The sequence below is a fragment of the Schistocerca americana genome, chromosome 4 (assembly GCF_021461395.2).
Source record: "Schistocerca americana isolate TAMUIC-IGC-003095 chromosome 4, iqSchAmer2.1, whole genome shotgun sequence".
NCBI classification, from domain to species: domain Eukaryota; kingdom Metazoa; phylum Arthropoda; class Insecta; order Orthoptera; family Acrididae; genus Schistocerca; species Schistocerca americana.
Window position 1 is genome coordinate 95,877,063 of NC_060122.1, and position 576,716 is coordinate 96,453,778.

The following is a 576,716-nucleotide window of genomic DNA, read 5'->3' on the forward strand; positions in this document are numbered from 1 at the left end:
CCATTTGCTCCTCCTCTGACTCAAGGGTGTGGATGGAACGGGGCTGTGGTCAGATTGAGGACCATTATCGGAACCTAGGGTGTGTGGAATGCCCTATATTGTGAAAATTTTCACTATGGTTTACATTGTGAATGCTGCAGAAGTAATCAATGTTTTGTGATATAGAGGAGTTTGCAGAGTGTGTCTACCACTATGAGTCACATTGCTCCCTGAAATGGCCCCTCCAAACTGATATGCAGTGTCAAGGGTCCTTAGGTTTCAGATAGGGAGAAAAACTTGATTGACTCTAGGCACACCTAATACATTTGGATGACATGCTAAGGGTAGTATTATGCCAGACCAGTAAATATATTTCCATGACAATGCTTTCATCCATGATATCTCCCAGTGTGAGATATGGAACAGCTGAGCAGTGCTCGGGCAGAGTGAGGATGGAATTAACCTTGACACTCTTGGTCCTCCATGGTGTACAGGAGGACAGTATCTATGGCATTGAGACAATGATGCAGGAAAAAAAATTCTGTAAGTTGGATTTGTTTCTTTGCTGAGGTTTTCTGGCCACCCATGCTGTGTTGACGACAATACCCCATGCTGGGCCAGGTTTTGCCCCTGAAACTATTGCCACCTCACAAGCATTGATTGGGAACTCATCAAGGGTTTGGTGTAAGTGGTCACCTATTGTAGAATACATGGTTTTGTGCCTGTCAGACTCACCTGTGGGGCCACAGGTCAGATAAACCACCATGTCTAATATGGTTAATCAAGGTACAATGAATTTTCAGATACTTCATTAATTATGTGAACGCTGTTGACACTGATCAGATACCATGAAATTCACACCTTTCCAGCAGAGACAATTTAGTGGTTACACAAATTAGGTTGCCTGAGTAATGAATTTGCAACAACAATTGACCGTACCTAGGAACAAATGTAATCCTTTTAGTTTTCTAGATGTAAGAAGTTTGTTTATGGCATCCATGTGCTTGCTGTGAGCTTAAGTACATTCTTACTGAGGATATGACAAAATATTTTATTCTCAATTAAAGAGACAAAATGCTTTATTCTCAATTAAAGAAGTTGCATTTGTCAAGGTAGCATCACAAACAATGTTCTTGAAGTCATGTGAACAAAACTTGCAGCTTGGCTAAGTGTTGCTGACATGCTGGATTGGAAACTACAGTATCTTCAACGTAATTTCCACAGTTTGGGAAAGCCTTTATTAGCTGCTCAAGACAACACTGAAAAATTCCTGGGGAGTTTGCTACCCTGAACAACAATCGGTTGTACCTGCATGGCATGTTAAAATAAGAATGTTTGAGATGTTTCATCCAATGAGACATGTAGATAGAAGTTCAATCTTTGAAAAGTACTGCCCCCCCCCCCCCCCCCAGCTAATTTGGCCAGTAATGCTTTGGGGGTGGAATCAAATGTAACTCAATAATTGATGCATGTTAATCGTGTGGCTCAAATTGTTGCAAGTGCGAATGGATCCATTTGCTTTTTCTTTTTCTTTTTATTTATGCTCTCAGAGTGGCCCATTGGCCACCTGATACTGGTCCTATTATTTCAAAACTACCTCATTTTTATCCTTTGGGTACAACATGGCAATCCCAGGAGCTGTCATAACAATAGAATACATTGACATACTGTGTAAACATCTGTTTCCACTTCACTTGCCAGGAAAAGACACTAGGAAAGTAATGTCTTGTTGTCTTATCAATTATATTACAGTATCTTTCATCCTTATTTAAATAAAACATTTATTCAGCAGAACTGAGTAGTAAGAACATATTGTGTAAACCAGACAACTTCTTCTCCTTGCTAACGCCATTTTAAGGATATCAGAATTCTTATACATACTTCCCAGTACATTTACACTGTAATGATACATACAGCTAATAGTAAAATAAACTTTCAGATGAATTCTGGTTTACAAAATGACAATATACGTAATAAACGTAAATAATTTTGTACAGTCTTTGCCTCCTTTTCTAGGCCTCCAAGTAGGATTTTGTGTTCTAATATAAAGTTCTTCAATGAGGTGTCATGAGACAAGAATTTGAGAATCCCATCCAATTCAAAAGAAAATTGTAGCCACATCTGATCATCTATAGATTCAAGGACTGAAGTTTTCTGTTAGTTGCATCATAAGTAGCAATACGCACAAATTCAGTCACTTTGCCCTAGTCACAGAGTTCATCCCATTCAACCCTAATATTAATTGGAAATATCACTTTACCATTAAATCCAAACCCACAACCCAAAGAATTGTGATCAAACACTGTCTACAACACTTCCAGTCCAAACGTCAAAATGTTTCTGCTGCTCATCCCCAAAACCGTCCTCTTGAAGCATTCCAAGAATACCTCATTTCCAACATCATCTCCCAATCTTTCATGAAAAATATCACTGAACCTAAACCTTACTCAAGCTGAACCCAGGCTACCATCATTCTACCCATAGGGAGAGGCTCCACTGTTGTGCTACTCGACCATAAGGACTATGTGGCAGAAGAACTTCATAAGCTCTTGACACCTTGACATGTACAACTATTTCCAGTGACCCCATTTTTACTTCCAAACTAAGTTGCAAAAATTCCTTATGCCTGTCACAAAGACTCTTAAATGTTTCCACAGAAGTCCTAATCTGTCCTGACCAAAACATTCCCACCACTTCCCAAAACACACCCCATTTTAACAGAACCAACGAAGGGACCATGATCAGTTTTGTGATAATGCTGTAGATTGTGAGCTTCAAAAAAATTCTATGAGCAAGGCTGTTCTTCTCAACTTTTTCTGTCTGTCACTGGAATGATCCAAGAATGACCTCTGAGCCCAGATGGCAGGCATAGTTTGGACCAGTGTGCACCAAATCTGCTGTTGATTGCACTCTGTTTCCTCAATGGCTGATGGAACAAGCCATTCTAAATGTTAAATAAGGTCTTCAGGCATATACACTGCTAACTGATTTGTTTCTTCAAAAATAATATAGCTTTTAGATCGCCCCAAACTGATGCAATGTCAAGCACATATTATTGCATTTAGAGGTAATACACTTAAAAAAATTTTAGTCAAACTGTGTACATAATAACAAAGCAATTTAAAAACATGAAAGGTGTCTAAACATAACACAAGGATTGACCAGATGAAGGCTCATAATTAAATGGAAGGCACAGAAAAAAAACATGCAAGGCAATTTCATTAAAATGTGAGATCACTCAAATTGCACAGAAGCCAACTTGCAGCACTAAGGAATTATAGTATGAACATAAGGAATAAAACAGAAATACCAAAGCTGGTGAAATGCCAAGTTTCAGTTAACTGAATGTTGACTGCCTCACCTAAACACTGGCAAACAGTAAAAGTAATTTTATTTCAGCTACTAGGACATTCAAAACCCAGTCAACATAGATTGCTTCCACTTATTGGTGATGGTTCAAAATTTACAGTGAACTACTTGACTCCTGGACAATAGCCTTTCATGAGCTTACCCAGTCTAGCAACACCAGATTAACTGTGGTTGAATGGCTGACCAACAAAACCCTCAAAACAGCAGTAATTACTGCCCAGACAACAGTGACCAGTACAAAAACAGATAAAAATACCATTAACCCCAGGCTTAAAATATAAACTATTGAAGTCTATAGAATTAAGACAGCAATTCTGGGGAAAAACATATATCCAGTTAGCACACATAAGTCTTATTAGCTCAACTCAGCAGAAAGTAGTACCATCAGGATAACAAAACTGCAATATTATTTTTTGCTTTAGCAACTAATTCACTCGATATTGAAGGTAAATCAACTATTACTCCATGATGGCAACTACAAATGTCTGATATGCCAAACATTAAAAATCAGCCTTGTTAACCACCTTCAACAACACAGGGAGTATAAAGTTCACAAATTGCTCATCACGCAATCTTTTCTCAGCAACAAACAGTCCACATTTGTTACAGTAGTTGACCAATATTCATAAGTCCAGGCTGCCTTCCTTTCTGGGAGACAATTCCATACAACCAATGCCACTTGAAAATTAACATCAATCTAGCTCCATGTCTACCACACAGCCTCACAGACAAAAACAATCACCAGCCAAGTCGATTCCCAGTGTTGTTATCAACCAATTGTCCATTGTTAGTTCAGTCTGGAACTTCCTTCTTCTCGTCAGCAGAGCCACTTAAATCACCTTCCCTGGCCATACCCTCTCTCAGCCAGCCAAGAGAGTCATAGTATTCTCTGAGAAAGATAGGCGAGCATAATAACTAGTAATACACAAACTTACAAGGATCACACACTGAGTACGCAACGTGATCCTTCCCATCCCTTGCTCCCATTTGCTATAGGTTACCATTGTTCACCATACATTCGAACTGCAGTTGATTAATAGACCTCTACCCTTTTTGTGTCTGCCTCTCAATGATATGAGGCACAAGTTTCCCAGCAGGTAAACTGCATGTCAGTAGCTCACTTTCAGTGTCATTTGAAGATGGCATCTCATTGATTATTGGCATTGGTGTAATACCTTGAGTTCTCCCTGGTCACTGTCTCCCCTGTGCAGGGCCACTAGACCTACCACTGATAGGTTGTCCACAGTCAAGTGGACAGTTGGTGATAGATCCTGCACTTCCTGTAGGGTGGTAGTCCTATCAACATACCCATTTGCAGCAGCTTCCACTCATGACAGCAGTCAGGGTGATTTCCAACTCTCTTCCCTCCTCTCCTTAAGGTCACTAATAGACTCACATAATAAACTTAAAAATAGCGACAATTTATGATAAATATAAACAATATATATTCCTGTTAAAACAGAGAATTAACCGTGACATGGTACAATAGTTATAATGTATGCTACAGCATCTGTAACTGCATACTCATAAATAAATAAGATAACAACATTTAAGGTGTAGATAAACTTGTACGTTATGAGATGGGAGAAAATATTAGCTCTGCACTATTTTAACTTTGCATCAGGGATTTAGGAATGTGTACTCTTGTTGATATTTATGTGTATAACATGCAAATTTAATGGAATTTGTTGATGAAACTGTAAATATTTCTATTGCATTTGAACAAATGTTTTCAGGTGGGCTGAGGAAAATTTTCCACATTTCTGTGCTGCTATAGCTGAAATGACTAAATCAATCATCAGGCTGTGCTTGAAAGGAATAATCATCATTGCAGATTATGCCATACCTTGGTACAAAAATATACACTTTTATGGACTGGAATCAGGAGCTTTTGTTGACTGGGTATGCTATCTTTTAGAAAGATTAATTTAACTACTAGTTCATAGACACAAGATGTAACCCCACCCCATTCCCCCTCCACCTGTCTGCCTGTTACACGACCATGGCTTCCTCCTTGGATTTTGTTTTGTTCTTCTGTTCACTTACACAATAATTCTTATAGTTTACAGCATGGAGAAAAATCTTCAGAGGCACAGAATGAGTTACTGAACAGCTTAGGGGAGTCCATCAACCTTGATAGACTGCCAAGGCATGTTACATTGACTGATAATTAGCAATTATGATCATGTTTGCAAGTTAGTTATACATATGTAGAATTCTTTAGTTCGAAATGTGAAAGGAGAACCTTTATGGCTATGCAGATTACGACAAAAAAGTAGCTCTTTAAAAACTGCATAAATATTCCTGCTATTACCATGAACTGTTTTAGCTTCCTCATGCTGTATTTGATGTAGTGAAATTACAGTGCTCTGCAAAACTTAAGAGCAAGAGAGATAAAGTAACACAACACATTAACTATTTGGTGGAAATGAATGAAACTGTGGGAGCATGTTTTAAGAGGTCTCTAAGTCAAGCACAGAAAGTTGGATGTCACATGGTGTGAGGTCAATGTGACTGCAGCTGACATTACAACATGAGGCAGTTGAGGGAACAGAAAAAAACAGTGTGTGTCAATTAGTGAGCAGTTATGGTGTTCCTCATTAAAACATGGCCCAGAGGCACCATATGAATGACTTCACATTGGGAAGAATAATTGGGAAACTGGAAACAGGACAGAATGTGATGAATGTTGCCCAGGAATTTGGTATTGCTCACAGCATTGTTTCAAGTGCATGGGGAGCTTCCTGTCCAAAGAAGAGGAGATTGTTGAACATTGTCACCTACAGCAGTAGATGGCTCCTATATTGTGCAGCAGGCAAGAAGTTACCCACATCAAACAGTTAGTGCACTCCAATAACATTTAATGGGACTGCATGGGGATTATCTTTTTGCCTGACTGCAAATCGGCAGCACCATTTGTGACGGTGGCAATAGCATTAGGGTGGGGTCACATGCTTTTCTCGGATGGAAGCAGATTCAGTCTGAGTAGTGATTCTGGATGCACCCTCATATGGTGACAGGGTGAACCTATTAATAACCATTTATTACCTTTTGGACTGTTCACAGGACCACCATAAATCATGATGACTTCAGCGTAATTATTTTCCTTGAGTGAAAGTGTCATTTCTGTTTGTTTTATTACATATTTCTTTCAGTTACCTTCTGTACTGCATTGTAGTAGTTCTTTCTATGTATTACTCAAACTTCATTGGGCTATGCTACTTGACTGTGACGCATCATGTGAAAGTTAGTTTCGTCATAAATTTTGCACATCACTGTAGTAAGAATGCTCAGATTGTATTTTGATCTGCTGTTGCTTACAATTCTGTACCTTGTAGATATATATGTTACTTGTATACTACAAACATGGAGACAGATTGTCTCTTTTCTCACAGTACTAACATGGGTATGCAGTCAAAAACTTCAAATCATTTATAGCAGTGTAATGGATTTGGTAAGAATCAAATAGAACTAAAATAAAATTGACTAATTTTTACCAGATCAAGTCGCATCTTAGGTAATAAAGATCAGGAGGCAAATTTTCTGCAGTATGGCATGAGCCAAGTGAAACAACTGTGGGGAATGTAATCTGTTCTCTGTATAAACAATAAACAATCATTATATGACTTAATGCTATTAGCATAAAAACGTAACCTGGTAAATTAGTAGGAAAGATGTTACTCTGGGGAAAGTTGTTGCCCTCTCTTTTATATGAATTTGTAATGGTCTACGGGTTTTCATGTAGCTGTACAGTACACAATACGTGTTCGCCATCCGACCTGTCTTGGAATGCTGACAATTTGCTTGGTCAGTAGACGTGCGTCCGGCCGCAGTGTGCCACAGGAGAGTAAGCCACTGGCTGCCGTCTGCAGCACGCCGTATAACTAGCGTGGCCTCAGTCGCGAATATGTCTCCTTTCTTAGCTCACCATGGAGCCTTTCGATACAACTGTAATTTGCTGGTGTTAGGATTATGATACACCTGAGCTACCCTTTATACTTAAATTGAATAATAGTAGATTAATCTTAAATGCCACACATTGTGATTTATCATGTGAACTATTTGATATGCCTGGTGTTTATTTATTTATTTCATGTTCCGTAGATCCAGTTAGTGAGTCAATCACAAGGATATGGAATGTGTCAAATTGTACAGGTTTTAATTTAATTTAACCTTACAATAAATACAAAGGCAATTCAATACCAAATTGTACATAGTTTAAGTAAGACATACTATAAATACAGTAATAGATACAATGTCAGCTAGATAACATAACAACATTTAACCATTTAACAGAAAAAGGAGTTTCAAATAAAGGTTAAAGATAAGAGCACAAAGTTAAATCAGGTATTAGGCCTACAGGAGCCAATTTGTTGTTAGAAAAAGTGTGCTAATGCTCAAATGCACAATAAAATCAATTGAACTACTTCTAGACACAATAAGTTTATTCATGGTACACATTTTCTTTCAGATATTCATCCACAGTATAAAAAGATTTCTCTGTCAGGTAATCTTTGAGAACTTGTTTAAATTTTGGCAGTTCTGTATGAACACATTTGATATGTAGTGGTAGAGCATTGAAGAGCTTAATGCTGGAGTAGTAAACTCCTTTTTGTACCAGTGTCAGACATTTCATTTCGAAATGTAGACTGTTTTTGTTTCTGGTGTTATAGCCATGGAATTTACTATTGTCTTGGTAGATAGAATAATTTTTGCACACGAAGGTCAGCAAGGAAAAAATATACTGTGAGGCAGTTGTTAAGATACCTATCTTCCGAAACAAGTGCCTGCAAGAGTATCTTTGATGGACCCCACACATTATTCTGATTGTTTTTTTTTTGGATGGTGAAAACTTTTTTTGCAAGTGGTTGGTTCCCCCAGAATATGATAGCATATGACATCAATGAGTGGAAGTACCCAAAGTAGGCAACCTTAATGGTGTCAACTTCAGCCACTGAAGAAATTACCCGTAATGCAAATGTTGCCAAGCTAAGTTTTTTACATAGATGAAGAATGTGAACTGACCAATTACATTTGCTGTCTATGTAAGTACCCAGGAATTTTGTATCTTCAGCTTTCTGTATTGGTTGATCTGTACATTTTATGTTAATTTCATCAAGATTACTTTGTGATGTGTGGAACCTCATATAATGAGTTTTATCTGCATTGAGTGAGAGACCATTTGAGGAGAGCCAATTTAAGATGTCATCAAAAACAGTATTTGTAGTTTGTTCAAGATTGTGATCTATCAAATCGTCAATTAGAATTGTGGTATCATCGACAAACAGGGTAAATTTGCTGTTTGTCTCAGAACAAAGAGGAAGATCATTAACAAAGATGAGGAAAAGCAGTGGGCCCAAAATGGAGCCTTGAGGCATACCACACGTTATCGTGCCTCATTCAGACAAGGCAGGTTCTCTAGAAGAGCCATTTAGCATAACAGTCTGCTTCCGATCCTGTAGATATGATTGTAGCCACAAGCCAACAGTACCACCTAATCCATAGTATTCTGCCTTTTTCAAAAGAATTTGGTGGTTTACACAGTCAAAGGCTTTCATAAGATCACAAAAAATACCCACTGGAGACATTTTTTTATTAATGGCTTCCAAAACTTGGTTGCTGAAAGAGAATACTGCATGTTCAGTACAAAGACCAGCACGAAAACCAAACAGATTTTTGCTTAAGATACTGTAGAAGTTGACATGGTCTACAATCCTCCTGTGCATGAGTTTTTCAAGAATTTTCGAGAAGGTAGTTAATAGGGATCTTGGGCGATAATCCCGCATCCGGCCATCCTGATTTAGGTTTTCCGTGATTTCCCTAAATTGTTCCAGGCAAATGCCGGGATGGTTCCTTTCAAAGGGCACGGCCGACTTCCTTCCCCGTCCTTCCCTAATCCGATGAGACTGATGACCTTGCTGTGTGGTCTCCTTCCCCAAAACAACCAACCAACCAATTGGGCGATAGTTTGTAACAATGCTTTTATCACCTTTTTTAAAGAGAGGAATCACTACAGCCAATTTTAGTCTGTCAGGGACAATCCCTTCTTGTAGGGATGTATTGTATATGTTGCATAAGATGGGACTAACAAATTTATAACAGTGTTTCAGTATTTTACTAGAAATATTGTCCACACCAGCAGAATTTTTATTTTTTAAATATCTAATTACTCTTATGACTTCGCTTACAGTAACTGGAGGTAAAGATAACTGTGGGATTCTGTTGCTAATAGCTTTCTGTTGGAGGGACAATGATTCTTCCATAGAACCATTACAGCCTGTCTTCTCTGCTGCTCTCAAAAAGTGGTTATTAAATATTTCTGCAACCAACTCAGGTTTCTTTATGATACTGTCCCCTGTTTTAATCTCTACCTGAGACATGTTCCCTGTTATCCTGCCAGTTTCCCTCTTTATTACATTCCATATAGTTTTAATTTTATTTTCTGAGCTTTCAATTTCTGATTTTATGCACATACTTTTAGGTTTATTTATAACCTTTTTGAGAATGCTACAGTAAAGTTTGTAGTGTTGTCATTTCTTTGGATCATTACAAGTCCTGAGAGAACTGTATAACATCCTCTTTGTTCTACAAGATGTTATTATCCCTGTAGTGATCCAAGACTTCTTGGAATTGCCTATATGACTATTTCTAACTACTTTTTTGGGAAATATGGACTCAAATACAGACAAGAATTCATTTAAAAATGAATTGTACTTTTTGTTTACATCTGTTTCCCTATAAACTGGGCTCCAATCTACCTCTTTTAGGCTGTCATTGAATTTTTTAAGGCCCTGTTCATTTATTATCGTAAAAGATTTCCAAGAATGCTCGGAACTGTTGCACACACTGATGTAATTGAGCCTAAGCAATTGACCACCATGATCAGAAAGACAAAGGATTGGATGTACAGTGATCTCATTGCATTTAGACTTATCTATAAATATATTATCTATCAGACTTTTACTGTTAACAGTAACCCTAGTTGGGAAATCTACTATTGCCATCAGATTATAAGACTCCATTGAATGTACTAAATCAGCTTTACTATTGCTCTCATTTAGGAAATCAACATTAAAGTCACCAGTCATTATCAAGTTCTTGGACTTTGAGTACAGTATGGATAATAAAGAATCTAAGTGCTTAAAAAATACATTCAAATTCCCTGAGGGAGATCTATACAGTGCTAACACTACAGCTGTGAAGTCATTTACAGTAATCTCAACACCACATACTTCAATTTGTTGCTCTATACAATGGCTCTTTAAATCTAATGCATTGTAAGATATGTTGTTCTTTACATAAATTACCACTCCACCTTTTTCCATGATGGTTCTAGAGAAATGCGCTGCCTGACAGTAACCACTTAGCTGTAGCCTTTCAATATCTCTCACATGATGTTCACTAAAACATAATACATCAGTATCTTTTATTCCTTGTGGTTCCTCTAACAGAACAGTAATGTCATTTACTTTATTACCAAGTCCTCCCACATTTTGGTGAAAAATCGTCATTTCTTTGGAATTAGAGACAGATGTAAACTTTTGCCTAAAAAAATATGTCTTTTGTCAAGAACATGTCATGTATGAAATTGTCATCCTGAAAGCTCACTTCTCTGTACCAAATGTTACTGTGTCTGGAAATGAAATACATATTGCAATGCCTTTTGATGCCACGAATGGCAAAATAAATTCATAACGCCCAGGTTGTCATTTTGAGCCACCTATGGTTGCTCTTTTTCTCTGGGGAAAGTGATGTAATGGTCTACAGGTTTGCACATAGCCGTACAGTACATAACACGTGCCCACCAGCCAACCTATCTTGGAATGCTGACAATTTGCTTGGTCAGTAGACGTGCATCCAGCCGCAGTGCACCACAGGAGAGTAAGCCAATGGCCGCCATCTGCAGCATGCCGTGTAACTAGTGCAACCCCAGGCTTTCTTAGCTCACCATGGAGTCTTTCGATACAACTGTAATTAGCCCATGTTAGGATGTCAGACACAGTGATGATTGGTGCACATAGTATTCATGTTTTATAATCAGTCTTTTGTTAATAAACTGTTTAAACTTACTTCTCGGTGTTCACGTATTCTGTACCTCAGGGACCCATTGCTTACGAATCCTGACAAATATTTCATGTAATTATCATCTGGGGGTAACAACACAAACAACCTCCTTATAAATTTATGGCAAACTCATAACTTAATCTTGCTTGAACACATTGATATTCTTCAAAGCAAATAGTTACCGCCATCTGTAACAACAGAAGCCTCTTTGCAATACACTACTATTTGTAGTGTAGTCTTACAGAGAACACTGCTACTTGGCATGTAGCTAACATGAGTTAATCGTTAAACCTAATTAATCAGATAGTTTATAGAAGTGACCAATGAGAAGTTTTTTTTTAATTTTATGTTAAATTGGGACGGATTTTCAATTTCTTGCTTTGTGTTAGATGGGAGGTTTAATACCTTTACCCTGAAAGTGCATAACTCCCCTCTGAACACTAGACAAGGAGACAAAGTCTAAATGAAAGTTATTTTTGTGTCTGTTGCTGTGAAAATCACAGTTCAGATGAATCTAGTTTTTATTATCAGTGTAATGTGCTAGTTCACCAGCCATAGTGATAGTGATGGGCAACTGAAGATCAGGATTTAGGAAGAGCAGGCATTGTCTGCAGGGGGAGTGACTGTTAAAACTAAGTTCTTGAAAACAGCCACAAGTCACACTTTGTATTTTAATTTACTGGTTTTGCTCCTCAGATGAATGAGAGCATCATCAGAATATACAGTTGAAAGTTGGTTGACAGCATTAGAGATTGTGTTGAAAGTTGGCTGACAGCCCTAAAGATTAAACTGGCTGTACTATTGTAGTTAAACTTACACTTAAAGTACAGTACTAAATGATGACATTGACAGTAAATGATGGTGACATGACAATGACATCATTTTGTACTTAAAATGTGAGTTTAAGTACAATAGTACAGTCAGTTTAATCTTTAGATCCATCAGCCAACTCTCAGTGCACTCTCTAATGCTGTCAACCAACTTTCAATTGTATATTTTGGTAATGTTCTTGTTCATTTGAAGAGCAAAACAGGTAAATAAAAAGTACAAAGTGTGACTTGTGGCTATTTTCAAGAACTTGGAGGTAAGGATGGTGACAAACCACCACTCTAAGCTATGGGTGGGGGATGGTGTTGTGTGTGGAGCCTTCAGATTCCCGGTAGGCTGTTAGTATGTGTGACATCACTCCAGTCACCACCCTCAGGGCTTTGGCAGTGCACACCCACTGAGATAAGTGCTGATGTAGCTCAAGGGCTGCAGGCGGGGGATGACAAGGGGAGCAGTAGCAGTGGCGTCAGCACCAATGACACTACGAGGCTGCTGATCCCACAGAGCCAGCGCATTGTGTCACCCACACTGCACACCAGCTGATATCAGCCACAGGAGTAGGCAGCCATAGTGAAGATGATCATGATGCAGACTATGTGGGGAATGAGTAGCCCTTATGGTGAAATCTGCCCATGAAAACAGTGCAGGCAGCAAGTAGTAGTCAACAAGCAGCTGCATGCCCCAGTCACATACGAGAGGCCACCAAGTATCCCTCCGACTGCAGAGTACCAAGTCCCTTACATTGTATAGTGCATGAACACAGCACTGTGGCTAGCAGTGTTCAAGTCATGGAAGAAGAGTTGCTGCCGCATGGAACTTGTAAATCTGTAGGTGCAAAGACTACAGACTTCATAGGTCCCTCCTCATAGCTGGAGGCTGGTGGACTGAGATCCCTCTAGCTGAAAATGAGGAGTGTTTATATGGGCCTGGCCAATGCTTGTTTTGCAATAGCACTGGTTTCTTTCTCTCAAGACATAATAGAGCCTTGGCCTGAGCTTGAGGTAATCAGGCTGTATGCACTGTGGATGCTCTGTCTCTCTGCTGTGTCAGTACTTCTGCGCCTGTGGGCACTTGCTTTGGCAACAGTGTGAAATAACTGCCTCAGTGCCAGAGCAGTTCCTGATGTATTAGCATGAGATACTGCATAACTTTTTCAGCTGGCTTGACCCGCTCCTCTGGATTCTTGCAGCACCCAAGCGCAACACCTTAATTTTGCCCTGCCTCACCGAGCAAATTATTTCGCAGTACAACATGCCTCCCTCCCAATCCTCAATTCTCAGGCTCAGTCCATTGAACCATCTTGCATTTCTACAGCAACATATTCCTAGTAAGTCACTATTCCCAAACTAGTACAGTTATATTACTGCATCCTCCTTATCTCTACAGATCCTTAACAAATATTTCACAATAACATTCCTCCTCATTTGTCATAATATTCCATATACCTCCTTATTTACCAGATGGTTTCCCCTTATCTTACATGGCTAATCAGTATTTGCTACTGGTTACTCAGTCATCTTCTCTCGTTTCAACACAAAGCCATGTCTCTACTGAACTACTACATACAACTAGTAAAACGAGACTACAAGTTCTTTTTTCTCCACAAATTCCATTAACAAATTATCCCAGAGCAAATGGTGTCATTTAGTTACTTCTTACACTCAGCATCTTCCTTCTTTTATCAGTTGATTTTTTTAACATGCTGTTTCAGTATATCATCTAGAACTTTGTCTTTGAAAGAAATGTCCACTTTCTGTTTCTTCAGAAAACATTTCCTTAAAACTATACTTTCACAAAACTACATATGGTACTGCCACTCACAACATACCGGTTGATAGTTCCCATTATTTCCTTTACTTTAAAGGTAAATATAGATTGACTGCACCTTGCGATGCCATGCAATGCTCTCATCAAAACCATCTTCCTTTTATTGTGTGAATTTACTCACATTGCTGATGTCCACAGTGTATTTGGTACCACCTTCATGACTGGTAAACGTTGCAACAATTTAACATTTCCAGCTGTCTCCTTCAATTGAAACAATGTCACCCTGAGTTTGACACTATACTGTTGAAGAGAGATTCCACATTGCTTTTTCTTACCTCCATTACCTATAACCTGCAAGTATCAACAGCTCCATCCTGATCCTCAGGCCAACATTCCTGAAAGGATTCAGTCTTACTGGCTTGATCTTTCACCCTACAAGCTTTTTTTTCTTTTTTACTCCTCCTTCTCTTCCTCCCTCTCATTGGTGACGATGATGGAAATAAACGTGGCTGTACTACTTCACTATGCACAACATAACTAACATCATCAATAACTTCATCCTTCATAGTATCTGCAACGAAGTTACCATCTTAAACAAGAACTGTTATCACCGAATGGGGTTGATACTAACGTACTTAAATCAAAGTCATGTATGTTGCTACTCACATACTCATTTACTTCAATACAGCTCACAATAACTTCAACTGGCTCTACAGCTACTTCAAACTCTACATTTTCACATGATATTGGAGCTGATAATTCTACACTATTTCCCACAACTTCCACCCTAAAACCCCATTGAATCATGAATTTCTCCACATTCCTCAAAGTGTTCACAGGTTTAACTAGGTCAGCAGTAAAAAATGACATGGTGACTCTCTAATAATTACATAAAACTCACCGAACAACAAGTGAATGCAATAGAATGACGATACGGACACTTGAGTACGCTACTAGTATAGCACTTCCTATAATACAGCTTTCCACCTGAAGAGCTGCTAATGATTACCACTATCCCACATTTAAACACAAGAAGCCATATTTCTTGCTCAAAGCCAAATACACTGCCCTTTCCAAACAACACAAACTATCACCCATAATCTCAGAACATCATCCACATTCACTTTCCTCATACTATGCATACAATTACAATTAAACACTTGGCATAAAACCCATTGCTGCTGCACTCAACAAAACGCATTTGCCCAAACTGCACCCTGTAATAGTCAAGCCAACTTTTCCAGGCATGGTGGCTGACAAGGTACCTCTTTCATCAAAGGGTAGAGGTGACGGACCCTTCTGACCCCAGATGTAATGACCAGGTTGGTCAAATGTTGTTATGGGTGGTGGTGATAGGCAGGTAGAAGTCAGGATGTTGACAAACCATCAGCCCAGTCTGAAGATGGATGGTGGTGTAGTGAATGGTTCCTGTCAGACCCTTAATGAGGTGTGAATCTTCAGGTTTTGGCGGCGCAAAGACTGTTCCATTAAGTTTCGCGTGTGCAGCCACAAGAAATCTCCTTCTTCTTCTAATATTTCGGCTGTATAACGTTCAGCCATCTTCAGAGTGAGCCGCAAGACTGCCACTCCAGTGCTCGCTTCATCCCTTTATACTATAGTACCACGCGACTGCACATGCGGCCACAGATGCAAATGCGCCAGAGACATTGGTCGGCGGCAGAGATGTGCATAATGCGCGAGTTGTATCTATGACTCCGCAGTTGATCTTTGTTGGCATATCGATATATCCTTGTGAGCTGCACTGTGATGATGTCTTTGTGAGTTTATTACAGCAAGTGCCGGATTCCAGGATTTATCAAGATTGAAACCACTGTCTCTATTAATTAAGTTCGTTGTCAAGCGAATTTCAATTGCCTCCTTTACTATCGAGTCCCAAAAGGACGATGTAGTTGCCAAAATTTCGACGTTGTCATACAACATGGTGTGACCATTATCAATACAGTGCTCTGCCACTGCCGACTTGTTAGGTTGTAAAAGTCGTGTGTACCTGTGGTGTTCTGTACATCTTTCTTGGACAGTACGAGTTGTTTGTCTGATGTAAGAAAGGCCACATTCACATGGAATTTTGTAAACTCCAGATTTTCGGAGCAGCAAATCATCTTTGACAGAGCCCATGAGTGCAGCTGTCTTAGGTGGAGGACGAAAAATCACTTTTACTTTGTGTCTGCCGAGAATGCGTCCTATTTTTGATGAGAGGCTACCCACATATGGCAGGAAGGCCATTGATTTAAAGGTTTCTTCATCTTCTTCTGCATTCTTTGTGGCCTCTTTCGGTTTCATTTTCAGTGCCCTCTGTATTTGAATGAAACCGAAAGAGGCCACAAAGAAAGCAGAAGAAGATGAAGAAACCTTTAAATCTTTCGGTTTCATTTTCAGTGCCCTCTGTATTGTATGCTGCATCACCATCACCCACACTGCCCAGGGGCTACTAGCAGCCCTGGGGGTAGGTGGGCAAGTGGCCAAGGCAAGCATGACCACCATGTAAACTGCATGTAGATTGCAATACCTTAATTGTACTCAGCCACACAAAATACATTATTCTGGGGTGCAAAATCATCAACAGAACAAATAAAGATTATATGTAATCATTTAAAGAGGCCTCTGCAAAATCTTCGCTTACCTATTTCACATAGTATTCATACTGGTTACTACTGAGAATGGATACTTTATTTACTCAGTGTCACCCCCAAAAGAGAGTTTCATAAGACAACAAAGAGATGCCAAATTAGCCAACATACTTTTCTTTACATGATATTGCAGTGCCCGTGTTGTTCAGACGTACAATTCTGTCATATTGCTGTACAACACAGGCATTGCAATATTGTTTTTATCTGCCGACACCAGGCAAGTGACTTTCAATTAAAACATCACCCCTGTACAGGAATAGACATAATGGACGTATGAGAGCATGCTGTAAACAAATGGCTGATGACATATGGAAGTTTGGGTCTGGCCTTAAAGCATGCACAGCTAGCCTAATGGTAAAGCAATTACTTGTGATAAGGTGGAAATCTAAGTCCAAGTCCCAGTCTGGCACAAATTTTCATTGTAATCATTCCATTATTCAATAGATGTTTGTCCATATACATAACTGTGAATTCATTTCATGTATTATTTTTCTTTAGATCAATACAGTGAGAAATATTTTTAAAATCAAAACATACTGAATTTAGGACATGTTTCCACTTTAACTTGTTTTCCAACTTGAACCATTTAGTGTATGACCTCTAATTTCTGCTTCTGGTGCTTGCAGGTCGTTTTTCCTTGTTTGAAATCAAATAGTAAATGTCTTTGTGACAGTAAGACTTAAACTGTTTGCTGTAAATCAGTTGAGGTCCCTTCAACTGTCAGCTGAATGATGTCTGGTATGGTTGAGTTTGGACTCTTGTTTAGCATGCTTGTGTCATCAGCAAATACTGTAGTTCCTGAATGGTACTTGATAATCATTGGTAGATAATTTATGTAGGTTTGAAACAAGATTGTGTCTATCATTTAACTTTGTGGAGCTCCACATTTTATACTCTTCCTTTCTCAATTTAAGTTCTTTCTTGATCCATAGTCAAATAGGATTATGTGTTATGCAAGCTTGCCACTATTACAAGAGAAAATTTTTGACACCCAATGAATACTAGACATCAGTTCAGAAGAGCCGCTTTATTTCCATCTTTACATATCAGCTACACTCTCTGCAGATTCATGGGAATGGCTTGACAATATGATGTGGTCACAAGTAGAATCAATGCAGTTGAAAATGCCCACATTCCAGAAAACAATATTTGATTGGTTACACAAAAAGTCAAAGTAAGTTGCATGGAGTTGTACTGTAATTACTCCCACTGACAAACAACTGGGCAAAGATGCAGTGTAGATCCTTGCTAAGTGGCTAAATTTTACGCACATTCCAAAAATGTGACCAATAGCAGACTATATCATCTATGTGGAGCATGTTGCAGCTTCTCTCCCTCCATGAGCAGTGGAAGTGGTCCACCATCAAACCTTTAGATCACTTAGAAATGCACCGTTACTAAGTTCCAACATCTCAAAGAAAGAGAGGACACAGAAACTGTAGTTCTGCCAGCTGAGAAGAGCAATGCTGCAGTCCTAATGTCACCTATGGACTACCGTAAGAAGATTTTTGATCATTCAAATGATGTTGCCTACAGACAGATAAATGTCAGTCTTGCAAATAAAATCAAGAAGATGAAGACTACTCTCAGTGAGTTTGGCTTGCCTCATAACATTATTAAGGGTCCTAGAACACAAGCATTACTGCCACCTCAATTATATGGCCTTCCTAAGGCACACAAAGAAGGAATTCATCTGCAACTCATAGTTAGTGGTACCAGTACACCTACCTACCAGCTGACAAAATACTTTAAATGTACTCTCAGTGAATATGTGTGTAATTGTGAACACCACAGTCACAAATCCACTGACTTTATAGACCACTTCAATCAATTAAGACTCCAGGAGAGGGATATTAAGGTCAGTAGTCTCCCTCTTTATGAGAGTCCCATTTTCTGATTTCATTGAACTAAACATGGGAAGGTTTATGACTGTTTCATACAACTTTTTAGTCACATTCTTACACCCGCTTATCCCCCACTCTACAGAAAATATTATGAACAAATCAATACCATGGTGATGGGTGGTTCATTAGTGCCTGTCATACCGAATCTTACATGGACCTCTTTGAAGCAAAAGCAATAGAATCCACTTAGTCAAAACCAACGTGTTTCTATCGGTATGTGTATGAAAAATTTGTGGTGTGGCCACATGGAGCAGAAAAACTTGAAGATTTCATGGAACATTTAAATTCCATCTATTGTAACATAAAATTCATGCTGGAACTCTAAAAAGAGAGTCAATTACCTTTGATCAACATGTTAGTTTAGAGAAGAATGGATGGATCCCAGGGCCACAGTATATATAGAAAACCTCTGCACTTTGCTCTCTATCTTCACATCTTGAGCCATTACTATCCATCACAAAGAAATTCAGTACTGAAGACTCTGTTGCAGAGAGCTGAAATACTTTCAGACAAGTCTCGTTGAAGAATCACATGACCTACGAATAATATTCTAAAAGAATTATTTGATTGGATGGATAAAAAATCTACTCACCAAGCAGTGGCAGAACACACATTTGAAAGACTGTTGTGATTGGCAAGCTTTCAGAGCCAGTGGCTCCTTCTTCAGGCAGAAGGGCTGAAGGGGAAGGAAGATGGGTGAAGGAAAAGGACTGGAGAAGTCTAGGAAAAGGGGTAGATTTTGGGAAAGTCACCCAGAACTGTGGGTCGGGGGGACTTACTGTACAGGATGAGAAGGAAAGACTGATTGATGGGGACTGTATCGGACAAGATTTGAAAACCTGAGAGCTTAAAGGTGGAAGACGGGGTAACATACTAGATAGAGATTACTGCTAACACATCGTGCACGAGTTAATAACAGTGAGAAACTAATTGCATTGTACGTAACAGAGGTTGAAGGGGGCGGTGAAAAATAGATGGGAAAGACAATGAAAGATGTAGAAAACTAAAACTGAGTGAAGCAAAGAGTAGTTCAACTGAAAAAAAAGCTGAGACGGAAGAAATTAATGTAAGTTAATGCCAGGTGGGTGGCAAGAACCAAGGACCAGTTGTAGTGCTAGTTCCCACCTGTAGAGTTCTGAGAAACTGCTGTCTGGGGGAAGAATCCAGATGACGCGTGTGGTGAAACAGGCATGAACTCATGAATGTCATGTTGTAGAGCATGCTCTGCAACAGGATATTTCATGTTGCCAGTATATACTACCACCAAATTATCAATTAGGATGAATGGGCATAGGCAGAGGGTATGTGCACTGTTTCTTCAACTGATTACAAAGGTAAATCAAAGAACAATCTGGAGTAGAGTATGTGGTGAGTGTAATATACATCAAATGGAAGTGGTTGAAACATGTAGGCATACAGGTGGATGGTAAATGGACCAAAGAAGTTCTTTGCTGGATTCCAACAGATATGAAAACTGAGACAAATGCCTTAAGGGAGCTGATTAGATGACAGAAATTATGCAGATGCAACATACATGAATATGGCTGAAAACAGTAACATACAGAGTAGGCTGCCTTTATCTAGCAGTGGATTACAAACAGCTGATGATGATGACACTAGTTCAATATTTTGCATTTGTAGCCTTTTCATTTTCTTTAATACCTTTCTATTAATAGTCACGCAAAATATTTAGATATTAAAATTAATAAAATTTTCTGGTCTGTTATACTATGGTTTTTTGGAATCTCAAGAAGACCACTGCATAACAGTACAAAGACCTTGTGTAATTTTAACCTTTCTGGTCATGAAAGTTTTGTAATTAAATTTTTAGATATTGCTAAGTAAACAATTTATGGCTCTATCATTATCGAAAATAAGGTTATTCTAATCCTAAAAGTGTTTAATTAGTAATGTATGGAAAATGATTAACAACATTTATTTTTGTAGATGAATTATTACGCTCCAGGGTTACTAGAAAGACTCAAGCTTTGTACTACATCCCTGTGGAATGCAACACTATCTCATTTATGAGAGCTGGGCAGTTAGTAAAACAGTCCAACTTTGAAAGGGACAAGCAACCTGTTACAATGTAAGCATGTATTCTTCCAGTTACCACACAGATTAAATCATACATTACTGCATGTCATAACATAAAATTATAATTATAGGTGATATTAAGATAGATATAAGAACAAAGAGAAAAAATGTGATTCATATGGTTAATTGTTTGAAGGCATTGTGCTACTACTGTCTCAATGAAAAGCTCACCAGATTGAATTCAGAAAAAGAACAAATGTGATTCATATGGTTAATTGTTTGAAGTCATTGAGCTACTACTGTCTTAATGAAAAGCTCACCACATCGAATTCAAGTCTTGATACCATAATTAGTAATATACACAGAGACTCTCTTGAATGTGATGTTATAGAATTAGGAATATCAGATCAGGCAGGGCTATGACTTCAAATTGAAAATTCAGCTCTCAATTCTGGAGGAAAAGAAGTGACATGTAGGCTATTTGGAGAAGTCCATGTAAACAACATGATAGACTATTTAAGGGAATGGATTGGTCTCATATAATGCATAACAACAAAAGTATTGACAAATGCTTTTCCGATTTCCTGACAGAGACTAAGTGCATAGCAGAAAAGAAGTGCCCCACTGTAACCAATATATATTGTACTGATATCACACGTAAGTAGTGCCATAACAATAAGTGATACACTCCAGAACTTAACAATCTCAAGATGCTACTATTAATTATAAAAGATAGGTCTCATAAAAGTGATCAGGGCCAGGAAAATTATATAAATATGAGAAAACTCTACAGATACAAAGTAAAAAAGTTAAGTGCTGTGCAAACAATGAGTACATTTTAAATTCCAAAAGTAAATATAAGGTAGCCTGGAATGTCATCAAAAGGTAAAATAATAATATCAATAAATAAGACAGTATCCCTATTGACTTTGATACACTCAGAATATATTTTGTAAATGTTGCCAGCACTTCACTCAATAATTCCACATTAGATGCAGAAGCCTTGCTAACTCTTACAAAACAAATAAGTGAGAAATTTACGTGGACTCTAATCACTTTAAATGACACTCATAAATCTATATACAACCTAAGAAATTCCAAAACAAAACACTATTTCGAACTCAGTAATTTCATCATAAAGTGTATAGCAAAGAGAATCAAAATTCAACTTCTTTCACTGTCTAACAGAGTACTAGAAAAAGGAATTTTCCAGAACATCTTAAGCTCACAGTTACATTACCTATGTATAAAAAAATGTGATAAAAATGTTCCAAATAACTACATACCCATTTCAATAGTACCAATCATTTCCAAGTTAGTAGAAAATTGTATGCATAAAAAGATATACAACTATTTTGTGGGGAACAAAACTTTAAATGAGCAACCGTTTGGATTCAGGTCTTATCTATCAATTGTAAAAGCTGTTCAAGTTTTGATGAATAATTTTTATGAAGGTATGATAATAGGCTATCTTTGTCTGGAACACTTATTGATTTAAGTAAAGCATCTGAATCAGTGTTACATGACATCATCATCAAAAATTCAGAATATTATGGCATAGAAGCTAATCACTCAGTTTATTAAAATCATATTTAAGTAATAGGTTTGTTGTTGTTGTTGTTGTTGTTGTTGCTGTTGTGGTCATCAGTCAAGAGACTAGTTTGATGCAGCTCTCCATGCTACTCTATCCTGTGCAAGCTGCTTCATCTCCCAGAGTACCTACTGCAACGTACATCCTTCTGAATCTGCTTAGTGTATTCATCTCTTGGTCTCCCTCAACGATTTTTATCCTCCATGTTGCCCTTCAGTACTAAATTGGTGATCCCTTGATGCCTCAGAACATGTCCTACCAACCGATCCCTTCTTCTAGTCAAGTTGTGCCACAAATTTCTCTTCTCCCCATTTCTATTCAGTACCTCCTCATTAGTAATGTGATCTACCCATCTAATCGTCAGCATTCTTCTGTAGCACCACATTTCAAAAGCTTCTATTCTCTTTTTGTTCAAACTATTTATCATCCATGTTTCACTTCCATACATGGCTACACTCCATACAAATACTATAAGAAACGACTTTCTGACACTTAAATCTATACTCGATGTTAACAAATTTCTCTTCTTCAGAAACGGTTTCCTTGCCATTGCCAGTCTACATTTTATATCCTCTCTACTTCGACCATCATCAGTTATTTTGCTGCCCAAATAGCAAAACTCATCTACTACTTTAAGTGGCTCATTTCCTAATCTAATTCCCTCAGCATCACCAGACTTAATTCGACTACATTCCATTATCCTCTTTTTGCTTTTGTTGATGTTCATCTTATCTCCTCCTTTCAAGACACTGTCCATTCCGTTCAACTGCTCTTCCAAATCCTTTGCTATCTCTGACAGAATTACAATGTCATCGGCAAACCTCAAAGTTTTTATTTCTTCTCCATGGATTTTAATTCCTACTCCAAATTTTTCTTTTGTTTCCTTTACTGCATGCTCAATATACAGATTGAATAAGATCAGGGATAGGCATCAACCCTGTCTCACTCCCTTCCCAACCACTGCTTCCCTTTCATGTCACTTGACTGTTATAACTGCTATCTGGTTTCTGTACAAATTGTAAACAGCCTTTCGCTCCCTCTATTTTACCCCTGCCACCTTCAGAATTTGAAAGAAAGTATTCCAGTCAACATTGTCAAAAGTTTTTTCTATGTTTACAAATGCTAGAAATGTAGGTTTGCCTTTCCTTAATCTATCTTCTAAGATAGGTTGTAGGGTCAGTATTGCCTCACGTGTTCCAACATTTTTACAGAATCCAAACTGATCTTCCCCAAGGTCGGCTTCCACTAGTTTTTCCATTCATCTGTAAAGAATTCGCGTTAGTATTTTGCAGCAGTGACTTATTAAACTGATAGTTCGGTAATTTTCACATCTGTCAAAACCTGCTTTCTTTGGGATTGGAATTATTACATTCTTCTTGAAGTCTGAAGGTATTTCACCTGTCTCATACATCTTGCTCACGAGATGGTAGAGTTTTGTCAAGACTGGCTCTCCCAAGGCTGTCAGTAGTTCTATGGGAATGTTGTCTATTCCTGGGGCCTTGTTTCGGCTCAGGTCTTTCAGTGCTCTGTCAAACTCTTCACGCAGAATCATATCTCCCATTTCATCTTCATCTACATCCTCTTCCATTTCCATAATATTGTCTTCAAGAACATCACCCCTGTATACACCCTCTATATACTCCCATCTTTCTGCTTTCCCTTCTTTGCTTAGAACTGGGTTTCCATCTGAGCTCTTGATATTCATACAAGTGGCTCTCTTTTCTCCAAAGGTCTCTCTAATTTTCCTGTAGGCAGTATCTATCTTACCCCTAGTGAGATATGCCTCTACATCCTTACATTTGTCCTCTAGCCATCCCTGCTTAGCCAAATTGCAGTTCCTGTTGATCACTTTTGAGACGTTTGTATTCCTTTTTGCCTGCTTCATTTACTGCATTTTTATATTTTCTCCTTTCATCAATTAAATTCAATTTATCTTCTGTTACCCAAGGATTTCTACTAGTCCTTGTGTTTTTACCTACTTGATCCTCTGCTGCCTTCACTATTTCATCCCTCAGAGCTACTCATTCTTCTTCTACTGTATTTCTTTCCCCCATTCCTGTCAATCATTCCCTAATACTCTCCCAGAAACTCTCTACAAGCTCTGGTTCTGTCAGTTTATCCAGGTCCCATCTCCTTAAATTCCCACCTTTTTGCAGTTTCAACCTACAGTTCATAACCAATAGATTGTGGTCAGAGTCCACATCTGCCACTGAAAATGTCTTACAATTTAAAACCTGGTTCCTAAATCTCTGTCTTACCATTATATAATCTATCTGAAACCTTCCAGTACCTCCAGGTGTCTTGAACCAAGTGTTAGCTATGATTAAGTTATGCTCTGTGCAAAATTCTACCAGGTGGCTTCCTATTTCATTTCTTAGCCCCATTCCATATTCACCTACTATGTTTCCTTCTCTTCCTTTTCTTACTATTGAATTCCAGTCACCCATGACTATTAAATTTTTGTCTCCCATTAGTATCTGAATAATTTCTTTTATCTCATTATACATTTCATCTATCTCTTCGTCATCTGTGGAGCTAGTTGACGTACAAACTTGTACTACTGTGCTAGTCATGGGTTTCAGGTCTATCTTGGCCACAGTAATGCATTCACTGTGCTGTTTGTAGTAGCTTACCTGCACTCCTACTTTTTTATTCATTATTAAACCTACTTCTGCATTATCCCTATTTGATTTTGTATTTATAACCCTTTATTCCCCTGACCAGAAGTCTTGTTCCTCCTGCCATCAAACTTCACTAATTCCCCCTATATCTAACTTTAACCTATCCATTTCCCTTTTTAAATTTTCTAACCTACCTGCCCAATTAAGGGATCTGACATTCCATGCTCCGATCCGTAGAACGCCAGTTTTCATTCTCCTGATAACGACGTCCTCTTGAGTAGTCTCCGCCCGGAGATCCGAATGGGGGACTATTTTACCTCCGGATTATTTTACCCAAGCGGATGCCATCATCATTTAATCATATAGTAAGGCTGCATGCCCTCGGGAAAAATTACGGCTGTAGTTTCCCCTTGCTTTCAGCTATTCGCAGTACCACAACAGCAAGGCCGTTTTGGTTAGTGTTACAAAGCTATATCAGTCAATCATCCAGACTGTTGCCCCTGCAACTACTGAAAATTCTGCTGCCCCTCTTCAGGAACCACTCATTGGTCTGGCCTCTCAACAGATACGCCTCCATTGTGGTTGCACCTACAGTACGGCTATCTGTATCGCTGAGACATGACAGCCTCCCCACCAATGGCAAGGTCCATGGTTCGTGGGGGAGGAGGAAGTAATAGGTTACAGCTTATACATGCAAATCCAGATATCAACAATACTGCCAATAAAAAGAGGAATAACCCAAGGCTCTGTTCTTGGGCTTTTCTTGTTTATTGTTTACATTAATATACAGTACCATGTAAGAATATGCTGTATTCTGATGACATGACATTAATAATCATAGTCGAGAATTTACAAAGTGTACTAGCTAACAATGGAGAAATGATGCAAATGACTAATCATTGGTATCATGTCACTCAACCATGCATAAACCAAATAAAAATAGAAGAAATAATTTTTAATCTAAAAGTAACCAAAAATGAAAATAAAACAGTAAAACTACTTGACTATTCATAGGCCAAAAATTATCTTGGAAAAAACACACAGATTATCTGTGCAGCAAACTAGCTTGGGTACTTTTTCTATTGTATAAATAAAGGGACAGAGTGAGCAAACAGTTGTTGCTCCAGTCATGTTTTGCTTTCTTCCAACCTTATCTGCAGAGTGGAATATTGCTCTGGAGCAATTTCCCAGGAACTAAATGTTTCTTTCAGATGGCAGAAGAAGACAATCAGGTGTTTAGTAGGATTACTACAAAGAGAGTCCTATGCATGTACACAACACCAGAAATAGTCACTTATTAGATTTGCCTTCTTCAAGACGTGCTATAATCCATAACGACTATAAATACTTGAGTATAAAACTTTTCAATATCCTACCATACTCAGCCCTTTGATAGGTGCCAGAGAAAACCTGGAAAAACCCATGAGATGTGATATGCATATACACAACACCAGAAATAGTCACTTATTGGATCTGCCTTCCTCAAGATTTGCTACAATCTGTAATAACTATAAATACATGAGTATAAAATGTTTCAATAACCTAACAGCCTCAGCTCATACAGTACCATTAAATAAATATAAGAGCATATTGCAAATTTAGCTAAAATACAGTGAATCCTATGCAACTGAAGAATTCCTAGAAACTAATCATTGTAATGTATGTTTTTCCTAAGTGATAAAGAAAATCTCGTATGGAGGACTGCATGAAACCAGTCTTGGACTGAAGCCCACAACAACAACAAAGAATCTTTTAGTTCTTAAATAAGCTAGTTATTTTCTGTGTATGTAATTGATTATTGTATAAAACTTGACACCACTGTAATCTTTGACAAAGCCAATTTTACGAAAAATCCTGAAAGGTGAATAAAAAAATAAAAATAAATAAATAAAATAAAAAATTAAAAATTAAATTAAGGCTTTCAATGCTGCATGTATTATATGAGAGAAAGATATAAAATTTCAGTCTGGCACAGAGATAACATAGATATCAATGAAATATTTATTTTATTGTATTGGTAGTTGCATAGTAATGTAACTCTGATGTCACCTTTCTCTGCAAAATAACATCCCATCAGAATTCTTTGTTTTTCAGGGTTTATGGACAGTCTGTTCCTTCATTTTTATCATTTAAGAAATGAGCAGCTGAACTAAATATAGCCATACTTACTTAAAGATGGTTCATGCTGAAGAAACTGCAACAATAGATATGTACAAAATTATATTGCTGATCAAATGTGTAAAAAATAGCTGAAGTTGTAGACATGTCATAAGAAATAGTAAACAGTATTTTATATGAATAAATAATGAGAAAGCTGGGCAACATGGGTACAACATTTTGAATACCAACAGAAGCAAATGCAAAAACAAATTTCTAGTTTGTGCCTTAGGATTAAGGGACACCACTCTCCAAAAACCAGAAGCATTGAGTTGTCGACAAGCACACACGATAGAAGGAAAACCTGCTGGCTTTTAGGTTAATCCTTTAAACAAGCTAGAATCCAGAAACACAGACACACACTGTCACACATGCATACACATAAATATGCCCCTACCATGTGCAGGCTAGACTGACAGTGCCAGTGCCATTTTGCAGCAGGTGGTCTGTTTGTAGTGGAAGTAGTGCTGGGTGGGGTGGATAGAGGGAGAGGGAGGTAGTAGGTGAGAAGAGGGACTGGGGATGGGTGGCTAGCAATTTGGAGGAAGGCCAGTTTGCCAGCTAGGAATGCAGGAAGGAGGGGGTGGCAAGTATAGTTGTAGTGACCGTTGGATGCAGCACACACTAAAGGCTATGTGGAGATGTGAATTGGGTGGATGTGACATGAAAGATGAAGAGGTACTGTTGAGTGGAGGGGACAGTGGGTTACCTGAGACTGAGGCCAGGTTGATTACAAGTGTGGTGAATGTGTTGTAAGAATAGTTGTAAGTATAACTCCCATCTGCATAGTTCAGAGGAGCTGGTGATGGAGGAAAGGATGTGGATGGCTCAGGTTGTAAAAAAGCCATTGAAATAAAGCATGTTATACTCAGCTGTATGTCATGCCAGTGGGTGGTCAACCTTGTTCTTGACAACAGTTTGGCAATGGGCATTCATCTTGTTTGACTGCTGGTTGATAGTCATACCAACATAAAAGACTGTGCATTGTTTGCAGCAGAGTTGGTATATGACATGGCTGCTTTCCCAGGTGGCCCGGCCTCAAATCCAGTAGGATAAGCCTGTGACAGGACTGGAGTAAGACTTGCTGGTTGGGTGGATTGGGCAGTTCTTGCACCTTGGTCTGGCACAGCCAGATTGGGGGTGTGTGATGATATGGCATGGGAAATCTGTTTGTGAACAAGTTTTTGGGGTGTGTGTGTGGGGGGGGGGGGGGGGGGGGTGTTACCTGTCTGTGAAGGCCTTTGTCAGGCTTTCAGTATACTGGGCAAGATGTTCCCGTCACTGCAGATACATCATCCATGAGTGGCAAGACTGTATGATAGGAATTTTTAGGTGTGGAAGGGATGGCAGCTGTCAAAATGCAAGTACTGTTGGTGCTTAGTGGTTTAGTGTGGGCCAAATTGTGGATGGAGCCATCAGCAAGGTGAAGGTCAACATCCAGGAAAGTGGTATTGTGGGTAGAAGAGGACAAGGTGAAGTGGTGGAGAGAAAAGGTGATGAGCTTTTGAAGGAATGTGGGTAGGGTGCCTTGGCTGTGAGTCTAGATCTTGATGATATTATCAATGAATCTGAACCTGACAAGGGTTTGGGAGCTTTGAGAGGGTAGGAAGGTTTCCTCTAGAAGGTCCATAAACAGGTTGGCATAGCAGGGTGCCATGCAAGTGTCCCTTCAAAGGAAAAGTAGTTGTTGGTCAGGATAGAGTTCTAAACAAGGTTTACAAACAAATCCACTGCACAGCCACCGATACCAGCATTGCACCTTCCTGTGCCAACCTGTTTATGGACCATCTAGAGGAGGAAACCTTCCTAGACTCCCAAAATTTCCAAGCCTTATTCAGGATCAGGTTCACTGATGACATCTTCATGGTCTGAAGCCAGGGCCAAGACACTCTATACACATTCCTTCACAATGTCAACACCTTTTCTCCCATCTGCTTCACATGATTCTCTTCTGCCCAATGTGCCACCTTTCTGGAAGTTGACCTCCACCTCACTGATGGCTCCATCCACACGTTGATCCATAGCAAACTCACTAAGAACCACCATTTCAACATCTGCCATCCATTCCACATCAATAAATCCCATACAGCCTAGCCATCTATGGATGATATATCTGCAGTGATAACTCCCTTGCCCAGTATGCTGATGACCTCACAAAGGGCTTCACGAACAGGCAATACCTCCAAAACCTAGCTCAAAAACAGATTTCCTGTGCCATATTATAACTCCAATCCCCTCCCTCCCAATCCACCCACCATCCCCAAGAATCAGCTACAAAGCAGCAAATCTCCTCATCACCCAGTATCACTCTGGACAGGAACAACTGAACCATGTCCTTCATCAGGGCTTTGATTATATCTCATCCTGTCCTGAAATTAGGAAAAACCTACTGAAGAGCCTTCCTACCACTCCTAAAAGGCTGTTCTGTTATCCACCCAACCTACACAACATCTTAATGCATCCCTATGTCACCCCCACTCCCAATCATATCCCTGGAGCATACCAAGGTGTAAGACCTACCCAATCCACCCACCCAACTTGTCCTGTTCTAGTCATGTCGCAGACTTATCATAGTCCATTAGAGGCTGGGGCATCTGTGACAGTAGCTGTGTTGTATACCAACTCTGCTGCAAACACTGCACAGCCTTTTATGTTGGTATGACTACCAAACCACCTGTCCTCTAAGATAATGGCCACTGCCAAACCGTTGTCAAGAACAAAGTTGACCACCCGGTGGCACAACATGCAGCTGAGCGCAACATGCTCAACTTCAATAGCTGTTTCACAACCCAAGCCATCTGGATGCTTCCCTCCACCACCGTCTTCTCTTAACTATGCAGATGGGAGTTCTTCATGCAACAAATCCCCTGCTGACATAGTTGTCCTGGCCTCAGTCTCAAGTAACGCACTATCTCTGTACCCTCCACCAAACAGTTTGCCCTTGTTCTCTCCTGTCACCTATCCCAGTTCACATCACCATGAAGCCTGCAACATGTACTGCATTCCACCAGCCACTACATCTACACCTTACAGCCACCCTCCACCCTCCCACATTCCTAGCTGCAAACAACCCTTCCTCTGCCAATAGCCACCCAGCCTCAGTCCCTCTCCTTACCTCCTGCTTCCCTCTACCTACCCCACTCAACACTACGCCCACCACAATCAACCTTCCTGCCTCAAAATAGCATTGCACTGTCAGTCTATCCGGCACCATTTAGACACATAGATGTGTATGCGCACACGTGTAAATGGTGCGCTTGTGTGTGTGTGTGTGTGTGTGTGTGACCCTAACTCATCAAAGAATAACTCCAAAAGCTAGCAAGTTTTCCTTCTTTTGTGTGTGTCTATTGACAACTCCATGCTTCTGCTTTTCAGTGGGTGATCTTTAGTCATAAGGTATTTATGCCCTACAAGAATTTTCCTACAGCATGTTTCTAATTAATATTTAGTACATTTTAAAATGTGGCACACATGCGTGTGCGTGCACACCCATGCACACACGCACGCATGCACACACACACACACACACACACACACACGCACACACACAGAGAGAGAGAGAGAGAGAGAGAGAGAGAGAGAGAGAGAGAGAGAGAGAGAGAGAGCATATTTTATCTGTTATAAATAGTATGGCCACTGTTTTCTGGACTGCAAAGGAAGTATTCTTATTAAGTACCTTGCAAAGTGTAAAACAATAACTGCAAAATGCTACACAGCTTTTGAATAAAATGGTTGGAAATTATGTGGAAACAGACCTTGATTGCATAAGAAAACCAACCATCTTTCACCAGGATGATGCACCTGACTAGGTGCTTTAGCAGAAGAAAAACTAATAGATTTGAAATACAGATTGTTGCAATATCCAACCTATTACTAGATTCCACTCTTTCTTACTTCCACCTATTTCCATTTCTTAAAAAGCTGGAAAGTATCTGTAGTCACAAATGAAGTGATTATGACTACTATAGTAGGTGTTAATGGCTTTCCATACTTATTTTTCTGGGTTGGAATCTACTTAGCAGAAAAATATTTACTTAAAAAGCATTTACTTAAATCAGGAAGTACCAACACAATAAAAAGACCATATTTGACTTTGAGGCCTGACAAAAAAGTGAAGCACCCAGAAAACATAGTCGGATGTCATTGTAACTTCACACACACAAATACACCATCAGCAGGTATATAAATGATTGGATCTGCAATTCTCTATGACAGGTAGAACAGCCACCAGAGTACATTACTGTTGTTCATGATTGGCACTGTTATCAGGCTTGGTAGAATATATAAGGAATGAGAGAATGAATGAACACTGTAAAGGACATGGAGATGCTGCGTGCTCGTGTGAGACAATGTTATAAACACCTGACAGAATTTGAAAGGAGCCTCATTGTGTGTCTCGATTTGGATAGCTGGTAGAATTGTCCAGTATTCAGACATTGGCCCTCTGTTGGACTGCACAGGAACATGAGGGCAGGCATACTTGTCATTAAGTTTTTGATCAGCCACGTCTGACCACACAAGAGAGAATCACCGTATTGTGCACCAAGCACTTCGTAACCCTCTACATCTGCACCTGCCATCCAGTAACCAGTTTTGGACTCTCTGCAACATTCTGCATTGTCTCACACTATTGGCCAGAGACTAGCAGCAGATGGACTAGGGAATTATTGACCCAAGTGTAGTCTGCCATTAACATCACAACACAGACAGCTACATTTGGAGTAGTGTCCTGTGATCAGGAAGCGTGAACTGCTGATAAATGTCATTGCACTTTGTTCAGTGATGTCTTACATTGCTGAACTACCACAGATGACCATTGTTGGAAAATGTAGGGGCAACGTGAGGGGAAGCTCAATCCTTCCAATGTTTTGAATAGGCACAGTGGCATTAGCCCTGGCATCACAGTGTGTGGAGCCATTGAGTATGACATCAGGTCAAGGCAGGTATTGACTGAGGGAGCTCTGACAGCACAGCAGTATGTGACAGACATCTTGCATCCTCATGTGTTACCTCTTGTTTGACATTACTGTGGTGCCATTTCTCAACAGAACAATGGTCATCTACAGATGACATGCATGTCTGTGAACTGTCTGTGTAATGTCAAGGCACTCATGTGGCCTGCAAGATCGCCAGGTCTGTCCCCAAAAGACCATGTGGGGAACTGTCTCAGATGTCAACTCTCTTCCAGTGCTAGTATTGTAAAATTTGGAAAATATTTTGAGTAGATTTCCCGACCTTGTTATAGTTCTGGGTGGAGATTTTAATTTGCCGGATGTAGACTGGGAGACTCAAACGTTTATAAAAGGTGGCAGGGACAAAGAATCCAGTGAAATTTTTTTAAGTGCATTATCTGAAAACTACCTTGAGCAGTTAAACAGAGAACCGACTCGTGGCGATAACATGTTAGACCTTCTGGTGACAAACAGACCCGAACTATGTGAAACAGTTAACGCAGAACAGGGAATTAGTGATCATAAAGTGGTTACTGCATTGATGATTTCAGCAGTAGATAGAAATATTAATAAAGATAGGAAGATTTTTATGTTTAGCAAAAGTGACAAAAAGCAGATTTCGGAGTACTTGATGGCTCAACACAAAAGTTTTGTCTCAAGTACAGATAGTGTTGAGGATCAGTGGACAGAGTTCAGAACCATCGTACTATATGCATTAGATGAGTATGTGCCAAGCAAGATCGTAAGAGATGGGAAAGAGCCACCGTGGTACAACAAGTGAATTAGAAAACTGCTGCAGAAGCAAATGGAACTTCACAGCAAATATAAACATAGCCAAAGCCTTGCAGACAAACAAAAATTATGCGAAGTGAAATGTAGTGTGAGGAGGGTTATGCAAGAGATGTTCAGTGAATTCGAAAGTAAAGTTCTATGTACTGACTTGGCAGAAAATCCTAAGAAATTTTGGTCTTATGTCAAAGTGGTAGGTGGTTCAAACCAAAATGTCCAGACACTCTGTGATGAAAATGGTACTGAAACAGAGGATGACAGACTAAAGGCCGAAATACTAAATGTCTTTTTCCAGAGCTGTTTCACAGAGGAAGACTGCACTGTAGTTCCTTCTCTAGATTGTCACACAGATGACAAAATGGTAGATACCGAAATAGTTGACAGAGGGATAGAAAAACAATTAAAATCGCTCAAAAGAGGAAAGGCCACTGGGCCTGATGGGATACCAGTTCGATTTTACACAGAGTACATGAAGGAACTTGCCCCCCTTCTTGCAGCGGTGTATCGTAGGTCGCTAGAAGAGCGTAGCGTTCCAAAGGCTTGGAAAAGGGCACAGGTCATCCCCGTTCTCAAGAAGGGATGTCGAACAGATGTGCAGAACTATAGACCTATATCTCTAACGTCGATCAGTTGTAGAATTTTGGAACACATATTATGTTCGAGTATAATGACTTTTCTGCAGACTAGAAATCTACTCTGTAGGAATCAGCATGGGTTTCAGAAAAGACGTTCGTGTGAAACTCAGCTCGCACTATTCGTCCACGAGACTCAGAGGGCCATAGACATGGGTTCCCAGGTAGATTCCGTGTTTCTTGACTTCTGCAAGGCATTCGATACAGTTCCTCGCAGTCATTTAATGTACAAAGTAAGAGCATATGGAGTATCAGACCAATTGTGTGATTGGACTGAAGAGTTCCTAGATAAGAGAATGCAGCATGTCATTCTCAATGGAGAGGAGTCTTCCGAAGTAAGAGTGATTTCAGGTGTGCCGCAAGGGAGTGTCGTAGGACCGTTGCTATTCACAATATGCATAAATGACCTTGTGGATAACATCAGAAGTTCACTGAGGCTTTTTGCAGATGATACGGTAGTATATCGAGAGTTTGTAACAATGGAAAATTGTACTGAAATGCAGGAGGATCTGCAACGAATTGATGCATAGTGCAGGGAATGGCAATTGAATCTCAATGTAGACAAGTGTAATGTGCTGCAAATACATAGAAAGAAAGATCCTTTATCATTTAGCTACAAAATAGCAGGTCAGCAACTGGAAGCAGTTAATTCCATAAATTATCTGGGAGTACGCATTAGGAGTGATTTAAAATGGAATGATCATATAAAGTTGATCGTCGGTAAAGCAGATGCCAGACTGAGATTCATTGGAAGAATCTTAAGGAAATGCAATCCGAAAACAAAACATGTAGGTTACAGTACACTTGTTCGCCCACTGCTTGAATGCTTGAATATTGCTCACCAGTGTGGGATCAGAACCAGTTAGGGTTTATAGAAGAGATAGAGAAGATCCAACGGAGAGCAGCGCGCTTTGTTACAAGATCATTTAGTAATCATAAAAGCGTTATGGAGATGATAAATAAACTCCAGTGGAAGACTCTGCAGGAGAGATGCTTAGTAGCTCGGTACGGGCTTTTGTTGAAGTTTCAAGAAAATACCTTCACCGAAGAGTCAAGCAGTATATTGCTCCCTCCTACGTATATCTCGCAGAGAGACCATGAGGATAAAATCAGAGAGATTAGAGCCCACATAGAGGCATACCGATAATTTTTCTTTCCATGAACAATAAGAGACTGGAATAGAAGGGAGAACCGATAGAGGTACTCAGGGTACCCTCCGCCACACACTGTCAGATGGCTTGCGGAGTATGGATGTGGATGTAGTATGCAGGATATGAAGGAGCAGTTAGAACTGTTGCAGATCAGCTTGCCTCAGGAGGGAATATGATGGCTTTATAATACCCTGCCCAACTAAATCAGCGTATGCATTGAGGCCAAAGGGGGTGCAGTGTTATACTGATAACTAGTCTCATATTGCCAAGTCCTCTGTAAATTTGGCTCATTATTGTAATAACTGAAATAACATCACATACCCTTTCAGCCAATGAGGTTCATTTTATTCCCTCCACCCCTTCTGGGTGCTTCACCCATTTCTGGCAGGCAGTATGTAACAATACAGCCTTTCACTGTCAGGCCAAGGATTAATGACTTGCCCTCATATTTCATATACCATTTTACACAAGGATGTATAAACTGCAATGCAATTAGAAGTAATGCTGATTCTGTATGAACAGTATGTAGTATTGGTTCTATATCTCTGTACCACTTTAAACCTTTTTTCTGGATGGATCGGTGTCATTAAATACCTCAAACTTCATATAGACAAATCACAGTTCATGTCATATATTATGTTGAGGCTGAGCACAAAGATCAAAATAGACAGCTCATATTCATATTAAAACTTACTTCATGCTTTTAATAGTAACAAATTATCACAACTGATAAATTATTAATGTCCAATTTTATGTAAGCATGACTAAAACAGATTTTTTTCAGGAATGTTCTGGGACATAATGATTACAGCATAATTAATGGCTATTTGTATTTATGATGAAATGTGTATGGAGCTTAATCTCTGCCCAAGGAACTAGGTTAACATTACCAGTGAAGTCAGTGCTTTTGGGAAGAAAAAAGTCTAGAACCATTACCATATATGAACTGAACCATGACAAATATATGAAATAGAAATATGTTTGATAAGTCCTGTATTTAAAGTACTTTTATGTGAGCTGTGAAGTCAACAGCAGTTTATTAGCTGAGCAGTAAAATATAAATATGTCCAATTTACTCTGAAGACTACCAAATTTATGACATGGCTTTTTTCTTAAGTGACTTAGACAAACCAATTGTTAGTACCAAAAACTTTGTTCTATAACACACCATTGTTTCATTGCTAATCAGTATATTTAACATCCTTACCTTATGTTATAGTACAAGCTTCATCCAATTCCTCTCCAAAGATCGGTCTAGCTTGGGTGAGACTACTAGTAGCTACATTACCATAAAATAAAACAGATTTTGTCTTTTTCAGGAATGCATATATGTTTATATGGGTGTGAGAAATGGGCACCAACACAGAATACAGTGACTGCAGTGCAGAGCTGTGGGATGTTTCTAATGAGGACTAAAGAATGTACAAGGGAAGACAGATTTAGGAATCAAAATGTAAGACAGGAATTAAAAGTTGAAGCAATCAAGATTAGAATGCAAGAATACAGTTTCAGATGCAGCCTGTTGAGAGGATGGAACATACCAAGCTCCCCGAGTCAGGACTGTGTCATGTATCTAGATGAAGAAAAGACATGGGAAGACCAAGGAAGAGAAGGAAAGAAACACTATGCAGATGGAACAGGCAGTAGCCTAAACAATGAAGTGAAGAAGAAAATAAACATAAGCAAACATGAAGATGAATAACCAGTCACCTGGTGCTGTCTGATGTGTAGCACATAATCACATATAACAGCATAGAAAATTACACTAATTTTCAAGTTATAGCTCTTCATCCCCTCCAAGTAGTCTCTCACTCACACACAAACACACACATGAGCCACTGTGGACTACATTTATTTCAACTGTTTCTCCTTTCTTTTCTTCCATGTTTCTCTAATCATTTCTTGATGTTTCTCTCTTCTTTCTTTTGTCCAAGTGGCTCCAGTATTCTTCTTGGGTTTTTCATGGAAACCTTTGGAATCTTGCAGTTTTTTTCTGAGTCGCAGTCATTCTTAAATGTCTTGAGAAGAAATCAAACAATGGAAACTCCAGGCAGGAATATCAACAATGTAGGAAGAGATAGATTCCTATTTACCGTAAAGAAGACATGCCAGGTTGGCAACAGACACGATTAAAGGTTCCACCACTGTTGTTATGAATCGCAGTGACTACCTGGCAGGTGGCCTCTGCAAATTGTCTGACTTCTCCACCTATAAACTTTGCCAGAGTGATCCCATCCCAGAAGTCCAACACAAAATCCAGTTCCTGCTTAAACCCTTAGGCCCTTCTGAGAACATCCCCACTGGATCCATTTCCCTCCTCTCACCCCTATGACATGCCACATCCCCTCTTCTACATGCTTTGCAAAATCCACAAATCCAACAATCATGAAAGAATTTCAGCACTAATTGACCAATACCTCCAATCGGTTGCCCATAATCCAGCCACCCATGTCTAAGACACCAACCACTTCCTTCACTGACTCTGCACCATTCCCATCCCTTTACCTCCTGGGTCCCTACTCATCACTGTTGATGCCACAACCCAACATCCCTCATGCCCATGATCTTACCGCTACTGAATGCTACCTTTCCCAACATCCTTCAGACTCCAGACCCACTATCTCATTCCTCATACACCTACTAACTTTATCCTAGCCCACAACTGCTTCTCATTTGAAGGGAAAGTATACAAAAAATTCGAGGTACAGCCATGGGTACCCGCATGGCACCCTCCTATGCCAACCTTCTTATGGGTCATTTAGAGGAGACCTTCCTAGCCTCCCAAAACACCAAACCTCTAGTCTGATTCAGGTTCATTGATGATATCTTCATGATCTGGACCCAGGCCAAGACACCCTATCTTTGTTCCTTCACAACCTTAACATCATCTCTCCCATCTGCTTCACCTGGTCCTCCTCAACCCAGCATGCCACCTTCCTAGATGTTGACCTCCTCCTTTCTGATGGCTCCATCCACATCTTTGTCCACATTAAATCACCAACACCAACAGTACCTGAATTTTGACTGCTGTCATTCCATTCACACCAAAAAAACCTCCCACCACCCCCAAAAACCAGCCACAAAGGAGTGTTCCTTTTGCCACCCAGTACCAACCCAGAGTGGAACAACTGCCACATCCTTTGCCAGGAATTTGATTACCTATCATTGTGCCCTGAAATGAGGGACATTCTACCCGAGTACTTCTCACCCCACCTAAAGTGGTGTTCTGTCATCCACCCAGCCTCCACAGCATCCTAGTCCAACCATGCGCCACTCCCAATCCCAACCCCTTGCCATAAGCATCATATCCCTGTGGAAGATGCAGGTGCAAAACCTGCCCAATCCACCCACTCAGCACTTCCTATTGCAGTTCTGTCACAGGTTTATCCTACCCCCTCAGTGGCCAGGCCACCTGTGAAAGCAGTCATGTCATTTACAGCTCTGCTGCAGTCACTGCACAGCTTTTTATAGTGGATGGTTACCAACCAGCTGTCCACCAGGATGAACAGCCACCACCAGACTGTGGCCAAGGGTAAAATAGATCACCCTGTGGCACAACATGCAGCTGAGCATAACACACTTAATTTCAAAGGCTGCTTCACTACCTATATGGATCCTTCCCACCACCACCAGCTTTCCTGAACTGCGCAGATCAGAGTTATCCTTACTACACATTTCCCACTCCCATAATTATTCTGGCCTCAACCTACGATAACATACTATTTCCACACCCTCCACCAAACAGTTTTCACCCCCTCTGTCCTATCAACTCCTCCATATTCTCATCTCCCACACTGTCTATTTGCAGCCCTCTGCCATTGCATTCGCCCATCTTTCACTGCTCCTCTTCTTTTTTGTGCCTTTTCCCCACCTCCCTGCCCCACAACCTCCTGACGCTACACCTGTTGGCAGTCTAGTCTCTACACACTCAACCACACAGCATTTGTCTCTCTCCTCAACTGTACACTACTATCCCTTCCTCTTCCTCTTTCCCTTCCTTGCTCCCACCAGATATCTGCTTGCATACCACGTGATGCTGCATTCCAGCCCGAGATGCTGGAGTTGGCAGTCATGTGTGCATGAGGCGTGCTTGCTTTTGTGCATGTGTGTGTGTGTCTTTACTGACGAAGGCTGTGGCCAAGAGCTATGTGTGTCTTTTAATCGTGCCTGTCTGCATCTTGAGGGGTCTTCTTTACAGTAAGTAGCAATCTGTCTTTTCGCACATTGTTGTCTTGGGAAAGAAATCAGATTTCATCTATGTCCCTTCCAGTTTCTTTGTACCCTGTGTTATCTATTTTTATTTTACCAATTTAAGAGGACAGTCTTTTTGTCATTCTTTACCTTTTGGACGTGACTGTTGAAAGCTATTCTTCTTTTTGTAACTGTGTGTATAATTTTTTTTCAGTACGTGTATGAAGTTCACTGTCATGATGTCTTCTGTATTGTATTTGCTCTTTACCTGTTCCCAAAATATTCTTTAGTATTTTTCTTTCTGTGATTTCAAGTGCTTCCATAACCACTTTTTTGTTTAGAAATAAACATTCTACTGCATAAGTGCTTCTGGATGAATTATTGTAGACTAATGTCTAACAAGGGGACCATCAGAAGTGTAAATAATGGATTTTGATGGGTCTCGGATATGTTGTAGAGGGACATGCCCTGAGTATGAGGCTATCCACTTTTTTAGTGACAGGTCTTGGTTTTTGAGAAAATTGATTTTTAAGTTCACAGCACACTGTAATATGCATAACATTAACCATGTTCCAACCAAGTGATTGTGGCGCAGTGGTTTAAGATCTACGGCTACCACCCTAGAGGTACCATGTTCAGGTCCTTTCGATGTTTTTGCTTTTTTTAAAATCAGAATAGTCCAACTTTTTTTTTCATTATATTTTACAGAATATCAACAAACAGTGTACATTGTGTGACATTATTCAGAAATATTCAATTTTGCCATAGTAATTTAATTTTCACGCCATTATCACAAAATCTTTCTTGCTATCACCTGCATTGCTTGCTATGCCACAACAGAAATCCGGATGATATTTGTCATAAAAGCAACTGAAACACAATGTTTTACAACACCAAGCACATTTCGTAAAAGCTACTGTCTTGTAGGCGCATGGAGTTTTTTAAGAGCGATACTGGAAAACATTGTTCATTTACATTCAAAAAGGTTTCTTTTTCATCCATTAAAGTTGATGCGATCCATGTGTATTTGCTCATATTCGAAAAAGCAGGTGTCCTGAATTGATGCAAAATTAATGAGCGTAGTTTTATGGAATTGTCCCTGGACGCGGTTGCTCTGTTAGTCTTCAACAAAACAGGAGCATTCTGAATTTTCTTCATGAAAATTTTAATCTGTCTGTAAAAATATATGTCACAAGGCTGGCAAAGTGGAGTACACTTTCGTGTGATAACTTTTACAGTGCAGGTGCACACTTTCTTCCCATCCACAAAGATGTGATCTTACACAGTTAGATCAGTCTGCCCTCTCATGTATCAATGATATATAGAAATTTTTTCTGTCCCAAGTATGGAAGCATCACAGATTTTAAAATGTCTTCATAAACCCGTTTTGTGAACTTCCCTGATTTCATGCAGGACACAATTACAAATTTAAAATTTGAGGCTTAATTCATTCACTCGTTTCTGAACATAAAGGCCAAATTTTCCTGACAGTCGCTGCATACATAAAAAAAAAAGTACGGGAACACCTTTCCTGATGCAGTTAGAGTATACTATGCTGTGTACAAATGACTTATCTTGTTTAAATCTTTTCTCTGCATGAGAATGGTTCTGACCCCTTTCTCTGGGAGGGATCTATTGTACATTGATTGATACTGTCAGCCTGTTTGTTGGGTGTTGATTATGTAGCTGAGGTTAAAAGTACCATTAAGTATTTTTGTTTGTGTGCAGAATTCTTCCGCAGCTACTAATACTTCTTCCATCAGTTCACATTCTTTGGAACTGATGAACTTTGTAATCTTCCTTTGCCTGATTTTATGTTTTTGTTTAAATCATTCAACTCAAGCCGAGCTGGCCACAAAATTAAGGGAATCCAATAAAAGTGGAACAGCAGTGTTCATCAGCTATTGCTGTATAGTTCTGGTTGTCACCTGCTTGCAGAAGAAATTTTATTATTTTCACAAGCCAGTCTCTTTCTTACAAAGTATTTGACATATATTTTGATATGATTTACCTGTTCCAAATTCTGTCTCGCTTTGATGAACCGTTCACAAGTCTCACGATCGATAGTGTTCCATTTACACTCCTGGAAATTGAAATAAGAACACCGTGAATTCATTGTCCCAGGAAGGGGAAACTTTATTGACACATTCCTGGGGTCAGATACATCACATGATCACACTGACAGAACCACAGGCACATAGACACAGGCAACAGAGCATGCACAATGTTGGCACTAGTACAGTGTATATCCACCTTTTGCAGCAATGCTGGCTGCTATTCTCCCATGGAGACGATCGTAGAGATGCTGGATGTAGTCCTGTGGAACGGCTTGCCATGCCATTTCCACCTGGTGCCTCAGTTGGACCAGCGTTCGTGCTGGACGTGCAGACCGCGTGAGATGACGCTTCTTCCAGTCCCAAACATGCTCAATGGGGGACAGATCCGGAGATCTTGCTGGCCAGGGTAGTTGACTTACACCTTCTAGAGCACGTTGGGTGGCACGGGATACATGCGGACGTGCATTGTCCTGTTGGAAGAGCAAGTTCCCTTGCCGGTCTAGGAATGGTAGAACGATGGGTTCGATGATGGTTTGGATGTACCGTGCACTATTCAGTGTCCCCTCGACGATCACCAGTGGTGTACGGCCAGTGTAGGAGATCGCTCCCCACACCATGATGCCGGGTGTTGGCCCTGTGTGCCTCGGTCGTATGCAGTCCTGATTGTGGTGCTCACCTGCACGGCGCCAAACACGCATACGACCATCATTGGCACCAAGGCAGAAGCGACTCTCATCGCTGAAGACGACACGTCTCCATTCGTCCCTCCATTCACGCCTGTCGCGACAGCACTGGAGGCGGGCTGCACGATGTTGGGGCGTGAGCGGAAGACGGCCTAACGGTGTGCGGGACCGTAGCCCAGCTTCATGGAGACGGTTGCGAATGGTCCTCGCCGATACCCCAGGAGCAACAGTGTCCCTAATTTGCTGGGAAGTGGCGGCGCGTTCCCCTACGGCATTGCGTAGGATCGTACGGTCTTGGCGTGCATCCGTGCGTCGCTGCGGTCCGGTCCCAGGTCGACGGGCACGTGCACCTTCCGCCGACCACTGGTGACAACATCGATGTACTGTGGAGACCTCACGCCCCACGTGTTGAGCAATTTGGCGGTACGTCCACCCGGCCTCCCGCATGCCCACTATACGCCCTCGCTCAAAGTCCGTCAACTGCACATACGGTTCACGTCCACGCTGTCGCGGCATGCTACCAGTGTTAAAGACTGCGATGGAGCTCCGTATGCCACGGCAAACTGGCTGACACTGACGGCGGCGGTGCACAAATGCTGCACAGCTAGCGCCATTCGACGGCCAACACCGCGGTTCCCGGTGTGTCCGCTGTGCCGTGCGTGTGATCATTGCTTGTACAGCCCTCTCGCAGTGTCCGGAGCAAGTATGGTGGGTCTGACACACCGGTGTCAATGTGTTCTTTTTTCCATTTCCAGGAGTGTATTACGATGAGTTCCTCCTCATTTCACATCCTCTTTCCATCGATATAGCACTGATTTATGTTTTAATCAAGAGATGCCGTGGGACTGCAAACTCTTTGGGCTCAATTTTGGATGAGCTACTGCAAGAGCGACTGCTCGTTTTTTTGTAGGATAGAGGCACATAGTCTGCTGGTTCATGTGCAAATTCATAGGTGATAAAATCAGCATCTCCCTCTACTGCTATATACTTCAAAGTAAATAGCTTTATATTGTGTTGATTTGTCTGCAAGAAAGAGAACATCCACACAAAAGTGAAACTTACCACCTCATATTCATGCACCTCGTCTTCTTCATTAATGTTTATTTATTCATCGCCATAGATGATCTGTCTCTCAACCAACAGCTCTTGTATTGTGATGCATATCTCATTGCCAATTGCAATTGAATTAGCAGAGATTGTGCTGGGCGGTGTATTTGTTAGAAGATTTAAGTCACAAAGCAACTTTTCAGCGTATTTGATGGCGTTAGTGATTTAACCTCTCGATTGTTCATTCAACTCCTTTACTTCTGTAGACACACTTGTGTCATCCATTTCACTGCATTCTTCAAACACATGCACCACTAACAATGCATTGTGAGCAACGGATGTTGAAGACAAAAGCAAACTAATGGTTTAGAAGCTAGGTCACCACCATATGTTTGACCATTGCAATACATGTTCATATTACACAGATGACTGTCCGTGTGAACTCTGTGTACTATGAAATTATATTCACATAGCCAAATAAAAGGTGGTGACCAGGACTCTCACAATACACAGAGTTCGCACAGGATGTCTGCACGGACAGTCTGCTTTCTGTTTGACTGAGCCTACACAATTTAAACCTCTTAAGAATTTCACACAATTTACACTGTTTGTTACTATTCTGTAAAATAAAATGGAAAAATGTCAGACTATTCTGATTTTTAGAAAAGCAAAAACATGGAGAGGACACAAACACAGTACCTCCAGCGTGGTACCTGTATACCTTAATGACTATGCCTTGCTCACATGGTTGGAACATGGCAAATCAATTTTCTCAAAAACCAAGGCCCATCACTAAAAATGTGGATAGCCTCATACTCAGGGCATGTCCCTCTACAACATATCCGAGACCCATCAAAATCTATTATTTACACTTCTGATGGTCCCCTTAGTTTAGTAGTGAGTTGTATGGTTTCTTATTATTTGCAGGATTAGCAAAGTAGACGCTGTTTTCGTCTTATTAACTCTTAGTTTAATGGCGTCTTACTCTTAAATTTGTTATTCAGTTACTTCTAGATACTTGAATTTGTTAGGTCTGTCAATTTTTTCATGTCTAGTTGTACTTAGCTTGGGGGCTGCCTTAATCCATGTCATAAATTTGGTTTTCTCAAAGGAGATACCTAAGCCTGCTTTCTTCAGCTTGTTCTTTTAGTAGTTGTATCCATCTAGTGCCTATTTCCATTGAGTCTGAAAGGATAGCTAGGTTGTCTGCAAATGCTGGGCAGCATATTCATAGGTTATCCCTTTTGTAGTCTAATCTACTTCCGTCATTGACGTGGCTTTTTCTTAGTGAGCTTCTCCATTCCCTTATGACTTTGTCTAGAACATAATTAAAGAGCAGGAGGGAAAGACCATCTCCCTGTCTTACTCCAGTTTTAATCTCGAAACTTCTAGAAGTTTCACCTCTGAATTTCACTTTAGAATGGATGTTTGTTAGTATTTGTTTAATTAGAGCTATGATTTTGCTGTCTCAGGCCAATTTGTTGAGGATCTCGAACACTGGCTCTCTATCATCTGAGTAATAGTTTTTTCAACAAAAGTGATTATGAAGATCTTCTTTACAATTACTGACTAGGATGAGAACTGCTCTGAACATGATTTATGTTTTCTGTAACCAGATTGATATTCATCAGTTCGAGGGTCAAATTGTTTTGTCACAGTTAATATTTTGTAGCTAACCAATAGGAGAGAGATGCCTCTGCAGTGGTTCACATCAGTTTTATCAGCTGCTGTGTGCAGTGAGGTGAATCAAGGCTGAGCACCAGTTCTCAGGAATCTCATCTGTTAACAAAATATTTGAACAATTTCAGTTGATTGTCCAACTTTGCTTATTTGACTATTTCCAATGTTCTGCAATTATTGTATTTTCTCCAGATGTCTTATTGTTTCCTTGACTTCCCCCTTCGTTGGGGGATGTGAGTTCAGGAACTGTGTGTGTACTTGTGTAATGTTAAATCTTGATTTAGGACCTTCACAGTTCAGTAAATTTTCAAATACTTATCTAAACTATCACAGTTTTATTTGTTATTATGTGCTGCTTTCTCATTTTGGTCTTTGAAGTAAAAGTCTGGTGGAGAACATTTACTTAAGTTTCTTTTCAATGTCTTCTAGAAATGTCTAGTGTTGTTCATTTTGAATCTGTCTTCTGTTTGTTTTATTTGGTTTCATCATAATTTTCCATAATATTCCATATCAACCTTTCTAATTTCATGGAATCTCAACCTGTTTTCTTTGTTCTTGTCTTCAATCCATTTTGCCATTTATTTTTGTCTTCCTGTAACTGCTTCACCATTTTCCAAATGTTATCATGCATGTCTCTTGATTATGGTCAAGAGAATTGTTTCTTTTGCTAATTGAAGAAGAGGTTGTTTCTGTTGTTCCCAATTTTGTGGAATTTTGGGTTTCAATTAATCATTGCTCTTTCTTTCTTCTTTGAGTTTTTCACTTTCAGAGTCCTTGGTTTGGCTTGTCTCTTGGTATTTATTGGTTGGAATTTAACTTAAGCTTGTGGTTGGAAACCAACTCACCATTTCTTTTTATCTTAACATTTTTGATTTCTTGGGTGGATTCTTTGGATATTTCAACATTATCTATTTGAAATTCACCTAAATTGGGATGTGGAGAGCTCCATGTTTTCTGTTTTCTGGAGAGGTGCTTAAGGGCATTGCATTTCATTCATAGGTTTGTTGCTCAGCAGAGTTATTAGTCTTTCACCATTCCTGTTTGTTCTTTTGCAAGCTGGGTAGTTTCCAACCATGTTCCTCTTTTTTTTCTCTCTGCATAATTGTACATTAAAATCTCCCAGCAGTATTATAGTATATTTCATGGGATATTTTTGTGATAATTTCTTCAAGTTCTTGCAAAAATTTCTCTCTTTATTCTGTTTGTTTTATTGATCTGGTTGGTTTGTGCTTGGGCATTAACTACTGTGTATAATTTATATATGCATGTGAAGAAGATTATAGACATTCTGCCATTAGGCAACTGGAAATCTATTATGGAATTTAAAATTTTGCAGCTGTCAGTGAAGGCTGTTCCTAAAAGTGTGATACTTCTCATAACCTGCTTCCCTACTTTTCCTTAGAATATTGTGTAGCCCTCAAATTGAAAGACATGCTAATCTGTAAATCTTGTCTTATTCTGCTGTAATGAGTATGTTGTGTTTAGTATGAATGGCTGTCATTTTTTTTAAGTTTTCTGGTTCTAAGAAAGGGTTTGTTTATTGTGTCCTTGCTGGAATCTTCATAACTGTGTTTAATAACTTTCATAGTTCACAGTCATTGTAATGCACAAAGCAGAAACTTATTGTAGTAAAGTAAGAGTTACTGCTTTTTAATATTATCATTTTACACTAGATGGTCTCTATCAACCACATATGTAGCTGTCAACATTTTCACTCTTCCTTTGTTGATTATCTTACATTAGCTCATTTAGGTGCCATTATAACAAATTATTAGTTTGAATAATACAGTGTTCAACAATAATTATTTTAATGTTTTTTCCTATTACATAACTAACCAAATCAAAGTACTCTGTGCTTATAGCATACCAGCAAGTATTCTTGTACATGGTTTTCTTTGTATTGTTCTATCTTATATCAGATGGCACAACAGTCATCAATAACATGTCACTAGCACATTTGCCACATTGTGACATTGTTAAGAACGCAGTATGTAATTTTCTATGCCAGTTTGCCTCTATTGCTACTTGAATATAATGGATAGTCATAGCAGTGTGTTTGGAAATCTGTACATTTTGGAATCACATAATGACTTACCAGAGTAATATTTCTGAAATATCAGTTCCCGCTCCAAAGGATCACTGGATTTCTCACAGGTTAGTAGCTTGGCATATCTATGAAAAAACTGTTCTCTAACAAGTGTTCTGCCAACTTTGTTTCAAACTTCCAACATAATCTACATTCTTAGTCCATTGTTATTGTACAGTGACTTTCCAAACTCACTGTATTAACATACAACCATGTATTTACCGTAATTAAGGATTAAATAGTCAGAGTTCCAATGACAATAAAATTAAGTAGAGTGTGGTCCTGTAATGTGGCAGCCCACCAAGAGCATAATCAAACATGAACTTAGAACACCTGAAGGGTTTAGAGTGGACTGGGGAAACAAGTCCCATGTCTCTCTTGCTGAAATCCATGCTCAGTGCTCTTGTGAAAGCAGAACCGAAGTAATACTTACTGCAGTACTCTTGTAAACAATAGTGAATATTTTCTAAAGTGCTATTTATACAGGTTGTTTCACAATTCATGTTACACATTTCTATAGGTTGTAGATGGGCTTAGTAGATCAAGTTTTACAGAGGAATCCATATCCGGATACTTCATCCAACAACACTAGAGACCTTCAAAGTTATAGGTGCTGGCATCTGTAAATGTATGTATATGCAGGGTGATTGTGTGATGATGTTTCAAACTTTCTAAGATGCTGGAGAAGGATAAAAGTGTATGTTTGAGGTAAGGGTCCCTGTACCAGAAACAAACAAGTCAAAAGTTATAAGCGAAAATCATTCTGATAACTCTGACAGTGGAATATATGTACCCCTACTGTTGCTGATAAGATTAGACGGCAGGCAACTTTCAGAGGTGGTGGTATCAACCAGAACAAGAAAAAATGTCCAGTAACAATGGGTTCTAAAATGTGTATCTTAAGGGCCATGAGCACTTGTTCAAAGGAAGAGATGTGTTTCACAGTAGCAATGGTGAACAAGTGCTCATGTGTTTCACAGTAGCAATGGTGAACAAGTGCTCATAGCTCCTTGGGTACACATTTTAGAACCCATGTTTGCTACACATTTTTTGTTCCTTTGGTCCAGACTACTACCTCTGAAAGCTGTGTTGTGAGCAACAACATTATCAGTACATGTATTCCATTGTCAGAGATATCAGAACGATTTTTGTTGTAACTTTTGACTTGTTTTCCAGTACAGGGACCCTAAACTCAAATAGATACATTTATCCTTCTCCATCATCCATGAAATTTTGTAATTTCATCATGGAATCACCCTATACATACATACATTTATAGATGCTGGCGCCTTTAACTTCGACACTCTGTAACATCGTTGGATGACACTTCTGGACATGGGCTCTTATGTAAAACTTGATCTGCTAAGTCTCTTCTAGAACACCCTGTGTAGAGCAGTTGTGAGCTTCTACAGGATAAAAATAACAGTTTGTGTTACTATATTGTAAAAAAAATAATTGTTCAGTTTATATTTATGCAACAAATTCAACTTAATCTGATCTCTGTCTCTGTGATAGTACCAGTGAAATCACATGCCAGTTGGTTACATGTCACTCAAAGTGGTGTGTTTAAGGTGTGGAGGAAGTACAGAGACAGAGGAAATGTGAACAATAGACCTTTCAGTAGTTGTCCTTGTATGACAATACCTTTGCAGGGTCATTTCCTCCAACTGTTGGCTCACAGGTGCCCTACGTCACCTGCCAGAAATATTGGAAATGACTTCTCCCAGGCAACAAGGATTCATATCTCAGACCAATGAGAAGTTTTTTATTGAACCAAAGGAACTGACACAATTGAAGGACCTGAGCTCTTGCACGTCAGCATTGGACCATTGCAGAATGGAGTAATGTCATGTTTGCTGATGAAACCAGGATTGGTTTGCGACTGGACACTAGGAATTTTAGGGTTTGTAGAAGTGCTAGATGACACCAGGAATGCTGATACATTCAAGAAGTCCACCCATTTGCAGGTGGAAGTGTAATGTTCTGGGAGGCAATAATAATGGGATAACAGACCCCTCTAATTCCCATTTACAGCAATTTGTATACCACCAAGAGGTCTACAAATGATTGCGAGGCCCTACTGACATGAAATCGGTGACCACTTCATCCTAGTCAATGAGAATGCAAGATTGCACCATACTCTAGTAGTGTCTCAGTATCTTCAAAGATGCAACATCATCAAATGCATTGGCCAGCACTGTCCCCAAACACGAATGCAGTTGAGCATGCATGGGATCTGTTGAAAGTGGCCATTGCACAATGTCCAAATCCACTTGACAATCTTCAGTAGCTTGCTGAAGCTGCCATTGAGGAGTGGGACCTCATACCCCAAGATAAACTTGATGGTCTCACCCAGAGCATGCCTCACAGAGTGGAAGAACTCGTCCATGTGTGCAGAGGACATACTCCCTTCTAAAGACTGATAATCATTGTCGTGGGATAAAGACTTTCACCGTTTTTCTTTTCAAGATGTACATTTAAGAGAGAGCCTGCTTTGTCTCGTAATGATTTTTTGTAACTATCCAAAATTGTTCTTGTTTCCAGAAGGAATATTTTTATTTTGTTAGTAAGGTGTTGTGCAAACCTCAGTGGGTGTACTATAAGAAGTCATTGTAATAAAATCTATGATATTTCAAACTTCTTTTGAGGTGTGTATGTGGGTGTGATTGATGTGTCAATCCTCATTTGATAGCACCATGCATGGCATAGTCCACATCTGGCTGTTTCTGGTAAAGGGTTACTTACGTGGCTAATTTCCATGAGCATTCATTTGTATCCAAAGTACTGCCTTCCAATCCTTGTGATTTCCATGTGGCCTGTTTTAGGGTAAATTCATCTGGAAGACAGAGCTGCAGAATATAGTTATAGTTGCAATAATGAATGGAAAACAAAATATAGCGCCTTGGACAGTACAAAGATTAACAGTCGCATTAGATTTGAACTTTTCCATTAAAATCTAAGAAGCATGTTCAACATGAAAAATGGCCTTCTTAAAGTATTAACATCAGAGGACACTGAAAAATCTAAAAATACAAAAATGTCTCTCAAAATTTCATGCTGCACATATTTCCAGCAGTAATTGGATGTTGAAGACTGGAAATCTGGCAACACTGTTATCACATGTATGGTAACTACTTCTGTCAGCATACAGGAGTAGCACTGTGCAGTTGGTGTAGGAGATAGCATTTTGGGTAGCATGCAGGAGGTCGAGGGTTTGATTCTGGGTTGAGGCATATTTGTTTTTATTTGTTAAATGTAGTCTGTGTGATATTGTTTCTAGCATCTTAACCCTTTCATCCCTGAATTAATAGATGTGATTTAAAAACGTATTTGCTTTGAAATATGTTATCTAGGATGTATTTGGAAATATAATTTGAAGTTCTCTTAAATTTTCCCCCCACTCAGTTTTGGGGGGGGGGGGGGGGGGGGGGGGATGTTGCAATATGGCAACATTAGTACTCAACGAAATGATTTTCAGGAATTTGATAAAATCATGTACTTTTAAGAATTGAATACAAATACAAGATATGCTTGTGATACAAGGAAGAATATCAATGCAACAAGTAGAATATACCTTTATATGACTGACATGACCATTTCTAAGTTTTCCTTATACAACATAACATAAACATGCTGTCAAGGTAAGTTACAAGAAACTTCATTTATTACTTGGTGTGGAAAGACATAAAGCAATTTTTTTTTCACTTGTTAGACATATGAACACTTTACATTTTATATATGACACTCTGCTGAATCCTTTAGGGCATAGCTTGCAGCGGTCTGTCTGGTGGCTATGTTGTGGCAAGCGACCAGCTTCATAATATCTGACATCTGCAATAGGCCTGGAAGCTACCAACCTCTTCTTTGGAGCTTGTATATCTTCTGTAGATGGTCTTCCTCTTTTGCGATGAACAACATTTCCTGCCATAGTAAGACTAGAAGCAACATGAGTGTGTAAATCCAGAAGAGAAAGACGAGATGTTGCGCCTAGCTGATTCAAGTGATGTCTGTAAAGCAACCACGAATTTACAACTGCAACATTGAAGCACCAATAAACTATTAGTGTATACCACTTTTTGGAATGGACATTTATCCTATAAAGTTCTATGAGCTTGTCTCCTAAATCCACTCCTCCCATGTGTTCATTATATTCCTTCACAATCTGTGGTCGATTTATCTGAATTGACTGATTATTCTTTTTACTCCACCTCTTGCATTTATCCTGTGGATTTATACCTGCATATGTGGAAACCAGTTGCACAGCTTTATTGTCATACCACCTTACTGCTATGATGGCGGATGATTCATCAATGCTATAATCCAGTGCCCCTCTTCCTTTCTTTTTGCAGCTTCTTTTCTTCTGCTATAGGGCTGAGTGACATTCTGTCTGAAGGAATAGTCACAACACACAAAATATGTTTCTGTTTGAGAACGTCTAAAATTTCTAAAGAGCTGAACCAATTATCAAAAAAATCTTGCATTTCTTGCCATCTGGTAAACTTTCACACAGCGTCAGAACAATATCTCCTGAAACTCCTAAACTGTGCCTTTATCCACATAAATTGCAAAGTCATATATTAGGCCTGATACTCTAGCTCGAGTAAACACTTTATATCCCCATTTATGAGGTTTGTTTTTGAGATACTGAACTAAAGAACTTCTTCCCTTAAAAGGGATCATCTGCTCATCAATGCTCTGTTTCTCTTCTGGAGGGAGTAGCAACATATTGTTCCGTAAAGAATCTATCAGGGGCCTCACTTTGAATAACTTGTCATGCTTGAGATCAGCTTTTGGTTTCTGGTTGTTGTTATTGTTTAGATGGAAATATGACCTTAGAGTTTCAAATCTATTCCTACTCATAACGTCTGCAATTGGAGGAAAGCGACACTGTTGTGACCAGTACATTTTATATTGTGGCATTGGAACTGCACCCATAAATAGTAAAATACCAATATGTTGCTTTAATTCATTGCAAGAAACGTCCATGACAACCCATCTTTGATGTGTGCATAATGATTTATTTCAAAGGCAATGGATTCGCACATTTCATCATCAATGAACATCTGAAAATAATTCACTGGAGTCAGATCTTCATCAGATGATGGTGGAGGTATGTCGTCTTTCCATGTGGTATCTGGTGGAACAAAACCACCTTTCTTCCATAACCTGTTTTTCTTCTTTTTTTGCAGATTGAGCTGCTTCATGTAGTATAATGTATGCATAAACAATCGTTTATGTGCATTTTGAGGTAACACTATGTGATAATTTTTCGTGCTGTAAAGATATAGTACTTACCTTACTGGTGGAAGGTTGTACACCATTACTTTCTATGTTTGTTGCTTGCAGTTTAGAGATCTCCTCATGTTCAGTACTATAATGCTTCCCTTGCATGTGTATTTCGATATGATTACTTTGTGGATTTTCTAGGACACTGTCAGAGTCTTGTTGGGTAAAGTCAGACTCATTATTTTCTTCATCTGACGAAAAGCTAAACTCTGAAATATTGCCATCTGGAATCTGCAGCAGCTCTAATATTTCCTTATCAGTTAGACTTTTCTGGGGGAATGCCACTCTCAGAAAACGGTGAAACAGGAGGCAGTTTCTGAGGAGGTTATGTAAATGCAAGACATGAATTCCCATAGTTGCCAAATGACAACAGTCACATTTCTGTAAGTGTTCTGAGTATAAATTGTTACAAACGTGTTATTATTTTACATTTAATGATACATTGCAGTTTTAACAATATTATGCAAAACTTACCTTATAAATATCCATGGAGAGAGGAGTACAAAAGCGCAACAACTAATAGCACACAATAGCTGATCGAAATGTCAGAATGGCAGCTCATACCAAAGATTACTTTTAAGATCCATAGGTGGGCATTCTGCTGCCATCTGTTGCTGATTTCTTAAAACATATATGTGTTGCCATATGGCAACTACAGGATAAATATTTGAGCTGGAAACATCCAAGAATGGCCCATAAGAAAGTAGTGCTGCCACATGGCTACACTGGGGATGAAAGGGTTAATCATCATACAGTATCCAAAGTACTGCTTTCCAATCCTTGTGGTTTCCATGATTTTCAGGTGACCTATTTTAGGGTAAATTCATCTGGAAGACAGAGCTGCAGAATAAATATAGTTATAGGTGCAATAATGAATGGAAAACAAAATATAGCAGCTTGGACAATACAAAATTTATCAGTCACAATGCATTTTAACTTTTCCATTAAAATCTAAGAGGCATGTTCAACATGAAAAATGGCCTTCTTAAAGTATTAACAACAGAAGATACTTAATCTAAAAATACAAAAATGTCTCTCAAAATTTCATCCTGCACATATTTCCAGCAGTAAGTGGATGTTGAAGACTGGCAATCTGGCAACACTGTTATCACATGTATAGTAACTACTTCTGTCAGCATACAGGAGTAGCACTGTGCAGTTAGTGTAGGGGATAGCATTTTGGGTAGCATGCAGGTGGTCGAGGGTTTGATTCTGGGTTGAGGCATATTTGTTTTTATTTGTTAAATGTAGTCTGTGTGATATTTTATCTAGCATCTTAATCATCATACAGTGATTACAGTGCGTCTTCTGTAAAATTGCAATTAGGTACTACGAACACAGAAATGGAAGTACAATCATTTTCATTGGGCAGCTTTTAAAGAAGCCTTTTGCAAGTCATGGACATGAATTGTTTCACACCACTGCATCTGCCAGATTCCAAAGCTGTTCTCTGTGTGCCCTCCCCCAATGATTTCATCGATTAGTACCAACTGTTATTCTTGCCACTTTCAGGTCTATTTCATTTTGTTAGGACCTTATGTCACCTGTAGGGCTAGCAACATGCTTTTTAAATAATTTCCACACTCAGTTACCATTTCGATGTATTACTACCATGTACCTACTAATTATGCCTTTCAACATTGAGTCTGGTAAGTGCAAGATGTTTAGTAAGGATCTCCATGCAGTACTATTATTATTATTATTATTATTGATGGAAATATGGAAACATCATGTCCACTACCATTAGCGAAACAGTGTAATTTAAAAATGAACATGTCACAAGTAGCAGTGTTGGGATGAATCATGCTGAATAAAACCTGTAAGAGAGGCCATGTGTGTTAGCTGGAACAGCCCACTGTGACAACCGACACGTTTGTACTGTACGCACTGTTCACCAGACAGGAACTGATTGCTAACAGAGTAATGTGCCCATGACAGATTCCATGTAGATTCATGCACATATTGTATTTTCCTCTTGTGTTATTCTAAAATGGTATGGCAGATGAGTGACGTACACAAATGATGAATATCCTTCTGGACCTCAATATATCTGATAAATGGGCTGGTGTTGCCACTCGTGAATATGCTGCTAGATATCTTGGTCAACTTAATTCAGATAAAACATGTTTCATCATCTGGACCTTTGTCTTCAGGAGACAGGTTCTTTCCTTCCACCATCATGTGACAGAGGTCGTCCCTGGACTCACTGTAATCCAACTACTGAGGAAGCTCTTCTGGAGTTCATACACCAAGAACCCCAGCAAAGTATATGTAGCATAGCAAGGTCTTGCATGTCTTGCTGTGCATGGTCATTGATGTGCTGCACAAGCATTTTAACACACCACCAGCATCCTGCAGACCATTGTCTGCAGATGCAATCCTGTGAATGGTTCCAATACCAACAGGAAGCTAACAACAATTCATAAACACTGTAATATGGTCAGATGAAGCAGCGTGCACTCCTGAAGGTGTCTTAAATGTGCACAATGCCCACCATTGGTGTGACATTAACTTGCCCATCACTGGTGACCAAGCATATCATGTTCGCTTTTGCAGCAATGTCTATACCAGAATATTGGTAGAAAGAAGTTTGGGTCCCTACTTGTTGCCTGAATGGTTGACTGCATGAAGGTACATGCATTCCTCTCAAGCTATTTGTCTGATAAACTGGAAGATGTTCCACTTCATGTTCAGCAGAGGTTATGGTTGCAACATGATGGTGCACCTCCATACCTCAAAATTAGTGTGTGATGGTATTTAGACAGAACATTTCCTGTGAGGTGGCTCAGATGAGGAGATCCAGTTGTATGGCCTCTGCATTTACCTGACCTAAATCCCCTGTATTTCTTCCAGTGGAGACAATTGAAGGAGCATGTGTGTTCTTCTCTACCAACACATATGGAAGAACTGACAGTGCTTTTTCATGTTCCTCTCATATCTGTGAATGCAACCATGTTGTGGAGAGTGCATAGCAGTATGATCCAGCAGATTGAATCCGCAGCTTGTGGTCTAGGGGCTAGCATTGCTACCTCTGGATCATGGGGTCCCGGGTTCGATACCTGACCAGGTAGGGGATTTTCTCTGCCCAGGGACTGGGTGTTCGTGTTGTCCTCATCATTCATGCAAGTGGCAAGATTGGACTGTGTCAAGATTGGGACCTTGTACGGGATGCTGATAATGGCGCAGTTTAGTGCACCACAAACTGGTCATCATCATCCAGTGCGTTGAGCAATGTTTGGACATTGAGCATCTTCTCTGAGGACACTCTATTATTTTGTAAATGCCATGTGCTCATTAATATGGAAATTATTATTGTCAGTGGTTGCCAATGTGTTTCATCTTAGCATATGTACTCCATGCACTATAAATGACAGGTAGATGTTCAGTTACTTAACTGTGCAGTCATTTTTAACATCACAAAACTGATATTGTTTTTCTAGGTATTCTATCCTATGACAGGTCATTTGTCCCAGTTGTCTGTTTCGAACTTGTCTGAAATCATTTTTGTTATGTTCATCATTACTAAACACTATACTTAGTAAATGTTGGATACATGTGGCTTAAGGAACCATGTGTGGTGACAGACAACTCCATACGAATTGCCCACCACCTCTGTGAGGTCGAACTTCTTTGATATATTTTTCCAGATTGTGGTTCCAGCCATGCTTTATATGTCATCATTATTTTTCACGTGAACATTGTGAAAAGTTTCTGTTGTTGTTGTGTTCATCAGTCAAAAGATTGGTTTGATGCAGCTCTCCCTGCTACTCTACCCCGTGCAAGGCTCTTCGTCTCCGAGTAACTACTGCAACCTACATCCTTCTGAATCTGCTTAGCGTATTCATCTCTTGGTCTCCCTCTACGATTTTTACCCTCCACGCTTTCCTCCAGTACTAAGTTGGTGATGCCTTGATGCCTCAGAATGTATCCTACCAACTGATTCCTTCTTTTAGTCAGATTGTGCCACAAATTCCTCTTCTCTCCAACTCTATTCAGTACCTCCTCATTAGTTATATGATCTACCCATCTAATCTTCAGCATTCTTTTGTAGCACCACATCTCAAAAACTTCCATTCTCTTCTTGCCTAAACTGCTTATTGTCCATGTTTCTAGAGCATAGATGGCTACACTCCATACAAATACTTTTGGAAAAGACTTCCTGGCATTTAAATCTATACTCGATGTTAATAAATTTCTCATCTTCAGAAACGCTTTCCTTGCCATTGCCAGTCTACACTTTATATCCTCTCTACTTCAACCATCCTTGGTTATTTTGCTGCCCAAATAGCAAAACTTGTCTACTACTTTAAGTGTCTCTTTTTACTTATCTGATTCCCTTAGCTTCACCTGATTTAATTCAACTACATTCCATTATCCTTGTTTTGCTTTTGTTGGTGTTCATCTTGTATCCTCCTTTCAAAACACTGTCCATTCCGTTCAACTGCTCTTCCAACTCCTTTGCTGTCTCTAACAGAATTACAATTTCATCAACAAACCTCAAGGTTTTTATTTCTTTTCCCTGGATTTTAATTTCTACTCCAAATTTTTATTTGGTTTCCCTTACTGCTTGTTCATTGTACAGACTGAATAACATCAGGGATAGGGTACAACCCTGCCTCACTCTCTTGTCAACCATTGCTTCCCTTTCATGCCCCTCGACTCTTATAACTGTCTTCTGGTTTCTGTACATTTTGTAAATAACCTTTTGCTCCTTGTATTTTACCCCTGCACCTTCAGAATTTGAAAGAGAGTATTCCAGTCACCATTGTTGAAAGCTTTCTCTAAGTCTAAAAATGCTATAAATGTGGATTTGCTTTTCCTTAACCTAGCTTCTAAGATAAGTCATAGGGTCACTATTGCCTTGCTTGTTCCTACATGTCTATGGAATTCAAGCTGATCCTCCACAAGGTCGGCTTCTAACGGTTTTTCCATTCATCTATAAAGAATTTGTGTTAGTATTTTGCAACCGTAACTTATTAAACTTATAGTTCAGTAATTTTCACATCTGTCAGTACCTGCTTTCTTTGGAATTGGAATCATTATATTTTTCTTGAAGTCTGAGGGTATTTCGCCTATGCCAGCCACTGTGGCCAGGCAGTTCTAGGTGCTTCAGTCTGTTACCGCATGTCTTCTATGGTCACAGTTTCAAATCCTGCCTCGGGCATGGATGTGTGTGATGTCCTTAGGTTGGTTAGGTTTAAGTAGTTCTAGGTGCTTCAGTCTGTTACCGCATGTCTTCTATGGTCACAGTTTCAAATCCTGCCTCGGGCATGGATGTGTGTGATGTCCTTAGGTTGGTTAGGTTTAAGTAGTTCTAAGTCTAGGGCACTGATGACCTCAGATGTTAAGTCCCATAGTGCTTAGATCCATTTGAACCATTTTTTTTTTTTTTTATTTCGCCTGTCTCATACATCTTGCTCACCAAATGGAAGAGTTTGGTCATGGCTGGCTCTCCCAGGGCTATCAGAATGTTATCTACTCCCAGGGCCTTGTCTCCACTTAAGTCTTTCAGTGCTCTGTCAAATTCTTCTCACAGTATCATACCTCCCATATCATCTTCATCTACGTCCTCATCCTTTTCCATAATAATGTCCTCAAGTACATCACCCTCATATAGACCCTCTATATACTACTTCCATCTTTCAGCTTCCTCTTCTTTGCTTAGGACTGGTTTACCATCTGAGCTCTTGATCATACAGGTGGTTCTCTTTTACCCAAAGGTCTCTTTAATTTTTCTGGAGGTGGCATCTATCTTACCTCTAGTCATATATGCTTCTACGTCCTTACATTTGTCCTCTAGCCATTCCTGCATCGCTGTTTTGCACTTCCTGTCAATCTCATTTTTGAGACGTTTGTTTTCCTTTTCACCTGCTTCATTTACTGCATTTTTATATTTTCTCCTTTCATCAATTCAATATATCTTGTGTTACCCAAGGATTTCTACTAGCCCTTGTCTTTTGACCTACTTGATCCTCTGCTGCCTTCACTATTTCACCTCTCAGAGCTACCCATTCTCCTTCTACTGTGTTCCTTTACCATGTTCTTGTCAGTTGTTTCCTAATACTCCCTTTGAAACTCTCTACGACCTCTAGTTCTTTCAGTTTATCCAGGTCCCCATCTCCTTAAATTCCTACCTTTCTGCAGTTTCTTCAGTTTTGATCTGCAGTTCACAACTAATAAATTGTGGTCAGAGTCCTCATCTGCCCTTGAAAATGTCTTACAATTTAAAACCTGGTTCCTAAATCTCTGTCTAAAACCCTCTGGTGCCTCCAGGTCTCTTCCACATATACAACCTTCTGTATAAACAGGAAGTGGAATAAAGGCCCAGGCCATAAGCCTCAGTGAATACAGCTTTGAACAAATGTTTTAAAACTGTACTTCATCAATAGACATGGAAACATATAAAATAACTGTTCAGGCAGTCTACAGGTCCCCAACAGGAAAGGTTTGAACTTCATAAAGCAATTAGAGGTGTTACTAATAAGACTTAGTAGGAATAACTGGTAAGAATTGTAATTAATGAAGATTTCATCTGGAATAGTACTGTTCGAGAGCATCTACAGTTACTAATGTCCAGCTTTTGTTTGCCCTCCAAAGTAACATTCCCAACAAGAAAGGAGGACACAGTGCAACAGTGATTGTGTTTCTTAATCCATCTGCCTTTAATCAAATAGATGTGAGCCACATAATAAACTGTTTACCTGAGCATAATGTTCAAATCATAGCAATAAAGCATCCTGCATAATCAGGTTGAACTAAGAAAGGAAAAGTAACACTTCACAGTATTGTAAATGCTGAATTAGTTGCACTGTTTGGAGAGAATGTACAGGATGATAAATGGAAGAAATTTACCAAGGTCACACAGTGGATTATAAATTTAATTCTTTCCCAAAAATAGTCTTACAACATTATGAATCTATTTTTTATTATTATTGGTCAGTGAGATTTACCATCGAAGCCAAAAAGAAAAAGAGGGAGGCTGTGATCAAAATACATTGTACTAGGTAGAGATTACTTCATTTAATACTAAAGACTAGTTCTTATCAAGACCTGAAATTGCACTACAAATAGTACTGCAACATTGTTCAGTTTGGAGTAAGATACTAGGCAAGAAATATTCAAAATTCTATGTCCAAGGCAAGGGACATATTGGAACATTATTAGGCATGAAACAAATAAACTCAATCAGCCAAATGACAGTAGCAGCAAAGCAGATGATATGAAATTTAAATCATCAGCTACTAAATTCAGTGAATTCTTTCCAACAGTAGCAGAAAACATGGGGACAAAAATGATCCATCAATAGCAGATCCAATAAAATTAGTTAGACAGGCAGCGCATACTCTGTCCTCCACTACCCCCTGTCATCTGTTAGAGAGATCATAAAAATCAGTAGGTCACTAAGAAGCAGTAACTCTTCTGTCTATGTAGATTTTCATTCATTTTAATTCACACATTGTACTGTGTAATACTCATCATGAAGGATAGCCTTAGGGGAACTGTGATGCGTTAAGTTGTACATTAACAGGCAAAAACAACCATTGTTGGCTACTTCTGGAAAGCATGGTAACAACAAATTGTGATTAGCACTAATCTACTCAAACTGATACTCATGGTTGTTTTATCACTTCAGACAAAAAAGCCTCTAATGAGATATGCAACTGTATTGGCACTGAATAGTACAACACTTGTCCTTATTGTCAATATAATTTTATTTTTCATGCCATAGATCTGCTGTGAGATCCTCTCAAAATGCATCATGAGATCTCATGCAGCCATTTTGCCTTAGATTCCTTGCACTTCCTCTTTAATTCATTTCTAGTGACTTGTATTTCTAGGTTCCTGAATTTCCATGGACATTTTTACTCCTTCTTTCACTGATGAACTGAAATATTTTTTCTGTTACTCATGGTTTCTTCATAGTAACTTTCCCTGTACCTATGTTTTCTTTAAAAAATTCTGTGACTACCCTTTTTAGAGCTGTCCATTCCTCTTCGTCTCAAATGCCTACTGAGCTGTTCATTATTTCAGTATCTATAGCCTAGGGAACTTGAAGTGTATGTCTTCATTCATTAGTACTTCCATATTCCACCTCTTTGTGCAATGATTCTTCCTGTCTTGTCTCAAGCTTCAGCCTACTCTTCATCATCACTAAATTGTGACTTTAGTCTATATATGCTCCTGGGAATGCCTTACAATCCAATATTTGATTTCAGAATCTCTGCATGATCATGATGTAATCTAATTGAATCTTCCCATATCTCCTGGCCTTTTCAAAGTACACTTCCTCCTGTAGTGATTCTTGAACAGAGCATTCGCTATGATTAGTTGAAATTTACTGGAGAACTCAATTAGTTTTTCTTCTCTCTCATTCCTATCACCAAGCCCATATTCTCCCATAACCCTTTTGTCTACTACTTCCCCCACAACCACATCCCAATCTCCCATCACAATTAGATTTTCATCTTCCTTTATATGCAAGCACTGAATTACCCATTCAATAGCTTCATATATTTTCCCTATCTTTTCATCTCTGCAGCATCGGCATGTGTACCTCCACTATTTATTGTTGTGTGGGTTTGCTATTGATTCTGACTGGAACAACCCTATCACAGAACTGTTCACAGTAGCTCACTCTCTACCATACCTTCCTATTCATAACAAATCCTACCCCCATTATACTATTTTTCTGTTGCTGTTGCTCTTATCGTACACTTGTCTGATTGAAATCTTTGTCTTATTTCCATATCACTTCATTGATCCCGCTTTATCTAGATTGAGTCTTAGCATTTTCCTTTTCAGATTTTCTAGCTTCCCCACCATGTTCTAACTTCTAACATTCCATGTCCCCAACTTGTAGAATGTTACGCTTCCATTGGTTATTCAAACTTTTCCTTGTGGTCACCTACCTGTTGGCAGTCCCTTCCAGAGATCTGAATGGGAGGTAAATCCTGAATCTTTCGCCACTGGAGACATAATCATGACACTTTCAATTACAGGCCACATGTCCTGCAGATACACATTATATTTTTAATGCCTTGTGCAATGTGGCACATAGAACCATGTAACAGAAAACAGTATCCACATTAGTTTTAGAGCTCTTACTCTTTTCAAGCAAAAGTGCACACATTTACATACACGACCACACAGACAACTAAATGCACACTCCTTTTACTGTGGTTGCAGGAGTGTGTGTTTGGGTTTGGGGAAAAAAATATATCTAAAAACACAGATGTTGTGACATACCAAACAAAAGCGCTGGCACATCGATAGACACACAAACAAACACACAAAATTCTAGCTTTCGCAACCAATGGTTGCCTCGTCAGGAAAGAGGGAAGGAGAGGGAAAGACGAAAAGATTTGGGTTTTAAGGGAGAGGGTAAGGAGTCATTCCAATCCCGGGAGCGGAAAGACTTACCTTAGGAGGAAAAAAGGACCGGTATACACTCGCACACACACACACATATCCATCCACACATATACAGACACAAGCAGACATATACAGAGGCCTCTGTATATGTCTGCTTATATATAATATATAATAGAGGGAAACATTCCACGTGGGAAAAATATATTTAGAAACAAAGATGATGTGACTTACCATACGAAAGCGCTGGCAGGTCGATAGAAACACAAACAAACACACACATACACACAAAATTCTAGCTTTCGCGACCAATGGTTGCTTTGTCAGGAAAGAGGGAAGGAGAGGGAAAGACGAAAGGATGTGGCTTTTAAGGGAGAGGGTAAGGAGTCATTCCAATCCCGGGAGCGGAAAGACTTACCTTAGGGGGAAAAAAGGACGGGTATACACTCGCACACACACACACACACACACACATATCCATCCACACATACACAGACACAAGCAGACATTTGTAAAGGCAAAGAGTTTGGGCAGAGATGTCAGTTGAGGCGGAAGTAAAGAGGCAAAGATGTTGTTGAAAGACAGGTGAGGTATGAGCGGTGGCAACTTGAAATTAGCAGAGGTTGAGGCCTGGCAGATAATGAGAAGAGAGGATATACTGAAGGGCAAGTTCCCATCTCCGGAGTTCTGACAGGTTGGTGTTAGTGGGAAGTATCCAGATAACCCGGACAGTGTAACACTGTGCCAAGATGTGCTGGCCGTGCACCAAGGCATGTTTAGCCACAGGGTGATCCTCATTACCAACAAACACTGTCTGCCTGTGTCCATTCATGCGAATGGACAGTTTGTTGCTGGTCATTCCCACATAGAAAGCTTCACAGTGTAGGCAGGTTAGTTGGTAAATCATGTGGGTGCTTTCACACGTGGCTCTGCCTTTGATCGTGTACACCTTCTGGGTTACAGGACTTGAGTAGGTGGTGGTGGGAGGGTGCATGGGACAGATTTACACCGGGGGCAGTTACAAGGGTAGGAGCCAGAGGGTAGGGAAGGTGGTTTGGGGATTTCATAGGGATGAACTAAGAGGTTACGAAGGTTAGGTGGGCGGCGGAAAGACACTCTTGGTGGAGTGGGGAGGATTTCATGAAGGATTGATCTCATTTCAGGGCAGGATTTGAGGAAGTTGTATCCCTGCTGGAGAGCCACATTCAGAGTCTGATCCAGTCCCGGAAAGTATCCTGTCACAAGTGGGGCACTTTTGTCGTTGTCCTGTGGGAGGTTCTGGGTTTGAGGGGATGAGGAAGTGGCTCTGGTTATTTGCTTCTGTACCAGGTCGGGAGGGTAGTTGCGGGATGCGAAAGCTGTTTTCAGGTTGTTGGTGTAATGGTTCAGGGATTCCGGACTGGAGCAGATTCGTTTGCGACGAAGACCTAGGCTGTAGGGAAGGGACCGTTTGATGTGGAATGGGTGGCAGCTGTCATAAGGGAGGTACTGTTGCTTGTTGGTGGTTTTCATGTGGACGGACTTGTGAAGCTGGCCATTGGACAGATGGAGGTCAACGTCAAGGAAAGTGGCATGGGATTTGGAGTAGGACCAGGTGAATCTGATGGAACCAAAGGAGTTGAAGTTGGAGAGGAAATTCTGGAGTTCTTCTTCACTGTGAGTCCAGATCATGAAGATGTCATCTATAAATCTGTACCAAACTTTGGGTTGGCAGGCCTGGGTGACCAAGACGGCTTCCTCTAAGCGACCCATGAATAGGTTGGCGTATGAGGGGGCCATCCTGGTACCCATGGCTGTTCCCTTTAATTGTTGGTATGTCTGGCCTTCAAAAGTGAAGAAGTTGTGGGTCAGGATGAAGCTGGCTAAGGTAATGAGGAAAGAGGTTTTAGGTAGGGTGGCAGGTGATCGGCGTGAAAGGAAGTGCTCCATCGCAGCGAGGCCCTGGACGTGCGGAATATTTGTGTATAAAGAAGTGGCATCAATGGTTACAAGGATGGTTTCTGGGGTAACAGACTGGGTAAGGATTCCAGGCATTCAAGAAAGTGGTTGGTGTCTTTGATGAAGGATTTCCACATGGGAAAAATATACTAAAAAACAAAGATGCTGTGACTTACCAAACGAGAAACTGCTGGTAGATAGACACAATAAAAAACACACACACAAATTTCAAGCTTTCACAACCCACGGTTGCTTCATCAGGAAAGAGGGAAGGAGAGGGAACGACGAAAGGATGTGGCTTTTAAGGGAGAGGGTAAGGAGTCATTCCAATCCTGGGAGTGGAAAGACTTACCTAAGGGGAAAAAGGGACAGGTATACACTCGCACACACACACACATATCCATCTGCACATATACAGACAGAGGTAGACATATGTAAAGGCAAAGAGTTTGGGCAGAGATGTCAGTCGAGGCAGAAGTAGAGACGCAAAGATGTTGAGATGTTGTTGAGTGACTAGTGATGTACGAGGGGCGGCAACTTGAAATTAGCGGAGGTTGGGGCCTGGAGGGTAACGGGAAGAGAGGGTATATTGAAGGGCAAGTTCCCATCCCCGGAGTTCTGATAGGTTGGTGTCAGTGGGAAGTATCCAGATAACCGGGATAGTGTAACACTGTGCCAAGATGTGCTGGCTGTGCACCAAGGCATGTTAGGCCACAGGGTGATCCTCATTACCAACAAACACTGTCTGGCTGTGTCCATTCATGTGAATGGACAGTTTGTTGCTGGTCATTCCCACATAGAAGGCTTCACAGTGTAGGCAGGTCAGTTGGTAAATCACATGGGTGCTTTCACACGTGGCTCTGCCTTTGATCGTGTTGTCTTTCCCTTATTTTATTTATTGTTCTTTTACTTTGTTTTTAAATGTTTGAGGATATTTAATTCCCTGCTGACCACTGTGAGTCTGTTATAAACTTTTGCATCAGTATACAAAACACAATTGTGAATCCTAGAGGGAGATGCATAGTCTATATTATAATGTAAACTCAATTGGTGTAGCTCGAAAACTGAATTACTGGACCCTGTATTTCTTTCACATCAACTCATCATCATAATCATCCTGCTTCTTCTTCTTCTTCTTTTTTTGTATCCATTACAGTATCAGGCAGTTCTTCTCTGCCTGTGATTCACTTACCAACTTTCATTATATTCCTGCCATCGAACAGCTCTCTTTTTTTCTTAACATATGTTTCCCATCAGAACTCTGTACATTAACACCATCTTCTTTGAAATTCGTGAAATTATATTTAATCCTCCAGTAAGCTACTTCAGTTTTACAGGCTTCATCCTTTCATTTGGAAGAGTTTGTCTTCTGGTCTAGGGTTTAGAGAGTGGCTCTGTATTTTGATTCAGAAGTCTTGAACAAGCTCCTTACAGGCATGAGGCAGGAAATTGAGAATTATTTAATGTTGGATCTTGCCCACTCATCACTTATAGTGTGCCTAAAGGATGCTGCATTCTTGGACTGCTATATGACAATTCAAACAAATAACATTAGTATTTTATTTCAAATAAGCAGATTGACAATACTTAACTTTGAGATTTACAAGTAGTAGTCACAAACAAGGGGCAACATGCGTATAATTTAGAGTCCTTGGCTATGTGTAATGTTCCTGGAAGCTGACAAACATCACTAATACTGCTCAGTGAATCCTGTCCACTATTGTCCGTATACAGAGCTGATACGAGTGGCTGAGGCTGGCAGGAGCGGTGCTTATGTTCACTTTTTGCAGGGGGCACTCCTGGCACAGCTGAGTCCTTGTCTGTGGACTATTGACTGACATTTCTTTACCACATTCTGTGGGTTTCCATTCTTTGTCTTCCATTCTTTGTAGATGTTAACAGCAATGAAATTCTAAATTTTAATTGGAATCAATATTACAGAGCTAGGTTGAATGCTGGTGGGGGAGACAGGTTTATAGCTGTAAAAATATGATGATATCTAGTGAGGTTAGCAGGACAGGTGTCCCAAATATTGCTCCTGTGCCTAATATCACCTACTCATATTTCCAAGCTGCAAAGCATGTCATCTACTAGTTTCTTTAGTAACCTTGAGATTCTGCAATTTTGCCACTGCTTTTGAAAGCCTTGTAAAATTCATGCTAGGAACAGTATGGCATTTGCAGAGTTTGAGGCCATGTTGAATGTTTTTTCTGCTTGCAGTGAATCAAGGAAACTACCAGGTAAGTTTTTGCATATAATAATTTCATTTATACCACTAGAAACTATGTTAAATAAGTATTCCAATCATATTATAAATAGTGAGAAAAGGTGTTGTCAAGACTGTCTTGTGCATGTTTGTGTTGACTGAACTGTGTTCCCATTAGCGGCCATCAACTGGATCCTAATATTGCCCCTAGATGATATCGGGAGCACCTTTTTTTATTTGTTAACCAACCCATCTCTGAATTATCCCAAACTTATTTTCTCTTTAAAACTGATTTCTTTTATTAAATTCATCTCTTTTGTACTTGTAGAGCTCAAACACAAGATGCCAAGGGAAAGAAGGAGAGACAGACCCAGAGCATGTCAAATCTTGAGGCAGCATATCATGTTGCTCAGAAAAAGGAAATGAGAACACTCAGACTGTCAAAGACATTTGAAGTACTGAAATCAGCTATTCAAGAGCACATTAAAAGACGTGCAAAAGAAGACAATGAAGAGGAAACTGCAGTTGTAAAACAGAAACTTTTAAGGAAATCAGTGCAGACATCTGAGGTAGAGAAAGAGCTGCTCAAGTACAGTATGGAAATGGAAAATAATATCTTTGGTTTGAGTTGAAATGATGTAAGGCAGATGGTGTTCTAACTTGCCTTGAGGAACAATCTGCCCCAATGAACATGGCAGGTCAAAAGTGGGTGAACCTGTTTTTGAAAAGAAATTATCCCCATTTAACAATAGGAACACTACAATCACTGACAAGAGCGAAAATCTCAGGCTTTATTTGAGGCAATGTGAGGTCATTTTTCTGTAATCTCAGAGCAGAATCTGATAAAATCAAGTTCAACCCTGCCAGAACACTTACTGTAGCTGAAACTGAAATTGTGAGTGTCCAAAGCGAAAACGAGAAGTGATTTGTACAAAAAGAAAATCGACAGTCTACAAAATGTAATCACCGAAGAGGGGAAAACTGAACACTATTATCATCTGTCTGTCAGCTGCTGACTAGTACATTAACTCGATAGCTTTCCCCAGAAAAAAGCAGGACTTGAAGCCAATGAAGGGAGCACCTCCTGGATCTATTCAAGGATTTCATCCACCAGGCTGGATTCAGTGTGGTTTGTTTTGTAAGTGGGTGAAGGATTTTGACTCTTATTTTTTTAAGCTCACTGCAGGAGATCCAGTTGTTTTAACCCTTAATGGACACTACTCACACTCAAGGGACCTAGATAAAATCACACCATAATGGTTTGCCTTCCACTTCATAGAATGCAGCCACTGGATATTAATTTCATGAAACTAATAAATCCTTTCTACAATGAAGAAACTGAGAAGTGGATGTCTAATAATGAGGGTACAATTGTGATACAATATGAATTCGCTGAACTCATGGGGGAAAGCTTACATGAGGGGGGCAACCGTGAGTGGTTTTTGTGTCACTGTTATCTCTCATTATAAAGACTCATTATTTACTGAAGATGATTTTACTCACAAGGTGAACAATAATCAACCAAAGCCTATTTCTGGAGCTCAGTGTGCACCTCAACTATTTGCAAATGTGGCCACAGTTTATCTAGCACTTAGGCCTATTTCACATTGTGGTGACAGCCATATTCAGTCTGCTGGTGAAGGTGAAACTCAATTCAAGTATCATTCCTCATCCAGTTCCATTGTGTAGCCTTGCCCAAAGACATAAAAGTTGTTCCAAAATTTCAACCAGCACCTCACAAATGAAAGCGTGGAGAGAGTGTGGTGCTGACCAGTTCTCCCGTTAAGAAAAAGCTAGAACCCTTTTATGCTTCTAAAGGCACAAACAATTCAGATGAGGTTTCAAAAAGTGGAGAAACACAAAAGAGGAATCCTGCCATCAATACTAAGAGGAAGGTTGGAAGAAAGTCTAAATCTCAAATTCTCCTGACAGTGAGGTTGCTGGTGGATCTTTACTGGGAGACAAAGAGGGCAATGTGGATCTAGATCTTGATGATGTTTCCATAGATGCCACCTGTTCATTTTTTAGTAATAAGTTTTCTGTTGATTTCAATGGAGAACAATGGCTTATGCACTCTTGGTGTTTCAACTGAGATCACAAATTTTGTGATGCAGTGAGTGGCAAGCAGGAAAGATACATATATTCTTTCTTTCTGAATAACTAACTCTTAAAATTTTGATAATATGATGTAAATGGATAGATAAAAAATCTACTCACCAAGTGGCAGCAGAGGAACACACACACAAAAGGATTTAACTTTTACAATCTTTTGGAGCCAATAGCACCTTCTTCTAGTGGAAGAGTTGAAGGGGAAGGAAGAGAGGTGAAGGAAAAGGATTGGAGAGGTTTAGGGAAAGGGGTACAGTTCAGAAAAGTCACCCAGAACTGTGGGTGAGGGGAGGCTTACTGTATGGGATGAGAAGGAAAGACTGATTGTTGGGGAGTGCACTGGATGAAATTTGAAAACCTGAGAGCTTAAAGGTGGAAGACGGGTAATATGCAAGACAGAGATTACTACTAAAACATCATTCACATGTTAATAAGAGTGAAAAGTTAAGTGTATTGTATGTAACAGAGGCAGGAGGGGGAATGGCACAAAATAGACAAGTCAGAAAATGAAAGATGTAGAAAACTAAAATGGAGTGAAGAAAGGAGTAGTTACTGTGAAGAAATGCTGAGACAGAAGAAATTAATGTAAATTAAGGCCAGGTGGGTGGCAAGACCTAAGGACATGTTATAGTGCTAGTTCCCACCTGCAGAGTTATGAGAAGCTGGTGTCTGGGGTAAGAATCCAAAAATGGTTCAAATGCCTCTGAGCACTATGGGACTTAACATCTGAGGTCATCAGTCCCCTAGAGGGTTGGGTTGTTTGTGGGAAGAGACCAAACTGTGAGGTCATTGGTCTCATCGGATTAGGGAAGGATGGGGAAGGAAGTCAGCCATGCCCTTTCAAAGGAACCATCCCGGCATTTGCCTGGAGCGATTTAGGGAAATCATGGAAAACCTAAATCAGGATGGCCGGATGCGGGATTGAACCAGTCCCCTAGAACTTAGAACTACTTAAACCTAACTAACCTATGGACATCACTCACATCCATGCCCAAGGTAGGATTTGAACCTGTGACCATAGCAGTTGCACGGTTCCGGACTGAAGTGCCTAGAACCGTATGGCCACCGCAGCCAACTGGTAAGAATCCAGATGATGCATATGGTGAAACAGGCACCGAGGTCATGACTGACATGTTGTACAGCATGCTATGCAACAGGATATTGTGTGTTGCCTGTATACACCCTCTGACTACCACCCAGGTATCAGTCAGGATGAATGGACATAGGCAGAGGGTGTACACAGGCAACACAAAATGTGCTGTTGCACAGCATGCTGTACAACATAAAAGTCATGAACGCAGTGCCTGTTTCACCTCATGTTTCATTTGAATTCTTCCGCCAGACACTAGTTTCTCAGAACTCTATAGGTGGGAACCAGCAGTACAACATGTCCTTGGGTCATGCTGCCCACTTGACCTTAATTTATGTTAATTTCTCCTGTCTCAGCATTTCTTCATGTTAATTACTCCTTTCTTCACTCCATTTTAGTTTTCTACATGTTTCATTTTCTGACTTGTCTAGTTTTTTGCCATCCCTCCTCCCACCTCTGTTACATACAGTGCACTTAGCTTTTGACTATTATTAACTCGTGAATGATATTTTAGTAGTAATCTCTGTCTTGCATATTAACCTGTCTTCCATCTTCAAGCTCTCAGCTTTTCAAATCTCATCCAGTGCACTCCCCAACAATCAGTCTTTCCTTCTCATCCTGTCCGCTAAGTCTCCCCTCGCCCAGAGTTCTGGGTAACTTTTCTGAACTGTACCCATTTCCCTAAACCTCTCCAGTCATTTTCCTTTACCCCTCATCATTCCCCTTCAACTCTGCTGCCAGAAGAAGGGGCCACTTGCTCCAAAAGATTGTAAAAGTTAATTCCTTTTGCGTGTGTGTTCCCCTGCCGCTGCTTGGTGAGTAGATTTTTTATCTACCCATTTACATTATATAACTCTTAAATTTGTTTTGCATAATTCTGATGTAAATAATCCTATCTAATTGTACAAATGTGTTAGATTTCCAAAAAATTCTAAAGCATTTGCTTTTGTCTTACTTTTAATTTAAATCCTTTTCAGAGAACCAGCTTCAAATCAGCTTACAAAAACTAGACCAATATGTGCTCTTCCATTTTTAAATAGTGCTGTTAATTTCACCTGGTAAATGATAATAATCCATTTGTGGAAAATTTCCTTTCAATACTTTTTGAAGTTTCCAAGATAATTCAAGATATCATAGTTTCTAGTAATATTCATTTGGTTTCAAGTTTGATAGCACAAACCAAAAGGCTGCTAAACAGAGTAATAATTAAGTATGTGATATTTGCCCATCTGGCTAGCCGGGCAACTAACACGCTTTTTACTGAGGCGGGAAGGCATGCTGAACCCGGCAAGAATCTGCCGGGCGGATTCATGTCAAGGTCCAGTGTGCCGACAGCCTGCAGACAGTTCCTAAGGTGGTTTTCCATCTGCCTCGGCAAATGCTGGCTGGTTCCCTTTATTCTGCCTCAGTTACACTGTGTTGACAATTGCTGAACAAAAACTGTCTCCACCGTCTCCATAATTATTCTACCACGCAAACATTTGGGGTTACACTCATCTGGTATGAGACGTTCCCAGAGGGGAGTACACTGGGGGCTGAACTGCACTATAACCCTGGGTTCGGTGTGGGACGGCTGTGGGGTGAGTGTGGACTGCTGTAGATTGTTGTGGGGTTGTGAAACATTGAGGGATACGGTGGGGACGAAGCCTCTCTGTCGTTTCTAGGTTCCTATTTAAACACACAATACACATAATATGATATTTGGAGTCCTTACAGTATAGATTCTGCATGTGAAATACTTTGAGTGAAGATAAGTGTTGAAGGTGGACCAAACATGGTCATAGAATGCTTTTGTAGACCCCCTGCCTCAGGAGCAGTGGTAGCATAACATTTGAGGGGAAGCTTGGAGAAGATTTCACATGAGCTTGCTGGTCATGTCATAGCATATCATAATATTAAATGGAGATTTCAACTTACTAGCTATATAGAGCAGGTGCCTCAAGCGAGTAGGCAGGTAGCAGGGAACAATGCAAAATTCTTCGAAATGTTTTATCCAAAAATTAACTTGAATAGTTACTCAGTGAGTTATGAAGGTTGTATCTTAGATCTCCTTGTTACAAACAGGCCTGAACTTTTCAACTCAGCTAATGCAAAGCAGAGAATAAGTTATCTAAACCCTATTATGGCATCACTGACTTCAGGTATAAATAGAAATTTAATGCTGTGTATTGCAAATTCACATTGTACCTAAGCAACAGAAATGAATGGAAGATTAACTGTTTCTGAGTGCCAGTGACGGTATGAGCAGATGCTACAAGGGTGGTTTGAAAAGTTCTGAGAACGGAATAGAAAAAAAGTACTTACATCACTGAAACTATTTTTTATTTTTCAATGTAGTCTCCTTGTATATTAATTCACTTGGTCCAATGATGTTCCAGTGCCTTGATCCCATCTTGAAAATGAGTGTCCTCCAGGCCTGCAAAATAGTTGTCAACTCCGCCTATCAATTCTTCATTTGAAGTGAATCTTTGTCCACTAAGAAATATTTCAATTTTGGGAACAGATGGAAGTCTGACAAAGCCATATCAGGTGAATAAGGTGGGTGTTGCAACAATTCATATCTTAGTTCGTGTAATTGTGCCATGGCGATGGCATGTGTGCAGGTGCACATTGTCTTAACGGAAGATGACTTTCTTCCTTGCTAAACCTGGCCTTTTTTCGTGTATCGTTTGTTGCAATTTGTCCTGGAGGTTAGCATAGTATTCTCCAGTAATTGTTTGCCCAGTAGGGAGATAATCTACAAACAGAATCCCCTTCACATCCCAGGACACTGATGCCATGACCTTTCTCACTAAAGAAATTGTCTTTGCTTTTTTTGATGGTGGAGAATCAGCATGTTTCCACTGCTTTGACTGTTGTTTTGTCTCTGGGGATAGTAGTGGACCCAAGTTTCATCTGTGGTCACAAAATGGTGCAAAAAATCTTGTTTGTTTCTCCTAAAATGGGCCAAACATTGTTCCAATATGTCCATTCTCATGCAGATAATTTTTTCATTTCTAATTCTTCAGTTAAAATGTGATATACCCTTTCAGATGACATCTGGCAAGTGTGAACAACTTCACGCACTTTCAATCAGCGATCCTCCATGACTATTTTGTGCACTTTTGCAATGATTTCTGGAGTAGTGGCACATCTTGGTCAATCACTGCGTGGATCATCATCTAAGCTCTCCTGACCAAATTTAAATTCTTTTGTCCACTTGGCAACAGTTGAATATGAAGGAGCAGAGTTCCCCAGTGCAACAGTCCAATGAATATCACGTGAGCAACTCATTGCGCTAGCGCTGACCTCTCATGGTGATTCCAAGAACTTTTCAAACCACCCTCATACATGGACTACCAGTGCCTGTTACATATGCTTCCATTTCCTGAGAATTTAGGGTACTTCTAGAGTGACTTGCTGTTTGAGCCCATTGTTTGAAGAATTGCAGGTAGATACATAGGTAAATTCAGTTGTGAATTTTTTTGTTTGTTCTACTATAACTGTGACATGAAGTAAATCAGATTTTGAAGAAATAAACTTGTTGTGCACATAAGTGAATTTGGATATACTACTTATGTGAAATACGAATCATTAGATATTTGTGTACTTTCATGGGTGCAGGCAACTATAACTGATATAATCATCTTGTGAGAAACAGCAACTGTAATGATATTCAAGAGAATTCTCATTTATTGTTCCATCTCAGTTGCACATTTTTAATTAGATTACATGTTTCAATCACTCAGGATAATATTAAGATTCAAGTAGTTGTGTCAGCAACCCATCTTGCCTACTCAGAACCAGTTATCAGTGTAACAAGTTTTGTAAATTATTATATATAATTATTTAAAATGTATGTTACCACTTAATTTTAATTTTTAATCACGGAAATCCTGTCAATGTATCATCAAAATGATGTATAAAAACCTGTTACTGAGTGCTGTAAGTGTTCAATTTCCCAAACATCTGTTGTTGCAAATATGTGACATACCCTGTTAAATCTGACAGGTATAACATATCCTACTTTTGACCTTATGTACTCTATTAACATCATTACTGGTTATAAAACATGATTTTTTTTTTTAAAAAATTATTTCAAGTAGAAATTCATTCAGGTATTAAGTATGTGAGAAAAAGATATGAAGATATTTCTGCTTAATAAGTATGGTGAGAAACAGATGTCAGATTAACTGAGCAGTCAGCATCAAACATTCATCTCTTTGACTGAAAAGTTGAGTATAAATGGATGAAGTTCAGGATTATGCAATGCACCTCAGACAGTTATGTGACTATCAAAGTAGTGAGGGATGGGAAAAAGTGAGGGATGGGGAAGACTGGCCATTGTTTGACAACCATGTTAGAAAGTTGCAATGAAAGCAAAAGAAGATTCACTACAAATTTAAATACAGCCAAAGCCTCATATGCAAACAAACCCTGAGTGAAGGTGAATTTAGCATAAGGAGAGCAATGCAGGAATTGTTTAACAAATTCGCCTGATAGAAAATTCCTAGAAGTTTTAGTCTTGTATTCAATCAGTAGGGTTGAAGACATCTTTGCAGACACTCTGTGACCATAATGGCATCAAAACAGAAAATGACAGAGAGAAGACCAAGATACTAAACACCTTTTTCCAAAATTGTTTCACTGAGGAAAATCACATTGTGGCTCCTCATTTAAATTGTCACATGAACATCAAGGTGACAGGTATCGAAACAAGTGACCACAGGATAGTAAAGAAACTGAAACTGATCATCAGAGGAAAAGCCAGTGGATCTGATAGACCCCTCTTCTAGCAGCAGTGTACCATAGGTCACTGAAGGAACAAAATGTTCCTGAAGATTGGGAAACAGCACAGGTCATTCTGATTTCCAAGAAAGGTCATTGAACAGATGCACAGAACTATAGATCCTTATCTCTGATGGTCTACTGTAGAATTTTGAAACTTATTTTACGCTTGTGTATTATGACATTTCTGGAGATAAAAAAATGCTCTCTGTGTGAATCAACATGGCTACATAAAACAACTATTGTGTGAAATCCAGATCACTTTGTTTGTCCACGAAATCCAGAAAGCAGCAGATATTGATGCCCACGTTGATGCCATGTTCTTCGACTTCTGGAAGCTGTTCAGTACAGTTCCATACTGCCACCTAATGAACAAGGTATGCATTTAGAGAATACCAGACCAGCTGAGTGATTCAACTGAAGACCTTTTAGCAAACATAACACAGCATATCATTCTCAACAGATAGAAATCTTCAGACATAAAAAAAAACTTCTGGAATACGCCAAGAAGTGTTACTTTTCGATATATGAGCTAGTGGATAACATCAAAAGTTTCATGAGGCTTTTTGTGGATGATGCCGTTGTATCCAGAGAAGTTGCAATGCTAAAAAATTGTAAAAACATGCAGGAATACCTGCAGTGGATCAACGTATGGTAGAGGGATTGGCATTTGACCATCAACAGAAACAAATGTAACATCTTACACATAAATAGGCATAAAATCCATTATTGTATGACTACATGATTGTAGAACAATCACTGGAAGCAGTTACATGCACAAAATATCTAGGAGTATGGGTACAGAGTGATTTAGAGTTGGATGACCACACAAAACTAACTGAATGTTAGGCAGATGGCAGTCTGAGATTCATTGGAAGAATGTAATCCACCCACAAAGGAGGCAGCCTACAAAACTCTAGTTTGACCAAAACTTGACTGTTCCTTGTCAGTCTGGGATCTGTACCAGATAGGATTTATATAATTTAGTTTCATACAGCTATGATCACATTTAATTTGATTCCATGTGTGTATACTTTTTGTCACTTTGAATAAACAGAGCATGGCCCAGGATGCACAACCTTGGGGGTTGTCTACACTTCACACTTGTGTGACTCTTAGACATTTCCCTGAAATTTGGGAAACACCTAGAACTAATAGGACATAAGCTAAAATGAAGACATAGTACAGAATGTAAATAAAGTCTGGGAATGCTTCCAATTATTTATTTCCCAAGAACTAAACATTGTACGGATGTCATACATATTGAATTTTGAAGAGAAACTCTGAAAGTTTTTTTACAAACATTCGATATGTGAACTGTGAGTGACCTGGCAGAAGTCAATACGCTAATCAAATTCTTGCCATACCCGACCCTGCATGGCATCGTCGACTGTGGCAGTCGCTTCCCGTATTCTCTCTGGAGCTCTGTTACATCACGTGGTAGAGGCTGTACATACACCAAATCTTTAATGTGTCCCCACAGAAAAAAGTCACACTGAGTGAGATCTGGTGATTGGGGAGGCCGCTTCATGAAACAGCTCACTCTGCACCTGAACTTGCCATGTTTGCGACTAGCGCTGATTATCGGCAAATTGCCAAACTATGCTGTGGTGTTATACATGAAAAAAAACTTTCAGGGTTTCTCTTCAAAATGATATATGTATATTGATATCTGTACGATGTTTGGTTCTTGTGCAGTAAATAATTGAAAGTGTTCCCAGACTTTATATACACTCTGTACAGTATATTAAGGAAACTGGCTGGTGCTAGCTGGGGATCTAATGCAAACATCTTGAGAACTACAGTGCAAGTGCTGATGTATCTTGTCACTGAATGCTGTTCTCCTATTTGGAGCACAAATAGCCATATCAATAATACAGATATCCATCTAAATGATGGAGTGAGGATCACAACAGGAACTTCTAAATCCATGCCATTTCCATGGCTGTCAGTACTCACCAATACTACCCCATGGAATCAGCGATGAGAACAAGCAATGACACATAAATGGATGAAACTCAAAAGATCCAGAGATTTCCAAATTGATGAAACATTGAACAATTTACCCATAAAATCCAAAAGCTCCCAAGGCTTCTGAATTCATGAAACACTGAACATATTACCATGAACCTGAGTAAAATCTAATCTGTGCAAACAATGGCCAAATTGTCCCAGAAAGCTTGCCGTGATCTACGAGAAAAATGGAGAAATCAGTGGAAGTCCATCCATGGTCATGAGAAGATAACTGAAATAGATCTGACCATCCAATATTCAGAAGTGAACCACCCAAAAAAAACTGTGTGAGAATTGACCACACTTTGACCACAACACTACATAAGTGTAGAATGACCAACTGTGACCAACATAAGTGCTATAAATTGGAAAAAAAACACTGGATCGCATTTTGCATGATTGCCCAGAAAGAAAAGTCAGAGGTACATGGAAATATTCGGTAGATGCTACACCTGCAGCAGTCAGCTAATGGGGGAGTTTGGGTGTCCAAACAATGACATAAATGGCTATCTCAACCTCTTTTAGCTAGTAAAACTACGTTAAGGTTGATAGATGAAATAGAGAAGATCCAAGTTAGATGAAATGTAGTAAGTTGCATACCCACATCCATCTGCAAAATTTTTTTCCACCCAAAATTATTTTTTTCCAAATTGCTTGTATCACCAACAAAGCCACATACATAATATGTGCTGGGAATATAAAAACTGTGAATCCATAACTAAGCTTAATTTAACTCAATTACGCAGTACATTCTTTCAATCGTTCTGAAACTATTGGTATTGTATGCGCTGGCCTGTAAATTTGTGCTAGTGATTGATTGTGGTGTAAAAACTGTTCACCGCAATTAATAACAGAACTTTTCATGGAATAAAATGTGTGTGTTCACATCAATAAAATAAGTTATTGTGTCATCTTTGAGCAACTTTTAAACTTTGAGTTGGCTTGACTGAGAACAGTGCTACCAAGGGGAGAGAGCAAAATCCAGGTCAGTTCCACAGTAAAGAGCAGCATGTTTCATTAGTTTCATTTAGTAAGTTCAAAATTGTCGTAAACATGCTCAACCAATGCCAGTGACAGATGCCACATGAGAGGGTTTCTGCATCGCAGTGTAATTTACTGTTACAGTTCCAAGAATATACATTCTTAGAAGAGTAAACCAAGGAATTACTTCCTTCTATGCATATCTCGTGAAAAGACTATGAATGTCAAATCAGAGAGATTCGAGCTCACACAAAGGTATACTGACAATCATTCTTCCTGTGCACCCTCCACAACTGGAACAGGAAATGTGGGAAGTAACAGTGGTGACACACCCTGAGGTGCGTTGCAGAGTGTAGTTGTAGATGTAGGTATAAACAACCAAAAAGAAGCAAGGCAGTATATCTAGTCTGTGTGAATCGGAGGTTCTTGTGACGGAGACTGATGAGTGCTCTAATAAGCTAATAACAGTAAGCTCTGGGCATGCAGCAAAGGCTCAGGTATTCTCAGCAGCAGTGTCAGATAAACCAATAGCAGCAGAATCACCACAATCATCAGCAGAGCTGTCATCATCAGCAACAGTATCCAGAACAGCAGACCCCATAATACTACCTCAAGGCAATGAAAATGCATGTGAGGAAAACATACAAGGGTCATTAGCCGCAGCAGCTAACAAAGAAGGGCAGTCACCAAGTCGGAGAGCACAGGAGCCACTAGGAACAGCAACCACACAGAAGAGGTACCTGAGGCCTGGGAGATCAACAGCAGAAGCAGCTTCCAACCAAGACAGATGCCTGAGAACTAGGAGACCTGCTACACTAAGTGAGGATTTTTTATGGTACCGAGTAAGCAGAAAGAGAACATGGAAAAAGATGTAAGTAAAACTGTCCATCTTAAATACCAGTGTGACAATAGTGAGAGGAATATAAACACCGGACAAAGATACGATCCAGGTTTAATGACACAAACTGAAAAAAAATCACTGCATAGTACCAGAAGCAAAGGGAGCAAGTGAAGTGCTGAGTATATTACAGGAAGGGGAACTTTTACATTTAAATCCAACTGTCAGAATACTTCACCAAAATGATCAATACATAAACAATAAAACAGAGGAACTAGAGGTAGTATTACAGGAGTATAGGCCAAACATTCTAGTAGTTACAGAACATGGGCTAAAAGAAAATCACATAGGAATGTACAACTTGAAGAATTATGTGAAAGTAGCCAGTTTTTGCAGAACTTCCTATAAAGGTGGTGGGGTTGCCATTTTTTCTAACTATAAATCAACTAAAGCCATAAATATAAATATAACAAAATATACTATAGAATTGAGCTTTGAAGCTACAGCACTGGAAACTAAAATTGCTGGGAATTTATGTTGTGTATTAGGTTTGTATCAATCACCAAATGGTGTAATTACAACCTTCTTTGAACAGCTGGAAGATATAATCCAACACCTCTCAAAAACATATGCTTATTTGATCATTATAGGAGATCTGAACATAGACACGAGTAAAAATACAGACAATACTAAGACCCTACTGGACTTATTGTGCATATACAATCTAAAAATAAAAATAGATAAACCAACCAGAGTAACAAAGCATAGTGAAACTATAATTGATCATGTAATAACAAATATTCCTACATGCTATTGTGACACACAGGTAATAAATTCCACATTAGCAGACCATTTTGCAATCATGATAGACATAAATATAAAGACTAGTGATTCAGTGCAGAAGATATGGGAGATGAGAAGACAGAACTACCCACATAACATAAATCTGCTAAAAAAGATGTTAGAGGCAGAAAACTGGGAAACAATATATGCAGCTAAAGATGCAAACACCAAATGGAACCAGTTTTTTTCTTTATTCAATTATTATTATGATGTTACATGTCCTGTTAGTAAAAGGCTTGTCAAACAGCAACAAAAAAAGAAAAGCTGGGTGACTGGAGAAGTAATCCATGCCAGAAATAATCTGACAGTGTATTATGACCTCTCCAAACAAAAAAAGTACTGAGGCCTACAACACACTGTATAAAATAAAAAAGAAAGAGTACTGTAGTTTTATGAGAGAAACTAAAGCATCATTCATCAGGATGTCTATAGATAAAGGAAAGAACTACTCAAAAGGTTTATGGTCTTTCTTTAATGAAGAGAGGGGAAAGGTAACAAATCGGGCAGAGGACATCTGCCCACTGATGAGTGGGAAAAGCAATGCAAACCCTCTAGAAATAGCCAATACTTTTAACAGATATTATATTACTGTAGCAGACGAATTAATAAGACAAAATAAAACAAATGCAGTAAGTAAATTGTTAAACCCCCCACATACAAATCATACTATGGTTTTCATACCTACAACAGATACAGAAGTGTCAAACCTAATAATACAACTTAAAATTAAACATTCATCTGCCTTGGATGGTGTCACATCACATCTCATAAAGAAATGCAGAGAATGTTTATTAAAACCATTGACACACATGCTGAATACTGCGAAAGAAGAAGGTATATTTCCAGATTCACTGAAAGTAAGTAAAGTGAAGCCAATATTTAAGAAAGGGAACAGGGATGAATGAGAAATTACAGGCCAATATCATTGATCTCAACATTTGCTAAAATCTATGAAATGATAATAAAGAATAGAATTGTAAGTTTTATAACAAAGTACAGTATACTGCATTCATCACAACATGGTTTCAGAGAAGGGAAGTCAACAAAAACAGCATCAACAGATACAATTGAGCACATTCTTAATTTACTTGACAGGCAACAAAAGACTTGTGGGATTTTTATGGACCTATCTAAGGCATTTGATTGTGTGAACCACTCAAAATTAATGATGAAATTATATCAGTATGGAATTAGAGGAAAATGCTATGACATACTTAAATCATACATTACAAATAGGAAACAATGCACAGAAATCAGACATACTAGTGGGGGTAATATAACAAACTACAGATCAGAATTACAAACAGTTAAACACGGTGTGCCGCAAGGGTCTATGCTTGGGCCAATACTGTTTATACTCTACATAAATGACTTTCCTAGTTATATAAATCAGAAACTTATAATGCATGCTGATGACACAACCATCATTTGCACAGCTGACACAAAGGAGCAGCTTGAGAAGGAAGCATTCCTGAATATCGAAAATCCAAATAAACATTTCACACAAAACAACCTGTTTATGAATCAGTCTAAAACAATGAATGTAGTATTTCAGACCAAGCGTAGTGAAAATTATAATATAGATGTTAATATAAATGGAAAGACTATTAAAGAAGTAACCAGCACAAATTTTCTAGGAGCTATAATAGACAAACATTTGGCATGGGGGGAGCACATAGATGCACTGTGTAAAAAGATAAACAAACAGATCATCATCATGCATAAAACAGCTAAGACTGTGGATGATAAAGTCCTCAGATCAATGTATTATGGACTTGTCTTCCCACATTTGTCTTATTCAGCTCATATATGGGGAAGTGCACAAGCTGGCTACCTAAAAAGAATATCCACAATTCAGAAAAGGGCAGTGAGATGCATTGCAAAAATACCACCAAGACAGACCTGTAGGCAAGCTTTTGTACACTACAATATTATGACAGTATATTCACTGTACATATACCAAAGCATAATGGCGGTAAGGTCAAGTGATAAACACCTCCTAAATAAAGATGTACACAAACACGGTACAAGAGGAAATGCAAAATTACTACATGATAAACAGAAATCTAAAACTGTCTATGACTGCCCCAGAAGAAGCAGGCAAAAGGTTTTTTAATAAACTCCCCAAAATCATTAAAAAAGAAACAGACCTAAAATGTTTTAAAAATAATTTGAAACTCTATCTCACAGAGAAATGTTTATACAGTTTGAGTGAATACTAAGATAGTGTTTAAACATGTTATATCATTACTGAAATGTACCTTTAAAAATTATCATTTATGTATGTTGTTTGGATTTGTGTGTACATATAATATAAAACATGTAATACCTTTGTATGCTTGTGGACTATTTCTGTTTAATTATTTGTTTCATTTATATATCATGAAATCAAGTTTGATGTTAATAGCCTATTGTATGACACACCCAATACTCTCAGCTGGATTTTCCGTTGGAGTCCATGGGCAAAGAATAAATAAATAAGTGCTTCAGCAACCAGCATGTGGCACGGGGAACAGGGATCTAGGCTTAACTTCTGTTCCTTTGTGGATGGTATAATCTATAAAAAGACAAAATTAAAACATGGAACCTCAACCTCATTGTGTTTTGCTGCAGATGGAGTAGGTGGCTGTTAAGGTGAATCAGTAATTATCGGTCAGCTTCTGAGCCATGTGCCACATCCCAGTTGTATTCTTGTTGCCCATATAAGGTGGGGCTGTATCTAGATCAATCTAGGTCATTTTTGCTTGTTTGAAATGACATACTGTGAATCTTTGTAAAATTAAGACAAACTATTTCCTGTGCACCAGTTCTAGTCCTGTTCAGCTGTCATGTAAGCTATGTCTGACAGTTTGGATCTTTGATTAGTACATTTATGTGATCAGCTAACATTATAGCTTTTGCACTGTCATTTAAGGTCATTGAAAAATCACTTATGTACGTACACTTCAGCAGTGAAGCAGCTAGTGTCTGAGACCAGAATTGGCACTCACACATTGATGATTAACGAAAGCACAGCATGTGCTTTAGTACATGTAACTGGACGTCTGTGCAACTGATTAAACCAATAATTATGCCTAGAATGAACCCATTAGTTGCGACAGAATGTAATACTAACAAAAATAATGCATCCTCTCAGCAATCATATAAGGAGAAGCAAAAGGTTTCTAATAACACATCCTCAAATACATCTACAAAATCGCCACCAGAAATGAAGACTATCAGATGTAAAAGGTCCAGTAGCTGTGAGAATGTGCAATGTGGGTTATATCTGACACATTTGATCATGACTATTCAATGGGCATTGTTGTCTGCCTGAGGAAAACCCCCCATCTTGGCAGAAAAGAAAGAGGGAAAGAGAAAAGTCTCACCACTAAGATGACTTCTACATTACAGTGGAATACTAAGAAGTTCAGGATGCACATGGAGAAACTGAAACTTGTAGCACAGAAAAGACTCGCACCCATATAGCTCCAGGCAACCAATTTAAAATTTCTGAAGTGCACGCACCTTCCACAGAAAGAACAACCTTAATGTGAAGAAAGCCAAGAAAGGAGTAGCAGTCTTCATAAACGATGCATACCATTCCTCATCTCCCACTTCATTATCAGCTTACAGGCAGTTGCTGCACCAGAACATGTGGATCACAGGATTACCCTATGGTCCTTATACCTGCCTTTGACAAAGTTCTACAAAAAGAGACTCTTTTTGAGATCATCAGATTGTTCTCCAATCATTCCTCCTACCTGGGGATTTTAATGTTCTCTGTGGCTTACGCCAAGCTTTTTCAGCTTTAGCGCTCACACTTCAGCATCTGGTTGTCAGCATGCAGAAGAGGACAGGTGGGAACAAATAGGACATGTATTGACAGTTGAGAAGTTGGGCCATATTTGCTACCTTTGTCAGTTGAGGTCCCACGGTCACTGGTGGTCAAATGGTTCACGGACACGACAGAACAAGGCAGAAATGTGGTAGAATAGGGCAACCCAGCAGGTAGCTAATACTACCGTGCCTGCCTGTAGGTGAGCTGAAGGGTGCTTGTGCACTGAATGGCAGTGCTATGGAGGTCAACAACCTATCCTAGAAGTTGAGCTGTTGAGAGGTGCTTCTTATCTCAACATACAAGGCTAAGGAACATGAGGCAGGGAAGTAACTTCCTCACTGCAATAAGTTGTTCACCACCATCAGTCTCTCACTTTGCTCTCCTGCTTTCGCACAGTTTGTTCATTAAAATACAATGACGACTTGTGATCTAGTGACCACTTTCCAAATTGGATTCACCTACCAGATGGACTAGGTCCAGATATGAGCTACCAAGATGGATGATCAACAAATAACTTGGATGTGGCAGTGGCCCAGTATTGGAATGCATGGGGAATGTGAGGGTGTTTAAGCACCACAAGGGAGGATTTCTGTATTGTGCACCAAGCACATCATAACCTCCTCATATATCTCCCTGCCATATGAGAAACGATAGACCTAATGCAACACACTGAATTATCTAGCACCATTTGTCAGACAGATAGCAGCCAGACTAGGCAGTTACCGTCTCAGGCATAAGCTGCCATTAATAAAACAGCTGTGTTTGGAGTGGTGCCATGTCAGGAAGCGTGGACTGCTGATAAATGGTGTCACACTGTGTTTGGTGATGAGTTGTGCATCTGCACTGCCCAGATGATCATCGTCAGCAAATGCGGCAGTGACCTAGGGAGAAGTCCACTTCCTCCAATGTTTTGGAGAGGAACAGCAGTGTTACTCCTAGCAGTATGGTGTGAGAAAACATCAGGTAGGACTTCAGATCACAGCTTATATTGATTGAGGGAACACTGACAGCATAACAATACGTTACAGACATCCTGCAGCCTTATACGTTACATCACATGTGACAGTATTGTGGTGCCATTTTTCAGTAGGACAATGCTCATCCAAACATGGGATGCGTCTATATGAACTGTCTGCATGATGCGGAGCAAGTTCCCCACACCTCTCCCGGACAGAACATGTGCAATCCCAGTGCCAGCGTCCAGGATATCAAGGACCAGTTTAAACAGTTGTGTGTCAGCTTGCCTCAGAAGGGAATACAATCACTCATGATGCTCTTGTCAATCAAAATTTCTTTAAGTTTCATTTAGTTTCCTCCTCTCTTCCTGAGTGGTTCACCTTTTTGTCAGGCAGTGTTCTTGGGAAGCTATATTTTGTAGTGTTTTAGGTCCCATCATCAGTATGGACCAAAACACAAAGAAATGTCCAGTAAATATGGACTCTAAAATTCATCCCTTAAGAGCTATCAGCACTTGTTCATCTTTTCTAGTGTGAAACACATCTCTTCTATTGCAAGCACTTTACTGTTGGTAGAATGAGCTGGCCAGTGTACTGGACTTCCCCCAACCAATCCGTTGTCCATTAAATGTTTGTGTGAGGTGTTCTTTGACATTTTGAAGAAAATGGGCTGGTGATCCAGACCACCTCCAGCCATCATTTGAATAGTACCTCCTCTAGCAGCACAGGCCAGTCATGTGATGGGAACTGATGATATATTGCACTAGTCAACCAGTTTGGTAGTATGTGAAGTTCCATAAATCTGGATACATTTCAGCATAAAAGACATGGTGAAACACAGCAAGTTGGGACCTCCTCCATCTTATGTGTAATACTCCCATGAACAACTAATTTTTTTTTCATATTTTCCTTCTATTTTTGAGGTTGCATATGTAATAGGTACACGAATGTACCCAATTGTTGTTTGTGAAAGACTACATTTAAATTTACAGTACAATTGGTTAAATTTATCTGCCTGATTGCAATGAAACAAGTAGTTTCACTAGAAATGATACTAATTAAAAGTTATAGCTAATTGAAATTCCAACTATAGTAAAAACTTTGAGCTAGTGCATAGAATACAATATACGGTTGCCATTTATTCAAAATTACATGTTTCAGTGTTTCTGAAAACATATTTTAAAGTGCATGAAGCTAATTAACTTTCAAGGTACAAGAAACTGACGGTTTGGAACCTCATAATTCTGATTGCCTATTTTGACTTAATGCTTACACGATTCTGAAATTTAACATTGTAAAACTTCCTGGCAGATTAAAACTGTGTGCTGGACCGAGACTCGAACTCGGGGCCTTTGCCTTTCGCGGGCAAGTGCTCTACCAACTGAGCTACCCGAGCACGACTCATGCCCCGTCCTCACAGCTTTACTTCTGCCAGTACCTCATCTCTGTCCGGCACACAGTTTTAATCTGCCAGGAAGTTTCATATCAGCGGACACTCTGCTGCAGAGTGAAAATCTCATTCTTTAACATTGTACTTTCATTGCTACTTTTTTTAATCAGGCAATGCAGCTGACTAATTAACTAAGATTATGAGTAATTTAAAATTATAAAAGATTCATTCCAACATGGATGCAATACTAGTAAATAGGGGATTTTTGACAATGGAAGCCTAGTAAGGATCCATGTTGTTGTTGTGGTCTTCAGTCCTGAGACTGGTTTGATGCAGCTCTCCATGCTACTCTACCCTGTGCAAGCTTTTTCATCTCCCAGTACCTACTGCAACCTACATCCTTCTGAATCTGCTTAGTGTATTCATCTCTTGGTCTCCCTCTACGATTTTTACCCTCCACGCTGCCCTCCAATACTAAATTGGTGATCCCTTGATGCCTCAGAACATGTCCTACCAACCGATCCCTTCTTCTGGTCAAGTTGTGCCACAAACTTCTCTTCTCCCCAATCCTATTCAATACTTCCTCATTAGTTATGTGATCTACCCATCTAATCTTCAGCATTCTACTGTAGCACCACATTTCGAAAGCTTCTATTCTCTTCTTCTCCAAACTATTTATCGTCCATGTTTCACTTCCGTACATGGCTACACTCCATACGAATACTTTCAGAAATGACTTCCTGACACTTAAATCAATACTGGATGTTAACAAATTTCTCTTCTTCAGAAACGCTTTCCTTGCCATTGCCAGCCTACATTTTATATCCTCTCTACTTCGACCATCATCAGTTATTTTGCTCCCCAAATAGGAAAACTCCTTTACTACTTTAAGTGCCTCATTTCCTAATCTACACTCCTGGAAATTGAAATAAGAACACCGTGAATTCATTGTCCCAGGAAGGGGAAACTTTATTGACACATTCCTGGGGTCAGATACATCACATGATCACACTGACAGAACCACAGGCACATAGACACAGGCAACAGAGCATGCACAATGGCGGCACTAGTACAGTGGATATCCACCTTTCGCAGCAATGCAGGCTGCTATTCTCCCATGGAGACGATCGTAGAGATGCTGGATGTAGTCCTGTGGAACGGCTTGCCATGCCATTTCCACCTGGCGCCTCAGTTGGACCAGCGTTCGTGCTGGACGTGCAGACCGCGTGAGACGACGCTTCATCCAGCTCAATGGGGGACAGATCCGGAGATCTTGCTGGCCAGGGTAGTTGACTTACACCTTCTACAGCACGTTGGGTGGCACGGGATACATGCGGACGTGCATTGTCCTGTTGGAAGAGCAAGTTCCCTTGCCGGTCTAGGAATGGTAGAACGATGGGTTCGATGACGGTTTGGATGTACCGTGCACTATTCAGTGTCCCCTCGACGATCACCAGTGGTGTACGGCCAGTGTAGGAGATCGCTCCCCACACCATGATGCCGGGTGTTGGCCCTGTGTGCCTCGGTCGTATGCAGTCCTGATTGTGGCGCTCACCTGCACGGCGCCAAACACGCATACGACCATCATTGGCACCAAGGCAGAAGCGACTCTCATCGCTGAAGACGACACGTCTCCATTCGTCCCTCCATTCACGCCTGTCGCGACACCACTGGAGGCGGGCTGCACGATGTTGGGGCGTGAGCGGAAGACGGCCTAACGGTGTGCGGGACCGTAGCCCAGCTTCATGGAGACGGTTGCGAATGGTCCTCGCCGATACCCCAGGAGCAACAGTGTCCCTAATTTGCTGGGAAGTGGCGGTGCGGTCCCCTACGGCACTGCGTAGGATCCTACGGTCTTGGCGTGCATCCGTGCGTCGCTGCGGTCCGGTCCCAGGTCGACGGGCACGTGCACCTTCCGCCGACCACTGGCGACAACATCGATGTACTGTGGAGACCTCACACCCCACGTGTTGAGCAATTCGGCGGTACGTCCACCCGGCCTCCTGCATGCCCACTATACGCCCTCGCTCAAAGTCCGTCAACTGCACATACGGTTCACGTCCACGCTGTCGCGGCATGCTACCAGTGTTGAAGACTGCGATGGAGCTCCGTATGCCACGGCAAACTGGCTGACACTGACGGCGGCGGTGCACAAATGCTGCGCAGCTAGCGCCATTCGACGGGCAACACCGCGGTTCCTGGTGTGTCCGCTGTGCCGTGCGTGTGATCATTGCTTGTACAGCCCTCTCGCAGTGTCCGGAGCAAGTATGGTGGGTCTGACACACCGGTGTCAATGTGTTCTTTTTTCCATTTCCAGGAGTGTAATTCCCTCAGCATCACCCGACTGAATTAGACTACATTCCATTATCCTTGTTTTGCTTTTGTTGATGTTCATCTTATATCCTCCTCTCAAGACACTGTCCATTCCATTCAACTGCTCTTCCAAGTCCTTTGCTGTCTCTGACAGAATTACAATGTCATCAGCGAACCTCAAAGTTTTTATTTCTTCTCCATGAATTTTAATACCTACTTCGAATTTTTCTTTTGTTTCCTTTACTGCTTGCTCAATATACAGATTGAACAACATCGGGGAGAGGCTACAACCCTGTCTTATTCCCTTCCCAACCACTGCTTCCCTTTCATGTCCCTCGACTCTTATAACTGCCATCTGGTTTCTGTACAAATTGTAAATAGCCTTTCGCTCCCTGTATTTTACCCCTGCCACCTTTAGAATTTGAAAGAGAGTATTCCAGTCAACATTGTCAAAAGCTTTCTCTAAGTCTACAAATGCTAGAAATGTAGGTTTGCCTTTCCTTAATCTTTCTTCTAAGATAAGTCGTAAGGTCAGTATTGCCTCACGTGTTCCAGTGTTTCTACGGAATCCAAACTGATCTTCCCCGAGGTTGGCTTCTACTAGTTTTTTCCATTCGTCTGTAAAGAATTCGTGTTAGTATTTTGCAGCTGTGACTTATTAAGCTGATAGTTCGGTAATTTTCACATCTGTCAACACCTGCTTTCTTTGGGATTGGAATTATTATATTCTTCTTGAAGTCTGAGGGTATTTCGCCTGTTTCATACATCTTGCTCACCAGATGGTAGAGTTTTGTCAGGACTGGCTCTCCCACGGCCGTCAGTAGTTCCAATGGAATATTGTCTACTCCGGGGGCCTTGTTTCGACTCAGGTCTTTCAGTGCTCTGTCAAACTCTTCACGCAGTATCATATCTCCCATTTCATCTTCATCTACATCCTCTTCCATTTCCACAATATTGTCCTCAAGTACATCGCCCTTGTATAGACCCTCTATATACTCCTTCCACCTTTCTGCTTTCCCTTCTTTGCTTAGAACTGGGTTTCCATCTGAGCTCTTGATATTCATACAAGTCGTTCTCTTATCTCCAAAGGTCTCTTTAATTTTCCTGTAGGCGGTATCTATCTTACCCCTAGTGAGATAGGCCTCTACATCCTTACATTTGTCCTCTAGCCATCCCTGCTTAGCCATTTTGCACTTCCTGTCGATCTCATTTTTGAGACGTTTGTATTCCTTTTTGCCTGTTTCACTTACTGCATTTTTATATTTTCTCCTTTCATCAATTAAATACAATATTTCTTCTGTTACCCAAGGATTTCTACTAGCCCTCGTCTTTTTACCTACTTGATCCTCTGCTGCCTTCACTACTTCATCCCTCAAAGCTACCCATTCTTCTTCTACTGTATTTATTTCCCCCATTCCTGTCAATTGCTCCCTTATGCTCTCCCTGAATCTCTGTACAACCTCTGGTTCTTTTAGTTTATCCAGGTCCCATCTCCTTAAATTCCCACCTTTTTGCAGTTTCTTCAGTTTTAATCTACAGGTCATAACCAATAGATTGTGGTCAGAGTCCACATCTGCCCCTGGAAATGTCTTACAATTTAAAATCTGGTTCCTATATCTCTGTCTTACCATTATATAATCTATCTGATACCTTTTAGTATCTCCAGGGTTCTTCCATGTATACAACCTTCTTTCATGATTCTTAAACCAAGTGTTAGTTATGATTATGTTGTGCTCTGTGCAAAATTCTACCAGGCGGCTTCCTCTTTCATTTCTGTCCCCCAATCCATATTCACCTACTATGTTTCCTTCTCTCCCTTTTCCTACACTCGAATTCCAGTCACCCATGACTATTAAATTTTCGTCTCCCTTCACAATCTGAATAATTTCTTTTATTTCATCATACATTTCTTCAATTTCTTCGTCATCTGCAGAGCTAGTTGGCATATAAACTTGTACTACTGTAGTAGGTGTGGGCTTCGTATCTATCTTGGCCACAATAATGCGTTCACTATGCTGTTTGTAGTAGCTTACTCGCACTCCTATGTTTTTATTCATTATTAAACCTACTCCTGCATTACCCCTATTTCATTTTGTGTTTATAACCCTGTAGTCACCTGACCAGATGTCTTGTTCCTCCTGCCACCGAACTTCACTAATTCCCACTATATCTAACTTCAACCTATCCATTTCCCTTTTTAAATTTTCTAACCTACCTGCCCGATTAAGGGATCTGACATTCCACGCTCCGATCCGTAGAACGCCAGTTTTCTTTCTCCTGATAACGACATCCTCTTGAGTAGTCCCCGCCCGGAGATCCGAATGGGGGACTATTTTACCTCCGGAATATTTTACCCAAGAGGACGCCATCATCATGTAATCATACAGTAAAGCTGCATGCCCTCGGGAGAATTACGGCTGTAGTTTCCCCTTGCTTTCAGCCGTTCGCAGTACCAGCACAGCAAGGCCATTTTGGTTATTGTTACAAGGCCAGATCAGTCAATCATCCAGACTGTTGCCCTTGCAACTACTGAAAAGGCTGCTGCCCCTCTTCAGGAACCACACGTTTGTCTGGCCTCTCAACCGACACCCCTCCGTTGTGGTTGCACCTACAGTACGGCTATCTGTATCGCTGCATGCAAGCCTCCCCACCAACGGCAAGGTCCATGGTTCATGGGGGGGGGGGGGGGGGGGGGGGGTTCCATATACTTTTATAATTTACTAACCTTCAACATTTTTCATATACCAGATAACGGTAGACTTACAGTCCTTACAAAATATCAAAATGTTAAGTTGTTTCAAGAATCACATCGTATTCATACCACCCCTGCCTCAAAAATCACCAGTACCCGTCGCACCATCAGCCAAGTAACATCTACATTCTATATCAAAAAGTCTGTAATCAGAAACCACTCAGATAACATCACATGCCGGATCTTGTTAAAGTTTGTTCTTAGCTAATACAATGTTAACATTTATCTCGTTGAAAGTAGATACTCAAATAACAATTGCATCATATTGATGCCTATAAAATTCCTAATATTAACTACACCAAATCAAAGTGTTAAAATTATAAAACTTTTTTTCATTGGATAGCTTGGTTTATGGTGCTACTTTCTACAATACTACAACATGAACACTGTATATGCTACATGTAGATGATGCTACTCTATATAGCTTTCACTGTGAATGTGTTACTCTGGTGAAACTATTGTGCCAGTCAGCATTGTGATTGTGCTTTTGAGTTGATTCCTTTGCCACAATGAACTATCATTATTTCATTAAGAGCGGGTTTGCTGCACAAAAACTTTTTTGCAAGAACTGTAATGAAGTACAGTATGTAGTTTTTGCTTACCTGCTTACAAAAGGGAATTGTGAAACCTGAACAGGCCACCAATCACTAATGTAACAAAATTGAAAGTAAAAAGTGATTAATTTCTAACTTTAAATACCGTATAGGCTACGTTATTCAGACTATCTTTCTGTCTCTGAGTTTTTAGTCGGCTACAACTAATGACACAAGAGATGCCAGTTACCAAGAGAATAAAATCTGGTAAAATGGATAAGTGACAGTTGGCTGGACCTGCAGTTGGCTGCACAGTTGCTTCCATTTGCCAGACCATAACAGACCACTTCCGACATGGAATAATAAGCTTCCATTATACTGAACCTGCAATATAAAAATAGTTCACAAACTTACAACATAACCTCGTTCCACTGGAACTAATGTGTGTGCTGCACTCGCCCAGAACTGTGAATACAGTTTACAGTAACAACATTAACATATGTTTACTGCATGTTCTACCCATGCATAACAACAGTCTTTGTCTTTTGTAGGTCGTTCGTAACAGCAAAGAGGTTGCAGTGGAAGAGATATGTTTCACTTTAGCAAAAATTATCAAGTGCTCACAGTTCTTTAGAGCTCATGTTTACTGGACATTTCTGTCTTATTTTGGTCCATACTACCACCTCTCAAAATACGAAAAAGTTTCTTTAACACTCTATATTCCACCCTGTTTCAGTTGTCAGGACTGTGGCTGATTTATCAGCACCCAAAAAGCCTGTGTGCTTGCTCAGCAACCATGGAAGCAGCAGAGGAAAATAAGAGGGGCTATTAGAATAATTACACACCCCAAGACCACGAACAGGGAGAATCGCTACAAGTTACCAACATTACCAGTCCTACATGTTGCATATGTTTGCCAGCCATCTCCTCCACAAGACCTAGGCTCAATAGTATAAACAAATGACCACAAGAAAAATGCCATGCTGCATCAAAGTCTTGCTGCAAGAAAACTTCTCCCCTGAATACGAGCTACCATTCAGCTGTTGGCTGTCATGCCAGTCACCCACTACCTGGAGTAGCATAGGCAACAGCCCATCTGTTCATTGGTATCTTGACTTTGAAATGTCCAATGTAATGGCAGTTATCACCTGACAATGAAAATAAAATATGTGGCCTTCCAGCCATTCCCACAATATAGCATTTAAGTTGTCCTGAAGAGGAGTACAGTATTCTTTTCCTTTCAGTGCCTATCCAATTTGGATGTTGGCGATCATTGTGGTACTCTTCTCCTGTTGGTAGCAACATAGAACAGTTCTGTCGAAGACATACTGAACCAGCATCTAACGTTGACAAACGAAGTTATTCGTCTCCTTCCAGGATCTCTTTTCCCTTGAAGTATTTTTTGCAGCAAATCGTGGCTATTTGTATTCCGCATGATACGTCCTAAATATTGCAACTTTCGGCATTTCACTACCTTGATCAATTTAGGTATAGTGTTCATTCTTCTCAAAACTTATTCGTTTATCACTCTCTGGGTTCAAGGTATTCTCAGGATCTGCCTATAAAACCACAGTTAAAAGGCCTTAAGCTTCTTTTCCATGTATTTATTGAAGGTCTCTACTCCATACAGGAGGACAGAATATACATAATAGTGCAAAAGTCTGATTTTTGTTCTTAAAATTAGGTTATGGCTTTTGAAGACAGCAGTCATTTTCAGAAACGCACTTCTTGCTTTCCCCAATGCAAATCTTGATATCTTGCGATTTATCCCAATTTTCATTTATTATGGTTCCAAGGTGTGTGCATTGTTTTACCCTTTCTATAGTTCTTTGGTTACTCCTGTAGTATTTTCTTTACTTACAACCATGAGTTTTGTCTTTGTGGTGTTTATTTCAAGCCCACTCTGACTGCTAACTCTTACAATTCTATCTGTTAATAATTGTAACTCTTAGTTAGTGTTGGCAAATACAATAGTATCATCAGAGTGTTGAATGTTGTTTAAGCTTTTTCCATTTATCATGATTCTTTCTTCTACTTCTTCCAGATAGCCTCTGAATATGAATTCTGAGTATATATTAAATAGTATGAGTGGCAACGTACATCCCTATCTTACTCCCCTGAGAGTTTTGACTGCGTCAGTGTGTTCTCTATCAATACGCAACACCGCTTTTTGATTCCAGTACAAATTCTTGATGATTTGCAGATCTCTTTCCTCCATTCCATTGTTTCTCAAAATCTCCATCAATCTGTCATGTTTTACTCTATCAAAAGCCATCTGGTAATCTATTAGGCAAGCAAATACATTTTTACTTACAATTCTACAGCTCTGAAACAATACTTGTACACTGAACAAGGCTTCTGTCATACTCACAGCATTAACAAACTCAAACTGATTAGTGGCTATCTGTTCATCACAAAGTCTATATATTTTTCTGTTTATAACCATCGAAAACAATTTCAAGATATGGCTCATTAAGATTATTGTACGATAATCTCCACATTGTTTTGCATTTAGCTTTTTGGGCAGAGTAATAAACTCTGACTTCAGCCACTCCAATGGAATGTTTCCAGATACATAAATTTGACTGAAAATTTTGGTTAACTATTTTACGTGATTGTCATCCATCAGTTTTAAGAACTCCGCTTCTACATTGTCTGATCCCGCAGCCTTTCTGTCCTCCATCTGAGTGATGGCTGTTTGAACCTCTACTTCTAGTATATCTGTACCACGTATCTCATTTATACTTGAATTAAAAGCAAATCTATTGTTGTGAAATAAATTGTCTGCATATTTTTTCCATTGCTTTTTCTTGTTTTCTAATTCCACCATCAAATTTCCTGCTTCATCCACTAGTTTCCCACTGATGGTCTTCCAGTGCTTCCCTGTTATTTCTTTGACTTTCTTGTTTACATGAAACTATTATATTTACTTTGATAAAACTCGATTTCCTCACACTACTCCACTTCTGCATTTTCTTTTTCCTCCCTTATTTTTCTTCTGACATCTTTATTTATCTCCTTGTACTCCATTAGGTTTCCCTTATTTAATCTCCTGTACTCCATTAGATTCAGTTTCTCGTCATCCATAACTTCCTCTTCTTTCTCTTTGGTTTCATGCATTATATTTATTTATTTATTTATTTATTTTTTGCTGTACAACATTCTGTAATTTGTTCAATTCTAAATTGACATTGTTACTTACGATGTCTCCTGTGTTCTGTTTGTATATTCTGTTGTACTATCGGGTCTTTGATTTTCCTCAAATTTTAGATCAGCTTTTTCATTTTATTGACTCTCTTCATTCTAATTTTAAAAACTCTTACAAGTGGTGTGTGATCAGAGTTTACATCTGCTCCTGGGTATGTTTTCACTGATTTACAACTGTTCCTGAAACATTTATTTACTAATATGAAATCAATCTGATTTCTCACACATTTCCCAGGACTGTCTATTGGAGACTTCCATGTATAAAACCTTCTAGATGGAAGTTTAAATCAAGTGTTCATAATCACTAGATCATTTGACACTGCAAAATTTTCAAGATCATCCCCTCTAGAATTCCCCTCTCCTAGCCCAAATGGTCCTATCATGTCTGATGTTTTACTTTCCCCTACTTTAAAATCAAAATTTCCCATCACAACTGTCAACTTATATTTGGTAAGTATTTTCAAAACTCCATTTATATTATCATAAATTCTTCTGTCTCTTCATCTTCCTCGTCCACTGCATTATATTTATATCACTAGGGCTACCTAAATACATTATGCGGGCTGAAACAGGTATGAAACTTTTTGAGACATCTTGCTAGTTTCACTGACAGTATTACACCAACTTCTTGCTCATGCTTCCTGTCTGACATTCTTGAGTATCGCACTCTAAGTCCATTTATGTAAATATCTCCTGTGTTTGGCCATCGCATCTCACTAACTCCAAGTATCTTTATTCCCATCCTATCCATTTCTTGAATTGTATTATGTATTTTCCCACCTTGATTCATTGATTTTACATTCCACATTGCCACTTTTGTTTTTTTTTTTTTTTCTTGCCCTTTGATTTTCTTCATGTCTGTACTCATAACTGTTCCTCCCAGAGATCCAATTGAGGAACTTACTCCGGTTGCTAATTTCGCCATGACCATGATTACTAGGACATGTCGTAAGGCCTTTAATGAAGTCATTGTCCATTGTGTTTTACATCTAATGTCATTTACCATCTTCATAGTTCCTCTGCCTTTAGAGCCAGTTTCCCAACTCTAGGGCAAAATAGTGCCCTAACTTCAATCCACTATTGGCAAGAAGGACGACTCCTTACACCAGGAGTCACTCAGTTGCCATAGCCTCGTGAGTCTAAAGTAGGGTGCACCATATGCAGGTGAGGATGGCATTTGAGTAGAAATTACTACTTACACTGTATAGACTGTCGAAAGTCAGTCCATTTATCCTAATCCTGACACTTTAATCCCTTTTTGTCTTTAACACACCCTAGATTCTTGGATTTGCAGTTGTTACTGACAATAATCCATAGTTCTGTCACCATTATTGAGAGTTACAGTATCTCACCACTTCCTACCTCCAAACATTAAAACCACTGCCCATTATGAAATGGAACACCATCTGGTGCCACTGCGGGCACATGACACATTTCAGAAATGGCAAAACTGGTCAGCTGTTCACGTGCTGCTGTCATGAGCATTATGAAAAGTGGCTGAAGGTCCATGAAACCACAAGTAGTCAACAATGTGTTGTAAGCCCACAACTTGTCACGGAACATGGAGGTTGGAGGCTTATCTGCTCTGTAAAACAGGATAGCTGGAAAGTTGTGGCAGACCCAATGACACAATATGCTGCTGGTGCAAGCACAAGTGTTTCACAGCTTGCTTTTCTGTGCACATTTTTGAACATAGTGTAATAGCTAGGTCTAACTCTGTTACCAGCTTCCTTATTCACAACAATGTCAGTATACGTCACACCATTCATTCATAGATACATTTGTTGATGTCTTACAGGTATGTCACTAATCTTTCCATTTAAATTCAGAGACCACTTTTAAGTGTAATCACAGCCTATCCATTTTGTTAAAATTTTAAAGTTTCCACAAGAAATTTCAAATTTTAAAAATCTCTACTCTGATTTTTTTTCCCCGCCTCATTTCGGGACCCAAAATAGGAACTTATTCACATATGGAACTCTTTGCCAAAAAAGCCATCTGATTAGGGTTATTTTTAAAAATACCTATTCCATGGATACACTGTCTTGTCATTAATGCTATTCAGAAGCTTTCTACGCAGTCATGCTATTGTTAGCAATTTTTTATTCTGACTTTAGGACCAATCCCTCATGTGAATGACAAGCAATTCTTCAAACTCTATGATTTAAGAATAAAGGACTAATAGACAGCTAGTCCGTAAAATTCTTACAGATACAGCGTCAAAAGTAAAGTACATGCCCAAAATTTCTAATCTCTATAAAACAATACAGGTGTGAGTCAAGGTGATGGCTCTCCAGTGATCTGGAAATGTGTATTTTAAAAATTAGTTTAATTTGAATTGAAGAATAAAAAGAATGTCAAGGATGGCAACAAAACTTAGAAAAAGAAAACAGTGTATTTAAGTAAATTGCCTGGCAGCTGAAGATGATTTTGTTGTACCATCTGAAAATCTAGTGGGTGCAGAAATATACATCAATCTGTTGAAAAATATAGCTAGTAGTGCAGGTTTAAGAGTCTCTGCAGAAAGAATCAAATTTGTCACTAACATAAAAAAATTCACCTTACAGAGTTCAGGACAGACAATTCAGGGAAATGAGTTATTAAAAACCTGTCATAAATGAAAAGATATGCAAAACGGAAAGAGCATCCTACAGAAGTGAATGCCTAGCACTGAACAATAAACTAAAAATATTAGAGAGAAGTATCATGAGCGAAATTTTAGGGCCAATGGACCTCTGAGGCCATGAGTGCCCTTCACACAGCACATCATCTCTCAGGCAACTGAAAGATGGTTTAAATCCCATGTCTGTTTAAGATTTTTTTCACTCAATGGAAAATCTGGGATGGGATGTAACGATATTATGGAAGGAAAGTTGCTACTCACCATACAGCAGAGATGCTGAGCTGCAGATAGCCACAACCAAAAGACTGTCACAAATAATATTTTGGCCAGCAAGGCCTTTGTCGAAAATAGATGAAATGCACATGGGCGTGCACACACACACACACACACACACACACACACACACACACACACACACACAGAGAGAGAGAGAGAGAGAGAGAGAGAGAGAGAGAGAGAGAGAGAGAGAGAGATCAGTACAGCTCTCTATTTGACAGGGTGATGGAAATTTTGCCCGTTCAGATATCAGTTCTTGTGGGCTGCCTTATGATACACTGAATGGCCAAGGTGTCCATCTAACTTCCACTCAACTAGAACATCTAAGAAGGATAGCTTTCCTTTGTCCACCATCACCACAGTAAAGTGTAAAATGACTGTGCACATATTTATTTATGAAACACTCAGAGTGTAGGATACCTTCGGATCCTCTCTACTGCCATTCCTACACTCTGAGGGAAGTGGACTCTTCTAGCAGAATAATGCCTGTGTATATACCTCTTACAATGCACAATGTTCTTTCGAAACATTTATCAGCCCTTTTGTAACACTATTATCAAACTTTTCCCTGCAGAGGATGAGTGAAATCTGATGGTCAGTCTGGATCAGTGGCATCACACCTTAACTGACTGCACCATGATGAAGTGTTGAAGATTATGTCCAGAGATGACTTTTGACACCTTTATGCATCATAGTAAGGAGAGCACCAAAACTAAATGTGGCTATGGAAAACACTGAAATTATTTTCCAAGGCACAGCTGTACTAGTGCAATCATATAAACATTCCAATATGTATAACAAGTGCATAAAGCTTTGTTCATATTGGACCTTTGCTTAAGGGTCTGATTTTTCATTTTTCACAAGTGCATAAACTTCTTGGTATCTGCTCTGTGTATGTAGAATTGGCAATTACATATATTCTAAAATCAACACATAGGTTTTGAGCTCATGTTAACTTCCTAATCTCACTTAATTCTTCTTGCACAAAACCTTACTGCCTACTCTACCTAAAAATGGCAAAATCTGAAATGGCAATGCAAAAATGCTCACAAACTGGGGAAAATGCAGTTACTGCTAGGTGCGACTGCACATAAGTATTATAAAAATTGAATCTTCAACTCAGTGAAGCACATACAGTGGTTCTTTTGTTTTGCAACACGAATATGAGTTGCGATGAAAAGCCTGCTTTCATTCTGAGGAAGGACACTATTTGAATGCTTGCTAACAATTTTGATCCTATTTACTTGATCATCTACTGCTCAGCACCTCAGCTGTATGTGGAATTATTTCATTTACACCTACATGTCTGCATTCTTTGTGTTAGAAAAGAAATTTGTTTCAATATGTGTTCATATTTAAACACTCTGCTGCTGTAGATCATTATGTCGCATAATAATAAAAAAGAGGAATTGAGGCAAAACAGTTCCCTGAATACAGGTTATGTTAAGTAGTGACACATTATTTTAGTTAATAAGAATAAAACATTACATTTCCATTGACATTTTTTTTAAAGACAAATTTTAACTTCGAGTAACAATTATTAACAGGTCATTTTGACTGTGCTGCAAACTTCTGTGCATCACTGAACGTTGCATTTTAAAGGAGATGATGATCATTATTTCCATGTGTACAGCAGCCATACTTTGAAATTAACACACAACACGATGAATGTATGTAACATTTACAGGTGTAAATAGTGTGGAACGAATTTAACATCTTTCACCAGAGCAGCTAACAGAAAAGTCATTTATAAAATCAAAAACTTCTCTCAGGCAGACACTTTATTTTAGACATTTTTAACATATTTCATGAAATAGATTAAACATTACAGAAACTTGTACTTTTGGAATGAAATATTTTATTCAGTACTTTAAAGTGCTCCACAGCCTCCGTTTATATATTTATATATAGCTTACTGGAATATCTAATTTACATCATCATAATTATATACAGAGACTGTGTAGAAGCAGCTAACGGGCTCCGCAATCTAAGTGAGGTACACAAATATACTCTTCTCTTTACACTGAATGTGAGAATTAAATGGGGAACTCTGAATGTACTCTTCCACTGTATCTGAAGTAAAGAATCTGTGCTAATATTAATATCATCTACATTTTTCTTTCTACAATGAACATATTGCATCATCTCGCTAGTCTCAGAGTAACAAAAAACTTACTTAATAATATCTTACACAGACTTAAAAAAATAAATATTGAACAGCAAAAATCTAAAAATTACACAACCACACAAGAATGTCATGGTAATATTGAGTGTCTGACAGTCATGCTTAGGAATCTCAAATTCATGCAAGGTGCACTGAGAAAAGAAATGATAATCAATACTATTCTCTAAAATTAATTTACTGTAGGAATGGAGAAAAAGTATTCTTTGCCATTCTGCATGCGCGCACGCACCCACCCACACACACACACACACACACACACACACACACACAAATTATAAACTAAGAAGAGCAACATTTTTGAAGTGTGAATACACTTCATTCATGACAGAAGCTTACAGACACTCATCATATTTCAGGCCAGTCACAGTGAATCACTAATAGATTTAGAGGCATTATAAAATACACAGTACATGAAATCTGAATGAGATGTGCTGCTTATGTACAGTCAATAACCAGTAGCATAGTTATGCTAAAGTCTCTCTTTTCTTCTTAAATAAAATACCTTGCTGTAAGAAACTACTTGGGAGGATCTGATGGCTACAAGTATAGTAACAACAAAATGATCTACAGTGTGTGACAATATGTCATTATTTGACCTGTACAGCATAAACATTATAATATTGATAGCATGCATCTACACAAATTACTTTGAGAAATATATGTAATTAAATAACTTTGTACATATGCATAAGTCATTGAGTGGCAGTGAATGTGAACTTATTTTTGTGATGTCTGTCTGTCAAACTCCTGTCCCTGAGATTCAGTCTTTAAACCACAATTCAGACATTAATATATCCATGTTTTACAATCTTTATCACTCAAAGCAAATTTCAATAACACGTAAAAATAATACTGCTTCTGATATGGAATGTAAAATATTTGACTAATTTTACTGCACCAGCTCGATGCCCAATAAAATACGTCTACATGCAACGACAACATAAATAAAATTATTAATATCTCAGCTGCATCCATCATGATGCAAACACCATTAAAACATGGATAGCTAGAAGGAATGTGATGAACATTTAACGTGAGATCATTCTCTATTGTCAACAGTGAACACTAGCACATGCCAAACCTATTGTTGTGATGTGACTTAATTTTTCTGCTATGTGACTTACAGTCTGCTCTCTATATCAAAAAAATAATTTGCAGAAAATAAAGTGGCCTGAAAATGTGACTAATTGTAGCCAAAACTAAATTGATTCTTAATGTAAAAATTCTGGAATGTTGCCTTATAATTAACAACATTGTCACGACATACCTCTTAAACTTCATCACATTCCGTATATAATGATTGTACATTATACATAAATTTTAAAATGTCATATGTTACTAAAAACAACCTTAACTTAATTATAAAAGGAATCAAGTTCAGTGGAAAGGAGTATGTCGAATATTCCTGCCATCAGACAATTGTCTCTATCTTCGGCGAGTTCGCTAGCTGTGTTCCAATAGTCATATCACTCACGTCGTCCGATTCGGAATCTGAACTGCCAGGTGATGTTACTCCCTATAAACCAAGAAACGATTTTTAGCACTATTATACTTTTTCTCTGCTTCATTTAATCATCATATTCAATGAATCAACTTTATGAGAACTACAGTCATCTTTACTTACATCTTGGGAGTCACTATGTGCTCGTTTGTTGCCTAAATTCGTAATGGACTTTAAAAGGTCTGGGTTGCTCTCCAGGGTGGAGCACTGGCTAGAAGGCGGGTGGCTGTATTCAGAAGTATTTTCTTCGTCTGACAAATTGCTGAGTGTTGCAGCAACCACTGCTTGCTTGTATCTGCGGGACCTCACACCTGGTGCAATAGGTCTCCGAGCAATGCTGTATAACACAAAAATAATTCACTGACAATACGAATATGTACACAGCTTACATTCATTTTAAAGACATAGCTGTGAATTATATATCTGATGTATTTGCATTTTACTACTGATAAAGACAGTCATAGCTATAGCTGATTGTTGAGTCATACAAATAGTTCTGATTTAATATATAAAATAAAAGATTACTTATAACTTTCCAACAATTGATGCATTTTGTCACAGACATTATGTCCACCCTCGCAAAAATGTTGCATTTGTTGTTGTGAATACATCATCATAGTTTAAATTCACACTCCACATGTAAAATTCACACTATCAAGAACCTACTGATGTCTAGCGTATCCAAGCCACTTTCATAGTAAAAACCATGTTAAATTTATACAAGTAAAAATCAACATACATTGATATCAAACTGCCCGGAAGATTAAAACTGTGTGACACATCATGATTTAAACCCAGAATCTTTACCTTTCACAGTCAAGTGCTTTACTGACTGAGCTATCTTGGAACAACCCAAACCCGCCCTCAGGGCTCCACTTCTACCAATGCCTCCCTCTACAGTTTTAATCTGCCAGGAAGTTCAAATCAGTTCACACTCCACTCCAGAGCAAAAATTCATTCTGGGAACACGTGTTAACTTCATAAGCAGTACTTCTTGACAGCTCATAAGTTTTCCTATGAACTATCTGACTGATGTTGTGATACTCCTGGCCAGACATGACCAATTGTTCCATCTGGAAAATCAATTAGTAATTCCAATTTTTTCTAACAAGCTATTTGTCTATGTTATGGGAAAATTATGTTTATTCTCCAATTCTGCATAATGATAAACTCTGCTATCTAGACTGTATTCCTTCCCTTTCTAATTGTGAGGTTGCTACAACAATGTGATTAACCATTATTCATCTTCCTATTCACTGACAGTTACTTTATATGGAATCTTTGGGATCAGTTGTTTTGTGTTGAAATGAAACGCAAATTTAATGGCACTCAGCAGTTGGTTAGCAATTTAATAAAGGTATTTCCCCACAAATAATTTGTAAGCATTGTCAGTCTTTTTGAAACTTTGTTTATAGTTTTCAACCCTACCTCCAAAAACCCACTACATTGAGTATTTTGGACTTTGTGTCTGACTTCAGAAGTAATCCAAGTAAGTCCACTTATCACTGCAGAGGAAAGAACACTAACATTTGCATCTGGAGCATAGCACATAATGTTGATCATAAACAAAAACTAAATGAAATCTCTTGATATGTTTGAAGTATGTTGTTGGAGACAGTATTAAAGATAAAATGGTCAGATAGACCCATCAACCTTTCAAATAACTGCTGAGGGAACCACATTAATGAAAACAATCTACAGAAGACAATACAAGTGGATAGGTCACATAATAATCCAGAAGAAAATTTCACTATACAGCAGAGTGTGTGCTGATATGAAACTATCTTGTAGATTAAAAGTGTGTGCCGGACCAGGTCTTTAATTTGAGACCCTTGCTTTCCATGATAGTTGAGTATTCTGGCAGAGGAACTTGTGAAGGTGAAAATGCAAAGTTCACACGTTATACTTGGATAGTTCAGTTGGTAGGGCAGGAGCCTCTGAAAGATGAATGTCCCACGGTCAAGTCTTGGCTTGCCGCACACTTTCAATTTGTCAGGAAGTTTCGCAGCCAGTTCATTGCAATCATTGCACAATCATTCTAGAAGGAGCAATACAAGGAAACAATGTGAGAGGATGAGCCCAAATGGCATTCTTAAAACAATCCTTAATAAGTCATTTTCGAAGCTGAATAAAACTGGCTGGCTGTGGACTGTTTCCACACTAACCAAAGGATTTATCTGTGACTCAGATGTCACTGATTCTTAAATTCATATTGTTAGTATTTTTACACAGGAAATACTTTCCAGTTTTATCACTTCCCATTGTATCTGTCACAGAATTTGATTCATTCTGTTTGTCTCTGAGTGTTGAATCAATTTGTTGTTGTAATTTCTCAGTTTTCTGTTGATTACACAATATGTGGCTATTCCATTAAAAGTAATCTGATGTAAATAATTTTTGTGAGCTTCCTACCTCTCCCTCCCTAGTGGCCTTGTCTTCTGTAAACACTGAAAAATCCAATGGGTGCGACAAATTCAATTTCTCAATGTGATATCAAATATTGTAATTAATTCTGTTCACAACTTTCACATTTTTATTGACTGGATTACTCAACCTGACAACAGCCACTGTGTAATGGTTCTTCTCAGCACTCCAGTGTTCAAATTGACAAGACACAGAGTGCAGTTGTGTACTAATAATTGACAGACCTTTTATTTACATATCTTCACCAGTTTAACAGAAAATAAATATGGATAATATCTGATAAAGTTGATCCACAAGCAGCTTAAGAACTGTTTAAAGTGAGAGCAACAGAGTGCTTCATACTTCTTTTTAAAAACATTAAATCACATCAAAACAGTGTCAATCCTTTTAGTGAAGTGAACTGTCTGCAGTATTTTTCTTACTTAAATTGTGCTGCATTTCAGCATAACCTTTCTTCTGGATTTGAATATGTGATGACAGTTTTATCATTTAATGGCACCAGAAAACAATTGTTAGGCTGCTCTCAGCATATACTATTCACAGTTTAGTTTGGAATCCAAACAGTGGGCAAACAAAACTATGTTTAACAACCAACTTAGACAACTAGGGAACTCGTTGAAATATCAAGAAAGAAAATATGACGGCTTGGCTACAAACTTGAAAACTCGCAAACATCTTAATGACTAATTTCTTACTAACTACTGTGGTTAAGAAAAAGAGGAGGAACGTGAAGATGTCACTGATTCTAATTGGAATAGGTACTGCAAGAGATCTGCATTGATTGCTGGATCAACTAACTTAAAAGTATGGACCCAAAAGAAAAACAGTAGTTGATTTGAGAAAGAAATGGATCAGTAAGACTGATTAAGACCTATGTTACAAGGACAACAGGTCACAAGTGAGGATAATTTTTCAGACTGTCATGGAGACCACTCATTTTGAGCAAAAGATGCTATTTAGTAAGGACCATGAATTCTGTATCAGATATAAGCAACCTATTGTTGTTGAATCAAAAAGAATCAATCATAATGTTCAAATGTACAGACTCTCTCTCTCTCTCTCTCTCTCTCTCTCTCTCTCTCTCTCTCTCTCTCCCCCCCCCCCCCCCCCCCCCTCCCCCGACAAACTGCCTGTTTGTTTCTCTCTCAGAGTCTTCGGCCGACGTTTGTGCCATGACTTTTCTGACATTTCACCAGCATGATTGGCTGGAATTCTCAAAGCTTCACCCTCCATTGCTGGCGATGGACTGGAGCCGAGCTCGCAGCCCCAGACTATAAGTACCTGATGCGCCAAGATCCAAGGCTACTCCTCGGTCATTTCTGATGTGGTCCTCCTCTTGCTACCAGCAACAGTTGTTTGCTGCAGCACAGGAATCCAGGAGTCTTTTACCTTCATGCTTTCTTATTTTTTCTTGAAGCTATTCACATGTTTGTGTATATCTATAGCTTCTCTACACAAGCAGATGTGATATATCTTCTCTAGCCAGAACTTCTGCGTTGGCAAATTTTACACAGCGCATGCTCTGCCATGGCCAATTTCTCTACTTCAATGTTGCTTATGTCTGTGATCCTGATGTTGATTGATTGTCCAGTCATTCCAACAAACTTTTCCACATGTGCATGGTATGCAATATATTCCCAACATTGAAAATGGGTCCCTTTTCTCCTTTGCCAATCTGAGACACACTTTGATCTTCTTTATTGGTTTGTAAACAGACTTTAACTGTGTTTGCAATATATATGGCTGATTCTGTCCATCACTCTGGGAATGTATAGCGGAAAGACCATGCCCAACATTTCTTTTTCCGACGTGTCACTTCACTGAGCATTTGACTCTGTTGTATTTCTAATGTAATTTGTGGAGTACCCATTGCACCTCAGAATACTTTGCAGATGTTGCATTCTGCATCTGAGATGCTGTGAGTCACATATTCATCTTGCTCGCTTTATGAGTGTATTAATCATGTCTCTTTTTTAGCTCAGGTGATGATATGACAATTTGTGCAGCTATCGATTCATGTGTATAAGTTTTCAATACAGTGTTGCAGGTTTTCACCATCTCTTGTGATCAGCACATGTAGAAATGTTACTCCTTTGTCCTTTTCTACTTCCATGGTAAATCTTATGTTGGCATGGAGGCTGTTGAAATGTCTTAGAAGTCACTGAGCTGCTCCTCTCCATGTCTCCACACAGCAAAAGTATCATTTGCACATCTGTACCTTACCTTAAGTTTCAAGATGCCAAGTCCAGTGCCTGTGCTTCGAAATGTTCCATGAAAAAGTTGGCCACCATTGGACTAAGAGGACTACCCATGGCGACACCTTCCAGCTGTTCATAGAAGTTGTCATTCCCGTGACACAGCTTGTGGTGAGACATGCATGAAACAGCTTGGTGATGTTTTGTGGGGAAAATGGAACTGATATGCTCCAGAGAGTCATTGACTGGCACTTTCATAAACAAAGAAACAATATCAAAGTTGATGAGGATGTAGTTTGGTGCAAGTTCTAGTTTCTTCAGCTCCTCAATGAAATGACATGAGTCCTTTATGTATGTGTCAGTCTCCCCACATGCAGCTGAAGCAGAGAAGCTAGGCTTTCAAGAGTCTTAACACTAACAAGAGTATACTGGTACTGACCACTGATAAGGGTAATGCAACCACCATAATGGAGACCAAAGATGAAGAGCAGAAGATCTGGGACCTATTAGAACCGACGGTGTACTGAAAACAAAGCACACACCCGATGCATCACACGGAATATGAATTAGTTAATCAAGGCGTCTTCTCTGCTGGCAGATATACAGATGAACCTGTGCAACACAGAAGCCATACCACTCGGCTGTATGGATTACCAATGATCAATAAGAATAATGTTCTACTAGGTCTGATAGCACTCCTGGCTCACCGACAAGTAAACTGGCAAAACACTTGGCCTCTCTGCTCCAGCTGCACATGGGGAAGACTGATACACACGTAAAAGACTAAGCACATTTCACTGAGAAGCAAAACACCACCAACCTCTTTCATGCATCACTCACCATGAGTTAATGTACGTGAAATGGTAACTTCTATGAACAGCCAGAAGAGGTCACCTTGGGTAGTCCTCTTAGTCCAATGGTGACCAATGTCTTCATGGAAAATTTTGAGGCAAAGGTACTGGACTTGGCACCTTGTAAACCTAAGGTGTTGTACAGATATGCGATGATACCTTCACTGTGTGGAGCTATGGTGAGGAACAGCTAGGTGACTTTCTAAGACACCTGAACAGCCTCCACGCCAACATAAAATTCACCATGGAAATAGAAAAGGACAAAGAACTACTATTTCTACATGTGCTGGTCACAAGGGATGGTAAAAACCTAGGACACGATGTGTATCAAAAACTTACACACACAGATCAATATCTGCACGAATTGTCAAATCACCAGTTGAGCCAGAAAAAGAGGCATGATTAATACATTCATAAAGTGAGCGAGATGAATGTTTGAGCTACAGCACCTCAGATGTGAAATGAAACACCTGCAGAGTGTTCTAAGGAGCAATGGGTACTCCATAAGTTATATGAGAAGTATGACAGAGTCAAACACTCGGCGAAGTGAAACATTGGAAAAAGAAATGTCGGGTACAGCTTTTCTGCCATACATTTGCAGAGTGATGGACAGAATCAGCTGTATATTGCACAAACACAGCATAAAGACAAAGAAGATCAAAGTTGGGTCTCAGATCAGCAAAGGAGAAGAGGAACTCACTTGCAATGCCAGGCATATACTGCATACCATGCACATGCGGAAAAGTTTCTGTTGGAATGAGGAAAATACACAAACATGAGAAAAGCTTCAAAAAGAATTAAGAAAGTATCAAGGTAAACTGATCCTGGATTCCCGTGCTGCAGCGAATGACTGTTGCAGGTATCAAGAGGACAACTGCACTGGAAATGACCATTGAGTAGCCCTTGGACATTGGTGCACCAGGTACATATAGTCTGCAGCTATGAGCCTGGCTCCAATCCACCGCCAGCAATGGAGTGTAAAGCTTTGACAATTCCAACCACTCATGCTGGCAAAACATCATAAATATCGTCAAATGTTGGCCAAAGAGCCCGAGACAGAAGTCAACAGGCAGTTTGTCAACAAGTGTTCGCGAAAGTCCTAACAATTTCTCTCTCTCTCTCTCTCTCTCTCTCTCTCTCTCTCTCTCTCTCTCTCTCTCTCACACACACACACACACACACACTCACTCACACACTCCTTCCCCCTCCCCCCCTGCCCCCTCCACCTCCATTCTCCTCTTCTTCTTCTTCTTCACAATAAAAGACATCAGATTGTTTCAGTAAAATTGTGAAATTATTCCAAATTCATGAAGATTAAAGAAAATGAATTTTCATCCAGTGATATATGGGGTCTCAGAGGTTGAAAGGGTGGCAAATAAGGAGTGGAGGATATTGGAGACATAAAATAATGCCAATAATTAGAAAACAATTTCATTCATTCCACAGAACAGCAACATAGCCACAAAAAGTGTCAACATCAGTTTTACTTTGTATGTAAAATTGATTTTACTAAATTAACAGATATTTCAGAGTTCTCAATACTGCTTGTGGTGCTCCAATATGGTCTGATGAAGTAAGGGACCTTATACATCATGTGTTGACTGTATGGATATTTTTAGCCAGTCTGCCAAAGTTTTCATGCATCAGCTTGTTTCGACTATATGGTTAAAATGTAATAGTGTAGATGAAATAATTCTAAACAGTGAAGAAAACTTTTCTAAAATAACACATTTAATTAATTAGTTGATTGATCGAGACTCCTATGGTTTGTTTCGTATTCAGTTTTAAATGTAAGCCTATTTATTAGCAGTATAATTTTGCTCTGACAACTGCTTCACCAGGCAATGGTGAGTCACTGAAATGCGGGTGTAACCTGACAACTTTCACACTGAATTACATACAGGTCCAATAAAACTACTTTTATATACATATGACAAAACTCTTATTAATATAATCTGTAATTTTTGCTATTGTTCCTGTTTATCAACTGAAACCAACACACATTTTTTGAAATGCAACAAATTATGTTGGTAAATAGTAAGAGACAAATGTAAAAATAAAAGCAAACTACTCTCTGGTCAGCACTTATAGTCTGATTTAAACTAGTTATCACTAGGCAGGTAGCACGCTGCGTGGTTCCCACCACCAATATACCAATGGAAGTCTGGCACTATTGGCTCCGACTGTGTTGCAACTTCTGCTGCACTGCACTACCCAAGCCTGAAGCATTGTGCCAGCCAGTCCCCACTAAGTCATCATAGTGAGAGGTTTGGGCAACTTTCAGCTTCACATGCCTTACAATGTATAATGAAAGCAGGCAAAAGAGGGACAGACCTTGGCTGCGCATTCCTAGGAAACTTTCAACAAATGTGATTATACTCAGCCATTTGTGTGATCCACGCGGGAGTATTTTGTGAGAGAGACAGATGCAGGAGCACCTCTACTTCCTTTGGATAAAGTGGTGGAGAGAAATGCAGCCGCTCTACAAAGTAGAGAACAATTAGTGATAAGAATCTGCAAGAAGAAATTTGTGAAAGAAGAATCAGGTGAGTCATCTAAACTGGAGACAGCTGGGAAGATTAGGCAATTCGAGAGGAGGGCCACAAATCTTGACTCTTTTTTAGGAAGATGGATTCTTCATCAGATATATTTGTATTATTCAAGGAAGGATTATCTGACACTCAAAAAGCTGTATGTTCTCTTTGAACCAGTGGATAGGGTAGTGAACTTTCCTTGTTACAAGTCATGAAAAGTTACAATTCCACTATAAATACATTTGTGGTTGCAAATTATTAATGGAACACCAAGATATTGCAGTCTAGCGATGCTGCTTTCTTAGAGAATTAGTAGGGACAAATTTTGATGATCTCATTTAGCTTGATGAAATGTGGGTGACTGCAAGACACAGTTTGCAAGAAACCAGGGCAGATGATACCATCAGCAGTAGAATGGCAGCACCAATCAGTAAAGGCAAAAAATTAATTGTAGCACATGCTGGAATTTCAAAAGGTTTCATTGTCTGTTGTTAATCCCTTCAAACAAGATCTCTGAATGGCATGAAGAGATGAAGTACAATACTTTTGTAAAATGGTTTGAAGACATTGTAGTTCAAAACTTAATGAAAACCTTTATAACCGTGATGGATAATGCTCCATATCATTCTGTTATACAAAGCAAGGTGCCCAAAAAGGCAACAAAGGAAAACAACATTGCTTGCTGATTAGAGAAACGTAAGATAGAGCTTGACAGCAGCTTGACACATGCATAATTATTAGAACACACGTCAAAGAATCCAGTTTACACTGTGGATGAAATGGCAAAAAAATGTGGACATAAAGTGCTCAGACTGCCTCCCTACTGTTGCCACTTCAACACTACAGAACTGGTTTGGGCATGGGTTAAATGTCATATTGTTGGAGAAAATAAAAACATTTATGTTGACAGAAGTGGAATGGATTTAGAAGGAGGCAGTTGAAAAAAGTGACACCAGAAGATTGGCAAAAGGTAGTGGTTCATATGAAAGGAGTGATACAGGAAGCATGGAAGAATGAAGCTGTGTTACAACAGTGTGTCAACGATTTGATATCTGTCACTAGGAGCAGTGATATCGATGGTACCACTGACTCTGCATTGAGCAATGTCTTCCTATTGCCTCATTAGCACAAGTACATAGTGTTAGTGTACTTTAATGAACTTCTTACTCCCATTAAATCTAGTGTGTGTGACTTTATTCAATCAATTTCTCTTTCTTGTTGTTAGACTAACGAATACTGTTCAGCCACTACCCATCATCTTCTTATTGTAATTTAGACTCAATTATTTCATTTTGTGTAGAAATCAAGACATTATTTCATGTGTATAGTAGTTTTTGAGATTTGCAATGATAAGAAGGAAACTTTTCCAGATGTGAAAATTTCTCTTGTTTCAATAATCAACATAACACCAGCCCTAATTAAAATTAAGAAAATATTTTTGTCGCGTATAGACATACCACTGAGAGCAATACTATCAGTAAATTTCAGAATTTTTGTTATTTCTGTACAAGATAGGAACTTAAGACTTCATATTTATTATGAGTTAAATACCAATGCAACTGCATAAAAATGCTGTTTTCAGAAGCATGTGTATAGGAAACACAATGCAGTATGAAAATTTTAAAAGATTCATTGCTGAGCGAGACATTTTAGTAGTAAACAAAAGAAACAGTATTGCTGTAAGAGCATTAGTTTTTGAGCTACGACATGGTAAGCCGGACACTGGGAAAATTTAATATGTTTCAGAAAAGTCTGTGCAACTCTTTCCCTATAATTACAATTAAGAATAGATTTTTGACTTGCTGAGAGACACTACAGAGGCCTACATTGTATGTGAATTAGAGATTTTTAATTTGATCTTTTCACATTTTGCTCAAAAGCAATTTTCTATTGCTGCAGAGAGCAATGCACTGTGGTGGCTGCCTGCAGACTGTATTGGACAAAACAATGCTGCAGCTTTGGAGTTTAAACATTAAGTGACAACTAGTTTAAATCAGACTTTAAGCATCAGTGAACTCACCTCCGTCGCCGCAGGCTGTAGTTGTAACCATCCAGGGTGTCTCCTTCCTCTTCTGACCAGCTCTGGTCCTGAGAGTCCAGTGTTTCTGAGCTATACTGCCTCCCTACTAACACACTCTCAGAGTTCCCATTAGTGGGGGATGGCACACGGTTTCGACTGACAATTTCACTCACTTTGCGGTCAAGTGTATCTAGGTGGTCATCGTCACTGCAGGTAGTCAAACGAATGTTGCTGTTAGGCTCTGGGCTTGAACAAGGTTGCCTACAGCTATTTCCATTGAGACTTTCTGCACCCGGAGAAGGGCAACGCTCTTCTGTAGAATCCAAGGCGGGAAGTCTTAACTCCGAGTTCTTCGGCATCTCTGTCATCGTTGCCATTTTTCGATTAGCCAGACATGCACTAGGACTCGTTTCTGTCTCACTGACATCCATGAGTATATCAGTCTGTGTTTCACTGTCAACCAGCCGATGCTCAGTTTGCGACCCCAACTATAACAGAAGAAATATTTAATAATTTAAAATTCCTCACACAATTCAGTTCATTTACAAATTACAATATGATCCCAAAATTTGTTTTTATTTATGAAAATTTATGACATCATGAGAAATTAAAATCTTATGTGGTTCTAATGGGGCTCTAAAATAACAAAATTTTTATGTATCAAAGAAGAACAAGATAGAAATGCTGGCGAATCAGTAGCTGAAATGGTGAATACTGCCAAAATACAAACGTAAAAATAAAAGTTTTGACGTTAATCTATGTTTTAAGAGCATTTAGTTCACTCCCTGGAGACGAGAGAGGGAGGATGTGGGGAAGATCAAAAAGGAAAGGCAAGTCACTCACATTTACAATGAGACAGAACCATCTTTAGTGAGGACAAAGCAATGCTAAACCTTCTGCCTAATGAAGCTAAGTAGTGGCCAGTAATTTTGTTCTGTGTGAAATAATTATTCACATTCTCTATCATAATTTTATACAAAACATTATTGAATCTCATATTCACATACAAGTCAATAGCCATGTAAATAAATATATCTGCTGGTAAAAAAAAAATACAACTTCATATTCTGGTGTTGGCCATTCTCACCTTTCCAGGTGCTTGGTCACTTTTTTCACAGGTTCTATTGCTAAAAGAACTAACTTTCCATAGTTCATTTTCCACTATCTCAGTCACTAATTACATGTTTCAATCGGCTGCTATAAGGCACCACTTTCAAATCTCATCAGCTTGGGTGAACGAGGAAGTATATAACTGTGTCTTACATAAAACGCACATTACTTCTCTAAATATGATTATATGAACTAATAAGCCACTCTACACTTAAAATCTGATGCTACGCTTTACTATTTCACAACATTGTCTGTTGGCACACTGCTTTGTGCCATCATCTCAAAAGGGTATGAGAAAGCTAATTCATCCAACATAACAGTAAGACAAACATACCTTCCTCTCATGTCCTGGACTACTCCTGGCAAGAGCTGAACTGCTGCCACTTCCAGACCCAACTCTCCTATGCCTGTACCTCCTCTGTCGTACTTGCTTATCACCGGGACTTCCGCAGCTCACAATCGATTTTGCTTGTGATACTCCTTTCACCACCAGAGTTGCCATGACAGGGTTCTGTCAGAAAAAAAACATACAAATGTCAATGACACAGGCACATTGCTGAGAATACTCCTCACACTAGTGTCACAGTCGCATGACTATTTAAGTGAAATTATAAGCCCTGGATGAAGCAGTCTGTGGAATGTGTTAATGCAGATCTTGGAAAATCATTCAAGAGGGAAGAAAATTCACACATGGGTGTAGCTAATGTGTCATCCCTCACTCAATTACATGTACATAGTACTTTTCATATATGAATGGTTCTTGTAAGAGGATACTTGCACAACTAAAAACTAGAACCATCCGGTTTAACCAAGGTAGTGTCCATCTTATCCTAGTGATTTCTGCTTTTTTAGGAAACATTCACCTGGAAGACAGGGCTACCAAATAAATGTAGTTACAGTTGAAACAGCTACCAGTACAATAAGAAATTGCAGCTTGGACAAAGACAAGGACATTAAAGAAAATGCATTTAGTGTCTTCTATCAAAGTATAGAAGCCTTACAAATGAAAAAGATTAACTTGCCATATCAATTCAACAAAATGAAAAGGTCAATGGAATTTCAGCAGACTACTTGTTTCACTTATCATAACATCACATCGAAATCACCAAAACTGAACAGAATCATCTTGAGGGATACAAGCCAATGTCATATTCCTGTTGAGTCAATAAAAAGAAAGGACAGTGGCTCTGTATACAAAAACTGCAGTTAACACCAGACCCTTCAGGTTAACAGATATGTTGAACAGCTTTCTGAATGCTGTACCACAATGGTGGACCACAAAATATATAATCTGTAGTACTGACAGTTTAGATACCACCTGCAGGGGTATTTTACACTCCAAAAACAAACTAAAAACAGTTTTAGTAAGGTTATGAAGACTGATCTGGAAAATCCTTGTTTGTGACGACCTTCAAACTAATGTTTTGCCAGATAGTACCACCTCGGATCACATAGAGTTGTCAATTTTACTTTCCACAGTTAAGCTGCCTACAGGGATTAAAACACACAGTGCAACAGCTGTTGATAATTTCTTTTTACACTGAAAAACCTGCAATAATTTAGCTGTAAAACCAATAGTCAATGGTTTATCTGACAATGATGGTCAAATGCTAGCAATAAAATTTACTGATCTGTTAGGCACAGATTGTAAATTGTATCACAGAATCATAGACAGTCTCTCACTCGGAATGTTTAGAGAAAAGTTATGGGACGAAAACCAGGGAGAAATTTATAAATCAGAGCGTGTTAGATGAAAATTTAACTGGCAAAATTAAACAGAAGCAAGGATAGTGGGTGCATAACTGCTGGGATTAAAGTGTCTTCCGCTAAGAAGAGAGAGAGAGAGCTCTGCATAATACAGAAAACAAGCAGTAGACAAGATATGAAACTCCGTTACTGCCAGTACAGCCGAAACCTCCACTCTGTCATAAAAAAAGGGAAACTCATATACTATGCTTTAGAATGAAATGTTCCACAAGAAGCAATTATTCAGAACATCATTAAATAAGAAACTAACAAAACTACTAACTCCACTGAAATTGAGCCCCCAGAAAAGAGCTCTGGTGGAAACAGAAACACTTTCAAATTACTGGTCACTAAATTCAATGATTACTCCCTCACAGGGCTGCAGGCAGTGCACCCAGAACATACAACCAAATATGTATTCACTAGATTTTCTTGTGCAGACACTGCATGCACCTTTGACAGACATTAGTTTCAAAACTACAATATCTAAGAAGATGGCAGAATTCATAAGGTCACTAAAAAGTTCTAATTCTAATGGCTACGATCGTGTTTCTAGCAGAATATTAGAATCTTGTGCTAACTTTATAGTATTGCCCTTAAGCTATCTTTCTAATCAATCAACGACTCAATGCACATTTCTTGACAGACTTAAATGCGCTGTTGCAACAGCCATCTAAAAGCTGGAGATAAGAAAACCAGTGTTTGATAAAGTAGCCCACCATAAAACAATGCATTATTTAACAGAACTTGTTAACTACCTATCAGTTTGGCTTTTTTAGGGGATTCTCCACCCAGAAACCAACATGAGACCTCACAAACTGATGTGCTGGCAGGGTTAAACAAGATTGTGTGGATTACAGAATTCTACATAGCAAACTAAAGTGTCATGATATTAAACGCATCTGTCTTGCATGGACAGAATGTTATCTCTGTAACAGAAAGCACAGGTTCCCACTAACAGACTGTACCTTAGGCACAAAAAAAACTCAGCCTTATCAGACACCATTCAGATGATAGCTGAAGACACCTGCATGTGGTTCACAGCTATGAGTTAACGTCTTAATCTGAGAAATACTCAGACTATGCAACTTCAAACCAGCAATAATGATCTGTTAGCATGAGAAGTAGACATTAATAGTCACATGCTCAATGCGAACCACTGTAAAAAATTCTTTGGCATCCCTCTGCATAAGTAGTTAAAATGGAATCCACAGTAGGAATCTAATCAGAATTCAGTTCAGTGTATTATGCCATTTTTTTTTGTCCTCTGGAATTGTCTTCTGGGGCAGTGAGGCTTAAGTAAATGAATGTGTGTGTGTGTGTGTGTGTGTGTGTGTGTGTGTGTGTGTGTGTGTGTGTGTGTGTGCGCGCGCGCGCGCGCACACGCGCGCGTGTGCAGCAGAAGTGAGCAGTAAGAATGTTGTGTAAAGTAGGCAACTGTAAATCCTGTAAAGACCTTTTTAAGACTTGGAATTTTTACAACTACTTCCTGACACATGTCCCCCTTAATGGTTTTTGTTGTTAATAATAAAAATCAGTTTCAACTGAAATGTGATGTATACAGTAATAATACAAGACACACAATAATTTTCATGTAGACTTTGCTACCTCGTCCTGGATTCAGAATTGACTTACGTCCTCTGATATTAAGATATTCAGCGAATTCCTGTGTAACATAACGCACAAAACTGAGATCCCTACCAATTCAAAAGGAAATTAAGATCATACCTTATTAGTCACTCTTTCTACAAATTATGTGAATATTTAGATTCTGGGACTGAAGGATTCTGTTAGCTACATGGCAAGTACCAATGTTTGTAAAAAGGCTGCATGACAAGTAATAATTTACTATATAAATAAGTGTAGCAGTAGTGTAGGAAAAGAAAGCTTGCTACTTATTGTACAGATACGTTAATCTGCAGACAAGCACAATTAAAAGACACACAAAGCTTTTGGCCACAGCCTTCATCAGCAAAAGAGAAACACACAGCATTCATACAGACAAGCATGCACACATCACGCACACGTAACCACTAACTGTGGCAGCTTGGTCCTAAGACACTGGAGTTGGCAGCCATGTGTGCGTAAGATGTGCTTGCTTGTGTGTATGAATGGTGTGTGTTTCTCTTTTACTGATGAAGGCTGTAGCTGAAAGCTTTGTGTAAATGTCTTAATTGTGCTTGTCTGCAACTTAACATGTCATCTTTATGGTAAGCAGCAATCTATCTTTTCCTACGTGGTTGATATTCCTACCTGGAGTTTCCATTGTTTGATATAGCAGTTGTGTCTTTGACTAGTGATCAAAATGTCCTAAGTCCTGGTTCAAACCTAGCCACTGCTTAAATTTTGAATTAAAAAAATCATCACCAATGGCAGCTGAGGACTTCTAGTATAAGAATTCACCCTCATTCTACCAAAGGTCTTGTAAAAGAGGGCACAGGACCGGACTGAGGTTCATGGCATTCTCTTACCTTGGGATGGGAAACTGTGTTTAAAAGTTGGAAGAAACACCAAATATCAACAGTGTGAGGATACAGAAGGCAATGGAAACCAATGCATTGAAGATATGATATGTGGCCTGTATTTCAAGAAGTATCATGATGATCTCTCCATTGGCAAAAGATTCCAGACTAGTCCCCCAATCAGATCCCCATGAGGGAGTGCCAGTGGGGAGGTGACCATGAGAAGAAGATGGAATAATCAATGAAAGAGTAACATTCTAGAAGTTGGAGTGTGAAATGTTACAAGTCTGAATATGGTAGGGAAAGTAGAAAATCTGCAAAGGGAAATGCAAAGGCTCATTCTAGGCATAGTGGAGGTCAGTGAAGTAAAATGGGAGGAAGATACGGATTTCTAGTCAGACAAATATAGGACAATATCAACAGCAGCAGAAGATGGTATAGTAGGATTTGTTCGAAATAGGGAGGTAGGACAGAAAGTGTGTTACTGCGAACATTTCAGTGACAGGGTTATTCCCATCAAATTCAACAGCACACCATCGGCAACAGCACTAGTTCAGTTATATATGCTGACTTCGCAAACAGAAGGTGAGAGACAGAAAAGAGTACGAGGATACTGAACAATATTAATAATCATGGGTGACTGGAAAGAGGTTGTAACGTAAGGGAAGGGGAGGGAAGGGAAAGAAAAAGGGGTTATGGAAGAATATGTGCTTCGTAGTGTGGCAATGCACAAACACATTTTTGTGCTTGCCACAGCCAATAGGCTAGGACTGCAGCAGATGACACGTCAGCCGGCGCACACAGCATCACAGAGTGCTTGTAGCAATGAACACTTTTAACAAGCCTGGGTGTTTCCAGAAAAGCCCCATGTGGCAGGAAACATTCTTCTCGACTGCACTTCCCATCGAGACACCAGGAAATAAGCACAGCTGATGTGTCTGCATGCATTTTGCTGTGAATTAAAGTTTGTTAGGATATGCCATAAGATATTTAACAGCTTGCCACGTGTTTAGTTAGGTTCAAGTGAAAAGACGATCTAGTGGGTGAGTCAGGTTTGAAATGCATAGCAGCATTGTGGCACACTGCGTTGCCTCTGGAGAGCTGACGATAGACAACAAAGAGGCACTGAGTAATTGCAAACAGTTGTTGAGGCCTGCTAGGAACTAGATGATTTACATTCATGCAGTATCTGATTAACGGAGTCCATTAAGCTGCTGTGGCGGTATTAAATACACAGCAGTTCTTTTATATGTTTGGTGAAGAGCCAAAATGGCTCCACACGCATGCACCAATGTGAATAAATGTTACCCCTCACTTAACTTGCTAGTTTTAATGTTAGGAACTTGTATATCTGTAGACATAACGTAATTGTAGAGCCATTATTGTGAATGCTATCCACTGAACACTGCTAGTGTGTGCGAACATTTGTAGAGCTGAGGGGTGGCCACAACAGGAGGGTCCTGTTCAAGACTATCTTAAATTCAAGGTTAAATTAGGTACATCAATGGTGTGATCAAAAGTCACCTGATATTACCAGGCATTATTAGGAAGTGCTGTCTACACAAGTGATCTAGATTATCATTAGCAGTTTGTGTGTTTCTTAGTGTTAGACTTAGAGTTTAACCTCACTAGTAGTGGAATAAACATACAAATTTAAAATTTCATATCAGTGCACCGGTTTTTGCATCCTATATAAAATCATCTATTTGTTTGTTTATTGTTTAGCATAGAGTGTAAATGCTCACACCTATCTGATAACTGTAATTTGCTTATTGTTTTCTCTTCTTGACCGAATGAAAAATGTTACTTGCAATGCGTGTTCAGTATCTTATGTTGCTACATCCTGAGCAGTTCCACCTCATCCTTTCCCATGGCACATTTAGATAGATCACAGTAGTTCTTTGCAACCACAGTATGGGCCCACAGTAGAATGAACTGGTAAAAGGCTAAATGAACTTGGCAAAAATTTCAGTTACTAACAGTGAATACTGTGTCTAAGACTCACAATAGGGGAAGTATATTTGAGAGAAGATTGGGAAGATTCCAGCTGGATTATATCGTGGCTGACACAGATACAAAATTCAGATATTGGATTGTAAGGCAAACCCAAGAGCAGCTAAGGACTAAGATCACAAGTTAGTAACAATAAAGAGCAAACTAAAATTTTAGACAATCATCCAGAAGAACTAATGTGGAATACAGAAGTAGTGAGGAACAATGAGATGCATTTAAAATTCTCTAAGGAAGTGGATACTGTGATATGGAATACTACAGTACAGTTCAGCTGAAGAGGTGTGGACATCTCAAAGATTAATCACAGATGCTGGAAACAAACACAGATACATGCAAGGTAACTGTGAAGAAACCTCGGGTAACAGAAGAAATACTTCAATTTATTGATGAAAGAAGGAAATACAAAAATGATGATGATGAGGTCCCATTCTCCGAGGAGCGTAGGGGACAATGCGGGAGACCTGCACCGCTGTACTAGGCAAGGTCCTAGTGGAGGTGGTTAAAGATCAGGAATATTTAGGAATACAGAAATACAAGTCACCTAGTAATGAAATAAGTAGGAAATGTAGGAAAACAAGGGAAAATAGCTGCAGAAAAAATGTGAAGAATCGAAAAAGAAATGATGGCTAGAAGGACTGATTCAGCATACAGAGAAGCTAGAACAACCATGAATGAAATTAAAAGGAAGAATGGAAACATTAAGAGTGCAATAGGAATTCGACAGTGAAACACAGAGGAGAGAGTGAATAGGTGGAAAGAGTACATTGAAACTCTTAAAGGCAGAGACATTGCCTCATGACATGATAGAAGAAGAAACTGGAATTGATATGAAAGAGATAGGGGATCCAGTATTAAGAGTCAGAATGTAAAAGAGCTTTGGAAGACATGAGATCAAATGAGGCAGAAGGTATAGATAACATTCTATTGGTATTTCTAAGAACATTGGGAGAAGTTGCAAACAAACTACTATTTAAGATGGTTCATAGAATCTACGAGACTGGCAACACACCAGACTTTCAAATAAATATCATCTACAAAATTCTGAAGATAATGAGTACATATAAGCGCAACAAATAACACACAATCAGCTAACACTTAATGCACACACACTGCTAACAAGAATGATATACAGAAGAATGGAAAACAGCCAAGGATCTGTTACAGTATGATCAGTTGGGCTTTCGGAAAGATGAAAGCACCAGAGTCAGCTGTGACATTGCACTTGCTAATGGAAGCAAGATTGAAGAAAGGTCAAAAAATGTTGACAGAGTGAGAAATATTTAGCAGTGTTATGAACTTGCGTAAATTTCAATATTTTCAACTGAAGAAAAGATGCACTGATTTGTCACAGTATTTCTATTAAAATTATTTATTTATTTCCATTAAAATTACACCTAATATCAGCTGGTATACATAATACTTCTCCATATCTTTTTCCCCTTAGCCACAAAAAAGTAAATTACAAGAATCAGCTTTTAATAAATTAAGGTCTAAATGCTTGGATTGAAAACAAAATATGTAAAGTGTCAGGTCACTGCATCAAGATAGCTTATAGAAGCTACTTACACCCTCAGCCCAGTTCCTAGGAGATTCAGGGCTTGTTGTTTGCTGTTCTGGCGAAGTTGGGGTTGTAGACATACTGCAAAGAGGATTTCGTCTCTTTGTACTTTGCTTTTGATTTTTCATACCTGCTTGCATTACATTTACATATTTCTCACGCCTGTAAAGATAAAATATTCAGTTAGTGAAAACTTGGTCATTTGTCCAATATATGGCATCAACATGACATTAAATTGCCTTTAGCAGCTTTATCTACTTTAACTTTTTGAATATGTACTTTCAAAGCACAGTGTTTCAAAAGAAAAATTACTTCATACACACCAACTTAATAGGAATGCATTACTGAAGTTCCAACATGACATTGCCATATTTCTTATTCCATTAAAAAGACTAATTCTTAAATCTACTGTCAGACATACCACATCTTTCTCTTGTTGGTGGCATACATCATCTGAGGTGGCATTTAGAACTTTTATTGAGTTGTCTGTACTATTGCATTCACTAATTATCAAGATTTGCTTGTTCCAACTTAGATGTAGTTTTTTCGGGTTATACCATTTTATGATAATTTCAGACATAATGGCAACAATTGAGAATGAAAGCAGCAACAAACAAGGAAAGAGGTAAAACCGAAAGACTGTTGGCTTCTGGCCAATCTTGCTTTCCACATACAAGTCATTCAGTGGAGAATGAAGGCGTGTATTCAGTGACATTGCAAATTACTATACAAACAGTAATACAATACTAAATGCTCGGCGAGGGGGGGGGGGCTGTTTTCAGGTGTTAATAAGATAAAGAAAAATTGATTGAATGAATTAAATGCAAATATGTAAGTAACTGAAAAAAACTGTATGAGAAGAATAAGACTTTCATAACAAGATGTTCATGTCTAAACACCTTAAGGAAACTACTGGTATCAGGTGCAGGACAGAGGCAGACATTCAACAGTATCTACCATTTTATTGAATTTGATAACCTATTTCACTCCAAAAGCTACGATAAATTTGATGTCATAGCCTTTCTTTCCATGAAACACACTGTGGAACTTTGTGAGACAAAAAACTGGTGAAGCAACATGGCACTCAACTTTAAGAGTAAAAATAGCTTTCCATACCAACATGAGCTTTAAAAAGAAACTAATATAATAAAAAAAGGGAATATAATGCTGTAAGAAACTATATGCATATCTGCCTTTGTGATGTTATCTGCACTGACAGTGTGGCTCCATTCTTCACCTTCCCAACAAAACTACTCTCTTTCCATCCAAATTATAAGTGCATCAAGAAGAGCTTACTTTCGCAGTTGTTGCTCCCACTGTTCCAACTGCTTTGTCTTAGCACGCAATTGTTTCTTTTGTTCTGCCACTTGGAGAAACTGTGCATGTACTTCAAGATAAATATCGTTAACTCTATCCAGCTTCCGTTCATAGTGTTCTCTGATATCCTGTGCATGCCTCAGCTCTTCATTTCTCCTTTTTACAAGATCTTCCTCACACCTGGGCAACCGTGATCCACTAGACTGCAGCTGCAACATCTTGCTACGCACTTCTTCTTTCCAAGTTGCCTGTAAATACAAAATAAATTATGGAAATGATTTCATTACATTCAAGACACTTCTCTAATTATGAAACAGCAATTTAATACAAACCTGGGTTTTAAGATATTTCTCCGGAGTCGTGCAAAGCACTTCAACAGCTGCAATGTCAAGGTGCATCAGAATATGTTTGAATGATGGCCTGTTGCGGGGCTTGTCACTCCAGCACTGCTTGATGAGGAGGCGGAAGCCATCCGGGCAGGTACTTGGTATTGGCAATTGTAAGGAATGGTTCCCCACTCCAAACATAATTGCTGATGAGTCTACATCTTTGTAGGGCACCTCACAGGTCAGCAGTTCCCACAGCACAACACCATAAGACCTTATAAATTTCAGAAAATTTCCTGAGTTACCAACAATAAAGACATCAGACTAACTGGTCTTGTATAGCAGTAATAATATATTAAAATTACAGGATACAGTCTTTCTTAAAGTCTTTTCTACAAGTGGTTATGATAATACAAGAAGTGTACTGCCAATTATTTAGGAACCTTTTATCTTTAAAAGTCTAGTGTTACTGTGACTAAATGCAGAAATGGCTAACATTCACTTTAACTACTATTTAAATGTGTGTGTAATGTACCAATACTGATTAATATACAATCTTAAATATAGCTAAAAATGATATGAAAATAGATGGCCTATTTTCTAGTTTCGTTTTTTCATCAGTCCCACATACTGCAATTTGTCATCATATCTTTCATATACAAAAGAAAGTAATTGCTTTATTTCAATACAGATATTGTATACAAGCAGTAATTTCAACTGAAGAGTGTTATCTGATTACCAGATGTCAAAACAAGGGCAATGGAGCAAGCCTGATAAACATACAGATTGAAGATCTTGTTTGCTAGATGAAGGATACAAACAGGGAAAACAAAGGGTAAGATGCAGTTACTAGGAGGATAGAAAAGTAGTCACAAAGCATCATGTCATGGGCACAAGGTGCAGGAAAGGATCTGGAAATTTATTTTAAGAAGCTTTGTAAATATTCGAAGGTGGTCATGATTTACCACCAAGAGCTGCTGGTAAAGTTCCTTTATTGAGCAAACAGTTTCTGTCCATGCACCATCATCAGGTTCATAAAACATTTACATCATACTAGGCAATATACAATGGCACCAAATGATAAAATCCCTGTATTCATCACTGTTGTCAACTAGTAGTATAAATTACATCACCAATCATAAAAGTGTGGCAAACACTGCACTCACTCATGTTACACAAATAGTCCATCTTAAAGTGAGTGCACTGTCTGGCACATTTCTATGACTGGCAATGTAGTTTGTATTACTATTTGGCAACAGTGATCAATTCATGGATTTTATTATTTGATGCCATTGTATATTACCTAGTATGATGATGTAAATGTTTTACCTGATAATGGTCCATGGACCAAACCAGGTTGTTCAATAAAGAAACTTTATCAACAACTCTTGCATCTCTTGTTGGTAAATCACACTGTTCTTCATACTGCTTGTTGATCACAGAATGAGAAAGAGAGAGAGAGAGAGAGAGAGAGAGAGAGAGAGATTGGGGGGAGGGGGGGTGAGAGGTGTGTGTAAAGGTGTAATTTAGCAGTGTAATATTACTCACCAAATATCTACTTTCTCAGAGCAGGGTTCATTTCGTATAATTTCTGGAGCCATCCAGGCTACAGTACCAGCAAATGTCATTTTTGTGCTATTTTCATTCCATTCACGGCTTGTTCCAAAGTCACTTATCTTCACTATTTCTCCTCTTCCAATCAAAACGCTAAAAATGAAGAAATATTCATTATAAACTCTAAGTAAGTATCCATTTTTCAGTGGAACACAGCTAATTTTCTTGAATTGCTAAACAGTTGTGTCATCATAATAACTTGGTTTTCATGCTAACTTGGAAGATATGACACTGGACTCGCATTTGGGAACACAACTGTTCAGATTCGTGTCCGGTCATCTAGTTTTCGATTTTCCATGATTTCTCTAAAATGCTCCAGGCAAATGCAGGGATGGTTCCTCTGAAAGGGCTGGCTTGATTTACTTCCCCATCCTTGAAAACAATCCAAACCTGTGCTCCATCGCTAATGAGTAATGACCTCGATTTTGGCAAGACGTTAAACCCCAATCTTCCCCCCTCTTTTTTTTAATATGGGCTAACACACCTCTGAAAGTCTGACATATCATTTCTGCTGTAATTATGGCATATGTACAGGGGTAGTCCAAAAGAATGAACAGATTTCAAATGTTTATTGCTTCCAAACTACAAAAGATAGAAACACACAATTCCAACATTTGTAGAAACAGGAGAGTTCAAGTTTTTATGCTTTCATTGTGAGCATCATGTGTTACATGACAAATATCAAAATGGTGACTCATTTCCTACCACACACGGAGCAGCTGGTCTCTTGGTACTGGATTCAAAGCTTCAACAGTGCGATGTCACAGACTTTCAGAAGTGTCAGGCATAGGGGGGACAAAAGTGCAGTCTTTTACATAACCCACAGATAAAAGTCACAATGTGTGAGATCTGAGATGTTGGAATGGAAGAGGAGGAGCAGAAGATGAACTTCGTTGGCAGTGGCCTCCCAGATCTCCTGACCCCACACCTTGTGACTTATCTGTGGGGTTACGTAAAAGACTGCATTTTATCCCTCCTATGCCTGACACTCTTTTAAAGTCAACAACATAGCTTTGAATCCAGTAACGAGAGACCAGCTGCTCCGTGTGTGGTAGGAAATGAGCCACTATTTTGATACTTGTCATGTAACACATGGTGCTCACACTGAATGCATAAAAACTTGAATTTTTCCCTTTCCAGGAATGTTGGAATCATGTATGTTGTATCTTTTGTAGTTTGGAAGCAATAAACGTTTGAAATCTGTTCCTTCTTTTGGAATACCACTGTATCACTTTAATGTGGAATATGGCAAGCTTGGATATGTCAGATTTACTCAACTGTTCCACACTCTCTTATTTAGCCTTCTTTCTATGCTACTGTTTTCACACAGCTACATGGAAATAAATTATTTAATTGTGTTCTATTCTGGGGTAAGAGAATCATATTAAGTGTGGAGTATGCCTCTGAGTGGCTATCTCTGCCTCCAGAAAAGTAAGGTCAACATCAGGTAGGCACAATTAATCCCAGAATCATCATTTGTAAATTTATGAATTATACCTAGATTTGCACTTAACACAGTAATTTGATCCAATACTTAAGAAGGTGTGCAGACTACATTCAGGCAAGTAACAATCTGGATAGTCAGCTACATTCAGTTGTCCACACAGGGACATATGCTGGACATTAAGACTGATTCCTGATATGTGAGGAAAGATAAATCACATTTATGCCCTATGATGTAGCAGCTTTACCAGTACACTGGTCAGTAAGTTTTTAGTAATGCATAGATCAATCATTAATGATACACATTGTAGGACAAAGGGTGCAAAAATTCAACAAGCTAGCTACTGTGACACATCCATGTACCACATAAATGGCTGTTCTGTAAAGACATTAACACACAGCAGTGACAAATGATAACTCTTAGCTGATAACGCCATTACCTTGGCTAAAGGACTCAAATCATTTACGTAAAGTGCTGTTAATTTACAATCAATACATTCAAATTTCTTTAATCTGCAATTAAAAGCAGTTTTGTACTGGTTACCGAAAATAATAATAACAGATGATACAAACAAACATTTTCTGACTTACTTTGGGCTTTTAAGATCTCGGTGAATGATCTTGTGTTGATGAAGATAATTCATTCCAGAAGCAATCTCCTTTGACCACCTCACAAGACGAGCAGGAGGTACTTCCTCTCCATCCTTAAGCAGATTGTACAGAGGGCCATATGGGCAATACTCCATGACTATACAGTAACATGGAGCCTGTGTGCAAACTCCCCTGGAGAAAAAAGGTTAATTCATTATAAAGTGTATGCAGTCTTCTGTTTTTTGTATGCAAATTCATTTTATTTTCTGAAGAACAGTGCTCATACTGAACATTTTTACAGAAAGATTTCATAATTTTAAATATTTGTTTTCATTCACAAGTACTGGCAAAAATTAGTCCACTTTTTATATGTAGGCACAACCACCAAACTCCAACCTCACATGTAGCCTCCTGCCAAACTGTAGCTAAGGCCAGGTTCAACTGCTGGGATATTGGAGGTGAGAGGAGTGGGGGGTGGACTACACCACTAACTTCATTGGCTGCTAAGAACTTGTGCATTTTCTTACCATCTTCTCTGAATTACCAGCTAATTACTGACACATATTCCTCAATTATATTGTGTTTGCAGGCCTTTGTGCATCTCACTATGTCTTCTTTCAAGCCCATCTCAACGTGAGGTTTCGCCAATATTTGAACTGTATTCATTCCAATTAATGTAGACACTACACTACTGCTACACTAATATCAAAAACTGAACATAATTAGGAAAATAGAGGGAACTCTAAAGAGACTACGTGACCAACTGCTGTATGTCATTCTCAAGAATTCCCCACAAACTGAATTGTGGTATCCATGTAGCAAAAAAAAAAAAAAAAAAAAAAAAAAAAAGATTCAAATGGCTCTGAGCACTATGGGACTTAACATCTGAGGTCATCAGTCCCCCAGAACTTAGAACTACTTAAACCTAACTAACCTAAGGACAGGACACACATCCTTGCCCGGGGCAGGATTTGAACCTGTGACTGTAGCAGTAGCGCGGTTCCAGACTGAAGTGCTTAGAACCCCTCAGCCACCATGGCCGGCTATCCGTGTAGCAAAGGAACTCATTCTTCAAGTGATGTAATAGAGAAACTCAATGGTATTAGACTCATAATGCCACAATATTGTTTGCATTTTTGTTGTAACCAGATGTTAGTCTGTAGGTGAAGTTAATACTGTAATGGCATAAATACACTATTTGGATCCAGTTTGGAAGGCTAGAACACTTCGACACCTTGAAGCAGGTGAGTTCAAACGGCACTCTTAGTAGCTTGTGGTTACAGTTCCCAGAAACACTTATTATATACCAGTTCAAGGGTAACAGAGAGAAGGCACCCCACAAGAAAACTCAGTAATGACTACAAGACAACTGTATGTGGAACTTACAGTTGCATGATGTGCTGCAGTCTCCTGAGAAAACTATGCCAGACAATCAGAGCATTTGGCCTGTATGTCAGCTGCCTCACATCATTTGTGTCTCATTCAGTCATGGCAATGCAGAGATGGGCTGTTTACTGTGCAGCCAACAAGGGACCGTGAGTGAATGGAGGAATGTGCTCCTTACAGTAGAATCCCATTTCAATTTTCAGAATGATTCTTGTTGCATATTCATACGCACAATCACAGGAATGTTGTGTGAAAATATCACCTTAATAATAGTGAGATTTTCATGAGAGGGAGCACCAGGTTGGTTAGGCATATGAAGCCCCATATCTTCAGTGGTCATCAGAGGAACACTGTTAACATATAAATACAGAAATAAGGTACATGTCATGATGACAACACGGAAATGGAGCATGCTGAGGCAGCGCCCTCTACATCCATAGATTTTGTTTGTGAATTGTAGCCATCATTGCTCTGTGCTCTTTCTTTATCATTTACACATTACTAAATGCATAGCTAGTGTCTCTACTGAAGTCGTTTTCACTGCTTCTAAGCTGTTAACATGTTCAGCACAGTGCCCTTCTGAGCTGAACAATGAAACCTATGCCCATTAAGATACAGGTCTGTATGTGTCGGTTTTCTGTACATGGAGTTTCTGTTCAACCTACACATCTGGGAAACTGCTGGACACTCATTTCCCTCCTGAAATTTTGAAATTATTTGAGCACAATTTTATGACCACTTATTTTTTGTACAGTTGGGAATTTCTATGAAATGTGTAATTGAACAGCCATAGGTTCACGAGTGTCACCTGCCATAGCTAATTTTTTCCATGGAGGATTTTGAAGAACGAGCATTGAACAGCAGTTTCTTACATCAATCCTACTTCTTCTGATATGCTGATGATTATTTTTTAATATGGGTGCACAGCAGTGATGCACTCTAGCAGTCTGTCGACTATTTGAATAGCATATGTCCCAATATAAGATATAACTACAACTGGAGAAGGACGTGAAGTTACCTTTCCTAGACATAATATTCTTCTCGGGTGTGCAGCCGGATCATAACGACATCTTGACACAATATTTTTGCGGTCCAACTGGCTGCCATCTTCAGGTGAGAGTGCCGGTACACGATCTCACCAGAACTGACTTCTCAGCACAAGCAGCGACCCCTATATAGGCCGCAGATGGCCCACAACGCGTGCATGAAAAGGTGCCGTAACTGCCCTCTAGCGCAAGTAAACATACAGTAAAAACTCTATTAACCGTCACTCTTTAAACCGTCAGTTTCTGTTAACTGTCACTGCTGTAACAGCATAATAATACTGTAATAACAGAATGCTCTAAGGTGCAGTGACGCATTCGCTTTGTTTATTTACTCTATTTTAGTGGGAAGGAAATGTACCTGCCCGCCGTAGAGTGGTACATAAAATATGACCTTCAGTTGACGTGCTACAATTTCACAAACAATTTGTACCTCAAGTTAGAGCACATTTGGCTGACAAAAAGTTGCCACAGAAAGCGCTATTGCTATTAGACAATGCCCCAATGCACCCTACTTGTGAAATGAAAAGTGATGACGGCAACATAACATGTCTCTTCCTTCCAGCAAACACAACTTCACTTATACCAGCCCATGGATCAGGGAATCATCGAAAAATTAAACATCGTTATAGAAAAATATTTATCAAAAGTTTGCTCTCATCTGATGAATCAACATCTGTAAAACAGTTTTGGAGGTCTTACAGTATTAAAGATGCCATTTTCAATGTTGCCAGTGCATGGAGTGATTTGTCAGTATCAAATCTCAAGGACGGCTGGAATAAACTTCGGCCTCAACCTAGAGGTGAAGAATCGGAGGAACCTGAGTGTGTGACAGTTGACGAGATGGTCAATTTGTGCAATAATTTACAAATCAGCTCAAATTTGACGTCAGAAGAAGTATCAGAGTGGTTAAAGTGTGACAAAGTGGACGGGGATTTTCAAATTTTGAGTGATGACGAAATTGTTGCCAGCGTAAGTGCCACCGAACAAGAAGAAGAAGAAGAAGAAGAAGAAGGGGGGGCTGATGAAGACAAGTGTTCAAACCATGAAGAAAAACAAACTATTAGCCATTCAGAGGCCGAAACAATGCTGTCCAAGTGTACAGAATGGTTTGAAAGTCAAGAAGAGGCTAATGCAACGCAGGCACTACTACTGCTCCGAAAAATACGAAATATTGCCATGGTGAAAGCTCGAACATCAAAAATGCAGAAGAAATTGACTGACTATTTCCAAGCTAGATAAACTATTTCACCTATAAGTTTATAGTACAGTACAGTATTGTACATTACGTATTTTGCAACTTTTGTAGCTACTGTACGGATATTTTTATCATGTCGTAAATAGTTTTATTTGCTATTAAAATCGTGTTTAATTTGTTTTCGTTCTGAAATATTATTATATTATTGTGAGAGTGATGTGTGTCTATACATAAAATAATTGATTGAGGTTATGTTTTGGAGGAATACAGTGTCTCTGTTATCCGTCTATTCGCTCAACCGTCCCGACCACGGTCCCGAAGATGACGGTTAATCGAGTTTCCACTGTACCACGCCACCTGTGGTGGAAACAGGTGAAATCGAGACATCGCTATCAAAAATTAAAAATTTTATTCCGACGATCGAAACACAGATTGTTGTTTTTTAGTGTCTGATAACGCCGGGTTCCAAGTCTTACTTAAAAGATAACCCGTGTCTCTATTAATGAGATTATCAGATAAACAAATCTCTATGGATTCTTTTAAAACACAGTCCCAATAGCGAGATGCAGGGGCAACCATTTGTGTCTCGTCATACAGCATTCTATGTCCCTCGGTGAGACAGTGCTCCGCCACTGCAGATTTCTCAGGTTGAAGCAACCATGTGTGCTGCTGGTGCTCAACACATTGGTCCTGAATGGTCCGGATTGTCTGACCAATATAAGCCTTGCCACAGTGGCAAGTGATCTTGTACACACCGGGCTTCCTCAAACCCAGGTCATCCTTAACAGAGCCAAGAAGCGCTCAAATCTTGGCTGGCAGACGAAAAATACTTTCGATATGATATCTTTTTAGAATTCTTCCTATCTTCGAGGAAATGCTCCCAGCAAAAGGCAGAAAAGCCACCGATTTGCAGGTATCTTCTGGTGGTTCAGGCAAAGGTCCAAACTGGAAAGCACGACGGATCTGTTTTATCTGTATAGCCATTGTACTTGAACATAAGCTTGAGATGGTCCAATTCTTGTGTCAAGCTTTCTCCATCTGAAATGGCATAAGCTCTTCTTGCCAACGTCCGCAGGACCCCCGTATGCTGGAATGATGGATGACAGCTAGAAGCATGCAGGTAACAGTCCGTGTGCTTAGGCTTTTGATAAACACTGTGTCCCAGTGTTCCATCATCCTTTCTGTACACCAGAACATCCAGAAACGGAAGCTTTCCATCACTTTCCATCTCCATGGTAAACTTGATGCTAGGATGCACAGATTTAAAATGATCTAGGTGGTGGTCAAGAGCTTTCCTAGACATCTTGGTCAAACAGAAATCAGAAGGATTACTCAGCCATTTTGTGTACAGTAAATGATGCTTATAGATCTGTGTCTTCACTGACACATCTTTTGTCATCCAGCTCAGAGGAGAGCTAAGTTGAACATCTCAGTAACCAGAGCCAGGATTATTTCACGTAAGGACCACCACAGCTCTGAGATTAACTATCTGATGACGGTATTCTAAATGGGTATTCTGTCCACGATATTAGCTCTACACTGTTGACCAAACCAAGACATCATGTCGTTCAAACAAGCCAAGAGGACTAGCGCATAGTGCAGCTTTCATTCTGCGATGCAGCAACTAGTAAGATAGGTAGAGTCCTAAACAGGCAAGGAATCAGACCAGTCTTCCAGCCACTCGGAAAAATTAAAGAAAATTTGCTACCTATTAAAGATAATCTCAGCTTGGGTGGGCTGGGAATTTACAATATTCCTTGCGAGTGTGGCATTGGTTATGCAGGCCAGCTTACACAGGCTTCTTGCCAGTCATTGCGTTGAGCATCAGTGACACCTTAAATACAGATATTTGGAAAAATCAGTTGTGGTTGAGCATAGCCTGTTAAATAAACACAAGATTTTGTCTGAACAAATGATAAAACTTGCTCATGCATTAAACTGTTGAGAATATCATCAGGGAAGCAGCTGAAATTAGACTATGTGAAAACAACTTCAATAGAGCCACCAACTATGCACTTAGCAATGCATGGAAGCATGCACATGATAAAGAAAGTGCACAGAGGACAATTTTTTGCTGTTTACTGCCTGATGCAAGGGATGGTGCCACAAGCAACAATGGATACAGTGCACATGTAGTGAGTTATGCTGCCCCAAGACAAACCTACAGTTTATAATTGTAATACTTGTCTGTGTTCAACCTTACACGTATGATCTCCTCGTGACTAGATTATCTCTGCATTTTACATTTTTAAATCCGATCACTATTTATATGAAATACTGAAAATCAGTTTTTTTGGTGCCCTGGAAGCCTTAGATATGTAACCTGCAATTGGGTCTGGATTCTGTGGCCTGGGATAGTGACTTAGTAATATAAGTGTGCTATGAGTGGAGAATTAGTGAAGACTATGGTAAATACAAAGCAGAAGACCGCTGTGGGATGAAATGCAGAGCAAATTACATGAATTCTTGGAGATAGCATACACTACTATGCACTTAAATATCTTTTAGGTCCCAAGTTTCTTATAGTTTCTATAGGCAATAGAGTTTGGAAATAGATTACTGGATATTTTCAAAAGTATGCATGAAATAATGTGGCAGGTGCACATCCAAAATAGATTTAAAATGGGTAATCAAAAGCTCTGTAAAAAGTGGAACAACTGGTAAATAGTCCTATTTACGAACAACATTGAGCTAATGATTACCAGCAGTCAGTAGGTAATGCATGTAAGCTCTATGGAAATACTCACTTGAATTGTACAATATTCGGATGATTAAGCTTCCTGAGATTCCGAATATCAGTTTCCTTCTGTTCACGTACTTTCTTCACCGCAACCATTTCCTTCTTCCACTTGCCACTGAAAACAGCACCTTGAGCTCCAGATCCCAACCACTGCAAATCACTGATATCTTCAAAGGGTATTTCCCAGTCATCTGTAAAAATATTATTTGGTTTTTTTATGAATGCAAATAAAAGTAAAATGCATTGTGCATACAGCCAAACTGGTATGCATTCGTAAAATAAGTCTGTTTCATTCACAGCCACAGAAAAGTCAAATAAAGAACACATTACAGAAAAAGAAATTATCTATAATTGCCAAGTTGATAGCTTTCTATGCATCACATCCTTGCCCTCTCCACCATTATATTTTTTATTTCTCACTTTACAGTGTGTTAACTGTAAGACGGCAGAGTTGTGAGGGGAGTGCGGGGAGAGGAGGAAGCAAGTATTGGCTGGCGAGGGGAGAGGAGCCGTTGGGGGGGGGGGGGGGGGGGGGGACAAGGCACGCCTACTAGTTGCAGTGCTGGCACTACAAATTGCGCGTCATACTTACACGAAAGCAGACGAAAGGCGTGGAAGTAAAACTCGCTTTAAATGTTGTTCATAAACGAAACTGGATCGCCATGTACATTAAAATCTATATATATATAAAAATGAATGTATGTACTGTAATATGAATGTGTTTCGAAATAATACAGTAAGCAGTGGTGTTTCCATACAAAGCAATACGGTAGCAAGGAAAATGAAATATAAGTTAATTCGGATGAAATAGGGCGCTCATTCAAAGTGATCGCGAACAAAATATCTGAAATGGAAACTCACCTTATCTTGCCAGGCGTTTGTGGTGATACGCCAGGATGATTCTTGGAAAACTGAATCTTCCAATGCTACGCATGCTTTGTCCTGTGTACGTAGCAGCTCTCACTGAAGATTTGTAAATGGGGTGAAGCAATTTTTTCTGCTCCCTTTCCCTTTCGCAGCATTCAATCACACGCAATATAATTTTGCGAGCATCGCTACGTAATACTGGTTTCCTTCTAACCGTAGGCCTACCGGCAGGGGTTGTTGGCAACTCCCGAGATGGGCCAGCAACTGCCTCTTCACTCATTTTGATAATATTTAGCACAACTGCACAATAAAAACACGCAGAACAGTACAGCGCAAAACAATAACGAAGCAGACGACAATGGCTACCTTGTACAACACAGTGAGCTACGTAATGTTGGCAGCAGTCGAAACTGCGTGCCTACCGAAGCCTCCCGACGTTTACCGACTTCTACCGATTCAGGACTAGGGAGAGGTCTGCCATCTAAAAGTTTACACACTGTATGCTCATCCACACTGTTACAATCACAATTCCTCTTTTAATTCAACTCTTTCACTGTCTGCATTTAGTTCCATTCGTATCTCTTTTACTTTCTTCTCTTATCTTCTGATTTTCTGCCTTGATCAGTAATTTTCTTACTGTTATTTATTCCATCGGCATCTCTCCTTCCTTACTCAGCTAAATAACTATAAGCTTGTCTCTACCTTTGGTGACTCCTCTTGAATGCCAAAGACTTGAGGAGAGTAAAACTTCTTAAACATCTTTATGACTAAAACTTCCTTGTGACTCCTATATACTTGTTTGAGATTGGTCCTTTGTTTCCTTCATGTCCCATAGCACATCTAACTCTGGGCTACACTAGTCATTTGTAATAATGTGTGTGTAAAGATATTTTTCACTGCTCGTATGTTGTGGCAATTACATGTGAAATTTAGTTTGTTTCAGGTGGCTCAAGTCTTAGTGCCAGTACTGTGCAAAGACATCACATACTTACAATATGATATTTATCCAGGAAACAAAGGGAATTTTTTTTAAATTGTTGATTTGGAGTGATATGTTTCCTGTGGAAGCCAAGACATTACCTGTGATTATATAAGAATTAACTTTTTCCTCTTCCTTCTTCTAAAGTAGGACAAAAAAAAGGCAAACAAGAAACAAAAGAGATTAAATAAATTTATCAGATGATTCTTAATTCTCATGTTAAAAGTTCTACCAATACAAAACAAGTATTTCCCAGAAAATAAATTCATTATTTTTCCATTGGTGTGTACTTTGTGCTTTGCACACTCACACTACCATACAATATTAGAGAAGAGTTAGTCACTGGTCATATTAGGCAGAGTGCTAGTATCACTGAGTAACACAAAATTCTTTTTACCTTTTGATCTCTTTTACAAATTCTTAGGTTATGCAAAGGGTGATGGTCAGCATTATTTCAGTATGAACTTCTGCCTGGAGATGCACGCTTTCTGTGAACCAGTAACAAACAAGTGAAACTGTCCACTTCAATGTAATTTGTCTGCTACTATATTTGTAATCAATTAAATGATGCGGTAACAATATCCAATGCCAAGGGATACATGAAATTCATAGTCATCACAAGTCACATTTTGTTCTTTGTTTCTCCACTGCCACTGTAATAATTAGTTCAGCAACAGGAAATCACTTCTCTTCCTTTGCCCAGAAGATTTAAGAGGATGGATTCTTATCTAAATCATAATCAATTCATCACCCTCTACTTGTACTAGGAATTCATACAAGAAATTTAAAAATACCCTCATACAAAAACATTTTGCAAAATAATTTAGTGAACTGCCTCATTTACAGTTAAAATTAACTGTTTCAGTATTCTGCCCACCCTGGAGAAATATTCCACTAATCTATCCTAGAACTGATCTGCGATAACCCTTGCACACACCCTATTTTACAAACAAAAAGTTGAGATCTTCACAATGGAACGAAGTGAGAACTCTTACATGATAAATATGTAAACTAGGTATATGACGAGTTATCTCTTTTACAAAATGTTCATTTCTTTTTAACAAAAATCATTGCTTTTGTATGTATAATGTTTGTAAAATGGTTATATGAATAAAGATGCAAGCAAGCTTAAATATAAAGAAAAATTTAAATTTTTAAAACTTACTGAAAATATCTTTCAAAGAAAGCTTATTGATTATGAAATCTTATTGCAAGAAGCAATTTATGATGATCATCTTCATACTTGTAAAAGAAACTGTCAATGAATGTGTGATTTTTTGACATGTTCTGGATAATTTTGTCATTCTGAAGGCATAGTGAAATGACACTAGTATATATCTGTTCTTGGGGACCACAACCACCCCTACATGCAGTTCGTCTCTCCTCAGCACTACAGCATCTGCCAGTAGGACAATGCAATACGTCCCATGCTTTGCAGTGTACACACCACCAAATTTCACGGATTTAAACCCAATCAAGAATCTGTAGGATCATCTCACTCAGGCTCTTCATGCCACAGATCTTCAAATGAGAAATGTAGTGCAGCTGGCTGCAGTACTGGAGTCAGCACAGCTGCACATCCATGTCAGTACCTTACAGAACCTCACTGACTCTACAGTGTACATTACGATGGCAACAAAGACACTACGGTCACAGTGGACACAACTGTATCAGCTACATATAGGCCTACGTATTTCCTAAAATTCTTTGGCAGTAAATTGCTTTCTTGATGATGACAGAAGCAGATATTTTTGAAATTTCTGATTTTTATCGAAAATTGGCAGTGACGAGTCCAACACGAACATTTAGTACGACACCTTGTCTGCTCACCTGTATCTATTGCACAGAGAAAACTTAAGTTCATAGTCTTTAAACACGGTTCTTGTTGACAGACGGAAGCGAAACTGACCTTGCTTGCTCTTGATCTCGTGTGAGGCGGCCTTGCCAATAATGGTCCAGACGGGGCGCAGACAGCCGATGAGGCCGTCGATCCAGCCGGCTCGGTCCTGCGGGCCACGGGGGCCGGCGCTGCACACCTCTGCCTGGGCCGGTGGGGGCGGTGAGGGTGCCTGGGCGCCCAGGGGGCTGCCGCCGCCCCCACAGCACTCGTCCACTGCCGTGGGGCTGCCACTCAGCTGTCCGAGCTCCTCCTGGATGCACAGGATGCTGCAACACAAACAGGTCACAAACTGCATCACTCAATTGCTATAAGCACATCATGTGTCATTTCCAACATTGTCAAATAAACAAAAACAGAGGTGTAGTAGCTTACAGTGAAGAAAATCCGTTGAGCAAGTGGAGGAAATAACCTGCTAGGGGATCTAAATGTGGAATTTAAGAGTCTGTAAATCTACTAAGATTTGCAATTGTGGCAAATATGGTAGCACCATTTTTTTCTCAGAAAGCCACAAATTTTAGGAGGGTGCGACTTCCAGTTTTCCAGAGTCTTCCAAATAAATTTCAAATACTGAAGCAAGCAACCTCTAAAATAGTACCTTCAGTTTGTCCAGCACTGATTGACGGACTGGACGATTATACAGGGCGTTCGCAAATTCCCGTTATAAATTTCTACGCCTCGTAGTGTTGAGTGAGTAGGTAATATTTAGAATTGGTGCTACAACCATTTGAAAACATACCAGTAAAGGGTCTACTGTTACAAATTAATGATTTGGCGTCACCCAGTCATCACATTTTTTACTGTTCCACTTATTAAAAGCCAAATAAATTGCCTCTTTAGCCTGGGTGTGCAGCGTCTCCTTGGAGCACCACAGTCACGCCTGCAGACAGTGAAGGTACTCTTTCTCGAAGCCGTTGCGTAACTGTAGCGTAAAGAGTATGCGATGGAGTCGGACGTTGTGGAGGGCCATCTCGAAAAGGCGACGAGCAGCTCTTCCATGACCGTGAACTTCGCTATTTAGAAGGATCATGTAAGTATATTCTGCAGACGAGTACTCAACCATCTTGCTCTAACACTCACGGACACCACCCACTATGGCTACCCTGTTACATACTTACCGAGCAAACATGTTTCTAAACGGCTGTAGCACGGAAACCGTACGTTTCCCGGACATGGGTTCCTATTCAAAATATTATGTAATCACTTCCGTCTACAAATCCTAGAAGTTTGTAACGCGAATTTCCGAACACCCTGGTATATTCGTTGTAGAGATGACAGTGAAATCTATGCTAGTCAATACCCCTGCCACATCCGCACACACTGCAAAACCCTTTTTTTGTTTTGTGGCAAATGTTCAATCCCACTTTATACAAGACTCTTGCAATCTCTTAACATTTCACAGGAACCCTCTGACTCATAGGAAGATGCCATTTCAGCAATTTCTTACCTTGTCCATTTCATTTCGCGGTGTATACGACCACAACTAAACTTTGATGGAATCTGAATTTGAAATTTAGTAAACATAAGCTGGCGCCGTGCAGTAGATACCCGAAAATATTGTCTCTTATCACCTGTACTGACACTGCCATGGATAGCGGTTCCTGCGTTTCGAAACAAGTTTCCAAGATGCAAACATCTCCCACCTAGTAGTAGTAGGAAACGTTGTAAACATTACTGGAAAAAATTGTTGCAATATCTCCATATATAATCAGCTTAGATGACTTTCGGTGTGTGGGTTGGGAGAAGGGTAATGGTGGTACAGTACATGTATTGATGGAGGACGGAACTAATTCACTTATTTCCGGTCGCTACCAACCTTAACTTTCAACATTGCCTCCTTGTTGGCTCAGCGTTGCCGTGTTACAGCACAGTGGCATTACGATTTGTGCTGTGTGATCTGTTGCGAAATTTATGTCTTAAAATGAGAGACGATAAGTGTAAAAGCGTAACTGGCCCAGTAACTTTTTTATTTAAATAGTTATTGACACAGTTGCAAGCTTTCCACATAAATCGTTAATGATATATGAAATTAAAACACTAGCAGCCCCATCTTTCGACTTTATTGATTCTGTACAAGGAGTCGAGCACTCAAAAGAAAGTTAACAGATGCCGGAGATGACTTTCTCTAGACCAACCTCCTTGTGCAGATGAAACGTCCCGTTTGTCTTTTAATTAATGAATACGTTCATCAAACTTCAAATCCGGTACAGTACAGCTGTGCAGTAGCCCTGGCTGCTGATATTTTACCCACAGCGAAATAGTTGCCGCTTGAGAAAAATGCGCTAAACAATACTGCGAAGCGTGACGCAACATCTGTATTGTTCAAAAATAACGCAACATATTCTATCATTAGAATATTGGTCACACGCTCCGATCTGATCAAAACTAAATATCGAAACTTTCTGATCTACATTAAATCTACAATTAAGGCGATTGCGTTATTATTTAAGGAAACTTCTTTATCACGTCGAGAAATTCATCGTGAAGCTTACACTACTTCACGTTATTACAGCCAATAATTCGAATTTCTTTCAAGAAAGAGAATGAAGCGCATTTTACCTAAAATGTAATTTTTTAATTCCAAAACAGTTTTTTACTGTTTCACTCTTTCACGAACACTGTAATAATTAAATGTACGCTTACTGTGATCTAATAGCTAGGAACAAGTGAAGAAAGTATAACGCGACAGAGATTGATATTAAAAGGTATAAATACATGTTTCTGTATTTAACCGTTTACCTATGACCGATCTTAGCAGATGCAGCTAATTCAGGATAGTTACTGTATTATCTGACAATTGAAGTCAAAAAATAACGCAACATCTAAATCTACGAACATCCATGAAGTTCACGACAGAAGGAATATCCCACTGCATCAGCTGTCAGGGCTTCTTCCCAGTCCATTCACGTATGGAGCGCGTGAAGAATGAATGATTCTTTGAACGACTCAGTGCGTGCAGTTCTAATCTTTCCTTAATATCCCTATGTAAGCGATACGTAGGGGGTTGTAGCATATTTTTAGAGTCATCATTTAAAGCCGGTTGTTGAAACTTTGTTAGTAGACTTTCTTGGGATAGTCTACATCTATCTTCAGTACTCTGCCAGTTCAATTTCTTCTATATCTCTGTGACACTCTCCCACGGATCTAACAAACGTGCGACCATTCGTGCTGCCCTCTCTGTATACGTTCAATATCTCGTGTTAGTCCTGTTTGGTTCCAAACACTTGAGCAATATTCTAGAACCGGTCGCACGAATTAGTTGTAAGCAATCTCATTTGTAGAATGATTGCACTTCCCAGTCTTCCACCAACGAACCGAAGTCTTCCACGCTTTCCCCACGACTGAGCCTGTGTGATATTTCATTTCATATCCCTTCAAAGTGTTACACACCGGTATTTGTAGAGTCAACGGACTCCAGCAGTGGCTGACTGATGTTATAGTCATGGGACACTACGGTCTGCCGTTTTGTGAAGTGCACAGTTTTACATTTCTAAACAATCTGCCAATCTTTGCACCACTTTGAAACTTTATCAAGATCTGACCGAATGTTTATACAGCTTCTTACAGACAGTACTTCATTATAGATTACTGCATCATCTGCAAAAGTCTGAGGTTACTATTAACACTGTCTGCAACGTCATTAATATACAACATGAACAGCAAGGGTCCCAGTACACTTCCCTGGGACACATCCGAAGTTACTTCTACATCCGACGATGATTCTCCATCCAAGGCAACATGCTGCGTCCATCTTACCAAAAAGTCCTCAATCCAGTCACATAGTTCATTTGAAACCCCACATATCCGTACTTTTGACAATGAGCGTAGATGTCGTACTGAGTCAAATGCTTTCGGAAATCAAGAAATACTCCCAAAACTTTCAGTACGTTACGTGAGAAAAGTGCCAGTTGGGTTTCGGATGGTCGATGTTTTCGGAATCCGAGCTGGTTGGCATGGAGGAGGTCATTCTGTTCAAGAAATCTCATTATGTTTGAGCTGAGAATACGTTCTAAGATTCTGCAACAAATCGATGTCACGGATAGTGGACGGCAGTTTTGTGGATCACATATACTAACTTTCTTGTAGACGGGTGTGACCTATGTTTTTTTCCATGAACTGGGTACGACTTTTGTTCGAGGGATCTACAATAGATTACAGTTCGAAGAGGGGCTAACTCAGCCACTAATTCTGTATAGAATCTGACGGTTCCATCGGGTCCTGAGACCTTGTTCAGTTTAAACGATTTCAGCCGTTTGTCAATACCACTGACACTAATACTTATTTCATTCGTCTTTTCAGTGGTACGAGGATTAAATTGGGACAATTCTCCTGGGTTTTCTTTTGTAAAGGAACATTAGAAAACCGAGTTAAGCATTTCAGCTTTTGCCTTGCTACCCTCAATTTCAGTTCCTGTCTCATTCACCAAGGACTGGCGTTATTAACAGTCTCTACATATGACCAGAATTTCTTCAGGTTTTGTGAAATATCATTACATAATATTCTGTTTCGATAGTCATTGAAGGCTTTGAAACGCGTTCCATTCAGCATCTCTCTACCTATAGCCATACGCTTTGTCTTACATCTAGTATACAGTACTCCGTTTCTTAATAAGTTTCTTTACAGAGACTGTATACCATGGAGATTCTCTCCCATTATGAACTGTTCTACTGGGTACACATCTGTCCAGTAGATGGTCAAATATTCTTTTACATTTGAGCCATAGTTCCTCTATATGCTCCTGTTCTGTGATGAAAATTTCAAGTTCCTCATTGAGGTGTGACGCTATTGATTTTTTTTTCTAGTTTTCTGAACACATACATCCTTCTGCTTTTTCTAGTTGTCCTTTGTACTCTGGCAAACATTGTTGCCACAACCGCGTCATGATCTCCGACACCAGTTCCTATGCAGACATCTTTAAAGAGGTCATCTGTCCGTTGCTATTAGATCTAATATATTTCTGTCATGAGTGGAATTCCTAACTATCTGTTCGAGGTAGTTTTCAGAGAAAACATTTAGTAAAGTTTCACAGTATGTCTTATAGCGCCCACCACTAACAAAACTGTAAGATTCTCAATTAATCGTTGGATGACTGAAGTCTCCGCCGACGATTACACTACGATTTAGTAACTTATGTACAAGTGAACTGCGGTTTTCTCCAAAGTTTTCGGTTGCATCAGGAGATGAGTGGTGGGCAACAGAAGGATCCAATCATTTTATGACCACCCCTGATACTGAGTCTTGCCCAAAAAATCTCACATGCAGCTTCAATTTCTATCTCGGTGAATTTTACTGCGACAAATACAATACCTCCATTTCCCCATCTGCCCTTCCTTTTGATATACACTAAATTTTCCTCAAAAATTTCGCTGCTATTAATTTCAGGTTTGAACCAGCTTTCTGTACCTTAAATTATGTGAGCTTCACTGGTTTCCACGAGCGCTTCAAGTTCTGGACTTTGTTGCAAATGCTTCGGTAGTTAAACCATTAAGATTTAAATACGCTCACCAGTAGGAGGCATTTTTTCGATCTTACACTGATATTTCTGGATTTCCTACAGCTAGTGTCATCTGGATTGGATGGAGAATCACCTAATCTAAAAAACACACCTTGTGAGCAGCCAACGCGTAGTCAGCTACCTGAGTAGCACGCTCCGATGTGTAGTGTACACATTACCCATTTAGGGGGACCCTACAGTTCACGACCCTATGGCGCAAAACCAGGAAGTTACAACCTGGCTTGTCACAGAACCTTCGAAGTCTCTGGTTCAGCCTTTCCACTCGACTCAGAACCAGAGAGCCACGAAAAATTCTGGGGACAACGCTGCAAACTATGAACTTTGTTGAAACTCCATGCACAAGGCTGGTCTTCTCTGCCAGTCGTTGAAATGACCTCAGAGCCCAGACAACAGGCATCATTTGCTCTAATGTGTGCCACAATCTGCAGTTGGTTGCACCCTCTTCCCTCAATGGCTGCTGGAATAGCCTCTACATGTTGAATGAGGCCTCCACGCATACACACTGAGTACGCCTGGTATCCCTTGCTGCCATCCCCCTAAGGGATATTCACGACACGTTGTAACTGCCGACGATTAGTGGACTCTTACCCTTTTTCATCTGCCTCCATTTGACGCCGGACAAAACAGCTTTCCCCAAAACAGGTGAAGTGAGTCATCGCTTCAACACCCTGAGTCCTCCCTGGTTCCCGTCGACCCTGAACAAGATGCCTAGATCTACCATTGACACGCCAATCGCAGTCAGCTGAACGAGTAAAGACAGATCCTGTACTTTCTGCAGAGGAGACAAGACCTACAGGAAAGGATAGTCCACGAGGTACGTCTGATACTGGGATAACAGGTACAAGACTTTCAGGAGCTCTTCCAACACACCGAGTCGCAGCAGCTGCCAATCGTTTAACAGTAGTCATGGTGATTTCCAGTTGCTTACAAACGTCAACTAACTCATCTCGTGTCTGAGAACAGCATTCACAGTGGAGGTGCATTTTAGCTGGTGCAATGCATTAAAGGTCAGTGAGCAAATAACTTTAAATTATGCCCACTGATTATCTTTTAACCTGTTGAGCTAAAAAGTTGATAATTTCCTATAAGAATTGAAGCAAATATACAAAACGAGATTTCTATTAAGACACCACAAGAACCTACGGCAAAGACTGCTAGTTTCCTAAAACTTTCTGAGGTTAATTATCGTTGTTGGCGAACTAGAAAACAGGGTTATTTTACGCTAAATGTAGATAATAGGCTAATTTAAGGGAAAACTAGATGTAACTAAATACGCTACGTAGAATATCTGCTAGAGTAACAAAATCAGAAACGCCAATTTTATACAAATTACTCTTAGATTATGCAAAAGACAATGGTAGCTTCCGAAACTTGTCAACAACGCACGTGTATTTGCGTTGATGTAAATGAAATTGAGGGGTGACGTATTCTTTGGCAACAACTGTGAACGATGAAATATGTTACGTATCCAAAACACTCGTACAGGTAACTTACGAAAATATAGTTTTGTAAGCCTCTGAATGCAATGAAATTAGAGAACGATTGTTTTGAACAAATATGGGCCTATTGTTCTCAAAAACGTTAAAGAGCACAATTAAGTTTAAGCCTAGAATTGACGATAACAGTACGAGATTGTGGAATATTCGCGAAATTTGACAATATATCACAATACAAACGGATACTGATAAAATCAATGAAAGATTGTGCAGAAGCGAGACGAACAGTAAAATATGCGAATCTAGAACTTCAAATCGGCACACAATCTTCTAGACAAAGACAGGTTAGGCTTCTTTCAACTCAACCTGAGACTCGGACCTGTTGCATAGTTAACATAATGTTTTTGTGTTACATCACGCTTGAAAATAACCAATTGCTCTTCTTCGCAACTTAATAATTTTAAACCACCGTAAAATAAAACTTCCAGCCTGTGAGGACCAAATATAAATTTGACGTCGCCTCGGATTTGCAGCACTACTGGGATTGTTTCGGTTGTATTCGTTTCAGCAGTTATGAAGAGACAAGGGCAGGCACGCTTCTCCAGCAGACGACGACAAAGCAGGGCTGATAACGCCGTTACGCGCTGTCAGCTCAGAAATTCGATACGGTATTAAAGTCCACAGGTGTCAGACCACTGACACTGCACTTTGTGTGTCGCTCGTGTTGCAGAGCTCTTTTCAATGTCCATCTCTCTTTGTGGAGAAGATTTTGACTCTTCACGACTCATGGAAAAATATTTATATCCGTATAAAACATGTGAATAGTTTGTCACGGCAGCGTCTGCTTGTTGTATTACTGTTTCAGGGGGAATGCAAACTAATGTCAAAATCCACTGAAGAGAATTTTGGGCCAAACGCCTAAATACATCCTGAACGGTAGCCGATAGGGTTACGCACAGTTTAACAACTCATTTGGCAATGGCCGCTCTACCATTAATACTTTGTTTATACAACTTCTGTCCCTCTGGTTTCTTTGACCCTGTGTTCTTTAGACGTATCTCACACTCAGAAGTCACTGACAAGTTTCTTAGGTGCAACAATAGGCTTCAATGCCATTCTGCTTCTGTTAAGAAATTTAGTTTTTCTTTTCCTTTGTTGTTTTCAACGCATTGCCTTTCAATCAGTTTTGCAAGCTATATATAACCCTCGTGCCAGACACAAATGTTTGCATAACACACTTCACAAGCTACATACTAAAGCTTTTACAGAAACTGTATCTTGGTTTGAATTATTTTTTTCTTTTTTCCGCTCATTTCATTCCTTCCTCTTAAGGAGGAAGGCGGGCTGTTTCAGTGCCTAAGGGTTTTAGCACTATTCAGCCATGGGGTGTTTGTTGTTCTATTGGGGCTCTATTTATTTCTTTTTCTGAGGGGGGTTAGAGGGAGGGCTTATATCTCCCAAATGGGAATTTATTTGCGGATAGTTTGGGGGACAGCTCCGGTATTCACCTTACAGCTTAGGAAAAACTTGCAACAACCGGCCAGAGCTGCTGGTGCTGGCACCTTTTCCTTCTCGTAGTGCCTCCCTGAGGAAGTGCTAGGTTCTTTTCTTGTCAGCGCTTCGGCGTTGTTCTTGCCGTCTTGTGCCTCATGGCGGGCCTATCTTCTGTGGCAGTGATAGGACTGGCGTTGGTGTCGTTCTTGTTGTTCTTCTCTCCTCCTTTCGCACAATCTCGCGTAAGAAATTTTTTTATACAAGACGTACGTGTAACTCACATGCGATTAGGTGTGACGTGAGAGAGAGAGAGAGAGAGAGAGAGAGAGAGAGAGAGAGAGAGAGGGGGGGGGGGGGGCCTTCCTGCGAGCATTATTTCTACTGTAGGCAATATCAGTGTATGACAAACGTAGCCTCCCAAGTTTCTAGCTGAGAGAGAAACGAAATGCCGCGGCATGTTATGAGGAATGCCACAGGAAATGAATACGTGAAACGACGTTAAACATCTGCATTTTTATTAAAAAAATAAATGCTCATGTTTTAAAACTTTTCCTACTCCATCATACATTTACAAATCGGCTCTACCCTAGACTACTAGAAAACAGTGGCCCGGTCAGATGAGTCCCGATTGCAGTTGGTAAGAGCTGATGCTATGGTTCGAGTGTAGCGCAGACTCCACGAACCCAAGTTCCCAACAAGGCACTGCACAAGCTGGTGGGGGCTGTGCTTACGTGAAATGGACTATGTCCTCTGGTCCAAATAAACCGATCAGTGACAGCAAATGGTTATGTCCGGCTACTTGGAGACCATTTCCAGCCATTCATGGACTTCGTGTTCCCAAACAACGATGGAATTTTTATGGATCATGATGCGCCATGTCAACGGGCCGCAATTGTTAGCGATTAGTTCGAAGAACGTTGTGCATAATTCGAGCGAATGATTTGCCCACCCAGATTGCCCGCTATGAATCCCATCGAACATTTATGGGACATGATCGAGAGGCTAGTTCGTGCGCAAAATCCCGCAGCAGCAACCCTTTCGCAATTATGGACGGCTACATAGGCAGGATGTCTCAATATTGCTGCACGGAACTTCCAACGACTTGCTGAGTCCATAACACATCGACTTGGTGCACCACGCCGTGCAAAAGGAGATACGATACGATATTAGCATTGTGCAGAGAACTGGAAAACAGTATGCTGGTTGATGTTTTATTTTAGTACAGGGCGAGTCAAAATTCCGTGGACACCTTCGTAAGTTGGAAGATAAAGGGAAAATTGAAATGTGATGATCGGAACGTAAGTTTGATGTGGGACCGCAACTTTTGGAGTGAATGTCATTCATGGCCGCCATCTTGAAATCCGCCATTTTGGATTCAAGTAATTTTTTTTTTTAATGGGAAGGGGGGTGTATGACACATCAAGTAACACTCGCTTGAGCTCTGAAATTGAGTAATGTCATTTGTTTTTGTCTATCTTGTACAGTTTAGAAGTTATTAACGTTCAAAGTTGGGCAATTACCTTCATACCGACTGCTACAACACATGTTCTACGTGTAGTCCATCCTGTGCAATGCACAACTGTAATCGCCGCAACCACATTAATAATTTCTAAACTGTACAAGATAGACAAAAACAAATTACACCACTGTATTTCAGAACTCAAGTGAGTGTTATTTGATGTGTCATACACCCCCCCCCCCCTTCCCATTAAAAAAAAAAAAATAATGTCTTGAATCCAAAATGGCGGATTTCAAGATGGCGTCCATGAATGAAATTCACTCCAAAAGTTGCGGCCCCACGTCAAACCTATGTTATCATCACATTTCAATTTTCCCTTTAGTTTTCCAAATTATGAAGGTGTCCAAGAACTTTTGACTCACCCTGTATATAAGGTTATTTTGGCTTTATTGCCTTCATCAGTACATGTCCTGACGTTGTAGATGGACGTATGTCAACTCTGGGTCAATGTCCTTCAGAAATGGTTCAAAATGGCTCTGAGCACTATGGAACTTAACATCCGAGGTCATCAGTCCCCTGTCAACGTCCTACTGTGACATAACATACGCTGCAACTCCCACAATACCTCATTGTATCCTACAACCTTTTAAATATTGCGCGCACAGCAGCATTTGAGCAGTATTTTATCCCGCACTCCATGAACGAACGAACGGAGCGAGAGGAGATACAAATACGTGCTACAATGGGAAGCAACCTCTGCTACGAACTTCGCAGTGATTTGCAGAGAATGAGTGTAGACATAGACGGTTAAGGATGTTAACATCGACTGTTAGGTCTCGAGATGATGCTTTAAGACTGTGAAGAACAAAAAGTTACTGTCAGTGTGTCGCACATAAGGGAACACAGTGAGCGCCTTGAAAAATAAAATTCTTTCAAATGAAACTATTTGGTTCCAGAGACCTTTTCAGTTCTCCAACATCTACGATATATATACACTACTGGCCATTAAAATTGCTACACCAAGAAGAAATGCAGACGATAAACGGGTATTCATGGGACAACTATATAATATAATAGAACTGACATTTGATTACATTTTCACAGAATTTGGGTGCATAGATCCTGAGAAATCAGTACCCAGAACAACCACCTCTGGCCGTAATAACGGGCTTGATACGGCTGGGCATTAAATCAAACAGAGCTTGGATGGCGTGTACAGGTACAGCTCCCCATGCAGCTTCAAAACGATACCACAGTTCATCAACAGTAGTGGCTGACGTATTGTGACGAGCCAGTTGTTCGGCCACCATTGACCAGACGGTTTCAATTGGTGAGAGATCCGGAGAATGTGCTGGCCAGGGCAGCAGTCGAACATTTTCTGTATCCAGAAAGGCCCGCACAGGACGTGCAACATGCGGTCGTGCATTATCCTGCTTTCACAGGGATCGAATGAAGGGTAGAGCCACGGATCGTAACACATCTGAAATGTAGCGTCCACTGTTCAAAGTTCCGTCAATGTGAACAAGAGGTGACCGAGACGTGTAACCAATGGCACCCCATACCATCACGCCGGGTGATGCGCCAGTATGCCGAAGACGAATACACGCTTCCAATGTGCGTTCACCGCGATGTCGCCAAACACGGATGTTACCATCATGATGCTGTAAACATCCGAAAAAATGACGTTTTGCCATTCGTGCTCCCAGGTTCATCGTTCAGTACATCATCGCAGGCGCTCTTGTCTGTGATGCAGCGTCAAGGGTAACCGCAGCCATGGTCTCCGAGCTGATAGTTCATGCTGCTGCAAACGTCGTCGAACTCTTCGTACAGATGGTTGTTGTCTTGCAAACGTCCCCATCTGTTGACTCAGGGATCGAGACGTGGCTGCACGATCCGTTACAGCCATGCGGATAAGATGCCTGTCATCTCGACTGCTAGTGATACGAGGCCGTTGGGATCCAGCACGGCGTTCGTATTACCTTCCTGAACCCACCAATTCCATATTCTGCTAACAGTCATTGGATCTCGACCAACGCGAGCAGCATTATCGTGATACGATAAACAACAATCGCGATAGGCTACAATCCGACCTTTATCAAAATCGGAAACGTGATGGTACGCATTCTCCTCCTTACACGAGGCATCACAACAACGTTTCACCAGGCAACGCCGGTCAACTGCTGTTTGTGTATGAGAAATCGGTTGGAAACTTTCCTCATGCCAGGACGTTGTAGGTGTCGCCACCGTCACCAACCTTGTGTGAATGCTCTGAAAAGCTATTCATTTGCGTATGACAGCATCTTCTTCCTGTCTGTTAAATTTCGCGTCTGTAGCACGTCATCTTCGTGGTGTAGCAATTTTAATGGCCAGTAGTGAATGTAGACGGAAGCGACGAATGAAAATTTGTAGAAAGGCATGTAGACAACATACACGTTTGAGACATGGAAAGGTCTCTGGAACCATATAGTTTCATTTGATTAAAGCACCTATGTTAGGGTTTCTGACAGGATCCCCCGTTTCGTTAGATATTGAGGTGCTATTGCAACGCAGCCGGAGAGCCTCTGCATCGCTGTGGGGATAAACAGTACCGGGAAAGCAGTGTCGAGAAACCTGCGAAGAACGGCAACGCTAGAGGGCTCTAGTGGCGAACGTGTGCTTTGTTCTGGGTTAATGAAAGCGCCGGCGAAGCCAGCGCGCGTGACGCAACGCGCAGACAAATACAGCCGCTATCTGGTCGCCAAACAGCTGCTTCGAGAAGCGGTCCAACCTCGCGATAGCGCCAGATAGCGCGGCGGAAGGACACGCGCCAGACAACCAGCACTTTAGTCTCAGCTCCAGTGCACTGTTATTGAGACAGGTTGATCAGTGTTGTCGACTAAATTAGGCTGGAATACAAGAGAGAGATTCACTGTATACAGCCTATTGGCACAGACGTCCGAGCCGCGCGGGGTAGCCGTGCGGTCTGGGGGGTCTTGTCACGGTTCGCGCGGCTGCCCCCATCGGAGGTTCGAGTCCTCCCTCGGGCATGGGTATGTGTGTTGTCCTTAGCGTAAGTTAGTTTAAGCTAGATTAAGTAGTGCGTAAGCCTAGGGACCGATGACCTCCGTAGTTTGGTCCCATAGTCCTTACCACAAATTTCCAATTTTTCCATAGACGTCTGAGAGACGGAGCTTGACAAGAGTGTAAGAAGAAATCGGTCGTGGAATGTATAAGGAAACATCCTGCTAATCAGTAGACGTATGGAGGCTATCAAACACAAAAACACTGCATAAAAATTTTAAAACTGGCTCTTCCGTCCAATGATGGTGATGACCCCTGTGGTTATTTCATCAAGTAATTTAAGAAAAAGCTGATTTCCCTACAACAAGAATTAGAATGTGTGAGAGACACAAAACGAATAGTGTTTTTTGTTATTGTTGTTGCTGTGGACTTATGTCCGAAGACTGGTTTGATGCACCTCTCCGTGCAAGTCATCCTTTGCTAGCTGCTCCATCACTGCCTAACTACCGTACCTGCGCCTATTTGAACCTGCTTAGTGTATTCAGGACCAACCTCCCCGCTCCTCCCCCATCCACTCCACTTCCTTCCATTACCAAACTGACGATTCCTTCATCCGTCAAGATGTGTTCTATTCACTGGCCCCTTCTTTTAGTCGAACTGTGCCACACACCTCGTTTTTCCCCAATTCGATTCAGTACCTCACTTGTTATTTGACCTACCATGGTACTATTATGCAAAGATGATGAACTATTGTTATTGCGATGTGCTATTATATAGGATTAATACGTTTATTGACCTTCAAAGTAAATATCTTTTGCCGCAATACACCTCTGGAAATGTGTATAAAGTAGAAACATTCGGCGAACTCCTCTTCTGCAGTCGGGTGAAACAATAACGTCGCACATCTTTGGGTGTGTGTGATATGTTTGCGAGAGTTTATTTCAAAGTACTCCGTGGATGATCAAAAAACTGGGCACATGTTTCACCAACAGCTCAGCTGATGTATTCGTTCCACATTACATCGCTTCGCTTTATGCAAATGTAAACTATGACTGCCAACTGTTGTTGTGTGCAACGGTTTTCATTTAGCGGCGAGTCTGTCGACGTCTGTAGGGCAGTTATCGAACGTTATATCAGGCCGATATCTTATCGAGACATTCCCGTGAGAAGAGGCAGCTATGCGCGTCTCTTCGCAGTCTTTCAGATCTCGCTTGGTCATCTAGCTTAGGCTCACAAGGGAACCTCCCCATTGCACCCCCCTCAGATTTAGTTATAACTTGGCACAGTGGATAGGCCTTGATAAACCGAACACAGATCAATTGAGAAAACACGAAGAAGTTGTGTGAAACTGTGAAAAAATAAGCAAAATATACAAACTGAGTAGTCCATGGGCCACATAGGCAACATCAAGGAGCACGTGAGCTCAGGAACGCCATGGTCTCGTGGTAGCGTGAGCAGCTGCAGTAGGAGAGGTCCTTGGTTCAAGTCTTCGCACAAGTGAAAATTTTACTTTCTTTATTTTTGCATAGTTATTATCTGTCCGTTCGTTCATTGACGTCTCTGTTCACTGTAATAAGTTTAGTGTCTGTGTTTTGCGACCGCATCGCAAAACCGTGCGATTAGTAGACGAAAGGACTTGCCTCTCCAATCGGAACCGAAAACATTTGATCCCAAGGTCATAGGTCAACCGATTCCTCCACAGGAAAACACATCTGATATATTCTATACGACACTGGTGACGGCATGTGCGTCACATGACAGGAATATGTTGTCGACCCACCTAACTTGTACACTTGGCGAATGGGTAAAAAGATTCTTCTACCTTGCCCGATTTAGGTTTTCTTGTGGATGTGATAATCACTCCCAAAAAAGTGATGAAAACATAAGAGTTTGTCACATAAACTGAAAATAAAAAATTAAAGTTTTCACTCGATGGAAGATTTGAACCAAGGAACTTTCGTTCCACAGCTGCTCACGTTACCACGAGACCACGTCGCTCCTCCAATCCCAGTGTCCTTGATGTTGCCTATCTTCCCATGAACTACTCAGTTTGTATATTTTGCTTATTTTTTCACAGTTCCACACAACTTCTTCCTGTTTTCTCAATTGATCTGTGTTCAGTTTTTCAAGGCCTATCCAATGTGCCAACTTATAACTAAATCTGAGGGGGGTGCGATGGGGAGGTTCCCTTGTCAGAAACTCTTCTTTTACGAGGAGAAGGCGCGATCCTGTGTGACGGGAGGGTTGGCGAGTGAGAAGGAAAGGGGGAGGCGGGGGGGGGGGGGGGGGGGGGGCAGGGAGGAAGAAGAAAGAACAGAGTTTAACTTCCCGTCGACGACGACTTCATTAGTCAAACTACGAGCTTGAATTGGGGGTTGGAAATCGTCCGTGTCCTCTCAAAGGAGCTATCCTGGTATTTGTTTTAAGCGGTTTAGCGAAAATACGTAAACCTAAATCTGGACAGCCGGACGGGGATTTTAACCGCCGTCGTTCCGACCACGAGTCCAGTGTCTTACCAAGTGTTCAGGTGAAGAGACGGTTGGAGTTATATCCTGTCGATATCGAAATAAAGATGGAACACTACCGTAGGTGTACAAAAAGGAAATTGATGAAGGAACGGTCAGTGTGCTCGCTGATGAAACAAATTAGTTTCTTTAGCTCGGTAGAAACTGATCTGAACAACGCGGCACTTAACTAACGCCCATCTACGCCACTATTTAATCGCGTCCACTTCTCTACATGTAACGAAAAAGACGGCACTTGTGTGCTTTGTTATTCAATGCATGTCGGAACACAGTCAGTCGAGTCGCTCACATAGAAATGAAATAAAAATCATAGGTGTAAACATTCGCATATTTCCCTACGGTGCTGAAGTACTTACGAATTCAAAACTTCCCGGATGGCCATTTTGGGCATCTTTCACCAAACACAGCATTTATGTTTTGCCTACGATTGCTAAAAAGTATCGTGACCAGTAAAAAAAAAAAAAAAAAAAAAAAAAAAAAAAAAAAAAAAAAAAAAAAAAGTCTAAAAGTTCTTGTCACAGTCAATCTTGGATAACAAAACTTAACAATACTCATTCCATCACTGATTGCGTCCCAAGAGGAACAAATATTAGATACGCTTTTGTTTGTTAGAACCTTCAGGGAATATCCACGAAGCCACTGTTAACGGTTACGGTGGTAATCCTAGACGTCACTTTCTAATCCTCTTTCACCGATATACAGACAGCTACGATGTTCTCGGTGATCCGAGCTGTTGTCTGCCCTCCCGTTCTCCCGGCCAACCAACCTAAACATTAGCCCTAGGGCCACTCAAAATAGTTGTGCCACTTCATGTTGACTTAGCGTACACCTCTTTACGACTGTTTCCTAATCCCAGAAACTCGTTCGACAGATTCAAGATTCGGCTGGATGACGACCTCCCAAGTCAATTCCGAAAGCAGACACTTGAGGTCATGAATAGTGTGTGCGCAATTCATGCCGCGCAGTTAAGCGCCATCTAATGGTCCTAACTGATTTAATGACGTCAATACTTTCTAATTTCTTTTTGTCTCGGTCTGGGAAGTTATGGACGGCACTGTCAACAAGGAAGAGAGACGAGTGGCAGTCCGCCGTCGTGCACTTCAGTAAGCGTGGTACTGTGGCCTGTGTGACGTATCAACCACCTTCCATACATCTGACGAGCTGCGACAGATATTTCATTTGACTTGTGAAGGTGAGAAACTGGCGTACATTCATTGCAGGATGAAGTCAGAGTAATGGTATTCGTGCATATCGCTTTAGCACGAGTGGTAAAGAAAGTATAAAAGTGGCGTGTCAGTGTTGACTGAAATACTGCGAACACATGAGAACATGTCGCTTCAACAATCAACGAAACAGCTACAGGACTGATCGTTGTGACACGCCACGGTGCATCATGTCATTCTTAAAGTAATACACAATGTTTCTGTTGCATGGCTACAACATTTTACCCTCAAACTGAAACACCTCCATCGGAATGTCTGAAAATTTACAGTATACTGCAGCTTTTTAAGACAGAAGGGGTGGATTTGTTGAAGCATATTGTAACAGTCTCTGAGGGCTGGGTACACGTTTCCGGCCAGTGATCAAGCGAATAGCCGAGAAGTGGCGACATATAAAAATCTTTGCAACGGAAAAGTAATTCTTGCGCTCTTTCAGACTGCAAACGACCGCTAGTGGAACATAAGTCGTCTGTCGACAGCCACTCGACGCTTGTAGTCTGATAGCAAAAACTGAAATTAGATTGCTTCGTGATGGTGTACTGTTGCAAAATGGTAGTACACGGTCAAACGAGGCACAAAATTGGGGAACTTCATTTTTAATTTGTCACATCCTGCATATTCGCGATATGTAGCATCTGGTAATTACCATGTGCTACAGCTTCTCAAGGAAGCACTAAGTGGCTGATACATTGAAAGATGCTGTACAAAAGTGGTTATGTAGCCAGTCCGGAGAACTCTTATTTCACGCGGAATCTACGCGTTAGTCAAAAGCTGGTACACTAGAGACTAGACAAATGATACCATGTTCCAGTTCTGTCGAAGGTTATAGATTAGTAAAGAACCAAAGTCATGTTTTGCCTCTGGTTGTATTAATAAAAAAAGAGAAAAAGTAGAGTTCACTGAAATTTTAAATATTCACTTAAAATCCCCTTTCAAACAGAAACAAACTTTCTCCGTCATCGACAAATTCTTATTTTAACTGAAATTCTTGGTGCGTCGAAGAGAAGTACTGGTGCGAATAGCAAGATGAGGTGCTTTAATGGCGTGTTGGTCGGAGGAAACCACGATTGCGCAACTCCCACGCGAAGAGGTGTTTACCTGATGGCTCTGCTAGGAAGTGCTCTCAGCCATATCTAATCACGCCTCAAGTCGTGACGGCAGCGATCGTGCGATTTCTGCAGAAGATGTAGGCAACCCAGAGGGGTCCTCTGGAATGGAGCTTCCCGAACTTTTCCTCTGGCGCAACACTTTGATAAGCCTGGAAACCTGATGGAACACCTTGTTTATTTGAAAGTTAATATAATTTTAAGAAAAACTTGTTTTATTTAGTGATTTCTTCAATTTTAAATCATAACTAATAACACAGAAATCATAACAAAATTTAAAAACGCAGAATTTGTCCTGCCAAAATGACGAAAAAGAAAACGCCATGTTGTTAGTAGTTTTTCGCAGAGCACTTATTTAGCTCTCGCGGAACACAGTTGGGAAACACTGATTTAGAAGGCTGTGCGTCCAATTACGTAGGATTAGCCAACAAAGAACTATCAATGCAGCTACAAACGGTCCGGCTAGCGCTGAGAACCGCAGTGCGACTGCAGTTAACAATGAAGCAACTTTCAATTTTGCTTTGATTCATTTTTTACTCATTAAAATGTAGTGATATCACAATCTTCGTCAGCTGTGACCGTTTTTCTATTTTTTCTTTCTTTCTTTCTTTCTTTCTTTCTTTCGATGACTCTTCGCTTGATTTCTTGCCGTCCGATACTGCGGCGTTTCGTTTCACAGACCGTATGTGTCGTCTAATAACACCCACACAAACATCTAGCGTTCTATTATTGCGCACAAAATTTCAACTGCCGTAGTAGGTTTTTTAGGTGCTCCAAGCAGCGAGAAGACGTACGTAAGGGCCACACTCGCCGCTCCTAAGGACGGCAGTCATAGAAATCAAAGAATGTGCTCATCAATTCGGCTAGGCTGGTTCACTGACTGATCGTGAAGTATCAGGTTAAGTCCTAAGATCGGAGGGTTTAATTTTACATCGATCCTGGGATTTTTTCTCATTTATTTTTTCTTTCAGATCTCTCGCAATGATGTGTATAATGAAACGTGCCAAATTGGTTATTAGACACTGTGTTGAATAGAGCACTGTGGTACTGACGTCAATATTTTTTGTCCAACCAACATAGCTGGAAACTCGAAAGCTTGCTGTTAATCGGTAAAGTCGAGAAACTCCAACAAATGTGTCGACAAAACCGCGACAAATGATTTGCAAAGTTAAAAATGCGAGCGACGGCCACATGCTGCCTATGCTACTCTTAACCTGCCCGCCTAAGCCGCACAATGGCCGCGTTATTAGAGGAGCACCGACCTGCCGGCCGTTAACGTTGCAACTTTTATTCGATAGGCGCAGGACCAAAGCAAAGCAACGGCCTTGAGGAAGTCCGGACTGTCAAAGGTCACATTTATCTGCTCATCCACAGCTGCTCACATCAATGTCCTCCATCTTATCACCACGTGGCGGTCTTAACGGCACGTGCCAAACTGCAGCAACTTACAAGTACAAATACAAATATTCTCTTACGAAAAATCAATACTGGCACAGCGACAGTACAAAACCTTACTGCCAGCCTACTGTGCCAGTCAACATTCAGTTGTTGTGCCTTATCCTGTGTCGTTTCGCAATAGATAACAGAGAATGCGTAAAGCGTATTACAGGAATAATGCGCAGCTGGTGTTAAATTAGGAAAAAAAAGACGGAATTTGCTTCCATGACGTTAAAAGCATAACAAGAGGGCAGGCTGTGGAAAAATACAGAATAAGGGCCACCATAAGGTAGTGAGTGAAATTTCCATTACTTCTCCCGAGACGAAAAATAAGTTCAAAATGCAAAATGTTGTATGAGGGGGGTTGCCTCTCCATATAAGGAATAGCTCGTAATTTTGTCTCACAGAGTAGGGTTTTAAGAATAAATATTAAGTAATGGAAAAAGCGTATTTTGCCAGGGTTATGCTACACAGACGAGTAGTGAAGAGCGAACGACGAGAAACAGTTGTCCACATTGACGTCAACGGCGGAAGTAACCATCAGCGTCCAAACACACGTTGGTTTACACGTGTAATTTACACATTCAGATAATATGCTATAAATCAGTGCCGCCAAAGTGCTACTATAAATATACACTCCTGTTTCCAAACAACTGTGGCTGTCAACACGTAATTGTTGCGCCTTGTGTGTTCAGTGCCCACTTTGCTACAGAAATATTTTCACCTTCAGGAGCCGCGGTTTCATCTGTTCAAATCCGGAAACGCTACTATCGAATCTTGTAAGTGATACGTCTAAGTGTTTTCTTCCACGACGAAAAACATGACGCTTGGACGTCTTCTTGTCATAACTTCAGACGAAAAGCAATAAAACATGCTGTAAAATGTATGTGATATTTACTGGATGACAAAATACTGTAACATGAGACGGAACACATGACATCCATCACTGTTCGTGGCCAAACAAGTCGAAGACAGTTCCAGGCCACAGGTGGCGAACATCGTGACATAACTACAAAAGAACTAATTAGCGAATACCGTCAGCGAGGTGTCGTGAGCAGCAAAGAAAAGACAATAAGTCCTGTCTGTTTTCTTATGGTAACGCGTGTGTCACTTAAATGATTTATCACTCAATTGTCTGTCTCTCTGCCACTTTCTGTCCCGGCACGACAGGTGGTCCATAATCATTTACCCACGATCCATCACAGCAAATTATTTCTGAAGCAGCTGATTGAGAACATGCGACTTCCCAGTTTCACATTAGCTTATTAATCGCCACGTGAAAAACGTAAGTAGTTCGGAGGAAAGTAGAAAGACCATGATTTAACGCCACGCCGATAGCGATATCTTTATAGACGAGACGTAAATTCGGATTGGTACATATGGTACGCCATAATAATGCTGAAATCGTGTAGAATAATATAGAACAAGAGAACCTGGAGATGAAATTACAGGGCGCGACATTCCACAAAAGAAGTACGTTTGAACACTGATTCTCAAGTCACCTCTGTATGCCCTGACGCACATCGGATAGCGCCAGCAAATTCGTTACATCGTATGCTGCAGATTACGGAACCTGATAAAGGATTTTCTATCTGTCAGCTGCCCCTGCATTAATTTCAGATATACTGCTGTGTTAAATGTTAAGGAAAACGTGTTTTTATCTACAATGTTTGCGCTAAATAACAAAGCTACTATGAGGGCTTTTTACGAAATGAATTACTGCCGCTAACTGGTAAACTTCCGGTCATAAATATAATGGTAAACGTTGCTGAAAATAAAGATATTATGATACTTGACATTCTGACGCTGTTCTAAATACAGCAATGCCAAGCTATTGTGCCACCTATGATTAAAGTACAGCAATCATAATCTCTGCAACACCCACCTCGTTGCTATTGGTGTGCTGAACATGGGAAGTAACATTACAGACAAATTATCAGAGAACTGCCAGAGCGCGCACACAAACTTCAATGCCAAAGTGCTTCTGGTACTGATTAGCGTACCAATGTGCTGACGTGGTCACGAGATATAACTATGAGTCATTCCCTGACGCACGACCTGCTATCGTGATTTTGCGATCGTAATCGGCCATAAAAATTAAGCGTCAACAAATAACGCTAGAGACGAATATCGTGGGAATCTTGAGGCATGGTGTTAAATATTTTCCTGAATGGACACTGGTACTTCCTGGCACACTAACATTGTAGTCATTGACGTATTTTCGTGATGTGGTACTGAACGGGCAATGAATTCAACACTTGAATGCGTACTGCAGTTCTAGACGTTAAACAATATTCAATGTCTTTACGTCTACTAGTCAGCTTCGACAGAACATAATTGGCAACATCGCTTTGACAAGTTTAGATGGAAGATGCACTACAGTTTTATATTTCCTTGTCTGCAAATTACAACCTACTGCAAAGCGAGAGGTGCCAGAATCCTGAAAATATTTTCGGTTATTTCATAATGTTTGGACAGTTATACCTAAATGGAAAACTGTAATCTTCGAAATATCCACTACTATTACATCAATGATTTTCAGATGGCCACTGCGGCTGTTCAAAATGGTTCAAATGGCTCTGAGCACTATGGGACTTAACTTCTGAGGTCATCAGTCCCCTAGAACTTAGAACTACTTAAACCTAACTAACCTAAGGACATAACACACATCCATGCCCGAGGCAGGATTCGAACCTGCGACCGTAGCGGTCGCGCGGTTCCAGACTTAAGCGCCTAGAACCGCTCGGCTACAACGGCCAGCCACAGTGGCTGTTTCCTGTCCTAAATTACTCAACGGTTGTTAATGTCATCTGCATTCTGTGTACTCCTTTCTCTCTTTCACAAACGGTATTGGTTGCAACTTTCATATCTTCAGAAGTAATTTTTCCCCGTCAGTTTCCGAACAATAAAAACGCTTGAGGGATGACATCAGAGAATACCGACCTGGCTCAACAACAATCGCTTTAATTACCCACGTTTTTAGCGTCTTCCCCCGTTTAATAATGAAAGTCTAGATAGAGACGTATGTGTGTGCCTTCAGAATCTTTTAATGGTAGGTATGGCAGCAGAAAGAGTTGGAGAGACCATGAAATACTGGATGATAAAGACGCGTTTTCTCCCAGGGAAGACAGTGGCCGGTGAGATACGTATCATAACATTACCTCACGTAAACAAAGTGGCCTATCTAATTTCTTGTCGCAGTACTTTACACCACAGCAGTGACGGCCACTCAGGAGGTCTTTACCTTTGTATGGATAAAGCTGTCACACGTTAATGATAAAGAGAGAAGATGTCGTACTTGCTAATATTGGCATTACAACCCATCCCCTTCAAAATCTACTGACACCGCTAGGTTTTCTAGTAAGAGCAATGTGAGGAGCATTGAATGAATTTGAAAGTAAAACAAAAATATTGTCTGTATTTCTGTTTTGGCTAAAGCGAAGTTAGCAAGCGCAGCAAAGTCATCTGTACAGTCGGTCAGTGATCATACTAGCACCAAAACTGAGAATGACCGAGAGGCGGCAGAAATATGGAATTCGGGTTCCAAGACAGGTTCTCTGAGAAGATCGTACAATTGTCCTTTTCAATAACCACACGAATGGTGAAATGACAGGTATTGAGATTCGTATCGGGGGTTGGGAAAACAGTCAAAATCATTCAAAAAAAAAAAAGAAAAGGCGACGAGATCTGTTTGAGAACCTGCACGACTTTATACCGATTACGCGAAGGAACTTTCTCAGTTTCTAGCAGCGGTTTGTCTTCCTTCTCAGGAGCAGCGATGCGTTCCAAGAGACTGGAAAAAAGCGTAACTCACTCCTACTTTCATCGCTAATGTCAGTCCTGCTGCAGAATTATGCAACGTATGCGCCTTACAGCACCTTGTCGGAGACAGAAAACTTCTCTTTGGCCATCTATAAAGGTTCTGCAAAGAGCGACCCAGTTCGCTCTGTTCGACCTCGATATCCAGAAGGCAGTAGCTACCGGCGCTTGATTCGATGGCGTGTTCCTTGACTACCGCTTTGTGTACGACACAATTCCGCATAGTCGACTAGTGAACTAAACACAAGCTTACGGAATACCAAGCGAGCTTCGTGACTGGATCAAGAGATTCCTGGCGGATAAAATTCAGCAATGTCGCTCTGAATGCGGATAAAATCTTTAGGTCTGAATAATATCCGAGCGTACACCAAATGTTACACGGCCATTCCTGTACACGATCTATAAATGATGTGTATGACGTCGGCAACCACTTTAGGCCGTTCGCAGGTGCCGCTCTTGTATATCGCAAGGCCAGAAAACGCAAGATCTGCAAAGGCTCATCGCTTGATGCAGGATTTGTCACTAGACTCTCGACGTAATACTGTTTGATTACAGGATTTACGCTAATTCACAGGAAAAGTAACAACCACAAAATATCTAGGAGTATGCATCTAGGACCACAGAAAGTTATCTGTAGACAAGGCAGATGCTAGACTGCGATACTTAGTAAGACAACTAAGCAAATAAACTCATCCACGACAGAGATACTTCCCAAAACCCACGTTCGATTCTTGAATATTGCTGGCCAGTCTGGCACATGTACCTTGTAACGAGAAGATAGCATGAAGTGTAGTAGCGCGTTTCGTCATGGGTTCATTCAGTAAACGTGATAGTGTCTGGCAGATGATCGACCAATTACAGTGGAGTATGCTGCATCACGGAGAGGTTTATTCTTAAAAGTCTGAGAGCCCTACGCTCCAAGAGGGTTCAAGCAACGTGTTACTCCCAGATACATCTGGCGAAATGACCATGACGGTAAAGTCAGAGACATTCAGGTTCAAACTTAAGTCTTACCAACAGTCGTAGTATCCGTATACAGGAACGGGGAAATGAGACAGGTACACCGAAATAGGAAGTTCTTGGTACAGAGGAGGAGGAACGCTCTGGACTGTAAGATTAGAGACATCTACACGAGACGAGCTCCCGTTCTTCAGCGAGAAACCGAGAGAGAACCGGTTCACATCCTGATGAGAGGCTGCCCAGTGCAAAAGCTTACGTATTCCTGGCGCCGGCAGAGGAAAAATACGTTACGTAAACGGCTGTGTCGTGCTCCAGTGCTCCGCGCAGCGACCGGCGACTGTGTCAGGTGGAGTTACACACCGAAGTCAGGGTTGTCAGCACTCTTGCGCATAATTGAAGGTCAAAAAGAATCGAGTACCGTCAACAACAACAACAAATGCTGCCCTACAGGACTACTATCTCCGGTGTTCGTGACTGGAAAGACAGATGAGCAGTATAGACAAATGAAAGTGTCAGACTCGAGATTAATGGAGAGCAGTATAAAGTCAAAATTAGATAGGGGATAAGACAAGGACGCTTTTCGCAGCAGACTCTGAAGTCAGGGCAGCCACAGCCTGGGTGTACCATTTTGAAAAGATAAGACCGCTTTGGTCCAAGTCCTTTATGTGTAGGCACGATCCGTTTCTCAGCATTTTTGACGTCAGCTGCTTAGCGAAGATTTGCTGATTATGAATGCTGTGACATCTCATTTTCTTTTTTCGATCTGAACATGATTCGGTTTTGTATGTTCAACCCGTACATACTTTTTGATTTTAATTATGTTTGCTTGCTACCTTACATGATTTTTTTGTCTGCCGATTTGTGCAGATTGCACCTCAAGTAGCAGCTACTACGCTGCGAAGCCAATCGTGCCAATACATAAATGACTTACAGGCTACAGCGGTCTTATCTTTTCAAGAGGACTCTGTTCATCGAAAAAACTATGGGGATGTTCAGAGGAAAAACATATCGAGTTAAAGTGGAGGGAATTTGCAGATTATATTTGCATAAATAGTTTATAGTGAAAAACAAATTAAAATTCTGCTCAGCACTTATCGGTAAGTATAGAGATCAAAGTAATTGGAAAAAAAAGTATGATAGTAAGCAAATCAAAACGAGAAAGACACGCAACATCAAATTGAAAGTCATAAAAGAGGAAAAGTTCACGAATTTTGTTATTTAGGCACCTTATTACAGCAAACATGCGGCAACGAAAGCAGAAAGAGAGTTGCAAAAGCGAAACGTGTTTTCAGCTAAAAGAGACATCTAAAGATTGCGCAATTCGGCCGAAACCAGTAATAATCGTTACATAAAACGCGATTTGGATTGTTTTGTTCATAAAATAATTAAACAGACTAGTGAGTTCTGCTGCGACAGGACGCCGCCTTTCTGCAAAAAAGACAACTACTGAAGTGCCGACATCGTATCGCTGTAGTCGGTCGCGACGTAGACAACGAGAACTCTTGGCGTCGCAGAGAAGACAAGCGATGCGAGGGAACAAGTCCCGCCCCCTCTCTCTAGCCTACGCCCGTGTTGTGTTCTGTTCTGTTGCGTTGTGTGCTCCTGGGAAGGCAGAACTGACATTAATGCTCGCAGGGATCCGGCGATCTTTCCGGTGTTACGAGAATCGTACTCTAACCCCGGCGTCGAATAGGATTAGTATTCTTCGCCCATTTCATTTCATTTGAAAACAACGAACAACGCACAACAGAATACACAAAGCATTAGCTAAGGGCGGTTTTTGAGGCTGGCAGATTCGTAAAAGTGGTAATTCAGGGCCGACCTAAAACTGCCACGATAAACTCTCAACGATTTTTGCCTATTTGGACAATGATACTAGCAAGATGTACGTCCCAAAAATTCCAAGATTTCGATAACGCTTTTAAGTTCGAAATCGGATAATAAATGAAAAAAGAAATATTTTTCGGATTTTTCCTTTAGCTTCTTACTAAATCCTAGGCCAAAGTATCCTCTGGGTTTTGATGAGTTTGCGAACATCAGAATAGACAAATGGCCATATCTTTCGACGGCACTGACTTAGAAGCTTCAATGTTTTACGAAAACAAATTTTAACTGCCTGTTCTTGAGAAAAAGAGAGTTCAACAGTCAGACAGACGGACAACGAAGTTAACCTATAATAAGGGCTCCGTTTTTACCGATCGAAGTGCAGAACCCTAAAAAGCTGGTCAAGATGTTCATGTGGAGTTTGTTTCTTTATGGCTGTGAACGCTGAACACTGATGAAGACAGACAGAAAACGCTTAAAACTGAGGAAAATAGAGAAGGCTAACGAGGATAAGATGGACAAAATTTGGACTCGAACCTCGGACTTTTGCGGCTACATTGGGCGGCATCAGATGGACACACAGAAATACTAATGAAGATGTGATTCTGTAGTTTCTCCTGCCGTATTTGTTGATCTTCACGGATGTACTGCCAGTTCACAGTGTCCAATGATCACAATATTTCGGCGATCAGATATGTCGCCATCCTCAGCACCTGACGATGGCGACGTGTCTGACTGCCGAAGTATTGCGATTATTGGACACTACGAACTGGCAGTGCACCTGTGGACTGTTCGATCACTAATGAAGATGTGTTGAAAGACATCGGCGAGCAAACAAATCTTGAAACGAAACTATAACTTTTAGACATTTGTTTAGACACAGTAAGTTTTAACAGATACCTTGTAAATAAAAATTTTGGGACATAAAACTTCGAGGAGGCCAAAAAAGAAAGTAGCAGAAAATCTATTAAAGATGACAAACAAACTGTCATACTTATCAAGAAATGAGGACAGCACAAAATAATGAAAAAGTGGTTGCAGCGACAGCCTTTAGAAGGAGATCTGATCTCGGATTTATTCCATTTCATCCGGAGACCCTCTTCCTCTTTTATACGTTGCGAATATGCACCTACAGCCGTTGTCTTTGTCGTGTGTTCTATTCTAGCGAAACTCACAGCGTCTTCACCAGAAGGCGCGCGAATAGCGATTACTTCGTATAAAGGTACAAACAGGCTGCAGAAACCCAGTATCCGCTTAGACGCGTGGAGAAAACGCAGCCGTCGCGCCAGCTTTGTGCCCTTTTCCAGCAGTCGCTGCCTGGTGGGTACTGCTGGAAGCTTCCAGCGAGCTGTTGACGCGCGGCTCCCGGCTTTCCCCCTGAAGTGGTATTCCCTGTCCCAATGCATCCGTATCGACCGCCGCTCGTCCGTGCCGGCACCGCTGCGAACAGTTTGGACAGTGCTCCTCCGTTGTTCGACGCGACGGGTGTGCGCTCTTTTTCCGACGAAATGCTCACGGAGTGTTACAAACGGCAGCTTCACAAATTAATGGCTGCAGCCTACCCCTGAGGCACGGCTAATAACGGTTTTCTTTCCCAACTGTAAGGCCTTGTTTTCGCAGTAAGAAGTCAGACTGGAGAACAAGAAACATCGCTTTCGTCTATAACGATCGAGGAAAAATTAAACTTGTTAAAAACTACGGAATAATTATGTTTTTCTGCGAAAATAATGCCTATAGTAAAGACGGTGTTTCTGTGTAAGTGCAAGAACTGCACAAGTGGTTCACGTTACACAACTGAACAAAGGATTGGTGCAGAGCGTCAAGTGCAACGAGGCGGCGGGGAGGTGCCGGGGGCAACAACCTGGTCTGAAAAGCAAACATTGCGTAGTGAGACAGCGGCAGACTTCTTCAAGAGCTGCCAATACAGGGTGTTCACTCAGAGTGTGCGCTGATTTGAAACTTCCTGCGAAACTTCCACCGCCACTCGAACCTCGGACTTTTGCCTTCGTTGAGAAGTGCTCAACCGACTGAGCAACCCAAGCACGACTCTGTCAAGGACATTGTAGGGGAGGCCAGTTACCCTTAACAAAACTGTCTACTGACTCACAGTCAGCACGGATTTCGAAAATATCGTCCTTGTAAAAGACAATGAACTCTTTATTCACACGAAATAATTAGTACTATCAACAGATGATTTCAGGTTGATTCCACATTCGAGATGGTTTTTGATGCCGTTCCTCAAAACCGGATTTTAATAAAATTGCTTGTCTATGGAAATCGTGCGAATGGGTTACTTATTTCCTGTCAGGAAGATCACAGTCCGTAGTAATAGAGGGAAAGTCAGAGCAAAACAGAACTGATGCCTGGCGTTTCCCAAGGCAGAATTACAGGCACTCTGCTGCTTCTAATCCATATAACCACTTTAATAGACAATCTGAGCAGCCCTTTCGGATTGTTCGTAGATTATGCTGTTTATCGTCTGCTAGTCATTAGAAGATCAAAACCAATGCCAAAATGATACAGACTATGGATACGTATGGCGGGAAAACTGGCAATTGACTTAAACAATGAAAAGTATGATGTCCTCCACGTGAATTTTAAAAGAAATCCGTTAACTTTCGGTTACATAATAAGTCACACAAATCTAAAGGCTGTCAATCCTACTACATATCTAAGGATTACAATTACGACTGACTTAAAATGGAACGATCTCATAGATAACGTCGTGGGAGAGGAGAGCGAAAGACTGCGTTTTATTGGCAGAAGACTTAGACGATGCAACAGATCTACTAAAGAGACTGCCTACATCACGCACGTCCGTCCTCTTTTGGCGTATTGCTGTGCAGTATGGGATCCGTTTCAGATAGTAATGACGGAGAAAATCGAAAAAATTCCAAGAACTGCAATTCGTTTTGTAGTATCGCAAAATGGGGGACAGAGCGTCGCGGATGTGATAAGCACGTTGGGGTAGCAATAATAAAAACAGAGCCGTTTTTCGTTGCGACGAGGTCTTTTCACGAAATTTCAATCACTCTTTTTCTCGTCCGAATGTGAAAATATTTTGTTGACACTCGTAACGTCATAAAATAAGAGAAAATAAGAAAACTTTAATTATTCGTTTTTCCCGCGCGCTGTTCGGCAGTGAAACAGTAAAGACTCTGCCAAGTACTTAAGTGCAAATTGCGGAGAAGTCACGTAGATTTAGAAGGCTTGACTTCAGTAAGCAGGTTCAAATGGATTAGCTTACAGTAATTATGCAGGGCTTAAGAATTCTGCCCGCGATGGATTATCGTCGCGACCTGCATCAAACCAGTCCGAAGGGAGCGAGAGGGGGGGGGGGGAGGGGGGGGAGGGAGGGAGAGAGGGATCGTATCTTCGAATACGTCACGCGCCGCGTGGGTTCTTTCTTGCCCTCTCGCATCTTGAGCTCTGTCCGTAATGACAGGACGCTGCTCAGCGGTAGTCTTCACAAAGCAGCAGCTGATCTGGACTAAAATGGGGGTGGTCCCTTTAAAGGACCTGCCCCGCATATAGCAGAGGTAAACTTACATCAGGAAAGTATGCTACAGGGGTCGGACAAAAATATGCAAATAAAGTGAGAAACGCCTGCTAGAGCATAAATACAAATGCTAGCCAAGCCTGCAGGTTGCGCTTGTATTTGACCACGAACGATGTCCCCAATACGTTTTTAGTGTCGTTATCTAAACAGTATCCTGTGTAACTGCGCTTGGATTATGTCAGAACTAAGTGAATTCGAATGTGGGAAAATTATTGAAACTCGTATGGTGGATGCTCCCGCAACCAAGGGAGTTGAGGTGTTTGGTTTTTCAAGCAGCACCGTATCGAGCATTTATACCAACTACTGGTAAAGTGGGAAAACGTCGCCCTTAAGTCACAACGCGGATGGAAGTGTGACGGATGGTCACTGAAGAGGATTGTGACGAAAAATAAGGGGGCGACACCTGCAAATGTTACTCCAGAACTGAATGTCTCGTTCGCAAATCCTCTCACCACCAAAGCAACGCGAAGGGAGCTCCATAAGCAGAGAATTGGAGGGTGAGCTGGAATTCGAAAACTACTCATTAATGCGAATGCCCATAACAGGAAAACGTGGTGCCGAAGCATTAAAACATGGACTATGGAGAAATGGGAGAGAGTCATTTTGTCGGACGAGTCCTTGTTTTGCATTGTTTCCTATTTCTGGCCCAGTTTACGTCCCAAGAGTGAAAGGTGGCGGGGATTTAGTGATGATATGGGAAGCCATTTCCTGGTTTTCCATGCGCCCCAAAATTACTTATTGCTAATGATTATGTGATCATTCCGACACATCAGGTCTATCCTACGGTACAATATTTGTTTCCCAATGGTAATGTGGCGTTCCAAGATGACGTGCCCCGTGTCCACACAGCTGGCATCGTCCAGGATTGGTTTTGTGAGCACGAGGGTGAACTGTCACATCTCCCCTCGCCACCACAATCACCAGATTGCAATATTATTGAGCCTTTGTGGTCCGCTTTGAACGGCGCGTGATCGCTACCCTGCTCCCTCGTCGTTACTTTACGTTCTACATCTATATTTATACTCCGCAACCCACCCAACTGTGTGTGGCGGAGGGCACTTTACGTGACACTGTCATTACCTCCCATTCCTGTTCCAGTTGCGTATGCTTCGCGGGAAGAACAACTGCCGGAAAGCCTCCGTGCGCGCTAGAATCTCGCTAATTTTACATTCGTGATCTCCTCGGGAGGTATAAGTAGGGGGGAGCAATATATTCGATACCTCATCCAGAAACGCACCCTCTCGAAACCTGGACTGCAAGCTACACCGCGATGCAGAGCGCCTCTCTTGCAGAGTCTGCCACTTGAGTTTGCTAAACATCTCCGTAACGCTATCACGGTTACCAAATAACGCTGTGACGAAACGCGCCGCTATTCTTTGGATCTTCTCTATCTCCTCCGTCAAACCGATCTGGTACCGATCCCACACTGATGAGCAATACTCAAGTATAGGTTGAACGAGTGTTTTGTAAGCCACCTCCTTTGTTGATGGACTACATTTTCTAAGGACTCACCCAATGAATCTCAACCTGGTACCCGCCTTACCAACAATTAATTTTATATGATCATTCCAGTTCAAATCGTTCCGCACGCATACTCCAACATATTTTACAGAAGTAACTGCTACCAGTGTTTGTTCCGCTATCATATAATAATACAATAAAGGATCCTTCTTTCTATGTATTCGCAATACATTACATTTGTCTATGTTAAGGGTCAGTTGCCACTCCCTGCAGCAAGTGCCTATCCGCTGCAGATCTTCCTGCATTTCGCTACAGTTTTCTAATGCTGCAACTTCTCTGTACACTACAGCATCATCCGCGAAAAGCCGCATGGAACTTCCGACACTATCTACTAGGACATTTATATATATTGTGAAAAGCAATGGGCCCATAACACTCCCCTGTGGCACGCCAGAAGCTACTTTAACGTCTGTAGACGTCTCACCATTGATAACAACATGCTGTGTTCTGTTTGCTAAAAACTCTTCAATCCAGCCACACAGCTGGTCTGATATTCCGTAGGCTCTTACTTTGTTTATCAGGCGACAGTGCGGAACTGTATCGAACGCCTTTCGGAAGTCAAGGAAAATAGCATCTACCTGGGAGCCTGTATCTAATATTTTCTGGGTCTCGTGAACAAATAAAGCGAGTTGGGTCTCACACGATCGCTGTTTCCGGAATCCATGTTGATTCCTACAGAGTAGATTCTCGGTTTCCAGAAATGACATGATACGTGAGAAAAAAACATGTTTTAAAATTCTACCACAGATCGATGTCAGAGTTATAGGTCTATAGTTTTGCGCATCTGCTCGCGACCCTTCTTGAAGACTGGGACTACCTGTGCTCTTTTCCAATCATTTGGAACCTTCCGTTCCTCTAGAGACTTGCGGTACACGGCTGTTAGAAGGGGGGCAAGCTCTTTCGCGTACTCTGTGTAGAATCGAATTGGTATCCCGTCAGGTCCAATGGACTTTCCTCTGTTGAGTGATTCCGGTTCGTTTTCTATTCCTTTGACACTTATTTCGATGTCAGCAATTTTTTCATTTGTGCGAGGATTTAGAGAAGGAACTGCAGTGCGGTCTTCCTCTGTGAAACAACTTTGGAAAAAGGTGTTTAGTATTTCAGCTCTACGCGTGTCATCCTGTGTTTCAATGCCATCATCATCCCAGAGTGTCTGGATACGCTGGTTCGATCCACTTACTGATTTAACGCAAGACCAGGTCTTCCTAGGATTTTCTGTCGAGTCAGTACACAGAATTTTCCTTTCGGATTCACTGAACGCTTCACGCATAGCCCTCCTTACGCTAACTTTGACATCGTTTCGCTTCTGTTTGTCTGAGAGATTTTGGCTGCAGTGAAGCTCTCTTTGCTTTCGCGGTACTTTCCTAACTTTGTTGTTGAACCACGGTGGGTTTTTCCCGTCCCTCACAGTTTTACTCGGCACGAACCTGTCTAAAACGCATTTTACGATTGCCTTGAACTTTTTCCATAAACACTCAACATTGTCAGTGTCGGAACAGAAATGTTCGTTCTGATCTGTTAGGTAGTCGGAAATCTGCCTCCTATTACTCTTGCTAAACAGATAAACCTTCCTCTTTTTTTATATTCCTATTTACTTCCATATTCAGGGATGCTGCAACGGTCTTATGATCACTGATTGTCGCTTGTTACGGCGTAAAGTCAAGAGCCGGCACGCCAGTCGGGAACGAGAGATAGCAGAGAGGGCTGCGAAGACGACGCCAACCAATTGCACGCTGACCGACCCCTCTCCAAGAAGACAACGCGACAGCAGCGGCCTCTATGCGAAGAGAACATTACCGACACGCCCTACTTGCCGCGGCTCAGTTCAAGAATAGCATCAAGAGTAGTCATTTCGCTTCCACTATGTAGCATTGTCTATACTGAAGAAACTTGCTCTGTCGTCCTTTCCTTGCGACACATTTGTCTATATACAAAGTTAAGTATTGTAATCATTTCCTTTTGTAATAAAACCCATAATTACGATTTGCTTGAATCGTTGTCTAGCGATCCGAGAACGAAGGTTTCCTAGACACCCCATATTTGACGATTAGGCAGGATTCAACATCACTATTTGGCTGCAAGAATGGTAGGCCTATAAAATTCTCTTGAAAATCATACATGACCTGTATTTATGCATTCCGAGACAAGAGTTGTTTCGAATCCCGACGGGTTTCGTACACCGTATTATGCGTGGTAATGTGTTGCGTTTGTTGACGTTCTTCGTCCACCGCCTGTAACTACGCCGTCACTAGCTCCGTACCTCGGGAGGCAAAAACAGTTCTCGCAGCTACAGCCATGCAGCGCCATACCAGACGATACGGATAAATCCAAATACGTGACTGACATTTCTGATACGGTTATCTCTCAGATGCATTCACCGGCGAAACAGCACGACCTGCGGACTTACGTCAGAGGATGTTGCCCCGGGTTTCCTGGTCTACTGCACAGAGGCTTTGCTAAGATCTCTCCAAATCGAATTAGCGGTTGGACTGCCCTGCTTTCACGTTCTTACGACCGTGCTGGGAAGAGCGGCACGCGTATGATAAAGTCGTTAAGAAGCATTACCTGCACTCCCCCGAGTTTTCCTCTCCGCTTACTAGGATTGGGATACGGAACAGCGACACATCGAAATTTCGATATGTTGGAATCAGTCTGCGATATTTTTAATTTATATTTGTCTGGCCAATATATAGGTAATAGCGATATTTTGTGGCGATATAATCGAATAATATTATCATCATCATTATCTAACTCACAATAGAGGAAACTCAACTCTAATGTCTTTCCAATATTATAACATTTACAAGACGGGCCTTTTTTTCCTTTTATTAAGCTCTTCGTGAAATTTTGACGGCTGTCAGTTGGTACTTTCGTAACCCTTATCACTCGACAGAAAGGCTGGTAGAAATGTCTGAAACGTAGTTCTCGAAACCCCTTCTGTTTGTGTTGTTCGTTGAGTGTTTATATTGGAGATGTTGCTGTGTCATTTTGGTTATTTATTTTTTCATATGTTGTTGTAATATTTTTTATTATTTACTATGATTTCTCTACATACATGTAGAATAATGTGTAATTAAATTTGGTTTCTGTTAATTAACTCATAAAGTTTACTTCTCACAGTTTTTAATAACTTGTGAAATTTTAAGCTATAATATGAGTTTTGAAACAAAATTTTCGCCACCTGTTTACTCGAAATATCTACATTGATGAGCCGAAACATTATGATCACGTACTTAATAGCTTGTTTGTCCGTCTTTGGAACGAAATACGTCACTGATTCTGCGTCTCAGGGATCGGACAGTTTGTTGGAAGCTTTGTGGAGGTAAGTAGCATTAGATGGCTGCGCACAGTTCATCTAATTCACGTAAATAACGTGCCGCCGATTTGCATACGCAGTGTTGGCGCCCGATAGCGACCCAAATGGGTTCCATAGGATTTACATCAAGCGAAACTGGTTGCCGAAACACCACCGTGAGTTCACTATAATGCTCCTCAAACCACTGAATCACGGTTCTGGCTCCGAAAAAATGGTTCAAATGGCTCTAAGCACTATGGCACTGAGGTCATCAGTCCCCTAAACTTAGAACTACGTAAACCTAACTAACCTAAGGACATCACACACATCCACGCCAGAGGCAGGATTCGAACGTGTGACCGATGCAACCGCGTGGTTCCGGACTGAAGCGCCTAGAACCGCTCGGCTACAGCGGCCGGCTCTGGCTCCGAGACACACACACACACACACACACACACACACACACACACACACACACACACACACACAATTATACTACTGAAAGGTGACATCGCCGTCGGGGGGAAGACATCAAGCATGAAAGTATGCAGTGTTTCACTGCTGTCAGCATGTCTTCGATTAATATCACAAGTCCCGTGCATGTACAGGAGAATTTCTCCCATAGCATAATACTGATCCCACCAGCCTGTGTGTTCTCCGAAACACTTGTTGCCTGCTCCAGCATTTTGCTCTATCGGCAACCACCCTGTCTGCGTGCTAGACGTGCTGAACCTACACCTGGAGCTATGGTCCAGAGTGCGATTTCATATGAATGCAGGAGCACTCTCGTGTTTATCCCACGCATCCTGACTGCAAATTTGTACGTCAGTCTAGTGATTCGACGTGTTGTGCTGTCATTCCAGGTGATGTTTTCCAACAGGATAACGCTCGCTCCATCCTACTTTACAGAGCACACAAGCCTCGGAACCTCACGTTCTCTGAGGAGTCGTGGACTTCCAGCCGTTTAGCGCCTAGTGGTAGTTTCAGCGTCTTCTACCTCTTTCCGTAGACGTTCATTAACATTCGACCAGCTTCGCCGTTTACGATTTACTCGTTCAAAGGCTCTTCGTAATAATTATTTGCCCCTTGTCAAAGTCGCTCATCTCAATGGATTTCCCAACTTGCAGCCCATATCTTGGCTAGGGTGAGCCCCTGTCCGAGTCTGCTCCGCCTACATACTTTTGTTGCTGCGTTAAGTGCCTGCAACTGCACCAGGGGGCATCCAACGTCACGGTGGGCAGTCGTCATAATGTTTAGACTTACCACTGTATATGTTCCGAGTATATGTCGAATATCGATATTTATCTTCCGGTGTCCCCTACCGCTGACAATGTGTTCGGTGCTTGAAAGACTCTTTTACTCTTCCTTCACTTGTTGGCGTATTTCGGTGCTCCAGACACTATTTAAATCTATGAAGGAGTTCACATAACGAAACCTTATCAATCACCAATCTTCGACATATTTAAAACGAATATATGATCACTGCGATCAACTGCCGATATCGGCGGTAGGCAATGAAAACCTCCTAACACAATCTGTCTGTAAAAACCTCCTAATTCCAGGAACCAGTAACTCCATTATCAAAAACATATTTGAAAGTGCATGGATTTCTCTAATCTGTCAATAACTGGGCTTTTATACATGTAGTAACATTATCTATACAACTTTTTAAATTTTTTAAGAAACCGGCTTTACTTCTCCTGTAAAATTTTACAGAATGGGGTTACGACGTTTCTATTGCCTACCCTCGATATATGCCTTGATGGTCATGTTGTGCTCCACGTGGTTAGCACCCGTTCTCACACAACCTTCATCCTTCCTCCTCAAAGAATTACGAACACTTGTAACCATCCCTCGCAGCTGCACTGCAGTAGCCACAAATCCGAAGCACTGTCAGCTGTCAGGTGAAAAGGGGCGAGGTGGCGGACGGTGGCGGGGGAAGGCATGTCTTGGACCACCTCGACTAACACCTCGCTCATTAAACGTTTATGCTGACTATAGTCGCACAAAGTGTACAAGATCGGGTGGTGCCCTGTCGTGCTAAAACCACATCCGTTGTCCTGCAAGGCCGGCCCCTGTAACCGAGCGGTTCTAGGCGCTTCAGTCCGGAACCGCGCTGCTGCTACGGTTGCAGGTTCGAATCCTGCCTCGGGCACCGATGTGTCTGATGTCCTTAGGTTAGTTAAGTTTAAGTAGTTCTGAGTCTATGGGACTGATGACATCAGATGTTAAGTCCCATAGCGTTTAGAACCATTTGAACCATTTTGTCATGCAAGGGTAACATTCTGTAGAAGCGAACGTCGCTCTGTCTTTGAAGCCGCTTGCATAAATATAATCTGGCATATCCTCCTGGTCCTTGGTAGCTCTGTACACGCAGCAGTTGATAAATTAACTGATAATCAGATTTGAACAAGTAACGTCTTTCAACACCAACTGTTCTTCAGAAACTTGTTTTAGGTTCGCCAACTACTCGTCGCAACATTCGCTAATCCTTATACGGCATTGGAGCTCTGCTGTGACCCCTTGTCCTTGTCTGCAAGTCGCCCAAATAATCTGCTAAACCGCTTTGTCTTTAATTTTTTTCTGCTGGAATGCGGCGTTCTAGGTCTCGTTCTGCGAATCTGAAGTGGATGTGTCTATAAACGCCATTATTAAAGCAAAACCATGGCACAGCACCGTATCTGCCGTTTCCCGAACGAAAGAATAGGAATTAGTTTCGCTGTTTAGCTTGTTAGCACTGCACGAAATCACTTATCTTGTTATGATACCATGACAAGAACAATATGGCTACGCACGTAATTGTTGACGTAGGAAACAGCTCAAACTGCTATGACATATCAGTACAGAGACAAATACAATCAATGCGATACGAGCAATGAGCTTCGACGGGAAGGCAGCCCACACCACTCGCTACCGAGTGTTCTCGGCGGAAGTGAAAAGCTCAGTCTCTACATCTTTGTGTTCCTGTACATCTGATTACAATTTTGTGCCCCTTTTGACTACTGTAACAATACAGAGAACTTCCTTTTACACGCTGTGTATACTCGCTTGACTTGGACCATTTTTGTCCAGTACACAATGGAGTAGAAGTGTCGAGTTACTGCAGAACGACGAAACAGTTCAAAGGACAATTAAAATCAGGCACTCCATCACAAGAATATCAGAACATTGCACGAGGCGAATATGAGACGACAAGAAAAGGGAAACTAAAAATAACCCGCGAGAACAGAATGTTGCGAAGGAAGAACACCCTATTCACGACAAACTACCGGTTAGACGGTACATAATTACTACAAGTGTCATACGATTGAGAATAATTAACATTCACAGCACGACACTGTTATACCATTTGCTAAAGAAATAAAAGTTGATATGTTAGCCCTATTTGGAGTGAAACTGAGAACGAGAGAGCAATGTATTGAATTTTTAACGTAAAGAAATCAAATAATCAGGTATTTGTAAGCATCAAATAACAATGTAAGTGGTTAATCACCAGGGCAGCCGGCCGGCCGAAGTGGCCGTGCGGTTAAAGGCGCTGCAGTCTGGAACCGCAAGACCGCTACGGTCGCAGGTTCGAATCCTGCCTCGGGCATGGATGTTTGTGATGTCCTTAGGTTAATTAGGTTTAACTAGTTCTAAGTTCTAGGGGACTAATGACCTCAGCAGTTGAGTCCCATAGTGCTCAGGGCCATTTGAACCATTTGAACCAGGGCAGCTAGGGGCCAAATAAATATACCGGGTAATTACGCTGGTAGTCACGGCCAAACGCGTTTAACGGTGTTTTTCTTAAATTTTTCCAAACTGTCGAACACAATCTACAAATAACGTAGAGTAGATGAACGGTAGTCAACCTTCTTTACTTACTACCCACTTTTGTATCTCTGATGGTAAGCAAAATTATCCAACCGCCCACCGAGCCCACAGTAATGTTTTTTATAGAGAAGTAAGCTTACTCATAAAATTTATAAAGGAAAGTCGCAGTAAGCTAAAGTATGTAATAATAACTCAAGAAATACCGTACTTCATGTCAAAATTTTATGAAAAACCATTCAAAATGTTTTGAAAATCCCTACGGCCTGCCTCCCACCTTAAAAGCTGGAACGCCCACTAGTTTGCGGGAGAGACCAGGTTGACTACCACTGACGTAGATGAACTTGGGGTGTGATAAAATAGTTGGACAATATGGAATACCGTGATTTCTTTTATCCGTGCAGTGGTGGTCCCCAGGAAGAGATAGCTAGTCCCTGTTACGTAAATTGCTTTGTTCGTTGAACGGCTACTCGCTTATCTGCTTCAAAATGTTCCCGTCATGCTCTTCATCGAGTCCAGTTCGTTTCCAGACGTCATACGAGTTACGGCGCAGAAAAACTGCTCGACAAATTTATTGGAGTTATGTTTTCAAAAATATGCAATATTACGGAAAATTTACACTAATAATTACACCAAAGTAGTTTATTAGGTAAAAGAGTATTAGATCTATATGCGCTGCTATGTATTAAGCATATTGGGTTCTGTTGTCACGCTGAGCAGTCCATGGCATGTCGGTCAATATGGAATACGATTTTCAAGGCGCACCTTGACTGTGCAAGTGCTGAGATCGACGATTAGACTTGTGACGTATGCAAATACATGAATGTAAAACGCATCACCTATACTGCATAAACAAGTAATTGATCAGAACTTTGGTTTGAAGTTAATAAACATAAAAGAATTTGAGAAATAAGAATGAATTCAGTTTGGACATTCATCTACAAAAGTAAATGGTATTCCATAATACCGAAGTTCATCTCTGTAATGCGGAGGGCTCGGCATTTCACCTGGCAGCATTCAATGTGTACAGAAACGCAACATAGTTCCTATCTCGTAGAACCTAGGGCGTCCTCATAATGTAAGTATCGATCACAATTTTTTTTTTTTTTTTGCCCTTGTCGGAGAAGTAAGCTGCTGCAGTCTTTTTTGCCATGGCTGTATAGTGGCTGATCCGAAAATAACAACAAAAGTGAAAAAATCAATAACTGCAGTAGTATCGTCAGTAGCGCGACAAGTTTTTTACAGAAATGAATAGCATTTTAACATACTTATTGCCAGACTTACATATTACTATATACAGACAGAGAGCGCTTCAATTGAATGCACGATGGGTGAAGGCTCTCATCCAAGCACAGGGAAACCGTCGAAGGAACCATCCCAGAATCAGCACTTTTCGGCAGAGCCAGCAATTAGAGCAGCAGGGTACTATAGTCCAGAGGTATGTTGTGAAGATTGCAACAACTGAACAGAGCACCTTGTGAAACCATGGGGAGTTTTGCAAACAGTCCGAGTTGTTTTTCGCTTGTACCAGCCAGAAAATCCTGGCGATGAAAAATTGGTATTATAACTGTACATTTTTTTTTCTTATTGAAAATGTTTCAGTGCTTCTGTGCATTTATTTGAATAGTGGGCACCGTTACTGGTAGTGCTGTCAAATTATTTATTGTACGTTTAATCATTTTAATGACTGTACCCGCAATATAGTACACAGACCAAGGTAGTTTTGGTGTAATGATCAAGTAACTGCAATCATGTCACGTGTCTGAATCTGTAACTCATTTGTTCTGTTGACTGGGTTACAAAAGTCATCGTGTAACTTCCGTCTGCACTTTCGAGAGCCCGACCACCGACACTTCAGGAAACACGAGATAATCGTAACGCAAAAGTTGCGGTCAGTACCTAGGATTCTTCTATAAGAGCTGTGGTAACACACGGTTACGCAACGGTCCAGCCGGGGGTGCATACCAATGGGTTGGCTTCGGCTTCTGACATGGCCGCAGTGAAGCGTCTGCCGCTCAGCCATGCCCTTATCTTTGCTTTCTGATTCTCATTTGTTCGGCAAAATGAAGATCGTCTGGGTGGACTGTGACCTGTCCCTGGTCAAGCAATGGCTACGTGAACGAAGAGTCGGTTACGGTTCAAGTAATTCAACAGGCACTTGAACATATATACACTAGACGATTGTACTGACAGCATTATCACGGTTGTAATGGACGGCGAAAGTTCAACAGAAACAAAAGCAGCATCTGCTGGGCCACTAGGAAATTTTATGGCACCGCTAACACTCTCAGGGCAGGTACACGATTTATTAGAAGCGAGCAACGCAGTCAGATTGAGCGCTTCTCTACAGGAAAGTAATTTCGCTGCGTAATAACACTGAAATATTAAACGCCTTGGACACTATTTTCTCGTGGGACAGTGCACGGTAGCTCTCCTTACAGGTAATAAACGGAAGGTAATTGCCGTAAACTGAGGAAAAGACAGACATTGGCTTGCGTTTATAGTACGGTTCTGAAGCCTGTAAAATCGTTAACACAGTGAAGCCGAATGAAACTGAGCTAACATGTGCAATCAGTAGTAAGGAACGCGTGTTGCATACGCCAAGAAACTGCATACAGTTCTCCAGAAGCATATATTTGGAGTATTCCTTCAGCAGCACCACCACCCTTTACCGGGCACGTACTGTGCGTATTATATATCCACTTTCGGGTACCTGGTTAAAGAAAGGTCCTGAAGGACCTAATGCTGAATGGTGAAATCAGTATACAAATAAAGTGCCGGCCGAAGTGGCCGTGCGGTTAAAGGCGCTGCAGTCTGGAACCGCAAGACCGCTACGGTCGCAGGTTCGAATCCTGCCTCGGGTATGGATGTTTGTGATGTCCATAGGTTAGTTAGGTCTAACTAGTTCTAAGTTCTAGGGGACTAATAACCTCAGCAGTTGAGTCCCATAGTGCTCAGAGCCATTTGAACAAATAAAGAAGTACACGAATGGGATACGAGCAGCATAAAAAAAGAGACAAGAGCGCCCCTATCGTGTGTTTTCCGTACCTGAAGGACGATATATACACGGTAATTCTGTCAAAGACAGCAAAGAACGTGGAAGAGCAGCTGAACGGAATAGATGTCTTGAAAGGACTATATAAGATAAACATCAACAAAAGAACAACAATGGTAATGGAATGTAGTCGAATTAAACCAGGCGATGGTACAGGTATTAGAAAGCCTGAAAGTAGTAGATGTGCTTTCTATTTGGGCAGTGAAATAAGTGACGATGGCCGATGTAGACTGGCAATGGCAAGAAAGGCGTTTCTGAAGACGTGAAATTTGTTACCATCGTACACGGATTTAAGTGTTAGAAAGTCTTTTCTGAATGTATTTGTACGGAATGTAGCCTTGTACGATAAACAGCTTAACCAAGAAAAGAATAGAGGCTTCTGAAATGTGGTGTTACAGAAGAATACCGCATAGTATATGAGTAAATCGCGTGACTAATGAGGTGGTACTGAATCGAATTAGGGAGAAAAGAAGTTTGTTGCACAAGTTAACTAAGGAGGAGGAATCGGTTGATAGGACACATCCTGAAACTTCAGTGATCACAAATTCAGTATTACAGGGAAATGTGGGAGGACGGGGAGGGGGGGGGGGGGGGTTAAAATGTAGAGGGAAGCCAAGAGACGAATACAGTAAGCAGATTCAGAATGATGTAGGTTGCAGTAGATATTCGGAGATGAAGAGTAGCGTGGAGAGCTGCAGCAAATAGATAACATCTGATGACCACAACAACGACAACGTAATTAGTAGCGAAAAGTGACTGTGGTAAAAGTATTCGATAAGGGCAAAAAAAATTCCAGTAAACATGGTTCAGCGAACGGCCCGTTCGCAAGGTAACTGCCACTGTGTGATTAATTACCGCCGCTTACTTCAGTGTGAAGTATTCGTCTAGTTAGTACAAACTGCATGGTAAACTTTTCGATCAATTAATTCGGCTCAAATTTCACCTGTGGCCTATGGTTGCAGAATGTGGTACATGTGTGATGGAACAGCAGGACATGATGTAAGAGGACACGCAACGCGCCAGTATGGTCCAAGACGGAGAGTTTCGAGCAGCGCTTGCGTATCACCCCCCACCCCCACCCCCCTCCCCAACATAGCCCGATACCTGTCCTCAGGCTCTGTCTGTCTGTAGTCATCTCAAAAGGCAGGCGTGAAGCAACATTCCCGATCATACGACTGAACATCTGGACCAATGGATGTTCAGCCTTGTCAAGATTTGCGACTTGTTGAAAGAATTAGTAGCTGACTGCAGATGGTTCTAATGGCTCTAAGCACGATGGGACTTAACATCTGAGGTCATCAGTCCCCTAGAACTTAGAACTACTTAAACCTAACTAACCTAAGGACATCACACACATCCATGCCCGAGGCAGGATTCGAACCTGCGACCGTAGCAGCAGCGCGGTTCCGGTGGTGGTGGTTAGTGTTTAACGTCCCGTCGACAACGAGGTCATTAGAAACGGAGCGCAAGCTCGGGTTAGGGAAGGATTGGGAAGGAAATCGGCCGTGCCCTTTCAAAGGAACCATCCCGGCATTTGCCTGAAACGATTTAGGGAAATCACGGAAAACCTAAATCAGGATGGCTGGAGACGGGATTGAACCGTCGTCCTCCCGAATGCGAGTCCAGTGTGCTAACCACTGCGCCACCTCGCTCGGTCGCGGTTCCGGACTGAAGTGCCTAGAACCGTGCTGACTGCAGAGGCGAGGACTCTACTCCATCCTAATGCGATGATGACAATGATGACAAGTTGAATACTTTTTCTAACAGATACGGTACTACTGAACAGTAAATTGTAATACTTGTAACGTGCTGAAGTAGTGCTTTATTTCTTATTAATGTAGGCCGTGGGTGAAAAATGAGCCCGACTAGCTGGGCTTTTGATCGAAATGTTTACGTTCCAACTAAGTAGGGGAATATTCCCGTACTAACTACAGTGGGGGTTAGCAAGCAAACGACTCGTTTGCGGAACGATGTTTACTTGAATGTTTTTTTCTTCTTCCACACGTGTCAGTTTCCGCCTCTAATTTTGATAATTATGCAAGAAACGCCGAAGTAGTCGTCCCGGAATTGTCTGTTATGTAATATAAGTTTACTGAATATATCTTGCGGTTTTAGTTTTTTTAACGGAAAGTGCGATAAGTATGGCGCGAACGTTGGCGTCGTGTTACGCTGCTCGTCAGTCTGTTTGTCACAACCTGTATTTCACGTTCAGATTCACTGTACTCTAAACTATAAAAGGACTGTACGAAATCTGCAGAGGCTACAAACCCTACGAAATAGAGGCACTACACGGAGTCTAACACGTCTCGTGGGGCTCCCCATCCCAGTGCCTACCCAAACTGCAGACGAGCATAAGGTTCCCTGAAAGTTCAAGAGGGATTACCTGTCAGCACAAGTAATTCCTAGAACGCGCTAATACGGTGACCAAACAGGCCAAAAGAGAGCGTAACATGCGACCTGTCGCCTTGTCGTCAAGAATGTAAGGTTACCACATGAGGGCAGAAAGCTTTTCATCTTCTGTTACCGAAGGACACAAACAAATGAGAACTCAGTAAATGTAACACAGAACAGAAGGCATTAGCATGCAATTCCACAAGGTAAAACAGTGCACACCGTTTCATTACAAATTACGAGGAACAATGCGAGTGCGTATTACATTGAAGTACGCGGTATGACGTAATAACTACAGGTAACTCAAACTTCACGCGACAAGTAGTCGCAACTACCACACTGTTTCGTAACAGCCACCACTACCGATTGCTTTCCGAAGAAACATTGAAAACTGTGTCTCACACCGATGCCGAAACAACGTAGACCTCGCAGTTATACCGGAGCCGGTTGCTGCCGCAGTTAAGATAGCGTGACAGGACGTAAACTACGCTGGTTGGCAGAAAGCCGAGGCTGCGTACTCACAAGCTGCTCTTGACGTCGGCGCTGGGCCACGGACGGGGCTTCATGTCTGCTGCACTGTAGCTAACTTGTAACTCGACTGTCTGCTGGCTACTGGTTGCTGCGCACACACGGTAGCTGCCGGAGAAGCAGCTAGCGACTGGCGAGCGCAGCGGCTGTCCCGGCCGGCGGCCGCTTATCGCCGCTACGGCGAGACAAAGGTCGCATCTCCCCCCACCCCGCCTCGCACCATTCCGTTCCTCTCACCTACTGCCGCGCACTCCGAGGCAGCCCCCAGCGCCCACACCTGGGACTCCAGAGACTTCTTCCCTGTCAATACAAGTTTCTGTCGTGGCCCCTCAAGCCGTCGGCACACCGACCGTGCTGTCGAACGTCAACGTTGAGTGTGCCAAGTTCAACGTGCTGCTGAACGCTCAGGAACGATGCGACTTGTGCATAAGGTACGTGGGCCCCAACGTGGTATACGCGATCGCAACGCACTCCAGTGGCAGTTGAGTGATGTTTCTAGTACGTAAATCACACTGTTTACTCAACGGGCGCGAGTAAAATTCCCACGTTAGATCTATTAAAACGCACATTTCCTTCATCGTCCACGAAAAGGAAACTACCATGTCCAAGCAATAAGGACACAGTCTTATAAAAGTTCCATTACAAACAGTGCGGTACAAATTTGGAATACTTCTCCGCATAAGATAAACATTATTTCATCATTCCCACATTTTAGTCAACTGTTCCTACCCAGTAGCAGAATCTTTGCAACATGTGAATTACGAAGCGTAAAAGAAAAAGGAGCAAAATATCTTTATACAAGTAGCGCAAGCTGTCCTGTAGAGTAAACCAATCGAACAAAGTCACCCTTCAACAAAAGGTGAGCTTATATTTACATAACATCTAATATTATAACATATACTAATATTAAACTAATAATAAAGTATCAGAACCTAATAAAAACGCGAATGATAGGGAAAAAATTTGGAAGTGTTAAGACGCGAACCACCCCCCCCCCAAAAAAAAACTCATTAATGGACATGGACACTGCTCATTACGCTAAACCAACAACACACCGTTTTTTCTTAACCCCGCCCGCATCTCGTGGTCGTGCGGTAGCGTTCTCGCTTCCCACGCCCGGGTTCCCGGGTTCGATTCCCGGCGGGGTCAGGGATTTTCTCTGCCTCGTGATGGCTGGGTGTTGTGTGCTGTCCTTAGGTTAGTTAGGTTTAAGTAGTTCTAAGTTCTAGGGGAATGATGACCATCGCTGTTAAGTCCCATAGTGCTCAGAGCCATTTGAACCATTTGTTCTTAACCATATTATGTTAAGCCTTGCTAAAAACGTTAATCGTAGATAATTATGTTACTAATTGAAATTTAATTATAATAAATTTTACCAAGAACAATGCGTTTTGGGTGGATCTTCAGTGTGTCGCTGCCTTCAAATAGCCTACTTTCGTAATACGCAAGTTACAATAATTCTTCTGCCACGAATATGATGTTTCTCATTATAATACAACTAACAATGGGTTTTCCAGCGGTTCTCAGTTTGCTGGTGCTCAGAAACGGCATATATACATACAGGCTTGAAATGAATGCAAATATGGCGCCTCGCAACTCTGTACTGAAGGAACACGGTGAGCGTGTGACGTAGGTGGCGTTGTGCCATCTCATTGGTCAACGCTCAGACGCACGCTCAGAATATCTGACATGCCAGATATTGCTCTGCACGTTAGGAAACGCTCCCGAACGTGCTATTGCACGCTATGACGTCAGAAACTCGGCACGCTCAACGCTCGGATGCACGGTCCGTGTGCCGACGGCTTTAAGCTAAGAAAGCAAGCTGCTTACGTACGTTCCTAGCTCTTATCCTAGTGCAGCAGCGTCCGTTCCTCTTCCTCTGCTCCTTTCGTCGATGAACTACATTTCGTCATAGTCTGGCGTTGCCTTCCTCAAAGGAACATTTATACGGCCGCTCCATCTTAACTCGCTCTCAACATACACTGAAACTGGTACATCTGTCTAACATAGTACCGGGCCCCCGCGAGCACGCAGAAGTGACGCAACAGGACGTACCATGGACTCGACTGATGACTGAAGTAGTGCTGGATGGGACTGACACCATGAGTCCTTCAACGCTGTCCATAAATCCGGAAGAGTACGAGGGGGTGGAGATCTCTTCTGAACAGCACGTTGCAAGGCATCCTAGATATGCTCAAAAATATTCATGTCTGGCGAGTTTGGTTAAGCTCAGAAGAGCCACTCTGTAGCAATTCTGGACGTGTGGGGTGCCGCATTTCCCTGCTGGAATTGCCCAAGTCCGTCGGAATGCACAATGGACATGAGTTGATGTAGGTAATCAGACAGGATGCTTACGTACGTGTCACCTGTCATAGTCGTACCTAGACGTATCAGAGGTCTCATATCACTCCAAATGCACACGCCCCACACCATTACAGGTCGTCCACCAGCTTGAACAGTCCCCTGTTGACAAGCAGGGGGCCGTGGATTCATGAGGTTGTCTCCATACCCGTGCGCACCCATCCGCTCGATACAATTTGAAACGAGACTCTCCAACCACGCAGCGTGTTTCCAGTAATCAACAGTCCAATGTCAGTGTTGACGGGCCCAGGCGAGGCGTAAGGGTACACGAGTGGGCCTTCGGCTAGGAAAGCCCATGTCGATGATGTTCCGTTGAATGGATCGCATGCTGACACTTGTTGATGGCCCAGCACTGAAATCTGCAGCAATATTCGGAAGGGTTGCACTTCTGCCACGTTGAATGATTCTCTGCGGTCTTCGTTGGTGCCGTTCTTGCAGGATCTTTTTCCGTCCGCGACCATGTCGCAGAGTTGATGTTTTACCGGATTCATGGTATTTACGGTACACTCGTGGAAATGGTCGTACGGGAAAATCCCCACTTCATTGTTACCTCGGAGATGCTGCGTCCCATCGCTCGTGCGCTGATTATAACACCACATTCAAACTGAGTAATCTTGATAATCTGCCACTGTAGCAGTAGTTACAGATCTAACAACTGCGCCAGAGACTTGTCTTATGTAGACGTTGCCGACCGCAGCGCCGTATTCTGCCTGTTTACATATCTCTGTATTTGAATACGCTTGCCTATACCGGTTTCTTTGGCGCTTCAGTCTGTAGAGGGTGTTCGGAAATTCCCGTTGCAAACCTACAGGACTTGCAGAGGGGAATGAGTACATGTTTTGAATAGCAACCCCTGTCCGGTTACACATTCTACGACGGTTTCAATTCAGACGTGTAAGGTGTGTACGTCTGTTGAGGGAAACAGAAAAGTTTCATAGTAGTTTATGCTGGTACGCTGTAAGGCATACATAATGACGTGTAGTGCGTCAGTCGGTCACCTGAATCGACTACTACTTCTCGGGTCGCATGCAAAGTTTAATTTACGAGACTCTTATAGACAAAGAGGGAGATCTGCTGGCAAGAGTTATGATCGCTGCACTAGAAAGTGAAGAGACACCAGTTGGGGTGAAAAGTGTCTACCAGAAGTGCTTCCTTCGTAGGTACAGCGTCCGTAACAACGCTGGTGGTCGCCACATCGAGTCGCTGTTGCAATGCATCGGCACAGTTCTGTACGTAGTATGCTGTAGTCTTATGTTTCGAAATTATGTAAACACGTAACGTTTAATCGATAATACAAACAAATGTGCTTAAGTAATAAATGGATGCTTCGTTATGTTTCTTTTAGAACTGTTACCTAATAATTTTACTGCGTCACGTCTAATCAGTACCTCAAGCACAGTTGAATGAGTTAAACATCTGAACTGAAGCCGTTCCCGGACATGCGTTCCTGTTGAAAACGTTATGTTTTCAGTCCCGCCCACAAGACCTAGAAGTCTGTAACGGGAATTTCGGAACACTCTGCACTGCTAACTACCTGACAGTCACCACTGCCGATCGCCAATCGCGTGGCCGGACGGGGTATCACGTCACACTTGTTTGTACCGAGGATTAGCCGCCTTCTTTCTGCAAGGTGGTACGCAGGACGCTGCTCAAATGTCTGATGTATTCGCTTCTAAGCCAAGTGCAATTCGCGACTCCACTATTAAATAGTTTTCCTCTCGTAGACGTTAAACTACAATTAAAGTCCCAGTGGGTACTTAATGCCAACCTTCCTTATCGCCACATTAGCTGCTGATGGAATGCAGAGGAAACCTATTACATGTACATACTTCGAAGCAAATTTTTGACAGAAGCTTTCTTGTAAACACGAGCCAGGGATCAAAATGTTCAAACTGCTGAGGTCATCGGTCCGTAGACCTACACACTACTTAAACTAATGCGAAGCACAACACACACCCACGCTCGAGGGAGGCCTCGACCTCCGGCGGGAGGGGCCACGTAGTCCGTGACATGACGCCTCGAACCGCGCTTCGCCAGGGATCTTTAACAAATTTTTTCACTTACGATACGCGCGAACCGTGGCAAGGCGCCTCAGACCACGCGGTGTGTGTGGTAAGAGTTTCGTCACGATCGGATCGACGTTTGTAGTATCTCGCATGGTGCCCCCATTGTCTGTGGACTTATGTATACTGCTACTTTGTAATGCTACTCACTTGGCTACAAAAAGTTTTTTAAGTGTTCCCGGACTTTTGAAACACGCTGTTTAGGTATTTTATTTGTGTGGTATTCTTCATGCATGAGAACATGACCTACGGAACGAGCAGTAATCGGTCGTTAGGCACGAAACCAGCGTCGCTCCGCCAGCTGAGAACACACGAGTCCCGCGAACAGGTTGTCCGCCCTCTGGCCGACCAGTGCAATCGATGCGAAAGGGCGACCAAAGGTCGAGAGGACAACCCGATTAAAGCGGGGCTGTCCATGCGTGGAGCGGCGTCTACACCGGAAGTACACGACCCACGGAGACACCACGCGCACAGGCTTCTACTGGTTGTTTCATCACCAGATGTGAGCTGGATTAAAGTGTGTCTTACCACACTATTCTGTACCAGGGGGGTTTCCACTGAGAAACACGCCGTCTGATGAACGACTGCCCTAGAAGTTTCACGCTGTTGGAATTATTAGACCTTCTCACAACGCGTAAGGCGACGTGTGCGATCTTGCTCCAGCACCGGACTCACATTCGCAAGGAAAGAGATTCATATCTTCGTTTGGTCAGTTATTCGTGGTCTCTTTATTTCGTACAAGGTGAACATGGCGCAGAAAAAAGCGAAGCTAATTTAATTGTCATATGCTCTAATATAACCGAATCTCCCTTTCCATTCCTCGTAGCGATGAAAAGTTACGGCTTGAGGAAGTCATTTCTTTCGTCATAGCTGTGACAGGAGCGAATTTTTTCCATCCAATTTTACGGGAATGCGCCTTTCTTACAGCACTTGAGTTGCTTGAGCAATGGAGTAGCGTGAGAAAGATGTAACCTTGCTGATAGAAAAGTAAGGTTAACATAAGTCTTATGAGATCTGGAGATCAACAGTGCAAACGCCGAAGGTAAAGAAATATGATTGGATGAAAGTTGCCGAAGATCCTACTGGGAACGTGATAGACCATAAATTCATTCGACACTAGCATCTGGCGGGAACGGAGTGGATAAACTCAAGCTTCGTGATTCTTTCCATTAAAAAGGAAAAGCCCAAAACATTTATTTGAAAGTAAACAAGCGTGTACATGTTTCTATTACGCTGATTAAAATTAAAAATATAAGAGAGACGTGATCGTTCTAATTTGCTTACGTTCATGGTATCTGTAATAACACGCCTCGTATATCACTCTTATGTTAGAGATTTTTGATGATAAATAGTAATGCCTTATTCGGGGATCGCGCCATTTGCTCTCTAACAGGATATACGATAACATATTTTATCAAGTAGCTTATGTAACAGGTCCTATATACATTTCACATTTAATCAAACATATTTCATTGGCATTACGTTATTATACATAGTTTAATGAAAATCCTTGAAATGCTTCGCATATGTCACTGTAGACATCAGAAACTATCTGATGTATAGCAGCTGCTGAACTGCCACACAATCACTAACGTAAATGTTTCCGATTGCTAATAACCAGAGTCTAAATGCTAGTCTTCCTCCAAGTTTTTTGAATTTCCCCCTCAGTTGTAATTAGAAGCCAGTGAAAGGCGTCAACAGAAATATGTGCAAAGTTTTGGACTAATGCTAATGAAAGCTCGAGCTGTTCAGAGGTACGTGCACCACCTCCACTCATGTACTATCTGAGACATCTAAAATCTTCCCTTCCTACGACATTTTGCTTACTGCGTCAAAAACAGTGCGCTCGCTGTGCAAAATAATCCTCTCTGAACATCAAAGTCTTGCATCGTGCCTCTAACTACACACTACACTGAGGCGACAAAAGTCATGGGATAGGGATATGCACATGGCAGCAGTATCGCGTACACAAGGTACAAAAGAGCAGTGCACCGGCGGAGCTGCTCCGGTGATTCACGTGAAAAGGTTTTTGAAATGATTATGCCCGCACGACGGGAATTAACAGACTCTGAACGCGGAAGTAGGCGCATGAGACATTCCATTCCGGAAATCGTTCGGGAATTCAAATTCCGAGATCCACAGCGTCAAAAGTGTGCCGAGAATACCAAATTTCAGGCTTCACCTCTTACCATGTACAAAGCAGAGTTTCTCTGCCTCGTGATGTCTGGGTGTTGTGTGCTGTCCTTAGGTTAGTTAAGTAGTTCTAAGTTCTAGGGGACTGATGGCCATAGATGTTAAGTCCCATAGTGCTCAGAGCCATTTGAACAAAGCAGAGGCCGATGGCCTTCGCTTAACGACCTAGAACATCGGCGTTTGCGTAGTGTAGTCAGACAAGCAACACTGCGTGAAATAACCACTGAAGTCAGTGTTAGACTTACGATGAAGGCATCCGTTGAGGCAGTGCGGCGAAATTTGGCGTTACTGGGGTATGACAACAGACTACTGATCCGAGTGCCTTTGCCAACAGCACGACATCGCCTGCAGCGCCTCTCCTGGGCTCGAGACCATATCGGTTGGACTTTATAGAGGACTGGAAAACCGTGGTCTGGTCAGGTGAGTCCCGATTTCAGCTGGTAAGAGTTGATGGTACGGCTGGAGTGTGGCACACACCCCACGGAGCCAAGGAACCAGGTTCACAACAAGGTACCGTGCAAACTAGTAGTGGCTCCGTGAAGGTGTGGGCTGTGTTTACATGGAACTGACTGGGTCCTCTGGTGCAACTGAACCATCACTGACGAGAAACGGATATATTCTGCTAGTTTCAAAATGGTTCAAATGGCTCTAAGCACTATGGGACAACATCTGAGGTCATCAGTCCCCTAGACTTAGTACTATTTAAGCAACACACACATCCATGCCCGAGGCAGGATTCGAACCTGCGACCGTAGCAGCAGCCCGGTTCCGGACTGAAGCGTATATCAACTGCAGCCAATCATTGACTTTGTGTTCCCAAACAACAAAGCTGCATGTTACTGGGTCACAACTGTTCGTGACTGGTTTGCAGAATATTCTGGACAATTCGAGAGAATGATTTATCCACTCGGATCGCCCGATATGAATGGCATCGAACATTTTATAGAACATAATCGAGAGGTCAGTTCTTACACAAAATCCTACACCAGCAACATTTTTGCAACAAGGACGGCTACAGAGGTAGCATGGCTCAATATTTCTGCAGGGGACTTCCAGTGACTTATTGAGTCCATGCTACGTGGAGTTGCTGAGCTACACCTGGCCAAAGTAGGTCCGACACGGTATTAGGAGGTATCCCATGACTTTTGTCACCTCAGTGAATAGTGTTGCATGCCGTGAGCCGTAATTATTGGTACCAAAAGAACAATGACGTAGTGTTCACAGGTTAGGGTTATCTCGTGTTCTCTCCCATCACCTCTAATATAAACACTTGTTCGCATGTGCAAGCGAATGGTAGTGAACACCAGCGAACTGTCTGAAAATGTGAATTCATTTATGTTCGCTTCCATTCGTTCTGGCGTAAAGGGATTTAACAGTCTCTTCGCCTATTTCTGAGAAAAACCTCAGTTTTATTTACACTGATGAGCAAAACATTATGACCCCTGATTAATACCTTATCTGTCTGTCTTGGAGCAAAATACATCACTGACACTGAGTACCAGGTATCCAACAGTTTGTTGGTAGTTTTGTGGAGGTATGCGGCATTAGAAGTCTACACACAGGTCATGTAATAACGGGCCGCTGACTGACTTATCGCGGTGATGGCGCCAGATAGGACACAAATGGATTCCACAGGATTTACATCAGGCGAAATTGGTTGCCGAAACATCAAATATTATGCTCCTCAAACCAGTGTAGCTCGATTTTGACTCAGACACGGACAATTATAATGCTAAAAGATGTCATCGCCGTCGGGGAAGACATCAAACATGAAAGGATGCAGGTGTCTCGCCACTGTCACCGCGTCTTCGATTACTACCACAGGTCCCATGCAAGCGCAGGAGAATGTCTCCCATAGCATAATACTGCTCCCACCAACCTGCGTCCGTCGCGCTGCGCGTTTCCTTAGGACTCCTGTACATTAAAACGGTCAATGACAGCTAGTAGCATGTAAATACCTATCAGTATGTGTCGGTTTCCTATAAAATCTGTGACCAAGAGTTCCGTCCTCTGGACATTGGACAAAACATCATATGCGATATTGGATTATGAGAATTAACCACAAGAGCTGCAACACCTTAGAGGAGTGTTTAATCGTAACGGCTATACGAAAAAACAGATTCGAGCTTGGACCATTACCTAAACCAGTCCTGTGGCTTTCCTTCCACATGCTGCGGATATGTCTGCCATCATAGGTAGGGTTTTGATGAAGTATAAAATCAGATGTGTACTTCGTCCGCCAGCTAAGATAAGATCACTTTTCGGCTCTCTTAAGGATTATTTAGGTTTGAGAAAGCCTTGCATTTGAAAAATAGCATGTGAGTGCGGTAAAGTATACATTGGCCAAGCTATTTGTACAGTCAATGACAGATGTGTTGAACATCATCGCCATACGCGATTATTACAAGGTGACAAATCTGCGGTAGCTGAGCAATGTCTTACAGAGGCACATAGGATGTTGTACAATGAAACATAAGTGGTTGCAAACGCCTCGCGTTACTGGGACTGTGTTCTAAAAGAATCTGTCGAAATCAGAGTAACAGATAACATCATTAACCGTGATAATGGATACCCGCTAACTAAAACCTGGCATCCTGTTTTATCAGATATGAAGAAATAATGGCATCTGAATCGCCCGGTTATGAGTAATAATTTTTAACGATATATCGTCTTTCAACACTGGAGGTGCTGCAGCTCTTCTCGCGCCATTTGTATTTTCGCTGCATATAAAGGTGGTGACAGGTGTAAAAATTACCGAACTATCAGTTTAATAAATCACGGCTGCAAAATACTAACACGAATTCCTTACAGACGAATGGAAAAACTGGTAGACGCCGACCTGGGTTACATCAGTTTGGATTCCGTAGAAATGTTGGAACACGTGAGTCAATACTGACCGACTTATCTTACAAAATAGATTAAGGAAAGGCAAACCTACGTTTCTAGCATTTGTAGACTTAGAGAAAACTTTGAACAATGTTGATTGGAATACTCTTTCAAATTCTGAAGGTGGCGGGGGTAAAATACAGGGAGCGAAGGGCTATTTACAATTTGTACAGAAACCAGATGGCAGTTGTAAGAGTCGAGGGGCATGAAAGGGAAGCAGTGGTTGGGAAGGGAGTGAGACAGGGTTGTAGCCTCTCCCCAATGCTATTCAATCTGTAGATTGTGCAAGCAGTAAAGGAAACAAAAGAAAAATTCGGAGTAGGTATTAAAATACACGGAGAAGAAATAAAAACTTTGAGGTTCGCCGATGACTTTGTAATTCTGTCAGAGACAGCAAAGGACTTGGAAGAGCAGTTGAACGGAATGGGCAGTGTCTTGACAGGTGGGTATAAGATGAACATCAACAAAAGCAAAACGAGGATAATGGAATGTAGACGAATTAAGTCGGGTGATGCTGAGGGAATTAGATTAGGAAATGAGACACTTAAGGTAGTAAAGGAGTTTTGCTATTTGGGAAGCAAAACAACTGATTACTGTCGAAGTAGGGGTGGTTGGTTGGTTGGTTGGTTTGGGGAAGGAGACCAGACAGCGTGGTCATCGGTCTCATCGGATTAGGGAAGGATTGGGAAGGAAGTCGGCCGTGCCCTTTCAGAGGAACCATCCCGGCATTTGCCTGGAGTGATTTAGGGAAATCACGGAAAACCTAAATCAGGATGGCCGGACGCGGGATTGAACCGTCGTCCTCCCGAATGCGAGTCCAGTGTTCGAAGTAGGGAAGATAGAAAATGTAGACTGGCTAGGGCAAGGAAAGCGTTTCTGAAGAAGAGATTTGTTAACATTGAGTATAGATTTAAGTGTCAGGAAGTCTTTTCTGAAAGTATTTGTATGGAGTGTGGCAGTTTATGGAAGTGAAACATGGAAGATAAACAGTTTAAACAAGAAGAGAATAGAAGCTTTCGAAATGTGGTGCTACAGACGAATGCTGAAGATTAGATGGGTAGATCACATAACTAATGAGGTGGTACTCAACGGAATTGGGGCGAAGAGCAATTTGTGGCACAACTTGACTAGGAGAAGGGACAGGTTGGTAGGACACATTCTGGGGCATCAAATGATCACCAATTTAGTATTGGAGGCCAGCGTGGAGGGTAAAAATCGCAGAGGGAGACCAAGAGACGAATACACTAAGCAAATTCAGAAGGATGTAGGTTGCAGTAGTAACTCGGAGATGAAGAGTCTTGCAGAGGATAGATTAGCATGGAGAGCTGCATCAAACCAGTCTCTGGACTGAAGACCACAACAACAGCACATAAAGGTTTCATCGTTCGCGGTTAGCTTTTCTCACCTGATGACGGCGACCAGGTGGACCGCGGAGATATTGCGTAGAGACGACATTTTCATCCGGCTGTAGACTCGACAAGAATTTGATCAATGTAAATTTGTGGTTGTATGTATGGTGGTGGGATAACACTGGTGTTTCTGGTCACATTCCACGACTGCACACAGATGCGGCGGATAATTGAGAGACGATCTCCTCGAACAGTTAGCCATTTGTCGGGGTGCCTCGAAATCAAGGGATCCCCCGGGCCTCAGATGGAGTATCCGTTTCCGAAATAAACACGGTGACTGCACATACGACGACTGAACAACAAATTAGTCACGTCCCTCTTTCAGACGCTTAACACTTTCGCGAACTTTAATGACATGTGACTCACCGTGACATTAACCACATGGGTTTCAGAATGTAACGACGGTGCCTAACGGTTCCTGCCGGACCGAGCCGCTACGGTCAGCTGTGTTACGTCGATGTTCTCCTAGGGCTTGGCCCCTTGAACCTAGCGGACCGAGACAATTTTAGCTTCTGAATGTTCATGTCACGTAGGTACATTAAGTTTTACTTATAGAAACCTTGTAGTTGTGATGAGGCCTATTTGCTGGGTGTGACAATGAGATTATGTGCTGAGATTTGTCCCTGTCTCTAGAGTTTTTTCTAGTGCACTATTGTGCGTGTTGTATGTTTAATTGCCCTCAATTACCCCTTTTTACTCGCGTTTTTGCTGAATATATCATTACCTGGCAGACAAAGCACGAGAACAAAACAGCACCTCCTTCACTTCACACTTTCACATACAGTCGTTTGCATTCAGCCCAAGTTTCCTGACTGCTAACATTTAACTTACTTCAGTTGCTAAAATAGTAAATACACTAAAAATAGAGACTTTTGTGTAAACCTATTTATGTCTTTGCACATGTTATACAGTGTGATTATGTAATATTTACAGGTTTATTCACCATTATTAGGTTAATATGTCGGGATGATTTAAGTATCTCATATTTCGAGGGTTGGTAGGATGCACCAAAACAAGAAATATGCCCAGTAAAGGCGGGTCCAAAAGGCGTACCGTAAGAGCTAGGAGCACAAGTTCATATTCGTTACTGTGAGACGTCTCTTGTACTGAAAGCTGTTTGCTATTACGAACGACCTATACAATGCAGAGACAAATAAGTAAACAAATCAGAATACATTATTCCGTTACTGTGAAACAGCAGAGTGTCTGATGTTAACATACAAAAAAACGTAAACATTTTCTTCCTATTGCCAGAGGACAGCAGAAGATCATGCCAACCATTTCCTATGTGGAAACTATGTATATTATGCTGGTAGGCGCAAAGATATAATTACAGTGCAAAAGCAATTCACAAACTTATTGTAACAGAACCTGGCTCCATTACAACTAATGCATGCGCTGCACTTTAACCTGAACATTGTGAATGCGGTTTACAATAACAACACTTCCGGGTGTTTAGTGCATTTAGCACCCATGCACAGTAACAAAGGAATGTGTCTTCATTTGTTTACTGCATCATGTAGGCGTCCGTAATAGCAAGGAGACTGCAGTACAGGGTATGTGTTTCAGTTTCGCTGTAGCGAGGATAAAAAAATCGCTCGTAGCTCTTAACGTATGCATTTTAGAGCCCTTGTTTACTGGACATTTTTGTCTTATTTTGATACATGCCACCACTTTCTTCGTGAATTCTGAGATCTCCTTGCCGAACTGCTCGGAGACTTTGCCGTGTAACAAAATGGCTGGGTCATCCACTATTATCGAGTGGACACCCAGCGGCTACTCTGTTATGGCTTTCATCAATAGTTGTTCCCGGTCAGGCGACTGCTCAACGGCCTGACCATTGGTGGGCTTGTAACTGGAAGTCACGGAATCCAGTTGTTTTTGCCCCCGCTGCACTCGACTTTGTTGGTTGCACGCGCTGGGTAACATGCTTGATAAGTTCTACTGTTTCTATATGAAGACTTCGTTGGGTCTTTGTCATTGTGGTTCGCACGTTGATGGCGGATTACGTTTGGGACCTGAAGATGACGCTGTTTGACGTTCAAACTGGTAGCATGTTCTGAATAGACGACGTTGGAATACAATACCGTTGTTAGTTTCAGTTATTATTAAAGTACTTCATGTCCTGCTGCCGTGTCCTCAATAGATAACCAGAGACATATGGCCACGTCCGGAACCCAGAGAAAGACAGGTCGGACTTACTTGTTAGAACAGTTGTTAGCCTCGGCATGCTGCCGCTGCTAATGGAATAGTTAGCCGACTTATATCGGCACAAGTTCAGGAATAGACATAGAATTACCTAAGGAAGTCTTAGCCTTATAGTAGAGTAGCTTGGAGTTCCATGACCATGAATCCATTCTGACTCTGATTTCTATCCTGTTACATTGATACTTACACCGAGTTCTGTACTTTGAAATACTTTGTTTGTAGCCGAGCCGCTGTTTAAGTACTACAAGCAGCCTACGCTACTTTCATTCGTCGATTGCGTCGACTGAGATAAGATCCTTTCTCTTCTTTAAGGTGTCCTATCTACATCTCGGGACGCGACAGAGGGGGCAACAAATTTTCAGTGCCAAGTGTGGGACGAAGTAGTGGCCGCTGATCGAGTAAGGCTGGAGGTTGTACTGGACGGTGGTCCAGTAAGGTGACCATTTATACTGACGACGACGACGATGCGCCACGTAATACAAGAATAGATTAAGGGAACCACTGTCGTTTTGGTCGTTTTGTAGAAATCAGCTCGGAACCAAGTCAAGCGAACGGCTTTGAGACATGATAGGTCCTAACCCAGCTGCCATCGCAAACTACGGGCTTGCCGGACCAAGGACAGCATCCATCGCAGTCGAGGTAGCGTCATGGGCCAGGGGCTCACCATACCAGGGACTCGCAAGCATGAAAGGAGACGCCGCATCTGACACGTCACACACAGCGTCGGAACTTTAGCGAATATGGAAGCCTCTGTACTTTCCAACAGAACCGCGCCAGGCTATATTGATCGACAGAACCTAAGAAAGTGGATGGTGATAGGGGACAATTATCGGAATTTTTGGACAATTGTGATGGTGCTTATGAGTTAGTAGACCCTAGCGCTAAGAAAGTGTATTTAAAGTATATAACAGAACAAATCACGGGGTCAACCCGCAGTTATCAGTGTGTGATCACACGGAGACCTGGTCTGCGCTGCGCGCCATCTCAGTTGAGTATTACGAAAGTAAGTAAACATTAGAATGCGCCATTATGTCAGAGAGAGAGAGAAAAACCTGAAGTATTTACCTGTCCGAAACAGGCCCGCATACCGCAAACGAAGTGTTTCAGTTGTGGAAGAGGAGGGAGGGAGGGGGGGGGGGGGGGAAATTAGTGTTTAACGTCCCGCCGACAACGAGGTCATCAGAGACAGAGTAAAAGCTCGGCTTAGGAAAGGATGGGGAAGGCAATCGGCCGTGCCCCTTCACAGGAAACATCACGGCATTTGCCTGAAGCGACTTAGGGAAATCACGGAAAACTTTAATCAGGATGGCCAGACGGGGGTTCGAACCGTCGTCCTCCCGGATGCGTGTGCTAACCGCTAGGCCACCTCGGTCGGTAGTTGTGGAAGAGACGCGCTAGACTGTAAACGAAGGTTTCGGGTATGTGAACTTAATCACACTCAGGTTCACACACCAAGCCAAGCACGAACTGGATACCCTTATGAGACACCAACATTCGGCAAAACAGAGGAAAAGGCCCGAGGTCGGAATGTTCCCCTCCGGTCTATTTGACGGGGCGCACTCCACTGTGTACGCAAGCGAAGTCACGGACTTGGTTACGCCAGAGACTGCTCGGGGATCAGATGGGGCCAACATCCGCAAAAAATAGATCCCAGGGAAGTGGACACCGAGCGCAATACGGTAGTAACTTTACACTGCGTCCGTAACTACATGGGCCGCAGACTGCACTGTAAGAGTGGCTACATGCAGTTATGATTTCTGGGCTCCTGTAAGGAGCAGATGGACCTACTGATAGATTGCGATCCCCATCTTAGTTTGGTGATGGCAGTGGTATTAAGAAAGAGAAAACGCTGGGACATTAGCGGGACGTACCAGAGGACAAGTTAAGATAACTCTACACACGAAGCACGGGACAGAATGTGCACAGGATTTCCGATTCATACAAAAAAACGTAGATCTACCCTTCGATGGCGTATTAGAACGGGACTTCTTGGATCAGCAACATGTTCTAATTGACTACGCACTCCGAAGAGTTAGGACACGGGATGAATGGGTAGAGCTACGAGAATCTGAGGAGGATGCAAGAGCAGCAAAGTTAGTAATAAATGCCAGTATGGGCGCTGAAGCATGGCCAGCAAACTATGCGTTCGTGACAGCAAACGAGAAAAGAGGAAACACTAAGGGAGCAAGCAAGGAAATTATGCTGTTGAGTCAAGCGAGCAGGTCACAGGGCACCGCACACGCGAAGAGCCGAAGTTTACAAACGGAAGTTAACTCATGTAAGAGCACAGATAAGGGACTGTTACTAAGACAGCCACCAAGGACGCTATTGCAAGAGATACGCAACCAAACAGCAGCCACCAGCGGACAGCGCACGAGGGAATGACGCAAAAGGCGACGAGTAGGAAAATTGCAGGAAGTGACAAGAGCAAACGACCGAAGCTAAAGAGGACGTTCTGATAGGAGCCAAAGAACAATGCTACGTCGAGGTAAGGTTAGTATGCATCCAAGGAACGGAAGCTATAATACCGGAACAAGAAATCCGACTCGGTATCTGCATCCCAGAAGCATCAGTGACCGTGCGAAATGGAATCTGCATTATTAGCGTTCTGAACACTCGTCAAGTGGGAAGTGCAAATACCAACATCCGAAATACTCGCACAGCCAGTACTTTCTCCAAGCAGCTGTAAAGTCTGGCACACGAAAGCTGAACCAAAAGGCATGGTTAAATCGACACAAAGTCTTTTAAGGGAAACATGCTGGTAGATCAATTAAACCGCGAAGAGAAGTAGTCCATTGAACAGTTGTGCATCACTTGGAAACAGGTATTCCACTTGCCAGAGATGTACTAACGCATACCACTTTAGTGAAGCAACCAGAGGTAGAGGGTACGACTTTTAACCAAAGACCTTTGCAGATTCATCATGCAAGAAGGAAGCACTACAAAAGGAAATCGACGGTATGCTAGCCAACGGAGCTATATCACCCAGTACGAGTTCATGGAATTTTACGTTAATAATGATACCAAAAAAACTGGACGCCTGTGGACAGCAGAAATGGGGTTCGGTAGCCAATTACAGAAAACTAAACAATATATCTCTCAACATAGTACACCCTCTCCGACGGATAGAGGAAATCCTGGATAACCTAGGCAAAGCTTGGTGTCTGAAAGAACAGACACCACATATATATATGATGTTCATGTCGTATATAAACGACCTAGTAGACAATATTTATAGTAAATTCAAACTATTCAACCTGATAAGATTATCTATAATGACGTACAGTCTCAAAAAAGCTGCACAGATATTTAGTCAGACCTTGATAACATTTCCAAATGATTGGTGACGTGTTTTAAATGCTCAGAAATGCAAAATTTCCACAAAACGTAAAAAACGAACGAGAGCATGCTCGAAAGTAATACCTACGAATTTTTATGTGAAAACTTTTAAGGGTTTTAAAATAAAACAAATGTTAATACATTTTAAATTTCCGTTCTTCGTGTCTGCATTTTTGCAGCTCCCTGTCGGTAGAGGGCTCCGAACTGTAGCGTGGAACATGGCAGTGTGTATCGGAACAGACAGTGCGTGGCAAACAGCGCGCTGTAATCGAGTTTCGAGCTTGAACTGTTCGTCCACAGGCATGGAGCATCATCTCATTTAGCATGTCGACGCTAGATCACAGACGATCGCTGCGACATCTGCAGTAATCTGACGTCTTGGGTTCACTGTCGTCGATCATCCTCCATACAGTCCCATCTTGTCTCCATCCGATTTTCATCTGTTCCCAAACCTTAAAGAACACCTTTGAGAACTTCACCTTGATAGTGACGAAGCGGTGCCAACAGAGGTGAGGTTGTGGTCCTGTCAACAAAGTCAAACAGCCTACAGTGACGTCACCGACAAACCCGTCTCTCGTTGGGAGATACGTGTTCGTCGCCAGGGTTACTATGTTGAAAAGTATATACACATGAGGAATAATGGCATAGAATGTTACTACCGTTTGTTTTATTGAAGAAGCTTCAAGAGTTTTCACATAAAAAATTGGGAGGCATCACTTTGCAGCACGGCCTTGTAGTATCTGTGACTACTAATCACTGAGTCACCGCTGTAATCGGTCAAATCATACAAATACCTGGTGTAACAACTTGTGGGAATGTGTAAGGAAACGATTACATAGGCTCAGTCATGAGTAAAGCAGGTCGTAGACTTCGGTTCACTCGCAGAATTATAGGGAAATGTTGCCAGTCCCACAAACCAAGCGTGAGAGTAATTTTCAAGTGTGTGGCCCCCCCATAACAGATAAAACAACTGATATCGAGAGTCAGCACGAATTGTCACAGGTTTGTTTGATCCATGGGAGAGTTTCACAGAGATGCTGAAGAACCTGAACCGGCAAATGCCTGAAGAGAGATGTTAACAGTCCCAAGAAAGTAGATTTAGTTTAAAGAACCAGCAACAAAAAATGAATCTGTGAATGTACTACAGTCATCTACGCATTGCTCCTGTAAGTATAGCGAAGAAAGATTACATTTATTACAGCGCAGGCAGTGGCGTCTGAGAATCATTCCTCACGCGTTGCATACGTGAATGGAAAGGAAAGAAACCCTAACAACTGGAACAATGCGTGCCTTCTGCCACGCACTACACAGTGGTTTGCAGGGCTTGGATGAAGGTGTAAATTATTGTATTTTAAATTGTGCTCGTGTGTTGTTCCTGTTTGATTTTACGACTTTATATACTTTCAATCGATTTTAAGAGTTACACCACTAATTACACTGAAGCGCCAAAGAAACCCGTATAGGCACGGGTATTCAATTACAGAGAGATGTAAACAGGCAGAATACGGCACGTCGGTCGGCGACGCCTATGTGACATAACAATTGTCTAGCACAGTTTTTAGATAGGTTACCGATGCTACAATAGAAGATTATCAAGATTTGAGTTTGAATGTGCAGTTATAGCGGTGGGACGCAGCATCTCCGAGGTAGCGATGAAGTGGGGATATTCCCGTACGACTATTTCACGAGTGTACCGTGAATATCAGAAATCCGGAAAAATATCAAATCTCCGACATCGCTGCGGCCGGAAAACGATCTTGCAAGAACGGGACCAATGACGACTTAAGAGAATCGTTCAACGTGACAGAAGTGCAACCCTTCCGCAAACTGCTCCAGATGTTAATGCTGGGCCATCAACAAGTGCCAGCGTGCAAACCATTCTACGAAACATCATCGATAGGGACTTTCGGAGCCGAAGGCTCACTCGTGTATCGTTAATGACTGCACAACACAAAGCTTTACACCTCGCCTGAGCACACTGGACTCGCATTCGGGAGGACGACGGTTCAATCCCGTCTCCGGCCATCCTGATTTAGGTTTTCCGTGATTTCCCTAAATCGTTTCAGGCAAATGCCGGGATGGTTCCTTTGAAAGGGCAGGGCCGATTTCCTTCCCAATCCTTCCCTAACCCGAGCTTGCGCTCCGTCTCTAATGACCTCGATGTCGACGGGACGTTAAACACTAACCACCACCACCACCACCTCGCCTGAGCCCGTCAACACCGACATTGGACTATTGATGACTGGAAACATGTTGCCTAGTCGCACGAGTCTCGTTTCTAATTGTATCGAGCGGATGGACGTGTACAGGTACGACGACAACCCCACGAATCTATGGACCCCGTATGTCAGCAGGGAACTGTTCAAGCTAGTGGAGACTTTGTAATGGTGGGCGGGCGTGTGCAGTTGGAGTGATATGGGACCCCTGATACGTCTAGGTACGACTCTGATTGGTGACACGTACGTAAGCATCCTGTCTGATCACCTGCGTCCATTCATGTCCATTGTGCATTCCGACGGAATTGGACAATTCCAGCAGTACAATGCGACACCCCAGACGTCCAGATCTGCTACAGAGTGGCTCCAGGAACACTCCTCTGAGCTTAAACACTTCCGCTGGCCACCAAATTCCCCAGTCATGAACATTATGTATCATATCTGGGATGCCTTGCAACCTGCTGTACAGAAGAGATCTTCATCACCACGTACTCTTGCGGATTTATGGACAGCCCTGCAAGATTCATGCTGTCAGTTCCCTACAGCACTACTTCAGACATTAGTAGGGTCTATGCCACGTAGTGTTGCGGCACTTCTGCGTGCTACACGATATTAGGAAGGTGTACCAATCCCTTTGGCTTTTCAGGGTATTTTATGTAAAGACACTTATGGCCTAGTAGTTTATAACCATGAAACTGCCACGACCACAACCCACCCGTCTCTCTCTCTCTCTCTCTCTCTCTCTCTCTCTCTCTCTCTCTCTCTCTCACGCACACCAAGGTACAGACGCGCTGAGGTCGCGGCTGGGCTGGAATGAATGGAGCTGCCGGTGGAGGAGCAAGCGGTGCCCCAGAGGTGGGGTCAGTGCTGCAGAGGTCAAGGCCGCAACCCTGGCTGCTATCGGGCGCTCTGCTACAGATGGCACTGCTGCTGCCACTCACGAATTCTCGTCAGCGCGTACGCGGAAACACCCACTACACCACTGGTAAAAGCCGTAAAATACATAGGACGACGCGCTCACGATGATTTCAGCCAGGTCGACCAATACAACTAGCACGAAAGTAAGGTGTCAGACAGGTTGATGGGAGGATTCATAAGCAAGTGAAGTTCATTCACGGAAGAGATAGCTTACAAAAAGCTCGGTCGATCGATTTTAGAGCGTTATTCTGTCGTCTGGAATCCTTGTCAAATTAAAATGAAATGGAAGACAAGAATCAAAGAGGAGCTGAGGAGGGAGTTAGCGCAAGTTGCGACTGCAATTCTGTTGCGGTCTGTATGAATATGTTTGAGGTGCTGCTAACAAAAATATATAAAGTAAGTGTAATGTCCAATTACGCTGGGAAGATGCGATATTTACCTGACAGAGGATTAGACCTACGTGATATCGTGACTTTAGTACCTGTGTCAATCGTGAATAGTCTTCCTCTAGCTAACGTAGATATCTGCATAGTATGCTATAGTCAGTACACGCGCGCCATACCGAAGGTCCGCTGACAATGTGGCCGATGTGGTATCTAAAGGGGTCTGCACACGTTCAGGATTTACTGACAATACTGGTTTGTCAGATCCTGAATATACTGAAGCGACCTCACCCTGTCAATAACATTGGCAAAAATTATCAGTTGACAACGCAATTTCACAAGGTTAAGATGTCGAACACCCAAAAGAAAGCGCGTACTGTAATTATTAGCTATAGCTTGCACTCCACAGGAAACAACGAAAATGAGGAAAGACGTCCGAGATTGGTTGAAAAAAGGAACGACTGGTGACATGTTAACATACTGACAGAAATCGGAATCACGGACCTGAAAGATCTTAAATTATTTGCCCCGATGAGTTCCGCATCGTACGACAATTTATCTGTGTTCATATAAAATAGAGAAGCAAAAAACGTTAATGAGAGAGACAGTCATATTCGATAAGGAGTAACTTGTCTGGCGAGAGACAGGTCATTCTAATGCTCGAAGTTTAATTCTGTATTATCAGCTAGCACAATTAATAAAATTCTATGTAAACCTCTGAAGCAACTCATATCTTCATGGCACGGATCTGCTCAGGCAATTATTGTAAAACAGGTTTTTTTTTTTTTTTTTTACGTTTCATGATAATTTGGTGAAACCGCCATGCATTTCGCAGACCTCTTACTTGTCATCACTGATATACGACGTATTTTTCGAAATGGGAGCGTTTTTCAAAACTTCTTTGTCACACAACAATCTGTACTATATTTTCAAATCAATGAAGTAAGCAATGTCATAGAGAACCCTCCATTAACCATTCTAAAGTGGCATATACAATGCTTACCCTTGCATTGGCCTATTAAAATTTTTTGTGATAAAGACTCCTTAAAAATTGAATTTGTGCTGTGATATACACAATGGCGAATTGAAAAAATAAATAGCGCATACTACCGCCTCACACGTCCAGTATGTATCGACAAAGCGAGAATACTTTGAGGTCCATCAATACTGCTCAGCAGTATTTCTAGTATTGACAATACGTCAATGTGCTAATATATTGACAGTTTGACAATGTTATTGAATGTGTGAGAGTCCCTTAAGGGAACCAGACAGACTTTACGCATAAGAGCAAGCAAACCTGTATAACAGAGACCTCCGTCTGTGTTGCATCAGTCTCGACAGTTACTCCATTCGTTTGTGGTGTTACCGATTTCGTAGCGCGTAACGTTACACTCGCCGTCATCGTAATTGTGTGATAATGAATCCTCCAAATATAGGAAGCATGATTGTTAACCGTTACAAACACAAAAGGAAATCCACAAACATTACAGTAAAGGAGAGAAATGCAGATGCATTCATAAAGAGTGTAATACATGAAACGGTGGTAACCAATGGTATGAATAAACATCATGAAAATACAATAGACCATGGTACTGACCCTAAATACTCCAGCAGAGTCACGAATATGTCGCACCAGCGTCCCGTATGCGGTCTCCTTTACAGGTGAACCACTCTTTCCTAAAATTCCAATAAAACGAAAATCGACCATTCGCCTTGCCTACCACAATTCACACACGCTCGTTGCACTCAGATACTTAAACGACTGTGTCAAGCAGGTCACTAGTAATACCGTGTCCGAACATCACAGGTTTGATCTTCCTACTCATTCGCAATAACTTACACTTTTCCACATGTACAGCTAGCTGCCATTCATCACACCGACTGGAAATGTTGTCTGTCTTTTATCTTCCTATGGTCACTCAACTTCGACACCTTACCGTAAATCACGGCATCATCAACATAGATTGTTGCCCGCCCTATCCGCCAAATCGTTGATGTATACAGAGAACAACAGGCGTCCTGTCACACCTCTCTGAGGCACTCCTGACAATACCCTCGTCTCTGAGAACAGTCGCCATCGAGGACAACTTACGGGGTTCTATTATTTAAGAAGTCTTCGAGCCAGTCACTTTATTTTTGAACATACTCCACATGTTCGTACCTTCATGCAGTGGGGCAACATGTCAAATGCTTTCCGGAAATCTAGAAATACGGCATCTGCCTGTTGCAATCCCATTCATATTTCGCAGTATATGATGTGAGAAAAGGGCAAGCTGAGATTCGCACGAGCGATGCTTTCTAAGACGTTGCTGATTCGTAGACATGAACTTCTCAGTCTCAAGAAAATTTATTATATTCGAACTGAGAATATGTTCAAGGATTCTGCAGCAAACAGAAGGTAGGGATACTGGCTTGTAATTTTGTAGGTCCGTTCACACTTCTTATATACCTCCAACTGTAATAATGAATCAAATAGCGCACCATGAGTGATAGGACAAAATAAAATGTAAACCAGTGTGCCGCTCGTGTGGATTGATTTTGCAAGGTGGAGAGTGAAAGATACTTGAACAGTTAATCGTGTGTTGGAGGGCACAAGCTGACGCGTGCAGGGCAAGATCACTCTAGAGAAGGTGGAGAACTCTACAGACACAGGCGCGAACCGGCTCGGCGGCCGGAGGAGCGCAGGTTCACGTGATATGCAAATAGGACTTAAGCTCTTCCGCGCAGCTGGGCCCTCTTCTCCCAGATAAACACATTCCAGACGTCAGCCGGCTGGGCTTTTCAGCGCGGCATATCTCCACTGAGCGCCCTCCTTTACACGAGAGTCGCACGTGGCGCGTATCTTGTCACCGGCAACAGCCGGATAGCGAAACTTCGCGGATGGAGACGCGCGTCAGACTCTCAGGCTATACCACAGAGAGAGCGCTAACACCGCAGAGAATTTTTCAAGACTGGTACACGCAGGAGACCGCGTCTATTCTAGAATGTACATTCATGAACGTACATTACAGGCTGTGAGCACTATCGACCCAGCAGCTTCATAATTCGCGGTTGCAATATACTAGCACGAATTATTTACAGAGTGATGAATTACTAAGCCGACCTCGGGGGCAGTTATGTAGTATATCTACACTACTGGCCATTAAAATTGCTACACCACGAAGATGACGTGCTACAGACGCGAAATTTAACAGACAGGAAGAAGATGCTGTGATATGCAAATGATTAGCTTTTCAGATCATTCACACAAGGTTCGCGCCGGTGGCGACACCTACAACGTGCTGACACGAGGAAAGCTTCCAACCGATTTCTCATACACAAACAGCAGTTGACCGGCGTTGCCTGGTGAAACGTTGTTGTGATGCCTCGTGTAAGGAGGAGAAATGCGTACCATTACGTTTCCGACTTTGATAAAGGTCGGATTGTAGCCTATCGCAATTGCGGTTTATCGTATCGCGACATTGCTGCTCGCATTGGTCGAGATCCAATGACTGTTAGCAGAATATGGAATCGGTGGGTTCAGGAGTGTAATACGGAACGCCGTGCTGGATCCCAACGGCCTCGTATCACTAGCAGTCGCTATGACAGCCATCTTATCCGCATGGCTGTAACGGATCGTGCAGCCACATCTCGATCCATGAGTCAACAGATGGGGACGTTTGCAAAACGACAACCATTTGCACGGACAGTTCGTCAACGTTTGCAACAGCATGGACTATCAGCTCGGAGACCATGGCTGCGGTTACCCTTGAGGCTGCATCACAGACAGGAGCGCCTGCGATGGTGTACTCAACGACGAACCTGGGTGCACGAATGGCAAAACTTTACAGCATCATGATGGTCGCATCCCTGTTTGGCGACATCGCGGTGAACGCACATTCGTCATCGCCATACTGACGTATCACCCGGCGTGATGGCATGGGGTGTCATTGGTTACACGTCTCGGTCACCTCCCGTTCACATTGACGGCACTTTGAACAGGGGACGTTACATTTAAGATGTGTTACGACCCGTGGCTCTACCCTTCAACGATCCCTGCGAAACCCTACATTTCAGCAGGATAATGCACGACCGCATGTTGCGGGTCCTGTACGGGCCTTTCTGGATACAGAAAATGTTCTACTGCTGCCCTGGCCAGTAGATTCTTCAGATCTCTCACTAATTGAAAACGTCTGGTCAATGGTGGCCGAGCAACTGGCTCGTCACAATACGCCAGTCACTACTCTTGATGAACTGTGGTATCGTGTTGAATCTGCATGGGCAGGTGTATCTGTACACGCCATCCAAGCTCTCTTTGATTCAATTCCCATGCGTGTCAAGGTCGTTATTACGGCCAGAGGTGGTTTTTCTGGGTACTGATTTCTCAGGATCTATGCACAAATTGCGTGACAATGTAATCATATGTCAGATCTAGTATAATATATTAGTCCAATAAATAACCGTTTATCATCTGCATTTCTTCTTGGTGTAGCAATTATAATGGCCAGTAGTGTACATCAACATTCCTCAAGCGACTTGACGGCAGGTGGCGGAGGGAGTGGTGTTTCCACCTGTTCCACTCGCAGATGGCGCGTGATAAGAATTATTGTCGGTAAGGCTCTGTATTAGCTTTAATTTCTCGAATTTTCTCATTGTGATCATTTCGCGCGGTGTACGTGGGGAGTAGTAGTTTCCGACTCCTCCCGGAAAGTGCTTCAATAGTAAACCTCTCCGTGGTGCACAATGCCTCTCTTGTAACGTCTGCCAGTAGAGTTTGTAAGCATCTCTGTAAAAGCCCTCGCGCTGACTAAACGATCCCGGACGAAACGCGCCGCTCTTGCATATTCTATATTTCTTCTATCCTTCGTACCTAGTAAGGATCCCATATTGATGACAGAATCGGTCGAACAAGCCCCTTTTTATAATCTACTTCCTTTGTGGATGAGCAACATTTCCCAACGATTCTTCCTATGAATCATAGTACATAATCAGATTTTCCTACCTTTTCTTTCATGTGGTTGTTCCACTTCAGGTCACTCTGGCTTTAGGGTATACTATATCCAACGATTTGCCATCAACAGTGCACTTGTATGGTAGGGGACTTTTTTCCTTGATGTATGCGTAATATGTGACATGTTCAAGGTCAGCTGCCACCGCCTGCGCCATTTATCAGCGCTCTGCGGGTCATTCTGCAAACCGATGCTGTCTTCTGATGTTACTACTTTCTTACAAACGACCGCATCATCTGGGAAGTCTTAAAGAGCTACCAACGCTTTTTGTTAGCTCACTTATATAATTGTAAAAAGTAACGGTTCTATTACTCTCCCCTTGGGGTACTCCGGAAATTACATCTGTCGATTTTGTTCCGTTTATTATGGAGAAAGGTAGAAACAAGCGAAGTAGTACTGTCCCTGCGATTATCTTAGTATATACACAGAAGAAATTCAAACCAAGCTTTGTAGATTTATAACAACTTTTGACAACGTTGAACAGAGAATATTCTTTGAAATTCTCAAAGTTGCGCGGAGAAAGAAGTAGGTGCGAAAACTGGATTGCAGCTGCAAGAGTCGAGTGGCATAAAAAATGAGCGTTTGCTGAGAGGCGGATCTACCTTTGGTATTCAATATGCACATAGATTAAAAAGTTAAGGACGCCAAAGAGAAATTCTAAAGTGTGTTAAAGTTCAGTGAGAAGAAATTAAGACTGTTTGCCAACGACAATTGTAAGGTTTCTAGCTTAATTTTGCTATTCGATGGAGTGATGTAAGTTCTCTTTTTATCCGATGAGTTCTATTTCACACTTATACACTAGATATTTTTCAGACAGAAATCTTAAACACTCGATTGTTACGTCACATATTTTCTGAGTACAAGCAATGAGATCTTTGGTTGCCACTAATGCTGTCGTATCCAGTTTAGCATTCGAGAGTATTAAGTGAGAGAGACAGTGGTTTTAGTCACGCTGCTGAGAGGTTTGGAAATAATCAGCGGAACACAGATATTCAAACGCAGATCATGATGATTTTTTGAAATCTGGTTTATTAAAGACTGATTTTAGAAATGTGAAGTAATTCTGGTAATGTCGCTGCATTGCTTGCTCGCGCGTAATTTAAAATGAGTTTGAGAATGGTAAATTTTGGGTGTCACTTTTCTTTCTCGGTTCGGGTTAGTTAGTTTCGGTTGTCGAGACGAGGCTAAACAAAATTATCTACTGACATAGCTTGGACTCAAGAGCTATAGATTCACCGCACTTTTACCATTTCATTAATGAATTACATGTCAGACTTAGATTCATTCTTATAAGAAGTGAATCTTGTAAAGATTGCTGTAATTGATAAAAGTGAGTTTCAAACACAGTTTCTAACTGCAGTCGCTTCTATATCATTCAGTAAATTCAGTTTCTTTCTTTCACCGACGCCTTGATAAAGTTTCAATTCGTAGTCGTGTGTCAGCGCATTCCACTTAGCGGAACACAGTTGCTCAGGCTTAAAGTATGATGCACTTAACAAAGTTACTTTTCTTTGCACTGCATTTAGGTAAGGTGCTCTTTGGCTGGTTTGTTGCTGCGCTGCATTTTAACATTCTCCAATTTCGAACAGCACCGTGCTTCCGTTGCCAAACGGTAAGTCAGGAAAGTTTGTTAGGGCCAGTTTAACATCAGGTCGGTTCAGTTATAGTTTAGTTCAGATCTGATTTCGTTGTCAAACATTCTTATTCTACAGTGCAGTATTACACTGATGAGCTAAAACATTATGACCACCTGCTCAATAGCTTGTTTGTCCGTCTTTGGGACGAAATACATCACTGATTCTGTGTATAAGGGATCCGACGGTTTGTTGAGGTATGAGGCATTAGATGTCTACCGACAGCTTGTTGAGGTATGAGGCATTAGATGTCTACCGACAGCTTGTTGAGGTATGAGGCATTAGATGTCTACCGACAGCTTGTTGAGGTATGAGGCATTAGATGTCTACCAACAGTTTGTTGAGGTATGAGTCTACGCGCAGTTCATGTAATACGCGAAAACGACGTGCCGCTGATTTGTGTACCCGATTATGGCGTCCGATAGCGACCCAGATGGGTTCCACGAGATTACATCAGGCGAATTTGGTCGCTGAGACATCAACGTGAGTTCACTATAATACTCCCCAAACCCCTGTAACGCGGATCTGGCTCCGAGACGCGGAGCAGATGTCAGAGTGTCATCGATTACTACCACAGGCCCGTGCAAGCGCAGGAGAATTTCTCCCGTAGCATAATACGGCTCCCATCAGCCTCTGTCCGTGGAGCGCCTCACGTCTCCAGCCGCCGTTCATCTCGATGACGGCGTTTGTGGAAACGACCATCGACGTAGTGTAGCAAAAATGTGATCCACCCGAAGAGCCGACACGATCCCTTTGATCGACAGTCGAATCCCGATGGTCCCGTGCTCACTGCAGTCGTAACTGACGATGTCGTTCGATCAACACGTGGACACGCATTTGTTGTCTGCAGCGGAGTTCCACGTTCAACAATGTACACTACTGTCCATTAAAATTGCTACACCACGATGATGACGTGCTACAGACGCGAAATTTAACCGACAGGAAGAAGTTGTTGTGATATGCAAATGATTAGCTGTTCAGAGCATTCACACAAGGTTGGCGCCGGTGGCGACACCTACAACGTGCTGATATGAGGAAAGTTTCCAACCGATTTCTCATACACAAACAGCAGTTGACTGGCATTGCCTGGTGAAACGTTGTTGTGATGCCTCGTGTAAGGGGGAGAAATGCGTACCATCATGTTTCCGACTTTGATAAAGGTCGGATTGTAGCCTATCGCGATTGCGGTTTATCGTATCGCGACATTGCTGCTCGCGATGGTCGAGATCCAATGACTGTTAGCTGAATATGGAATCGGTGGCTTCAGGAGGGTAATACGGAACGCCGCGCTGGATCCCAACGGCCTCGTATCACTAGCAGTCGAGATGACAGGCATCTTATCCGCATTGCTGTAACGGGTCGTGCAGCCACGTCTCGATCCCTGAGTCAACAGATGGAGACGTTTGCAAGACAACAACCACCTGCACGAGCAGTTTGACGACGTTTGCAGCAGCACTGATGAGGAAACCGCTTTTACGGCCCACTTTGGCTAAAAGAAGGAATAGGTTCGTGTGACACATCACGAGGCATTAAAGAATAGATCATTCGGCTGAAAATATAAAATAAACACAAACTACAGTAAAAATCATACAAACTGCATAGAGTCGTTATTTGGCAATATTTTATACAAAAAAATCCTAATGTTTTAGAGCTACACAAATAAGGAGACCTTTCTTATCCAAGAACAAGCTGTGTCGGTTACCCTTGACGCTGCATCACAGACAGGAGCGCCTGCGATGGTGTACTCAACGACGAACGTGGGTACACGAATGGCAAAACGTCATTTTTTTCGGATGAATCCAGGTTCTGTTTGCAGCATCATGATGGTCGCATCCGTGTTTGGCGACATCGCGGTGAACGCACATTTGAAGTGTGTATTCGTCACCGCCATTCTGACGTATCACCTGGCGTTGGTTACACGTCTCGGTAACCTCTTGTTCGCATTGACGGCACTTTGAACAGTGGACGTTACATTTCACATCGCTGCGAAACCCTACATTTCAGCAGGATAATGCACGACCGCATGTTGCAGGTCTTGTACGGGCTTTTCTGCATACAGAAAATGTTCAACTGCTGCCCTGGCCAGCACATTCTCCCGATCTCTCACTAATTGAAAACGTCTGGTCAATGGTGGCCGAGCAACTGGCTCTTCACAATACGCAGTCACTACTCTTGATGAACTGTGGTATCGTGTTGAAGCTGCATGGGCAGCTGTACCTGTACACGCCATCCAAGCTCTGTTTGATTAAATGCCCAGGCGTATCAAGGCCGTTATTACGGCCACAGGTGGTTGTTCTGGGTACTGATTACTCAGGATCTACGCACCCAAATTGCGTTAAAATGTAATCACATGTCAGTTCTAGTATAACACATTTGTCCAATGAATAGCCGTTTATCATCTGCATTTCTTCTTGGTGTAGTAATTTTAATGGCCAGTAGTGTAGTAAAAGTTAACTGGAATACAGTTACATAATTTCTGATGGATTTGGCAACGTTTATTATCAGATAGCTTTTACGTAAGCACACCACGTGCATTGTTCAGTTGACAGATCGTTCACATTACAATGTATCCACACATGAAAGTTAAGAATATGAGAATAGTAAACAAAACAGTTCATCATCATCATGAACATTTTTCCGCTCCAGGCTGGTTATGTTGGGAGTATAATCTTGGCCGTCTAGTCCTGTTTTCCCACCATCTTTCTGTGTTAACTCCGGTTCAGCTCTCGCCTTTTTTTACGACACACACTTCCAGACCTTTCAAAGCTCTATCCATTGGTCTTCATTTTACTGGTTTCCTTTGAATGTCCATTTCTTATATCTTCTCCATAATCCTCTTGTTTTCCATTCTCTTTAAGTGCCCATACCATCTTGGCCTTGTGGTACTATCCTGTTCTGCAAGGGTTGCTCTTTCATTATTTCACTTACCCTTTCATTTCTAATCCAATCTCTCCTCCTTACCCCTACCCTACTTCTGAGAAACTTCATTTCACAAGCCTGTAACCTGCTTATATCTGTTTCATTACCCACGTTTGAGATGCGTTGGGGAGTATTGGGTGTAGCAGCTTCTGTATGTTACTACTTCACATTTTTGTGGGACTTGTTTGTTCTAAAACAGCTCCTAACATTTCACAGGTATGCTTCTGTCTGTCTGCCACGTTCACTGGCCTCTTTCTCATTTCTTGCATTTTCCTCTATCACATTTCGCAAGTACTTCACACTTCCCACCTTCTTCAATTGTTTACCTCCAATCTTTATTTCGCTAGTTGGTCTATCTTTCAACGAAACAGTTACGCATTATAATTCTGTCAAACACAGCAAAGAACGTTAAAGTTTAACGTAATTGATAGTGTTTTTATGAGAGGTTATACGATGAACCAAAAAAAAATGAAACAATAGTAACGGAATGTAACCGAACTAATTTAGGCGATGCTGAGGGAAATACGATTAGCAACTGAGACACGAAAAGTAGTGGAGGGGTCTTGCTATATGGGTAGCAAAACAACTGACGGCGACACAAGTAAAGACCGTACATAAATGTAGCCTGGCAATGACAAAAAAAGCGTTTTTGAGAAAGAGAAGTTTATTAACAACGAATATAAACGTAACAGTTAGGAAGTATTCTCAGAAGGTATTTGTTTGAAGTTAATCCTTATATGGAAGTGAAACGTGGACGATAAACATTTCTGAAAAAAAAAAATCCTAATGTCTTAGAACGACATAAATAAAGATAACTTTCTCATCCAAGAACAAGTTGTGTTAGACTGCCCTGCAACCTTCACCTGAAAAATCTGCAATGGTCACACTTACCAAAGATAAAGGTCGCAAGTTTGAGAACAAATGTTAACTTCAAGATACTGCAAACCTGTATGAGGGCCACAGAAATTAATTATCGAGCATTATGAAAGCAAACCAAGCAATTTCTTTAAAAGTTTCGACGCAGTACTGGATAATGTTTTAGACTATTAACTTTTCCTGTGTGCTTATCAGGACTGAAACTATTTTTTCCGTATATATCTTATCTTACATTATTTAATAAACGTTATAATGCTAACAATGCATAGGGTGGTCAAAAACAGTCTGAAAAGCGCTGCAGTATAGATTGTGCCGAGAAATTATTGTTAAAAAAAAATTCGATACGTTGCGCTGTTTCCGACGTAACTGGCAATGAAGTTAGCCAGTCAGTCGTTGCGGCGCAAATTTAAACAGCCTGCCAGAATTGTTCTTCGTCTGGTTGCCTCATACCTAGCTTTAATTTATCACTTCCGAAAAAGGCACAGTTTAACTTGTAATGAGCACTTTAACAAGTGGTAACTCACGGATCCACAGATGTCTGTGCATTACCGCATTTTAGCGCCTCCAAGTGCTTGGATGGGCGCGCAGCGGCCTGAGCGGCTAACGTCAATGCTAATTAAATCGGGAACGCCACAACATATCGAATTTTTTAGCTATTTTTCCCCAGTACCGTCTACCTTGCAGCTTGCCGTGAGGTCCAACTTAAAATGAACACGTTTTACAACAAAAAGATTTTAAGGTATGTAAATGTACACTTTCACTTCCGTTTTTTGTGATGCCAGACTAAAAATTTTATATCAAGTATTACTTCTTAACTCATGTTATGAGACATATTCCAAGTATATGCAATTTGTTACAGACCTGAAGATAACAGCGAAGTCTGCCGAAACTGGTTGTTTTAAATAAAGAAATATTTATGCGATCTTCGTTTTAGAAAGTTTTTAGCAAGTAAAACAGATGGCTCCTGACTTCTCAAAATGAGCACTTCACCTCTCGGCCATCTCTCATGGTGCTGCAAGAAATCGCCAGGACTTGTCTCTACGAACAGCTATATAAAATGTGTCTTCCACCTGATGATGATATAACAAAACAGTTAATGGATAATGTTTAAACTTTGTGGCTAACGCAGATCTATACATTCATTTATTTTTAATTACCTGTGGCAGTCCTTATAACATAGCCTGGAAGGTGTGCAATTGGCCTCAGCGAGAGTTAATTTCGTAATGGAGTGAAGAATGGGGTAAAAAAATTGTAGAGGGAGATCAAGGCTTGACTACAGTACGCAAGTCCCACGCGGATATTCGTTGTAATAGTTACGCATACATGAGGCGGGTCAGCACTAGCATAGAGAGCTGCTATCAGATCAGTCCCTGAAGACCACAACAGCACACAAAGTAAATGGTAGCGGTATTCCGACAATTAGATGTATGTTTTTCAATCTTGCTTCGAGGTCAATAACTGCGCAAACAAAGTCAGCAGTACTTGGCAAAATGGCTAGTGGCGAGCTGCACTGTTCATGGCACTCGAGTTTCCCTAGTTCAAGGAAGGAAGTTTAGCGTTTAACGTCCCGTCGACATCGAGGTCATTAGTGGGGGCCCCGAGTTCTCTCTGGCGTAGGGACACACTCGCTTATCGGCGCATCTCCCTCTTACTTACTTTTGTCAACAAGACATTCCTGGGCAGCAGGGATTGGGGAACTTCAAAACATCAGTCCGCTGCTAGCGCTCCTTGTTTCCGCGATAACAAATCACCAGCAAACAACAAATAGGATCATCTTTAGAGGTCAGGGGTCGTAAACGCAGCAGTCAAACAACGCCGGCTGTCAATAGAAACACATCCGCAGAGTAACGCATCGGACAAGAAGTGGAAATAATACCATGCTGACAGCAACTGTGGTGTCACCGCCAGACACCACACTTGCTAGGTGGTAGCTTTAAATCGGCCGCGGTCCATTAGTACATGTCGGACCCGCGTGTCGCCACTGTCAGTGATCGCAGACCGAGCGCCACCACACGGCAGGTCTCGAGAGACTTACTAGCACTCGCCCCAGTTGTACGGACGACTTAGCTAGCGATGCAACACTGACGAAGCCTCGCTTATTTGCAGAGAAGATAGTTAGAATAGCCTTCAGCTAAGTCAATGGCTACGACCTAGCAAGGCGCCATAGCAATTGATAGTTATCGTATGAAGCATGTCTCATCAAGAACGATGTATACAAATGATGGATTAAAGTTAAGCATTCCAGAAGCTACGTACTTTTCTTTATAGCATTCATTACGTATCCTGTTTCAGACCTCACGCCATCCTGCGTGAGTTAGCGCGTGCATTTCGGCCTCCTCTCTCAATTAGTGTGCGTTGTGTTGGCTAATCTGCCGACACAACAGCAACAATTATTTTTTACGAAATATTCACCTACGTGGGTAAGTTTTTAATATCGTGAAATACGTGCATCCAATATTTCAGCCTAGGCGGTTGACTATGAGAAGTCGTGTACAGGATGACTTGCTACTTTTTTTGGTCTCGAGGTTTGTACCTCAGACACCTCAGCGTTCCACTCTGGTCCCGGTGGCCAGTGCTGCTAAGGCAATGTAAATTATACAAGTCTATGAGTAAGCGTGCTTACATTCTGATGAGGTAGAACATGTGTATTACGACTTAAAGAAGATGATAAATAATAGAAAACCCAACGACAAGGTGATAACAGGGAGATTTTAATGTAAAAGGAGGACACAAACCAAAGAACGTCCTTGAGTGGAGAGCTTTGGGTTGACAACAGAAACGAGGAAGGTCATAAGTTAGAAGTCTAGCGTTTTCGTCCGTAACACGTTCTTTCCAGAAGAAAACGAATATAAAATAGAAACAACCAAATGGAACTAAGTATTTTTTTATTTTAAATTAAATTACTCCGGAATTTGAAGTAAAACATGAAATTTAAAGCTGCAGAGTAAACATCGATACAAAGCAGGAAAGAAACAGACCCTTGAGATAAGAAGTCCGAAGCGGTGATCATTTCAGAACACGGAGACCAGCAGTAAAATGCTCCTATCGGAGCACAAAAAAGGCGAATATGCTACTGTTTTTAAAAAATCTGACAAGTAGGGTACCAACTACTTTCAGTCTCCGCAGCACCTTTAAAAATTTTCCCAAAATTTTATGGCATGCAACACATGCGCGCCTTTTAACATACAACTCACTACCCACTGCGACAAGCTTCCCTAACTGCAGCTTCCTCACACCCACTAATTCATCGCCGTAAACAGCTCACCCCCACCCACTCCAGTTGCCCATTCTCACTAGTTCAGCCCAACTCATTGTCCTTATCTCTTTGCACGTCTTTGTCACTGTCTCCTCTGTCACAGCCACAGTCCCCTTTATTCCGCCCTAGTACTGCTGTCTCCTCTCGTGGTCACTGTGTCGCTCTTGCTGTCTCTTACTGCTACTATCTCATTCCTTCCTTCCCACTGCTGCTGTCTCTATCTCCCTCTGTCTCTCATTAGCACTTGCTGTCAGCCACTTCCACTTTCTCCTTCTCTTTGTTCCTGTCCCACTGGCACTGTCTCCTTCATACTTTTGATATCACTGTTCTGTCACTGCCGACTGTGTACCACTGCCACCGTGTCCCTCTCTTTCACAGTGCCATTGTCTCCCTCGCTCTTTCAACACAACAACCACTGTCTACTATTTGCCAGTATTTATTAGTTTTCTGTTTCTTTCCCACCACCCCACCTCTGTCAGCATAAAAAATCGCCAATATACTCACATGCCAAATTTTTTGGGAAAATTTTTGAAAGACGCTGAGGAAAGCAGAATGAGGCAGCTGGTACCCCACTTTTCAGTCTTTTATTAAACAAGAGCATATTCCCTTTTATGTGCTCCGATAGGAGTATTTCTCTGTTGCTTCCTTTCTTTTCCTCGCTACAGTAGGACGTTTCAATCATATGTAGAGAAATTTATCGGTCAGTAAAATTTTGATAGTTAACTTATGTGAAACGGAAATAACGGAAAACTAATTTTACACCTCAGAGTGGATTTTACGTGAACAAAAATTTTGCATATCCTTCCGTACTAGAAAATGGGACTCCCAGAATCATTCTGATGATAACGCACACACTTTACAGAGTCTCTCTCCGTGCTACGTCAATTTATAAACAGCTTTTCGTCTTACACCGGATTTTATGTGCGTGTTTTACATGTACAAGTAGGGTAACTTCGAATCTCTGCCTCTCCGAAACGGATAAAGATATCAACACAATTTTCAAAGATTGTTCGAGCCCGCGGTCCAACGAATGTGTAGCAAAAATTACAATTATTTGCTGTGCATAGCCGTGTTTTGGTGCGTTTCTCGATAACGGATAAAAAATTTTGAAATTGGGAAGATACCACTTCTAGATAAGTGCCTAGAAGATGTGCCGTTAAAATTTGAGCAATTTGCGGCGGTTACTTATCCAGATATCCGCTGCTGATGGCGAAACGATGCTGAAAACTGCTTTTTTCTGGTTTTCTCGGCAACTATATGGCGGCTCCGTAGCCCCTTCAGGCGCACCGCAGATCACACCCAATGCTAAAAGAACCAAACAAGATCCTCCATTTGTCGAGGCTGGAGGAAGTATGTGATATTCAAAATTTGACCCTGTACTGCACGATACTCACAGTTACACCATCCTTCTGTTGGGTACAGAAATGGTCCCAAACCTAAGGGCTATCCGAAACACTTCGCCCTATCTTTCTATCACCAATAGGACCCGGTATGAGCCCAGAAAAAAATGCGTTCTTATGCACGGAATTTGCGAACCTATTGGTGGAACTGTGGCATGCGTACCGATACAGTGATTAAATTAAGAAACGACTGAAAACAATATGGGTATAATGAAAAGCCGGCCGGTGTGGCCGAGCGGTTCTAGGCGCTTCAGTCTGGAACCGCGCGTCCACTATGGTCGCAGGTTCGAATCCTGCCTCGGGCATGGATGTGTGTGATGTTCTTAGGTTAGTTAGGTTTAACTAGTTCTAAGCTCTAGGGGACTGATGACCTCAGATGTTAAGTCCCATAGTGCTCATAGCCATTTTTTATAATGAAAAAATGTGTTTGGGAGAGAAGATTTCTTCAGAAAAGCTGGCAGACGACACAATCACTAACACAGAAAATTATATAATGGGCGCTGGCTAATGATAATTATGTTGGGCTTTGTAGTGGTACTTGAATTACATAACCATTACGGCACCTCACCTTAACCTCTCGATACCAGCAATATTCTACTGTGTTTCTGTAAAATAGTTAACATATTTCTGTGACAACATTCAGATTTGATTTCATTAATGTAGAGGTACTTCGATACATCGATATGTATATATTGCAATGATATTATTCTTATGTGTATTCTTTCTTTTGTCACTATGGTCTTTGACGTACTTGTAACTCTGATTTTTTGGGTGCGTAAGCGGTTATGAGAGAGTCAAGCTTTGGTCGTCATGTTAAAAAGACGCAAATTGTAGTCAGTTTATGAAATGTGAACTTTAACAGTGATGAAGATATTTTCAAGTATGTTTTATATTGTGAAGTGATGTTTTGGATCGAGTTACGTGATATTGCAACAAAAGTAATAAAAAAGAAGTGTAAATTAAATTCAGAGTGCTGATTACTTTTTTACATCACCATTGTCCTAACTTTCAAAAGTTTAATCTTCAAGAATGGTTTATGGAACACATCTATAAAACTTTTGAATATCGCAGAATAACACCTAGGCCTTTTTGCATCCGAGCTTGGAATCATCACTACCTAGATTTTCGACGATTGAGCCACGAGTTCACAACGAGACCAGCGTGGGAAACACGAAAAGGTGAGTGCCTAGTTTATCCATTTTTTCAACAAATGACTTTATTAACTGTGCTCTAATGACACCTGCCACATAATATAACTTTGTTGTTGCCCGAAAATGCAATATTTAGCAGCGAGAGCAACACTACAATCATAATTAATTTTTGACCTTTGTTGTGGTAGGGCTGTTACAGCTTCTTGAAGTAACCATCGTCAAAACTGTACATGGACTCAGAGATTTCTTTACATGCCTGAATAGTTTAAGAGAGTAATTATAAACATACGCGATGAAAAACAATGGAATACCCCAAGGAATGACATAAGATGTACATAAAGTAACTCTAGGTACCGCAAGAAAAGGTATCAGAAGAAGATGATAATTCAACTAAAAGGTTGAAGACACTAAATTACTTATAGAACATTTACGAAGGAAAAAATTCCTAAAAACTGAAAAAAGGACACAGACGAGACAAAAAAATGTAAGTCTATATTTCCTCTTAGTAATGCACAAAATTGTTATCGCAAAGCGCATAGAAAGGAAATGGTACATAGCTCACTGGAGCACCTGCAAATCGTGAAGAAAAATCATAGAACAGAACAATGAGTTTGAATTTGGTTCTGCCTGCGTGTCACTGACTTTGAGGGCGGAAAAAAACCTTCCGTTCCGTGAAAGCCTGGAACCAACTGTAGGAACGTCACTGTAAGGCAAAGAATTCTCGGGGACCAGTCACTGCTCCCAATCATGATGTAGGTTTCCTGGACGTCTCTTCGGTGAGGACAGAAGCAGTACACCCAATCTCTCTGCATATAGAATAAATTCTGTGTAGAAGTGTGAGAAAGTGTTCTAAATGTTTGCGTAGCATGTATCTCAGGGGGAACATGAGCACCTGGCCGATATTCACACATTGGGATGTGGGAAACCGCTTAAAAATCAAATCCGGGTTGACCAGCACACCGACCCCTCGTAGTTAATGCGGTGCCGGCACATCACCCCGTCCTCTATGCGGCCTTTAACAGGTGGTGCTGCCCGGGCGGATGCTAGGCTCACCGTATACATGCGCCACGTCTCTATCTACCACCCCCCCCCCCCCAACTTATTGTTTCCAACTACTTAATGTTTATAACTACTGCAGAAAGTATACAAAACATTGATACCTGGTTATATCGACGCTACTGCCAACACTCCTAACAGCATCCAAGAGTGTCGCTCACTTTTCAACAACCACCACCACCAGCACCACCGTCTTTTTAAAGAATCGAACGTCCATGTATGGAACAGCTTCAAACGTCTCATTACTTAACAAATGGGTTAACAATGTTGACGCTACGCTTGTAAGCGAAAAAAGGTTTGAAATTATGTGTGAAGTTTACTGGAAGTAGCTAAGTGGTCTCATTCTCAAACAGCGGGTGAACTGCAACTGGGAGCAGGTAATCGCTTTAGAAGATTAGTTACACAGATGTGACCATCAGACTAAAGAAAAACATAATAAACCTGTAGTGATAATAGAACATTTGTGGCAGAGCGGGATGCGAGCTCTGATTTTCTGCGTTTCACCGGCAGTCACCGTAACCATTAAGACGTCCGTGCATGGCTCCAGGCCTGACTGAAAACTTTCAAATGTGTTCAAATGTATGTGAAATCTTATGGGACTTAACTGCTAAGATCATCAGTCCCTAAGCTTACACACTACTTAACCCAAATTATCCTAAGGACAAAGACACACATCCATGCCCGAGGGAAGACTCGAACCTCCACCTGGACTAGCCGCACAATCCATGACTGAAGCCCCCTAGACCGCTGGGCTAATCCCGCGCTGTGAAAACTTTCATTCTCCCTGATATTCCACCTATGATTCTGAACACTAACACCAGAACGAAATACCTTCAGCTGCTGACGGGCGTTGGTATATATCAACGGGAACAGGTGAAAATGTGTGCCCCGACCGGGATTCGAAATTGGGATCTCCTGCTTACATGGCAGACGTTCTATCCATCTGAGCCACCGAGGGCACAGAAGATAGCGCGACTGCAGGGACTATCTCACGCACGCCTCCCGCGAGACCCACATTCTCACCTTGTACGTCCACACACTACGTTCGTAGTGTCCCACGGCAACACATGGACATGTCCGAAAGAACAGACACCGTATCCATATAACCAACACCAGAGGTTTTCGCACATGGTTTGTGGAGTAGCACTACGGGGGAACGGAGTCGCTGGAGGACCATGTTTAGGAATCTAACGAGAGGAAACGTGAGTGACAATGGAAGATGGAGTCGGGTCTGGAGAAGAGCTCAGACAGCCTAGTGGTTGAGGCGACTGCTCAAGAAACGCAGAATATCCGCGTTCGAATCTCACTCTTGCACAAACTTTCTACTGTCACCTCATATCTCTTAATTACATTGCAGGTTCAACATATGTGAACGGTATAGTGTTATTTCATGTCGACCCGCCAGGATAGCCGAGAGCACTAACGCGCTGCTTCCTAGACTCGGGTAGGGGTGCCAGCCAGCCTGGATGTGGTTTTTAGGCGGTTTTCCACACCCTACTAGGTGAATACTGGGCTGGTCCCCACGTCCCGCCTCAGTTCCACGACTCGCAGACATTTGAAACACGTTCACACTCTTTCACGATTTCCACTAGACGCAAACAGCTGGGGTACACTCATTCCGTCCCGGGGGGTATGGGGTGGCAGCAGGAAAGGCATCCGGCCACCCCTTTAAATTAACCATGCCAAATCAGTACTTAGCCCTGCCGACCCAGCGCACAATGCGGGATAAAGGCAGTAGCAAAGAAAGAGTGTTATTTCATGCCATCAAATCTTCAATTGTTTCATCGTATTCGATCCATTTCAGTGCATCGAATCCATTACAGAAAGAAAAAACAACGAGTGTACCTGTATACGTCTGATTAATTATGGCCTTTATGTTTCGGAACTAGAGAAGGCGCAAGCTGTCATTCGTGTATGGCGGTATGTGGTCTGAATAGCAGGACGAACAAGCGCATTGCACAGCAATTGACAGTCCATAGGCGGGCGCACTGAATGTCAGCGAACTGTGTGCTGCGGCATGTGATCCGCCGACAAGTGTGTGTGTATGACGTCACACGTCCTCCGAACAGTGCGTGTGTCGTGACACCGTGCTCCCGACTGCATCCACATTTGCGGCATAACGGCCAGAAGTTGACAAGACGTGACCATTCAATCGCTTTACAGCTGCCACCCTGTGCGCTTCACTTAGTTGCTATCGACGCTCTTTTCACAATTATTAAGTAGATGCTTCAGCTCCCAATGCCTTTTAGTTTTAGTAATATTCCACTGTTGTTCTTTATTTTTGTTGTTTTTGGTGGAAGAATGCTACATCACAAATAAACTACATTTAACAACGTCACCAAGAGATCATTGCTGAATATCTTAAGAATCCACACATACCCTAAGAAACAAATCTGATAGTGTTGAGACACAAAGGGAAAAGAAGACAAAATAACTTTAACGTTGCTGGCTCGTCTACCTCACATGTTCGTAGTAATACATTAACAGTTTAGGTTAAGTCTATGTGCAGCTGAATAAATGCTGGTTTGTCAGGCGCGATTTGCCTTTTTTACTCATGCATCTTCGGTGACCTGAAATACATATACATTGTCGCTAATATGTAACATTTTTAGTTTATGTATTATGCCACTGTACTTACAAGCGCAAACCAGTTCTACTTCGGACACCTACTTACTCATTTCATTTGTTTTATTATAGTAAAATTAGGAAATACATGCACTGTAATTACAGTAAATAATAAAACACGTGTACTAAGAAAGAAGATACCGGTACAAGAAATGATTATAGTTTGTAAAAGCACTCCGTCTTCAGGCCACGAGTGGCCTACCGGAACCATCCGACCGCCGTGTCATCCTCAGTGGAGGATGCGGATAGGAGGGGCGCGGGATCAGCACACCGCCCTCCCGGTCGTTATAATGGTATTCTTGACCGAAGCCGCTACCATTCGGTAGAGTAGCTTCTCAATTGGCATCACGAGGCTGAGTGCACCCCGAAAAAATGGCAACAGCGCATGGCAGCCTGGATGGTCACCCATCCAAGTGCCGACCACGCCCGACAGCGCTTAACTTCGGTGATCTCACGGGAACCGGTGTAGCCACTGCGGCAAGGCCGTTGTCCGATTATAGTTTGTAATTGTAAGTACAGTGGCACAATATGAGAATTATAAATGCTTCATTTAAATGATAGTATATATGCATTTCAGGCCACTGAAGATCCTTCAATAACGTACTGCGAAAGTTTCTGGCCAAACTACTCTAGTTGCACATCAACAGAAAAAAAAAAAATGATCGGATGTCATTCCCCGTCCGGGGAAGAATTATTGTAACGTAAAACTATCTCGATCATTATATGTCGTTGGCGAACCATCTACAAAAATCTATGGCCCTTTTGCAATACTGCAAAACAGTTTTTTCGTTTATTTTTATCAAGAGCTGCATACTCACTTTCGTAGACTTTAAGAACTACTTCACAGATGCCGAATCTTCTTTCATGCACTCTTTTTTTTCCACAGGTATCAGGGAGTGATGACGCAGGACCATTTACGAGATATAGTCACAGAACCGAAAAATACCCCCTTTTCGGGTACATTTTTGCCCCCCACCACTATCCCACAACTCCGCCGAGGGGGAAAACCTAGGATAGTCATACTGGGACACAAACGAAGCCATTAAAACAATAAAACCTTCTGTAGCAAATTATTTCCTATTTGAATGCTAATTCTACTGGACTATTTCTCGATAGAGGCGACGAATCCCTGGCGCCACAGAAGGCTCCACATTTCTCTCCTGCTATTTTTATCGATGGTTCCCCTTTGATAAGTATTCAACGGATTTCCTTCCCCAATCCGAGTTTGTGCAGTCCCACTAACGACCTTCCCATCGATGAAACAAACCTTTAGCTACCTTTCTTCCATTTCGTGTTCCAACGAAGTTCTCCTTCTTGGAAATTTCAAAAAATCGTCGAAAGAATATCGTGGCGGAGTTTACGGGAAAACCGTTGTAGAAGCACGGCGCCTTCAGACCGACTTAACCTACTTTTGACATCAATAAGAAAAATCAGCGCCGGTTTAACGCCCAAGCGACACAAGTCTTCGCTTGAGATGCTCGGCTGAGTGGGGCGCCAGAGGTGCACCGCTGTATAATTCCTACACAGGACGTTATCACACTTCATGGCGGCCGCTCGAGGCGTCAGGCTGAGAGGGGCGCCCAACTGTACGCTGTACATCACAATTACTAGTGACAACTGACATGAGCGAAAGTGTAAAAGTCCAAAACATACACAGTATATTCGCAAATATTCGATTATGTCGTGGAATATTTAAGTAACAGACTTCAGTACGTTATAATAGGCGAGGAATGGTCCAAATAACCGAAAGTAACATCGGCTGTGTCGCAAGGCAGTGTAATACGACCTCTGATGTTTTCAAACATACATAAACGATTTATCAGACAGTAAAAGCAGCACTATCAGATAGTTGTGTGCGGTGATGTATCGTTGTATTGCGCATACGTGCGAAAAGAAATCCACTAATGTAAACTGCACTGTTGATGACCAACTGCTGGAAACATCTAGGAGTAACTATCCACCGCGACCTTTACGTGGAATGACCACATAAAACGAATAGTAGGAAAAGCGGATGTTGGACAAGATTCATGGGAAGAATCTTAAGGGAATTCAACTCATCTTCGAAAGATGCGGCTTACAAGGCGCTTGTTCGGCCGATTCTTGAATGGTGGTGTTGTTGTCTTCAGTCCAGAGACTGGTTTGATGCAGCTCTCCATGCTACTCTATCCTGTGCAAGCTTCATCTCCCAGTACCTATTGCAACCTACATCCTACTGAATCTGCTTAGTGTATTCATCTCTTGGTCTCCCTCTACGATTTTTACCCTCCACGCTGCCCTCGAGTACTAAATTGGTGATCCCTTGATGCCTCAGAACATGTCCTACGAACTGATTCCTTCTTCTAGTCAAGGTGTGCCACAAATTTCTCTTCTCCCTAATTCTATTCCTCATCATTAGTTATGTGATCTACCCATCTAATCTTCAGCATTCTTCTGTAGCACCACATTTCGAAAGCTTCTATCCTCTTCTTGTCCAAACTATTTATCGTCCACGTTTCACTTCCCTACATGGCTACACTCCATACAAATACTTTCAGAAACGACTTCCTGACAAATCTATGCTCGATGTTAACAAATTTCCCTTCTTCAGAAACACTTTCCTTGCCATTGCCAGTCTATTTTTTATATCCTCTCTACTTTGACCATCATCAGTTATTTTGCTGCCCAAATCTACTACTTTAAGTTTCTCATTTCCTAATCTAATTTCCTCAGCATCGTCCGATTTAATACGACTACATTCCATTATCTTCGTTTTGCTTATATTGATGTTCATCTTATATCCTCTTTTCAGGACACTGCCCATTCCCTTCAGCTGCTCTTCCAGGTCTTTTGCTGTCTCTGACAGAATTACAATTTCTTCTCCATGGATTTTAATTTCTCATGAATTTGAGAGCCTTACCGGCTAGGCCTGATAGAAGATAGAGAAGATCCAACGAAGGGCGGCACGTTTCGTCACGGGATCGTTCAATCGGCGTGAGAGCGTTACGGAGACGCTGAACGAACTTCAGTGGCAGACGGTACAGGAGAAGCGTTGTGCTTCGTGGAGAGGCGGCATTCGCGAGTGGAACAGGGTAGGGGAATAAGTTACTGGTGCCAGAAGTACCATCCGCCACACACTGCTAGGTGGTTGGCGCACTGTGAGGGAGATGTAGATAATTTACATGGATGGTCGTATAGAACTGGAGAAACACTTGGACAATATATTGATTTGGTTTCATGAATAGCAGCTCTCTCTAAGTGTACATAAATGTACGATAAGGCCTGTAACAAAGAGAGAAAACCGTCTATTGTCCGATTACAAAATTAACGTGTGCATCACATGTTAAAAGTACTGAAGGGTAATATTAAGAAGTGATTAGAAATGGGACTACCTGGTAAAATCAGTATTGGACAAGACTAATGCTAGACACATTTGTTAAGCGGTTCTGGGAAAGTGTGGCGCATCTGTAAAGGAAGTCGCCAAGAAAACGTTGCTGCGATGAGTGCCACACTATTGTCGCAATGTTTGGAGTCATCAAACGGCACTAAAGCAGACACAGAAAGAGTTCTCGGACGAGCTGCTAGCATCGCAAAAGGCCGGTACAGCCTATACGAAAGTGTAACAGAAAATCTCTGACAACTTACATGGAAATCCCTGGAGGAAAACAGTTCTCGCAAAACCCTACTCCGTAGAGTTGACAAAAGCATACATAATCAAGCAGTTTGCTCAAGCGTGCTGTACCATCTGCAGGAGACTTCTTGTAATCCTGTTGGGCGTACTGCGACGTCAGCTAAAAACGTGGAACGATTTTAATGAACTGACGCTGCCCACGGAAGCCTACGAACACTACTGGCCATTAAAATTGCTACATCACGAAGATGACGTGCTACAGACGCGAAATTTAACAGACAGGAAGAAGTTGCTGTGATATGCAAATGATTAGCTTTTCAGAGCATTCACACAATGTTGGCGCCGGTGGCGACACCTACAACGTGCTGACATGAGGAAAGTTTCCAACCGATTTCTCATGCACAAGCAACAGTTGACCGGCGTTGCCTGGTGAAACGTTGTTGTGATGCCTCGTGCAAGGAGGAGAAATGCGTACCATTACGTTTACGACTTTGATAAAGGTCGGATTGTAGCCTATCGCGATTGCGGTTTATCGTATCGCGACATTGCTGCTCGTGTTGGTCGAGATCCAATGACTGTTAGCAGAATATGGAATCGGTGGGTTCAGGAGGGTAATACGGAACGCCGTGCTGGATCCCAACGGCCTCGTATCACTAGCAGTCGCTATGACAGGCATCTTATCCGCATGGCTGTAACGGATCGTGCAGCCACATCTCGATCCCTGAGTCAACAGATGGGGACGTTTGCAAGACGACAACCATTTGCACGGACAGTTCGTCAACGTTTGCAACAGCATGGACTATCAGCTCGGAGACCATGGCTGCGGTTACCCTTGACGCTGCATCACACACAGGAGCGCCTGCGATGGTGTACGCAACGACTAACCTGGGTGCACGAATGGCAAAACGTCATTTTTTCGGATAAATCCAGGTTCTGTGTACAGCATCATGATGGTCGCATCCGTGTTTGGCGACATCGCGATGAACGCACTTTGGAATCGTGTATTCGTCATCGCCATACTGGCGTATCATCCTGCGTGATGGTATGGTGTGCCATTGGTTACACGTCTCGGGCACCTCTTGTTCGCGTTGACGGCACTCTGAACAGTGGACATTACATTTCAGATGTGTTACGACCCGTGGCTCTACCCTTCACTCGATCCCTGCAAAACCCTACATTTCAGCTGGATAATGCACAGCCGCATGTTGCAGGTCCTGTACGGGCTTTTCTGTATATAGAAAATGCTCGACTGCTAATCTGGGCAGCACATTCTCCAGATCTCTCACCAACTGAAAACGTCTGGTCAATGGTGGCCGAGCAACTGGCTCGTCACAATGCGCCAGTCACTACTCTTGATGAACAGTGGTATCGTGTTGAAGCTGCATGGGCAGCTGTACCTGCACACGCCATCCAAGCTCTGTTTGACTCAATGCCCAGGCGTACCGAGGCCGTTATTACGGCCAGAGGTGGTTGTTCTGGGTACTGATTTCTCAGGATCTATGCACCCAAACTGCGTGAAAATGTAATCACATGTCAGTTCTAGTATAATATATTTGTCCAATGAATACCCGTTTATCACCTGCATTTCTTCTTGGTGTAGCAATTTTAGTGGCCAGTAGTGTATTTGTATCATGATTACGGATCGATCGCTTATCAATGGTGCCGGCATAACAACGTGCACATGCTGGAGCGCGTATACCAGCTAAGCGCAGACTTGTAGAAGCACACATCAGTTAGGCAATCTTCGCACTACGTCCAGACGATAGGAAACATATACACCGCAAATTGCTGGAAAGTTTATTCGAGTATATAAAACCTTTCCGTGTTTCAGGACCATTAAATCGAAAGGCAAAGGGGGATGTTGCATACGTTGAACACTTAAGAAAATACAAAGCGTTTGACCCCCATTACAGACAAACATACTCTTATTGTTTCTGTCGGAACCACTACAAGAGAAAGAAAAGGAAAAATACAGAAAATGTATCTATTTATTCATTTGGAAGAGGAAGAGTTCAGGGACGTGGGTCAGCATTATATGTACTGGATGTACAGGTATTTCTATTGGTTACTGAACAACATCAGTATTTGCGTCTTTTGTAGACTAATACCGCAATTATAGCCACTAAAAGTCGTAAACTTTGAGGGTTAGTGGATGTGGCAAGAGCAAGCCATTAATGGGCAGCAGGTCAGCTGTTGTGTGGACGGGTGGACGGAAGACGGTTAGTCTTTACTGACAGACTCAGTCGACTTACGTCAGTGGTGCAGCACGACTGTGCAGAAAACATCAGGTCGTAATGTTTGCCACGTGTTTGTGGGAAGACTGTTGGATGCAACCAACACGCTGATGTGTGTACATTTTGTTCCGGCGTGAAGTCCAGCGCCGGCACGCTGGTCGGCAACGTCAGAGCAGAGACGGCTGTGAAGAAGACGTCAGTCAATTGCACGCTGTCTGTCGCCCTTTCCCTGCGACACATCTGTATTTCATAAAGTTAAGTATTGTAATCGTGTTCTTTTGTAATGAACTTCATTAATATGATTTGCTTGAATTGTTGTCTAACGATACGAGAAAGCAGGTTTCCTAGGCACCCCATATTTGACAAGTAGGCAGGATGCAACGCACATTACGGTACCACATTAAAATATGTGCACTTATACCCGTTACATACAGCGTGTGTGTGAGGTATTCGTAGCACCCTCAGCTCATGAGTTAGTGAGACGATCACATATTTTTTATTGGTGTTGAAATAATTATGCCAGCATGTGGATATGTCTTCAGCTCAGAGAGTAACTTAACATGGAAATAAGTTTTTAGTTTCATCAACCAGTCTTACAGTATTATCACGTCCCCTCTTTCGTCATTTTTCTGCATCACAACAGCAATGCCGGCCAAATCGAGTAAATCGTCGTCGTCCGAACAGCACGTATTCTAAACACAACTGATGCCTGCACAAATTTCCATGCACTATACTGAGGCGACAGTGTCTTGAAAGGAGGATATAAGATGAACATCAACAAAAGCAAAACAAGGATAATGGAATGTAGTCTAATTATTAAATCGGGTGATGCTGAGGGAATTAGATTAGGAAATGAGGCACTTAAAGTAGTAAAGGAGTTTTGCTATTTGGGGAGCAAAATAACTGATGATGGTCGAAGTAGAGAGGATATAAAATGTAGGCTGGCAATGGCAAGGAAAGCGTTTCTGAAGAAGAGAAATTTATTAACATCCAGTATTGATTTAAATGTCAGGAAGTCATTTCTGAAAGTATTCGTATGGAGTGTAGCCATGTATGGAAGTGAAACGTGGACGATAAATAGTTTAGACAAGAAGAGAATAGAAGCTTTCGAAATGTGGTGCAACAGAAGAATGCTGAAAATTAGATGGGTAGACCACATAACTAATGAGGAGGTATTGAATAGGATTGGGGAGAAGAGAAGTTTGTGGCACAACTTGACCGGAAGAAGGGATCGGTTGGTAGGACATGTTCTGAGGCATCAAGGGATCACCAATTTAGTATTGGAGGGCAGCGTGGAGGGTAAAAATCGTAGAGGGAGACCAAGAGATGAATACAGTAAGCAGATTCAGTAGGATGTAGGTTGCAGTAGGTACTGGGAGATGAAAAAGCTTGCACAGGATAGAGTAGCATGGAGAGCTGCATCAAACCAGTCTCAGGACTGAAGACCACAACAACAACAACAACATACTGAGGCGAAAGGGATCCGTGCATGCTCTTCCAACAAATGCTTGTACATTTATGCTTGCCAAGCTTGCGAGCTTCAGTCTCCGTCTCCACGTGAAACACACACACTCCATTGCAGCCATCGGCTCCTTTTTCCAACTCGCTGTCTCAAAATGTATTTTCTTGTACAAAATGCACACAATAGGACCACAACAGAGACGGTTCTGTGGGATGCACACAATGGATTTCTCGTGCCGAATGCGGTCTGCGGGCTAAGACGCATACACACTAGGGCAACGAAGGCCAACGAATGACAGCCAACTGCTTCGTTGGTCGATATCTGATTAGTGTGTATAGGCTGCAGATCTGAGCCAATGGAGCGGTTGGCAATGGTTGCGGTTCTGTCTGCTGGCGGGGACATCAGAACATTGGCGGCTGGTCTACCTTGGGACCCCTCTGTTAATGTGGATGCTAAGTCGAATGTCCGTTGGTTGAATAGCGATTTGTTGTATCTCTAGGACGGGTGTGTACTGAAATATTGCTGGACACCGACAAGGCGCATTTAGTATGTTTTACTGGCCTGTTTCGCTATTTAACAAGAGCATCATCGGAAACTGTGGAATTTAAAGTACAGTATTTGCCTGTTGAAGACCGAAACCGTTCAATAAAACAATAGTGAGTTGGACTTGTGGCTGTCCTGAAAAACTTACTGGCAATGCCTGCGCTCGCCAAGGCCGTGTATCTATTGTGTTTAAAAACACTGGAGTATGGAGTAGGACACGGAGAGAGCATTAAAAGCAAATAGTGTTTTATCGTGAACGGGAATGGATGTGGGCACATAGTAACTGTGATTATAAAAACAAATTGAAAAGATTAGGGAAATAAGCGAGCTGTTACAAAGAAATGTGCAGTATGTGAAAACGAAATTGTAGTCTTCATAGACATCTTTTCCCCGTGAACAGCAAAGAGAAACAAACAAAACTGGGAGTTACCATTAATATCTCAATCTGGCACAGTTCCCCTAACAGAGGTGCCATCTTCGGAAATTAAGACCTACATAACTCAAAACAATTAGAAATGTGTAGCTTTCATTTCGAAAAAAAAAAAAAAAAAAAAAAAAAAAAAAAAAAAAAAACAGCCCATGTTGCAATGCAGCTGCAAAGTAGTCATTAATTTTGTCCCACCACACTGTTCCCTCGTCATTTCTTCTTCTTCTTCTTCTTCTTCTTCTTATTCTGACAGCTTATTGCAGTAAAATAAATGTTGCACGTAAGACGACTGCTACATCCTCTTCTTCCCTCATAATATCGACCGGCGAAATTTTAACTAAAACGCTACTGCATAACAGTAAGAAAACTCCTGCAATGTTGGCAGGTTATCAGAGCCAAGTGCGGTTCCACATGGCCCGAGCCCTCAGACCCAGGCTCTTCGTCTGGAGGATGAGGAGCCGAGTGCCAATGCATTGCCGACAAACGCTAGGTCGGATCCAGTATCTGTAGTTCGTTGGCCTAGTGCAGAGGTCGTCAAACTTCTCTGCTTAAGAGGCGATACTGACGTAATGGGGTGACGCCTCTGGCCGCATAGGAAAACGGGAGGGAGGGTGGGGGGTAGAGCGTAAAATGGCCACCTAAAGAGTAATTCAGTTTTCACTAAACTATGGTGGTTGTTAGAAGCTTACCGCTCACATATTTTGAATCTACAATTATGAGGTATCACAGAAAATATTTTTAATTGAAAAAGAAAATATATTGGAACTATACGCATCTTTTTGAAGACTTACTTGGTGACCAGTTTTCCGTACCTAAGAGGGTACTGTGCCTATGCAATCGCAACAGGATCCCGTGTTTGCTTTTCTGACTTACGGGCACATTTCCTAGGCGTCTCCACGCCCTACTGTCAGAATACGACGCGCCCGCTGCAGAGGGTTTTCAGTCGGACTCTTGTATTGGGCGAAAAATAACACGGCAGAGACGGTTTTCAATAATATAACTTAATTCAAAATTGTCACAAAGGGCTAGAATGTCGGATGACAGGCTTTAGAAGTCAGTTTTATCTGTTGCATAAGAAGTAACTAACTTTTATTTGGGTTGAACACCTTGGCCAATTTTCCCTACTAGTAGAGCGACAGATTTTCCCAATCGGACGTTATGTCGGCTTTAGTTATTCACATAAGAGACAGTAAAACTGAAATAAATAACAAGTTAACTACACATTTGTAGGCCAAAATACGTTGTTTAAACATTCGTACTGTAAAAAAATTATTACTCTCCACAGAAGTGAGAACACAAATGATATAAATGACAAATCAAAAACAAAAACCGTTTTTACTAAAAAAGTAACGGAGCAAGCTTTCTCTGTCAATTTCACTGACAAAAGACTGTGAAAGCGAAAGTATACCTGAAATGCGTTGCGACCCGCAGTGTGGACACATTACATCCGCTCAGCTGTCGCAAACTCGTCGCGAGTGAGTCCATTAGTCACGTTAATGATCAGCTGAATAAGCAGCGCGCGGAAATCTAAAAGACCGTGAATACGCTGCACACTGCGCGTGTGAAGGTATAAGGGACGATTCTGTCGTTCGACAAAATCACAAGTTAACCTTTTCAGGGTGCGCTTACTCTGTCGTAGTAATAAAATTTGTGCTTTTATGTCTTCGTAATTTTTTTCCCCCTTTGTATTGATGACAGATTGCGTGAAGACTTAACGTTTTTCACACTACCGGTAGTGTTCTCTTACACGAGAGACTTAATATCTGTAAGAAAAAAAAATGTGTGTGATTTTCCAATACATGGACGAAGAAAATGTCTGCATTGTGAACAAATAAGAACACAAATGGTTACTTTTTTTTATGAAATCATCGTCTGGCATTAGTGGCCGGGAGAGCCAGTGTGGGGTTGTTCCGCCTCCTGGTGCAAGTCTTTCTATTTGACGCCACTTCCGCGATCTTTGTACCAGAAAAATAATTTTAGATGCTGTTATTTTAATGTTCTTGTATTTGATTTGTTCGACATTGCTTGTACCTATACATATTCTCCAGCAAATAAACGGGTCTGTACGACACCTCCTTCTTCTTCTTGTTCCCTGCAGTGTGGAGAATTTACCATTCTATCTGTGCCAAATACATACACTAGGAATTTTTGCTATTATCATTGCTATTTCGTTAATTCTGTAACGTTATTTCGATGGTTTGTAAGAAGGTTGGTTTCTCACACACTCTCTTGCGAAACAGCACAACACGCAATTTTGGCGTCACTGTGCGAACACAAAGAAATTTCAAAACTCTATTAAAAGCTTTGCGAAATGATTTGTCTAAAACTAAGAAATAAAACAGATTACAGAAACATTTGAGGAACTCATTGCCTGGACACGATTTCGAGCATTATTCAAAGATGCGTCAGACGTTTCTCTAATCTATTTTATTTCTTACTTGAAAATAAATAATTTCGCAAAAAATTTGACAGATTTTTGATTTTTTTGTTTACACGTTTTGTTCAGGAAGCATGTTATTATTGCACGCTACTTGCTTCCTAGTGTCTTGCGTTCTCCAACCGTTCTAAATTCAGTACTAGATACGAAGTAAGCCTTGTTGACACTTAAATATCACATCACTATAACTTTTTATTCCTGAAATAGCTAGGCCTTGTAGAACCTTTGACACCTCATTCACATAGATAGCAGCACCTGTTCGTGAAATGTTTCAATTCTGCCCGAAGTCAAAGTTTTTCTTAATTGCCCTGTTTGCTTTAAGGCAGTTAAATATATATATATTTTGAAAAACTAGATCTCAAGTTTATCAATTTTATATCCCATTGTGTTAGTTTGGCTATGAAAATTCATTGTTTAATTTTCCCTCAAATAACTGATTAAGTTTCTCGCAATGACTGTGACAGAGACAGATACAAATGTGGTATATGGGCATTAGTATGGAATTCTATGATTTCTCACCTTGTAAGTGTTGTACTTTGGCTAGGTGCTTAAAAACTGTGTTCAGTAACTGTAGACTTCTTTGGGATGCATTCATGTTACAGTTGGCAGCGAGTGAGTGAAACCGCTTTAACGAATTCACTAGAAGGCACAATTACTGCAGGTTGTTGGTCTTCTATTTCATTCGTGTCACAACACACAAATTATTAATACTTTTTTAAACAGAATTTTAGCTAATACATTAAGCCGTTAAATGGCGTGTTTGTTGCCAATTTAAATTTAATTTTCGATTTTATTTGCGATTCTGAATTTCAAGATGGCTGTGTCACTAATATGGACTAGTATTCCTTATTTATACCCTAGTATTCCATATTTGTACCGTACCTTCACAACCTGTTTTGTTAACAGGAATTGCTTCAGAAATGACTTCACGAGTTCGAAAGTGGAGGGATATGCCTGAAATGCAAATAGCAGTTAAAAATGTTAGAGAAAAGAAAATGGGCCACTCCAGAAATCTGGATGTTATAGATCTCGCTCGCGAAACCAAGTTAAAACTTTGTGTCTGCCTCCTCATGCGTCCCGGAAGATGCAACCGCTGGATAGAACTTCCATGAGCCATTTGAAAGCCTAATATTCTGAGCAGCTGCAGGTATGGATGAGCGAAAATGCACAGGTACAGTAACAAACATGGACATAGCCATGGGAAGGTCCACCTCAAGTGCCAGAAAGGGGAAATGGCAGTCAATGGATTGAAGGTGACAGGAATATCCCCTTTAAACCCTCATATATTCACGGATGCGAATTTAATTGCCAGCAATGAATAAATAACTGAGGAGTTACCTAATGATCCAGTCAATGAACCATCTACAGGAGCTGTGGATTCTAAAAGTGGAAAGGTTGATGCTGAAGTCTAAGGAGGAACATCTGCTGCGACATCTGAAATTACATCTTGACAAATCTCACCTATTGCACAAATAAAGAAGAGGCCAGGAATGAAGGGGAAGAAAAGGTGGTTCTTCAGCAGTCTTAACCTTGTCTCCATACGAGAGATGTCTCAAAGTATCGACGACAGCAACAAATAAACCGGACACAAAAAAGCGGAGGTCATCAAAGCGTAGGAACGAAGAATCATCCGATTCTGAGGATGATGTTTTTAGTGAGAAAGATGATTCGTCCGCCTTAGTAGCGTTCTGGACAACAATGTACCCATTAATGTAGATGGCAACTGTCTGTTTTGCTCAGGTAAATTTTCGCAGGAGGAGGCAGGGTAAAAATGGTTAATGTGTGTAATGTATGTAATGTGGGCGCAACACTGAATGTGCACATTATGGTGGAAGACGATACGTGACTTCTGCAAGTGAAATTACTTAGAGTAAGGAATTTGATAACTGAAAATGGAGTATTTCGCGAGTTGAAACTTCCTGGCATGTTAAAACTGTGTGCCGGACCGAGACTCGAACTCGGCACCTTTGCCTTTCGCGTGCAAATGCTCTACCGGCTGAGCTACCCAAGCACGACTCACGCCCCGTCCTCACAGCTTTAATTCCGCCAGTACCTCGTTTCCTACCTTCCAAACTTGAAAGGCAAAGGTCCCAAGTTCGAGTCTCGGTGCGGCACACAGTTTTAATCTGCCAGGAAGTTTCATATCAGCGCAGACTCTGCTGTAGAGTGAAAATTTCATTCTATTTCGTGAGTTGTTCTGTTTTGTTATAATTTATAGTGTTTTCTTTGACAGTTGTTAGATTTCAATTACTTGTTTCGACTTTAAAAAACTTGAAACGAATGGAGTATTCCATATTTTTATCCCATAATTTGAAGGGCCAAAAATGTCAAACTTTGTGTTAATCTTGATTTAGAAAAAAAAAAAAAAATGGTTCAAATGGCTCTGAGCACTATGGGACTTAACTGCTGTGGTCACCAGTCCCCTAGAACTTAGAACTACTTAAACCTAACTAACCTAAGGACATCACAGACATCCATGCCCAAGGCAGGATTCGAACCTGCCACCGTAGCGGTCGCGCGGTTCCAGACTGTAGCGCCTAGAACCGCTCGGCCACTCCGGCCATCCCTGATTTAGAAATGTTCCTAACGTAATATGTAAGTGAAAATATGCGATGCATTAAAACAACCCAAAGTATGTGCCACAGATACTTTGTTTGCTTAATGTGAAAAACTGAAATTTCTGAAAGGAAAACAAAATGATATTCCATAATTTGTACCAATTCATATAGCAAAACTAGATCTCATGCTGGGCAATATGTCGCACAATTTGTCTATTTCCTACTCTTCGATTGGCTGTGAAAATTCTAGCAAAACCTGTCGTGTGAGTTTTAGGGGGATCTTGTTTTCTCCCCGCTCAAACATTTCAGCAAAACACGACAGGTCTTAACAGAAGAGACTCGGTACACGAACAAATCGCAATTGTGCGGTGCGGTAGACTGACTTGCTACGGATAGTCGTCGTGAGATGACGTCGCTCGAGTAGAAGGCGCAGAGACTCGAGCGCCGGCGAGAGGGTGGTGAACTGCACGCACCTGGGGGCGAGCAGAGCGTCGCCGCAGCCGCGGCAGCTGGAGACGGAGGCGGCGTCGGCGACAAGCACGGACCGCAGGGCGGCGCCCAGCGTCGCCGAGTGGTGGCCGGCGCGTCGGTCACGCCGCCGCGGCGCCAGCAGCGAGCTCCAGCGCAGGCACATCACTGCTCTCCGCCCCACACACAACACCTCACCTCAACTCACCGGCTGCCCGCCTGCGCCGCGTCTGCCTTCGCAGCTGCCGCGCCAAACACCGCCGCAAGCGAAGACATCACACTCCCCCTAGAGCACGCACTCTGTGTGCGACACGCGCTCGCGCTACTAGGTAACAATCGAGTCGTGCCCTCAATCGGTGCATCACTACCACTTCTCCCCGTAAAATCGATACAGTTGTCGCGTCTCGTGGCCATTCTTCAACGCGACAGTCTACTTCTTAGGTTCGGCGTGCTGCCGATCGGGCGACACCTAGAGCTCGAATAAAGTAAAGTGCCGCCTGAGAGACAGATGTCAGTGGACGGAGAGCGGCGTTGCCGGCTGCACCAAGCACCGTGCCATGTGCTCGTGCGATCGATATGAATCGCTGTGTGTTTGGCTCTGCCCCCTCCAACCCCTGCAACCTGCCTCGCCCGGTACAGTCTCCTTTATGCAAAAGCGAATAGGAGGAGCAGATGCGAACACAACCGAACGAGCATTCGCAGACAATTCCGCAGTTTTCACTACCGTTCGCTTGTATCTATGAACAAGCTTTTACACTGGAGAGACACAAGAGAGAAACGAACACATCGTTGCTTGTTTTTCGCGCTAATTGCCACCACACAGATTGCATTTAAGACAACACTAGTTACGTAGCAGTTGAAATCAGCATAAAGACATGGGGGAAAATTAGCATTGTCGGCCGGAGTAGCAGTGCACAGTGTACAGTAATGGAAATAAGTATTCATACACCACAGTGTGGAAAAGTAAACTGCCTTTATTGACAATACGAAATCAAAAACACTAATTGGATATGCACTACACACTTTGGTCAGTCGCCAATGGAGCTATGCTGGTATATAGATCGAGAATGAACAAGCCTTTACAAAACAAAATACAAAAACATCTGCCAACTTCCCTACTGTGCTGGGAATTAAGTATTCATACACCAACAGAAATTGACACTTCTAACAAAGCCAGAACATGTTTAATACTTCATTTGCATACCCTTCCGATGTATTACTTCTCGCGACCTCCGTGGCATGGAATGGACCAATTTTCTTGTACTTTCCGACTTGATACCTTCCCATTCTCGAAGGAGAGCCTCTTTCAAAGAGGCCTTACTACGGATGTAGTATTTTCTCACTCGTGTTTCAAAGGGCTCTGAGCACTATGGGACTTAACATCTATGGTCATCAGTCCCCTATAACTTAGAACTACATAAACCTAACTAACCTAAGGACAGCACACAACACCCAGCCATCACGAGGCAGAGAAAATCCCTGACCCCGCCGGGAATCGAACCCGGGAACCCGGGCGTGGGAAGCGAGAACGCTACCGCACGACCACGAGATGCGGGCACTCGTGTTTCCAGCTCACTCCACAAGTGTCCGTTGGGATTCAGGTCCGGACTCTGAGCTGGCGTTTTAAGAGTGTGTGGAGTGTTGTACAACAACCACAGCCGGACAATTTGCGCCATATGTTTGGGATCATTGTCCTGTTGGAAGTCATAATTTCTAGGAAGACCCAAGGGATCAACACTCTGTTTTAAGTTCTGCGTGAGATTGTTCATATACCAAATCTGTACACGGTACCTTCCACAAACACTAATTTTCCGACACCGGAGGCTGACATACAGCCCCATACCATCACTCCACCACCTCCGTACTTCACCGTGAGTTGAGTGTTGTTTCGGTCGAGGTCTGTATTCGGTCTTCCTACCATCATTGTGCACGATATTAAATTTGCTTTCATCACTAAGCAATACAGTATCCCAGAAGTCTGCTGTCTTGGATACATGCTGTTTCGCGAATTCCATGCGCCACTTCCTGTTCTTTTTGCTGATGTAGGGCTTTCGTCTCGGGACCCTGGCTGTGTAGCCCGAAGATTGAGAATGGTACGTACTGCCCTTGGAGTGATGTCCTTTCGGAAGTGGTCATGTACATATGCGGATAGTGCCGACGCTGTCGCTTTCGGGTTTTTCTTGATGATTCTCAGTAGCATTCTGGTCTCTTGTTGTAAGCTTCTGTGGACGACCGTGTCTTGCACTGTTTATTACTACATGTCTGTCCTTCTATCGGTTAGCCGGCCGAAGTGGCCGTGCGGTTAAAGGCGCTGCAGTCTGGAACCACAAGACCGCTACGGTCGCAGGTTCGAGTCCTGCCTCGGGCATGGATGTTTGTGATGTCCTTAGGTTAGTTAGGTTTAACTAGTTCTAAGTTCTAGGGGACTAATGACCTCAGCAGTTGAGTCCCTTAGTGCTCAGAGCCATTTTTTCTATCGGATAATGATAGATTGCACAGTCGCTCGGCTTCGTCCTACGATGTTCGCAATTTCGGCATACGACAACGATGTTTCGTTCCTCACTAGTCGTTTCTTTCCACCTGCGGCCGAATCTGCTGTTCCACGGTACCCACGTCCGACGTGCTGTTGCTTCACGGCCGCCACACGACAACACAAGTGTGGCATGCACTCCGGGGCTGCGTCGCCGTTTGTTTGGTTGAAAGTAGTCCGCTGTATGAATACAGTTTGCCCTGTCGTAGACCTTGCAGAGTGTAACATATTTTATTTTCCCAGAATAGATTCAAGGCATACGGGAAGCTTCATTACCAAGACCATGGTTATCTGACGCTACATCATCGTACTTATTCGTATCGGCGCTGTGGGTGACTTACTGCCCCAACACACCATCGTAGTTTGTCACCACCTACTGTATGAATAGTTATTGCCATGACTGTGTATGCAGTAGTATGAGATACTCGCAAATGCAGTCAAATGGTATCGCATTTGATGTCAGTAGTACAGTATTTAACAAGACATCAACGATTCAGTTGGCAGAGGGTGGAACTCGGTACAGAGACAGTCAGTCGGCTCTTTACGATGTTATTGTGTGTGTAAGGGCATTTGCTGCAGACAGGTGACAGACACCGTTACTAACAGTGTGTCTTGTGTACATAAATCGCGACTGTGACAATGCCACGCAGGAAACGGTTAACATGAGATGAAAACGCAAATCTGGTGCGAACAAGGAAGTGGGACACACTAAATGTCAAATCGCCAGGAAGTTGAACCTTTCAAGTACAGTTATCGATAATTTCGTTAGATTGGGCGCATGATATGGACAGAACGTAAAATACGGCCTTGGTAGAATACTGTTTGAGGCGTCAAAACGATTCCTTCTGCGCAAAGCAAAGGCCACAAACCGTTATTCTTCTCAATTTGTCCCTGATTTACAGTTGTCAGTAACTGCCAGAGACGTACAAACTACTGTACAATCATCTTGCATTCAAGAAACGACTGTAGATACCTGCGCTCTGACACCCAGAACATAAGCAGGCTAGATTGGAGTTTGCTGAAAAACGTGTGTCATTGACTTCAGAATTGATAAAGTGACTTTCAGTCATAAGATGAATTTTAACTTAGTAGGGCCGGATGGATTTCAGTATCACTGGCATGATCTGAGATCAGAGCAGCAGATAAGAATGAGCAGAAATTTTGATGGTGGAAATGTTCTGTAGTAAAGGTAAATCACACATTCCTTGGCTGAACATTGCAATGAAACCAAACATGAACACTGAGGTGCTAGAGACAGAATTGAATAGAGTATATGTGGCGTAGAGAACGAAAGTCTAATGTTACAAGATAATCCATCAGTGAATGTTTCTGCTACAACCAAAAGCGGTTTGAAGATAAATATACCGACGCCTTGTTCTGGCCTGCATGTAGCCCTGATATGAACCGCGTGGAAAACCTTTGGTGAATATTTCCAAAACATGTTTAGTGCAATGAAAGGCTACTGAGGCCGTATGTGAGCTGAAAAGTGCGATACGAAAAGACTGGGTGACAATTTCACTGCAAGAACTACAAACCCTAGCAAAATCAGTACCGAAGAGAATTTTGGAGGTAATTAGGAAAAATGGAGGTTGGACAAAGTGCTAAAAATGCAATAACACAACAGGACAATAAGTGCTTTTACTCTAATTTCCATCCAGGAAATACAAACGCCTTAATTTGTCACTCGTATTAAGAAAGAAACTATGTAATTCGGCCATGATTGTTTATGTCTTATATGTATCTACTACTTTCATAATAAATTCGATACTGTATGCTACAGACATTGCACTATTACTGTCGTAGGAACCCTCCCTTCATACTTTTTTCCACAACTGTAGCGACGATGCAAGACTGTTAGTTTACATGGCAGTGCATTCATTTTGGAGCAGCAAGCAGATTGGCGTAGGAAACGAAGATTGCAGGCCTACGTATCTGAATCTGTATGCAAGTGCAAAGCGTTTGTAGGTAGTGCACTTAACACTCAACTGCAGATCTTGTATTCCTTAGCATACTTGCAAACCTTTGCACGTATCTCGGTTGAGGCTATTCGCTGGATTCTCGTTGTAACTGATTGGAAAATTTAAAAGCGGAACACTAATAACCGACGAGCAACATAAACTGAAGAAAGGCCAGTACACTCTTATTACTGCAGCCGGAGGGCGTTTACGTTAAAATTGTTTCGAATTTGAATAGATGCTGTATCTCAGACAGTCCCTAATGTCTGCAGTGACATACGCGTGGCAAGTGTGCGATTCTGTTAAAGTACATATGAGGAAGATAATGTCAAAATACGATTAACGAAATGTGAACATAACTACGACCTGCTACTTGATAAAGTCTGCAATTAAGTTTGTTAGAGGGCAGATGGCACTATCGCGGAAAAGCCCGATATTTATTTATACGGTTATTACATCAAAACCTCTAAAATAACGGTGACATATCAGCCACTACGGTTACAATGAAGGGGAGAATAATTAGGTCTACTGTATATGTTATTCTTGATGAATCAAGTTTACGAAGATCGCTGGTATTTCTTTTTATTACTATTACCGGTTTCGACAAATCTACGCCGTCATCATGCGATTCTGTATCATTATTAGATGCCGAATGAGCGATCCGTGCACAAATCAACACCCGCCCTCAAAGTTGTACACATTCCATTTTCACGTCACGTTACAGTAGATGCTGACGTTGGCTAGATTAGAGTAGAAGAATCATTGCTGATTAAAGATGAAACGGTACAGGAAACTTTAGAACACAGCCTTTTCATGTACAAAGAAAATAGCGGCGAACGGCTGAATAATTATTAGAGTTCACGACAATTCGTGACTAGTAAACACACATTATACACCCTGGCTTTCTTGAAACATACAGAAGAGATACGTCTGTGTGTGTCGATGCAGGGTGCAAGACTGATTAGCAGGGATTGTTTTCTTTTGTTTTTTGTTTTTGGGAGGGAGGGGGTTAAGGGGCAGTTGCCCTCCATGACCCTCGCAGGGAACGTCCTTGAGTATACCGACTGCAAGTCGAAATCAACATCGGGCATAAATGCGAGCAGCTCAATACAGAGACGAATCCATTCAGTGACTCTCCATACGCGACGTTAATGTGTTTCTCTTGTCAGTGGGCGAACGGGTGCCTTTGCGCCTTTCCTCATACTAGCAGCTCCCAACTATGCATTCTGCTCAACATTTATCAGTATAGTTTGTGCCACTTAATGTATGACAAAGCTGTTCAACAGAATTCGCGAATTCCAGTCGCAGGCAAATGTTCCGCAGCAAGTATCTCTCCAGGGTCTAATAAACTCTCAAAATATGACACTGCGCCAAGGTGAGAAACATCGCTTGTCTACAGTAACCACTGCACGCGAGGACAAACGTCTGGTGCAGCCCACTGCTGCAACAACCCACGCTGAGTTGGTGGCAATGCACAGCAACAATGCTCCGTTGTATGAAGCAGGTGCTTCTAGCGTGCTCAAACCAAAAGACCCAAGCAGCACCGTCTTAACGTGATGCTGCGTGCTTTTTGCTGTTACTCTAGTAGGAACGCCAGCAGATTATGCTCATAAGGGGCAAAAACCGCTACAGGGCCACATTACCACAATTTCCCGGCGAGGTTACGGTAAGAGACATGGAAACCTGTACAAAAGGACTTTTTTTTCCTTCGAAAGATAATCCTCCTTTGTTGTCAAACTTTGCTGTACCCTGTATTCTCCTGATATGGTACCCAATGACATCTTGCTGTTTCCTCGGATGTTGAACCCCATGTGTGACAAGAATTTCCAGAATGAGAAGGACGTGATATTCGAGGTGGAACTTTTCCTGAACAGCCGAAACGTACACTTCCACAGCCAATCAAGTCATCCGTCGTTTGGAAACGTGTGTCGCACTGCAGTATGAACATGTAGAGAAACAGCATTGCCAAGTTTCACGGTTGCAGCTACATGTTCTCCGAAGACAATGATTAAAATTTTGCAACTACTCTTCGCATTCGCCGTTCAGAGTAAACTACCAGGTACTAGCAATCAATAATTATTTCGTGCCAGCACATATCCGAAAGATACTTCCCTGAGCGGCGCGGTTGCCAAATCCTGGCGCCCTTCTTCCTTGTGTGGCTCAAACTTTTCGGTTACGAACGACAGCCAGCCAGGATCATGGACAGATACTATGGACTGGATACAATGCATCAATGAAACGGCGGACGAGCGTTATATCTTCAACATGCATCTTGAAAGTGTGCTGTTAGTGTGAAGGCTGCAAAGAACAAGCACGGATAGCCAGTATTCGGCGGAACTGCAGAAAGTGTTGCTATGACAGCTCACTAACGCGTTCTGAAAAATTTGGAGGACTTTTGACACTACAGAGGAAGGTCCCTTACGAGGCACAGACAATGCGCGGTGTTTTCACGTAAAGTTTTGTTTGCCTTCTGCTCCCCTGGACAAAACCGGTTCACGGCTCAACAGTAAACAAGATATTTGCCACTAAGCGATAAGGCAGCTGTTGCCTCCTATCGCCGTATGATCAACACGACCCTTTCTTCAGCCAAGCAAGGGATTCTGCTAACTGCGTTCTCTATTCGTTACTGCAGCCTGCTAAAATACAGGGTAACAATTATTGAACTACATGAAAAAAATCATAAATTAGTTACAAACTATGGCGTTCACACACACTATTCAACATCTGAACGTCACTACAGGTATTCGAATTTAGATGATGACATGTTCGATATGCCTGCCATCATTGGTGATGATGCGGGTAGACGAATAGCGAAATTCTGCATGATCCGCTGAAATGTCGGAACATCGATGCTGTCGATGACCTCCTGAATGGCTATTTTCAGCTCAGTAATGCTTTTGAGATTAGTACTGTGCACCTTGTCTTTAATATAAAAGCACACAAAAGAATCCCACGTGTTCAGATCCCGACAATATGCCGGCCAATCGAGGCACATGTCCGTGTGCTCTGGGTACCCCAGAGGAAGATTGCTGTCTCCAAAGTCCTTCTCCAGGACATCAAACACTCTCGTGCTTCCATAGGATCGAACTCCGTTTTGCACAAATCACATCTTGTCGAAATCAGGTTCACTTTGGATCACGAGGATGAAATCATTTTCAAAACCTTCACGTACCGTTCGGTAGTCACCGTGCCTTCAAGGAATATCGCACCGATTACTCCATGCCGGCCGGAGTGGCCGAGCGGTTCTAGGCGCTACAGTCTGGAACCGCGCGGCCGCTACGGTCGCAGGTTCGAATCCTGCCTCCCGGGCATGGATGTGTGTGTTGCCCTTAGGTTAGTTAAGTTTAAGTAGTTTAAGTAGTTCTAAGTTCTAGGGGACTGATGATCTCAGAAGTTAAGTCCCATAGTGCTCAGAGCCATTTGAACCATTTTTTTATTACTCCATGAGTGGTCATTGCACCACACAGTCACCCGTTTATTTCATGTAGTTCAATTATTGTCACCCTTAAAGTACGCTTCAATACGTTCTACCACCCAGGCGAAACACACATGTATGTATGTATGTATATATGTATGTATATATGTATGTATGTACGCATTTATTTATTTATTTATGTAGTATGTATGTATGTATGGGGGTGCACTCAGTCTCGTGGTTCCAATTGAGGAGCTACTCGACCGAATAGTAGCGGGTCCGGTAAAAAAAAACATCATAACGACCGGGAGAGCAGTGTGGTGACCACACGCCCCTCCTATCCGCATACTCCATGAGGATGACTCGGCGGTCGGATGGTCCCGATGGGCCACTTGTGTCCTGAAGACTGAGTGTTTGTATGCATGTATTTTGTTTATTTATATAAATGTGTTCTATTACTTGTAATTTATAACGCTACTGAATTGCTAAGTTATAAATTTAGGCTTAGTTGTTGCAAAATTGCAACCTATCACTGTTTCAACTTCCTACACGTCCTCCCTGTGAAAGTATTTACAGCTTACTTTTGACATCTTCTACTATATCATCGTTTTACTACGTAAAGTAAGTACTGCCCTGTGAATTTTTTCCAGTACATCTTTCGGTTGTGCTTCCTCAGGTCTTATCGGTTTGATTGATTATAGGTGTGCTTTAGGATGTTTTAGATTCGTGAAGAAAAACAGAATCCAAAACGCAGCTAACTCCCGAAAGCACGCCATTAATCAGCTTTCCCCTTTTATATATTTTTTCCAAGGTCGTACTCCATCATATCGTCATGATGTCATGTCAGTCTTTGATGACTGAAGATCATCCGGTAAACCGAATTCTGATTGAGAAGCTAAATTAATGCCGCAGTATATTCACAGTTTGCTTTTTCATTCCTAAGTATGAAATTGTCCATCCAAATAGTGCAAAATGAATACACTGAACTAATTACCCGCTATTGGTGGGTGGTGCAGTGGTCAGCAGACTGGACTCGCATTCGGGCGGACGACGGTTCAATGCCGCGTCCGTCCATCCTGATTTAGGTTTTCCGTGGTTTCTGTAAACCGCTTCAGGCAAATGCGGGCATGCTTCCTTTGACAGGGCACGGCCGACTTCCTTCCCCATCCTTCCCTAATCCGATGAGACCCATGACCTCGCTATTTGGTCTCTTCCCCCCAAATCAACCCAAACCAACCGCTATTTTGTCTGTATTGTTGAATAGAAATATAATGTCATTGCTTTTCAATACGATGACTCATATGGCAAATACACAGACGTACATAACGTGCAAATGACGCCACTTTCTCCGACGTGTCAGTGGTACCGAATGCGTATTTTGAGTTGCACAGGTTGTATTGACCTTTTGCGCTTCACTGTTATGCTTGATATACAATGCGCAAAAATTCAAATTCGTCCTTTGTGCCACCTGTGATTGCTTAGTTGCTACACTGAAATTAAATTAATTCTAGGCTGTTTCTGCGAATTTCCGAGCTATGAAAATTCCCGTTGCTTGACATACCCCTAAATTCCATCACTTGCACTGTATGAATACACCGCTATATGATCACACTATAACACGCTAAAAAGCAAACCTGGTTAGGCACCTCCCGAAGACGTGATTACCAAACGCTTGGTTTGTTTTGTCACTTCGTAATCACGATCCTAAAAATTTATCCTCACATATAACTTTCCTACATTAACAACACTCACAAGGCATCCAATATTTGCATTGCAAATAGTTTTCAGAACCACCACCCGCAAGACTCCTTACCCAAGCGTTTATGCCAAATAGTCATACGTATCAAACACACTTACAACCTTCTCGGTAACAATCTGTAAGCTGTTTATTCCGATGCAGGAGAGGACCTGTTGTTGTTGTTGTGGTCTTCAGTCCTGAGACTGGTTTGATGCAGCTCTCTCCATGCTACTCTATCCTGTGCAAGCTTCTTCATCTCCCAGTACCTACTGCAACTTACATCCTTCTGAATCTGCTTAGTGTATTCATCTCTTGGTCTCCCCCTACGACTTCTACCCTCCACGCTGCCCTCCAATACTAAATTGGTGATCCCTTGATGTCTCAGAACATGTCCTACCAACCGATCCCTTCTTCTGGTCAAGTTGTGCCACAAACTTCTCTTCTCCCCAATCCTATTCAATACTTCCTCATTAGTTATGTGATCTACGCATCTAATCTTCAGCATTCTTCTGTAGCACCACATTTCGAAAGCTTCTAATCTCTTCTTGTCCAAACTATTTACCGTCCATGCTTCACTTCCATACATGGCTACACTCCATACAAATACTTTCAGAAATGACTTCCTGACACTTAAATCTATACTCGATGTTAACAAATTTCTCTTCTTCAGAAACGCTTTCCTTGCCATTGCCAGTCTACATTTTATATCCTCTCTACTTCGACCATCATCAGTTATTTTGCTCCCCAAATAGCAAAACTTCTTTACTACTTTAAATGTCTCATTCCTTAATCTAATACCCTCAACATCACCCGACTTAATTCGACTACATTCCATTATCCTCGTTTTGCTTTTGTTGATGTTCATCTTATATCCTCCCTTCAAGACACCATCCATTCCGTTCAACTGCTCTTCCAAGTCCTTTGCTGTCTCTGACAGAATTACTATGTCATCGGCGAACCTCAACATTTTTATTTCTTCTCCATGGATTTTAATACCTACTCCGAATTTTTCTTTTGTTTCCTTTACTGCTTGCTCAATATACAGATTGAATAACATCGGGGAGAGGCTACAACCCCGTCTCACTCCTTTCCCAACCACTGCTTCCCTTTCTTGTCCCTCGACTCTTATAACTGCCATCTGGTTTCTGTACAAATTGTAAATAGCCTTTCGCTCCCTGTATTTTACCCCTGCCACCTTTAGAATTTGAAAGAGAGTATTCCAGTCAACATTGTCAAAAGATTTCTCTAAGTCTACAAATGCTAGAAACGTAGGTTTGCCTTTCCTTAATCTTTCTTCTAAGATAAGTCGTAAGGTCAGTATTGCCTCACGTGTTCCAGTATTTCTACGGAATCCAAACTGATCTTCCCCAAGGTCGGCTTCTACTAGTTTTTCCATTCGTCTGTAAAGAATTCGAGTTAGTATTTTGCAGCTGTGACTTATTAAGCTGATAGTTGGGTAATTTTCACATCTGTCAACACCTGCTTTCTTTGGGATTGGAATTATTATATTCTTCTTGAAGTCTGAGGGTATTTCGCCTGTTTCATACATCTTGCTCACCAGATGGTAGAGTTTTGTCAGGACTGGCTCTCCTAAGGCCGTCAGCAGTACCAATGGAATGTTGTCTACTCCGGGGACCTTGTTTCGACTCAGGTCTTTCAGTACTCTGTCAACCTCTTCACGCAGTATCGTATCTCCCATTTCATCTTCATCTACGTCCTGTTCCATTTCAATAATATTGTTCTCAAGTACATCGCCCTTGTATAGATCCTCTATATACTCCTTCCACCTTTCTGCTTTCCCTTCTTTGCTTAGAACTGGGTTTCCATCTGAGCTCTTGATATTCATACAAGTCGTTCTCTTATCTCCAAAGGTCTCTTTAATTTTCCTGTAGGCAGTATCTATCTTACCCCTAGTGAGATAAGCCTCTACATCCTTACATTTGTCCTCTAGCCATCGCTGCTTAGCCATTTTGCACTTCCTGTCGATCTCATTTTTGAGACGTTTGTACTCCTTTTTGCCTGCTTCATTTACTGCATTTTTATATTTTCTCCTTTCATCAATTAAATTCAATATTTCTTCTGTTAAACAAGGAGAGGACCTAGAGGCTCTAATCTGGTAGTATTAAGAATTAAATAAATAAGTAAGAGTCACAGTTTCCGCTTCATCAGACAAACATCCTCATTGACTGAGTTCTCTCTGCTTGTTTGTTGCTTGCATCTGGATACGTTTACTATATGCAGGTCCTAAAAATATTTGCAAAACTGACTTTCTTTTTCATTTCAGTACTACGCATTTGGCATATTATGTTGCGCACGTTTAAACATTAGTTTCGAGTATGTGTTAATCGTGTCGTAGTTTATCAGTGACGATATTTTCATGAAAGTAAACGCATACATTGTCGAAGAAACGCACTTTTCTTTAGTTGGATAGGCACTACCATAATTAATAAAATAGCACCGTAATATTTTACTCGTGTTCAGCTTCTGTTTCACAATGAAACATCTAAAAGTATTTGTCTGGCTAGGTGGGTGAGGGGGTAAGTGCCAGGCTATGAGCCCTCAAGGTTCCGGGGTCGCACTCGGTACACAAATCTTTTCTGCCGCTTACATGTCCAGTAACGCCACTCCAACAGGACTATGCCTGCGGTGCTCAAACCGACCTTCAGGTTCACGGTAGCTTTATTTTTACTAGTTTGCAAAATTCATCGCACAGATAAAAAATCCAGAGCTGTCGCGAAGGGAGAAGCGTTTGCATGTTAGTGAAGGAAACCGTACCTTTGTCAAGCCAACAGCCAACGGTGTTTCGTTGTGCTTAAAATCATAAGGTGGCAGAACAATTCATTATTATAATGTAAGTCGAATCGAAATATTTTCAATATAATGCCAGACAGGCATGTACTTAAGCAGAAATGTTTGAATGTGATTATCAGGAACAAATCGCTTGGTTAATTTCTTGATTACAACGTTTCACTTACTGCCATCATCAGTTATCAAAAACTTAGACCTTGGAAAATACCGTTTAGCCCCAGTGTTCAAAAAACTGTGCCTAACTGGGACGCCAGCGGGCCAAAACGCAAAGAAACGAAATTTTTTTAATGCTCTAAGTTCCAACAACATAAAAAATTAAATTTTTGTCACAAAATCGATGTTTATTATCATAGAATACAAGAAGAAACTACCAAAAAGTAAACAATCAATTGTTTTAAGAAAATGGATTCGCTTTGGAACCACTGGGACAAACACTTTTCAACCACTCGTCATTTCATGGGACATACTTGAAAGAAATTTCACATTTTTGCTTGACCCAATACCACGCCTCGGAATGTCCATGAACTCATAGTGCCTAAAACAAATTAGGAATATAGTCCTTTTAACAAGCAAAAATGGGCCTAAAAAGAAGAAAGAAGGATCGTTTATTGTATGATTATATGATAGCGGTACAAACACTGGTAGCAGTCACTTCTGTCAAATATTTGGGAGTATGCGTGCGGAAAGATTTGAAGTGGAATGATCATATAAAGTTAATTGTTGGTAAGGCGGGTACCAGGTTGAGATTCATTGGGAGAGTCCTTAGAAAATGTATTCCATCAACAAAGGAGGTGGCTTAAAAAAAAAAAAAAAAAATGGCTCTGAGCACTATGGGACTAACTTCTGAGGTCATCAGTACCCTAGAACTTAGAACTACTTAAACCTAACTAACCTAAGGACATCACACACAGCCATGCCCGAGGCAGGATTCGAACCTGTGACCGTAGCGGTCGCGCGGTTCCAGACTGTAGCGGGAGGTGGCTTACAAAACACTCGTTCGACCTATACTTGAGTATTGCTCATCAATGTGGGATCCGTAGCAGATCGGGTTGAAGGAGGGGATAGAGAAGATCCAAAGAAGGGCGGCGCGTTTCGTCGCGGGGTTGCTTGGTAGGTGTGATAGCGTTACGGAGATGTTTAGCGAACTCTAGTGGCAGACTCTGCAAGAGAGGCGCTCTGCATCGCGGTGTAGCTTGCTCGCCAGGTTTCTATAGGGTGCGTTTCTGGATGAGGTATCGAATATATTGCTTCCCCCTACTTATACCTCCCGAGGAGATCACGAATGTAAAATTAGAGAGATTAGAGCGCGCACGGAGGCTTTCAGACAGTCGTTCTTACCGCGAACCATACGCGACTGGAACAGGAAAGGGAGGTAATGACAGTGGCACGTAAAGTGCCCTCCGCCACTCACCGTTGGGCGGCTTGCGGAGTAAAAATGTAGATGTAGAAAATTTAACAAATTTTGTGTCGAAGTGGGTACTGCCCCTAGTTGTTCCATTTCGAAACCATTCATAAAAACAGTAGTACAGACTGAAATTTACGTTAAAACAACATAAGATACACTTAATTTCACTGTCAATCGCCTTCTCAGTATGATTGCTATAAAGAAAATCACATGTCACAACTCCTGTCATCACGTAGCACAATATCCGCGCCGACTGTTGCTTTGAACGCTGTAAGTGAATGTTACAGTTCACTCTCTATATTTGTAGACGTATCTCAGAGCAAGGCGCCGACTTTCCCAAATTTCTGTGGGTGTTCAACGGTGGAACTCCCGCGTCCTTCAAAGCCATTGTCTCACAAACAAGACGATAACAATCAATATTAGGTGAAACGATGTCACTGAAACCTTAAACTACGCTGCTGTTATATAAAAAACTATTGAGGTAGTCTGTAACAGTCGGCTTCCTTGTACCTCGGATTATTCTTTATTATTGCTCATTACTGGCAAGCATATATTTTAAAACAAATGTTGACGAATGGAGTGGGAGCATTGTGGCGTGTCACTTGTAAGGAAACATGAAAGCAAGCCGAAAAGACGGGATTCCATTCACACTATAGTGCGACTGTTTTTCTGCGGAGTCCATTTGACTTAGTCAGAGAAAGGCAAGGAAAGAGTTGGAGGGGGGAACCTTTGCACAAAGACATCTGGAACAAACGTGTATGTTTCAGAGATCAGAAATTTCAACTTCTATCTCAGTGTTTTAATAGTTCATTACTCTGTTATAAAGGCAAGTGAGAAATATTAATTTTATTTCGTTTCTATCAAACAAAAAATTTAGTGGGTGCGGGCACCCCACAAGATCATGTAAGTGGGTGCTCAAGCCGCAGCGCACCCACGTGGTGGTCGCGCACGCCTCAGAGTACCACTAGATGTCTCTGTCTGTCATGCAACAACATCGCTGGTTTCATGAGAAAGGCAGTTTTTTTTAATGGTAGTTTCAGGCAAAAAACCGCTGGTACTCAGAGGGTTAAGAGGTCTATACGGTCTTACAAAATGACCAGAATGATCGCCGTCTCACACAGGAGATTAATTTCCGTTATTAATATGCGAAGTCGCCCTAGGCGAGTCTGTTCATCTCTCCGTAACTACTGCTTAGTGCAGTCAGGCTTTCCTCTCCTCTCCTATAATTTTTTACCCTGCTCCTCTGCCTCCTCCCCCCCCCCCCCCCTCTCCGACATCAGACTGATTACTCCTGTCATCCGATCACCTCCTTTACTCAAGTTGTGCCATAAGCTACTTCTCTGTTCGTTTAGTAACTCTTCATTTGATCTATCCATCTGCAGCGTTCTTCTGTAGCACTATATTTCAAAAGCTTGTATTCTCTTCTGTTCTGACCTGTTCATTGTCCACGTTTCACACTCTAGTCCGGACAATTATTTTCAGAAAAGCGTTCACAACATTTAAATTTTACAGAAAAACTTTGCTTGCTACTGCAAATCTTCACTTTATATGCTCTTTACTTTTACTACCCTTAATTATTTTGCTTCCCAAGTAGGAAAATGCATCTACTACTAGAGTCTTATTTTCTAATCTAGTTCCCTCCTCATTTTAGCTCGCTTTAATTATACTGCATTCGATTATCCATGTTTTACTATTGATCATGTTCTAAATCACTTTTCGAAGCGCTATCCATTTCTACAACTGCTCTTAAAAATCCTTTGCCATCTGTTCAAATGTGTGTGAAATCTTATGGGACGTACTGTTAAGGTCATCAGTCCCTAAGCTTACACACTACTTAACCCAAATTATCCTAAGGACAAACACACACACCCATGCCCGAGGGAGGACTCGAACCTGTGCCGGGACCAGCCGCACAGTCCACGACTGCAGCGCCTGAGACTGCTCGGCTAATCCCGCGCGGCTTTGCCGTCTGTGACAGAATTACAGTGTCATCGGCTAACCGCAATTTTTTTGTTTTTTCAAATCGTAAAACAGTCTGCGCTGGCAAAGTTATTAAATTTCAATAACACTTTTCGCCATTTTGGGGGCATCATCAAATTGCCTTCGAAACAAGAGAACAATCCATTACAACCAATAGAGGGAGGGACATGGTCGTATCTTGTACGATTACGAGAATATATAAACTAAAACTTACGTATTGAAATTTACGCAAAAGTAACGGGATAAATACGCCAACTGTCGTAGAGTCATTCAAAATGACTGGTGGATCTAATTTAAAAAAAAGAAATTACAACAATAAGGCACCCGGTGTTTGAAGGAGAGAGGAAACTTGAAAAAGTTTAAAACAGTCGTATGTTTGCCGAAGCACACCAGTAAACGTCGCCATAGCAGCACAGCATAGGACCATGCTCACTACAGTAAAAACGCGGAGTCAGCTGTGCACGGTACAACAGGTCCGTTTAGCGCTCTTACAAATAAGACTACGCCAGACTGGACACCACACACAGCGCTAGTGTGGCAAATGCGTCTGACTGACAGATAGGTTTTGTATTCAATTACTTTTTCGCAAGTTTTAATATATATGTTTTAGTTTATTGATTCGCAGAAATCGTACAAGACAGGACCATGCCGCTCCCTCTTTTTTGGTTATTAATGGACTGTTTTCTCGTTTCGCAGACAATCTGATGAGGCCCCACAAGGGCGAAACGCATTACTGAATTTAAATAACTCTTGCAATCCAGACTGTTTTTCAATTTGAAATCATTCAAAACAGATGCTGTAGCAGTCGGCAAGAATAGAACGGAATAAATTTAAAAATATTGTTTATTCTCTATTAACTTTAATTGCCTTTCAGATTTTTCCGTCGTTTGCTTCACAGCGTGTCCAATGTACAGACTAACATTGGGGATAGACTAGAACTCTGTCCCACTCCCGTCTCATCTACTGCATCCTCTTCACGTCCTTCGACTCGTGTAATTGCAGTCTGGTTTCTGAACATGTAGTAGATAACAAGTCGCTCCCTGTATTCATCCCTTCTACCATTACAATCACTAAGAGGCATAATGAGCTAGAAAACAGAAGCTGTTTGCACTTTTCTCGACAAACAAATTCGTTGTGAAATCTGTTGCCGCTATGTATATGAAGTGTGTGACTGATGCGTATTTTCTCTTAGCTGTAATCGAACCCTCCCACGTCAAACACTTGGCGAACTGCGCAGTCTGCCGTGTTGGGACACGCCATATACGTCGGCTATTTTCACCAATCAGGCAGCGACCAGTCCGCGAATCGATAAGGAGAGACTACCTAACGGGAATCGTCACATTCCGCCCGGAATAACAGCGTTGCATCATGCCTCGCGAGAGCTGCAGTCCCTACTGTCCTCGACCTGATCGCCCAAAGACACGGTTAGAGCATGCCTCGAAGCAGCGTACGAAATAAAAACAATTGGAGAGTTGTTTCAGAAAAAGTCTAGCCGACGTAACACGTCGAAACCGAAACTGGCAACAGCTGCCGCTGTGTGTCAATCCTTGAAAGATAGCCATTAAGCAATCCATATGCCTTTCAGACCCTCTGGCTACAGTTCTGTACATTAGCTTTTACTGTGTCTTAGTTGCAACAGAAGTACTTTTTCGTAATGTAAACCTGAGGTACACATTTGTGAACGTTCAGCCTTTTCATTATACGCAAGTGCTGCCAACCGTTGGGCATCACTATGAAAATATCAGCAAGTCACAGTAGCAGTGCACAGCAGCGCGTGACCACCAAAATACACGGATGTGGTTGGTTCGCTATATTCCACTGTATAACTGATATTGTTATTGGTATGTTGCATGGTAATTACTGAATGATCATTTTATTATTTATTACAATAGAGAATATATTTCGTTATAGTTATTTTATTCCATAACTTAAAGCCAAGTATACAAATATATTTTGAAAACTGGTTCATACGAGGCGTGATTTTTAAGTAAGTACCGTTTTGAAAGCCTGTACCTTAATCTAAGCTCTGAAGCCATTACAGTCTGATCCTTCCTTGTTTACGTTGTGTACTGAGTGTTTAAGATACCTCCGGTAATCGTGAGTCCCGCCGACTGTGAAGTACGGGCTGTCATAAGATTTCTTCGTGCTAAAGGCATAAAAGCGATCGATATTCAACGTGAAATCTGTGCTGTTTACGGAGAAGACATTATGAGTGATGTACTGGTAAGAGAGTGGGTGAGAGCATTTAAAGATGGCCGCATAAATGTGCATGATTAACAACGGACAACGGACAAGTTTGGTGCAGGAAGTGGACAATAAGGTGAGAAAAAACAAACGCTTTACGATTTCCTCCTTGCGGGATGACTTTCATAATGTTCCTCGTAGTGTTTTGTATGGCATTATGACCGAGCACTTGAATTACGGTACCGAAAATTGTGCGCACGTTGGGTACCGAAAATGTTGACGGATGTGCACAAAACCAAACATTTAGACAGTGCATTGACTTTCCTTGAGCGGTACCACAATGACGGTGATGACTTCTTAAGCCAAATTGTTACGGGCGATGAAACATTGGTGGCCTACGTCACACGAGAATCAAAGCAACAGTCCATGGAAGTTGAGCAAGGGCATCGTTTTGCTGCAAGACAATGCCCGTCCGCATGTGGCGAATCAGACCAAAGATATCATCACATCTTTTCATTGGCAAACTCTAGATCATCCTCCGTACAGCCCCGATCTTGCGCCCAGTGACTACCATCTGTTCCTCCACTCGAAGAAACACCTGGGCGGTCAGCGTCTTCAAGACGATGACGAAGTCAAAACAGTGGTGATGCAGTGGTTAACACGTCAGGCGGCAAACTTTTATGAGGAGGGTATTCAAAAACTGGTACGACGTTGTGGCAAGTGCCTCAATATTGACGGAAATTATGTAGAGAAGTAGATTAAGGTACAGGCTTTCGTGTAAAAATAAATTTATTGAGGTATCTTAACACGTCTTTTTTTAATTTCAAAGCGATACTTACTTTAAAAACAAACTTCATTTTTTATATAAGTCTTGCCATAAAGTCATTAAAAATCACCTAAGACCATTAACACAGAAAGCAAAATTTTCCATCCTCCAGGTCTCAAAAGGTTAAAAAGAACGGACTACATGGATTTTGATTACGACTACCGAATGCTGGGACATTAATATTATTTTTCGTATTCTTCATCTGCACAAATATTCAGCAAGTGACAATGCAGTTCGATGGCGCAGGATACATCGCATTAGTATTAGCGTTTTCCTTTCCTATTGCATTTCCCTACCGAGCAAAGGAAAAATGGCAGTCTATATGCCTCTGTATGCGCCCTAGTCTTGTGTTACGCTTTTCTCATGGCCCCTACGCAAGGTATACGATGGCGGCAGCAAGACGGTTTGACAATGTTTCTAGAATAGTTTCAAAACTTACCCAACACAGTTTCGCAATAACTACGTCGCCTTCTTCCGAGGATTTCCATTTACACTCTCCGAGCATTTCTGTCAAACTTCTATAAGGACTATGTCGTCCTGTTACGTTTCTGACCTCTTACGACGTCTGTTGTCGTGGCTACTTGAAAAGGACTCCACAACCGCTGGAACCGTACCCTACAACCAGTGATGTATGCGATTCAAAGGTGTTCGCAACGGGACGTTCTGTCAAATCTTGTGCCTCCATGTGAGCGAGGGAGCGTTCTGCCCATACGTGTTAACGACCTGCGACGCATTACGAGGCCGGGACAATGCACTCTGGGCAAATACCTGGCGATAGCGACACAAAAATACCGACGGAGTCCTTCAGTAGCTCAACCTGCTGGGAAAGGAGTGTGGTGTCTGGGAACGGCGACTGTATTCCGTGTAGAGCTCACAATATGTTCAACACACAAGTAACTCAGTTTTCACTTTTATGTAATTTCTTAACTTAGTGACGAGACTAGTTAAATACTGGTTGTTATGCTAGATTCGAACAGCCAGCAAGATTCCCAAATATGGAGAAGGAAAGAACCCTAGTAATTACCATCCCGTCGACAATTAAGTCATTAGCGCAGCATTTCAGGGTCTCCTTCAGATGGGGCTTGTACAAGATTATATATATGCACACTTAGAACATAATTCAGGCTACTGGAAGTTGCTTCACTGCAGTAAGAAGGTAGGGAACAGTTTAATGTACAGCTTTGTGTGGTAGTTATTTGGCAAGTTGTATCAGAAGTTGAATTTATTTACCTATTGCGGCAGTAGAACTGGTATAGACGTTAAAATCTGATTCACAGCTTCCAGTCGCACTGCCTCTCAGTGGTAGAGTTAAGCTCTACGACTAAATATTTCAAATATACTAAACTCTTTGTCTTGTTTATATCAAACACTGTTTCACTGGCGATTAGCCAGTGTCGCCCACTTGAGTTTATCAAGCGACAACGCAAAAAAATTACATCATACGCTTACATCACCTCAATATTGACACAAAATATAATGGCGTCACTAATAAGTAGGCAGCACATTTGTTGTAGGTATTGGCACAAGTCACAGACGTAAAGTTTTGTATGTAGAGTGAAAAACTTGCAAAGAAAATAATCAGCATGGGTCGCACTTTTCTGATCGTACATGCATAACGTCATGATGATTTCAGTATGGGTAGCACTTTTGTGATCCTATATGCATAACATCATGATGATTTCAGTATGTGACACTGCATACCAAACACCCACTTTCTGTTCGTGCAAGGACGGCTAGGCCGCTAATGTGGATTTTCCGTAGTCCAGATACGTAAATTCTGAGTATTTATATATTCATCAAGATTGAACCGCACCTCGCAGGACGCAAGCCCAGCATCGAGGTTTTCCCCGTCATGCGTCACAAACGACATCAACCATTATTAGCACGTTGTATGTTTCCTGTTGTCTCTGGATAAAATCTCATGAATGGCATGAATTCTATACGGATACATCTTTAAAGAGTTGCGCAATGCCATGTGGGCACTACCGACGGTAAGAAAGACTAGATAAGCGTCGTGGGATATTTTTCTTTACCTTCACTTATGTGTTTAGAGCAACGCACTGCATAGAATTAAAACATTGGACGGCGAGGAAACCGGAAAAGAGAACCGAAACTTTTGAGCTTCGCTGTTGTAAAAGAAATGCTGAAGAATCAGTGGACTGATAAAATCTGTAATGACGATGTCTGCGCCAGCCGCTGTGACCGAGCGGTTATATGCGCTTCAGTCTGGAACCGCGCGACCGCTACGGTCGCAGGTTCGAATCCTGCCTTGGGCATGGATGTGTGTGACGTCCTAAGGTTAGTTAGGTTTAATTAGTTCTAAGTTCTAGGGGACTAATGAGCTCAGAAGTCCGATAGTGCTCTGAACCATTTGAACGATGTCCGCAGAATCGGCGAGGAAAGAAATACGTAGAAAAAAGAAGCATAAAAAGGAACATGGTGGTAGGACAGGCACTAAAACATCAGGGAAAGTGGTGGAGTGCAAAAATTATAGGCGAACACAGAGATTGGAATACAGCCAGGCAAATAGCGTAGGGCGTTGAGCGTAGGCGCTAGTCTGAGATGATGAACCTGGCACACGAGAAGAGATGGCGGGCTACATCAGTCCAATCAGAAAACTGAAATAATAAAACAGTAAAGGTTTAAACACGGCTGCGTTGACAGCGACCGTTACAAGGTAAGATTAAAATAAATTGCAGCCCTCGGTCGCGGAAATGAAGCCTTTTTAACCTAGGTTTCGGCCACTTCTAAGAGCTCCTTCATCAGAGATAAAACGTTTAAAGCTGGCGTGTCACGTATAAAATAAATATGAAACGATGACGCTTTAGTCACAAAATATTAAAATAGAAAACATAGAGGGAGGCCACTGTGGTGCAGCCCTTCGTGACTTGCCTGTATGTTTTCTATTTTAATATTTTGCGACTAAAGAGTCATCGTTTCATATTTATTTTATACGTGACACGCCAGCTTTAAACGTTTTATCTCTGATTAAGGCGCTCTTAGAACTGGCCGAAACCTGGGTCAGAAAGACTTCATTTTCGCGACCGAGGGCTGCAATTTGTTTTAATTTTAAACAGTAAAGAAGCTAAGAAGGGCTGTTGTGCTAGCCCCACGATAGTTTTGCATTTCTTTCAGTTAAGACACTACTCTTCAGTGCCCGTATATTACGTCGCTTTTGCATAACGTTAAAACGGCGAGCACCTCTCCCTACCACGGGGAAGTGTGCGAACTGAATATGCGTCTTTCACGTCCAACAACTTTCCTGGTGTCAGCACTTTCGGTCTGTCACTTTCGGCTGTATGCCACTTTCCGATTTGTCGTACAGCCGCTTAGTGGCGCAATTGTTTGGTGCACTCTTACCGTGCTTTTCCGCGAAGACATTCTGCACATCTGATGTGCTGGCCGCCAGTGAATACTGTCAGCTATCGTGCATTACCCATTTCATCCTCGGCTGAACGGAGAACATACCTGGAAGAGAAAAGAAACGTTCTTCTATCAGGTTGTGCCATTTTTGGAACATCATCTACATTGAGAAGAAAGTTTATTTTATTGATTACTTTCTTTGTTTCTATCACTTTCTTTGTTTCTGCCCATACAGCCGTCAGTACAGTCGTTGATAATGTAATTAGTTATTAAAGTAACTTACTTACAAACACAAACACAAACACAAACACAAACACAAACACACACTACTTCCTAACGCTGGTCTGCAGTTACATAAGATAATACATTTTACTTTAAACTATATATAGACACAGGTACAGTAGAAGCTTTGGGTGGTGAAACCAATGGTATTCAGATACTTTTACAACTCTTGAAACACTCTAAAGTCATAGGCAGCTAGTAACGTTGCTGAGTTTACAGACGGCGTACAACGTAGGCCCACAAGTCGTCTTAAGAGACTATCTCTGTGCGTTCCCCTGTATTTTCAACCTTTTCTTCCCGCCAGCTAGAGGAGTTCGGTGCGTGTGACACACCTATCGGCAGAGGTGATTCTGCATATGTCGTGCAACTGTTTCTGAGAACAACGAACTCTGTATCACTGCCCACCAAGTACACTTTTATGAACCGCGCTGTGGTGCTTTCCTTTACAGACGGCTGCACTTTTCCAGTATGTCCCTGTGTCGGCATTCATTAGGTACACCATCAGTACGTAACAGATGTTTAGAAATCGCGAATCTAATTTCAAGATATTTAATTCACCTGTTACATACGGATGTTGTACTCGTATATGAGAAATGTGGACTCACCATTAGAGTCTCACATACTTTTTACTCATTTTTTTAGTGCCGAGAAGCGCTGTGCTTCCAGCAGCGTCTTGAAAATGCAAGCGCAGGTTTCTGCAGCCATCGTCACTGTCAAACTGTCAGTAACCAAAACACATTGTTGAAAGCCATTTGAAACAGTAGTCGAAAGGTTGGTGAATTTTGTGCACTGACAATGCGGTCACAAACTCGGAAGAATTTTACTGACAATTTGAGGATGCGTTAAGATGGAAATTCGAATCGTGGAAATTACGATAAATAATAGTGTGGACAGCGAACGTTATAAAAAAAATCGACAAGACTCAAATCACAAGGAAATACAATTTTGATTATAAGCCGGCAGGACTGGCCGTGCGGTTCTAGGCGCTACAGTCAGGAGCCGAGCGACCGCTACGGTCGCATGTTCGAATCCTGCCTCGGGCATGGATGTGTGTGATGTCCTTAGGTTAGTTAGGTTTAATTAGTTCTAAGTTCTAGGCGACTGACGACCTCAGACGGTAAGTCGCATAGTGCTCAGAGCCATTTGAACCATTTTGATTATAATCAAAGGCTGGTATTTTGTTGCTGTATTGCACACTATTCAAAACAGCTTTTTATGGTAACTGGTCCGACTTTGAATGCTAGTATTGACACTCATCCGAATCATAACGCGGAAGAGGCATTGTATTTACATACGGAATTTGGACTATCTCTAACAATCTGTCAATGCGTTACGACTACTTCCGCAATAGTAAGTTTGTAGCGCGAAGGGCTGTATCTGATGTCCCCTGTGCACGGCGGGGATCTGCGTAGCTGACAGACGGGCAGGCCGTGTTGTTTACCTTGGGACGAGCCGGCCCAGCACTGACGGCGGAATGCGGCGCGTTTGTCGCTCGGATTGTCGGTTGTGGTCTGCGAGATAAGGCCGCAGCAGAGCACAAACAAACAGTGCGGCGGCCCACGTGACGCTCTGCCCTCACAGCAACGGCAGCTGTCCAGGGCGAGGGGGAGGGAGAGGGTGTTGGGGGCGCAGGGTACTCAACGTAAAGTCAAGAGCAAGCCAGCAGAGAGAGAGAGAGAGAGAGAGAGAGAGAGAGAGAGAGAGAGAGAGAGAGGGGGGGGGGGGGAAGAGGGGGCACTTTGCGCCACTCCGTGGAATCAGCGGTTCTTTGGAGACGTCCATTAATTACGCGAGGGGTATTGGGCGCACTCCCCCCCCCCCCCCCCCCCCCCCCCTCTTGGTGTGATTTGATAGGATCCCCCTCCGATCAGGTGCGGTTTACCCCTAAGTTGGGTAAAAATACGTAAAAACTAAGATTATCCATTGCGTATATTTTAGAACCGTTAGACTGTTAGTTGAATGTAAATACACAAAATTTCAGTCACTTTTTTGTTATTCCATGAACTGGTTTTCGAAACTTGTCAGATTCATCTTCAGATTGTTTTCCGGAAGTTAGATATACATTTCTAGCATAATGCTGTGTGCTGACTTGCGACAGAATGGACCGCTTTTTTCTGTTAGTGTAGAAGCAGACGGACGGACACTTACCAGAAAAATGCCGCCCATACTGTCGCAAGCCAGCGCACAGCATCATGCTAGAAATATATACGTAACTTCCGGAAAACCATCTGAAGATGAACCTGAAAAGGTTCGAAAACCGGTTCGTGGAATAATAAATAACTATTCAAAAAAGTCACTGGTTGCAGTTTTATGTACAGGGTTATTACAAATGATTGAAGCGATTTCACAGCTCTACAATAACTTTATTATTTGAGATATTTTCACATTGCTTTGCACACACATACAAAAACTCAAAAAGTTTTTTTAGGCATTCACAAATGTTCGATATGTGCCCCTTTAGTGATTCGGCAGACATCAAGCCGATAATCAAGTTCCTCCCACACTCGGCGCAGCATGTCCCCATCAATGAGTTCGAAAGCATTGTTGATGCGAACTCGCAGTTCTGGCACGTTTCTTGGTAGAGAAGGTTTAAACACTGAATCTTTCACATCACTATGCGTGAAACTTGCCCGCACGCGTTCAACCGTTTCTTCGCTCACTGCAGGCCGACCCGTTGATTTCCCCTTAGAGGCATCCAGAAGCTTTAAACTGCGCATACCATCGCCGAATGGAGTTAGCAGTTGGTGGATCTTTGTTGAACTTCGTCCTGAAGTGTCGTTGCACTGTTATGACTGACTGATGTGAGTGCATTTCAAGCACGATATACGCTTTCTCGGCTCCTGTCGCCATTTTGTCTCACTGCGCTCTCGAGCGCTCTTGCGGCAGAAACCTGAAATGCGGTTTCAGCCGAACAAAACTTTATGATTTTTTCTACGTATCTGTAGTGTGTCGTGACCATATGTCAATGAATGGAGCTACAGTGAATTTATGAAATCGCTTCAATCATTTGTAATAGCCCTGTATATACATTCGTGAAGATGAATTTTTTACTCGTTTTAAACATTGATTACAACACTTTAATAAAATCTGGTTTTATTTAGAAAGAGTATTAAACAGTGTTTATAACACTTGATTAAAAACACTATTTTAAACATGCCAGCCGCGAGGGATTAGCCTGAGCGGTCTAGGGCGCTGCAGTCATGGACTGTGCGGCTGATCCCGACGGAGGTTCCAGTCCTCCCTCGTGTGTGTGTGTGTGTGTGTGTGTGTGTGTGTGTGTGTGTGTGTGTGTGTGTTTGTCCTTAGGACAATTTAGATTAAGTAGTGTAGGGTCTGATGACCTTAGCAGTTAAGTCCCATACGATTTCACACACATCTTTTTGAAACATGCCAACCGTGAATGGTTCAAATGGCTCTGAGCACTATGGGACTTAACAGCTGTGGTCATCAGTCCCTTAGAACTTAGAACTACTTAAACCTAACTAACTTAAGGACACCACACACATCCATGCCGGAGGCAGGATTCGAACCTGCGACCGTAGCGGTCGCGCGGTTCCAGACTGAAGCGCCTAGAACCGCTCGGCCACAACCGGCCGGCAACCGTGAGTAGTATTCGGATGAAAGTGCGTACAGACGGACAGAGAGAGACTGACAAAAAAGCTTTTTCTACAATAGTATTAACCGTTTTGACGGATCCCTAAATCATTTGCCTTTTACTGGTACATCATATACATTAAATGTCACTGAAACTTGTCTTACTTTGCAGATGAGAGACAACATTGTTTGTACCTGGCTTTGAATCGTATGATTACGTAGCTTTTCAGTCTTTTGATTTATTCGGTAGCTACGAGAATTCTCGTCGGTGGGCTTCAGCTTAGCTTAGCTTCCTTCCACAAACAATTAACTTCTTGCTCGCATGTGTGTTTCCACTTGTCGGCATGCTGCTTGACATACACACTGTATAAGTTTTGATACAGATTCATGTTGGGCGCAATAACATCAAAATACCACGACTGACTTACTGAGTGAAAAGCAGTGATCTCGACCGACCCTGCAGAGACCTCCCCGGATGAAATCTGACATTTCTCCGGCGCTTCATTCAGATCGGGGAATCCCCGACATGCACAGGTGTAAAGAATAAAGTTCAGAGGGGTCATAAAAACTGGTGGACAAATTCTCTAAAATAAACAGTTAACATAACGTTCTCATTCACTCACCCCCCCCCCCCTTAAATGAAAATTGGTTTGCTGGAACCCCCCTCCCCTCATCTTGAACCCACGCAATTAATGGACGTCTCCTTATACATCACAGAATTCCCACGCATTTCTAGAAATGTAAGTCTCAGATGCGACTGAACCGCAGATTTAGGATTGTCGAGTGCAACGGGAAGACTGTGGCCCTAGCGAGCACTACTTTCGGCTTTTGTTTGCTTGCTTGGCTGTTAACAACAGATGTTACCGTTTGGTTGGCGAGAAAGCGGTTTCGCAGTCATGGTGGATGTGAACGTTTACAGATATAGAGTAATCCTTCCTCTGCCACCTACTCGTGCAGCCCTGTTCCAACACCGGGCACAAAGCAAGTATGACTGCAGTATGCTTACCCGACTCCCGTCCCCAATTTTCGAAATGGCACCTCCCTTTTTCCTCCACAAAAACTTTATCAGGCCAGTAGTCTACCATTTCATGAACGGTCTGGTCTCACTGAGACTACGCTTTTTTTTTTTTTTTTTTTTTTTTTTTCCTACGCAAACTTCAGGAGTAGACACTTCTATAGATCTCAGAATGTCACAGCCATCTACCATATCTACACTATCAGCAGCTATTAGAGGAGGCGGTGCGCTAACATACAGATAATAGTCGTCAATGACGTAGCTGCAAAAATCTGTCATGTAGAACGTTGAATTCTGTCTAGTGGATACTTTTTCAATTAATTCTTTTCTGGGCTCATCACTTGCTGCTAGATTATGTTCAAACCTTATCACAATACTTTTCACAGCATTAATTAACTCAAACAGTTTTTTTAGGACTTCATGAGACTACTAAGCTACTAAATCGAGCATGTGAGAAAAATTGGATACGTGACTTTTTCTTCCAAATATTATATCTACCTACATTAACCACCGTATATTTAAATTGTTGACAGTGGTAACAAGTAAGCTGGATTCTTTTGCTAGCATGTAAGGTCATTATGTTCTCTTTAACATCAATGTTACGTTGTTACTTCAGTATCGATATTGAAATATCAGCGTTTAAGATCCCAGAATTGATATTTTGTAAATATGAATGATGATCGCACGTCCATTGCTAGCATACGCGCAGTCTGGCCTTACACTCGTGAGGGGGATACTGGAAGGTAGAATACTCGGCGGCTCCCAGCATTCCCTCAGCGGACTGCCAAATTAGGCTTCACGTCTAGTACGATTGGCTAGTTACTGGCCGCTGCCGGTCTTTTCGCTGATCCGTCGATCTAAAAGTACAGGATCCCTCTTACAACATTACATCACAAGACGAAGCCATTGTCTTTAAAGGAAACCCGATGACAAGAGGCAAACCGAAAAACATTCAGGTTGCTCAGGGAGCCGTTGGACAAGGCAACTCGTGCTCGTCTTGGCTGAAAAGGTGAGCTCCGCTAAATACAGTACGTGTCGGCAAAGCAGACAACCACCTCCGCCTGGTAGGGGCGGAGGCATCTTGCGCCAACAAGTCAACCGACGTCAGCCGCGTGCTTAACAACAGCTAGTCACGCAACGGCCGCCCTAGGAGCCGCACTTAAGGCAGACCAGCTGCAACAAATCGATGGATTAAAATACGATACGAATGATGCACTACCACAACTAGCACCGGCAGGCCTCGAAAATGAAACACAGTAACTCCCCAAGTTATATTTCGTGATGTGTAATTACTACCTCCAGTGGAAATGGGGACTGCAGAGGAAAGCAATAGATGAACAGCTGGAGTCGGAAAGCTTAGTTACCTGTCGTTAGATTTCTGCGGTAGATACAACTCAGAGTGAACGGTGCAAACGGGTAACCACGCGTTGCGTCAGCCCCAGACACCACTTTATGGTGTGTGTTCATTTCCTTTATTTAATTACTGGTGTACTCCTGTTAATGTTGCGCAGAGACAATATTCCTGAACAACATGACACCAGTGAAACCAGTCCTCGCTACTGATAATACTATATTAAATGTGAGAATGTTGCTGCTCCCTAATTCTCGTACGGTTAAAATATCTTCCGCGCTTGGAAAATATTATGATTTAAACTCTGTACGTTATTGATTTAATACTTTGGTCGTGGAAACTAATCAATCAAAGTGTGGCAAATAGTATTCTCATTTGTGTTGTACTTTTCTGGTTAACGCGAAATTTATTGAAATTATTAGTTTAATAAATCGACAAAGTAAACCTAAAATTGCGTTTACAGGTAGCACCCAAATATCGTGTTAGCAATCCGATGGCTTTCGGTACCCAAAATCTGTAAGTATGTACCCTATACTATCCTAAACGACGGTTGTCTGAAGACACAAGGAACAGATCCTGCGATCGTTTGCCCTTCCGTCTTCCTGATTATACCGTCCTTATGGACGGCATTTCTGATCTGCACTTGGTGCGTTGCTTCGAGGCCGATGTGAGGCTAACTACATTTACATCCACTGAAAATGTTAAAGTGTGTTGGACCTGCGCCGCACTAATACCATCCACAAATTAGCACAACTGTCTTACGACAGTAAAATTTGTGTGTGGACTGCTAAAATAAACGAGCAAATCGGTCAAGCTGTATGCTGTAGATATCAGTGCCTCGTACGAAGACAGTAAAGTTGGGGCATCAGTTAATAATGTACGTATGTTGTGTTGGGCATGAGACTAAAACATTCTGGTACAATATTGCCAAAATCGTTGCATTAACTCCTGCATGTGACTTTAGAATGGGTAAGAATGCCTCTGAAGATACTGCAGACAACTGCTGACCAGGTTATTGAGGTATGTACGAGGGTACCCAGAAAGTAATGCACCGCATCTTTTTTCTCAGCCGAAAACAATGCTACGAATGCGAAACGTTACGATGTATTATTTGAAGTGTCCTGAGTTTCCGTTCTTTCCGACTGATAGTGTAGCTGCTGGACAGTTTCAAAAAGGCGTCTGTGGGTGATGCACGTTACAAGCAACGAGCCGTCATTGAATTTCACACTGCAGAGAAAGAAACTGTAGGGTATTCACAAACGCTTGTGGAATGTCTATGGAGCATCTGCTGCCGACAGAAGTACAGTCGCTGGGCACGGAGGGTGGGGTCATCAGAAGGCGGTTAGGCGGAGCTCCACGATTTGCAGCGGTCGGGTAGACCATTCACGGCTGTCACACCTGACATGTTGTCATTCGCGAGGACAGAAGCATTACGACTCGGCAGTTGGCGCTGCATCTGTCAGTGAGCAATGGAAGTGTGAATGCAGTTATCAACCACACTCCTGGATATTCAAAGGTGTGTGCAAGATGGGTCCCTCGATGTCTAACGGTGGAACACAAATCGCACAGAAAAAAAAACATTTGCCATGATTTGTTGCAGCGTTTTGAAGCGGAGGGGCAGGCCGCCTTGTCTTTCATGTGATGAAACCTGGGTTCACTATTTAGAGGTCGAAACGAAACGACAGTCGATGGAATGGCGCCAGTCCCACTCTCCACAGAAGAAAAAATCCAAAGCAACTGCTCCTGCCGATAAGGTCGTGATCACAGTGTTGTGGGACCGTGTAGGCGTGATTCTCATTGATGTGATGGCAAGAGGCATTAATTGAGAAGCATATGTCAACACGTTAATAAAACTCACACTCGCTTCCGGAGACTTTTGCTGCAACACGATAACGCTCGCCCCCACGCAAGTCTAACGACTGCTGAACACATCGCAAAACAGCGTTGGACAGTCTTACCCCTTCCACCCTACAGCCCTGAGCTAGTCCCGTCGGGTTTCCACTTGTCTGGGCTATTAAAGGATGCCATTCGTGTAAGACGTTTTGAGGATAATGAGGAGGTGATTCACACAGTGAAGCACTGGATGCGCCACCAGGACAAGGATTGGAACCGACAGGGCATACTCGCCCTTGTGTCGCGCTGGAGAAAGGTCATAGAGCGGGATGTAGATTACGTGGAAAATGGCGTTTGTAGATAAAACACCATTCTTTAGTGTGTGTAATTCTCATTATGTCCGGTAAAGAATTGGGGCGTTGAGATAAAAAAGGGGATATGTCACTCAATTGATGTTCTCAGATATACTAAAAAACTGTATTATTCTGAATAGCGTTATTCCCAAACCTTGTAGTTAGTCCCACAGACTTGTGAGGAAGAATGCAATGTTATACCAACAAACTGTAATCATAGGATGAAGGCAACTAATTGAAAATTGTAATAGAAATTTACTGACATATCCTCTTTTTGATTTAAACAACATTGTACTGAAATGTTGACTTAAGCGGCACAGTCTCTCCACTCGGCGTTTTGATATGTCATGGTGTGCAATAAAAGCTTTCTTGCATACCATAGTTTCCTTGAAGCCAACTTTAACCTGCAGATACAGGTGTATTAGTATCACATAACAAAAACCTACATAATCGTAGTACTGTAACCATATTAAATATATTCCTTGACTATTTGCCTTAAAGATTTTACAAAACGTGTATCAAAGATGTACATAATTCGGGAACGAAATGGTTAATAAAATAACATTACAGTTGTCATGCCAGTTACCTGTCCTTCCACGACTGGTAATGGAATTTGGGCGTGGTCTCCTTGCTTTCGGAAAGAAGGGAAGAGTGTGAGCACTCAAGCACCCAAGCCATTTGGAAATCTCACAGCTGATTACTGCAAAACGCTACAGTGCTGCCCTCACGCCTCACGTTCTTTCGTGCAATATAGGGACTTGTCTCTGAGACAAGTCCTCTTTCTGCACGAAACGTAATTTCAACACTGATTTTGACGGAAAAATCACTGAACAAGTCCCATTTTAGAACCAACAGATGCGGAATCGTGTGAAAATACCAACTACAGTAATAACTCATATATCCTAAAAATGAAGCCAAGTCCCGTTTCTGATCTCAAGTCCTCAATTGTCGAAGACAAAAAAAAATGCGGCGCATTACTTTCTGGACAATCCTCGTAGATATACACACTGTCTGATCAAAAGTATCCGGACACCTGCTTGTCGACATTGATGAGGGCTGTGTCAACCATTTATGGCGGCTTGTAGTCTGGTGGGGATACCTTGAACCAGGTACCTGGATGTCTGTGGATGAACGGCAGCCTATTCTTCCACACGGGCCGAAACCAGAGGAGGTAGTGGTATTTGATGCTGGAGTGAAGTCGACATTCTAACTCATCACAAAGGTCCCACTGGAGTCAGGTACGGACTCTGGTCAGGCCAGTCTATTGGAGGAATGTTAGCATCTAGAAAGCAGTCTCTCACAGATGCTGCTTTACGACAGCGTGCATTGTCATGCTAATACAAACACTGTGTACTGTGTACAGTGGACGAACAGGCATCCACTCCGAGTTGTTCTACTGTACGCTGTATAAGATGTTCATATCCTCCCGCAATAACGGAACAACATCCTAACTACAAAAAAAAAAAAAACACCCCCATACTGGAGACCACATCCTCCACCCTCCACTGTTGGCACTACACACTACGACAGGTAACGTTGTCCAGGCATTCGCGAAACTCAGACCGTTTCACCTGATTGCCACAGGCTGCAGCGCCACTCGCCACTCCAAACCACTCGCTTCCAGTCATCCAGTGTCCGGCGACGTCGATCTTCACACATCCTCAGTCTTCGCTCAGCACCGACTACAAAAATGTGTAGCCTTATGAGGAGCTGCACCAGCAATGTACCTCATTCTTCTGAACTCCCTACAAACAACTGCTGCGCCAGCTGGCCTACTGGTAGCACTTTGGAATTCACGGTTGAGTCCTTCCGCTGATTTCATGCGAATTTTTTTACAACAACCCTCCGCGGTGCTCGGCGGTCCCCGTCTTACAGCACGTCAAATTTACAACACACCACCAACAGTCACATTGGGCAGCTTTAGAAAGGTTAAAATGTTCCCGATGCATCTGTCACACAGGTGGCTTCCAACGACTGGTTTACGTTCGAAGTTCCTGAGCCCTCCTAATCGATCAATTCTACTGTTACTGCTTCTTTCAAGACGATGCAACACTCCACCGCTCGTGACATCTAATCATCAATTGCCTATTACAGAGGCGTCCAGATACTTTGATCACATGGAGTATATTCTAATACTCTCAGTTGTCTTCTGTAGCGCGCCGTTGAATATCGACGTGTAGTCCGTCACCAGCTGGCATAATAAAATTTAAAATATATCATACTATGCAGCCAATGTCGACGTTTCAGTTACCCTTACGCCTCTGAAATTTCGAAGGGCACCGTACGGTTATAAAGACAAGTCTTCAGACATGAAACTAGTTTCGTGCGTACCCCAGCGGAGTGTTCTAGGACAGTTACTTTTCACAATACTTATAAATGACCTATTGGATATAGTGGAAAGTTGGACGAGGCCTTTCACGGACAATACTATTGTACACAGAGAACTGTAGCGAAATGCAGGAAGGCCTGCAGAGGGTCGACGCTTGTTGCAGAGATTGTAAATTTACCCTCAACGTAAACAAACGTCACTTACTGGGGATAAACAGCTAGAAAGACCCATTATTGTGCGATTACACGATGGCAGAACAATTACTGGAAGCTGTCACACCCATAAAGTACCTAGGAGTATGCGTAAGGAGCGACTTAAAGCGGAACTACCACTTAAGACATAACAGATAAGGCTTCGGCCGCGCGACTGCTACGGTCGCAGGTTCGAATCCTGCCTCGGGCATGGATGTGTGTGATGTCCTTAGGTTAGTTAGGTTTAAGTAGTTCTAAGTTCTAGGGGACTGATGACCGTAGATGTTAAGTCCCATAGTGCTCAGAGCCATTTGAACCATTTTTTAGATAAGGCTTCGTTCACAGAGGCACCGACAACGGTCGGCAGACACCGTCGCCAGAGGTCGCCCAATAACATCGGCCGACTGCATCGTCATAGTGCGTCCGATCTCCTCCGTCAGTTTTTGGCAGTGTCAAGGATATTAAGCTATGAATGAACTATGTCGGATTTTAACCTCTGGCGGGGAGGGGGGACGCGAATACACACCTGTGTACTTGGATACGAGTGCTTCATAGCGGCTTCTACTGTTAAAGCTACGCCGAATGCATGTGAATGACCTTTCCTGTCTCTTAAGGAACGTGGCGAGTACTATATACTATGTCCTTAGTTATCGGAATAGCTAGACAAGTTTTACGATTATATAAGACAACGGGAAACACGTTCTGTTACATGCTCGACACAAGTCGTGTTGACCTTGAAAAGCACGTTAGAAACAGTCTGCTTCGCTGTATTTACTTAAAGTTGTGCAGACGTATGTCAATTAACCTTCGATGACTGTCATTTAGCACACGAGTGAAAGAGAAGCGTAAGATGCTCTGAAAACCTAAAGCACTTAAACGTGGTAATACATACCGTACACCACATTTGCAAACCACTTTATATTAATATAGGATCACTACCTTACTGGCACAAAACACCAGTAAGCAGCAATAATAATTTGTAGACAACTAATGACAACCTACCCCAAGAAAGATTCAGCACAGTAGTTCAAATGGCTCTGAGCACTATGGGACTTAACATCTGAGGTCATCACTCGCCTAGAACTTAGAACTACTTAAACCTAACTAACCTAAGGGCATCACACATCCATGCCCGAGGCAGGATTCGAACCTGCGACCGTAACGGTCACGCGGTTCCAGACTGAAGCGCCTGGAGAACCGCTCGACCACACCAGCCGGCCAGCGCAGTAGCTATAAGCATATAAGATAGGCCACTCTCTTTACTTAAACAAATTATTTTTTGAGGTTATCATCTATACCTAAAATTTCTAATAAAGATTTTACCCGTTTGAGGTTTCGAATAAACCTGCGATTTCAGTCCATAGATTCCGAACTATATCCCGATGATATTTTCATCCTCAGGAGCCGGCCAGGGTGGCCGAGCGGTTCTAGGCGCTTCAGTCTGGAACCGCGCGACCGCTACGGTCGCAGGTTCGAATCCTGCCTCGGGCATGGATGTGTGTTATGTCCTTAGGTTGGTTAGGTTTAAGTAATTCTAAGTTCTAGGCGACTGATGACCTCAGATGTTAAGTCCCATAGTGCTCAGAGCCATCTGAACCATCCTCAGGATGCCACAAACTCATTCCTTCTCGGACTACACTTATCAGTTTCTCATACTCCACATTTCGTGTGCGATAACGTCGGTCAATTTGACCGAAGAAAGCAAACTGATTTGAATTTCACTGATTGTCGTCCGAAGTCTGTACGTCCGAGAGAGAAAACCGGCCATAGTGTGACCGCGCACGTAATGGCGCTATGATTTGGAAAAATCGGCCGTTCCCGGCCGATGTCGGACGTCGGAAGAATCCACCGATATGGGAGCCACTGTGACCCCAGTCTAAGGCAGATGCCGGATTGAGCTTCAGTTGGCAGACTCCTCCGGCAGTGTAGTCCGTCCACGTAGCTTACAAACCCGCCGTTCGACCAATACTGAATATTCCTCGTCAGCACGCGATCTGTAGCAGACAGCATTGATAAAGGAACTAGAGAATATACAAGAAAGAGCAGCATGTTTTGTTGCAAGTCCATTATAAACCACAAAACTGTTTCGGAGATGCTCAGCCAAATCCAGTGGTAGATCCCGCAAGAGAGGAGTTCTGGATAGCACGTGATTTACTATTTATATTTCGAGAGCGTACGTTCGTAGAAGAGTCAACCAGTATGTTGCTTCTTACGTACATCTCGCGGAAAGGTCATGGAAGCACAGTTAGGCAGATTAGAGCCCATACGGAGGAATACCAACAATTTTCCCTCCCGTGCACCATTTGCGACTGGAACAGTAAAAGGGAACTGACAGAGATATACGAAGTACCCTCCACCACATTCCGTAAGATCGATTGCGGAGTGTAAATGTAAATGGTGGCAGCCATGTTCATATCCACGCCATACAGTCAACTCCGTGTTTGCCCCGACATACAACGGGTGAGAATGTTGGCGTTGACCAGATGAGGACTATGGATAAAGGTTGATTCGCAGAAATCCTTAAAGGAACGGAACTTCAACGTGAACGACTGTCGGGAAGAATGTTTTGACTTTCGACTGACGGTGAATAGTGTGTGTGTGTGTGTGTGTGTGTGTGTGTGTGAGAGAGAGAGAGAGAGAGAGAGAGAGAGAGAGAGAGAGAGAGAGAGAGAGAGAGAGAGAAACGTGATACAGCTTCCCAATACTTCGACAGAGAAAGAGGCTACACTTTACATAAATGAGAACGCAAGTACGCGGAACAATTTTCATTCAAAACTTTCTTTTTTACAGTGAAAAGGTCGGCTGTATTGAAACACAAAAATACAGTTTTAATATTCAAATACTTCAGAGCCAAGATCGCACTTAAATAATTATTTTGAATTGATGACCAGTTTCAACAGTAATTTGCTGTCATCTTCGGATCTCATACTTTTCAAAATTATTCGATATACTTTGACAGTGTTGACCACTTCCAACGTAATCGGCGGAAGTTGTATGGCAACACGACTGTAAATTGTATTTTTATTAATGACATGCTGATTCGTTGTGATATACCTGCTAGAAGAGCTCGCATATCCAAAGTATCTAGATTTTCAACATTGTCAAAATATATGGCATAATTTTGAAAAAAGAAAAAAATGAGATCCGAAGACGATAGCAAAGTACTGTTGAAACGCGTCATCAAGTCAAAATAAATATTTAAATGAGATTCTGACTCTGAAGTATTTCTTCAAATATTACAATCTGCAGATCGCCCATTGATCAGAATGTCGGAAACATTTATAAATGCATACAAAGTTCTCCGTTTACTTGCCGCTTCAAATTTGGATAAAATCCCGAGCTTTCGGTAACTACCTCCGTCACCTTCGTCAGGGGTAAAACTCACTGTCGTACACCGGTGAGGCTTCCGCTTTTATAAGCAGATCGATAGAGTCCTGAGTCAGCAGGGAATCAGACCTGTCTTCCAGCCACCCAGGAAGATTAAGGTTCAAATGGTTCAAATGGCTCTGAGCACTATGAGACTTAACTGCTGTGGTCATCAGTCCCCTAGAACTTAGAACTACTTAAACCTAACTAACCTAAGGACATCACACACATCCATGCCCGAGACAGGATTCGAACCTGCGACCGTAGCGGTCGCGCGGTTCCAGACTGTAGCGCCTAGAAACACTCGGCCACTCCGGCCGGCTGAAGATTAAGGAAGTATTGCGACCCGTGAAAGATAATCTCGGCGTAAGAGTACCCGGACTTTACAGCATTCCTTGTGAGTGTGGCATAAATTATGTGGACCAGTCAATATGAACTGTTGCCGATCGCTGTGTGGAACATCAGCGTCACCTGAAAAACAGGTATCCTGAAAAATCAGCTGTGGGTGAGCACAGTTTGTTAAATAAATAGAAGATTTTATTCGATGAAAGAAGAATACTTGCTCACGCTTCAACTTATTGGGGCTCTGTCATCAGGGAAGCAGTTGAAATTAGACTATGTGAAAATAATTGCAACAGAGACTCCGGATATGAACTCAGCAATGCGTGGAAGCGCGCAGTTGATAAAGAAAGAGCGCAGAGGGAGACTTCTTACATTCCTCGCAGTTCTCCGCCAGTTGCGATGGATGGCGTTGCAAGCAACGCTGGATAAAGCGCGCAAACAAAATCTGTGGACATAGAGGCCGTCACCTCCGTATGCGCCGTTTTCACCGTGACGCCATACACCTTACAAAAGCGGAAGCCTTACCAGTCCACGACTTTTACCTGTCTGCTTCGTATGTATTTTATTCGCATCATCACCCCTTTTGGTCTATTAAGTTCCACGACTTTTTTCGCCATGTTACTATTTAAGTCTCCGATTGCCTGTTTTTATTATTTATTCTCTCCATCTTTTTAAAACAAAGTCTGTAGGCTGAAGAGCGGCATACTAAGCTGCTGCCAGCCCGAAATTCAATAAAACAGTCCACGACAGTCAGTTTTACCCCTGACGAAGATGACGAAGGCTCGGGATTTTATCCAAATTTGACGCGGCAAGTAAACCGAGAACTTTTTATGCAAGGACTCCGTCGCGAAAGACTTCGTAGTCATACTTGAAAATGGAATTTTTTCGATGTTATTTAGTTCTTAGAAGGAAAACTGTGGATAAGATAAAAAGTCTCTTTTCATTTCCTCGTAAATGTTGTTTGAAGTTTCTTGAGCAAACAAATGTCGATGTTACGAAATGTTTCGACGCTACTTTTCCTACATTTTCGCTTCTCAGCAGTATTGAAAATTATCACTCAACGTTTGTCAAAAACATCCGTTATGAATTTCGCTGTCTCCATAGATAGACGCTATCATTGCCAGTTTCTTAGTTCTGAGGCCGCATGTGGACTTTTTGTATCACGTGGTAATTTTCACTGTTCGGTTCAGGATGACCGATGGGACGTCGAGTTGATGTTCCGTCCGGCGTGAACACACCTGCACTTGGCGGCAGCGTCGCCTTGCGTTACGTTTAGTGGCGTCCTCTGCCGCCGAGGCCCAGTGTGAATCGCCCTCAAGGCGGCAGGCACGACCCGTGCGCCTCGGCAGGCAACGCCTGGCCCGCGGAGTCAGGTGGCGCGCCACGGCGCGATCCATAACGGCCGGGTTTTCCGCGGGCCGCGGCCGCGGCTGACCCTTACGTAAGGCGAGGCCTGTCCGCTCACAGCCGTCCTTGCCGTGAGCCACGAGTTGGCAGCGCGAGTGTTTGCTGCTCGCGGGCCGCCGAGCCTTGCTGCCGCTCCCACGGCTCTCCTCCGCACTCACAGCCGAGGGAGGGTTGGGACGCGGCTGCCTGCCGAAACCCACATATCTTTTCCTGTCTCTACCTGGGAATTCAGCAAGTACGTGTCAACATGAAAACTAACGGGTGGACAGAGCTGGAAGTAAAAGCAAAGACAAGAGGCGGCACGTCCTAGGAAGACATTTCCTGCTTTAGCTAGAAACATGGAACTGCATGAAGAATGAGATTCATCTAAACAAGATCTAATCATCCTACCGCGTACTCGACAAACTGATTTTTCCTAAATAAAACTCCTACCGCGTTCTTTTAAAATCGATCTAAATGACAAGTTTATATCGAAGGCTTCTTCCTCACTTATACACTGAAGCGCCAAAGAAACTGGTATAGACATGCGTCAGGCACTCTACGGCGCTGCGGTTGGCAACGCCTATATAAGACAACAAGTGTCTGCCGCTGTTGTTAAATCGGTTTCTACTGCTAAAATGGCAGGTTATCAAGATTTAAGTGAGTTTGAACGTGGTGATATAATAGGAGCACGGGCGATGGATCACACCATCTCCAAGGTAGCGATGTAGTGGGGATTTTCCCGTACGATCATTTTTGGTGTGTACAGCAAATACCAGAAATCCGGTAAAATATCAGATTTCTGACATCGTTGCGGCCGGAAAAAGATCCTGCAAGAACGGGACCAATGAAGACTGAAAAGAATCGTTCAGCGTGACTTAAGTGCAGTCCTTCCGCAAACTGCTGCATATTTCAATGCTGGGCCATCAACAAGGGTCAGCGTGCGAATCATTCAACGAAACATCATCGATAGGGGCTTCCGGAGTCGAAGGCCCACTCGTGTATCCTTGATGACTGCACGACAAAAAACTTTACTCTCGCTTTGGCCCCTTAAATACCGACATTGTGCTGTTGATGACTGGAAACATGTTGCCTGGTCGGACGAGTCTCGTTTCAAGTTGTATCGAGCGGGAGACGTGTACGGGTATGGAGACAACCACATGAATCCATGGACCCTGCATGTCAGTAGCGGACTGTTCAAGCTGATGGAGGCCCTGTAATGGTGTGAGGCATGTGTAGTTGGAGTTATATGGGGCTCTCGATACGTCTAGATACGACTCTGACAGGTGTCACGTACGTAACAATCCTGTCTGATCACCTGCATCCGTTCATGTCCATTGTGCATTCCGACGAACTTAGGCAATTATAGCAGGACAATGCAACACTCCACACGTCCAGAATTGCTACAGAGTGGCTCTAGGACACTCTTCTGACTTGAAACTCTTCCGCTGGCCACCAAACTCCCCAAACATGAACATTATTGACCACATCTGGAATGCCTTGTAACTTATGGATTTATGGAGAACCCTGCAGGATTCATGGTGTCAATTCCCTCCAGCACTACTTCACTACTTCAGACATTAGTCGAGTCCATGCCGTGTCATGTCGCGGCACTTCTCCGTGCTCGCGGGGGCCCTGCAAGATATTGAGCATGTGTAGCAGTGTCTTTGGTCTTCAGTGTATATCCCTGCGTTCTGATTCCTAAAGCATCTTCTCCCCACAGAGATTACTGTTCACGTAGTAAACAAAACTAGCTTATCAAATTTTTTGTAACCCAAGACAGCTCTTGTCAACCAAGTTTTATTTCCATTCCTTATTATTCTGTACACAATAACAGTCCCTCCAGCATATTACACTCATTAATACACTCATGTTCAGAAAAAAACAGAAAACCTTAAACGACTAGACATAGGACGTTCATATTCACAGGACATGTACTTTAGTATGTTCTGTAGAAATGATTAGCATTTCAGTCACCTCGGTTTAGCGTCCTGTTGCCTAGTAGGCAAGGGTCCGCCATGGGCCGCGACAACTTGTTCCGTGCGTGATGGCATCGACGCGTATAAGGCGGGTCTGGAGTCCTGTGGTATAGCCATCCATATTGCATTCGCCTGGTATCGAAGTACAAAGCGCTGCGCCCTTCGTTTCACCATATCGCACACATTTTCGATCGGCTACAAGTCCGACGATACAGCGGGCCAGAGCGAAAGACTGACACCCTGTGATACCAAGAAGGCAGGTGTTCGTGCAACAACATGTGGCCGTGCATTGTCTTGCTGAAAAATAGCGTCTGGGGTGTTGTGCAGAACGGGTATGGCTACAGGTTGCAGGATGCCATTCACGTAGGCCACACTGGCCACGGTACCCTCGACACACACCAGCTGTGATTTGTGGTTGTACCCTACAGCACCCCACACCACAAGACCTCGAGTTGGCGCTTTATGTCTTGTGCGAACGCAGTCACTGTGATGTCGCTCCTCCTGTTTCCAGCGAACCAAAATGTGGCCATCATTTTCAAACAAACACAACGAGGATTCGTCCGAAAACACTCTCTGGTGCCATTCCTGTTCCTATTGACGCCGTTCCATATTCCTCTGTCGTCTAGTATGTTTCTGCACAGTCCTCAAAGGTAGGCGGAGAAGTTGACGACGCGTACATAAGCCTTGCTGTAATAAACTGCGACCAACTGTCGCCTCTGATAGTGTGCGAACTGTTACACCATTCCACTGTGCCGTTGGAGTGGAGGGGGCCGAAGCTCTGTCCTGTAATGCCATTTGGCTAAGCTGTCGATCTTAATGGAGGGATGGCCTGGGAGGTGCGTCCTGTCCCATTTCGTCGTATTCTACGGCCTTCCGGACACACCCATTGCTCTGCCGAAGACTTCGTCTCACAGGAGTAGCAATTTCCCGGATGGATGCATCACATTCTCTCATGCCAATAATGCGCCGTCTTCGAAATTCACGGTTCGTTCACGCGTCTGCGAGGCATCTTGCACGTTGTCCAAGTCCCACTGATCCATTACATTCGGTTTACAGAGAGAACGAGAGCCGCAGGCATATTTTACCGATAGGTGCTGTTGCGCTACGATATCGATGTTGATGTTGACCTTGAACCCGAGGGCCGACATGATTCAAATGCTAATCATTTCTGAATTAAATACTAATATACATAGCCTGTGAATATGAGCGCCCTATTTCTAGTCGCTGAAGGTGTTCTGTCATTTTTTCTGAAAATGAATGTTTTCACTTAGTTGTTTACTGAAATTATCTTTGCATCGCTGTCACATCTATCAAATCCGCCTTGCTGCCGAAGTATCAAATCTTAGATATCCAGAAACGAATGCTCTCCTGTAACTGTCACATCTACTTATGGATATTTATTTTATCTGTAACGAATATACATAATAGCTATTACGTCGTTCATTTCTCATCCACTGTCGTACATTCATGTATCTATTGCGAATAAATTAGCTATTTTCCCTGTTTGTGGGAGGAATTGGGTACATAACACTTAGCCAATGCATCGTATTTAGCATTAACATTTCGTAACTTCATGCACTTCATTTGTTTCTCTGGTGATTGATCTACACTGTCTTTGTCTACATATGATGCTACAAGCGCTTACTCTTTGGAACAGCAGCCTTGAAATGCTGGTGCATACTTGTTTTTGTGCCGTCTCAAATGGCTCTGAGCACTATGGGACTCAACATCTGAGGTCATCAGTCCCCTAGAACTTCGAACTACCTAAACCTAACTAACCTAAGGACATCACACACATCCATGCCCGAGGCAGGATTCGAACCTGCGATTGTAGCCTAGAACCACTCGGCCACAGCGGCCGGCTTGTGCCGTGTCGAAACTGACTACAGGAGCAGTAAACTACACACTCTTTGCCGCGGGGGTAGCTGCGTGGTCTGAGGCAACACACTCTTTGTCTGCGCCCAGCGACAAATGATATAACGCAAATCTTCATCGTTTTTCATAGTTACGACGACCACAGGTTACATGATATTTAATGTAAAAACTTTTTCACATTTATAGTGTTCTTCTACTGTGTACCACGCACAAACTGTGTTCCATCTGCACTGAACTTTACGTAAATAATGTAAACCATTTGAAGGTGAGCAGGAAATGCTCCAACCGGATAATGATTTAAATAAATGAATTCATCATACAAATGTGTCTGGTTGCTGTCTTTCCCATGCAGCCTTAAGCGTTTACCTCTGTTTCCCTTTCATCACTGGAGAGATATTTTGCGGGGCCCATGACAGTTTTTGTACCTGGCAGCAAATGAAGACAACTATCTGTCCATATATTTACCTCCAAATTACAGGAGTGTATAAATAGTGGAGTAATCCGGACACGAAATATGTTTCATTGTAAGAACACGTGGTAAATTCAACATGCAAATGAAATATCTATTATCGAAATAAATGGTCAGATACATTGACCAACTGTAGTAGTCTTCATTTACAAATAAGTTCTGAGACACGCTTCATAGCTGGGAATGTTGATTCGATTCGACTTCATTCCGTTACCCTTGTTTTACTTTTGTTGATGTCCATGTTATTAACTCTTTTGAAGAGACTACACATTCTTTTCAATTGCTCTTTCAAGTTCTTTGCCATCTGTGACAGAATTACTATGTAGCCGAAAGAACTCAAAGTTTGTGTGTACTCTACCTATACTTTAATTCCCTTTCAGATTTCTCCTTGATTTCCTTCACAGCGTGTTCAGTGTACAGACTGAGTGACATGGAGGATGGGCTAAAACCCTGCCTCACTTCCTTCTCAGCTATTGCTTCTCTTTCATGACACTACAATTTGGTTTGCTCTAACAGTTGTACGTAACCTTTCGCTCCTTGTACTTTATCTCTGCGATCTTCAGAATTTAATGCTAATGAATAAATGTGTAAAAACGTGAGGAGGGTGTGTCATTTTGGTCTTATTGCCGAATGTAAATAAACAACGTTATACTCAAGTCACTTGACGATTCCGATTTGATGTTGGCCTCGTGCGCAGTATGCTATGCTCACTCCACGGACATTCCTACCCTGAGGTGTGCAGTACGTTAAAACTGAGCTGTTTATCCGCTGTTGCCATCGAAGATGGGTGACAGTGGGGCCCGACACAAGCACGTCGTAGCCCTCGGCAGCCCCGAATAAAGCTATTCTCGCTATACACAGTTACAGCGATGGCACGTGAGAAGCCCCACCACCTGCACGACTTCCTTTCTGCTGAGGCTCTAACTTTTACATAAAGTTAAAGCCCCAGAGGACACATTTCATTTAGCCAGTGTATGGTGGCTGTGAACCCAGTTCCGAAGAAAACAAGTTTAGTTCACATTCTCTCGCTGCGTCTGAGTGAGATAATGATGGAGAGGGGTTAACATTTTGTGGCAGGATGTATTTCCTCACGTGAAGCGCGCGACTGAAAGGGAAAAGGGGGTCAGCTGCTCTGTTTACGAGCTTCGGCCGGTGGTGACGCAACATCAGATGGCACAAGGATAATTCTGCTTACTGGATGTGGCGTGTTTATCCTTGTATTCAGTGAAGCGCATTTTATCAGCGCTTCTAACCGCTACGTCTTTCTTATCTGAGACATGCCGTTTCATTTGAATTTATCTAATCGGCGATCTCGTTCCTTTCCGCGAAATATTAACATTAAAGAAACGTTCACCTCCACACAAAGTAATGTTCAAGCGGAAGGTGACAGGCTTGTCTGCATTTGCGATTAAGCATGGATAACCTACGTTACATTTTTATATACACTCCCACTTAACAACAGATTCTGTGATGTAAGACCTAAGACTACACTTACAACAATGACATCATTATATTATCAAAATGGTTCAAATTGCTCCGAGCACAATGGGACTTAACATCTGAGGTCATCAGTCCCCTAGAACTACTTAAACCTAACTAACCTAAGGACATCACACATATCCATGCCCGAGGCAAGACTCGAACCTGCGACCGTAGCAGTCGCGCGGTTCCGGACGGAAGCGCTTAGAACCGCTCGACCACAGCGGCCGGCATTACATTATCTCTCAGAAAAACACGCAATAACAATACTTAACGTTGTGTAGTACGGATTAAAAGCTTGCTTCATTCACAGTACTTACAGTATGTACTGAACAACTGTAACGCCGCACTTGCGTCAATTTTTTTCCAGCCCTGTTCATTTGCCACTGGAGGGTTTGAGTTCATTTTCGGTCTCGGTATGCTCAGTCCCTTACTTACGCCTCGAAGATTTTGACATTTGTTCAGCTCTTTAACATACGCTGTAAATTCATTTCAATGTAACAGTCCGACAGGCAAGGCATAAATACCGACTAAAAGCATTAGGATTTTGGTACACCTAGATCGTCAAATGTAAACAGAGCAATCTCAAAAGTGAAACTTAATATGCAGTCTAACTTTGCGAATTCTTCAACAATATCGATGTGTTATGCATCCAATGTATTTGGCCGTTTTACAATTCCCAGTGTAAAATATAATTTTCTGTTCATCAGTATTTTGTGCACGTGTCAGTAACAATGGTGATTCTTTATTCCGAGGCAAGGGCATCTTAGCAGATACAACGATCTACAGAAAATTCTAATACATTTATACGATTAGTGATTAAAACGCCAGCGTTAGAAAGAAGTTCTTTCTCTTTCGAAAATATATACAAAGTGAGCTCTGTTGTTGTACTAAAACGTCAGAGCTTCACGTGGTGACCGTCTCTTCACCCATTCAACATAATTAATAACGAGAAGGATAATGGAAATGTCATTCAGTAGAGAAGGTATCAGGCAGCGATTCACGTTTTTCAGAAACTGGCCAGCGAGTGTTTAGAATACGACCTCCGCCGTCTTAAAATAGCCCGTTAGCGTGACGACCCGGGCTACACTGCACAAAGCAGTCACGCAAACGTCCCGTTTCGACTCGCGTATCCACCTATATATGGCAGCGCGCCTCTTATACGTCAGAACGCATCAGACAAACGTCTCGTTGGAAGCTCCTTTCATAACTAACATACGCCGCCCCCCCCCCCCCCCCCCCCGCCAGTCTCACTCATAGCGCTCGCATGTGGCCACCATCATCAAGGGCTGTTACTCCTTTATGCGCAGTGTCCTAGACCTAAAGATTTTATCCCTCGCCATCTTATCAGAGATGCATACTTCAAATTTTATCACTTGCTTTCCACTCATTATTTTCTGTCTCAAATTTTTCATTAAAGTTACATTTTTTCTTTTGTGGTATTAGGTAGAAAGTACTGTAATGAGCAAATTAGTAATATTTATCTAATATCATATTACTCTTACAATAAACAAGTGCAACGAGGTGCATACTGTAGGAACGGTCATCCACAGACATCGAAATAAATCCACAATTATATACTACAAACTTTGTTTCTCGAATTAAAAAAATGCATCGATAGCAGACAATGAAGACATCTTAACCTTGTTAAATTTCACAGGAGAAGCAAAAGCAGTTTCTTAGAAAACCAAAGAAAGTGAAACAGGAGTTTTATGTGTAACTATATAGAAGAAGCCTAGTTATTGGCAGATTAGAGAACTCTACGCACTTTCAAATCTCTCTTTGATAACAAGAGTTGCTGGTTACTGGAATTACGAGATTTTTGACAGACGGATGGAGCTACGAGGTTTTCGTTAGCTACCATCGATGTTCTTATTTCGTATAATTTGTTTCACAAATGTAAAAATACCTATAATAATTACCTAAGCTATGGACTATTAATGAAGGCAAATAGAAACATAATAAACGAACATAAACGAAGTGGTAAACTGAATACGACTGAAAATAATAAGATAATAAGATAATAAACCTCGGAATACGTAACGTAGAATTACGAAATTGGCTTACACCATGATGTGAACGGAGCAGAAAGCACAAACTGAGCACGGAAACGCTGAGCCCATATCAGCTGAATTTGCCTGTTTGGATAAGGAATCAGTTGTTTGGAGCATCGCACTGGGTCAGTAGAAATGGCAAATACATAATCAAAAGTCGCACAATAATAGGATGTCGGCGAGGTTATCTTGTGGTACTGCGAGAGGATGGCTACTACTTCGACACTACGAACCTGAGGCATGAGACATGTATCACTTACAGTGCCAGGGAGCACGTGTTTGTCGTCCTGGTTCCCGACAGAGCTTACACCACCGTCCAATGCTAGCCGAGGACCTCGTTACGCCCGATGGCGTGCCCACAGTGGCAGCTAGGACCGGCAGTAGTGGCAGATGGATTGCTAGCAAGGATGCCGTCCGGACTACGAAGCTGGAGCGGCAGATGGCTCAAAGTTGTATTTAATCTTCTCAGCGTGTCCTGTTATGGGACATCGTCGGTTATTTGCGGCTGTGACGTCGACTACGAGGGGGGCAATTACACCAAAGCATATGAGACAGCGACATACAGGCCCACCTCGGGGCGAAGCCATGTCTACATCGACAGCATTTCTTTGGTATCTGTTGACAGAACACTGCAAGATTCACTCAGATCATCGTTCTACCCATTCTGCTGTCGTCCACACAGTGTCACGGAAGAGTGCTGTTCCAAAAGAACGACACACTTTTATTTAAACAAATGTCAGCTCTAGCTGCCGAAAATGTATACATTTATACTCCTCACGTTACACGCGCTCTGTAAGATGCACGTCAGCTCCCCTGGCTAGCAAAATAAAACAAAGGAAGATAACAGTTTAACATTTAATTTGCAACACAAGGTTCCGCAGGAGCCGACGACAATTGTATGAATACTGGGTTCGTATTTTCACCACTTTTTGTCCGCTTATAACATCCATTCTTTGTTAAAATTCCATTTATTATCGCATTCCGGGACATAGCTCATCATCAGAATATCAGATAAAAAGACTTATCATAGAGTCTCGTGTCTAACGATTTCAGTCTTAACACTGCTGGACAGCACTTTGAAAGGTTTTTTATCAGGTGCAGCCTTTGTAACATGCTCACAACGCATAAAGCTGCCAATTACATCTGGCCTTTATTCACAGTCCCGGAGAAAGGAATCAAATGACACCTTCGGTGTCGGCGACCTCGTGTGACGAGTAACAGCAAAACAGAGCGTTACCGGTGGTAATCCGCAGAGGTGCTGCACGAGCAGTGGGAGCGCTGAAGGTGTGGTGCATCCTGTGCATAGTACTGCTTGGAGGAGTACCCACATCATTCCTGTTGCGAATGAAGGGCCCAGACCAAGCGCGCCTTCGCTAGCGCCTTGATTGTATGCTACATGCAGCACAGGAGAGGTTCGTAGGTAGTCTGCACTGCTGGCGCTTGTCCGTAAACCCTACAGTATGCGGGTAAAAGAAGCCTGCGCCCGCGAGAGCACTTCTGCGTTAAAAGAATTAACTTAATAATGCGTTCTCATAGAACGGGTGGCATGAAAAAAATTCGTGCGAAACACTTATCCACTGCATTGTATTTTACAGAGACAGCACTGTACTGTTCTAAGACTAGTGGTACAGAAATGTAAAAGGCATTACCCGAACGCCGTCAACTGTTGGCCTCAGTTTCCATAACTCAACTCTAGTATCCTACCCGGTATCTTATGCAACTGATTTTTGTTTTGTTGGCCACAGTATTGTGTTCCTTAAGCTGCGATGCAGTCGCAAACAAAAACAGTTACCCTGGAAATGTACGATTTCTTTCTTTTATTGAAGTCTATAGCAACAGAACAATTTGTCTTCAGGCTTTTGATTTCTCTCTGTGGCTGTAATTTTCGTCATTTTAAAGCCGGACTGAGACTCGAACTCGGGAGCTCAGATGGTAGATCAACTGTCCGCGAAAGGCAAAGCTCCCGAGTTGGAGTCTCGGTCCGGAACACAGTTTTAATATGCCAGGAAGTTTCATATCAGCGCACACTCCGATGCAGAGTGAAAATTTCATTCTGGATTTTCAGGTCTGTTTAAAACGTATTCTAACAGCTTTATTGTATTACGATATGTTTTGAACAGATCAGGAAGATGGTCACCACTGACTGAAATCCTCAGTCTCAGGACAATTTTTTTGTGATCGTAGGCTGGAATAAAAGAAAAAGACGGTACATAATAGTGTTTTCGACACCTTCAGCTGCTTATCTCTACCGTCTGATCGTACGCCGACATCTCACGCACGTGCCGATCATAGTCCATGTAAACATATCCCTATGACTGCGGGTTTCACAGTTGTTTTCGAACAAGTGAAGTACGGATGTTACGCAGGTATCATAACTATAGAAGCGACTGCTCAAACCTAAAGAAACTGCTTTTATCTCCTACAGATTTTAAATTAGTCGACCTGTGTCAAAATACTCAAAGCCATATATTGCGCTCAGGAAATCGGTAACTTCACGCAGACGGCATCTATGAAAGGAAGGAAGAAAGAAAGAATATAAAATTGAAGACTGTGACTGCACCAATTGTAACAAAAGCTATGTTTTTCTTACATCAAGTTGTCCACTTCAAATGCTATAGTGACAAGCTTTGCTTCGGCATGATAATGGTATACTTATCGAAACCAGTAGAACTGCGAATAAAAATAAACAGCTGATGGTCGTCTACAAAGAAATTTCACAATTATTTGGCAGCTGTAAAGCCCCACCTCATCACAAATTTACATTGCAACCAGAATTGGTTACTCGCTATGTTTTATTTGGACTAACGATGATAAAAATATACCATGGCAACTGACCCAAACACTTTTTTCGTTCGTGGCAACAAGAAGGTTTAAACACTAAATGGAAAGTGGAGGTCATTAGGTGAAGTTACTCCTCATGTGGAGACTGACAGCAGTTGGTTATTGTGAAAGGGTGTCTTTGAAAAACGTGGTTATTATTTAGGCAAAGCGTGCACGTTACCCGTTTTGCGTCAGCTTGGTCGAAAGAACGGACTTGGTTAGGTGTGTCGAGTTGTATATGACTTATTGTCAACCGTGTGGTTGACTTTGTGTGTCACTCTTACTTCAAATTATTTGAATGTGTCGTGTCTGTTGTTTCGGACATATCCGAAAGAACAGGCACCACACATTCATATAATTTGATAGGCCTAGATGGGCGATGAATCCATCTTCTTCCGTGCAGATGCACAAACACGTCTGACGTCCTATGGGAACCTCGGAAGAGCGAATGTGGAGGAAATGGACAGTAGCTGGGGATGCGTTGCGCTCGATGGTAGTGTGGATCGGCCGTGCAGTTGTGATAACGCTATGCCCCGGATGGCGCAGTGGTTACCGCATCTACCTAGTAACCAGGAGATCCCGGGTTCGAATCCCGGTCCGATACACATTTTCACTCGTCGCCGCCGATTCCGCATGATGTCCCGATACAGCTGACAACAGTGATCCCCTCACTTTCCTTTTTTCCTCCCTCCACCTTCAATTTACATGTAACTCTTACTTCAGCAACCATCGACAGAAATTTCGTTTTCCATGATTCAGTTAATACAGAAAGAAAACGATTCCAAAATTAAATAGAGACAGTTTCCGATGCGTCGATTCCAGTCAGTGCCATCGCGCATTAGCTTAAAGGAGTCTAAATCATCACGGCCACTGGACGGGAACTGGAATCGCACGTGTACGGAAAACTAGGACGAATCCATTTTTCTAAGCGCTACAGTGCTCGGTAGCTTCGTAGGAACATTTCACTAAACGACCGGGAAATATCTGTTGATCGTTGACGGTTGTAACTATGCGGCTTGCAGGAAGACTAGATGTAGAACTGAATAGCCACATTCTGCCATCCACCGTCTCTGGAATGCGTGGTTTTGTGGAACAAGTACGCTGGTAGCTGAGAGGAGAGGTGGCATCAAACAGCGGAAGTGCAGCAGCAGGAATCCAGAGAAGAAGAGAGGAAACAGGTGGGGGGAGGGAGGTGATGCTGCGGCTGCGGCCTCGGCGACAGGCACGACCTGGCACCGCGGCGGGCGCTGCCGAATGCCTCCGAACGTGCCCGAACGCCACCGGACACTTTGCCTGTCTTCGCGCCGCCACGGCCGACCGGAGAGAGCAGGAACGGGCCTAAAGGGCACAAGCGTGGCCGGCTTGCCAACTGGACAGCGGTGCATTACAAGTGTGAGGCTTCGGCACGCCACCAGATTACGTTAATAGCGAAGGTTCAGCCCAGAGGAAAGGAACGCTTATTAACGAAAGCCGCGTCCCTGATGTGGATACGTGCAATTTAATGTCTGTCTCAATAAGGAAGGCCTCGCAATACCTTACTACAAGGGTAGATTGGTTGGTTTGGGGAAGGAGACCAGACAGCGTGGTCATCGGTCTCATCGGATTAGGGAAGGATGGGGAAGGAAGTCGGCCGTGCCCTGTAAGAGGAAACATCCCGGAATTTGCCTGGAGTGATTTAGGGAAATCACGGAAAACCTAAATCAGGATGGCCGGACGCGGGATTGAACCGTCGTCCTCCCGAATGCGAGTCCAGTGTCTAACCACTGCGCCACCCCGCTCGGTACAAGGGTAGAAGCGAACTTGAGTATGCCCTTTATAGGACATACTAATAAAGGGATATGAAGTGGCATGGACGCGTAAAATCAGTGTTAGAAAAAGCCAACGGGAAACTTAGACTTGTTGAACAGGTTCTTGGAATGTGCGGTGCATCTGTAAGGAAAACCGCTCGGCAAGGCGCTAGTGATGCTCCAGAGTTCTGAGAACTTAACAAGCAGGTATGATAAGAGTCATCGAAAGAATTCAAAGACGCGTTGCTAGGATTATGACCGATCGGCATAGACCTTACAAAAGTCAGCCAGAGATGTTCAGAGTACGTCGATGGGAATCTTTGGCAGAAAGACGATGTCGTTCTCGCGAAACTCTAAATTTAGAGCATATCCCATAGGGATCATGAAAAAGATAAGCGAGATTAGGGCGCCGAGCAGAGGCAGATACGCGGTCGTTTCTTCCCTTGCTCAATACGGGAATGGAATAGGACAGAAAATTGCTAATATTCGTTCGAATCATCTTCCGATATGTACTCTTCAATGCTGTGCGGTATATATCTGTAAATTTAGATACTGAAAGTGACTGTTTTGGGTTAGGCCTAAAACTAACTCACGAATATCAATTGAAATACGAAAATATCCGTAATTAGTCACTTCATTTATATTTCCACAACCCATATTGGGGAATTTTGCATCCATCACCTGTTGGGTTGACTTAAAATTAACGTAACAAAGACGTATATTTATTTACTGGGTGGCGTGTGACACATGGGTTGACTGGTCACAGACTCCTTTTTCGAATCGAGTCTCCAATATACTTAGTATCCGTCTCTTACTTTGGAGGAAGTCAAGAGCGACGATTACGAACCTTTCTTCCAGATAGTTTCTGGCATTCCTGATACCCGCTGACGCGAATCAGTCATATAAGCTGAGGACCGACGGGACTGTTCTTTGTATACGTCCTATGTTTGTATGGCTTGAATGCGAAATTCACAAAGTCCCAGTTGCAAAAGATGATTGGTAGCTATTCTTAGTGTTCCAGTACAGTGAGTTGGAGCGTTCCTTTATGTAATTAACTTCACAGAACTGTGGACGTTTCCCAGCACGGGAACGTGTCGTTGAACGTACGTAGTTGTTTCCAGCCAGTCTAGCACCCATCGGCAGTACCAGGAGCGTGTGCGATACGGCAGACTGGAACCGTGAGTCTTCTCTGTGCGCATGTCGGGGCGCTCTCCCTCCCTTTAATGGCAGGGACAGATGTGTGTGTCTCAGCGATTCCAAAACGTGTGACGGTATTCTGTGTTCGTTGAAAACATCTAAAAGAGGAAATTAACAAAGTCCCCCTGCCCCCACCACAATTATTGCACGGGGCGTGAGGTTCGTCTGTCAGTGAGACGAACGGTCGCTGCTGATGGTGAAGGGCGTTATCACAAAATGTACCCGTGCATGCAAAACTCGATATTTGGACTTGGTTTCCGCTCTGGAATGATTCTAATTCAGCTGGTTAATAAAATGATGAACTAGATATGAGAGAGAACAAGATGCCACGGCTGCGTTAAAAGCGAGAGCGCGTTAAGCGGCAAGCTTATGTAACGACACCCTGTGAATACGTGGAGACAAAGATCTAAATGTTGTCCGAAGTCAGTAGCTGTTCAAGATGCAGCTTTAATTCTTGGAAAGAGAGAGATGAAAACTGAAGCTTTAGTAACAGAAGGTGCGCCGTGCTCCGCCAAAGTAGTGTGGACTTATTGTAAGGCATCCTGGCTGCTATGGACCATTGTGGCGTTGTTGGTGTGCCCAGGCAGCGTTCAGTCATCACGACACAAAGTAATTCAGCGGATTAATTCGGGATTGCAACAGACCGCGTGAAGGGATTACCCCGTCCATTCTGCTGCTGCCGTTCATATTACGCAGGCACGCCGCGCAAAATATGCGTGTTCCTCCCACGATGCGCCAGTTCTCTTCGCAGAAAGCAAAACGGGTTCAAAGCATGGCTGATGGTGACACACAACATATTCAGCCATCCTCGACACTAAATCTAGACACCGGCATGCAATTTCACCACCAAGCGGCTTTTGCGTAAGCTCAGGAGACCAGAGTACTGTACTAGGCACTGGTGACTAAGGGACATTCACATCACGGTGTTGGTTTCCCCGCACCCAGCAGAATAAATTGCCACCATTTTGGCGGGTAGTATGGTACACCCTGTACGACCATCTAGGTGGCACAAGTGTCTTACCAGATTCATTCTGGACACAATCCTTGGGCTGTGCCTAAGACACTTCTCCGCTTATCCTTTCTCTTAAAAGTTGCAGTCTGCATGAAAATGCTGCGACATGACGCCGCTACTTGGCTGCACTTTTAATAAGTTTTCTTATTTCTTGAGCGCACTTTTATTTTTCCAGCAACCTTAAGCGTTTTGATTTTCTGTAATTTTCAAAGGCAGTGTTATGTCAATCACATAAAATTGTTTTCATTAGATAGATTATATCACGTCTCGTGATCAAGAATGTTAACGTGATACAGTGTAGATAGTAAACAATTTTATATGACTAATATAACACTAATTTTTGAGGACATTTCTCTTTGAGTACAGCGGCTTTTTTTAATATAAATGAGCAGTCACAACTGCAAGAAACTTCTTTTTTATGAGGTTACCGGTTTCGGTCTGTTTTAGACTATCTACAGACCTCACACCATGATGGTAGACAGCAGTTAGTGTTCGTAGAGTCGTAGCGCCTGCTCCGTTAGCAGCCACCGTCTACCGTCATAGTGTGAGGACTAAAGATAACCTAAAACAGACCGAAACCGGTAACCTGATAAAAAAAAAATTTCTTGCGGTTGCGACCATGTTCATTTTTATGACATAACACTGCCTTTGAAAATGACAAAGTCGAAACGCGTAAGGTTGTTGGAAAAATAAAAGGGTGTTCAAGACGGAAGAAAAGTTACTGAAAGCTCTCCTAGAAGTGTGAGCCCCAATATGTGTGCAGCCAGCCTCCGTGCATTTCAATGGCTCCAAGCACTATGGGACTTAACATCTGTGGTCATCAGCCCCTAGACTTAAAACTACTTAAACCTAACTAACCTAAAGACATCACACACATCCATGCCCGAGGCAGGATTCGAACCTGCGACCGTAGCAGCCTCGTGGTTCCGGACTGAAGCACCTGGAACCGCTCGGCCACAGCGGCCGGCGTGCATTTCGGAAAGTAGAAGAGAAGTACTAGCAAAATTGGAGCTTTGTTGAGAGCATGTCCGGGTGTCAGCTGGATAGTTCACGTGCTACTGGGTTTGCCCGGCGAAGCATACAGTGTAAGACACTGTTTGTCAGAACAGCGTTGGGCGGTGTAGCCTACACAGACTAGTACCTCGCTGGGCAGAGCTTTCGGGGCACGGCATTCCACACGTCTTCACCATTAAAGCCACTTATCTGCGGAAGCTTCGTCATGACGAGAGGATTGCCTCAGAGTTATTTATGTGACGTACACATACTTCACGCACCTTTCACTTGATAAAGGACTACGCATGAAGCCAGCCGTGAAAGAAATGTAGAACCTGGAAGCCATGCGACTGTTGACACGTTCCTCCGTCCTCTTTCACCTCGTGCAGTAACGCACAACCTCAGTTCTGTCCGTGACCGGAATGCACGCGCTGCAGGCGATGTGCGGCGATGCAGTTAATTTACGCGACGTACTGCGCCACTGACTTGAAAGAAACAGTTTATCTGCAGAACAGCGTCAGGTCGCTACAGTGTTCCAATAGTAAAACTGTTTTCAGTCACCAACCTCAGACAGTGTTAAAGTAACCACTGCTTCAACACCAATGATAAGTTCCCTGTAGCTACCTAGCAGATATCTCAAATATTCCAACGTCCGTGGACGGGTGACATGGTAATGTCGCTGCAGCAAATCACGTTTCAGTTAGCAAGTAAACACTCCGTGCATAGCAAAACCCTGGCGCAATTTTACGTTTGATTCTTCCCAAAATCATCGGCTTTCTGTACCTTGTTCTCGTCGTAGCTTCTACAATCAGAATCATTAAGAGTACATGGTTTTTACGCGGATTCTCGCGCTCATATTTTCCTTTCCATGACTGTGTGTTGGTACTCCCTCCCATCCTGCAGCTCTGGAATCAATACACGGCACAATAATGCTGTCTAGCACTGTTAGTAGGATCGAACCGATGCCCTTTTATCCAGAGCATTTCTATTGCGATTAACATGGCTCGTTGTGCTTACAGAGGAATCGTATTTTATTCGATTATTTCACCTAACTGTACGGGTAAGGTCGGTACCACGAGTAACTGATTGGTCTCATGCGGAGGCCGAAAGCGTGAATCCCGCTCCAATACATCCACCAAATGGAGCCACAATACGTGCAAGGATGTCATCTCGATACTCCACACCAGTCAACCTCCCATGTTTTGGCACAAGAGGCGCCCTGTGGCCACACACGATTCCACCCCAAAACATAGCTGAACCACCTTGATAAGGATGGCGGTCTACGATATAATTAGGGTGCGAACGTTGTCCTCATTGCCTCCATGCACGAATGTCAGTATTGTCATGGTGGAGAATGACAAGGTTCTCACCCGAAAAAAACATTTTTTTTCCAATGACACACACTCCACAAAGACTGATTTTGTGCTCATGGGACATGAGACCACCTTCGAACCCAGTTTAAAGCAGAACCGTTGAGACCTCCTCTGGCGCGTAATCCCTGCCTATTTTGCAACGTTTGTATTGACTCCTGCACTCCAGTAGCAGTTTGAAACTGTCCCCGTACACGTGTAGCACTGTGTCGATTATATCTGCGTGCTGTTACACGTAGATATCGGTCCCGAACAGCTGCTGTTTTTCTTCCGCGGCCATTCCCGTGAAGCTCCTCTAGTTATCCTGTCGCCATATAATTGTTCCAGATTCTAGAGGCATCACTTTGACTGAGAGCGACCTTCATTGCGAAGCCTACCATTTAATTCGCCGCTCCATAAGAGGGACTATACGGAGTTTCTGGTCGAACGTTATTTTTGTCCGAAATCCTGGAGTAACACACACAGAACAAGTACTCCAATGATTAAAAGTGACACGTTTACCATACACTGCACATTCTCCCCCGCACAGTAGAAACATTGACTTTTTCAGCCAGAAATGTATTTAAAAAAAAAAAAAAATCACCGTATTTATCTCAAAGTATTTTTGCATTCCTACGTTCAGTACTGAAGTTTTGGGCAAGATGTATCATTTATTTTGACCACTGCGATATCGTGCGGCTCAATAGGCTGCTGCAAGTCTTTCTACTGGACGCTACTTCGGCCTAACCCACCACAGTTACACAACCGGGCAGAGGGAGCCTACAGTTGAACGAGGAATCCGAACGACACGTTTCTGGCGACTCCACACATCGTTGAGAAATGAAGGCTATGTTAAAACGAAGACTGAAAACTCCGTGATCCAACTCAGATTCGATCCCAAGACCTCTCTGTTTCCAGACATGCGCCTTGTCGCTAAGCCACCAGGCCCGACATGTAAGCAAATAGTTCATTTATAAGTTCTGGTGAGTGAGTTTGCGAGTATCAAAATATGTGACATACATGGCCGTATCTTTTGATTGCAATGAATTAAAAGCTTAAATTTATCAATCCCTGTCAAGGGACCATAGACCTTAGTACACGACATAAATTTCTACTTGATACCTTTACCCGTTCCCGAGGAAAAGGGTTCTTTAGAGAGACATACAGACAGAGTGATCCCATAAGGCTTCCGTTTTGAGGATTGAGGTATGGAGCCCTGAAAGTAAAAGTATGCAAAGTTGTGTACAGTATGATTCACATAACTTAACAGCACCACCACAAAATAACTGCTGTCGTTATATAAGAAATAATAATAATATCAGCAGCAGCAGCATATAAACTGAAGCAAATACATAAAATGCTGAAACATGTGTGGATAAAGGGATAAAAGTAAACTGTGTCTTCCGTAAGGCCGAAATTTTGCCCATATTATTGACAGTTAAAAAAAAAATGGTTCAAATGGCTCTGAGCACTATGGGACTCAACTGCTGTGGTTATCAGTCCCCTAGAACTTAGAACTACTTAAACCTAACTAACCTACGGACATCACACACATCCACGCCCGAGGCAGGATTCGAACCTGCGACCGTAGCAGTCCCACGGTTCCGGACTGCGCGTCTAGAACCGCGAGACCACCGCGGCCGGCATTGACAGTTCGTATGAGTCTGTTTACTGGTACTGTGCTGGCCACAGTTACTCGGCAATGTAAGTGGTAATACGTTCCCAGGTCAGATGTTTTCACACGGGCTACAGTATTGCCGCGAAATGGAAGAAAGCGAAATACTGCGAGTGACTGCGGCTCTCCTACTTTTCAGTTGGCAAGATAAAGAGAAATCGTCCTTCGTGGATGCATTCTTCTTTGGTTTCTGTACCTCAACCGGTAAAAGAGGAAACCTTATACCATTACACTGCCGTCTGTCTGTCTGTCCTACTCTTAAAAACCCTTTTTCTTAGGAACGGGTAGTTCAAATTTATGTCACATATTGAGGTCTACGGTTCCTTGGCGGTGAAAAAAAAAAAAAAAAAATGAAGCTTCTGAGTCAATGCACTCAAAAGCTACGGCAATTTATGCCCCACATTTTTATACTGGCAAAGATGTTCATTGAAACGTATAATGTGCTTGCCCTTTACGTAGACTCATGAAATTAGGAGCTGGCCGTTGTGGTCGAGAGGTTCTAGGCGCTTCAATCTGGAACTGCGTGACCGCTACGCTCGCAGGTTCGAATCCTGTCTCGGGCATGGATGTGTGTGATGTCCTTAGTTTAGTTAGGTTTAAGTAGTTCTAATTTCTAGGGGACTGTTGACCTGAGATGTTAAGTCCCGTAGTGCTCAGAGCCATTTGAACCATTTTTGAACCTGCACAGAAAATTGGAATGGAGATCGACATAAACATCATTTCCGCCCTTTTTATTGCTCCTGAAAGCCACACATTGTATGTTGTACCACGATACAGCGAGACCTTCAGAGGTGGTGGTCCAGATTGCTGTACACACTGGTACCTCTAACACCCAGTAACACGTCCTCTTGCACTGATGCATGCTTGTATTCGTCGTAGTATATTATCCACAAGTTCATCAAAGCACTGTTGGTGCAGATTGTCGCACTCTGCAACAGCGATTCGGAGTAGAACCCTCAGAGTAGTTGGTGGGTCACGTCGTCCACAAACAGCCCTTTTCAATACATCCCACGCATGTTCGGCAGGGTTCATGCTAGAGAACATGCTGGCCACTCTAGTCGAGCGATGTCGTTATCGTGAAGGAAGTCATTCACAAGATGTGCCCCATGGGGGCGCGAATTGTCGTCCATGAAGACTAATGCTTCGCCAATATGCTGCCGATAGGGTTGCACTGTCAGTCGGAGGATGGCATTCACGCATCGTACAGCCGTTACGGCGCCTTCCATGACCACCAGCGGCGTACGTCGGCCCCACATAATGCCACCCCAAAACAGCAGGGAACCTCCACTTTGCTGCACTCTCTGGACAGTGTGTCTAAGGCGTTCAGCCTCACCGGGTTGCCTCCAAACACGTCTCCGACGACTGTCTTGTAGAAGGCATATCATCGGTGAACACAACGTGATGCCAATCAATAGCGGTCCACTCGGCATGTTGTTGGCCCATCTGTACCACGGTTCATGGTGTCGTGGTTGCAAAGCTGGACCTCGCCATGGACGTCGGGAGTGAAGTTGCGCATCATGCAGCCTACTGCGCACAGTTTGATTCCTAATACGACGTCCTGTGGCTGCACGAAAACCATTATTCAGCATGGTGACATTGCTGTCAGGATTCCTCCGAGTCTATTCCGTATCGCTTATGTTCACTCCGAGACGCCTGAATACTTCCCTTGTTGAGAGCCCTCCATGGCACAAAGTAATAATGGGACGCGATGGAATCGCGGTATTGACCGTCTAGGCATGGTTGAACTACAGACAATACGAGCCGTGTACATCCTTCCTGGTGACATTACTGGAACTGATCGGCTGTCTAATAGCCGCTGCTCATGCATGGTTGTTTACATCTTTGGGCGGGTTTAGTGACATCTCCGATCAGTGTGTGTGTGTGTGTGTGTGTGTGTGTGTGTGTGTGTGTGTGTGTGTGTGTGTAAGCTTATGGGACTTAACTGCTAAGGGCATCAGTCCCTAAGCTTACACACTACTTAACCTAAATTATCTTAAGGAGAAACACACACCCATGCCCGAGGGAGGAGTCGAACCTCCGCCGGAAGCAGCCGCACAGTCCATGACTGCAGCGCCTGAGACTGCTCGGCTAATCCCGCGCGGCTGTGTTCGTACATTATGAATTGCCTCGAAGAGAATGATCTGCTGACACACAGTCAACAGGGATTTAGAAAACATTGTTCTTGTAAAACACAGCTAGCTCTTTACACTCACACGAGGTGCTGAATGCTATTGACAAGGGATTTCAAATTGATTCCATATTTCTAGATTTGCAGAAGGCTTTTGACACTGTACCACACAAGCGACTTGTAATCAAATTGCGTGCTTATAAATACAATCTCAGTTATGTGCCTGGATTTGTGGTTTCCTGTCAGAGACGTCACAATTCGTAGTAATTGACGGAAAAACATCGAGTAAAACAGAAGTGATTTCTGGCGTTCCTCAAGGTAGTGTTATAGGCGCTCTGTTGTTTCTCACCTATATAAACGATTTAGGAGACAATCTGAGCAGCCGTCTTAGGTTGTTTGCGAGTGAAGCTGTCGTTTATCGTCTACTAGAGTCGTCAGAAGGTCAAAACAAATTAGGAAAGATAGCTGTATGGTGAAATCACAGCAAATGTTGTGGGGAACCAGAAACTGCGTTTTATTATCAGAACCCTTAGAAAATGCAAGAGATCTACTAAATAGACTGTCCACACTACGCTTGTCCTCCTCCTTTTGGAGCACTGCTGCGCTGTCTGGGATCGTTATCAGACGGAATTAACGGAGGAGGTCGAGAAAGTTTAAAGAAGAGGAGCACGTTTTGTGTTATCGAGAAGTAGGGGAGGGGAAGGGGGAGGGGGGGAGAGAGAGAGAGAGAGAGAGAGAGAGAGAGAGAGAGAGAGAGAGAGAGAGAGAGAGAGAGAGTCACTGACGTGATGCAGGATTTGGGGTGGACATAGTTAAAACAAAGGCGTTTGTCGTTGCAGCGGAATCTTCTCAGGAAATTTCAGTCACCAACTTTCTCCTCCGAATGTGAAAATGTTTTGTTGACGCCGACCTTCATAAGGAGAAACGGTTGTCATAATAAAATAAGGGAAATCAAGAGCTCGCACGGGAAGATTTAGGTGTTCGTTTTTTCCGCGCGCTCTTCGAGATTGAAATAATAGAAAATTATTGTGAAGACGGTCCGATAAACCCTCCGGCAAGCGCCTAAGTGTGATTTGGGCAGTATCGATGTACACGTAGAAAATTTAACACCGTACGAGATAACAGAGTGACAGTCAGCAAAGTGAACGTTTCAGGGCGAGACACAGTGGGGATCATTCCTATTGTGAAGGTAGCAGCCTGCAGTTGCTGCACGTGATGCTGAAGACGAGGTTCGTACGAGCAGTTGCCAGGGGGCTCGTGCGCATGCGCAAAGCTGAATTCGCGTATGAGCAGTGCCTTCCTCCCGGTTCTGGCTACTTGGAACGTGGCTGTTTGCTGTATGAGCAGTATCAGGAAGTAGCCAGATGCTAGCCGGAAAAATTTTTCTGGCGCGCCCAAGCTGCCAGATTCGAGCATGCGCAGAGCAAGCTGAATTATAGTGGGGGGGATCCTTCCCCACGTGACCCGTGTATATGTTTCGTGTCTTCGTAATATTGCTGGTTTCTTCGTTTACAGCTCCCACGTCAAATGAAATCAAAACAGATTTCTGTGGCCGGGAGCCATCAAGTGAATTAATATACATTCTCATAACCACGAAAGACCAAAACAAGTTAGTAGTTTCAATTTTCTAATTTTATACAATTTCCACGTCATTAGCAATCAACCATTAATGTCTTAATGAAGACATTTCCGTCTGTTTTGTACAGAAATTTGCTTCTATTAATTTTTTTTTTCGCTGACGCAGTTAGTTTATTGGAAACTAAGTGTTTCATTCCGGACTATTGGCTACTTTCAACTTCGTTCAATTTCAAGTGCAAATTTTCATTTTCTGGGACGAATGACATTATACCATAATAAAGAACCAAAACTGAGAATACAGTACTGGACCTCCAAGAAAATTGGTATCACGAAAACCACATGAAATGCTGAATATCAGGTACTTCAGAGTGCATCTGGACATAGAAATTTGCAATTAGAGCTGAATGAAGCATTTTAGTATGGTTCATGAAATTCCGATGCTGGCTGGATGTCCTGTACCTTTTATGACACTGTAAGAACTCTTAATGCTATATACGTACGAATATACGTAACCATTTACTTGAAGCTGACTAAGAAGTGAAATTTGGTCAGTAGTTTTGAACTAAATATTTTGTTTGAAATATAATGACAGCTGTAACAGAATTTTACAAATCTGCCTTCCGTGAAAGTGTTTTTCGATGACAAGGCACTTGTCTAGTACTTCCTCTAGGCCTGAAGTTATTTCTTAATTTGTGTTTACGTCTTTAATTTATAGAATGCCATTCTATGGTAAATCGTAGACTGGCAGCATACCGTGTTTTATCGTTTTAACTCCGCACATGGATTCATATTTAGTCGTAGAGTAGAATATAAGCTGTCAGTTGTACAGTTTCTTTGCTTCACAGACAACCTTGCTAATTTTTTGCACATTTTTAAATAGTCATGAAATTTATTGTCCTTTATTCCGGTGTAAGCTACACAAGAAACTGTTTTTTCTTCTTTTTTATTTTGCAAGAAATTTATATTCCATCCTACTAGCTTTTTGCAGAGCTGAGTAGATGTAAACCTGTTGGAAATGCTACATAACAATATTGCATAGTACGAACATAAAAAAAAAATCTGTCAAAGTCACCCCATAGCAAAATGTTATGGTACTTCGAGCTGTGGAGTCTAATTTTGAAATGATATTTTGCCAAGGAATGCTTCCTTATTTGCATCCTTTATCTGGGTGGGATATGACAAAACAACTGCTCTTAAGTACAACTCTGTATGTCCACTCAACAACATGCCGCAGGGCTGCACATCGTCACGTGATGTCCCACCACGAAATTCCACCAGAAATGCGACGAAAAGCGTATGAGCAAAGCAAGCACCAAGCACGGGGTGGCTACGTCATCGTAGCTGCACATGCGCAGTACAGCCTGTTACCTGGCGCTGTTTGGTAATTGCTCAAACGAACCCATAGTGCCAACAAAGCTTTCCGTCAACCCACTGTCGACCGTCGACAACTACCTGCACGAGCCTGCTCCTTCAGCGATATTGCCGGTAAGTATTGAAGCGACATTGCAGCAATGTCGATGGCAACTCTAATGCGGCCTCACAGCGAGAACGTGGAGCGGTGCGGTAAGCCGCGCGCCTGTGGGCACGGCGAGTACAGCAGGTGGGCGCGACGCCGCCGGCCGGGGTCAGCGGCCGCTGCAGTCTCTGCCGCCTCCCGTTACGCTGGCCGGCACACAGCGTACGCACACAGCCAGCTAACCGGGCCACACCGGCGTCGTCGCCCTTCCTCTCACACTCGCTCTTGTTAGCGTGCGAGGGGTCGCACGCTAGCCGGACAGTGGGTAACAAGCAGCGTTTAACTGACGTGATTCATGATGGTCGGCAATTTTGCATTCCTGTCTTCCTCAGTTGCGTGTAATACTACGGTATATCGACAATTTTTACTTCTGGCCCGTCTAACTACAGCTGAATGAAACACAATCTTCGTCCCATATGCGTTTCTCTTTTATTCTCTGCGAAGCATTTTCAGTGACCTACAATACGTAAATATTTTTACTACATAGTTGACATGTTGGGGCAATGTAGCTATAGGTTATCAACACTTCTTGTGGTTGGTTTTTTCTATGACGTAGTAATATTTTAAATTCTACTTACAGATTGCGTGGACGATTTTCTACATGTTATGTTTCTGTTCCATTTCTGGTGCTGTTCCTCTCCTTATAATTGCCTAATTAGCGTTTTTGTTTTCCACATTTCACAGCTCTAGAAACTGAACACTTGGTCTGATGCAATGTTTTGGTTTGTGTTGCCGACTGTCGGATGTTATTGCCAAAGATCGAATGTTATTGTCAACTTTCGAGCGTAATTCTTGAGATATCTTTGGTGTGTGTGTGTGTGTGTGTGTGTGTGTGTGTGTGTGTGTGTGTGAGAGAGAGAGAGAGAGAGAGACTCTTTTTAATTTTATCCATATTTCGGAGCTTCAAACGTCACTGTATTCAATACATTGACGGTACGAATTAAAAAACGCCTGCAGTCCCAACTTTACATTTTTTATTAAATACAAGATGCATTTCGAACCCTGTGGGTCCATCATCACGCGTAATTTGTCTTAATACATGTTTTATTTCTTCTCGTGAATGAAGTGAAATGCACATTGCAATCACGAAAAAGCTTAATGTTTGCTTATGAATTTCATACATCTACATACATACTCCGCAATCCACCACGCGGTGCGTGGCGGAGGGTACCTCGTACCACAACTAGCATCTTCTCTCCCTGTTCCACTTCCAAACAGAACGAGGGAAAAATGACTGCCTATATGCCTCTGTACGAGCCCTAACCTCTCTCATCTTATCTTTGTGGTCTTTCCGCGAAATATAAGTTGGCGGCAGTACAATTGTACTGCAGTCAGCCTCAAATGCTGGTTCTCTAAATTTCCTCAGTAGCGATTCACGAAAGGAACGCCTCCTTTCCTCCAGAGATTCCCACTCGAGTTCCTGAAGCATTTCCGTAACACTCGCGTGATGATCAAACCTACCGGTAAGAAATCTAGCAGCCCGCCTCTGAATTGCTTCTATGTCCTCCCTCAATCCGACCTGATAGGGATCCCAAACGCTCGGGCAGTACTCAAGAATAGGTCATATTAGTGTTTTATAAGCGGTCTCCTTTACAGATGAACCACATCTTTCCAAAATTCTACCAATGAACCGAAGACGACTATCCGCCTTCCCCACAACTGCCATTACATGCTTGTCCCGCTTCATATCGCTCTGCAATGTTACGCCCAAATATTTAATCGACGTGACTATGTCAAGCGCTTCACTACTAATGGAGTATTCAAACATTACGGGATTCTTTTTCCTATTCATCTGCATTAATTTACATTTATCTATATTTAAAGTTAGCTGCCATTTTTTACACCAATCACAAATCCTGTCCAAGTCATCTTGTATCCTCCTACAGTCACTCAACGACGACACCTTCCCGTACACCACAGCATCATCAGCAAACAGCCGCACATTGCTATCCACCCTAACCAAAAGATCATTTATGTAGATAGAAAATAACAGCGAACCTACCACACTTTCCTGGGGCACTCCCGATGATACCCTCATCTCCGATGAACACTCACCATCGAGCACAACGTACTGGGTTCTATTACTTAGGAAGTCTTCGAGCCACTCACATATTTGGGAACCAATCCCATATGCTCGTTCCTTAGGAGTCTGCAGTGGGGCACGGAGTCAAACGCTTTCCGGAAGTCAAGGAATATGGCATCCGTCTGAAACCCTTCATCCATGGTTCGCAAGATATCATGTGAAGAAAGGGCGAGTTGTGTTTCGCAGAAGCGGTGCTTTCTAAAGCTGTGCTGATGCATGGACAGTAAGCCGAACGCGGAAAATATGAGCAATAGTCCAAAGAAAGCGTTTTTAACGTTTTAGCACCGCCAAACATTCTTTTCTCCGTCGTTTTCTTACATGCCGCCATTCAAGAGGCACATTTGCACACACATGTTCGTAACCACTTCACAGATGTTTTTGTACATGGTGTTGTTAAAGATGAATTTATTCGTAGTGCTAAAGATAGAGCTATTAAACCATTGACACATGCAGGAAATAACTTTAGAATAGGTCTTTAAAATTACTGAAAATCTGTTAGATCTAAATCTGCTAGAACAACTGGAGATATATCTCCACAAAATCAAAAAATCAGAATCTGTGTTAAATGAACAAACAGAGTTCGCAAGCCATAGTTACTTCAGTAATTTTAAAGACATGAAATGGAAGTCTTAGTGAAGGAGGGAGTGAGATAACGTTGTAGTCTGACACCAAATAATTCAATCTCTCCATAGAGCAAGCAGAAAAAGAAACCAACGAGAAAGGTGAACTGGGAATTGAAGTTCAGGCGACAAAATTATAATTTCATGATGATAGTGTAATTCTGTCAGACAGTAACTGACTTCCAATATCTTCAACGAAATAGTCTTCAGAAGGGGTCATAAAATGTACATAAGAAAGCAAGACACATGTAGTGGAAAGTGGTCGAATTGAATCAGGCGATGTGTTGAGGGAATAATATTAGGAAATAAGACATCACAAGTAGCAGATGATGTTTGCAATTTGGGCAGCAAAAACGTGATTACTGCAGAAGGAGAGTGGATATAAAATTCACAAAAGCAACAGAAAGAAAAACGTTCTTAAAAAAGAAATAGTTTATTATCAAATATAAATTTAAATTTTGAAAGGCACTCCTTACATGGAATAAACAGTGCAGTCAACAGGAGACCAGAAGCTTTCGAAATGTTGCGATGTGCCAGGGTGGGAAACTGTTTGTAGCCCTTGGATCCAATTGAAATTGTATGAGAGTTGCTCATGCACTCAACGCTTCCCCTTCCCCCCCCCCCCCCCCACCCCACCCCCGTAACTACATCTTAACTTATTCACAATGGAGAAATGAATTCTACGAGAATTAATAAAATGACCCTGTAGATCAGTAATAAAAAGGGTTGCACCCACGCTATAATTTAGGCTAACCAACCGCTACGCTCAATAGTTATCAAAATGGGCACGACTTCAAATTTATCATATGACTGTTAAATGATAAACAAATTAGGTATCATAAAGAGATTTAAATGATAATTAATTAAAACCCTCAGCTGCCGACAGGTGTTCTTGATATACCTCGATGGGGACAGCTGAAAATGTGTGCCCGACCGGGACTCGAACCCGGGAACTACTGCTTACACGGCAGACGCTCCATCCATCTGAGCCACCCAGGACACAGAGAATAGCGCGACTGCAGGGACTTGTCCCTTGCACGCTTCCCGTGAGACCCACATTCCCAGCTGCCCACAATCTACAGACGTAATGTACCTAATGGATATTTGCCCATCCACTCATTACTCGCGCCCACTTAAGTTGACGATTCCCGTAAGAGTTCGGGCAACCTGTGCGCACTCGCACAGAAGTAGTTTAATGGCCGGGTAGCCTTTAACTATATATAAAGAGATTTATTTTATCTAATAAACATATAAATATGCGATTCACTGATCAATGTTTTAATAGAACTAGGGCACAAAATAATGGTGTTGAGAATAAGTAGTTGGCGGTTTTTTTAAAGAGGCACCTACTTTGAAATACTGGATACGGTGATCTATTAAAACTGGATCAATCAACAAAGATAATGGTAAACTCCGACTGTGCGACAGAAAGCCCATCGGAAAAGAGAACACTGTAAAAAATCCACTTCCAAAATCGTGAGTATTGTAGCACCAAAACGAGAGCATACGCTTCTGAGGGCGTCAGAGAAGAATTATAGGTCCCTATTACGCCGGTGCTGCGAATACCGTACCAGCAAGACCTCAGGCAGTGTGGACAGCAAACAGCATTCGGATGGTGCAGCCGCTGACGTCTGTAATGATCGATGACCGCGGATAAAACCCGATGAGATGAATTCCGAAAAGAATCTTCTACCTGGGTCACTTGTAAGTCTGTGCAAGAGTGTCTCCAGGACGAGTCACTATCTGTACACCTAATCTCCCTGGCGGTCCAGCGGAGACTCCCTGGGGGTCCAGCGCAGACACGGTTCTTTGTACGCCCAGCACACCGACACCGAAAACTTGTGCTTCGCGACCCCACCACGCTCGAATGTTTTAAACCGTAGGAGGCCCTGGGTAATTCGTCAAGAATCTGTATTCAGTGCACTCCGCAAAATCGCGCCAAACTGGCTAGCAAGATTTTTGTACCCACTGTGGTCACTGCCGTCAATTTTCAGTAGGACACACTGACATCACATCGCATTTCCTCAAGTTGCCCATCAGCTCCCTGCATTTCGCGGGTCGCGCGAAAGGAGCCGTGAAAACGGCCGCACGAAACGAACAAAACATTGCCCGGAGACTAGGCGCCGGTGAGTCGGGCAACCCGTGCGGCTTTAGACCTCAAATTCCGAGATCCACGGAAAACAATAGTGACACCTGGCGTCGGTCAAACGAAGCCCAGTCGGCAGACAGCTGTCCAAGAGCCGTAGCAGGTCGACCGCCGAAGGGAGCCGCCACACGCCATTGTCCAGTCGCCCCCTCGTATGCGCACAAAAGGCAGCCCGGTCTGACCTCACATTTTTCTGCCACACTCAACGCAGGTGGCCCCCGTCCAGCCCCAGCTCAACCACACGAGCAACGTCCCGACACCAGTTGAAATATCACTAATCAAATTTACCATTTGAAATATCACTAATGAAATTTAGAATCATCGTTACCGGTTACATTTACGAGAATGACCTTTCTCGGCCCACCCCCTCGCCCGAAATACATTAATAAAATGATGGCGAATAAAAAAACGAGAGGAGACAGACCGCAAGAGGCTTTTAACTTCTCAAAAATGTGGTGCTAAAAAAGAATGATGAACTGTGGAGAAAACCGCATTATGATACAACGACTAGATGAATGGATTGGTTGAGAGAAGACGCTATCGGGCATCAAGCAGTTGTCAATTTACTGAAGGACGGAAGTGGAGAGAACTAAGAACTTTACGACACCGAGGCAGGTACAAGTGGATGTACGAAGCAGTAGCTATTCAGGGATGAAGAAGAGAGACCAGTGTGATTAGCTGCACCAGACTAGTCTTCGTGCTGAAGACGACGACATTGCCTGAAGGGCAATTTGAAAGTCGTAAACGAAATCAAATAACAGCCTAATGAGTTTGAAATAACAATCTGTGAGTGATTCATAGAAAGCTTTTTACTCAGCCCAGACTAAAGTGTCAGAGCATAACATTGATCCCAAACGGTGCCAATAAATGCGCTTTGACCTGTGACGGAATGATGTGGCGTGTGACGTGATACATGCACAAGGGGAAGATTGAACAGACCACTGATGTATCTGTTACGCTTCTGTTATGCTCCCATAGTCCAATCAATATGAACGGGACCCTTATAAGGGATCGCTTTGCTGCTGTTGTCTGTCTGTGTGTCTGCCTGCTTGCCTGTCCGACAGTGAAGAACCTTATTTCTCAGGGACTGGTAGAGTAGCCACGTTGGAATAAATTTATGTCAGGCACTTAAGCCTACGGTCCCTTGGCGGTGTAAAAAAGTCTATGCAATCAAAAGATACGGCCAATTATGTCACGTACTTCGCTGCTCGGAAACTCACTCACAAAAAGCTATATGTGAACTATCTAACTACTCGTATCTACATGTATGTCAGGCCTGGTGGCTTAGCGGTAAAGCGCACGGCTGGAAACAGAGAAGTCGCGACACTCATTCTCAGTCGCACCATGGTCTTTTCTGTCTTCGTTTTAATCTAGCCTTCACCTCTCAAGTCGCCAGAAGAGACACGTCGTTTGGGTTACACGTTAAACTGCAGCTCCCCAGTCCCCGGTTGGATAATTGGGATAGATTTAGGGGCACGCGCAAGTCGCCGAAGTGGTATCCAATACAAAGACTTGCACCAGGCCATTAAGCCAAACGAAATAAATAATAATAATAATAATAATAATAATAATAATAATAATAATCTGCACACCTAATTAAGTTTGTACGGAACCTTCAGAGCGTGAGTCACACTCGCACTCGCCCTTTTTCCTTTCTTTTATTTTTTTATTTAACTTAGGTTGTGGTAACAGACATAGGTAGCGTATCCCGATGTCTAGGTTAGAACTGGTAGAGCCAAAGAATGCGATATAATTTCGACGATTCGTTTATTTCCGCCATTTTTCTGACGTCATTGCTCAAAGAGGACGGTTGGAATCATAGGTTCAGTGTTGTGTTTCTTTGGGGACTTCAATATTCACTGAAGCGCCAAAGAAACTGGTATACGCATGCGTACTCAAATACAGAGATATGTAAACAGGCACAATACGGCGCTGCGCACGGCAACGTCTATACAAGACACCAAGTGTCTGGCACAGTTGTTAGAACGGTTACTCCAGCCAAAATGACGGGTTATCAAGATTTAAATGAGTTTGAACGTCATGTTATAGTCTGCACACGAGCGATGGGACACAGCATCTCCGAGATCGCAATGAAGTGGGCATCTTCCCATACGACCATTTCACGTGTGTACCGTGAACATTTCACGTGTGTACCGTGAACATTTCACGTGTGTACCGTGAACATTTCACGTGTGTACCGTGAACATTTCACGTGTGTACCGTGAACATTTCACGTGTGTACCGTGAACATTTCACGTGTGTACCGTGAACATTTCACGTGTGTACCGTGAACATTTCACGTGTGTACCGTGAACATTTCACGTGTGTACCGTGAACATTTCACGTGTGTACCGTGAACATTTCACGTGTGTACCGTGAACATTTCACGTGTGTAGCGTGAACATTTCACGTGTGTAGCGTGAACATTTCAGGTGTGTAGCGTGAATATTTCAGGTGTGTAGCGTGAATATTTCAGGTGTGTAGCGTGAATATTTCAGGTGTGTAGCGTGAATATTTCAGGTGTGTAGCGTGAATATCACAAACCAAGTAAAATATCAAATCTTCGACGTTGCCGACGCGGTCGGAGAAAGATCCTGCTAGAACGAGACCAACGACGACTGAAGAGAATTGTTCAACGTGAAAGAAGTGCAACCATTCCTAAAATTGCTGCAGATTTCAGTGCTGAGCTAGCAACAAGTGTCAGCGTACGAACCATTCAACGATACATACGGCATTCGGAGCCGAAGATCTACTAGTGTACCCTTGATGAGTGCACGACACAAAGCTTTACGCCTCGCCTGGGCCCCTCAACACCGACATTGGACTGTTGATAACTGGAAACATGTGGCCTGGTCGGACGAGTCTCGTTTCTAATTGTATCGAGCGCATGGAGGATGTGCGGGTACGGGGACAATCTCATGGATCTATGGACCCAGCATGTCGGCATGCGACTGTTCAAGCTCGTGGAGGCCCTGTAATGGTGTGAGGCGTGTGCAGCTGGAATAATATGGAACCCCTGATGCATCTAGATACGACTCTGAGAAGCTACACGTTCGTAAGCATCCCATCTGATCACCTGCAACCATTCATGTCCATTGTGCAGCCCGACGGACTTGGGCAACTCCAGCAGAACAATACGTCACACCACGCGTCCAGAATTGCTAGAGAGTGGCTCCAGGAACATTCTTCTGAATTTAAACACTTCTGCTGGCCACCAGACTCCCCAGATATTAACGTTATTGAGTATATCTGGGATACCTTCTAACATGCTGTTCAGAAGAGATCTCCATTTCTTGTACTCTTACGAATTTATGGATTGGATTGATTTGGGGGAAGAGACCAAACAGCGAGGTCATCGGTCTCATCGGATTAGGGAAGGACGGGGAAGGAAGTCGGCCGTGCCCTTTCAGAGGAACCATCCCAGCATTTGCCTGGAGCGATATAGGGAAATCACGGAAAACCTAAATCAGGATGGCCGGACACGGGATTGAACCGTCGTCCTCCCGAATGCGAGTCCAGTGTGCTAGCCACTGCGCCACCCCGCTCGGTACGGATTTATGGACAGCCCTGCTGGGTTCATGGAGTCAGTTGCCTCCAGCACTACTTCACCAGTTCAGACATTAGTCGAGTCCATGCCATGTCGTGATGCGGCACTTCTGCGTGCTCGCAGGGACCCTACACGTATTACGCAGGTGTACCACTATCCACAGCAGAACCCCAGATACCTTAGCCAACGTTAAAGGAAGTAAGAGATGCAATCAAGAAACTGAAAAACCATAAAGCACCAGGATCAGATTGCATAACTGCAGAATTAGTTCAAAATGGGGGACAGAAATTGGTGGAAGTAGTTCACAAAGTGATAACTAAAGTATGGAACTCAGAGATGATACCTGAAGAGTGGCAGGAGTCGATTCTGATGCCTATTTTTAAGAAGGGCGACAAAATGGATTGTAGTAATTATAGAGGGATATCGCTATTACCAGTATGTTCCAAAATTTTCTCGAATATTCTGCTAAGCAGGCTTACGCCATATGCAGGTGAAATTGTGGGGGATTACCAAGCTGGTTTTCGGAGGAACAGATCAGCTACAGACCAAATATTCACCCTGCGTCAAATTTTGGAAAAGAAATGGGAATACAATAAATCAGTTCATAATCTTTTCATACATTTTACAGAAGCATATAATTCAGTATTGCAATCAAAATTGTACGTAATTCTTTAGGAACTTGGAATACCAAAGAAGTATGTTAGACTTATAGAAGCGAGTTTGAAAAACATAAAAGGTAGAGTACGCGTGGGGAAATTGGAGTCGGAAGAATTTGTAATAAAGAACGGACTTAAGCAGGGAGATGCCCTGTCTCTGCTACTTTTTAATTTAGTCCTAGAATATATTGTACGAATGGCAGCAGATAATTCAGAGGGTATGGCGTTAAATGGAGGCCGGCCGAAGTGGCCGTGCGGTTAAAGGCGCTGCAGTCTGGAACCGCAGGTTCGAATCCTGCCTCGGGCATGGATGTTTGTGATGTCCTTAGGTTAGTTAGGTTTAACTAGTTCTACGTTCTAGAGGACTAATGACCTCAGCAGTTGAGTCCCATAGTGCTCAGAGCCATTTGAATCGTTAAATGGAAATATTCAGATATTAGGGTATGCAGATGATCTAAACATAATTAGCGATAGGAAAAAATCTGTAACAGCAAATGCGAATGCGTTAATCAAAGCTAGTGAAGATGTAGGTCTAAGGATAAGTGAAGACAAAACTAAATACCTGGTTACTACTAGAATGCCAACAGCAGTAGATCAGGAAATGTTAAGAGTTGGAGACATGCAGTTTGAAAAAGTGAACACATTTAAATGTCTAGGCGTGGACATCGCTTCGAGAAATGAGATTGAATCCGAACTGAAGAAGAGATTACGGGCGGGAAATGCGTGCTACTTCTCACTGAATAGGTTACTTTCATCACAGATATTGTCTAGGAATTTAAAGATTAGAATATACAAAACTATTATTCTACCAGTTATGCTCTATGGGTGAGAGATTTGGTCTCTCACTGTGCAAAATGAAAAGCCTTTTCGAGTATTTGAAAACAAAATTTTGAGGAAAATTTTCGGAGCAAAAAGGGATGACATTAGCGGGGAGTGGTGAAAACTTCATAACGAAGAGGTTCACGAGCTCTATTCAAGCCCTGACATAATAAGTATTATTAAATCACGTAGGCTGCGATGGGCGGGTCACGTAGCTCGAATGGATGAGGGCAGGGCAGCGCGCAGAGTACTGGTAGGGCACTTAGAGGGAAAACGTCCTGTGGGGAGACCGAGGCGTTGATGGGAGGACTGCCTCGGGCATGGATGTGTGTGATGTCCTTAGGTTAGTTAGGTTTAACTAGTTCTAAGTTCTAGGGGACTAATGACCTCAGCAGTTGAGTCCCATAGTGCTCAGAGCCATTTGAACCATTTTTGATGGGAGGACAATGTGAAGGCTGATTTGAGGAGTCTAGGTATTGAAGGTGAATGGAAGGAAACAGCCCAAGACAGGGACAGATGGCGAAAACGCGTTGCTGCGGTAATGGACTCTTGAGTCCGGTATGACCAGTGAGTGAGTGAGTACCACTATCCTTGGCTCTTCAGTACACAGTATGTCACAGGTGAAGTACGATAGAGATATCGGGGCTGTGGAGCAAGTTTGTATGAGGAACTGCTGTTAAGAAAGGCTATCAGAACGTCGAACTTGTACAGAATCGGCGTTGGTGCAGTGTGGCTCGCTGAAGTGATGTGGAGAAGAGCAATGTGTTACTTCTTTAGGTGAACAGATGTTTCACGCCGCAGAATTACTGTTTGCGTGGTATTGTATAACAAGTTGCACGTTACTTTATTTTTGAAGGTAAACGATGACGTCGCAAAAGCAGTGCGGCGGCGGCGGCGGCGGCGGCGGCGGCGGCGGCGGCGGCGCGCCTGCAGTGGGCCAGAGAGGCAGGGGCCGGTTTACCAGAGCGCCGACGGCTGCGCGCGCTGTCGAGAAAGTGGCCGCCGCGAAAGTGGAACAGCTGCGGTCCGGCCCGCGCCGCGGAACCCGGGACAAAAGCCGGCCGGCCGCTTCTTGTTTTTGCTGCCCGGCCAACTCTCCGGCCAGCGAAGCTCGTCAATATTCAGAGATCCTTCGCCCACTGAATCGTGTGCGCGCGTTACTTGTAATGATTGACGTCGGCCGTTACGTGTGACCGACGGTGTGCTTATCACAGTGTTGCGCTGCGCACGTGCACAATTCAACGGCCGTGCTGCGCGGCACGTGTCCTCTACTGCTTCTCTGCCTCCTTCACATCTGACGTTACTTTCATCCGTTCCAGTACCCCTGACTAGAGTAACATATCAAGTGTCTGATTACATAATCGTTGGCAGCTACTCACTTTTCACAAATTCTTCTCTTGACTGATCCGTGTCTGCAAAAAAATCGATGTGCGATTTGTAGGTCCGCGTTGAAGCACACACTTTGCAAGTCAACCCAAACTAGTTTCTGCGTCAGTTTGCAGTCATCGGTGTTCAAAAAACCACATCAAAAGTAGATTGTTATGCAGCGGAATTTATTTTTAAAAACGTGTTTGTTTGGGATATCGAATAAGGCAGTTCATGACATACTATACACACAAGTGGAGTTCCAGGGAACTGTGGAAACGTTGTTTCCGTTCTCGTGATCTAGGGAAGTTGTTTAGGTGATGTGATTTCGCTACGTGACTGCCGCACGGTCGACGAATGAAACCTTTATCAGCGGGCCCGGATCAACTTCTTACACTCCTGTAATAGCGCACCTGGTTAGATAAGGGTCTCTAGAGTGGCTTTGGCCCGTCATACAAAACTATAAACCCCCATCTTTAACAGTACTGACATGAATCCCGTAGCTACTTGGCATTCACTAGAAGCAGTGCACCAGTAACAACCTCTACTTAATTTCCGAACCAGTTCTTTGTAACATCCACCGACTCTCTGAAAATTAAAAACTTCAGTTAACACGGAAACAATGAGTTATATCCAACCTGACAAACCTTTCGAAGTCCTTTGTTTTGACATACATCTTCTGCAGCTTGCAGTTCAGACCACACCCTGACATAAGGCAACTGCCGAAATACAATTAATACGCAAGCTTTGACTAAATCACAATGACGTCTCTCTAAATGGTCCATTCTACCTAGGAGTAAAAACGTAACTGTCATTGCAGTCTTGTTCTATACACTTTTAATCTGCTAATCACTTTAATTATGTGCTTAATAAATCGCAGTTGCTGAAAGAGTTATCACCTAAGCTCTACATTCAACAGTACGTCACTCTAAAAGGGGGTCTCTCTGACTTCCCAGCGGAAAGCAGAAACTGAACGACTTCGTTCCAGAGAGATAATGCCCGGAGGTTCAAATGGTTCAAGTGGCTCTGAGCACTATGGGACTTAACATCTGAGGTCATCAGTCCCCTAGAACTTAGAACTACTTAAACCTAAATAACCTAACGACATCACACACATCCATGCCCGAGGCAGGATTCGAACCTGCAACCGTAGCGGTCGCGCGGTTCCAGACTGAAGCGCCTAGAACCGCTCGGCCACTCCGGCCAGCATGCCCGGAGGAACTCTTTAACCCTGTACACCAGAGCACCTTCCGAAAGTTATTCAACATCTGGAACTCATTTACAGAATCTCAGAAACAAACATCTTAATTTTATTAACATCGTTAATGGTGTGCTTCTGCCTCTGACTACATCAGATCCTTCCGATTCTTAAACCACTATCTTCTGAACATAACTTGGTGATAACCAGTGCCATTAAAATAGTTGACGCGTAGGGACAGCGTTGCTTTTAAGTCTTCAGTTCTTTGGTTCCTTTGATGCTGTGCCCCTCTTCTTAATCTCACATAGATTCGCATGTGCCCTCCCCTGTTAACTGCACACCTCTACCTTGTCTTTCTTTCTGTTTCTTTTCTTGCTATGCCGTCAAAAGTTGCAGTGGCGTTTGGGGACGCCATCTGAGGCCTAGCCTCCTCAGCTGGGAGTACTTATGAGCTGGCACCTTTCTAAAGCCTCCATCGGCGCCCTCCTCCTCCCTCACCGTCGGAAATAGGTCGGCCGCGTTCTCCACTGCCACCTAACTGCAGCCCCCAAAAACGAGAAATTATGCCACACATTGTGGACATGAAATCATTTCTCTACATCCATATTCCGCAGGACCCCGACGAAGTGGCGCAGTGGTTATCACACTGGACTCGCATTCGAGTGGACGACGGTTCAGCCGGCCGGGGTGGCCGAGCGGTTCTAGGCGCTACAGTCTGGAACCGCGTGACAGCTACGGTCGCAGGTTCGAATCCCGCCTCGGGCATGGAATTCTGTGATGGCCTTAGGTCAGTTAGGTTTAAGTAGTTCTAAGTTCTAGGGGACTGATGACCAGAAGTCCCATAGTGCTCAGAGCCATTTGAACCATTTGAACCATTTGAACGACAGTTCAAACCCGCGTCCAACCATCCTGTTTCAGGTTTTTCGTAATTTCTCTAAAATCGCTTGAGACAATCGCCGGGACGGTTCCTTCGAAAGGGGGATTTTCTCTGCCCGGGACTGGGTGTTTGTCTTGTCCTTATCAGTTCATCATCATCATCATCATCATCCATGACTGTGGCTAGATTGGACTGTGCAAAAAAATTTGACTGTGTAAAAATTGGGACTTTCTACGGGCGCTGAGGATCATCATCATCATCATCATCATCATCATCCTCCTCCTCCTCCTCCTCCTCCTCCTCCTCCTCGAGCAGGGCATTTCCCCATTCTTCCCGAATTCGATGGCGGCGGCAGCCTCGCTGTTTGGTGCCATTCCCCGAATCAACCAACCAATGTTTCACAGACCACCTTACGGTATGTGGCGGTGGGTATTTTGCTCCCCACTGTCACTTCTCCACTTCCTGGTCCAGTCACGAATGGTTCGCGGGAAGAATGACTACTGTTAAGCCTTCTCATGAGTTTGAATATCTCTGGATTGACGGCCATAGTAATTTTTTCGAGTTTAGGTAGGGTGAAGTGATATGTTGGCTGATCCTTTTAGAAACGTATGATGTCGGAACTTTAACAATAAATTACAGCGAGATGCGGAACGCCTCTCTTCTAGCGTCTGCCACTGGCTTTGGCTCAGCATCTCCGTGAAGTCTCTGCGGTTACTAAACTGAACCTGTAACGAAACATGCTGCGCTTCTTCCGCCTTCTCTGTTTACCCCATCAATCGTATACGGTAGGGATAACAGAATGAATGACAATATTGAATTACTGGACGAACGAATATTTTGTAAGCTCCTTTGTGGCCAGACAATACTTTTTGAGGATTCTTCCAATGAAAGTCTGGCATCTGCCTTCCAGCTTGTGTGTGTTCGTTCTAATTTATATCGCTCCGTAAGCGTACTCCATGATATTTTATGCATGTGACTGCCTCCAGAGATTGTTCTGCAATCGCATAAACATACAACAACGGGTCTTTCTGCCTGTTTATACGCAATACCTTATATCCGTTTACGTTGAGCATGACTTTCCAGCCCCTGCACCTGGAACTATCATCCGGTTCGGATAAGGCGCCGCTACTTGAAGTGGGTCTCGCGAGGCCCGGACACGAGGCGTTGCTGTCCGTGTGTTGGACGAGACGGCGGCGGGTAGGAGGGTAGGCAGGTCGTAGCGGCGAAAGCAGTCAGCTGTTTCCCTGAAAGCGAGGCGCGTCCCTCTCGAGCCGTTATCAGGGACGCGGCGAGTCAACAAGTGGCGCAAGCTCCTTATCGCGGCAGGTTGCAGCTCAACTCAACTCAGTCGCAGTGCCGGAAGCTGCCGCCAGTGGCAGGTTAGTCGAGTGGAAGAAAACAACCGAGCGCCGGCGAGCCGGCTTCCGCTCGTTCCGTCGCGTAAACAACAGCTGGCTGGGGAAGCCAGGAAAGGGGCGTACCAGCAGCACTGCCGTATCTGGCTACTTATTGTAAAAGAATCGACTCGCATTTGGAAGGATGACAGTTCAAATCCGTGTAGGCCATTCTGATTTAGGTTTCCCGTGACTTCCTTAAATCGCTTCGGGCAAATGCGGAATTCGTTCCTTTGAAAGGGCGAGGATGATTTTCTTCCCCATACTCTAATCAGAACTTGTGCTCCGTCTCTAATGACCTCGTTGTCGACGGGACTTTACACTAATCTCCTCCTCCTCCAAGTGAATCATTCTAGCAACAAGAGCGCAAATAGTATTCAGTACCTGGCTTATTGGGCCGTAAATGTCGTCCAAAGGTAAATTATTTTGAACGAAATGTGTTCACAAGGCCGGCCGAAGTGGCCCTGCGGTTAAAGGCGCTGCAGTCTGGAACCGCAAGACCGCTATGGTCGCAGGTTCGAATCGTGCCTCGGGCATGGATGTTTGTGATGTCCTTAGGTTAGTTAGGTTTAACTAGTTCTAAGTTCTAGGGGACTAATGACCTCAGCAGTTGAGTCCCATAGTGCTCAGAGCCATTTGAACCATTTTTTGTGTTCACAAGCAAAGACTATTTTTTCCCAAGATGAGATCTCTCGCGAAAAGGAAACCACAGTGAAAATCTAAAATGTTTTATTTGCAACATTTAGCTTCAACATCCACCGACTTCCCTACATAGTCGCCGCTCCGACTTTGTCGTAGATTGGTACCAAGTTTCTAATACCCCCGTCATAGAAGGCAGCCGCCTGTGCTTTCCGCCAATCCTCTACGCTTGTCTGCAACCCATTATCTGCGCCAAACTGCTGTCTTCGTAGACAGCGGTTCATGTGCGCAAAGATATGAAAATCTGAGGGAGCCAAGTACGGGCTCTGTGGTGGGTGATCAAACACTTCCCATCGGAAACGCTGCTGGTGCGCCTTTGTTGTAGCTGCAGTGTGCGGTCGAGCTTTGTCATGGAGAAGGGCTGTGATGTCACGCATGACGGTGACGGTATGCGGGCTGCGTGAAAGCAGGCGGAACGACTCAGCATGAAGACATCAATTGACAGCATGCACTTCGCACTTGGCGGGAGACTATTGTTCTAGGCATCTTTACGTACTTACTGTGCCTCCAGGTGTGACACCATTGATGGGCAAACTGGGGACACTGCACAACACATATGCACAGAGTTTCATCGGCTTTTCACTGTGGTTTCAATTTCTTGACCGATCGGATCTTGAAGAAAAAAAATATCCCCCGTACATATTCAGTTTAAGTTTTATGGTCAAAAGTAGGTAAAAAGTCCTGTACATGAAGGTTCAGAAACAAATACTCGTTGACATATGAGCCACTTTGTCACATCGGAGCAATATCTCTGTTAACACCACAGGTTGTGCTCGATGCGACTTTCACACATTCTTACACCCCTTCATCGTCCTCCTCAAACTCGCCAACTCGTGTGCTGCCCTCGGATGCGGTTCCATCAATGGATCACACAGCCCTGTAACGCCAGCATTTAGTCAATGAATGAGCAATTAAATCACTGCCCTTAAATGTCCCCACAACTAGCAATCTCAGAGGTTATGTCTAGGCGAATGAAGAAGTCATGCATGTCGATCTCACCGACCAATGCACTGCTCATTACACTTATGTGTCTTTAACTGTCCTACAAGACGTAGGAAATGAGGTGGCACCCCATCATGCGTAAATCATGTCCGTTGTCTTGCTGCGAGGCCAACGTTCTCAAATAGCTCCGCTGTTTTACTGGACCTTCATATAAGAAAATGGGGCACTTACATTACACGCCATGTATCAACTATTCTGAGCCTGAGTTTGAGTGTGCGCTGGTGAAACGAACTGTTATAGCAGCATAAACAAACATTAAATAAATATCGAATTCGTTACGATTTATTTGCTCTGTTAGATACATATACCACTAGCTTATAGTCTTCTCTTTTTGGAACGTGGTAATTATTTCCACCTATAGTCGTAGCAGTGTGAACAACACAGTGTCTTATGTAGGTGACCGACATGCATGTAGCCAGCTGGAAGCAGCTTTTACCCACAGTACATGAATCGTTCAGATGTTTTTGGTCCAATACCAAAGATTTCTACAATTCGTTATGAAATGACGGCATGAGACACTATTAAAAGTGATTCATCAGTCAGTTAGGGACGTACCTATCGGCAGCTTTGATGATCCCTTTGGGCAGGAATTTTGTTTGTTTCTCTCTCTCTCTCTCTCTCTCTCTCTCTCTCTCTCTCTCTCTCTCTCTCTCTCTCTCACACACACACACACACACACACACACACACACACGCACACACACACACACACACACACACACACACACGCGCGCGCGCGTTTTTCGTTATAGAGCTCATATAAAGTTGTACAAATACTCTTAACTCAATCCAGGGATGCATATTTGGCACAGGACGGTCAAGAAATAAGAATGCATATTATCATAGATGACAAAACTCTACCATCTGGTGAGCAAGATGTATGAAACAGGCGAAATACCCTCAGACTTCAAGAAGAATATAATAATTCCAATCCCAAAGAAAGCAGGTGTTGACAGATGTGAAAATTACCGAACTATCAGTTTAATAAGTCACAGCTGCAAAATACTAACACGAATTCTTTACAGACGAATGGAAAAACTAGTAGAAGCCAACCTCGGGGAAGATCAGTTTGGATTTCGTAGAAACACTGGAACACGTGAGGCAATACTGACCTTACGACTTATCTTAGAAGAAAGATTAAGGAAAGGCAAACCTACGTTTCTAGCATTTGTAGACTTAGAGAAAGCTTTTGAGAATGTTGACTGGAATACTCTCTTTCAAATTCTAAAGGTGGCAGGGGTAAAATACAGGGAGCGAAAGGCTATTTACAATTTGTACAGAAACCAGATGGCAGATGGCAGTTATAAGAGTCGAGGGACATGAAAGGGAAGCGGTGGTTGGGAAGGGAGTGAGACAGGGTTGTACCCTCTCCCCGATGTTGTTCAATCTGTATATTGAGCAAGCAGTAAAGGAAACAAAAGAAAAATTCGGAGTAGGTATTAAAATTCATGGAGAAGAAATAAAAATGTTGAGGTTCGCCGATGACATTATAATTCTGTCAGAGACAGCAAAGGACTTGGAAGAGCAGTTGAATGGAATGGACAGTGTCTTCAAAGGAGGATATAAGATGAATATCAACAAAAGCAAAACAAGGATAATGGAATGTAGTCCAATTAAGTCGGGTGATGCTGAGGGAATTAGATTAGGAAATGAGGCACTTAAAGTAGTAAAGGAGTTTTGCTATTTGGGCAGCAAAATAACTGATGATGGTCGAAGTAGAGAGGATATAAAATATAGGCTGGCAATGGCAAAGAAAGCGTTTCTGAAGAAGAGAAATTTGTGAACATCCAGTATTGATTTAAGTGTCAGCAAGTCATTTCTGAAAGTATTCGTATGGAGTGTAGCCATGTATGGAAGTGAAACATGGACGATAAATAGTTTGGACAAGAAGAGAATAGAAGCTTTAGAAATGTGGTGCCACAGAAGAATGCTGAAGATTAGATGGGTAGATCACATAACTAATGAGGAAGTATTGAATAGGATTGGGGAGAAGAGAAGTTTGTGGCACAACTTGACCAGAAGAAGGGATCGGTTGGTGGGACATGTTCTGAGGCATCAAGGGATCACCAATTTAGTATTAGAGGGCAGCGTGGAGGGTAAAAATCGTAGAGGGGGACCAAGAGATGAATACACTAAGCAGATTCAGAAGGATGTAGGTTGCAGTAGGTACTGGGAGATGAAAAAGCTTGCACAGGATAGAGTAGCATGGAGAGCTGCATCAAACCAGTCTCAGGACTGAAGACCACAACAACAACAACAACATTATCATAGAATTACAGTATATCCGACGACCACCAGAAAGTTTGCCATCAAACTAATGAATATCTTCACTGCTAACCAGCACGTAATATTCAAGAATGTATTATGTAAAATAACACTAGCAGTCACCAGTCTATCAGAGCAGAATGTCATCAGCAAAACGAAGGTAGTTGAGACAGGCCCCATATTTTTGCCAGTTTAGCGATCCAAAACCTTCCTCTAGGACCAAGTCAGAGTAGTTTTAGTGATAAGTAATCTCTTCTTTCAATTTTTAACTTTTCATGATCATCATCAAGTCTAATGGAAGTTGTAAAATTGACGTAGTTGCTGTTTAGTAGCTATACTGACATACGTTGACTCAATGCCCTGTGTGTTTAGTGCTGTCACTACAGATTCAGGCGCTCTCTCACAGATAGCGGTAGTTCATACTCAATGCTCAATTCTGTAATTTCTCTCGTATTGCAGACCATTTGCAAGGGACAGAAATATCAGCCAGAGTGACACTCAGGAATATACACGGTGATTCAAAAAGAATACCACAACTTTAGGAATTTAAAACTCTGCAACGACAAAAGGCAGAGCTAAGTACTATCTGTCGGCGAATTAAGGGAGCTATAAAGTTTCATTTAGTTGTACATTTGTTCGCCATTTCAGCCAATAAAGATTTTGGTCCCTTTTTCTTCGAAGGTGCTACTGTAACTGGACTACAGTATCTGGAGATGTTAGAGAATTGGCTGTTCCCTCAGCTCGAACAAGAAGCACAACAGTTCATATTTCAGCAGGATGGAGCGCCACCACATTGGCACTTATCTGTCCGTAACTACCTGAACGTCAACTACCCGAGGCGATGGATCGGCCGCCAGGCAGCCCGTGACAGAGCACGTCATCACCGGCCTCCAAGAAGCCCTGATCTTACCCCCTGCGATTTTTTCTTATGGGGGTATGTTAAGGATATGGTGTTTCGGCCACCTCTCCCAGCCACCATTGATGATTTGAAACGAGAAATAACAGCAGCTATCCAAACTGTTACGCCTGATATCCTACAGAGAGTGTGGAACGAGTTGGAGTATCGGGTTGATATTGCTCGTGTGTCTGGAGGGGGCCATATTGAACATCTCTGAACTTGTTTTTGAGTGAAAAAAAAAACATTTTTAAATACTCTTTGTAATGATGTATAACAGAAGGTTATATTATGTTTCTTTCATTAAATACACATTTTTAAAGTTGTGGTATTCTTTTTGAATCACCCTGTATAGGTGATCTAAAACAAAGAGCTATATAATTGAAGTGCAGCTAATCACAGAGGTCCGAAATCGGCTGTAATAATCGTACGGCAACGAAACTTTGTAGATAGTCTAATGCGTTAATGAGTAACTAATTTACGCAGAAAAAAATTTGTTCCAATTTTGGCAAATCTGGCGCTGCGCATGCAAGAAAGACATATACAAATGTTTACATGTGTAATGGATTAGGACCGGTACGTGAGCAGAAAAGGTCAAGCAAGCGAGGATGGCATAATGTTAATTTTATTATTAATCGCCGTTTACACAATTTGTTCAATATGAGCACCGGAGACAACGACAACGAGATGCTGCATCCGTAAAAACGACGAGATAATCAGTTGCGCGCAGCTATTCCGTTGGAATCTGAGTAATTTGGTCCTATGTACTGGACTTCAGATCAAGTAGAGACCGAAAGTGTGTCTGGTAAACGCGTTCTTTTACATATCCCGCCCCAGAAGTCAGGTGATCTTGCTCGTCGTGCATCTGGAAAACGTCTGGAGCTAAAAGGTTCGTGAAGGGTCGCATTAAGCAGATCTGTCCATGGGCAAGCAACATGAGGTGTTGCCTCACCTTGCATGAAAACAGTGGCTTCCACTCAGCTGCGGTCTTCCGAACCATGAATCACACGTTATCTAAGGTGGTCTCGTAACGTGCATACATTACCTGGATGTAGCCCTTCAACGAAGAACGGGCCGAGAATCATATTTTTGTAAATCAACACGACACAGTCACATACGGCAAGTGCAGTGGCTTTTCTTGCACATTATGCGCATTACCAGTATCCCAGATTCTGCAGTTCTGTGTATTCACTGCACCCTTTCGTGTAAAATGTGCCTCGTCACTCCATAGAACAGTGCCCAGCCGCATCTCAACTTCGATCCACACCAGAAACCGAAGAGCAAATTCAGAACGTTGCTGCGGATCATGAGGTTTCAGTTGCTGCATAATCTGTAGCAATGCAACATAGACAGCAAAACTTTCCTTATTGTTGACCACGGGATGGGGAATTCTCGTGACACTGTAAGAGTGCTAGCACTACTTGGGGCAAGGGCTGCATGGTCAGTTACAGCAACAGCAACCGGGTCAATAACTTCCAGCACGATAGGACGCGTTCCTCTTCCACATGCCACACCAATCTCACTCGAATTTCATTTTCATCTTCTTTAAATCCTTTAACAATACCGACCCTCTCCTCAGACCTTTCAGTCGGTGATACTCTCCCTATGCAGCACTGTTACCGCCGCCGTTAACATAAAACAGTTTCACTAACAGCGCACCGTCTCCCCTCTCGAGAGCCATATTGTTCAATCATGTTACGGCTTGTCAAATGACAGCGTGGATGTCATCGTCGAACACAGTGCACAGCGCAAAATTTGCACGTGGTGGTCACAACTGGAACTTTTTTCCCAACGTAAATCAGTTCCGCATTAACGCATTGGCGTATCTACCAAGGTTCGTTGCATGTGGTAATTACAACCCAAACTGGACCTCTGTGAGTAGCAGTAATTTAATTATACCCATCCGGGACCAGAAAACAATTCCGTTGCCTCAAGCGTCGTAAGGAACAACTACGAGCAGAACAACACAGAAGCAAACAACTTCCACAATGGACTTTTGAGAATGGCGCAAAACGCGTACTTCACAGCAACAAACAGCTGAGCTGAAATCAGGAGTTTTGTCAGGAGAGCACTTGTCTGCTACGCTGCGTTTCCACCACTAAATAATTAAGTTAGTAACCAGCAAAAGCTGTGTGTACGGCTCTTACCTAGTAATCCATCGTGACGAGCGGATACCTGGCGCCTAACACGCGTGTTGGATTTTAAGTACACTACTGGCCGTTAAAATTGCTACACCACGACGTGCTACAGACGCAAAATATAATCGACAGGAAGAAGATGCTGTGATATGCAAATGATTAGCTTTTCAGAGCATTTACACAAGGTTGGCGCCGGTGGCGACACCTACAATGTGCTGACATGAGGAAAGTTTCCAACCGATTTCTCATACACGAACAGCAGTTGACCGGCGTTGCCTCGTGAAACGTTGGTGTGATGCCCCGTGCAAGGAGGAGAAATGCGTGCCATCACGTTTCCGATTTTCATAAAGATCGGATTGTAGCCTATCGCGATTGCGGTTTATCGTATCGCGACATTGGTGCTGGCGTTGGTCGAGATCCAATGACTGTTAGCAGAATATGGAATCGGTGGGTTTGGAAGGTAATACGGAACATCTTCTGGATCCCAACGGTCTCTTATCACTAGCAGTCGTGAAGACAGTCATCTTATCCACATGGCTCTAATGGATCGTGCAGCCACTTCTCGATCCCTGAGTCAACAGATGGGGACGTTCGGAAGACAACCATCTGCACAAACAGTTCGACGACGTTTGCAGCAGCATGGACTATCAGCTCGGACACCATGGCTGCAGTTACCCTTGACGCTGCATCACAGACAGGAGCGCCTGCGATGGTGTACTCAACGACGAACCTGGGTGCACGATTGGCAAAACGTCATTTTTTCGGATGAATCTAGGTTCTGTTTACAACATCATGTTGGTCGCATCCGTGTTTGTCGACATCGCGGTGAACGCTCATTGGAAGCATGTATCCGCCATCGCCATACTGGCGTATCACCCGGCGTGATGGTACGGGGTGCCATTGGTTACACGTCTCGCTCACCTCTTCTTCGCATTGACGGTACTTTGAACAGTGGACGTCACATTTCAGATGTGTTACGACCCGTGACTCTACCCTTCATTCGATCCCTGCGAAAATCTACATTTCAGCAGGATAATGCACGACCGCATGTTGCAGGTCCTGTACGGGCCTTTCTGGACACAGAAGATGTTCGACTGCTGCCGTGGCCAGCACATTCTCCAGATCTCTCACCGATTGAAAACGTCTGGTCAATGGTGGCCGAGCAACTGTCTCGTCACAATACGCCAGTCACTACTCTTGATGAACTGTGGTATCGTGTTGAAGCTGCATGGGCAGCTGTACCTGTACACGCCATCCAAGCTCTGTTTGACTCAACGCCGAGACGTATCAAGGCCGTTATTACGGCCAGAGGTGGTTGTTCTGGGTACTGATTTCTCAGGATCTATGCACCCAAACTGCGTGAAAATGTAATCACATGTCAGTTCTAGTATAATATATTTGTCCAATGAATACCCGTTTACCATCTGCATTTCTTCTTGGTGTAGCAATTTTAATGGCCAGCAGTGTAGAAACTGTGCACAAACCACGTCGGTCTAGAACACGATGCAGAGATCAGCAGGAGGCAGCAAACACTGTGGTCAAGATTAGACGCAGCAGGGGCAGTAGAAGCGCGGCCGCCACCCACTGACTGTTTAGCGGGCTGTCGACTGCCGCGTCATTAGAGTCTCGCATTGGGGGCGTCACATGCGTGGTGGCCTCGTTACTCGCGGAGAAGCCGTGCCACGTACTGCTGGAACAGTTTGGCAGGCTCACCACCAGAGACAACCGTACGTAAACATGGCGTAATGCCAGGTGAACCAACCCGGCACCTGTAATAAAACGGGCATGCTATGAAAGAAAGGTTCCTCTGCAGCAGGGCATTTTCTTATTCGAGTATATTCGTGGACGCAAGCAAAACGTTTACAAAGTGGTGAATGTAATTTTTTCGTAATTCAAATTGTGGGGAAAACATGTTCTGTGTTGGCGGCATGCACACGGGCTAATGAAAAAATTTGCATTACTCCGTCTCCTTCAGCAAATATTTCTCGTGTTGCCAACCACAAAACTCGGGAGAAAATGTTTGTAGACGTGCATACATACATTTTCGTGTTACAAGTCAGTAGACAATTGGGAGTCTTACGAAATTCAAGAAGAGTGGCCGTTATCTATAGTTTTTGAGATTAGGAAATTTACTACAGAGAAGTCACATTCCAGAGATAGCCGTGACACAAAGCAACAAGTTTTACTACTGTCAGATAAGGTGCCACTGAGCTCCGCCAGGGCGTTAGCAGCGACCATTGTTCGTCGTCGCTACAGACCAATCCGAGAGCCGATGGCCGCAGCACTTAAGTCTTTTTATCCTGAAACTGCTAATTCCGGCATCGAAATTTAAATTATTTCAGAACTTCTCGCCATTTTACAAAATTACTCCATAAGGACTAAGATAATCGTAAATCACATAACAAAAGAATAGGCGTCCCATTTCTAGTCTCTAACATGTGGCGTAACTACCTCAGAAGAAAAAGATATCAGTAAGAAAATTAACACCAAACAAGACATAGATAGCACGAGTAGAGCATTAAAGGATAAAATGAATAGAGAAAGCCAAATTAAATTTTATAAGGCCATTTATATATGGAGCAGGAAGTTGGACAATAAGATCTAAAGACCTACGACAACTTGGAACATCAAACGTGAAGATCCTTAAATAAGTCAAGTGCTGTGTAAGAGAAGAGAGGATAAGTAATGAAAAAATAAGCAGAGAGCTGGGGATACAACCGTTAACTGAAAAAAAAAATAATCCAACGAAAGCAGGATTGGAAAGAGCACGTGTCGTGTAGTTCATCCCAGAGAACCCCTCAACAATAGTGGAACAAGCAACGTGGGAGGGCCGAAGAAGGGATGGTGAGGCCACAACAGCCCATAAGGCCTAATCCTGGATTGACAGGAGGAGGAGGAGGAGGAGGAGGAGGAGGTCACCGCCGGCAATCTTAGCGAAACGTATAGATGTTTCTGTTATCATATGGCGTCAGCTATCTCATGTACCTTTAATTGTAAATCTTTCAATACAACACTGTTCGTTTCCTTAGTTTTCATCTTTCACGCAGATTATCTTCCAGAGCAGTACAGTCACGTCTGAAAACTGCCACCTATTCGATGACGGTTGATGTTAATGAAGTGCCGTCATACATTGTTACCAACTTTGGACAAATTTCCATTGACGAAAAACAATGCAAAACAAACATTTTGTTGCTGAACTTAACTGAAGTCTGAAAATAAGTTACGTCTACCTCGGGAACCTGTCTATAGGTCTTGTCACCAGTGATAAGCTGCATCAGATACAAACCGACTTTGTCTGATAGCACAGGATGTCCCGTAATAAAAACTAAACAATGCAGTCTGCGGAGTTAATTGAGTCAAACATAAAACTATGTCTGCCTGTCGTTAAAAACCATCGGGAACCATGGAAATGCTTAAAACAAAGATTTTTATAACGACAAAGATTTTTATAACGACAAAGTATTCTAGATACGGGTTTGGTGGAGAGAGAGAAAAAACAAGTGTGTTACAGAGCCACAAAAACTAAACTATTCCGCAGATCGAGCTGACACTTGACTTACATGTTTCAAAATAATGAAGGCAAAAATCTTTCACAGCTAAGCTACCTATGGGCTAGAACGATCTTTTTTCACTGTCATCATAAGCCTCGTGAAAGGAATAAGAACGAAGATTAGCGTCTGACTTTCCTTTGACAAAAGCTTCATTAGAGGCGGACACAAGTTCGGATTAAGGAAGTCGTCAGCGTCCTTCTCCGTGGAGCCATCCCGGAACATTCCTCAAGATACACTCCTGGAAATTGAAATAAGAACACCGTGAATTCATTGTCCCAGGAAGGGGAAACTTTATTGACACATTCCTGGGGTCAGATACATCACATGATCACACTGACAGAACCACAGGCACATAGACACAGGCAACAGAGCATGCACAATGTCGGCACTAGTACAGTGTATATCCACCTTTCGCAGCAATGCAGGCTGCTATTCTCCCATGGAGACGATCGTAGAGATGCTGGATGTAGTCCTGTGGAACGGCTTGCCATGCCATTTCCACCTGGCGCCTCAGTTGGACCAGCGTTCGTGCTGGACGTGCAGACCGCGTGAGACGACGCTTCATCCAGTCCCAAACATGCTCAATGGGGGACAGATCCGGAGATCTTGCTGGCCAGGGTAGTTGACTTACACCTTCTAGAGCACGTTGGGTGGCACGGGATACATGCGGACGTGCATTGTCCTGTTGGAACAGCAAGTTCCCTTGCCGGTCTAGGAATGGTAGAACGATGGGTTCGATGACGGTTTGGATGTACCGTGCACTATTCAGTGTCCCCTCGACGATCACCAGTGGTGTACGGCCAGTGTAGGAGATCGCTCCCCACACCATGATGCCGGGTGTTGGCCCTGTGTGCCTCGGTCGTATGCAGTCCTGATTGTGGCGCTCACCTGCACGGCGCCAAACACGCATACGACCATCATTGGCACCAAGGCAGAAGCGACTCTCATCGCTGAAGACGACACGTCTCCATTCGTCCCTCCATTCACGCCTGTCGCGACACCACTGGAGGCGGGCTGCACGATGTTGGGGCGTGAGCGGAAGACGGCCTAACGGTGTGCGGGACCGTAGCCCAGCTTCATGGAGACGGTTGCGAATGGTCCTCGCCGATACCCCAGGAGCAACAGTGTCCCTAATTTGCTGGGAAGTGGCGGTGCGGTCCCCTACGGCACTGCGTAGGATCCTACGGTCTTGGCGTGCATCCGTGCGTCGCTGCGGTCCGGTCCCAGGTCGACGGGCACGTGCACCTTCCGCCGACCACTGGCGACAACATCGATGTACTGTGGAGACCTCACGCCCCACGTGTTGAGCAATTCGGCGGTACGTCCACCCGGCCTCCCGCATGCCCACTATACGCCCTCGCTCAAAGTCCGTCAACTGCACATACGGTTCACGTCCACGCTGTCGCGGCATGCTACCAGTGTTAAAGACTGCGATGGAGCTCCGTATGACACGGCAAACTGGCTGACACTGACGGCGGCGGTGCACAAATGCTGCGCAGCTAGCGCCATTCGACGGCCAACACCGCGGTTCCTGGTGTGTCCGCTGTGCCGTGCGTGTGATCATTGATTGTACAGGCCTCTCGCAGTGTCCGGAGCAAGTATGGTGGGTCTGACACACCGGTGTCAATGTGTTCTTTTTTCCATTTCCAGGAGTGTATTTAGGGAAACCATGTAAATCTCAGCTGGATCTGAATCACCACCTTCCAGAATGGAAGTCCAGAATATTATCATTATCCCACCTCGTTCGGTGTAACCTTGTACGAGGGCGTGCTGGAAAGTAAAGCCTCCGAACTTTTCATGTGAAAACTCGTAAAGTTTTTTAAAGAGAACAAACCTTGATAACATTCTACATCTTTATTCTTCATGTCTACATATTTATTTTTCGACATAGTCACGATTTTCTCCCAGCGAGAGACCAGTTTGGTTGATTCGGGGGAGGGGACCAAACAGCGAGGTCATCCTATCGGATTAGGGAAGGATGGTGAGGGAAGTCTGCCGTGCCCTTTCACAGGAACCATCCCGGCATTTACCTGAAGCGATGTAGGGAAATCACGGAAATCCTAAATCAGGATGGCCAAACGCTTATTTGAACCGTCGTCCTCCCGAATGCGAGTCCATTATGCTAACCACTGCGCCACCTCGTTCGGTGAGAGACCATTATGTTGACATCGTCTCTGTAGAATGACTGACTGTTGACGGAGCCACAACCTCACCTCCGCTTGCATCGCTTCATCACTATCAAAGTCAAGTCCTCGAAGGCGTTGTTCAAGTTTTGGAAACAGATGAAGCTCTGTCACATGTGTTGCGATTAGTAACAGTTTCCTTCGTTACGAGCACGAACAACCCAACATCACAAATTACTGGTATCGATAGAATCATCATCGTACAGAGTTTTCATTACTCTGTAAATTTCAGTTGGAGGCACGTTTTCTGCGGTTATACACTCGATTGCAACAGGCTGTTTCTCACGCACCGACATAGTTATATGCTATAATTCGGAGCAGTCTAGCAGCAGAGGGTTGCAACTTGTGTCAGCGAAGCAGGGAACTCGACCAAGTAATATGCGTGACGTGTAATACTTCTACCAGTATTGAGTACAGAATAAAAAAGGCTGACGCATTACTTTTGAGCACGCCCTCGTGAGAATTTGTTGTATGTCCTCTGACTGTTTCGATGTGGCCCACCACTGTTGTACCAACCTCTTCCCCTCTGAGTAACAACAACTATCAACGTCCTTAATTGTTTGTTGGGTATATTCTATTTTCTTTGTTTGTCTATAGTTTGAGTCCTCTACGGGTCCCACTGGTACCAAGGAAGGTATTATCCAATCTCTTAGTATATGTACTACCATCCTGTCGCTTCTCCTGGTTAAGTATGTCTTTAATAGGTACGTCTTTAATAGCCGATTCGGCGGAGAAAGTAATTTCTTATCAGTTCACTTGGTTTCGCCTTGCCCAAACATCAGGTCCCAAACTCTTCTATTCTCTTCTTTTCGATTTTCCCATAGACCACGATTAACTGCCGCACAATGCTTTGTTGCAGTTATACATCCTAAGGTGCTTTATTCTCAGTTAAGGCCAAATAGTCTCCTTGTCTACTTACGTGCTCCTAGCTTCGTCCGTCGTGCGCTATTTCGCTTCGTAATCAGCAGGATTCCTTCACTTCCTCTACTATGTGGTCCTCGATTTCTATGTTAAATTTATCAAAAATATCATTTCTCCTTTTCTTCGCTTCTCTCTTAGCTGTAGTTTCAATCTTTGCTTTAGTACATTAGACTGTTCACTCCATTCAACAGTTCTTTCAATTACTTTTCATCGTCACAGATGATAGTTCTTTCACACTGAATTCAATTATTTTTCGTCGTCACAAATAATAGTTCTTTCACACTGAATTTCAGTTCCACATCTGGACCTTTCTACCATTTCCTTCATTGCTCCTTTGACACAGATCCCGAAAGAAGAAGCGAAAGGCCGGAGTCCTGCTTTACGCTCTTTCCGTCTTTCATTCTTACTACTCTCTGTTTCTTGTAAATGTTGTACAATCCACGTCTTTATCTGCAGCGTATACCAGTTTTTCTGAGGATTTCAAATATCATGCACCGTTTTATACAGTTCGAAGTTTTTCCTAGGTCAACAATTTTTTTTACAATGTTTTTATTAGTTGGTTTTCTTGTCTGTTTGGTACGAATTTTTCAATTGATATAAAGTTAACTTACCAGCGTGCTAGGACTTTGAATTTCAAACGCAGCTCAGAGCGAGATCGTAATGCAGCAATAACTCTTTGTGTAGCGCGTGGTGGAGGGTACTACGTGTACGTCACAGCGTTTCCCCCTTTTCATGTTCCCGTCCCGAAGGTACGTGGGAAAAAGAGATTGCTGCTAAGCCTCCGTACGAGATCGAATCTCTCTCATTTTTGCCTTTACGGTCTTTTTGCGATATATATGTAGGAGGAGACGATGTACTGACTGAGTGAGGTGAAGATAAACAGAAAGAAACCTGAAATTTCCCACATGTCTCTATTGTAATCTACCCAGAATGTTTGCATGATTGAAAAGAAGACTAAAACGCAGAAAATAATTATTTAAACAAAAATTGGTTTTTACTATATCTTGCCCCATACAGATAGTCGTGAACATTTGTGATTGCGATTTCTTAATAGCTATCATCGTATTTGTAAGAATTAAAAAGAAAATGTGAGGCGCGTGCAATACATAATTGATGCATGAATAGTTCACCTTCTTAATATTACACGACTTAATAATTAATTAATAGATAGTTCACCTTGTAATTGTCATCTACTGCATGCGCCTTACGCTTTTCGTTTTAAATGCTAACGATACTTTCACACATATCAAAAATTCGTAATCACAAATTTTCAGGATTTTCTGTATACGGTTAAGGATCTGTATGGCGCTAGGAGAAATTATTTTATGTTTTCCAACCTTCATTTGAAAAGGTATTGTATCAAAAATTCACTTTTACTTAAATAAGCTTAAATCTGGTGTCCATTATCAAATGCAGCTTCACAGCTTTACGTTTCCTGCAGCTAAACTGAACCTGAGGGTAGAGTTAACGCACAGAACTCTTTACGGAAGGCACGGTGGTCAGACGCGGCAGAAGCGGCAGCGGCCGCTCCGGAAGCCTAGCCGAGGAACCAGGGCGGTCTCTCTCTCTCTCTCTCTCTCTCTCTCTCTCTCTCTCTCTCTGTAAGAAGCGGACGCTCGGCGTAAGGCGCGCGCCAATCCATTACCCCGCTCGGACTGCCGGCTTTCTCTGCTCCGCTGTGCTGTACAGAAGGAACTCCCTGCTCTGCTGCGTCGTGTCGTGTCGCCGCAGACTGCAGGGCGGAACACACTTGCCCTCCCCCGGCACTCGCGTGTCGCAGGCACGGATGCCGCCAAGCGCACGTCACTGGCGGGCTACCACACTTTGTACACGAGAATTCTCCCGCCGCCGATCCGAGGCGCTCACAGTGTCGCTACCAACACAACGCTCTATACGAGGAACTGGCGCGGCACAATCGACTGCCCCGCTGTCGTGCGCAGCAGCGCCGACACACTATAAAGGCGAGGCGGTTACACGTCAACTAGCTGGCAACCGCGGCATCCATCATCAATTTTCATAACGATTACTCCTGAACAAAATTTTATAATGAACCGAGACGCCTCGACCAGAGGGCTTTCCCACGGTGACAATTTCAGAAATGAAGGTAACACACGTACGAGTTTTAATGAAGTAAATTAGTCTTGTAAACGGATCATTTGGAAGGAGATTTATCAAAATATTTTGAAAGCGTAAAAAACTAATACGCCCAATATTAATTCTCCATGGACATTTTCTTTGGTTTATGCTCTCTTGAATGGCTTCGAACCACCATAAAATAAATGCCAAACTGGTGGGACTGAAGGTCTCAACCTCGAGCTTCGACGTCTCCTATTCGTAGGATATTGACAATCGATTTTTCAAGACTGTTCCTCGCATTTTCGTTTCTTCCCAGCACTACCTGTGGTATTTAGCCCCTCTTTTAGCCACATGGGCGTCAACTTCCGCCTTTTTAATGTTTCATTACTGTAATTCTTATCAACATAATTAACGACGGGATTTCGCCTACCTTAGTTTCATATTATAACGCTCCAAAATAAGAGTGGAAATCAGGAAGCGTAAAACGTTTTTCTTGTTGGTGAATGTCGCAACTAGCCACAAAAAGTTTTTGAATGTTTAGTTTCACTGTCATAACCGGTTTTGCGGTACCATACCCACCTTCAGATGGCTAACATTTTTCCTTACATAGACGTTTTGGTTAACAGCATGTTTCTTTAGTCAGTACCGCCATTTGACTGTTTTTTATTTGCAGTGTTATATTTAGACGATCATGATTTCGGCTTCAAAGTGCCATTATTAAGTATTTTAATGTTATACAGTGCCTAAGATCGCACAGTATGCCATCTTAGGCACTGTATAACATTAAAACACTTAATAATGGCACTTTGAAGCCGAAATCATGATCGTCTAAATGTAACACTGCATATACAAAACAGTCAAATGGCGGTGCTGACTTTAAAGAAATATATTACGACTGTGACCCCACATTATGAAAAAATTATTAACAGCATGTTGTCTGCTCTATGCTCCACATGAATATTAGAGTATTTATCAGTTGCTTCATTAATAAAAATACGCTAAAGAGAGAGAGACAGATAGATAGAGATGGAAAATAGTTGTGTTCACTTACATACATTATAGCGTATTTTTATTAGTGAAGCAACTGATGAAGTGGCATTAAACACCCAAATATACTTGTGCAGTGTAGAGCTGACGACCTGCTGCTAACCAAAACATCTACGTAACGAAAAATGTTAACCATCTGCAGATGGGCATTGTGGCCCGAAACCAGTTATGGCAGAAAATAAAACATTCATAAAGTATTTGCCTCATTCACTATCTATCATTAACGGCCGCGGAGTTCACAAGATCCAACAAGGATAAAAAAAGAACCATCATTCTGTTAACAATGTTTAGAATCCGTAAGTTAACGAAACGAACGAGCTGCCTCTTCACCACTGAAGCTCATTGTCTCCCCATATGTGTGAGACCGCTTCCTCTGGCACTAGGTCTCTCAACTTAAGAACCAGCACCGGCTTTCGGTGACGCTGCAGTTCAACAGGGTCCAAACGCAACTTTTGCAGAGTGCAGAGCATCGACTACAAACAAATGACCAAGTTACGGAAAGAGCTACAGCTGAACGACAGAACATTACAAAAGGGTGATGTAAAGTATACTGTACTTCACGAATGTCACAAGGCTCATATTCATTAGGTATTCGAAGGAACCAACATGTGGCAGCGCATTTCCAGATTATGAGAGGATAGCAGAATTAATTTGACCAATATCTCTCGTTTTATTAATTCTTACGCGACTTGTTCTTAATTTGTTAATAATAATTTTTTGCAATGTGTTCATTAGGCAACACCACACAGCACTTAGATCTTACTGTAGTATCGGCTGTTACGAAAGCCCTTTATTATTGCCAGTCATTTCAGTTATCAAGATAATCATGAGGCACAGGAACAGAGCCCAATACTTAAAATCTGAAAAAGACTAGGTCTTATGAAGAATATTTAGCTGTTATGATCAGACCCTGTTGATCAGTTAAATGTGAAACATTTGAGAGATAGAAAGATGTGAAAGCTATCACTGGCATGTTTGAAGTTTGTTTTCTGAGTAAAATGTTAGACAGAACGTGTTCCTCACCACAACAGCAGCAGGTTTAAGGCAGTCGACGAAGTTTATTTCGCTGTGACAACGCCGGCCAGTGCAGTCCAATCCCAGGATGCCCAGTCACAAGTACACTACTGGCCATTAAAATTGCTACACCACGAAGATGACGCGCTACAGACGCGAAATTTAACCGACAGGAAGAAGATGCTATGATATGCTTAGTGATATGGTTAGCATGTCAGAGCATTCACACAAGGTTGGCGCCGGTGGTGACACCTACAACATGCTGACATGAGGAAAGTTTATAACCGATTTCTCATACACAAGCAGCAGTTGACCGGCGTTGCCTGGTGGAACGTTATTGTGATGCCTCGTGTAAGGAGGAGAAATGCGTACCATCACGTTTCCGACTTTGATAAAGGTCGGATTGTAGCCTATCGCGACTGCGGTTTATCATATCGCGACATCACTGCTCGCGTTGGTGGAGATCGAATGACTGTTAGCAGAACATGGAATCGGTGGGTTCAGGAGGGTAATACGGAACGCCGTGCTGGATCCCAACGGCCTCGTATCGCTAGCAGTCGAGATGACAGGCATCTTATCCGCATGGCTGTAACGGATCGTGCAGCCACGTCTCGATCCCTGAGTCAACAGATGGGGACGCTTGCAAGACAACAACCATCTGCACAAACAGTTCGACGACGTTTGCAGCAGCATGTTGCAGATCCTGTACGGGCCTTTATGGATACAGAAAATTTTCGACTGCTGCCCTGGCCAGCACATTCTCCAGATCTCTCACCAATAGAAAACGTCTGGTCAATGGTGGCCGAGCAACTGGCTCGTCACAATACACCAGTCACTACTCTTGATGAACTGTGGTATCGTGTTAAAGCTGCACTGGCAGCTGTACCTGTACACGCCATCCAAGCTCTGTTTGACTCAATGCCCAGGCGTATCAAGGCCGTTATTACTGCCAGAGGTGGTTGTTCTGGGTACTGATTTCTCAGGATCTATGCACCCAAATTGTGTGAAAATGTAATCACATGTCACTTCTAGTATAATATATTTGTCCAACGAATATCCGTTTATCATCTTCGTGTAGCAATTCTAATGGCCAGTAGTGTATAAGTGCAGATACCGGTGACAGAGGACAGCGTAATGAGCAATATTACATCAGCATTTACTTCATTTGCTGACAAACAATTACAGCTATTACGAGTAGGGTCTTCATACATACAAGAGTATGTGCAAAGAGCATACCATTAATGCCGATTTTCCCCTGGGCAGCAAAATGTTTCAATGGCTCTGAGCACTATGGGACTTAACATCTGAGGTCAGCAGTCCCCTACACTTAGAACTACTTAAACCTAACTAACCTAAGGACATCACAGTAAACGGACTCTCACTGAATTTTGATAAGACACAGTACATACAGTTCCGTACAGTGAATGGTATGACGCCATTAATAAATATAGACCTTAATCAGAAGCATATAGCTAAGGTAGAATATTCCAAATTTTTAGGTATGTCCATTGATGAGAGATTAAATTGGAAGAAACACATTGATGATCTGCTGAAACGTTTGAGTTCAGCTACTTATGCAATAAGGGTCATTGCAAATTTTGGTGATAAACATCTTAGTAAATTAGCTTACTACGCCTATTTTCACTCATTGCTTTCATATGGCATCATATTTTGGGGTAATTCATCACTGAGGAATAAAGTATTTATTGCACAAAAGCGTGTAATCAGAATAATAGCTGGAGTCCACCCAAGATCATCCTGCAGACATTTATTTAAGGATCTAGGGATATTCACAGTAGCTTCTCAGTATATATACTCTCTTATGAAATTTGTTATTAACAACCAAACCCAATTCAAAAGTAATAGCAGTGTGCATAACTACAATACTAGGAGAAAGGACGATCTTCACTATTCAAGATTAAATCTAACTTTGGCACAGAAAGGGGTGAATTATACTGGCACTAAAGTCTTTGGTCACTTACCAAATAGTATCGAAAGTCTGACAGATTACCAACAAGTATTTAAGAAGAAATTAAAAGAATTTCTGAATGACAACTCCTTCTACTCCATAGAGGAATTTTTAGATATAAATTAAGAAAAAAAGAAATAAAAAACAAAAATATTAAAAAAAAATAAAAAAAATAAATAAAGAAAAACAAAAAACACAAAAAAAATAAAGTTGTTATATTAACTTAAGTATGTTGTTAAATTAACCTAATTATGTCATGTATTGGAAAATTCGACTCGTTCCACATCATTACGAAATATCGTATTCATGATCCATGGAACTAGTATTAATCTAATCTAATCTAATCTACAGACATCCATGCCCGAGGCAGGATTCGAACCTGCGACCGTAGCAACCGCGTGGTTCCGAACTGAAGCGCCTAGAACCACTCGGCCACAGCGTCCGGCCCTGGGCAGCAAGTCAGGTGTTGAAGTGTAAACGCGTGGATGCAAAACGTTTAGTCTATAGTGACAGGCGTCTTACTGGCGCAGTTACGACCGTGCAGAGAACACCATGTAGTAAACAGTGTAATGCGTTTGCCGGAAGACTGTACGAAGCTCTGAAAAACCAACCAACGGAGTCATGTGTGTAGATCTGCACTTCACCTGTTGCACGCAGTATATAACAACAGATTGCAGGCCGAAGGAGAGGACCAGTGCCTGAGGCGCCGGGCAGCTGTCGGCTTTCCTTCCTCTCTCGCTGCTGCTGCTCAGGTTTTGCGCGCTCCGCAGCCACAGCGGCCGGAAAGCTGAGGCTGTGATGCAACACCCCGCGCAGTCCCGCTACGCTATTAGCTGCGCCCGACACTGCCTCCTCTCATAATGAGCGCCATCTCCCTTTCCCATCTGCGGGCAAACGTCCACCGCAAACACTGCAGTCCCAGCTACTCTGCAGAGGAAACTACTCCCGTAGGCGCGTGACTATCTTTACCTTGCATTCGCTAACATTCACAATTTTTTTGTTGCTAGCAGACGGAATAATTAGCATTACATTGTGTTCTTTCCTCCTATTTTTCCCTACAATTACCTGAAATCTTAGGCGCAGTAGCGCTCAGCAAGTTCCGCGTTTTGTATACCAAGTGGTCCTCATTTGCTGTGCGTTTAAAAGGGTGTTGCGAACGATGTGAAATGGGACGAACACGTAAAGTTAGTACTGTTCCAGCGTTTGGTGTTCTTACCAAGTAGACGTAACAACAGACATCGAACGAGTTCAGAGACGCACAGCTAAGATTGTATAAGGTCCGAATAACCCATATGAACGTCTGATAGAGGTGAAATGATACTACGTGGTCCACAGACCTTTTCAAGTCTCAAACATCTGTGATGTATGTATGCAGACTGGCACGACTAATGAAAATTTGTATCAAGGCCGGGATTCGAACCCTAGTCTCCTGCTCACTAGGCAGAAGCGCCAACCACTACGCCACCGTGGCACAGTGGCTTTGGACGATCGCACGGACTGCCCTAGCAAACCTTCCTCGTCAATCCTAATTCGCATTCAGCGCCTGAGCCCATTGGTATTTCACGTGAACTCTAACAGCATTGCATGGTCTGTACAAATACAATGGAATAGCACCTCAGCATCAAACGAAACACGGAATCCTGCCTGAAACTCAGGTATAGGTGCTTTAATCAAATGAAACTATATGGTTCCAGAGGTGCCAAGGTGGCGTAGTGGATAGCGCATCTGCGTAGGAGCAGATCCTGGTTCGAATCACGACCTTGGGACAAAATTTCGATTGTCGCTTCAGTCTGCGTACACACACACACACAACAGAGGTGTTCAGAGAACGCAAATGGGATTCTGTGGAAAAAATGTAACGGCGTTTTCGCGAAAGCCTTTTGGGTAAATTTAGAGACCGCTATGCGATCATTCTGCTGCCATTACAGGATGTAGGGTGCCAGGAGGAATGATCAGTATTCCTAGATATGACAGGAACGATAATTCGAAGCGAAACAGTCTAGTAAACATGCATCCTTAACAGCTATGAGCAGTTCTTCATCTTCGATACTGTCCAACCAATCTCTTCTACTGCGAGCTCTGTGTTTTCCATATTTTGGGAGGAAGTAGTAAGGATCAAAACATGAAAAAATGGTCTGGTAAACATGGGCTATAAAATGTATACCTTAAGAGTTAAGAGCACTTGTTCATATTCACTACTGTGAAGCACACCTCTGCTAGCTCATAGCACTTGAGACATGCATTTTAGATACCACGTTTACTGGACTTTTTTTTCCCCGAATGTTTGTTCCTGTCATGTCTCCGAATACTGACCATTACTGGCCATTCCTCCTGCGGCACCCTGTCCATAGTGTCGAGATAATGTGAATGACATAAGAGCGATTGCGGCGTGTACAGGGGCAGGCAGTCAGTTTTATCTGCCTCAACACCCGGCAGGAGCAGGACAAATAAATTGCAATTATTATACAAATACCATCCACCATGTTCTGTACAATGGTATGCGAAGTCAGAGTTTAATACTGACGAAGATGATGTGTCTGAGAAACACAACGCTTCAAAGGTGTTTATGAAAAAACTACATCCTTTTTTGTTATTTCCAGCTGGCAGCAAAAACTCATAGGAGATGTTCAAAACGACATAATACGTACATACCAATTTCTTGGACAGAGGACCGTTGCACGTTTTCGAAGACACCGAATCGTGTTCAAAGATTTCGCAGCTTACCGCCACATTTTGATTAAGCGAGTCTGCAACCGGAATATCTGATGCACAAAATAATAATGTTCACGTTTCTCCTCAAAGGTCCCTGCACAGATTAGAAACCAGAGCGCTGAGATCGGGTGAAAGAGCTGACCATGGAACTGGTCCTCTGGTGCCAATCCATCTGTCACGGTAGACACAGTCAGTCCATCTCCAACCAAATGACTAAAATGTAACCATACAAATTTTTCCATTACCAAGGACACATTCTACAAGTTTCCCACAATCAATAGGTTGAATGACGTCGTTTGTAAGTGTTGTGCTCGTCAGCAGAAAGAATCCTATCCTTTGCAAGGCTCCTCAGCTCTGCGTAGCTCCTGCAACCTGCCTACTGTACTGTAGTCATGCGTTGGTCTTTCTCTGCAGTTTTAACCCCTTGCGCTCCCCTCCATGAACAAATTCACGATTCCTTCAAGTCTCAGTATGGCTTCTCTCAACCCATCCTTTCACTGGCAACGCAGTTTTTCCCCCAATACCTAAAACGCGAGGAACTTAAGAACATTTGTTTATATAATTTCTTTCTTCATGTTAGTAGTCCACACTAGTGTTTCTAGCATGTCTTGTGCACAACAACATGTTTGTTTCAGATGCCTCAACTGGTATACAGAAGGTACTGGGACGTGTTTTCCGTATGGTGCTGGAGCTGAAACGTTAATGTACTCGTGATATTTATCTGTTGTTTGTCTTGTGCTTCTTTGTCTTGTGCCCTCTCACTTTTCCACAGCGTACTTGTGTGCTATGTTGACAGAGCGACTCAGCTGCCCCAACCACTGTGCTTTATGGAACCTGGCCCGCATCTCGTGGTCGTGCGGTAGCGTTCTCGCTTCCCACGCCCGGGTTCCCGGGTTCGATTCCCGGCGGGGTCAGGGATTTTCTCTGCCTCGTGATGGCTGGGTGTTGTGTGCTGTCCTTAGGTTAGTTAGGCTTAAGTAGTTCTAAGTTCTAGGGGACTGATGACCATAGATGTTAAGTCCCATAGTGCTCAGAGCCATTTGCACCATTTATGGAACCTGCGACACTTTCACATACCACGCGCAAGATTTTCATAGTCTCTAGCTCACTGCGACGAAACTATTAGTGCTACAGGAAAGATGAACAGGATCTTTTTGTACGAAAGTTGATGTAGTTAAATTTTGTATGGGATACGATATTGCTAGAGGAAGTAGTTTTCGAATTATTCAAGAAAAACGTACAAAAGTGACCTTCAAACGCGTTTTTTTTTAATAACTCGAAAACCATGGCCTCCAGCGAAATTGTGTTCTAGTACAATATTCAACTACATTAAATTTCATTCAGGAAGGTCCTGTTCATTCCTTCTGTAGGAGTAATACTTGCACGTAGTGAGTGAGAGAATATGAAACTCTCGCGGATGGTTTTTGAAGGCGTTGTGGGTTCACATAAACGATCAGTAGGGCACCTGAATCAACTTGTATGTATGTAATATTCATGTTATGAGACAAACTAGCACTACAACAACGCACTGACATACAACAACAACAACAACAACAACAACAAATGGGAACTATTCGTCGAAGCGTCATAATAGTGGCAAGTTGCAACCTTGACTAACAGCCTGTTCTGACTGTTGTAAAGAACACAATAACTTTATCGTATCACTCATGACTAAGGCGATAAGTAATCAGCGATGTTCACTGTTCGAAATATAATTATGATAAATTGCGTCGTGATGCAAGCATTCAAACACCGCCATTCTCTGCTTCTCAAGACAGTTTTACACGTCTAGAAACAATAAAGTAAGCGTGATGAAGCGCTTGAAGGCGTGAATGGGAAGCGGCTGAGTGAATGGTCTGGGTGATGCAACAACGGCACGGCAGAGCGCTGCGCGCGACATGGAGAGGAACGGCTACCAGTGTGCACAAACTCTGATGGCTGCGCCGTGTGGGACGTGCAGCTACTCGGACACGGACTGCAGCGCGGCCGCTGTGTACTCGCCACGGCAGGAGCAGCAGCCGCAGCTGGCGCGCTGTTTCGTCGCGTTATTTACCTGCAACAACGAGAAGGCACAGTGTCATTACAGGCGTCTGGCTAGTATCCTGTAACACACAGAAATATGGAAACCCTAAAAGTACAACACATTGTCATGGCTAATAGGGAGCAAGAAACAAGATCGAATACAAAATAGCTTCTCGGAGTGGATAAATACATGTCTTGTATGGTTTTCAAGCGAATTTTATGGCACACTTCTTGCAAAATAGTGAAAAGTCCAGGTAACGGTGATTGATGTGGATAGCGATCTCCAAAATAGACCACAAAGGCTTAATAATACGAATATTTAGATCTGCTGACTGTGACAGTTCATCCTCGTGCTCATAAAACCAGTCCTGGACGATACCAGCTGTCGCCCTGGAACACAGCATCACCCTTGAGCAACAAACATGGTGCTGTGGCATGGACCTCATCAGCCAAAATGGTCTCAAAATCTCTTGCAGTAGTGCGACCTTGCAGCGTACCCAAGGAATACCAGTAGTTGGCTGCTCAAATCATCACTCAACCCCGCCATCTTCTACTCTTGGGCTGTAAACCCGGCCAGAAGTTGGAAACAGTGTGAAAGAAGACTCGTCTGAGCAAATGATATTTTTCCATTGCTCCACAGTCCAGGTTTTAAGGCTTCGGCACCACGTTTTCCTGTTACGGGCGTTAGCACCTCTGATGAGTGACGTTGAAATTCCAGTTCATCCTACAGTTCCCGGTTCCTGGAACTCCCTTCGTGTTGTTTTGGAGCTGAAAGGTTTGGCGAGTGCGACATCGAGTTCTGCAGTGACCTTGGCAGATCTCGTCCTCTTATTATCAACAGTCACCCACCCGGATACTCAGATTCTTGTTTACGTTAACGTGTTCGTCATTTTTCTTTCACATTTTCCTGTATCCGTCTGCACGCTAACAAACAAGGCAAGGCCGCCGCATACAGTGAATAGGGTCGGCACGAAACCTTTATCACTTTGTTTTGGACAAAAACAGTCGCCGGCCGGAGTGGCCGTGCGGTTCTGGGCGCTACAGTCTGGAGCCGAGCGGCCGCTACGGTCGCAGGTTCGAATCCTGCCTCGGGCATGGATGTGTGTGATGTCCTTAGGTTAGTTAGGTTTAATTGGTTCTAAGTTCTAGGCGACTGATGACCTCAGAAGTTAAGTCGCATAGTGCTCAGAGCCATTTGAACCAAAACAGTCGCGCCGCCAACTCTGGAGTAATGAGCTTTGTAGCGACCGAGCAGCGAATCTTCTGATCGCAACGATGCAGTTTTGGACAGTGTCTGACGCAATCTAGCAGCTCTTGTACCTAATAACGTTGGTTATGCACGTTATCTTGAAGATATTCATGTTGGAAAAAAATTCCCTTTTCACGTTGATCACCCGTTTTGTTTTGGTCGTGGCAATGATTCCTCTTCCACAGATTCGATTGAGGTTTTATTTTACAACCATAACGCCCGACGTACGATCCAATCATTTTTGATAAAATTGTGTGGCGGTATTGCAAAGTCACCGAAACGTGAGGTAGCGGTTACGGGAACTAGCACTGTGGCCTGACGCTAACCCATGGATGGCGATTGTTATCCTACTGATTTAAATAGCATGCAGATATGTGAAATGATTTTTATTTTTTATAATGCAGGTAATATATGCTGAATTCAATTCTGAAAACCGTTGACTATCATGTCATGGTTGTAAAATAGTAACTTTTTATGGGGCAACGTATGTTCTAATTTTTACTACTTTTAGTTATTTTTAATGACGTGGAGTTAAGTTACCGCAACACTCTGGGTGGAACCTCAGTGAAATATTTTGATGTCGCCACTGCTTGAGAATGTACTGCGCAATCTGTGGTGATTTGAAAGTAATCACTATTTACATACGAATGCGAACACAGGTAGGGCTATTTTATTTTCGAGTGCAAATAGAAAGCGGCACTACATGAGGAAGAAACGGCCAATCAGGATAGAGATCTAACCACGAATTAAAACGTTCTTCGGCTGCCGAAGGATAGTTGGCACGCTTCATGTAATTATTTGGTGCTCATTAACATTATCGTAATACTATTATTTTACGTACCTGTGCAGTAAGTTATGCGACTGTGAAAGACGAAGTGTCCACAGGTCTACAAATAATAAGATCATTCTAACAGCCACTTGAAGGCATGCTGACTGGTGCTGAAAGACATGCGTGGGTAGCAGTCAAGTAATATGCGCACAACTTCCTTGGCAATTGTAAACCTATTGACAATGATAATATTGAGCAGGAAAGTATTTGTGCGTTTAGACAGCTGGGTAACAACATGCCAGTCAAAATTCGTCTTTTCGACTCACGTATGGACTTCCTTCCCGAGAACCTAATTCAGTCAGCGACGAACATGGTGGACGTTTTCATCGGGACATCTCGGTGATGTAGGCTGACTTCAGTTTGACGCCTTAGCGTGACGTGCCAGATGTTTTGTCCAAACTCAAGTCTGCAGCCAAACTCACTTTGCATTAAGGAAGTATATTCTATATTCGTGTTTATGTATTTGCTATGTCAAAGTCCAGCGGTAGTTGATGTAGCGATAAATGATCTAGTGGAACTACTGCCTGTTTGTCTTCACTCAACACACATGCAGAGTATTTAACGAGGAGCAGTAAATATTTTAGGGAAAGATACTACAGACTAATGCAAATAAAACATTAGGTATAACATGTTTCTAATTTTTATTGGTTACGGAGTTAGAGCTGTTAGAATGTAACAGAAACATTTGCTCACGGAAGGTGTTAAGTCGAAGGCATGTGAATAAATTCAGAGTTAATTTTTATAAAGACCATCTCCGACTTCAATCCACTTTCGAATTCTCGTGTCAATACGACATGTAGTCCTCCTCAGGCCGCACTTGCGTTTTTTCGTGGGAGCCGCGCTATTCATAATTCAGAACGATCAGTTCGTCTCTTGTCTTTACTTTTTAGTTGCAGACTTCGCCTTTCAACTGTCTCCAGAGTCAAAAATCTAAAGGGCTGAGGTATAGGACCTTGGTGGCTGAGAATGTGAGCATTTCTGCCGATCCGTCTCCCAGAGAATGCTAGATGTAGATGACATGTCACCTAATGACTAGAATGTGTAGGGACCTGGTCATGCAGGAAGAACATACCCGGCCCTGCAGCCTACGAAACCACTTCCTATAGTGCTGGAAGCTTGTTTTCAAGAAAGTATTAGATAAAGGGGCTCTGCAAGACGATGTGGTAAAACAACGGGCCCCGTCATCTGGTTGTCTGAAACACCACACCAACATTTACACAGAAGCGTTGTTGGAAATACGTATCTGCAAAGGTATGTGATTTTTCATCACACCACCAATAGAAGGTACGACTCATATTGACACAGTCACGAGTGAAAGCGGCTTCCACACTAAATGGTATAAATGGGAACACTCTGCGACTTACAGTTAGCCAACGACAAAATCCCAGTCGTCTACCTCCATCTCCTGTTCTAAGATAAATCCGCTGCAAATATTAAATACAAGGGCGCTACATTCGTAGTTTCTGCCGTACTCTTGTTAGTGTAACACGGTGATACGTGTAGAAATTCCTTGTGGTCTTGCTGAAGTTCTTGCTGAAAGACCACGTTCTATTGTCTCCTACTTCATCGGTTAATTTGCACGTTCAGATGAAATGTGAGTGCTGGGCACCGCACTACTCTCACACAATTTAGAAAAATTCGAGTTAATACTCTCGAATCTGGTACTCCGCAGCTAGGAAATCATCTACCGCATTCTCTACGAACAGTAGCAGCCTTTCTATTACAAAACCCGTACAGCGATACACCGTATAGACAGAGTCAGTGTTTGTGAGTAAGTGCTGAAAGCTTAAACGGCACATTAGAATTGTCACCAAATCACAATCACAATTGAAAAATCCAAGTATATTTACTCAAGCGCACCTTCGCAACTTTAAGTTCAATACAAAAATGACAGTCGATAAATAAACTGCATAACAACAGAAGCACCGACATGCGAAATGAAAACTGATCTGTGTAACCAATTGTCTGCTTGTAACGAATAAAAAACGGATATGTTTTACGGAATCTTTTATTCCAATTAAACAATAGTACGAGGGGCGGTCGAAAAGTTTCCAGCCCGAGATAGTTACCTAATGTCTCGCACAGACACAACCACCTACTTTTATGGTTACCCTTTGAGGGTATGCAAGTCCAGCTTCGCGGCTCCAGCTTCGTTAGTTTTGACGCTAGAATGCTTTGTATACCGTAGAGAAACCAAAATGGCGAACATCGAGAGAATCAACAACCGAACTGTGATTGAATATCTTCAATTGAAGGGAATGATGTCAAAGTAAATTGCAGAGTACATGCGAAGTACACTCAAGGACAGTGCTCCGTTGTATGCAGCAGTGAGAAATAAATTCATAGTTAGAAAATTTAATAGTAATCCAAAGAGAAATGGAAACATCAATGTTGGGCTACACAAAGAAAGACAGAAAGAAAGTAGTTGATATTAGACAGGCAGTAAAGGTCAGGGGCGTAATGGAAAAAGTGAATACCTTGAAATGGCAGTAGGCTGATCATGCCACTCGGAGAAAAGATGGCAAGTGGTCAAGGCAAGTACTAACTAGGAGCCAAATTTACACGAAAAGACGAAGAGGAGCAGCAGACAGACGGGAAAGAGGGAAAGATAGCAGGATTTTTAATTCGCAACTGGAAGCTCAAGATCAGCAGAAATGGAAGAACCTGCCGAGATCCTGTGTTGCACGCCGAGTCAAAGACGCCACGTCATCAACTGATCGAACTGGCTGATGATGATGATGATGAGTATGACGACCTAAAAGGGCTACTTTTCCACCTGAAGCACCGTGTATAAACGGTTATTGTTCCTCATCTCAAGATGGTTCGTTGAGCTCCTTAGAGTGGATGTGGCCTCGTAGCAGAATCTCCATTTTGTACGCGAGCAGTCGTCGTGATCTGTCAGTCTTCCCGAAAGCGTAACTTGGCTCAGCTTAAGGTAATGCGCCGCTCCATTGTAAACAGACGTTGACTAAGACAGCACCACTGCCGGCGAAAAGGACGATGAAATCTTGAACGCAACAGGCGCTGAATGGTAGCCTCCACATCAAAGGGGGGAAATCACGTATGTGGTGCTGTGGCCTTACTCGACACATCCGACATTCACGAAACCACTGTCAGGACGCGGATCTGAGAATATACTACACTACTGCCATTAAAATTGCTACACCACGAAGATGACGTGCTACAGACGCGAAATTTGACAGGAAGAAGATGCTGTGATATGCAAATGATTAGCTTTTCAGAGCATTCACACGAGGTTCGCGCCGGTGGCGACACCTACAACTTGCTGACATGAGGAAAGTTTCCAACCGATTTCTCATACACAAACAGCAGTTGACCGGCGTTGCCTGGTGAAATGCTGTTGTGATGCCTCGTGTAAGGAGGAGAAATGCGTACCATCACGTTTCCCACTTTGATAAAGGTCGGATTGTGGCCTATCGCGATTGCCGTTTGTCGTATCGCGACATTGCTGCTCGCGTTGGTCGAGATCTAATGAGTGTTAGCAGAATATGGAATCGGTGGGTTCAGGAGGGTAATGCGGAGCGCCGTGCTGGATCCCAACGGCCTCGTAACACTAGCAGTCGAGATGTCAGGCATCTTATCCGCATGGCTGTAACGGATCGTGCAGCCACGACTCGATCCCTGAGTCAACAGATGGGGAGGTTTGCGAGACAAGAACCATCTGCACGAACAGTTCGACGACGTTTGCAGCAGCATGGACTATCAGCTCTGAGACCATGGCTGCGGTTACCCTTGACGCTGCATCACAGACAGGAGCGCCTGGGATGGCGTACTCTACGACGAACCTGGGTGCACGAATGGCAAAAAGTCACTTTTTCGGATGAATCCAGGTTCTGTTTACAGCATCACGATGGTCGCATCCGTGTTTGGTGACATCGCGGTGAACGCACATTGGAATCGTGTATTCGTCATCGCTATACTGGCGTATCACCCGGCGTGATGGTATGGGGTGCCACTGGTTACACGTCTCGGTCACCTCTTGTTCGCATTGACGGCACTTTGAACAGTGGACGTTACATTTCAAATGTGTTACGACCCGTGGCTCTATCCTTCATTCGATCCCTGCGAAACCCTACGTTTCAGCAGGATAATGCACGACCGCACGTTGCAGGTACTGTACGGGCCTTTCTGGATACAGAAAATGTTCGACTGCTGCCCTGGCCAGCACATTCTCCAGATCTCTCACCAACTGAAAACGTCTGGTCAATGGTGGGCAAGCAACTGGTTCGTCACAATACGCCAGTCACCACTCTTGATGAACTGTGGTATCGTGTTGAAGCTGCACGGGCAGCTGTACCTGTACACACCATCCAAGCTCTTTTTGACTCAATGCCCCGGCATATCAAGGCCGTTATTACGGCCAGAGGTGGTTGTTCTGGGTACTGATTTCTCAGGACCTATGCACCGAAATTGCGTGAAAATGTAATCACATGTCAGTTCTAGTATAATATATCTGTCGAATGCCTGTTTATCATCTGCATTTCTTCTAGGTGTAGCAATTTTAATGGCCAGTTGTGTACTACGTCAGCATGTTGCCGATAGCCTCGGAAGCGATTCGTCGCAACGTGAGAGACCGTCCAGCGTAACTCCGTGGACGTAACGATGCCGTGACCGACAGACGGATGTTGTGGACGGTAGCGAGAGGCGGGCAGAGCCGCAGGCGGTGCCGGGCCGTAACTAGGCCACACGAAAGTGAAAGGACGTCCGCAAGAAGACGGCGCGCGCCAGCGGCTAAGGACGCAGAGCAGAGCGCAGCCGCGGCGCAGCCTTCGGCCCAGATTTCTTTCCGCGACCAGCTGCAGGGAGACTGCCCGCTGCCGGACACGGCTTTTTTCCGCGAGGTGGCTGGCGGTTTGTAGCACGACTCCGAGGGCAACAAAAGGTGACACTTTCGTCTCAGTTTTCCACTTCCGCGTCGACACTTGAATCCAATCGACACTTGAATCCAGTGCGGAACAATTCTCAAAAGGCTGCGTCCTAATTTTTAATGTCGTATACAAGCGATTAACCTGACATAAAATACGAGTCATTTTGTTGCTCATTCCCATTTCAGGTGGCTGCTTTACCTTTACATTATCTGTAACTGATCGCCAGTTTGTTGCTTCAATGGCATGGTACTAAAGGTTGGTACTGAAACCTCACCTCACAGTGTAAGTAGGCTGTTTAGGTTTTTATGTTGGTAACGCCACGTAGCGCTCTGTATGAAAATCACTGACTGTGCTGTGTGCAGTCTGTGGCTGATTTGCATTGTTGGAATATTTCTATTGTAGTGTTGTCAGTTGAAAGTGAACAGTGCGTAGTGTTGCGCAGTTGGAGGTGAGACGCCAGCAGTGGTGGAAGTGGGAAGAGAGATGGCAGAGTTTTTAGAACGGACGATCTAGACGTGTGCCCGTCAGAAAAAAGAAATTTGTAAGACTGGATGTCATGAACTGAGATTATATATATATATATATATATATATATATATATATACAGGGTGATTCAAAAAGAATACCACAAATTTAGGAATTTAAAACTCTGCAACGACAAAAGGCAGAGCTAAGCACTACCTGTCGGCGAATTAAGGGAGCTATAAAGTTTCATTTAGTTATACATTTGTTCGCTTGAGGCGCTGTTGACTAGGCGCCAGCGTCTGTTGATGCTAAGATGGCGACCGCTCAACAGAAAGCTTTTTGTGTTATTGAGTACGGCAGAAGTGAATCGACGACAGCTGTTCAGCGTGCATTTCGAACGAAGTATGGTGTTAAACCTCCTGATAGGTGGTGTATTGAACGTTGGTATAAACAGTTTACAGAGAATGGGTGTTTGTGCAAAGGGAAAAGTTCTGGACGGCCGAGAACGAGTGATGAAAATGTAGCACGCATCCAGCAAGCATTTGTTCGCAGCCCAGGAAAATCGACTCGCAGAGCTAGCAGAGAGCTGCAAATTCCACAGTCAACTGTATGGAGAGTCCTACGAAAAAGGTTAGTTATGAAACCTTATCCCGAGGCGATGGATCGGCCGCCAGGCAGCCCATGACAGAGCACTTCATCACTGGCCTCCAAGAAGCCCTGATCTTACCCCCTGCGATTTTTTCTTATGGGGGTACGTTAAGGATATGGTGTTTCGGCCACCTCTCCCAGCCACCATTGATGATTTGAAACGAGAAATAACAGCAGCTATCCAAACTGTTACGCCTGATATGCTACAGAGAGTGTGGAACGAGTTGGAGTATCGGTTTGATATTGCTCGAGTGTCTGGAGGGGGCCATATTGAACATCTCTGAACTTGTTTTTGAGTGAAAAAAAAACCTTTTTAAATACTCTTTGTAATGATGTATAACAGAAGGTTATATTATGTTTCTTTCATTAAATACACATTTTTAAAGTTGTGGTATTCTTTTTGGATCACCCTGTATTATGACTTTTGAACACTATTAAGGTAAATGTATTGTTTGTTCTCTATCAAAATCTTTCATTTGCTGTCTATGCCTATCAGTAGTTAGTGCCTTCAGTAGTTAGAATCTTTTATTTAGCTGGCAGTATTGGCGCTCGCTGTATTGCAGTAGTTTGAGTAAAGAAGATTTTTGTGAGGTAAGTGATTCATGATAGGTGTAGGTTATTGTTAGTCAGGGCCATTCTTTTGTGGGGATTATTGAAAGTCAGACTAAAAATATTGTGTGTCACTTTAGTGGTGATCAGTATAAGTAAAGAAAGAAATGTCTGAGTACGTTCAGTTTTGCTCAGCTGTTTGAAAATCAAATAACATAAGAGGTTTCTAAGGGGATGTTTCAACAGCTATTCGCAGTTTTTCCGGAAGTCTTTGTAAACATGCAGCACCTTTGCACTACAGGATGCTGTCTCATTCTTCAACAAATTGTTTGCTAACAGCAACGCAATGACAATAAGAAGTGTAACGGGACACTGTTTACGAATGAAAAACGAACACTACTTACTGACAATACTCATGAGGAACGAAAATTACAAATTTACCTTACACGGCGAAATACACAGCGTGTACGTGAGGCGTCAGATACTGGCTGACACTGACGATAATAAATAAATAGATAATGTGGCCCCGTCTAGTGATCTGTGCATGCACGGTAGTAGTGAGCCATCTTAAATGCTTATGGCCGTGTGGTAGGAGTCTCACAAGAATTTTATTTTCCAGAACACCCACCAATAATTTTTCGACCTGCTGTGTGGTCGTAGGGAAAGCATAGGCTCAAATTCTAAGAAGTGTGATGGACACTGTCTGGGAGAAATTCATTAACTAGGTGAGCATGGCCAGGAAGATAATTGTATAGTCTACAATGATGAAGTCATGAACAATGCGCAACGAGAACAATAATGTTAACTGAGGAGGAATTCAGCTCGAGAGACAACACTATTCCATTCAATCAAGGTGAATTTTTTATGTCCTGTCCTGAGACCCCAATGACAACATTTTCGGGACTCTTCCACTCCTACGTCCTGGAAGTCTCACGGAGTTCATCCAGCTGTGTTGGGCAACCTTGTACTGGTGTGGGACAAACGACTGCTGTGATTAGGAAACAGCCACCAGGATCTTGAGTGATACTTTGGACACATCCAAATCTGTCATGCCGGTTCTTTTTTCTTTTTGTTTTTAAGGTCTGCCGAGATTATATCATGCGGCATAGGATCTAAACGGCTTCTTTGCTTAGTCTGCTTTGAAGTGAAAGTACAAATACGATTGAGGCATTACGGGTCTAAAATACTTACAGGTATTTTCCTTATCTTCGACTCACATTCAAAACACGGAGTATACCTCTCTTACGTCAGCCTCTTCCACAAAAACAGATGATCGCTCCCGTTATCTATGTGATATCGTTTTCAAGGAGCGTCGGTAATGTTAACACAGTGCACGGAAACACCTAAATCCGCTCGTCCCTAATTGGAGTCAAATGTCTGGACGTCTCCGTCCTGTTTGGTGGGTTGAGAGAAGGTTTGTGGCACTCTGAATTATCGCACTCACCGGCCATAGCTCTGCCGCAGTAGTTTTCTGTAACGGTCTTCTTTACGTATCCCCCTTCTCCATCTTTAATTGAAAGTTTATCTTATGACCACAGTAAACTACCTAATCTTGACACAAACTCAAGAAAGTGTGCGGAAACGACAACCTTTGTATCAGCAGTGGTCAACGAGGACGAGGAATCGTAGTAGAAGAGTGTATGGGAGCTAGACAGTTAAGGAGTACTCATACTTGTTTTCAGCGCCAGCTTTCTTCTTCATTGTGTAGGGAGCACATTGTGCACATGTGGGAGCGATTTAGAAACTTGTAAAACAGTAAACTGGTAGCCAAGATCGCAGGAATTCTCTTTATTCCATGACTACCGGTTCGGCGAAACTAAAGCCGCCATCATCGGATCTTAGGACACATACAGGTTACAACATCAAGGCAAATAATGATGGTATTAATAGTTACCTATAACACGCAGGCCTTACAAAATTGTCGTAAGAAGCCCATAGGCATCCAAGACAGATGACATGACTATTAATATCACCATTGTATGCCTTGGTGAATCAACAAAGACTAAGTTCTTCTTAAATGTGTGTCACGAGAGAGAGAGAGAGAGAGAGAGAGAGAGAGAGAGAGAGAGAGAGAGAGAGAGAGAGAGAGAGAGAGAGGGGGGGAGGGAGAGAGGGGGGGGAGGGGGGAGAGAGAGAGAGAGAGAGAGAGAGAGAGAGAGAGAGAGAGAAGAGAAAGTAAATTTGAGAACAGAAACAAAAATACGAGGAGAAAAGAGAATCATAGTATGTGCTTGCACGACCAGTATGTAAATCTCTGGTTACAATGACTTTATGGGCAGCAGTAATTCCCTCATTATCGATTCTTCGAAGACTATCTCTCAGATATAGAACGGTTTCAAACGTCTGATTAATTTACAGATGAGTAAACGTGTTAAGTACATTTATGGCTCAAGACGGAAAACCTTAATTATGCTGGTTTTATTACTTTCGGATTATACACCGAGACTACAGAAAAAGTCTAAACCAAAAATGTTGTAACTCCTTTGTTTGTTCACGTAAGACGGCCTACAAATAACAAATAGTATCAAACCGTTTATTTTAGGCTTGATAATTGTTTTGAGTTATTTTTGAGGGGTGTCAGAGAGAAAAAATTAGAAAGTGTGTGTGAAGTTTGTTGGAAGTAGCTTAGTGCTCTCACTCTCAAACGCTACATGGATACAGTCTGCGTAATTTCCGCTGTCAGTTACACTGCTTCTAGACATATACACAGTTTCTAGTGACATTTTAAATTTCTAAAATTCGGTCATTAATTATCTGGGACCGGGTGGCCGTTTAAGACCTTTATTTATATACATTTACTGCCACGTAGTTTGAATGATGCCCAGAATCCTGTGTTCCTTCCAGATAGATCGCCACAGTGTTGTCGAAGACTGTACTACTTTCCGTCCGTGAGAGTAGAAGTTTTTAGTAAGACGGTGTGAAATGTCACATCAGCGGATACCTGAGCAACATACAGCCAGATTTTCAGGTTAGAAGGTACTGCTGAACCACTCCAAGCGCGATCGACAGTCTCATTCCTCTGGATTTTTTTTCCCGTGGGGTTACATAAAGACATAGGTATATGAAAAACCACTAGAAACTGGCTGTTCGGGTATCAACCGCTTGTCTCTTTGTTAGTGGGCTCCTATTCGGGTGGATGGCGGTTCAAATGCAGATTCGGGTTTCATGTAATTTCGCTGAACCGCTCCAGGCAAATGCCGGTATGGTTCCTTTGCAAGGGCAAGGCAGATTTAGTTCCCGATACTTAACAAAAACAATTCGAGCTTATGCCCTGTCTCTAATGACCTCATTGTCGACGGGATGTTAAACGAGAGAGAGAGAGAGAGAGAGAGAGAGAGAGATACACGTACACGCAAGCGATACATGAACAGCATGAGAAGCTAGAAATGAAGAAATTATCGCCATCACAAAGTGGGGTAGGATGTTGACCATAAAAGAAGCACGAAACAAGTAGATGGTGGAAAGTATTTGTGAGTAAAGAGGAAATATTACAAGGAGAGTTAATTTAGTCGGAGATGTGCTAAAGCATATAGTTACAGATGGTACAGAGAAGAAGATTCACAGCCACAGACATTTCTCACTTAGGGTACTAATTATTGAAGACTATCTGTATAAGAGAGACGCACAACTGAAGAGACTGGTGTAAACTAGACAAAATCTGAGCTCGTCATGGAGGCAGTTGGCAGACATCTGAAAATTCGCCGCCAAGATTTGTGTTGTGATTGCGCCCACGGCCGCCTTGATCCAGATTTGCCAGCGCACTGCAGGTAGAGCAGCCTCCGGCGTGTTCAGCACACGCCCAGTAATCGCCTGCAACGTTACACAGCCGTTCTTGTTCCACATTGGCGGTCCTCTGAACGTCTGCTGAATAGCGGCCGCGCCACGTCTTGTCTGTTGTGAGAAGGCGAGGATCGCAAGAGGCGAGAGCCCTGTGCGCATGAGCAATACGAGCAGCGAAGCCTCAGCGGTAGTCATCAACTGTCTCATTGTTACTGAGCTAGGAGGGGCATTTTCGGTCGTACAGGCTGTAGTAGCGTAGTGACGGTTAAGTTCACACAGAGACTGCCACATTTCTGTTACAATATTGCGAAATAACGATAAATTTGGTATTAGTGACATCTCTGGTGTTAGTGTAATCTACATCTGTGGTGTTAGCGTGATCTATGTACTGTTTTCGTCCAAACTTCGACCGGCTGCAACTCATGACTTGACTGTTGGAAACTGTGCTATTCGTTTTAAATGCTTCGAAGAAGTAGGCGAGTAAGTACAGTGGCGAAATATTTTATTTTTCCAGTGGACACTGGTCAAAGCATAAAGTACACTGACAAAAGTTTATGGGAACGAGCATTGTTGCTGGAAGGTGCGACTAGAGTTCCTTTTGAAGTAAACTGTCTTTAAAATTCATTAGCTACGTCGAAAGAATGTTAAGATCCATGAAACTGCTGATATGCTAGACATCTAGTATATTCCCAACATCCTGATCGACATTTTGTGCTTGGCAAAATAGAGTGCGCCATGGATTGTCCTCTCGAGACCAAAACTCTTTCGAGGAAGGACGTTCCAAAATGGAGTTTGAGAGCAAAAACTTCCCGTTGATGTGATACGACCAAAGGCGTAGCGTGGGTTTGCGATTTTAGTTTTGAAATAAAACTGCTGTCGAAACAGTGGTCTGGCCAAGAGGAAAATTAAGTACCGCTTTGGCAAGGGAAAAATCATAGCGATAATTTGTTAGAACAAATATCCGAAGGTTCTTCGATTTCTGTGGCGCCATCTTTCAAAATTGACTGCGAGTGTTTCTTTTGAGTAACATCAGAGTAGGCTGAAGCTGCAAGACGAAACCTTTGCTTGTGAGCTGAGAGAGCGGGTCGTCAGACGTGTCTCCGTAACTCAGGCGAAAGAGCATTTGTCCGCCAAATGCAGTTCCCGGCTTCGAGTTCTGGTCCGGCACACAGTTTTAATGCGTCAGGAAGTTCAAGATCAGCGCACACTGACAGAAAATTCAGTCTGCAAACATCAGAGTCTGAGACGACATGAAACGCGTCGATCTACAAACCACCTGACGGTGTGTGGCGGAGGGTACCCTGAGTACCTCTATCGGTTCACCCTTCTATTCCAGTCTCGTATTGTTCGTGGAAAGAAGGATTGTCGGTATGCTTCTGTGTGGGCTCTAATCTCTCTGATTTTATCCTCATGGTCTCTTCGCGAGATATACGTAGGAGGGAGCAATATACTGCTTGACTCTTCGGTGAAGGTATGTTCTCGAAACTTCAACAAAAGCCCGTACCGAGCTACTGAGCGTCTCTCCTGCAGATTCTTCCACTGGAGTTTATCTATCATCTCCGTAACGCTTTCGCGATTACTAAATGATCCTGTAACGAAGCGCGCTGCTCTCTGTTGGATCTTCTCTCTCTCTTCTATCAACCCTATCTGGTACGGATCCCACACTGCTGAGCAGTATTCAAGCAGTGGGCGAACAAGCGTACTGTAACCTACTTCCTTTGTTTTCGGATTGCATTTCCTTAGGATTCTTCCAATGAATCTCAGTCTGGGATCTGCTTTACCAACGATCAACTTTATATGATCATTCCATTTTAAATCACTCCTAATGCGTACTCCCAGATAATTTATGGAATTAACTGCTCCCAGTTGCTGACCTATTTTGTAGCTAAATGATAAGAGATCTATCTTTCTATGTATTCGCAGCACATTACACTTGTCTACATTGAGATTCATTTGCCATTCCCTGCACCACGTGTCAATTCGCTGCTGATCCTCCTGTATTTCAGTACAATTTTCCATTGTTACAACCTCTTGATACACCACAGCAACATCTGCAAAAAGCCTCAGTGAACTTCCGATGTCATCCACAAGGTCATTTATGTATATTGTGAATAGCAACGGTCCTATGACACTCCCCTGCGGCACACCTGAAATCACTCTTACTTCGGAAGACATCTCTCCATTGAGAATGACATGCTGCGTTCTGTTATCTAGCAACTCTTCAATCCAGTCACACAATTGGTCTGATAGTCCATATGCTCTTACTTTGTTCATTAAACGACTGTGGGGAACTGTATCGAACGCCTTGCGGAAGTCAAGAAACACGGCATCTACCTGGGAACCCGTGTCTCTGGTCCTCTGAGTGTCGTGGACGAATAGCGCGAGCTGGGTTTCACACCACCGTCTTTTTCGAAACCCATGCTGATACCTACAGAGTAGATTTCTAGTCTCCAGAAAAGTCAGTATACTCGAACATAGTACGTGTTCGAAAATTCTACAACTGATCGACGTTAGAGATATAGGTCTCTAGTTCTGCACATCTGTTCGACGTCCCTTCTTGAAAACGGGGATGACCTGTGCCCTTTTCCAATCCTTTGGAACGCTACGCTCTTCTAGAGACATACGGTACACCGCTGCAAGAAAGGGGGGGGGGCAAGTTCCTTAGCGTACTCTGTGTAAAATCGAACTGGTATCCTATCAGGTCCAGCGGCCTTTCCTCTTTTGAGCGATTTTAATTGTTTCTCTATCCCTCTGTCGTCTATTTCTATATGTACCATTTTGTCATCTGTACGACAATCTAGAGAAGGAACTACAGTGCAGTCTTCCTCTGTGAAACAGCTTTGGAAAAAGACATTTAGTATTTCGGCCTTTAGCCTGTCATCCTCTGTTTCAGTACCATTTTGGTCACAGAGTGTCTGGACATTTTGTTTTGATCCACCTACCACTTTGACATTAGACCAAAATTTCTTAGGATTTTCTGCCAAGTCAGTGCATAGAACTTTACTTTCGAATTCATTGAACGCCTCTCGCATAGCCCTCCTCACACTACATTTCGCTTCGCGTAATTTTTGTTTGTCTGCAAGGCTTTGGCTATGTTTATGTTTGCTGTGAAGTTCCCTTTGCTTCCGCAGCAGTTTTCTAACTCGGTTGTTGTACCACGGTGGCTCTTTTCCATCTCTTACGATCTTGCTTGGCACATACTCATCTAACGCATATTGTACGATGGTTTTGAACTTTGTCCACTGATCCTCAACACTATCTGTACTTGAGACAAAACCTTTGTGTTGAGCCGCCAGGTACTATGTAATCTGCTTTTTGTCAATTTTGCTAAACAGAAAAATCTTCCTACCTTTTTTAATATTTCTATTTACGGCTGAAATCATCGATGCCGTAACCGCTTTATGACCGCTGATTCCCTGTTCTGCGTTAACTGTTTCAAATAGTTCGGGTCTGTTTGTCACCAGAAGGTCTAGTATGTTATCGCCACGAGTCGGTTCTCTGTTTAACTGCTCAAGGTAGTTTTCAGATAAAGCACTTAACAAATTTTCACTGGATTCTTTGTCCCTGCCACCCATTATGAACGTCTGAGCCACCCAGTCTATATCCGGCAAATTAAAATCTCCACCCAGAACTATAACATGGTGGGGAAATCTACTCGAAATATTTTCCAAATTATCCTTCAGGTGCTCAGCCACAACAGCTGCTGAGCCAGGGGGCTATAGACACATCCAATTACCATGTCTGAGCCTGCTTTAACCGTGGCCTTCACCCAAATCTTTTTACATTTCGGATCTCCGTCAATTTCCTTCGATACTATTGCACTTCTAATCCGTATAAACATGCCTCCGCCTTCACTGTCCAGCCTGTCTCTGCGGTATACATTCCAATCTGAGTTTAGGATTTCATTACTGTTTACGTCTGGTTTCAGCCAACTTTCTGTCCCTAGTACTATATGGGCGTTGTGACCGTTTATTAATGAGAGCAGTTCTGGGACCTTTCTATAGACGCTCCTGCAGTTTACTATTAGCACATTAATATTGTTATTCCCTGTTGCATTTTGCCTGCTCCTACCTTGCCGCGTCTCAGGAGGCGTCTTGTCGGGCCTAGGGAGGGAATTCTCTAAGCTAAAAAACCCCCATGTGCACACGTACTCCGCTACCCTTGTAGCCGCTTCCGGCGTGTAGTGCACGCCTGACCTATTCAGGGGGACTCTACATTTCTCCACCCGATAGCGGAGGTCGAGAAATTTGCACCCCAGATCTCCGCAGAATCGTCTGAGCCTCTGGTTTAAGCCTTCCACTCGGCTCCAAACCAGAGGACCGCGATCGGTTCTGGGAACGATACTACAAATAGTTAGCTCTGGTTCCACCCCGCGAGCGAGGCTTTCCGCCTTCACCAATTCCGCCAACCGCCTGTACGAACTGAGGATGGCCTCTGAACCCAGACGGCAGGGTCATTGGTGCCGACATGAGCAACAATTTGCAGTCGGGTGCACCCAGTGCTCTCTATCGCCGCCGGCAGGGCCGCCTCCACATCTCGGATGAGAGCCCCCGGCAAGCAGACAAACACTGGCCTTCTTCCCCGACATTTCCGCTATCTCCCTAAGGGGCTCCATCACCCGCCTAACGTTGGAGCTTCCAATAACTAATAAACCCCTCCCCCCGTGTGCCTGCTCGGACCTTGCTGAAGGAGCAGCCACATGTCCACTCACAGGCAGAGCGGGCGATGCCACACGGCCAGCCTCCACATTGACCCTCCGCCTCGTGCGCCGCGAACGCCGCTGAACCCGCCACTCCCCTTGGGGAGAGAGTGGCCCAACCGCGCCCGGTACCCGCGAAGATGTCTCGACAGCAGGGACAGTGGGTGAAGCATGTAACACCTGGGGTGTACCATGCGACGCACCAGACTCCCCACTGCCGCTACACTCCGAGGCAGCAGCCTGAAGATGGCTGACCGCGGCCATCAACAAGCTCAGCTGTTCGCGAACAGTGGCCAGCTCCCGCTGCGTCCGTACACAGCAGTCGCACATTCTATCCATCCTAAGGAAACAATTTACTGTAGAGAGTAAATCAACTTTTAACTAGACTGCTAATTCACTAAAGGCGGATGATAGTTGACTAAACTGTGATTGCTAGCCACTTCTTGTAGAAAACAATGAAAATAGCACTACCTGTCTCTGGACTGTAATGAAAACAAACACTAGCACTACTGGCACTATGGCTGACTAAAGGGACTCTCTCTGACTGTATTCAAAACAAACACGAAATCTACGGAACACTATTACTAGCACTCGACAATTAAAGCTTCCTAAAAGCAAAAACACACGGAAGAAGAAGTGACAAGTAATAAAAATACAGTTAATACTTAAATTAAGGTAGCTCGCTGCACAGCAGACGTGAAGCAGGCGGCAGTTACGACGATATGGCGAATGAAAGCAATACGTGGCTCCCAAGATCACCAGAGCCGGATCCTTTGTATTTTTAACACTGGAGATACCTTCAGGACGTCGTGTAAACACTGCCACTAACACACCACAACACAACTGGTTCAGAGGAATGAATATGCTTGTGCTCTATTTGAAACAATTATCTTGGTGCAGAAACTCGGCGCTCTTATGCGCCATTTCCTGCTGCCGCTAACAGAATGTCAGCAAAGTGCTGCTTCTTGCCAGGACTACTATGCAAAAGTTTATTTCCTGTTGCGAAGAAACTATTGAATAACAGCCGTAGCAGAGAACATCACTCTGCTTATGAGTAACATTAGCCATAATGGAAAAGTAGCGAGCCTTTAGTTCAGCATAGTACGCCCCAACCACAACACATCACGAAGGATTACAGAAGTACTGGCCCGTCATCTCTAGACGCGTGAAGCAACTGCGCCCACCATACACAAACTGTCTGGAATCATCTGATACCGACTCTACTGCAGGAGTACATACAAGGTTTATTTTCTAATAGAAAACTGATAAAATGATTACCCGGGCAATTGCGAGTTTTTCAGCTAGTATAGCAATATTTGTAGAAATTAAATCTTCTTGTATAATATATTGTGTTTCGTAATAAAAGCATAAATCGATATAGTCGAAAGCAGACAATGTTAGAAGCAAAAAGGAGTAGTTTGTTTGGACGCAGCTGCGGAATTCCTTGTGCTGTTCGCTACTGTCCGCATTAGATTCCAGACAGTTTGTGTATGGCGAGCGCAGTTGCTTCACGCGTCTAAAACGCGATTTTGTTAACGTCTATATGGTACCGCCTACTCATATCTCTCTAGACGGCTATTGTGTTCCCCTACAGCAGTTTGCGCTTCGCAGTCGAAAGCTGTCGAAAGTGCTGGAAGTGGCTAGGGATTCTGTAAGCTGACTCGACTGTAGGAGTGTCTTAGCAAAGAATAAATGTATTAAAACTTCATGCAAAATGAGGCATTTTTTTGCGTATCTCAGTGTTTATGACGTCATACCTCTTGAACGACATGTCGAACAAAGATATATTTGTGTAGGCACATTCAGCGGCATGTGTGGATACTGTCTGCGAAATATGTTGAGAACAGAGTTAGCCGCAACGAAATAACAAATTTAAACGTCATGCATGATGCGGCACTTTTTCACGCATCTCAGTCTTTATGACGTCATATCTTCTGAATTATGATAGACAGATGGTTTTCACCCGCACACCGATTGTTGCATGACAGTAAGGGAGATGTGTACCAAGTTTGGTTGATACCGGTACAGTGGTTCAGAAGGAGATGAACTCACATACATACGTCCATTTTTATAATATGCATGGATTATTGCGTAAGTGTTAAACTATATTCTTCAGCTTCGAGACGACCAGAAGAAAGGATCGTTATTATTGCACAAATCTAATATGAATACAAAAATAGATTCATTATTCAGTGCTGTGACCTACTGTCAGTTCTTTTAAAGTCTTTTATGAGAATGAAAATAAAATATTCTGACAATCATAATGAACCAGGACTCGTCACCTGTATGCCTATCCGACTGCGTCGCGACACGCTGGCCCAAGAAACCATTCAATGACCGGATATTGCACAGGGTGAACCGAGCGAGGTGGTGCAGCGGTTAACACGGTCACGCTCGACACGTTGCAGAGGACGGTGCGGCGGTTCAAATCCTCGTCCACCACTGACATTTAGGTTCTCCGTGACTTCCCTAAATCTAAGCCGAGATGGATCCTTTGAAAGGACACGGCCGATGTAATAACACAACCCAAGTCTGTGAGACGCCAATGATGACCTCGTCGTCCGCGGGACGGCATAACCAAACCTTCCCTTTTCTTGTTGTGTAGCTCTCTAGTTTATTACGCAGTACACAAGCAGTCAGGATTTAAGGCATTTACAAGGTTTACGGTACAACCACTGTATATGGCACTAACCTTCGACGTCGAAAACATCCATTAGGCAGCAGCACGTTACTGGACGCAGAGCTACGGCAGAAGGGGGAAAATTGTAGAGGCAGAAAAAGAACAGAACACGTGGAAATGTGTAGCATAAATGTTGCAAAGTTTCACTTACAGCTTTTTTTTTTAAATTCCATCCTACGGTATTACCTACAAATACAACAGTAAGATTGTGAGTGGTGGGACAAGGGCGGAAAATGGATACAAAATCATTTCATTAATCGTTTTATCAAAATCCGTTTCACATGGTCGTCAGCTAAGCGCTTCTGAGCCGCCACCCAGCTTCGAGCTCCAGGAAAGGAAATGGGCCTACCTGGACGAAGAACGTGAGATCGGTGCACGCGCGCCAAAAACAAGAAAGATAATACAGAATGTTTCGTCACTCTTTGCTTTGTATTCATTCTATATATTTCTGCACCAACCCAGGTCTATTTCAGTCAATGTTAAAAGATTTTCTTTCAAACCTAGCAAGCGTTTACTACACTGCGCAGTGAACGTATTTTTCTTTTCTAGAAAGTATGTAGGTGTGTTATCCGTTTCCAGTTATTCGTCGTCATTTTTACAAACGGGACGAAACGAAAGGGATATTATCTCATTTTAAATTGAATTTACTATGCAGTTTTTTTTTCAGTAACTGCTGCGTGGATCTGAAACCAGTGTTTATCTTAGTTTGAAAAATGAATACTCTTTGGGTATTCGCAGAGAGATCAACACATTCTTTACGCAGTGAGATTCGTATTCTAGGGCCCCAGGTGTTAAGTAATATTTCCAGGGGATTTTTATTTTAAGCCCCTAATAGTGTTGGTTCACCGGAGATAAACTAATTTTCTCTATAAGCTCGGCAAGTGGAGCTTGAAGTTCTTCCAGAGGACGGCAATCAGTTGTATAGCAAAGGAAACATGAAAGTTTAGAGTGGAGCAAGTATGTTGGGGACAGTACGATACAAAGTGAAAACCTCTGACGACAGATTAAAATGACAAAATAGACTGAGTGGCTTGCCAGTTCTTTTGTGCAAGTGACAATACTCCAGTAAAATGTTTCTGTACAAAGGCAGCAGCTTATCGCACGCAACTATGACTATCAGGTGACGCTGTGACACCTGGAACCAGTTCGTGCTTACGAGTGGGCGATTTTAGCCATGACGTGATGACAGCCTGGTAGCGCCCCTGTTCTCTCTCTCTCTCTCTCTCTCTCTCTCTCTCTCTCTCTCTCACTCACTGCCACTTTGTGATTTTTAAAGAATGAAGCTCTCCCTGTACTGGAATGTTTGCACCGTTAGAAAATTTCCTGACAGAATAAAACTAGGTGCCGCATCGGAACCAAGATCCTACTTGTCCTCCGGAACACATTTCGCCCCTGTACTGTACTGCTTGCTGAAGCTGATACAACTGACCTGGCGGGTACAGGTGTGAGAATCATATTTCCAACTAGCACAATCCCTCTTTGGATCTTTCACGACACCGTTCCAGTTTAAATGGTTGATTTCTAGAGGTGTACATGTTCCGCTTTTAACCCGTCCATGCTTGCCCGGTGGCGATGCGGGCAGGCCGCCGCGCGTTGTCAACAGAATGGGCAGGCTGCTTCACTCCCAGCCAAGCCAAGCAGAACCCAACCCGGGCAGGCTGTGGGAAACTTGCTTGCCTGCCCATATTACTGCTGAGCTGCGCTACGCAGCCGTTTAGTCTGCGCGCTTCATTGTCGTACTATGAACGTTAATTAAAAGTTTTTATTTTACCTGAGCACCAAAAGACAAACCCTAACATTATATATTTATTAATTTCAGGTCAAAAAATATTGGGTTTTATTTGTACATTCTTCCTTTACGCGTATATTTCGGGCTTATTATCTATATAAATAAAAATGAATTGCCAAATGCGTTGATAAGCGTAAAACTCGAGAACGGCTGGACCAATTCGGCAATTTTTTTTTTCTGTGTTCGTAATTCTCAGGACAAGGTTTTAATGAAATAAAATTTTTCGAAAATCGACCGAAAAATTGGAAAATTTGAGAAAAACTGAAAGTGTGTTGTCATTGTGTCCGTGTGTTTGTATTGCATACAATCTTGATGAAATTTTGCACACTATACCTTGAAACCAAGAGGAAGGTCACAGTCTACTTAAAATTTCGTAGGGTGCATGGCAGAGGTTGTTACTTTACCTAATGGAATTCGACAAATTGTACGTTTTTATTCCGATCTTGATGAAATTTGGCATACTTGATATTCAAAGCAGGATGAAGGGCGCAGTCTGCTTAAAATTCTGAATGGTACATGGCGGAGGGTACTTTACTTACACACTTCTACACCAACCTACAGTTTCATTCCGATCTTGAAGAAATTTTGCACACTTGACCATCAAGAGGAACATTACTGTCTACATAATATGGAATGTGCATGGAATAGAGTACCTTACAAAAGATTTTGACATCGTTTGCGGGTTACCATGAAATCCTTCTCCCTCTATACTCCTAAATGGTCTCAGGTCCTTAGCACACATTTCGACGCCCTTTTCGGCCACTAAATCTTTGTCCTTTTTCAAGATATTTACGAAGTGAGGGAACTGCTTGTCAAATTTGCACACATGTCGTAACATACTCGAGGTTCCTAAATAAGTACTTAAGAGCTTTTTACATGGTTTTCATTGAGATACACCTACCGATTTATTTGAAGCGGCCTCATAAACACACGAAAACGTTTCCTATGGGGCACTTGTGCTCTGTTTCGTTACCAGCATGTATTCGCCAGTTGTCAATTTTTTTTTCAGTCTCACTAAAGTCCGACCTATTCATTGTGCTGCCCCCACCGTTGCGATAAATGTACTGCGGGCTAACTACCTGGTTACTCTAGTCACGGTAGCTTGACAGCACAACCTGTTGTCAGGCGCAGCAAGCTGAGCGGGTCCCGTGAAGCTTGGCAGGCCTGCGGGAACCCAGGTATCCCGGGCTTGCGGGAGCCCAAGTCGGTCGCATTACCCACTATGCCTCAGTACATGCGTACTCTTGTGTTTACGTCGCGGCAGGCTGACCTGCATGAATGGTTGCAGAGGAGCTAGGGGCAAGCAGGCTGCAATGGGAATTCGTACACCTCTGTTGATTTCTCAAAGAAGTGCTCATTGCTATCGAAAATCTGAATCGTAGTATCCACTGCATACCATTAGGTGGCGGGTGGTGATTACTACGAAAGATGATCTTGTCTGCTGTTCCACAAAACTTGAAAAGGAGTGCACGCGCCCACAAAAAAAGGAGGAAAGAAAAATAGAAAAAAAAGAAAGAAATCTGGTTAACAGGACTTCATTACTGAACCTGTACCGCTGAGATGAGCACCCCTGTGTCACCTGGAGGACAGCTGGAGCGTGTGACAAGTGCATGTCATGTACAGAGTCACTATCGCCCGCTCCCCTCAGAGTGCAGAGATGAGCGATACGCCAAACACGTCGCCTATTCACGTGAAACACTCTTCCCGTTGCGTCACGCCGATAGTCACGTTAATATCAACAGTCCTCCAGAGATTGCTTGACAAATACAAGCCACGGACCTTCTATCTCACCGCATCAACTAAACAGTCACGGCAGTATACTACACACGCTCACGTTACGCTGCATACACTTATAACGAAAAAATGTAGACTTAACGATAACTGAGAGGCAAGCTACTGAAGTAGCGTCAATAAAACGAGTTTTACCCTGGCTTAGGGTACACGAAATAATAAACGTAGAACATAAACATTTCAGAGCAGAGGTACTTGCGACTCAGCTCATGACCACCCTACAATTTTCTTGTTCATGCATGACTTTCATAGACAGTCGCTAAGAACGCGATTCTTTCGCTGCTACAGTTTCCCCAAGAGTAATTAAGTTCCATTAGTACAACTTTTTATGAAAGTAGGTGGTTGTAAAAGACGTCGTACCTATCCCCACGCTAATTACAATAGCGATGAGTTAATGGTTCCCAGTGTGAGGCAGTTAAACTATTACAGTAAATCCATACGCATATAGTCCAGTTACGGTTTGGATATTTGGGCGAGGAGTAGCGCAAAGCAATCACATCCGGCCGGTGTAACTAGCGGAAGTCAATCGGTATTCCGTTATCGAGCGGAGAGCGTGGCGAGCGCGATAAGATAGCAGTTGGGCTCAAGGGCGGAGGATCATCAACTCTCTCACGTTCTGCAAGCGCGGACGACCTCCATCCACTGACACGTGCGAAATGTAGAAGGCCAACGGCGCTTTAGGCTGTTGTGTCACACAGAGGTCCGACCGCCTCAAATGCGATCTCATCCCACTCGGCAGATTTCCTTTGCGAATACCGAATGTCGTTTCTTAAACAAAATATTTTCGTGTAAGTGACTGATCCAAAGTGTGACTGTACTTAAGAGAGAACTGTCAATTTTCGAATTAAGTGTTGTCACGCTGAACCAGGCAGCCACTACACTCACACACCAGAACAAGACACGAGGCAATAAAAATAAAAAACTGAGCATCATCATCAGGAGCAGTATTAGCTGCAGCACCATTCCTTTGCGATCCGTTGCAGAATAAATCCCACCTCCAGACTTATCTGAGCGTAATGGTCTCCAGTCTCACGCTCTAACTCTAAAATCGAAGACCACGCCCAGAAAAGCGAGGTATATTGAGGCGTGGCGGCTTCTCAGATGGTACAAATGGCTCTGTGCATTATGGGACTCAACATCTGAGGTCATCAGTCCCCTAGAACTTAGAACTACTTAAACCTAACTAACCTAAGGACATCACACACATCCATGCCCGAGGCAGGATTCGAACCTGCGACCGTAGCGGTCGCGCGGATACAGACTGAAGCGCTTAGAACCGCTCGTCCACAACGGCCGGCGTGTGTTGAGGAGCCCTTTTATAGGCATATATTTTAACCGATCATCAGCCATTTGGTACGTATCGAAATTATAGTGTCTATTAGTTCGCAAGAAGCCCCAGTAATGGTATCGTGGACTTATTTAATCTTGTTTGAATTATCATGTAATTATTTTTTAAATGACTTAGTACATTGTTTCTTGTTATTGCTAGGAAGATTAACTTACAATATTTATGAGCGAGGCGCTCCTATACTGAAGTTTTAATAGTTGGTTTCCTTGAAAATAATCTTTAATTGGTAGTTTAAGTATTGCTGTATATGTTAATTTCTATATTTATTACATTATTTAATCCTCTTTATTATTAGAGAAAAGAAAGATAAAATAGAAAGATACAATATAATACACTTATTGGTATAAGTTTGTTGTTTGGTATATGTTGGCAGCTTTGTATCGGCACCGGTGGCTTTCCCTTCATGGCACGAGGCCTAGGTGTTGGCGGGTCACACGCGCTTCTGTGGATCTTCCGTTCCAGTCTCAAGGGGTCATTCTTTTGGTATCGTGCCGCAGCGGGCGTGTCGCCGAATTAGGAAGTAATTACTCTGTGTTTCTAAGTACCTTGTGGGAGTGTGATGAAAGCCTTTGGCCAAACAGAGGACTGAGTTTCTTGATTTCCAAAAGAAAAAAAAATGCTTAATTTTCATTACCATTTTGTGTCGTAATGGCCCGATAGTTTATTTGATTTATGTGTAACCGGCTTGTGGTCAATTGGTGAAGTACTACTGTTTGCTTCGGTTTTTACAGGTGGGTATCTTGTCTATATGAGAGCAGAATAACCAGTGGAGATGTATGCATTTTAATGTGTTTTATTTAACATTTGTAGAACTTATATTCAAGTACTGTTGTGGGATTAGCCCACAGCTGTGAGGCCAGTCCAGTGGAAAGAGGGTCGCCGCAGGTTTGTTTAATCAACTGTCTGCAATCTGGCCACCATTGCATTGCACAGTTGACGCGTTCTTCGAGTACCATTTGTAATTTTATGTATAATGCAAATGTCCTTATGCCTTGTGATTGTAATTTAAAACCCTGAACTATTGCTATGTATTTGGCAAGAATCTTGGTAACTGTTAGTTGGTTTATGATAGAATTATTATTAAATAAAAATAATTGTTTGGGAAGAATAACTGACTTATCAAGTTGGGTCAGCATTAGAAATGTTTTCCCTAAGTTAATCCCGATCCTTGTTGTGAGTTTTACATATACAGACGTAAGCCTAACACAGTCTTCAGCAGCGAGGTACGATTCTGCCTGCCACCAGCCTTCGTACCCGAGATCGCTGACGCACGCCGGTGCTGTGACGCTCGGGTCGGAAGTAAACCGGTTCCAGTCGTGGAGACGAATGGATGTCTCACTGGCAGTACTAGATCGGCAAGGGGAGGAGAGCTGGTGGGGTAAAGTTCCCGGTCACCAGTCTTTCTGCAGTGCCTCGTGAAGTGAGGGCATGCTGCAGTGTTGTTGTTGATCCATTAGTTGGATGGGGGCGGGCGTTAAGCTCGACGCCCCCTCGATGTTATTCCAAAGGAGTAGGCCATGTGGTGGGACCGCGCTTCACCCTCTCCGGTCAACACAAGCCCAACGATACACTTTACAAGCATTCGTTACATCTATTCACACTCTGCAAACGTATATATGACATAGCTCTGGTACATCGCGAGGACACGGCCAGCTGTGCGCGCAGGAAGAACACCCTTTCCGGCACTAGCTCGAACCACTCCGCGGGCTATCCCAGCCAACAACGCCACACAACGTTTATATTTTTAACTGCCTATCCAGCCAGCGTATCCGGTATTTATTTCATGTAACGGTCGAACAAGCATCCCCATGTGATCTGTCTGCTGCACCTTCTGGAGTAGCCGCCGCCGAAAGTGGAACGACTTGCTATGCAGATACTACCACCGCCACTCTGCGAGTCTCATGCCTTACTGCTGGAGTTTAGAGTATTCGACATCCAGCATCCACTTACGTCAATACATGTCCCACTCACCTACCTTTACTTTTCTTTACGGCGGTATTTACGTCATCTGCCCCAGCTAATTCCCTAGTCCATTTGTTTGTTTACCCGTCTCTTGCACTAATTCCAAACACGCACCTCTACACTGCTAGCCGCACAAGTTTCAGGTTCAGAATTGGTCCTGTTTTAAACTCCACGTGTCACTGACGTAGATCAGAACAGTTAATGCACACATACTGTATTTTCTGTTTCGTGCAACCTGTAAACTTAATTTTCGTTTGCCAAAAGCACTCCAGTTTAATTTTACTCTTCTGTTCACTTCTTTTACTGTGATGTAGTCGTTTTCCTGGCACTTATGTACATCTGTAAGTCAACGCCGCCATCCGTACGATTTACAGGCGGTCAGTACCGACGACAATCAACTGTCGTTTTATAAGGAGAACAGTACTGGACCTGGGATTGACCCCTGTGGCACACCAAATATACAGCACCAAACGGTGGCTGGCCATCACTCAGTTTCTCTTTTAACTCAGAGACACATGAATTGAAATGTAATATCAGAAGCTCCTTAGACTGAATTTGCCTGTACCATTGTCGGAAACTAGTTTGTTGGAATTTGGTGTCATCTCTCATCACCGCAGTTTCTTTATAAGGCCGTTGATGAGACCTTGACGTGAGCCTGAGAACAAGCAGTGCAACCGATACTCAGGGAAACGGAGCCGCAGTGGAGACGTGAAGGCCAGAGCTGCTCAGTCGCGTCGTGTTGTGACGTGTAGTGTCTTGTGTTGTGTTGTGTCCGCCACGTGAGGCTGTGGCAGCGCACGTGCCGGCGTGGGCAGCTGAAGCCAGGGTCGCCGTCCTTTGTGTGACGCGTCGCGTACTCACAGCTCTGCACGGAACACGTGTGGGGCACACAGTTCACCCCTGCATAGACTGACACCTTCATTAACACAGCAACGACGGTGGAAGACGAGGAGAAAGATTTCACGTCTCTCAGCAGTAATTGCTTTCGCGAACAATGTTGAAACTCGACGAGTTAGGGTAATGTCGGCTTCTAAATGACTGACCTGTCCTAAGAGGGAAAAGTGTCTATCTCTGCACCTGAAAACAGCCTGAGAAGTTACTCAAACCTCCTTTCATTTATCGCCACCCCCAACATTTTGCTGAAAATGCGTTTCAGATCCCTGGATGCTTACCATACTTACTTATTTATGCACTGTCACTCTAGAAACATAAGAGAACTTTTGGAACAACCCGAAGTAATAATTAAATAAATAAATTCTAGGTCCCGGCGCAAATAAAAACGGCGATAATGCATTTCTTAAGGGAGGCAGTCAGTACACCAAGCCTCCAAAATGCCAATCCATCGATGTCTAAAATCTCGGGACACCACTCTCGAAAAATCACTCTAGTCTCACCTACACGCAGAAACTCAACAGCGAAAACACTTCCACTGAGCAAAAAGTAGTAATTCTTTCCTTACTACGAAACATGTGTGTTAACTGTGGGACTAACGATCTTATTTTACAAGGAAATTGTTACCCTTAAGAATGTGTATTATGGTCCAATTGTCCACTCGATCATTAACAATATTCTGCTGGGGAGAAATGAAAATTGTAGGACGAAAACATTTAGGCTGCTGAAGAAGGATCAAATTTGTTTTTCAAATTCTCTGTTTGCTTTCCAGAGGATTGTCAAACGAGTGCCCAGACGTATAAACCAGACCTGTCGCTTTTAAAGCAGCTCTCATGCTGTTTGCATCACGTCATGAACTATTTTGACGCTAGTGGAAATGGCTACCAACGCAGATGAAGCATTTCTTGGATTGATTTAATCCCTGTGTATAAAGAAAACAACACGCTGGCCCAGGGAATGGTTAAGATTGAAATATTAATAGCCCAATGAAAATATGCTAATGGATATATTATGCTCAGAACCTGATGTTTACATTTACTTTTTTCGAATGGATGCTCAGACATTTTATGTGTTAGAATTAATTTGCCCTCACCTTGAAAAAGAAGGCAGTTACGGAAATGTATACTGCCGTTTCCCAATGATTACCTTCAGCGTTGAGATATCTGATAACCTATCCACTGAGTGAAATTATCACGGAAACATGTCACGCAATACAGGTAAATGTAAGCACGCTATTATTTGTGAACATTGCGACACCAAGAAGCAGAAACATGATTACAATGAAAGTAGTTTCCCATATTAGGAACATGACAATACGCAGATGATTAGAATCATAGAACCGCACATGCACTTTGAGGTCGAGAAGCCAGTGCGGTGCGAAGCCGCTACGTGCTGCAATCAAAGCCTCTAGACGTCGTGGCCCGCGATCGGAGAGCGTCTGGATGTGCTCTTGGTTAAAACACTACTACGTCGTTTGTATGCACGTAACTTACCATCCACAGTGGTTGCAATAGGACCAGGATGAACAAATAGGCGAAATTTTCTATGGGTCTCATGTCACGCGAACGTGCACGCTAGGAAAGGTGCTGTACCAGTCGTTCTTTGAAGACATTCCTCGTCACATGTGGCCGAGCATCGTCCGGCAGAAATACGGCGTGTCGAGCTGTGTGTAGAAGGGACAGCGTCTCCAACTCTAAAATCTCCCCATGTAGCTATTGCTGTTGAGACTGCCCTCGATAAATAGGAGGCGGTGTCGTCTCAAAGCATCAAACTTTGTCCGCTCTGCCTCTCAACAATGTAGACTGCCCGACTGAGTTCACCACAGTAGCGTCTAGCACGTAGTGGTGTGCGACCATCACTTTAATACAAGCTGAAGAGCGAGTCGTCCGAAAACATTACATTACACAACTCAGTATTCCACTGACGTCGTTCACGTACCTATTGACGTCTGAGACGTTGGTGGTTTCTGGTCAACGGAAGCCGACGCAATGGCGTACGTACCACCAGATTAGCACTGAGCAAATGTCTAACTACTGATGCTGCCCACATGTGCTGCAGTGCTCCAACATCGAACCAACACTGTGGATGAATTCGGCCATTCGGACAGGACGGGGACATCCCACGCTGACGTCACATATGCGGTCCAGTAACCGCTCGTCACTACTTCGTCACTATCACAGCAGCATGTCGTGTTTTAGCCGCAGTACCACAGTGCGACAAACCCGTTTGCCGGAGACCAATCGTTCTGCCCCTTTCGAGGCCACTCATACGCTAATGTTGCGCCTATCGATGTCGACGAGGCAGAACGGCGCTTGCACGTTTCCACTTCGTTTGATGGCTCTGCGGCCACTGAGCGTGGCGTAACACTGGCAGTCGGGGTCACACAAAACAAGACGCTGCTGGGTCTACGTGCTCACCATCTCTCTGCAGTCTTCATCAATTATTATGGTTCACTGTTCTTGACACCCTCAGATTCTGGAGTGATTCGGGCCATTTCTTCCGAGTTTCACAAACAGTGGAGTATCAGACAATATTACTTCGTTGCATTCCCGCTTGTACGGCATGTGCAGTGTTCTTTTTCTGTAATTCTTGTTGTGCAATATTTGAATGGGAAAAACGCAACATCACTACGATTTTGGCAGTGCCCTCTGATCTTTTGTATTGCTTTCATACAATACTTTGATCTTAGTTTCTACAATTGTGGAATCTCAAAAAAGAAAAAAAAATGCGGGGCGAAACAACATTTGTACGTTCATCATCTGAACACTGGATCATTGCACGTGATTTTGTAATGGCTGCAACAAACTGTGTATTGGCCAGACAGGCAGGGCCATAACAACTAGGAACGCAGCTGGAGAACGCTTAAGCCAGACTCCACCTTTGCCGAACATGTGCTGAAGTGAGGACACAATAAACAAATGCACACACAAGTACTACATGAAGTCGACAAAGGAACAAAACTAAGCCTATTAGAAGCACTTGAGACAAACAGGCATTTAGCCCAAAATCCCCAGCTGGTTCTAAATGATCAATTACAGCTGAACACATCCCTACTTTTGAGCTCCACATGAAGCTATGAACCAGCCACATACTCACAAACCACCACAATGACACATACTGCTACACAAAATTAAAACATAACAGACATTCCTATTCTTTATCTCACAACCTTCAACAATGTAACTTGTAATACTTTATTACTGTATATTTCAACCACGGAGTATGTTCAGTATTATCCACAGCATAAAAATGTTGTTTACAATGTAAAACATATTTGCTTCTCAACATAAGTTGCTAGTGCTCAGTTATGGCACGATAACCATATATCCCGTAATAATTTAAGACTGTGTTTTCTAATTATTACGAATAACACTGTCCATTTTTGTTGCACAACATAAACGAAAAGTACTCAGTTTAACGGTATCTCAGAAACAAATCATTTAACCTGTAATATTGTCTACTTTCATTACCTACTGTGCTTAACATTCTCCATTGTGCAAACTGTAATTTTAGCAATAAGAAGCACGTTTGATGCACAGTACTGTATGTAAGTCATTGTATCTTTGCCTATAATGTTTGATTACCTAAGAACCAGTGTCCCTTCCAGATGCTAGTCAGTTGTTTCCTGAAGATGGTCTAATAAGCCGAAAAATCCTTCATAAAATACAAAAGTCAGTCGAAGTAATATGGTGGTCGTGTTATTGAACCTTAAATATGGAACTGTTTTACCAAGAAGTAACGCAAAAATCCATAAATAAGGAATTAACAGACTTTGAAGGCGGAATGGTAGTCGAAGCTAAACGCACGGGACACTCCATTTCCGAAAGCGTTAGGGAATGCAGTAGTCCGTTATCCACAGTGGCAAGTGTGCGCCGAGAACGCCAAATTTCAGGCATTACCTCTCGCTACGGACAACGCAGTAGCCGCCGGCTTTCACTTGACGACCGAGAGCAGCGGCGTTTGCGCGTATCTACATCCACATCCATACTTCGCAAGCCACCCTATGGTGTGTGGCGCAGGGTAACTTGAGTAGCTCTATCGGTTCTCCCTTCTGTTGGTGGAAAGAAAGATTGTCGGTATGCCTCTGTGTGGGCTCTAATCTCTTTGATTTTATCCTCATGGTCTCTTCGCGAGATATACGTAGGAGGGAGCAATATACTGCTTGACTCCTCGGTGAAGGTATGTTATCGAAACTTCAACAAAAGCCCGTACCGAGCTACTGAACGTCTCTCTAGCAGAGTCTTCCACTGGAGTTTATCTACGTAACGCTTTCGCGATTATTAAATGATCCTGTGACGCGCTGCTCTCCGTTGGATCTTCTCTATCTCTTCTATCAATCCTATCTGGTACGGATGCCACACTGGTGAGCAATATTCAAGCAGTGGGCGAACAAGTGTACTGTAACCTACTTCCTTTGTTTTCGGATTGCATTTCCTTAGGATTCTTCCAATGAATCTTAGTCTGGCATTTGCTTTACCGACGATTAGTTTTATATGGTCATTCCATTTTAAATCACTCCTAATGCCTACTCCCAGATAATTTACGGAATTAACTGCTTCCAGTTTCTGACCTGCTATATTGTAGCTAAATGATAAAGGATCTATCTTTCTATGTATTCGCAGCACATTACACTTGTCTACATTGAGATTCAGTTGCAATTCCCTGCACCATGCGTCAATTCGTTGCAGATCCTCCTGCATTTCAGTACAATTTTCAGCATCATCCGCAAAAAGCCTCAGGAACTTTCGATGTTATCCTCAAGGTCATTTATGTACATTGTGAATAGCAACGATCCTACGACACCCCCTGCGGCACACCTGAAATCACTCTGACTTCGGAAGAGTTCTCTCCATTGAGAATGACATGCTGCGTTCTGTTATCTAGGAACTCTGCAATCCAATCAGAGCTAACAGTCAAGCAACACCCTCTCGACTAACCACAGAAATCAATGTGGGACGTATCCGATAGGACAGTGCGGCGAAATGTGGCGTTAATGGGCTGCGGCAGCAGACGAACGACGCGAGTCACTCTGCTACCAGCACGACATCGCCTGCAGCGCCTGTCCCGCGCTCCTGACCATACCGGTTGGACCCTCGACGGCTGGAAAACGGTTACGTGGTCAGAACCAGTTGGTATGAACTGATGGCAGGTTTCGAACGTGGCGCTGACGCCACGAAGCCGTGGACCTATGATGTCATCAAGGTAGAGAGCAAACTGTGGTTGCTCCGTAATGGTGAGGGCTGTGTTTACGTGGAATGGAGTGGGCCTTCTGGGTGTTCAGCTACTCTGAGACCATTTGCAGCCATTCTCGGATGTCAATTATCGAAACTACGATGGAATTTTTGAGGATGACAATGCGCCATGTTACTAAGTCACAATTGTTCACGATTGGTTTAAAGAATGTTCAGGACATTTCGAGCGAATGATTTGTGCACCCAGAGAGCCCGACATAAATCCCTTCGAACATTTAAGGGACATAAACGACAGGTGAGTTCGTGTACAAAATCCCGCGCCGGCTTCACTTTCTCACTTAAGGGGCGGCTGTAGAGGTAGGGTGGCTCAGTATTTCTACTGGGGACTTCCACGACTTGTTGAGTTCATGTCACGTCCAGTCGCTGCACTACGCCAGGTTGGTTGGTTGGTTTGGGGAAGGAGACCAGACAGCGAGGTCATCGGTCTCATCGGATTAGGGAAGGATGGGGAAGGAAGTCGGCCGTGCCCTTTGAAAGGAACCATCCCGGCATTTGCCTGGAGCGATTTAGGGAAATCACGGAAAACCTAAATCAGGATGGCCGGACGCGGGATTGAACCGTCGTCCTCCCGAATGCGAGTCCAGTGTCTAACCACTGCGCCACCTCGCTCCACTACGCCAGGCAGAAAGAGGTCCGACACGATATCAGGAGGTATCTGATGACTTTCATCACTTCAGTGTATTTCGTGTAGTTGCGATAAGCCATGCCCCGGGCAATCTAAGAATCTAGAGCTCTGGCCGGACGATTGTAGTTTCATCTGATTGTAACAGGTTTACGTTTACATAGGTTGCAGTAGTTATGCAGACATGAAAAGCCTTGCACACGGTAGAGTAGCACAGAAATGTGCTTCAAACAGGCTGCGTATGAAGACGACGACACCACCACATCTTCGTCGGTGAAATACACGGAGTTTTCAGAATTAATGTGTGTGCGCGTGCATGTGTGCGTTAGCGTGTCCTCGTATTCAGAGAGGTGGCCGTGGATTTATGGTCTACCCGCGGCGGCAGAGCTGTCTGCATGCTAACAAGTGGCACCCGCCAGAGCGCGGAGTCTGCTCTCTGCCTGCCTGCGACGCTAATGCCGCGCGCGCCTTTCTCTGCATTAGGATTCCCGGCGGCGCGCCGGGCCCGCTGAAAATTACGACTCGGCCCGTCCCGCAAATAAGGCAGCCGCAGAAAATTCGCGGAAGAGCCTCCGGAGCGCGCCCGCATTCCTCGGTCTGGCGCACACTTTCTGCCTCTGCGGACCCCGGTCCGCCGCACTCCGGCCGTCGTCTCTGCAATGCAGCTTACTGGCTCTGGGACTTACTGCAGCGCGCCAGAGGAACATCCTGCTGCTTGGCAGCGCAGCAGAAGCGGCCCGTACCATATGGGACTTGAACTTTCACAAAGAAGGGCAGCACGAATGGTCACAGACTTGTTTCACTCGCGGGAGGGCGACACGGAAACCGAAAATTTCAATTTGGCAGCAGCTCGAAGCTGAATGCCAACTAACCCGCGGAACCCACAGCCAGTATTAAGTGAGGAATCTACACTACTGGCCATTAAAATTGCTACACCAAGAAGATATGCAGATGATAAACGGAGATTCATCGCACAAATATATTATACGATAACTGACATGTGATTACATTTTCGCGAAATTTGGGTGCATAGATCCTGAGAACTCAGTACCCAGAACAACCACCTCTGACCGTAATAACGGCCTTGATACGCCTGGGCATTGAGTCAAACATAGCTTGGATCAGCTTCAACACGATGCCACGATATTGTGACGAGCCAGTTGCTCGGCCGTCATTGACCAGACGTTTTCAATTGCTGAGAGACCTGGAGCTTCTGTACCAGAAAGGCCAGTACAGGACCTGCAACATGCGGTCGTGCATTACCCTGCTGAAATGTAGGGTTTCGCAGGGATCGAATGAAGGGTAGAGCCACGGGTCGTAACACAACTGAAATGTAACGTCCACTGTTCAAAGTGCCGTCAATGCGAACAAGAGGTGACCGAGACATGTAACCAATGGCACCCCATACCACCATGCCGAGTGATACGCATGGCGATGACGAATAGAAGTCCATGCTGCTGCAAACGTTGTCGAACTGTTCGTCCAGATGGTTGTTGTCTAGCAAACGTCCCCATTTGTTCACTCAGGGATCCAGACGCGGCTGCACGATCCGTTACAGCCATGCGGATAAGATGCCTGTCATCTCGACTGCTAGTGATACGAGGCCGTTGGGATCCAGCACGGTGTTCCGTATTACCCTCCTGAACCCACCGATTCCATATTCTGCTAACAGTCATTGGATCTCGACCAACGCGAGCAGCAGTGTCGCCATACGATAAACCGCAATCGCGATAGACTACAATCCGACCTTTATCAAAGTCGGAAACGTGATGGTACGCATTTCTCCTCCTTACACGAGGCATCACAACAATGTTTAAGCAGCCATCGCCGGTCAACTGCTGTTTGTGTATGAGAAATCGGTTGGAAACTGTTCTCATGTCAGCTCGTTGTAGGTGTCGCCACCGGAGCTAACCTTGTGTGAATGCTCTGCAAAGCTAATCATTTGCATATCACAACGTCGTCTTCCTGTTGGTTAAATTTCGCGTCTGTAGCACGTCACCTTCGTGGTGTAGTAATTTTAACGGCGAGTAGTGTAAGAATATATATGATTATTCACAAATATATCCGGGATTTCGGAGGATGACTATGCGAAAACTACTGGGTATACAGAGAAATAACACATGTGACTCCGAACAAGACGGCAGCCAGGGCAAAAGCACCACAGGCGCAGAGATGCGCGCTGGTACGAGTGCCACAGAGACTCGCCAGTGTCGCGAGTTTCACCTGCGCAACGGGCGGCGCTGAATATGAAGATACAGACTTCGCCTCGGCCAATTGCCAGCGGAGTACAATCCGCCAATGACCGGATGACAACGGACAGAAGCCTGTTTAGGAGACAGCAGCTCTCGCCCACCTGGTTATAGATCATCGTCCAGGGCTGACTTGGACATAGACCGTCATTTAGCGAACTCTTAGAAGTGAACAGACAGTTGTTGTAAATCGCTTTTGCTATGTACTGTGAACTTTACCTACGATTATTTGCACTTAGATACTGAGTGCCCTTTTTATGTTACATTACATGGATTTCATTATTTCACAAGCCACAAAGATTAGTACACCTTTTTAACTCATTTGTGTGACTTTGTTACTAATTTGTTGGAGTGTCGTAGAACCTTCGTTCTCCTATCCTGTTACCTGACCCTGGAGCATAGCTGTGTAATAGTGGCAGGGAGAAAATTGTCTTAGCTGCGAACTGCATCAGAAGTCATTTCACGAACTCTCAGACTCGGCCTACAGTAACAACAGTGGCAACTCGGCCTCGACAGTAGTAGCGACGAGGCCTTTACAAAAGATAGAGATCTCTCCAGGTTCAGATTCGTAATACACGCCGTGTTATAGTTGCTGATTGCATCGCTAGGAAAAACGCATGTTAAACATGGCGTATAACGGAGAGATGCCTGTGTTTTGTGTCCTTGAATTCGATAAATTTGCGTCAGTTGTGATAGTTTAGCAACGGTTTCGTACCAAATATCGAGTGAAAGACCCAACAAACAATACAACTCAAGGGTGGTGCAACACATCCCGTGACAATGTCAACTTGTGTGATATGAAGAAAACGGACCAGCCAGGACCGTCAGTGGAGAAGGTAGAGCGCGTGTTCGAAACACTTGACAGCAGTCGGAAGAAATGGACGACCCGTAACTGCAGATACCGCAGTCACCTGTCTGACCCATTCTACACAAACGTCTGCGTATAAAACAATACCGCCTGCAGCTGTTACGTACGCTCACTACTCGGGACAATATGAGAACTTTTGCAATGATTTTCAGCGGCTATTGGAGGAAGACCCTTTTTCACAGAAGTTGGTTTTCAGTAACAAAACCATGTTTCATGTGCCTGGAAAGATGACTCATTGTAACGTGCATGTTTTGGTCACAGAATATCCAATTGAGATTGTGTTAACACGTTCATAATACACCTAAAGTTGACGTTTTTTGTGCTGTGTGCTCTTCAGAAGCACCTGGACCACTTTTCTTTGCGGAGAAAACCTGAATGGCTTCGTGTACCTGGACATGCTGCAGCAGTGGCTTATGCCACAGTTACAGCAAGCTAGTGCAGATTTCATCCCGCAAGAAGCTGGTGTAACGTCACACTTGTACAGTGCCGAACTGCCTTAGCGCTGCACTGTATGTGCTTCCCGACAACTCTGTCTTCTTCAGTAGTTCCCATCATCACCTAACACCCTGTGATCTCTTCTTATTGTGTCACGTCAAAGAACGTGTGTTTCTGCCTGCACCACTGCGTTTAGAAGAGTTGCGAAGAAGGATAATTACTGCAGTAGCTGATATCAACAATGACATGGAGAGACATTTATGGCAAGATTTTGAATATCATATTGCTTGACGTCATAAGGGTGGAAATCTGTTAATTTATGTACATCTATCAAAGTGGACCCTGTGCCCGGCATATGTTAATTGAACACCCTCCAAAATAGTGAAATAGGAGTACGACAACTACTAAATTAGAAAAGAATTGCCATTACCTTGATTTATTCTGATAAAGTAAAACATGAATAATTGACAAACAATGTCAGTACTATTTTTAAAAGACCTTGGCATATTTGACTGTCGGGGAACACACTAATAATCATGCACACGAATAATTGCAATCACAAAATGCCCAGTGACTGTCATGATGTTAATTGAAAGGCAAAAAGGATACGAGAGAAGGGAATATGTTGTACCTATGGTCGGAGTTGAAAGCATCCTACTCATGGAATTAAAGATGCAAGTCTTCAAAGTGAAATCTGAAGTGCTCGAAATGTTATAAAATTACTTTAGTTTCCCCAAACATCATCTCACAGCTGCTGTTCGATCTCACCGTAATGTTGTAGGTGGAAGGTGGACTGACTGCAGAAACTGCCATTGGCAGCACCAACGACCCTTGCCAATGACAAAGTTGAAATCAGCCTGAATTTTCTCAAAGTCCATTCATTCACCAGCTCTGGCTGCACCAGGGAGGTGGCGTCTCTTGCCAGATTCCCAGCTGAAGTTGTCGACAAAGTACATGAAGATGATGTGGTTTTTGATCGAATGTTTTCTACAGGGAAACCTCGCACATGAACATTTTTTCTCTCTTACTGTATTGTGATTGGCTGGGCTTTAGATCTTTCAAATGCCAACTGATCAAAATCCTCCTTAGAACATGCTAGTCCCCTTCTCTGTGTTATCCACTCCTCGGTTAACCAGCAACGTGCTTTCTAACATTTTACTCAGAAAATGTCATCTCACTCTCATCTTTCTCTTTGACCAATGAGGCTGTCCTTGTCGGCACAGCGGAACTTCTCTGGCTTTATGTGAGCCAGTTCCCGGGATTCTTATATCGGCTTAAGTCAACACAGCCAGTGGCATCTCAAGCTTTCAAAGCCCAAAACCGTGGGTCCCCATTCCACTTTCTAGACGTCTATCTATGATGTGCGGCGCTTTTACAGAGAAAAACTTTTCTATTTTTGTGCATAATAGTGATTTCTGCTGAAATGTTTCTCCTCCCCCCATTCTCCAGGATTGTAAACTGTTTTGAGGCAGTTGCCCCTGCAGCACAGGAGATCCTATCTGCATTCGTCCATGATGATTGACCACCCCGGAGCGGGAAATACAAAGAACTGTCTGGCCCGTGGGCTATTGACCTGCGCCTTCATCAGGTGCCCTTCCACGAAATGGCTTGGAGCGAGGGAGCCTACTTTTACTCCTCTGGCAGCACGTGTACTTCTGCACTGCCTATAATGTTTCCAACGTCCTCTAGTTTGTATAAGGCTAGCAAATCTGAATCAACAGTAAATTAAGAGTAAGATTACACTTGCTGACAATCACAAGCAGCATGGTATATCATCTTCTTCGATGTCTTATTAAATGTTCTGACCAAATTGGCCTTTCATTATAAATTTCATGCGTTACGCAACTGTTTCCATAAAAATGGTCACGCAACAGTATTGACGTTTTCCACGTCACAAACAGTGACCATTTGAGTACCTGTAAGGCGGTGTAAAAATGTGGAGAGGTGCTATACACAGTGATGTTTGTCTGTTTTGTGTACCTCTTGCAGTTTTCGGGCAGTCATCTTCCGAAATTGTGCAGCAGGTGCTTATGAACAATCCTGTACTGAATCCCTGTATAAGGCTAATTACAGGAGACACAGAGTCGCACTTCCCATGCTGCCACGTGAAAAGAACGGGAAAAAACCCTAATATTAGTCCAATGGGAAGCACCCTGTGTCATGCACATCATAGTGAATTTCCGAGTGTCGTTTCTAGACTTTTCCCTAGAGTAGGAGCGTATGTCCCCACGCCTGCTGGAAAGCTCTCCTTACGTGGAGGCCACTAGCTGGCCTCGAGATACTAACAGGTCACACAATGGTCACACTACAGAGCTTTCGACTAGAAGTTATGTTTGTGCATCCGTTCCATCATCATCATCATCATCATCATCATCATCATCATCATCATCATCATCATCATCATCATCATCCTATTTTCACTCAAATATCTATTCGCCTGACCTCGAAAGACAAAGAAAACCACAGTAAAATTCGCCAACAGGAACAGCTCCAATCTCCTCACGGTGATCACTGAGAATAGGCTAGGGTAGACAAAATTCACGGATTATTATTCTCACCGTGGATTTTCCTTGACGAGTACACTAGTCACTACTTTATCTGTAAATCCATAAGGAAGTCAGCAGATGCTTTCTTGCTAATGCTGTCACTTGATACATTACATATTTGCTTTAATCAAAACTGGCGAAACTACAGCTTCGCTTTTAAACAATAGCATTGACAAAAGTGAAGAAGAACAGGAACCAAACACAAATGGTTTCGTTTGAGTTTTACGCCTTGTTTCAAGGTTTTAACCTCATCTTCAGAAATACCCGCTCAAGAATTTGTTCACAACAACTAGGTTAGCCTGTCCGAAACTAGACACAGCTGTTTTCCAAATTTATAAGTGGTGCTAACCAGTGTTTGTTCGGCGGGACCGGGTGTCTACGTAAGAACCAGTAGGATCTCTCAGCCTCGCTTCTAGCAGTTTTCTGAAGCAGCCAACACGTAACATCCAAGTATGGTAGTCATAGTCTTTCACCTCGTGCTAGGCACTATGTTAGCGACGGTCTTGCATTGTCAGTTCACATAGCCAGACTACCAGTAAGAGTTACTTTACGAAATACAGCACCCAGCCACTTTTTACAGATTTTTATTTATCCTAATATGCATCTGGGGCTTTCGCCCACCTCCAATTGGCATATCTAAATTTTCCCTTAGTACCTCATTGACTGCATTCTCTCTAAAAATATATAAAAGGTGTCCGATTGATGTATTTCTTATAGTTATTTAATCTCCAGCCACAGAGCTCAAGCACCAGTGAAATGGATAAGCTAATGACGAGAAGTAGCCTCTAACATGGGCCAGGGTGCTCACTGCCGGTACCCCACCCTGAAGCTGTGTATGTCTAGAGCTCCTGCCTACTCCACAGCCTATGGGCTGTCACGTTCCATCTTCGCTGTTCTTGTTTACAGGTCTCCCGGTCGTTTCAATCAAGTAGCACATTTCAAACATCACAATACAATGAAGTGACAAAAGTCGTGGGAGAGCGATATGCAGGTATACATATTGCGATAGTATCGCATACACAAGGTATAAAAGGGTAATGCATTGGCGGAGCTGTCATTTGTACTCAGGTATTCCATACGACCAGGCTTCGGACGTGATTCTGTCAGCTCGTCGGGAAAGCCTTTGAACGGGAAGCCAAACGCAAGGGACTCTCCATTTCGGAAATCGTTATAGAAATCAGTATTCCAGTGTCAAGTGTATGTCGGGAATACCAAATTTCGGACATTACCTTTTACAAGGGAACTTCCCCATCGCATCCCCCTCGGATTTAGTTATAAGTTGGCACAGTGGATAGGCCTCGAAAAACTGAACACAGATCAATCGAGAAAACAGGAAGAAGTTGTGTGGAACTATGAAAAAATAAGCAAAATATACAAACTGAGTAGTCCATGCGCAAGATGGGCAACATCAAGGATATTCTGAGCTCAGGAGCGCCGTGGTCCCGTGGTTAGCGTGAGCAGCTGCGGAACGAGAGGTCCATGGTTCAAGTCTTCCCTTGAGTGAAAAGTTTACGTTCTTTATTTTCGCAAAGTTATGGTCTGTCCGTTCGTTCATTGATCGTCTCTGTTCACTGTAATAAGTTTAGTGTCTGTGTTTTGCGACCGCACCGCAAAACCGTGCGATTAGTAGACGAAAGGACGTGCCTCTCCAATGGGAACCGAAAACATTTGATCGCAAGGTCATAGGTCAACCGATTCCTCCACAGGAAAACACGTCTGATATATTCTATGCGACACTGGTGACGGAATGTGCGCCACATGACAGGAATATGTTGTCGACCCACCTAACTTGTACACTTGGCGAATGGGTAAAAAGATTCTTCTACCTTGCCCGATTTAGGTTTTCTTGTGGATGTGATAATCACTCCCAAAAAAGTGATGAAAACATAAGAGTTTGTCACATAAACTGCAACAAATGAATGCAACAGTTTCACAGTCGCACAGTTTTCCCTGTGCTCTGTGAAAACATATGTTATTAACGTTTTCAAATTTTTCCTTGCGTAGACCGTCAAATCCTGCATATGTCCAAGCAAATCTGAACATGTCCTGGAATTTTGGAGAGTGAAGTTAATTATGTGTGAGTGCCTGAACTTTGATAATTGTCTGATTATAAAAAATTTTTTCCCTTGAGGGATGACTTGAACCACGGACCTCTCGTTCCGCAGCTGCTCATGCTAACCACAGGACCACAGCGCTCCGGAGTTCACATCGTCCATGATGATGTATATCTTTCACATAGACTACTCAGTTTGTATATTTTGCTTATTTTTTTCATAGTTCCACACAACTTCTTCCTATTTTCCCGATTGATCTGTGTTCAGTTTTTCAAGGCCTATCCGCCGTGCCGACTTATAACTAAATCTGAGGGGGGTGCGATGGGGAGGTTCCCTTGTTAGTATGGCCAACGCAATGGCCGATGGCTTTCACTTAACGACCGAGAGCAGCTGCGTTGGCGTAGATTTTGTCAGTACTAACAGACAAGCAATAACCGCGTAAATCAATGAGGGACGTAAGACGAACGTATGTTAGGTCAGTGCGGCGAAATTTGGCGACGCGAGTGCCTTTGCTAATACCACGACATCGCCTGCGGCGCCTCTCCTGGGCTCGTGTCCATATCGGTTGGACCCTAGACGACTGGAATACAGTCGCCTGATCAGATGAGTCCCGATTTCAGTTGCTAAGAGCTGATGTTAGGGTTTGAGTGTGTCGCACACCCCTCGAAGCCGTGGTCGGAAGTCGTCGAGAAGGCACTGTGCAAGCTGGTAGTGGCTCCATAATGGTGTGGGCTGTGCTTACATAGAATCGACTGCGTACCCTGGTCTGGCTGAACTTCTCATTCCATTTGCAGCAATTCATGGGCTTCATGTTCCCAAAGAACGATGAAATTCGTACAGATGATAATGCACCATGTCACCAGCCCAGAATTGTTCGCTATTTGTTTGAAGAACATTCTGGCAGTTCGAATGAAAGATTTGGCCACCCAGATCGCCCTAAGTGAAGTCCATCGAACATAATCCAGAGATCAGTTGGTGCACAAAATCCAGCGCCGGCCTCACTTTACAATGGCTCAATATTTCTGCAGGGGACTTCCAACGACTTACTGCGTCCACGCGATATCGAATTTCTGCACGGGGCCAGGCAAAAGGAGGTCCGACACGATATTACAAGGTATCCGATGACTTTGTCACCATATTTTATATTCATTTAGTACCATTTTCTACATTGATATCTTTGTCAGCCTCTGAAATCTGATGATTAACACCAGTGCACCCTTTTCTTCCTCTGATTTCAGTGCAAAGTATTTGTTTGATTAGGTAAATATAAACCTTCCGTGCAGAAAACTTCCATTCATAGAGTCCATTTCGATCTAGTCCTAATGTCAAGATTATGGCACAACCCATCCAGTTCACCTACACCAGCATAATTCACCTCGGGTAATCAACGTAATAAGATTGCTTGGTTCACGTCTGTACAATGGGTCAGGAACAGTACTTTCGAGGCTAAAGGGAATGGTATCTCCTTGTGGGCGGGTAAGGTGTACCGTGACAGGCACCTGCGATTAAAATATTTTCCCTCATCTCGGGAGAAGAGCACTGTTTCAGCATCTCACTCATTTGTCTCTTAAAGAGCACAGTCGAAAGGCTGACGAATTTATGGCTGTCAGTAAGTAAGATATTTGTGTGGAAGACAGATGGATTTCCATATATATTATGAACATTTCAAATTCGCGCAGTAAGTGGAGAGGTGGTTGGTACAGAGCGTGTGTGGAGTCAGTACCGGCTACCGACCCGCCTGTCTGAGTGGCAGAGTAACACACACACACACACACACACACACACACACACACACACACACACACACACGGGTCCGTCCGTGTCGGTCGCCCTTTACAGCTGACAGCGCTGCGTGGAACGGAACGGAACGGTACGCCCTGTTTGGCGTCGCCTACGGCATTTGCGCAAGGCTGTCCCTACGAGCGATCGAAGTGTTCAGTGACGGACAAAACTGTCTTATCAGACATATGTGGCAAGCGCATTCTGTACTTCAGAACAAACGGAAAACTCTCCGTCACAGGAAATGTAAATGTTTACTCTAGAGAGAGTCACTGTCGTACAGGATCCTAAGTTCGGAAGGTACACAGGGGCTGAATGGACGTCTAATAATACCAGGCCTATTCACAGTATTCACGACACTCAGAATCCGTGCATTGTGAAGTAACAACGCCCCCCGCTGGAAGATCGTTGGCAACTGAAATTCGATTCGGCGATCTGCTTATGAGTCCAAGCTTATTAAGGAATTCGCCACGTTGAATGGTGGGTCTTCTGGTTGGTTGGTTGGTTGGTTAGTTGGTTGATTTTGGGGAGGGGAGCAAACAGGGAGGTCATCCGTCCCATCGGATCAGGGAAGGATAGGGAAGGAAGTCGGCCGTGCCATTTCAAAAGAAGCATAACGGCATTTGCCTGAAGCGATTTAGGGGAACCACGGAAGTATATAACATATACTCCGTAACCCATCGTACTGTGCATGGCGGCTGCCACACATTACACGCTACCAATAACAGTGATTTACTGTCTCACTTTATTCGCGCAGTGCGAGCTTGAAAACCTACTGCCTACACATCTCCGTAGGCACTGTAAAGTATCTTGTCTTATTCTCACTGTTCCTAAGCGAGATAAATGGTGGCGGCGACAGATTTTTGTAACAGTGCTCCTCGAATGCAGGTTCTCTAAATCTACTAGACTCTAGCATCGATCACACGAGCGCCTTTTATGCGACTTGCTTTATAGATGCACTACACTCTCCAAAAATGTTCAAATGTGTGTGAATTCCTAAGGGACCGAACTGCTGAGGTCATCGGTCCCTAGTCTTACACACTACTTAAACTAACTTATGCCCGAGGGAGGACTCGAACCTCCGGAGGGAGGGGCCGCGCAGTTCCTGACATGGCGCCTCAAACCGCACGGCACTACACACTCTCAGTAGATCTCTAGCAAATCTAGGTCTTTAGCTCGCCTACCCTAATACTAATTTCAGTATTCTACCCGTTTCATATCGCTTCTTAGTGTTTAGCCCCGAATGCTTATAAGATATGTCCGACATTGATCTTGGAATCGGATACAAAGCGGGTCTTTCAAAATGGTTCAAATGGCTCTGAGCACTATGGGACTTAACATCTGTGGTCATCAGTCCCCTAGAACTTAGAACTACTTAAACCTAACTAACCTAAGGACACCACACATATCCGTGCCCGAGGCAGGATCCGAACCTGCGACCGTAGCAGTCGGGCGGTTCCGGACTGAGCGCCTAGAACCGCTAAACCACCGCGGCCGGCTGCGGGTCTTTAAACGACTTCTTTCTAAGACTCAAAGTCCGAAGGAACACTCGGAAGTGATGAGATGGTACAGCGAACAGCAGTATTATAACACAAACATTTCTTCCTAGAAGCTACGATTTATTGGATGAGTTCGTGGTGTACGATTACATGCGCTTCTGAAAAGTCGATTTTTCTGGTCACATCAAGGGTTTCGAGAACTGGTACACTGCTCATGCAGCACAATGTATAAAGAATTCAGGGAGGGAGGAATGAAGGAAGGAAGATAGATTAGGATTCGGGAACGTTGTAGCTTTAGTCCACAATCTCGGGCAGGACAAGAGAGCGAAATAAATGGTCCGTGCGCTTTTCGAAGGATCCGCCCCACTTCTCGTGTAAAGCTATTTAGGGAATCCACGGAAAACCCAAATCCAAGTGACCTATCCTCCCTCTCGAACGGAGGTCTGGTAGTTCAAGAATTGTAGCTCGTCGCTCAGTACTGGTACGCAGTACCTGGAAGGCGTGGCAGACGCAGTGCGAGTGTCTGGGGTTGAGCCCCGACGCAGCACGCGCATTCTGCCAGTAAGATTTTATTCCGCAGTACCCCACATCGCCTTCTGCATTTACACCGAAGCGTCGCGTAAAATGAACATGCATGTAGTTGAAAACAAAGCGAACATACGACGGAAGGTATTGTTGTTTCAGTCGTTCTGGAGACGCCAGTGAATGTGTGTTTTGAAAATAATTAATTGTTCGCCACAGCCGCAACAATGTCATTACGAAATGGTCGGTTCTGGCCGTTTCATGCCATTCTAATCCTCAGATGATAAGGAAGATACCGTGGTTCTCACCCACCACTGCGAGTGGGGATTGGACCGCGACGTTTGTCTTATCATCTGAGGATTAAAATGGCATGAGACGGCCAGAACTGACCATTTCGTAATGACAGTGTTGCGATTGTGGCGAACAATAAATTAATTTTGGAAGGTTTTGTATTGGAGTATGCAGCGACCCACGCTCGAGCCCAGATTCCCTGCGTTTCAGGAGCGGTCGCCTTAACCAGTTTATATATACAGTACACAGCGGTAAAAACACATCAATTGCAACTGGCGATTTTCTGGAAAGGTAATTTACGACACACTTTAATACACTCATGTAAATAACTTTCCCAGTTGATGTAATTCAATAAGCGTCTTGGGTGTCTCCAGAATCATGGTATTTTGGCTTCACCCTCTGCTGAATAGCTGTCAGCTGTTCTACACAGCCAGCAAGCACACCTGGGCAGCAAAGGCTACCGTCACCAGTTGGTAGAGTGTGCGTAACAGAAGTGTCTGTAGAGTCAGGTATTTTATTTCATTTTTATAACTCACTTTCAAACTTCACGTTGCCACGGTGGACCGTTTACTTCCAAGCCATTAAGTACAACTTCTAAATCTTGCAAATATAGGCAATTCGTAATGTTCGAATTTTACCAACAACACTGTAACCCGAAAGACATGTTCTGCCACCTGAGTTACGTGTCAGAGGCTGTGTAAATGTTTTATCAAAGCTCAGCTCCTAATTTCCCCTAATAACAACTTTATTCTTGTGGGGCAGCTGACTTACCCAGTTATTGAAATCAATAGCCTTCTCGTGTCTGCCACATTTTGTAAAATCGCCTGCATTCATGGAATAGTCGTCTGGTATATCAAATATCATATGTGGAGTCAGACTGTATAGCACATACTTATCTGGTATTAAAGGTTCTGCTGTACCCGTCTCAACTTTTATCAGTTTCTCATTTTTTAATGTTTTTTTTCCTCGCAACCGCGACATAGATTTGTAACGGAAAACCCAGTAATGCTGGTCCATTTTTTAATCCCCAAATAGAGCGACCGGCTGGCTTATACATCCACAAGGTCAAGTATTCAAACAATCAACCAGTAAGCTATCTGAGCCTCCATGCCCGACAGACTCTGATGGTACCTGTTTCGGTACGATGCAATTTTTTCAATTGTCACTACATATTCACTACACTGTAGGTTCAGTTTATCTGAGTGGTTGGTACTGATATCATCTGACGTCATCAGATCGTCCCTGGTTTCCTCCCAACTACTGCGCTCATTTCATTTCAATGCATTCACCTCATTTCGTTTTGTATTTGTAACTGCGATGCAGAGCTTTGGAGCGGTTAATGGAACTGTACGCTGACCGTGTCATAACGGACGCTCCCAACAGCCCATATGGACCGCGATAACCGCTTTCATACACCGCGGCTTCCATCTCTTGCCACAGCGGAAATAGGAAAACAGAGATACGGGGAGTTAACTCAGTTTGCTGGATTCTAGAAGGACATCGATAAGCCACTTATCGCCTGATAAGCGACGCACTTGTTGTAATAACTACAGATAGGGAACAGCGCTGGCTGAACGCAGGGCAGTGTACTGAACGTGGACCTTTCACCAGAACAACAGGAGAAGACGACGCAGTTCACTGGTTTTCGTTTACACAGCGGATACAGCAAAGCTAGTACGGTTCCTTTCGCGAGGTGGTAGCAAAGAGGCGTATTGGCGCCAAAATACATTGCTAGCTCATAACATGTATACAACAATGCGGTTTCCGCGGGAAGAACATGCAGCTATGCTGTGTATATATATAAAAGAGATATGTGGCTGTTAATGCTAAGGAGGCTCGCGGTTAATTGCGTAGAAGATCACGAGCAGCATAGGCAGTATCTGTTTAATTATATGTTACACCGATGAGAAGATATAGTAGCAGCACACCAAACTGAATTGCAGTGCTAGAGATTCTATGCATTGCTACACTCCTGATGATTTGTTACTTCTGTCTGGTTCATATGTAGTATGAATTTCACTTCAGTTACATCTAGTCTACAATGTGTTGGCATATTCACAAACATCATTTTATACTGGCATAGAGGATGCGTAAATGTAAACAATAAATGATGGCGAAATTGCAATATTGTGGTTCATTTTACTGAAGACGAAATCGCCGCCCAGAAGTACAAATCACCGCATCTCAAATGTATGCTCGTTCATTAAGTAACTCGCTTTGTCTCTCCCCCCCCTTTTCCATTGGACGAACTTTAGGGACAATGTTTACAGTCACACAGAAGAACGCTAACTTTCCCTGGTGAACTTTAGAAGTCAGAGGCGAAAAAACTGCTTCATCGGTAAACACGAGGCGAAAGCGAAACTCGCCGCCTTGCAACGCGACCCGAATGGGTCCGACATCCTTGTTGCCTCCTCCATATTCTGCGGCGCGGTTCCAGCAGCACGGGCCGTTGTGAAATCTCCCAGCCAGTCGCTTCTGGAATGCGAAATCCGCAGTGTGTTGCCTTACAAGGACTACGCTGGAGGCCTCCCAGCTTGACTTCGGAGTGGACACCTGGCACAGATCTTTCCTTTTATTTTTCTGTCTTTGGCAACTATGTCACACACCAGCCTCGACCCTTACAGAAACAATGAAAACGAATGTAAATTCGTTGGTTTCCCTGAAAAAGGTCGCTGCGACAGAAAACGTCCATTATCTCAGTGTTTGAGGTATTTCATGTTTGAATAAAATTTTCTCGGTTTTCAAGGTGCGTCTTTTCCCATAAAATATTCGCGACAGCTGTCTCCGCCATCGTCATTAGGAGTAAATTACTGACTGCCGTGAATAGAAAAAATGGCTCAAATGGCTCTGAGCACTATGGGACTCAACTGCTGAGGTCATTAGTCCCCTAGAACTTAGAACTAGTTAAACCTAACTAACCTAAGGACATCACACACATCATTGCCCGAGGCAGGATTCGAACCTGCGACCGTAGCGGTCTCGCGGTTCCAGACTGCAGCCCCGGAACAGCGCGGCCACCTCGGCCGGCGCCGTGAATAGAGCGCGGTTATCCGCTTGTATAGGGCGGGATGTTACGAGGATAAAACTTCAGGAGTAAAAGGAACAAAAAAGTTCTTAACGCTGTTTTGTCACTAACTGGCATTCTTTAAATCGTGAAATTGCAGTTTGAGTCTAACAAGGGGAGACCGCCAATTGTGAAATTCAGATTCGATTCATACTGCGCATAATAAAAGCTCATGGCCAGAGGTGTAATGTGGTAAAGCATCAAGATGCACCTCTCAGCCGCTGTCGAGAAAATCGACAGTTAAAAGAAACGGTTGCGGTGAAATACTCTCTACAATTACTAATTTTCTACAGCGCGGTGGTGCAGTGGTAAGCGCTCGGGTTCGTAATCCGAAGGTCGCCGGATCGAATCTCGCTCCATGCAACTTTTTTTTAGTACTTGTTTTTTGAATTACAAAAAACAAATACTAAAAAAAAGTTGCATGGAGCGAGATTGAGTTGTTGAAAGTCGTTTGTCGTGGAAAAACTGGCGACTTCGAACATCATTATGTTTTCCGCAAACAAAGTTGTATTTCACAAATGTTATTAATTGTCTTCTTAATGTTAACCACGTATAGTTAACGGAAGACGTAGAGACGATATTCCGAAACAAATACGTATAGCGTAAGTCAAACGTTCGAAATAGAATAGAGACCCCACGAACACAAATTTGCCGTGGCGGGTATGAAATATAAACTCCGGTACTCGCTCGTTACACTTGAAGGACAGATGTTGAATGGGCCGAACCAAGCCGCCGCATAACAGCGTAGTTACCTGCTAACTTCGAAAGAAGGTAGATGCAGTCCCTAGCGCAACTTATAACATCGTCGAAAATCAGTGCGGACGGGACAGCTTTGGTACACCCTGTTAAACAAACGGAAAAATGGAGGGGGTACAATTGGAGAGCGATCCGCCTTCACCAACATGCATAAGCAATTCATTAATGGTTTTTATATATATATATATATATATATATATATATATATATATATATATATATATATATATATATATTTGAATTGCAAAAAACTAATAATAAAAAAAATATTGCATGGCGCGAGATTCGATCCGGCGACCTTCGGATTACGAACCCCAGCGCTTACCGCTGCGCTATGACGCTGTAGAAAATCATTCATCGTAGAGAGTATTTCACCGCAACGGTTTCTTTTAACTGTCGATTTTCTCGACAACGGCTGAGAAGTGCATCTTGGTGCTTTGCCACATTACACCTCTGGCCATGAGCTTTTATTATGCGCAGTATGAATCTAATCTGAATTTCACAGTTGGCGGCCTCCCCTTGTAAGTGGCATTATCAAGCATAAGATTCGGTAGCATACCACGGTATAAATACAGTTTAAAAATAACAGTGTCCTCGTAGAGCTGTGCCAGACTTGATGATGATGATGATGATGATGATGATGATGGTGCCAAGGGCTGTTTAAAATGACACGAGTAACATGATGCGTAAACTTATTCACATGCAATTTGAAACACAATTGTGAATGCATAATCTCAGTCAACGTAAGGCGGAGATAACATGGGACGTAAGCAGGCCTACATCGAAAGTAAAATGAAGTCATTTGAAGTACCAGTACTAATTCCTTTCCGCCCGGCGGATTTGTGTCGAGGTCCGGTGAGCCGGCCAGTTTGTGGATGGTTTTTAGGCGGTTTTCCATCTGCCTCGGCGAATGCGGGCTGGTTCCCCTTATTTCGCCCCAGGTAAGCTATGTCGGCGATTGCTGCGCGAACAAGTTCTCCACGTCAGCGTACACCAGCATTACTCTACCACGCAAACATAGGGGTTACATTCGTCTGGTGTGAGACGTTCCCTGGGGGGGTCCACCGGGGACTGAACCGCACAATAACCCTAGGTTCGGTGTGGGGCGGCGGAGGGGTGAAGTGGACTGCGGTAGTCGTCGTGGGGTTGTGGACCACTGCGGCTGCGGCGGGGACGGAGCCTCTCCGTCGTTTCTAGGTCCCCAGTTAGCATACAATACTAATTCGTTTCTGTAGATTCATTTATTTTCGCGTATATACAGAGACAATTATTGAACTATATGAAAAAAACGTAAAATAGTTACAAAATGCGGCGTGTACACACTTCATTCAACATGTAAACGTCACTACAGGTATTAGGATTTAGGTTATGGCATGTAGGATATGCCTGTCACCACTGGCGATCACGTGGCGCATACGAATAGCGAAATTCTGCATGACCCGCTGAAGTGTCGAAACATAGATGCTGTCGATGACCACCTGAATGGCTGTTTGCAGCTCAGCAACGGTTTTGGAGTTATTGCTGTGCTCCTTGTTTTTGATACAGCCCCGCAAAAGTGAGTCGCATGTGTTCAGATCCGGAGAATATGGCGGACAATCGAGGCCCATGCCAGTGGCCTCTGGGTATCCCAGAGCCAGAATGCGGTCTCCAATGTGCTCCTGCAGGATATCAAACATTCTCCTGCTCCGATGGGGTCGAGATCCCTCTTGCATGAACCACATCTTGTCGAAATCAGGGTTACTTTGGATAATGGGAATAAAATCATCTTCCAAAACCTTCACGTACCGTTCGGTAGTCACCGTGTCATCAAGGAATATCGACTGATTATTCCGTGATTGGATATTGCACCCCACACAGTGTACGCTGAGGGTGAAGAGACTTCTCGATCGCGAAAAGCGGATTCCCAGTCCCCCAAATGTGCCAATTTTACTTACTGACGAACCCATCCAAATGAAAGTGGCCTTCGTCGCTAAACCAAAGCTTGCATGCGTATACTAATTCTCATCATGCCCTGCGACCAACCGTGCAGTTTGAACGTCCTAACGCAAACCGTTCAGATGTTATGACGATTTTATTTCATATGGTTCAATAATTGTCACTCCGTATGTTAATACGAACTTTTTACTTTCTTTTCCTGCCAAGAATCAGCTCCTCATGTTTATCCACTTGCTTAATATTCACGTCGTGTGCGCGAGGCAATACCATCTGGCTTCCAGGAAAGGGCTGGAATGACACATGCGCGGGAAGGCGAGTTGGACAGCTTCCGGCTCCCCCGGCTCGCCGTGAGACCGAGTGACGTCATATGGCGCGAGAGACTGGGACTACGTTTAAAAGTGCTGGCCCTCCTCTCTGTAAGAATGTGTCTTTGATTCCGCTCAGTTTCCAAAACCCATCTCATCCGCTGCCTCCTGCTAGAATCATTCAAGTTGAATCCTATTCTGATAACATCGTTCATTGCGAAGTCTCAGTATAAAGGAACATCATGCAAAATCCTCATCTCTCAGAATGTATTTTGTGTTCGTTCTGCAGGTGACGTTCTGCTAGCGGATTTCACCCACGGCCGACTTCTCAAGCCCCCTTTGTTGCTATGTGGTGCGTTTGCTCAGCACGATCTCATGCTAGCGCGTCATTTCGGTCCTACTATGGAAAATTTTTATTTCTGATGGTGGCAGAGAGAACTTTATTCAGAGTGGTGCGTCTTGAAAACCGAGAAACTTTTGCGCTGACACACCACCAAAAAGGACTTTGAGGTGGCGCATATGATGACGCAGAATTACATACAGAATGATTTAAATTAATATGTAACCGTATGTCATTCTTAAGCTAACCAACCAGATATTTCGAGATACCTATGCTTTAACACGGATTACTTCGAACTTCACAGGCCACGATATTTTCTATAAATAACAAGCGCAAAGGTGAGGCGAAACCCCTGCCTTCAGCTTCTTTCACTTGCAGCACATTCCCGTTTTGAGTGGTGATACACTTTGGGAGAGTGAGCGATCAACAATTCTAATGATGTAATGAGTCACCATACTTGCAATGGACGATAACAGCGGTCGATGTAGGTCACCTAGCCACTACTCGTTTCAGTATACTGTGGACGCAAAATTTGTTTTATGTCGGAATCTGTCCTTTGTTAAGCTTATCTAACTTCGTACCAGGATACCACCTAAACTAATGTATGCTCTGAATTGTAAATACAAACTGTAATGTAACATTTCCAGTGCTGAGATGGCTGTACGGGTAGGTTCCGAAAGTGAATAAAAAAAAGGGACGAACCGACATTGGAAGCAAGCGCACATGAGTGACTGACAGGCTGGTCTTTTTCTCTTTAATGATCCTCTGTTAGTTATATATATACTAGGGCGTCGGCGAAGGACATAATCGTTGTAGTGAGGCCGTGTTGTGAGGAAGTGGACGCTGGAGAGTGCCTCCGAAGAAATGGCACACACATTCGATGTGAGGTTTAAACGTTCGTATTCGGACATTAGTGGGGTCGCGAAAAGTCTCAGTTCCATCCATGATCAGAACTTACTCACTCTTGGCGCCGTCTCGAGTGCGAGGGACATTACTCGACAGATTGACCCGCTGATTAACTAAGAAGCACTGGACGGGGAAGTGTGAATAATTCACAGCGCCACCACAAAACTGTCTTAGCAAAGGTCGCCAGCGTCACTTTGAGGCGCGAGACGAGATTAGAATTGTAACTATTCCAACACTAATACTGAATGGCCTGTAGCAATCTGACTGCACTCAGGGGGGCTTCTAGTTCTGGCCACCGGACTGGAAAGAGCGTGCCTCTAACAGGCGATATATTGCCTGTCAGTGGTCCATCGCAACGTACGCCCCACAACCCCCACCCAGCCCCGCATCGACGATATTTCTGAAGTGGGGCAAAAACTGGTAGTGGCGCTCTCCCCCCCCCCTCCCACGAGCGCTCGAGATAAAACGTAATATTAAAAAAAAAAAGATTTTTAAAAACATGTTCATTTTGTAGCGCACGTGTATCTGGAAAGGTTGATATATAAAACATACATGTTCAAGGACATGTAAGACATGTTATTTGGTGTTAACTGTGCCAAAGTGTAGTGCCATGCCTCTCTACACAGCATTCTTCTATTGCACGTCACTGTATTTCTCGCTGTAGAATTCAAATGCCTGTATTTTGTAATGGAAGCCATCAAACCTATATTCAGGACAGTGGAAATTAAAATGTTCTGAGATGCCTGTTCTGCTCTCAGTCGGACTGTTTCACGTCCTGCCCCCTTAGAAAAACTCACAATTAATACTGGTTGGGATTACTTGTAAGCGGGAGAATAAGAACTCTTCTGAAAGTTTGTAATCTTTATTGGCTATTGGATAATACGTTTCTCTTTTGTGAGACATAAAATTAAATAACGAAATATAAAACGAGCAAAGACAAGAGACAAGCAGAACAGTACCCATTTCTTCGATCCTTAGCTCCCAGCAGTTTTCCCGCTCTAATCTTGCTACAGCTGTACATGGTGTGCTTTCCTTTATGCAAAAGAATCTTACCTCATCAAGGTTCATCAAACTTTTTGCTACATGCAAAATCAAAGCTCTGCAGGCTTTCGTGGCCATTGTCATTGAAGTTAAAATCTTCTGGGTTATTAGGCCGCGTCATATTTCTTCTAAAATGTTCGACGCACTACTGCTAGAACACTTTAGCAGTAGTGGACACCAAAAGATCCCGAAGAAGATCCCACCAGAGGGGTCGAAACGTCGAACATTTTAGAAGAAATATGATGCGGCCTAATAACCCAGAAGATTTTAACTTCAAAATCAAAGCTGTTAATACGAAAAGTACCTACGACAGGCCTGGCTTCTCGATGTCATTACGTCTATTTTATCACTGTCAGTTAGATGAAGCGAAATAGGTTGTTCTAATATTGCAGCAATTGTAACACACGCCAATAAAGCGAGACTGTTCTGGCAAAAAAAAGAATGGTCTTTCTTATGTACATCGTTTACATAAGTAATACGACAGAACGTAATTCATCAAGTAGAAATATCAAATGCCTATTAGACCTACTACAAGTAAACAGTTTTATGTCAGGAAAATAGTTTGACATTTCAATTACATGCTCTAGTTTCTCAAGCATGAGATCGAAAAGTAGTAGTATTTTATATACATTTGGAATAGTCATATTATTCCATATAATTTGTACGATGACCTGGTTACTTCTCCTTCCTCGTTCTAACGAACAATCTTGTCATCACTAATTCTGTAACTAATCCTACCATTGTGAAAACTTGTTCTCTGGTTAACTTCAGTAACGGTGCCAGAATCACCGGTTCAGTTATTCCGCGTTTATTCTCCGGCCAGAAGTTGTGTGTTCATACAACGCGTTTTCCGCGCTGTTCCGAGAACTGAAGTTACGCGGATGCTAACCGGGGACTGTATAACTGGCCCTTAGTAGTGTAGCGATCTGGCAAAAATCTTCTGTCAAAACTTCATTTTCTTGGTTACACGGAGAAGACAATACGTAGTTTATTTGCACTCTGGTAGTCTGACTATGGATTTCGCTAGTAATAATAACAACGCTGAACATTCGCACAACCAATCAATCACATAAACAAATTGGGCTCAGCTCGTATAGCCCCGTCACCTTTTCTCTGCGGGAAAGTAATTTTATTTCTAGATACGACATGGATTCCCCGCAGAGACATCTCGTGCGTTATACACACGTTCAAAAATCAACTTAAAGAATGTGTTCAAAAATTTTCAAAAACCAACAGGGATGCGTTTCAATATCAAATGAATAATCGATAGACCAACGTGCGCTGGATGCTGAACGCTTTGTGAAACAAGATTTTTTCTTCGTGGATTTGGCGCCCCCTGAAATTGCCGCCCGGGGCAGATACCCCATTTGTCCCCCTCCCCTTGCCACCGGATTCTGTCCTGCCTCCACTGAGATAAAACGGGATACGAGCTGAAAGTGAATAGCCCAAAAGTCACCCCTGAGAACTACGCATCAAGTTTACTGTTAAGTAAATGTAATATTCCGCACTGGCTGTATGAATGATTTTTATTAAACCTGCGACCGGTTTCGCACCACTTATTGGTGCATCCTCAGGCAATATACGCTATTTATAACATAGTAACGTTATAAATAGCGTATATTGCCTGAGGATGCACCGATAACTGGTGCGAAACCGGTCGCAGATTTAATAAAAATCATTCATACAGCCAGTGCGGAATTTTATTTGGAAAAATGTCGAAGTTTTGCTGTGGTTGCCCGCCCTACAAAACAAAATGTAATATATCGGTTTCAGTACCATCTCGCCAAGTGAGTCTCTCTGATTGAAAAGCAACTGGCTCCGTGCTCTCATAAGAGATCTCCGCCCACTCAATACTCGCCTAGAAAATCGGAAAATGACTTGTGAGAATTGAGCGACTCTGCAGGAGAAGGCACTTTCGAAATTTCGTGTATTTTCCGTATAGAAAAAATAGTTTTGTTAGTAAGACTGACCACTAATTATCGACTTCAGAAATGCTGAACCGTCATCAAAAACACATCCGGGTCAGACAGTCAATGATTTGCGGCCTACATTGAGTAGGACTGCTAGCCGACGTGCTTTAGATCTCGAGAGCTATCCACAACTCCAGCTAGCCGGAGAGACTGCTTAATAGGCTTTGAGCCTTTGACCATTAGCTGCCTTAAGTGGAGTAGCGAAAGAGCACACCATCAGCTCCACGCTGGGCGAAACCCACACGCACCGAATGCCAGGTCTTGCATCGATTACATGAGGCCGCGGTGTGACCGGGAGATGTTACGTCACGAGGCGTGAGCCGCGTACTGCAGCAGGGAGACACACACACGACGCAGTCACACAGTCAGTCAGCCAGCCAGCAGGGCAGCGTCCCGTGCCCGCCAGCCACCCCACTGCCACTTTCCCCCTCTTGTGCTATCGCGTCCTGTCCACGCGACTCCCTGGCGCAGTGGCACAACCTCATTATTCTCAATGCAGAGGGAGGGGGCTGCAGTTTTTATCCTTTGGCGTGGCCTGCTAATGTCTCGTGCTGTGTTTTGAACCTGGTTTATTCCGGAGCGACCACAACGGAACGAGCATCAGCCAACTAGAATTCTGTCCGGTGTAAACGATAGGGGAACGCGAGCGAATTGCATTCGGTCGCGTTCTGTTCGCATTCGCTAATGTTCGACAGGTTGTCGGTTTTTCAGCGAACCATCGAAGGATCTCCGCTTTGCGGATAGTAGTACAGAAGGCTTTCGTCTGCTGTATTGTTTGCTTCTGTTGCTGACACGGCTTCAGTGAGCGATGCAGTACACTGAAGAGAGAGTAATGTTGTTAATGGACGAATATAGGTATCGCAAGTACTTATGGGATCCAAGAGAGCCACAGCACAAATGCTGAAGGAAAAGGTCCATCTGGAAACGTAAGGAAGATGATAAATTCATGTGACAACGGAATAGATAAGCAAAGCTTTGTATTTCTTCTTATTAAAAAGGAAAAGCACAAAAATTTCCTTAATAGTAGGCAAGTGCGAATATGCATCTATTATGCTAATTAAAATTAAACGAAAGATCTGATCATTCTCGTTCCTTACGTTCTTGATAGCTGTAATTATATTGCTGGTGTATGTTGTGCTACAGATTTTTGATGATAAATAAAAACTGTTTTCGCAAAATCACGGTACCTGCCTTTTAGCAAGCTATACAGGGTTATTACAAATGATTGAAGCGATTTCACAGCTCTACAATAACTTTATTATTTGAGATATTTTCACAATGCTTTGCACACACATGCAAAGACTCAAAAAGTTTTTTTAGGCATTCACAAATGTTCGATGTGTGCCCCCTTTAGTGATTCGGCAGACATCAAGCCGATAATCAAGTTCCTCCCACACTCGGTGCAGCATGTCCCCATCAATGAGTTCGAAAGCATCGTTGATGCGAGCTCTCATTTCTGGCTCGTTTCTTGGTAGAGGAGGTTTAAACACGGAATCTTTCACATAACCCCACAGAACGAAATCGCATGGGGTTAAGTCGGGAGAGCGTGGAGGCCATGACATGAATTGCTGATCATGATCTCCACCACGACCGATCCATCGGTTTTCCAATCTCCTGTTTAAGAAATGCCGAACATCATGATGGAAGTGCGGTGGAGCACCATCCTGTTGAAAGATGAAAATAGCTCCCTGCTTGCTTTATTCGTCGACTTCCGCGGGCTACGCGTGAAACTTGCCCGCACGCGTTCAACCGTTTCTTCGCTCACTGCAGGCCGACCCGTTGATTTCCCCTTACAGAGGCATCCAGAAGCTTTAAACTGCGCATACCATCGCCGAATGGAGTTAGCAGTTGGTGGATCTTTGTTGAACTTCGTCCTGAAGTGTCGTTGCACTGTTATGACTGATGTGAGTGCATTTCAAGCATGACATAAGCTTTCTCGGCTCCTGTCGCCATTTTGTCTGACTGCGCTCTCGAGCGCTCTTGAGGCAGAATCGGTTCAATCATTTGTAATAGCCCAGGAGATTTTATCAAGTGTCCTATGTGACAGGTCGTTTACATATTTTACATCAATCGTATTTTATTAACGCTAGAATTCTTGCGTACACTTTAACAAATTACTTCGCTTATGTCACTGCAGACAACAGAAATTATATGGTATACTCATATAGCAGCCGGCCGGAGTGGCCGTCGGTTCTAGGCGCTACAGTCTGGAGCCGAGCGACCGCTATGGTCGCAGGATCGAATCCTGCCTCGGGCATGGATGTGTGTGATGTCCTTAGGTTAGTTAGGTTTAACTAGTTCTAAGTTCTAGGCGACTGATGACCTCAGAAGTTAAGTCGCATAGTGCTCAGAGCCACTCATATAGCAACTACTGAAATGTGAAACTGTTGTTATTAACAAAACTGTAAGAGCTAGCGTTTCTTCAGGTTACGCTGATTGTCAGTAATTGGTATTCGACTTTTTTAAAGTTCCTCCTTGGTTGTAATGAAAAGCCACCGAAAAGTATCAACCGATGTACGTAAAAAGTTTTGGAATAACGCGCCAAGGAAAAGTGGACGTGCAATTCAAGGTTAAGTGCACTACCACCAAGCGTTTCATGTTTAGGTACAAATTGAGGCACCTAAATCCTTCCTTTTCTACACCCTTTTTCTTACTTCCTCAAAAACACTGCGAAATAATCCTGCCTGAACATGAAAGTTTTGCGTCGTTGCTCAAACTACAGGCTACAGTGCTGTATCCCTTGTGCAAATCATTAGCGCCAAAAAACAGTAGTGCAGCTTTCGAAGGCTGTACTCGTTATCTCGTGTCCTCTTCCAACCCCCGTAAAGTAAACGCTTGTTCACAAGTACAGTTGAATGGTAGTGACCACTGGCGAATTGTCTGCCAATGCCCGTTCACTTCCAATCAGACCGGTAAAACCAGGATTTACTTCTATTAAATTCTGGTGCGTTCTTGTGTCATCTGGTAAGTGAAAGTGGAAAGATTTATTAATGCGGTAGCCTAATGTTGTTGACAGTAAGGCTACTGGAATTGCATTCTACCGAACTAGTTGGCTGTTCAGTGCACTTTCGGATGCTCATCTAGTCCGGTACAGACGACACGCATTTCTTTTGAACGTTTCGAGAACCTCAAGCTTACCTGCAGATTTCTGTCGATAACGGGCTGGGAAATATCAAGGCACTTGGTAGATTCCGCGTAGTGCCTTATTTTGCACGGTCTGTAGCTTCTGCAAATGTGTTTTCCCCACATTGTCCCAAGCTGCACTTTCACAGTCTGCGATTGGGTGAATGCACACCTGAAAATTGATCGGGTCATCTTGGCTCGATAGATCAGACGCCTAATGTAGTAGTGGGTAAAGCGCTCCTACGCGGTTTCTGTTACACCACGAACTTGCTGATGTGAATTCATCTTCCTGACTAGGATCATATCGTAGCATTCGGCGGTCCTCGTCCACCGTATCATGTCTCCAAGTAGCTGCATAGACGGAAGGTCTGGCGGTACTCTGTAGAAAACACCACGGCTTGGCTTTTCGCGTTATTAAACCCAGTTCGCCTCTGGGTTGTCATCTCTCTGGTTCCCGACAAGTTCCCCGCAGATTACGGAGGAGGGCCACCGTGAGGCGAGCTGCGTCCTCCACGCAGATGACTCATCACTCATGGCATCACTGGTGTGGATTGTACAGACGAAAAACGGAACGCGGCCGAACATCGACCTTTGCGACACTCCAGCGGATAATACTCTGGCGGAGGGTGTTGACTTTCCAGCTCCACGGCGAACGTCCGTCCTTGTAGATAGCTTTTACTTTTACGTAGGATCCAGAGGCTTCTGACATGTGTACCTTGTGTAGCAGTTCTTGACGCCAGGCAGTGTCGAACGCGTTCATTATGTCTAAAAAAGAGTGGTCCCGCAGTATTCTCCGTTATTGTAGACTGTCACGATTTATTTGATCACTGTGGGTAGCTGCTGTATAGTCGAGTGGCCTTCGCTAAAGCCAAGCAGTTCTGGAAGTAACATAGCGTCCTCGGCGAGAGTTGAAGACAGTACTCTGTACGTAGCGCCTCGCTACACGACACTGTTGCTACAGACGTTTCGCTCTGTGCATGAAAGATAACTGCGAAAAATCAATTTCGTTCTTTGTGTATCTGTCGAGTCTTAGGAGAGTATGACCCAGTCGGCAACAACTCGCTAAAAAAGGAACGGTGCGTACACACGAATCAGCTGACGGGATCATTCTTGAAGCTAACTGTCGGCTTCGTTTAAGCATCCTTCATAGCGTTTTAGTCTCGCATCATGTATGCGTACTACTTTTACCGACGCCACGTTCTTTGACAACCTGGCAGGTAGTCAATTGGTCATTGTAGTGTTAACAATGCGAGGACTTTTATTCGCGCGAGCGAACGTTTTTAATAGTCAGCGCGTCTCCGGAGGCGAGTGGAAGCAGGCAGAATTTAGAGGAGCGACGCTACGTGGAATAGAAACGAACACGAAATTTCATACTAACGTAGCTTGAGAAACGTGGCGAGAGGAAGAATGAGAGTAACTCGTTCACGAGAGAAGAAAGTTGCTCCACACTACTTTTTATAAAGGTGTATCATTCTAGAATGCCGGACATTTGCCACGCCGGACGTTTGCCACACTTGCCCCTTCGCCAGGTAGCTTGAGTAGCGATCCCTCAGGTAAGGGACGCCCTTCCCCGCACTGCCTCTGTCCGCTTTCAAACCGCCGTCTCCACATCTTACTCGATACAATCAGCACGTAAGGGACCTTCTTCTTCGACATCTTGGCCAAATACAGAGCTTTTTTTACGAAATCGAAATATTTATAACTTTTGGGAAACGAAAGCAATACCGACGATTATGTCACTATGTAATTAGTTCTGCCAAGTATAAATATAGATTCCTCTGTCTGTACGGTAGCTTCCTTTCACGCTTACTGCTTACGATAGAAACAGTTCATCGCCATGGTAGCAACAAGAAAGGAACGATGTAAACAGAATGCGAATGTACGCTAATCATTTCTTTTTTATCACTGCATTTGTGCCTGCTTTAATTACTACAACTGCATTCCCAAAAGACAACAAGGAAAGAAGAAATGGGTATGTGAATGTTTGAAAAGAAGAACGACATGCTCCATGTTAATTTACTAAATGGTTCAAATGGCTCTGAGCACTATGGGACTTAACTTCTGAAGTCATCAGTCCCCTAGAACTTAGAAATACTTAAACCTAACTAACCTAAGGACATCACACACATCCATGCCCGAGGCAGGATTCGAACCTGCGACCGCAGCAGTCGCGCGGTTCCGGACTGAAGCGCCTAGAACCGCTCGGTCACCGCGGCCGGTGTTAATTTACTCTCTAAAATGCGATATCCCTTGTGGTGAAACATTAGTTAATAAAATGTAGCGGGACAATGTTCAAAACATGACTGAAAATACGTTAACTAAATAGAGATAAGAACATCTATGATTGACATGTCACCTAAAGTCGACGTACAATTTTAAAATGTTAGAAATAAGGATATGAAGTAATACAGAATGCTATGCTTGTAACGTACGTTGTTGTTCTACATTGTTTAGCTCTGGTATTTACAGGGTCACAGAGAAAGCATCCTAGGTTTTGGAGGGAAAAGCCGTAATTGTAATGATCTGCACTACAACAGAAACAAGAAGCACAACTTACGGAAAAATAATTTAATGTGTGTTCCAGCTCACAAGCGACATTGAAGCAGATAGTTCCTGTGACGGGTAGAGGTTATATTCGACAACCGGAATAAATTAATAACTGGCTCCTTTTACCGACCCCTGGTCTCAGATGAAACAGTTGCTGAACAATTCAAAGAAAACTTGAGTGTCATCACAAATAGGTACCCTACTCACACAATTATAGTTGGCAGTGACTTCAATCTACCTTCCGTATGTTGACAGAAATACATTTTCAGACCCTATTGTGAATAAAAAAAAACAACTTCCATAATTGTTCTAAATGCTTTTTGCCGGCCAGAGTGGCCGAGCGGTTAAAGGCGCTACAGTCTGGAACCGCACGACCACTACGGTCGCAGGTTCGAATCCTGCCTCGGGCATGGATGTGTGTGATGTCCTTAGGTTAGTTAGGTTTAAGTAGTTCTAAGTTCTAGGGGACTTATGACCACAGCAGTTGAGTCCCATAGTGCTCAGAGCCATTTTTTTAAATGCTTTTTAAAAATTATTTTAAAGAATTACTTCACGAGATCATTCAAATTGTAAATGGTTATGGAAGCGCACTAGACCTCTTAGTCACAAATAATCCTGAGCATCACGACGGATACAGGGATTAGTGAACACACTGTCGTAGCGAGGCTCAATTCCTTAACAAATAAATTCACCAAAACTAAAGGGGAAATATATCTATTTACAAAAGCAACCAAAATTTCGGTTGACGTCTTTCTAACAAGGGAACCTCCCCATCGCACCCCCCTCAGATTTAGTTAAAAGTTGGCACAAATCAATCGAGAAAACAGGAAGAAGTTGTGTGGAACTATGAAAAAAATAAGAAAAATATACAAACTGAGTAGTCCATGCGCAACATAGGCAACATCAAGGAGAGTATGAGCTCATGAGCGCCGTGGTACCGTGGTTAGCGTGAGCAGCTGCGGAACGAGAGGTCCTTGATTCAAGTCTTCCCTCGACCAGAAAGTTTAATTTTTTATTTTCAGACAATTAGCAAAGTTCAGACTCTCACACACAATCAACTTCGCTCTCCAAAATTACAGTACATGTTCAGATTTGTTTGGACATGTGCGGGATTTGACGGTCTACACACGGAAAAATTTGAAAACATTAAAAACATATGTTTTGACAGAGCACAGGGAAAACTGTGCGACTGTGAAACTGTTACATTCATTTGTTGCGGTTTATGTGACAAACTCTTATGTTTTCATCACTTTTTTGGGAGTGATTATCACATCCACAAGAAAACCTAAATCGGACAAGGTAGAAGAATCTGTTTACCCATTCACCAAGTGTACAAGTTAGGTGGGTCGACAACATATTCCTATCATGTGACGCACATGCCGTCACCAGTGTCGTATAGAATATATCAGACGTGTTTTCCTGTGGAGGAATCGGTTGACCTATGACCTTGCGATCAAATGTTTTCGGTTCCCATTGGAGAGGCAAGTACTTTCGTCTACTAATCGCACGGTTTTGCGGTGCGGTCGCAAAACACAGACACTAAACTTATTACAGTGAACAGAGACGATCAATGAACGAACGGACAGACCATAACTTTGCGAAAATAAAGAACGTAAACTTTTCACTCAAGGGAAGACTTGAACTATGGACCTCTCGTTCCGCAGCTGCTCACGCTAACCACGGGACCACGGCGCTCCTGAGCTCAGAGTACCCTTGATGTTGCCTATCTTGCGCATGGACTACTCAGTTTGTATATTTTGCTTATTTTTTCATAGTTCCACACAAGTTCTTCCTGTTTTCTCGATTGATCTGTGTTCAGTTTTTCAAGGCCTATCCACTGTGCCAACTTATAACTAAATCTGAGGGGGGTGCGATGGGGAGGTTCCCTTGTAAGAGACAGTCTCCTCACTATGCAAGTGAAGAACATATGCAGCTCAAGTTCAAAGAAATAGTATCAACCGCACTCGAGAGATTCATACAAAATAAATTAATAGGAGACGGAACTGATCCCCCATGGTACACAAAACACGACGGGAAGCTGCTGCAGGAGCATCGAAAAAGGCAAGTATAATTTAGAAGAACGCAAAATCTCCAAGATTGGCGAAGTTTTACGGAGGCTCGAAATTTGGTGCGGATTTCAATGCGAGATGCATTTAATAGTTTACACAACGAAACTCTGTCTAGACATGTGGCGGAAAATCCATAGAGTCTGGTTCTATGTTAAGTATACCAAATGTCCGCACACCTCATCCTAGGCTGTGACGGTAGGCGATCGAGCACGGCGGGCAGGTTGCCGTCGGTATCGCTTTGCAGCGTTACTACCCGCTCCTGCACCTCGGCCACTCCCCCGCGAGCACGCTCGAGAGCCCCTTAATACCGGTGTTTACGGCTTGTGGGCTGCGGGCCTTCTTCCGGTGAGGCCTCCGGAAGCTCGCAGAAGTGGCAGGTGGCGGAACCCACAGCGAGGCCCACCTGCCACTCCGCAGCTGCACTGCCTGCCCACAGGGGAAACACTTCCCTCTGATATGAGAAACAAGTTTGTCTCTTACTGGGCTTCTTAGCACCTGTCCACTATTTTATATTACCGAGAGCCGGGTCTGGGTTACCAAATTGACTCGTCTTTTCCATAAAGCTATTCACCGTGAACGAAGGCTATATTTCTGTATCTGAGGTCCCTGAAGGCTGGCTATACAGATGTTAAACATGCACGGCAGTGAACTGACTTCACTTAAGCATAATCAATTAGGCTACGGCTGTTACACACACACACACACACACACACACACACACACACACACACGCTAATTTTATTGCAGTGGTTCCCGACAGGTGGTCCGCAGACCCCCAGGGGTCCGTAAGATGCTATTAGAATAAAAAATTTACTAAACATATTTCGTATTATAACAGATTTTTAGTTATGGCTGCTTCCTGGATAGGCAGAGCTTTAGCAAACGCTAACTTCTGCGTCTAGTGTCTTCTTAGAGCCAACTGACACTAGCACATTCTAGCCCAAAACTAGAATTACATCGGTGCAAATAGTTCTGCTGTATGCCGTTAGACTACGCGCGCTGCCTCTTTGCAGCTGACAACTGACAGTCACTTAACACAGAAACTCGCATTTCAGACGACAATCGGCCATTGTTAATTTATTTCCAGTGATTTCACAGACCGTATTGTTTACATATTCAATATTCTGCAGTAAAACAGTAGTGTTTGTAAAGCGTCGTTGTTTGGGGAAGCTACAGTTCGCGTAGTTAAAAATGGATCGTTGGTTAAAAAGTGGTTCGTGAAAACGAGAAAGGCCTACAGATGAAGAGGAAGCTAATGCATTTGTTATACTAAACACCCAGATTTGAGGACAAAAATTTTGAACAATAATCAAAAATTTAACAACAACAACAACAACGATGGCTAAATTGAAAAAAGTTTTAAGCTGAATATTTTTTCAATAATGAATATGTCAATGTTTTTTTCTAAGTACCAAAAACGGAAAACGTATAAAAAGAGTCTTAATTTGGCTTTTTAGGTACTTGATACTGTGATATGACAAGGTACCAATCATGCTCGATGAGGGTGTCCTCGAGAAAATTTTGTTGGGAACCCCTGTTGTATTGGATTGATACAATGTTCACACACAAACATGTCTATGTAGGGAACCGTAAGACAGTAGACTCGCTAGACGACATTAAATATCTATGTTGTTCTCTTTTCAACACCGAAGTCTCTTCGATGAACTCGCCTCTTTAGCTAGAATTTTGCCATGTTCTCTAACATGAATGTGCAGTTCACAGCGTTTTCATGTGTTGCTTAGACGGATGTTAAGATCAAAAGACATTTTCTTAGCAGTTCTGTCTACTAAGTTTCCTTTTGCTTGTATAACGCTACATTGCCGTGGCACTAGATAGACATTACGCAGTTCAAACACAGCTTGCCTTCATGGGAAGTGAGCTTCGATAAAATCCTTTCACTGTACACAAGTCGAGAAACAGCCAGCGAAGTAAGATATCCATATTATTTCGGGAAAACTCTTACACACGCAGATATGAGCAGTTAAGTTAGCCGAACGCGTACCAGACTATTTTAGTGCGTGCAGTGCTCGAGAACAGGTTCTGGAGGATCAGATTGTGCACAGCGGTGTCACTGACCAGCCTTTTAGATCACTCTCTGTGCAGCCAAACTGTTGGTCCTTCCGAAAGTCAAACACTACACTTACCAGACATGTGCGGTCCCGAGGGTTACCCGACTAGACGCTGTACAACTGGCAGACTGATGTCTTGCGCCGTTTAACAAAGTTAGTAGCGTCTGATTGAGCATTTGGCCAGAGCAGCACGCTGAATGCGTCCAACGCTGCCGTGTCCAAGTGTCCCGCAAGTATAAGGCTTTTGCTGATTTCTATCGACGGATAACGCGTTGAAAATAGCCGTGAATGTGCGCTAAGAGAAGTTGTAATGAAACAGTGACAAGTTCCTGGAATGCTTAAATCATTTTATTATGCGTTTCCCGTGGGCGGTTTACAGAAGTAAGGTCATCGTGAGACGGCTACGGTGCATTCAATATGGACTATATTCGGCTTCTATCGCTTTTCTTCGTCTAGTGTTGCTTTTAATCTCGACGTATGAAACGAAAGGTTTCATTCTGCTACCAGCGATGTGGGTATGAACTGAAATACAGTGCCTGCCAAAAATCGTGAAGTTCCCAGGAGAGATAGTTGGATGTCAGTGTAACTTCATACATATACATACCGTGGGTATGTACATGTTCTGAGTTACAGTTATCTGTGACACGTAGAATGGTTGCCATAGCGCATTAGTATCGTTTCCAGGCCAGGTAGAGCTTATCGTTTGTATGAACAATGTCAGATCTTGAGCGATCACTGTGCAGGAGACAGGGGGGGGGGGGGGGGGGCGTACTGGGTTGGGACTTTGTTATCAGCACCTGACACAGTCTGAAGGGGCCTCATTGTGGGTCTCCTTTTGGCCGGCTGGTCGAACCGTGCAGGGTCAAGATTTGTGGGTGGCTTGATTGTTGGACTGTATGGGAATGTGAGGGCACGCATATTTGTCGGCAAGTTTCCGGTTGACCGCGTCTTTCCACCATCAGGAAGGATCGCCGTATTACGTACCAGTCACAACGTGTAACCCCTTCACATCTGCAATGGACTCCCTGAAGCACTGTTTCGTCCCATACCACTGGATGGAGACTAGAAGCAGCCGGATTAGGGAATTACCAACCCATACGTAGGCCGCTGCTAACACCGCTACATAATCTGCTGCGTTTGGAGTGGTGCCGTGTTACATACAAGCAGTTAACCACCTACGGGTAGCATCAACACACAAACACGAGAAATAATGGTGAACCCCTGCAGAATAGCAAAATTAACTGGCACCGCCAGGTGTAAACTATCCGACCAACTGCCAAAGCAGGGAACCTGCATTGCACACTAAACGCAAACAACCACTTACTCAGTGATCGATTTATGACCAATCGACCACTTATATGACAATTTTGGCATGTTACAGGTGCGGACGCTACAGCTGGCCCAGGAGACTTCGCAGGCGTCCAGCTCAGCAGTGCACCTCCTCCTAAGCTATGATAACGGTACCCACCGCTGCAAGATACCCAAAACAACGCACCACCCAACCATTGCATGATCTGTTGCAGACAGCAAGAAACCGCTACTGCTCTAACTACCCGACCAGGTTATCGCAGAGGTTTCTTTACCTTGGCAGTTGCCTTGGCACTTCTTTTGCTCTACTCTTTAAACTGCCCGTGTAACCACAAAATTTAAACTGACTGATATAAGAGAAAGAAGTTAGTTTAACCTAATCGATTCATTAATTTGTCAAATGTAATTTGTAGTGGTGTACACATTTAAATAATAAACCTTAAATTCTGCGTAATATGCTGTTAAAGCAAAAGCTGCTCCGAAACACTGCATTTGTCGCTCAGTTATCAGAAAACTTCTCCTCGGTAGCGCCCGCACCACTGGTTCAACCCGCAGGTCTGTACATCGTAAATGCGACATTGGCAGGTCCCGTCATCTAACGCTATGATTACAGTCTCACCGTGATCGGACGACAATAGGTGAAAAGTAAATGAGTTTGTTTTCTTCGGTCGAAACGGCCGACGTTCTCACGCACGGAATATTAACCGTGGGAAACTGAGAAGTTTGGTCCAAGAAAGAAGGAGCTTCTGGCATAATGAGGACGAAAAATGTCACAATCGGGATACACGAGGTGTGACCCTCGTTACATATCTGGTCTTTTTTTTAAACTAAAATTTATTCGAATTGGCCATAAACAATTCCCATTTTTCACATAAAAGTCATGAATTCCAGTTTTAAAGTAGAGAAAATTACATAAAAGAATAATAAGAGCCAATGGAATAGAGTATTATATGCAAAATAACAATGAGCTTTACTCAAAGAGTTTCTAACGAACGTCCCTTTTGTTTCACAACTACTATATAAACATAACGCCCGTATTGTTAACGTCTTTAGCGTCTGGGAGTCTTTGTGTTGGAGATTTTAGTGTCCGAGCTTTTAGCGTTTGGAGTCCTGATTATTCGAGTCTCTCAAGTTCACGTGCCATTGCCTGAAATAGTTAACTTCGTTGCAAGCCATAATAATTAAAAGGAAATTTCTGTTAATTTAATTTATTGTCAAAGGTACGAAAACTGACAGAACTGAGGTAACGCTAACATCCATGGAACATCTCAGTCCAGAAAAGAGCGATATGACTAATTCCAATTTAAGAACTTCAGTTGTTGCCGAAGCTACTGTTCAGACATCACGTCGAAACTTGACTTTCGTTTATAGACCCTGTTGGGCATTTATTGTCGATTGTGACCATTCATAGTAGTGAATCTTATCAAAGAAACTGTGTTAATAAAAACCGTGTTAAGCAAAAACTATAGTGTCCTACGATTTCCAACAGAGTATCACGAGAAGTGAACCGTGTATTGGATTATCTCTGCGCAGTAATAGTAATACCTCATTCCACATTAATATTAAAGGGAATAATGGTCAACGGACAAAACGTCGTGCTGTGTTAAATGAACCCCGCGTGTTTTGAAGGCATTAATTCGGTGTATATGTGCTACGCTAATACACACTGAAACGCGAATCGGCCGCCTAGTAACTGTTAATTAGCGTATTTAGTGGTAATCGCTAAACATCGCAGCTAGCCGTTAGTAATAACTTGAATCTAAACTTATTAACGAAAGAAAGTTTAAAAGATTTGTGTAACACTGAATACAGACAAGTTAGTGCAAAGAGCGGACATTATCGACAAATATTCACTGCAGTAACAGACAGTGCTGTGTCGCCTCGCTTTCACGTATCTCGACGTAGGGACAGAAGGAGACTACACATTCGCTGATCGCGTGGGTGCCAGTACGCAACAATAGGATGAGCCACAGAGGCTGTTCGGAAAGTAAGGTGCGGCTGGTAGTGAAACGGAAACCAAACTGAAAATCAAAAACGTTTTATTTGCAGCAGTTAGTAACACCCTCCACCTACTTTTGAACATAGTCGCAGCTCTGACTGAGACGTGTGTCGTAGCATTGTACCAGCTTTCCAATAATCTCGTCATTGCTTTCTGCCAATTTTCTACTCTTATCTGCAGCTTGTTGTCTGATCCAGACAGTGGTGCAGTCATGTGAGCACACTTCCCATAGAAAAGAGTGTTCTCGTCGCCCCTTTAATGTGCGACCGAGAAGCGTCATGAAGAAGGTAACTTTGTGTGGGCTGCACGAAGTCAGGTGAAATCTCTCTCAGTTACTCGGCGGAGACACCATTTTCTAGGCATCTTTATTTGGTCGCTGTGCGTTCTGAAACTTAAAAAACGATGTGACGCGATCGAAAGGCGTACTGCAGACACTGCCCAACATATGCACGCAAAGCTTCATCGGATTTTCAGCGCTCTGATATCCATTTCAAGATCAATCGGACCTTACCTTCTGAATAGCTTTATTGGAAATCACAAGCAAAACGTTTATCGGAAATTTTGGGTGTAAATTATAACATCAAAAAATAATTCGTTCAAATGAGAAGGGTGGTATATCTTTGCTAGAAGTTAATGTAGTGGATTTTTTTTTTTTTTTTTTTTTTTTTTTTTTTGTGGTAGATGGGCATTAGCTGTCTACAGGTTATTATTGATGAGTACTGGTTTATCTATGGCAATACGGTAGTGACTATATGAGTTGATGTGCAAATGTGATGTATGTATTTGTACTTTTCAGTGCTTTAGGTGTTCAGATTATCTTATTCTAAAATTTGTCTTTCACACATATGCTGAATGACTGTCGCTGACTGTCACATGTCTGCTTCGATGAATTAATTTGAAGCTGTGCTTCTGTGCACAGATTGTTTGTGATCTTGCTTTTCAATGTCACCACGAATCATCTCGACTATGTAATAGAACGTTTCTCTCTTCATCTCATAATTCCTAAAAATTATCTAGTTACTCCAGTAACTGAGGAAAAGAGTGTACGGTTCGCGCCGCGTTCTTTTCTAGAAAGATATAGCTTAGAATTGATTCTAACCCACTCGATACCGCCAAAAACTGATGAAGGATCGGCCGATGTTATCGGGCAACTTCTGGCGACGGCTTCTAGCGACCGTTGTCGGTGCCACTGTGATCGCAGCCTGAGGTGAAGTGACATCGTGACAAACGGCCACGAGAATAAAACATAGATGCAGGATGACCAAATGTAAAGTGTATATATATATATATATATATATATATATATATATATAGAGAGAGAGAGAGAGAGAGAGAGAGAGAGAGAGAGAGAGAGAGAGAGAGAGAGAGGGGAGGGGGGGGGCACGCCTAGGAATTTAAACAGGTGACTAGGAGGAGCCTCTTGTCTCTTGTGTCGGCTTTGCGCTGTTCAGTCGTGTTGTGTTGTGTTCTGCTCTGGTGCGCTACTCGAGGACCGCCGCCGACCTGCGTGTGGCGCATCGATCGCCACCTGCGCCAAGATGGCGCCAGTGACTCAGGCGGGGCTTCTTCGTGGAAAAGGCTCGGGCCGGGGCCCGCGCCGCTGCTACCCAGATGCCCCCTCCCCATCTCTTGCGTCTTCTGCCGCTTCCGAGTCAAGCTACAGCCTTTACTAAACGAAGCCGTTTGCTTTACGTATGTTTTTGGATAGGGACCGCCTTTAGCACAACAAAATTTGGTTTTTTTAACCTAAACATGTTTCACTGCAGTTGCAGCATCTTCAGTGGGTTTTTATTTTTCATGTGTTGAAGATAAAGAATGTTCTTTACTGTTCGTATTTATATACCTATGTTTTTAAATCGTAATTACAGATATTTGAAAAAACACATAGGCTTAAATTATGAATTCATAAGTTTTTACCACATGGTGTGGTTTTTGTGTTGCGTTGTGTTTCTACAGTGACTGTTTTGTTCCACAGTTCGTCATCTGCAAACACTTACACCTTAAAGTAGATGAATTGTTTAAGCCAAAATTACGATTGGTAAATTGTGTGTGTGTGTGTGTGTGTGTGTGTGTGTGTGTGTGTTTTTACGTAATGTTTCACTTATGTTTTCTTTTCCCTCATCTTCATCACTGTCAAACAATATATACTGAGTTGCCACTGTCACTGTTTCACTGTTTACCAGTTGTAAAAACAAACATGGTGGACAGTGAAACAGTTGAAGGTGTAAAAACAAGATGGTGACAGTGAAACAGTTGAAGATGTAAAAACAAGATGGCGACAATGGAACAGTTGAAGGTGTTCCTGTGTTGCTGCCGGTTGTTCTGAATCCTTCAGAGGTGGAGGTGTGTGTGTGTGCTCGCACGCGTGCGCGTGCGTGTGCGTGTGCGTGAGAGAGAGAGAGAGAGAGAGAGAGAGAGAGAGAGAGAGAGAGAGAGAGAGAGAGTGACAGTAGGCTATAGGATTTTTTTTGCTTTGTCAGTCCTAGGCCTTCGCTAATCAATGTCTAGTACACAGTTTATAATAGTGCGCTTTCGAACCTTCCAGAGCTCATAGCGTGGACAAAACGTAAATCATTAGGTAGAGAGCGCCGTCTCACTTTAGACAGTTATGAAGAGGAAGACACCTGTGCCCTTTTCTAAGGAATCACCCTGTCATTCGTTTTGATACAAGGGGCTACAGAAAACAGAGGTCAGCGTCGCTGACTGCCATACGGAGAAACCGTTTGAGATAAATGGAGTTCCTGAGGGTAATATACAATGTGTACAAGAACCAAGAGGGAACAGTAACAGCGTAAGAGCAAGAATGAAGTGCTCCGATTGAAAAGGTGTAAAACAGGGATGTTGGCTCTCACCCCTATTGTTCAATCTATACATCGAACAAACAATGGCGGAGTAAAAAGAAAGTTTCAGGACTGGAACGGATGGAAAGATGTCAATGATAAGATTCTCTGTGACATTGCTATCCTCAGTGAAAGTGAAGAAGAATTACAGGATCTGTTGAATGGTATGAATAGTCTAATAAGAGAGAATGTGTTTTGTGAGTACATCAAAGAAAGAGAAAAGTAATGAGCAGCAACATAAATAAGAGCGAGAAACTCAACATCAGAAATGGAGGTACTAACTAGATGAAGTCTTGGAATTAACCTAGGCAGCAAAACAACCTGTGATGAACGGAACAAGGTGGTCATAAAAAGTATACTACCATTTGCAAAATTGGCATTCCTTGTCAAATGAAGACTCTTAGTATCAAACATAAGCCTTGAATGGAGGAAGAAACGTCTGAGAATGCACATTTTGGAACACAGAATTGTATGGTAGTGAAAACCGGAACAGAAGAGAATCCAAACACTTTGGTGTGGTGCTACAGAAGAATTTTGAAAATTAGGTAAGATAAGGAGTGGAAAACAGTGACAAAAGGAAGGAACAGAATGGTAGGAAGTCTGTTAAGACATCACGGGATAACTTCCATGGTACTAGACGGAGTAGTAGATGGAAAAAGCTGTAGAGGAAAACAGAGATTGGATTACATCCAGCAAATAAATGAAAACATAGGTTGCAATTGCTACTCTGAGACGAGAAAGTTGGCGCAGGAGAGAACTTTTCGGCAAGTCACATCAAACCATACAATAGGTGGGCCATGTAGCCCGTATGCCAGATGGAAGACAGGCGAAGATGGCACTACAGGGAAAACCAAACACCAAACGCCCCATTGGACGACCAAGGCAGCACTGGATGGATGACCTGTCGAAGAACCCAGCAGCCCTGGGGATTGAAGACACCTGGAGGAACCGGGCACAAAACAGGAAGGAACGGAGGCAGTATGTGGAAGCAGCGCGTGGTCTGCAGGGCCTGTGATCGCTGGATATCTCTATCACATCAAACCAGTCAGAAGTCTGATGACCGACAAAAAAACCAGAAGCTACGATCCAACAGTCGAGTTTAACGAGTAAAACAGGATAGAGTCAGGTTAAGAACTGTGACTCTGACAAGAAGAAACTTACAGCGAATACAGCTTCGATAAAAGAAGATTTAGGACATATGTGGCCAGTTACGGAGCTACTTGAATGAGAAGTGGTGGCTCCAATGTCTGGGAAGCTGATGGCGGTCGGGAGGACACTTGATGAGCCCACGCACCTCCGTTTTTCATTGAAATGATGGCATATGACAAGGATGACACGACGGCCGGTCGGCAACCAGTACTTCCCTCGGTCTGATCGCCGAGCTAACTTTTTCTATTATAGAAAACTTACACCTGGACCGTCGGACTGCAATTATAAAGTTACACATCTTGAATGCAAGTTCATAGTCTCAACCATACCGCCTTCTTGTTCGATTCTAGGCCCTTGGAAAAGTACTTTTAATTCGTGGGTATGCCCGACGAATTTTTACGTCTCGATGTTGTACACCACTTTTCCTTTTTCCTTAAAGAAATCACACTGTTGTTTATCCCGGCATGATATTCTAAAAAGCATTAATGTACGAAAGTAGATGAAATTGGCGTAGTTATCGTAACTGTTTTGAGTGCTGGTGTTACACATTAACCGTAGAAGTGAGGCGGAAGTTAGTCGGAACGCAGCACAGCTCGGTCCCTAGCATTGATTCGGTCGTATGGAAAGGAAGGTCGATACGGAACCTCTTTCGGCTAACACAAATAGCCTTCGAACAGGTAGGATTGCTTAGTTCCTTACAGTTCATCTACTACACAGGTGGAAACAACTTGCGGACGAGATGAGATACATTTTATGTCAACACGAACGTATAATTCATTCTAATGTCGTGCATGGGGATTATAATATCAAACGGACTATAACATACCGGAATCTACTAAAGGGTCTGCCCTATATTTATTTTGTCCTTAAAGGACAATGTCATTATAATGACAAGGTTTTCCAGACAACACCCTACATCCGAACTATATAAGCGATTCCATTAAGCGTTGTCTGACATTGCCATAAAGGAAGACGTAAACGCCCAGTTTGGAGTTATTCTTGGAATGCTTCCAAGATGATTCCATATTTACCATACGGCTACAACTGCTCTGACTGTGCGTATAGCCGGGATCTCGTTCTGTAGAATTTGCGGACCATGTTACAGCATCTACTAGCGACTTCGTATAAACGAGTCTTATAATCCGAGCATAACGCTTTGCACTACTAGAATGACCAGATAAAGCATGCATACGATTTGACGCCAATGAAGGTAGGTTTAGAAAGGATGGACAAAATTTTATGTAAACAAAGTGAACATTGATACATTAACTACAATGATCCCTATGTGAAGACTACTTTGCCACCTATAGGTTGGCAACAATGATAACCAGTTTACATCGTTGTCGAGAATTTTTCAAGGTTACGGCTTAGCTGATTGTTATATTCGTTAAACACGTGGAATGCAGGGGTTAATTTGTGCGTAAAAGCGTGTTTTCTCAAGTTCACAACTTACGTTTATGTACAATAATACTTACATGTTGTACATGAATCTCTGCATCATGTACTATTTTGTTTTCTAATTCCTTTGGAGTATGTCATAACTTATTTTATTTATTTTGCGTCTCTAACCTTGATACCTAATCGTAGCTCAGGACAGATACCATCTGAAAAGGTTGATTCGTCTCATTTCCTTTAAGATTTAAATGATTCTAGGTGTTTACCGAGTGTTAGTGATAGGAACACTGTGTGTATTGTTTAGCAGCTCAATTCAGACTCAAAGACTCAACACTTTTAGTCTTGTGTCTGTTGGAATAACGGAAACTGATTGCAGTTAAACCGAAACCACAAGTATTTAGCAAGTGCGACGAATTACGGTTTTATCAAAGCATCATTATACGATTTTACGTGAAGGAAAAAAAAAAAAAAAAACAGTCCTGCAACGCTGCACCTTCGTGGAGTAATGTTGTACAAGAAGGTGTCATTGGACGTCGTTTCAAAATCACTTCTGAAGATTGTTCACTTAAACCGAGACCGCTTAAGAACATTAAAGAATAGCGATTTGGAATGTTTAAGGTAAGGTTTCCACAGCAGTCAAAACCTCGGGACAATTCTTTCGTCAAAACGCGCTATGTGGCGTATTTGCAAAATACTGGACTCGTATTTGTGAGGACTGTGCTTTGAATCCTGTCTGGTCGAAATCAATCCAAATCCTGCACTAATGCGAGCGAAGGTCAAAAAGGTGGCATGAACGTCCATTTACAGAAGGTGTTCGAAGTGATGATCATTGGTATCAATGCAGTGCTGAAATCTTATCATAGATTGATTGGTATTCCTTATCACTTCGGCACTTACGGAAGCACATGCTTTGACGATTCTCTCTCGTATATCGTAGAAATAGTAAATATTCGGCGAATACGGCGTTCCATCTAACGTGCCGTTGATATGTAAACACCATTAGACGGTTTCGAAATACAACACTAATAGGAACGGTAAGACTAGTATCATCGAACCAAGCGAATGTGAATTATGTATTCCTTCGAAGAACTAGTCGATATGCTTCTCATTTATGGAGAATGCCAACGAAATTCGTGAGATTAGAGACTTATACGCTAAAAGATATCCTCAACGAACTCACCCTACACGTCGTACATTTAAATATTATATGATAAATTGAGAACAACTGGATTTTTAACGCATCGGGAACATATCCGGAAAAGGAAAGTTACTAACGAGGAAGCGGAAATTGGTACTCTTGGCACCGTGGTTCGAGATCCTTGTGTTAGTTCGCGTCAAATCGCAAGGGAATCCGGCATGAGCCACAGTAGTGGTGTTCGTGTTCTGCATCGCCATAAACATCATCCTTACCACATCAGTCTCCACCAGGAATTAACTGGTACGGATTGTACGCGTCGCACTGAACTCTGCCGATGAGCTCAATTTCAGATTCAGAGGGATGATACATTTATTAATTTGATTGTATTTGTTGACGAAGCTACAGTCACCCGAACCATGGAAATGTTAATTTGCGTAACATGCATTATTGGGCAACTGAAAATCCATGTTGGCTGCGGCAAGTTGCACACAAAAAACCGTGATCGGTGAATTTATGGTGTGAGATTCTAGGGGACAGAATTATAGGCCACTACTTCATCGAAGGGAATCTTAATAGTAGGAAGTACACCTCATTCCTGCAAGAAACAGGTGTGTTATTGGAAGAAATACCTTTAGGTACAAGGAACAGAATGTGCTATCAACACGATGAGTGTCCGGCACATTTTTCGCTGGAAATTCCCAAATCGTTGCATTAGACGGGCAGGAGATGTGTCGTGGCCGGCTCGTTCGCCAGACTTGACGCCTCTGGAGTTTTTCTTGCGGGTATTCGTAAGAGACATTGTTTATAAAGACGTTCCAACTACACCTGAAGATATGCGAGAGAGACTTGTCAGAGTATGTGTTTCGATAAGTGCCGATGTGATAAGGAATACCACTCAGTCTCTGATATGAAGATTGCAGCACTGCACTGATACCAATGGTCATCACATCGAACACCTTCTGTAAATGGACGTTCATGCTACATTTGAGATCTTCGTTGTCCATCAAAGACCTTACTGTTACACATCAGTGGGTTCGTCGCGATAGCCGCTATCAGCAAATAACTACCAAACTATAGCATCCCATTAAAAAAAACAAACAAAGGTGATCATATTTCTGAAGCGATTCCACCTAGCAACAAAAAAACGAACGTTATATTATGGCCCCCTTGTCCCGCGCAACTTTTGTCCCACAAATTTTTCAGCTACTACCATACCCTTGGAGTTATTAATGGTGGCAATAGTTAGTGACTCACCATGATGCCTCGAATCCAATACAAAAGACCAAAGTAATAAATATGTATGACGGAGAACAGAAAGGCGTCGGTCGTGAGATGGCGGTGAGGCACTGGCGGGTGGCAGAGAGTCCACCGCTGAACGCCAGAGTCGCTAAGTGGCCGCCTGGTGGCTGGGTAGGGATTATCGCGGCCATCGGCGCGTGCCGCGGCTCCCCCCCTGCGTCGCGTGGGTGGCTGGAGTGACCGGCCAGGTGGTCGGCAGGGAGAGGACGGCACACGGGAGGCGTTATCACTAACAGCGCGCTCCTCTGGGACCTCAGACACTCGCCCAATACCATTAACGCCGGCCTTACTCACACCTGCTGACGTCATGCTGATTAACGGCTTGTTTTACCTCAATTACTCTGCACTAAAAGCAAGCGGTAGCTACAGAATGTAATGGAGCCACTACATTCACATTTCAAACCAAGCTGCTGGCGATTATGATGGCGAATATTTTAAAAAGATTACCTCCATTAATAAGCTTGCTTCCACGGAACAGAGTAACCTATACTGAGCAGTGAATTTAAAACCGAAACGAAACTATATAGCTGGCCAGTGAAATAGCAACACCGTGATGGCGACAAGAAACAGACTTCGACTTGTCACAAAGTGGACTACGTGCTTGGATATCTCAAATGAATAGCATTTCAGCACAACATCGCAACGTGCTATTTTGCTCTGATTGTTATGGAATAGGAGGCAAACTTTTGCAAGCAATTAAAGGTCTTTACATGGATAGTCAGGCAGCAGTTAGAGTTGACGGTAAATTGAGTTCATGGTTCAGAGTAGTTTCAGGGTAAGACAAGGCTGCAACCTGTCTCCACTGTTGTTCATATTATTTATGGATCATATGTTGAAAACAATAGACTGGCTGGGTGAGATTAAGATATGTGAACACAAAATAAGCAGTCTCGCATATGCGGATGACTTAGTTGTGATGGCAGATTCAATTGAAAGTTTGCAAAGTAATATTTCAGAGCTAGATCAGAAATGTAAGGACTATGGTATGAAGATTAGCATCTCCAAAACGAAAGTAATGTCAGTGGGAAAGAAATATAAATGGATTGAGTGTCAAATAGGAGGAACAAAGTTAGAACAGGTGGACGGTTTCAAGTACTTAGGATGCATATTCTCACAGGATGGCAACATAGTGAAAGAACTGGAAGCGAGGTGTAGCAAAGCTAATGCAGTGAGTGCTCAGCTACGATCTACTCTCTTCTGCAAGAAGGAAGTCAGTACCAAGACCAAGTTATCTGTGCACCGTTCAATTTTTCGACCAACTTTGTTGTATGGGAGCGAAAGCTGGGTGGATTCAGGTTACCTTATCAACAAGGTTTAGGTTACGAATATGAAAGTAGCCAGGATGATTGCAGGTACTAGTAGATGGAACAATGGCAGGAGGGCGTCCACAATGAGGAAATCAAAGAAAAACTGGGAATGAACTCTATAGATATAGCAGTCAGGGCGAACAGGCTTAGATGGTGGGGCATGTTACACACATGGGGGAAGCCAGGTTACCCAAGAGACTCATGGATTCAGCAGTAGAGGGTAGGAGGAGTCGGGGCAGACCGAGGAGAAGGTACTTGGATTCGGTTAAGAATGATTTTGAAGTAATAGGTTTAACATCAGAAGAGGCACCAATATTAGCACTGAATAGGGGATCATGGAGGAACTGTATAAGGGGGGCTATGCTCCAGACTGAACGCTGAAAGGCATAATCAGTCTTAAATGATGATGATGACGATGATCATGATCGCAACGTAGGGTAGGACAGCCTTTATATCCTGTATGTAAGTGGACATTAGGCAGCTGGTTACTCGTTCAGAAACCGCATTTGAGGAGATCGCATAAGAAGCAGAAACGTCAGTGACGTGTTGGAATTTCGTAGTGTCTGTATCACGGCCTATCGAGACTGCGATTTATCGTTCCGCGATATCGCTGCTCACGTTGGTCGCAATTCCACGACGCTCATGTGGATATGAGAATCGTCGAGCTCATGAGGGTTACTCTCAACGCCACGCAAGACACATCGTTTGCTTAGCTCTGCAAGACGGTAGAGCCGTAACACGTTCCGTGGATCGGTAAATGGGGCTCTTCGCAAGGAAAGTATGGACGTGGGGCGTGCGACCACGTCTGAAGCACGTCCATTCTTGTGTCGTTACTTGACGTGGGAGCAGAAAGCCGCGCCGAAAGTCAGCACTGGCCACATGAGCAGCACCACATTGTCCTCTCAGACGAGTCCTCATTCTGTGTACAGCATAACGACTGCCATGTCCACTTGAAGCCTGGGGTGAGAGAATGTTGTCAGACTGCATGCATCATCACCATACGGGGCCAGCACCTGGGGTGATGCTGTGCAGTGCTATTGCATACACAACACCATTAGCTCTGTATGTATAGCCGGTAATTTCGACAGCAGCCGACTTATTAAGTCCTTTCGTTGTGTCCTATATTCCAAGTCGTCTTTCAACAAGATAACACAAGACCGCATGTTACCCGAGCTGTCTTGACACACTTCTATGCAGAGTGTTCTCTGGTCAACACGTTCTCTAGATCTCTCACACACCCTGTAAAGGTCTGATCAAGGGGTACAGAGACACTAGCATGCTATCATCCTCCAGCCAATACTGATGAACGGTGACACAGAGTGGAAGCAGCGCGTAATGACGTGCCCGTATCTGTAATCGACGCTCAGTACTACTCGAAGCCCAGTCGTGTGAAGAGCTGTTAAGGTGCCAGAGGTTGCGTGCTGTGTACTATATTTCGCACCATGTATGTCCCGAAGTCACAAATTTTATAATGTATTCCTTCTACTACCTGTATATGGACAAGCACAACAAAATAAATTTGCTGTTTTAATGGCCAGCAGCGTAAAATCGATCATGCCTAAAGGAAAAGTAGGAACGATCAAGAGCATACTCAGATTGTTAGCTGATGATGATGCTCTCCATAGTAAAGCATCTTTGGTGGACGATTGTAAGGGAAGGCTAGTTAAGTTAGTGTTTCTTGTAAGTGTAGTAAATTATTGTCCTTAATTACCGGTAAAAGAAGCATGTATCCAGAACCAGATGCTATGCAGCTGCAAGATCAGCAGCCAATTTGTGTTGAAAGTCAGTACCTTTCAATGCATACAAGTTATTCTAAAAAGCGAAAGTGAACTGAAACGAAGAAGTGAGATCAGTAGTGGCGAAAGACAAGGTTTATGATTGTTACGAGAATTCTGTAAGTTGTTTTTACAAAACCAGCAAACAAGTCACCAGTGCTACCTATTTCAGAATTCCGATCCGGTATTTATCGTTAATGTCAGATGGGCGTAACAACGTGTGACAAGATCTATAAGAAACGCACTGCTGGTATCTTAACAGGTCCGTGTAGCCCATATGTAAGTGCGGAGAAGTGTTCTTGCGTCTTAACCGAGAATCGTTTTTGTGAAGAGGCCATTGTTCTCGACAAACTGTTACTTGTAGGCCAACAATAGCTGCATCATGCGTCCTTGGTGGGTATTGTGGAGTAAAATGACTAAGGAAGTGAGCCGCGCACAGCTCGTGTTGGTCCCATTAATTGTTTGTCATCTTCTATTACGGTAGTGTCGCCTCGTTTCCTTACTCCATTTACTGGCGTCACTAACTTCTAGCCTTACTTGCCCGTGAGTGGCAGCAGCAGCGCGTATTGATAAGCGCACTGTCGTACCATCTCTGGAGCCACCGATAGTATTTCCAGGTCGTCGTGTGTTGCTTAGTGAGTGAGAGAGAGACGCACCAGCAGTGCAGTAGCGACAGAGCAGCGGTCCGGTCGGTCGGTTGGCGTGGAGCAGCAAGCAAGCCCCCATCGCGCGGAGTCGGGCTGGAGCCGCTGGCAGTGTGCACGCGCGTCTGGAGTGTGAGGTGCTCCTTGCGAGTGCTACGAGGCTTGTCGCCCACCGACTTTGGACATGAAAGTTGAGTCCTCACTTAACCTACTATCGAGCCTCAACTGTTTACATTTCTTCGTTTGATTCTGGTTGTCACTTGCGGAACATTCCTGCGAGGAACAAAGTGTGTGTATTGAAGTCGGCTAAGATTCCAGCCGTCTTCCTGTGAAATTTAATTAATTCCCTGTTATTGAAGTTCACCAGCGGCATCTTCTGCCTTGTGGCCGTTGACGTTCCGGTTAGCTGCTCTGGTCGTTGACGTAATTTTAGTCAGTGTATTTTCTTGTCGTGTTGTTGCTGTGCAGTGCGGCGTGTAGTTCGACAGCTGAGGTGTTGTTAGTCGTTGTGGGCGCCAATATTCTGTGTATTGAAATTTTGTGATCGTTTTGCTGGTTGCGTAGGGCGGAACTGATTTGGTTGATCGGTCGCTCGGTCGGCCTTCTGTCGGTTGGGTTGCCTCCAGATTAAGAAGTCGTTGGACAGGCTGCTTGTCTCACCTAAACGGGTGTTAGTATTACAATCGCAGGCCAACTCTTGGAAACATCTGAGCGCCGTTCCTTGTGTGTTATGTAGTAATGTCCCTGTTTGGATTTTAGTTATTAGATTGTTGTGTGGCTTTCAAGCAGAATATATCTCTTAAATTAATGTTCTTGTCTTGCCCTTAAGACATGAGATTGTTATATGGCGCCTTCAGCCGAATTTTACTGGAGAGGTTTTAAGATGCCTTCTGCCTTTAGACTGAAGCTCTGTCTCTAGGCCTTAAGCCGTTAAACGTGTTTTGTTAATATGTGGTCTACAGCCGAGTATTAATATCTCTCAAACTGATGTCCTTGTCTTGCCCCTATGGCATGAGTGTTTTGCATCCTTGTTGTAACATTGTGTGTTGATGAATAAAGTTTGTATGTTGAGTGCAACGGACAGGAACTCGTTTTGGCCCCTTTCCATAACCTAATCCGCTCTGTCCTGCTAGCCCAGGCATTTCATGAAGTAACAGAACAGTGGACATGATCTAGAGATAGTACTTTTTGAGGGAAACGCGAGCAGGAGCACATTGAGAGAAGAGAATATATATATATATATATATATATATATATATATATATATATATATTTGGGGGAGGGGAGAAAGAAGGGAGGAAATGGAGAAGCGAGCAAGCGGGCGCAGACGGTGCAGATGGAAGAACCCTGCTTGTCGCTGACACCTATCCGGGGCAGCGTGCCGACTCTGCGGCTCGGTACATAACTCTGAACTTGTTGCGTCACATTCAGCTGCTGAAGCATACGTGCGAGGTCCACAAAGGAGCACTATCACGAGAGATGAGGAACAATAAAGTATTTTTTTTATGAATTAAGAAGCGTCACTTGGGAGCGTGTGTGTGCTGTAGACAGGTAACTGGTGACGCTAGCGGTCCAGAGGCGTCGCAGCGCGGCGAGCGACCGAGAGAGAGAGCAGCGACCCCGTGCAGGCTGGAATGGCAGGAATGCGGCCGCCGCAGGCGACGCCCCCGCGCGGCATGGCGACCTCTGCGGCCCGCGGGTCGATGCGGCACACAGCCGCGGCCGGCGTACGTGCGAGCAGCGGCCGGCCGGCCGTGACGTGACGCCACGCGTGGAGAGGAGAGGGGAGGTGGGTACACCACTCTCCACTCACCCGCCAGGGGCCGGCCTCCCGCCGACTGAGCGCTCACCGGCAACCAGTCCAAGTACCGGGCACGCAACAGAGTTTCGGAGCGATTCTCCTAACAAGAATGGAGACACGCCCTACTGTACATTATCTACCTCGAGACCAATCCGGATTCAGGTGAGAGCGTTCAACGCCGTCGCAACAGCGGACACTTTTCGAAAAGGCCACAATGGCTTTCAGTTATTAAAAGGACAGTGGCGTGGTTCTGCTAGACGTTTCACAGTGCTTGACGCCGTCTGGCACATTGGTCTGTTATATAAAATTTATACGCTAGAAAGGAAATAAGGGCAGGAACACCTCAGGAGTCCGCAATAAGCCCCACCCCCTTATAATATACACTGAAGAGCCAAAGTAACTGGTACACCTGCCCACTATCGCGTAGGGCGCTCACGAGCACGCAGATGTGCCGCAACACGACGTGGCATGGACTCATGTCTGAAGTAGTGCTGGAGGGAATTTGTAATGTCTCTTGCAGCGGTCTCTCCGCGATATTTTCAGAAATTTTATAAATTATATAACTTAGCACATATCTCGAAACATCTCTTCTTATCTTACCGATTCCTAAACTTTAATACACGATGATTATCAATGCAAAGTAGTTTCAAGCCCTATTATTCCTTGGAGCGTGCATCTACTCCATGGAATAGCTTTTCTGCTACCTATGTTTTCTCTTATGAAAAGAAGGATTCGTATCTTGCCGATTAGCCGTGAAAAGAAGGGGATGTATATGTATGTATTGTTGAGCTAGTCGCCATCTTGATGAGATTCTGTATGAGAAGGAATTTAATACATGAACTAAACTAAAGTAAGTGTGTTCGCGTATTATTTAACTGATTATTATTGACAGTGTCTGCTTACTACGCTGTGTTGCACGGGATCAGTGGGGAACGTCTGATTTACACTGGACGAACCTGCCGTTTTGTATGCTCAAGATATCCAGTTACTTCCCCATGTGATCACCGAAAGTTAATAATTATTATTACAAAAGTTTTCAGGAGATCGACTGACAATTTTCGTCGCACCGAGACTTCGAAATTGCTTCACTGCCTTATGGAATTTAAGTTAAGCTCACTTTAATCAGGATAGAACAGTATTGAACTGTGTGAATGTGATAAGCCTGCTTTCTGAATTACCTTAACATACGCATGTTTTTACTATCCTGATCAGTGAAGCTAAATCAGGCCGGTGTGAGAGGTTTTTAAATTTTTTGAATACCACAAAAAAATATTAAAAATTGACACCACGAATTCTTCAGGACAGTCCACAAATCCGCAAGAATACGAGGGGGTGGAGATCTCTTCTGAACAGCACGTTGCAAGGCATTCTAGAGATACTCAAAAACGTTCATGTCTGGGGAGTTTGGTGGCCATCGAAAGTGTTTAAACTCAGAAGAGTTCTTCTGGAACCACTTGTAGCAATTCAGGACGTGTAAGGTGTCGCATTTTCCTCCTGGTACCGCCCAAGCCCGTCGGAATGCCCAATGGACATGAATAGATGCAGGTGATAAGAGAAGAGTCTTATGTACGTCTCACCTGCCAGAGTCATATCTATACGTATCAGGGGTCCCAACTGCACACGTCCCACACAGTTACAGAGCCTCCACCACCTTGAACAGTCCCCTACTGCCATGCGGGCTCCATGGATTCATGAGGTTGTCTTCCTACCCATACACGTCCATCCGCTCGGTACAACTTGAAACTACACTCGGCCGACCAGGCAACATGTTCCCAGTCATCGAAAGTCCAACCTCGCTATTGACTGGCCCAGGCGAGGCGTAAACCTCTGTGTCGTGCAGTCATCAACGGTACCCGGGTGAGCCTTCGGCTCCGGAATCCAATATCGATGATGTTCCACTGAATGGTTCGCACGCTGACACTTGTAGATGGCCTAACACTGAAATCTGAAGCAATTTTCGGAAGGGTTGACTTGCGTCACGTTCAACGATTCTCTTTGGTCGTCGCTCTACCCGTTCTTGCAGGATCTTCTTCCGGTCGGAGATTTGATGTTTTAACGGATTCCTGATATTTACGGTACACCACGCTGAAACTCATTTGATAACCTGCCATTGTAGCAGCAGTAACCCATCTAACAATTGCGCCAGGTAACTGTTGTCTTATATAGGCGTTGCCGACCGCAGCGCCACGTTCTGCTTGTTTACATATCTCTTTATTTGAATACGCATCCCTACACCAGTTTCTTTGGCGCTTCTGTGTAGTTACCCCTGATGACCTCCCAGCTTCACTGTGAGTCAGCAAGTATATGTAGCTGCAGACGACACTGCACTTGTAACTAGCAGCAGATGGGCAGCAGCAGCACTCCAAAGAAGACTTTAAGAGGCGTGCCACATCTTCGCCAGGTCGTCACCTAACTGGCGCACTGGCTTTAATGCAAATAAAAGCTAAGCCACGAACACCACCAAGCGACAACAGGCTTTATGACTCATACCGTGGACCACTTCGGCATGCTCTCTAGGAGTTGTTCTGCGTAGAACAACAAAATACTGTACTACGACGAATCTTTCATATTATCTGGTACTCAGCGACTTCTCGTCCAGGAACCTCCATGAAGCAGTGGAGGAAAAAATGCAGATGCAGAGAGTTAAAGATCAACTCATGAAGATGTACCAGCAGACAACTCTCTAATTCCGCGGCTAGGTCGCTCGAACGAAGACAAGCATTGCAACTTGCAACCAGTAACTCTACTAAAGAGATAGAGGCACCCAGAAAGAGCACAGGTCTATCCTAAAAATAAAATTAGATACCAGAATAAAAAAAACGAAGTTCCTCTCAATCCTTATCAGGCGAAGAGCACGTACTCGTAATAAAACAAGTTAAATTGCACTACACACACTCACTGTAAGTCACTTGATGAAAGGTGCGGACAGCAGCGCCAGAGTTTCAATTCAGTCTGGTGAATACAACTTTTACGTGGCCCACGACAATGTGTCTGGCGTGGTCTGCACTTGACATATTAATTATTGATTATAAACGCGACGTACGCATGTTTAGGATCATTTAAAGCGGTATCTTTCGCCAGGAACTGATGAGGACTAAATCAATGTAGACTGAGTGACATGTAATGATGGGGAAACCGTTCAGATATGTTGGGCCTGCAATGTAATGAAGTGATGAAAATTCGTGCCAGACCTATATTCGAAACCAGATTTCCTGCTTATTGTTTGCAGTCGCCTCATTAAGCTATCTGAACACGTCTCCAGACTCAAACTTTCATTACATTAGGAACAAATTATATTGGAACCATTACACAGATAATTTTGCGGGGAAGGCAAACCAAAGACTGCTCTCTACTGGCAGAATACAGATCTAGTAAAGATACTCCCTACTTTGCGCTTGTCCGTCCTCTTCGTGAGTACTTCTGCGCTGTATGGGAACCTTACCAAATAGGATTGATGGGGTGGAAGACGAAAAAGTTAAAAGAGGGGCAGCTCATTTTGTGTTGTGAAATGGGTGGAACAGGAGGTGGAAGAGGGAAGGAAACAGGGGAGGAGAGAGAAAGAGAGAAAGAGAGAAAATATATATATATATATATATATATATATATATATATATATATATATATATTCATGGATATGGAATGGAACGGAAGAAAAATAGTCTTAAAGTTTTTCTTTGAAACTCCTGCCGAACACTTAAAATGGGAATTGCAGACTAGTCATGTAGGTGTATATATACACTCCTGGAAATTGAAATAAGAACACCGTGAATTCATTGTCCCAGGAAGGGGAAACTTTATTGACACATTCCTGGGGTCAGATACATCACATGATCACACTGACAGAACCACAGGCACATAGACACAGGCAACAGAGCATGCACAATGTTGGCACTAGTACAGAGAATATACACCTCTCGCAGCAATGCAGGCTGCTGTTCTCCCATGGAGACGATCGTAGAGATGCTGGATGTAGTCCTGTGGAACGGCTTGCCATGCCATTTCCACCTGGCGCCTCAGTTGGACCAGCGTTCGTGCTGGACGTGCAGACCGCGTGAGACGACGCTTCATCCAGTCCCAAACATGCTCAATGGGGGACAGATCCGGAGATCTTGCTGGCCAGGGTAGTTGACTTACACCTTCTAGAGCACGTTGGGTGGCACGGGATACATGCGGACGTGCATTGTCCTGTTGGAACAGCAAGTTCCCTTGCCGGTCTAGGAATGGTAGAACGATGGGTTCGATGACGGTTTGGATGTACCGTGCACTATTCAGTGTCCCCTCGACGATCACCAGTGGTGAACGGCCAGTGTAGGAGATCGCTCCCCACACCATGATGCCGGGTGTTGGCCCTGTGTGCCTCGGTCGTATGCAGTCCTGATTGTGGCGCTCACCTGCACGGCGCCAAACACGCATACGACCATCATTGGCACCAAGGCAGAAGCGACTCTCATCGCTGAAGACGACACGTCTCCATTCGTCCCTCCATTCACGCCTGTCGCGACACCACTGGAGGCGGGCTGCACGATGTTGGGGCGTGAGCGGAAGACGGCCTAACGGTGTGCGGGACCGTAGCCCAGCTTCATGGAGACGGTTGCGAATGGTCCTCACCGATACCCCAGGAGCAACAGTGTCCCTAATTTGCTGGGAAGTGGCGGTGCGGTCCCCTACGGCACTGCGTAGGATCCTACGGTCTTGGCGTGCATCCGTGCGTCGCTGCGGTCCGGTCCCAGGTCGACGGGCACGTGCACCTTCCGCCGACCACTGGCGACAACATCGATGTACTGTGGAGACCTCACGCCCCACGTGTTGAGCAATTCGGCGGTACGTCCACCCGGCCTCCCGCATGCCCACTATGCGCCCTCGCTCAAAGTCCGTCAACTGCACATACGGTTCACGTCCACGCTGTCGCGGCATGCTACCAGTGTTAAAGACTGCGATGGAGCTCCGTATGCCACAGCAAACTGGCTGACACTGACGGCGGCGGTGCACAAATGCTGCGCAGCTAGCGCCATTCGACGGCCAACACCGTGGTTCCTGGTGTGTCCGCTGTGCCGTGCGTGTGATCATTGCTTGTACAGCCCTCTCGCAGTGTCCGGAGCAAGTATGGTGGGTCTGACACACCGGTGTCAATGTGTTCTTTTTTCCATTTCCAGGAGTGTAGATTTTGGCAGTGTCCTACGGCTTCGTTCTTCTTCTATAACAAACTAGAAAATGATTCCAAAAGAGAGATACTTGAAGCACTAAAGCCAATAATGAAAGGAGGAGAAATAGCGGAAAACGTAGCCCTGATATCTCAAAAACGCTAAGCTGTTCAAAAAAGTCACCTCTTTTGATTGTCTGAACAGTAGTTATATGTGGATAAGGTAATTCCAAGGCTCGCTGTAATACCTTTACTTAAAAGAGATACCAATATCGTTGTATTGAGATCCCAGTGGATACTAATCTTAAGACAGTAGTATGACAACAGCAAAGTATTCAAAATAACCAGTCACAAATTAATTTACTAGTTTTGTACGAAGTTGCAATGTACAAGAAGTTTTCCTTACAGCTGAATTTCTCATTTTTCTACCAAAGGAAGACAACAAGAAAGAAAACTGATGTAAAGAAAATTTTATGCTTAGTACTTCGATGCTTAATACTTCAAACGAGTAATAGCAAATTAATCCACTAAACAGAAAACTCGTCCAGCAAGAAACCAGTATCACTCACTCGTCTAGAGAATTTCCAATGATAAAAGAAATAAGCTTTTATTAACATGTTCACTCGTTCGACATATTTTCGTAATGTGACTTCTATAAATTCGTCAGTTACCCCTTACATTTGCATCTTTCCGCGACAATTCCTCCCTCCCCCCTCTCTTTTGTCCCCCTCTCACCTTCGCCCCTTTTCGCTCTCTGCGGCCACAGCAACTACAAAAGTTTTCCACAGCTTTCTTACAATACAAATTCATCAGTCACACATCAGAAAACAGAATTTCAATGAGTATGTTGTAAGCTTTCGGGCCACGCCACGCCCACCGCTAAGAGAGGCCCCGAGGCTATACTTTGAAAGACGCTACAGGCGTACCGAAATGCGAACAGAGATAGCGGGCCTGCAGCAAAGCAGGTCCCTTGCGATGCCTGCAGCCTCCTCTGCTCGGTGATTACTTGTTCGCGCAGCAAAGTATAAGACAAAGGAACAAAAGAGCGCACAGATCGGTTTTGTTGCCGCACTGAACAGAACACTGGATGTGCACACAAAAGACGTTCAGCTCCGCTCGTTGTGTGAGTACCGAACAATTCGGAGGGAAAATAATGTAGGTGTTATACGCGTGTGGGCTTCGCATTACGACAGTATAATGGTAAGTCCGGAAAACTGCAGCGAAACAGAGGGGAAAGTTTGATCAGCAGCAAGGCTCTTGGTAAACGCGATTCTTTTGACTTACTAACATGTGCAATGTGCGGCTGTTCTTTGGAACCTGTGATAAGTGATCGATACAAAACGTTTCTTAGAAATGGATGAAGGAGAGTTCGCTACAGTGACAAATCACTGTGATATTGTGACCTGAGCCTCAGACACAAACTGAGCTAAAGGCAGATCGTGGGGGCAAAGCACCATGGCTCAAGACATTTTATTTCCGGATAAATTGCTTGTAAAGTTGTACACATATTGTCATATCGCTGGCTTGGTTGTGGAGTATCTTTGCGGGCAGCAGCGTCTGTAGAGTCTAGCATGGGACACGGAACAGTTGTGTTGTGGGTAGCTCTGTATGTAAGAGGCATTGTTATTATGGAAGTTCAAGTGTTGCTGTAAGTGCTGTTACAGTAAAGAGATGGAATATGGAAGTGATTCAGAGGAAAGTGCGTAATGATATAATTAAAAATGAGCAGTGCCGCCAATAACGCATTTGTGTATCCTCTCGTTGCGTGTCGCACCGTACGTCAATCATCCGCGCCGAGTTCGTTCTCTCAGAATGAACCAATGTGAATCAGCAAAAATTAGTTACCATAAGAGAGTGCAAACAAGTGCCACTGTCTTGTAGCGAGCGTGAGAACGTGCGTTCGGTTATCGCGTTTCCGCATCATCAACAATCAGCCGCGCCGCGACGGTTACGCGCACGCTCGTACAACTGAGAACTGTGAACTGTAAATTTAACTTTGTGAGCAGTGTTAAAATTTATTACTACTGTCAAGGAGGACTGGTACCAAATAGCCGTGTATGCGTGACGAACGTAAGAACTTTCGTGCGATCACTCGGCTTCCGCATCATCAACAGTCACCTGCGTCGTATCGGTGACGCGTACGCTCGTTCAAGTGATATTGTGGACTGATAATCATCCATTAATTGGGATAAACACTTATGAATTAGAATGTAAACAGTGCAATCTGCGATTTTCTTTTATCGTCTCAGAATATAGTTGTCCATACCAGACGTAGAACAGTGCATTGTGTTTTAAGGTTGAGTGGCTCCCCTAAACCCGCTTGCATATTTCGATAGATAATTTCAGGCAAGCCAGCAGCAGTGTGGAGCAGAACTGTACGACCGCCGCGGGAGTATCAGGTACGTGGTGTGGACAGGGCGCACGGTCCGAAGTGAGAAACCAGTTTAAGGGTCTCCCCCACCCCCTCCCCCATTTGTACCCCCGGGCGTGTTAAAAAGTGACCGTACGAACGCGGCAGATTCGGCAACTCTCGGTCTCTCAACTGAGGTTTCTTCAGAAAACGTGGTCCACAACAACAATGGTACCGACACAGAGGACCAGTAAGATTCCTGAGATAGTTGACCTGGTGGGCATCTCGTACGAACTAGTATATCATTTCCACATTATGGGAATTTAGGAACGCCTATTAAACAAACAATTTCTTTTATATATAAATGTCCAGATGTATTTGAGCACATTTGTGCCACATCAACTTTTATTCAGTTCTGCAAAAAGTTAACATATGTTAAGTAGTAACTATTCTAACAAAACTAGGACTAAAATAGTTTACGTATGTTGCGGTTATTACCTTTTTAACGTTGTTGGATACTGTAGGACCTTCTTTACATCATGTTCATACAGGTAGTTAGTCATCAAGTAAGTCATGTTACTGAGAGAGTGGTTGGCGAGTTAACAAGTCATTATCTTGAAGTGCAATTTTGTTCTGCAAAAATATTTCGCGACTATAATTTGGGATTACTACTGCTGTATTCAGTTCAAATGTGTATCAACACATTTTTAAGCAGATGGACGTAATGTTTTGGCTCATCTGTGTATGTCTACTTCGGTTGTTCGTAACTGTTTTATTTTAATCTGAACAAAGTAGTATGTTACCGTTATGTGAATGCAGACATTCATATAATTGATTTGCCTCGATGGACAAAGAATCGACCATATTCAATGCTGATACGCAATATCGTTCGGCCTCTTGCGCGAATCTCAAAGCAGCGAGCATGGGACGTGAACGGGGACTGCGGGAGTATGGGTCGACCGAAGGCCGTACCGAGTTGGTACGCGCAATTGAGATGAACACTGGTTCTGCGTGGTGCAATGGTTAACCCAACTGCTTAGTAAGCAGGAGATCCTGGGTTCGAATCTGCTGATACGGTAGCTCAGCGTGTTCGGTCAGAAGGCTGGCAGCCCTTTGTAATAAAAAAACTGAAGTATTCAACGTTGAACTTCGGTGAAAAGATGTCTTAATGATGTCCGCCCAGACCAAATGCTTCGAACAAAAATTCCGGCGCGGCACACATTTTCACACGTCGCCGATGATTCCGCATAAAGTCCCGATGCAGTAGTTCCTTGCCTTTCCCTTCCTTCCCCCCCCCCCCCCCCCCCCCCCACACACACACACACTTCAATTTACGTAATATGTATCACAGCTACGGATTCCGCGAGGTGTCCTTCCGGACAGACCAACACATTCATATAAATGAATTTTCTTTACTACTTCTCTCAGTGTACGCGTGTTATTTTTGTACAGTTCCGTTAATGTGTTAAACGGTATACCATTGCATAATATAGTGCAGTCGTTTATAAACCGTGTTCTTTGTGCTAGTGCCTTCTGCATGTGGAAGTTTTCTTCTCTTGTAAGTTTTTGATATCTACGTGGGCCTGCTAGGAGGCAAGAGCAGATTTATCTGTGATGTCCACGACGATTGTCATAGATAACTGGGACAGTTTTCTTTACAAACACGACACACATTCAGCCTTATATATATATATATATATATACACACACACACACACACACACACACACACACACACACACACACACACACACACACACACACACACACCTGCTCTGGAGAACCGATATCCTCACTATGCTTACATGGGGCTCCCAAAGCCGATTTTCGTAAAAAGATTTCACAGTACTGCTTCTGATTGGTTGTATGAACCCTCTAATTTCAGTTCTGGAAACTCTGTTCTAGCTGCAGGATTGCCTCTCCACAATCGCTGCTCGTTCCCGTGTAAACCCTCACCCAGTGTCTAAACGTGATTCAAGCTTAGTCTCGTAAACTCGCCGTCGGAGATCGGTTTCCGACATTCGGTTTTCTTCTTCTGGAAGGCGTTTTGCATGTAATCGTAGTCAGTGCAATATATCCGCTCACGCCGCGCCAGAAAAGTATTTCGCGACTACATTTGCGATTACTGCTGAGGTTATTTTCAAAGTATCTGTCCTCTTCTGCATGCTGCTCTGTGATGGACATGCGCACAGAAACACGATACATGTTTTTGAGGAACGCCTCTCGCAAGTTACACTTTTGCACTTCACAAAACACAATGTTTATGTTGCCACTGTAAAATTTCGTCATGTGGAGAGGACGCTTTGCTTATCTGTCACTGCCGCGACTCCCTCAAAAATACCTTTGTGCCTCTTACATGGATTAAGTTGTTCAAATTTTCAAGAAATGACAAATTATTAACTCTTATGTGCTTATGCCCGAATATGAACAAAATGCGTTTGCAACATTTCGTCATATATTGTAATTACATGAAATACAATTGTGGTGGTAGCTGTATTACATAAAATATAATGGCCTTCTGTTGCTGTATTTTGTCGCGCGTTAAGACATCATTAATTGGCTCAGGACAGAGACAAGCGATTTTGGGAACCCACGGAAAACTTTAAACTGGACGACCAGAGCAAGATTCGATCGTCGACTTCCAAATGAGAGTTAAGTCTTATGAATTTCTAAGAATGGTGAAGAACTTGTTTCGTAATTCTGAATAGAGTTATTTTTCACTAGGCTATTCTGTTTCGAAATGAACAGTTTGTATCATCGTTAGTAAACAGCTAGTTTCTCCCCCCCCCCTCAAAATTATGAAGATACAGCACAGTTAAAATTGTTATGCTTACAACATATTGTATTCCACACGTCAGTGTGAGGTAAAAAGCAACATGTGATGGCATTCCCAACAAGAGCTTTACACAACCATAACATGTAAGGTCACAGCTCTCATTAAGGTGAAGTGGAGAAAGTGCTAGCCTTATGCGAGTTTCGTTACAGTGCCAACACTAAGTTATATCTTAACGATTGTAAGCAGCTGGCCACGTCGTGTGTTCAGGAAATCGCGACGCAAGAAGGTCAAGATAACCTTATACTGAATTTCGTTTCCAGGTTTCGGTATTATTGAGCCATCTCCGGTGTCTATTTGGTTTTATTTTGAAAAAGTCATAGACACACAACCAGTTAAGCTAACTTTGCCGTAATAGCTGTAAGTCACCGAATTGATTACGTGTATGATTTCCAGAATAACGAGAAATACTCGCAGAATTTCGTTACGACAGTAAAGAAAAAGGCTTAAGTAATAAAATAAATCGGAGGACTGTCTAGTGAGTCGAGGATCTTACGTTATTGATTAGTTTTGTCGGTGTTGGTCGGACGCCCCACGAGATGGCAGATATCAGCCTGGTATCGTTTCTGGACTGGCGCAATGATCGCAGTGTTGCGAGAGCGAGGAGCAGGTCAGCGCCGGCGTGAGGGTGAGCGCAGCTCGCTGTGCTGGTTACAGGGTCGCAACCCCAGAGGGGGAGAAGGGGCAAATACAGAGAGCGCGCGAGCTACGATCGATGCTGGCCGCGTCCGTAGTCATTATGCGTGGGGCTGCGCGGGATGCATACGCCGCAGGGGCGCCGCCACCCGAGACAACCATTCTGCTGCGCGCGAAATGGCTCGCATGTGCGGTTCTCTGCTGCCAATAAGGCTATTAATGGGGGAGAGGAGAAACACGAGTAGCGTACTAGTAAGGTGGACCGGTGTCCAAAATAAAACCGTCCAAAAAAGTTTTGTGGTGAGAGTGTCCTCGGAATTTTGTTTAATCCGCTTATGTATAAACTGGCAGAAGATGGACCAACGAAGATGGACCAAAGTCATACGTGAACTTCGCACAAGGTAGGAAAGGACTGCCAGCAAGTTCTTGGTAGTTCTTTCTAAATGTGGGTAGCGTTAAGGTAATGCCTCAAACGAAGAGGAAATGAACGATGGAATTTGATTACAAGACGAGTTGTCGACATCTTCAGCTCGTCACACCGGGTACAAGTAATCAGGATTAATACTACGAAACGCTATGATCTGGGACGATCACGTTAAATGGGTACTAGAGAAGGCGAATGGAAGACTTAGGTTTGCTGGAAGCGTTCTAGGAGCGTGCAATGCATCTGTAAAGCAGAATGAGATTTTCACTCTGCAGCGGAGTGTGCGCTGATATGAAACTTCCTGGGAGATTAAAACTGTGTGCCGGACCGATACTCCAACTCGGGACCTTTGCCTTTAGCGGGCAAGTGCTCTACCATCTGAGCTACCCAAGCACGACTCACGCCCCGTCCTCACAGCTTTACCTCTGCCAGTACCTCGTCTCCTACCTTCCAAACTTTACAGAAGCTCTCCTGTGAAACTTGCACAACTAGCACTGCTGAGAGAAAGGATATTGCGGAGACATGGCTTAGCCACAGCCTGGGGGATGTTTCCAGAATGAGATTTTCACTCTGCAGCGGAGTGAGTGGTAGAGCACTAGCCCGCGGAAGGCGAAAGTCCCGAGTTCGAATCTCTGTTCGGCACACAGTTTTAATCTGCCAGGAAGTTTCATCTGGAAAAGTAAACTGCGTGCAACGCGCCAGCGCGACCAGTTCTAGAGTACTGTTCCAGTGTTTTGGAGTCCTTACCGAGGAGACATGACACTAGATGTCGAAAGAATTCGGAGACGCGCTGCTGGGAAAGTAACAGATCGGTACACCCCATACGAAAGCAACAGAAATACTCGCGTTACTTAGATGGGAACTCTTGGAAGAAAGACCATGTAGTTCTCACGAATCTCTGTTAGTTAAACTTATGTAACCTGTATTCGATGAAGACTGTGCGTGCCCATTATGCTGAAACCATCCTACAACTCGCTTAGGAATCATTAGAGTAAGACGAGAGAGAGTGGGTAACACCCATAGACACACAGATATTAGGGGGCCGTTCAATAAGTACTGCAATACAATTTTCTCTCGGCCAGTTTCGGTTCAAAAAATCTGTAATTTTCCGTGGCACATGGTCGAATGTTCTCGCTTCAGCCCCTATAGTTTCATGAAGCGCCAATAGGTGACGGCGCCATCAAAATGGCGTCCATAATGGAGGTGCATTATAAGCAGAGAGCAGCGATTGAATTTCTTTTTGCGAAAAAGCAGAGCACCGCAGATATTCATAGACTCTTGCAGTGTGTTAACCGAGACCTGGCAGTGAACAAAACGACGGTGAGTCGTTGGGCGATGAGTGTCATCATGGCAGCAAGGTCGCGCAAACATGTTCGACCTCCCGTGAGCCGGCCACCCCCACACAGCTGTGACTCCTGTGATGCTGGAACGTGTGGACACTCTCATTCCACGTGATCGACGGATCACAATCAAACGCCTCGCTCCACAGCTGTTGGTAGTGCGGACACGCTCGTCCACCAGTTGGGGGTATTTTGCCACCCTCAGGAAATTGAAGACGCGACTACAACGTGTTCGTCGCCCCAAAAATGCAAACGAAATTCTCCTCCTCTATGACAAAGCCAGTCTGCGCACCTGAGAGGAGCTCACAAAACTCCATTGGACTGTTCTTCCTCATGCACCCTGCAACTCGAATATCGCATCTTCTGACTTCCACCTGTTTGGCCCAATAAAGGATGCACTCTGCGGGGCCGGCTGGTGTGACTGGGCGGTTCTAGGCGCTTCATTCTGGAACCGCGCGACCGCTACGGTCGCAGGTTCGAATCCTGCCTCGGGCATGGATGTGTGTGATGTCCTTAGGTTAGGGAGGTTTAAGTAGTTCTAAGTTCTAGGGGACTGATGACCTCAGAAGTCCCATAGTGGTCAGAGCCATTTGAACCATAGTTCTTCACGTCCCAACCACTGTCTTTCCTGCTGCTGGTAATTTCGCTTTGTGCTTAAGGAACCCTATTCTATGCAGTGGCTGGTCTTCCATTGCATTCGTTAGTTGTTAATTCAATATACACCCTTCGCCAACATTTTCCGTTTCGCAGTCCTCGATACTTAGTTCTAGGCGTATCTTCAGGCACTACACGACTCCGTTCCTTTTCTGGATCACGTGAAGAAAGAGCGATCAGATTTTCGTATTACCAGTGTTGTGTTCGTGTTGATCCCAACGAAGATGTACTGTTTCCGATAAGTAGTGATCAGACGGAAGTAAAAAAAATGTGTCTAATGATTTCACAACGTACTGACATCAATAAGTCAGATTAGTAGCTCTGCGTATGTTTCCTGCGACCCTTCTTAAAGACTGATACGATATGGGTCTTTACCCATCACGTTGTTGCATGGATCCACTATAAAACGTAGCTACTGATCATTCTCCCGCATATTCGACGTTGTCTCTAAAGAATATGTTGTGGGATGGAGTGCACTTTAATCTTTCGAACGACGATATTAACACTACTGGCCATTAAAATTGCTACACCACGAAGATGACGTGCTACAGACGCGAAATTTAACCGACAGGAAGAAGACGCTGTGATATGCAAATGATTAGCTTTTCAGAGCATTCACATAAGGCTGGCGCCGGTGGCGACACGTACAACGTACTGACATGTGGAAAGTTTCCAACCGATTTCTCACACACAAACAGCAGTTGACCGGCGTTGCCTGGTGAAACGTTGTTGTAGTGCCTCGTGTAAGGAGGAGAAATGCGTACCATCACGTTTCCGATTTTGATAAAGGTCGGATTGTAGCCTATCGCGATTGCGGTTTATCGTATCACTAGCAGTCGAGATGACAGGCATCTTATCCGCATGGCTGTAACGGATCGTGCAGCTACGTCTCGAACCCTGAGTCAACAGATGGGGACGTTTGCAAGACAACAACCAACTGCACGAACAGTTCGACGTCATTTGCAGCAGCATGGACTATCAGCTCGGAGACCATGGCTGCGGTTACCCTTGACGCTGCATCACAAACAGGAGCGCCTGCGATGGCGTACTCTACGACGAACCTGGGTGTACGAATGGCAAAACGTCATTTTTTCGGATGGCTCCAGGTTCTGTTTACAGCATCGTGATGGTCGCATCCGTATTTGGCGACATCGCGGTGAACGCACATAGGAAGCGTGTATTCGTCATCGCGATATTGGCTTATTTCCCGGCGTGATGGTATGGGGTGCCATTGGTTACATGTATCGGTCACCTCTCGTTCACATTGACGGCACTTTGAACAGTGGACGTTACATTTCAGATGTGTTATACTCGTGGCTCTACCCTTCATTCGACCCTTGCAAAACCCTACATTTCAGCAGGATAATGCACGACCGCATTTTGCAGGTCCTGTACGGGCCTTTCTGGATACAGAAAATGTTCGACTGCTGCCCTGGCCACCTCATTCTCCAGATCTCTCGCCAATTGAAGTCTGGTCAGTGGTGGCCGAGCAACAGGCTCGTCACAATATGCCAGTCACTACTCTTGAGGAACTGTGGTATCGTGTTGAAGCTGCATGGGCAGCTGTACCTGTACACGCCATCCAAGCTCTGTTTGCCTCAATGCCCAGGCGTATCAAGGCCGCTATTACGGCCAGAGGTGGTTGTTCTTGGTACTGACTTCTCAGGATCTATGCATCTAAATTGCGTGAAAATGTAGTCACATGTCAGTTCTAGTGTAATATATTTGTCCAATGAATACCCGTTTATAATCTGTATTTCTTGTTGGTGTAGCAATTTTAATGGGCAATAGTGTATTTCTATTACGCCCTCGGTTGCTTCTGTTTCTGCATAAAGGCGTGTGGAAATACGGCGCACAAGACCAGAATAGTGGGTTTATTTACCTGCCTAATTGGAAAGTCTGATCTTGCACCATACCCAATAGTACGTGTCCTTGACGAGATGAAGTGTAATTATTGTGTCTGCAACGTAGTGCCGAGTTTGAAGAAGGAAGGGGCTCGAACCCAGTGCCGGCACACAGCCTGCTCGTTTATAAGAGTACCGAGGGCGCCACAGAGCTGCCTGACATCTGCCGCGGACAGATCAGCTTAACCTCAGTGCCAGGAAAAGCGAGCGCACACCTTCCGGTGTGTGGCCGGTGGACCGTGCAGACAGAGAGGTCCGCCGGTGTCCGGTCGGCGTTGCCAGACCTGCCGCGCCGCCGGCCGCTGCTTGTTATTCGCGCCCGGAGAGTCCGATAGGCGGACGTGCGGGAAATGCCTGAAGCAGGGCGCGCGGGTGCAGCTTCGGAAAAGCTGAAGGACACACAGCCCGCTGCTGGCCGACCGCATCCACGGTGGGGTGTCGCACCAGGCAGCGGGAAGTGGTGACTGACAGGTCGCAGTGGGCTGGAACGGTGTTTAAGGCGCGCTGACAATGCCCTGTACGTATGTGCAAAACAGCCAATACATCGATCACGTAGCGGCTTGCTCCTACCGCTGGATTCCCTCTAAACGAAGTACGGTACGAGGTGTCTGTCAAGTTGTCCTGCGTATTACTTCACTCACGGAGAGAAATGTTTCTTTCAAACATGGCAACAACCACCCTCTTCAGTAACCTTATCGAGACTGAAGAGAAGGCCTATTGTTCAACGCTTCGCCGAAGGTGAGAGCGACGGTCTGTGTAAGTCTCCTGCAGTTTTTTTTTTTTTTTACCGAACCACAAAAACCAAAACTAGGGCTGTTGACTGGAGATCTGGACTCTATTCCTCCCGCATACGATGCTGGTCTTTTAAGCACTGTGCCAGATAGCTTGATTTATCTAAATGGGCAAGTAATCTGCTTCTCAGTAGAATGGTGTCCGCGGGATGATCATCTCTTCCAGTTAAGGGAAATCTGTGTCAGTTTCACAATGCGCCTGGCGTGGATACTGCTGTTCTCACCCACTTTGAGACAGTAGTTAAGGTAGAACTTCCAATGCGATTACCTGGCATACTCTAATGTACTACTGTCTAAAGTCTACAAAAGGAAAACCAGTCCCATTGTCAGGAAATGTTACTCATAGGTAGGCGTACCATATTTTTCTGGATCCAATCCAGGACATATGTCTGATATTTACTTAAAAGTATTATCAGTTTACTGAAACATTAAACGTTTCTTATTCAGCGTCGAGCAATAGCACGACTTTTCAGTAATGATTTGTTTGTATTACACACACACACACACACACACACACACACACACTCACACGTACGTACGTTTGCCCATTGCTACCCATTGAGATAGAAAGTGAATAGAGAGAAAATGATCAAAAGCGTGTAGACGAGTTACAAATAACGCAGGTATATTGCTCCTGTTGTGTTGCTCAGTGACTAATAATAGGTGAAAAGTTGCGGCGCAACCGGTAACTACACCTCCCACTGACGTTAAGGTTTGCTCCAGGGTCACGTGACAGAGGCACGAGCATAAGAGAATGTTTACAAACGCGATATTCAGTATGTAGGTCTGAAAACTAAAAATAATCATCGCCAGTCCTAAAATTCTCAAACTCCGGTCATTTTTTCAAGTCAGATATTACCACAGACAGCACTAAAATACCAGGACCGTCTGGGCTCATCCTGGACGTAAGGATAACCTACTTACTGTAGTAACATGAATACACGTTTAACAAGGTCTGAGTCCGGTGGTGTGTGTGTGTGGCATCCAAAACAGCCTCAATATTCAGACAACGTATGCATGTAAGCCTGAAAAATAAACACTCCTTTACCTTGAGAAATTCCAAAAAAATGGCTCTGAGCACTATGGGATTTAACATCTGAGGTCATCAGTCCCCTAGAACTTAGAACTAACTAACCTAATGACATCACACACATCCATGCCCGAGGCAGGATTCGAACCTGCGACCGTAGCGGTGAGAAATTCCAAAGGGTAATCAATCGTTACTTCTGTTTTCAACAGAGGTTAGAACAGATGGGTAAATTCTAACCAGGTTATTACGGAGGATAGGCAAGAAGATCCCGATAGCAAAACCTATTTTGGACATTTGCAGCAGTGTAAATACTGCCATTACAGTGTTACAAAATACTGAGCACTGCTGGGAACGACGACTAGAATGCACGACGAACTGAATGCACATACTCAACCAAATTGGTTTCATCGGCCTTGGGGGCTACTTACTTTTCAGTGTGATCAGTTGACCCATAAAATTTATTGCAGAATTTGCGCAACTTCTCACATTTTAAAGACAGCCTGGATTGTACCATTCCACTGGTACTCCACCGATTCATAAAGATGCCCTGTGGCAGGGAACAGTGCAGAAGCAGACGACTGTGCGTGTTACCACTCCTTTGTGATGTGGATTTTGTACTCCACGCATCCTTGAAGCATCGACCGTATACGGCTCATTTACGTTTTCCATTGCACGGTTTACGCTGACACAGCACTCTCTCCGCATATAATCGCCACACACCCACTACCGCACTAGCGCGCTTTAGTGTCCCTCTAACCCTACCAGGTAGACCTTAAGTTCTGCCACCCTACTGGCAGATGTTTCGGTGACAGTGTAGGAAGTCTCTCATGTATGAGGACCGATTCCGCTGTGAGTTACACGGAGCGCCCTAATTGAGCATATCTCATGCAATGCTGCTGTCACAGACAAACAGAAGCTGCAGAATTTCGATCGATAACATTGCGGCGAGCGGATGAAGCGCAGCGTCGCTAAGCGCACCATTAAACCTGTACGCGACCGAAACTCTCACTGACAGAGAGGGATGGCGAAAATGTCAGTAGTGTATGATTTCAACATTCTTACAACCAGACACACAGCCTGCTTCACACTCGATGAAGATCCGCTTTTGTTGTAGCATTAATTAAGTGCACTTCGACATTATACCGTAGATTAAGCAGACCGCGCATGACGACGTTATGCTGAAACCAACATCTCAGTCAGTTGACTAAGGTGGAGTCCATTTGCAGGCGACTTCTGGAATCCTGCTCAATTTATCTTAACTGCAGCATTTACAGTAAAGCCTTCTTTATTACAGTGGTAAAATGTTGGGCAGCGTTTGGTTGCATCGAAAGACATGGGAAAGTAAGTAATATTTGTTTCCACAAGTAAAGTTATTTCAAGAAAACAAAAGAAATTTGCCAGCATCTATTTTGAAAGTCAGTATGTGACTCGTTAGGACAAGAGTTCTCTCTTTAACCAACGTTTTCTGATACACTCGTATTATGATTCTCATCTTAACACTGTTGGGGTTTCCGTATCGGACTAAGCAAAATTCGTGCAACATAAACGCTTATTTTGTGTAAATAATGCACATTTTGAGTAGAATTGGATGCCCTTTATCATAAAAGCATAATAAAACATGTAACACGCGTTGTTCAGGAATCGTCCGAAAACAAAATGCTTCCTGCCAAATTGGAAATTTGTGGTAAGGTCTTGTGGGACCAAATTGCTGAGGTCATCGGTCCCTAACCTTACACACTAGTTAATCTAACTTAAACTAACTTACGCTAAGGACGACACACACACACCCATGCACGAGAGAGGACTCGAACCTCCGACGGGGGGGACCCGCACGGACCGTGACAAGAGGCATCAGACCGCGCGCCTACCCCGCGCGGCTCCAAATTGATATTACGTCTTTTACAAATGTGAAAGCGATGAAATAATGTAATGACCCTCAGTACAATTGAAACAGGAACTCACCGTATAAGTGTAATTCTCTTCTTTGTAAAAGGAAAAAACTGTCCATGCAGTGCTTATTACTCTTATACCTGGTTAAATGTAGAAACTATAACCATGGCACTAACATCGAGAATTTCGGGAAGTTATGTTTACCGTACTGCAAAATTTGTAACACTATCACAACAAGCCGTTCAACGGGGCAACTCAGTGCTTGATTTCACCTAGAAAGGAGAAAAATCTGACTGTCGATTCCACTTGAAATAGTGCTGAATGACAGAAACTCCCTTCCACAAGTGTTTCAGATGGTCCTTAAGACGGCTTGTATGTATCCATGGTTTATGCCACAGCTTGCCCGCAGCAAGTATACTCGTGGCCTAAGAAGTGAGCATCTGTCACACGATCGGTAAAAAAAAAGAAATCCATAAACTTCGCTTATGCTATGAAAGTAATAAAACCTCGTACATACAATGTCAGCTTAATTGCAACTCACTTTTTTAGATTAAATATTCATAAATTAAAAAAACTCTAAATTACTTAAATGTGCTATCTTAAATGAATCTCCATACCTCTGACCGTCTTTTTTTTCTCAGCGGTTTTTGTTGGTGTACAGTACATTATGTGTGACTCAAAAATAAAATACTCGTCATCTTCCAAAGTGGTCTAGATCAGCTAAAAGGTAGGACACCGCATGTCTAAGATTGCAACTGTGAAGTAGCCTATCAGAAGCACCGCGCACGTGGGAAAAAAAAGTGAAGAAGAAGAAGAAGAAGAAGAAGAAGGCCGGCTGCTAGAAGGAATCGCGCACTAAGGTTTCCGTACAAACTTAATTATGTATACGGACATTTCACCAATTCCGAGAATCGAGAATCTGGACCATGTATGCGTAATAGCGACATTGACAGCGACAAGATATCGGTCCCAGGTATTCCAAGACTTTCGAGAATGTCTTAATTCAATAATTTATTTGTAAATGTAACAGATTTATGCAGGAAGCAGGCGGCTATTATTATAATAATCAGTATTTCTCCATTCAGGCTGAGTGGCACTGGCAAACCTCACGTAAGCAATGACTTCATTGCTCGTATGACACGTTTCGGAGTTTATCCATCGTCCGATGTATAGGAGCGATTACTGCATGTAGATATTGCGTCTCATGTTGGATGTGAAACCACCATTCACATTTCATTGACTTAGAAGCTCCAGTTTTTCGACACCGCCAAGGGATCACACACCTGAGTATGTGACATAAATTTCAACTTGATATGTCTACCCGATTCGCGAGAAAAAGGGATTTTAACAGGAGATGGACAGAAAGACACAGGGACAATAGAGCGATCCTACAAATGGTTCAAATGGCTCTGAGCACTAGGGGACTTTACATTTGAGGTGATCAGTCCCCTAGAACTTAGAACTACTTAAAACTAACCAACCGAAGGACATCACACACATCCATGCCCGAGGCAGGATTCGAACTTCAGACTGTAGCGCCTAGAACGGCTCGGCCACTCAGAGCCTACAAGGATTCCGCTTTTACCAATTGAGGCACGGAACCATAAAAATTAATAATAATAATAATAAGAAGAAGAAGAAACAGAGAAACAAGAAAGGAAAATTCTAAGGAAAATCTTTGGCCCGATACAAGAGCAAGGAATCTGGAAGAAGAGACCAACATCAGAATTATATAAATACACAGACAAGATTACGGATACAATAAGGAAAAGAAGAATGCAGTTCTACGGACATATCCACAGGATGAATGAAAACAGAATTTCAAAGCGAATTCTTAAAGTCATCAACTCAGGCAGGGGAAAAACAAAATGAATAAAAGAAGTTGAAGAGGACCTCAGACAAGCACACACAACAGTAAACGATGCAGTAAATAGAACTGAATTCAGGAATATCATCAAAAAACATAAATTTGACACCATAACACAGAAGAGACCAGGATGCAAATGGACAGCGGAGCGAAAGAAACAACACAGTGAACACATGAAGAAAATTTGGGCTGAGAAAAAACAAACAACAATCATCATAAAGAAATTCAAGTTCAAACGCTCTCTTAAATGGGAATAATCGAAAATAATAATAATAATAATAATAATAATAATAATAATAAAGAAAAAATCCGTATCAACTTGTTATCCGGCAAGGTCAAATGATACGTAATCTTCTTGAGCAGCAGATTTTATACCAATGTCCTGCATTAAATTCAAGACATCTCGGCCGAGTCTCGTAGGGTGATGGCATGTGACGGTGGTGATCTGCGTGTCAGATATTAACTTTGAGCTCGGCGGCTTCCTCGGAGCTATTCGGGAGACGTTGACTGTATCCCAGAAACGAATGTTACTTGTCCACTCCGCTCACCATGAACAACACAAAGACGACGGTAAACACGCACACACAAACACACACTCATCCCCGTCACCCAATCGAGGTCTGGTACGTAAGTCGCCCAATCGGCATCCGCTAGAAGAGCCTGCCACAAGAGGAAGTAATGTCAATTAGTAACGCTGCCCACGTCCCACCAAATTATAAGTGTGTATGGCTGAAAGTGACGATGATTTGAAGCCGTTACTATGTAGACGTAACGACCAGACTACTTAGAACAGAATCTAGGTTAAATCCCGCTTAGTAATGAAGAAAATAGGGGAAGAAAGAAGGTGGTTGGAAGTTACAGAAAGAGAAAAAATCTTGAAAGGTGTATATACCGTGTATGGTCTGCAAAAAATCAGAGGGGAAAGTGGTGGAAGAAATGAGAGAAGGAGGTAGGAAGATAATTCGAATCATTGAGGACATTAGAAGAGGAAGAACACAGAAACAGATGAGGGAATACGCTCAGAACAGGAAACAATGAAGACCCTCCCGTTGAAATCTGTCGTAAGACAGACACACTTAAGATAGAAAGAAGCAAAATCAGTGTTTATGGAGTATTATGTCAGGTAGTATAGAAATCGCTGAAGACTTCTGATCAAACAGTGCATCCTGTTCAGTAGGAACATATCATCACAAGCGAAATTAAAGTCGGCAGACGTCAAGCATAGGAGTTTCACTATTACGTTTGCCGTACATATTTCAGGGTCTGTTGTTGAGCGACGCAGCTGCGTAAATTTGCGTACCATTTAAAAGTAATTGTGTAATATAGGAAGACCTACATATCACTGCTTAGTGAAAAAGTTAGATTAGACTCGACGCAACCGTCGGTAGGAACACCCGAAAACGTTCGATTTGAGTAGTCCGAGTAATCTTTGGAATCAGACACAACAGTCGAAAATTTAAAAGTAGTCATCCTGAATGATTCGAACTGGATTGGTCTCCTAATCGTACGAATAGTAAAAGATTATTTTTTAGGTTGTCCTTTGAGGTGCTAATTTTATTCAGAATCATTTGCTGTCTTCCAGTTTCGACAAGTCAGAATCATGAAGCGGCACACAGCACTACAACGTAGCGGACAGACGCACTGTGGAAAACACAACTGCTTGAAATTGGCGTTAAGGCCGAACGTGGGGGAAAACTAGGACTTTTTAAAACGTTTATGGATGCTGCGAACCAGTTGTATTAACAAAAACCTTTGAACACCGAGGAAGTTTAATTTGTCCACGGACGACAACACTTACAAAACTGCCGCCCAATCGATACTTAAGTACCGAAAGAGAGAGAATGCTACCGCTAGGTCGAACGGACTAGGTGGGCGCGTCACGAGAGTGGAAAGTCGCTGGGATTTGAACGACCCACTGACGTGACAGTCCGTCGCAGGATGGCAAGTCGCAGAGTATCTGCGCACACGAAGGCGGCCAGATCACGGTTGCGGCAGATATGTTCCGAAATGCGGCGTAATTACTTTTCGGTCGGCCAGCAAAGAGCGTTATATTGGCGGGTACAGATTGACATCCTTCACTCGTTTGTCCGTCCAAGTGTGTAGGTAATGGTCGACAGCCACCACTGGACGGGCGACAAATGATTCATTAGTGTCTGGTTGGATGGTTTTGGGGTTTGATGGGGGCTAAATATCGAGGTCATCAGTTCCCTGTTCCAAACACACATACTTGTAAAAGGCCTATACAGTAAAAGCGTAACCGCTGCACCCAGAGGGAGGGAACACCAAGGGGTACAGAGCTAAAATGAACACCGCAATAACACAAAATAGAGGACACTTCAAAGGAGCAGAGCAAATAGTTGACTAGAGTAAAACATACAGCGGTTGATGGATCAGGTAAAAGGTCAACCACTCAACTATAAACGAAGAACCTCCATCTGGAAAGCGTTGATAGAGGTACCAACACAACTTGTTACCAGAAAGACACTATTTTGGTATTCACGTCACAATTAAAAGTCGCTGGAGTGGGTATAGTCTGAGAAATCATGCGAGAGCGCCCACACTAGAGTGAGTGATAAAACCTAGTTGCACGGATAAAACGTAAAACTGAGTCAGCTATAGAGGCATCGTCACCTAGAATTAAAGGAAGAGCAGCTGGTAAATTAAAGGACTGCCGCAAGGGGACTAAAAGGGGGCAGTCTATCAGAAGATGGGCCACTGTCAGCCCTGCATCACAGCGACCATTAGTGTCTGCTTTGCGCTAAAGTCTTCAGCAGAGTTGTTACCTCACAGGAGAATGGCAGCTGGTGTTTTGAAGTCTGCGTCCAGTGGGTGAGCAGTCAGCATGGGTTTAGTGGTACTGCAACGTGACCCTGGCCAGCTGCGGGCTCCTCTCACCCTGCCGAGCTGACAAAGCTCTACGGAGGACTCGCGATAACCCAACACCAGCACGCAACCCCACCTTCCCCTAACCACTACAAACTCGCATGAGCGAGCGCGCTATGAGTATTTTATTTTGCTCTTTTTACGGGCAGGGACCTTCACACGAAACTGGATAGATAATCTCTACAATGAACGCACAGAAAGGAGCATCGACCCAAGTGTGTGGATAGCAGGCCAAAGGAAGCAAATTGGCTGGCCTCTTTGTGTTCAAGTTTGATCTTTGGTGCGTGTTACGATGACGAAGCAAAGGGCTTGGAAAGGCAGGAGGGGTGGGGGGGGGGGGGGAGGGAGGGAGCAGCGGGGTTGTGACCGCCCTCGGGAGGGACTGCAGGCCGGTGCTGCCAGCACGACGGTGGACGGTGACGGGAGAGCTATCATCTGGACGTCTGCATTGCTTGCGTGAGATTTGCTCATGTGGCAAGTTCATCAAGGCGAAAGAACTGCCTGATAGCTCAAGTACTGAGGAAAATCACGTCAACAGGTGATACAGGGAAGTTCCACAGACGTAGAGGCAAAGGTGGAAAAATGGGCCCCTGCTGGTATTATGGGCCCCCTACATATTTGGCAGTACAGGCCATGAATTCTAGCGGAGAGCACATGAACTACTAGAACTAGTTGCCAAACTTCACTGTAGAGTGCGCAGACGTAGTAGCTGTCATGGTTTGTGAGTAGTTGTGCTGTGAATTTTTTCGCTGTCATCAAAAGTTTGAAAGGTTAGTGTTTACTTGAATAAAACTCAAATTTCTAACATGTTATTACTAAAACTAAGGTAAGGTACGTATTTGGTTGGTTGTTGGGATGCCGTTCTACATTAATTAACGTCGGTTGCGAAGCAAACTAACCGTAGGCAAAATAGTTTTTCCCAAGATGTCGAGAGTGGATATATGGGCCCCTTTTGCTGCTGGTATTATGGGCCCCGTAAAATCAATCAGATTTTATGGGGCCATTTACAAATATTGCTACTCTTTATGTTTCAGATGCCTCGAACACATCTAGTACCACCAAAAAAATCGAAACGGCAATCGTGGGACAAAGCAAATATGTCAAATGCTATTGTAGCTATTAAAGAGAAAAAAATGGGGTTGAAAAAGCGGTTAAAGTGTACTCTGTCCCTCGTTCTACGCTCCAAAGGCTTTCACGAATCGATAAACCGGTCGAAGAAATAGTTAATATTTAACTGGGCCGTGGTTTTACCACAGGGACTTGAGGACGAACTGGTTAAATATCTTCTCATTATGGAATCCAAATTCTACAGCCTTACCAGAAATGACGTCAGGCGCATGGCCTAGCAGCTTTGCACAAGAAATAAAATCCCTCATCCATTTGTAAAGGGCGAAGTTTCTGGTCGAACTTGGTTTGACCAAGTTATCTCACGGCACAAAAATATTCTGTCTATTTTGAAGCCATCCGCAACTTCGATTTCACGTGCTAATGAGTTTAATAAACAAGCTGTCGACAGTTTCTTCAGTTTACTTGCAGCTGCGTTCAGTAACTACAAATATCCTGCAGACAGAGTTTTTAATGTAGACGAGTCAAAAAATGGCTCTGAGCACTATGGGACTTAACTGCTGAGGTCATCAGTCCCCTAGAACTTAGAACTACTTAAACCTAACTAACCTAAGGACATCACACACCGTAGCTGTCGCGCGGTTCCAGACTGTAGCGACTAGAACCGCTCGACCACCCCAGCCGGCAGACGAGTCAAGTCATAGTGTCGTTCAAAGAAAAATTTCTCGTGTCATCGGCCTGAGGGGAAAAAGGCAAGTTGGTGCATTGTCTGCAGCTGAAAGAGGATCACTTGTAACGTGTAAAAAGATGCTTGTGAATAGACTAGGCATAGACTGTGAAAATCATCCCACCAGTAGACTAATTAACAATGTTCATAGTGAATCTTTCTTTCATTATACACAAAAATGAAATAAAATTATTTTTGTTTCTTTTTATTTCAAACTATCTTGGGGCCCATATTACCAGCACAAATTCTTCACACAACAAAATGCAGACTATCAAGAAAAATAAAATTTTGTTTTAACTATTAAAAAGTTGAACCAAAACATGTAACTATTTGCAGGACATACTAGAGAAATGCTTTATGTTAATTTCAGGTGATTATACTAAAAATAAAAGGTGTTATATTAAAAAAAAAACAAAGTGGGGGCTCATTTATCCACCTTTACCTCCACTTATAACGAACCTGAAGGTTTGCGTTGGTAAAATGTACCCCGTTACCCAGTTGAAGCTAAACTGGTTGAAGGGGTGCCGAGGCATACTGCACGCAGTCAATCTGCGACAGAGCCAGAAATTTACGTCAGTTGTTGCATAAGTCAGCATGCCCTTTTGTTCGGACTCAAGTAGAAGAGAGAGAAGGAAAGAAACGCCTTCAGCTGTTTAATTAAGAAAACCGTACAACGTTCGCATACAGCGACTCAATAAAGTCAGATCGAGGGTAGCACACCTCTGGCACGCTAGGACCATAAAGTCTGGGGGTGCAGTCTACCGAAGCAGCACTGTTACATCTCAATCCTCAGGTAAATGCAGCTATGCGCTAGCAGTACCCCGCTTCATTTTTTTACGACAGTTTGACAGACGTTCATACGTTCCGTGTCAATACATTTTCTTTACAGCGAGTATCGAAGTAGTACACGATTTGAAATTAAAAAGCCGTAATTGCTAGCGTATCTCGGTACATACGTTTTATTTTCATTGTTCGCTTTTTATGTGGGGCGGGGAGGGGGAGACACGAAGGAGAATACCGTAAGAGTGTGTCCTAAACTAATATTGCAACACATTCGGGGGTCCCTTTCATAACGCTGTGTGCCAGTTCTTTCACTGCAGAAGGATCCATAAGCGCAACACGGTGACAGGTAAAAAAAACCTTCTTGGCTCCGAGAATAACAGCTATCTCTGCTAACATCGAGGGCCTTTTCATATAAAAACTACAACTATTACAAGACCTATGCCAGAATAACATGCGACGTCCTCTGCCTATAGGAGGCCCACAGATATGAAAAAGATTAGTGCGATCTTAGGTCTTCCCAGCGAAGGAAAGTTTTGAATGTTTTTCGATACTGAGCTGGATGGCGTCGTCCAGAAAGCGCGGTGTTTCGGCAATCCGATTTCTTGCCATCTTCAGGCGTCATCACGTACATTTATGAAACACCTGTAACTGGCAGCAAGTCGATTTTATGAAATACCTCGTCTTTTGGACGACGCCACCCGGCTCAGTACTCGAGAAATATGGAAAAAAGTTACATACAGTAGAATACATACTGCCCTTGCTAAACCCGCTCTGATTTGTCGAGAGCTTTGTTTTATAGTTCGAACTTTAAATGAAATGCTAATGACGGGGATGTCAAAGAGATATGTTATAGAGGTACACCTGATACTGGGAAGTAAGTAATAGTATAAAGGACCGCAGTATTTCTTCTTCTCATTCTTTTACACTCTTCGTGCAAATATTGAATGGTTCAGATGGCTCTAAGCACTATGGCACTTAACATATGAGGTCATCAGTCTTCTAGACTCGGAACTACTTAAACCTAACTAACCTAAGGACATCACACACATCCATGCCCGGGGCAGGATTCGAACCTGCGACTGTAGCAGCTGCGCGGTTCCGGACTGAAGCGCCTAGAACCGCTCGGCCACAGCGGCCGGTCACAAATATTAAGTGGGGTTCAAATGTAAGGAGTGGAGCGGCACCTGACGTAAAACTGTTTAGATCCCCATTCCAGTAGTACTGACATAAGACTGCTCGCGGTTCCCGCGTGTCATTCCAGATGAATCCCGACTGCTGTGGTTGATCGAACCAGACACCGCGTTTAGTCCCTTCAGGTTGTCCTGCCACCCACCGTTCGTCAAAGCCCACCTTATTACTTATTTTTGTGCCTCAGTTGCGCTGACAGTATGGGTTAACGGTGACTAATTGCCTGAAAGGTCCTGATGATTACTGAAGTACTTTAAAAATTAATTACAAACAGTCTCGACCGCAATAAAACATTTATTTCAAATGCTACACGTTTCGGTCAGTATGTGACCATCCTCAGACCCCTATACCATAACGGTACTATGACGAATGTCAACTGGTGAAACGTTCGTGAAGTCATAACACCTGCTCCGTTCACCGCCACCGCCTACCACCACGATAAGAGGTCTGAGGATGGTCATATACTGACCGAAACCTTTAACAATTGAAATAAATGTTTCATTGCAGTCGAGACTGTTTTGTAATCCATTTTGATGTGCTTATATGGTTCAAATGGCTCTGAGCACTATGGGACTCAACTGCTGTGGTCATAAGTCCCCTAGAACTTAGAACTACTTAAACCTAACTAACCTAAGGACAGCACACAACACCCAGCCATCACGAGGCAGGGAAAATCCCTGACCCCGCCGGGAATCGAACCCGGGTACCCGGGCGTGGGAAGCGAGAACGCTACCACACGACCACGAGATGCGGGCGATGTGCTTATAAGCAACTTCTTTTTCTTCATGAGAAATGCTCTAAAATTACTGGTTAGTGAAATAACATTTATGCAGGTTTTACTAATCATTTCAGAACGACATTGGTAATGGTTCGATAATGAATGAAAACGTTCGAAATTAATCACCATTAACCCAAGTTATCATTGTAACTGAGACAGAAAAGCCGGCCGAAGTGGCCGTGCGGTTAAAGGCGCTGCAGTCTGGAGCCGCAAGACCGCTACGGTCGCAGGTTCGAATCCTGCCTCGGGCATGGATGTTTGTGATGTCCTTAGGTTAGTTAGGTTTAACTAGTTCTAAGTTCTAGGGGACTAATGACCTCAGCAGTTGAGTCCCATAGTGCTCAGAGCCATTTGAACCATTTTTTTGAGACAGAAAAATAAAGAAATAATAAGACTGAATACAATTCCCGATCCTCATGCCAACGCAGTGTTTGAATTTTACAAAGCCTACCCTGTTCTGTGTACTTTGATCTTCGTGCCGTAAGCAGGAGAATTGCCATCGGGTCCCCAACGGTCGGACCTGTGTTAGCGAAGTGATTTTCAAAACAGAGAGACACAGCACGGTTCGCAAGTACTTTACCGTAACGATGGGAACAAACACAAGGCCAGATTGAACGCGTAATGAAAGTGAGAAGCGCAGGACAGAGTCCGTGCAGTGGGTGGACAGTGGACACTGCAGCACCGGCCACAAGGAGCCGCGACACTCGGCTCTCGCCACTGAAAGCGTCGCCAAGTGAAATTATTCCGGGGGCCACTGCTGCCTGCTCGTTTCGCGGTTGTTTTTCATGGAAGGAGAAATGTCTGGTCCTGCTAGAAACATCGGCGAATAGTGCAATGAGAATTATATCAGTCTGAGGACGTTAGCTTTGAAGGTAGCTAGCTGAGGCATATACTATCTTTCGAAACCGTATGAGAGCCTCAAACAGGGAAAATAAACACGCAAACTGTATAGGTCTCCTCCCTTGGAATGAGTGATGATGTACCGTAGTACTGACGTTCCATTCTGTAGAAAATATTAGTATTTTAAGACTGTTTGCAGTTCGTTTTTCACACGCCAATGCGTCCTTCGTACAAAAGGTTAACGCGAACTATGCCGAGGAATTATAATGGCTCGTTCATATGTACCAGATTTCACGTGTAACATGCAATAAGACAGTAAGTTTTCAATGTCAAAGTGGTGTCTCTCAATGTATAACATTAAGTGGTTTACAAGCGATAAGTTTTAACGTGCCATAAAAAATACGAGTTACTCATTATGACTATCAACCGTTTAAAATTTTCTCCGAAATAATATTCCAAACTGTGCAGTGAAATGTCATGAACCGTAGTGCACGATCATCTGCGCGGTTATTCGGTGACTCTTGAAGTGACGACCAGTATTTGTAAATTAAATTAGGAGGGAAGCTGCTGCCCCAGATCTTTCAGCGGAAAAAATTCAGTTACAAAACTAGCGTCGCTTTAACGCAGATGCCCCTTCGTTATTCAAAATAATTACAAGAAAAAAAATTACTGAGCGAAGTGGCGCTGTGGTTAGCACAGTGGACTAGCGATCGGGAGGACGTCGTTCAAATCCACGTCCGGCTATTCAGTTTTAGATTTTCAGTGGTTTTCCTGAATCGCTCCAGGCAAATGCCGGGACAGTTCCTTTGGAAGGAGCACAACAGATTTCCTTCGCCATACTATCGCTTGTGCCCCGTATCTAATGAGTAATGACCTTGAGGTCGGGACGTTCAACTCTTTCTTCCTCCCTTTCTTTTTGATACATCTGCAACAATCAAAACAGCAATAGCGATTCAAACTACACCAGTCTCAAGTAAAAGTTATGCCCTGTTGAGTCAATAATTTCTCCTGTAAAGTGTTATCATACATTACTATCTGCACGATTCCGAACCCAAAATTCGCCCAGTTCTTGTTTCTCAGGCATTCAGTAACGTTACACGGATGTAGAACTCTGGGCCATGCGTCTGCAATAACACTCTTAATAAACATTTTGGGCATTGGCACGAACAAAATGACTAAGTTACCTAATGCCATTTTTGTTAAACATCAAATCACGTGCAACTGAGCTTCCAAGTTCTTCCCCGCCCACTGTAGTTGCAATGTTACCGGCAAACCTTAAAGTCTTTGTTTCTTCTCCCTGAATTTTAATCCGTTTTGCAAATGTCTCCTTTACCACGGAATGGATATTATCCTAAAAATGCTATAACGTACTCGTCATTACAAGCAAGAGAAGAGTAATGGAATGTAACTGATTTAAATTAGGTTAATTTGACGGAATTAGATTAAGAAAGAAGACAACAAAGTAGTAGCCGACTTTTGCTAAGTGGGCAGAAAAACAGCTGATAATAGCAGAAGCAGAGTGTATATTAAGTGAAGATCAGGAATATGTTGACATTTAAAATAAACTGAAGAGTTAGGAAGGTTGTTTCTGAAAGTACGTACGTGAACTGTAGCCTTACATTGAAGCGAAATGTGAAAGATTAACAATACCGAAAAAAATAAATTACAAGATTTTCAATCTGAAGTGGTACAGAAACGAGCACTTTACTTCTGGAGGAATATTAATAAGCTGCTAGCAGAATCTGCTATTTATTTGAACGTCTTCAATACAACGTGTTTGAGTTACGTCTCGTTTTGATGGAATGTTAACAGATGTTGCTCCGCGCCATTTCGATCCACGGGTGAGGAATGCGGCCCTTCTCAGAGCCTGCGGCCTGACCCGGTATGCGAACAAAGGCGGTTTCCCGATACGTCTTGAGCCCCAGTGAGTTGTCAGCAATATAAAGTGAGCAACGTCGATACGTTTGCCTTTGCGGTTTCTCGTTCACGCGGTACTCTGTTCAAATACGCCGGATGGCTGGCCTTGGAAGCTTTGGCATTCCGGCGCGCTTTCAAGCAGCCAGGTGTGGTTCGCTCTGCGCATGCGCGGACCGCGCTTCTGGGAAGCTGCCGCATTCCGCGGACGGCGAGAGAGCCGCGCTGCGCAGCACGTCACGCCACCGCCTGTGACGTCACTGTATCTGCTAGCTGGCTCCTGCCAGTGTCTTGTAAACAGCTGGTTCACAATAAAGAACGAAGTGGAGCAATCACATCTCTCAGCTCTACGTGGAATGTGAACCAAGGGGGTGTGCCATTGCGATTTCTCTGTTGCATATCGAGCTGAATCCAACAGCACTGTTGGCATCCAACAGTGACAATTTCTCTTCTTTCCTCGATATTTGTGCGAAGCTCCCAGCCACATTCACGTTCGAGAGAGTGATAGCATAGAGCTAACGCTTTCTTATGAAACTCTGCACAGTGGCAACAAGCTTGGACGGCAGAAATCTTATTCCCTACCTACGCTACGTCTAAATCGGATTTCTTTGTCAACAACTCTGGTCATGAACGCAGGCAATATCGACAGCGGCTGTTAGAAGAATCGTGGAGATGTGTGAGGAACATCAGCGACACAGGCGACTAAAACGAAGAGGTAAATCAGCTGTCACCGAGCATCGCCTCCTGTATAATCACAAAATGAAATACGATAGGAGCAGTAGCGTGATGCAAACAACATTTTACTGGGCAGCGTTATTAAAGAGTGTCTGAATAAATGCCGGAAAACCTAATAAACAATGGTCCCAATTTAAGAAAGGCTTGGGTACTGGCAGTCAGTCTGTTAACAACTTTGTCGGCCAGTCCATCCACCAGAGCTGGGAAATGCTGGCAGAGCGAGCGTTTCACGAAATAAAGGTACCATTCCACTGCATCGCGGCGGCAGTAGAAGCGCGCTTGTCCAACGGAACATCTTTTATTGCAGAGCTACAACATTCACGACTAATTTGTCACTCTTCAATATAATCACCATCTTCGCCCACAGTTTTTTTTCCATTTTGACCATACACCTAGCGATAAAAATCATGGCCTTGCTTCCTCTGCCAGTGGCGCACAGAATTTTTTATGGTCACCGCATCTTCGGAGTGATGCTCCGAAAGCTTTATTTGAACGCTGCAAGAGATTGGATACAACTGTTTTCCTTACCTCCTTATCCTGCCCGGTCACTATCGTCTGTACCCAGCATACACAATTCTTTTTTAAAATAATGGCCATAACACTCATTTCAAAGATGAGTAACTGGCGACACCGGTATTTCTACCTGGTAGTCGTCGCCGATGAATTGGTCGACACGCTCGATATTGTGTGACGTCACTGCAGTCGTTGCCCGGCTGCTCCGTGTCGTGTCAGCCAACTACGTTCACCTTTCAGCTTCCTTATAGCTAAGACCCCATCGTCTAATGGAGCTTACGTCCACCGCAGCACATCCACACACCTCCGTCAGTCTTTCACGAATGCAGTTGGGCATTTCACTTTCTGCACTACAGAAGTAACAAAATACTTCAATGATCAGGGACTCAAGGTGAATGTCGCCAAATCTCAACAACTGACTTTTAAAACAGGCAGTTCTCACCACAACAATATGAATAGTGTGTGTAATATCTGTGCAACAGAAAATGGTAACTGTAAATTCCTGGGTGTGTATGTTGATGAAAATTCGCGGTGGACATACCACATTAATTTCGTATGTAGAAAAGTCAGTGGTGCCATATATCTCGTCAGCCAGCTCGCAAAGATAGTTCCTAGCCAAGCACTGAAATTAGTATATTATGGAACACTCTTCTCCTTTCTCAATTACGGAATTGAACTGTGGGGCTGAGCAGCTGATGTACATTTAAAAGGACTACTACTACTACTACTACTACTACAGAAAAGAGCAATAAGACATATACATGGGATGGGACAGAGATTCATGTCGTGAAGTGTTTGTGCAGCACAAATACCTGACAATACATTCTCTCTACATCTTCAAAATAGTTGTATTTTTTTATAAGTCAACCAACAGAAGCTATCAAGGGCAGTGATGTACATGATCACAACACTAGAACAAAGTGTAACTATTTCCGTAACAGAACAACGTTAAAAATGACTGATACAAGTCCATATATCAGTGGTTTGATTTGGTATAACAAACTACCAAACTCTCTAAGAACGTACACGGGAAATGCTTTTAAAACAAAATTAAAATCTTTTCTAATAGAAAAATGTTTATATTCTTTCAGCGAATTTTAAGATTGTATCAGTTGTAATGTGATAAATGTAAAAAATACACGTAAGAAGCAACAGTTACAGAATATAGTGTATTTTATAAGTGTAAATATAACCATAGTATTAAGTCTGACGTTGGTAAAAACCATCATTACGATGGCTCCACGCAAAGAAAATGTAAATAAATAAACTCAATCACAGAACGCTATCTTGTGCCGCCATTTTGTAAAGCTATACATTGGTGCCATCTGTTGATGTCTAACGCCGTTACTGAAGTGGGCTGTTTGCAGGAGTGCGCGAAATTCACGATTACTATAGTAGCAAGTTGATGAAGGAGAAAAGAGGACTACTTTTCGACTGTCCCCTGTAACTGGATGCAACACTGTCTAATGGCGCGCCTTTAGTAGCATTGCTACGGACGCACCATTTGAAAGGGTTGCGTAACTGCGTTACAAATAGCGGCGTGTCATCAACGGTGCTTCAAACTGTGGTGGGAGCCCAGGCAGTGAGTACGCTCAATGGGATAGCTTGTAGCACCTGAAGAAGACGACTGCGTCTGTCATCGAAATGTTGTAGTTGTGGTCTTCAGCGCAAAGATGCAGCTCTCCATGCTGCTCTATCTTCTATGATACTCTACTACTACGACCTACATCCTCCTGAATCTGCTTGGTTTATTCATCTCTAGGTCTCTCTGCGTCTTTTACCCTCCACGCTTCCCTCCAATACTAATTGGTGATCCCTTGACGCTTCAGAACGTGTCCTACCAACCGACCCCTTCTTGTAAGCCAAGTTGTACCACAAATTCCTCTTCTTCCCAGTTCTACTTGGTATCTCCTCATTAGTTATGTCATCTATCCATCTAATCTTCAGCATTATTCTGTAGCACCACATTTCAAAAACTTCTATTCTCCTCTTGTCTACAGTGTTTATCGCCCATGTTTCACATCCATAAATGGCTACACTCTATACAAATACTTTCAGAAAAAGACTTCCTGACACTTAAATCTATACTCGATGTTAACAAAAGTCCTCTTCTTCAGACACGCTTTCCTTGCCATCGCCAGTCTACATTTTACATCCTCTCTGCTTCGATCATTATCAGTTATTTTGCTGGCCAAATAGCAAAACTCATCTATTACTTTAAGTGTCTCATTTCGTAACCTAATTCCCTCAGCATGACCTGATTTATTAGACTACATTCCATTATCCTCGTTTTTCTTTTGTTGATGTTCATCTTATATCCTTCTTTCAAGACACTGTCCATTCCCTTCGACTGCTCTCGCTAGTCCTTTGCTGTGTCTGACGGAATTATGTCATCGGCAAAACCACAAAGTTTTTACCTCTTCTCCGTCAACTTAAATTCCTACTACAAAATTTTCTTTTGTTTCCTTTACTGCTTCGTCAATATACAGATCGCATAACATCGGAGATAGACTATTAACCCTGTCTCATTTCCTTCTCAACCATCACTCCCGTTTCGTGCCCCTCGACTCCTACAACTGTGACTGCCATCTGGTTTCTTTACAAATTGTAAACAGCTTTTCGCTCCCTGTATTTTACCGCTGCCACCTTCAGAATTTGAAAGAGAGTATTCCAGTCAACATTGTCAAAAGCTATAAACGTAGGTTTGCCTTTCCTTAATCTATCTTCTAAGATAAGTCGTAGGGTCAGTATTGCCTCACGTGTTCCTACATATCTACGGAATGCCAATTGATCTTCGCAGAACTGTGACTCGTTAAACTGACATTTCGGTAATTTTCACACCTGTCAGCACCTGCTTACTTTGGAATTAGGACTATTACATTCTTCATGAAGCCTGAGGGTATTTCATCTGTCTCATACACCTTGCTTCCCAAGTGGAAGAGTTTTGCCATGGCTGGCCCTCCCAAGACTATCAGTAGTTGTAACGGCATGTTGTCTACTCTAGGGGCCTTTTATCGACTTAGGTCCTTGAGTGCTCTGTCAAATTCCTTACGTCGAAAGATCCTGCACAGAAGTGGAACCAATAACAGGCAATGAACTGTCCCGAGGAAACGTCAGAGAACGCAGAGTTTAACGTCCCGTCTACGAGCAGCTCATTAAGCTGGTGTCGTGGAAGGACGGAGGAGGAAATCGGCCTTGTCCTCTACAAAGGAACCATTCCGGCATTTAGCCGGAGCGATGTCGGAAACCCGCGGCATACTTAAATCGGGCAGGCTGTACGCAGCGGCAGGGAGGCGCTCCGCCGTTGTCGTCCGTCAGCAGCAGCGGCTGACGTGATGCTCCCGTCTGTTCGCGCGGCGCCGCGCCGCCTCTGAACGACAGAGCAACGACTGTGGCGGCACTTCCGCCCCCAGCACTTACCGGACTGCACGTCTCTAAAAACGCCGTCCGACACTGTGCATCCAGACTACAGCAAACATCGCGTAATCTCCTATTTGGCCGGCATTTTATTTTATCGCAATCATTTGCCTTTCTGCGGTTTTTAATACCGGCAGTGTGAGTCTTGAGACTTCGCTCGTTGCACATCGAGACACCGAGCGAGGTGGTGCAGTCGCGAGAGACTGGGCTCTCGTTCGGGAGGACGCCGGTTCGAAGCCCCCTCCGGCTACCCAGATTTACATTTTCCGCGGTTTCCAGAAATCGCTTTCTCCCAGACTCGCGTTTGTGCTCCGTCTGTAATTATCTCGCTGACGACACGCTAGATCCTAATCCTCTTTTCGATTTCTTCTGTTATAGTGTTGACTTGCAGGTATTGGCTGTGTCGTGTATGAGCTGTTGGACTGTGTACCTCAGCTGTGCCTGTTCCTTATCAGGTGCATCTGATAGTGAGCTACAGCTCGAAACCGGCCAGTGGCGGTAAGAGAATCACCGGTACTGATTTTAACCCAACAGACTTTCTCTGAATGTAATCTTACTTCAGCCCTCTTCCTTCACTCCCTTCTAGTGCGAGCAAGCCATTTAACGGAGAGTTCTACTTACAAGGGGAGGCCGCCAATTGTGAAATTCAGATTCGCTTCATACTGCGCATAATAAAAGCTCATGGCCAGAGGTGTAATGTGGCAAAGCACCAAGATGCACTTCTCAGCCGTTGTCGAGAAAATCGACAGTTAAAAGACACCGTTGCGGTGAAATACTCTCTACGATTAATTATTTCCTATAGTGTCGTGGCGCAGCGGTAAGCGCTCGGGTTCGTAATCCGAAGGTCGCCGGATCGAATCTCGCGCCGTGCAATTTTTTTTATTATTAGTTTTTTGTAATTCAAACATTACTGAATTGCTTATGCATCTTGGTGAAGGCGGATCGCTCTCCAATTGTACCGCCTCCATTTTTCCGTTTGTTTAACAGATTGTACCAAAGCTCTCACGTCCGCACTGATTTTCGACGATGTTATAAGTTGCGCTAGGGACCGCATCTACCTTCTTTCGAAGTTAGCAGGCAACTACGCTGTTATGCGGCGGCTCGTTTCGGCCCATTCAACATCTGTCCTTCAAGTGTAACGAGCGAGTAACGGAGTTTATATTTCATACCTGCCACAGCAAATTTGTGTTCGTGGGGTCTCTATTCTAATTCGAATGCTTGACCTACGCCATACGTATTCGTTTCGGAATATCGTTTCTACGTCTCCCGTTAACTATACGTGGTTAACATTATGAAGACAATTAATAACATTTGTGAAATACAACTTTGCGGAAAACATAATGATGTTCGAAGTCGCCAGTTATTCCACGACAAACGACTTTCAACAGCCTATTATATGCATAATTGTTCCAACTCATTGCCGGGAATTATATATATATATATATATATATAATCAGTGCGGAAGTGAGAGCTTTGGTACGCCCTGTTAAACAAACGGAAAAATGGAGGCGGTACAATTGGAGAGCGATCCGCCTTCACCAAGATGCATAAGCAATTCATTAATAGTATATATATATATATATATATATATATATATATATATATATATATGAATTACAAAAAACTAATAATAAAAAAAATTGCATGGCGCGAGATTCGATCCGGCGACTTTCGGATTACGAATCCGAGCGCTTACCGCTGCGCCACGACGCTGTAGAAAATTGTTATTCGTAGAGAATATTTCACCGCAACGGTTTCTTTTGACTGTTGATTTTCTCGACAACGGCTGAGAAGTGCATCTTGGTGCTTTGCCACATTACACCTCTGGCCATGAGCTTTTATTATGCGCAGTATGAATCGAATCTGAATTTCACAATTGGCGGCCTCTTCTTGTAAGTACGGTGCCGCCGGCCGGTGTGGCTGAGCCGTTCTAGGCGCTTCAGTTCGGAACCGTGCTGCTGCTACGGTCGCAGGTTCGACTCCTGCCTCGGGCATGGATGTGTGTGATGTCCTTAGGTTAGTTGGGTTTAAGTAGTTCTAAGTTCTAGGGGACTGATGACCCCAGATGTTAAGTCCCATAGTGCTCAGAGCCATTTTTTATTACGCCGCCGAAGGCAAAATAAAACGTCTGACATTTCGGCAAACGTTACAAGCAGCTATTCCTCAGAGCCAAAGTTTGATTCTTACTTTGCTTTTCACCACGACGCTGTCACACGCATAGAAGTAGTTTACTGGATCAGACTTCGTCCGTGTGACTCTCTGCTCTTGTAGTAACCGTAAGGTTCAACACTGGATTACAGGAAGTTCTTAGTAGTACAGTAACAAAGGTCGTATTAAATCAGTGGTTAATCTTAGTAAGCTAGAAAAGAAATAAAACCAACACGTGTACTTCACTGGAAGACCCGAATTGTGACTGATGTATCCGTCATTATTCCAGTTCCATCTCCCGCACCGTATTGTGCATTTTTTATTCATTTGTAATGTGCCGTGTGCAAGCAACAGGAAGAGCTCGGCGAGAAAGTGAGCTGCATTCACATTCCAGAGCAGCCGGCTGGCTGGCCGCTTTCGCCTCGGGCACTGCAGGCAGCCATTGTTCCAGCGCGGATCACAAACAGCTGGATGCCGCTGGCTGCCTTGTATACCGTAACGCACCAGGTCCACATAACGCGCACAAGGGTTGGGGAGCGACGTTACGAATAGGCCTTCCAGTGCGCGGTAGCATCTCTGCTGCTCGTGTTGCTGTCTGTAGAAGAGGTGATTAAAGACTCTTAAGGGGCTCCGGAACGCCCTATACTTGCAATGTTAAAATAACGCTTATACATTACATCTTTCCTCACAAAGTATTTGAGGTAGGAAGTTGAACTTTTTACAGATTATTTATTGGTATATGGGATACAACTTAACACAGGGATTTTACAAAATTATTGTTCAGTTATTAAAGATGATTTTTTTTTTCAATTGTAATGAAAATTCACAACATTTTTTGCAATTTTTTATTTATATATTCAAAAATATACAGTTTTTTGGAAAAAGGCTGTGTTAAATTATGCAGAAGGTACTGTGTAACATTTACTGAAAGCTTGAAACAAATATGTTTGGAAGATCCTTAGAAAACATGTAATTAGTATGAGAAAATAAAAGTTTTGGGAATCGAGCGACAAAGATTGGATTAACTTTTTAGTGCATTCCAGGTCCATAGGATGGATTATCTTCATCCTCTGCAAACTCCTCCTCCAGCTTCCTCTTGTTCCTCCTCCTGTTTACTCTTGCTTGTATTTCTAAGACTCTTTACAGCCCTGCCTGCAGCCCGAAGGCGTTCCTTGTCTAAAGCAAGCATCGCTCGTCGTTGTGTTCGTAGATTTTGCTACCATTTTCTTCAGTTGCAGTTACTGCAACACTGTTCCAAAAGGTGGTCATGTATGAACACTTATCACATTTCAGTTGTATTTCACTAGCACGTCCTACGTGCTTTATTATGGAGAGTTCCAGACCAACTTCACTACAATGAATACATCTTACACAGTTTGAAAAAATTCCTTTGAGAACCGAACTATCAAATATTTCATTCACATCCGATTCGCCCATAAAACATTCATAGTTTTCACTCATTGAACCAAGCTTCTTCTGTGAAGTATTTTCTTTCCCACTTTGACTGCTATGGGCAGGTGTACTTGAGAGGTTAGGTTCACACACTTGGTTATCGTCTTTATTGTTTACAGTAATAACACATACCTTTGGCTTTCCAACATTTCTCCTTTTCTTAAAAGCCTTCAGAGGATTTCTAATAACTTTACTTTTACTCATTATTATACTTCCACAAAACAGAGACTCAAGAAACAGAATTAATTACGAATATTTTCGAGATAACGACAGAGTAAATAAACATGAAACAATCGACAAACACACCAGCGATATATATTGAACCATCACAGGTTAGCCACAACACATACTGTATCTCACATCACTAAAATGTACCTGATGAACACGGACGTTAATAATAACACCATTTGACAGCAGTTTAACAGCGCCACAGTGGGTCACGCCCATGTAGAACACATTTCAAAAAAAAATTTAAAATAGTTGTAGTCTTCGGAATTGAATAAATTATATATCTATTAAAAGGTAATAGTCTGCAGATTCAGAAAACGCAAAAAAAGTAAAAATTGAACGTTTCATGATTTTGAGCCTTTCCGGAGCCCCTTAAAGACAAATTAACCATAGTAAGAACGTGTACCCAGCAATAACCATAGCGTAGCTCGTAGGAGCACAAAATCACCACCCAACAATACTCTTACAGAAGAACGCAAGCAAGAAAAGTAGGTCTTTAGAGCCGAAACACATGACTTGATTACGCTAGATTAGGAAGGAAAATCTGCCGTGTCTTTTTAAAGTAACCAACGCAGCATTCACTTCAAGTGGTTTAGGGAAACAACGGAAAACCTAAATCAGGATCGCCGGACGGGGAATCGAACCTCGGTCCTCCCGAATACAAGTCCAGTCTTGTATCACTGTGCGACGTCGCTTGGTCAGACTTACAAAGTAGGTGAATGTAGTCGAAGGCTGGATCATAAACTTACCGCATAAGAAAATGATACCTATAAGAAACAACTGCTAAGGTAAAAACGATTGAAACTAACGGCATCAGTTGTAAAACAGCGCAACAGAAGAACTCCAGAAATAGCACGCACGCTCGCGCGCGATACTGACACACATACAGGAAACAATCAACCTTCTGTCGGTGGAGAGCATAATGGAATCGCGCCCCAGTCACGAACGAGAACTATAAAAGACAGCTGAGCGTCTGGAGCATGAATGAGCAAGGAGAAGAAGGAAGAGCCTGCGTTTCTTATTAAAACTCAAGTGTTCGATTTCATCCGCACTCTGGCACACATAATTAGGGTACCGACAAGCGGAAAAGTACTTAAACTACAAATATAACGCGAAAATAAATATTTTATCTAATATAAAGCAATATTTACCTTACTTATTGCGACAGAATACATTGTGATGTTGCCTAACTTGCATTTCTGTCGACGAGACAGGTTCAAAAAAATTCAAATGGCTCTGAGCACTATGGGACTTAACATCTATGGTCATCAGTCCTCTAGAACTTAGAACTGCTTAAACCTAACTAACCTACGGACAGCACACAACACCCAGTCATCACGAGGCAGAGAAAATCCCTGACCCCGCCGGGAATCGAACCCGGGACCCCGGGCGCGGAAAGCGAGAACGCTACCGCACAACCACGAGCTGCGGACTCGAGACAGGTTGCATGTAAAATATTGTGTATTTTTATTTATTTGGCTGATATTTCTGTAAACAGTAGTTAACACTGAACACTTAGCATCAAGGCGTGGTCACACATTAGATACTCATAATGGGATTAAATACACATTATTCAGCTTCGAAGATTGATTATATGCCTCTGAGTCCATTTCAAAAACTGTTAATATGCAGCAGATAATTACCGACAGAAGCTGTTACGCAAAGTACTAAATCACGAATGTATGAAGAAAGCACCTAATTTATCACACATATTACAGTCAACTATGCTCTCTCTTACAGTTTTTTTTCCCTACACTTTCCCTCATTACCAAACTGGCGAGACCTTGATGCCACAGGATATATTCTATCATCCAAACCCTTGTTTTAGTCAGGCTATGCCTAAATTTCTTTTCTCCTCAATTCTTTTCACCGCATCCTCAATAGTTATTCGACCTACCGATCTAACCTTTAGCATTCTTCTGTAGGACCACATTTCAAACGTTTCTGTTTTCTTCTTGTCTGAAATGTTTATCGTCCATGTTTCACTTCCGTACAAGACTTCACTCGAGACAAATACTTTCTCCTGAAACACTTAAATTTACACTAGATTTCAGTATACATCTTTCAGAAACTCCTTCCTTGTCACTGATAGTTGGCATCTTTTATCCTGTAGACTTCTGAAATCATCAGTTAATATGCACTCCAAATAGCAAAAATCTACTACTTCTTGTGTCTCATTTCCTAATCCATTCAGCATCGCCTCATTTATTTCTAATACGAGTCCACAGCTCTTCTTTTACATTTGTTGATATTCAAAACGTCTTTTCAAGGACTATCTATTCCGATGATCTCATATAAGTCCTTCGCCGTCTCTCGCAAAGTTAAAATGTCATTGGCAACTTTCAAAGTTTTTATTTTTTCTCCCTGAATTTTGATGACTGTACGAAACTTTTGTCATTTCCCTTACTGCTTGCTCAATGTACAGATTGAATAACATTGCGGATGGATAAATTATTAGATTATAATTCTGTTAAACGTAAGAACTGCAGAAACAAATGTAGGTAAGGAAGTATAGGAGTTATTAGTACTCGTGTAACAAAATTATGTAACTGCAATTGTAGTGCCGAAATATTTCTGATATTCAGTATTAAGAGCAGATATTAAGACCATAGCGAAACAGGCACAAAATCCACAGCGGGGTAGGGAAGTTTTCCTAGACAAGTATAACCTGCAGGTACCAACAATCGCGCCGAGTTTCAGAAGAAATTCCCGAAGCCATACAACTGCGCAAAGAAAGCGAACTGTTCACGGTCGACATCTTCCGAACTGAGCAGTCGTGTTGAAATTAAAAATATGCGAACAGTTGTTCAACATTTTCGATTACAAATCATCCAGAAGGATTTTTACTAAAGCCGAAAGCGGTTATGTTGTAAGGAACCGTAACGAAGAGATATTTCGCGCTTCAGCAATCAAATGCTGGATAACGCACGCAGAGCTTGTAATTTCGTCCTCGCCGACGTCAATGCACAACGAAAACTGATGTAGTACATGGACGGGGATCAGTTAACAGGGTAGAAACTCCAAATTTTTGGGTGTACGTATTGATGAAAACATGAAGTAAAATGAAATGTCGTGTGACGAGGACCTCCCGTCGGGTAGACCGTTCGCCTGGTGCAAGTCTTTCGATTTGACGCCACTTCGGCGACTTGCGCGTCGATGGGGATGAAATAATGATGATTAAGACAACACAACACCCAGTCCCTGAGCGGAGAAAATCTCCGACCCAGCCGGGAATCGAACCCGGGCCCTTTGGATTGACAGTCTGTCGCGCTGACCACTCAGCTACCGGGGGCGCACAACTTGAAGTGAAAGAAACGCATCACTGAGCTTCCCAAACAATTAAGTTCAGGTACTTCGCGTAATTGCTAGTCTTTGAAACAAATGAATCAGCCTGCTGAAATTTTTCATATTTCCACTCAATAATGTCTTGTAGGATATTTTTCTGCGGTAACTCATCACTTAGAAAGTACTAATTGAACAAAAGCGAGCAATGAGAATAATATGCATCATGTAGGTAACTCTTCGACAAGCTGGGCACTTTAACTGCACCATCACAATACACGTAATGACTAATGAAAATCGTCGTATATAATCAGTTAAAATCTGAGAATTGTGACGTCCTTAGCTACAAAGATAGAGGAAAAAATTACCATTAATACGTGTTATTAAAGGCGTCAGTGGCTCAGAAAAGAGTTCAATATGGGGCATCAAAAATTTTTTATCATATGCCCAATAACTTAACATGTTAGACAGGTAGCAAAACAAATTTTAAATCGAATCTATGATCGTTTCTCGTGCACAACTCCTATTCCATGGAAGAAATTCTATTTAAAAATTGGTTGCTTGTATATAAAAAAAAAAAACCCTAGTCTTTTAGTGTAGTTACATGAGTAGGACCAAAAAATAGTGTCTTCATTAATGTTAACATTAATTATGTACACATATCCTGTAAACATTTCGATAAAAGACTAGTTCACTTAATGTAACACAAGCCAAGTAACTAAATGAACACACTTTCCTATTATGTTATAAACAATAAAGCGTTCCCTTTATGGCGCTCGTTTATGAGACCATTCTACAAAATACGATATTGCAGTGCTTGTGTTATTCTGATTACAATGCAAAAGTTCCTTTGGACATCCATGCATTTGTATTCTACAAAATATCTGGATGTATGAAAAGAATTTTTACCTATAGGTTAAGCAGCAGAAGGAAAGCCACTGAATGTCGGTCTGGAGCGACATCAGAAAATTTTAATATTTTTTATTTTCATATTATAATTTTAATATTAAAAAAGAAAAACATTCGCCATCGGAAAACGCACTTGATCTCGAGGCAGTGGCAACTGGGACGGCGAGTCGCCTGGAACTGATTACAGACTGGTTACTCAGGGATTTTTAACTGGTAGCACTATTTGCAGCTTTCCGTTAAATCACACGGGAATAGACTATCAAGCGACCCGAAGCCAGCTCGATCATAAACGAGTTCCATTTGAGTAACTATGTGCGGACGGCTGTCAGGGGCAGGGAATTGTAACCTTATTCGTGCCCGTATCCCATGTTGGTGAGTATTTATGGCTGACAGGTTTATCCCTTTAGCTCTCAAGGTTTATCTCGCGGGAGTTCAAGCCGCCTGCAAGCCGTTGACGTAACCACACTCCCGTCCCCATCTGTTGTAAAATGCTGGGTCGTGCAGCTTCGGCAGGAGAGCCTAGATGAACTGCCATTTACAGAAGAAAAAACAACTACAGGCAGATGAGTTCCCGTTTTAAAGACAGGAATACAAAACCTTGCGGCATGTTGATGTTACCCAGATAACGAGCCAAAACGTAAGGCACACTATGTAAGTACTCCTGTGCTCACTTTACAACTGCCGTAAAGTTATTGATAAACCTTTGTTAAGTATTTGATTCGTAGTTATATTCAGACTTTAGAGAAACTGAGGCCAGAAAATCGCGCGAATTTTGGGACGAAAGAGTGTCTAGTACCGTGACAATTACGGGACAAAAGGAGAGAATTATACAAAACTACATATCCGGCCTATTTTTATAGCTGTCAGGTGGGATAGCCATCAGTTCCGTGCCAGGTGACCGAGTCGTGTAGTGGCACGTGCGTGAGATATACTTACTACACTAAGATTTTTTTGAATGGCGCTTTATTTCATAGCCAGTAGGACCTGCGCCCCCCATTCTTCAAGGAATCTAACTCCCATATATTAACCAGCTTTAAACGTTAGATTTCGTTACAAATGAGTTAACATGTTTAAGATTTGACGTTAAGTGAGAAAAAAAATTGGAACAGGTTTGGAAAATTCGTTAGGAGTAGCTAAGTGCTCTTTATCAAATACCTGATGAATATACACTGTGATGACAAAAGCCATGGGATACAGATACGCACGTACACAGATGGCGCTAGGAACGCGTACAAGATATAGAAGGTGCATTGGTGAGGCTGTCTTTTATACTCCAGTGATTCATGTGAAAAGCTTCCTGACCTGAGTGTGGCCACACGACGGGAACCAACAGACTTTGAACACAGACCAGTAGTTGGAGCTAGACGCATGTGACATTCCATTTCGCGAATGGGTAGGTAATTCAATATTTGGAGATCCATAGAGTCAAATGTGTGCCGACAACAGCAAATTTCAGGCGTTACGTCTTACCATGGTCAGCGCAGTGGCCGACGGACTTCGCTGAAAGAGAGATAATAGTGGCATTTGCGAAGAGTTGTCAGTGCTAACAGACAAGGAACACTGCGTGGAATAACCGTAGGAGTCAATGTGAGACGTACGCCGAACGTATCCGTTTGTAAAGTGTAGCGCAATTTGGCGGTAATGGGCTACGGCAGCAGACGATCGACGCGAGTGCTTTTGCTAACAGCACGTCGTCACCTGTAGAGTCTCTCCTGGACTCGTGACCATACCGGTTGGAAGTCAGACGTCTGAAAAATTGTAGCCAGAGCGGAGGAGTCCCGATTTCATTTGGTAAGAGCCAATTGTAGGGTTCGTGTGTGACGCAGACCCCACGAAGCATGGACTCAAGCTGCCAACAAGGCACTGTCCAAGCTGGTGGTGGTTACATAATGGGGTGGGCTGTCGTCTTGGTCTTTTGGTTCAGCTGAACCGATCATTGACGGTAAATGGTTATGTTCGGCTGCTCGCAAACCATTCCCAACCATTCACTGACTTCATATTCCCGAACAACGATGTCATGTCACTGGGCCACATTTGTTCGCGACTGGTTTCAAGAACGCTCGAAATGAACCCCATGGAACTTTTATGGGAGATAATCCAGAGGTCAGTTCGTTCACAAAATCCTGCACCAGCAAGTCTTTCGCAATTATGGACGGCTATAGAGGCAGCATGGATCAACATTTCTGCAGGGAACTCCCAGCGACCTGTTGAGTCTATGCCACGTCGACTTGGACACTACGCCGGGCAGAAGGAAGTGCCACATATTAGGTGGTGCCCTACGACTTTTGTCACCTCAGTGTACTTTATGTAATTGGTGCGCCATGAGTTACGCTGCTTCAGCATAATTTTAATACTTGAGTTATTGTCTTAAAACTTTAAGGTAAGGTTATGCTTTCTAAATAGTACGCTATGACAGGAGACGAGGTACGGGCAGAAGTAAAGCTGTGAGGACGGGGCGTGAGTCGTGCTTGGGTGGCTCAGTTGGTAGAGCACTTGCCCGCGAAAGACAAAGGTCCCGGAGTTCGAGTCTCGGTCCGGCTCACAGTTTTAATCTGCCAGGAAGTTTCAGTATTTTAAGTATTTATATTCCATCAATAGGCAACGGCCTTGCCGCAGTGTTCCCGTGAGATCCCGGGCGTGGTCGGCACTTGGATGGGTGACCATCAAGGCCGCCATGCGCTGTTGCCATTTTTCGTGGTGCACTCAGCCTCGTGATGCGAATTGAGGAGCTACTCGACCGAATAGTAGCGGCTCCGGTCACAGAAAACCATCAGAACAACCGGGAGAGCGGTGTGGTGACCCCACGCCCCTCCTATCCGCATCCTCAACTGAGGATGACACGGCGGTCGGATGGTCCCGATGGGCCACTTGTGGCCTGAAGACGGAGTGCTTTTTTTTATACTCGATCAATAGTTGTATGAAATACTGACAGATTTTTGTTATCCCTGGAAGCCATTAGATAGGCAACTTGCACCGTTTAGTAACATATGAATGAAAACGACGCTCACACTGCTGCAGAGTCTAGGATTCATTCTGGAATATGAAAACATATCTGTCCGGGAGGTGGCTTAATATCAAAAGTGAGACAGTACATTTCGAAACTGGTGTGGTTTTCTGTGGGGGGGGGGGGGGGGGTGGAGTAGTTGGGATAGCGGAGCCAGGGCTGCGGTGCAGCCGGCTGCAGCAGTCGCCTTGAGCCCTGCCCGTATCTGTGCTGTGCCGTGCCGGGCGTTCATCTGGCAACTCGGCCAAGGCCCCCCATCGCCACCGCAGGTCCGCCCAGCCTTCCCTGGCGGTACGCTACTCACCCACCTGCCCTGCCGGCCAAGCTAACCGTTCCGCCAAAACCGCGGCGCACGGCAGCGGGCGCACCAACATTTGTTTATGTGCAGGGTCCACTGCCGATCCTTGCACCAAGTGTCGAACCTCTTTAGGTCATTTACATACACTACTGGCCATTAAAATTGCTAGACCACGAAGATGACGTGCTACAGCCACGAAATTTAACCGACAGGAAGAAGACGGTGTGATGATTAGCTTTTCAGGGCATTCACACAAGGTTGGCGCCGGTGGCGACACCTACAACGTGCTGACGTGAGGAAAGTTTCCAACCAATTTCTCATACACAAACAGCAGTTGACCGGTGAAACGTTGTTGTGATGCCTCGTGTAAGGACGAGAAATGCGTACCATTACGTTTCCGATTTTGATAAAGGTCGGATTGTAGCCTATCGAGATTGCTGTTTATCGTATCGCGATAATGCTGCTCGCGTTGGTCGAGATCCAATGACTGTTAGCAGAATATGGAATCGGTGGGTTCAGGAAGGTAATACGGAACGCCGTGCTGGATCCCAACGGCCTCGTATCACTAGCAGTCGAGATGACAAGTGTCTTATCCGCACGGCTGTAACGGATCGTGCAGCCACGTCCCGATCCCTGAGTCAACAGATGGGGACACTTGCAAGACAACAACCATCTGCACGAACAGTTAGACGACGTTTGCAGCAGCACGGACTATCAGCTCGGAGACCCTGGCTGCGGTTACCCTTGACGCTGCATCAGAGACAGGAGCGCCTGCGATGGTGTACTCAACGACGAAACTGAGTGCACTAATAGCAAAACGTCATTTTTTCCGATGAATCCAGGTTCTGTTTACAGCATCATGATGGCCGCATCCGTGTTTGGCGACATAGCGGTGAACGCACATTGGAAGCCTGTATTCGTCATCGCCATACTGGCGTATCACCCGGCGTGATGGCATGGGGTGGCATTGGTTACACGTCTCGGTCACCTCTTGTTCGTATTGACGGCACTTTGAACAGGGGACGTTACATTTCAGATGTGTTACGACCCGTGGCTCTACCCTTCATTCGATCCTTGCAAAACCCTACATTTCAGCAGGATAATGCATGTTCCAGGTCCTGTACGGGCCTTTCTGGATACAGAAAATGTTCGACTGCTGCCCTGGCCAGCACATTCTCTCGATCTCCCACCAATTGAAATCGTCTGGTTAATGGTAGCCGAGCAACTGGCTCATCACAATACGCCAGTCACTACTCTTGATGAACTGTGGTATCATGTTGAAGCTGGATGGGCAGCTGCACCTCTATACGCCATCCAAGCTCTGTTTGACTCAATTCCCAGGCGTATCAAGGCCGTTATTACGGCCAGAGGTGGTTGTTCTGGGTACTGATTTCTCAGGATCTATGCACCCAAATTGCGTGAAAATGTAATCACATGTCAGTTCTAGCATGATATATTTGTCCATTGAATACCCGTTTATCATCTGATTTCTCCTTGCTGTAGCGATTTTAGCGGCCAGTAGTGTATATTGTGAAAAGTAATGGTCTTATGACACCCATCTGGAGCACACACGAAGTTACTTTTAAAGTCTGAAGATTTCTTTCCGTCGAGAGTGACATGCTGTGCTCTGTTTGTTACAAACTCTTCAATCCAATCACACAGCTACTCTCTGATATTCCGTGCTAGGGATGGCGGTTATGGCTGGACCAACCGGTTTGCGATTATATCGGTTGTCTTCCCGCCAGTTTAACGTGACTTTTAAAAGCGCTCAACATCAGCGGTTTCTGAAATAACTGAATTTCGGATTTTTATTCCTATTAGTTATTGTAATAAACGTTGAAATCTAACAATTTTTGGAAAGCTGGCTATTGATTCTGCTGTAGCGTGCTGACACAAACTCTGGGGGTGATATATTATTATCGTGTGGTGGCGTGCGATCAGTTGTTGAGAGTAATGGGATACAGCCTGGCGTGGAGAGAATCCGCACGTTGGGACAGGTCTCAGCCTAACCGACCCGGTGAGACTGATTGAGGATTTTTGGTAATTTGCCTTTTTTGCTGCACGAAGTTGTTACTTGCTTGTGCACTGGGGGGGATTTTGTCAGTTTTGTATAAGCATACATTGAGAGTAATATTTATATCTTTGTTGTGAGCTAGTACATGATTAACGATTACCGACATTGTGGAATAATTAAAGTTTTCAAATTGCTCAAAGAAAAGAAAGGTCTCAGTAAAATTTGTCAATGTATGAATCTTCATTCTCAGAATACAGTAACTTAAAAGTTTTTATTGGTTTCTTTAATTTTCTACACCGCTTAAAGCTTGTTGACCAAACCCCTCCCGATCATTCAGTTTCCACATAAAAAGAGCATAGGAGTAGATGCATCAGCAGTTGTGAACATGCGTTGTGCTCTGCATGGATCGGGGTATTTCTTTTGAATTGTTGTTGGTCACGCACTTGCAGCGGCAAGACGAGGCAAGTTGTCTGTTGAGCACAGGAGCTTAGCAGCATAATCGTTAGGAGACGGTAGAGAATATTTTAAAATTCGCAGTCAGATACTAGAGAATTGATTTTTCATGTTTTGTAGGAAGAGTGATTAATTTTTGTTTTTGTGCTCTATCAGAACTGTCGTGTCTGATAGTAGGATGTTCCAGAAAATGTTTAAATACTGACACGTCGGAATAAGAGCTTCCATAGTGCAAGATGTACGGCTACGTATCAGATTTTATAATAACGGTATTAAAGTTTCACTAGATTGCCTCGCAATTTTTACAGAAAAGTTTACATGACGATAATATCGTCAGAGATGGAGTTTACACATTTCCTTACATCTATCATTATAATTACTACAAATTTTGGTAGTTAAAAACAAATTTCACCAGTTTTTTTTAAACAAGCAATTTTCACAATATTCTTTCGCATACTGTGTGTAGAATGGTATTGGTATCCAGTCAGGTCTAGTGGCATGTTGAGCGACTTGCATTTCTGAATCATCATAACTTATTTAGATATTCTATTTCTCTTTAGGATTTTCTGTTAAGTCGGTAGATGGAATTTTACTTTCGAAAGGACTTCCTATCCAACGTTTCCAAGTATGTTTTAGCGGGTTTTGAGCCATGGGGTCGACCGCTTTCATGCTGCAAAATCACATATTTATGTCTATCGCTGTATTACGGCTGTGATGCAATCACAAATCTATTAATATTTCCATGGCGTTGCGTTTTTAAATGTCTAGGCTCATTGTATAACACTTACGTCTACTGCCGTCTGTTGCAAAACGGGGGGCTAATACGATGAAGCGAGCCTTGGAATCGTGCAGCATCGATCATAACAGCCACACAAAAAATTGTCACGGACACGGTGAACACATTTATCTGTACATACCGCCATAAACCCCACAGCTACCATACACGTGATGGAAATCAACCTGTCTCTGATATATTCCGGTATCGTATTGTTGGCAAACAGTCTCTATGTATTTACAGTATTTGGTTTCCTGTGCCTCTTGTTGCGCGCTTGCTTCCTACTGCGGCGTTTGGTATGTAAAACCATTAGTAAACCATCTTTTCTCTATTTATAAAAATCATTAAATTTGCAACTCGGAAATATGGAAAGAAAAACTAAGGATGATCTGGATCTAATGTCTAGTCGACGAGATAAAGCGTAGACTGGCTGGGCTCGGTTGGTGTGCAAAATGTGATTTAGAGAAACCGTGAAACACTTCCAGTCTGGATGGGGATTTCATGCCACTAATCTCAGATGAGAAGCAGTGTCGTAACAGATGGGTCGCTTCTCCCTGTGTCGCTTCAAAGGCCGAAGTTGAACGTAGTGCAACTATAAGCGATGGATAACACGTGACAAAGCAGTAGCTCTTCAGAGCATTCTTAGCAAGGGCCCTCAAACCGAACAACTAACATTTCCCACGAGATAAATGCGGCATATGCTACTTTAGCTGATGACTTATTCCGTGTTCAGTGATCATCATTATCCTCTGCTCTCGAATAAAAGATTTTAGTGTTTAAAATCGCGTTGACATTCAGATCATTTGCAAATAATCATGAGTCCAGTTGAACATGGATGAGAAACTAAACTAGAAATCGTCGCTCTGTAGAAGTGACCACCACTGCACTATCCTGAAATTACTGAGAAACGCAAAACAAGAATTAAATCTGAGTGGGCGACCCGGGAGTGGCCCCATGCTTTTCTCGAGTAGGAGTCCAGGCCCTCGAACACAGCGCCGTCTCATTGTATAGCCAGTAACAGTTATCGCAGTTAAGCAGAAGCACGTAACGAACGAAAGGGAAGATTAGCTACCCATTTCTCGTATTGACAGCTGGATCAGATACATTACTTTCAAATCTGCACCGTAACTCAATAAACGCATTATCTCATCACACGTGGATTACGGATCAGTTAATCGTCTTTAAAGCTGAAATTTCAGGATCTGAATACCACAGACAGCGAGTCTTTCGAAGACCAGCCTTAATCGAGGACGAAAATAGTCTGTAATTCCCTCATATTGTTGCTCTCTGACATTTGCCAATGCCGACAATAAATCGCACTGGGAAACACGCCTGATAACGGTTTTACGAGTACATCTCTGGCGCCGCAGAGCTTTCCGTGCATCGGACAGGCCGGCCTCGGGGCCGCGCCGCAGCCCCCTCTGGAGTGTGCCCGTCGTCGGCAGCACTCGGCCCTCAGCGGCCAGCGGCGCCTGGACCCTGACGCCTGCTCGTCGTGACGTCACGGCTGCGGCTGCGTATCCATTAGCAGGGGGCCGCGCTAAACGTGCCTGACGACAGCGGCCTTCTCAGAAGTCCAGCTCTGTACACACACGGCACCCATAACTCAAGCGACGTCGCAGTATCCGACAACGACAACATACCTGTTATGGTGAACGTCCTTTACGTTAAAAATACCAACGCATTTTCCATAACGCGTACTAGCAGGGTGCTAACTCACGCCCACTACAAAAAATTCGTTCATAGTTTTTAGCTTTTATTAACAACATCCCTATTAAATAGGTACCGGTGCGTAAATCAGGTCCACAACTTGTAAATATCTACTAGCACAACCTTAGCAACACCAACACATATTCCGCGATGTGTACACAGAGGGGAGGAGTACTTTATCACCACCACAAAAAACTGGAAAAAATTACTGATTTCGTTAATTATGGTTGATTTTTATTCACGACCCTTTCTAAAGGTATATAATGTCTAAGAAGGGTCATGAACTTGAAAATAAAAATCATTTGTTGCAAAAAGTCATTCACTACTAAAATTTTTTTGTTACGTTTTACTGAAAAATTTAAAATAATCTTGGAATATGGTATGAGAAATCGTTAAAAATAAATATTTTTTCGACGTTTTAAAATATTTTCAAATGGTGAGCATAAAGTACCTTCTCCCCCCCCCCCCCCCACCACTCTCTCCCCTTTCGCCTTTGTATCGCGAAGGTTAACGAAGCGACCTATTTGTGTTCAAATAGGTGTGAAATCTTATGGGACTTAACTGCTAAGGTCATCAGTCCCTAAGCTTACACACTACGTAACCGCCGGCCGCGGTGGTCTAGCGGTTCTAGGCGCGCAGTCCGAAACCGCGCGACTGCTACGGTCGCAGGTTCGAATCCTGCCTCGGGCGTGGATGTGTGTGATGTCCTCAGGTTAGTTAGGTTTAAGTAGTTCTAAGTTCTAGGGGACTGATGACCGTAGATGTTGAGTCCCATAGTGCTCAGATCCATTAGAACCATTTTGTGGAATCATTTATGTCGTTCCATTCGACTCTAAATAACATCAAAACACGATGTGAGCAACTGAACTGAATACATAAAAGTTAAACAGTGGCCAGAAGATGCAATATGTCAATAAGAGTAGATCGCATCAAACTTCTCGAAATGTTTAAACTGTTGCAACTATGTCACTGTCACTTTACAAACTACCAGCTTGCTGACTTCTCAGTAAAAGGCGACGCCGGAAGCGAGGCACACACTGCCCGACATTAGGGCGCATAGATCAGCTGTTCACTCAGCGGTACACAGTTTGTCAGGAAAGAAACCCTTTAGACAGTTCACTTGACCAATTCTGTAGTGCACTTATAGTCAGGTATCTGTCGTGTTGTTTCTCTCGACGGCTGTGCGTTAGCCGACGAGGAACATTAACGGCACGTGTGAACCATTGCAGAGAGGTGGTACCGCCGAGACTTCACTCATTCCTAGACTGCCTCTGGGTAAACGAAGTTAGATCAGGATTACTAGAGACGAAGCACAAGATCGGATTGTGCACGTCTGGAAGGAAGGAACTAGGCGTAGACTTCCTACAGCAATAGTCGCAGCACTCGACCTACGTGATTTCACGTAAAACGCGGAACAAGCAAATCTGACGAGTTAGTAGGGGGGGGGGGGGGGGGGGGGTTGGAACTTGTCCCGAATGCGAGAGTTGCGTTAATAGGGTTTAGAGGGTGTGTTTGTGGTACTATGTTCTGAACGGATGAACGATGCTGTTCTCAAAGAGACAGTGCAAACACGACGGAGACGGTGGAAGTCTGAGGGACTGATTTCAGTTACTTTTGGGGCCTAAGACTTACTCGAAGCAAGGCGTGCTTTCTCTACACTCAGAAAAATTCGGATTATTTGTTGTAGTGTGTGCTCTCCTTTGTACCACACAACGAAACAGCAATATGAGGTATCAAACAAAATTTGAGACTGCGCTGAGGATTTTTGGGTAGGGAGGATGTAGCGTGTTTTCTTGGATAGAGAGTCAGAGAGAGAACAAGAAGGAGTAACTTCAGGGGTGCTCCAGGAAAGTGTGTTCGCGCCTTTGTCGTTCATTTTGTGCATAAAAGACCTGGCAGTCAATAGCAGCTACAGAATTTCCACAGGTGATGCAGGTATATATAAAGAAGTACTTGCTGGAAAAAAACTGCGCAAATGTTCAGGCAAATCTCGATAAGATTTTAAAAGTGGTTGAGACGTTGGCAGTTTGCTTAGATGTTCAGAAATGTAAGGTTGTGCACTGTACAAAACGAAAAAGACGTAGTATCGTACGACTATAATATCAATGAAGCATAACTGGGTTCACCCAACTATTTGTTGGTACCTTAAATGCTTTCACTGTGGAAGGTCCTGTGTTCGATTCCCGGTACCTCCTCAGATATTTTCGGAGATAGATTCCCCTGGAACAAGCTCCACTCAGACTCGTGAAGCCAAATGAGGAGCTGGTTGGATAAAGAGGTAGTGGCATCATCCGGATTCATCCGCCAGCAAAAAGGGCTGCAGGGACTGGCGACATGCTGGTCACGTGTCCCACAGTCGTGCCTCACACCCCTCGCTGCCTTGTAGGCAGCAGTCGGCCAATCTGAGCAAGACAATGGGCTTTTTTTCTGGAATGATCACAGGCTTAATCTCAAGTAAATCAGATGCCACACTTCGGTTCATCGGTAGATACTGCAAAAATACAGCAATTTTCCAGAGGTGCTTTGTCTGACCCATCCTAGAATGCTTGAGTATTGCTCATCAGTCTGGGATCCGTACCGGGTCGGGTTGACAGAGGAGATAGAGAAGATCCAGAGAAGAGCGGCGCGTTTCGTCACAGGGTTATTTGGTAAGCGTGAGAGCGTTACGGAGATGTTTAGCAAACTCAAATGGCAGACTCTGCAAGAGGGGCGCTCTGCATCGCGGTGTAGCTTGCTGTCCAGGTTTCGAGAGGGTGCGTTTCTGAATGAGGTATCGAATATATTGCTTCCCCCTACTTATATCTCCCAAGGAGATTAAGAATGTAAAATTAGAGAAATTCGAGCGCGCATGGAGGCTTTCTGGCAGTCGTTCTTCCCGCGAACCATACGCGACTGGAACAGAAAAGGCAGGTAATGACAGTGGTACGTAAAGTGCCCTCCGGAACACACCGTTGGGTGACTTGCGGAGTATAAATGTAAATGTAGAATACTGCACAAGTGTGTAGGATCCATACCAAAAATGTAACTAACAGGTGTGGTTGAATCTATGCAAGGAAGGGCAGTACGAATGGTCACAGGTTTATTTGACTAACGTTAGTGTGTCACAGTAACGTTTACAAAAGTGAATTAGCTATTGCTGAAGACATACGCCAAGTACGCCGCGAAAGGCTACTTGTAAAGCTTCAAGAACAAGTATCGAGTGAGGAATCTAGGAAAATACCGCAGGCCCCTACATACTGCTCCCATAGTGACGGCGAAAACGAGACACACTAATTACAACATGTACAGAGAGAGTTTCTGCGATCCTTAGGGCGGCCGGAGTGGCCGAGGGGTTCTAGGCACTTCAGCCTGGAACCGCGCGACCGCTATGGTCGCAGGTTCGAATCCTGCCTCGGGCATGGATGTGTGTAATGTCCTTAGGTTAGTTAGGTTTAAGTAGTTCTAAGTTCTAGGGGACTGACGACCTCAGAGGTTAAATCCTATAGTGCTCACAGCCATTTGAACATTTTTTTTTTTTTTTTTTTTTTGCGCGCTCCTTAAGCGAAGACTCTAATATGTGATACCCCGGAATGTCTTGGTTGGTTGGCTGATTTGGGGGAGGGGACCAGGCAGCGAGGTAATCGGTCCCATTGGATTAGGGAAGGATGGGGAAGTAAGTCGGCAGTGCCATTTCAAAGAACCATCACGGAAAACCTAAAACAGGATAGCTGGAGGGGGGTTTGAATCGTCGTCCTCCCGAATGAGAGTCGAATGTGGTAACCACTGCGCCACCTTGCTATCTCTGGGATGTCTTCCGTGCACTCAGTGATTTGCGGCGTACAGATGTAGTATTAAGTAAGCTAAGTGTGCGACCGAGACGGAAATTGGAAAGCAGACTGGAAATAATGGTGTCGTGACATTGCACTGGAGATAACACGCACCAGCATTGTCCATTACGCACGTGAAACTCCCCAAGGAACAGATATCGCGCGTTATCTCGGTTTACGCTTTGGTGGGTCGGAAGACAAGACGGGGACTATGTCGCGTGCGGTTGGAGACAGGTGACTCACAATCAACCCACGTGTGGTAGAGAGGGGTGGGGGGACACTTGCCGCAGGCTTTTCGGACAGTTCAGTCCATGGTGGGTTGGGGTGGGGGTGGGGAGAGACATCACAGTGCTCTGGCCTCCAGTGCACTCTTTGTGTCATCTTCCGTCAGGACAGAGGACATTCACCGAGCGAGGTGGCGCAGTGGTTAATACACTGCACTCGCATTCGGGAGGACGACGGTTCAAAACCTGCGTCCGGCCGTCCTGATTTAGGTTTTCCGTGATTTCCCTAAATCGCTTCAGGCAAATGCCGGGACGGTTCCTTTGAAAGGGGACGGCCGACTCCATTCCCCATTCTTCCTTAAACCGATGGGACCGATGGCCTCGCTGTTTGGTCCCTCTTCCCAAACCAACCAAACGACAGAGGACCTCTGTGGCCGGCGGTTTATACTCTCTGGCAGCTTTCGTTAGAGTCATTAAGTTCTCTGTCTTATGTAATCTGTCAACCCTGAGGTTGGTTTGACCACCGCGGTGCTTTCCTAGACACGACCCTGTTGGAGCTGCGGGGTTGGAGGCGACAGGACGTGCGCCCGCACGCGCGCACCACCCCCCGTCAGTCGGCTGCTCGTTCTCGGCTATCAGTGGCTCTCACCCTCCATTGGGGAGAGCAGGCATTCAGCTCTCGGCACGCGACGCCAGTGTAGGACAGGCCAGCGATCCCCTACTGTTCCTCTCCCTCTTCCCCTCCCCCGTATCCAGCCAGACACACGGCTATTGATCGACGCTCGGCCCCTCCGGATGCAGCGCGTGCGCGGACGGCAGAGCCCTCACGCGGCGGCGCCAGCAACTACTCGCGCGTGCACACGCGGTTCGCGTAAACAAAGCCTCCTGCAGGCTCCTCCAGCCGACGTAGCCGTTCTCCTTGAACTGCTCGGGCAGGCAGGTACGGGACGCGTCACGGGCGCCTTTTGGCGCCAAGTCTGCGGCACAACACGAGAAACAAAGGGGAAAGCTGTGGCGCGGTAGATGCCGTGTCGGGGACAACATCTGCGTCGGAGTGAGCCGTCGCTCAGGCAACACGCGCCTCACAATTTCTGCAAACATTATAAATGACCAAACTAGCTACAGGAGTACCGTACAGAGAGAGTGCAGGACAGCTGTCTAAGAGGAGGCAATATTATGTCTAAATTATATCAAAATTTGTTTTACTCGTTTTGTTCCACTCCTGACTGGTCCGTAACTGCAGAAAACAACGTAATATTTGTCGGTCCACCTTAACGCAAGCCGCTAGTTGCTACACCCAGACCGCTACGGTCAGCGCCGGCTTTAGGGTGGGGCGACTCGGGCTGTCGCCCAGGGCGCCGGGGCCCAAGGGGCGCCACGTACTAAACGCATGTAAAAAACAAAAAAATTACAATTTACAATCACCCATTTCGCGAAACTAAAATATTATTCAGTCTCATTCAACATACGTCGCTAATCTCACGAATGCGCGATGAATTCGGGGTAGCAGAAGAGAAATCATGCTGAATGCAATCTTCGTATTGTCTGCAACCATCCGTGTTTGACGCGGGCTAGCACGGGCTCTACCAAAGCGCCTCTCTCATTTGTTTCAAGAACTGCAACAAGGAAGAGCCCATGCAGCCGCACCATCTCTCGTTTACAACAGAAACTACCGGTCGCTCCAAATAAAAGAAAATACAGACTGTGAAATATACATTACATTATGATTTAATTAATACGAATGTATTTATATCGAATATTTGTGACTTAATGACTCATGTACATTAATTAATAGATCACGCAATGCGTGCACTGCATTCATGGAGAATTCTCCCCTAACTTACTGAAATAATACAGCGCCACACAATGTTTGTTAGACTGCATGTGTTGGCAGCGCTACGATTTGCACCCGCATGTCAGTAAGAGTCGGAGGCAGCGGTCATGTTTTCGCGGCTGAATAATTGTGAGTGAAACGAGTGTCGTGACTGTGTCAACATTTTAATTTTCTGGTAGGTGCGAAAAACATTTTTATCTTTCAGTTCAGGTTTTTTTCTAGTTACGTCTACTGATAGGTGAATTTCTTTATTTGTTATAGATCGAATATTGTGGTCGCGAAATAGAGCAGTGTCCAAGCAATAATTTGTCAAATTATTAAATCATGCCAGAAGAGAAGGAAATGATTTAAAAAAAAGCTTTCTGGTTCGGAAAATCGGAAAAGAAAAGCTGAAAAAGAAAAAGTTCTTGAAGAAACTAAAAAGCACATGAATATTTATAAGTACCTTAAAGGAAATTCTAAGGCAAATACTTCAGATATTGAATCAAAAGTCCATGTATCAGCAAATATTTCTTCAGACTGAACAATTATACACAAAAAATATACAATCACCTATTGAAGGTGATCAAATTGACCAGCGCAGTACATATTTGCATGAATCCTCTGATATTTCTCCAAGTCAAAATCAACACATGACATCTGTGGTCGATGAAAGTATCAACGTTCTTGCAATAAAAGAATACAATGTTTCTGATGTAGGTACGTGGCCAAAAGTACTTAATGCTAGAGATATAGATCGCATTATAATATGCGGACCCTCAAAAGTATGTCTAAATAACTTTCCAAAAGATGAAAATGGGCGTCATTTCTCTTCAACTCATTACACAAGAAAACTATCAAACGAAGAAACTATCAGACGACGGTGGCTAGTTTATTCTGTATCAAACGACAGTGTCTTTTGCTTTTGTTGTCGACTGTTTGATTTAAAGTCAACTACTAATTTGACTACCACTGTGGATTTCAGAAATTGTAAACATTTAAGTTAAGCTCTGAAACTGCATGAAAATAGTCCTAACCACAAAAAAGCATTTACTCAATGGACTGAAGCTGAAATCAGGTTTAAAGCTGGATTAACTATTGACAAGGAAGAACAAAAGCTAATTTCTAAAGAAAGTTTACGATGGAGCAATGTGCTTCAAAGATTGATGCACATTACTTTGTATTTGGCTGAAAATAATATGGCATTCAGAGGGTTATCAGATAAATTATTTACCCCCAATAATGGAAAATTCTTAGGTCTTGTACAGTTATCGGCAAAGTTTGATCCAATCATGGAAGAGCACGTCAGACTGGCATTGAATGGTGATTAGGCTGACCATTATTGCGGCAAAAATATACAAAATGAATTAATAGAACTCATGGCATCACACGTTATGTCTACAATCGTATCCCGCATAAAGGGTTCAAAGTATTATGCAATCATAGCTGACTGTACTCCAGATATAAGCCACAAAGAACAACTTTCGATAACTTTAAGATGCGCCGACATAACAGAGGATGGCGTAAGTGTAAAAGAAAATTTCATCTCATTTCTGCAAATAGATGATACAACCGGTGAAGGCCTCACAGAAAGCATTTTAAAAACATTGAGTAATCTTGACCTTAACATTAATGACTGCAGAGGACAGGGCTACGATAACGGCGCGAACATGAAGGGGAAAAATAAAGGCGTCCAGAACAGAATTAAGAAGTTAAATCCACTAGCTTTTTTTGTGCCATGTGGATGCCATAGTTATAATTTGGTATTGTGTGATGCGGCAAAATCATCAGTAAAATCCGTGACACTGTTCGGAATGTTACAAAAAAATGTTTAATCTATTTGCTGGATCGGTAAATAGATGGAAAATTTTGACCGACCATTTGAAGATATACACCCTGAAAAATGTGACACACGCTGGGAAGCTCGAATTGATAGCGTCAAAGCGGTTCGTTATCAATTATGCGAAATGCATGACGCTTTGGTTTCCTTGGCCGATGCTACTGAACAAAGCGATGCTGCGGTGTCACACGAAGCGACAACACTAGGAGGACAATTAAAAGACTTCAGCTTCATTGTTTCTGTCGCGACATGGTATGATGATGTTCTGTTTCAAATTAACGTTGTGAGTAAAGCAAGTCAGTCACCCACAATCAACTTTGTCGAGTTTATGGGAATCCTTTACAAATGTTGCTCTTATTTGGAAACATATAGACAAACAGGTTTCGAACAAGCTATTGTAACAGCAACTGAACTGGCTTCGGATCTTGATACGCAGCCATTATTTAAACCACAAATGCGATTAAGACGTATTAAACGCAGGCCGGGTGAAGAGGCTGTTGATGATCAAATAACTGACCCAAAAAAAGAAGTTTAAAGTAGAGTTTTTCAATGCACTGTTGGACACCGTGCACATATCCATGAAAGAAAGATTTGAACAGATGCAAGAATTTTCTGCGACGTGGAGTTTCTTGTTTGACATTTAAAAAAAAAATCAAAATAAAGAAGAACTAATACAATGCTGTTCTAAATTACAAGAAAAGTTAACTGTCAACATGAAGTCAGATATTGATGGAAATTTGCTGTGCGACGAAATTTTAGGCCTGCAACACTATCTCGAAGACAGCCAGGCAACGCCTATTGAAGCCTTAAACTTCATAAAAAAGCATAATCTTCAAGAGTTATATCCCAACATCTGGATAACGTTACGTATTTTGCTAACAATACCAGTGACTGTCGCAAGCGGCGAACGCAGTTTTTCCAAACTGAAGTTGATAAAAACGTACTTGCGGTCTACAATGTCTCAAACAAGACTAACCAGTTTGGCCTCACTGTCCATTGAAAATGAAGTTGCAGAAAACCTGGACTTTGCTAATCTGATCAGAGACTTTGCCGACAGAAAAGCGAGAACAGTAAAATTTTAGTCGTTTATAATTGTTTTTCATTAGGCGTAATATGTTTTGTGTTCAGATGACTGACAGAAAATATAGGTTTATGGCTTACAGTTATATTAAATTCAATAAAAATATGGTACCCAATTCAAAATTAGTGTTTTTTCGTTATACATATTACCTCCTATATATAAAAATCAATTGTTGTGTGTTAGTCTCACCAAACCAAAGAAATGGCTTGACCAATTTGAATAATTTTTGTTTTGTTTTGTTCGCTTTAGTACAGGGGTGCTTCAGAAAAGAAAAGAAATATTTGGGATATACGAGCCTGTTTCAACCACATTTTACGCATCTTTTCTTTGTTTGGAACACGCAAAAACAATTTTCTGGAGTTGTTGTAGATGTACAGTGCAGTACTACGCAATTTTTTAGACAATTTCCCAAAACGTGAATGCCCAAACAATATATCACTGCTATACTGACTGTTACGGCAGCGACAGCAGCATGCTGGACTGACGTCACAGGCTACACAAGACTCACATGGAGCGTCTTAGCAGGCTTTCAGATTATTTGGATTTCATTTCCATTTAAAAAAATAAAATACTCAAATTTACGATGGAAAAAACCATGTTATGATCATAAGATGACGCCATTAACCACTTAAGACGATTTCTAGAAAACAGTCAAATACCGTGTTGCGAAGCACTGCCAGGTTCGCCATTTATACAATAAAGGGCGCCAACTGGACGACTCGCCCGGGGCACCTGGATGGCAAAGGCCGGCCCTGGCTACGGTCGCAGGTTCGAATCGTGCCTCGGGTATGGATGTGTGTGATGTCCTTAGGTTAGTTAGGATTAAGTAGTTCTAAGTTCTATGGGACTGATGACCTCAGATGTTAAGTCCCATAGTGCTCAGAGCCATTTTTGAGCTACACCCAGACTAGATTCAGTGGGTTCTGATTCACACAGGAATACAAGCGCTTTTTCCCGTATAGATTGTGTCACACTTAACAGTAACAAATCTGTAATTGTGTGAGTCAATATTCGATCTGTTTGTAATTCTGTTTCTTCCTAACGAGTACAAAAAGATTTCCTTCATATTTTCACTTTTTTCTTCTTTCTCTGTATCCAAGGCAGAACACTTTCGGTACGCACTCTCCAAATTAAACTTAAAAGTTTGCATGTTATACAAAACCGAGAATAGGGCCAAACACATTCGCGGGCTGCACTGAAACTGATTCAGGCTGAGGCAAACGAACCGCTCTTCGTAGTTCAGCAACAATTCAGTACCTCTACAATGCAAGATGAAGACTGTTTTTCTATTTCATTCGCGAGAAGAGCAAGCAAATTCTGATGGTCTGCACAACGGATGTGCCCTAAGTCTGTTATTTTATTGGAAATTTGGAGTAAGTCTTATGCGACCAAACTGCTGAGGTCATCGGTCCCTAGGCTTACACACCCCCATGCCCAAGAGAGGACTCGAACTTCTGGCGGGGGGACCCGTGGCAAGGCGCTGTGATCGCTCGGCTACCCCGCGCGGCTGTTACTTTGTTCTTTGGGTACGTACGGAAAATACAAGATGAAGACAATGGAAGAGTTTCAGAGTCTATCTGAAATATACGCTCTTTAAATTTATCAAAGAGTTTTGCGAGTAGAATAATCTTTTCTTTAAAATAATGTATGCATTAAAGTTCCCTTAGCACCTCCGTTACACTTTCTTAAGTATTAAGCAGATTGCTTATAACTTTAGCGGCTGAAATCATCGAACTTCATCCTTCGGGCCGATTTGGCAAGAACCTCACACACTAATGCACTATTCAGACTAGAGGGAGAGACCGTCATTCACACCAAACACCAAGCTCTTACGAGAAACGTAGTATTTCCGAAACCTGGATCGTGATTACACCGGTGGTGTAGTCACGAATCTCAAGGATCAGAATGGAGAAAAGACGCAGGAGTCTAGTTTGATGTATGGAGTTGCACAGGATGTCTGTGTAATCAAGAAATAACCTAGTCGAAATTGTGGAGCGTCTCCTTAACTAGCTCCAAGCTGTATACTCGCTATATGTAAGCCTCCAAGCTTCAAAAAGCTAACAGAAAAGAGCTGAATTAAGAAGAATTCAAAGACCAGAATGTTTAAATGGGATGGATGCCAAAAGAAAGATAAGAAATACACGAGAAAGCGACGTTCAGGCTATTCCAATAAATTTTCGTTATATACAACTTCGCTTGATCTGCAAATCAGTCTTATTTGTACTCATTTGCAAAACTTGCCCAGCATTAACATAGATTTCTACATCTACACTCTACGAATTTTTATTAATGCAGGACAAAGGATAGGTAATATTCATTGTGTTATACATTCCAGTTTGTCTACGTTCCCATCCCGCATGCAATACGGGAAGATTCATCTCTTATACTCATATTTGTGTACATCATCTCTTATTAGGCTAATTTCATCTTCGGGAATTCACTTTTATACAGGGATATTCACCCGTAAAAACCAGTTCTTGGAATCTTGTAGGTACTTTTGCGAAAAATACCTGACGCCCGCCTTTATTTTCTGTCATTTGAGATATTTAAACCACTCCGCCGTGGGCTCCCACCAAGCAAAAATAAACCTACGTTCTTTCGCACTGCCTTTGTTTACATACGCTCGAGATTCCCCGTGATTGGAACTGGAACAAGACCCATGCCTCTCGTAACCAGCCAGGCTTAGCCGGCAGTAGGGCCCGTGCCTCCAGAACCCAACTAGCTTTCTCAGAGTGGTAGTTTGTGGGCTCATGTTTCAGTATACGACTAATAATTTCATAGTGAACAAGTTCTCTGATGTGACTGTAGTTACAGCAAGTAGAACGGAAAGGAAAATGGTACTCAGAACGGTTATGCTTACGGATTCCAAAAATCGTTAAAAGTTGGTGTAGCCCGATGGACGTGCAACATTAAGAGTTACAAAGTTTCATTAAAACTGCCTCCATTGAAGGCGCAGATGTGCTGGAGAGTCAAACCTACCACAACCACGCAGAAATAACTGGTGGCAAAATTCGGGTACAGGAAATAGCGGTCTGACGAGGAGACCTACACGAGATATACAGAAGAATCCATCAAAACTTATATATTATCAGCTAACAGAAGAACACACTGAAAAAATAGCTGTTAAAAATGCCGACTGCTTACACAAATCCATTTACAAAGCTAGACGAAAAATTCTACCGATATTACCTATTAATATTCAGAAGGTTCATACCATTCTGAACACGTCAAGTGTGAAAGGTACAGGTGGGGTTTATTTATTGTTACATAATGGCGCTGACAAAAAAACCGTAATGCACCAAGTTTTTTGTCAGCTATTTATGATCCATAGGCTTGTTAATGGACATTAGATTGTGCGTTTTTTTTTTTTTTTTTTTTTTTTTTTTTTTTTTTTTTTTTTTTTTTGACGATAAGAAAAGATCTTACCAGCATGTCTTTTTCGACAGTTGTTGATAAATGTGATAATCTAGGTCTGAAATTATCCAGAACAGTGTTTTCAGATTTTGAAGAAAGCGTTATGAAAGCTGGAAACGAGGTGTGGTCCGAGATAACAAGCCAAAGATGAAAATTTCATCTAACACCGAGCAGGTGGCGATAAAGACACAGAGGGACTTGGAGATGACCATTGGCACATAAATGAAATCGCAAGTTACTGTCCTACATATTAGGTTTGGCAATGTTGGTTCCTGGCATGGTTGGTGAGTGTTCTGTTGAGGACGTAATTTCAACGATGCCTTAATATTTATATAGACGCACTCTTTGCTCCGTCCATGTGGGCAGGACGAAGTTCCAAGAAACAGAAAACCACCAGTGCTTCCGAAAGTTTCCACAGCAAGTACAATACTCTATTCCATCCCTGCATCCTAGATACAGACAGGTTTTATTGAGGTACTGAAGCAAATTGAACAAGACAACAAAATTGCATCCATTAAAAAAAAAAGAAAAACAAGAAAAAGGAAATGTGTTGACTGGTTTTAAAATTCATAAAACAGCAAGTGGCGAACTTCAGTGCTGGAAAAATTACAAGAATGCAATATGTGAAATTATTGAAGATGGGCATATGTAATAGGCTAATATGACGAATTTGTAAGTATATATCAAAATAGAAAATAATGTAAATACTTCTGGGTATGAGTTCGACTCCTCGTGGTGCACCTTGCGTAACGCTAAACGAACTGGTAAAAATACCACTAATTCTTAATTTAAGCTTTAGAGGCTCATTTTTTTATCTTTATGGTCAGGATAATCACTGCCATTTCTCCTTGTTACGACAGACTGGAAGAATGTTTTATAATTTCAACCAGATTTGCTTTGAACGGGAGGACATCCCTAACCTAGGGCGGCGTGGATCCCGCGACCAACCCGCATTCTTAAGGGTCCGAGACATGGGTTCTACTTTTCTGACCGCGGAAGCCGTGGATCGTGAGCCCCATTGCAATCTGGACTGCTATACCACATTCCAGTATGAGTCATCTGCAAGCTGTCTCTTTCGTTTTCAAGCGAGCTCATGTATGTATTCCACTCTCTCTACATGCTGTTAGTTCAGGCAGTTTTTATGACTTGACAGTTTAAAATTGCCTCTAACGATTCTTTTAATCAAAGGTAATTGCATCTATTGTTTTTTGCGACGTTAAGGGCTATTTGCTTGTCTCCACACCAAGGTGATATTTTGGCAAGATCTACATATTACCACAGTTTTATCTGGTAACACTTCGGCACAGAAAACATTATTATGTGTGAAAAAGTACGACGTTGTAACTAATTATTTGCAAGTTTATTGATATTTAAAGTGGCGACGTGGCGCGATAAACGATGCAGACACGAAGAAAATAATTTGAAAAAAATTTCTCCGGTAGAAGATGCTGTAAATTAGATGAATTCGTCGGCTAACTACTGAAGAGGTACTAAATGGAGAAAAAAAGAAATTTATGGCACAATGTTATTAAAACAGGGTGTCAGCTGATAGAACAAGTCCTCAGTCAAGGAGGAACTGGTAACTTGGTAATAGGGGGGGGGGGGGGGGGCTGGCAGCAGTGGGTGCGGGGGCAGATGGGAGGTAAAATTTTTGCGGGGAGGTCAAGGGTTCATTACAAGAAGTTGGTTCATAATGAGGCAGTGTACAGTAGTTACGCAGAGATGAAGAGGCTTGCATAGGACAGACTAGAGCTGGAGACGAGAAAGTAAAAATGAGATACGTAACATCTATGTCGGCGTGGAGACTCCAAAAGCCAACGACCGGCGCATGGCGTAGGTCATCGTGTACTATTACTATCACTCCAACTAATTTCCTTTTCTGTTCCACTCGCAAACAGAGAGGGAAAAAACGACTGTCTATGTGTCTCCGTATGAGCCCTAATCTCTCCAATCCTATCTTCGTGACCCTTCCGCGAAATGTGCATTGGCCGCAGTAGAATCGTTCCGCAGTCAGCCTCAAATGCCGGTCCTGCAAATTTTCTCAATACTCCTCCAGGAAAATAATGTCGCCTTCCATCCAGCGATTCCCATCGGAGTTCCCTAGCATCCTCGAAATAATGCGTACTGTTCGAAACTGCCGGTAACAAATCTAGCAGACCGCCTCTGAATTCCTTCGATGTCTTCCTTTAATCCGACACAGTGCAGATCCCAAACACTAACAGTACTAAACAATGTGTCGCACTAGTGTCCTATACATAGTCTCCTTCTCCCAATAAAATCGAAGTCTACCATTTGTCTTCCCTTCTAAAATCCTTACATTCACAATCCAGACTTCATGGAAAACGTAAAGGAGGCGTTTCTTCGAAAGGAATGAAGAAAGAATACAGATCTAAGAAAAATTATGTACGATATTTCAGGCTTCTAGGTAAAGCACAACCAACTTAAAAGCAAAAGTGAAGTTTCCCTGCGTTTCCCAGGTGTAACAGAAACATTTCCACGTGAGAGACAGACGTTACTTATGTTTCTTTCAGCAGCCAGCCTTCGCGAACCGGCGGCCCGACTGCATTCATTCTCTAACTACGAATATCATCTTAAATTCAGTTGACGATATAGTTAAACTTCAGTTTCGAGACAAGGTTTTACTTTTCATTTGACAGCGCCAGAGCTGGTGCACATCTTTCTCTTAATTTCACTTCCAATTGCTATCTTATCTTCACAGAAGTTAGCGAAGATGCCTCGAACACAGTTTATGGACTGCGAGGGTGGCCTATCCATCCTCGATACTTGCGTGTTTTGTGAGGACTCCGCTGTGCTGCAACGCAACATAGAAAGCATTTGTCGAAGAAGACCAAATACGGTAAGCTGCGGTGCAGGAACGCGAAGGGGCAGTGTGACAGCATTCGCGCTCTCCTGAGTGGTTACTTGCCACTGTACTGTTTAATAAGCGGCCTTTTCGATCCGTGGATGCGGCGTGGGAAGACTAGCTGACTTCAAGATAGCAACGGCAGTAGAGGGTCGAGCTGCAGGATATATTCAGTCCTAGTGTTTTTTGAATTTTCAGCTTTATCATCATGGGAAAAGTCTACTTTAATATATAGGTCTATTCAAATTCTCCTTTCCAACTTTTCCTTCCACGAAGATCATTGACTACCTTCGAGCAAGGATAAAGTCGCGTGCACATCCAGATTATATTCCTGCAACATTCGACCGACATTGTAGTAGGCCCGTGCATCATTTACGCTTAAGATAACTGTGGTTTTGCCAGGTATACTAACAGCCCAGTGCACTAAAATGGCTTGGATTACTTTCTCGCGCATATTTAAAACGAAGGCGAGCCGAAACATTACATGAAATTCAATCACAGCATCGGTAAATACAGTGTTTTCGTGCAGACGGCCTTCTTGTGATGCAGATTAACAGTTATCATAATGCTCTTATGTTTCAGATATTTAATGTTGAGTAGCAAACAAACTGTTTTATTCTACTAACGTTTATTTATTACGAACCAGTTTTCAGATCACTAGTCTACCATCAACGTGTTTTAAGAACGCTAAGTAATGCAAATGTAAGCATGTATTCAAATTTGCGTGTACAAGGTGGCAAACAGTGTATAAATTAAGAAAGAATCCGACGTGAGAAGTCGGGTGTCGATACATCATATTTAACTGTGCTATTCTATATTTTAACCTGAGGACCGATCCCTGTCTTTTATAGGACATTAAGGCGAGTGTGATATACGGCATAAGGTTGTATGTGTTGTCTGGCCTTTCCAAATCACCGGCAGGGAGATTTTGGGATATTACAGAGCGACTGGCTCAGTCATCGTTTCAAAGTGCTCACACAGGCATAGTCATCTGAGCTGGCATAGTCATCTGAGCTGTTGTAAATGTTTTTGTTATGCACTTTTATAATATAGTTTATCGACAGTTATTCCATTTATCTCTATTTCGTGTTGTTTTTTTGGGCCTAAATGGGTGCGCGTTTATTATAAATCATGATCGCTGTGACCATTCTATTTGGTTTTAAAACTTATTGTTGTTTAAACGCATTTCAACCAGACTCGTCTCTACTGTCTGCAAAGGGGCTTAACTGCCGAGTGATCAGCGCCCTACAACTTTGATAACAACCACAACCACCAGACACCAGCTTGATATGGAACGTGAGGTGTGATAGAACGCTGTTATTAACTGGAAGACAGCTCCTCAGTTCTAAAAGTTAACTTTTTTTTTTGGGAACGTGAAAATACCAAGTTGACAGTTCTCGCCATGACTGAAATTACACATAATTAATCTCACACTCCACATACACAGTTGGTTTGACGAAAGCTTTTTGTGTCTGGTGACCAATAACATCTAGCCGTCTTATAGAGAGTGAAGGGAAATTCTGTAAAACAGTGGCAGAATAATGTGACTGATGATAACATTTGTCCTCAGAGAGAATATTTTTTCACCTCTCGCTACACCTACCACTTTCGGAAGATTAACTCAACTCTTAAGGCATATGAGTCATTGTTCCACTTTTCCACTCCACAATTAACAAAATGAAACAGTTCGTTTCATGATAAATTAACAGAACGGGGCTGGAGTGGAACTCTCCCGTCCCGAAACCTTGGTTAAGCGACAGACTGACCTATAGCATTGCCCGAGATCTAGGTTAGGTCGGAAAGTGATATGATGCCCAAAGTTGGTGATGCCAAGAAATGTGGATGCGAAATAAAGGTTGTAGGAACAGACTGATGTATACGTTCGCGCCATATTTAACACGTTTCGCTATAGAAACGCAAAAATTGCGAGTAGCAATGTTTTTCAAACATTGGATTCTCATTATAAGTAGTCTCACATACACTTTTCAACAATTTTTTTGTAACCAACGTCTATATTCCACAAAACGTTATAGAATGTGACGCAAAGCGTACTTTTTAAGATACCCCATGTTAAGGCTTCGAGTGTAATTGACACAGATACGATTTATCTTTCTTTTGTTTTGTCGAGATTGCACTGGTTATTAAATTACACGATATTGTATTTCGTTAACTGTGACGTGATTTTAAACAGCAATTTTAACTGTTGATATCGTCAGAGAAAGGAAGGAATCATATTTACACATCGCGTCTTGAGCGAAGCATCACGAATTACATTAACCCAAGTGAACAGACACGTTGTACGCGTCATATCGAAAATGTTTCACACTAATTTCTTTCCGTATCGAGGTTGTGTGTACACGACGACTTATATATTTTTCATCCAGTATAAAATGGTAGTTGAAAGCCGGATACTGGTGAAACATGGCTTAATTTTTAAAAAGAAAGCAATTGCTACGTTTCTTACATATTTTATGTAATTCGCGCGCTAAACGAGTGTAGAAAAATAGTCTCCGTTGCCATGTGGGTTTAGCTACTATTACGACATGCTGAACCCGATGCTTTCTGGAAGCTGCTGTTTCGTTTCGGTAACATACAAGTGATGCAAACAGTATTATTTATCACTAAAGTGTAGTTACAAGCAAAATTAAAGTACGACGGAAACAGCAGGCACAAATTTGTCACTTTAGTGAGAAAACGCATCGTGCACGAAAGAAATAAACATGACGTGCAACAGCCGATATTTGTATGGTAAGAAACAAAAAATACAGGGGTAGGTTAAGCAGCGTTGATGTGTGCATCGAGGGGGCTCGGATGAGCTGCGTCTGTCCGTAGGTTTGACCCTCGAGCCGCTTGTCGGCGGCGTGGGTCTTCCGCAGACGCAAGACGCCGTACGTGACGGCTGCGGAGCCCACAGTGCGGTAGGGTACGACACAAGGCGGTATCGATTCCTCACGTGATGCAGGCTACACTCTCTCCCCACTCCACCCACCCCCACACACGCTGTCATTGACGTCGACGGAATGCACGCTGTGTGGATCCACAGTGAAAATGTTTACAAACAAAGAGCGATTCCGTTAACAACTGCACAAAGAGGGTAGGTTTGGCGACATTTCTGCGTTCCACTAGCACACATTCCACTCGCTGGCGGCGTGAGCGGCCGCCGCACGAGAGCGTCCGATAAGCGACACTGTGGGGGGAAGGAAGGATTTTCGCACACTGGGTCCACTGGCGGGCACACGACAGACGCAGGCGACGGCGGGCACCGACCTGTTGGTGAAGTTGTCCTGGTCGTCGCGACTGGTGGAGAGGCCGGCCGAGGACGAGGAGGGCCGCTCCATGGTGGCTACGGGGGTGTGCATGGCGGCCGCCGCCTCGCGCTACCACATCGCAGTCCGCACTGCCCACCGGCGCGCAGGCCGGCCCCGAGCGGCGGCGCGCGCCCTGGCGCGCCCTGGCGGCGGCGCCCGCAACTAGCGCTGCCGGCCCTGCGTGGGTGGCCCGACCGTGTGTCCTCCTGCCGGCCGCACTGGCGCGCCTATTAACAGGTCGTGCCGCTCTCGCCCTCCCCCTGACAGCCAGTCAAACGGTGAACAAACTACACACTTGGGTCTACCTGAAAGGGAAATGACTGGTTCGTACTCGTTGCACAAAGTCAGGTATACCTAGCCTACGCGATAGGCTCTGGAATAGGTCTAGCGGACGCTGCATGGACCGCGCATTACTTTTTTTCTTATTAGGGGGTTCTTCAAGTACTTCCAGAACACAATCGGATGAAAAACAGGGTTAGAAATAGATGTCAGTAAATGAAATTCCAAATCCAGCTAAGGCAGCTGCTTACAGCTGTGAAAATTACCGAATTATCAGATTAATAAGTATTCCTTACAGACCATTGGAAAAACTGGTAGAAGCCGGCATCGGGGAAAAGCAGCTTGATTCTAGAGAAATGTAGGAACGGTGTGCGGACATTTGCCACGCCGGACATTTGCCACGATTTTACCTGCTCTGGAGGGTTCGGTCCCTTGTCCCCCCCTCCTCCTCCTCCTCTTCGCTCACTGAGCCTTTCCGGTGGTTTACTTAACATAGAACCAGAATCTCTATGGTTTTTCCGCAACATCTCTAGAAAGAGTTTCGTTGTGGAAACTATTAAATGCATCTCGCATTGAAAACCACACCAAATTTCGAACCTCAGTAAAACTTCACCAATCTTGGAGATTTTGCGTTCGTCTAAATTATAGTGCCTTTTTCGGTGCCCCTGCAACAGCTTTCTGTCGTGTTTTGTGTACCATGGTGGGATCAGTTCCGTCTCTTATTAATTTATTTGGTATGAATATCTCGAGTGCTGTTGATACTATTTCTTTGAACTTAAGCTACATATGGTCTTCATTTACATAGTTTGGAAGGATTGGAGACTATCTCTTAGAAAGACGTCACCCGAATTTTTAGCTGCTTTTATAAATAGATATATTTCGCGTTTGGTTTTGGTGAATTTCTTTGTTACGGAATTGAGCCTCTCTACGACTGTGTGTTCACTAATCCCCGTATCCGTCGTGATGCTCAGGATTATTTGTGGCTAAGAGGTCAAATGTGTTTTCGTAACCATTTACAATTTGAATGCCCTCGTCAACTAATTGTTAAAAATAATTTTTAAAAAAGCATTTAGAACAATTGCGGAAGCAATAGGGTCTGAAAATATTTTTTTGTCAACATACGGAAGGTAGACTGAAGTCACTGCCAACTATAATTGTATGAGTAGCGTACCTATTTGTGATGAGACTCAAGTTTTCTTTGAACTGTTCAGCAACTGTTTCATCTGAGACCGGGGTTCGGTAAAAGGAGCCAGTTATTAATTTATTCCGGTTGTCGAATATAACTTCCAGAAGACAATCGGATGAGAAAAGGGTTATAAATAGATGTCTGTAAATAAAATTCCAATTCCATCTAAGGCAGCTGGTGACAAATGTGGAAATTACCGAATTATCAGTTTAATAAGTATTCCTTACAGACCACTGGAAAAATTTGTAGAAGCCGGCATCCGGGAAAAGCAGCCTGGATTCCAGAGAAATGTAGGAACACGTGAGGCAATAATGACCCTACGACTTATATTAGAAGATAGGTTAAGAAAGGACAAACTACGATTATGGTATTTGTAGACTTAGAGAAAACTTTTGACAGTGTTGACCGCAATACTCTCACTGAAATTCTGAAGGCAGCTGGAGTAAAATACAGGGATCGGAAGGCTATTTACAACTTGTGCAGAAAGCAGTCGCGGGGCACGGAACGGAAGTAGTGGTTCAAGGGAGTGAGACAGGGTTCGAGCCTATCCTCGATGTTGTTCAATCTGTACAATGACCAATCAATAAAGGAAACCAAAGAAAAATTTGGAGTGGGAGTTAAAGTTCAGGGAGAAGAAATAAAAACGTCGACGTTTGCCGGTGATATTTTAATGCTATCACACACACCAAACGACTTGGAAGAGCATTTGAACGGAATGGACAGTGTCTCGAAAGGGGAAGATGAACATCAACAAAAGCAACACATAGATAACGGAAAGTAGTCCGATTAAATAAGGTGATGCTGAGGGGATTAGCATAATAAACGAGACACTTACAGTAGTAGATGAGATTTGCTATTTGGGCAGTCAAATAACGCAGGACGGCCGAAGTAGACAGGATATAAAATGTAGACTGGCAATGGCAAGAAAAGTATGTCTGAAGAAGTGTTAGAAAATCTTTTCTGAAGGTATTTGTATGGAGCGTAGCCGTGTATGGAAGTGGACCATGGACGATAAACAGTTTAGACAAGAAGAGAAAAGAATCTTTTGAAATTTGGTGCTACAGAAGAACGCTGAAGACGTGATTAAAGATGAAGTACTGGATAGAATTCAAGAGAAAAGAAATTTGTGGCACAACCTGACTGCAAAATGATATAGGACACAATCGGAGACATAAAGGGATCGCCTTTGTTGTATTGCACAAAAATGTGGCTGGTAAACATCGTAGAGGGAGCCCAAGAGATGAATACAATAAGCAGATACAAAAAGACGTAGCTTGCAGTAGTTACTCGAAGACGAAAAGACTTGTACAGGATAGAGTACGACGGACAGTTGCATCAAACCAGTCTTCGGACTGAAGGCCACAACAACAATAACAAAACAACAACAACAACAACTAAAATACTCCAACATCTGTAACAAGTGGATCTGCGTTTCCTTTAAGAGTATCATAAAGCGAGGTAGTGACATGATAAAACTCTGGACTCAGGACGGCCGTTCGAATCTCCATCCAGTTCCTTCCCCACACCGAAATTGTGCTTTGTCTCTCATGACTTCGTCGTCAACGTCATATTAAACACTGACCATCGTTCAGTCTGTGCGCATCAGAGAAAGAGTTCTCTATCATAAGTTAAATTAATGTAACAAAGATATTGGTTTTTGACTTCGATGGTAGATCACTCACGGCTTTGTCTGGCAGTAGAAAACTAGAACAAAATCATTTTAGTCAATGGGCCTCATGATATACAGCTACACACACGCTAGAACCGAATATGTAAAGGGCAAAGGAAATATAAGCTCTTTTAAGATTCGTATCAAGATTTAGCGCTTCTTTTTCTAATAAATGTTGCAGAGATTATGAATCAGGAACCAACTCGTGAAGACGTCTTGTATTAAAAATTCTTTCTTTTTTGAAAAGAAAATCAGTCGTCAGCTGCACGAATGGAATATTTCATTGCACTAAAGTCTCTCATTTTTGGTAATGCAGTAAGCATACGTTAAATTAATTGTTCGATTCTAATTTGATGTCTGTTTATCGACGTTATAAACCAGAGAGTTGGGGATCCAGCACCTCTACGTCTACATCTACATCAATACTCCGCAAGCCACTTGACGGTGTGTGGCGGAGGGTACTTTGAGTACCTCTATCGGTTCCCCTTCTATTCCAGTCTCGTATTGTTCGTGGAAAGAAAAATTGTCGGTATGCCTCTGTGCGGGCTCTAATCTCTCTGATTTTATCCTCATGGTCTCTTCGCGAGATATACGTAGGAGACGCGAGATATACATAGGAGAGAGCAATATACTGTTTCACTTCTTGGTGAAGGTATGTTCTCGAAACTTCAACAAAAGCCCGTACCGAGCTACTGAGCGTCTCTCCTGCAGAGTCTTCCACTGGAGTTTATCTGTCATCTCCGTAACGCTTTCGCGATTACTAAATGATCCTGTAACGAAGCGCACTACTCTCCGTTGGATCTTCTCTATCTCTTCTATCAACCCTATCTGGTATGGATCCCACACCGGTGAGCAGTATTCAAGCAGTTGGCGAACAAGTGTACTGTAACCTAATTCCTTTGTTTTAGGATTGCATTTCCTTAGGATCCTTCCAATGAATCTCAGTCTAGCATCTGCTTTACCGACGATTAATTTTATATGGTCATTCCATTTTAAATCACTCCTAATGCCTACTTCCAGATAATTTATGGAATTAACTGGTTCCAGTTGCTGACCTGCTATATTGTAGCTAAATGATAAAGGATCTTTCTTTCTATGTATTCGCAGCACATTACACTTGTCTACATTTAGATTCAATTCCCATTCCCTGCATCATGCGTCAATTCGTTGCAGATCCTCCTGCATTTCAGTACAATTTTCCATTGTTACAACCTCTCGATATACTACAGCATCATCCGCAAAAAGCCTCAGTGAGCTTCCGATGTTATCTACAAGGTCATTTATGTATATTGTGAATAGCAACGGTCTCACGACAGTCCCATAGGGCACACCCAAAATCATTCCCACTTCGGAAGACCTCTCTCCATTGAGAGTGACATGCTGGGTTCTGTTATCTAGGAACTCTTCAATCCAATCACACAATTGGTCTGATAGTCCATATGCTCTTACTTTGTTCATTAAACGACTGTGTGGAACTGTATCAAACGCCTTGCGGAAGTCAAGAAACACGGCATCTACTTGGGAACCCGTGTCTATGGCCCTCTGAGTCTCGTGGACGAATAGAGCGAGCTGGGTTTCACACGATCGTCTCTTTCAAAACCCATGTTGATTCCTACAGAGTAGATTTCTAGTCTCCAGAAAAGTCATTATACTCGAACGTAATACGTGTTCCAAAATTCTACATCTGTTCGACGTCCCTTCTTGAAAACGGGGATGACCTGTGCCCTCTTCTAGGGACCTACGGTACATTGCTGCAAGGAGGGGCGCAAGTTCCTTCGCGTACTCTGTGTAAAATCGAACTGGTATCCCATCAGGTCCAGCGGCCTTTCCTCTTTTGAGCGATTTTAATTGCTTTTCTATCCCTCTGTCATCTATTTCGATATCTACCATTTTGTCATCTGTGCGACAATCTAGAGAAGAAACTACAGTGCAGTCTTCCTCTGTGTAACAGCTTTGGAATAAGACATCTAGTATTTCGGCCTTTAGTCTGTCATCCTCTGTTTCAGTACCATTTTGGTCACAGAGTGTCTGGACTTTTTTTTTTTTTAAATCCACCTACTACTTTGACAAAAGACCAAAATTTCTTAGGGTTTTCTGCCAAGTCAGTACATAGAACTTTACTTTCGAATTCATTAAACGCCTCTCGCATAGCCCTCCTCACACTACATTTCGCTCGTGTAATTTTGTTTGTCTGCAAGGCTTTGGCTATGTTTATGTTTGCTGTGGAGTTCCCTTTGCTTCCGTAGCAGTTTTCTAACTCGGTTGTTGAGCCACGGTGGCTCTTTTCCATCTCTTACGATCTTGCTTGGCACGTACTCATCTTAACCAATAGAACCCAATACGTTGTCCTCGATGGTGAGTGCACATCGGAGGTGAGGGTATCATCTGGAGTGCCCCAGGGAAGTGTGGTAGGTCCGCTGTTGTTTCCTATCTACATAAATGATCTTTTGGATAGGGTGGATAGCAATGTGCGGCTGTTTGCTGATGGTGCTGTGGTGAACGGGAAGGTGTCGTCGTTGAGTGACTGTAGGAGGATACAAGATGACTTGTACAGGATTTGTGACTGGTGTAAAGAATGGCAGCTAACTCTAAATATAGATGAATCTAAATTAATGCAGATGAATAGGAAAAAGAATCTCGTAATGTTTGAATACTCCATTAGTAGTGAAGCGCTTGACACAGTCACGTCGATTAAATATTTGGGCGTAACATTGCAGAGCGATATGAAGTGGGACAAGCATGTAATGGCAGTTGTGGGGAAGGCGTATAGTCGTCTTCGGTTCATTGGTAGAATTTTGGGAAGATGTGGTTCATCTGTAATGGAGACCGCTTATAAAACACTAATACGACCTATTCTTGAGTACTACTCGAGCGTTTGGGATCCCTATCAGGTCGGATTGAGGGAGGACATAGAAGCAATTCAGAGGTGGGCTGCTAGATTTGTTACTGGTAGGTTTGATCATCACACGAGTGTTACGGAAATGCTTCAGGAACTCGGGTGGGAGTCTCTGGAGGAAAGGAGGCGTTCTTTTCGTGAATCGCTACTGAGGAAATTTAGAGAACCAGCATTGGAGGCTGACTGCAGTTCAGTTTTACTGCCGCCAACTTATATTTCGCGGAAAGACCACAAAGATAAGATAAGAGGGTTTAGGGCTCGTACAGAGGCATATAGACAGTCATTTTTCCCTCGTTCTGTTTGGGAATGGAACAGGGAGAGAAGATGCTAGTTGTGGTACGAGGTACCCTCCGCCACGCAACGTGTGATGGATTGCGGAGTATGTATGTAGATGTAGATGTAAAGCATACTGTACGGTGGTTTTGAAATTTGTCCACTGATTCTCAACACTACCTGTACTTGAGACAAAACTTTTGTGTTGAACCTTCAAGTACTTTTTGTCACTTTTGCTCAACAGAAAAACCTTCCTACCTTTTTTTAATATTTCTATTTACGGCTGAAATCATGGATGCAGTAGCCGCTTTATGATCACTGATTCCCAGTTCTGCCTTAACTGTTTCAAATAGTTCGGGTCTGTTTGACACCAGAAACAGTCGGTTCTCTTTTTAACTGCTCAAGGCAGTTTTCAGATGTTGTTGCTGTTGTTGTCTTCAGTCCTGAGACTGGTTTGATGCAGCTCTCCATGCTGCTCTATCCTGTGCAAGCTTTTTCATCTCCCAGTACCTACTGCAACCTACATCCTTCTGAATCTGCTCAGTGTATTCATCTCTTGGTCTCCCTCTACGATTTTTACCCTCCACGCTGCCCTCCAATGATAAATTTGTGATCCCTTGATGCCTCAGAACATGTCCTACTAACCGATCCCTTCTTCTTGTCAAGTTGTGCCACAAACTCCTCCCCAATTGTATTCAATACCTCCTCGTTAGTTACGTGATCTACCCATCTAACCTTCAGCTTTCTTCTGCAGCACCACACTTCAAAAGCTTCTATTCTCTTCTTGTCCAAACTATTTATCGCCCATATTTCACTTCCATACATGGCAACAATCCATACAAATACTTTCAGAAACGACTTCCTGACACTTAAATCTATACTCGATGTTAACAAATTTCTCTTCTTCAAAAACGCTTTCCTTGCCATTGCCAGTCTACATTTTATATCCTCTCTACTTCGACCATCATCAGTTATTTTGCTCCCCAGATAGCAAAACTCCTTTACTACTTTAAGTGTCTCATTTCCTAATCTATATCCCTCTGCATCACCCGACTTAATTCGACTACATTCCATTATCCTCGTTTTGCTTTTGTTAATGTTCATCTTATATCCTCCTTTCAAGACACTGTCCATTCCGTTTAACTGCTCTTCCAAGTCCTTTGCTGTCTCTGTCATCGGCGAACCTCAACGTTTTTATTTCTTCTCCATGGATTTTAATACCTACTCCGAATTTTTCTTTTGTTTCCTTTACTGCTTGCTAATTATACAGATTGAATTACATCGGGGAGAGGCTACAACCCTGTCTCACTCCCTTCCCAACCGCTGCTTCCCTTTCACGCCCCTCGACTCTTATAACTGCCACCTGGTTTCTGTACAAATTGCAAATAGCCTTTCGCTTCCTGTATTTTACCCCTGCCATCTTTAGAATTTGAAAGAGAGTATTCCAGTCAACATTGTCATAAGCTTTCTCTAAGTCTACAAATGCTAGAAACGTAGGTTTCCTTAATCTATTTTCTAAGATAAGTCGTAGGGTCAGTATTGCCTCACGTGTTCCAACATTTCTGCGGAATCCAAACTGATCTTCCCCGAGGTCGGCTTCTACCAGTTTTCCATTCGTCTGTAAAGAATTCGCGTTAGTATTTTGCAGCTGTGACTTATTAAACTGATAGTTCGGTAATTTTCACATCTGTCAACACCTGCTTTCTTTGGGATTGGAATTATTATATTCTTCTTGAGGTCTGAGGGTATTTCGCCTGTCTCATACATCTTGGTCACTAGATGGTATAGTTTTGTCAGGACTGGCTCTCCCAAGGCCGTCAGTAGTTCTAATGGAATGTTGTCTACTCCCGGGACCTTGTTTCGACTCAGGTCTTTCACTGCTCTGTCAAACTCTTCACGCCGTATCGTATCTCCCATTTCATATTCATCTACATCCTCTTCAATTTCTGTATATTGTCCTCCAGTACATCGCCCTTGTATAGGCCCTCTATATACTCCTTCCACCTTTCTGCTTTTCCTTCTTTGCTTAGAACTGGGTTTCCATCTGAGCTCTTGATATTCATACAAGTGGCTCTCTTTTCTCCAAAGGTCTCTTTAATTTTCCTGTAGGCAGTATCTATCTTACCCCTAGTGAGATAAGCCTCTACATCCTTACATTTGTCTTCTAGCCATCCCTGCTTAGCCATTTTGCACTTCCTGTCGATCTCATTTTTGAGACGTTTGTATTCCTTTTTGACTTCTTCATTTACTGCGTTTTTATATTTTCTCCTTTCATCAATTAAATTCAATATATCTTCTGTTACCCAAGGATTTCTACTAGCCCTCGTCTCTTTACCTACTTGATCCTCTGCCGCCTTCACTACTTCATCCCTCAAAGCTACCCATTCTTCTTCTACTGTATTTCTTTCCCACATTTCTTTCAATTGTTCCCTTATGCTCTCCCTGAAACTCTGTACAACCTCTGGTTTAGACAGTTTCTCCACGTCCCATCTCCTTAAATTCCCACCTTTTTGCAGTTTTTCAGTTTTAATCTACAGTTCATAACGAATAGATTGTGGTCAGAGTCCACATCTGCCCCTGGAAATGTCTTACAATGTAAAACCTGGTTCCTAAATCTCTGTCTTACCATTATATAATCTATCTGATACCTTCTAGTATCTCCAGGATTCTTCCATGTATACAACCTTCTTTTATGATTTTTGAACCAAGTGTTAGCTATGATTAAGTTATGCTCTGTGCAAAATTCTACCAGGCTGCTTCCCCTTTCTTTTCTCTCCCCCAATCCATATTCACCCACTATGTTTCCTTCTCTCCCTTTTCCTACACTCGAAATCCAGTCACCCATGACTATTAAATTTTCGTCTCCCTTCACTACCTGAATGATTTCTTTTATCTCATCATAAATTTCATCAATTTCTTCATCATCTGCAGAGCCAGTTGGCATATAAACTTGTACTACTGTAGTAGGTATGGGCTTCGTATCTATCTTGGCCACAATAATGCGTTCACTATGCTGTTTGTAGTAGCTTACCCGCACTCCTATTTTTTTATTCATTATTAAACCTACTCCTGCATTACCCCTATTTGATTTTGTATTTATAACCCTGTATTCACCTGACCAAAAGTCTTGTTCCTCCTGCCACCGAACTTCACTAATTCCCACTATATCTAACTTTAACCTACCCATTTCCCTTTTTAAATTTTCTAACCTACCTGCCCGATAAAGGGATCTGATATTCCACGCTCCGATCCGTAGAAAACCAGTTTTCTTTCTCTGATAACGACGTCCTCTTGAGTAGTCCCCGCCCGGAGATCCGAATGGGGGATTATTTTACCTCCGGAATATTTTAACCAAGAGGACGCCATCATCATTTAACCATACAGTAAAGCTGCATGCCCTCGGGAAAAATTACGGCTGTAGTTTCCCCTTGCTTTCAGCCGTTCGCAGTACCAGCACAGCAAGGCCGTTTTGATTAGTGTTACAAGTCCAGATCAGTCAATCATCCAGACTGTTGCCCCTGCAACTACTGAAAAGGCTGCTGCCCCTCTTCAGGAACCACACGTTTGTCTGGCCTCTCAACAGATACCCCTCCGTTGTGGTTGGACTTACGGTACGGCCATCTGTTTCGCTGAGGCACGCAAGCCTCCCCACCAACGGCAAGGTCCATGGTTCATGGGGGTTTTCAGATAATGCACTTTAAAAAATTTCTCTGGATTGTTTGCCCCTGCCACCTGTTATAAACGTTTGTGTCTCCCAGTCTAAATCTGGTAAATTAAAATCTCCACCCAGAACTATAACATGGTCGGGAAAACTACTCGAAATAATTTCCAAATTTTCCTTCAGGTGCTCAGCCACAACAGCTGCTGAGCCAGGGGGCCTATAGAGACATCCAGTTACCATGTTTGAGACTCATTTAACCGTGACCTTCACGCAAATTATTTCACATTTCGGAACTCTGTCAATTTCCTTCGATATTATTGCACTTTTTATCGCTATAAACACGCCTCCCTCTTCACTGTCCAGCCTGTCTCTGCGGCATACATTTCAGTCTGAGTTTAGAATTTCATTACTGTTTCAGCCAACTTTTCGTCCCTAGTACTATGTGGGCATTGTGACAGTTTATTAATGAGAGCAGTTCCGGGACCTTTCTATAGACGCTCCTGCAGTTTACTATTAACACATTAATATTGTCATTCCCTGCTGCGTTTTGCCTACTACTACCTTGTCGCGTCTCAGGAGGCGTTTTGTCGGTTCTAGGGAGGGAATTCTCTAACCTAAAAAACCCACTTGTGCATTCCACACGTACTCCGCTACCCTTGTAGCAGCTTCCTGCGTGTAGTGCACGCCTGAGCTATTCAGGGGGACCCTACATTTCTCCACCCGATAGCGGAGGTCGAGAAATTTGCACCCCATATCTCCGCAGAATCGTCTGAGCATCTGGTTTAAGCCTTCGACTTGGCTCCAAACCAGAGGACCGCGATCGGTTCTGGGAACGATACTACAAATAGTTAGCTCAGATTCCACCCCGCGAGCGAAGCTTTTCGCCTTCAGCAATTCCGCCAACCGCCTGTATTAACTGAGGATGACCTCTGAACGCAGACGGCAGGAGTCATTGGTGCCGACATGAGCAACAATTTGCAGTCGGGTGCACCCAGTGCTCTCTATCGCCGCCTGCAGGGCCTCCTCCACATCTCGGGTGAGACCCCCAGGCAAGCAGACAGAGTGAACACTGGCCTTCTTCACCGACCTTTCCGCAATTTTCCTAAGGGGCTCCATCACCCGCCTAACATTGGAGCTCCCAATTACTAATAAACCCCTCCCCCGTGTGCCTGCTCGGACCTTGCTGAAGGAGCGGCCACATGTCCACTCACAGGCAGTGCGGGCGATGCCACACGGCCAGCCTCCACATTGACCCTCCGCCTCGTGCGCCGTGAACGCCGCTGAACCCGCCACTCCCCTTGGGGTGAGTGTGGCCCAACCGCGCCCGGTACCCGCGAAGATGTCTCGACAGCAGGGATCGTGCTTTTGGCCAAAAATACTAATAAAGAAGGAAGTGTAAGCAGTGTACTATCGTGGTGCAAAGAGTTTGAATTGTTTCGCATCAACCGGAACTCGCCACTGTGTTCCTCGAACCACTCCATCACACTACTGGCCTTGTGATATGGAATATTATCTTGTTGAAAAATACCACTGCCGTTGGGAAATATGATCGTCATGAAGGGGTGTACGTGGTCTGCAACCAGTGTGCGATACTCATTGGCCATCATGGTGCCTTCAACGATTTCCACATGATGAAGAAGGTATCGGCGTCTATCAGACCATGCAAGACTCAGCCACTGCGTCAGTGTCCAGTGCTGATGGTCATGTGCCCCATTTCAGTCGCAGTTGCGATGTCGTGGTGTTAGCAGTGGCACATGCACGGGTCGTCGGCTGCGGAAGCCCACCGCTGGGAGTGATCGGTACACCGCGTGTTCACATACATTTGTACTCTGCCCAGCATTAAAGTGTGATCTTAGTTCCGCGACAGTCCACCTCTTGTCCTGTTTTACCAGTCTGCCCAGCCTACGACTTAATGAGGAGTAGCCACCCAACCTCACGGCGTCTGTACGTGGTTTCACCTTGGTAACGCCAAGTGTTGAAGACTCTCCCCACAGCGCTCCTCGAACACCCGACAAATCGCACAGTTTTCGAAATGCTCGTCCGAGCTTCCGGGCCAAACCACGTTGCCCTCGGTCAAACTCAGGTAGATCAGCACGCCTTCCCCATTCTGCAGACGGACAGCGAGCTCACTGATACCACATGTTCGTGTGTGTGTGTCTGACTAGCAGTCATTCCTCGCGAGGCGACGCTGTTATCGCCTGGACGGGTTCTGGCTGATCAGTATATACCACAGTTACTGGAAAAATGACAGCAAGGAACATAATCACGTGTATTAAAAGAGGCTGCACTAGTGATTATAGGAAATGCTTGTACGGCTCTTTCAGGTTTTCTTTATTTTCGGGAAAAGAAAGAAGTCACATTGAGCCGCGTCTGAAGGATATGGAGATTGGGCCACCATTACATTGTTGCTTTTGGCCAAAAATATACTAATAAAGAAGGAAGTGTGAGCAGTGTACTATCGTGGTGCAAAGAATTTTAATTGTTTCGCCACAAATTCAGTTTTTTTTTCTAAGAACTTTGTGCACAAGGCGTTGAACTTATCGGTAGCACTCTTTATTGTTCGTTCGACCTTGTGGCAAAAACTAATGGAACACTATGCCTTTAAAATGTAAGGACACAGGAATCGTAACCTTCCCGTTTTACTGCACTTTTTGAGCTTTTTCGGTCTTCGTGAACCAGAATGCTTCCAGTGGGATGACTGAGACTCATAATCGGCGACATAGTCGTAAACCTGAGTTCCATCACCCTTTATCACACGTTTCAGCAGTTCTGCATCTAGCGATACCTGTAACACCTTGCATTCACAGCTGTTTGTTTCGAAATTCAACTATTATGGGAAAATTTGGTTATCGCACGTCTAATACCTCAACATCCGAAAAATTTCACGGCATGAGCCAACTGATACTCCAGCGTCATCAGCGACTTTTCTGACTGTGAGTCGGCGATCGTTCGCAGTCACTTCTCTCACTATTTTCCACGACTTCGACGGCTGATGGTATTCTCGGGCCTCCAGGCCGCTCTTCATCTTCATCGTCTTCAGGTCTTCTTCTAAACGCTTATACCACTCGTGAACCTTTCTTCTACTCGTAGGAGACTAACCAAATACAATATCAAACTATTTTTTGCTCCACTTTATTGTTTTCTTATGACAACATTCAATACAAATCCTGCGAGCCATTTTTATACAAAGTAAATAATCGTCGACACTACCAAAACACATGTAATCTTTTTGACATGTCTTTGACACTCAGACATGTAGATATGGCTCTTCCTTAGAATCTGGTCTCAGTATAAACTGGGTGGTATAGGGGCAGTGTTCTTGATTAGTAGTCGAATCAGCCTAGGTTCTGTGTTCAAGCCTCGCCCCTGCTTAAATTTTGAGTAACATTCAGCATTGGTGGCCAATGACTTCCGGCATAGGAAGTCATCCTTATTCTCCCAAAGACCTCGTCAAAGAGACGGAGGAGCGAGCAGAGGATCAGGTCACACACTTGTCCTTGATTGGGAAACTGCCCCTAAAGGCGGAAGAATCAGCAATGACCAACGGCATGAGGATGCATAGGAAGGTAGGACAGAGAGTGTGTTACTGTGCACAGTTCAGAGAAAGGATTGTTCTCATCAAATCGATAACGATAGTTCACGTAGGGCTATACATGCTGACGTCGCAAGGCGAAGATGGAAAGGCAAAGAAAGTATACGAGGATACTGAACGGTTAATGGGTTCAAATGGCTCTGAGCACTATGGGACTTAGCATCTGTGGTCATCAGTCCCCTAGAACTTAGAACTACTTAAACCTAACTAACCTAAGGACATCACACACATCAATGCCTGAGGCAGGATTCGAACCTGCGACCGTAGCGGTCACGCGGTTCCAGACTGAAGCGCCTAGAACCGCATGGCCACACCGGCCGGCACTGAACGGTTAATTCAGTACGTAATGGGAGATGAAAATCTAATAGTCATGGGGGACACGAACATTGTTGTAGGGGAAGGAGTGGAAGAGAGGGTTACGGGAGAATATGGACACGTTACTAGGAGTGGGAGAGGAGAGAGACTAATTGAGTTCTCTTATAAATTTCAATTAGTAATAGCGAATACTCTGTTCAAGAATCACAACAGCAGAAGATATAGTTGGAAAAGGCCGGGTGGTACAGGAAGATTTCAGTTAGACCACATCATGGTCCGACAGAGATTCCGAAATCAGATACTGCATTGTAAGGCGTGCCCAGGAGCAGATGTAGACTCAGATCACAATGTAGTAGTGATGAAGAGTAGGCTGAAGTTTAAGAGATTAGTTAGAAAGAATCGATACACAAAAAAAGTGTGTTACGGAAGTACTAAGGAAAGAAGAGATAGCCGGCCGGAGTGGCCGAGCGTTTCTAGGCGCAACAGTCTGGAACTGCGAGACCGCTAGGTCGCAGGTTCGAATCCTGCCTCGGCCATGGATGTGTATGATGTCCTTAGGTTAGTTAGGTTTAAGTAGTTCTAAGTTCTAGGGGACTGATGACCTCAGAAGTTAAGTCCCATAGTGCTCAGAGCCATTTGAACCATTTGAAAGAAGACATATGCTTGAAGTTCTCTGACGCTACAGATACTGCAATAAGGAGTAGCTCATATGTCATTACTTTTGAAGAGGAATGGACATCTCTACAAAGGGTAATCACAGAAATTGGAAAGAAAAACATAGGTACAAACAACGTAACTGCGAAGAAACCATGGGTAACAATAAATACTTCAGCTGATGGGTAACAGAAGGAAATAAAAAAAAAATGCTGTGGAAATTCAGCAATACAGAAATACAAATCATGCACGAATCCCCATTGCACTCTTAATGTTACCGTCCTTGCTTTTAATGTTACCAAATGTTATTTTGACTTTTCTGTATGCTGAGTCAGTCGTTCCGACAGTTATTTCGCATTTTTCATGCAGCTATTCGGCCTTAGCTTTCTTGCTGTTGCTGTTTATTTCATTCCTAAACGACTTATATTTCTTTATGCCTCAATGTTGCGGAACATTTTCGTGCGTCATTTTTTCGTCGATCAGCTGAAGTATTTCTTCTGTTACCCAAGGTTTCTTCGCAGTTACCTTTCTTGCAGCTATGTTTCTCGTTTCAACTCTGTGACTGCCCTTTTCCGAGATGTCCATAGGTTCCCAATTGAACTGCCTACTGAGCTATTCATTGTCGCAGTGTAGATAGCTTCAGAGAACTTCAAGCGTACCTCTTCATTCCTTAGTATTTCCGTATCCCACTTCTTTGCACATTGATTGTTCCTTACTAGTCTCTTAAACTTTAACCTGTTCTTTTTATCATTACCAAATTGTGATGTGAGTGTACATCTGCTCCTGGGTAAGCGTTACAATCCAATAACTGATTTCGGAACCTCTGCTTGACAATTATGTAATCTAACTGAAATCTTCCTGTATCTCCCGGCATTTTCCAAGCATATCTCTTCCTCTTGAAGAGAGTATTAACTATAACCATCAGAAATTTACAGCAGAACTCAATTAATCTTTCTCCTGTGTCATTCCTACTACCAAGACCATGTTTACCGTAACGCCTTCTTCCACTCCTTCCACTAGAACTGCATTCCAATCCCCCAAGACTATTAGATTTCCATCTACGTACTGAATTAGTCTACCCGTTTATTATCCTCATATACTTTCCCCACCTCTTCATCTTGGTTCGCGACGTCGGTATGTGTACCTGAACTATTGCTGTCAGTGTTGGTTTGCCGTCAGTTCTGACGAGAACAGCCTGTCACTGAACTGTTTACAGTAACTCACCCTGTGCTCCTCCTGCCTATTCATAACGATTGCTACTCCCGTTAAACCATTTTTTCCTGCTGTTGATACTACCCCGTACTCAGCTGACTAGAAATTCCTGTCTTCCTTCCATTTCACTCCACTAACTCGAACTGTATCTAGATCGAGCCTTAGTATTTCCCTTCCAGATTTTCTAGCTCCCCTACCACGCTCAAACTTTTGACATTCCACGTCCTGACTCGTAGAAAGTTATCCTTTCGTTGATTATTCAATCTTTTTCTCATGCTCATGCCGGAAGTCTTCAGCCGCCATTTCTGATGAATCTTTTTTCAAAATTTAGGCAGTGGCGAAGTTCGAACTGGGAACCGAGGACGTTTTGATTATTAACCAAAGATACTACTCCTAGACCTCAGGTGCTAGCTAATGAATACAGTTTTGGAAAAGAGTGTACATCTTTTAAGCTGTTAACAGAAAAATATCCGATATGGGTAAAATTTTACACATACGTTTCAGACATGTTTACCAACAAACAACGACAAAGTCGCACCACTCGTTTTCCGACAACAAGCGAAATTACAAAACTATCATTACATTTTGACTACACTTAATAGTAAAACAAACAGAAGGTCTACGTGTTTAGTAGTTTTGGTATGGAGGCGGTAACCTTATTTTTATTAGGTGACGTGTAGACGAGTTGTGGCTGACGTTGGAGCAACGCACCTATCTATGCAAACAATATAAGGAAGTTCTTTAAGAGATAATGTCTACTGCACAGTAGGTAGGAAGCAAACCAGTAAACCACAAGCAGAGAAACATTGATCAAAACGAGTTCGGTAACAAGTGAAGCTTACACCAGTTACATGTCTCTAATGATCTTGCTGTCGACGAGACGTTAAATTCTACTCTTGTCCTGCAATTACTACCGTAATAAAATTCTATCGCAAGATTTCTCCCTAAACTTTCACAAATGTCATTTGTAAAAGTTTGCTATCGGCAGTACAAAAGTAAGGTCCCACAGCTTGTTGCTTACACTGAGTCTGATACAGATGTTAAGAAACAGTAAACCACAAGGAAAAACCAAGAAATTCTAGTTCCGTGCTACTGCAGGCGATAAGCGACATGGTAACCGGTGCTGGTGGTTTCGAGAAGCCGGTGAAGTCGCTGATACTCAACAGGACACCACTGCCTGGCGAAGACTCTATTAGGATTCTGTGTCGACTGTTAAGTAATTTAGCTCCAGATTCCAAACAGTCTAGCATACGTCAAGTAAGCAGTAAATTGTTCCCTGCGAATGGAAAAGTGTACAGATGACATTCATCTAGAACGGGGATTGTCAACTTGTTAATACCAGCTGATCGTATTGTCAACACCTGAACATTTAGTGGACAGCACCATTTTTTGAAAGTGCTGAATAGGGCAAATAAGAAAAAAAAATGTTTTGCAAATAACATTTTTAGAAAATATCTGTGTAGTAATTTAGTGAAATAATCATATTTCATGTTTTGAAAGCACTAGTTAATTTAAAATGAAGGAAAAAAGAGCGATATACAAAGGCTTCTAATGTCATGCGGAAGAGGTAATTTATATGCACAAGTCGGTACTATTGCTTTCTACGTCATTATTTTGCTCAAACCGAAACGAATACTTTAACTTTAGCTGTGTCTTCGTCGTAACTTTTCAAATATAATAATAATAATGGTGATTAAAAGTTACAAGTAATATGTAGCCGGGAGCGAAATAACTATCTCCTGTGTTTTGTGTTCGTTATTTTAGTGTGAGCTGTAGAGAATTTTGAGACAACAAGTGAATAAGTGAAATAACGAAACACGCAGTTTCGTTGCTACGTGAACGCATCAGTTTACGTAATTTTGAAGAAAAATTAGAAATCAAGATGCTTGGAAGGCCGACTTCTACCTTAACAATTTCACAAACAGTTAAAATGAAAAGTTGTTGGCTTGGCTTGGCTCTGAGCACTATGGGACTTAACAGCTGTGGTCATCAGTCCCCTAGAACTTAGAACTACTTAAACCTAACTAACCTAAGGACATCACACACATCCATGCCCGAGGCAGGATTCGAACCTGCGACCGTAGCAGTCGCTCGGTTCCGGACTGCGTGAAAAGTTGTCAATTTAGCAGAAATTTAAGTCTGAACTGTACACCAAACATGGACGCCTGTGTAGTTGTGTTTTGGAAAACGGCTTATTTTGTTTTCCTCGTATATCTTTTGGAGAGCTTTCGTGGACTAAACACGGAGTCTGTGGCATTCAACACTCCTATGACAAAATTGGGAAACACAAATTTTCTTCGATCCTGGTGAATAACATTTTGAATCTGGCAAGTCAAGGAAATGTAAATATATAGGGAACATATACACAGCTACAGGAAAGGGATATTGACTCAACTTATGCACAACATCAGCTGGCAGCACTTGAGCATGAAATTACAAACATGAATCAATGAATCATGAATAGGTACCCAATTGCCGGCCGTTGTGGCCGTGCGGTTCTAGGCGCTTCAGTCCGAAGCCGCGCCCCTGCTACGGTCGCAGCTTCGAATCCTGCCTCTGGCATGGATGTGTGTGATGTCCTTAGGTTAGTTAGGTTTAAGTAGTTCTAAGTCTAGGGGACTGATGACCTCAGATGTTAAGTCCCATAGTGCTTAGAACCATTTGAACCATTTTGGAGAAAAATATAAGTAATGCGCTGATCTCCGTTGTTAACGTTTTTCTTTGGCGAACAAAGTGTAACATCATCTTTCTTGGTCACGGGCCGTCATTGTCTGACAATAAATAAATGAAATATAGATCCTTAATGCCCAAAATTTGAGTTAAAATAACAACATTCTGTTTGAACACTCTTTCCAGACAGTAGGTGTGGAATGAATAGTTAATATGTTTGCGGTTTCATTTTCTGGGAAAACATGAATACGCAAAATGCAAAACGCCCTGTCCTTTTTGTGGGGCGCAGAATTCCTGCTCCTGGGAAAACCCAGCTTAAACGATCCCGTGACGAAACGCGCCGCTCTTCGTTGGATCTTCTCTATCTCTTTTATTACGGCGTAGTCCTGCCTGGCAAGAGCCCCGAGTGATGAGCAGTACTCAAGAATCTTTTGAAGAAGTGTTTTATAAACGGTGGGGATGAGTTACATTTCCTTGATAGTCTTCCTACGACTCTTAGTCTAGCACCTGCGTTTGCTACGATTTGTTTTATGTGGTGATTCCTCTTGAGGTCCCTCCGAATGGTCACTCCAATGCATTTTACAGTAGCTACTGTTTCCAGCAGTTCGCCGTCAATGGACTGCATCTTCTATCTATGCGCAATATGTTGCATCTATTGACGTTCTGCCTGAACTCCAACAACACGCTGCTGTCTTGTGGCATTGTTACCCTCCCATAGACAATTGCGCCGTCTGCCAATAGCATCATGGAGCATCAGCGTTATCCGATACATCATTTACGCAAATGTTGTTGTACACAGTAGAGGTTCTATCACCCTTCCTTGGGGTACTCCTGAAATTATTTTGACATCTGTCGACTGCGTTCCGTTAAGAAGGACTTGCTGATTTCTAGACTGAAGCGCGAAAGAAACTGGTATAGGCATGCGTATTCAAATACGGATTTACGTAAACAGGCAGCATACAGCGCTGTGGCCGGTAACGCCTATCTAACGCCTACCTGACGCAGTTGTTAGGTCTGTTACTGTTACCACGGCCAGAATGGCAGGTTATCAAGATTTAAGTGAGTTTTAACGTGGTGGGTGTTACAGTCGGCGTACGAGCGACGGGACACAGCATATCCGAGGTAGCGTTGAAGTGGAGATTTTTCCGAACGACCATTTCACGAGTGTACCGTGAATATCAGGAATTCGGTAAAACATCAAATCTCCGACATCGCTGCGGCGGGGAAAGATCCTGCAAGAACGTGACCAACGACTACTGAAGAGAATCGTTCAACGTGACAAAATTGCAACCCTGCCGCAAACTGCTGCAGATTTAATTGCTGGGGCATCAACAAGTGTCAACGAAACATCATCGATATGGCATTTCGGAGCCGAAGGCCCACTCGTGTACCCTTCATGACTGCACGACACAAAGCTTTACGCCTCGCCTGGGCCCGTCAACACTGACATTGGACTGTTGATGACCGAACACATGTTGCCTGGTCGGAAGTGTCTCGTTTCAAATTGTATCGAGCGGATGGACGTGTACGGGTATGGAGACAACCTTATGAATGCATGGACCCTGTATGTCAGCAGGGGATTATTCAAGCTGGTGGAGGATCTGTAATGGCGTGGGGCGTGTGCAGCTGGAATGGTATGGGACTCCTGAGACGTCTAGATATACCTCTGTCAGGTGACACGTACGTAAGCATCCTGTCTGGTCACCTGCATCCATTCATGTCCATTGTGCATTCCGACTTGGGCAATTCCAGGAGGACAATGTGACACTTAACACGTCCAGAATTGCTACGGAGTGGCTCCAGCAACACTCTTCTGAGTTTAAACACTTCCGCTGGCCACCAAACTCTCCAGCATGAACATTATTGAGCATATGTGGGATGCCTTGCAACGTGCTGTTCAGAAGAGATCTCCACCACCTCGCACTCTTACGGATTTATGGACAACCCTGCAAGATTCGTGGTGTCAGTTTCCTCCAGCACTAGTTCAGACATTAGTTGTGTCCAAGCCACGTCGTGTTGCGGCACTTCTTCGTGCTCGCGGCGGCCTTACACGATATTAGGCAGTTGTTTCTGTTTCTTTGACTCTTCAGTGTATACTCAAAGTCCAGAGTCCAATCACAATTCTGGTCCTATACACGGCAAACTCATGTTTTGTTCATTAAACGAGACTGCGGAAATACATCGAATGCCTTCCTGATCTTATGGAGCACAGCAACAACATGGGTGCCGCTGGCTCCGGGTCTCTGTGAGTTTCGCAGGATCTCTGTTTGCGGAATCCGTGTTGCTGCCGATAAGGTGTTGGTACGATGGTTGAAAGGAGGAACCTTATTACGTTTTTCAGGGGTGAAACACTCCTGAAAACCGAATTCAGTATTTCGGCTTTCTCTGTATCACCTTCCGTTTAGGGACCAGTATGCTCACAGGGCGACTTGTTGGATGATATCGTTGATATCGATTCCGTCAATGAGTTAATGTAAGACCAAAATTTCATAATCAGATCGGTGAGTAAAACTGTATCTTCAAATTCGTCACACCAATATTCAAGAAAAGAAATAGGAGTAACCCATTGAAATACAGACAAATATCACTGACCTCAATTTGCAGTAGGATTTTGGAGCATATACTGTACTCGAACATTATGAATCACCTTGAAGAAAATGACTTATTGATACATAACCAACACGGATTCAGAAAATATCGTTCTTGTGCAACACAGCTAGCTCTTTGTTCCCATGAAGTAATGAGTGCTGTCGACAAGGGATCTCAGATCGATTCCATATTCCTAGATTTCCAGAAGGCTTTTGATACCGTTCCTCACAAGCGACTATTAATGGAATTGCGTGCATATGGAGTATCGACTCAGTTGTGTGACTGGATACGCGATTTCCTCTCAGAAAGGTCACAGTTCGTTGTAATAGACGGTAAATCATCGAGTAGAACAGAAGTGATATCTGGCGTTCCGCAAGGTAGTGTCATAGGCCCTTTGCTGTTCCTCATTTACATAAATGATCTAAGTGATAATCTGAGCAGCCGCCTTAGATTGTTTGCAGATGATGCTGTAATTTACCGTCTAGTGAAATCATCAGGTGATCAATTCCAATTGCAAAATGATCTAGAGAGAATTTCTGTATGGTGCGAAAAGTGGCAGTTGGTACTAAACAAAAATAAATGCGAGGTCATCCACATGGGTACTAAAATAAAACCGATAAATTTTGGGTATACGATAAATCGCACAAATCTAAGGGCTGTCAATTCAACTAAATACCTAGGAATTAGAATTACGAGCAACTTACATTGGAAGACCACATAGACAATATTGGGGGGAAGGCGAAACAAAGACTGCGCTTTGTTGGCAGAACACTTAGAAGATGTGACAAACCCACTAAAGAGACAGCCCACATTAGAATTGTTCGTCCTCTGCTGGAATATTGCTGCGCGGTATGGGATCCTTACCAGGTAAGATTGACGCAGGACATCGAAAAAGTGCAAAGAAGGGCAGCTCGTTTCGTGTTATCGCGCAATAGGAGTGAGAGTGTCACTGACATGATACGCGAGTTGGGTTGGTAGTCACTGAAACAAAGGCGGTTTTCTTTGGGGCGAGGTCTATTTACGAAATTTCAATCACCAAATTTCTCTTCCGAATGCGAAAATATTTTGTTAACACCCACCTACGTAGGGAGAAACGATCATCATAATAAAATAAGAGAAATCCGAGCTCGAACGAAAAGATGTAGTTGTTCCTTTTTCCCACGCGCCATTCGAGAGTGGAAAGGTAGAGAAGTAGTATGAAAATGGTTCGATGAACCCTCTGCCAGGCACTTAAGTGTGAACTGCAGACTAACCATGTAGATGTAGGTAGATGTAGATGTTCGTTGAATGCTTCTCACTCATTTTCGCTTCGTTCCGCATTTAATTGTCAACCATACTTTGTATTCACCTAAATCTGCGATGAAACTCTCTTTGCTTTCTTAGCAGCGTTCTAACGCAGCTACTTAACCTCAGTGGGTCTTCTACATCCCTTAAAACTATGCTTGGACGTAGTGGTCTAAGGCAGGAGTCTTCAAACGCTTTAGCCTAACGACCACACTGGCTCTTCCCCTACGTTCCAAAGGCCAAGACATAGTCATAGTCTCTCTATGTTTTCTTAAGGCCTGATACCCTGGTATTCCTCGGACTTCTCGGTTCAGTCCAAAAGTTTGTCACGCTTACCACTGCTGCTGGCTGTCTTTATGAGCTGACGCTGAGCGACACTGCAGAACTCATTTCACAATGAACTGCTTATTGTTTGACCTTCAGCTGTAGCTTTAATTTCATTTTGTATACATTGCTGCAAATAATTACCACTCGTGAAAGTCGTTGCAACGTGCTTCTAAGAAACGTTGTTACTTCCGTGCGTCATTTGAAAGGTTCCTTCTGTTTAGTTATGCACCTTTATCTTTTTGTATCTCTCTTCCTCTGTTTCCTTCTGTCTATGCTAGAGCGTGCCGGATGTGTGCATGGCCAAGCCGCCTCATTGACACGTGCTTGCCCGCCTGATACATTGCTCGGAAGGACTGAATTTAAGGGGCCGGCCCGACGTTTAGTTAAATGATCTGATGATTATTATGTTAATATTGCGCAACGGATAACGCGGGGGAGGGCTCAAACAACCAAGTGGGCAAGTCAGTAAAGGCCACGCTCTATCATGATCTATATGGACACCACTTTGTTGGTAACATTGCTCTCTACACAGGACTGGGGTTTGTAAAGATCATTAAATTCATGACATTGCTCTCGACACAGGACTGGGGTTTGTAATGACTACTAAATCTATGGTATACAGTTTATAGGTCTTTCATTGTCTAGATCTCAGAAGTTTTACGAACTTTATATGACATTTATTATCTATATTCTCCAAAACTTTACAAATTTAATAATTGCAGCAAACAAAGTCAAGTCAAATATCTTCTAGTTTTGTCTCGCACTGAAGGTGCTAACAGGCACCTCGTTTCTACTTAATCACTGGGAAAGAAGATGGGACTACGTTGCTGCCCTTGTGGTCCGTCTGCTGGCACAGTGATCGAAATTCGCAGCCAAGATTGCTACGAGGACCGAATAACAAAAATTCTCTATGGTGGAAAAACGGGGGAACAAAGCAGACACAAACATCTCCCATATTCACAAAAGAAAGCAAATTCTTAAAAAATAAAACATCCTGTGAAATACGGCACACGCAAATAATCAATTAACAGCACACATAAGCATCCTCACCTTAACTAATTTCCAAGAACGAACTGGTAGCTCGCTGGTAGTGCAATTCGGCGCCTCATGGGTGACCGATACCAACAGCTAATTCCTTTGTACTCAGCCCTCTGTTCGTTCTTGCTTTCCATACTATACAACCATTCACATGCTCAACCTACTCTTTATCAAAGTAGTTAGGACGTGCTGCTTGCAAATGGGGGTTAAAACGGAGCCGTGAACAAAATTTATGAGATGACCTAGAAAAATTTTACGCCACACGCAAAGAACCTTAAGTATGTCACACACGCATCTCCTACCAGGTTTCACACGGAACCGTCATCCAAAGTACTCATCAGCCGTTACGACCACGTGTTAACTAGGTGGGGTGAGGCCGCAGGTTACTTTAACATTGCAAAAAAAAAAAAAAAAAAAAAATAAAAAAATAAAAAAAAAAAATTGCTGCTTCTAAAAGTGAAACTATACAATTTTTTTAGAGCTATTGCTGCTCTCGTGTGCTGAAGGCACCAAGTGATTGCAGCACTACAAAGGGATAACGCGAGCCCCCATGCTCGCCTCTGAAAAAGAAACCCTAACTGAAAACTTAAACTGTAAAGGCAAAATTTCTAAAAAAAAAATGAATGAATGGCCGTAACGGCACACTACCTATTTAAACCCAAAGCGGATTAGTAACAGTGTAAAACATGATACCTCATACCACGATGAAATTGGCGGCCGGCAGGTGTGGCCGAGCGGTTCTAGGCGCTTCAGTCTGGAACCGCGACCGCTACGGTCGCAGGTTCGAATCCTTCCTCAGGCATGGATGTGTGTGATGTCCTTAGGTTAGTTAGGTTTAAGTAGTTCTAAGTTCTAGGGGACTGATGACCTCAGATCTTAAGCCCCATAGTGCTCAGAGCCATTTGAACCATTTTTTTTTTTTTAAATTGGTGGCAAAGACGGAGATTGCCCTCGATTCCGTCCGCTCAGTTCAGCCGCTACCCCAAGAGTGACTATCATGGCGGCTGTCAACGGCCGTTCCCTTACATGGAGGGGAGGGGGACCTGTTACCATCCCCGGACTACCCCCCCTGGCAAACAGGTGCATCATCTCTGTCTTTACTCCAGGCTTAGGGTGGCACTAACCGACCTACAGAGTGACCACATCTCTGCCTTGGCACTACCAGCAGACGAACTCTTAATACAAGCTCCAAAGTTAATCAACCCAGGCAACGTAGTGGGATTAGAGAAAGGAAGTGCTTTTATGTAATTATGAATTGAATTAAATAAACAGGTAGTCCACTTCTTCACTCGAGATATCACACGATTTAAACTAAAAATATGTTGAGCTATATTCAATACAATGCAACAAAAAACTTATTGTAATGAGATGGAACAAACTGCTCCCTCTCACATTAACATTACAGCAAAGGCGCCGACTTTCTACAATTTTCGTGGATGCATATCAATGATGGAAAGTGGTGTATGTTTTTAGGTTAGTATCGATTTTTAGAAAATTACTACCTTTTATTTAAATTTTTTTATTAACGCTGGCAATGTCATAAATGACTGTGGTGTGATAAAGTAAAATGTACCAGTACTTTAAGGATAAGTTGGGGCTTCCCTAGTTCAGACAGTAATACGACTGACTTAAAGGAAAGAGAAACAGGTTCAAACCCGAGTCCAAATGTTCTTCGATGGACCCATAGGCCATACGTTTCCGAGGTAGACTCACTCTGAAGCGAGTACGAGGGGCTATCTTGGGACCAAAGCGACGCACTGCCCACACAGTCCTCTGTGACAGGCATGCCCCGCAAGGGCTGCGGCACTAGTATTTACTGCACTTACAGGGAAAAGTTATGTACTCAATATTCTCAACATATGCAGTCGTAATATTAGTTGATTGTTTCTGTATTAAAGTGCGAATCTGCTTTTCAACTTTTAATTTAGTAATAAAATACCAGTTACATGTGCAATTACCAAGTATTATTTACTTTAAACAATTTATATACTCAAGGACTGCAAGAGGCAATTATACGATCAACATGTTAATAAAATAAAATACCACATTCACACAAAATAAAATGAAAAAATCTTCATAAATGCAGATTATCTTAGTTGTATCGCAGAAAGAACCACGCAACGATTTTGTTGTGAACAGGAACTACACAATTGCCAAATTTATGTACCAAATAATGATAATAACCATGACACGTTAGCTTTCGATATAAAACACATTCCTTGTTACGTCATTTGCACTTACGAATGTGCTTGCAATTTAGGTAATTTCAAAAATTTTAGTCATTTCTTATTGAACATGAAAATTGCCGAATCATTCAATCTTTTTTGTGTCACTGTTGATCGCAAAAACGTTTTCAGTCGCTGAAATGCTGAAAATGACCGCTCAGAGGTACATAAAGTAACAGATACACTATAGTTAAAAACATGTGTAGAAACGTTACAAATTTTTGTGAGCATTTCAAGCACGGGACCACTATTTTCTCTACTTAACATATCTATAATTTTTGACAAGCTAGCCACTTCGTCTTTCTTCGTTCTGCACACATCTAGAAACATTATGTAATGTCAGTTTGTCTTTATCTAAGTCTGCAGCATAGAAATGCAGAATTTGATCAGCACCAATCTGACTGATAACAAAAGCTTTAAGTCGCGAAATAAGTTCCAAAACCTACATTCGAAATCTATGATTTTGTGGATGCACTGCTATATCAATTATTTCAAAAAAAAAATATTTCTCTGTACATTTCCTCCGTCGTTTGATATCAATTACGATCACTGCCTTCATCGAAGCGTTTTGGCAGCTTCCTTTTTCTAGGAAAAAACCGGTTCATCAATAAAATAAACACGACTGATTGTATTGTATATACTTTGTATGATTTATTTGGACTGTAAATTTTACACTGTATAGTGTTACTACACTTAATGAGCATGACTCGTTCCTGAATCTTAGTCGTAATGCGGAACCCTTCCTTCTGTAGGAATCCACGTAGAATATGTCAATGCATTCCATTCCGAAAAAAACTGGTACTCAAACAGATTTATAATACAGTATCGTATGTTTTTTTTTTACAGTCCAGTACATCCTGTTGTAAAAGGAACTTGTCTGTCGAAAAGAGACATAGCATTACTGTTAATTAAATTCGTAGTGTGCGTAGTCACTGCATTATGACCATCTTTAAGGAATTCGTTTTCGTTTTAGCAACAAATTAGAATTGGAATTAATAAACGGATCCTAAGTGGGAAAGGGTTACCAAGTGTCGGCGAAGATAAGATCTTGCAACATTGTTGCACGGAGAGTGCAACATCGTGACGGAAGCCCGAACAATGGTACCAGGGCGACTTTTTAGGGGTCAAACAGAAATTAATAACGTGCGACTAACCAGACGTAATTAAATAAATAAAATCTAATTATTACATGTATGCACTTATCCGATTTTTGGCAAAATAATAGAATAAACCTTTTGACGGTTGCAGCGATGCTAGCGCACCAAGCGGCTGGACAATAGTGACAGATGCTTAGCATCAGGTAAGCCGAGAAACAGCTTGGGGCTGATTTAGAGCATCAGTGTTGGCACAAACTGGAAAATATATTTAAAGTTATATCCCGTTTCCCATTAATTTGAACATGTAATAATAGAATCTCAGAGCAATATAACAGGTGCGGTTCACCGTAGCAGAGGTTTAATGCTATCGTGCTCTTAGACAAGAAATGAATTTCAACCTGACTTGTTTACATTTCAAGGAAACAGATTACTACTATATCCGCGTGTCCACCCCATATTTCCTCATGCACTGTGCCGATGGTAGTTTGTTTCACAATTTTCTTTGCTGATTTTAGATTCATTTTAACATTAACATGGAGATTAACTGCTGCTTCGTCTTCTAAACGTCCTTCTGGCCTTGTGTCTGCTTCGATGCCTTAAGTGAACAAATTTCAGTTTATTCTGCTTCCCAGTTATCAACATGTGTGTGTCTTGAAGATTCTGTTTCCCATCTGGGACTTTACTACTTCTGCAAGTCCACCTGTGACGCTTTTAGCCTGTGTCCATTTCTTAAATTACATCCAGCACAAGTTACCTCATAAGTAGCAAGAAACGCAATTCCTGTTCATTTTCGGCTATATACCATCGCTAAATACTCAGTATTGTGCTAATTTTTCTGTTCCGAATAAATATCAACAGCCCTTTACTTTTCTGGCTCCTCAGTTGGGGAGGGAATATGAAAGATTTTTTTTTGCGGAAAAAATCAGGACATGTATATTGTACCGCAAAACACTTTTACATCACCAGCATGCACAAGAGATTTTAATAAACTCCTCGTTTATATTCGCATAATGTAGTCTAATGCGATCCAGAACGCTTCCTTGCTTTCATGAACATTCTTACAACCTGTGAATTTTGACAATTTCTTGGCAATATATACATGGCTATCTTAATTATTTACAAAAAGAGTTACATATTTCCTTACTCAATCCAGTATGTAGAGCCGCGCGGTGTTGGCTGCGTGATTTGAGGCGCCATGTAACGGATTGCGTGGCCCCTCCCGCCAGAGGTTCGATTCCTCCGTCGCGCATGGGAGTGTGTGTTGTTCTTAGCCTAAGTTACTTTAGTAATGTGCAAGTCTAGGGACCGATGACCTCAGCAGTTTGTTCCCTTAGGAATTTACACACACACACACACACACACACACACACACACACGAGCGCGCGCGCACGCACACACACGCATTCTAGTATGTATACAAAATAATGCGCAGGTGTGTTTAGTTTTCTTTTTGAATGAGACTGAAATACAAAACCTGAAGTTAATGACTGAGATGCTTTTATGCATTCAAGAAACGGCCAGCCATTCATAAACTAGTAACATCATGATGTTGCCTGTCTCGTTAAGAGTCAAAGTTCTGATGACATTAAGAGTGCATAAAATGCTAAACATTTTCTCGCAAGCTTAAAAGTGTGAGTACGCTAAATTGAGTAGTTTTTTATTCCTCTCAGCATTCTATGGAAATCGAAAAAATGATATTTTTGACACCTGCTGCAATTTATAGTGTCATAATATGCTTGAAATACGACCGCGTTTTTATTCTGAATGTGCTTCGAGCACTTCATTTACACAACACACAATCGTTTGGCAGTTTTTGTAAAGGCCAGCCGCTTGGCGGCACTACAGGAGCGGACCTGTAGAATAACAATGGGAGCTTCCTGAGTCAACAATGAGTGAGCGCAAGAATAATGTATTGCAACTGGACTTTTTGACAGTGTTGCCAACTTAGTTGTTTTCCAGCTAGATCTAGTTTTTTTGCAAGACATCCTGTTAGAAAATTTAAGTTATGGTTGCTAGTAGGAAATTTAGTCTTTTAAAAATATTGTCTGATTGAATTCTAGTCTTTTTAATATTACACTCTTCGAAAAATTTATTTTGCTCTTTCTTAAAGTACAGTGTTGCATTTCAGTATCTTCGACTTGCACTTAACAGGTTATAGAAAAAATTACTTTCCTGTAACTGGTTATACTATAAAATCTGTTAGGACACATAAGTTTAATTACTACTGGTACTCCACAATGTAAATAACGAGAAATACATAACTACGAAACCTTTGTACTTTATTTTGTAATATTTAAAGCTATAAGCACGTTATTAAAATTTCAGGAACAAAATGTTAAAATATTTTAAGAATTTAAAACAATGAAAACGTGATTCAAGTAATTTCAATAATGCATGATATGGTATAATATTTCCATTATAATTCCTGTAGTCCCATTGTCCAGGACCGAGTAATTGAACCAAACGAAAATTCACGAATGCTGCTTGTTATTATTTAAATTATTCAGTTATTGCTGAGTTCGTGTTAGCAGTAGCCGTGTTTGCGCTTCTCGTTGTGGTGACTGATTATAGTTCTGTTAAACCCCAATCTACCCAAGAGTTTAGGGAGGAGTGGTTAAAAAAATCCGAAATTTGTGCAATGGGTATCACAAGCAAACGCATTCCGTGAAGTGTGGCACTGTACTGTAATATTTCGGTTTGCGGTTATAGAAAATCACGCAACAAGAAAATAAAAACACGTTGATGATGCTATGTATAGTATTTTAATTGATGAATTAAATGATATTAGTGTAACTAAACTTCCAGGAATAACTATAATTTATAACAGTAAGACACCTCACAAGACTGTGTCGACAAATGTAAAGCTGAATCTATCGTATCAGCTATAAAAAAGGCGTTGAAAGAAGTTAATTTAAATTTAAAGACATTGCAGGGAATAGGAACACATTATGCTAGTGTGATGGTCGCTGTTAATAACGGAGTGTGTGTAATATTTAAAAGGGAGGTTCTACATTTGATAATTAAGGGTGTGATTGTTATACCATTCAGTTCGAAACCCCTGCAGCAACTATAGAATGCTTCCAAGAAATTGTATTTTTTGATTAGGGAAAGTTGCAATTGGTTTTCTCGATCTTCTTCATGACAGCTCATTTACCTCCAGATTTTCGCAGTCCTAAATGATTGGGAGGAACCACTGAAAATCCCCCAGGCTTGTGACCCGAGATGGTTATCTACTGAACCTGCGGTATGCAGAATAATTGAGCAATGGCTCGACTTAAAAAATTATTTTGAAATTGTTAGGCTAAGTGAAAAAAGCTACACAGCTGAAATGCTCTATTCGATGTTCAGTGACGAACTTAATTTAGCATATTCGCTAATACTATCCCATCCTTTGAGTTAATGGTGTGGATCCATGCAAATTATTAGATGAATTAATAGTTCTTATATCTATTCTTAAGAAATTTGTCGTTCCCACTTACCCAGTTAGGCAAAAATATTTTGACAATGATTTCGAAAATCACCTAGATCCAAACCCGTATTTTTTATACTCCTTTGAAAAAAATTTCGTAAGTTAGAAACAAAATAACCGAAGAAGAAGAATAAAATGATACAGAAATGTGTGTAAAATTTGGTTACTTGTCAAACAATTACAGCAAAGATCGCCTGATAACACCGAAGTACTCCGAAAATTATCTCCGCCTGCAGTTTTAAAGCTCTTGTAGTGATAAAAGAACCCTTAATTACCCTTTAGAATGCTCTCAATTGGATAATGATAAAATTGCAAGAACTGAATCACAGTGGCAAAAATTGACCGTCGTCCAGTGGGATAAAGTTAACAATTCTGTAGATTTCTGGTGTGAGATTTTCAATTACACCAGCCCCCCCCCCCCCCCCCCCCCCCAAGAACCATGGACCTTGCCGTTGGTGGGGAGGCTTGCGTGCCTCAGCGATACAGATAGCCGTACCGTAGGTGCAACCACAACAGAGGGGTATCTGTTGAGAGGAGAGACAAACGTGTGGTTCCTGAAGAGGGGCAGCAGCCTTTTCAGTAGTTGCAGGGGCAACAGTATGGATGATTGACTGATCTTGCCTTGTAACACTAACCAAAACCGCCTTGCTGTGCTGGTACTACGAACGGCTGAAAGCAAGGGGAAACTACAGCCGTAATTTTTCCCGAGGGCATGCAGGTTTACTGTATGATTAAATGATGATGGCGTCCTCTTGGATAAAATATTCCGGAGGTAAAATAGTCCACCATTCGGATCTCCGGGCGGGGACTACTCAGGAGGACGTCGTTATCAGGAAAAAGAAAACTGGCGCTTACTGGTCGGAGCGTGGAATGTCAGATCCCTTAATCGAGCAGGTAGGTTAGAAAATTTAAAAAAGGGAAATGGATAGGTTAAACTTGAATATAGTAGGAATTAGTGAAGTTCGCTGGCAGGAGGAACAAGACTTTTGGTCAGGCGAATACAGGGTTATAAATACAAAATGAAACAGGGGTAATGCAGGAGTCGGTTTAATAATGAATAAAAAATTAAGAGTGCGGGTAAGCTATTACAAACAGCATAGTGAACGTATTATCGTGGCCAAGATAGAAACGAAGCCCACACCTACTACAGTAGTACAAGTTTACATGCTAACTACCTCTGCAGATGACGAAGAAATTGAGGAAATGTATGATGAAATAAAAGAAATTATTCAGATAGTGGAGAGATACAAAAATTTAATAGTCATGGGTGACTGGAACTCGGTAGTAGGAAAAGGGAGAGAAGGAAACGTAGTAGGTGAATATGGATTGGAGCTAAGAAGAAATGAAAGAGGAAGCCGCCTGAGAGAATTTTGTACAGAGCACAACTTAATCATAGCTAACACTTGGTTCAAGAATCATAAAAGAAGGTTGTATACATGGAAGAAGCCGGGAGATACTGACAGGTTTCAGATAGATTACATAATGGTAAGACAGAGATTTAGGAACCAGGTTTTAAATTGTAAGACATTTCCAGGGGCAGATGTGGACTCTGACCACAATCTATTGGTCATGAACTGTAGATTAAAACTGAATACACTGCAGAAAGGTGGGAATTTAAGGAGATGGGACCTGGATAAACAGAAAGAACCAGAGGTTGTACAGAGTTTCAGGGAGAACATAAGAAAACAATTGACAGGAATGGGGGAAAGAAATACAGCAGAAGAACAATGGGTAGCTTTGAAAGATGAAGTAGTGAAGGCAGCAGAGGATCTAGTAGGTAAAGAGACGAGGGCTAGTAGAAATCCTTGGGTAACAGAAGAAATATTGAATTTAATTGATGAAAGAAGAAAATATAAAAATGTAGTAAATGAAGCAGGCAAAAAGGAATATAAACGTCTCAAAAATGTGATCGACAGGAAGTCCAAAATGGCTAAGCAGGAATGGGTAGAGGACAAATGTAAGGATGTAGAGGCTAATCTCACGAGGGGTAAGATAGATACTGCCTACAGGAAAATTAAAGAGACCTTTGGAGAAAAGAGAACCACTTGTACGAATATCAAGAGCTTAGATGGAAACCCAGTTCTAAACAAAGAAGGGAAAGCAGAAAGGTGGAAGGAGTATATAGAGAGTCTATACAAGGGCAATGTACTTGAGGACAATATTATGGAAATGGAAGAGGAAGTAGATGAAAATGAAATGGGAGATTTGATACTGCGCGAAGAGTTTGAAAGAGCACTGAAAGACCTAAGTCGAAACAAGGCCCTGGGAGTAGACAACATTCCATTAGAACTACTGACAGCCTTGGCAGAGCCAGTCCTGACAAAACTCTACCATCTGGTGAGCCAGGAGTATGAGACAGGCGAAATACCCTCAGACTTCAAGAAGAATATAATAATTCCAATCCCAAAGAAAGCAGGTGCTGACAGACTGAAAGGTGGCTACACTGTGCCACTGCGCCAGAGATTGCGCCAAAGAGTACTATTAAGCCGCCTCCACAGTGCTTGTTGGGAGTTCGTAGCAGTCAGTGCGTGTTATGAGATCGTGGCAGTCAGTGGTTGCCGAGAGTTCATGGCAGTCAGTGCTTGTTAAGAGATCGGAGAGGACAGGGTGTGTTAAGAGTTCGTGCCGAGATGTCCTAGTGGGCACTGCTTGTCGTGAAGTCGGAGTAAGATGTTGTAGTAAAGAGTGTTGTTCCATGTTTTATGCAGTTATTTGATGGGAGAGATAGCAGATGTTATTGCAATGAGTGCATTTCGTCGATATATATGAAGGTAAAAAAATAAAAAAAAAAAAATTAGAAAAACTATAATTACACAAGAAAACCAGAATTCACTCTAATACAAGAACACAAGCCAGATGCTTTGTTGACTGAACCTGTAGTGACGCATTATTTCAGACACACAAATAATAAAAGAACATTGTAGTTTTTACCTTCATATATATTGACGAAATGCACTCATTACAATAACATCTGCTATCTCTCCCATCAAATAACTGCATAAAACATGGAACAACACTCTTTACTACAACATCTTACTCCGACTTCACGACAAGCAGTGCCCACTAGGACATCTCGGCACGAACTCTTAACACACCCTGTCCTCTCCGATCTCTTAACAAGCACTGACTGCCATGAACTCTCGGCAACCACTGACTGCCACGATCTCATAACACGCACTGACTGCTACGAACTCCCAACAAGCACTGTGGAGGCGGCTTAATAGTACTCTTTGGCGCAATCTCTGGCGCAGTGGCACAGTGTAGCCACCTTTCAAGACCTGAAAATTACCGAACTATCAGTTTAATAAGTCACAGCTGCAAAATACTAACGCGAATTCTGTACAGACGAATGGAAAAACTGGCAGAAGCCAACCTCGGGGAAGATCAGTTTGGATTCCGTAGAAATATTGGAACACGTGAGGCCATACTGATCCTACAACTTATCTTAGAAGCTAGATTAAGGAAAGGCAAACCTACGTTTCTAGCAATTGTAGACTTAGAGAAAGCTTTTGACAATGTTGACTGGAATACTCTCTGTCAAATTCTGAAGGTAGCAGGGGTAAAAAACAGGGAGCGAAAGGCTATTTACAATTTGTACAGAAAGCAGATGGCAGTTATAAGAGTCGAGGGACATGAAAGGGAAGCAGTGGTTGGGAAGGGAGTGAGACAGGGTTGTAGCCTATCCCCGCTGTTATTCAATCCGTATATTGAGGAAGCAGTGAAGGAAACGAAGGAAATGTTCGGAGTAGGTATTAAAATCCATGGAGAAGATACAAAAACTTTGAGGTTCGCCGATGACATTGTAATTGTGTCAGACACAGCAAAGGACTTGAAAGAGCAGTGGAACGGAATGGACAGTGTCTTGAAAGGAGGGTATAAGATGAACATCAACAAAATCAAAACGAGGATAATGGAATGTAGTCGAATTAAGTCGGGTGATGCTGAGGGAATTAGCTTAGGGAATGAGACACTTAAAGTAGTAAAGGAGTTTTGCTATTTGGGGAGCAAAATAACTGATGATGGTCGAAGTAGAGAAGATATAAAATGTAGACTGGCAATGGCAAGGAAATCGTTTCTGAAGAAGAGAAATTTGGTAACATCGAGTATAGATTTAAGTGTCAGGAAGTCGTTTCTGAAAGTATTTGTATGGAGCGTAGCCATGTATGTAAGTGATACATGGACGATAACTAGTTTGGGCAAGAAGAGAATAGAAGCTTTCAAAATGTGGTGCTACAGAAGAATGCTGAAGATTAGATGGGTAGATCATATAACTAATGAGGAGGCATTGAATAGGATTGGGGAGAAGAGAAGTTTGTGGCACAACTTGACTAGAAGAAGGGATCGGTTGGTAGGACATGTTCTGAGACATCAAGAGATCACCAATTTAGTATTGGAGGGCAGCGTGGAGGGTAAAAATCGTAGAGGGAGACCAATAGATGAGTACATTAAACAGATTCAGAAGGATGTAGGTTGCAGAAGGTACTGGGAGATGAAGAAGCTTGCACAGGATAGAATAGCATGGAGAGCTGCATCAAACCAGTCTCAGGACTGAAGACCACAACAACAACAACAACGGTGGTTATTGTGACGAATTAACGCTGTTATATTAAAAAGAAAGAAACGTCTACAGACAGAGTTATAGAAAAGGGAAGGGAACCATTGGTTGAAGCCTGTGCCAGGTAACTCAACTAAAACCTATTGTAGCTATCGCCGGTCCGAAATGTATGAAAAAATTAATAATTTGAAGAAGCATTTGGAAACGCAAAATATGAACTAATTTCTCAAAATAAGCGACTGACATTTTCTCCAGTAGCGACGGAAACACGAAATTCTTGTGTCAGCTTTGCATGTAGCTGAACACAGCTCAGTTTCCCATCTCGACCACTTGACTAATGTGTGTAAAAAATGTTTTAAGGATTAGAAATCGACAAATGACATGAAATTACAGAGAACCAAATGCACAGAGCTAGCATATTCGATCAACTCATTTCAAAAAGGAACTCTTAAGTGACATAGGTTATCAAAAATATACTTTATTATTAGATGAACCAACAGATGTAAGCATCACGAAACACCTCGGGATTGTCCTAAGATATTTTGGTTTAAAACAAAAAGAAGTAGGGTCTGCGTTTTAGCTTTGCAGTCGCTGGCTAGTTCTTATGCCGTTGGAATGGTATTAGCACAGATACAGTGATTAAAAGTTCATGTCCTCAAACTACAAAATTTAATTGTGATAGCAACCGATAATGCAGCTGCCATGACTGGTTCCGGTCACAGCGTGTATGCATTTCTGAAAATGTAACATAAATTTCCACATCTTACTTTGATACCTTGTGTCTGTCACTCGGTACAGTTGAAATCTACACCTGGTTTTCGTACTCGTCAAAGCGCCAAATTGAGTATACAAATATTTTTGAGATAATTACTTGCAGTGATGCCCCGTTAAAGAAATTATAGATGTGAGACAAACAATCGCTGACTATGAAACCAGCTATAGCAAGAATTTTATCACAACTGCATTTTATGACTACTAAAGATCGATCTTACACAGTTGAGATGCTTTATAATAACTCAGACGAACAGAATAGACTCTATAGGTACTTTTTGAAAACTAATCTTGGTGAGGTACAATAGGGAGTGAAAAAGCAAACCCTGAAAACTGTTAAATTCTTTGGTGGCTTTGCTACGTTTAGTCTGCCAAAGAATTCTCTTGTCGACGTCAGAAACAGCCGACTAAGATCACATAGATCTCAAAATTAGCGACCACGTCAATACCGTCCCCTATCTCGAGTACCTTTCTGAGTCACATGTGCAGAAACTTCCAGTAGATCACAATGTTAGTATTGCAAGAATAAAAGAACGGTGTACTGATTTTAATGTGAATTTAGGAGAAGAAATCCAAAAACGACCTTCATTAATTGATCCTTAAAAGGAAATGAGATACTCTTGACGATAAAATTGACAAAATCTTGCAGCAGTGGCAAACTGTTCACTTCACTGACGAATCCGCTAAACGTGGGTGCTGTTCGCTCTTGTACTAAAGCAGCCCGATACAAAAGTGCAGTTGGATTAAACACCTTACATGATATACGTGATTTCGCTATCGCTGTTCTATCTCCTTGCCACATTCTAATGCCGAAGTGGGTAGTATATTTTGCTCCATGAACATTGTAAAAAAAGAAAAAAAAGAAAAAAAAAAGAAAAAACGTCGGAACCGACTCTTTGCACTAACTGTAAATTCTCTTCTTCTCATCAGAAACCAACTCAGTATTAAAAACATGAGTTGCTCGCCTTATGATCTCTCAGAAGATGTTATTAACCAAGTCGGTAAACGAAGACCAACAGAAACTGGAGAGGCTTCAACTTCTTCTCTATTAACGGAATTTTTGATCCTAGAGACTTCTTACATGATTTTGAAATTTAGGTAAAAACACGTAGCTAATAGGTAATTATATTTTCTTTTGTGTAGGCGCAATGTATACACCGTGACATTTTTATGGAAAGCCCAGTCAGTGTACGCATCATTACGAAAAGCTTTTACTTTGGGACAAAAAATTTGCTGTCCCATACATTGTTTGGCGGCATTTCACTTTTTATATGGACCAGCCTGTTTTTTCCCGATTTCTGATAAAAAAGTTGGAGTTATGAGTGCATTATCTGGGCTTTCAATGTAATACGCTTAAAATGTCACAGTGTATATATTTTTTTTATTAACAATCTCAAATACATAATAACAACTAGAAAATTTTAATAGCTAAAAATATACATTTTATAATCTCATTTCAGACCAAAAGCCTGAAACACGAATAATTTGCAATTTCGGTTGGGTGGGACATTTAAGAGTATCGTTCGTGAACTTAATTTTTTTTCAGATTTTTGTAACTGTGTGTTAGAAGTAATTTTGTTGTTAAAAATAATAACAAACTTTCAGTACCATATATCAATAAAATTAATGTGTTTTTTACTCTTCCACACCAAATTTTTAAAGTGTCACTAGAATAAAAGCAAAAGCGGATAATTAAAAAATATCTTGCAGTACGTTATTGTCTGGCAATAACCAAGAGCTGAAAACAAATTTAATTGAATGAGATTTTCACTCTGCAGCGGAGTGTGCGCTGATATGAAACTTCCTGACACAGTAAAACTGTGTGCCGGACCGAGACTCGAACTCGGGGCCTTTGCCTTTCGCGGGCAAAGGTCCCAAGTTCGAGTCTCGGTCCGGCACACAGTTTTAATCTGTCAGGAAGTTACAAATTTAATTTCCTGCCCCCGACATTATCTTATCCCTGAAGAAAGTTTAGCGATATCTAGTGGATTTTTAATCAACGTTATTTTATATATCTAGCGGAATTTTTAACACCTGCTAGCGACTAAATTTTATGCAACGGCAGCACTGGTGACAACAATAGCGGCGCGACGCGCATTGTGTCTGAGCTTGTACTTTATAGGAGAACACCTTACACAGTGTTCATTTCTGGTGGCCAAAGGGACCGATTCAGGCCAGAAGGTGGTTTATGGAATGGTTATTAAAGGCTGAAAAAATAATACTATACGTTCAAAATTAGTTGCGACTTTCGACGTATGGCTCACCGGAGGGGACATGAAGCCGTGGCAGAGGTGACAACAATGGCGAGCCGGCAGCGTTGCCAACCCCAGAAGATAAAATTATGGCATTTTGTATTGAAAATTATCGTTTTTCATCTAAAATTATCGTATATTGGTAATCTTAAAAAAACAAAAACAATAATGCTGATAATATGACGTACACAATATTTGTTTTCAATCGCGAATGGCAAAGTCTTCTCATCTTTTAAATTATTTTTCCATAAAACCTCCTAATTACGAACCAAAACGTCTCTAATCGCGATGCTAAGTACTAAAAATACGTTCAGAACCAGATAAACTCGGAAATGTCCAAAACATCACAGATTTTATACAAGGAAAATTCGCTAACCCCGATCGAAAAGCAGCACTGTGCACTTAATATAATTAAAAATAATAATATAATTAAACTCACCCTAATAAGCATCATTGTCGAATTCCACATCGGCGAAATCGGCGCCACTATCCTGATGAGATTCCTTCCTCTTAGCATAAATGTTCGACGTGTTCATTGATGCAATCATTGCACTGGTTGGTTCGAACAGCACACAATTCTTCACACGCTGGGAAGTGAGCATTACTGCGCTGACTGTACCCGAATGTAACTTATTTCTCAATGGTGTCTTCACTAGATTCATTTTTGAAAAGACCCGCTCACAATCAGCACTAGCATGTGGTAAAACTAATATATCTAGCACAAATATTCCTATTTGGAGGAACTCTTGGTTACCATGAAGGTCCCTAGCGTTCTTTATGAATACCCAAAATTCGTCCACCGCTTTAGACCGTAGATTTTCGGGAAATTCTGCATGTGGCAATGCTCTCCACTGATCATCAATCATTTCCATAAGCCTTTTGTCTTTTGGAGAAATCCTCTGAACCCACTTTATAAGTGGAACAAGCGTTGATGACCTTGCAGCACTTTTTGACAATGCTATTTCTGGTGTTAACCAACTCAACATTTTTAGAACAGAATTGTTGAAATCATACCTCTTTTTTATCTCACAACAAGATACTGTAAGAAACTGTTGCACTCTGTAGTAGATATCAGTCACTTTAGATTTTTGTGAGATGTTTTCAGATTGGCTCATGAAATCCATCACACCTACACCTAAATACATTTGCGTATAAGGCACAAGTTGGGCTGAGTTTGCTGGATCTGTGTCTGTCAAATCAGTTTTATTGATATAATCAGGAGACATATAGCAGAGAAGGATTTCTTTGTACGTTTTGCACATTCTATCATGCAAAGCGCAAATTACTAATTTCTCGCTTTGAAAATATTGATTCAGAGACACAAATTTCAGTAGAATCCACTCGAGAAATAAAAAAATACACGTACAAAGTTGTCCCTGAATGCCTTTGCTAACTGTTCAGTTGCATACAGTCTTTCTTCTTCCCACTTGCAAGTGAAAAATAATTGCAATGCATTACATTGTTCTAGAATACGTGAAACAACAGTTAACAAAGATAACCATCTTGTTTGAGACGGATGCAGTATCTTGTGAGGTTCGACATTACAAAACTGTTGGAATTCCACAAACTTGGCTATTCTTTTTGAATTATGCTTAAAGAATGAAAATGTATCCCTTGCTGTGTCTTCACATAGTCTTGGTAATTGTTTGCAAGCCTCACTTGCACATAGGTGCAATGAATGACATGCACATTTCTGTATAAAAGTACCAGGAAAATCTCTAATTATTCGACTAGCAACAGAATTATCTTTCCCCATCATTGTGTTGCACCCATCCGAAGCAAATCCTACTAAATTTTCAGGAGGAATATTATGTACTGACAAGGCTTTACGTACGAAATGGTACAAACGATTAGCAGTGGCACCTTCATGAGCGGCCTCTGCATTTTTCTCGTCAAACAGCTGTAACAACTGCCAAAATTTAGTATGTATTTTGGAGCTATCTTCATCAAAATACCGCACACAAATACACAAATTTTTCGTAGCGGAAATGTCGGTAGATTCATCAATTATGAAACTGAACTTTTGTGTCCGTAAAACTTCATTCAGTTCATCCAAATGACATTTACCTATGACATTCTTTATCAACCCTGTGGCTTTTGTTCTACCCAACCGCAAGTTCTCAACTATTTTAGAATCGGGAAAGGCACTTTTAATTACATCTGTTAAGTGATTGGCTGTATTAATAGAGATGTTATGTTCTGCCAAAAATCCACATAGCAATATTCCAGCCCTCTTGCCCTGCTTATCAAATGTATCAGACGATTTTTTGTAGAGGCCCGAGACATTTTACGGCACTTAAGTGTTTTTTCCCTTTAGCGTGATTTTTCACTACAGTCAACTCAGTACTGAATTCACATCTACAAACTTTACACCGAGCTTTATATGCATCATCACTAACAGGTTGTAGCCAATCCTTGAAAGATAAATCAGTCAACCATTCCTTTCTGAACTTTTGTTTCAAACGTTTTAATTTCAACTCACCACGCAGCCTCAATTTCTTCTGTGGGGTCCGCGGAGAATCTACATCAATTTATCACTTTCCATTATTTAGATCTGAATACACTACTACAGAATTTATTTAAAGAACACCACACTTTAATTTCCCTTAAGAACAAAAAATTAATATTCTTTTAAGAGCACAAAGACAACTACCCGTTCATTCAAGTCCCAATTTCACCAGCAACTGGTGCCTAATAGCCCATATTGTTGTGAAACAATATTTGTTAGGCGGTAAGGGTATTACCCGGAAGCGAATATACACTGTCAAGAGTCGTTGGACTGTTGCGGGGAGTGGACGAGAGAAAAAGAGGAAATTGCTTATATTGAATGGAGTATGGACTTAAATATATGAAAACAGATTATTAACGTATGAAACTACTACAAGTATCAATTTATTTTCATCTTAAATCTTCACAAAAATTATCGCAGATTCCGCAGTTATCAGCAATGTACTATCGTATATCGTGTTCACGTTGTAATTATCGTATATCGCGATAATTTATCGTATGGTTGGCAACGCTGCGAGCCGGGTTTCCCTACCGCGTCGCCAGCAGGTCGGTTGGTAAAGCCCCCTTGTTGCCGTGTCGTGGATAAACGCGCGTTAGATCCATCTACATTCATTAGCTCTCACTGTTAAGTAGTACTTACTTGCGGTCAAGTGTTCTCCAGTCTCAAGTATTGTGAACAAGTGTTTTGTGTTGGCTTTGTACTCATGATAAAACAGAGCAATAAAAGTCGTCGCCCGAGAACACGTTAGCCGTTTGTGAAGACAATGTTATGCTGCAAAATACTCCTCAGAATTCGTCAACAGTAATGGGCAGTGCGCATACCAGTACGTTGTGATGGATAAAGCTCTGACACTGCAGTGGAGGAAAGAGGATATTTTGCTCTGGGTACAAAGAAGTATTCCATTGGATAAGGTTGAACTTAGCATACGTACTGAAGCACCAAAGAAACTGTTATTCAAATACAGAGATATGTAAACAGGCAGAATACGGCGCTGCGGTCGGCAACGCATATAAAAGACAAGTGTGTAGCGCAGTTGTTATATCGGCTACTGCTGCTACAATGGCAGGTTACCAAGATTTAAGTGAGTTTGAACCAGGCGTTAGAGTCGGCGCACGAACGATGGGACACAGCATCTCCGAGATAGCGATGAAATGAGGATTTTCCCTTACTTATTTCATGAGTGTACCGTGAATATCAGCAATCCGGCACAACATAAAATCTGCGACATCGCTGCGGCCGGAAAAAGTTCCTGCAAGAACGTGACCAACGACGACTGAGGAGAATCGTTCAAAGTGACAGAAGTGCAACCTTTCCGCAAATTACTGCAGATTTTAATGTTGGGCCATCAATAAGTGTCACCGTGCAAACATTTCGATGAAACATAATCGATATGGGCTTTCGGAGCCGAAGACCCACTCGTGTACGTATGATAACTGCACGACACAAAGCTTTACGCCTCGCCTGGGCCCCTCAACACCGACATTCGACAGTTGATAACTGGAAACATGTTGCCTGCTCGGACGAGTCTCGTTTCAAATTGTATCGAGCGGATGGACGTGTACGGGTATGGATACAACCTCATATCCGGGATGCCTTGCAACGTGCTGTTCAGAAGAGATCTCCAACCCCTCGTACTCTTAGAATTTATGGACAGCCCTGCGGGATACATGGTGTCACTTTCCTCCAGCACTACTTCAGGCATTAATCGAGTCCGTGCCACATCGTTTTGCGGCACTTCTGCGTGCTCATGGGTCCACTGCATCATATTAGGTAGGTGTTCGAGTTTGTTTGGCTCTTCAGTGTATATTGCAATCCGGATTCTGAATTTCGCTGCTATGATCATGTTGTTTGTTGTTGTGGTCCTCAGTCCTGAGACTGCTTTGATGCAGCTCTCCATGCTACTCTATCCTGTGCAAGCCTCTTCATCTCCCAGTACCAACTGCAACCTACATCCTTCTGAATCTGTTTAGTGCATTCATCTCTTGGTCTCCCTCTACGTTTTTTACACTCCACGCTGCCCTCCAGTACTAAATTGGTGATCCCTTGATGCCTCAGAACATGTCCTACCAACCGATCCCTTCTTCTAGTCAAGTTGTGCCACAAACTCCTCTTCTCCCCAATTCTATTCAATACCTCCTCATTAGTTATGTGATCTACCCATCTAATCTTCAGCATTCTTGTGTAGCACCACATTTCGAAAGCTGCTATTCTCTTCTTCTCTAAACTATTTATCGTCCACGTTTCACTTCCATACATGGCTACACTCCATACAAATACTTTCAGAAACGAATTCCTGACACTTAAATCAATACTCGATGTAAACAAATTTCTCTTCTTCAGAAACGCTTTCCTTGCCATTGCCAGTCTACATTTTATATCCTCTCTACTTCGACCATCATCAGTTATTTTGCTCCCCAAATAGGAAAACTCCTTTACTACTTTAAGTGTCTCATTTCCTAATCTAATTCCCGCAGAATCACCCGACTTAATTCGACTACATTCCATTATTCTCGTTTTGCTTTTGTTGATGTTCATCTTATACCCTCCTTTCAAGACACTGTCCATTCCGTTCAACTGCTCTTCCAAGTCCTTTGCTGTCTCTGACAAAATTACAGTGTCATCGGCGAACCTCAAAGTTTTTATTTCTTCTCCGTTGATTTTAATATCTACTCCGAACTTTTCTTTCGTTTGCTTTACTGCTTGCTCAATATACAGATTTAATAACATCGGGGAAGGCTACAACCCTGTCCCCCTCCCTTCCCAACCACTGCTTCCCTTTCATGTCCCTCGACTCTCATAAGTGTCATCTGCTTTCTGTACAAATTGTAAATAGCCTTTCGCTCCCTGTATTTTACCCCTGCTACCTTCAGAATTTGACAGAGAGTATTCCAGTCAACATTGTCAAAAGCTTTCTCTAAGTCTACAATTGCTAGAAACGTAGGTTTGCCTTTCCTTAATCTAGCTTCTAAGATAAGTCGTAGGGTCAGTATTGCCTCACGTGTTCCAATATTTCTACGGAATCCAAACTGATCTTCCTCGAGGTCGGCTTCTACCAGTTTTTCCATTCGTCTGTAAAGAATTCGTGTTAGTATTTTGCAGCTGTGACTTATTAAACTGATAGTTCGGTAATTTTCACATCTGTGAACACCTGCTTTTATTGGGATTGCAATTATTATATTCCTCTTGAAGTCTGAGGGAATTTCACTTGTCTCATACATCTTGCTCACCGGATGGTAGAGTTTTGTCAGGACTGACTCTCCCAAGGCAGTCAGTAGCTCTAATGGAATGTTATCTACTCCCGGGGCCTTGTTTCGACTTAGGTCTTTCAGTGCTCTGTCAAACTCTTCACGCAGTATCATATCTCCCATTTCATCTTCATCTACCTCCTCTTCCATTTCCATAATATTGTCCTCAAGAACATCGCCCCTGAATAGACCCTCTCTATACTCCTTTCACCTTTCTGCTTTCCCTTCTTTGCTTAGAACTGGGTTTCCATCTGAGCTCTTGATATTCATGCAAGTGGTTCTCTTTTCTCCAAAGGTCTCTTTAATTTTCCTGTAGGCAGAACCTACTTACCCCTTGTGAGATAAGCCTCTACATCCTTACATTTGTCCTCTAGCCATCCCCGCTTAGCCATTTTGCACTTCCTGTCGATCTCATTTTTGAGACGTTTGTATTCCTTTTTGCCTGCTTTAATTACTGCATTTTTATATTTTCTCCTTTCATCAATTAAATTCAATATGTCTTCTGTTAGCCAAGGATTTCTACTAGCACTCGTATTTTTACCTACTTGATCCTCTGCTGCCTTCACTATTTCATTCCTCAAAGCTACCCATTGTTCTTCTACTGTATTTCTTTCCCCCATTCCTGTCAATTGTTTCCTTATGCTCTCCCTGAAACTCTGTACAACCTCTGGTTCTTTCAGTTTATCCAGGTCCCATCTCCTTAAATTCCCACCTTTTTGCAGTTTCTTCAGTTTTAATCTACAGTTCATAACCAACAGACTGTCGTCAGAGTCCAGATCTGCCCCTGGAAATGTCTTACAATTTAAAATCTGGTTCCTAAATCTCTGTCTTACCATTATATAATCTATCTGATACCTTCTAGTTTCTCCAGGGTTCTTACATGTATACCATTTTCATTCATGATTCTTGAACCAAGTGTTAGCTGTGATTAAGTTATGTTCTGTGCAAAATTCTACCAGGCGGCTTCCTCTTTCATTTCTTCCCCCCCCCCCCCCCAATACATATTCACCTACTACGTTTCCTTCTCTTCCTTTTCCTACTGTCGAATTCCAGACACCCATAACTATTAAATTTTCATCTCCCTTCACTACCTGAATAATTTCTTTTATCCCATCACACATTTCATCAACTTCTTCATCAACTGCAGAGCTAGTTGGTATATAAACTTGTACTACTGTAGTAGGCGTGGGCTTCGTGTCTATCTTGGCCACAATAATGCGTTCACTATGCTGTTTGTAGTAGCTTACCCGCACTCCTATTTTGTATTCATTATTAAACCTACTCCTGCATTACGCCTATTTGATTTTGTATTTATAGCCCTGTATTCACCTGGCTAGAAGTCTTGTTCCTCCTGTCACCTGCCGGCCGGAGTGGCCGCGCGGTTAAAGGCGCTACAGTCTGGAACCGCACGACCGCTACGGTCGCAGGTTCGAATCCTGCCTCGGGCATGGATGTGTGTGATGTCCTTAGGTTAGTTAGGTTTAAGTAGTTCTAAGTTCTAGGGGATTTATGACCACAGCAGTTGAGTCCCATAGTGCTCAGAGCCATTTGAGCCTCCTGTCACCGAACTTCACTAATTCCCACTATATCTAACTTTAACCCATCCGTTTCCCTTTTTAAATTTTCTAACCTACCTACCCTATTAAGGGATCGCATATTCCACGCTCCGATCCGTAGAATGCTAGTTTTCTTTCTCCTGATAACGATGTCTTCTTGAGTAGTCCCCACCCGGAGATCCGAATGGGGGACTATTTTACCTCCGGAATATTTTACCCAAGAGGACGCCATCATCATTTAATCATACAGTAAAGCTGCATGTCCTCGGGAAAAATTACGGCTGTAGCTTCCCCTTGCTTTCAGCCGTTCGTAGTACCAAAACAGCAAGGTCGTTTTGGTTAGTGTTACAGGGCCGTATCAGCCAGACTGTTGCCCCAGCAACTACTGAAAAGGCTGCTGCCCCTCTTCTATGATCATACGGTTTCAATTAAATTTCTATTCCTAGTGTTATTTGAACGATTGACAAGAACGGGGAAAAGGAATATAGAAGAAGAACGGGTAGCTTTGAGACATGAAATAGTGAAGGCGGCAGGGAAAAAGACGAGGGCTAGTAGAAAGCCCTGGGTAACACAAGAGATATTGAATTTCACCGATAAATGAGAAAATATAAAAATGTAATAAATGAAGCAGGCGAAAGGGAATACAAACGTCTAAAAAATGAGATTGACAGGAAATGCAAAATGGCTAAGTAGGAATGGTTAGAGAACAAATGTAAGGATGTAGAAGGATATATCACTAGGAGTAAGATAGATACAGCCTACAGGAAGTTAAAGAGACCTTTGGAGAAGGAGTATATAAAGGGTCTATCTAAGGGAGATGCATTTGAGGGCAAAATTATGGAAATGGAAGAGGTTGTAGAGGAAGATGAGAAGGGAGATGTGACACTGCGTGAAGAATTTGACGAAGCACTGAAAAAAGTAAGTCGAAACAAGGCCCCGGGAGTAGACAAATTTCGTTAGAGCTCCTGATAGCCTTTGGAGATGCAGGTATGATAAAACTCTTAAGAATATAATAATTCCAATTCCAAAGAAAGCAGGTGCTGACAGGTGTGAAAATAACCGAACTATCAGTTTAATAAGTCACGGCTGCAAACTGTTAATACGAATCATTTACAGAAGAATGGAAAAAACTGGTAGAATCCGACCTCGGGGAAGATTAGTTTGGATTCCGGAGAAATGAAGGTACACGCGAGGCAATACTTGACCCTACGACTTCTCATAGACGATACGTTAAGGAAAGGCAAACCTACGTTTATAGCATTCATAGACTTAGAGAAATCTTTTGACAATGTCGACTGTAACGCTCTATTTCAGTTTCTAATTTCTAAAGATGGCAGGAGTAAAATACAGCGAGCTAAAGTCTATTTACAATTTGTACAGAAACCAAATACTCGTAGCAGTTGTAAGAGTCGAGGGGCACGAAAGAGAAACAATGCTTAAGAAGGGAGTGAGTCTGGGTTAATAGTCTAACCCTGATGTTTTTCAATCTGTACATCGAGCAATCAGTAAAGGAAACAAAAGAAAAATTCGGAGTAGGTATTAAAATCCATGGATAACATTACAATTTTTTCAGAGACAGCAAAGGACTTGGAAGAGCAGTTGAACGGGCTGGACAGTATCTTGAAAAGAGGAGGTACTGATTAGACTCGAGGAGAAGAGAAATTTGTGGTACAACCTGACCAAAAGAAGGGATCGATTGGTAGGACATAAAAGAAGGGATCGATTGGTAGGACATATTCCGAGGCATCAAAGGGTCATCAATTTACCTCTGGAGGGAAGCATGTGGGGTAAAAATTATAGAGGGAGACCAAGAGATGAATACAGTAAGCAGATCCAGAGGGATGTACGTTGGCGTAGTTACTCGGAGATGAAGAGACTTGCACAGGATGGTGTAGCATGGAGGGCTGCATCATACCAGTCTTCGGATTGGAGATCGCAACGACAACAACAGTGTTATCTGGGCATTATTATCTTTAATAAGTGATAATAATTCTGAGACGTTACCATAGATGCCTCTGTGTGGTGTCACCGCCAGACACCACACTTGCTAGGTGGTAGCCTTTAAATCGGCCGCGGTCCATTAGTATACGCCGGATCCGCATGTCGCCACTGTCAGTGATAGCAGACCGAGCGCCACCACACGGCAGTTCTAGAGAGACTTACTAGCACTCGCCCCAGTTGTACAGCCGATGTTCATAGCAATGGTTCACTGACAACTACGCTCTCATTTGCCGAGACGATAGTTAGCATAGCCTTCAGCTACATTTGTTACGACCTAGCAAGGCGCCGTATTCAAGTGATATTGAGATTCTATTAATGTATCATCAAGAGCGATGTTCTACAAATGTGGATTAAAGTTAAGTATTCCAGAAGCTACGTACTTTTCTTTATAGCATTCATTACGTATCCTGTTTCAGACCTCACGCCAGCCTGCGTGAGTTTAAGCGCGTGCCTTCCGGCTTCCTCTCATTGTGTCTAGGCTGTCTTGTCTAGACACAACACTCTGCAGTTTAATAATATCACTCTGACATATTCTCTTTCCGATCTGTGACGATGAAAGTTCTCTGACAGTAACGTCGCTGATCTCTCGATTGGCAGTTGATCACCGGTCCCAAGGGGAAGTTCCTATAATCAGCATGTGCACGCCATATGCAGTTTGCTACCTGAGTAGCCACTTCCTAAGTGACGCTGATGTCTAATAAAATATTATTTCAGGAATTAAATAAACAATAAAGGCAGTACATTTATTATCTGAATAACGAAATGGAAATTAGTAGAAACAGTAAAACTATCCGTTACAGGACTTGGGAGCCAAATAAAAGATTATTATAGCTGGAAAATCCTGTAGTGCAATTACTGTGAAGACTATATTCGCTTTGTTCCACAGACCTTGCCCAATTTGTGGTTTTGTGACAGACATTAAGCATACAACGTTTTGCCAGAAAAGGAAATGCATATTTGTATAACATGAAATAATTGTTTTTGTGAATTTAAAAGTAATATTCTCTTGATTTTAACAATACTTAAGAATGCTTACTTTCTAAATGTCTCAAGTTTATTCGGTGTCACTGACTGATTTGGCAAAACAGCTCCACTCATAACGCATATACGATTCTGCTTGTGTTCATATCCACATCAAATAAAACAATATTGCAAACACCGCACTACTACAATTGATGAATGAAGTTCGTTAATGCAGAACATACGCTATGTTGATTACAATTTCACCATTGTAAATATAAGGTACCAAACACGGGATTCGAACCCGGATAGCCTGCTATTCACAAGTGTTTTACTGAACAAAGTTTCGTCATTTTTGACAAACAAATATTCTTCTTTGTTGAAACACGTCACTTTCTTTTCCTCCAATATCTCGGAACAAATGCTCAGAAGCTCTCCAGCAAAACAGAAATAACACAAGAGAAGTTTCTGTATCCCGCACCTGGGAACTTTTTTAATTGGCCGCATTGTGAAAAAACTTCAAATTTTTGGCATGTTGTCGTAAATGCTGAAAGGTATCCCAATAATCGATCACGTTACTTGCAGTTGGACTTGCACTGTCTCAGCTCGAAAGTTTATGCACTATGCCTTTTACGAATAATAAGTCTCTGCATCATAAAATGAATTAAAATTACTGTAGCAGACATATTCGTCCCGAGAGAATCAGCAAGTGTGTTGACATTTAATGCTATTCTCGTTTGTTCTTCAGTCTCAGTTGCACATTTTTAATTACATGCCATGTTTCGATTACTCTGGATCATTTTCAGTTCTACGTAGTTTCGTCAGCAACCTGTCTTGTCTGTGTCAGAATCTTACATCAGAGTATTGTGTTTATTGAGCCTTTGGAGCCTGCTGTGGAGGGAAGGGTGTCTTGTGGCTATCCAACACCACCATCGCACTTGCCACTATGTTGCAGAAAGACTGGTGTATAATATTTCTCTGAAAACCATAGAAAACGTTTACTTATCCATTCCGAGATGACAGGAAGCAGTTTTGAAAGGCAACGGTTTTTATGCACTGTATTAGGCATGGTAATGTGCTTTGTCTTTGATGTTTCCATATTTTTGTCCACTCTTTGTAACTACTGCTGAGTGTAACGTGTAAAATGATTACTCCAGACATGTTGACAAAAATGAACATATCAGTGATGCAGCTTGTACGAAAGTGTCGTGATGCAAATTGTTTGGACGTTGAACATACGCTTTAAGAAATTCGGAAACAGAATTGTGACGGCATATAATAATGTATATGCAGTCTCTATTCTTTTGGACACATTCTGTTGTGGACTGGCAAGACAGCCAATCCACAGTGACGGGTAGCCGAAACGCACACGTTTAAGCTCGCGTAGGCTGGCGTGAGGTCTGGAACAGTTAAGGGAATTTATAGTAGCAAAGAACGTAAGTAACTACTGGAATACTTAACTTTAATTCATAATTGGTGAACATCGGTCTGACGGTACATACATCACAAGATAAATAGCAAATGATAATGGCGCCTTGCTAGGTCGTAGCAAATGACGTAGCTGAAGGCTATGCTAACTATCGTCTCGGCAAATGAGAGCGTAATTTGTCAGTGAACCATCGCTAGCAAAGTCGGCTGTACAACCGGGGCGAGTGCTAGGAAGTCTCTCTAGATCTGCCGTGTGGCGGCGCTCGGTCTGCAATCACTGACAGTGGCGACACGCGGGTCCGACGTATACTACCGGACCGCGGCCGATTTAAAGGCTACCACCTAGCAAGTGTGGTGTCTGGCGGTGACACCACACATTCTTTCGAGCATTGGAGAGGGGGGCGGAAGTGTGGGGAAACGGCGAGATACCACGAGTAATATGGCCTATGTGCAAGGGCACTACATCAGTAGTGTGAGGTATGGGTTAAGAATCTGTGTCTGACGGAAGGCGTGCTAGGACACTCCATGCAATTGCGATGACCATTGCGTACGGATGGCGTGGTGGCCAGTGCATATGCCTACTATAACTGTGGCTGCATGGTAGAGTGCGTATTAGACTTCGGTCTCTGCAAAAAGTACGACTGAGTAAATGGTCTCTAGCACGGAAACCCTATGTTATATATATGGACATTTTTCCCACCGTGTACAAACTATAGGTATTGTTCGATGAGAGAATACGGAACAAAAAGGCCTAATGAACTTATGTGCGAAAATACATGGTTTGCATGCTGCAGACCATTTATTCAGTCGTACTTTGTTAGACTGCAGTCTAATTCGCACTGTAGCATGCAGCCTAGAGGGTGGTGGTACTGTTCCTTATACACCATGCCCTAGCGTCCCCGCCTGCCATAGTAGTCGGTAATGTTGTGTCCGATTCGTATCTCTTGCTGAATCACCGTGTTGTGATGTGATACAGCCTTGTACACAACGGTTCCATATTCGAATGGAGAGCTTGCCGACGTGGGGTTTACTTACGGAAAGGCACATGGCAACGGGCGGCGGGCAGCAAGTTTGTATCAGGACACCTATCACTGCCGACAACAACCACAGTGTTGTGTTCGCAACAGTGTTGCGCCGCTTGTCTGCGACAGGGTCGTTTCAGAAAGCAGGAAATCATGAAGCGCGTACCTTAAATGTTCGGACACCAGATTTGGAGGAAAATGTGATTAAGTCTTTGGAAGACGATCACCAAGTCAGTACTAGGCAGTTGGCCCACGAGTGTGGTGCAGTCTCCATGGTAATTGGTTACAATCCTTACCACTTACAGAGTGTGCTCCGCTTACTAGCGCCAGAATTTCGGCGCCAGGAACTATTTTGTCACCTGTTTCTTCACCAGGCAATCACGTTTCCGGGATTTGTGTCATCCATCCTATTCACATTGAAAGGATTTAGTACCGCCCGACATTGAAAATAGGTGCAACATACTTCATTTTTCTTGTATGAACAACATATTTTTTGTAAGAATAACTCAATTTCAATTAATACAGCGAAACCGGATACCAGTGTGGGAAAGAATGACAATTCATTTATTTAATTGATCACATGTGCACTCCCACAAAATAAATCCCTACATCCAGTTTGGTGAGATATGTGAAATGAGTGAATGTATGGTCGTCTGCTAACCGCAGATAGTGAATGTGAACATATGATCATCTTTGAGACGATCCTTTGGCCACCTTTGGTGGAACCAAAGAGATGAAACTTACCGGAGCTTTGAGCGCCTGACATGTGGCTGACCAATACGGTAGCATGGTCTTCCCCCACCTCGACAGAGGTGCGAGATGACCTGAAGAACGGCCATGTTTCAGCACTCTGCCGCTGGATCTTGTGCTGTTAAGACCTGTCTTAGTTGTGCTCCGTAAAGACAAAAGAGTGGAGACATGGAATGCATGTGGAATATTTAAGAGTAATTTGAAATAATAATTTCTCTATTTCAGGAACTTTTGTGGGGAGAATTAAATGTCAGGCAGGTAATATTAATGGGATCGTAGTAATCTTCGGAAGTGACGAACGGCCACAATGAAACCACGTGTAGCAATAAGTTGAAATACTTCTGTGTGCTTAAGATAAGCTGAATTACTAGCGTGTGTACTATAAGTTAAAATATTTAAGAAATAGCGTGTGCAGAACTTGAAATTAGAGGCGAGTACTTCCACGTGGTGAGTACTGTGTGAGTCTCAATCTGTGTATGAGACAAAGGATAAAGAGAAGTACTCGTCCATGGTATCAGTTGAGGACTCGTGTGTGTGATGAATATGTTCTTAATATTACTTTGCGAGATATGTTTCCGTGTGACGCTTGATTCAAACTACAATACTCTGAGAGAGAAGCAAGGTGAGTCAGCCGTCTATCCAGCAACGCCACTTGGCTTGCATTGCACAGGAAGACGTGCATATATCTCCAGGGTTCATAGTAGGAAAGTAGAATTACGAAGTGGGGCAGTGTCGTGTGAAACTGGGATAAATATTAATTGAAGTGGGAAAGCTGAAAGTGATAGTGTTGTGATTATTTATTGTGTTGTATTTCATGTTGTAGTGTGGTGTATGTCATGTAATTTGGCTATGTGTGGTTTGCATGGGAGAGTAGCTAGGTAGTTGCAGAGGTAGTAGGTTATGCGTGTTCCTTTTGTACTGCTCGGTCTGGAGGAAAGTTTCGTGATGATGATTGTGAGAGTCGAAGTGTGAGAAATAATAAATGATCCACCATCCTATCCAGAAAGTGCACTGTAGCGTTAAATAATTACGAGACCGTAAGATAGAGATTCACCAATGTAAAGCCATGCCCACTGGGCGGAATTTCTCATGTGTTATTGTTGTAGGTTATAGAATTTGTGTGTTTAGGTTATAGAATTTATCGGAATAAATGAGATAGTGAAAGGAAAAAAAAAATATTGGTGGCCTTTTCCTTCGAATTGTATGTTGTCATGATATCCAGAATTTATAATGTGTGCGCCACTCATATTCAGTGCGATGGCCACGTGTTGATAAAAGCCGTTAAATTAAAAAAAGAAAATGTGGTATTGCCAGTGCGTAGTAAACAGTCAGAGTTCTGTAAATTACTGATAGTCAGAAGAGCGTTTCTGTTGCGTATTATTCACATAGGAGGATAACTTGTAACTTAAGTGTGACTACTAGAGTTCATGTTACTCGATAAATAAGAATGAATCCACTCACTTGGCAGACCACTCATCTTGCAGGCCTGACTGCTTGATGCCACAGTATGAGCAAGGCATGTGGGTGCCTCTCATAATTTCGACCCTGCCAGGATATTTTGCCAGGATAATTTGCTGTTAGGGTTTGCTGTTAAGATTTTTTTATTTGATGGAATATATTGTGATAGCGCTAAGAAGTAAAATTTTTTTTGTTTGCAATTTCTTTCTGGATTGGTGAGGATCTTTTATTTTTTTATGTAATTAATTGCTATATCGTCCAAGGCTGGAAGATCGTTGCATAATTTTTTTTGCGTAATGTCCGTAGTAACTAGGTCGCAGTCGAAACATGTAGTCACCATGGAGAATAGTGATTCTGGGGTGAACGTAGCAGTGCAGCAGGAAGTAGGTGTCGACCTTGGGTTAATGAGCGAAAACGGCAAACACTCGGAAGGGGCTGAATTGGTCAGCGACCGCGGCTAGGTGATCCTTTAAGCGGCTGCTTTGTCCACAATCGGGGGCTTTTCCCGATGACGCGAGCGAGCCGGGACTAGGTCAGGTATGCAGTGAAAGTGTAGCTACCCTTAGCGAAGCTACGGTTTCTCAGGCGAACGAGGTGAGCGCACCGAAAGTAGCAAATGACAATGTGCTACTGCAGTTTTTACAGAGGATGGATAGAGATAATAAGGAAAGGTTGGAAGCGATGGATAGAGATAATAAGGAAAGATTGGAAGCGATGGATAAAGATAATAAGGAGAGAGATAGATATAATAAGGAAAGATTGGAGGCAAATACGGAAAGACTGGAAGCGATGGATAGAGATAATAAGGAGAGAGATAGGGAGACTAAGGAAAGATTGGAAGCAAGTAAGGAAAGATTGGAGGCAATGGATAAGGGAAATAAAGAGACAATGAGGAAGCTACACACAGTTATCGATGAGCATCTGTCCGCAGTTAATAATCGGTTAGATGAGGGGGAGAAGAATCTGGATGCGTTGAAGCAAGTATGTGATGCTGTGAAAGAAAAAGCCAATAATTTGGAGGTACGAATAAGTGCAATAGAGAGCGATATTACAGAACATAGTTACGTGTTGCCGGATGAGCGAATCAAAGAGATAGTGGAGGACTTACTTGCAGATAAACAAGGGGCATTAGACAGCGTGGAAGCTCAAGTCAGCCGGCAGGAAGTGGCGCTAAATAAACACAGGGATGAAGTTGCGGAGGCAGTGGTCAGAATGAATACGATTAGTGCAGATGTAGAAAAGATCAGTATAAGAGGCGAAACAGGCTCTGACAGTACGCAGCGAGAGGTTTATGCCGACCAGGAGGAGATACAATCACTATTACAGTTTAAAGAGGCACAATTAGAAACAAATAGGAAACATAGGGAAGAACTAGCACAGTTGCAATTAGCGTGCAGAAGCGAAGGTGAAACACCACCAGGTAGACTTCAGAGGGAGAGTGAGATAAATTCAAAAAACGAAAATAGGCAGAAAGGGGAAGACGAACTCAGAGAGTTAGAAGAACGGTTGTGTCGGATAAAACAGGTGGCAAACCCAACTGGGTATAGTCCAAGGTCGGAAAACATAAATGCGGAAGAAGAATGTAGGAGGCACTTCGTGTCGGTACAAACGTACACTTGTTTTCCGGATCCTGATAATTACCAACATCCATGCCTGTGGCTGTCTCAATTTCAAGATTCATTACCTTCATCGTGGGGACCGCTCCTCAAAATGAAGTTTGTGTGTAACCATTTGAGGGACGAGGCTAGAGCGAAAATGCAGGAAGCTATTAAAGACTGTAGTAGCTACAAGATATTTTGTGACAAGTTTTTAAATGAATTCTGGTCGAAAAGTAAGCAGGACCAGGTTAAGCAAAGCATATTGATGATTCCAAATTGTAACGAAGGTGGTATAAGAGATCCAGTGTCGTGCTATCAGGAAATTCTGAGACGAAATAGATATCTGGATGTGCCATACGAAACTGGGGAGCTCATTAGGATCTGTATAACGAAGTTGCCAGTGAGATTGCGCAGAGATATAGTGATAGCAGGCAGAGGCTTAGACGATTCCGCGTCATTTCAGCACTTGTTACAAGAACTGGGTAATGAGAGCAATATTGTGAACGGCGACACGACTCATAGGTCAGACAGAGTCGAGGATAGGAACGGCAGAAACTATCAGAATGACAGGAGAGCATGGAATCAGAGGAATGACGGAAATGGAAGATGGTGGCCTTTTCCTTCGAGTTGTATGTTGTCATGATATCCAGAATTTATAATGTGTGCGCCACTCATATTCAGTACGATGGCCACGTGTTGATAAAAGCCGTTAAATAAAAAAAGAAAATGTGGTATTGCCAGTGCGTAGTGAACAGTCAGAGTTCTGTAAATTACTGATAGTCAGATGTGCGTTTCCGTTGCGTATTATTCACATAGGAGGATAACTTGTAACTTAAGTGTGACTACTAGAGTTCATGTTACTCGATAAATAAGAATGAATCCACTCGCTTGGCAGACCACTTATCTTGCAGTCCTGACTGCTTGATGCCACAGTATGAGCAAGGCATGTGGGTGCCTCTCAACATAAGAGACCACCTTTACGCACTGTGGTATCTTCAACTTTCATAACAGTCATCTCTGGGATAGTATGCAGAAACAGCGAATCATCAGCATCGGCCAGAATGTGTGGACCGGAATAATTGGGGAACCATTTTGGGGCCAGTCTTCCTTCCACGTCGCCTGACAGACCAGAACTATCGGTGTTACTTGCCAATGACTTTGCCTCCACTGCTGGAAGAAGTGCTATTGATGATTTGAAGGATTATGTGGTTGATACATGATGGTGCTCCAGCTCACTTCGTCGTTAACGTCCGGACGTGTCTCAGTCGCAACTTCCCTGGTCGATGGAGTGGACGAGAGGGTCCAATTGCATGGTCTGCTCGTTCACTAGATCTCAACCCGTGCGATTTATGATTATAGGGCCACCTCAAAAGTATCGTGTATCCAGAACCCATTCCGATGTGGAGACGCTGGAGCAGCGTATTCATGTTGCCTTTAACACTGTTCGGTCGCAGGCTGGCCGACGTGAACGTGTGAGACAAACATGGTACGACGCGTACGTTGAGACACGTGGAAACCATTTTCAACAAGAATTGCAGGTAGCGTGGACGAAGAGGCAATATATGACGGCGAAGAAAAATATCTTGAAGTCCTGCAAAGTCCTTTCTACAAAATATAGAGGATTTGCCAGAAAAGAGAGAGGCAAAGGATGAGCGGAACCCATGAAGCAGAAGGCCGACACTGTGTCAGTATATTACAACAATGCCAGACGCAAACAGCTGTTATGGAAAAAAAAATTTGTGTCGTCTGTAGCATGACTGAGTTTCAGCCTAGTATGGTTCAGAAATCATCTGCACCTTATTCATACTGTTGAGACACCTCTTTGTGTATGAGGATTCGCGGAAGATATGAATCGAAGACAACAATCCTCAACATTGATTCAGCGCCTCGCGGTATTAAAATACAGGATGAATCAAAAAGGACGTTACCACTTTGAAGTGATATAGAAATTTATTGAGATAAGCTGCAGAATTCGTGGATGTGTCTTTTTATAGCAAAACAACCTCAAGTTTGATTCAGTGTATGAGTACCCCATTCCGCTACCAGGAGCGCCAGCATCAGGGTTGCCAAACGTACGAGGTTCCCCCTACAAATACGAGATTTGTGGTCTGTGGTACGAGGACACGGTCAGGCTCGTACAGTTATGCCCGAGATTCCGACATAGGAAATTTTATAACATGATTTTTTTTTGTGGGCAACAATTTATAGCATAAATAGGTGTTCACACTTTGCCTGCATTGGGTGTGCTACATAAAAAGTAGACTCATTGGGTATGTTCGCGGACTTTTTTCATTTTAATGTACCTTTCAAAATGTTTCCTAGTTCCCTTAGCTCACTCAGTTTTCCCGTCGGAAGCCCAGAACGTTCCGTGGTTTTACGCACTGCTGCCAACGAATGTGATTTGCAATGCGCGGCAATACAATGAACAGAAGTTCACTGTGCAGCGGATGGGATAGTGTTAATGATGATGATGGTGATGATCATGATGATGATGATGATGACACTGAAATGTGGAGTCCAGAAGAATGCAGTGACTGTGACTGACTTGTTAATGATTATATCCCTTCTGAGTATTAAATTACGTGGTTTTCAATGTAATTCACGTCTCACTCATTGAATAACTGTGGCATATCATGATTTACTTTTTTCTATATTTCATATTCATTGATATAAAAAAGTACCGTAACTTAATACAAACTTGCACAAATACGCTCTTTATTTTCGTGCTGTTTACACCACAATAAGCGAGGCTGCGTGTCGTTGGCAATACTGCGAGGAAGCTATTCCGCTGTTACGTGTTGGCTTTTGCTTTCGTTCCTACTTGCCGCACTTTCCCCATCTTCCCAGGAAACTAGAAAAGCTTTGCAAGGAATAGTGGACCATGCCCATGCGTATTATAAGTTAGACTTCTAATTTGCATGGAAATAACATTTTAATAACAGATTGTTACTCAGCAATTCAAAAACTGTTAAATGTAATAATCAAGGAGAATAGATCTATTCTCCACTGTAATACATTAGACTCGTTCATTTCCTAAAATATGGCGCAATGTTCTCTAAAATTAGCGCTTCTGTTGGTAGATTTTTGTACTTTTTAGTTACAATTTAAAATTTCTAAAATTTTGATATAAACGCAACGTGCCTGTGACTTTCCTATTACTAAAGAAATTAAATGTTTTATTGTAATGATGACATTAAGCAACCATTATTTATTTGCAATTCATACAAAAATAATTAGTTGATAAAGCCTATCTCCGGAACTCATTTTAACTAAGTTTCGAATTTTGGACAGTAGAGTACGTGACAATGAGCACGAGAAAGTCCAATGGAAATAAAATAAGTTTTTCTCATAAATGTTAATTTTCGATTCAGTGGCCTTCAGTCACACCAAAATTGGCGTAACATTTTAACCGTATACTGAAAGTCTAGTCTAAGCTATCCCTAAATAAACATGCAAACACGCCTCTATCACAAAAGCGAAAGTACTACTCAGCCAAGAATAAATGGCCCTTTCCTCTTACGCTTACCGACAATTACCGAACTGAAATCGTAGCGCTGCCAACATATGCAGTCTAACAATGCGTGGTGCGGTATTATTTCAGTAGGTATTTCATATTGAAGTAGGCACACATTTGAACATGAACACATGCAACGCTCTTTTTACGGAATCAGGCGATCGTTATGGTGCTCTGAGCTCACAGTGCATCATCAACAGTTTAGCGCAGGTATGTTTCCGGCATTAACAATAGTCCGCCTCGCCGTATGTGGTATCTACTTTTCTCCGTCCCATACGTGTAGTATTGTGTCTCTTGTGTAGTTGTTTGTGCTACCTATTTACCTACAATTGTGAGTGATTGTGAGGAAGACAGTGACCGTTCGTGTACCCTTACTCCACCAAGAAAAATACCCAAAAAAGGCGGCTGGACAAGAAAGAGGGAAGGTAACACATCATCGCTCACAAAATTTTAGACACCAGCGGTTAAAGCATCCGGATTTTAACGACTGGCTTTTGCCAGACACCAATGATTCAACTGAAGCTAAGTGTGCACTTTGCCCGGGAACACCATTGGTAGCTGAAATATCTAATTTGAAAACTAACGCCATTACCAAAAAACATATAAATAACAAACTTGGTTCTAGTGTGAAAACGCAAACATGAACATCGCTTGGATTCCAAAAGAGTGTAACTCCACTAAATAAAGAAAAAGCAAGTGCAGAAATTAAACTTGCTGCTTTTTTTTGCAGAACATAACATTGTACTTTCGGTTGCTGACCATTTGATACCTTTATTAAAAGAAGTTGTGACGGATTCAAAATTAATTAAGGAAATAGAGCCCAAACGAACTAAAGTAACAGCAGACGTTCTTGTAGAAGGTCATAGCAGAATTGTCCCAAAAACGACAAAAAAATAAATTTTCGGTCATGACGGGCGAGACAAACGGACGATCGAAACTGCTTGAGTTGTGGTACACTATTTTGATCAAGAAGCTCAAAAAATATGTAGCACGATAATTTTAAGGAAATAACCTATACTGATGATATTCCCACAGCCAGTGCCGTGATTTTATACAGATCTCTTATGATTCATCCACCAGCTATAATGTCCCACTGACAAATGTTATAGGCTTTGGCTCAGATGGGTGTAACGTCATGATGGATGAAAACGACCCCGTAAAAACTAGATTACAACGTGATTTGAAAGGAATCACAATAGTGAAATGTTTTGTCACCCAGCCCATTTGTGTGCCAGCAAAGCATGTAAACAGTTACCTGAAACTGTAGAGCAAGTAGCTCGTGATATTTATAACTTTTTTAAATACAGTGATAAACGCCAGTTTGATTTTCGTAACTTCCAGTCATTTGTTGGAGTGAAGCCCCACAAAATTCTTGAGCCAACTCAGACAAGATGGCTTTCGTAGTCAACATTGGCTGAAACAATATTAGAGCAGTGGGAAGCCATACGTCAATTTTTTATCGATTTCACGACAAATCGTGCACGTATAGTCAAAGCCGATGCGCAAAATCGGGCAGAATTTATTTCTGAAAAACTCAGCAACCCAGTCTACAAACTTTATTTTTGTTTCCTTGAATGGTCGCTCCCTTTATTTAATAAATTCAATCTGAAAGTTCAAAGGGAGAAAGTAGTTATTCACAATCTACATGAGAAAATACGTGAACTCTACCAGGAAATCCTATTGCGTTATTTACAACGCGAAGATGTTATGAGGCCAAACCTAGGTGAAATAGACACTGAAAGACAGCGACATCAGCTCCATAACACTGAACTGTGTCTTGGTGTAAAAGTGTACCAGCTCTTAAAACATGCAGATGTGGTCAGACATCCTGCAGATATAGGACAGTTCTTCTCGTGTTGCAAAAATTTCTACAAAGTTGTTACCATAGAAATAAAAAAAAAGATACAACTTGGAGGACCCTGTCTTGTCAAAGTTACAAACCAGAATCAGCGCTCTCTTACAATTTCAGGAGCCGTTTTCCAACACTAATGCTTCTTATTGAAGTGGTTCCGCTTATAATTGCACCAGATGGTCACGCAAAAAAGAAATAATAGACGATCAATGGAGACGGCTGCTAAACACACAAGCTCGCTATCCTGAAGGCTTGAATGAAATTAGTGAGCGAGGTAAGTTTTGGGATCTTTCACTGAGAACTGAAGATTTTTCTGAGCTGGTTCTTTTGGCTCTAACTGCCCCTACCTCACACAACTCCTGACTGCGAGCGAGTTTTCTGTAAAGTTAATTTGATAAAAACAGACATAAGGAACCGGCTAACTGTGGAAAGTGTGAACGGGACACTTCTTGCTGCCGAGAGCGTGAAGGACTAACACGTACTGGAAATAGCGTCGATTTTGACCCGACAAAAGACATGTATAGCCGTATGACTAGGGAAAAATTATACGGCAACATAAATAAGAACGATCTCAGTGTGACTGAGGATGTTCCTGATATTATATTTGGAGACATAAACTAAGACTAGAAAATACCACAAAAAATTTCATAGTTGTTTGCAAATGTAGGTTAGATGGCACAGTTGAGTGGACTGTGGCGGTATCGTAGCCTAATGGCAGACCAGGAACGAAAGACGCTTCAGCGTCACCAAACATTTGCCAAAACAACGAAGAGGTTTTGCCCGGGAATATATTCTGGTCAGCTAACAACACGGGTAACTAAAATGCCTCAAAGATCGTCTAAACAATAATAATATATCATGTAGCTGTGTGATTTTATGAACTACTAAACTATCACCTGATTGTTATATCTCGTGGTGAAATTATTTATTAATGTGCATTCTCATTTAAACTCAATGTATAATACGCTTTTGAGAATCCTTGTTGCTTCCGAGAGTGAAATAAAATTATATCACAGTTGTTAATCGATATTAAGCATTCATGCGTTCCAGTATGTCTCATCTTACCGCGTCTAACCCCCCCCCCCCTTTTTCCCCCTCCCTCCGGCAAAAACAGCCGAAATATGAGTAATGTTTCCAGAATTTGGGTCTAGAAAATATGGCCACAGTAACATGTTATTTGTGTAATTCGGAATTTTTAAATCAACAAATGCCTGCTAAATTCACACTCATTTAATTTGTCTTATTTTTGGTTTTATAACATTTTAAATGCTTGATAAATGTACGAAGTTTGAAAGCTAAGTACGAGATTTTTAGCTGTTTATGTACGAGGAAAAAAGTACTATGGTTGGCAACCCTTGTCAACATGGTTCACAACTTAAACGACAACTTTCACTGGAGCGGAGCGTGCTCGCTGTGTGTTTGGTTTCATGACACGAACTCTGTAACAACTGTTCGGCGTAAATATCGCACCGAATACTCTGAAGAACCCCCAAGCAGACCTACAATTTACTCTTGGCACAAGAATTTTGTTGTGACGGCTTGTTCACTGCGACATGATAAATCATCATATATTATGGAATGAGATCACGGGAGACTTGTTGGTCATACTTCCATCAAAAGTTAACTGAACCTACGACGGACCCCTTTTGCTATTTGAGAGAAGAAGATTATACACGTTCGCCTTCATAAATACATAATCACCTGTCATAGTCATCGACACGTTGCAGAGAGACGCCTATCATTCCAAAACAAGTTGGAGGTAGGAAACAACAAACTACCTCCACGGAGTATTTCGTGCTGTAGACAACACAGGGTTCCAGCATTGTTCCTTTCGCTTACTGCCTTAACAGGGACCTGTCTTTGAACGCAAATGTAACTTTCATAATTAAGACGTCAGTCTCCAAAACACGGCGTAAATACAAATAGATAGGGAACGTGTACCGACTAGTCACTATTATATGTGTATTAATATAGCTGTATGAACAGGCCTACCGACAACACAGACTATAACGCTATGCAACGACAGAAGCTGCAGAAATGCGTAAATGTCTTTCTGTATAGCCTCTCAAAGACGGGATGAATCACAACAGCAAACCCAAGTTCCACGTAAGATATAGCTAGCAATTTTAGATCAACTAACGGAACGGGAGACCGTTATGGCAACAGTCAGAAATGTGGCTACACGATGTACTACTAGACTGCCGCCCAGAATGCCTATGTTGTAAAACTACGAAATGCTCTTACACAATCCACTGATTTAATTATGGTACAGTAAATATCATTGGACAGTGTTTTTTTTATTTCTTCTTTTATATTAATATAAAACTGGGAAGGCATTTATCTTAGTACTAAAAGAGGTCGTAATTTAATTAGTATTACTTAAGTGATTTAAAACACAACCCATATTCGCTCAAAGAAATCTACATATGTTTATTAGAATACCACAAGCGTAAAATATTACTGTGGTACTGGACTTCTTATCATTCGCCACATTTAGCCTGACAATTTTGTTTTCATTTGCTCCATAACAATATGATCCGCTCTCTTGCTGACAGAAGTGGATTTTACAGACTTGAGAGAGACGTTAATGCTGTTTAAAGGACGTGCACTGTTGGCATAAAATGCAATTGAACTTAGGCGGTCGCTTGTGTAGTTAGTAATAATGTGCCTGCCAAACTGTCATCTTATCGCCTGTAGATCATAGTTCCAGAGTATGCCCTTAAACTGTTTTATGACAGCTTTTCGCACAAACCTTGAGAATTCCACGAGTCTGATATGCACACAAACACTACGTTTACACTGGGCTCCCAAATCCGATTTTCTGTAAAACGATTTCCCAATAGCGCTTGTGTTTGGTCACGTAAAACCTCGTAAATTTGGGTTTGGCTGCCAGTTTTAGCCTTTCACGATCGATATTCACGCCCTGTAAGCACCGTACCGCATTTGACTCGCTACTGGATAGTCAAATTGCAGTTTGCTTTTTAAAATGTTGGTCAACGTTGGAGTAATTTCATGTGGAATAATTCTTCTTCTGATCATGAAGTTAGTCATTTGCTTTATTCGGTTGAAGAGGAGTTTACTTTATCTCTATTACATTGAAAGAGACCCATATTTGCTGAATTAGAAAAATGGAACTGACTACCAGCAACATTTGCTAATTTGTAAACTGCCCTCTTTTTTAGTGCCTAGTAAAAAACATTCGCTAATTCTGTGCCCGTGACTATGAATTCGGAATTTTTCTAGCTATTCCCAAGGCGTTCATAATGTTCGACTACTCTAATTTCTCATCAGCGATCACTCCGCAATGTGTGTAATTTAAGTGAGTATAGTAAAACAGTTTCGAATCCATTAATTAGTGTGATGAAACTTTTTAAAATAACTTTTTGTACAATATCCCCTCCCTCCTTAAGATCTCACTGGCATCTCATGGAAGTAGTTCTCTCTCTTCGTTAAAAATATTACGAAAATTTTGATAAGCTCACTTCTTTGTGCAGACAAAACATGAAAATTGATTTTCAGGCACCAACCGTGGAAAACAACGAAATTTTTCAAATATTCGTTTACTACACACTATTTGACTGATTTTGAATCTGAAAATCTTTTTAATTCTGGTCGACGATTACAGTACGTAAATTTTATAAACACACAGATGACGTTTTCCCATCTAATTTGGCCTGTGCTGTGGCAATATGTAGAAAGTCTCAGACTTAACGTACTGGCAGATCGCGCCGTTACTCTGTTTTCAAGATGGACGCCAGAAATTTTAAGACTTTGTTACAAAATTAATAAAAAATATATTTGCCGTATTTGAGGCATCAAAATACTTTTAAGAGGAAACGTTAGTACCCATGTCGTACTCCTGGAGAGAGTCTATTTTTTAATAAGAGGACACGTATAATAGTTTCCAGAAAAACCACATGCCAACTCGACACGAGTAGGTAATTTATTGAAATTAAAGAAAAATTTTTAGTATTGAAAATTAAAAATATCTAATGACATTGACTGTGTCGTTCAGAACTACTTACCTTTCTTATTTTGTTGCGGACTCCAGCCCATACTGGGGTCTAGTGCAGCAGGGGATACAACCCGTCGGCTTTGAACAATGACGTCATTCCTTAGTCATAGATCGTAATGTCTTCACTTCGAGGCATAGATAATAAAGCAGTTCTGTGTTCTAATAAGCACTATCATTAAAATAATTGAATGTTAATCTAAAAGCGATCGCTTGATATTCGGTACATCATTAAACGTGTGATTTAATTAACTTAATTGTTTGTTTTTTATTCGGCCGGTACTTAATATTTTTCGTAATGATATTGAGGTAATGTGGATTGTGTTTTTTGGCTTTTAAAAAAAAAATCTCACGAGATAGAATAAACTGACCCTACTTTATTCAGCAATCAATAAAAAAACTAAACTAAAACATAACAGCTTTTGCTGTTATCTTTCCATTTCGTTTTTTTACTGATTGCTTAATAAAGTAGAATCAGTTTATTCTATCTCGTGAGATTTTTTTTTTAAAGCCAAAAAACACTTATCAGCTACTGAAGGCACCTACAACACTACGAAGAATCGCTTCTCGGCTTCTGACAAGATATTGCTTAATAAAGTAGGATCAGTTTATTCTATTTCGTGAGATTTTTTTAAAAAAAGCCAAAAAACACTATTGCTTAATAAAGTAGGATCAGTTTATTCTATCTCGTGAGATTTTTTTTTAAAAAAGCCAAAAAACACTTATTAGCTACTGAAGGGAGCTACAACACTAAGAAGAATCGCTTCTCGGCTTTTGACAAGATCAATGTTTATCTCTCTCGCATTCCTTTGTTTCTCAACATTCTCCTCAGCTCTTTCATCTTTGTAATACATGGTCTCTGGCGACTTGTGACGTCATTGTTCAAAGCCGACGGGTTGTATCCCCTGCTGCACTAGACCCCCATACTGCTGAGACCACAGACACGCGACTCAAGCATTTACTGTCGATCAGTTTTACAAACGTCTTGTTCCACTTCTCTTCATAGCGAATTACTCCTGTTGCTCCCACAGTCTGTTTTGTGTCAGACTAAACATACTTAAGTAATTTCACATCAGTGGGCCGTATCCCCGTAGTATGCATTGCGGGCTGACACACAACTCCGATCGTCCACTGTCACATGCGGTCTTGTTTCCATTACATATATTCACCATCTTATTGTTAATTTTCTTTGCTGTGGTTTTCCGTAATTATCATACATACTTTTACAATAGGTAGCATATTTCATATTTCAGTTTAACAAAAAGAAAGTCATGAGATACAAAAAAAAAAAAAAAATCTGCTCTTTGTACAATAAAATTGTGTACATATTCTGCGTCACATCATTAGCCAAATTTCTTCTCTTGTGGCGAAAGAAAAATGAAAGGCGTCAATGAATGAGTGAAAAAATCGAACGTGAATTACCTCTTTTGTTTCTTTGTATGTATTTCAGGACAGAAGGTATGAAACCGGGCACTCAATGACGACAAGCCTTGTTTCCTTTTCAGCCCTTTAAAAATTGGAGTCGTCTGAACTGTGCTTAGAGAAAGAAAAGCAACTCGTATGATACTTTGTGATGGATTGCCTGGCACTGTGTTAATCTTCTTTCAGGAAAATAACATCGTTATCTGAATCTTATTGTTTTCATGGCGTATTACGTCATCCACAGGATTGCGGAATTTCAGCCGTAACCAAACTTCGTCTTTGCTAATATTTCGGCTCTAAACAGTTCGGGAAGAAAATGGCTAAACAGTTTACAGTCTAAATATTAACAGAAGGCGAAGTTTCATTGCAGCTAAATTCTAATTATCTGACATAGGTGGAGATATCGACCTGTAAAATTCACTGTTGTTCAGAGTATGTTTGCTACTTTGATCCGGCGAATTTTGGTTGACATTGTGCCGACCGGTGTGGTCGAACGGTTCTAGGCTCTTCAGTGCAGAACCGCGTGACTGCTACGGTCGCAGGTTCGAATCCTGCCTCGGGCCTGGATGTGTGTAATGTCCTTAGGTTAGTTAGGTTTAAGTAGTTCTAAGTTTAGGGGACAGATGACCTCAGATGTTAAGTCCCATAGTCCACAGAGCAATTTGAACCATTTGGTTGACATTGTGGCCAAGCATGATGCCAGTATATCATGTCATCAATATACCTGTGAGCATATCCACACAATACCCATCACTCTGACTGCTATTTTGGGATCCGGTTAACTTTGACACACACTGGTCGGGCATTATCTCAAGCCATGTAGGACAACGATGTTTGTACAATGTTTTACACACGTATAATTTTATAAACAAGAATGTAAGGGACATTTTCTTAAGGATATTAACAGTATAACAACAAAGTGTCCTATTTCCTCGATTTAGTCACTGCAAGTTTGTATTCTGATCTGAAGATGACCTTTTAAGCGACAGAACTAGTAACCATTCTGGTCGGACATAATGACTATCCAATTCCAAATACGACAACGATGTTTGTGCAGTGCGTCACTTACGTATATTGTGACTGCGAATGACATATCCTTAAGGATGTTGATACTGTGACGACAAAGAGCCTTACTTATTTCCTCGGTTTAGACACCGCATGTTTGTATTCTGTTCTGAAGATAATCTTTTAACTGACTGAAACTATAGTCCGATTAAAATTACTTGATACTTCATGTCTGTCACTTGCCTTTACAGTGTTGCCACACCGGCTGCCGAACGGTTATAGGTATTGTTGCAAGGTTTTTTTTACCCTGTAAGGAAAAAAATGTTCAGTTGGCCAAAAAAACTAATTTCATTTTTTTACCCAGAACAAATGAAAAACAAAATTATTTTTTGTGATTTACTAATTTTTATTTTATTTTAATGCAGAAAGTGTATGTTTTAACATATTTTTGTTTGATTTTACATATTTAAAAAATCAATGCAGTTATAATCACAGTAGAAAATGCTCATTAATTCACTTTTTATCAAATTCGAGGTATATTTATTTCGTACATCAGTCCATTTTTATGCCGTCTGTGAAAAACCGCTTCTACGAAGCAGTTGGAGCTAGGATACTAAAGATGATCGATGTTGTTGTTGTTGTTGTTGTCTTCAGTCCTGAGACTGGTTTGATGCAGCTCTCCATGCTACTCTATCCTGTGCAAGCTTCTTCCTCTCCCAGTACCTACTGCAACCTAGATCCTTCTGAATTTGCTTAGTGTATTCATCTTTTGGTCTCCCTCTACGATTTTTACCCTCCACGCTGCCCTCCAATGCTAAATTTGTCATCCCTTGATGACTCAAAACGTGTCCTACCAATCGATCCCTTCTTCTAGTCAAGTTGTGCCACAAACTTCTCTTCTCCCCAATCCTATTCAATACCTCCTCATTAGTTACGTGATCTACCCACCTTATCTTCAGCATTCTTCTGTAGCACCACATTTCGAAAGCTTCTATTCTCTTCTTCTCCAAACTTGTTATCGTCCATGTTTCACTTCCATACATGGCTACACTCCATACAAATACTTTCAGAAACGACTTCCTGACACTTAAATCTATACTCGATGTTAACAAATTTCTCTTCTTCAGAAACGATTTCCTTCCCATTGCCAGTCTACATTTTATATCCTCTCTACTTCGACCATCATCAGTTATTTTACTCCCTAAATAGCAAAACTCCTTTACTATTTTAAGTGTCTCATTTCCTAATCTAATTCCCTCAGCATCACCCGATTTAATTTGACTACATTCCATTATCCTCGTTTTTCTTTTGTTGATGTTCATCTTATATCCTCCTTTCAAGACACTGTCCATTCCGTTCAACTGCTCTTCCAAGTCCTTTGTTGTCTCTGACAGAATTACAATGTCATCGGCGAACCTCAAAGTTTTTACTTCTTCTCCATGAATTTTAATACCTACCCCGAATTTTTCTTTTGTTTCCTTTACTGCTTGCTCAATATACAGATGAATAACATCGGGGAGAGGCTACAACCCTGTCTCACTCCTTTCCCAACCACTGCATCCCTTTCATGCCCCTCGACTCTTATAACTGCCATCTGGTTTCTGTACAAACTGTAAATAGCCTTTCGCTCCCTGTATTTTACCCTTGCCACCTTCAGAATTTGAAAGAGAGTATTCCAGTTAACATTGTCAAAAGCTTTCTCTGAGTCTACAAATGCTAGAAACGTAGGTTTGCATTTTCTTAATCTTTCTTCTAAGATAAGTCGTAAGGTTAGTATTGCCTCACGTGTTCCAACATTTCTACGGAATCGAAACTGATCTTCCCCGAGGTCCGCTTCTACCAGTTTTTCCATTCGTCTGTAAAGAATTCGCGTTAGTATTTTGCAGCTGTAACTTATTAAACTGATAATTCGGTAATTTTCACATCTGTCAACACCTGCTTTCTTTGGGATTGGAATTATTATATTCTTCTTGAAGTCTGAGGGTATTTCGCCTGTCTCATACATCATGCTCACCAGATGGTAGAGTCTTGTCATGACTGGCTCTCCCAAGGCCATCAGTAGTTCTAATGTAATGTTGTCTACTCCCGGGGCCTTGTTTCGACTCAGGTCTTTCAGTGCTCTGTCAAACTCTTCACGCAGTATCTTATCTCCCATTTCATCTTCATCTACGTCCTCTTCCATTTCCATAATATTGTCCTCAAGTACATCGCCCTTGTATAAACCCTCTATATACTCCTTCCACCTTTCTGCCTTCCCTTCTTTGCTTAGAACTGGGTTGCCATCTGAGCTCTTGATATTCGTACAAGTGGTTCTCTTCTCTCCAAAGGTCTCTTTAATTTTCCTGTAGGCAGTATCTATCTCACCCCAAGAGAGACAAGCCTCTACATCCTTACATTTGTCCTCTAGCCATCCCTGCTTAGCCATTTTGCACTTCCTGTCGATCTCATTTTTGAGACGTTTGTATTCCTTTTTGCCTGCTTCATTTACTGCATATTTATATTTTCTCCCTTCATCATTTAAATTCAATATTTCTTCTGTTACCCAAGGATTTCTACTAGCCCTCGTCTTTTTACCTACTTGATCGTCTGCTGCCTTCACTACTTCATCCCTCAGAGCTACCGAGCGAGGTGGCGCAGTGGTTAGCACACTGGACTCGCATTCGGGAGGACGACGGTTCAATCCCGTCTCCGGCCATCCTGATTTAGGTTTTCCGTGATTTCCCTAAATCGTTTCAGGCGAATGCCGAGATGGTTCCTTTGAAAGGACACGGCCGATTTCCTTCCCAATCCTTCCCTAACCCGAGCTTGCGCTCCGTCTCTAATGACCTCGTTGTCGACGGGACGTTAAACACTAACCACCACCACCACCACCACCCTCAGAGCTACCCATTCTTCTTCTACTGTATTTCTTTCCCCCATTCCTGTCAATTGTTCCCTTATGCTCTCCCTGAAACTCTCTACAACCTCTGGTTCTTTCAGTTTATCCAGGTCCCATCTCCTTAAATTCCCACCTTTTTGCAGCTTCTTCAGTTTCAATCTGCAGTTCATAACCAATAGATTGTGGTCAGAATCCACATCTGCCCCTGGAAATGTCCTACAATTTAAAATCTGGTTCCTAAATCTCTGTCTTACCATTATATAATCTATCTGATATCTTTAGTATCTCCAGGATTCTTCCATGTATACAACCTTCTTTTATGATTCTTGAACCAAGTGTTAGCTATGATTAAGTTATGCTCTGTGCAAAATTCTACCAGACGGCTTCCTCTTTCATTTCTTCCCCGCAATCCATATTCACCTACTACGTTTCCTTCTCTCCCTTTTCCTACTGACGAATTCCAGTCACCCATGATTATTAAATTTTCATCTCCCTTCACTACCTGAATAATTTCTTTTATCTCGTCATACATTTCATCTATTTCTTCATCATCTGCAGAGCTAGTTGGCATATAAACTTGTACTACTGTAGTAGGCATGGGCTTTGCGTCTATCTTGGCCACAATAATGCGTTCACTATGCTGTTTGTAGTAGCTAACCCGCACTCCTATTTTTTTATTCATTATTAAACCTACTCCTGCATTACCCCTATTTGATTTTGTATTTATAACCCTGTAATCACCTGACCAAAAGTCTTGTTCCTCCTGCCACCGAACTTCACTAATTCCCACTATATCTAACTTTAACCTATCCATTTCCCTTTTTAAATTTTCTAACCTACCTGCCCGATTAAGTGATCTGACATTCCACGCTACGATTCGTAGAACGCCAGTTTTCTTTCTCCTGATAACGACATCCTCTTAAGTAGTCCCCGCCCGGAGATCCGAATGGGGGACTATTTTACCTCCGGAATATTTTACCCAAGAGGACGTTATCATCATTTAACCATACAGTAAAGCTGCATGTCCTCGGGAAAAATTACGGCTGTAGTTTCCCCTTGCTTTCAGCCGTTCGCAGTACCAGCACTGCAAGACCGTTTTGGTTAATGTTACAAGGCCAGATCAGTCAATCATCCAGACTGTTGCCCCTGCAACTACTGAAAAGGCTGCTGCCCCTCTTCAGGAACCACATGTTTGTCTGGCCTCTCAACAGATACCCCTCCGTTGTGGTTGCACCTACGGTACGGCCATCTGTATCGCTGAGGCACGCAAGCCTCCCCACCAGCGGCAAGGTCCATGGTTCATGGGGGAAGAGATGATCGATAAGATGAGGAAAATGTTTGGGATTTCATTCTTGGAAAACCCTTCTATGATTCTCTTCCATTCGCATCATTATTTTTGTCATCGGAAGAGTGTGCCATGTCCAGGCTTCTTTTAATTATTTGAAATTCTTCGTATAATGGGTCCGTGTTCAGTAAATCGATCCTTAAAAAGTTGCGCAGTCTCCTGAAAAGGTCGTAATTTATTGATGATTTTAAGTTTAAAAACAGCTTCTTGGAAAGGATTTTTCTTTCTGGGAAATCATATCGTGGTAACAAATATCCTATAAAATTGATGTAGAACTGTAGAAAATCGTTCCGAATAGATTCTTTTGCGTTAGTGTTCAATTCACCTATTATTTCTCTGGTCGTACCTCCAAATAGTTGTCTTTTGTTCTTTGCCCAATCTTTTCGGGAATCCCGTGCATTTCAGTATGCATCTCAACGGCTGACAGAGAATCTGGTTCAACTTTCACTATTGTTGTGTCTACCGAATACATTACGATATGCAGAAACGACAAATACGCCAGATTTTTTTCTCTTCTTCTTCACATGTGATTATCTTTTCCAATAGACGAGGACGTTCATTGCGGACATCCAGAAAATGAGATTTTTGGACACGCCATATTTTTAATACTCTTTCGATAGTAGGATAAAGAGATAAAAGTCTCGTGGCAACATGTTTTATCATTTCTTTTCATTGCATCTCATCCGCTTAAAATTGGAGTTGCAAGCCCGTTCTTCTTTTCGCAGATCTACTGAAGTGACTGCGTATTTTCACTATCAAACTTTCTACGTCCACTTCCAGTTTATCACTGCTGTATTTTGCAGCATTGTGGGGAATATGGACGTGGCAATTAGCTTTGACAATTTTGTCATTTTCAGTTAAAAGGAGTATATAAATGGAATGGTTTCTGACGAAGTTTCCATTAGTGTTGTCAGCGGCGAATGCTGAAAGTTTATTTGAAGACAATCCAATCTTCTCCAATGTGTTTATTAACAACTTCGAAACTTCATATGCATATTTATCCTTACACTCTACAAATTTTAGTGGCCGGTTTACAGCTCCAGCATCATAAACAAACAACCGGAAGCAAATTGGAAATATTTTTTTCTATTTCTTTATTACTTGCATCAGTCGCTGTAGAAAATTATAGATTTTCTCTTGGATAGTCTTTGAAATATTCGAAACAGGTTCTTTGCTCAACACTTCGCATTTAATAGCTTCCGCAGCTAAAACTTAGAGCGAACTGTGAATAACTGCAGATACATGGTAATAATTTGTGTGAACAATCCATACTACTGTAGCTAAGAGAATGCCTTACCGTGTGATAAACAGAAGCAATTTATTTAGCAGTTATCTTGTACGTCCCCGGGGCAGATGGTTCAGGTTTCGAGAAATACTATTTCGATAAGGTCCTTGAAGCTCTATTGCTAACAACAGTCATATGAGATTTAGTAGATGCATGTTGTTTTACATCAGGAACGCCTCCATGAGCACACGAGAAATCTCTATTACACAAGCGACAGTACGTTTTGTACGAGTTTCCTTTCTCTTGTCTTAACCAGGAATCATTATTTTCCCAGTTCGGATTATGATTAGTAAGCCTTTTGACTTTCTTTGGAGATATTCCGCCACTTCTAGACGAATTATGTGTGGCACTATCACTTAAATCACTCATTTTGTCTACAGTTTTAGAAATTATTTACAAGTGCAAAACAATGAACGAACAATATTTCCAGTATTGTTAACACACAGCATTTAAACGAATTAGCAAACGAACGAAAATGTTAAACACAACATTGTAGAAAGAAAGAGAGACGGATAATAAACAAATAGAAGAATGTAAAACAAACGGACAGAGGCAAACAGAGATGCGCGGCGTCGCACGAGAGGGTGGGGATCAGTTAATATTGGCCCCGCCCGGCACTGTCATAGATTGATAGCCGACCTAATTGTGTCTTCATAAGGTACGTGGGTAGTCAATAAGTACTTTCCAAGTGCAGCACGAAAGATTTCGCAATAATAATCGAACAAGGTTTAAATACGGGACAGTGCCTGGAAATATGGCGGAACTAAAATCACGATCGCTTTCTTCATAAGTTTCTGGTAAAACTAGTTAATAGATGACAAACATATAAGGCGGGTCACTTCACAAATGATGTGTAACCCGACGCAATGCTCGAAGTGGACGACGATGCATTTTGTAGCCCTGAATTTAACCCGGAATCGCGCTGCTGCTACGTTCGCAGGTTCGAATCATGCCTCGGGCGTGGATGTGTGTGATGCCCTCAGGTTTAAGTAGTTTTAAGTCTAGGGGACTGATGACCTCAGATGTTAAGTCCCATAGTGCTTAGAGCCATTTTTCTGAACCCTGAATTTAAACCGATTTCCTAAGCTAAACTAAACTCCGTGATGTGAAACGTATCCGAGGAAACGGTGGTCAACAGTCTGCGGCAGAACTAAAATCACGATTGCTTTTTTTCACGGGGATTAAAACTAACTTCTGAGAGCAAAGTCAACACGGAAAAAATTCAGTTTCAGCGCTAAAAGCAAACTGTAATTTCTCGCTATCATTAGCTATCTGAAACTATCCTCTCACTGGCTACACGAGCAACGATGAGAAGTACTCGTTGGCACTTAGCTGCAGATTGTAGTCGACACATCCAGATTTCCAAACGAAAAAGGAATAATAGAAAAATAACAGGAAATAAAAACTTCCTGGCAGATCAAAACTGTGTGCCGGACCGAGACTCGAACTCGGGACCTTTGCCTTTCGCAGGCAAGTGCTCTACCGACTGAGCTACCCAAGCACGACTCACGCCCCGTCCTCACAGCTTCAATTCCGCCAGTACCTCGTCTCCTACCTTCCAAACTTTACAGAAGCTCTCCTGCGAACCTTGCAGAACTAGCACTCCTGAAAGAAAGGATATTGCGGAGACATGGCTTAGCCACAGCCTGGGGGTTGTTTCTAGAATGAAATTTTCACTCTACAGCGGAGTGTGCGCTGATACGAAACTTCCTGGCAGATCAGTTTGGAAGGTAGGAGACGAGGTATTGGCGGAATTGAAGCAGTGAGGACGGGGCGTGAGTCGTGCTTGGGTAGCTCAGTCGGTAGAGCACTTCCCCGCGAAAGGTAAAGGTCCCGAGTTCGAGTCTCGGTCCGGCACACAGTTTTGATCTGCCAGGAAGTTTCATATCAGTGCACACTCCGCTGTAGAGTGAAAATTTCATTCTAGAAACAACCCCCAGGCTGTGGCTAAGCCATGTCTCCGCAATATCCTTTCTTTCAGAAGTGCTAGTTCTGCAAGGTAGAGTGAAAATTTCATTCTAGGAAATAAAAAAGTCAATACAGATGTTGTGGTCTTCAGTCCAGAGACGGGTTTGATGCAGCTCTCCATTCTGCTCTATCCTGTGCAAGGTTTTTCATCTCCTAGTAGCTGCTGCAACCTACATCCTTCTGAATCTGCTTAGTGTATTCGTCTCTTGGGCTCCCTCTACGATTTTTACCCTCCACGCTTCCCTCCAATACTAAATTGATCCCTTGATGCCTCAGAACATTTCCTACTAACCGATCGCCTCTTTTAGTCAGGTTGTACCACAAGTTCCTCTTCTCCCCAATTCTATTCAGTACCTCCTCATTAGTTATGCGATCTACCCATCTAATCTTCAGCATTCTTCTGTAGCACTACATTTCAGAAGCTTCTATTCCCTTCTTGTCGAAACCGTTTATTGTCCATGTTTCACTTCCATACATGGCTGCACGCCATACAGATACTTTCGAAAAAGACTTCCTGACAATTAAACCTATACTCAATGTTAACAAATATCTCTTCTTCAGAAATGCTTTCCTTGCCGTAGCCAGTCTACATTTTATATTCTCTCTACTTCGACCACCATCAGTTATTTTGCTCCCCAAATAGCAAAACTCATCTACTACTTTCAGTGTCTCATTCCCTAACCTAATTCCCTCATCATCACGTGATTTAATTCGACTAAATTCCATTATCCTCGTTTTGCATTTGCTGATGTTCATCTTATATCAATATATAGTCAATACGATGATCAAACTGACGTGTCACAGAATTACAAATAAGAAAATTATCTTTAAACCAATTATTTGATTAAAAATCTGCTGATTAGATTTAGAAATAAAAAAAATTCGTTCTAACTGACGAGATTCCAACGTATATGTTTCTGCATTCAGGATCATACGCTAGCAATTGCCCTACGCCACAACACTTGGTTCACTTGTAGCAATTGACCTACGCCACAACACTTGGTTCACTTGTATTTATGTCTGTGGTGACCCAGTCGCAACGATGAATTGGCAGGCTTCAAAAATTCGGCTTCGCACAATGTCGTGCGAAGCTTATCTGTAGTAAACCGATCCCTGCGAGTATGATAACTGAATATGTGACGCTGAACAGCGTCTTGTGCAGAAGTATCCAGTAGTGTTTGGTTAGTGTCGTGTATGAAACGTGTGCATTTCATTAGTACCGTTGTGTGTATGTGCGTTGTTTTTGGTGTGGTTATCATGTGCGAGGAAATACGAAATAAAAGGGTCAGGCCCATATTTTGCGGCCTAAACACATCAAGAACGAAATCCTGACAAGAAGGCAGTTTGGCAACGGCGAATGATTCGGGCGTGACGCTGAGCCCTCTGATTGGAGGAAACCAGCTCCAACGTGTGAAGTATCAACTATCAAGTACTTTTAACCGGACTATGATAACCAGTGCTCTCTATTTGGCGATCTAGGCCAGATAAAGATTTTTAGTAAAATCTGCAATGTACAGCTGAATTCCCGCAGTTTTAATGATCAAGCGTCAATTATCTTTTCTATAAGTATTGCAGTTATCATACTTTAGCGATAATTTACTTCCTATTAGATACAACTGTATTTTACCCTTTAATCTTTTTTCCTCTGTTTCGTTTTGTGTTACCTTCTTTGTTAGGACAGTCTGCAGCTCGTGACCTAGTGATTAGAGTCGCTGTATACAGATCGTAGGGTCCCAGGTTCGAGCCCCGGCTGGGTCGGAGATTTTCTTTGCTCAGAGACTGGCTGTTGTACTAATCATTTCATTCATCTTCGTAAGTCGAAGGCGTGGCGTGAAATAGGAAGACTAGCATAAGGCGGCCGAACAATCCCAATAATGCCGTATTATCATTTCTTTTTGTGGACATGTGGACTGTGTTTTTTACTTATCATTTTTTTGTTGACTAAACTGTATGTGATACGAATAACCCAAAATCGCCGTGTGTAAATTTTGTACTGACGCATGAGATCGCACGTCCGTCGTCAGAAATTAATGTGTGTCGGAGTCGCTATCAGGAGCTTAGACGACACCATTCGCACAGAACAAATAGGGCCACAGTTTGTTTGATCTTCCCTCAGTTCAATTCACTTTCGCAGTTCGGATGCGTCTACAGTGCAGGGCTGCAGAATGCTTTGTACTGGCAAGTATCACGTGAAAACCTGATTCACTTTGTGCATTTTGTTGTGTTCAATCCGATACCTTGAAGCATCAACTTTATACAGCGGAATCTGTAAAATAACGCAATGAGGCGTTAGTATAACAAAATAGTCTCCTGAGGACGGTCAAGGCCATTTAGTAGAGAGGAGAAATACACGTGCATCGCCGCGTACTGTGCCTAAGCACTGCAGTACTCAGCTGCCACGAGACATTTTCAATCAGTGAAGACACTTCGCACAAGCTTCTGTGAATTTTATATATTGCGTCTTGGTAGGTTAGTTGTTTTCTTCGGACTTCTAGGATCGGATGGCGGCTTTTCGGGCTGAACTTTGGCCAGCATCTCCTTGTGTAAGATCTATAATTTGTGCTTATCCTTTCAAAAGATGCGAGGTTGAAGTTTTTTAATGTGGTTGTTCTTGACCTTTTGTGATTTGTGGTGCGCCCACGTGGCCTGAGGCTCAACAACAAATGTACGAGTCTTTGGTTTTCGGTTTTGCAGCTAATATGCAACACCCATTCTAAACATAGTCATATTCCAGAAAAGTTCCGTACCTTGCTCATATTGGTTAAATACAAGAATATCTCAAGCAAGATGAACGACATCTGTTAGGAAAAGTCTTTCGCATCATTTACTTTACTAAAGCCGACACATCCGTCTCAAGAGATTTAGGGACTGCATAGGTATTTAAAATCATTCTCATTTACTGTTCAGTCCCAGTTGCACATTTTTAACTATATTTACTTTACACTAGTTATAGGTCACTGGCGAGGTGCACAGACTATCTGTGCAGTGCTTTCGTCTGCTAGGGAAGTCACAGTTTTTGTTTGCAGAGCGAGAGCGTGTCTTGAAGGGGCGCTTCTCATCACTTGGGCCCTAATTGTACTTTCACGTGCTTTCTTTGCGACCAAGTTTAAATCTAGGATCAATCTGTGTCTTTCATTAACTCGGTCATGAATATAGATCATGGCTCATCTTAGTGACCCACTGATTTAATATTACTACAGGGATTAGAAGTGGTATGGGGATTCTTTTGTTCTATTTTTGATGATTGTGGTTATCATATTCCACGTAGTCGCATGAATCAAAATGGTTCAAATGGTTCTGAGCACTATGGGACGTAACATCTTAGGTCATCAGTCCCCTAGAACTTAGAACTACTTAAACCTAACTAACCTAAGGACATCACACACATCCATGCCCGGGGCAGGATTCGAACCTGTGACCGTAGCAGTTGCACGGTTCCGGACTGAGCGCCTAGAACCGCGAGACCACCGCGGCCGGCTCGCATGAATCACATTTGTAATTCACTGTAGAGTTGCCGTGTTTGTTTCTTGAGTAATGATCTAAGCTCTATTTACGTGAATCTAATGGGCACTTTCTTTTCTCTTTAACAACATGCAGTATTTAAAATTGGGGTGCGCATAAGAATTGATGGCGCATTACCTTCGAGTACAAACCTGAATCTGTCGTTAACCGGCAGTATCACTGAATTTTAAGATTTTTCTTACCTCACAGTGCATTGTTGCAATTCTCAACTTCATTACGTTATTGTTGGCTATTACTGCGTAGTGTGTTTGCGTCAGGTAGCCATGAAGTGGAAGGTAAACAACAGAGAAGAACATCGTATGATGCTACTGTCAAACGTTAAGTAATTTTTTATGCTGAAAAATATGGTAACAAGGGGGTGGGAGGAGAGTTCAGTGTAGCTGAGAGTAACGTTCCTTTATCGAAGAAGCAGAAATTGGCAACATTTACAACAACTACTACTATTGGAACGAAATTCACTGGTCCTCGCAAAGGAAGACGTCACGACGTTGAAGTAAGAGTTTTGGAATTTGTCCGTGAAAGGAGGAAGAACGGGCGACCTGCGACTAGTGACACTATGATAAACTAAGCAAAAGAGGTGGTTGCAGTTCCTCTACGACGAGGAGTGGTCTCTCAGACTCCGCAAAAATTTTCGAGCTCGCTCTCCAAGGGCAGTTCAAGGGGATTGCTTCGATACTCCCCCTGCCGTTCTTAACTTCCGTACCCCACAATGTTTTTGTGGCCGATTTCATTATTGCCTTCTTTCTTTGCTCCTGACACGTCTTATTGATACGTGTTGGGGTCTGCTAGACCGCACCTCGTGAATTACGTACCTGTTTTCTTGAGACTGGAACGGAGACGATAAATACAGTAGATGGAATGGCGTTATGCGAACTTGCCGAAGGGAAAAAGTAATGACTACTGTGTTTTTTGATTCAGAAGAACTGTTGCTTGTTGACAGTATGCCTCACGGAACCACTGTAAAAAAGGGTACAGTACTGCCCGACATTGAAAATAGGTACAACATACTTCATTATTTTTGTCAGAACAACACATTTTTTTTCTAATAATAACTCAATTTCAATTAATACAGCGAAGCCGGATACCAGTGTGGGAAAGAATGACAATTTATTTATTTAATTGATCACATGTGCACTCCCACAAAGTAAATCCCTACATCCAGTTTGGTGAGAACTGTGAAATGAATGAAGGTATGGTCGTCTGCTAACCGCAGATAGTGAATATGATCATCTTTGAGACGATCCTTTGGCCACCTTTGGTGGGACCAAAGAGATGAAATTTACCTGAGCTTTGAGGTTCGTTTGAGCAGTTACCAGAATGCGCCAGACAACAGGCTGTACTGCGCATGCGCAGCTACGATGACGTAGGCAGCCCGTGCTTGATGCTTGCTCTGCTCATACGCTTTTTGTCGTATTTCTGGTGGGGCATCACGTGACCATGTGTAGCCGTGCCGCCCGTGCGGCATGTTGTTGACAGGACAACTGAGTTGTACTTGAGCAATTGTTTTATCATATCCCACACAGATAAAGGATGCAAATAAGGAAGCAGTTCTTGGCTTTTGAGTCATTTCAAAATTAGACTCCACAGCTCGAAGTACCATAAAATTTTTGACAGATTTTTTTTTTTTTTAATTCGTGCTCTGCAATGTTGTTATGTAGCATTTCCAACACGTTTACATCTACACATCACTGCAAAAAGCTACTAGGATGGAATACAAATTACTTCCAACAAAAAAAGAGAGTGTTTCTTGTGTAGCTTACACCGGAATAAAGGACAATAAATTTCATGACTATTTCAAAATGTGAAAAAATTAACATGGTTGTCTATGAGGCAAAGAAACTGTACAACTGACAGTTTATTTTCTACTCTAGGAATAAATATGAAGCCATGTGGGGAGTTAAAACGATAAAACATGGTATGCTGCCAGTCTAAAATTTAGCATAGAATGGCATTCTATAAATTTAAGACGTAAACACAAATTAAGAAATAACTTCAGGCCCAGACGAAGTACGAGACAAGTGCTTGTGATCGAAAAACACTTTCACAGAAGGCAGATCTATAAAATTCTGCTACAGCTGTCATTACATTTGAAACAAAATATTTAGTTCAAAACCACTGACCAAATTTGCCTACTTAGCTTCAAGTCAATGTTTACGTATGTTCGTATGTATATAGCATTAAGAGATCTTACAGTGTCATACAAGGAACAGGACATCAGAGACTACTCCAGCAGCATTGGAATTCCATAAACCATACTAAATCCTTCATTCCGCTCTAATTGCACACTTCTATGTCCAGATGGACTCTGAAGTTCCTGATATTCAGCTTTTCATGTGGTTCTCGTGATACAAATTTTCTTGGAGGTTCAGTACTCTATTCTCATATTTGGTTCTTTATTATGCTATAACGTCATTCGTCCCAGAAAATGAAAATTTTCACTTTAAATTGAACGAGGTTGAAAGTAGCCAATAGCGCGGAATGAAACACTTCGTTTCGTTTCAAATAAACTAACTGCCTCAGCGGAAAAGAAAAATTAACTGAAGCAAATTTCTCTATAAAACAGACAGAAATAGCTTCATTAAGACATTAATGGTTGATTACTAATAACCTGGAAATAATATAAAATCAGAAAATTGAAACTACTAACTTATTTTGGTCTTTCATGGTTATGAGAATGTATATTAATTCACTTGATGGCTCCCGGCGACAGAAATCTGTTTTGTTTTCATTTGACGTGGGAGCTGTAAACGAAGACACGGCCACGGGTCACGTGAGGAAGGACCCCCCTCACTATAACTCAGCTTGCTCTGCGCATGCGCGAATCTGGCAGCTTAGGCGCGCCAGGAAAATTTTTCCGGGTAGCTTCTGGCTACTTGCTGCTACTGCTCGTACACCAAACAGCCACGCTCCAAGTAGCCAGAAGCGGGAGGAAGGCACTGCTCATACACGAATTCAGCTCTGCGCACGCGCACGGTCACGCTGGCAACTGCTCATACGAACCCTTGAGCGCCTGAAATGTGGCTGACCAATACGGTAGCATGATCTTCCCCTACCTCGACAGAGGTGCGAGATGACCAGAAGAACGGCCATATTTCAGCACTCTGCCGCTGGATCTTGTGCTGTTAAGACCTGTTTTAGTCGTGCTCCATAATGACAAAAGAATGGAGACATGGTATGCATGTGGAATATGTAAGAGTAGTTTGAAATAATAATTTCTCTATTTCAGGAACTTTTGTGGGGAGAATTAAATGTCAGGCAGGTAATATTAATGAGATCGTGCTTAAGTTAAGCTGAATTACTAGCGTGTGTACAATAAGTTGAAATATTTAAGAAATAGCGTGTGTACCATAAGTTGAAATATTTAAGAAATGGCGTGTGCAGGACTTGAAATTAGAGGCGAGTACTTCCACGTGGTGAGTACTGTGTGAGTCTCAAACTGTGTATGAGACAAAAGATAAAGAGAAGTACTCGTCCATGGTATCAGTTGAGGACTCGCGTGTGTGATGAATACGTTCTTAATATTACTTTGCGTGATATGATTCCATGTGACGCTAGATTCAAACTCTGAGAGAGAAGCAAGGTGAGTCGGCCACCTATCCAGCAACGCCACTTGGCTTGCATTGCACAGGAAGACGTGCATATATCTCCAGAGTTCATAGTAGGAAAGTAGAATTACGAAGTGGGGCAGTGGGGCAGTGTCGTGTGAAACTGGGATAAATATTAATTGAAGTGGGAAAGCTGAAAGTGATAATGTTGTGACTATTCCCTGTGTAGTATTTCATATTGTAGTGTGGTGTATGTCATGTAATTTGGGTATGTGTGGTTTCCGCAAAAATTTTCGAGCTCGCTCTCCAAGGGCAGTTCAAGGGGATTGCTTCGATACTCCCCCTGCCGTTCTTAACTTCCGTACCCCACAATGTTTTTGTGGCCGATTTCATTATTGCCTTCTTTCTTTGCTCCTGACACGTGTTATTGATACGTGTTGGGGTCTGCTAGACCGCACCTCGTGAATTACGTACCTGTTTTCTTGAGACTGGAACGGAGACGATAAATACAGTAGATGGAATGGCGTTATGCGAACTTGCCGAAGGGAAAAAGTAATGACTACTGTGTTTTTTGATTCAGAAGAACTGTTGCTTGTTGACAGTATGCCTCACGGAACCACTATAAATTCTGCCGCGTGTTTGGCAAACCTTAAAAAACTTCATGCTGAAATGTGTTGCGTTTCATAAAAAAGGCAAAAGCAGCGCGTTTTTCTGTTATTGCATGGTAACGCCCGGCCACAAAGCAGTGAGAAACTCGGACCGAGATCACAAAGCTTTGGTTTACAACTTTGAAACTCTCACGCTACGGGCCTGATCTGGCACCGTGTGATTACTATTTCTTCGGTAGACTAAGGCAATCCCTTCGTGTATTGAAATTGGAGATGGTGACTCCGTAGTGAACGCTGCTAAACAGTGGACGAAACCTGCTGGTCATAACTTCTGCCGTTCAGACCTTGTAGTGTAACCACGTCTGCTACCGCTCAGTCTCCTAAGAGAGGAGTGTGGCGCTTAGTTCAACGGTGGCGTAGTGGAGCTGAAAGGGGCGATGGTTATGTGGGAAAAATGACATTCCATCTATCATCAATGTATCATCACACTGTAAAAATATAAGAGCAAAGAAAATAAATTGGTCGGTTAGAAAAAAGATGTACATTTCTTTTGGAATGACCCTCGTCCATACGCTAAATGTGACACAAAAGCCGCTAATCTGAAAAAAAGCTGCTTCCTCAGCTATACTTCATACTTACGGAACTGCATTGATATTAATCTCTTATTTACTTCTGTCAAATAAGGCCATGAACAGTTAAATGTAACTGTTTCGTGTAGGCGACTGATGCCCGCGTGCATGGTGTAATTTTGAGTTTCGCGTTGTTGATAAGAGAAGGAAGAACTATGAAACGCACTTCCGGTACACGAATTACTCTTGCTGCGCAGGACCAAGTTTAGCATTCTCAAACGACATGCAAAACACCGTTAACAGAGTCATGTGACCTCTCTCCATGTGACACAACAAACAGGTTCCGGAATTAATCCAGCGCAACAATACAGAGGCTAGCAGTCAGCAGCTTCACGCTTTCGCCTTTCCTTCCATTGGGTAAATACTGCCGTTGAAAATTTCTTGCATCACCAGAATTCGAAACGGTTCCCTCTTAGAGGAAAGGCGTGCACAGAAGTGCGGTAGCAATCACGAATATAAAAACTAGCATATTTATTGTAGGACAATAGTTAATCACGTGCGTGGCATGACCGCCACTACAGTATTACGGGATAGGAAGAGAAGAGGAAGTGGATGCAGATTAGGTTTTACACTCTGCTTTTGATGTTACGGAAACGTTGTGCTTGGCAACGTTTACCAAAAGCACTCGAATCAATTTTTGCTCTTGTGTTTATTTATTTCTTTGTCCTTCAAGCTATTGTCCCAAATTGCCTCTAGTACAAAAAGTCGTCTATTGTTTCCCTGACATCGTTGAGAATATGCAGTAGTTTCTTTTCCGCGTTTTACAATGATTGATTTTCAGACCTACTCTCATTTTTGGTTTTTCTTCTGCTAGTCCTTGAGCCTCATCTGCACTAGAGGCAAATATGACGTACAACCAAAAAAGTTTTTGAAGATCTGAAGCGACAATCCTACCTGTCGAAACTGGTCCATACAAAATCGTTATATCCTGCCTGAACTTGTTGCTTAATTTAACCCCCTTATTCTCATATAAATTCTGGATTTCTGGGTTCCTGTAGGATGAGTCCGTTCCTTTCTAGCTTTCAATGTATTTGTACCCTCAACCATTAATATGTACGAGTATATAATCAAGCTTATTTAAAATCACGCATAGTGAAGAGGTGTATTCGTTAACGGGCTGGACTAATATTTGGGAGCAGCTGGTCGTCCAAAGTTAGCTTTCCGAAGTTTTCCTCCATGACATGAGAAGAATGCTGGGGAGGTTTCTCAAAACAGTGGCCGGCAAATTTCGTGAACAATGACGATTATGTTAGTGGGATGAACTTTTCGTCTTCGGTAGTTTACATTATTACAGTGCATGATTTTGGTGTTGATTCAGACTTGCAGGCGTTATGTGTTTATTTCCATAAGTTATTATTTTGCATCAATAGTGTAGTCACTGAAGATTGATCAACCAAGGGGAAGTACAACCTACGCAAGAAATTATTAGCAGATTCTATCACGGTGGCTTGCTTTCAAGCAACCTCAGAACAAGTATTTCGTCTCAATGGAAACCAGGCCGATAGTATGAGCTGCGTGTGAGAAGTTCTGAGAAAGATCAACGACCTACTGGCGCCAGTTTATTGCAGAGATATTTATAAGTTCTCGGTAAGCGTGGGGAGAGAATGTCCACGGTCGCCCGCCGAGCCGCGTGCGTTGATGACCCGTCGCTTCTTAAAAGTAATACCTCCCAGGGGTACACAAGAGGGACAGAATGTTTGGACAGCGCTGACTTGCACGGCATGTTGCAACACGACAAGAGGCGAGAGAATGAGCTATTGCGAGAAGACACTCCTACCTGGAAGTTTGCGTTGAAAAGAGAAAAACTGGCGTGATCACGGTTTTCATTATTTTCTTTCGTTTAATTATATTCCTTAACCTAGAGTTAAACAGCATGCTTATATGTACAGATAGTACGCATTTTATTGATTTGTTGCAGATCGTTACTGTTACAGTAAGTTTCTCTACACACAAGGGCTGGAAAGTGTAGCTGTTAGTTATGGATGTGTGCAGCGACAGTACATCAAAATCGAGCTTCGTAACTTCTGTAACTGCTACACGAACTGATGTCTAGGGACTGTCGTGATTTTATGCCACCTGGAGCACCCAAAAAAATATATTGTCTGTGTTTTCCTGTGTTTCACAAGAGCGTGAAGCAGTCCGCCATTGGTTAAATTTGAATCCGGTTATTAAGGAAGAGAAGGACTAATACACTGACCATGAATGGGATTTTGCGAAGGGAGTTCTGTTGCATAATTACGCCGTTTGTGTCTTAGTGTATGCTTTCATCCCAACTATGATCCTAAATAACACAAGCGCGTAATCCGTGTCTGGACTTTCAAGTTCTGCCTCCTACCGCAGGAGATTCTTCGGCTAGGTAGCCAATAACTTCTACATCTACATTTATACTCCGCAAGCCACCTAACGGTGCGTGGCGGAGGGCACTTTACGTGCCACTGTCATTACCTCCCTTTTCTGTTCCAGTCGCGTATGGTTCGCGGGAAGTACGACTGTCTGAAAGCCTCTGTGCGCGCTCTAATCTCTCTAATTTTACGTTCGTGATCTCCTCGGGAGGTATAAGTAGGGGGAAGCAATATATTTGATACCTCATCCAGAAACGCACCCTCTCGAAACCTGGCGAGCAAGCTACACCGCGATACAGAGAGCCTCTCTTGCAGAGTCTGCCACTTGAGTTTGCTAAACATCTCCGTAACGCTATCACGGTTACCAAATAACCCTGTGACGAAATGCGCCACTCTTATTTGGATCTTCTCTATCTCCTCCGTCAACCCGATATGGTACGGATCCCACACTGATGAGCAATACTCAAGAATAGGTCGAACGAGTGTTTTGTAAGCCACCTCATTTGTTGATGGACTACATTTTCTAAGGACTCTCCCAATCAATCTCAACCTGGTACCCGCCTTACAAACAATTAATTTTATACGATCATTCCACTTCAAATCGTTCCGCACGCATACTCCCAGATATTTTACAGAAGTAACTGCTACCAGTGTTTGTTCCGCTATTATATAATCATACAATAAAGGATGAAAGGTCTCTGTTGGATTCCTTTCATGTTAATTTCTTAAATCTGTTGTCATTTACGGCATAAATTCCTCTTCTAAATTTACTGTGGCGTTTCTGACTATCTGGGAGGAGACTGAGTAGTGGAACGTGTTACTTTTACACACAAACAAGAACGATCTGTCACACTACTACACTTTAAAACACAGTTTATTCATGTCACACAGTCTCATACAGAACCTACATCCGCTTTCTTTTATATGCTGTATATGATAAGATACTGTCATCCCCCTTCCCTTCTGTGTGAGAGGATGAATGAGCAAATGTATTTCTAGTTGCATGCTTGAGGGTAGCAGACAAGCCTGTCTGCTAGAGAACAGTAGGACCAACGTCGGAACAGGTAGCTACGCTTTCTAAAAGCAAAGAGGTTTCTATTCTTAGTATGGTCCTGTCCGTCCGTTGTCATGTTGGTATAGGAAGCTGCCCCTCTGGCCACTTCCGTTGGTATTTGTGAGCCACCCTCTCAGGAAGGGACCAGTCAGTTTGTCCGTGGCGAGCGTCTGAAGTGGTAAGATCTCCGGCTAAGCGCGTGTCTGCTGTCTGTAGGACAATGGATTTCTTAAGTTCAGCCTAACTGAAAATTTAATCACCTTTATTTCAGGTTTAGCTCTAAAATATCTAATGTTATCTTAAATTGCAGCGCACTGTAATTCTCGTGTGAAGTTCAGAATATATTCCGGTAGTTGCTTTGTCACTACTTTGTGAGTAAAGTGGAACCACGTGTTGATCAGTAACTCTAACTAAGTTCATCAATCTTAAATGCGAATGTGCGTGAGATTATAACGTCTCGTCTTGACAATAATTTTCAATATAGCAACTTTTCTTTATGTTCAACTCACGTGGGGTGTACTTTGTGGAACCAGTGCCACGTGCTTATACAATTGTTTGACCCATCAGGTTAATAGTAAGACGATAGTAACCAGTTCGAGGTTTTCCTTTTGTAAATTGCTTTTCGATCTAATTTATTTTAATTATTAAAATTATTGTGGAGTTACACTCTTTGTGTAAACCAAGTTGACCAAGTGAAGCATGTGGTGTAATCATCAAAGTAGCCCTCAGCTATTCTTTTCGCGAAGATTTCACAAACAGTTAATATGAATTTAGTATACCAGTGTGTGGTAATTACATGACGGACAGGATTGTGCTACAAACGTAACTTCTTTGGGTGAAAATTGAATCGGTTGGTAGTGGTTAACTTTCTCTTGCATATGTTTCAACGTTCTTTATGTGTTGTTTTATGAATGCAGTGTTGTATGCAGTCTCCCAATCTTGGCTCCATATTTGATGTGTTCCGTAAGATTGCAATCTCACATTTTCACAATCCTAAATAAGGCACCAGTTTAATTAGGAATCAAGTTTAATATGCTGAAATTTCAATGATCAATGTTAAAATAAATTTCCAGATATAAATTGATTTATTTCTTTTTATTTAAATTATCTTTTATATATATATCACTGGTTGTCGTATGGCTATTAAAAGATTATAATTAATGTTAGTCTGGTTGGGAATTTGGTAAGCTAGACTGGATACCTGGTGAAACAGTTGCTCAGTAATGCAAGGTTAACTTCCCCAGACAGCTCACAGTTTTAACCCGCTTTTATTGTCCATCAGTACCGCTTTCAGAGCAAATAAAGTAACAACGTTACACATGGCCACCCTGTTCTGTGATTCCGCTAGACTCTGGAATCTCTGAAACGTTAGATTGCAAGCGTTGTATAATCTTAATTTTTTTTTCCCTGCAGCGCTCAAACAACTTCTGCGTTGTTTCTGAGGAGACTTTCAAAAGATTCACTGCGCTGTTGAGCGGCGTTGTGTCGTTTGTCTTGTTGGTTTGTTTCTATATTTGTGTGTTTTATATGTGTGTGTGTTTTTTTTCTCGCTTGTACATTGCACTGTTTCGATCAAAGATAAAAATTTGTTTTGCGTGTGAAAAAGTGCGTACTAGGTTGGGTACCTTTCGTGTAACTGTCGAAATTTTTGCGGGATACATTTATTGTGATTAGTGTGTTGCGTACCGGGTATAAATTGAAGTAATGCAGACACGTAACCAAGCTAAAAGTAGGCGGTCCAACAACGTAAGCAACATGGATCAAGGGGATAATTTGATTTCCAATATTAACGCGTCGGGCGGTTCCGAAAATGCAATGGGGAATACTTCAGACGAAATGCAAAACAGGACGAACGGGCTCACAGCAGAGCCAGAAATTAATTTGCCTCCAACTAACCAAATTGATTTGGCAGAAATCATGAAAGCCTTATTGCAACAAAATAAAGAAAACGCAGAGAAATCTGAAAAATCGATCCGCGAGCTAGGGGAACAAATGACGCAGAAATCTGAAAAATCGATCCGAGAGCTAGGCGAACAAATGACGCAGAAATCTGAAAAATCGATCCGAGAGCTAGGAGATCAAATGAAACAGAAATCAGAAAAATCGTTCCGAGAACAAAAAGAATCATCTGAAAAATCGATCCGCGAGCTAGGCGAACAAATAGACGAAAAACTAATCTAGCAGACAAATAAAGTCGACAAGTCGATGCAGAGAGTGTCCGATGACATCTCACAAAGAATAAACAATCTGGCAAGTGAAATAAAAAGTGATATTATCAAAGAATTAGGCCGTACATTTGAACAAATCGATGATCGTCTACAAGCCTTAGAACAGGGCAAGCGGAGTCACGATGCGGAATCGAAAGAGTGCGAAGAACAGCTACTTAGGAATTTCCAAGTGCTGAGAGAAGAATGCCAAAGCGAACACCAGCAGGTACTTTCCAGGGTCCAGGAGGCGGAAACGCATTGTCCCACGTCCATTAGCAACACAGTAGCGGACAACGGTCGAGCGATTCACGCACTCGAACAGCAAGTAGAACAATTGAAGCAGACTGGGGCGGAGGACAACAGACAAATACATGATAAGATTGCGGCATTAACGGACATCGTAGGCACGATGAAGGTGACGGAAAGCGAGAACAATACTACACCGGTAGCGGCCTCAGAGACCGAAGAAGTGCGTTCCCTTCTTAGATTTCAGAAGGGACAGTTCGAAGTGAACAGGCGGCACAAAGCTGTAACAGGCGAATTACAAGAACGCGTGGCGCATCTGGAAAACCGCATGGCGTGTGATTCCGAACTCGCCAATAGCACTAAACATAGCAGTACGAACAGTGCAGAGAGGGACTCCGGCCACAAGGGAGATTTTCACGACAGGGAAGAATGTATTTTGAGGGGCAGACATGAGAAAAATAGAAACATTCAAGGGCCTCGCCAGGAGGAAACGCGGGGATTTGATTTCAAACATTTCCTTACGGTGAGAAAGTTTGAGATATTTCGAAATTCGCAAAAAGGAATACATCCACGAGCATGGCTCGAGCAATTTGAGTTCTGTCTTCCCCCCGACTGGGCAAGTTCACATAAGATAGAATATATGTGTGGCTATTTGGAAGGCGAACTGGCGATTCGCATGAGGTCGGCAGCTCGTCACTGCAACTCCACTCGGGAGTTTCGACAAGCCTTTCTCTCCGCCTATTGGTCGGAAGCGGCACAAGATAGGGTCAAACATGGCATAATTACGCTGCCAAATTTGAACCAGTCTGGTTTCGGCAGCTCAGCACGCCTATTCGTCCACATGCTGCAGGCGAATCAATTTCTATACGATCCATACGTACCTGCAGAACTAATTAGGATATGCATCACCAAATTACCGATGCACTTGCGCCACGTCATTCTTGCGGGACGATGCAAAGAGGACGTGGAAACGTTTAAGACACTTCTCCAAGAGTTGGAATATAATACAGCAGAATGCCCGCCTAATCAGGCACAAAGTTATTACGGGGCACAGCAGCGCGATCGCAGTCATGGCCGTCGTACTAATCAACGGCGTGACTGGTCGTCGCGACGCGAACGGAACAATAATCGGGACAGGCCGTATAGAAACTGGGGTAACAGTCGCGAACACAGGTGGAACAGCGGAAATGATCGAGGACGTGGACAAGATCGTGAACGCTACAGGTACGGCAACCAGAATCGATATCACGGTGAACACGGTGGGAATAGGACTGTAGGCGGAGCACCTCATGATGTGGAAATTCGGCCGGCTAACCCTAGACATAATCCAGCAAATGGAAATGAACAAAACCGACAATGACAAATGATCAGCGCAGAAGGCGCCCAATCGGAACAAATGAGTGACATGGCAAATGCGTACATAGGGTGTATAGAGAGGAGAATGAATTGATTAGTTTACATTTGTGATAAATGCATTTTGAATAATATGTTGGTAAAAATAGTGATAAAGATGTTTCTATGTGATTGATTGAAGTGATGTTTGTAGTTTTTTTTTCTTTCCTTGTGCAATTAGGATTTAGGTTGGTTCAAATGTGAAGATAAAAAGTTTCTTTGTGAACGAGTGAAATGTTGTTTATGTTTTTTTGTGTAAATTGAAAAGAGTCGCTCCTGAGGGAAGCAAGATCTGTGTTGAATTAATGCAAAACTCAGGGGAGTATCCGATCTGTGGGTATTATGGGTCTGGCAAACCCAGGTCCCCAGCTGTTAGTAGCCTTGTTTCCAATTTTCTGCTTTCAGTGCTACTATCTATCGATTACTATTCTATATCTGTCAGTATAGATGAGGATCTCTTACTATAGTATGCGTGCTGTATGAATATTTTAAAATAGGAGAACTCTGAGAAAGGAATGAGTAAGTTTAGAATCGTGAAAACAGGATGCAATAATACGATTGTTTAACCAATGGCTTCCCAATATGCGCTAATATGTTAATGTTGATGATATGTCTTTTTTGTTCTTTATAGCTGAGTATGTAAAGTGCTGTCTGTGGATTTCGTCAGTATATTGATTCCCTTCAAGGTGAAAGAAGAATTGTGGTTTGTGTAATTTACGTGGCCCTGAAATATTATTGTGGTAGTCAAATACGAGCAGTTTTTCAGCAAATGGAGAATGGAACAGAAATATGGATCCTTTCTGTAGTCTTGATTGATGTTGAGCCAGAGCCTGAAAAATTATTCTGCGTTAATACTTGTCCTAGAAAAGCGACGTTTATGTGTTTTGCTGATGCTGTGAGCATTACAGCTTACTGTTTTCGCTGGTGCGGGATGCACTGCAGCCTATATGATTTGTACTGAGGAAATTTCCCTCTTGAAGGTAGAGGAAGATTAAATAATTTTGATTATGGGACCGAAGGAAAACTTGGTTTAAGGTAATAGGGATGAAGCAAAACATTTGTCATTTAAACTAAAGGAGGATTCGGATATTTTGTGTCTGTTGTAAGTTCAATATGTTAAGATGAAACTGTTTTACAGAATAGAAGAGACCACAATTTTGCCATTCATAAGAAATGAATCCAGAATAACCACCACAGGCGAAATAACTGATTTAGAAGCGAAAGGTAACCTAAAGAAGGAACGAAATTGGAGCAAAATGGGTAAGAAAATGTAATATAACCTGTATGATAAAAAAAAATTTTACCCTTCTCAGAATCATCTGCGTGATTAATTCTTGTGATAACGTAACTTTAGATGAAATTGTCTTACTGTTTTGTGTGTAAACATATGAGTATGATAAATGTATAATTGCGAGTCTCTTTTCAGGTGTCTGAACTGGTATAAATGTTTTGACGTGCAAATAACCATTGTTCTTTCTACTATGTATGTTTAAGGAACGTTTCTCCATATTTATCATGTGACAAGACATATGCGGCGAGCGTCAGGAAGAGGACGAATTAGAACAATGTTGTAGGGGTGTAAACACTTTGTTGAAGTAGCATTGAAGTAGCTTGTTGGATTAACTAGTAGTGGATAGAAGTAGAATTTTGATAATACATGTTTATGGGTAGTTAGTTTGTAGTATAGACAACAGGTGTGCATGTGTGTGTGTGTGTAAATAACATGTGAACCCTATGCTGCACTGACCTATTGACCTAAACTTGCACAAGGCATAATCCTATTCATTTTAGTGAATTAATAAATAGCATTTGATTTCTTAAAACGCAAATGAACCACATTAGTGATGTGGATTTAATTATTATATTGTCAGTTCATTTAATTTTCATGTTTATAGTGTCAAGTCATTTCACTTTAATTTTTTATATTGTCAAGTCATTTAACTTTTAGTTTTATATTGTCGATTCATCTAACTTTTTTATTTAAAAAAAATAAATAAAAAAGAAAAAGTCTCACTTTTGTTCTTAAAAATTGTGAAAGAAGTGGTATTATGTATGACATATTGTAATCACATAACTATGATGAACAACTT

The 576,716-nt window shown here is 42.6% G+C and overlaps 1 protein-coding gene and 1 pseudogene across 2 annotated transcripts; both read right to left on the minus strand.

Moving 5' to 3' along the window:
- Positions 1-97,113: 97,113 nt before the first annotated feature.
- Positions 97,114-485,351, minus strand: LOC124613123 (mitogen-activated protein kinase kinase kinase 13). 2 transcript variants are annotated; one of them, XM_047141738.1, is made up of 12 exons: positions 485,219-485,351; positions 133,556-133,812; positions 129,808-129,991; positions 123,434-123,625; positions 121,334-121,492; positions 119,792-120,059; positions 119,439-119,707; positions 118,151-118,304; positions 110,698-110,874; positions 109,254-109,741; positions 99,353-99,566; positions 97,114-99,244 (listed from the first exon to the last, which is right to left on the minus strand). In XM_047141738.1, the coding sequence occupies exons 1-12, from the start codon at positions 485,308-485,310 to the stop codon at positions 99,140-99,142; spliced, it is 2,559 nt and encodes an 852-aa protein (XP_046997694.1). In that variant the 5' UTR covers positions 485,311-485,351; the 3' UTR covers positions 97,114-99,139. The 2 variants fall into 2 exon arrangements, with proteins under 2 accessions (XP_046997694.1, XP_046997695.1); XM_047141739.1 differs by lacking the exon at positions 485,219-485,351 and adding an exon at positions 177,492-177,612.
- Positions 217,752-217,869, minus strand: LOC124614417 (annotated as a pseudogene).
- Positions 485,352-576,716: the final 91,365 nt, after the last annotated feature.

Bases quoted from the DNA above. Each gene is read 5' to 3' on its own strand.
- LOC124613123 (XM_047141738.1), bottom strand. From the start codon at position 485,310: ATGCACACCCCCGTAGCCACCATGGAGCGGCCCTCCTCGTCCTCGGCC. The intron at 133,813-485,218 runs GTCGGTGCCCGC...TTTGTGTTGCAG, and splicing joins CAGGACAACTTCACCAACAG to CATCCTGTGCATCCAGGAGG. The intron at 99,245-99,352 runs GTAAGTAAAGAT...CTTGGTTTATAG, and splicing joins CACATAGTGACTCCCAAGAT to GGAGTAACATCACCTGGCAG.